Here is a 576,716-nt window from a genome sequence, read left to right as displayed (position 1 = left end):
TTCAAGGAAATGGGACTCCCTAATCATTAAATTGCCAAGAAGCTGAACCGTTCAAATATAGTGACAGATAATTTCATTAGACTGGGTGTACGACATGAATGGAACAGAAAATACGAGCAAAGCAGAAAATTATCTAAGGCCTGTAAACAGTTAGTTTTTCGAAAGCAAGAGCCACAAACAATTACTCTTCAAAACTGGTTGCTGATTCGTAGTTGACAGTAACTACTAGATATCTACGACGGATTCTGTGACATGACAAACATCTTGCGTTCGGGAAACGACTGCAGAAAGCTGCTCCAAGACCCAATAAACAGGCTAGATTGAAGTTTGCTGAAAAACATCTGTTGTAGACTTTAGAATGGGGCAAACCGATCATCAGATCAGGGACGTTATCTCTCTCAGTCAGCCCGAAGCAGTCTCCTGTTCACTGTCATCTGCCACACAACGAGGAGCCTCACATTTTCTGTAGCGGCTAGTCGCACGACTATCGACGATAAAGCTGTCCTCCTTTCCGGTTTGATGCAAACTGTCTATTTTTTGGGCCCAAATTAGTTTCAGCGGTAACGCCGCATCTTGAGTGGATCTTTATTTCTTAACATTTATGTTGATTATATGCCACACCGTGAGTAATCTGTTTCCTACCTTCCGGCAACGTGTCACTCGTTGTCCTCAATGTACCAGGTGACTGCTTCAAAAATTTAATCTGTGTGCACGTTAGCACAACTCAGTAGTCCTCCTTAGTTGTGTGGCACGGCAACGCCAGCTGGTTAACTTTACTTTCTAATACATGGGAGGAAAAAGAATCACAACACCAAAAAATACACACATAAAAAAGTTTTGCATCACTCCAGTTCACAGAACTCCTGAAGATAGACGTTGACTGTGGATATTGTATCACAGACACAGTCGCTTTGACTGTTCAGAGATGTCACTAAACCCGCCCAAAAATGTCAACAACTTGCTTGAGCACCGCCTAATAGACGGAGGGGGTCCGACAGCCGATCAGTTCCAGTCATTCCACCAGGAAGGAGGTACACGGCTCGTGTTGTCTGTAGTTCAACAATGCCTAGACGGTCAATACCGCGGTTCGATCGCATCCGCATTGTTATTTTTGTGACAGGAAGCGCTCTCAAGACGATAAGTGTCCAGGCGTCTCGGAGTGAACCAAGCGATGTTGTTCGGACATGGAGGAGATACAGAGAGACAGGAACTGTCGATTACATGCCTCGCTCAGATCGCCCGAGGGCTAATACAGCAGTGGATGACCACTACCTGACAGCAACGCCACTATGATGAATAATGTGTCTCGTGCAACCCCAGGATGTCGTGTTACGAATCAAAATGTGCGCAGTAGGCTGCATGGTGCGGAGCTTCACTCCCGACATCCATGGCGAGGCCCATCTTTTCAACCGCGACACCATGCAGCGCGGTACAGATGGGTCCAACAACATGTTGAATGGACCCTCAGGATTGGAATCACCTACTCTTCACCGATGAGTGTCGCATGTGCCTTCAACCAGAAAAACGTCGGAGACGTGTTTGGAGGCAACCGGGTCAGGCTGAACGCCTTGGACACACTGCCCAGCGAGTGCAGCATGGTGGAGGTTTCCTGCTGTTTTTGGGTGGCGTTATGTGGGGCCGACGGGCGCCGTTGGTGCTCATGGAAGACGCCGTAACGGCTGTACGATACGTGAATGCCATCTGCTACCGATAGTGTAACCCTATCGGCAGCATATTGGCGAGGCATTCGCCTTCATGGACGACATTTTGCGCCCCCATTGTGCACATATTGTGAAAGACTTCCTTCAGGATAACGACATCGCTCGAATAGAGCAGCCATCATGTTCTCCAGAGATGAACCCTATTCTACATGCCTCGGATGGATTGGAAAGGGATATTTATGGACGACGTGACCCACCAAGCACTCTGAGGGATCTACGCCAAATGGCCGTTGAGGAGTGGGACAATCTGGACCAACAGTGCCTTGATGAAGTTGTGAATAGTATGCCAAGACGAATACAGGCATACTTCAATGCAAGAGGACGTGCTTCTGGGTAGTAGAGGTACCGGTGTGTACAGCAATCTGGGCCACAGTCTCTGAAGGTCTCGGTATATGGTGATACAACATGCAATGTGTGGTTTTCATGAGCGACAAAAAGGTTCTAAGATGATGTTTATGTTGATCTCTATTCCAATTTTCAGTACAGGTTCTGGAACTCTCGGAACCGAGGTGATGCAAACCTTTTTTACGTGTGTAATTAACGAAGAGTAATGAAATTTCGGCACCAAATTGGTCTATGGAAACATTTAAGCGATTGACACTGCAATATCACAGGTTAATATAAGCTCGAGGCAACCACTTTCAAATGTGAAATGCTAGAACATTAATAACTGGTGTAGCCGCCAGAATGTTGTTGCAAGGATGCAAATGTAGATGCATTGAGTTTTTCAGGTGCCGGATGTCAGTTTGTGGGACGGAGTTCCGTGCCTGTTGCCCTTGGTCGGTAGATACAGTAACGGTTGATGCTCCTTGTGGATGACACTGGAACTGTCGTCCAATGATGTCCCATACGTGCTACATTGGAGACAGATCTGGTGATGGCGCAGGCCAGGCAACATGTCGACACTCTGTAAAGCTTGTTGGGTTACAACAGCGGTGTGTAGGCGAGCGTTATCCTGTTCGAAATCTCCCCTTGGAATGCCGTTCATGTATGTCATCACAGTAGGTCGTATCACGAGACTGACGCACAAATTTGCATTAAGGGTACGTGGTATAACCACTATAGTGCTCCTGCTACCATACGAAATAGCATTCTAGACCATAACTCCAGGTATAGGACCAGTGCGTGTAGCGCGCTAGTAACGCTCTCAGCTAGCCTCCTTCTGACCAACACAAGGCCATCACTGGCACCAGCTGTCATAAGAAAACACACAACAGACCTTCACCCTGCCTCCAATGAGCCCTCGCATGGTGCCACAGAAGTCGCAGATGACAGTGGTTTCGGGTCGGTACAATGCACGCAACAGGGTGCTTGGCTTGGAGTTGTCCAAGAAGTAACTGATTTACACAGTTCGTTGTGGCACTGTGGTGTCAACTGCTGCCTGAATTGCCGCTGCAGAGGGAGTACGATGCGCCAGAGCCATATGAGTAAAACAATGGTCTTCCCTGTCGGTAGTGCCACGTGGCCGTCCGGAGTCAAGTCTTTTTGCGAATGTACAGTCTCTTGACCACCGCTGCCAGCAACCATCGACAGTGGCTACAATCTTGCCAAGTCTTCGCGCAGTATCGCAGAAGGAACATACAGCTTCTTGTAGCCCTATGACACAACCTCGTTCAAAGTCAGTAAGGTGTGGATAATGGCGTCTTTGTAACTTTAAAGGCGTTCTTAAATAACATCAACTCACTAGATCCAATGCCAAAGACAACTAACCATCACGACCGTTGCAGCATCTATGTAAAGTAAAGCTGTTTGCATCCTAACAGCGGCACTTCTAGTTCTGTTATGTGACTGCTGCGAAATTCTAATAGACATCATCATTCTGATGTAGAAACACGCCTTTCCTTTATGTCACACAGCTTCGTCGTGGCCTTGAGATTTTTCTTCCGTCAATGCAACTCGGCCATGCGCCTAGGCGCACCTGCACAACAGGTGAGTCAGGCGGGTCCCGGACAAACTAGGGGCCAGCCGATTCCAGGTCGCACCAGCTGCCGCCAGGAAGCATTAGATGCGTTGCTAGAGGTCGCTAGGTATTTGCACTAACTTATTGCACATAGACACGTGACTGGAAATAGTAAGCAGATTGGTCTGCCACTGGCAGCCTATTTAAAACCACTCAGCGATCACAGAAGCCCGTCTTTGCCGGGCGAGCCGCAGAGCCAGGCGCAGACAACAACCGCTCTTGCACCATCAGGGACTTACTTCCGTGCATCCAGGAAGGTGCGTCGCAGACCATAGCCACTACGCCGCCGAGCCGTCCTCCCGGGGCAGTCACTACGGTTCCAACCACTGCCAGACGACGTGTGGCTTACGATGCCATGTCAACAGTTTACATCTATAAATTATGTTGGTTATGGTATTCTGTTGCACCGAACTCTAAAACGTCTCACCTGTTGTGGACATTGACTGTCAGTAATTGATGTCTAACTCTTGAAAACGTAATTAACATATTTGTTTTAACTCTTCAGGCTTTCCCGGCGATCTAATGACATCTTGGGTTGTCAGGTGTTCTGCCGGATATCAGCGTCGTACTTGCACGATATTTCGGTCACGTAGCTCGAGACCTATCAAGTGTGTTTTCTGTCCATCCAACAAGATCGGGGGACTGCTGGGGAGTGTCAAAGACGACCTGGGGTTACGAAAACCAGGGATTTACAATACACCTTGCCAATGTGGCATGTCCTACATTGGCCAGACGACAAGAACTGTGGAGATCAGGTGCAAAGAACATCAGAGGCACACTAGATTAAGACAGGTGACTAAGTCAGCCATTGCTGAACACTGTCTAGAGCTAGATCATGCCATGAAGTATGAGGATACCAAGATTCTAGCACAAACACCCAGATTTTGGGACAGTGTCATAAGAGAATCGATTGAGATTAAAATGGCTGACGATCTTATGAATCGTGACACAGGGTACCAGCTAAGCAGAGCCTGGGATCCGGCTCTGGAATTGTTAAAGGAGCAACGGGGCCAGCTGCAACACTACACAAACAGAAGAACCAGAGACATGGAGATGGTAAACGAGCCCCTGACGGACTGCCAGGAGCACCAGACCGAAGATGGAACACCCAGAAGTGGGACTGGTGAGCGCGGACCGCAGAGGGAACATCCAGAGCCGCAGCAGATGAAAAACGGAGCGGCAACGCTCCAACAGGTCGTGGTGAGCGGGCGCGGACCGCAGGGGGAACGCCTGTTACCCCAGACCGTAGATGAAACCCCCAGGAGCGGGTTTGGTGGGCGCGGACCGCAGAGGGAACACCTAGAACCGCAGCGGACGGAAAACGGAGCAGCAACGCTCCAGCAGGTCACAGGGAATGGGCGCGGACCACAGAGGAAGCGCCTGCAGCCGTTGGTGAAGGGGGAAGTCCATAGGCATAAATACTGGACCAGATCCACTCGAGGAGCAGTCTCAGGTCGCACCTGATGAAGGTCTCGAGCTACGTGACCGAAATATCGTGCAAGTACGACGCTGATATCCGGCAGAACACCCGACAACCCAAGATGTCAACATATTTGTTTATTTACTGAACTACCCTGATAGCCTAATTCAAGCTGGCTCCAGTAAATCTGAATGCCGGGCTTCTGCCAGACTAGTTAGTGGAGGTACGGAGTGTTCTTGTATTATAAATGGCCTTCTACCAAGAGTTGTTTTGTTGTCTGGGCATACAGCCAGGAATTCTTTGTTATTTTGTAACGCGACCGTCAACCTCGTTATTATTTCTTACTTTGGCATCCATCCTTGGTCACCACCGCTTTAAAGGGGTTTGTGCTTACTTGTCTGATGACCACAGATATAGCACTGCCAGTGCTGCGCGCTTGTTCACTGCCGTACGTGTGCTTGACGATGAGCGTTAGCCATTATTCTCATGTGCCGCTTTGCTGCCTCTGGATCACAGGGTCCCAGGTTCGATTCCCGACCGGGTTGTGGATTTTTCTCTGTTCGGGGACTGGGTGTTTATGTTGTCCTCATTATTTCATCGTCATCATCGTCATTCGTCACAGTGGCTAGATTGGATTGTGTACAGATTGGTCTGTGTAAAAATTGGTACTTCGAAGGGGCGCTGATGACCGCACAGTTGAGAGCCCCATCATCGTCATGCGCCGCTTTAATACTACAGAGAATTTTTTGATTGCTATCACAGCCAATGAAATGTAAAATCTGTTTTTCTAAAAGTTGTTCATAAGGAGAACCACAGATTTCTTGCCCAGGATCAAGATTAACACACTTAATTTTCGTCTCCAGCATTAAGCAAAAAACAACGAAAAATTTGCTTTTTAGTTGTAATGGACTCGGCTGAAATGTGCATTGTACCACATAAAATTTAAAATTGCAGAGGTGGTCATCTACATCTTCATCATTACTCCAAAAGCCAGCTGACAGTGTGTGGCGGAGGATACTTTTGGTACCACCAACTGATCCTCCTTCCCCGTTCCATTCACGAATGGAGCGTGGTAAAATGATTGTCGATAAGTCTCTGTATTAGCTCTAGATTCTTGAACTTTGTTACATTGGTCATCTCGCGAGATATATGTGGAAGGAAGTAATATCAGGATGTCAACTCCTTTCAACACTCTAGTTTCCAAACGTATTTTGCTTGGCTAGCAGTTTCAGCGTTTTACTACGCCATCTTCAACTCCCTGACCGACGTGTAGAAAGATTCTACCTCAGTTCTAATCAATACCAGGGCCATCTAGCAGATGGTGGTTGAAGTGATCGCTATAGCAAAAATCTAATAATACCAGTATCCTTCTCACACGTCGGTCAGGGCCCTGAAGATGGCGTAGTAAAACGCTGAAACTGGTACCTAAATAAAATAAATTGGGAAACTGGACGGTTGAAACACTTCAAAAATGTTCAAATGTGTGTGAAATCTTATGGGACTTAACTGCTAAGGCCATCAGTTCCTAAGCTTACACACTACTTAACCAAAATCATCCTAAGGGCAAACACACACCCATGCTCGATTGAGGACTCGAACCTCCGCCGGGACCAGCCGCACAGTCCAGGACTGCAGCGCCAAGACCACTCGGCTAATCCCGCGCGGGTCTTGAAAGACTTGACATCCTGTATGGAACAACCGACTCCCGGAACGATCTCCAATAAGATGGACATGCAAAGAAGTGATATCATATCCGACTCTTCCCTGCAAGTACTCTCTCAGCATGTCAGTGGTAAACCTCACCGTGAAGCACCACGCCTCTCTTGTGGCGTATGGCACTGGAGTTTGCTCCGCATCTCTGTAACGCTGTCACGCCGACTAAATATCCCAGTGGCAGACCACGCCGCTCATTGTTGAATCCTCTTCATCTTTTATATCTGTACATCGTCAGTGTTCCAGATTCATAATGAATACACAAGAATCGGACGAACAAGCGCCTTGTAAGTCATTTCTGTACTGGATGAATTACACTTCCATAAGAGTCTTCTGCTAGTTTAGAATCCGCTTTTTGCTACGACTAGGCTGTTATTATTAAAGTGCAGCTATTCACAGATCTCCAATGTGGGATGTACTTATGGCGTGACAGCAAAACTACGTAGATATTCTAATACATTAATACGGAACCGGTTTACGTTGGAAGAAAATTAGTTCCAAATATGGCCGCCTGGTGCAACTCTGTCGCTGTGAATGAAAGAAAGACGTTTAGAAATGCAAGAAAGACTTATAGAAAAATTTCCATATGTGATGCATTAGGAAAGGGACGTGGGTAGAAAATATCAAAGTTAAAACGGCGTAATGTGGATTTCATTATTAACCTTGGCTTATAGAATTTGTTCAGTATTACACGAGACGAGGAGGAGATGCTGCACAGCACCAGACTTGTACCTGATGGCCAAGATTGGAATTATTTTTTCAGCATAAGTCGATTCCTCGTTAAAACATTAGCATGCTTATCGAGTTTCGCTGCCACGGTAGTTACAGCTCAAAGTCCAGTCTGGATCTCCGTAAGTATCTGCACTTTAATTATAACCACCCCTGTATTTTCTTTATGTGGTCATTCCGCTTAAGGTCGTTCTGCATAGTTAATGATAGCTATTTTACGGTATATATACTACTCGTATTTCCAGCAATTTGTGGTCAACTATCATCTGAAGTAAGACAATGTGGAAACTTCGATGTCGATCGGTTACACAACATTCTCACTACAGCATCCACGATCTCAGACTACTGTTGACGCTACTGAGAGTTCAGAGGAGCGTGATAGAAATAAATTGATGACAGTAGGTGGCGCACTGGACTGACACTGTCTGCTCCGAACGGTCTCTCGACAGGCAGAGGTGACCGAGATTGATGTGGAGTTGCAGGGCAAGTCGGCGGACGGAAAGCACAGCGCGCCGAAGGCGACGTCAGCTCGTTACAGCGGCGCCGGCGGCAGCGGCAGCGGCCAGGCGCCGGCTGGAGCACCTCGTGACCTCCCGCCTGGTCTGCGTGCACTTCCGCCTCCGCCTCCGCCGCTGGCGGGCTTCGTTATCGGCGGCAGGGCGCGGTTGCTCCACTCGCGGTCCGTCGCTCGTTTGCCGCTGCCAGATCGCAGTTCCTCTGCCGGCCAGACGCCTGGTGGGGACGTAGAGTTGAAGCAGGGGTCTCATCATTAAATCGAGTGGCAAAGCCCATGCACCCTCCAATTTAAAACAAGTGTGCCCACAATGAATCGTTAGAATGGAGTGGCTCCTGAAATAGTGTGCAACTACACACTTTCTACTTACAGTCACCTTCATACGTGGAAGGTAGAGTATCTTGAAAGTGTCTTGCGTCACTTCGAGGCTGAAGCAACCACAGTCCTGTCGGAGAAGTGTAAGAGTCAATCCTGTAGAAAGACTGTCGACTTAGCTGCAAAAAGTTAGACGTCTTCACTGGCAGTTCCCTGGAGTATTGTTGGATGGACTGTGGTTTCAAACACTAGCCTCGTCAGCCTTTTTTGACTGCCGGAGTCTCGTCCCTCCAGCTGTTACCATCATCCACTGGGCGGAGACACAGCCACAATGGAAGCGGCCACAATCCAGGGATCTTGTAGATCTAATTCAAAAGCTATCAGCGAAACAGGAACGAAATGTCATTGCACAGAGCGGATACCCTGAAGAACCACTGCCCTCAGCAAGTTATTACATGAATGCTTGGTGTCTGTTCCTTCAGACACATCCAAAAGAACAGTCACCACGTCAAATCCGCAGCTGTGATCCGTATTACGGAAATTGAAGGTAGAGAGGGTAGAAAGGAAAGGGGAGGAACTATTGATGCCAGGTGCATCGGGGCTTTATGTAGACTCAGGGGAGACGAGTCTGAAAGAACAGACACCACACATTCATATAACTGATTCCCCTCGATTGGCAATCAATCCACCAACTTCAGTGCAGATGCACAAGTACATTGGACCTCCTGAGGGAACTTCAAAGCAGCGAGCATGGAGGACTGAAAATAGATGGCGCTCGGTGGGAGTGGGATTCGGTCGAGAAGTGTGCCAAGGTAGTCCACGCAATTGACATGAACATTCTCTTGAGGTGGCACTGCAAGACTACACAGGTGTTGCGGTTTGATCAGAAAGGGTATAGGTGACTGTTAGTTTATGCCTTGAGAGTAATCACTTTAACTTGTGCACCTTCCACTTGTCTACCTGGTCATGCATCTGCTAAAGTGCTTCTGCCCTCCGAAAGAGGTTGTTGTTGCTAGCCTGCATTGGAGGATACCACTATTATCACTATCTCTGACTATTAAATTCCCTTGCAACGAGGAGAAGTCGTTTTGCTCCTGCCTTGTTTCTCCCAAAGCCGCTGTAGGCAGCATGTTTTGAGTTTCCGTCTAGGCCTAAAGTGAACATTACAGTATGATCAACCAGGGGCCTCACCTAAATTAAGAGAAGTGATTTGTGTAGCAACATAGACCACATCTGAACCGCCATAAATGTTGCATTCTCTTCTAAAATTCTTCTGAAGGCCGGAGGCTTACCAAAAAACTCACCACTTGATGGCTCGGTCGATGGCGTCCAGTCCAAAGTTAACATCAAAATTCGCGAATTTTTCTGGTTTCCACCACTTTACAGAATGAGCGTTTACGACACTGTCGAAGTGCCTTGACTTGCGATGTATTTATCTCCTGCGCCCCTGTCCCTGCTGTGGCCAAAGGCGCCTAGCACATACATCCAGAAAGGGAGTTTTTTCGCCTCTTCGTCCGAAAGTATTGTCTGCACGACGGTGAGAGAAAATCTTGAGACCAGTGTTAGAGTCCTCGGTAAGTGCATCGAGATGTTCCTCTCTCTAACAGCTGCAAAATGTTCGCTGCAAGATTTGCTGTTAAATAACCTAACAGCTTGCGTGGTCTAAACTCCAGAATATACTATTTAAAGGACAGCCATCACAAAAATCCTACATACATCAACAATGTACATGCTCCCGTCATTGGCTGCTCATATTGATAACTTCCTGTCGTCGTCACAAAAATGATATCTAGTTATAATGACATTCTATAGTTGCCTTAAATATGAAAACAGTGCCATGTCCTCTCTCACCCCATTGGTTAAAGCAACTTCCTAGGATGCAGGACATCCCAGATTCGAATGCCTGTTTGTCAAACATTTACACTTGTCATGCTGATAATGCATAAGATCCCGACGTAGCTATCGTCAGTAGTTCCTATCCTATTCGTTCTCTTTGCCTCCTCTCATCCCAGTTTTCATAATTACATCATACAGTTATAGTGTTCACCAACTATGCACAATGATTTTGGAAAATAAAATAAATTGGTACTAAGGATGAGTAAATGAAATACACCAGTTCATTTTTATAGCCTCCTTTCAGTGAATAGGTAGCCTGGAAGAAAATTCCATAGGCTCAATTGTTTGCCAGCTCGCTCTGAATCCATCACCATTATCCTTCGTCCATAGATTGCCCCTGCATCTATTGGAGGCTGCTTCTCTCTCCAGACAGAACCTGAAGAACTGCCTTCTTTCTGCATTTCCCATAATACTTGTTTACAGAGTAAAATAACTCTTTACTTGTATATTTGGTCCATTGACAAGCGAACCTATCCCATTACAGCAGGCATTGAATTCAAACTTTTTTCCTTTCGCCCCTGTATCGTGCCCACCTTCTCTGCCAGCCTTTGTGCTTCACACAACTAAGTGTGTCACCCAGTACCATCCAGTCTCCCATGTTGAGTGACTGATGTTGCTCCCAGACCAGGTGGTGGTGCTCCACTGCCCCCACCACAAGTTCCATGCTGGTCCATTTGGCAAACCAACCTCCCTCAAAGCTGCTATTACAATGAACAGGGTATCAGGTGTGGCATTCTCCATATGTTACTGGCGGAGTATTCATACTAAAACAGCACAGGAAGCAGGTGCCACCACAACAAAAGATGAACTGGAAGTTGGCTGGATCACAGAGTGTAGAGTACAGAACACAAGGAACATATGTAGGAGAGACAGATAAGACACTCCAGAAGGACGGGTGTTTAAAGTGTCAAGCAGTAGTATTAGCTACAGTGACCTCCACAATGAATCCAACTGCGAAATAATGTGGACAGGAGTCACTGTGGTCCATGGACTCAGACAACATCAAGTTTCTGTACAGTCACATCAGTCGTAGAGTCATTCAAATAAAGTTCAAACTCTCTATGACAGAAATACACTGGCCAGACGATAGAAGCAGTTTGTGACATTGAACTGTCCAGGATCATCTAAAGAAACTGAGCATGCCTTATTGAAGATAAATACAGTCTTGTGACATAAGACTGAAAACATTCTCAGACGACTGCATTGAAGAACTAGTCTGAGAAGAACCACTTGAAGAAAATTCTGTAGACTTCCTAGTACAATGGTTCGATCTTTTTGAGGGTGGCACCAATGAAAGATGGATTGACGATCGTAATGCTGTTACAGGAACAACATTCATCAAGGTTAAAAAAGTCATCAATGAAGTTATGTGAGATTGTGTGCCGGCCCGAGTGGCCGAGCGGTTCTAGGCACTACAGTCTGGAACCATGTGACCGCTATGGTCGCAGGTTCGAATCCTGTCCTGGGCATGGACGTGTGTGCTGTCCTTAGGTTAGGTAGGTTTAAGCAGTTCTAAGTTATAGGGGACTGATGACCTTAGAAGTTGAGTCCCATAGTGCTCAGAGCCATTTGAACCAAATTTTTTTAAATTGTGTGCTTTGTTGAACTGATGCATATCCAATTTAAAATTTTTTATCATAACAAATGAACTGAGAACATTTCCTTTAGACTAGCAATCAAAAACCAATTGCAATTACAAATCGAAGACATTATAAAAAGCAAACTGAGTAACTATGATATTTGCATAGTAATAAATGTAGTATTAGATACCGATTTTGGTGTGAAAGCTTATTTTTAAAAATTCTATAATTTATTAAGTAAACAGTTTAATTGATTAATTAAGTAATTTTAATTGATTTGTGAGTCAGTTAATGAAATTGATTAATTAATCAGAATTTTCCAAAATAACTCTGTGATTTTTGTTATGCTATATCCCATTCATCTATTACCGCGAATAAAATTCTCATCTCTTTTAAAGTATACAGAATTAATAAATTTTTTCTTGGTAAATAAGATCTATAAGCTCAAATTTATCTGCACCCATTAAGCAATTCTTATTTATTTTAAAATATAGAAATTCTAATAAATTGTTCTTAAATGAAAAGGGTCCACCAAATCGTTTTTACCACTAGAAACGATTTTACTTTCCTTCAAAAGTTCAAAGGTACATATCAACTTTACATGTTAAAAAATTTAAATATTTTTGTACATTACTCAACACACAAAAAGGAATACAAACATATTTGAAATGCAAACATTTTGTAAAAGAATGGAAATCTATTTTTTTGCAAATAAAACGAAAAAATGTACTTCAAAGTAAATCTATTTCAAAATTTAGTAAATTATTGCTAGGAAAAATGTGTGTCAGGTTACTTCGAGCTAGATAAATTAGAACATTATGGTAAAGGTAGACATTATACAAATGTATCTCACAAAGATCTCATGGAATTTATTCATTATTTTAATATTAAAAAAGAAGAAAAGAGAAAACTCAGATACAAAAATATAAACCCTTTGTAAAATGATAAATTTAAAAAAATTGATCAAAATATTTAAAGAAAAATTCATTTAACTAATTCTAAGCTCTAATTATATCCATAATATTAATGATATGATATTGAAATGAATTGAAAAATAACTAAATATATTCAATTTTCTTAATTTTAATAAATTCTTCAAATCTGTAAAATGAGATATATAACAATTATTTCCAAACTTATGAAACAATGACTAATCGATCAGATCGAACAATTGAAGGTAATATTAATAAGATGAAAGATCAAAATAATTATCAAAAGCTTCTAGCAGTCAGCAAGAAATAAAAAAAATTATCAAAGATTATTCTGGTGACTATATTTTAGATGACAATGATTCTTCTAAAATCACTAAAATGACTTAATAGAAAATCTGCTTTTAAATCAAGAATAAAAGATTAATAAAATAATAATAATATTGTTGTTTCAAAAAACTTTCTCAGTCAAATGAAAGGAGATTGAATTACCAAATTAATGAATATTTTAATACTATATACAGTTACATATAACACAAATTTTTAAATTTCATAAATTAAAATGTAATCCAAGAATTTAATTTTAAACAAGTAATGAAGTTTTAATAAGAACAAGTAATTTAGAAGATTCTCATCAAAAATCATGGAATAACCATTATCTGAACTGCAAAGGAAAATACGTATCTGGTTTGTCTTTATTACATAAAAATATTTCAGCATTAAGTGTTATTAGACACAGACTAATTTCTGGTTTATCTTGTATAAATTTACCAAAAGATATTAAAGATAAGATAGGTGTAACTAATATATAAGGTATAGACCAACAATGTTTCAGCTTAATGGCTTTCACTTCACAATGCAGAATGAATTGAAAAGTATGAAAAACTTGAATTAGAATTTTATAAAAGTTTTGAAACAGAAAGATTAATTTTCGAGTACAAATAACAGATATTCCAAAATTTGAAAAAATCAAATATTTCAGTTAATATTTATGATTATGATTAAAGATTTTATCATATGCTTTCTTTAACATACAAAAAATAAACAAGCAAAACATGTTATCTTCTTATAATTCAAGAAAAAAGTAGTTCTTATTTTTGTTTGAAAAAATTTCCTAGACCAATTAGTACACAAACAACTTAAATGAACATCAAATTTATGTTCACTAGAGAAAGTTGGCCAATCACATTAATGGGTGTAGAAAACATAAAGAAGTAAATACTGTTGTCCAGAAAGGTGAGAAAATTAAATCTGAATTTTATAATCATTCATTATTCGTATCTTTTGCAATTTATTTAGGTTTTGAATTTCTGTTATTTAATAACACATCCTGAAAATATTAATATTAATTAACGTAAAAAACATGTATCACTATCGTTTAATTATTAATACAAATTTTCTAATACAGATGATAAGGAACCTGTAACATATACTGGTAAACATGCAACATAAAATGAACTTTTAAAATCAATAGAACCAAAAATAACGTAGCAGAAATACATTAATTATAAAAATTAAAGAAGACAGATAAAATTTTCAGACTGAAAAAATTTACTAAAGGAGAAAAAAAAAACAAGAGATAATTCTCATTGACCAGGAAAAATATAGAGCAACTGTGAATTATGGTTGTAATATTATTAATAAAAATCCTAATTTTCCAGTTTATTTTTGTTGCATAATAAATTATGCCATTCATTTGTTTATTAAAGAACTGGTGATAGAGAATCAACATATTGACACTATGGCAAATAATGCACAAAAATATATTTCATTTATCCAAAATGTTGATTATGGAATAACATTAAGGTTGTAGAATACATTTAAATTCATTGAATTGAGCACTGATAAACTTATAAAGAAATAATTTAGACACACAGCAACATTATATTGAATGATTACAAGAGGTGTTTACACATATGATTATGTGCAAAATAAAGATAAATTGGTATAAACAAAACTGTCTCTTAGAAATATTTTTGTTCAAGAAATATATAATACCATGTGGCTAGGGGCTCCCGTCGGGTGGACCAGTCGCCTGGTGCAAGTATTTTGAGTTGACGCCACTTCGGCGATATTCATATCGATGGGGATCAAATGATAATAAGCACACCCAGTCCCTGACCCAGCCAGTAATCGAACTCGGGCCATTAGCTATGAAATTTAGTCGCCCTGTTCACTCAGTTACCAGGGGCGGACTGTTCAAGAAATAATAAAAGTGACGTAAATTTTAAACACTATCAATATGTAAAAACAGATTGCATCAAAATATAATAATAAAAACTTAGAAGAATTTACATGATTGTATAAGAAATCTGGTGTTTCAATATCAGCTAAAATTTTTGAAAATTTTACTGGGACATGTATTTGATCTTATAAACTCGATACAGCATGGAACTTTACTGCACTTGGAAATGTATGTCAAAAATGACAAAAGCTGAATTAGATTTAGTAAAAGATTAAGAAGTAATTTGTACAGGAATATCACAAAGTTTTACTACATATGCAAAATCAAATAATACAGGTACGAAAAATTTTCTGAAACGCATTTAAATTATCTTACACATTTGGACACAACACTCTAATTGATGTGAAATGTCTCAATTTTTACCATCTAAAAATTTCGAGAGGTTATTTCAATTTTGAAAAAATATGTGAAACATAAGACAGCAATAAATATCGTTATATTTGAGAAATAGATTTATAATAGCAAAAAATTTACATGATCGATACAAATATTTAGCAGTAGCAGCAGAGAGAAGTAATAAATTATTAACAACATTAAATAGCCAAGAAAAACATGTTTTACACTTTAGAAATCTTAACCTATGTAGAAAGCTTGTATTAAAATTAACGAAAGTGGATAGGATTTAATCATTCAAACAATCTGATTGGTTGAAAATATTTATTGATTTTACTACAGAAATGGAGAAAATAATTCAGCTAACGTATTTGTAAAAGACTTTTTTAAATTAATGAATAACATTTTCGATAAAACAATGGACAGTATCAGAAATAAAGAACATTTAAACAGTAGGAAATCCAAAACAATACACATTTTATATTTTAAATCCAAATAATGAGCATGCAGTATATTTTCATAAATCTGTTGCAGTTCGTATGATGACAAATAGTAAAAAACAATAAACCAATTTCATAGGATGGAGTATACTTAATACTTCAAGAAGTTTTATGTTTTATGTATACAGGCTCTTGTGTTTTTGATGTAAGAACAACAATAAACAAACTTTATTTGGTTGGTTTTTGAAAACGTATTATTTATAAAGTTCTTCTCTTCTAAAATGTGACAACTGTAGATGTGCCTGTAGATATGAAATCAACGACGAACTAGAAGAAATTGACAGGGGAAATTATTAAAAAATTGATTGATGTAAAATTCATGAGGAACCAAGAAAACTATATAAAGAAATGAATGATTAAAATAAAGCAATATTATGTTAGCACATAAGTATAAGTGTAAGTTCTAAAAATTTTTCTTATAAGTATGAAATCAATAATGAAGCGCTGAAAAAATTACTTGTAAAAACTGAAATTACTTTTGATGATAAAGTAATATGTGTAAGCAATAAAATAAAACAATTTAGACAAATAAATCTAAAATGATAATGTAAACCAAAACTGTATACCGTTGATTGTAATAAATTTATTTGTAGTTATGAGCATAAGTGAAGAAGTAGAAAAAAACTTTACAATATGGTCATTGAAAAGCAACTACAAACGATAATTGGCAAAATCAGTAAACCTGATCAAACTGAACCTATTATAAAATAAAAATTAATTAATTGCTTTTTAATTTTTCCGTATGCTGAAATTTTTGATTATTTCCCTTTATATTTTAAAAACATATCACACAAAAACATTCAACTCTTTATGTTTTTTATAAATAAAACGTTTTTTTCTCTTTTCTGAGACACATCTATGAAAAGATTTAGAAATTTTTTTATACTTTTCATTATTTCCCACTAATTTTTTTTTATTCCAGTTATTAATGTTTTCTTTTACATGTCCTGATTAATTTTCCCCACATTCTTTTGTTTCTCCTTTGTATAATTTATAAACCCGTATTTACAGGTGTATTCCTTAATAAATTTTCATTTCGTTAAAATTTTCTTTTTCTTGATAGTGAACAAATCACTTTATTCTCATTTTCTGTTAATAAAGAAAAAATAAAATTAAAAAAATTTAATAGTTTAAGATGTTCAAATGAATTCATTTTTTTCAATATAATATAAAAATTGCATGTCCTTTCTCATAATTTAATAGTGATCAATAGTCATTACCATTTCTACATAAATCTAATGAAATAAAACTATCTGACAATTGATGCAATTAATTAAAAATTTAGATCCTCAAATCATTCTCACACTGCATCATTTTTGTTATAATTATTTATGACATTGATTTATACCATCTTCTTTAATAAAAGAATTTGCAGAATCACTATTACAATTTATACCAAACATGTTTGAATTTTAAATGACAGACTCAATTTTCATAAAAAATTATAAGGCTGTATTTTGCAGCAACTAAAGCAGGCTTCTAAAATAAGTGCATCTTTATGGTTAGAACAATTGTGTGAATTATCAAATCCTAATTATATAACATTCACTGTATTACCTTTCTTATTTAAAATTGGGGACCGATGACAGCAGCAGTTTTGTCACTTAGGAATTCACAATCACATATTTAAATTTTGTCATCAAGATGAACACCTACGAAATTTATAATTAGTAGATCATTTTCTTAAGAATGTCATTTTATTAGTGTACCATTTAAACTTTTTATTCGTATGTGAATGCATAAAATCTAAAATTTCAATAAACACTGTTGAAAAATTTGCTAATTATCCATTCTCAAATATTCCTATTTATTTTCTAAATCTAACTTTATCACCAGTTTAATATTTAGCACTATTTTGTAACAAATTTTAGAGTCATACAGTTTCAATATGATTAATTCGTTTTACTGTATTAATGTTAAGTGTCCATTTTAATGCTGGAATGTACTGTGTTGTTTTATTCATCATAAATATGTTTACCTAAATCAACCAGTTTATAATAACTTGACATATAAAACTCTATTGGAATTATTTTCTGTAAACATTCTTTTAAGCCTTTTAACAACAGATGATATTGTTTCATTAAAGGTTTAAGTATGAATAATATTATTTTTTATTAATTATAGAAAAAATATTATGAGATTGTTTATCATTGTCTGTTGGAAATTTTTTTGGTGATTTATTTTTAAGAATTTTTCAATTTATTCAACTATATTTTTACTTTCATAATGTTTAACTGGAATAGCACAAGGAAATTGTGAAATTACATCAATAAATATTTATAACCTTTATTTATTATGGATACTGGTTTTCAATTACCTGAGTCGATTTCGATTATATCTGTTTGAAATTAATCACCAAATCCAAAAGATGCTACGTTTATTAATTTTGATTCTTTTCTCATTGATTTAGATATTACAGTAATAAATAGGACAGATACCTTCAATTCCTAGATTTCCAGTTTTAATTGTTATCACCATACATTATCTGTCATATTGATTCATTTACACTTCAAACAACTGACATGATATTCCTTCATTTAAATGGAACAAAAGTTGACAAAAGAACTGAGCTTATTTCACTAAATAGGTTTAACTTTACATCTACAGTAACAGTATAGTTTTTGTATCTAACAATGATTGGAATCTTTGCAAGTTGGGAAAAGTCAAATTTTGACATTCATTCTTTTTTAACTTTTTTATATTTGGATACTCTTAATTTTTATTTCACAAACATGAGCTAACTCAACAGTAATTTGCTGGTCTAGTAACTAAAAACGTATGATTTTTTTATAATTTATTACCTTTGAAGTTTTATTCATTTCCAAAAATCTGCATTTATTATATTTAAAAGTTTTGACATTATTATTATTAACAAGAGTTTTAATGCAAATAAACGAAAATGACCACAAACAAATCGTTTAATTTTTTTATTGTCTTTACAATATAATTTATTCTTTCTATATATAGTTAACAAATTGTTTTGGTACATTACCACCAAAAAAGTAAAACAGAAAGTTTATATATCCTGTAATATGCAGTCGAAAGAGTAAAAAAACCCTTAGATGTATCTAAATTTACTATTCCACTTTCAACATTGGTATCTTGATTAATTATCAATCATGAATCCACCAAGAAAATATATTAATTTTTAACTGATTAACAAGTTTTTCTACACCACAATTTGATAGAGGATTTATGTATTGATTGCATATTTTTTGGTATTTTTTTACTTTTATTAATCTAGAAGCAGTTTCAGTTTCCACTAGTACATTGACTTTTTCTTTTTATAATCCTTTATCATTTTTTGACTGTCCTGAATTCACATAGCTATGACTGCTACACTACCATACAATGAATAAATTGCACCTAATGCAGCATCAACATTGTTAAATTTCCACCACGCGCTTTGCTGTTTTTGTGTTAGATATTCAACAATTCGGTTTAGAACAGAAATACCTAATTTTATAATTAAATTTCCAATTTCCTTTATGTGTCTTTCTTTGTACAGCTCTTAAAAATTATCAATAGCATATACTTCATCACTATAGTTTAATTAATTTTGGTTTTTATTTTGGAAGTTTAGCATAATTATTATGATTTATTAGGATGAAAAATTTGTAAAACATTATAAGCCCCATCATTTTTCATTAACATTTAAACCCATTTCGTTTTCATACATTATTGTTCAAACTGTGAAGAAGCTGATTTATTACCAAATGAAGACTTGTTTTGTATACATTCTTCCTTTTGCAGCTAATTGAAGTTCTTTATCCACTTTGTGTGTTCCTTGAAAATCTTCATTATTCCCTTAAACAACATAGTATTTTTTACAAGCTTCCCCTGAATGATTTATTCCATTATTCAGCTCCAGCTAATCTTCCTTCTGATTTTGTTTCAGGGCCACAATAATTGTAACCATAAATACTTAATTCATTGGTAGTACATTAATTAACATATTTACTAATCTTTTTAAATATTTTTCAAATTTCAAAACTGTTTGAGTAACATTATTCCGAAATCTAATCAAATAAGCACCTTTGCATGTTCTATTAACAACTGTCAATTTATCTCCAATAAATTCTAAAGTTAAATTAGTAAAATATTTCATTTTACCAACATCTCATAATCCAAAATGTTTTTTCTTCACTATCATTAATATATTCTAAAATTCTTTCACTTATATTTATATTTGTAACATTCAATGTTCTTCGTTTTTTTCAATTTTTCCTATCATTAGCTTCTTCCTCATATTTATTCAATAGATATCGTGGTGTTGGCCCCTCCTTGTAATATTTTCATTTATCTCTATCATGTGGTATAATTGTTGGAATAACATTAAATTCTGCAAAATAATACTGATTATAAGGCATCATTTGTTTTTCTTCTTGTGTAGTGTCTCTCGTGTGTGTCCTCAAACTTTTTCACCTAATACTTTAATTCCTTGTTTAAGGTTTTAGTTGTATTGGTAACAGGTGTTCTTCTTCTATATATTTTTCATATTGTGTTCTTTTTTGAAATCTCTGCATCATATTTTTTTAAAATTTTATTAGAAATAAAAAACAATAATTGATTATATATTTTCATAGCTAACCTTCCTGTTTAAGATTTAGTGCACGATTTATGTTCAATGTTTAGAAATTCATAAAGTTTTACCTATATTTTCCATCAGTCACTCATCTTGTCATATCTCAGCTAACAAAACCACATGCATCTTTATCAGAATATTTACTGCACATTTATTTACAATAATCAAATTTTAAATCACCTCAATCGAAGTAATGATAAATAGGATTTAGAATTTATTATCTTTCCTAAAACATCTAAAAATTTAAGTTATCTGTAACTCTGTGTTTTGGTATTTCTTAATATTTTGAATGTAACAAAAAAATCTGTTCCCTATGTCCATATGTAGTAAAATATTATTTAACTATACCTTGACTTTCAAGAATGAGATCATGAAAAACTACAAGTGAAATATTTTCACAATAATTTCATTATTATTTTCAATAACATAGCGAGTTTTCACATTAAGTTTGTTTTCTATTTTTACATATCCTTTTATAAATTGTTGACATTTTGCTTGATCCAAGCATTTAGAACCATATGATTAGTTTATGTCCAGTTTAATCTTCTTGGAGCTACAATATAATCTTAAATAAATAGTGATCACATCCACTTCATTCAATGATTACATATCTAATAGAATTAAATAAAAATTTTCCATGTTTAATTTTTAATTTTATCTTGCATTCTTATTTTTGGTTCCCAATCATTCCACACTTATTTACATAATTTTTGTTAATATCAATGGCTCATCGATTTAAGGTGAGTGATACTTCATCTGTTTTTAAAAATAGATTAAGTGTTAAAATAAGAATAAATTTAAAGAAATGAAACATTATTCGATTTTCATTCAACATTTTTAACTCCAAATATTACATCAAAAAACCATATATTATTTAAGACTGAAAAATAATAGAAATAACTGTTGATGAATATCGTTTGTAAAATCTGAATAAATTTATTAAATCAATAAAACCTAATATACATATTAAAGAAGACAAAACTTTTAATTGAGTTACTATGAAAAATGTTAATATATTTATGGATATGAAAATGGTATTGTACAATTTTTGGGATGTAATAATCAAATTATTCAAGCTAATAAAAACGAATACTAATGACATTCTTAAAATTATTCAATTTCAATTAATAAATAATAATTTTGATTTTCATTGAAACGAAATGCTGGTTTTGGTAACCACTAATTCATTAACAAAATTAACTCGCAAAAATTCTAAATTTCATTGCTATTCAAAATTTAGTAATTACTAAACTGATGGAAATGATAAATTGGTTATCTTTAATGGTGCTTGGGTAACAGTAATTCTATAAATGACTTAGTCCGAGATTAAAAGCCTGGTTTTGCTGAGACTTAATATTCCTTTTTTCTTAATAGATCATGAATAAATTTAGAGTTAAAAATTTTACTCATTCCCTGTTAATGAGAAAACAAAAAGTAATTGAAGTATTCCAATGAAGGAAATGGAAATTACTATCGTTTTTGGTGGTGGATAGAATCATCTAAGTCATTCACAACTTTGTATGACTTTTAGTACTAATGGAACAGATGGTAAAGGCTACCCAATGTACAATGGAAAACCTAATAAAAATCAGACAATAATTATTTACAAAACTGTTTGATGTTATCACAATTAAAAGTATAGCAATATGCTGTCCAGAACTGAGTGTCCATTTATCTCTTCATCCCTCCTTATTCAACTAACTTCACCTCTATTAAATGAATTAAATATGGAAGGATATATTCTTAATAATGGGAAATTTAAAACAAGCAAAATGAAGTAATTTGTCCAATAGAATTATTTTGTGGATTTTGAAAGATTTGGAAAATTATTTGGGAAGGAGATAAAAGAAATATTTACTTGGAGCTCCTTCAAAATGATTTAATTATTAGATGGGCTGATAAAAACGAAGCTGCAATTGAAATAAACTATACACTTCCAGAAGAAGGAAAAACTGTTACAGAACCACAGAATCAACAGAGATTCATGGTCTTGTTGTAAAATGTGTATCAGCATGTTCACTTGAACTGGAACAAGAAAGATTGCAAATCCTAAAATTCTAGTGTATCTGCTTGAACCACAAACAATTGAGATTGATGAATTAAATGGAAAAGGATATTTTGATATTACTCTGCTGAATTTGATATGCCTTACTTTATTTTCTTTCTTTCTCAAACTAAATGAAAAAAAACAATCAGTTACAATAAATTTTTATTTGATCATGTTACATTCCAAAATATTTTTCTAAGAACTGGGAGAAATGAGGAATTATAGAATGTTGGTATACCAAATAATTTTTTATAAGCTTAAGATTCTTTTATAGATTTTAAAACAATAAAACCATTGAATATCTGGGTAAATTTAAGTCCATTATTTTATTCAAAATTACAGTATCTATGTAAAAAATATGTGTCGAAGAATGAAAGTGTTGATTACACAAAACAATAATGAAACTGTATGCTACTTTTCATGATAAAATTCCAAATGATGCAACTGCATAAATAATTATGTATGCTATAGAGCACTTAACTTATGAGTTATAACATTGAATTGTAACTAAAAATTATTTTAAATTGTGTTTATTGGAGGAAAAATATAATCCCTTAATGTATCTGATAACATAAAAAATTTGTACTTCTTCTCTACATCTCATTCATAATGATAGTAAAAATATTAATATATAATATGGTATATTCCTTGCAGTTATGATAAGAGAGAATTTGATTTTTGAATTTATTTTAAAATATCAATTTTTTAAATAATTAGCTATTTCTTCTACAGTCATAAAAATTAAGAAGCTGGTACTTCAATTTCTTTCCAATCATCTATATCTCTATCCTCATAAAGTTAAAAATGACCATATGTAAGCTACGTCAAACTAAGTGCTTTTAAACAATCAATAGTTTCATTATGTCCTTCATATAACAAATTTCTATAATTACTGTTAGATTAATTTTTTTTGTGTTCTCCACATTTGACTTTTTGATCACTCAGTGTATTGAAAATATTTTCATGAATTTCAATTTATCACACACATTTACTTTTAATTTATGAAGAAATAATTTAACAATTTTTTTATATAAATAAGAAATTCGTTCATGGCTATACATAATCATGATATGTAAAATTTATTTATAAAGAAAATGAATGAATATTTCGTTCATGGGTATAGATAAATGGGATACAGTAAAACTAATACTATGGTTTTATATGGACTAATTTTTATTTATTATTGAAATCAGTTAGTTGAATAATAAATCAGTTGAATTAAACAATCGATTAATTAAACAGATTAATTAATAAATAGGGTTTTTTTAATTTCCTTTTCTGCCAGAATTGGCATATAATATCTACTAATAAAACATGTTGATAGATCCCACCTATTTTAATGGTAACATTTGTAGAATGTTGCAAGAACAGTGGATAGTACAATCTTACTACACAAGAAAATGTAGGGATGCTGATGCAGAAAAAAATAATAGGAAGTCATACAGCTGTAAGAAGGGCCATAGTTGAAGCTTTCATTAATTTTCACTATCAGATCCCAGTGAAATAGTTATCACAAAATCTGTGGAAGTCCTGGTGATACATATCATCAAGTAATGTACTCATATATTCCATTCAGTTTCTAATGTGTAGGTTAGGTGTTGAAACTGAAAAAAAGAGCAGATGAATAGCAGACATTTTAAATTATGCCTTGAACATGTTTTCATGCATGAGGACAGCATTATTTGGATATCGACAAATGTGCAATATCAAAGTCCACTAACCCTAGTCTTGTACAATAGTGAACACTACTTAAAGTGGACAAACCTTCATGGCCTCACACATTTGGCAACTAGGTATTGCACCTAATCCGGCACTGAATTAGCACCTAACCTGACTCACAATCATCGAATAGTTCTAGCACATTGAATAGCTCTGCTGAGTGCAGGTTCCTTTTGTTTACAGGATAACAGGCAGGAAGCACATGGGTATAAACCAGCATTGCTGTCGCCCTTCTGTTGCAGCATCCCAAAACACAGTCTAGTTTCAAATGTCATCTCGTTCCAGGAGGGAAACAAACTTATTGAATCAGCTGAGATTCAGAAGAAACACTCTTTTCTTTATTCATACACGATATCTTGCGAATAATATATGTAGGTCCACAAGTAGGCTGCATCTTCGTAGAATCTCGAAATGGATTCCACACAATGCAACACTGGCCATCATGAACCAAGACACTAACATACAGTGTAATATCTTCAGAAGTAACTGTTTAGCTCAAGTAAAATTTGATTAATAGATACCGCTACATTAATGACAGCGAATGGTTGCAGCACCACAAGTAACATCAGATAATCCAGAAGGAAGAGCAAGGGGACTTCTAATGTTTTATGTATGCATAAACAATTAACATAGCGGCCAGTCCAATATGGAATAGTTTGCTGAGAATGCTGTTGTGTACAGCAAAATACCATCGTTGGGCGATTGTAAGTATCTGGATTAAACATCCACTTGATGTAATGATTCGAGGATCTCCTTAAATAACAGAGTTCTCATAACAAGGAGAAAAAAACCACAAAGTGTACCAGTAAAAGAACAGTTAATAGATCCAGAGTATGCTACATACAGTACCTACTGGGACAAATACTATCAAACGATATAAAATGGCATGATAATGTACAAGTTGTGTTTCACAGAGCCAGTAAAAGACTTACTAGTGAACATACACAGATTTAAAATGAGGATCTTGATGGAACTTGGTGGGTACATAGAGGGATCAAAATAATGCAATACCTGTTTTCTCCAGTCTGCCTAATTTTATTTCTAAGAGGTAAAACACACTGGAAGGTAATTTGGTATGTTTGATCTCATGGGAATACCTTCTAAGTCATGATATGTGAATGTTTCATTTCAAGATGAAACGCAGATATCAGTTACGAAAAACGAATAATCAACTTCTGCAAAAATTTGCAATGTGGCAAAGCACCTCAGTGTTATTAATTCATTATGAAAAATGAAAACTTATCTTACAGGATACATTAAGGAACTTTCATGTTACATACATCCATGTATAATAAAGCAGGTTTCTGGAATGCTATTTTTGGAAAATAAGCTATACACAATGTACTGTCAGAATATTTTCAACATACCGAAATAAAATATGTAACATTCACTACTATTTTATGTATTTATTTTCCTTACTTTTACTTTATGATTTTGTTATTTTACGATTTACATTGTCGATTTTAATTTTGTTTCTTTGCGAGACATTTCACATAAAGGTGACCCATTATTATGATACAACATCATTTCACTAATGATAATCTGCAAAGAAATGCTTAAAACACAGCATTATTTATATAGTGCACATAAAATGAACGACATATCGACACTTTACACATGGCAGTCAACACAATTGAAACAAAATTCACATTATTTTAGTTGGTGACTGGAGATTTTCTAAATATCTTGATCTGTATCACACATTTCAGTACATTATTATTTTATGTTTGAAAGTAGTATATATTTCCTCAGCTTCTGACTTGCTTGGCCTAACACATGTGACGATTTTGTTTCAGTGTTTACTCCCTTGGCCTTTCAAGATCCCTGTTCTCTACAATGTTGTGGTGTCCTCTTGTAATTATCCCCAGGGAGGATGGGTTGCCTCATCCACCATTTGCACCATTGTGAAGGTCTCCTTCTCTGCCAAAGGTGCCATTAAGGTCTTCACCCATAACCCTGGGCATACATAAACGTTGAACCCCGTGAAGGTGGATCCCTGCCTGAACTTAGCCATCCTTTCGCACTGGCCTACTGATGTGGAGGATGCCCACACTCACAGCATGGATGCGCCAGGCAAGAATTACTCAATTGGTTGATAGGTAAGGTGACCTATCTCCACTGATCAAGTTAATGGTTGCATATGATGCCCAATGGCGAGGGGAAGAAAATAAAAAGTCCCAGAAGACTGGAGTAAAGGAGTCATTATCCTTCTATTCAAAAATGGTAACCAACGAAAATGTGGAACTTACGGAGGCATCAATCTGCTGTCACACACCCGGAAGTTTTTAAGAAAGGTCATAGAAATGATAATTAGAAAGATAGCAGAACCTTTGCTTATGGATTCAGGAAAGACAGAGGTACTATGGATCTAATTTTTGCAGTAAGAATGCAGACAGGAAAGTACTGTGAATATGGAAGAAATCTTATGATTTTATTTGCGGACATTGAAAAGGAGTATGACACTGTTCCTCATAACAATGTGCAGGAATTTTTGAAAGTCCATATGATGCCAAAGTACCTAACTGATAAAGTCAATATGCAATACTGGATGTGTTACGGCTGTGTCCATACAGGCAATGGATTATCAGTCCGGTTTGAAACAAAGAAAGATGCAAAACAAGAAAGTGCCCAATCACCACTCCTGTTTGTAATAGTAATGCGCAAGATCATAAAATCTATCAAGAAAATACACAGAAAACGAAATGTCTACCATCAAAGAAACTTCATACTAAAAATGACCATCAGCACACAAGGAACCACCTCAAATATATTTCTAGAAGGAGTCAAAATATAATATGTTTCCCACTTCATGTACCTAGGAAGCATGATCTCGAAAGGCAGCACCATTAAGCAGGAAATACACTAACATCAGAAATCATCTCTCGGATGATAAAATGCCAAGACAAGCAAAAGCGACCATGTACTACACCTAGTTCGTACCAATAGTAACATATGTTTTACAAACATGTACCCTACTAAACGTAGACCTCAGCCAAATTCAGGCAACAGAAATAAGATTTATTAGAACTGTGAACCATACAACTAGAAAGGACGAAATCAGGAATGAGATGAACAGAAATGTAGAGGGTATTGAGGTTCCTCTTACCAGTATCATAAAGAAACGCAGACTGCAGTGGCATGGGCACATAATGAGAATGAACAGTGAAACACCTGTCAAAAGGTATTTCAACCTGAACCTTGTAGGAAGCAGAACATTGGGAAGACCAAGGAAACGATGGATAATGACTGTAACATCAAATGTGGAGGAGAAATGGCACAAATGAGAAGCTGTCCTGGAACAGAAGATGTATGAAGACAGAAGGAGATGTCGATCGCTTGCACACCACACTCAAGAAACTGCAGTTAGAAGACGATGATGATGATGATATTTCAGTACATTGCAAAAATTTGACATAGAGAACTGGTTATGTGCTAGTGCCTTAACTTGATAGTGTTGCTTCTCAAGTGATCATTGACATCATAGTCATTCAGCAGAACTAGACCTGAAAATCTTCTCACAAAGTTCTTCAAACATGGGAAGCCATATATGTCTCTCAGTGTATCTGCGACTTTGGGCGTTTGGGGATCGGCAGATAAAAGAGTTCCTTATCCTCAGCTACAATGCTCAAAACTGTGTTATCAACATGTCCACGTCCTTTCCATAGTTTCAAAAGAAACTAAAGGAGAGTCTGAATCGAGAATTCGAAAATCTCTTTCTGGAGCCCCACATGTTCTTGTGACAGCATCGAAATGTATTAGGCTATAGTCTGATCAGATCAAAAGATATATTAAAGAATTTTTCTTTCCCATTGTGAGAGAAAAGTCTCTGTTAGTGTTAGATTCTTTGGGTGGTGATTGTGAATGTACCACTTTGAGCATTGTACCCGAGAACAATCAATTTGCTCATTAGTGATCCCAAAGGACTCAATGGGAGAGGTGCATTCATTGGCCATATATGTCCAATATATACCATATATGGTGTTCGATGTTGGAAGAATTTTGTGAGAAGATTTTCAGATCTTGTTCTGTTGAATGATTACGATGCCAGTCTTCACTTGAGAAGCAGTACAGTCCAGCTGCAGTCGCTAGCATTTGATCTATTCTCTTGGGCAAGGTTTTCCCAAGGAATGAAGTGTGTCTGACAGAAATCGACATGTTTAGAGAATCGCTTGCCACTGTTTGAGGATCCTGCTGAATTTTGTTTTATATTGTGCCATGGCTATTACCTGAAGAAATTTCGGTCTTTCTGTGTGCACAGAGTAAAACGTTGTGCTTTAAGTAATTCTTTAAAGATTTTAATTATTGTAATGATTTTGTATCATAATAATCATAGTGTGAAATCGTAAACTAAATTACAAAATCGAAAACGCCGATGTAAAACGTAAAACAACAAATTAAATGTAAAACAAAAATAAGTAAAACAAAGAATTAGAATACTGATGAACCTATAGATATTACAATTACATTTGTTTGAAATACTCTGACAACAACCGAGCGAGGTGGCGCAGTGGTTAGCACACTGGACTCGCATTCGGGAGGACGACGGTTCAATCCCGTCTCCGGCCATCCTGATTTAGGTTTTCCGTGATTTCCCTAAATCGCTTCCGGCAAATGCCGGGATGGTTCCATTGAAAGGGCACGGCCGATTTCCTTCCCCATCCTTCCCTCACCCGAGCTTGCGCTCCGTCTCTAATGACCTCGTTGTCGATGGGACGTTAAACACTAATATCCTCCTCCTCTGACAACACACTGTGTGCATCCTATTTTCCAAAAATGGTATATCACAAAGCAGCTTTATTACGCATGGCTGTATGTGGCATGAAAGCTTCTTGTATTTATGTTGTAACATAAGTTTTAATTTATAGAATAATTAACATTTTCAATAATGTAGATCACATTTTAGCTTTTATATGGAACACGTTTTTCATATATCATGGTTGCAAAGATACTGCCTCTAAAACTAATACCTTAAATTACCTTTAGAAGTGTGTTTTACTTTTTAAATGAGAAATTGGGTAGAAACGAAAGCATACATATTGCATTAGTTTGCACAATCTATATACATGCCAAGTTTCATCAAAATCGTTTGTTTAGAGTTGATGATGGTGGTGGTGGAGGGGGGGGGGGAATTTGCACTTGACAGATTTCTTGGAAGAACTCTGGGAATATTCAGTACATCAGCAGATCTGTAAACGAAATGACACAGAATTCTATGGTACTGTTCCAATAGAAACTGAGGAAAGGTGCTGTTTCGGTAGTAACGCAAACTGGCTATACATCTGTGCTGAGCAATTTATTTTGATTTTCGATTCATTTCCAGTCGAGCGTTCTTCCGAAACAGGACAGCTGTCAGATCGCAGAAGTCAGCTCGACACACATTCCACGCACCACTGTCTGTTCACAGCAGCACGAGGTTAGACATTGAGACACCTAATTCCTCATAAATGCCATAATCCTGCCGTAGGCAGGAGGCTATCGTCTTCAGCGATGAATATCACACCAAGAAAAACTAAAATGGCTTCAGAACAGCTGAACTGAAACAAATGGGAGTATGACTGGTCGGCCCTCCGAAGTGGCCGTGCGGTTCTAGGCGCTGCAGTCTGGAACTGTGAGACCGCTACGGTCGCAGGTTTGAATCCTGCCTCGGGCATGGATGTGTGTGATGTCCTTTGGTTAGTTAGGTTTAACTAGTTCTAAGTTCTAGGGGACTAATGACCTCAGAAGTTGAGTCCCATAGTGCTCAGAGCCATTTGAACCATTTATGACTGGTCGATTCCCACTTTTTGCAAAACAAGAAGAAAACTAGAATTAACTGCTAATAAATCACTGTCCTTGACGTTAGTCTGATGTATACACTGCTCCACACCGTACAGTTCAGTACACTCAACATTAGGATAACAGCCATGTAGGTGGAGTATTCTTTTTAGCCGTACCAACAAAGAAGCTACACCCCCTGAGAACAGGTAAGGAGCAACGGACCGTTGCTAAGCAACAACTGACAGTTGCTGAGGAACAGCTACAAATTAATGCCAAACAGCCGACAATTGCAATTGACCTTCCGACCAGTATTAGTAAAAGAAATGTGGAGGGCGAGGCATGTTTGTTAACTGCAGCGAAGCCCGCTGTGCATGCATTCGACAGTTCATGAAGTACAGAATTTGACGCAGGTTGTTGTGGAACTGATTACTGCGACATTCCCTGTGGTACGGCAACGTGTCTAGAAGACATTGTCTGAATGCCTACGATCGTGGACGAGAACCTGGACTGCTCGAGGACTGTCAAAGTGTCACTAGGGTGGTATAATATTGGGTGTGTCCAAAAGTGCCATCGCAAGATAAGAAGGAGTCGATGAAGGTGGAAATGCTGTGCGAAAAAATGCCGGTGGTCGTAGATGGACCATCACATCGTAAGAGGTTAGATGCGTAGCCGTAGGAGCAAGAAGGAACAGACATCTCAGTCTTATGCAGATCGCTGTTGACTTTGCAACCGCTACCAATACGCGTGTATCTGCCAGAACCATTTCGCGGCAGCTAAATCAGCCTGGTTTGTGTGTTTGAAAGAATGTTAAATGTATCCCACTTCAGCAACACCACTGTCGAGAAAGAGTCCGTTGCTGTAAGGAACATGTTGGTTGTGGTCAGCAACAGTTGTCCTGAGTGATGTCCTCCGATGTATCCCGATTTCTGTGGTAAGTGATTCTGGCCACCATTTAGTGTGAAGAGAGAGAGGGTAACACCTTGCGCACCACAGAACGTTTATGAACGTTTTCTGTATGACCTTGGCGTTATGGTGAGAGCAAGTCCTAAGCACAATGGCCGGGATACCACTGTATATCATTGCTCGAAGTATCGTTACAGCACAGCGGCAGTCAGGGAGATTATTCTGTGTCATGGGTTGCGGTAGCTCCAGACTTCCTGTTTATGGACGGCAATGTCCGCCGCAGGACCGCTGAGGTGTCGGACGTACTGGAAACTGAGGGTGCTGGACGCATGGTAAGGCCCGCATACTCTGCAGACCTAAATCTATAGAGGATACCTGGGATCCGCGTGGCACATGTGTTTTTCAGCGAACACACTATCCCCGAACTATGAAGAAACAGAAACCCGCCTTGGGAAAGGAATGAGACAGCACCCCCGTCGAGTTTGGCTGCCAGCGTGAATAACAGGTGCAACATATGCTGTAGTGCTCGATGAGGGCATATTTCTTACTAAGAGTTCGATGTCGACGTTTCCGTTGGGCTTCTGACTTGTGTCAAACTTGAACGTTATTTACGTCTGCTGTCCTGCTTTCCCATGGTGAGAAATATGTGTCATATTTCGTTATAATTACATCACATCGCCCCTACTACGTATGAATTGTGTTTCACGTCGTCCATCACTGCCTGTGATTATCCCTGTCCAACATTGTCTCTGTTCGGTAGCAGATGTCAAGCAGTGCAGGAGTCCTGTTTTGGTGTGACTTGCGAGACCCAGGTGGAGCTCTAGCCGACAGGCGCCTGCCCTTGGGACTGGCCACTCTGTCTACACAGAGGCTGCCTAAGCTGGCCCTCGCTAGCTGCTGGCCGCTCCCACCTGTGTGCCTGACAGCCGGGGCAGGCCGGCCATTAGCAGAGGAGTTCTCCCTCCCTCTCATCCTCCCTCTCCCCCCCCCCTCCCCCCCCAGGCCTGTGCCCTCGTTAGGGCTCGGCTGAGCACGTAATGGCCGGGACGCGGCCGCTGCACACTTCATTAGGACTTGGATCACGCGCGGCTGTCCTCGGCCTATTACTCGAGCCTTCTCCAATTTCACGCGGTTCCGTCCCACTAACTGGCCGAGACAAGAAAGTCGACATCGGGGGGCCCGGCGCGGAACTTTTGTGCGGCCGCCGGTGCCTTGAGAACCCAGCGAGGGCGGCTGGCAGCAAACGAAAGCATTTTCGGTGAGCAGCAGACAGTCGCTCTGTTAATTAAGCTCCATCAGCGATGTGGCAAGATGAACTAACGGTATATCAAAGTATTTTGACCACGGAAGGGAAAGTCGACCTACGCATCCATGCTGTTCCAGTTTTGTAAGTTCAGTTAATGAAGTCAACCCTCCTACTACCAGGATTTTCTTGTTTCGTTGAGTATCACTGGAGTGATGAAGACCCCATGTAATATGCACGGTATATACTGGCAGTCCATAAGACAGCTACAAGAGAAATTTCGTGAGCAGCAGAGGCCACTTTATATTGCTTTCATTGACCTTGTTAAAGCGTTTGATTTAGTGACCAAAAATGGGATTTTTCAAACTGTTGCGGAGGATTGGATACCCACCTAATCTACTACAAATAATTGTCTCTTTCGATGAGAAAACACAAGCAACAATCTGCTTCAACGGTAAAACATCAGAAGCATTCCCTGTTAATAGCTGTGTGAAACAGGGGTGTGTGTTGCTCCTACATTATTTGGGATTTTCTTTTCCCTTCTGTTCAGATTTGCCTTTGAAGACTGTGAGGAGGGATTGTATCTACATACGAGGTCTGATGGAAATCTTTTCAACATTGCTCGCCTCATGGCCAAGACCAAAGTAAATACAGTTGTTATCCGTGAGTTGCTATATGCGGAAGATGCAGCTCTAGTAGCGAACACAGAAGATGAGCTGCAGTATATAATCAACAAATTATCAAATGCCTGTGAAAAATTTGGTCTACTCATCAGCCTTCAAAAGACTAAGATCATGGCGCAGAGCACTACCAACCTTCCATCCATCAGCATTGATGGCAATCCTCTCCAGGTAGTTGATGACTTTACCTACTTGGGATCCACAATATGTAGCAACTTGTCCATGGACACTGAAATTACTAACAGAATCACAAAGGCATCAGCTGTCATGCCTAGACTGAAAAACAGAGTATGGAACAACGGATTGCTAACCACAAAAACTAAATTAAAAGTCTACAACGCTTGTGTTATAAGCACCCTTCTCTATAGCTGTGAGACATGGACAACTCTTTCTAGGCATGAATCTCGATTCAACAGCTTCCATCTCCACTGTCTCCGGAAGATCTTTCAGATCTCTTGGAGAGATAGAGTACCCAACACCGAAGTCTTTCATCGTGCAAGCACAACCAGCATCTTTGCACTCCTGAGTCATCGACGTCTAAGATGGTTGGGACATGTCAGCCGCATGGATCCTGAACGGATACCGAAATAACTGCTGTACGGAGAACTTCAGGAGGGTGTGAAGCCAGTGGAACGACCGCATCTTCGTTTCAAGGATGTCTGCAAGAGTAACCTGACCAAGAACAGAATCAACCCAAGTCGCTGGGAAAGCATTACAGATGACCGTGTCAAGTGGCGAGTAACTGTGCGCAACGGCGTCAAGCTCTCAAAGGACGAACGCACACAGGAACAAATCAGGAAGAGGACAAAGCGAAGAGACAAAGCGACTTCTGTTCAAAGTCCCTCAAATTTCACATGTCCAAACTGCAGTCGGGACTGCCACTCTCGAGTGGGACTTTTTAGCCACAGCAGACGCTGCAGACTCTGAACCAAGCATACTACATCATCATCCCTCAAGGATGGACGGATGCCATTATCGTTATACTGGAAGTATTTCAATGAACGTACGTTACTGCTATTGAACATGTTCCACTTTCATACATGTTACATTCAAGAAAAAACAAGAATTTAGATTGGGGTCAAACTGAACCCAGTGGTATTAGGAAGGGTACAACAGCAGCTCAGGTGCGAAACCATAAGAATGGGTGCAAAAGTAAGTGGTAAATAATACATTCACAGTTGTAAGTTTCTCGTGGAACAGCTGCTCAACGTAACAGTCATCATTCCGTTTTGTATCATTAAAAAAAAAAAAAAAAAACTGAATTGAGTTGAGAACATAGGCCTACCGACCGACAAGAAGACCACACGGCAGTCAGATTTTTGTAATTTTTAGAGTTGCGTACCTCAGTCGGTAAAAACAAATCCCTTATAGAAACACTTTATAACACTCATTTTTATAAGGAACTGATAGAGGAATCTAGTTCAAATTTTTCTGAAGCAGGTTACTAAAGTCTGCAACCCCTTGGCACTGTAAAAAACTTGAGATTCTAAGTCAATGCAATCATAAGACTCGGCTATGTATGTCACATATTTGGATACTCGCAAAGGGACTCATCGGAATTATACACGTCGGGTCTGGTGGTCTAGTTGTGAACCATGTGCATCGAAAAAAGAAGTCGCAGGATCGAATCACTGTCTGTGCACTGCTTTTTCAGTCTTCCTTTCAACATCTCAACGATGTGATGAGTTACCAGGAACAATACGCAGTCACCTTCCATGTTAAACTGTGGGTCACACTTTGCCAGTAGGTAACTGCGTTAGGTTAGAGACATGCAAGTCTTTCAAATGGTGCCCAAGTGAAAGAGACCACTGAGCAACACGAAATTATTAATATCTTTATCTGTATTTGATGTCGAAAGAGTGTCAAATATTGAAATTTATTCCTAAAATTCTACTTTACTGTAGCAGATATAGATGTATTTCCTATAGTGACACACGAAAATTTGTGTCGGACTGCGACTCGAACCTGCATTTTCCCTTTACCATGAGCGGTAAACCATGAGACGAAATAGATAAGTGTGTGCCGTACAGAAGTTTCGGGCGGCGTGGTTGGATAGCCTAAATAGTAAGGCAACCGCTCGCGATGAGCGGGAAATCCGAATTCGAGTAGCTTTAGATGGTTATGATGAATCATATTATTTTTTTTCTTCCTTTCTTCGTTCTTTTCTTTAAGGTAAAGTAGCGAGTTGTTTTGTGGCAAAAACAATTTTTTGACACAAAAAAGGGAAGAGATACGCTCTTCAATTGATTAATTCCAGTATCTTCATCTGTTTGTTTCCGTAAGTGGTAGCGGGCGGACGTATGACTACCTCCGTCGTACCAGTATCGTCTAAAATGTGTATTCCAACCGTGTGTTAAAAAGTGTTATAAAAGTTTGATGCTTTTGACAATGTTGACTGGAATACTCTCTTTCAAATTCTAAAGGTGGCAGGGGTAAAATACAGGAAGCGAAAGGCTATTTTCAATTTGTACAGAAACCAGATGGCAGTTATAAGAGTCGAGGGCCATGAATGGGAAGCAGTGGTTGGGGAGGGAGTGAGACAGGGTAGTAGCCTCTCTCTGATGTTATTCAATCTGTATATTGAGCAGGCAGTAAAGGAAACAAAAGAAAAATTCGGAGTAGGTTATAAAATACACGGAGAAGCAATAAAAATTTTGTGGTTCGCCGATGACATTGTAATTCTGTCAGAGACAGCAACGGACGTGGAAGAGCAGTTGAACGGAAATGACAGTGCCTTGAGAGGAGGATATAAAGTGAACATCAATAAAAGCAGAACGAGGATAATGGAATGTAGTCGAATTAAGTCGGGTGAAGCTGAGGGAATTAGATTAGGAAATGAGACACTTATAGTAAAGGAGTTTTGCTATTTGGGGAGCAAAATAACTGATGATGGTCGAAGTAGAGAAGATATAAAATATAGACTGGCAATGACAAGGAAAGCGTTTCTGAAGAAGAGAAATTTGTTAACATCGATTAATGATTTAAGTGTCAGGAAGTCGTTTCTGAAAGTGTATGGAGTGCAGCGTTGTATGGTAGTGAACCATGGACGATAAATAGTTTGGACAAGAAGAGAACAGAAGCTTTCGAAATGTGATGCCACAGAAGAATGCTGAAGATTACATGGGTAGATCACATAACTAGTGAGGAGGTATTGAATAGAATTGGGGAGAAGAGGAGTTTGTGGCACAACTTGACAAGAAGAATGGACCGGTTGGTAGGCCATGTACTGAGCATCAAGGAATCACAAATTTAGCATTGGAGGGCAGCGTGGAGGGTAAAAATCGTAGAGGGATTCCAAGAGATGAATTCACTAAGCAGATTCAGAAGGATGTAGGTTGCAGTAAGTACTGGGAGATGAAGAAGCTTGAACAGGATAGGGTAGCATGGAGAGCTGCATCAAACCAGTCTCAGGACTGAAGACCACAACAACAACATATAAAAATTATTACGAGAGCCAAGTCTATTCATATACAGGGTTATTACAAATGATTGAAGCGATTTCACAGCTCTACAATAACTTTATTATTTGAGATATTTTCACAATGTTTTGCACACACATACAAAAACTCAAAAAATTTTTTTAGGCATTCACAAATGTTCGAAATGTGCCCCTTTAGTGATTCGGCAGACATCCAGCCGATAATCAAGTTCCTCCCACACTCGGCGCAGCATGTCCCCATCAATGAGTTCGAAAGCATCTTTGATGCGAGCTCGCAGTTCTGGCACGTTTCTTGGTAGAGGAGGTTTAAGCACTGAATCTTTCACATAACCCCACAGAAAGAAATCGCAAGGGGTTACGTCGGGAGAGCGAGGAGGCCATGACATGAATTGCTGATCATGATCTCCACCACGACCGATCCATCGGTTTTCCAATCTCCTGTTTAAGAAATGCCGAACATCATGATGGAAGTGCGGTTAAGCACCATCCTGTTGAAAGATGAAGCCGGCGTTGTCGCTCTCCAGTTGTGGCATGAGCCAATTTTCCAGCATGTCCAGACACACGTATCCTGTAACTTTTGTTTCGCAGAAGAAAAAGGGGCCGTAAACTTTAAACCGTGAGATTGGACAAAACACGTTAACTTTTGGTGAATTGCGAATTTGCTGCACGGATGCGTGAGGATTCTCTACCGCCCAGATTCGCACATTGTGTCTGTTCACTTCACCATTAAGAAAAAAATGTTGCTTCATCACTGAAAACAAGTTTCGCACTGAAGGGATCCTCTTCCATGAGCTGTTGCAACCGCACCGAAAATTCAAAGCGTTTGACTTTGTCATCGGGTGTCAGGGCTTGTAGCAATTGTAAACGGTAAGGCTTCTACTTTAGTCTATTCCGTAAGATTTTCCAAACCATCGGCTGTGGTACGTTTAGCTCCCTGCTTGCTTTATGAGTCGACTTCCGCGGGCTACGCGTGAAACTTGCCTGCACGCGATCAACCGTTTCTTCGCTCACTGCAGGCCGACCCGTTGATTTGCCCTTACAGAGGCATCCAGAAGCTTTAAACTGCGCATACCATCGCCGAATGGAGTTAGCAGTTGGTGGATCTTTGTTGAACTTCGTCCTGAAGTGTCGTTGCACTGTTATAACTGACTGAAGTGCGGCTTCAGCCGAACAAAACTTTATGAGTTTTTCTACGTATCTGTAGTGTGTCGTGACCATATGTCAATGAATGGAGCTACAGTGAATTTATGAAATCGCTTCAATCATTTGTAATAGCCCTGTATTTACATCAGTCATACCCGCCTGTTCATCATTTCGTCAGCGCCTAGAATCATGTATCAGGCGGTTCGAAGCAGACAAGCGGAATTTGCGCGAACTGCGGAGGTGCGGTCCTGTATCGGCATTATCATAGTCAGCACTACGAACAATGGAACTAATGTGAGCAGTACGTAACTCAAAATCTGAATATTAATCTGAAATGTATTGACATTGAAGATCAGTTGATTTTAGTACCAGTTAAAGTTCACCCAACATATGTGTTCAGATTTATAACTTACCTTCCAATTTCTTCCAATTATTCTTTCCAATCGAGTTTTTTAGTTATTCATGCAGAAATTATCGATCAGTACCCGTTCTTTGCCCGACCACCTATATGCGACTATTCTGCAGGAGATGCAAAAGAAGGAGAAATTTTCGAATGGAGATTAATGGATGAGCACAGTTACTTTACACGTATTTATTTACGTCAATGTACTGTATAGTACAGTGTGTGCTATTACTGAATGTAATAAGCATTTTATTTTCTTCTGCATCACAGCGGATAGCTGAGCTCCCACAATCTGATTGGAACCTTATGCGTGGCTCGACCGATTATTTCAATACGGGTCCTGGAGATTTCCTCTCGTATTCTCACTGTAAGTCCTTCGATGGTAGCAGGTGGAGTATGGGAAATCGCTCTCTCAGGTTGCGCGATGTTGGGGCCATCCAGTGTGAAAGTGCCTTGAAACAACACTGTTACCAAACAACGGGTGCGCAGCTGTCATCGATAACCGTGCCATTGCTCCGTCATGCTGAAACAACTGTTGGCAGGAAATTGGGGCAGATCATGCCCAACAAAACTTTTCATCATGGCAACATACCGAACAGTTGCTAATGTGATTGCAGACCCAGCATCATCTTCAAAAAAGTAGCTTTTGCTACGCCACTCGATGGCGTGGTGCAGTGACTGTGTGGTTCAACCCGCCTGGAGTGGCAGTGAGTGAATGAGTGCCATTTTATAGATTTCTTCCTCACTGAGTACAACAGTTTCATACAGTTTACCATTATTCTTTTCTTTATGAGTATCATGGCGTTGATAACCTCGCAGTTGAGCGCACAGACCCCGCCCCCCAAATACAACACATACACACAAACACAGACACACACACACACACACACACGACATGGCGTTCCACCCAGTAACCTGGCTGTCGTGTAATGAAAGCTCGCGTACCTGACGTGGATTATGCTGACACCAAAATTGTCTCTATTGACAAAGCCATTGAGGTGGGTAATGAGCTTCGTTTGACGGCCACAGGTTGGTAATGAAACTGCCCTCATCGTGCACTTTTGCTAATGTGAGTTCGGCATACTGTCTACACGTTAGCAGATCGTTAGGTTGGAGCTGCTGAACGACCTGCAGCCTGTAATGACGGAACTCTAAATCCGCTTTCAGTATTCTTTAGACACTCGAACGAGTAATTGTACAGTCTCTGCATGACGTCAAACACGGCGCTGCGGGCTTTTTTACGAAAGCAGCTAGCGTTGCCTCGATATTGTCTCCGGTGCGAGCCGGTTTGGGGTCTCCCTGCAGACTGTTTCTTCAATGCATATCTTGCGCTTCAAAATTTCGGACTCAAGTATTGATTATATGCGTTGAGGGAACGCGACCATGCTGTCCGATGTTGAAATGACACCGAAATTGTCGACGTGCGGCCTCCACACAAACATTGTTGTAAAAGCCTTATACCGCAAAGGCACACAGTTTAATTTCTCCACGTGTACTGTTTACTAAACAGCAAGACAGCGCGAGCAGCATTCTGTAAGTCACTTGGCGTCACCTACGTTCCAGCGTTGCGAAAACGCGTTCCAAAATTTCCCATTATTTTGAGTCACCCTGTACATCTACACAGATTACAGTTATCATAAAATTCAGCAATAAACCCGCCAGAGGCCGCGTGGAAAGTGATTGAGCGATGCCTAAAGCCCCTATTACACGATGCGCTTAAACCATACACCTATGTACCAGCACCCCAAGCGTGCATATCTGTAACTACAGGCTATCACAGAACTATTACAGACCTAGTCAAAATATCCACGGGTGTGCTGCCGGTCTATAGTGTCCAACGGGCACAATATTTCGGCGATCATACATGTCGCCATCATTAGGTGAACTGACGGACTGAGCTCCTGTGAATGTGCCGGCACGGAGATCCGTACGCAATGGCTGCTCAGAGGGAACTGGGTTCGGTCGCGGCGGTGGCCGATTTAAATACCCTCCGCCCGCGGCGCGCTCCCTCCGCCGTCCGCGCCCCGCGCCACGGTCGCGCGGTGGAACAGATTGCGACGGCGTCTGAGATGACGTCGGTGTGATGGCTCTGTCCGCCGTGGTCGTCGTTTGCTCGATTTACTCTTGATTAACCCAGTCGCTGGTTCCCAAGCCCTGCTAAGATTATAGCCACAGTCACGGTTTATGAGGTCGTCATTGGTGCGAATTTCGATGGCCTCTCTAACAACGCTGTCCCAGTATCTCGACATCGGTACCAGAATACTCGTGCGGTCATACTCCATGGCGTGATTTTCCGACAAACAATGTTCAGCGACCGCCGACTTGCTCGGATACATCAGTCGAGTGTGCCTCTGGTGTTCACGGCATCGATCCTCGACGGTACGCAGCGTCTGACCAATATACGACTTGCCACATTGGCACGGAATCTGGTACACGCCGGCCTTCCTCAAACCGAGGTCATCTTTGGCGCTCCCCACCAGTGCACGAGTTTTATTTGGAGGACAAAACACAGTTCCGACCCGGTGTTTCTTCAGAATGCGGGCGATTTTCCCCGAAAGTGCGCCTGTGTATAGAACAAATGCAGTGCCTACCTCCTCCCTCGTGACTTCATCCATCTCAACAGGTTGTGCTGCAGTGGTTGGGCGGAGAGCACGTTGAATCTGCCACTCTGAATACCCATTTTTTCGAAATACGGTTCTCAGATGTTCCAATTCCTGGGGTAGACTCTCTGCGTCAGAGATAGTGCGCGCCCTATGTACTAGAGTTTTAAGTACCCCATTCCTCTGTGAAGGGTGGTGGCAGGTGTCTGCGTGCAAATACAGATCAGTGTGCGTTGTCTTCCGGTACTCCCCATGACCTAGGGTGCCGTCAGCCCTTCTCTTGACCAAGACGTCAAGTAAAGGTAATTTACCCTCCGTTTCAGTCTCCACAGTGAATTTGATGTTGGGGTGTATGGACCGAACCCAGTTCCCTCTGAGCAGCCGTAGCGTACGGATCTCCGTGCCGGCACGTTCACAGGAGCTCAGTCCGTCAGTTCACCTGATGATGGCGACATGTATGATCGCCGAAATATTGTGCCCGTTGGACACTATAGACCGGCAGCACATCCGTGGATATTTTGACTATCAAATACGCCGGGAGAAACTCAAGAATCACATATTACAGACCTATTACACCATCCACGCGGGATATATCTGTCAAGCATGGGCAGTAGATGGTGATATTGCGCGAAATGCAAATAGAACTATCTGATGTCTTGTAAAGTCATTTGTTCCACCGCGCGAAACACAAGGGGAACCGTGTGACATATTGGAACGTCATTCGTTCAAATTACTTATGTGAACTCACGGTTCCTATTTAATAAGAATTTTTTTATGATTATTTATTAATTAATTGTTATCCTTTTATGTAAGTTACTACTGTTGTGAATTACAGACTCAACAGCTCGTTTTATATTACGGCATGTGCGGATTGACGGCAGTTTAGAACTGCTTTCTATTCTGGCGCGGCGGATAATGCATCTGTCAATTTTGGTAGTTCCAACCGTTCTACCGCTAGACGGCTGTCGCGCTAGTCCACAACCTCTCGCGGCGGATCATCGTGTAATACACACTTTACATACCGGAGCTGTCAGCTGCAGCGGAAAGTTCTGTTCAGTGCACCGAACCGTGTACAGTATCCACTTACCGCCGAGCCTGCAAGCTGCAGAGTTCGTCCGTCGTCTCCTAGACTCAGGCTCTGGTAGCATCGCAGGCCAGCTCTGGACTCTACGTAGGTATCACTTAGAGGCACTGTGAAACGACTGTAATATCTTAGAGGACTTGTAATAATTTCAATATCATTTTATTACCAATGGTTGGAAATCTTTGTGATAGAAGATAACCTACGCCATCCTTCTGCACTCCCAGCAGAAAGGAACAAAGTTCAGCATCCCAAACCAACACAGATGACTGTACAGGTGAAGAAACAGGCGTTAGCACTACAACGCAGCTTCGGCTACAGCACAGTCGCACTGATGGCTGTATCGGGAAAAAACACGCTACCTGACTCCCACCACCGCACCAACCTCTGCACACATAACCACCATTTCATGGAATGCTCGCTGACACACGAGCCAGAGTACAAGGTGAGTCATGCGGATTCTGACACTCTTGGGGGATACTAATGCTCTCGATTCCACCCTAATATGCTACCCCTAACTGTGATCGTGTATGCTAATGAAAAGTAATCGGACTGTTATTCGTCAGCTGAAGCGTTAAATATAGAGATGTGGTCATTCAAAAATACAGACGGTCGCCAGCCTGTATTAGGCAAAAGTAATTTCACGTTAACTTCACTTTCTGTAGAACTGTGTTTAGCAAATGAACACGAAAAGCAACAGAATGCATTGGCAATGTAACCAGCCATAAACTAACTTGGTTTCTAGTTAAAAACGATCGAAACGAATTACTTTGCATTAAAGAATACTAAAAGCTTTTGAGTGTAAAGTATTATGCTGATTACATTATGCCACTTAACATGGCCTGACGTGCAGTGGCACTGAAACTCCACTACTGATAAATAAAGATTTTGACTAATATGAACACTACTTGTTCTCATAGAATGTATAAAGGATTGTCAGAAACATGTTGCAGGATAGGTTGTACTGACAAATAATTGGTAAGAAAAACATTCGGTAATTTGTGTCGTTTCAGACTTAATTAGCATTCAGGTTAGCCAATCAGGCCGTTGCGAGCACAGATTCAAGCCGTCCATCGGATACGACAACTGTCAGTAGTTTTCATATCGTAGATGATGGTGCGGAGGCTGCTTACTTTTGGTTCGGGTTCGAGCCTTACTACCATCCCACGTCCCTTCCTGTCCTGCTCCCTAGTTCGGTTACAGGAAACCAAATGGAGAACGCGTTTGGCGACACCGACTCTGGGCGCTTGAATTTGCAAGTGCAACGGCCTAATTGGCTAACAACCTAATTGAAGTCGGAAACGGCGCAACTTATGGAATTTTTTCTTAACAATTATTCCTCAGCACAACCTACTCTGCTAGATCCTTGCAAGCTTTTCAAACTGTTTCCGACCACCCTGTATAAGCATTTGCATTGCACAGAACGTGAGTTTTGTATATGGGCACTCAATAAGTTGTATTTCAACTAGGTTAATGCAGCTTCCTGGCAGATTAAAACTGTGTGTCAGTCCGAGACTCCAGCACGAGAACTTTGCCTTCCTCGGGAAAGTGCTCTAGCATCTGAGCTACCGAAGCTCGGCTCACGACCCGTTCTCACAATTTTACTTCTCTCAGTATCTCGTCTTCTACCTTCCAAACTTGAGAGATGTTGTAAATAGTCTTCACGGGCTTGGCGCCGGACGACGTGGGCGAACTCCACAATATTTTCTCGGAGAAACTGTCCATCTTCAGGTGTTTGAACTATGCTGGTGGCTGTCCCGGGTTAGAGTCCCGGTCCGGCATACAGTTTTAACTTGCCAGGAAGTTTCATATCATCGTACATTCCGTTGAAGAACGAAAATGTCATTCTGGAGGTTACTGCAACTCATAATTTTTAAGGCACAAAGTCGGAGAAGTTAAAGAACAGAGATGTTACAATATCGATAATCGACATAAGTGTTAGACGATACCGCATCAGCTCATCTATCGAATTACTGCCCACATTTTACTTAAACCTTTTGCTGAGCTGAATTAATAATTGCAAGACTTTAAAAATGTTTATGTCTGTGTAAAACACATCATTTCCGTTTCTTACACTTAACAATAGTAACAACAAACTTTTTGACAAATAAAAAGGAACACAAAGTTACACCAAAGACATGTTTGTTTCTGTTACATTCACAGTGTGATGTCAAAAGAACTTGCACTTTTATCGTTTTTATTCGTGACTTAAGATGATTTTCCCAAATGTTTTAATCCATGACGTGATTCTTTACTGTTGTTTGTGCACTGACAGTCAGTATCAGGTTCCTAGATGATTTTAAGGCTCCAACCATGCAGTGACAAAGAGTTAGACGAGGAAGAATAACAAGTGTGCAACAAGTCATGGTGCATGGGTGAGGATAGACAGCTCTCGAAGCGCCGCTTCGAGTAGAGTTTTGACTCGGGAGGGCTTAAAGACACGGCGGTACCGTTGTCCAAGGTAGCCATCGTCTCTGCCAAACCATCTCACGTTCAATTTGGAACCAGTTACGAGATCAGAATCGACTTTTCACACTTGGAATACTTTAATTGAGCACACAAGAAGGCTCAGAATGAGATGAACTGCTTGCCGCTGTGGAGGGTATTCTTATTGATAGTTATGTAAAAATGACGACGCAAATTACACTATTCCAAATATAAGGTACGTCTTAGAACGTTCCGGAAAGGAAATCTACAAAATCACAAGTAATTGCTGGATGCGAGAAACTAACAGACGGCCTGCACGGAACCAGTCAGCGTTTGTGAAAGTTGCACCACGGCGAAAAACGCACCTCATGTCCGAAAATTTGTAATTTCTGCACGTTTTAACACTAAAAGCTTTAGAAAGAGGTATTTCGATATGGTGATTGTTCAGTTTAGCCTGAAGCCTAGAAAGCAATTTTGCGTCGCAATGTGTAGTATTTCGTTCCACACTGCGATGATCCGGTGAGATTTATTCTGTACTTCGAGACCGAGAATGCTCTCCGAAACCTTATGTTCCACATCGCCACGTCAGAGATCTCATTCTGCACGGGTAGTCCTCACCCTGTATGTTCGGAGGCGATGGACGTCACCAGACTTACTGGAACTCGATGTCGCAGGTTCCTCCAGTTAGACCTGGGGATCGCGTCTTCAGGAGCCAGCCTCACAAAAACAGTTTTGATGTTTACGTTCTGAAACGCTATTCATGCACACCAGACTTTCCACTTTTTGATATTTTCAAATATATTCTGATCTCCAGTACACTTTATACCTTTTCCTTACGTAATGACTCATTTGCCTTCTTAACTGGAATTTGCTCTTCAAGCGTAGTCTCCTGTAAAGCATTTAGTTTGGAAGTTTACTGGTTTCTCTTTGAAAATAGATACGAGACGTTTTTATTCTTTCGCTATGTGTAGATTTTCCTCATATGCTAAATTTCTTCTCTGAGTAGTCTTTGCAGTTAGCACGATCAATTCCAATTAGAAAATGATCTAGAGAGAATTTCTGTATGGCACGAAAACTGGCAATTAGCACTAAACAAAGAAAAGTGCGAGATCATCCACATGGGCACTAAAAGAAATCCGATAAAATTTGGGTATACGATAAATCACATAAATCTATGAGCTGTCATTTCGACTAAATATCTAGGAATTACAATTACGAGCAAATTAAATTGGAAAGACCACATAGATAATATTGTGGAGAAGGCGAAACAAAGACTGCGCTTTGTTGGCGGAACACTTAGAAGATGCGACAACTAAGGAGACAGCCTACATTACACTTGTCCGTCCTCTGCTGGAATATTGTTGCGCGGTGTGGGATCCTTACCAGGTAGGATTGACGGAGAACATCGAAAAAGTGCAAAGAAGAGCAGCTCGTTTCGTGTTATCGCGCAATAGGGGTGAGACTGTCACTGAAACGATACGCGAGTTGGGATGGCAGTCACTGAAACAAAGGCGGTTTTCTTTGCGGCGAGATCTATTTACGAAATTTCAAACTTTCTCTTCCGAATGCGTAAATATTTTGTTGACACCCACCTGCGTAGGGAATGATCATCATAATAAAATAAGAGAAATCAGAGCTCGAACGGAAAGATTTAGGTGTTCATTTTTCCCACGCGCCATTCGAGAGTGGGATGGTAGAGAAGTAGTATGAAAATGGTTCGATGACCCCTCTGCCAGTCACCTAAGTGTGAATTGCAGAGTAATCATGTAGATGTAGATCTAGATCCCCACCTTTCCGCTTCTCGTTAACAAGTAAGCTCTTTTGTCAGATGACAACAGTGTCACTCAAGAATACATTTGCATTTATAGTAAGCAGTGAAGGGGCACTAAAGCGGGCTAGAGCAGAAAAATCTTTGCAGAAGAACTCGACGAAGGAAAGGTATATTTTGACAAAACACATCCCGAGGCATCAAGGAGTAATCAATGTGTTAAGTGGCCGAAGCGATTGGGCGATAAGAATTATAAAGACTGAGCAGGGCTTCACTACAATAAGGAGGTTTAAACAGGCGCAGGTTACAGTAGTTATTCGGAGATGATGAGGCCTGCGTAGGTCAGAGCAGCGTGGAGAGCTCCATCAAATCAGTTTTCAGACTGAAGACCACAACTACAACAATATAAATCGTCTGACGATGTCTTACATAAAGATGTTACGTTGATATTGTACACTACTGGTCATTAAAATTGTTGCAGCAAGAAGAAACGCAGATGATAAACGGGAATTCATTGGTCAAATATAGTATACTAGAACTAACATGTGATTACATTTTCACGCAATTTGGGTGCATAGATCCTGAGAAATCAGTACCCAGAACAACCACCTCTGGCCGTAATAACGGCCTTGATACACATGGGCATTGAGTCAAACAGAGCTTGGATGGCGTGTACACGTACAGCTGCCCATGCAGCTTCAACTCGATACCACAGATCATCGAGAGTAGTGACTGGCGCATTGTGACAAGCCAGTTGCTCGGCCACCATTGACCAGGCGTTTTCAGTTGGTGAGAGATCTGGAGAATGTGCTTACCAGGGCAGCATTCGAACATTTTCTGTATCGAGAAAGGCCCGTAAGGGACCTGCAACATGCGCTCGTGCGTTATCCTGTTGAAATGAAGGGTTTCTCAGGGATCGAATGAAGAGTAGAGCCACGGGTCGTAACACATCTGAAATGTAACGTCCACTGTTCAAAGTGCCGTCAGTGTGAACAACAGGTGACCGACACGTGTAATCAATGGCACCCCATAACATCACGTCGGGTGATGACGAATACACGCTTCCAATGTGCGTTCACCGTGATGTCGCCAAACGTGGATGCGACCATCATTATGCTGTAAACAGAACGTAGATTCATCCGAAAAAATGCTGTTTGGCCATTCGTGCACCCAGGTTCGTCGTTGAGCACACCATCGCAGGCGCTCCTGTCTGTGATGCAGCGTCAAGGGTAACCGCAGCCATGGTCTCCGAGCTGATAGTCCATGCTGCTGCAAACGTCGTGTAACTGTTCGTGTATATGGTTGTTGTCTTGCAAACGTCCCCATCTGTTGACTTAGGGATCGAGACGTGGCTGCACGTGATGGTACGCATTTCTCCTCCTTACACCAGGCATCACAACAACGTATCACCAGGCAACGCCGGTCAACTGCTGTTTATGTATGAGAGATCGGTTGGAAACTTTTCTCATGTCAGCACGTTGTAGGTCGCCACCGGCGCCAACGTTGTGTGAATGCTCTAAAAAGCTCATCATTTGCATATCACAGCATCTTCTTCTTGTCGGTTACATTTCGCGTCTGTACCTCGTCATCTTCGTGGTGCAGCAATTTTAATGGCCGGTAGTGTAGTTCACGGCTCGTGAGCGATTTGGAAACCGCGCCTGCGCCTGCCGTGCTGACGGCTGTGGTCTGTTTGCCTGCTTCGCAGCGCTGTCCCTCACACAGGCGACGGGCAATCGATGCAAATCGTCGAAAACGAATGCCGGCGGCGTGGGAAACACCACCCTCATCAGATAGCAGGAAATTGGAGATAAATTTATTTTGTCCTCCGCAATTTACTGTCCTAATGTCCCTTTTTTTCTCTTTGCTGTACTCACCAGCACCTGAACAGCATGTCATTACGAAAGGTCTCCACGTCTCTCCTTCCCTCGCCGTCCTTCTCTATTCCATCCCTCCCAAGCTGCGTTTCTGTGCACACTTCAGTCTCTTACTCCCTATTTGCCTTCTCGACATGCATAGCAGCAACTACGTAATGTGTGGCCGAGCGGTTCTAGGCGCTTCTGTCTGGAACCACCCGACCGCTACGGTCGCAGGTTCGAATCCTGCCTCGGGCATGGATGTGTGTGATGTCCATAGGTTAGTTAGGTTTAAGTAGTTCTAAGTTCTAGGGGACTGATGACCTCAGATGTTAAGTCCCATAAAGCTCGGAGCCATTTGAACCATTTTTGAACTACGTCATCTCCATTATTACTACTCAACGGACCCACATGGCCGCGCGGGATTAGCCGAGCGGTGTGGGGCGCTGTAGTCATGGACTGTGCTGCTGCTCCCTGCGGAGGTTCGAGTCCTCCCTCGAGCATGGGTGTGTGTGTTTGTCCTTAGGATAATTTAGGTGTAAGCTTAGCAGTTAGGTCTTATAACATGTCACATACATTTCAACATTTTTGGACCCACATGGAAATATCCGGATACGCGCTCTACATCCCGACAAAACGAGCCAGCCCTTCAGCTACCTGTCTGCGTAGCGCCGGAGTGCGTCTGCCGTTACGGAAACATTTAGTTTGTGCGGTCCCAGCCTTAAGGGGAAACGACAGGGCAACAATCGGAAAACCTCCAAAATTATTTTTTTTCACGGAATTCGAAAGCATATAACTTGAAGAATTATGCCTCAAAATACTGTGCGCGAACCCTAGAAAGTACTGGTTTTTTGATCGTTTGAAGCCGAGCCTTGGAGAACCGGTCCTGCGCTTACGCTCCAATTTACACCGATCTGAGTAAACGTGATTTGCTGGAGTATTGTTTAGGTGGTTTTACTCAAAATACGAACGAAAGTTTCAATAGACTTATTTGGACATATTCTCCAAAAATACAAGGTGCATTAAGTTCTAAGGCCTCCGATTTTCTTTCTCCGGACTGGAAAGAGATAGAAACATGCGCATTGTTTTAAAATGAGGCCGCGTTCATTGTCAATACGTCCCAGAGATAGCAGCACCGTACGGCAGATGGAATTTTACCACCAGCGGCGAGAATGAGAACTGCTTTAAATACTTAAAATGGCGACGTTTTCCTTACTTGAACAGCGTGTAATCATTTGTTTTCTGAATTTGCGTGGTGTGAAACCAATTGAAATTCATCGACAGTTGAAGGAGACATGTGGTGATGGAGTTAGGTATGTGTAGAAAGTGCGTTCGTGGATGCGACAGTTTAATGAAGGCAGAACATCGTGTGACAACAAACCGTAACAACCTCGGGCTCGCACAAGCCGGTCTGACGACATGATCGAGAAAGTGGAGAGAATTGCTTTGGGGGATCGCCGAATGACAGTTGAACAGATCGCCTCCAGAGTTGGCATTTCTGTGGGGTCTGTGCACACAATCCTGCATGACGACCTGAAAATGCGAAAAGTGTCATCCAGGTGGGTGCCAAGAATGCTGACGGACGACCGCATGGCTGCCCGTCTGGCATGTTGCCAAGCAATGTTGACGCGCAACGACAGCATGAATGGGACTTTCTTTTCGTCGGTTGTGACAATGGATGAGACGTAATGCCATTTTTCAATCCAGAAACAAAGCGCCAGTCAGCTCAATGGAAGCACACAGATTCACCGCCACCAAAAAAGTTTGGGTAACCGCAAGTGCTGAAAAAATGATGGTGTCCATGTTCTGGGACAGCGAGGACGTAATCCTTACCCATTGCATTCCAAAGGGCACTACGGTAACAGGTGCATCCAACGAAAATGTTTTGAAGAACAAATTCCTTCCTGCACTGCAACAAAAACGCCCGGGAGAGGCTGCGCGTGTGCTGTTTCATCAAGACAACGCACCCGCACATCGAGCTAACGTTACGCAACAGTTTCTTCGTGATAACAACTTTGAAGTGATTCCTCATGCTCCCTACTCACCTCACCTGGCTCCTAGTGACTTTTGGCTTTTTCCAACAACGAAAGACACTCTCCGTGCCCGCACAAATGGTTCAAATGGCTCTGAGCACTATGGGACTCAACTGCTGAGGTCATTAGTCCCCTAGAACTTAGAACTAGTTAAACCTAACTAACCTAAGGACATCACAAACATCCATGCCCGAGGCAGGATTCGAACCTGCGACCGTAGCGGTCTTGCGGTTCCAGACTGCAGCGCCTTTAACCGCACGGCCACTTCGGCCGGCGTGGCCGCACATTCACCAGCCGTGATGCTATTGCCTCAGCGATTTTCCAGAGGTCAAAACAGACTCCTAAAGAAGCCTTCGCCGCTGCCATGGAATCATGGCGTCAGCGTTGTGAAAAATGTGTACGTCTTCAGGGCGATTACGTCGAGAAGTAGCGCCAGTTTCATCGATTTCGCGTGAGTAGTTAATTAGAAAAGAAATCGGATGCCTTAGAACTTGAATGCACCTCGTACATCCAGCCGAAGCGAAATTGTCAACATTGCATCATATTTCGTCGTATGTCTATCTAATGTAGGCCATACTGCATTAATGCACGTGGCAAATGCCCTTCAAATCAAAATCGGCGATGAAGTGCACTTTTCTTGTGAAAACAGAGACGCCAGCGGCTTTGCGCTCAGCGACGAGAAGGGCTTTGAGGATGAAAATGAAGGGTATCAGGTCACAGTGGTAGAATGGGGCCATCCACTAGGAAGAGCGACGGTTATTAAAGGACCGGGCATCGATGTCCGCAAGTTTCAAGTTTTGTCCCTTTTTCATATATGATAATTACTTGTCAAACTTTAAACACTTTTTTCTCGGAATCATGTTTTTCGGGATGGTTGTCGTTGTGCACACTACAATTTTCATTCGATTTTAATAATTTTTGGTTTCGCGTCTCGCTTGAAGCAAATTGATTTCTCATTAGTAAGTATTTTGTTCATCAAAAAAAAGGGTGGGGTCAAAAATGGCCATTTTTTCATGTATCTATAATGTCGCATTTTTTTGTTTTGTTTTTTGTATATCCCTACGACGAACTAAAATTACATATGTAAGGATCAGGATGGTACGTTAATTTCATGTTTCAGCTAATCACAACCGTAGTTATAGAGACAACCGTCGATCTACCCGTTTTCAGAGCTGCCTCGGCAAAATCCCAATTACACAGCGAAGATATTAATGTTTTTCAATGAAAAATACCGATAAAATTTCAGCGTTTGCTTGATTCATTGCAGCAAACCCCATTTGTCTACTACATTCCGGTACGGAGAAGAAAAATCCTGAACTAGAGTAATATTTATGTCCGTCGCGCTATCGTTACCCCTTAAGCCGTCCTCACACGGGACGAGGCAAGTACAACGTTGACGTGGTCGCGAACGAGGCATCAGATGTATCGAGAGACACCACTGCCGTCACACGAGACGAGCTGGTTAAAGTGGTTTGTGCTCTCAGCGCTATCCAGTGGCCGCTTCCGGCTTTATTTCGCTCGCATACCGCACAGTTTCTTTACGGAAATCGACGAGCTTAAAATAGCTACGTTAACGCTGTTAGCGAACGTCGAAAGAAAACGCAGAAAATCGTGGATGGACTGGACAGCGAATTGCTGGTAGCGGAACACTACATAATGGTGTACAACGATCTGAGATACATGCTAGTAGAAGTTATTTGCTAATTCAACTGAATTTTCATCGCATTTTCAGTTTTAAATTAAATGTGTTTAAGTTGCAGCGTCTAATGTAAGTTCAAAATGGTTCAAATGGCTCTGAGCATTATGCGACTTAACTTCTGAGGTCATCAGTTGCCTAGAACTTAGAACTACTGAAACCTAACTAACCTAAGGACATCACACACATCCATGCCCGAGGCAGGATTCGAACCTGCGACCGTAGCTGTCGCTCGGCTCCAAACTGTAGCGCCTAGAACCGCACGGCCACTCCGACCGGCCTAATGTAAGTTTGGAAATTCATCACATCCATCTTCTCGATGTCGAATTGAGTACCGACACTCTGAAATGTCGTACTTTATCTGATACATTGGAAGTTCGAGATTCATTATGTAATTTCATTCGAATGGGAGAGGAGATCTTTCCGAAACCGCTCACCTTTACCGAAAAAGATATTTACCGGCAAGATAAAAATATGAACCAGTGCAGAAACCCAGACATAGGTACATGTATTTTACAGACAGTTTGAGAAGAGCAAAAACTTAAAGTGTGTGGATTGTGTTTAGTTTTAGACATAGACTGGCGGTTACATTAACATTTCTGGCCGTTGGGGAAGCGCTGCAGTCGTTGGCCTTGGCAACAGGAACTTAGTGCATCATTGGTAACAAATAACATCAACTTTTCGGATAATACATCCATGAAATAAACGAGGAAAACCTAGAGTATTTTAGAAAACAGAAGCGAATAAAAAAAATTCGAAGGAGATGAATCTGGTACTTCTCTCTCCACTATTAAAGAGCTCACGATGCTGATAAAGAGCCGGCCGGTTCTTGGCGCGTCAGTCCGGAACCGCATGGCTGCTACAGTCGCAGGTTCGAATCCTGCCTCGGGCATAGATATGTGTGCTGTCCTTAGGTTAGTTACGTTAAGTAGTTTTAAGTCTAGGAGACTGATGACCTCAGATGTTAAGTCCAGTAGTGCTAAAAGCCATTGGAACCATTTGAGCTGCTAAAGCCTCGCGGAGTGGCTGCGCGGTTGGAGGCGCCATGTCACGGATTGCGAGGCTCTCCCCGCCGGAGGCTCGAGTCCTCCCTCAGGCGTGGGTGTGTGTGTTGTTCTTAGCATAATTTAGTTTAAGTAGTGTGTAAGTCAAGGGACTGATGACCTCAGCAATTTCTTCCCTTAGGAATTCTCACACATTTGATGCTACTAACTACGCTACTGTGTGGATATAACAACCTGGCCTCCGTATATGGCATACACTGTCAAACGACTGTATCTATAAATGTCTTTATTCGATATTAAATATGCAAATTGTAGCGGAAAAAAACGCTTTTGGTAAGTCATCATTGTGCCGTAGCACTGAAACAGTAGTATATAAATATTCAAATGTGTGTGAATTCCTAAAGGACCAAACTGCTGAGGTCATCGAACCCTAGACTTACACACTACTTAAGCTAACCTAAACTAACTTATTCTAAGAACAACACACACACTCATGCCCGAGGGAGGACTCGAGCCTCCAGCGGGGAGAGCCGCGCAATCCGTGACATGGCGCCTCTAACCGCGCGGCCACTGCGTGCCGCCTAGATCACAAGCTATAACAAAAAATCATCAACTACATAAGGCCTATACCACCGATATATAGTTTCCAGGCATTTTATTATATCGTAGCTAAAATGAAGCGTTTTCGAGGGTTCTCAATTTGTTGATGATTTGAAACAGCTTATATTCATATCACGTACTGTATTAGGAAGAAAATCCACCAGATAAGATGTTTAACGACACACAATATGCCGGCTCCTCTATTCTGCTCGTGACGTAAAACATCCCTTTCCACGTATCAGAAGTCTGAATTGCCAGGTTCTTTATTTCACGTTCTGAAATGCAGAGTAACGTGAATTCCATTCTGTGACCTTACAGGCTCCTCGCCCACGTGCGTTTCCACGTTCGGTGAGAGGACAGCTTTAGAAGCAAGTGTGTTTGTACCGGCAGAAGCGTGCCGTGTGAGCTCGTGCTTAGCTGCAGAGGCCGCGCAGGGGCTCACTTACTTTCCCGCTGGTAGCGCTCTTTGAGCCTCGTGAGCCCCTCGTGAGTGGAGAAACGAAGGACGACAATACGTCCTCGTTGAGACATTTATGCGCGACGCGGGTGTGGCGCACCGTCGTTCCACGCGACGACGATGCGAGCTTCGTAGTTAGGCACGTGGCCATGCTTGTAGAGGGCAGTCAGCGACCTCTCTTCATATGCGTCGACTATTACTGCGTGAAGATCTGCGGTTTGCTCCGATTTAGTTTCCTACTGCAAAGTGTATTACGAACCTCTGAATTCAGCCAGCTAGGTAAACCAGGCAGGGCTGGACCACTGGCGATTTTACATTTCATTCGTTGGTGGAATACAAATGTATTTTACGCAGTTCCAATCACATAGCAACCAATGAAGCTTTTTTTTTAAATTGACTAAAAACCCAAGTTATGAGACTCATTTAAAATTCAATACCAATATAAATAATTTACAGAAAATTTAAAATTAACTTTAACCCACGATGGCTTAATATTCTCTAAGGCGAGACAGCCCTATACAAGACAAAGAATGAAATATGGTAAGATTGCAACAAAGGCAGACGTAAATCTAAATAACACTACCAGAACAGATCAGAAGGGCCGTAATTACCAAATGGTGAGAATAAAACATGATTTAAACTTGACTGATAAACAAAAACCATACTTAAAACAACGAACAACAATTTAACACCAGTTTCCAGGAAAGCTAATTTTGACCCCAGAAATACACGTCAATAGAAGATATAACACATTTTCCAATAACAGCAAGATAATTTGGTTACAACAGATTAAGGTATATGTTGGGATCCCCACGTACATCAGAATCTGCTTAAGATGAAGCCAACGAGGTAACGAATACAAATTCAGAATTATGCCAACAACGAACTTAACTTGAATACGAAAATTAAGTAGTGATGCTGAGGCTGGAGGAAACAGCGCGAAGGACAGACAGCGGCGGGAGGTGCCGAGTGTATGCTCTCCAAATGACGTAGACACACAGCTAATCAAGGCGTCGGAACGTGAGTAAGTGAGGCTCGATCTAGGGGTCACACGTACCAGCAATGCAGAATGATAAATTATTAACGATACTTCTCTGGAGCACAAATAATTTTAATTAGAATTCCAGCACACAGCCGTTCGCAAAATATATAACTCTTATGGTAGAATTAATTAATCTGAGCTCTTACCAAAAACCATGGCAACCAAAAGATTTAACAACCAGCTGAAAATATTTTAAAAAAATAACTTCAGCAATATAATAGTAATATCAGATTTTTTCTGTTTAGCAAACCGTTGGAGTAGCGACAAGAACGCTCGCATGACATTCGGAGCTCATCCATACACATATTAGTCAATAACGGTAAAAAAATTAGTTCCTGGAAGAGACCAAAATGTATCTGAGCTTCTTAAATAGGGCTCACTGTATAATTTCTTAGGCAGCATAGGCTTTTCGCATTAGCTTCAAGGAAGCCAGAACAACAAAAGCAAATTATAAATAGGCCAGTAAAATATCAAAACTGACACACTCTGATACGAACAATCAAACGTCCGTGGTAGCTGGTAATGCTAATCCTTTCACTGCACCTTCAATTGAAAACTGCTTAACCAACATTTTACTTTAAAAAGCAGAAGAATTAATGGGATGGGGACAAATCAGGTAACGCAATTTACAAATGTACACCGTCAACTTCCCAAATAAACTTTCTCCTGGAACAAGGCGCTTTACACTGGCTTAAGGTTCGCAAGCACCAGGGATTTATAAAGCTGACACATGAAACAAATTATACACTAGTGGACATTAAAATTGCTACACCAAGAAGAAATGCAGATGATAAACGGGTATACATTGGACAGATATATTATACTAGAACTGACATGTGATTACATTTTCACGCAGTTTGGGTGCATAGATCCTGAGAAATCAGTACCCAGAACAACCACCTCTGGCCGTAATAACGGCCTTGATACACATGGGCATTGAGTCAAACAGAGCTTGGATGGCGTGTACACGTACAGCTGCCCATGCAGCTTCAACTCGATACCACAGATCATCGAGAGTAGTGACTGGCGCATTGTGACAAGCCAGTTGCTCGGCCACCATTGACCAGACGTTTTCAATTGGTGAGAGATCTGGAGGAATTGCTGGCCAGGGCAGCAGCCGAACATTTTCTGTATCCAGAAAGGCCCGTACAGGACCTGCAACATGCAGTCGTGCATTATCCTGCTGAAATGTAGGGTTTCTAAGGGATCGAATGAAGGGAAGAGCCACGGGTCGTAACACATCTGAAATGTAACCGTCCACTCTTCAAAGTGCCGTCAACGCGAACAAGAGGTGACCGAGACGTGTATGCAATGGCACCCCATACCATTACGCCGGGTGATACGCCAGTATGGCGATGACGAATACACGCTTCCAATGTGCGCTCACCGCGATGTCGCCAGACACGGATGCGACCATCATGATGCTGTAAACAGAACCTGGATTCAGCCTAAAAAATGACGTTTTGCCATTCGTGCACCCAGGTTCGTCGTTGAGTACACCATCGCAGGCGCTCCTGTCTGTGATGCAGCGTCAAGGGTAACCGCAGCCATGGTCTCCGAGCTGATAGTCCATGCTGCTGCAAACGTCGTCGAACTGTTCGTGCAGATGGTTGTTGTCTTGCAAACGTCCCCGTCTGTTCACTCAGGGATCGAGACGTGGCGCCCGACTGCTACGGTCGCAGGTTCGATTCCTGCCTCAGGCATGGATGTGTGTGATTTCCTCAGGTTAGTTAGGTTTAAGTAGTTCTAAGTTCTAGGGGACTGATGACCTCAGATGTTAAGTCCCATAGAGCTCAGAGCCATTTGGACTATTCGAGATGTGGCTGGACGATCCGTTACAGCCGTGCGGATAAGATGCCTGTCATCTCGACTGCTAGTGATACGAGGCCGTTGGGACGCAGCACGGCGTTCCGTATTACCTTCCTGAACCCACTGATTCCATATTCTGCTAACAGTCATTGGATCTCGACCAACGCGAGCAGCAATGTCGCGATACAATAAACCGCGATCGCGATGGGCTACAATCCGACCTTTATCAAAGTCGGAAACGTGATGGTACGCATTTCTCCTCCTTACACGAGGCATCACAACAATGTTTCACCAGGGAACGCCGGTCAACTGCTGTTTGTGTATTAGAAATCGGTTGGCAACTTTCCTCATGTCAGCACGTTGTAGGTGTCGCCACCGGCGCCAACCTTGTGTGAATGCTCTGAAAATCTTATCATTTGCATATCACAGCATCTTCTTCCTGTTGGTTAAATTTCGCGTCTGTAGCACGTCACGTCATCTTCGTGGTGTAGCAATTATAATGGCCAGTAGTGTAATAAGATGTCAACCAATGAATCAGTCTAAAATGTCTACCAGACCTTGGAATCTCACTGCCATTCGAATACCATGGAAACAGGGGCGTCTGTACCCTGCAACAGAAGGAAGACAGACCAAAACAAGAGTGAGCAATGGCCTGACACCGCGGCGCCATTCTCATAAAATCGCAACATAGGCCGCGTCGGTACTCAATACCTTACACGAGGTTACATGACCGCAATATTGGTGGCCTGGCAACAGCTAACACCACGGCGAAGAGGCCCCAAGGAAAGCTCGTTACCGCTTCGTTCGTCATCTCAGACTGTCCACCCAACCGGCAACCACGCTCTCCTGCGTTCCAACGGCAACAAATCGGTCAAATATCATGTAAATAGTGAAATAGGTACATTGCGAGAAAGCCACAACGGGTCATTTAGTATCATCTTCCTGGGGAATGATAGAAGACACTTTTAAAAGCACAACTTCATTAACAAAACGAAACTCACAATGCCCTTGGATGGGTATCCACACAACTATATTCACCAAAAATGTCTTCCGTATGACGTCGCCTGTGGTGTACCCTAGAATCGTAATAGGTTGTTGTTGCTGTTGTGGTCTTCAGTCCTGAGACTGCTTTGATGCAGCTCACCATGCTACTCTATCCTGTGCAAGCTTCTTCATCTCCCAGTACCTAGTGAAGTCTACGTCCTTCTGAATCTGCTTGGTGTATTCATCTCTAGGTCTCCCTCTACGATTTTTACCCTCCACGCTGCCCTTCAGTACTAAATTTGTTATCCCTTGATGCCTCAGAACATGTCCTACCCACCGATCACTTCTTCAGGTGAAGTTGTGTCACAAACTCCTCTTCTCTCCAATTCTATTCAATACCTTCTCATTAGTTATGTGATCTACCCATCTAATCTTCAGCATTCTTCTGTAGCACCATATTTCGAAACCTTCTATTCTCTTCTTGTCCAAACTATTTATCGTCCATGTTTCACTACCATACATGGCTACACTCCATACAAATACTTTCAGAAAAGACTTCCTGACACATAAATGTATATTCGATGTTAACAAATTTCTCTTCTTCAGAAACGCTTTCCTTGCCATTGCCAGTCCACATTTTATATCCTCTCTACTTCGACCATCATCAGTTATTTTGCTCCCCAAGTAGGAAAATTCCTTAAGTACTTTAAGTGTCTCATTTCCTAGTCTAATCCCCTCAGCATCACCCGACTTAATTCGACTACATTCCATTATCCTCGTTTTGCTTTTGTTGATGTTCATCTTATACCCTCCTTTCAAGACACTGTCAATTCCGTTCAACTGCTCTTCCAAGTCCTTTGCTGTCTCTGACAGAATTACAATGTCATCGGCGAACCTCAGAGTTTTTATTTCTTCTCCATGGATTTTAATACCTACTCCGAACTTTTCTTTTGTTTCCTTTATTGATTACTCAGTATACAGATTGAATAACATCGGGGAGAGGCTAAAACCCTGTCTCCCTCCCTTCCCAACCACTGCTTCCCTTTCATATCCCTCGACTCGTATAACTGCCATCTGGTTTCTGTACAAATTGTAAATAGCCTTTCGCTCCCTGTATTTTACACCCGCCACCTTCACAATTTGAAAGAGAGTATTCCAGCCAACATTGTCAAAAGCTTTCTGTAAGTCTACAAATGCTAGAAACGTAGATTTGCCTTTCCTTAGTCTTTCTTCTAAGATAAGTCGTAAGGTCAGTATTGCCTCACATGTTCCAACATTTCCACGGAGTCCAAACTGATCTTCCCCGAGGTCGGCTTCTACCAGTTTTTGCATTCATCTGTAAAGAATTCGCGTTAGTATTTTGCAGCTGTGACTTATTAAACTGATAGTTCGGTAATTTTCACATGTGTCAACACCTGTTTTCTTTGGAATTGGAATTATTATATTCTTCTTGAAGTCTGTGGGTATTTCGCCTGTCTCATACATTTTGCTCACCAGATGGTAGAGTTTCGTCAGGACTGGCTCTCCCAAGGCTGTCAGTAGTTCTAATGGAATTTTGTCTACTCCCGGGGCCTTGTTTCGACTTTGGTCTTTCAGTGCTCTTTCAAACTTTTCACGCAGTATGATATCTCCGATTTTATCGTCATCTACCTCCTGTTCCATTTCCATAATATTGTTCTCAAGAACATCGCTCCTGTATTGACCCTCCATATACACCTTCCACCTTTCTGCTTTCCCTCCTTTGCTTAGAACTGGGTTTCCAGCTGAGCTCTTGATATTCATGCAAGTGGTTCACTTTACTCCAAAGGTCTCTTTAATTTTCCTGTAGGCAGTATCTATCTCACCCCTCGTGAGATAAGCCTCTACATCCTTACATTTGTCCTCTAGCCATCCCTGCTTAGCCATTTTGCACTTCCTGTCGATCTAATTTTTGAGACGTTTGTATTCCTTTTTGCCTGCTTCATTTACTGCATTTTTATATTTTCTCCATTCATCAATTAAGTTCAATATCTCTTCTGTTACCCTAGAATTTCTACTAGCCCTCGTCTTTTTAGCTACTTCATCCTCTTCTGCCTTCACTACTTCATTCCTCAGAGCTACCCATTCTTCTTCTACTGTATTTCTTTCCCCCATTCTTGTCAGTTGTTCCCTTACGCTCTCCCTGAAACTCTGTACAACCTCTGGTTTAGTTAGTTTAGCCAGGTCCCATATCCTTAAATTCCCACCTTTTTGCCGTTTCTTCAGTTTTAATCTACAGTTCACAACAAATAGATTGTGGTCAGATTCCACACCTGCCCCTGGAAATGTCTTACAGTTTGAAACCTGGTTTCTAAATCTGTGTCTTACCATTATATAATCTATCTGAAACCTGTCAGCATCTCCAGGCTTCTTCCATGTATACAGCTTCTTTTATGATTCTTGAACCAAGTGTTTGTTAGCTATGACTAAGTTGTGCTCTGTGCAAAATTCTACCAGGCGGCTTCCTCTTACATTTCTTAGCCCCAATCCATAATCACCTACTACGTTTCCTTCTCTTCGTTTTCCTACTGTCGAATTCGTCACCCGTGACTATTACATACTCGTCTCCCTTCACTACCTGAATGATTTCTTTTATCTCATCATACATTTCATCAATTTCTTCGTCATCTGCAGAGCTATTTGGCATATAAACTTGTACTACTGTGATAGGCGTGGGCTTCGTATCTATCTTGGCCACCATAATGCGTTCACTATGCTGTTTGTAGTAGCTTACCCGCATTCCTATTTTCCTCTTCATTATTAAACCTACTCCTGCATTACCCCTATTTGATTTTGTGTTTATAGCCCTGTACTCACCTGACCAAAAATCTTGTTCCTCCTGCCACCGAACTTCACTAATTCCCACTATATCTAACTTTAACCTATCCATCTCCCTTTTCAAATTTTCTAACCCACCTGCCCGATTAAGGGATCTGACATTCCACGCTCCGATTCGTAGAACGCCAGTTTTCTTTCTCTTGATAACGACGTCGTCTTGAGTATTCCCCGCCTGGAGATCCGAATGGGGGACTATTTTACCTCCGGAATATTTTACCCAAGAGGACGCCATCATCATTTAATCATACAGTAAAGCTGTATGCCCTCGGGAAAAATTACGGCTGCAGTTTCCCCTTGCTTTCAGCCGTTCGCAGTACCAGCACAGTGAGGCCGTTTTGGTTAGTGGTACAACGCCAGGTCAGTCAATCATCCAGACTGTTGCCCTTGCAACTACTGAAAAGGCTGCTGCCCCTCTTCAGGAACCACACGTTTGTCTGGCCTCTCAACACATATCCCTCCGTTGTGGTTGCACCTACGGTACGGCTATCTGTATCGTTTAGGCACGGAAGCCTCCCCACAAACGGCAAGGTCCATGGTTCATGGTGGGGGGGAGGGGGGTGGGGATCGTAATAGATAGTGGCGTGAAAACGTGGGACGTTATGGGGGCGCTACTGCCAGTGTGTGACGGATGACGTGCTGTGTGTCGAGTCGGGCTGCTTCTGTCGACTCGGAGCGCTGAGACGAAACTGTTAGTGCTGCCAACTGGTAGTGCTGGAACTGAACTGCTGGTACTGCCGACATGACTGCGCTCGGTCCGGGTTTGGTCTAATTAGCTCTTGTGGATACCTGCGTGGCGCTGCGAGGTCACATGACCTGTCACTACAAAACAGTACCCTGTTGACAGCGCTCTCTGATGCGACAGGCCGGCTGCCTGTCGGCGAGTTTTGCTCCGTCAGACTCTGTGGATGCGACATGTAACTCACACCCAAACGTCCAGACGTCAGGCACTCAGAGCGGTACCAAATGTTGTATGTCTATAGCAGTATCAACCAAAACTCCGATTTATTTCGTACTACGTGCTTCGTGCAGCAGAACCGGTGAAACGTTAGTTAAAAGTAACACCAGAACTACAGAGCACAGGAAAAGGGTAACTGTGAGCAAGTAATATGCATAATTTCCGCCGGGAATTGGCAGAGCGTTATAGGTCGTCATATAAAAGGTCCTTCCTGATTTTACACCTCAATGGTGACAATTTTTCTCTGTATTATGCACGAGAGTGCCAGTATTAATACTTCTACTCGTGTGATGCAATTTTTTCTTTATTTTACTGTTTATGTTTATTCTGTGAAATCACAAGCTGCTTCATCAGGAGTGGTGTGTGTTGTGTCACCTATGTACGACAGAACGCCGCACCTATCTATAGAGATGTATTCTGTGGGTTTGCTACTTTCAACTAACGAAGCGAAAGCAGTCTGCTAAAAAATTTCTTGTAGGCGTGAAGAAAATGTTCTCCTACATAACAGTTTAACGTGTAAAGAGTTAAAGTAAATTGTTTGCAGGTGGGTTTGAACGTGAGATCTTTGGCATGACTGTCACACGCTCTGCCAACTCACCCACGCGTTGACACGCTGACAGTGTCACATACCTGTCGTTCCGTAAGAAAAGAGGCAAAATCTGAGTGATATATGCGAGATCTGCAAAACTGTCTCTCACAGATACGCCTTTCCTGTGTTCCGTAGTTCTGGTCTTACTTTTAGTTACTCTTTCTGCGTGTTCTACTGAACGACAGCACATAGTACGCACTCAGCCGCTGTTTAGTTGATACCTTATTTACGTACAACGTTTTGTACCGATCTCAGTATCTGACATCTGGAGATCCGTGTATACAAGGATAATATCTCTGTTATATGAATGACATGTTAGAAAGAGCAGACACCAGACATTCAAATAACTGATTAGCCTCGATGGACAATAAATGCATTCAACACTTACAGCGCGAACGCATAATTACGTCCGACCTCCTGCAGGAATGTAAAAGTAGCATGCATGGAGGACGTGAAAAGGGACTGTAGATAGGTTGCGCTAGGAGGGAGAGACGGTCGATCGAGACACGTGCCAAGATAGACCGCACAGTTGCCGCTAACTCTGTGTCCCTGTGGCGGAGACAATAACGCAGCTACCTACAATGCAGGCAATCCTGAGTTCGAATTTTGGTCCGGCACACCTTTTCACGCGTCTCTGATGATACCGCAAAAAGTCTTGATACAGCTGATATTAATAATCTCTTACCTTTACTTTCCTTTCTCCCTGTTCTCCGTCAGTTTAACTAATTACGTGATAAAACCTGTAACCCAAGTGGTCCTGGCGGTGCTGCTGCCCGAACGGCCTGCCTGGTGAGCGAGACAAAGTTTGATAGGCGGATACAAGGCAAAGTGTGAAGCGTGAAGAGTTACTAAGGAGAGACAGGCTTCTTTTTTTAAATACGCGTGTAGGGAACAGTGATAATAGTGACTGCTGAAGTTAGTTGAACATTTACCGCGGAACTGTTTGATCACAGACAATTTATTTAGCAGACTGAATGTGCCCTCCTGCTTAGCTAAGTGGTATCGTGTTTGCCCACCATGCAGTGGGCCAGGGTTCAACTCCCGGCCGCGTTGGAGATTTTCTCCGCTCGTGGACTGGGTGTCGTGTTGTCCTTACAATCACCGATGCGCAAGTCGCCCAATGTGTCGTCGCCTGAAATATTGCCGCACCTGGCGACTGAACTTCAGCGGATGGGGCCTCCCGGCCAACAATGCCGCACTATCATTCAATTTTTCACTGAATATTATATCAGTTAAGCCGAAATAATTTCTAAGCTGGTAACTACTAATAAACGAAACTAGTGAGAAGTAAAGAAATGCAATTTCTGAATGTGTGAAGTTAGTCTCTTCGAAACATTTTGCGGTATCGTCCAGAGATCGCAGTAGCACACGAAGGTCGGCAACCCGAATCGACAACAAAGACAATAGCGAGGGCTCGCTGCTTTGCGCGACAAGGGAGGCGCTCAAGAATACCAAATGTCCCTCTGACCATAGCAGCAACCTCTGTTTCCAGAATGAGATTTTCACTCTGCAGCGGAGTGTGCGCTGATATGAAACTTCCTGGCAGATTAAAACTGTGTGCCCGACCGAGACTCGAACTCGGGACCTTTGCCTTTCGCGGGCAAGTGCTCTACCAACTGAGCTACCGAAGGTAAGTTTGGAAGGTAGGAGACGAGGTACTGGCAGAAGTAAAGCTGTGAGTACCGGGCGTGAGTCGTGCTTCGGTAGCTCAGTTGCCCGCGAGAGGCAAAGGTCCCGATTTCGAGTCTCGGTCGGGCACACAGTTTTAATCTGCCAGGAAGTTTCACAGCACCCTCTGTTCTTATCTCTGAACCCATTGATCGACTTCAGCTACGATGTCTGCTACAGTAGTGTATCTGCTGTAATTGTTTGAGGCGTGAGCGGCCTTAGCCAGTGAGAAACTCTGGCGCGTAGACGTTGCGTGCTTTGTAAGCGGCTGTAGTATACAAGGGTGAAATGAATGCTGTTGAATGTGACTGCATTTATACATCCTGAGAGAGACAGAAAGATAGATAGATAGAGAGAGAGAGAGAGAGAGACAGACAGATAGAGAGGGAGGGAGGGAGGGAGAGAGAGAGAGATATACAGGGTGTTCAAAAAAGAAGATGAATATGTAGATGTAGATGTTGATGAAACAAAGTTTTATGTTGCCAGAACTATCGATCGCTACGCCACGGCTCGGTTGCTGCATTAACTAATACAGTGACTGATTTGTATTCATTGCCAATAGATGTCCGTTGTCTTGTGTGTGATTGGTTACCGTCGCATGTGGCAAAATGGCTACTCTGCGGCAGAAATATTTTGTGTTCTCGAGTTCGTGAAGCGTAATTCCAGCAATATAGTACAAAGGCGTTTCAGACTGATGTACCAAACTGATTGTCCAAATAAGTGGGACATTCGCAGATGGTATCGACAGTTTGTAAATAAAGGAATGAGTCATGGCCACTCTGGTGTTTCCGACGAAAATGTCACACAAAATCAAACCGCTTTCCAGAGTAGGCCTGTAAAATCAAATTGTCGCGCCAGTTGGGAGTTACCATTGTCTGAAAAAACAATTTGGCTTGTTTGAAAGGTCGGTTAGTTACGAAGCAGTACAATTTACAGCTGTCACAGGCTCTACGTCATGATGAAAAGGCAAACGTGTGGCATTTTCTGATGAGCTTCAGAGTGCTATTGACAGTGAAGACGCTTTCGCACAACGCGCCGTGATGAAGCAACTCCACGCCCTAGTCCGTAAGTAAATAAACACATTTTAACATGTACGGCAGTCACCCAAAGTCAGAGCGTTTTGTGCGATATCCCACTCATCTCTATACGGACCATTCTTCTTTGATGGGAACAGATTAACGGTGAGCAGTAACTTGTTACGCTACAAAAATGGTTGTTTCCGAGGCTGAACGAGGACAACTTCATTTTTCGGAAAGACCGGGCATCCCCTCAGTGCAGTTGCAAAGTACGTTAACTTCTGAATGACCGAACCGTTGGCTTGGTCATCAAATAACCGGTGACTTAGGTTTAACAGCTGGCTAGCACGGTCGCAATATTTGACGTCCTGTGATTTCTTCATGTGGGGACGATGCTGTCGGCATTCTTAGCTGAGTGGTAATGTGTTTGCCTTCCATGAAGCGGGCCCAGGTTCAATTCCCGTCCGGGTTGGAGATTTTCTCCGTTCGTGTAGTGGGTGCTGCGTTGTCCTCATCATTCCCCGAATGGGGTCTCCCGGCCATCAGTGCCACACGTTCATTTCATTTCTGGGACAACGTTTGCGAACAAGCACTACCACAGAACCTAGTAGAGGTGAAGAAACGTACGTGCAATGCCATAATATCAGGCTTACCAGAATACGGGAAGAATTCGAGTTTCGTTGTAATATTTTTCGTGTCGCAGGTGGAGGACTTATTGAACGTCTGTAATCTAAACTTGAGAGAATCGTAAGTATGTATCCTAATTTTCACAGATGTGTCTCTTACTGTTTAATAAATATATCTGTTCGAAAGGCGTATGTCCCATTTGTAACACCAAGCATATTAGTATAAGCAGCAACGGTTTTTATGTGTGAGATATTATCTTAAGATCTCTTCTCTTACAACTATTCTCGACGAAAGGCAACATTTTTTGCATTACTAATGTGGGCGAGCCATGTTGGCTTGTCGACATTTATATGGTTCAAGTATCGGATGAAGTGTCAGAGCGGCTCTTGCGACTGAGATTCAGCGGGGCAGTTTTCGTTTTGTCTATGAACTGCAATAATTTCGCAATAGGGTTAGCAATTCGGCATTTAAGTCACCAAGCGGGTTATACTTCTTAAGTGATTTTTAAAGGGACGTCGAAGAACTGGTATTTGTATCGCTGTGCTGAGGACACCACATGTTTATGTGACTCTAGTGGGTGTGGTCTACGTTGAAAATTTTTATTCTTGAGGTACAATAATAACTGCAAGATTTTCGCAAATTTTATACATTTACGTCAAATTCTTATCTTTCGTAAATTCAGTTGCCGGCCATTGTGGCCGAGCGGTTCTAGGCGCTTCAGTCTGGAACTGCGCGACCCCTACGGTCGCAAGTTCGATTCCTGCCTCGGGCATGGATGTATGTGATGTCTCTAAGTTATTTAGGTTTAAGTAGTTCTAAGTTCAAGGGGACTGATAACCTCAGTAAATTCAGTTACATCAAGTATAAGTTTCGTGAGACAACAGATGTGAAGAACCGTAAGTCCTTACATGAATACGTTGTGCCACATTAAGTAAACTAAATATTTTTCCACGTAATTCAGTCAATGTTTCACTCAGCATTACGTGTAAAGAACATTCAAAGATAAGTTAGTCTTTGCATTAGTGAGCTATTTTCATCATGGAAGGTAAGTTTGTAACGAGTTCGTCGACGAGGCAGCTACATCACATTCTCGGTCAATGTATATTGATGCCGTGGTATTAAAATCTCATCACGACAGACTATAACAACATTACATATGAATGGAACAAGTCTCGGTCTATATCTTGCTAATGTTAGAAAAATTCAATTTGGTTTCAGTAATGGGGATGGTAAGCAGTAGGCAGTATTAACCCTTTGAGTCCTGAATTTTTTCTCGAGGGAGGAAAATTTTCCTTACGCTATAGTGCTCTTATGTGTGTTTTTTTTTACTGATTTTAGATGCATGATTTATAAAATTGAGTGTACCCGTTTTCAGTGTCCACTTTGAAAATTTTGCTTCTTTTTATGGACTAAAATAAACATTCTTTAAATATTCACTGTTTTAATAAAGAAACTTAGATTACAATAATTGCAATGCAAAGAACAATAGTATTAAATTATGTAGTTTTGTCTAACTAACCAACAACTTCCGTGAATTCTGGCGGTCACAACCTGCTGTACACTGCTACATTCACTTGACGATATTTTCACAGTGACAGCCAACAGGTGGAAACACTTGAACATGACGATAAGAACGAACATTTACAGACGTGTACGTGTGATCTCCATGAGGGAAAATATTTCTGTGCATCTAATACACACTAAATATTAGTGCACACAGTCGTAGCCGGAGGGTCTGAAAAGGTTACATTATTTCAGATATCAAACGTAAAGTCCACTATGCTACCTAAGTACGGGTGTCTGAATAACCTGAACTGAAAATAGAGTGAATTACACGTATTCATGTGGGTCTCACTAATTTTCAAACAGGAACCTCATGTAGGACTTAACAATCCAACCGATGCTGCAGCACAGGATACAACAATAAAAGTCGTTATGCACACATCATATAAAATAGAATATGGAAGGTAAGTTTGTAACGAGTTCTTCGACAAGGCAGCTACACCGCATTCACGATCAATGTATATTGATGTCGTGGTATTAACATCTCAGCACGACAGACTATTCCGCCGTCAGTTCGCGCGCCTGAATTTCCCCTCGTTCGCGCATCGGTTCACTAGCCCCAGATCCCTCTTGTCATGCAGATGGGGGTAACAGCACCCCGTAAATCACGTAGTAGTGATGTAAAGCTGAGATACAGTGCACTTAAACTGAAAAGGTACAAGATCGTAAACGATCACTATATCTGAATAAACAAGTGCAAGTGTCTCATCTTCGAATCTGCTTGAAATTCTTTTTTTTTCCGCCACAGTCACTTCCTTGTGGTTCAACAACTTTTTGTCTATAAAACCCTAATTGTATTATACGAAACTAATTTCGATGATGTAGAGCTAATTTCCCACAGAAGATGCGGCTGAATTTTGTCTATAATTCAATGAGAGTCGCTTCTGGTGTACAATGACCTCCCTAGCGTCGAAAAATTAAATTTATTGCTTCAGTTTGACACAATACGTCAGAATTACTTACACAGCCCCACTGATATTACACGGTAATGAACTGATAGCATGTTGCGGTGAGTTAAGTACATCATTGATTCAATAGTGCTCTGAGTTTTTTTGTGTTTTAATGCACACACTGTACACGTAGCAGTGCGGTACTGTATTGTGTAGCTTACGTCAACACATACAAAAGAAAAAAAACACTGTACATATGTCTCCAGAATTCGATTTTCACTCTTTTTTTTTTTTTTTTTTAATCTCATTTTGTTCGTTTCTGTTCGTTGCATCTGCTCGGGGCGGACGTCGTAATACATCCTGCAGCGGCGTGTGCGCTGATGTGAAACTTCCTGGCAGATTAAAACTGTGTGCCGGAACGAGACTCGAACTCGGGAACTTTGCCTTTCGGGGGCAAGTGCTCTACCAACTGAGCTACCCAAGCACGACTCACGCCCCGTCCTCACAGCTTTACTTCTGCCAGTACCTCGTCTCCTACCTTCCAAACTTAACAGAAGCTCTCCTGCACACCTTGCAGAACTAGCACTCCTGAAAGAAAGGATATTGCGGAGACATGGCAAACAGTTTTAATCTGCCAGGAAGTTTCATATCAGCGCACACTCCGCTGCAGAGTGGAAATCTCATTCTGGAAACATCCCCCAGGCTGTGGCTAAGCCATGTCTCCGCAATATCCTTTCTTTCAGGAGTGCTAGTTCTGCAAGGTTCGCAGGAGAGCTTTTGTTAAGTTTGGAATGTAGGAGACGAGGTACTGGCAGAAGTAAAGCTGTGAGGACGGGGCGTGAGTCGTGCTTGGGTAGCTCAGTTGGTAAAGCACTTGCCCGCGAAAGGCAAAGGTCCCGAGTTCGAGTCTTGGTCCGGCACACGGTTTTATTCTGCCAGGAAGTTTCACTGTACATATGTATTGGTGGCGTAGTGGATAGCACACTGAAAACGCGTTCGGAAGTACGAGGGTTTGTACCTGCGTCCGGACATCCAGATTCAGGTTTTCCATGACGTCCATAAATCACTCCAAGCAGATGCCGGAATGATTTCTTTGAAAGGGCACGGCCAATTTCCTTCCCCATCCTTAACACTATCTGACCTTGTCTCCGTCTCTAACGACCTTGATATCGCTTGGACATTAAGTCCACTCTTCCTTCTTTCAGTTGAAATGGTGCAAAACAAACACTGCATTTACACTTTTGAACTGCTTAGATAAGTGTCAGCCCAACGTTTTAAGAAGCCTCTCGGATGTCACAGGGCCGAAACCTCTCTTTTTACGAATCAAGCATCACATATACATATCTGCGATATTACGTGTATGCCACGAAATGCAGCGTACTTTAGAAATGAATAAAAACCATAAAAGCACTCTATTTGGCATCGATGCCTAAGAAATCGTTTAACCCGATTGTTTGCTTTGTCTCATCAGCTTGAATTAGTTGCGTATTCCGCCGTCAGTTCGCGCCACTAAATTTCCCCTCGCTCCCGCGTCATTTCACTAGCCCCAGATTCCACTTGTCTTGCAGATGAGACTAACAGCACCCCGTAAATGACGTAGTAGTGACGTAAAGCTGAGACCCTGAGCTGCAGAAGGACATGTCGATGTTGCATGTGTAAACACACTTTGCCACAAATAGCCACGGATACACGAGGCAACTTTGGTAACGCTATCTTCTTACCAGGAATAGATAAAGCGTGTCTCGTAACGAAAAAGTCCCAGATATTGAGTATATGGAGGAAGACGCAGTAATTTTGACATGTACTCTTGACACGACAAAAATGGCGGTGGCTGAAGTCTGAATTAGCCGCAGGATCCAATCGAATTGGGGGGCATACAGAACTGCTTATAAAAATAAATAACATCTCTTGCGACGCTAGTAGAATGATTAAGACCTTTCTGACACTTAGAATAAGAACGCAACATATATAGGGGAACTCGGGGCAGAACGGGGTGGCGGGGCACAATGGGAAATTGCTCTTTTCTAGACTGGACAGAGTTACAACTTGTTGTATGGGCATGTAACCATTTCTCCGAATGGAAGTGAGGGCAGCCATTCTGATTTAGTTTGAAGTGCGAGATCTAAGTGAATTGTTGTCTGTAACGTTACCGCTTGCGTTGTTCTAACGTTTGGTGAATTTCAAGGCCAGGTAAGCTATTAATTGTTAATTTTATACCCTAAAATGACACATTCTCTTAAAGTGCATGGAATTTGTTATACTTTAGTTATTTAATGCGTTTAAATACGTCAGTTTTTACACTCCATAAAAGTTGTTAACGTCAAAAGTGCTCTTGGGGCGGAACGGGACGGGGCAGAATGGGATAGTGTCCCGTTCTGCCCCGTCATATTTTGATGCAAGCAGAAAGCAAACCCAGCCTGGATGTTGATGGATGCCAGACTCTCCCAACCAGCTATGTTCGCCGAACAACTCAGCTTTCCTGATATCGCCCGAGGCTGTCATTCCAATCCCAATAATCCGTCTAAATACTCGGCGGACTACAAGCCGAAGAGGGAAAACCGTCGTATTAACAGACTCTCCTTGTAAGAAGAAACTGCAGAATGATGTCGCACGTAAAGTAGGCCCACGGAAAGGAGGAGGGTGCACAAACATAAACAATGTCAGGACAGAGACGTCAGGTGCAATGCAACTTAAGGCAAAAATATCATACTGTACACCCAAAAAAACCAAAACAGAGGACATCAAAGACCTTAAGAAAAATAAAAGGAAGAAGATGATGGAGAAGAGAGAATCAGAGAGAGAGGATGCTGTGTGTCTTTACTGTGGGGACTTATACTCCGTTTCTAATGAGGGCTGGGTTGCATGCCAGAGTGGGCACACAATTCATGTGCTGGCATAGACAGCGAAGATGAAGAGGAAATACTGACTTGTGACTATTGTCGAAAGGACTGGTAGTTAGTGGTTTGGTGGTTATTAAGCACTGTACATTTTCAGAATGACATTAAAATATTTTCTTATTTTGAAGAATGATTTTTTAATTGTTAAAATTACACATTCCTTAAGCTAAATTGCCTGTTATACAACATTTTCTTATAGTTTAATACGATACTCATAATTCAAATTCAACGTTTATGCAATAATTTAACAAAAAATACCCTCATCCCTTTCTGCCCCGTCGGTGGGGCGGAACGGGAAATATGCAAGACTTTCTTTGAAAAATTGTAAAAAATGCAAAATGTATTGTTTTAAGTGATTTTAAAATAAGGTACATTAGCTTACACTACAAGGTGTTTTTTCACTTTAAAAAATGTTTCCTTCTGTTCCCTTATTTTATAGAAATTGTTAAACATTAAGTATCCCGTTCCGCCCCGAGTTCCACTACTGCTACAAGGTATCCATAATTGTAGTTCCAGTTCCAAAACTTTGTAGAAACCACTGCTCAGAATGAAGTCAAACACGGAAAGTATCATTACTCACGCAAGGGGAGACTTGGTGGAAGAAAAACATTTAACGAAAATTTTACCAATAGATAGCACTGTGAGCGTCTTAACGTAAATGGGGTCGGCTACAAACGACAGATGAATCGCAAATGGTTTGCACTGCAGAGCTGTACTGTTCAATGCGCACCACTGCACAAGAACGGCAGTCAACAGTTGCGGCACTATAAGTTAGGTATTCTCATCTACCACGGAAAAGACGTACCACATCGAACAGGAAAAATCTGTTTTTAATAATCCTGAGGCCAAAAACAGCACAAAAAGCAAAATGACATCGGTTTCTTATTGTCCTGGGACCAAAAACCGCACAAAAAGCGAAATGACTTTGTTTTCTAATTTTCGTGAGACTAACGCAAGACACGTTCAATATACTTTAAACCGTTTTCTGCCTGAAGATGAAATCGAGAAACAGCATGCTCCACAACAAATCTCGTAGATCACGTTCAGAATGCGTTTCGAAACGCATGGCTTCAATTGAGCTACGTTCGTAATAGGAACACTCAACACATCTTGCAGATAACGTCACAGCCAGAAGTCCCACGGTTTAAGATAAGGTGATCTGGACAGCCAGGCTGTGAGGAAATGACGGCTGACAATTCTAGCATTTTCGAAATGCCTCTGCAGCCGCCGCTTCACTGGCTGTACAGTGCGTGGAGGAGCGCCATCTTGCGTAGAAATGATCCCACCCACACGTCCACGCTGTTGAAGGTTTGGAATGACCACGGTGCGTGAGACTCTCGCAGCGTAGGACTCACCTTCAGAATAAATACGGCCCTATGATAAACTATACTGTCAACCCACAGTCATCTTTACAGAATGAAGTGGTACCGGTTGATGTACGTGCGGATTTTTCGTTGTTCATATTCTGCAGTTCTGCAGAGTGTTTCGTAGTATTTTAGTCACCGTGCTCGCAGGCGTGTCCAACGTTCGGGCAATTTCCCGTACACTACATGTTTGCACACCTCCGCTCGATCTCTCATATTTGTGTGGTTACGTCTTCGACTGACTTCAGATCGACTGCTTTCTGTCATTAAGAATTTTGTAATCATTTCCTCCAGACCCTTACCATAAACCGGACCAATGCCTTTTCATACTCTTGAGTGTAGGAAATTCCTGCCAGTCGCTGGTGTACAGTCACAGTTCTTGTAAAAGAGCTTTACTAGCAGCGCGCTATCCTTCATGAAGACAGCCATGTCGGGAGTCTCAGATGCAAACAGAAGAACAACCGTGTGCAGCGTGCCTGTTGGTGTTACGGCGCCATCTATCAGTAAAATTTTTCATTGATTTTTTTTTCTTGTTCCATGACGTTTCCCCTTGCGACAGTAATATGCTGTTCTGATTTGACGATATTCTGAGCATTGGTTCTCTCTCGACATCGTTTGGAATTGGAACTTTAATTGTGTACCACCGAATTATACAGATATAAAGTGACACATTTTTTAATTTTACTGATTTTGCCGAGCTCCCTGATGTACATTATTTTCTCAGGACACTGCCCGTATTACATTGTGTGTATTAGTGGCATAAATTAATTACAATATGTTTACGCTTCAGGATTAAGATCCCTGTGATTTACAATCAGGCATTTAAAGTTCACTCGCCATCACACAATTTTAATGCAATTAATCCACGAGCGAAATTGAATTGTTTCTACAGGCAGAGCTAGGCAGCTGGTTTAGTACGAGCGATTCCTGGTAGTACACTAGTGACATTTGCTCCTACTGAGGACCAACAGCAATTGCTTAGGAAATCAAATACGATTCTCTAAAGTAACACTTTGTCCAGTGTTTATACGTATGTGACTGAGCTGAACTGGAAGGAGGAAGTTTTGGAACACGTAGTGGGTCTGGGTGATATCAACACAACTAGCACATAGTTCCGTTCTGGCAGGCAGACTCGGATGGACAGCGTTCGATAACTGTGCCAGGATTCACACAGTACTTCAAGGCCACACTTATAAATACAGGTAGATTTAAGCTGAACTGGAAGGAGGAAGTTTTGGAACACGTAGTGGGTCTGGGTGATATCAACACAATTAGCACATAGTCAGTTCCGTTCTGGCAGGCAGACTCGAATGGACAGCGTTCGATAACTGTGCCAGGATTCACACAGTACTTCAAGGCCACACTTATAAATACAGGTAGATTTAAGCGAGCTAGCGCGTCACGAAGGACTTAGTAAAAAAGGAATCGGCAGACTTGTTTGGTTCGAGGTGACAGGAATATAATCTTCTGCACCAAAGTATTAACATTAGCGAATTTACTCACAAAAAAACTATTTTTGTTTCCTACTTCGCAAGCAAGAGGAAAGAGACGTTCTCCAGCGATGTTGCACGCTTAATAAAAATGCAACTTTGGCTGTTTTCCCGCTTTATTAATGAAAGCACTCAGCTTCAGATGCAATCCACAGGAGTGGAGGCTCTTTATATATGCGGACACTCACTTGAAGATGGCTGGACGGTCGCCGGCTGAAGTACGGTACTGTGGCAATTATACAGAAAATAATTTTGGAAAGTGACTGCCAACAGCCGTTAAGTAATGTATAAAATGCATGTAACTCCTCAGGCTTTCCCGGCGATCTAATGACATCTTGCGTTGTCGGGTGTTCTGCCGGATATCATTGTCGTACTTGCACGATATTTCGGTCACGTAGCTCGTGACCTTCATCAGGTGCGACCTGACACTGCTCCTCGAGTGGACCTGGTCCAGTATTTATGCCTATGGCCTTCCCCCTCCACCAACGGCTGCCGGCGCTTCCTCTGTGGTCCGCGCCCATTCCCTGTGACCAGCTGGAGCGTGGCTGCTCCGTTTTCCGTCCGCTACGGTTCTAGGTGTTCCCTCTGCGGTCCGTGCCCACCAAACCCCCTCCTGGGGGTTTCATCTACGGTCTGGGGTACCAAGCGTTCCCCCTGCGGTCCGCGCCCGCTCACCACGACCTGTTGGAGCGTTGCCGCTCCGTTTTTCGTCCGCTGCGGCTCTGGATGTTCCCTCTGCGGTCCGCGCCCACCAGTCCCACTTCTGGGTGTTCCATCTTCGGTCTGGTGCGCCTGGCAGTCCGTCAGGGGCTCGTTTTCTATCTCCATGTCTCTGGTTCTTCCGTTTGACCAGCAGGTCGCAGGGAATGGGCGCGGACCACAGAGGAAGCGCCGGCAGCCGTTGGTGGAGGGGGAAGGCCATAGGCATAAATACTGGACCAGGTCCACTCGAGGAGCAGTCGCAGGTCGCACCTGATGAAGGTCACGAGCTACTTGACCGAAATATCGTGCAAGTACGACGCTGATATCCGGCAGAACACCCAAGATGTTATAAAATGCGTATTTGAACCGTCAGCTGTTTTTATTTTAAACCCAAATTCTACCGGTTTCGGTCTTGGATCATCTTCACGGATGAAGGGTTAAAATGGTTTAATCCACCATACTGCACTGGTCGTAACTTAAAATGTATGGTGCATGCCCTCTGTATACATTTAGTATTCGGGTGTTTGCTTTTAAAGTCCTGTGTCATATATTTAAATTCATGGCAGGTACTACACATTTTAAGTAATGACTAGTGCAGTATGGTGGCGTAAACCATTTTAACCCTTCATTCTTGAAGAAGATCCAAGACCGAAACCGGTAGAATTTGGGTTTAAAATAAAAACAGCTGTTGAGTCAAACATGCATTTTATACACACACACACACACACACACACACACACACACACACAATAAGAAATTACCTGAACGAAACTGGAAACAGGGCGAAGAGAGTGATATCGTCATAGTCTGGCAGTAGTTTTTGAAGATGTCTTTCTTCCATTTATTCACAACCGACACTGTTTAATTAAACAGTATGCAAAGGTGATGCATGAAGCTGGCTGAGAATCTGCATATCTGAGAAGAAAATTTCCTCGTCTTCGAGCAGCAGATATTAAAGTTGTATCTGTGTGCCCTCAAATCAGAGAACTTCAGCTAGATCAAAATTTTTAATCATGCGTGACTGACGCAGAAGCGCGAGCATGGCAGTGTTTCAAGAAAGTATGAGAAAACTTACTTGGAAGAAAGAGAGCTAAGAATTATAAGGAAGTAGTGCATCAAATGCTTTTCTTGAATTCCGTAAAATAACTTTACCTTTATATAGGATATAATGTTTATAAGTGCACATATTTTTATATATGGGGTACCTTATTGTGTAGAGTCATCGGTGTGTTGGTTTCCTTTCTATATGGCGAACAGTCTTCCCACAATCATTTCACAAATTTTATGGCCTGACGTCTTGTGCACTGTCGTTAGCAGCGCCGGTAACTGGACTACGCATCTCAGTAGAGACTAACCGTTCAGCATCCACACCGTCTCACTCCAACACATGACCTGCTCCCCAGGGGAAAATAAGCATGAGTGGCTTGCTCTCGCCACATGCAGTTAGAGGTACTGGCCAATTAAAGCTAGTTATGATAGGTATAGTTATTTGTTTGCGAATGAAGTAAATATCGATGGCAGTACACCGTCCTAAGTCACCAATAAAAATAACTAGATACGTACGTGTTACAGCCAACAGCCTCGCTGTAGGGGCAACACCGGCTCCCATCAGATCACCGAAGTTAAGCACTGTCGGGCTGTGCTAGGACGGGTGACCATCAGATCTCCCGAGCGCTGTCGGCAAGCGGGGTGCACTTAGCTCTTGTAACGCAAACTGAGGAGCTGCTTGATTATGAAGTAGCGGCTCCGCTCTCGTAAACTGACATACGACATAATGATTCACATACAAGGTAATTCTTACGGCTTTTTCCACATTCAACATGAAACTGAATATTTCTCCGTTTATGTAGAGTGCTCCTTAACAACTTACGTGTTATAAAATCAAAACTTAAGTATCAAGATACCCTGACAATGCCTGTAGCCGAAACGCCATTCCTGAACTGCCGTATCATTTCGTAATTATCTTCAATGCTGTCACAGACCGTGTGAAAATAATAGACAATTGAAGGTTTTTCTTCATACAACTACTTATATTCATCTGTATCATAATTAATCTTAGATATGATCACGGAAGATATATTTACATAATTCAAAATATCGTTTTTGCCACAGACGAAGGGCACATGCTACTGAACACAACGAAAGCATGACCTGAATGAACAATGACGTGCCCCAGTCTACGCTTAGCTACAAAAACGGCAAATGTTACTTCCGTAGATCGTTCAAAGATAATGTCTGCCCCCTTACTCGACCCTTGGTCATGTATGGCTAGTCGCAAGGCAGTTCCACAGGTGCAGTTAAGAGACAGGTCCAGAAAACAATTCGTTTCAAAAACTGTACCGTTACTGACAGCTGCAACAAGTAGTCTTCTTTTGTCAAAGTCGGGGCCTGACATTTTGGCCGGTCGGAGTGACCGTGCGGTTATAGGCGCTACAGTCTGGAACCACGTGACCGCTACGGTCGCAGGTTCGAATCCTGCCTCGGGCATGGATGTGTGTGATGTCCTTAGGTTGGTTAGGTTTAATTAGTTCTAAGTTCTATGGGACTTATGACCACAGTAGTTAAGTCCCATAGTGCTCAGAGCCATTTGAACCTGACATTTTGGCTTTAAGATCTACTATACGATGTTTCTAAAATCCTACGATGTTTCTATATAGTGAATACTCTCTGACTCTTTCGTGTGCTGTGCTGCGCGAAAGGCTAAACTGAGTGCACCCTTAACGAGTATTCTCTTACAGCAAGAGACTAGGAGTTCAGAGTGGCCGCGTGGTTAGAGGCGCCATGTTACGGATTGCGCGGCCATTCCCGCTGGAGGTTCGATTCCTCCCTCGGAGATGGGTGTGGATTGTTATTAGCATAAGTTAGTTTAAGTACTGTGTAAGTCTAGGGACCGATGACGTCAGTAGTTTGGTCCCTTAGGAATTCACACACGTTTGAACATTTTTGAACCAGAGGACTTCAGAAAGTAAATTACGCACTATTATGGCAGTCCAAACAACTTTTATTGAAAGGTTCAGTTCACTTCAAAGTGACACAAAGACGACACACTATTTTTCAACACAGTCATCAAGTCTGTATAAATAACGGTCGGAACTTTCTACCGGCTGTTCAGTTCCTCGACAACAGAAATTCTCTCCTCGATCACGGAGCCGTTGGAGAACCGCAGCATTCACGTCCTCATACTTGTAAATTCTCTTTCCTCCCCAGATATTTCTTCAGCTTGAAGAAAATATGGAAATCGCACTGTGCAGGATCTCGACTCCCCATCGGCATCACCGCAGTTGGTGGGTAACAGATCAAGCAATTGGCCATTTCACTATAGCTCGATGCAACGCTCCATTTGGTCCATGTACTGTCAGAATCTCACGGTGAATCTCTGTGCAGTTTTCACGTTTTGCACAGAATAATGGCACTGAACCACGTACTTCAAGTCTGCAGTACGTTTCCAGCTGCCATGCCATTTGACTGCCACATCATGGTTCACCTGTTATGAGTACCGCACCAGAACTGGGTCCGCAGGAAAGCCAAGTACTGTCTCTTGCCACACTTGTCGCACGGTGTCCGAAACTTCGGATGACGCGTGTATTTTACTTTCTGAAGGGCCTACGTACAAGCGCGTAAGCTCGAGAACTCTACCGCTTCAGTCTGGCTGTAATCGTGAGGCAGGTAAGCGGGCAACAGGTGGCGTCTGGCTGTTGCAGACGTGACGACGGCGCCGACGGCGGACGACGGCTCGGTGGAGCAGCCGCTGCCGCCCCCGGCCGGCCCCGCCCCCGCGGCCCCCGAGGAGGAGGAGGAGGAGGCGGAGGTGAGCAGCGAGGTGTCGGTGCGGCTGCACCAGGAGGCCGTGCTGGAGTGCGCGCCGCCGCCGGGCACCCCGCACTGGCGCCACCGGCCCAGCGGGGGCGGCCCGTGGCGCGGCATCGGGGGCGGCGGGGGCGGCGGCGACGGCGGGCACCGCTACGCGACGCTAGAGGCGGGCCAGCTGCGCATCAGCAGCGTGCGCCTCGAGGACGCCGGCCTGTGGCGCTGCGAGCGGCGCGACGCCAGGTCGCACCGGCCGCTGCCCGGGCGCGCCGCCCAGCACCGGCTCGCCGTCACCGGTGAGTGGCCGGCCGCCCCGCCATACACTCACCAGAGCGTAAGCCGCGCCAGCTACACAGGGGTCAGTAGACTGCACTGCAGGCACTTATACTGTCACAGCTGACGCAGTCCTATTACAATGAAAAAAAAGCACCATCTGGATTACAACTTTTTGTTACCGGCTATCAGTTTCAATTTGAACTCCAGACCGTCTTCAGGTCTGGCGTCACGAACTGCAGTTTATCAAAGTTGTCTAAAACTCGCTGATGATTAACTGCACTTTGCTGACGGCAAATTGCACTGTGTTGATCTACAGGTAAAGATAATCGGTGGACGGTAATAAAAAGTTACGATCCAGATGGTGTTTGTTTGTACGAGTATGCTATACATTTGCTTCCACAAAACATGATGGCGTGTAAAATGTGTTGACATGGTGATGATTACGATCCTTTTTACACAACCACTGGTTGTGATTATGTTATAGAATTTCATACAAAAATGAATATTTAAGGAAAAGGAGTGAGTCTCACGGGAAAGCATTCAATGTATGGAGTCCCAGCGTGGATGCTCTCTAGAGTGGCACCTGTGAGTTTAGGTGGTGGCTTGTCAGTGATTGCTCAGAGAAATATTATTACTAGTCACACATCATACCGAAGAACAAGCTGAAACACTTGTAGGGACACATTGTAGTGGCAAGACAAGCCGGGATTTGTGCTCAAGGCAGCGAGTGAGAAGGCACCACTGTCCGGTGATCGCAGCAGGAACGCTGATATCCGGCGCTTGTGGTAGTGTGAGTTCCATCCGGGGTATCTTTGCAGCTCAGGACAGGAAGCATCGGAAACCGTGCAACTCTACTGTGGTCCTTGCAGAGGAATACAACCCTCAACTGGAGCCCCCACACTTTCAGCAGAGATATAAAGCGACAGTACACCTGAACCTGCGGAGCCTTTGTGAAACAGCCCACCTCCAAGGAAGAAGCCTGGTAGCGGCTGGAAGTAGGCCCCAGGTGCCCCACCTGCTGGTAGGCACTAAGCCCACAGCACTATACTTAGAACGAGCTGTAGGTCCGTCGATAGTGGAGGCCAAGTGTCGTGTTGCTTGCTTGTATAATCATGTCGCTTTGTGTACCACCGTAGATCTCTCTGTGGTTGGTGTATCCCAGATTGCAGTCGCGTTGAGTAGAACGTACGGTTTTTTATACTTTCTCAGTACAGGCTTTTTTTATACTGTATCGGGTGAGGTCACTTACGCCATAGCGTGAAATAACTAGGACATCTGCACCTTCGTGTCTTTGCCTTTCTATTGCATCAAATTGACTCACATTTCACCCCGCCTGGCAACAACACGAGGTAACCACCCTCATCTTTTGTCATCCACGCCCGCTACCGGCCGTCCTTGCATAACTTTTGTCCCGCATCTGTCTTGACCCGCTTCTCGGGCATCCTGTGTTCCACAGGGAATGTGTCTTAATTGATTTTAACCAGCTGCAGGCTTGCAGCAAAATATGCCTCGCTCCTTCGGGAACCGAGCCTTCAGGTTTTGTCTCCTGGTTCCTGTGCAAAACCTTGACAACCATGACAACAGTTCACTGAACTTCGAGACTGAGTATCAGGAGAAATTACTCATGCAACACAAGTGAATGGACTGCTCATTGCTTTGATAACATAATACCTAAAATCGAACTGAAACAAGATGAGCACAAGTTATCGGAATAGTTCAAGAATCGGACATGTCCGAAAGAATAGCCACTACGTACATACACGCTATTTATTTCCTCTAATAACTGTAATGAATCGCAATGAGAATAATAGGGAAAAGTTTAGTTAAATATATTAATAAAGGACACTAACATGATTGGTGACGGCATGGGAGGGTATCCAAAAACTGTGAAAATTTGTATGGAGCTAACACACAAGTTCTGCTTATCTGGGCATTTCGCGTAATCGAGTTAAATACTACATGAAGAAACCACAAATATATATCTATGATGAGCAACAGAACTTGGAACGAAAAGGAAATAGGTAGTAGCGAGTTGTGAAGAATGTGGATGGTGTTGGCAACTACGCTACGTACATGTACTTAAACAGCTAGCACGTGCTAACCAGCACCAAATGTCGCCTACATATAATGGCGTCCCATCGACGGACAGGAAGAGAGTGCCCAAGATCCAAGCTCACGACCCTCAATTCTTTGCTCTTGCTGTTGCCAGTGTGACGGGAGAGAACAGTTGCTAAATCCATGAAAATGCATGGGACACGTAACGTCCCTAAGTTTGCATAGAGGATGAACGTTTCTTAACCAGAAGTTAGCACTTGACGAGAACCGCGGCTTCATCATTGGTCAGCCTTATGCACTAATTACTCTGTCCATTCAGTACCACTGGATAAACGAATTTTTTTGAGCGGACGCAACTGATTCTCCCACACTGGCAAGGTGACGCCATGGGACCTGTTTCTTGAAGGCACGTAGAAAAGAAAGAATGTCGCTCTCATTCTGTGGGGACTGTAGGGCAGCTGTGGCATACGCTGCCCTGGGGGTGAATTCGCCAGCCTCGCTTTCAGTAGCAGCTGACCTTGTTGTTGCCAAAGTTCTGCAAACTGCCTGTTCTCTACGAAGTGGGCCATGTTCACGCCAATGACATTCAACGACGGTCTTTCTGCCGACAGAAGAGGCTTTAGGGATGCTTCCGGTGGCAAACCACCCAGCGTGGCAGGCGCTGCTTTCTCACCTCAGACACATTACACCAACGCGCTACACGAATTAGAAATATCCACCGAAAATAAAACAATATCGTTTAATGGTATGTGACAGTAATAGCACATCATCTCATCATCACCCTTCCTACGCAGCTCGAGGACTAATGGCTAGCGTTGCTACCTCTAGATCACGGGGTCCCAGTTTCAATTCCCGGCCGGGTTGGGGATTTTCTCTGCCCAGGGACTGGGTGTTTGTGTTGTCCTCATCATTCGATCATCATTCTTGAAAGTGGCTATATCCGACTGTGTGCGGATTGGGAATTTGTAGGGGCGCTGATGACTGCGCAGCTGAGCACCGCACAAACCAAACATCATCACACTTCCGAAACTTTATAGTAAAAGCATCCAACAATGCAAAACTCTTTCATCACATAACTTGGGCATTTTCAAATTCAGCTACCGCAATAGTCCACTGTAGCGAGTAAACGAGTCCTTACAGTTGTATATTAGGGCAAACAAAATGGGAAGGCACGATACCGCCTGACTGAGTCCTAATTAAATTAATGGCATGAGTATGACTACGACATATTTGGTTCCTATTCTGATTATTTGTGTTGCCAAAAGGTAATAATAATTATAGTGATATGAATCTTTGTTCCGTGTATGTGTTTACAAAATTAATACTCGGCCTGAAGTATATTGCTGGAGTGCTATATTAAACAAATGGCTTGACAGATGTAAACATAAAAAAAAGTTTGTCTTAGATGAGGTAAAAACACATCAGTCTACAACAAGAAAAATCTTCAAAACAATTTAACTTGGTTTCCATTTTTCTTGGACAGAATTAATAAAGTACTGTTTCTCATATCGGAACAGTTTGCCGATAGCTACAATAATATAAAAGTTGACTTGTTAATTTGATTGTAAACAAGGAGTGGAAAAAGTAATTGCTATAAACGAATCTAGATACCATGACTTAGTGCGTGGTTAGTGACGACTACCACGTGTTCTTGTGTGAGAAGTGAACGTGTGAACATTCCCTGCGGTTGTGAAAATATGATAATCCTGAATAAATTCCTATGACAACGTCCAAGTATGAACTGTTTCTTCTGAAGTTTGGTGTGTGTTTTCCAACTGGACAAGTTGTCAACGACCGTGCCGAGTTGGATACACTATTTCCCGTAACATCACTGAAGTTAAGTAGTGTCGAGAATAGCCAATACTTGGATGGGTTACGGACCGGATACGCCGGTGACAATTTCATTTTTGCCATTACGGCAGAAAGAGGGAGGAGTAGTGGCGTAAGTCCCTGATCACCAATTTTTGCCCCAAAATCGTGGATTAAATTCCAAACCTCGCCGCAGTGTTACATGAAACGATGGCATGTGACATTTTTTATGTTGATCCGTCCATCGGATGAGGATTCTAAGCTCGGCAGTCCCCTCGGTGCTGTTTGTGAGAGTAGCCTATGTGCCAGAACCAGGAATCACCCTCTTCATTGTCTCAGCATCTCCAACATGAACATGACTCTACATTACATACACACCACTACAGTCACCTACACGTAAGCGACGATACACTTACCCACACGACTCTCGTACTTCACGAAGGATTGGAAAACCTTTTGTAACGTCCCCACAGAAATATTTAAAATTAGAATATGAACCAAGTGTAAACTCCCCACAGAAATAATAATAAAAAAATGAATTTTTGTGTAACCTCCCCACGGAAATAATAATTAAATGAATTTTAAATATTGTAACCTCTGAACAAAATTGGCTCCCATTTATAATCTCTTTGCAGAAATGCATTCACATTTAATGTTCCACAAAATTCTTTTCTCATTTCACGTTAAGTTCGAAACAGAAAAGTTCCGAAACACCAAAATAATAAAAAAATTCAGTAACCTGGTAAATTTAATGACGACAGCAGCGCTGCGTCTCGGCCCTGTATTCTGAATAAGAAAAGGAAAAATTCTTACCTCAATAAAAACTGCGAATGTATCTGCTCTTACACAAAAAATTTTCGGCACAGCTCCGTGCAGTGCTGGCCTATGCTTTGTGATTCATGAAAGGAAAGATAATCCATTGAATAAAATCTTTAAATTGAAATGAATGCTTTTTTTTAAAAAAAATTACTTTATATTATAAAAATTATTATTGGGGCATTTTTTTAAAGAAATTGGATGACAGTTAACATACATTACTAGATATGCGCAAGGCTGCTTCTTTACCTTCTACAATAATACTCATCCTCCAGAGTGCCGACCAGAGCAGACTGCCGACACGCGCAGACACGCGCAGACTACCGCCGACTACTGAAGACTAATGCCGACTACCGACAAGCAACAAGTAACTACATACTGCTCTCTGGTCAGAGACTCTCCTATGCCTTGCCTAGTGCAGGCAGCGCATATAGAGCATACCTCTTACATAACCCTCCACTTGGGGGGGGGGGGGGGGCAAAAATTTGGCAGCAATGGTGAGTCAATTGGAATTTTTCCTAATTAACTAAGTTTACAATCACAGAATATATACATATATATAAGTGCAGAACATGAAATAAAATACAGTGCACATGCACTGAGTACAGAACATATCAAGCAATGACAAAATGTATACACAATGAGTACAAAACATATTAACAAATGGCAAAAGTGCACACGCACTGTAGTGCAGAATATCAGGAAGTCACAAAAAGTATACACAATGAGTACAAATCATATTAACAATTACATAAAGTGCACACGCACTGTAGTGCAGAATATCAGGAAATCACAAAAAGGATACACTATGAGTACAAATCATATTAACAAATGACATAAAGTGCACACGCACTGTAATTTTTTTTTTACTATTTTACAAGAACTAGGATAGGAAAGGGAAGGATTGCATCATGGTTGTCGCACATTAGGTTGCACGCAGCTGCACTGAAAGTGCATATCTTTCTACAGAAGCACAACACCAAGTGAGACAATCTGAAGTTCTTTTCCCTGAAGTATTAATCAGTGTAGCCAAGACACTGAAATGTCGTAGTAATATTCCATGTCATCATTTTGGTAGTACATTAGGTACACCAAACAGTGGGACCATAATAACATCTCCATCGCTCAAGGTGGTGGACAGCATGTCGTGTCAACACCACGTTCTTGTAAGGTACACCAACGTAGAATTAGTGCAAAAACCAAATATAGTGCTCCATGAGCATGAGGATAGACAGGACAAACGGATATTTCAGTAATTTCTGGTAATTAGATCAGAAGGTGAAGGACATTAAGTCTTATGCCAGTCATTATTGATAATTACTAGTCTATCAACTGATTTGATTAATTGGAGTCACTCATCGCCCAGTTACTGACCATTTCTGTGGCATGTATGAAGTATTACAGAATAATGTTGATAAGTTATCTATTTACAGAGAACATTGGCACTCATTGACCAGTTACAAACCATCAGAAGTCATCATTCAAAACAGGAGCTAATGAGTGTAGCATCAAGCTACTAGTAATTATATATATAGCATAAAAGTGACATAATACAAATTTAAAATATAAGAAACAGTGGCATTCGTTGGCCAGCAAGTATTGAGTATTACAAAACATTTTCATCATTCAAGTGACATATGACATATTTTAAAATAACTATTGGCACTCATTGGCCAGTTACAAATCATCAGAAGTCATCATTCAAAACAGGAGTTAAAGAGTGTAGCATCAAGCTACTGGTATTCATATATATAGCATGAGAGTGACATATTATAAATTTAAACAGTGGCATTCATTGGCCAGCAAATATTGAATATTACAAAACATTTTTCATCATTCAAGTGACATACGACATATTTAAAAATAGTTATTGGCACACATTGGCCAGTTACAAATCATCAGAAGTCATCAATCAAAACAGGAGTTAATGAGTGTAGAGCATGCATGCATTATTACAAAATATCATTCACTATTACTCAGAACTCATCATTCAAGTGACATAAGACATAATTAAAATGTAACACTCTGTAACTATTACTCAAAGTCTGTGATTAGAATACATCACTCAGTATTACTCATAACTCCTTTAAATTGGTTGTATTATTTGGGACTGGTAATACATTTTTTTGTGCTAGCAATGCATTGCGTTGGGATCGATAATTAATTGCTGGGGCATAACAATATTTGCTTTTGACTTATTGCTGCAAATGAAGATGGGTAACGTCATTCGTCATAAGTCAGCTGTAGCAAGGTTATGAAACAAATAGAGTATATGTGATCACATTCATAAATGACACAGGTTTAATGACCAACTGCATATAGCACATTAATTTCATGACTAATTTCTCCTGCAAAAATACAAAATGGATTATTAAGCTGAAAGAAGAAACGCATATTATGCTGAAAAGTAGTGAACTTCGAATTAACAGGTAATGAAATGTGTGTTAAATATATATGTTGTCTAGCTGTCCTTTCCAAAATCTTCAGTCATCATACCATGCGACATAAGACATAATGTCAAAATGAACTGCAACAAATACTTAAATAACTACATAGCATAAATACATAAACTTCAACATTATCCTCATCTGCAAAGAAAACTTCATTATCCATATCATCATAACTCCATTATTATCATCATCTGTAAAGAAAAACTTCATTATCTATATCAGCATATTCTGCATCATCATTCATTATCATCTGGAAAAAGACACTTCATCATACAACTATTCATAGTATAAAGTTCCTTACTTCTAGCATATTTCATCACTAAAACTAAGATGTGTAGTTCTCTCTGACAGTCTGCATCAGTCGCCTCGTATTCTGAAAGAAAAAATTACTTAAGACTGCTATCATAGACGTGTATAGTATATTCTTGTTAATGCTTGTTAATTCTGATCCATTTACTCTTCGTGACCAGGTATTTCATTTTCTTTCGTTCATTGCGAAGGTGAAATTCCCATTTCTGTTTAATTTATTTCTTTTACACGTTATTTCTTTCTGAAAATGATAAACAATGATTAATGTCTTGCATTTAAATCATATACCCATTAAATAAAAACTGGTTTCTAGTGATATAATTAAGCATACAGCATAGCATGACAGAAAACGTAATATGTCAAAAACATAGACAGTGTGCAGGTGCAAAAATGTACACAGAGTATCACAATGTAGCAGCAAAAAAAAAAAAAAAAAAAAAAAAAAAAAATGTAAAATAGTCACGATGTTGAGATATCATAAGGCAAAATGTCAAAGTTAACTGGTGTTTGTAACATCTCAAATATTTCACAGTGCATACAAACAAAAATGGAAAACAATCATACATACATGAAAAATGGAAAATGTGCACAGTCTGATTTGTAACGACAAAAAGAGTGACCTGCTAACCTTACCGTGCCAAAAAAAATACGATAATCATCAGTAAGTGTTCATGTGAATGTAATTGCATAAGTGGTCATAAAAGAAAATCAGAAAATGGCATTACAGTGTGATAAATGATAAAGTATGTTCATTCAGTAAAGGGTTTGATGTCGGAGATATTGTGATTGCCTTTGGTTTTTCTGGTTCTCAGAGTTTCGACGTGTACTACATTGGGGTGAGGAATGCTGCGAATTCGATATGGACCTGCGTATAGAAGCTCAAATTTACTACATCTACTTTTTCCTTTGTTAGATAAATAATGTGTGCGTACTAATATCTTCTGTCCAATGTGAAAGTCACGGCGTGTACAAACCTGTTTTTGCTGTCTTTTCCAGCGCTCTGCGGCACGTTTGATGTTGTTCAGCGCAATGTCAATTATTTCATGGTGTCGTAGTCGACGAGATGTAGGAAAGGTTACTAATTCTTTAATTTTGTTAGGTCGTTCAACATTTTTCAGTATAACAGACGGAGATAGCGTAGTAGATTCATTTGGTATGGAATTAATTACATCCTGGAATGAGAGTGTGTGTGTGTCCCAATCAATATATTTTTTATGGCAGTATATCCTACACAGTTTACTAATTTCTTTCATTAATCGTTCACAAGGGTTCGAAGAAGCATGGTACCTGGAAATATAGATCGGAGAAATGTTTCTAGCTCGTAACATACGTTTCCATATAGCAGATCGAAACTGTGATCCATTGTCGGAAATTACTTTCAATACATGCCCTACATGAAATAGAAAATGTTTTACAAATGCTTTCGAAACAGTTTTAGCAGTAGCTTTGCGTAACGGAGTGAAGGTAACTAATTTTGAAGTGAGTTCAACAGCAACAAAGATGTAGCAAAAACCTCTATTAGTTCTGGGAATCGGACCAAAAATGTCTACAGCGGCCATGTGTCTCAATTTAACAGGTACAATGGGATGTAATGGAGGAATATGTGAAGTCGTATCTGACTTAGCTTTCTGGCAGATTTTACATGACGCTAAAACTCGTCGAATACGTTTCCCCATGTTGGTAAAATAACAGTTCTGTCTCAGTATAAGAAAACATTTTCTGGCTCCGTAATGAGCGTAACTTAAATGAGTATACCGGATTAATTTGTTAACAAGCTCGTCAGGAATGCATAAGAACCAATTGTTGCTGTCAGGGTGAGAGCGGCGAAACAGAATGTCATTGCGTACAGTGTAATGGTTTCTATTGGTAACATTATTCTTATCTTGCCAAAGGTGTTTAATCTCTTTCCACACGTTGTCTTTACTCTGCTCTTGTGCTATGTCTTGTAATGACGCCGAAATGAAATTTTCAAATGCAACTTGTTGAATGTACATGACGCTGAAATTTGCTTTGCAGAAGTTGGTTGCGATGTCTTGCTGATTGTTGCTGAGAGAACGGGATAATGCGTCTGCTACAATATTTTGTGTACCGGGAATGTGAACAATTGTAAAATTAAATTCTTTAAATAAAGTTTCCATCTGCTTGATCTGTCGTGTGTAAATTTAGCGGAAAGTAAAAACTGTATCGCTCTATGGTCTGTGTAAACGGTCGTATGTCTTCCATAAAGGAAATGCCGAAATCTCGTAAATGCCCATACAACACATAATGTTTCAAGTTCTGTAGCAGAATAATTGCGTTCAGCAGGTGACAGAATGCGACTCGCAAAGGCGATGTTTTTAATTACTGTAGTGCCATCTTCTTCAATTTCCTGAAAAATGTGTACGCCTAAAGCGGTGTTAGAACTGTCAGTGGCAATGGAAAAATTTCTAGTAAGATCTGGGTGCGATAAAAGTGGTGCATTCAACAAAGCATGTTTCAGGTTCATCAATTCAGAATGTGCTTGCTTATCCCAGGACTAAATAGTGTTTTTACCTGTCAATTGACATAATCTAGGGGTGTCTAAAGCAGAGTAATGAATAAATTTACGAAAAAAGTTAATTCAACCCAAAAAACTGCGTAGTTGTTTCTTCGTCGTAGGAACAGTAACGTCACGTAAAGCTTGAAGTTTTTCCGGGTCAGGCGCAATGCCCTCTGTTGAAATTACATGTCCAAGAAATTTAATAGAAGTTTTACCAAAGTGCGATTTACTGAGATTAACTGTGAGTCCTTGTGCACGAAAAGTTCGTAACAGTTGTTCAAGAACCAGATTGTGTTCAGACCAGTTAGCTTCTGCAAATATGTCGTCTACATACGTTGTGATTCTGTCTTTAAGTTCTGTCGGAAGTATTGTATTCAAACCACGAATAAATGCTGCTGAAGAAATAGTTAAACCGAACGGTAATTTACAAAATTGATAACAGTCACCAAAACAAAGAAAAGCCGTGTACTTTCTGCAGTCCGGATGGAGTTGAATTTGCCAAAATCCCGATTTCAAATCTAATGTGGAATAAATAGCAGTACCATGAAATTTCTGTAGAAGTTCTTCTAGTGTCTGTGGGCGATCCGTTTCATTAATAATAATGTCGTTGATGTGACGCGAATCAAGTACGAGGCGAAGTGAACCATCCTTTTTCTTAACAATATGGAGCGGGTTTATGTACGGACTAACTGCCGGTTCAATAATTCCTTGGTCAACCATAGCTTGCAATTCTTTCTTAACTTGTTCTCTGTGAATATACGGATTGGGATAATGTTTGGCTTTAAATGTGTCGTGCTGTTTAACTTGAAATTCATACATAAAACCGGACATAGTACCAGGAACGTTGTCAAAAACTGGAGCTTGCTGTAAAAGAATTTTGCGTAGTTGTGTGCGTTCGTCGTCTGTATTTGCACTGCTCTGTGTAACTTTATCAGGAATCATCTGTATAACGTCATAGTCGGCTTCGTCTGGAGTATTATAGTTGTGTACGTACGTATCTGTGAACAATGTGGAATGACAGTCTATGTTAGGTGATGCGGAAATGACCTCTGTACGATTAATTGTTTGTTCTTCTGCAGATAAAAAGTGCTGAAATTCTAAACCCAGTTGTACATTTTCATCCTTCAGCATTAAATAGGAGTTTTGAAAGTCAATAATTGCGTCGTGTTGTACCAGAAAATTCGTACCTAAAATAACGTCTGTCGTCAATAAGGGAACAATCCAAAAATTTGAGTGAAATGTATGACCTGCAATACAAAATGATAAATGTGTCTGTAATTTAACATCTACTCCTTTACCAGATACTGCTCCTTTTACTTTCGTTTTGCCTAATGGTAACGTAGGATAGGTATTCTCTTTGTTACATTCGTTGAAAGTTTCCTCATTTATGACTGACATAGGAGATCCAGAATCGATTACTGCTGAAAATTTGGATGATCCAATTTTTACTTCGATGACAGGGTGTGAAATGGTTTTTTGAATAACTGGTCTTTCCTGCAAAAGAGTGTCTCGGATGTCGTCAAAAGTAACAACATTTTCGTGAACAAGATTCTTTGTGTCAAAAGTATTGCTTGCGTTACTGGAAGATGCAACCTGTACTGTATTTAGTCAAATTCTATCTGACGTGCTATTATTTTCGGCAGGATGCTGTGGCATTTCCACTATTTGAACTGTTCTGTTATTTCTTCCTGACGTATTACGTTCGGGATGATATCTACTGCCTGGTTCATTCATGATAATATGTTGTTGCGGATGATTTTGCTGCTCTTAAGACCAACTTTTATTAAACGTACGCTCATTATTTTTACGTCTGTCATGATAGTCATTTCTATATGGTGCATTGCGATAGGAATTGAAATGTTGTGATTTCTGTACGTACTGATTTCCTTGTTGCTGTGCATTACTATGTGTTGGGGCCGACGCTATACACGTACGCAGCGAAACATTAAAGCTTGGTTGACCTTGTACAATACATTGTTGGTTAGGTATGCTAACCGGTTGGTTTTGTTGCTGTTGATGGGAAAAAACTCTATTGTTACCAAAATGTGTTTGCGACTGCTGACAATTTTGCACATACTAATGATTAAAATTTTGTCTGATATTAAAGTTCTCGTGATTGTCATTTCTGGAGCGTCTAATGAAAAATGTCACTTTCGGTAAAACTTGTCTTACTGGGTTTTCTTTACACTTTCATAATTATAGACAGATCGATAGTTGAAGAGCTGTTTTGATAGATATAAAGGATAGTAGAAGAGAAGGCAGCAGTGCAGAAAACTAAAGATGAAACAGCACTACTACGGCTCGGGGCCCTGTGCACACTACGGCACATATTCATCGAAGCGTAATGAATCCCCTGAGGTTTATTACGCGCTGCAAATAAATTTTAGCTTCTGCATTACAGGCAATGCCGGTGAAAATTCAAAAGCAAATTGCTGTATCCATGCCAATTCTAGTTTCTGCATTACAGGCCAAGCTGATGAAAATACAAAAATAAATCGACGTATCCAGTTCAAAGCGTGTACCTGTGCTGTGTCATTTTCAAATACCTTAGATTTTCTTACGGATAAAAATTGCTTATAATCAACGTTATCGTCACTGAATTTATGAACAGGTTTAGATCTGTGTGAGAATCTGTTTGTCTGTACACATCGTATTCTAAGTCACGTAGTCTCTGTAAATTACGTAAACTATACTGGCTGTGTGAGTGTGACAAATGTTCGGAATGTGCCATATGCTGTGACGTGTTATTGACTGAAACATTTTTCATCTCTGTCACTTCTTGCTGTAAAGTTGACAATTTTCTACGTAATGTATTATTGGACGAACCTATCTCACTGATTGTCTGCTGTAAATTTTGGAATTCAGGTGTTTGATTAAACGAAACCGGTGAAGTATCGTCTGATTTGCTGTCATTATTACTTTCAATAACGTCAATACGACTGGCCAATTCATCATATTTTTCAGTCAGTAATTTTACCTGATCATCGTTTTTAGTATCACAAGCATTAATTTGTTTTTGTATTTTACGTGTGGTTTCGTTCAATTTTTTAATGTCTGCTTTGATGGCATCGGGATCCTGTATTAGTTCTAATTGTTCAAGTCTGTCGGTCATTGTCTGAAAGTCTGCTGTGTGTGTATCTGTTTTTGATTTAAGATCGGAAATTTCATCACGCAATTCGGTGTTCAGCTGTTTGATAGTATTAATTTCGTCTGATACTGTAGCAATATTGTTGTCTACGTATGTTTTCGCCTTCGTAAACAATTTACGCTTATCTTCCTGTCTCTGTGCGGTAAGTGTTTCCATGACTTGTCGTTTTACTTTATTTTGTTTCTGTATGAATTTACGGTAACGCGTTTCACTGTTATGTAGGTGGTGATTAAAACGTTCGTCAATTTGACTGTTCTGTTGGTCAAATTTCGCATCTACTTTTGCATCCAGTGTGCGTGAAAGTTCTGCTGACATTAATTTAAACTCGTCGCGTAACTTTGTTGCGTTTTCAGAGCATTGTTTACCGACTGCACTAATTTCGTCTCTACGTAATTTAATTGTAGCTGCATATCTATTATTTAATTCTTGTGCCAGAGATCTAATTTCTTCACTACTGTTCCTAGCACAAGCCTTAATTTCCTCACGTAATTGTTCCTTACTATCATGACATTGCACGGCAACGGCTGCAATCTGTTCACTAAGCTGTTTGGAATTGTTATCTAGTTTTTCATTAAGTTGTTTGTTCTGTTCACTAAGTTGTTTGAAACTTTCATTAAGGTTGTCTTCTTTTTAATTCTGTTGTAGCAATACTGCCATAATTTGATCCAACCCAATATTACCTACTCTATTCTCTGTGTTGTTTGATGACGTACCTGCAATTGTCACGTTTTGTGTAACCATTTGGTCATTCTGTGATTCTTGAAAATGTTTCCCAATCGGATGTGCACTGTTAGTCACTACCTCGGAATCAAATAAATCTGCCGTACTTTGAGTACACTGTTCATTTTCGTTAGAAAAATTTATCTGTTCACAATTCAAATTTTGCAAATCGGGTGTGTTAAACTGGGTAACGTTCATTGTAACAGAACGTCGCGCGTCTTCAATTGTCGTTAAATTGACAGAGGACACAATTGAATTTGTTTGCTCATCATTAGCATTAAAATCATTACTAGTGGTCGGTAGGCACTGATTGTCTGTAAATGGAGGACTATCATTAAGACACTGAGTGTCGCTAGTATTATCAGTCAAAATATTCGAATCGGTTATTTCATTCATTGCACATCGCGATGTACCGTTGACAGTTTTTCGCGGCATTTTTCACAAATCAGAATTAAGCACAAATGAAACAAGGACAATGCAAAATGCAACAAACACAATTACATCAAAGAGCAACAAATTGCCGATGATCTGTGAAAGAAAGAAGACTAATTAGTAAATGCGTTGCGCCAGATACAAACTACATTTAAGTAAATAAGAGCAGATATATGACTACTTATCAGAAGAGTCACAAAGAAATATGATCCTGGCCGGATGTCGCCAAGTGTAATCTCCCCACAGAAATATTTTAAATTAAAATATGAACCAAGTGTAAACTCCACAGGGAAGTAATAATAAAAAAAACGAATTTTTGTGTAACCTCCCCACGGAAATAATAATTAAATGAATTTTAAATATTGTAACCTCTGAACAAAATTGGCTCCCATTTATAATCTCTGTGCAGAAATGCATTCACATTTAATGTTTCCACAATATTCTTTTCTCATTTAATGTTAAGTTCGAAACAGAAAAGTTCCTAAACACCAAAATAATAAAAAAAATTCAGTAACCTGGTAAATTTTATGACGACAGCAGCGCTGCGCCTCGGCCCTGAATTCTGAATAAAAAAAGCAAAAATTCTTACCTCAATAAAAACTGCGAATATATCTGCTCTTACATAAAAAAATTTCGGCACAGCTCCGTGCAATGCTGGCCTATGCTTTGTTATTCATGAAAGGAAAGATAATCTATTGAATAAAATCTTTAAATTGAAATGAATGCTTTTTTTAAAAAAAATTACTTTATATTATAAACATTATTATTGGGGCTTTCCTTTTAAGATATTGGATGACAGTTAACATACATTACTAGATAGCGCAAGGCTGCTTCTTTACCGTCTACAATAATACTCATCCTCCAGAGTCCCGACCAGAGCAGACTGCCGACACGCGCAGACACGCGCAGACTACCGCCGACTCACGCAGACTACTGAAGACTAATGCCGACTAGCGACAAGCAACAACTAACTACATACTGCTCTCTGGTCAGAGACTCTCCTATGTCTTGCCTATTGCAGGCAGCGCATATAGCGCATACCTCTTACAATTTTCAACTAGGAGGCTGAACCCGCACGTTGGAGTCTCCCAGCCATTCATGCCATATAAGACTTAACCGTACTAACTGGACATATCTGGTTGTCACGCTTAGCGACTCTTAATGTGAATGAATGGTCACCTGCAGTGGTTATGAGTTAGCTGACCCGACGGGTTTCAGCATCCTTAGTTTGCCGGGTGGTCCACTAATCGTACAGGCGCCTGTGGCCTGTTTTGTGTTGCTCTATGTTGGCCCAATTAGACGCTTGTGGAGATCAGCGGATACCCACCATACCTGCCAGTTGACACACATAATCAGCCTCACCCCATCTCATTTGACTTTGAAACATTCGAAACTTCGAATACATAGAACCTGCGCACATCACAGTATAACCCTGCCGCTACTCTTTTTACAGTAATAGAATACTGCAGTGGGTGTTTATGAGCAACATTGGTACGTGATAATATAAAATTACTTTGACTTGATGATTATTTATAGTTCACTTACTCAAAAATGAAATAAAACTGCACACAAAAGTTACAGGCAATTACAGTTTCAGGGCCAGCTGGGGTGGCCGAGCGGTTGTAGGCGCTTCAGTCTGGAACCGTGCAACTACTACGGTCGCCGGTTCGAATCCTTCCTCGGGCATGGACGTGTGTGATGTCCTTAGGTTAGTTAGGTTTAAGTAGTTCTAAGTTCTAGTGGACTGATGACCTCAGATTTTAAGTCCCATAGTGCTCAGAGCCATTCGAACCATTCGAACTGTTTCAAGAAACCTCATTACTTAAACCTTCAATCAAATCTCGTTGTCCCCAAAATCTTGTGTTTAACAAATTATTATTTCTGCTCAACTGTCCGTCCGCCCATATGGTGTTTGGAATAATATGTGTTATCTATTACGTGCCAAGACGGTGGCGTTATGTCACATTAACAATATCATTTAGTGACACAGATCACATTTTTCGACACACTATGATTCACCATACCCTTTAAAACTCTGACAAGGGCCAGAATCTAATGTTTCCCCAAAGACAAATTCACTATCTCACTACGAAACAAACTGCGTATGGGCTCAGCATAAAGAAACTAAGCAGCCTAGTGAGGCACCGCAAGAAAAATAGTTTTAGATGATTGATATCATACTTTGTTACCTTGTCATCTTCGTATTTCTGAAATAAAGCATAACTAATGTCACTGTTAAGCGATAATTCTTGCTGATGGTGAAAGCACTACAATCTGAAGCATTAGCGAAACAGGAATTATGCTTCTGCAACTAAGAATTGCCACGGCATGTGATTTTGTGAGGCCTGGACCTGCAGAAAAGTGTAAAAATGAATGTAAATGTGTGAGGTGCGTCTTCCTCCAGTGCCCTACGCATCGGCTGATTTATACCTCGCTTCATAGGAATCTACATGTAGGCCAAGAATACTAACCACAAAGAAACTTATACTCAGATTAATTACACAAAATAAACTCAACGCTTATCACCAATAAGGTGTCTCTGTACATACAGGTACATTTTAAAGTGCTCAGCTGAGGTTTGCGGGTGACACTGAGAGTGTTCACGAACTAGGGGTCGTAGAGGGACTCTTTGCTATTTTATCCAAGCATGTGTGAATGTCACAACGTGCGTGATCACGCCACAGGAGGGCGTGAAATAGGAGGGCTGAAAACCATAAAAACCTTTTGTTGCTTCGGATCACGTTGAAGTTCCATTGAATGATTTTCGACGGTCTCTAGTGTTTCTCCCTGTATTCCACAGTAAGAATTAACGTCTCACTACATTACAATGGGGTCATATCGCGTTCATTGGAGCTGCAGCACCACGATATCCTAACTGAGTTATTGAATCGTCCGGGGTGTGTCTCAAGCGTCAAAAGTTGTGAAGATTGCCATTATGTTGCACGTACCACTGGAAACTGTAGTTTTCGAGAGTGAAATGTGTATAAATTAACGCTCGAGGGGAAAGAGTCGACTGATTGATACATTTTATCTCAACCTCCAGAGCCGCTTTAGTGTTTATTCTGAGCGGCGGTGTGTTTGAAATAATTTCCTCAACCACCTAGAAGAAAAGTAATTTCGACGCTGCGCGTCGCGGTTCTGACCTCCATCGCTGAGGGATCAACAAAAGGTGTGGGATGTGGATAGGAGAAGGGGCTGTACAGACTTCCGATCATGTGGCACGTCGTCGGGGGGGGGGGGGGGGGGGGGGGGGAGGGGGGGCGTAAAGAAATTTGCTGCCAATGCTACGTCGTTAACTTGCTTTCTAGTTTACATGAACTGAGCTATGGCCTTTTTTTCGCATGTTTCTACACCTTGCTGTTCGAAGTGTCACCAAATCTGAGTGTGACGTCGCAGGTCTCCACGCTTCTGGACCATCAGTGAGGAAGATTGGAGGAACGTTTCAGCCGAGTTTCACACTGCTGAATAGCAATGGGAGAAAATCACGGGGTTTCAAAAAAGTGACCGTTCAATTGTTTAGTGCACTGTGCGCTGCTCATCATGTAGGAACCACTGCCAGGTACGACTCATAGGGAAATGTAAGTAGAGGTTTCCTCACAGCGCTTAGTAAGCTAAAGACCCTTGTGGATATACTTATTAAAGTCAGTGACAGGTAGTATAAATCAGACGCGGATAATAATTCAAATGGTTCAAATGGCTCTGAGCACTATCCGACTTACCTTCTGAGGTCATCAGTCGCCTAACTAACCTAAGGAGATCACACACATCCATGGCCGAGGCAGGATTTGAACCTGCGACCGTAGCGGTCACGCGGTTCCAGATTGAAGCGCCTAGAACCGCACGGCCAGCTCGGCCGGCCACCGATAGTAACGGGGAAGTTTATTGTACGAATTCAGAGAGCGTACACTGAGTGCAGCGACGGGCAAATGTACCCTCCCATACGTACGAAATGAGCAGAACGAAAGGACGTGGGTAACTGAAGCTTAACGACGAACGCCCGTCTCCCCGCGAGTGAATGAGTCTGATAGTACCATCCGTCGGTCTTCGCCTACGATAAGTTAATTACTAATAATAAAATAAGTTCACGTATGGCTAGCCGAAATAATTGCACAGAATATGGTGAACAGATTAATGTAACTCTACAGCTCCCCTAAGAAGTTAACCGCACACATTAATCTAAATGAAAATGCTCTGGATTCAAGAACTTCGCTTCGATACAGCTCGCAGCATTGGACAGCTGTATTGTGACCTTGATCAGCCTAAAAAATTAACGTGGACAGAAACTCACATCACATTATCTGTACTAGTCGTGTAAAAAACATTTACAAGCACTGGAATACTAGTAGAAACTGAGTACATTCCTAAAGCATTTCAGCGCACGGGCGCAAGGAAAGAGCACAGAAACCGGATGACTGTGGAAGAAAAAGAAGCACTGTTTGGTCAGGATTTCGCTATTCACAGCGGGCTCAGATGCGAACTGCAGCGTTGTTCGCTGCGGCGACAGTGACGTCACTGGCTGACGGGGAAGCCGTCGCAGGCAGCGGCCCGTCCCTCACCTGCAGGCACGTCCCGCCTCCAGCACTGTCCGTGGCTCTCTCCGAAAATCGCTGGCTTTCCTTCAGAAGCTGACTCCTGAGAACGTTAGCTGGCCCCAGGTCGACAGTGTAACTGATGTCGTAGACACGAACCTCACTCAGGAAAAAAGTAGGTTTTACCGTATTAAGCTACCTGTGAGGCTACATCTACATCTACATCTACATGATTACTCTGCAATTCACATTTAAGTGCCTGGCAGAGGGTTCATCGAACCACAATCTTACTATCTGTCGTGTCACCACCAGACACCACACTTGCTAGGTGGTAGCCTTTAAATCGGCCGCGGTCCGGTAGTATACGTCGGACCCGCGTGTCGCCACTGTCAGTGATTGCAGACGGAGCGCCGCCACACGGCAGGTCTAGAGAGACGTCCTAGCACTCGCCCCAGTTGGACAGCCGGCTTTGCTAGCGATGGTTCACTGACAAATTACGCTCTCATTTGCCGAGACGATAGTTGGCAAAGCCTTCAGCAGCGTCATTTGCTGCGACCTAGCAAGGCGTCATTATCATTTGCTATTTATCTTGTGATGCATGTACCGTCAGACCGATGTTCACCAATTGTGGATTAATGTTAAGTATTCCAGAAGCTATGTACTATTTTTGCTACTATAAAGACCTTGACCTGTTCCAGACCTCACGCCATCCTGCGTGAGCTTAAACGCGTGCCCTTCGGCCTCCCGTCCGAGTGGATTGGCTGTTTTGCCAGTCCACAACACTATCTCCCTACCATTCCACTCCCGAACAGCGCGCAGGAAAAACGAACACGTATATCTTTCTGTTCGAGCTCTGATTTCTCTTATTTTATTTTGATGATCATTCCTGCCTGTGTATATTGGGCTCAACAAAATATTTTCGCATTCGGAAGAGAAAGTTGGTGACTGAAATTTCGTAAATAGATCTCGCCGCGACAATAAACGTCTTTGCTTTAATGACTTCCATCCCAACTCGCGTATCACATCTGCCACACTTTCTCCCCTATTACGTGATAATACAAAAGGAGCTTCCTTTTTTGCACCATTTCGATGTCCTCCGTGAATCCCACCTGGTAAGGATCATACACCGCGCAGCAATATTCTAACAGAGAACGAACGAGTGTAGTCTAAGCTGTCTCTTAAGTGGACTTGTTGCATCTTCTAAGTGTCCTGCCAATGAAATGCAACCTTTGGCACGAAGCCTGACAAAGACAATGCTTCTCTCTTCTTCGCCGACCTCGAACTTAACGGCCAACCTCCTACTCTTTGTCCCAACAAGCGGCTATTGTACAACATTCCCCCAACACGCAAACATGCACCCCTTGTTGATAATAACTACGACACTGTTCTTCTGCAGTCTCCGTCGCTTACGTCACTGGCAATTTGAATAAAATATATGTATAAATACCCTACTGCCTCAGTATCAAACGATCAAATTTGTAGTAAAGAACTGAAATATTCGTGTCAGCACAACAGGACAAATGTTCGTCGTGCGGTGGGGAGGGGGCGGCGGGTGATGATACTAGTAACAGAAGCACTCTTGACGACACAGCGTAACTTGCGTTGCGGAATTCTGATATCGGTACAGGTGTTCTAACCAAGCTGAAAGTTGCATAGGGCTTTCAGATACATCAGGTATAAAACTATCTTATGTACTACAAATGCGCAGTTTAAACGTCGAGACTAACCTACTGCTACTTAAGGTGACTAGACACGAATCCGGCGAAACTTTGGTTGAAGACGAAAAATTGAAAGCTTTTGTCGTGGTTGACTGCGACACAGACCAGAAATTTCCTTGCTATTTTGCGTCACAAATTACGAAATGCGGAATACAAGTTAAAATGAGGTTAGAAATGGAAAATCGCATTAAAAGGAAACATTCACGGGGTGAGGGTAGCCGGAGGTACAACCATCTAGAACGCAAGATGAAATAATGGTCTCGGCAGTGGAAGAACAGGAATCTATCTACAGCCACAGTACTTAATTATGCCGTAACCGCTAACAGTCACAGCCTCTGAGCACAGAATTTAACTTACTTATTTAACCTACTCAGATTACGCCCTTCAGGCGCTCTCTTACATCACACCAGGGAGTTGCACACAGATTATTTCTTTTATCCATCATAGTTAGCTAACAAACAACAACAATTTTAATAAGACAGACAGCAATGAAATAGATTTCATATATGTTTCCGTTCGAAGGCCGTAAAGACCACAATCAGTATGCCAGTCAGTCAAAATGTCAGTTATCATTGAGCCAATGATCCCACCGAGTCACCAGGTTGAAGAATCTACTTTTGTAGAACGTTGTGTTCCGCTGCGTAAAGAAGTTCGTAACTGCCTGGTGCACACCCGCATGGGCCAGGAATCGTCGCCCCTTCAGGGCCTCTTTTATGGGACCGAAGGCGTGATAACTGCACGGGGAGAGAGCAGGCATAGAGGGCGAGTGCTGGGGTGTCCCTTACTTGAGTTGGCGTAGCTTCTGCGTTACATTTCCGATACTGGAACATGCGTTATCATGAACTTAGGGCAGCACTACACAACGGTGGTTTGCGACAGATGTGCTGCACCATACACTTTCTTCATTCTACCGCTGTCTGTCCTTCCAGGTAGTAAGGAAAATAACATCAAAATGTTGGTCCTGTTTGGACGCAGTTGGTAACAACATCGTCATTGTTCGCATTTCCACATTTGCGGCTTCACACGTCGGACAGACACGAATGCCACACTGACACCTTGCCTACGTGTCGGTGCTTATATAAAGGCAACGGAGTCGCGCTACGTTGCATATACGCTGCAGCAGTCCACTCACACGGAAACTTTTTGATGGCCCCTCCAACTAGCTCTGCAGATGACGAAGAAATTGAAGAAATGTATGATGAAATAAAAGAAATTATTCAGATATTGAAGGCTGACGAAAATTTAATAATCATGGGTGACTGGGATTCGGTAGTAGGAAAAGGGAGAGAAAGAAACGCAGTAGGTGAATATGGATTGGGGCTAAGAAATGAAAGAGGAAGCCGCCTGGTAGAATTTTGCACAGAGCACAACTTAATCATAGCTAACAAACACTTGGTTCAAGAATCATAAAAGAAGGCTGTATACATGGAAGAAGCCTGGAGATACTGACAGGTTTCAGATAGATTACATAATGGTAAGACACAGATTTAGAAACCAGGTTTTAAACTGTAAGACATTTCCAGGGGCAGATGTGGAATCTGACTACAATCTATTGGTTATGAACTGTAGATTAAAACCGAAGAAACTGCAAAAAGGTGGGAATTTAAGGATATGGGACCTGGATAAACTGACTAAACCAGAGGATGTACAGAGTTTCAGGGAGAGCATAAGGGAACAACTGACAAGAATGGGGGAAAGAAATACAGTAGAAGAAGAATGGGTAGCTCTGAGGGATGAAGTAGTGAAGGCAGAAGAGGATCAAGTAGGTAAAATGACGATGGCTAGTAGAAATTCTAGGGTAACAGAAGAGATATTGAATTTATTTGATGAATGGAGAAAATATAAAAATGCAGTAAATGAAGCAGGCAAAAGAGGAAAACAAACGTCTCAAAAATTAGATCGACAGGAAGTGCAAAATGGCTAAGCAGGGATGCCTAGAGGACAAATGTAAGGATGTAGAGGCTTATCTCACTAGGGGTAAGATAGATACTGCCTACAGGAAAATTAAAGAGACCTTTGGAGAAAAGAGAACCACTTGTATGAATATCAAGAGCTCAGATGGAAACCCTGTTCTAAGCAAAGAAGGGAAAGCAGAAAGGTGGGAGTATATAGAGGGTCTATACAAGAGCGATGTACTTAAGGACAATATTATGGAAATGGAACAGGATGTAGACGAAGATCAAATGGGAGATAGGATCCTACGTGAAGAGTTTGGCAGAGCACTGAAAGACGTGAGTCGAAACAAGGCCCTAGGAGTAGACAACAATCCATTAGAACTACTGACAACCTTGGGAGAGCCAGTCGTGACAAAACTCCACCATATGGTGAGCAAGATGTATGAGACAGTCGAAATACCGTCAGACTTCAAGAAGAATATAATTCCAATCACTTGGCAATGGCTCTGAGCACTATGGGACTCAACTGCTGAGGTCATTAGTCCCCTAGAACTTAGAACTAGTTAAACCTAACTAACCTAAGGACATCACAAACATCCATGCCCGAGGCAGGATTCGAACCTGCGACCGTAGCGGTCTTGCGGTTCCAAACTGCAGCGCCTTTATCCGCACGGCCACTTCGGCCGGCTTCCAATCACTTGGAAAGCAGGTTTTGACAGATGTGAAAATTACCGAACTATCAGTTTAATAAGTCACAACCGCAAAATATTAACGCGAATTCTTCACAGACGAATGGAAAAACTGGTAGAAGCAGACCTCGGAGAAGATCAGTTTGGATTCCGTAGAAATATTGGAACACGTGAGGCAATACCGACCTTACGACTTATCTTAGAAGAAGGATTAAGGAAAGGCAAACCTACGTTTCTAGCATTTGTAGAGTTAGAGAAAGCTTTTGACAATGTTGACTGGAATACTCTCTTTCAACTTCTAAAGGTGACGGGGGTAAAATACAGGGAGCGAAAGGCTACTTACAATATGTACAGAAAGCAGATGGCAGTTATAAGAGTCGAGAGGCATGAAAGGGAAGCATTGGTTGGGAAGGGAGTGAGACAGAGTTGTAGCCTCTCCCCGATGTTATTCAATGTGTATATTGAGCAAGCAGTAAAGAAAACAAAAAGAAAGATTCGGAGTAGGTATTAAAAACCATGGAGAAGAAATAAAAACTTTGAGGTTTGCCGATGACATTGTAATTCTGCCAGAGACAGCAAAGGACTTGGAAGAGCAGTTGAAAGGAATGGACATTGTCCTGAAAGGAGGATATAAGATGAACATCAACAAAAGCAAAACGAGGATAATGGAATCTAGTCGAATTAAATCGGGTGATGTTGAGGGAATCAGATTAGGAAATGAGACACTTAAAGTAGTAAAGGAGTTTTGCTATTTGGGGAGAAAAGGAACTGATGACGGTCGAAGTAGAGAGGATATAAAATGTAGACTGGCAATGGCAAGGAATGCGTTTCTGAAGATGAGAAATTAGTTAACATCGAGTATAGATTTAAGTGTCAGGAAGTAGTTTTTGAAAGTATTCGTAATGAGTGTAGCCATGTATGGAAGTGAAACATGGACTATAAATAGTTTGGACAAGAAGGGAATAGAAGCTTTCGAAATGTGGTGCTACAGAAGAATGGTGAACATTAGATGAGTAGATCACATAACTAATGAGGAGATATTGAATAGAATTGGGGAGGAGTTTGCGGCAGAACTTGACAAGAAGAAGGGAGCGGTTGGTAGGACATGTTCTGAGGCATCAAGGGATCACAAATTTAGCATTGGGGGGCAGCGTGGAGGGTAAAAATCATAGAGGGAGACCAAGAGATGAATACACTACGCAGAATCAGAAGGATGTAGGTTGCAGTAAGTACTGGGAGATGAAAAAGCTTGCACAGGATGGAGTAGCATAGAGAGCTGCATCAAACCAGTCTCGGGACTGAAGACCATAACAACAACATTGTATAATAAAGGTCACCTGAACGTGTGTACTGACTAGTAACTATAGTTAACACTAGCAGTACTACTGCTACCACTTCTGATGCTACCGCTACAATAATAATAATAATAATAATAACAGTGGTACTGGAAGATACAAAATGTACTTATGGTGTACAAAAGTTATTTCTGACGTAATGAGCTCCGTCGGAAAAAAAATTAAAGTAGGTTGCAGCAGCTCAGACGGTTTGGAAATCATGAAGACCTGGTTAGGAACAAGGATGTACAGTAGAAGGAGTGCGTACAGTAATAAAGGTAGACAATATTACTGCCACAGCAGGTACGTTATTAATGGCCACTTAAATCTGGAGATGTTATTCCATTCTCTAATATAGTGAGGATATCTGCTACCGAGAAGGACTTCCAGGAGGCATGGACTTGGGCAGAAAGGGTTTTTCTCTTATGGGAAACAGTACTTCTGCTATGTTGTTCAGGCAAGATCATCAAGATCGAGGAGAATCTCCGGAGTTGTGCAGCGGAGAACAAGGGCAGATAACCCTTCTGTGACGGTGGATACCCTCGAGGATAGATATGTCACTATCAGGGGAGTGACGAGACGTCACTACCGCAGCACGTGTCTTGCTGGCCGGTTTCTTCTGCTTCCTACAACGAAGCAGCGCGGTCGAATCGCTGACCACAGCCGTTCGGAGTCCGCTTCCGTTGTTAGCTCACTACTGACTTCGTTCCGTCGATCTGTAGTGTGCGTTTTTTCGCGGAAATGGGACACGCCACAGAAACACAGCAAACACACATACCAGGCTACCTTCCTTTCAGAAGCCTGTTACACGCAGCGACTGTTACATTGATATACACATATCTCGCACTAGAATTGGTTTGCTTAGAATCGACGCACCCGAGCGAGTAACAGCTGCGCTTGCTCGCAGCGAAGTCGTGGCCTCAGAAATCGTTTCGTTGCAGAAAGGATGGCATCGCATCGATAATGGCGCAATGGTACTGGATTGGACTCCAACCAGTATGCGCGTAGGCAGAAGAAAGCGGGCAGTGTTTGTTTATTTTGTTTATGAATACATTAAGAAACGACACAGCAGGTTTTTGGATTCACCGACGGGTTAGTCCACGGTTGCTGAAACGAGCGTTCATGACACTGTTTATGGATTTAATAGTAGATGAATGTAAAGTCTTTATTTTCGAACGAATGTACACTAGTTTGATTAATTAACAGTGAAACAACAACTTTGACGGCAACTGTCCATCTTTTCCACTTACCGGGGTAGTAGCTGTACTCTAATTGACATGCATTATCAGTACAGACTCTCCCACGTAACAGTGTGTGAAATAGTAAGGAAAGTCTATAAATCTGTTTGGGAAGTCTTGCTCAAAGAGTGCATACCGAAATTTGTAGAAAAAGAGGTGGATGAAAAACTCCGTGGGATTCCAAAAGCATGCTGCTTAATCTGGGCAATGTCATGCCATCAACTGAAACCTAAGTCCACTTAACAGTTGTAGAATTGTTTTCATTGATTATTTCAAAGATTTAAATACAATGTTGGCAAAGTACCACGGTAAGAGAGATACTGTATATCTGAAATTGGTCGGTAACCATCATAGTGAGCACTGAATTAATTTATTCACGAATGCGGAGGACTATTCAATTTATATCGCTAATGAAGTATTAGCAGTTATGTTTATTGTGACTGCAGCACAGTACGGCATTGATTATATTCAAGCGGCCGAGATAACAGAAATTATTTTAAACTGTTATTGTTTTGTGAAGATTTGTTCATTTAGACTAAAGGGCTCAACCCAGGGAACAAAGTATTTGCTGCTTGATGGTAAATCGAGTTTTGAATGGCCACCACATTGGACCAAAACTGCCACCTCTAGAACACAGACAGATATTAGTTTAACAGTGACGCTTATCTGTATCATTTCCCTCCTCATTCGGTTTCGCGACAAAACCCTCACAAAACTTAACGAACACTTGAAACTATGCAGCTCTCTCCTTAATCCTATTATGACACTCGTAGCGAGACAGGTTCCATATTTCAGGGAATTTCCTTTAGCCGTTCGATGAACGATTCCACTTCCAAACCTGCTGCATCCGTAGCAGGGTTGCGAACGCGCGTGCACTGCCCCATTCACTTAAGCTGCCTCGCGGCGATGTGCGAGACACAGCAGCGACCGGCGAGCACAATTCTCTCTGCCGTAGCAGAGTTCGCAGCGTCATTGCCGTAGCACGTGCGCTGCCTCATTGTTTCACAAACACTGCTGAAACGCGCGCGCGAGAGAGATAGAGAGAGAGCTGGCGATAATAAATCGATCGTGTGCATCGAGCCGTAGATGTAATATTCATTACAAAGGCTCTATTTGAAAATGTAACTGGGGTCGTAGAACACTAAAATAAGTTAGAGTGAATTACAGTTTTTAAACATTTTCAATCAATGTTTAACAAAAGGGCCCTGATAAAAATATCTAAATGCATTCCTAAACATAAATGATGATGCTAGCAAAGCCTCTATGTTGCGCTGTTGTATGTTCTGCGTAGTTCTGAGTGCATTATATTGGAGATAAGTGAACATAGGCAAACTGTTGGTACTTGCATGGTAGGTGCTTCCGTAACCAAGGTAGCCGAAGTGTTTGCTGTTTCAAGAGAAGATGTATGCCGCATTGCAAAGAAAAAGCGGAAGATAATCATGCGCTAAGTCACAAAGCGAACGAAAGTATGTGTTGAGTGACAATCGTAAACGGCCATTGAAGAGATTGTGACCCAAAATAAGAAGACGAGAGCTGCAAAAGTATCTGCAGAACTGAATGTCGTACTCGCGAGCCCTGTCAGCAACAAAACAACTCGAAGGGAGTTCCACAAGCTGGGAATCGCAGGGCGAACTGGAAATCCAAAACCACGCATTTGTGATGGAAATGTCCCCGACAGGATAACGTAGTCCACAAACAATAACAAAAGGGTTCAAATGGCTCTGAGCACTATGCGACTTAACTTCTGAGGTCATCAGTCGCCTGGAACTTAGAACTAATTAAACCTAACTAACATAAGGACATCACACACATCCATGCCCGAGGCAGGATTCGAACCTGCGACCGTAGCGGTCGCTCGGTTCCAGACTGTAGCGCCTAGAACCGCACAAACAACAAAACATAGATTTGATCGGATGACTGTTTTTGTGCTCTGTTTCGAATTTCTGGCAGATTTTAGGCTCGAAGAGTGGAACACAGTGGGGGTTCGCCGATGATTTATACAGCTATATCATGGTATTCGATGGGTGCCATGATTGCTCTACAAGATCGTATACTGTCAAGGAATATGTGATCATTTTTGCTGATCACGTCTATTCTATAGTATAATGCTAGTTGCCCAGAGGTGATGCTGTGTTCGAGGACGGCAGAGAATCTGTCTACAGACTGCGGCTGGTTTTGTGACCACAGGAAAGAACTGCTGCGTCTCCCCTGGGACACCTCACTCAGCACGTCTCAATATTATAGAGTCTTTGTGATCAACAATGATCAACGACATGAGGATGCAGAAAGCAATGGAAACCACTGCAGTAAAGACACGTAACGTGTATCCACAGGAAATGTGGCCTGTAATTGAAGAAGTGTCATGATGATCTCTCCATTGGCAAAAGATTCCGGAATAGTCCCCCATTTGGATCTCCGGGAGGGGACTGCCAAGGGGGAGGTTACCATGAGAAAAAGATTCAATAATCTACAAAAGGATAACGTTCTACGAGTTGGGGCGTGGAATGTCAGAAGCTTGAACGTGGTAGGGAAACTAGAAAATCTGAAAAGGGAAATGCAAAGGCTCAATCTAGATATAGTTTAGGTCAGTGAAGTTAAGTGAAAGGAAGACAAGGATTTCTGGTCAGATGAGTATCGGGTAATATGAACAGCAGCAGAAAATGGTATAACAGGTGTAGAATTCGTTATGAATAGGAAGGTAGGGCAGAGGGTGTGTTACTGTGAACAGTTCAGTGACCGGGTTGTTCTAATCAGAATCGACAGCAGACCAACACCGACAACGATAGTTCAGGTATACATGCCGACGTCGGAAGCTGAAGATGAACAGATAGAGTGTATGAGGATATTGAAAGGGTAATGCAGTATGTAAAGGGGGACGAAAATCTAATAGTCATGGGCGACGGAATGCAGTTGTAGGGGAAGGAGTAGAAGAAAAGGTTACAGGAGAATATGGGCTTGGGACAAGGAATGAAAGAGGAGAAAGACTAATTGAGTTCTGTAACAAGTTTCAGCTAGTAATAACGAATACCCTGTTCAAGAATCACAAGAGAAGGAGAGGAGGTATACTTGGAAAAGGCCGGGAGATACTGGAAGATTTCAATTAGACTACATCATGTTCAGACAGAGATTCCGAAATCAGATACTGGATTGTAAGGCGTACCCAGGAGCAGATATAGACTCAGATCACAATATAGTAGTGATGAAGAGTAGGCTGAAGTTCAAGACATTAGTCAGGAAGAATCAATACGCAAAGAAGTGGCATACGGAAGTACTAAGGAATGACGAGATACGTTTGAAGTTCTCTAACGCTGTAGATACAGCAATAAGGAATAGCGCAGTAGGCAGTACGGTTGAAGAGGAATGGACACCTCTAAAAAGGGCCATCACAGAAGTTGGGAAGGAAAACATAGGTAAAACATAGGTACAAAGGAGGTAGCTGCGAAGAAACCATGGGTAACAGAAGAAATACTTCAGTTGATTGATGAAAGAAGGAAGTACAAACACGTTCCGGGAAAATTAGGAATACAGAAATACAAGTCGCTGAGGAATGAAATAAATAGGAAGTGCATGGAAGCTAAGACGAAATGGCTGCAGGAAAAATGTGAAGACGTCGAAAAAGATATGATTGTCAGAAGGACAGACTCAGCATACAGGAAAGTCAAAACAACCTTTGGTGACATTAAAAGCAACGGTGGTAACATTAAGAGTGCAACGGGAATTCCACTGTTAAATACAGAGGAGAGAGCAGATAGGTGGAAAGAATACATTGAAAGCCTCTATGAGGGGGAATATTAGTCTGATGTGATAGAAGAAGAAACTGGAGTCGATTTAGAAGAGATAGGGGATCCAGTATTAGAATCGGAATTTAAAAGAGCTTTGGAGGACTTACGGTCAAATAAGGCAGAAGGGATAGATAACATTCCATCAGAATTTCTAAAATCATTGGGGGAAGTGGCAACAAAACGACTATTCACGTTGGTGTGTAGAATATATGAGTCTGGCGATATACCATCTGACTTTCGGAAAAGCATCATCCACACAATTCCGAAGACGGCAAGAGCTTACAAGTGCGAGAATTATCGCACAATCAGCTTAACAGCTCATGCATCGAAGTTGCTTACAAGAATAATATACAGAAGAATGGAAAAGGAAATTGAGAATGCGCTAGGTGACGATCAGTTTGGCTTTAGGAAAAGTAAAGGGACGAGAGAGGCAATTCTGACGTTACGGCTAATAATGGAAGCAAGGCTAAAGAAAAATCAAGACACTTTCATAGGATTTGTCGACCTGGAAAAAGCGTTCGACAATATACAATGGTGCAAGCTGTTCGAGATTCTGAAAAATGTAGGGGTAGGCTATAGGGAGAAACGGGTCATATTCAATATGTACAACAACCAAGAGGGAATAATAAGAGTGGACGATCAAGAACGAAGTGCTCGTATTATGAAGGGTGTAAGACAAGGCTATAGCCTTTCGCCCCTACTCTTCAATCTGTAAATAGAGGAAGCAATGATGGAAATAAAAGAAAGTTCTGGAGTGGAATTTAAATACAAGGTGAAATGATATCAATGATACGATTCGCTGATGACATTGCTATCCTGGGTGAAAGTGAAGAACAATTAAATGATCTGCTGAACGGAATGAACAGTCTAATGAGTACACAGTATGGTTTGAGAGTAAATCGGAGAAAGACGAAGGTAATGAGAAGTAGTAGAAATGAGAACAGCGAGTAACTTAACATCAGGATTGATGGTCACGAAGTCAATGAAGTTAAGGAATTCTGCTACCTAGGCAGTAAAATAACCAATGACGGACGTAGCAAGGAGGACATCAAAAGCAGACTCGCTGTGGCAAAAAAGGCATTTGTGGCCAAGAGAAGTCTACTAATATCAAATACCGGCCTTAATTTGAGGAAGAAATTTCTGAGGATGTACGTCTGGAGTACAGCATTGTATGGTAGTGAAACATGGACTGTGGGAAAACCGGAGCAGAAGAGAATCGAAGCATTTGAGATGTGGTGCTATAGACGAATGTTGAAAATTAGGTGGACTGATAAGGTAAGGAATGTGGAGGTTCTACGCAGAATCGGAGAGGAAAGGAATATGTGGAAAACACTGATAAGGAGAAGGGACAGGATGATAGAACATCTGCTAAGACATGAGGGAATGACTTCCATGGTACTAGAGGGAGCTGTTAAGGGCAAAAACTGTAGAGGAAGACAGAGATTGGAATACGTCAAGAAAATAGTTGAGGACGTAGGCTGCAAGTGCTACTCTGAGATGAAGAGGTTAGCACAGGAAAAGAATTCGTGGCGGGCCGCATCAAACCAGTCAGTAGACTGATGACCAAGAAAAAAAAATTGATGTACTTGGGAGAAAAGGCTGAAATGGCTCTGAGCTCTCTGCGACTTAACTTCTGAGGTCAGCAGTCGCCTAGAACTTAGAACTAATTAAACCTAACTAACCTAACGACATCACACACATCCATGCCCGGCGCAGGATTCGAACCTGTGACCGTAGCGGTCGCTCGGTTCCAGGCTGTAGCGCCTAGAACCGCACGGCCACTCCGGCCGGCGTACTTGGGAGAGAAGGGTACATGGTCGCTATTTAACTCATCGCATTCGCCCGAACTTGTCACTGTTTGCAAGCAAGAATGGTATAATATTCCCTTGAACAGCATGCAGGAGTCTTATTTATCCATTCTGAGATTGTTGGAAGCTATTTTGAACGTCAAATGTCGGGCTACAGCCATTTTCGGACTAGTAATGTTTCTGGTGTTTCCATATTTTCGCCCAAACCAGTATATAAAGAGTATCCGAAATACTCCATATATCGTGGTGACCAATCGCTGTCAAAAGAAAGGGAATTTCCAGTTTATGTCAATTACTGTACAAATTACAAAGTATTCGTGTAACGTGCAATTATGAATCATATATATTCACATAATATTGCTTTCATTAGTACATATCTTAACATACAGATAGAATAACATCGGGGAGAGGCTAAAACCCTGTTTCACTTCCTTCCCAACCACTGCTTCCCTTTCATGTCCTTCGACTCTTATAATTGCCATCTGGGTTCTGTACAAATTGTAAATAGCCTTTCGCTCCCTGTATTTTACCCCTGCCACCTTCAGAATTTGAAAGACAGTATTCCAGTCAACACTGTCAAAAGCTTTCTCTAAATCCATGGAGAAGAAATAAAAACTTTGAAGTCCGCCGATGACAATGTAATTTTGTCAGAGACGGGTAAGGACTTGGAAGAGCAGTTGAATGGAATAGACAGTGTCTAGAATGTAGGATATAAGGTGAACATCAACAAAAGCAAAACGAGGATAATGGAATGTAGTCGGATTAAGTCCGGTGATGCTCAGGGAATTAGATTAGGAAATGAGACAAAGTAGTAAAGGAGTTTGGCTATTTGGGGAGCAAAATAATGATGATGGTCGAAGTAGAGAGGGTATAAAACGTAGACCGGCAATGGCAATAAAAGCGTTTCTGAAGAAGAGAAATTTGTAAATATCGAGTATAGATGTGTCAGGAAGGCGTTTCTGGAAGTATTTGTATGGAGTGTAGCCATGTATGGAAGTGAAACAGGGATGATAAATAGTGTGGACAAGAAGAGAATAGAAGCTTTCGAAATGTGGTGCTACAGAGGTATGATGAATATTAGATGGGTAGATCACATAACTAATGAGGAGGTAGTGAGTAGAATTGGGGAGAAGAGGAATTTGTGTCACAATTTGACTAGAAGAAGGGATCGGTTGGTAGGACATGTTCTGAGACATCAAGGGATCACCAATTTAGTATTGGAGGGCGGTGTAGAGGGAGACCAAGAGATGAACACACTAAGCAGATTCAGAAGGATGTAGGTTGCAGTAGGTACTGGGAGATGAAGAAACTTCCACAGGATAGAGTAGCATGGAGAGCTGCACCAAACCAGTCTCAGTGCTGAAGACCATAACAATAACATTACATATCTTAACTCACTAACACACTTTAGTTGGACTACACTTCTGCACGATGCCACAGATAGTTTTAATCGTTTTCAGACTGCAAAAAGTGTTACTTTTGCCACGTAGCATACTAAATTATGGAATCACATTCAGCAGGGTATTATCTGTGTGGCATCTGTGTGACGATTTCAATGTCACACACGAAGATTAATTCGGATATGTCAATATTACCAGCTTCGCAGATAAATTCTAATCAAGTTGTAAACCCACTAACTTAAAACATTTCAACGAGAATTTTTTGTGTAGATACCAATATTATATTGATGTATTGAGTAGGACCGTGTTACAGGTTACTACTACATACCTACTTTTGAATGCAAATGTACCTATAGGGAAGAAAAACGTCATTGCTACTAGAAGTGGCAGGAACGTCGGCTGTTGAACGTGGAGTAGATCCGGATGACGGTTACGAGGCGGTGAGGCGCTCTGGTAGGAGCAGGTGGTGGCCAGAGCAGCGCCGCGCCTCGCCACGTGCACACACCGCTCTGAGTTATTTGACAGCAGGACAAATGACTGCTGCGCACTTGCTTTGTCGCTGCCCCATTAATTTCTCGTCGACCGTTTTAATATCGTTGACCCGTGGGAGGGCGCCGGGCGACTTGGATTAAGACCGGCTGTCTGGCTGCACACGCGGCGGGCACGTGGCGCGCTGCCCCGTCCCGTCTGATGAATCGCAGCCTGGTCGCGTGCCCGCCCCGCCCCTCCCCAACACTAAGCTCCGCCCACGCCCAGTGACTCAGCGTGGAGAGCGGCGGCGCCCCACGTCGCTGTGTACAGGACGCGGTATCCACACCTAACGGTGCGTGGCTGAGGGTACTTCTGGCAACACTCCTGAAGGGATGTGCAATTATTTGATCCACATTTGGGTCCGGAAAGAAGTATTATGAGTTTCAACTGTGATACAGCATTTAGAAGTTGAGAGGAACTGATATACTTCGTTTGTCGGCAGCTCGATGAACATGTGTCTGCACCTACATCATACTCCACGAGCCACCTGATGGTGTGTGGCGGAGGATATTTTCGGTACAACTATCAGATCCCTTCAACCCTGTTCCATTCGCGAGCTTTGCGTGGGAAGAATTATTGTCGGTAAGACACTGTACCGGCTTTAATTTCTCGAATTTTCTCCTCGTGGTTAATGCGCGAGATGTATGTGGGGGGAAGTAACATGTTGTCTGACTCCTCGTGAAAAGTGCTGTCCCGAAATTTCAGTAGTAAATCTCTCCGTGATGCACAACGCCTCCCATGTGACGTCTGCCAGTGGAGTTTGCTTAGCGTCTCCGTAACGCTCTCCCGCCAGCTAAACGATCCCGTGCCGAAACGCGCCGCTCTTCGTTGGTATCTTCTCTCTCTATCAGTCCTACATGATAGGGATCCCAAAGAGATGAACAATACTGAAGAATCGGGCAAACAAGCGACTTCTAAGCCACTTCTTTCGTGGATGAGTTACATTTCCTTAAGATTCTTCCGATGAACCTGAGTCTGGTATCTGCTTTTCCCAACTTTTTCAGGTGGTCAGTCTACTTAAAGTCGCTCTGGATAGTTACGCTTCGATATTCTCCGGTTGTTTGTCATCAGTAGGATGACATGCGAGGATGACGATATCGTTGCGTAAGTTAAATTTAGCATTTAAGCTAAAACACTTCAGGTAACGACACTTAACGAAAATTTTGATTCCGAAGTATGACTTTATTTACAAAAAAAAAAAAAAAAACTGAAACTTAATTACGAAAAATAACGTTAACACAACCTGTAGGGGAAGGTAATTCAATCTAAGGACTTGGTTAATGGAAACTATTCGACAGATAAAAAATATATTCCCACAGAAAAGAAGTTTAATTGAGTTCACAACCACTACACGTCGAGACAGGTCGTAATGTTTCATCCATTAGAAAATAATAATTATATTTATTTCGTGTGGGTCAACGGCCAGGTGAAAGCCTTTCAGATGAACGCCACTTCAGCAACTTGCGTTACCCTAACCTACCCCGGAAACCAACCTAAAGTTCATCATGGAATCTGAACCACGTCTCATTTCTGGCCAATCTCCACATGGCCGAGAGGTGAATCATAGATTGAAAACAGACTGAAAACTGCGGAGTCTACTCGGGATTTGATCCCTCGATTTTTCGATTTGTAGATACTAGCTTCATCGCTATAATACTAGGACCGACCGTACGTTAAATTATACACAGAGCATAATACTGGGAACACTGAAGAGAGACAAGGTATTTAACTGCATAAACATACCAACGTTCCATAAATTAAACACTTAAATTGTATTTTAGTGATGGTGTTGAAACGAGTTGTTGTTTCCATTTCATGCACAACTCGCAGCACCTAAAGAAGACGACTGGGTCGGACGAAGAAACGTCGTTCGGGACAAGTAGACACCAGCTCTACAGGATGCCAACGAGTACACTGCTAGTCAGATGAAGAAGACCTGAGGGGTTTTTTGAATTAGCGTTGTTGGCACACCTGATCACCGGTGTCAACGTACAGGTAGAGGAAGTGAACTGCGACTAGACAATATGTTTCAAAGCGCGTGTATGCCGTCATGGAAAGTTCCCCAGATGACTGAGTACGGCTACCGTCAGTATTTTGAAGTGAGGAGCAAATGGTCGGAAATGGGCACCGAACGTGCGGCGGTGATACATTTTCAGGAACGAACGGCTAGTGCACCAAGCGCCTCTGTTCCGTGACAGACTACTGCCCGCTGCATCGCCAGAGATCGGAATTTGGCTAATGCGGTACGTGGCGGCGGGAACCTTAAACCTCTTCTTTCCTGTTCCACTCGCAAATATAGTGAGGCACGAACTTCGCGCGGACTGCAATTTCCTTTGTCTTCACTGTCCTTAGATTTAGATGATATGTATGTTGACGTCAGTAGACTCTTTCCCCAGTCATTTTCAAATGCCGGTTCTCGAAATTTTCTCATCGCTGTTCCTCGAAAAGAACGTCGCCTTCCTTCCAGGATTCAAGCAATTCCTCCAATACTGGCGTGTTGATCGAAGCTACCGATAAAATATCTCGCAACTGCTTCGATGTCTTCCTTTCATCCGACCTGGTGCAGATCCCAAACACTCCAGCAGTATGCAGAAATGGGTCTCTCTAGTGTCCCATACGCGGTCTCCCCTACAGATGAACCACACTTCTCTAAAATTCTCCTTATAAACTGGCGTCGACCATTCGCCTTCCCTACTACAGCCCGTACTTGTTCGTTCCATTTCACATCACTTTGCAACGTGATGTGTAGGTACTTAATCGACGTGAATGTGTGAAATAGCACACTACTAATTCTGTATTACCGGATTGTTCTTCCTACCCTTCTTTATCAGCCCACATTTTTCTACGGTCATCAAACTAACTAGAAATTTTGTCTAAGTCATCTTGTATCCGCCTACAGTCACTCAACGACGACACCTTCCGGACAACACGGCATGATTAGCTAACAGCCTGTCCTCTCACCTTGTCCACAAGATCAGTTTTGTGCGTAGAGTATAATAGCTGTTCTGTCACACTGTGACTCGTAGAAACCTTCGAATAGCTAGCGATTTTACGTATGACCTAATTTTCTCGTCAAGATCATTTGCTATGGTATGAGAGTGGCATTCGTTGTATGATTTGCGCATGGATCTTTTTACAGACTTGTAAATCACTACTACCTACTGCCTGTCGTCAATTGCGGGTTCTCTTTTCAACCGAGAGGGCAACAGTCTTTGCTCCCTGAGTATTTTTAAAACTTTGTTGCAAAATCACGGTGCGTCTTTTCCGTTTTTAATCCACTTACTCGACACATATTTCAAGTTTTACCTATAATTCCTCGTACTGGAACTTAATATGGCCATTCATTGTCTATGTAGTATGCTAACAACTGCTTATCTGCTCTTCATAGAGGAAATACCCTCCTAACACTCTCGATTTATTTGTTGACCTTAGTAACCATAGTCGCTCATGACATCATGAATACTAATCTCTCTGTATAGACTGACATCGCCGATAAGGTCATGCTGGAAGGTCTAAAATATTTCCACTGGGTGGGTTCTCCAACTAGTTGCTCAAGACAGTTTTCGGAAAATGTGTTCTAATCAGGTTGTTAATGAGGTAATAGCAAGAGGACGGAAACATTACGTCGGGAATCTGAGCATCAGTGAACGGATGCTGACGTGGTATACAACACGTTTATTTTCTTGAAAGGTGTAAAGTAAGTAGTGGAGACGTCCGGATAAACGACGTTTATCAAAGACGAATTCACGACTGGCCGTTCATCCCGGTTTCAGAGAAGGAGTGTTACATGGTTTCCACTCACATATTACCTCCCATCAGCACAGTCAGCATAACTCAGCAGTTGCTGCTGCTACCCATCAGCGGCAAGCAGCTGCGGCCAGCTGCTGGCGTGTGGTGTTGTAACAAGGGTGCCGAGCCAACTGGTGATCTCACTCTTTGTTCGATTTATGGTATATGCGGGGCTTGGCCAGTAATGAAAGTGACAGGAGTGAGAACTCGAGATGGATAGCGTTTACAAGAAATAACATTTTCGGGGGGGGGGGGGGGGGGTAGGGAGCACGAGCTACTTATGTTAGCGTAGTTACCAAGCAACGGCTAAGGCCGCGGAAAGATTTGAAAATGGTAACCGGTGGCGGATGGGTAGGGGCGAGGTCGAATTGTAATGTATATACTTCTTTCTTCTTTTGTATTCAGTTTTACACCACTTATACAGCAAATAAACCATTATAATAATCAGTGTATTTTACTTATTAATAATATTATAAAAAAGTATGAAAACGAAAGGCAAAGGAATGTTTGAGCGTGCAGATAAATTTCGAAGTACGTATTGTATTTACAGCGCCCACACAAAGACTCTGGAATTAACATTTCATGAGAGGATTGTAAATAACCTCATAGGACTGCATATCCTATTAGTTTCGTCTCTTTGCAGGTCTCCAGCTGTCGCACTAATATTTCGCGAAATGATGAGTAGTGCGTGGTTTGTTTCCACACTGCAGCTTCTTCCATTTTTACTACGAATATCAACCAAGCACGTGTAAATGATCAACTATAAAGTAATAAGACCACGTAACTCTATATACGAAATTCTCGTGTAGAGATTACAGTCGTTTCCTGGAAGTTTATTTGCAATCTCAAATCATCCTTTGATTTTCCTTGTCGTGTTTTTTATGAAAAAACTGATAATTACAAGATATTGAGCATTATTTCAGTTTGTTTGCCGTGTAACCAATGGAAAAATTGAAAGTAAAAAAAAAAAAACAGATCCGCTTAAGGACCCAGACCCAAGACCTTCAGCTTGCCGTCCTCCGTACTTTGCGCTGCTCCATCCGCTCCAAGGAATTTGCGTTTGCGCTTCTAAGCGCTTTCCCAGCTGGTGCTGTCACTCCACACAGTTCCGTTTCTTGCCAAGCTCTGCATATATCACAAATTTGGGCGAAATCGGTAGGGTCAGTCCCCTTCTAAACTCTACTGTACTCGTGTGCTGCCATACGATGCACAGGGCAGCGACTCAGCGACTGACCTGCAGTTAGTCGCTAACGCCACAACATGACTTCGTAAATGACCCACAACCCACATTGTCAGGCTTTCATACAATAGTGAAGTAACTGGTTTACTAATTAACTTTTTTCGTAATTGTCCTTCTCATATTTGAGGTGAACGGTACAGGTCTCTCTTCTTCAGTGTAGCGTGCGTTTCTCTGTGCGCGATACCAGTTCTTCTCGAACGTTCCAGCATGTTCTCGAAGGTACGGGCTGCAACTGATTTTTTCTAGAGGGTCTACTTTTTCCTTAATTTTTCGTTACTTGATATTAACTACAGAGCGCTGTGGTTTCTTGAGTAGGGCCCAGCAGTTGCTAGGTTTAATATGGATTAGGAGTGGGGAACTTTCTTCGTTCTAGACACTCCAGGATGGTCCCAGATCCACGCAGTCTACTATCAAGCTGAGTGCTGGGGACATACAATAAAATGTGGCCGAAGTTACTTGAGTTATCTGAATTACACTGAAGCGCCACAGAAACTGATATACGTATACGTATTCAAGTACAGGTATGTGTAAACAGGGAGAAAACGGCGCTGTGGTCGGTAATGCCTATATAAGACAAGTGTGTGGCGCAGTTGTTTGATCGCTTATATCAAGATTTAAGTGAATTTGAACGTGGTGTTATAGTCGGCGATGGGGCACAGCATCTCCGATGTAGAGATCAAGTGAGGATTTACCCTTAATTTACCGTTACGATCATTTCACGAGTGTACCGTGAATATCAGGAATCCTGTAAAAAAAATGGTTCAAATGGCTCTGAGCACTATGGGACTCAACTGCTGTGGTCATCAGTCCCCTAGAACTTAGAACTACTTAAACCGAACTAACCTAAGGACATCACACACACCCATGCCCGAGGCAGGATTCGAACCTGCGACCGGAATCCTGTAAAACATAAAGTCTCCGACATCATTGCGGCCGGGAAAAGATCCTGCAAGAACGAGACCGACAACAACTGAAGAGAATCGTTCAACTGATAGAAGCGCAATCCTTCCGCAGATTGTTGCAGATTTCAATGTTGGGATATCGACTAGTGTCAGCGTGCGAATCATACAACGAAACATCATCGATATGGGCTTCCGGAGAAGAATGCCCACTCGAGTACCCCTGATGGCTGCACGACACAAAGCTTTACGCCTCGCCTGGGCCCGTCGACACCGACATTGGACTGTTGGTGACTGGAATCATTTTGCGTGGTTTGGACGAGACTCGTTTCAAATTGTCTCTAGCGGATCGAGTTGTAGGGGTATGGAGACAACCTCATGAATCCGTGGACGCTGCATGTCAGCAGGGGACTGTTCAAGCTGGTGGATGCTCTGTAATGGTGTGGGACGTGTGCAGTTGGAGTGATATGGGACCCCTGATACGTCTCGATATGACTCTGACAGGTGGCACATATGTAAGCATCCTATCTGATGACCGCATCCGCTCACGTCCATTGTGTATTCCGACGGACTTGGGTGATTCCAGCAGGACAATGCGACACTTCACACTTGCAGAATTACTACGGACTGGCTCCAGGAACACTCTTCTGACTTTAAACACTTCCACTGTCCACCAAACTCCCCAGACATGAACATTACTGAGAATACCTGGGATGCCTTGCAACGTGTTGTTCAGAAGAGATCTCCACACCCTCGTACTTTTTACCGGTTTCTGGACAGCCCTGCAGGATTCATGGCGTTCGTTCCCTCCAGCACTACTTCAGTTATTGGTCGAGTCCATTGCGCCACTTCTGCGTCCCTGCGAGGGCACTACAAGGTATTAGGCAAGAGTGCCAGTTTCTTTGGCTCTTCAGTATATGCTAATCTGTACGTATATGAGAATTCTATGTGTACGTTTTCTGTTGTACAAGTATTACGAATAGAGGAATTAACAGCAATGTAAAATCAGAGGAACAGTTAGATGAAGAGAGTTGGAGTATAGCGAGTATAGAGGATAATGGAGTTACCTGGCCTAGTTAGCAGTACAATACGCGAGGAACATAAAAAGTCACAGAAATGACAGTAAGAATTAATTATGATGCGGAAAATGGCGTGAACTGAGAGTACACTGTGATACGTCGAGCTTTAGTGCTTAAATGTGCTACAGAGCGTGTCTGATGGCGCGCTACGTTTATTCAGACAGTTAAAGTGTGACACAGTGGCACCGTGAAAAGCAGATAACGCACGTCGCGAGGGCCTCGTAATGTGAGAGTAATAAAATTAATCCTTAATGCTGATTAGAGATTCCAACTGCCAATAAAAATTTCGATTAAACCGATACATATCTCAGTCCAGTCAATTAATTAACTGAGAAGTCATCAATCTTAATTACGCATTTGACACTACTAAACCTATTTTCACAGTTTCACAGACACTACCGAGGTATTTTCGGCGTAGAGGATCATCGGTTGAAGATTAAGACAATAACTGGCATTTACCATTTATTTGCCGGCAGCGGTGGTCTAGCGGTTCTAGGCGCTCAGTCCGGAACCGCGGGACTGCTACGGTCGCAGGTTCGAATCCTGCCTCGGGCATGGATGAGTGTGATGTCCTTAGGTTAGTTAGGTTTAAGTAGTTCTAAGTTCTAGGGGACTGATGACCACAGATGTTAAGTCCCGTAGTGATCAGAGCCATTTGAACCATTTTTTAACCATTTATTTAATGCAGAAATCGACCAAGAAGGCGAGATATTGCTCGACTTCCTGGCCATAATTTCGAGTCGTCTTTGAGGCCACCCTTTGACGGAGACACACAGTTATTCCGCGTTCCGGGAATCGGCGTCAGTTCCGGTCAACCAACCTGAGGGCATTAACTTGGAAACTCCTTTCGGCCAGGACAGCACGAACGGTTATACCTGCAGCCTCTGTTAGGATGGCTCCTAGGACCTTTTCGTACACTGCGGACGTGCGCTGTTGTTATCTGTAAGTGGCCCGGAGAGCTCTCAGTTCCGTTGTAGTTTCTAAATGTGTCGACATCGCGAGATTCATCACACGGTAGTTATAGCCATTTTGTAGCCACCGATGTTTTCCATTACCTTGGGAGTAGCCTCGTTTAGCCATCCGCGAGCTCAGCGCGCGATACCGGCGCAGTCTGGTGTCCGATCCCTGTTACTGTGACCGTACTCCTGCCCCGTGCCTAGCTTATTTCATTATAGTCTTCTATGTTAATTCACTTCTGCGTTCTGTCTATCCACTGCCCTTCGTTCTGAAGATGACGTTAAATGTTTGAACTTCTGTAATTTTCACTTGCTTTTCCGGAAGGACCACTGCTTGCCCACACGCTGCATTATAGTGAGTGAGTTTGGGAAACTTGTGACCGGGCTTCCTGTCATTTACGTGTCCATTTATAAACAGATGTATTGTCAGACTATAGCTCCCTCGTTGTTAATCAACTAGGCGGTAAAATACCTGCTGTAACAAACAAAGTCCGACGCCTCGGACAGGTTAGCAGGTCTTTGATACTCTAGGAAAGAGTGATAATTGACATCCAAAGGCCATTCCTCCCATCTTTCGATGATCTTTTCTAATTTAGACTCTTAAGAGGAGAGATGACAGAGGCCACAGCTACAGCTATTCACCCAACATAGGAGCTACCAGTGCTACGAGCTGGAAGGTCTTCTATATAAATACTCCTAATTCCTTGTGGTTAATATCCACCAAACCTTCCCCTTTGCTTAAATATAAATTGGTGAAAGTAGTGAACAGCTGTTGTATTTAACTATTGTTTCAGTAGCACATGCGTCTAAAATGGTCAGAATCCACGTTCGACAAAACCAACTGTGTGTATTCTAGTTGCGGCAGTGCGATAAAGGAAAGTTCAGTTGCCAGCAATAAACTTACTTACGATGACTAGTACATCACTTCCCCTACGAGAAACTGATCGTAATTATTACAAATCTACCGGTGTCGATGCCGTGCATTTCAATGTTTCTATTGTGATCTGAATGCACTTTTGCTAACGACGTAAAGATAAGTAGCACGAGAAGGTCTAGAAAAGTACACTCCGTCTTCTTTACTTGGACATTGGGGTGTGTGTAAGCGCCCCATGGCATGACCTCGTGCGGTTTCCGTCAATATCCAATGGTTTTCAGTTCAGTACGACCTTTGTTGTATTGAGAATGCAGAAAATATTGCATCAGTTGTGAATTATAGTTCACTACATTTATTACTGAATAAAAACACACAATTTTTAACTCTTTTCTGAGGAGGACCGACGTTAAACATCATTTTTCACTAGCAATCGCTCTGCAGAAGAGCCCTAATCAGACGTAGATACACCGCCAGTAAGTTGGCACACGTCGTATTAGCTGGCACGACCCCGGGCCCGGTAGCAGACCGTCTGACTCTCCCCTCTGCTCCCATCGGGCCGTGCAGACCCCTAAATGCCAGGCATATTGGAGGATACAGAGCAACACTCTGCTTCCGGCCACGTGACGGGCGTTGCAAAACAGTGCGGCTAAGGCGGCACCCTCCGTCGGACTGAAACTCGCCAGTTACGCCTGCAATGCTGGCAAACCCGCAGACATGGCTGTAACGCGTGGAGCCTCTGTGCTCCGTGGATACTGCACTCCAGCTTGAACCGCCGTAAGACCAATGTTTAAGCGTCGCCTTATTCAAGGCTACCTATGTTTCCCTCATTGCAGCATACCAAACCAGCAGCAGCAGTTATAGCTTTCAGGCCGCGCCTCTACACTGTCAGCATAGGCTACGTGACAAACGTGTCAAGGCAGCTGCATTACAAATCAGTGTGTTGCTAACCCTATTTGCTGCAATTCTCAGCCGCCTCAGTTTAAAATACTGCCGGGTAATGTTCCTGTTATGAACAAGAAGAACGACCACATTCACGACGATTTTAATGACGAATCTACCAATGTATTTCACTCAATGAACAGATATCAGAAAAATGATTATGTCATCTTTAATTTGCAGCCATAACGCGTAGGGAAGTTGGACAAATGCCGTTTAAAATACTCAGTCTCTGCAGAACAGTTCACTAAACGTCATAAAAATACGAGATTTTTCAGTCTGTGTAATGGCATAGTACTTGGGCATTGCGGACTCATCAATTTGTAATCATCTACTCTGAAATGAGAAGGTGGTTATGGGGAAAGCGGTATCGTGATGAAACAGCATCAACTCCATAGCTGGATTTACGTGAGGATACTGTCGGTGTTATTGGAAAATCTGAAATATTGCAGGATGAAGTAGTTATCTGACATCAGTTTACATTTTATTTGGGCTGGGTTGGGTGGAAGGGGGCGAGGTGTTTATGCTGGTTGGCCATCGATTATCTGAATGATCTGAAGCGACCCGCCACGAGTCCCTCTTCTCTGCCAGACTCTTCATTACAGGGTAACGCTTGTATGCTGCGTACTCAGTTATTTGTTTTCCCGCAATTGGTTCAAATGGCTCTGAGCACTATGGGACTTAACATCCGTGGTCATCAGTCCCCTAGAACTTAGAACTACTTAAACCTAACTAACCTAAGGACATCACACACATCCATGCCCGAGGCAGGATTCGAACCTGCGACCGTAGCGATCAAGCGGTTCCAGACTGAAGCGCCTAGAACCGCACGGCCACACCGGCCGGCTTTCCCGCAATTCATGGCTCAATTCCACACAATGCTGTCCTACAGACTACACTCTCAGGAGTTTCGTACTCAAACTAAGGTCAATTTTGGGTGTTAAGATTTGCCTGTGTTGCTCCGATTTTTGTGCCTTCCCTGCTTCGGGCGTCATGTCCTATTTTGCTTTGAAGGTAGCATAATTCCCTCACTTTACCGTGTTTGCGGTTCACAATTTTGATTTTAAATTTCTCACTTATCTCATTTCCACCACTCTCCATTATTTTCCTCTTTCTTCGGTTTACTTTCAATACATATTCTATGTTCATTTGACTGTTCATCCCATTTAACAGGTCCTGTGATTCTTCATTACATTCAATGTCATCAAAGGATCTTACCACTAACATCTTTTCATCTTCAAGTTTTAAGGCCACTCCTGTACCTTTTCTTATTTCTTTGAAATTTGCCGCTAATTAGGTCGGCTGTGCATTCGAAGCAGCAAATATAATTCCAAAAAAGTAGCAGAGATGAGAGGAAACAGGTCACGCTGTGCTCTACGGTCCTCATGCGGATAGTCTTTAAAATGAAGACCGAACAAACCAATCCTCCAATTCCTCTGTGCAGCTGCCATCGAAGGAGCACATACAATCTGTTCCGCTACCTTATGTAGATCCTTCAGCAGTGCGCCTTTTGAGTCAGTCAACAAAGTATGCCGTCACTCCCACGCAATGATTAATTTACACTAAATACTTTAACATTATTACTCTGTCCGAACAGACCTCTGCAGTCCTGAAAGTACCGGCCGACTGGCGTGGCATCCTCAGTCAATACGCGTCACTGAACCTGGATATAGACAGGTATGTGACTAGCCCACGTTCTCCCGGCCGTTGTCGGGTTTCGTGACCAGAGCCACTATTTCACAATGAGGCAGCTCCTCAATTGGCCTCACAAGGACTGAGCGCTCCCCGCTTGCCAACAGCGCTCGGCAGACCCAGACGGTCACCCATCCAAGAGTTAACCAAGACCAACAGCGATTAATTGCGGTGATCTGTCGTGAATCGGCGCTACCACTGCGACCTTGCTGTTGGCTTTAACATTATAAGGAATACAGTAATTACTAACTAAAATAACTGAGGCAAGAAACGCACATGAACAGAATCTATCTAAATCACAATACGCTACACTTCACTGGTAGGTGGAAAATTAATTCTCAGCCTGCACCGAATTTCCAGCATTATTCTGGGAAAGGCCCCGTCCACTGCCACAGTACCAAAAACGCTGCTTGCCGTCACTTCCCAGGGAAACTGTGACAGTTGGCAATGTAACGACGTAAGCTGCGGCGGATTGTGTTGTCCTATGCACCGGGGATCCACTGCCAAAGTAGGGCTTCTCCTCTCACACGTAGTACGCCAAGGTTGGTACATTCGATTGTCTGCAGTAATGCAGCTCAGATAGCTGTCTAACTCCCGCTGGGACTGGCACGTTAAAGGTTTCCTCAGTTTCAGCTTCTCCCAGTAGCAGCCATCCGACAGCCGCTCCTAGATAAAGGCTCCCTGCACACTTCTGCAGGCGCTGCGGTTTTTGCTGACGTCATCGAACCCCCTTGAATCAGGTCTTCTTCTGCGTACTGGAATGGAGCAATGGACTCCCTTGATCCATGCACCACTCATTCACCAGGCTAAGCCCCCCCCCCCCCCCCCCCCAATCCCCTCTTCCCGCACCTCTTTCGCCCAAACTTTTTTCATTGCAGTTTCGTTATTCTCATAATTATGCCCTCCACTCCTGTCTGTTTCACTTGTTTCCTCTTCCATTAGCTACTAGTAAGAATATATCTACTGCGCGGCCAGCAGCCACAGGTTTTGGATGATCTTCTCGTTTAAACTTCAAGTTCTATTACTACAAATGAAACTTGGTTATAACCTTCGAATGCCAGTCCTCATATTTATCACACCAGAAACCTAGAGTTTTAAATATCCAGTTTAGTAGAGTAAAAGCAGCCCTGCCATTTTTATTCTTCTCTTATTTCTTTCACTTTCTATCAGGAATTATCTGAACCTTTCTTAACCACAAAGACTCGTCATCTGTTTGTATGACTCCACTGGTAATTTCTGTCGTACTGTTTGCGATATATAATACCAAATTAGTTGTCCGTTTGAAGAATTGAAGGTAAAATTTTAATATACTCCACATCTTTCTCAATTCATACACACACACACACACACACACACACACACACACACACACACACACACACACACACTTACATGTCAATAGTCTGAAAATTAAAAGCAGATATAGAACGATAACAATATATACATCTGCACACGGATTTGTGTCTTCAACAACGCGGCAGTGATGAAACTGCCTGACAGCACACTTCGCAGTCTTTTAGAAAGAGATGTTTCCCTCGTCTCAGATGCTGACTTACTGTCGATGCACCCCAAGCAAATATTGAAATGTCAAAATTGAGAGTAACTATACTGGGTATCAATGCTCAGTAACTCTCTTAACGTCACGTTGGGGTGCGCATGAGTACCAGAGATTCTTAAATACAAAAGATGATTCACTTCACAGAACTTACAAGATTTGTCAAGTCATACACCTCTTGGCTTTGCGACAAAAAAAAAAAAAAAAAAGATTACCTTGTGTGTTTCCGGAGGAAATGCTCGCCGCATCCGCGGTACTTTTGACTAATCCACGCGTACCTCCGCTGGTCGTTCTACATGACGAGCATCCTATGGAGCTCAGCCTTTGTTTTCTGTGTACGGGCTTGACAAATCCTTGTTTCCTTAGCTGGGATCTTGTAAGTGCCGCGAGCTCTTGGGCATGCTTCAGCGACCTACGTGCGGCGCTACAGTGGAACGATGAGTGTCACAGGAAATGGAGATCTTGGCTGGTATAAAACAATCAGAAAAAATAAAAAAAAATACAACAAAACGGTCATTGACGCCTCCAACCGTTCCTTGGAGAAATGGCTCTTTACAGACGGCCGTACTTAAAGATTACATTTAGTTACAAACTAAAATTTCTTTACACCGCCACGGTACCGTAGATCCTAGTACCCGATCTAAATTTCAACTTGATGCCTCTAGCGTCCAGCCGTTCCTCAGAAAAAGGGGACTAAACAGACGGACAGAGAGAAAGGTGACAACAAGTGGCAAAAAGGACTCTTTTATGTAATGTAACTACAAATTAACGATTTCCAGATATTTTTCCTTTACCTGTTCTACCAACCTTGCTTCTTGTCAACTTTTATGGTTATACGTCAACGGAAAATGCCCTGTACGTTTATATGAGTGTGTTTCCGAGTATCGAAAATATGATATAAATGGCAGTAACTTTAACAGCAGTGACCTAAGGTTTTCCCACCGCCAGGGGACTGTACACCTTAGTATCTGACACAAATTAGAGCTTGGTACCTCTACCCGTTTTTGAGAAAAATTTGTGTTGAGAGTCCGGCAGACAGACTGACAGATGAACGGACGGACACGTAAATGACCCATAAGAGTTCCGTTTCTACCGGCTCAGGAAAGTAACCCCAAAATATCCAGCCGGCTGAAGTGGCCGAGCGGTTCTAGGCGCTACAATCTGGAGCCGCGCGACCGCTGCGGTCGCAGGTTCGAATCCTGCTTTGGGCATGGATGTGTGTGATGTCCTTAGGTTAATTAGGTTTAAGTAGTTCAAAGTTCTAGGGGACTGATGACCTCAGATGTTAAGTCCCATAGTGCTCAGAGCCAGTTGAACCAAAATATCCTCAATCCCAAGATGAGCCGGCTGCTGATGCGAAGCATGGCAGTTATGGTGTAGCAGGCGTTAACGGGAGACCTCCGAGTAGCCGGCCGTACCCCAGCTGCATTAGGCTTAGCCACGAAGGTGGGCCTCTGTCAGGGTGGACTTACTTCCCTAGCTGATCACTGCACTTTCATGATGTCTAAATCTCTTTCTGATACTTTCAGAGGTTCGGGTGGTTCATTGGGCAGTATTAACATTAAAACCTGAAAGAGATGTCGTGTTACTAGTCCATTTGAAACGTCTGTGAAATAAGTGAATTTGGGAAGTAATGTTTTTATTGTTATGAAACGTGTAGACGGTTCATTTCAAAAGCTGCCGCTTTTTTAGAGGGACTTGCAGCTCAACTTAAATGTGTCAATAAGCTGCGTGCGCATGAGGCACTCCTGATCGATAACTAGAAAGATGCTCTAATAAACACGTTGTCGGTTCAAATGGCTCTGAGCACTATGGGACTTAACTTGTGAGGTCATCAGTCCCCTAGCACTTAGAACTACTTAAACCTAACCAACCTAAGGACATCACACACATCCACGCCCGTTGCAGGATTCGAACCTGCGACCGTTCCCGGTTCCAGGCTGTAGCGCCTTGAATCGCTCGGCCACCTCGGCCGGCGAACACGTTGTGAAATGCCCAACTAACTGCAGAGTACCCTGTAACCAGTGACGATGGGATAAACTGTTGTTAAGGGAACAGGAAAAAAGATCACGAAAGAAGAACGGTTCGGAATTTCATGAAAAGGTCTGATAATGAGCTGCAGAAGTCGCCATCTTTCATCCTGAATAACAATGGTTTGCAACAATCAGACTACATGTGTAAGTTGTGGCTCCGTTGTCCACAAATCAGGTTCTCAATCAACTACCTCACCCGAGTGTGTCAACTTGGAGCAAGGAATGTCCTGTCTTGGCAGAGGAAAATCCAGGAGATTAAAGTCACCCAACGCATTTCGTAGTCTGACACGAAGAAGGCGTTTAAGGACACACAGCCACTCAGTATTGTGAAGTCTTTTGCCTGAGCACAGAATCATTCTGTACAGAATACTAGTGTTGCCCCCAGAGTTTGGCAGCTGAGCACAAAACATCAGCCTACACCCGTAAATGCAGCTGCAAGCCTCGACGTCTGCATGTGGGAACTGACTAACCCTCTAGTAACCGCCTCCTCCCCGCCATCCTATTAATGCCTTATCCCCATTACGGAGGAGGACAACACAGGGGAAAACAGAGAATAAAATCACCCTTACGATGGATTCCATACCACCGTGCAACTTCAGAGGGATCAGGGAATTTATGAAGGAACTACATCTATTAAATCACGCAAGACCAATGTGTAATTATCTTCAAGAGCCACGTCTTAAATTCTCTGACGCCTCTGACCTATGTGACTACATTCTCCACAAATAAGACGACCTTAGTGAAATGGCTCTGAGCACTACGGGACTTAACATCTGTGGTCATCAGTCCCCTAGAACTTAGAACTACTTAAACCTAACTAACCTAAGGACATCACACACATCCATGCCCGAGGCAGGATTCGAACCTGCGACCGTAGCAGTCGCGCGGTTCCAGACTGAGCGCCTAGAACCGCTAGACCACTGCGGCCGGCACCTTAGTGAAGAGAGAGCTAAAGGAGGAGTGGAATTTTTAGTAAACAATGCCTAGAGCTCCTCGTTTCTCTCTGGTACAACCATCCAATATGTGTAAACTGTATGAGTACACGCGCCTCATAAATTGACAATATATTCGCTCTAGCTGCCCCCACATGAGATGCTAAACGAGAAGGCACTATGAACTTCCTACCCAGCTCCACCAACACTTCTTCCTCCTCTGTGGTGATTTTAGCACATACAATGAGCGTTCTGCCACTGTAATCACGTGCGCTACGGGTAGAGCAATTGAGAGACTTCTCATACCCTCATTTGCGTGTTCGTTGAACATGCAGCAAAGTATGCGCTTTGGCCCCTCACACGTACCACTCTATGGAAAGTGGTCGATAACTGGCTCTCAGGTGAGCTCGTTCTGGATTCCGCCTCAGAAGAATAGAAAGTTGCAACGACAGGTGCCCAGAATGGCTGACTGTTCGCTTTACAGCCGACTTGCAGTATTTGAACACCGTGACAGCATCCAACAATGGATGGGACATATCACCAAAATGATCCACCACGCCGCAGCCTTCAAGGCAGCTACAAAGGCAGAGGCAGCCTGACGCTTGTTGGAGTGACGAATACCGCTCTGCATGCAGGACCAGACGAGCGGCTCTGTGTATGTTTAAGTGACGGTCACCTGCAGGGGACCTCGAAGCCATTCGGATAAATGTCTGTGCATGATTAGAAACAGCCAAAAGAGTCATGGAAACAGTTCATGACGACCATAAACCATTCCACTAGGACAGCCGTATGGGAGACGGTCAGGAGGATCACTGGACAAGAGGAGGGGTAGGAGATTACTGTTTAACGTCTCGTCGACAACGAGGTCATTAGAGACGGAGCACAAGCTCGGATTAGGGAAGGATGGGGAGAGAATTCGGCCGTGCCCTTTCTAAGGAACCACCCCGGCATTTGCCTGAAGCGATTTAGGGAAATCACGGAAAACCTAAATCAGGATGGCCGGACGCGGGATTGAACCGTCGTCTTCACTGGACAAGAGGGAGGTGCCCAGTGGCTGCAGTAATGGTAAATGAAAGTCACCAGGCTATCGCAGACTATGGCTGTTTATTTCGCCACAGTTACCGCCACAACCAGTCAGGACTCAGTTTTCCGGCGCAACAGAGGCTGCTCAGAGGGGCAGCAGGAACCTCAGTTTCATCACTGATGAAGACTACAGCTGCCCCTTTTCCATATAGGAGTGAATTCTGCTTTTTCTACACCTCGCTACACGTCACCTGCTCACGACAGGGTCCATTATAATATGTTACGGCACCTCACTAATCGAAATAAAGAAATCCGCCTCGGAAACTTTAACGTCATTTGTGCGTCAGTACAGTCTCCAGACTGCTGGCAAGAGGCTACTTTAATTTCACCTTTTGAAGCCTGGAAAGTCTGTAGCCTAGATGACCGTGTAGTTATCGTAGGGTTGCCCTCACTAGTTGTGTACGAAACACCTACGAGCAGATGTTCAACTCCGTCCGGTCTTTGATCCTAGAAGCTAGGCAACTCTGTAGTAGCTTTCACTGTCAGTTCTGGACATATCGCTCAAATGGTTCAAATGGCTCTGAGCACTATGGGACTTAACTACTATGGTCATCAGTCACCTAGAACTTAGAACTACTTAAACCTAACTAACCTAAGGACATCACACACATCCATGCCCGAGGCAGGATTCGAACCTGCGACCGTAGCGGTCGCGCGGCTCCAGACTGTAGCGCCTAGAACCGCTTGGCCACCCCGGCCGGCGACATCTCGCTCAACCCCTGGTAACCTGGCCCACCTAGAAGCGGCAATACAAAAGGTATTTCTGCGTCGGAATTAGTTAATGGATGCACAGTCTAAAGACAATGACATAAAATAAAATAAAAAGTCGCACTACGAAGACATCATCCGAATGGAACGGAAATGGGTATGTGTGATGTACATGAAACTTTCTGACAGATTAAAACTTTGTGCCGGACAGAGAATCGAACACGGGACCTTTGACTTTCGCGCGCAAGTACTCTACCAGGTAAAGGTCCCGAGTTCGAGTCTTGGTCAGGCACACAGTTTTAATCTGCCAGGAAGTTTCATATCAGCGCACACTCCGCTGCACAGTGAAAATCTCATTCTGTGACGTACATGCTCAGACAAACAAATGATTACAATTTGAGAAAAACTGATAATATATTCAAGATGAAAGGTTTCACGGATTGAGAAAGTCAGTAACGGGTTGGTTCAGGTCTAGTTCCTAAGCAAGAATCTATTTAGTTGGGCACTGATTGAGAGAGTGGTTGGATACCGTGTAGCATTCTGTCCAACTGGCCGGTTGGATCGTCAAAATTCCAAACTGGTTGGAAGGACCTGCCAATAATGTTTCAAACGTTTTCAGATGGGGAGAGATCCGGCGACACTGCTAGACAGGGCAGGGTTTAGCAAGAACTACAACAAGCAATAGAAACTCTGGCCCCGTGCAGACGGGCGTTACCTTGCTGAAATGTAAGCCTAGGAAGGCTTGGATGAAGGGCAACCAAACGAGGCGTAGAACATCTTTGACGTACCGTTGTGCTGTGAGAGTGCAGCAGATGACAACTAAAGGGGTCATGCTGTGAATATAAATCACTCATTGTTGTCAGGCCGTATGGCGGGCGACAATCAGTATAGATTTCTCCCACAGACCGGAGCGACTCCAGACACGTATTCTGTCAGGAATCGCACTGATTTGAATAGAATTGTCCTCAGTCTTGAACCCTGCTTCGAACAGAGCTCCGAAGACCAGCAAAAACATGTCTGCAGATGCCGTGGATAGCGGTCGCCATTAGTTTATTATTGTCATTTCTTGCGTGTTTGAGTGCTTACTAGGCAGAACCTTTTATTTCAGTAACGCTGTAGTGTATAGTACCGCCGTTGTTATCAGCCGTCATGTGGTACAGGCTTTTGTTTGTTTGGTTAGAACAGCTCAGTGTCGGTTAGACCGTCAGCGAGAGCAGCACCGCTAGTTCCTGCTACTAATAAGGCGAGTACACCGTTCGCTTGTTATACATTTTTACGAGGTTCAAACAGGAGCGACTGCAGTAACGTACAGGAAATGTATTGTGTACAGATGGGAGCTGAGTTGGCGACCCCTCGCTCACAGTTGCTGCCAAGGGGCATCGCTGTGGGGGATCGAACGCGGGGATGCGAGGGACGTCGAGCACGTCCCACGTGTACCCCATTCGGCCCACTGCTGTGGCCGCCCCGGGTACTGCCTGCACTGAGGTTGACCCCTCACCCGTGGTCGAGTGGAAGATCGTTCCGTAGTCTGACAGGCAGCGAAAAACTTTCCGAGGGGCCGATCGTAGGGCCTCCCCGGTTCGTTTGACGAACAATCGGAATGTGGCTGACGATGTCTCTAAGCCGGATGCAGCCGTCCACCATGTTCCAGAGGAAGCTTCTAGGCCCGCAAGGTCAAGGCATTTACAGAGGGTGGGTTTGCTGGTAGTTGGGAGCTCAAACGTTAGGCGCGCAGTGGGGCCCCTTAGGAACATGGCTGCCAAGGAGGGGAAGGAAGCCAGTGTGCACTCCGTGTACATTCTGGGGATAGTCATTCCGGATGTGGAAAGGGTGCTTCTGGATGCCATGAAGAGTACAGGGTGCAGCCAACTGCAGGTGGTGGCTCATGTCGGTACCAATGAAGTGGGTCGCTTTGGATAGGAGCAGATTCTGTCTGGTTTCAGGCGGCTAGCGGAAATGGTAAAGACTGTCAGTCTTGCTTCCAAGATTAAGGCGGAGCTCACCGTCTGCAGCATCGTCGATAGAACGGATTGTCGTCCTTTGGTGCAGAGCCGAGTGGAGGGTCTGAATCAGGCGGTTCTGTAACCGTGTAGGCTGCAGATTCCTTGACTTGCGAAATCGGGTGGTGGGTTTCCGGGTTCCGGTTAATAGGTCAGGAGTCCACTACACACAGGAGGTGGCTACACGGGTAGCGGGGGCTGTGTGGAAGTGAATGGGCGGTTTTTTTAGGTTAGAGGGTCTCAGGGAACCACAGAAGGGACGTCCGTCTAAAAGTGGGCAGGTAAAACAAAGTAAGGTAGTTGTAGAAACGATTGTAGTTGTAAATTGTCGTAGCTGTTTTGGGAAAGAACCAGAGCTCCAAACCCTAATAGAAAGCAATGAGGCTCAAATAGTTGTAGGTACAACTGGAAATAAGTTCAGCCAAAATTTTTTCAAATGATCTAAGATTGTTCAGAAAGGATAGATTAAATACAGTTGGTGGTGGAGTATTAATTGGTGTCAGAAGTAGTTTGCCTTGTACCGAAATTGAAGTAGATAGTTCGTGTGAAATAGTATGGGTAGAGGTTGAACCTGACAATCGGATTAAACTATTAATTGGACCGTTTTACCGACCCCCCCCCCCCCCCCCCCCCCGACTCAAAAGATATAGTTGCTGAACAGTTCAAAGAAACTTGAGCCGTATTTCAGATAAGTACCCCGCTATACAATTATAGTCGGTGGTGACTTCAGTCTACCCTCCATATGCTGGAAAAATTATACGTTTAAAGCCGGCGGCAGGCAATAAACGTTATCCGAAATGCTTTCTCAGAAAATTATTTTGAACAATTAGTTCATGAGCCCACCCCGAGGGGAAATCGTTGCGAAAGCATACTTGACCTTTTAACAACAAATAATCCTGGACAAATAGCGAGTATTGTGACGAAAACAGGGATTAGCGACCACAAGGCAGTTGCTGCTAGGCTGAATACCGTAACACATACAACCATCAAAAAGAAACGCAAGGTATATCTACTTAAAAAAAAAAAGCTGATAAAAATGCTCTTAATGCCTTTTTAAGAGACAGTCTTCACTCCTATCGATCTGATCATATAATTGTAGAAAAGGTATGGAATGTTTTCAAAGAGATAGTATCGACAGCAATTCAGATATATATACTACATAAATCAATAAGTGATGGTCCTGATACCCCATGGTACAACTGGTTCAACTGGCTCTGAGCACTATGGGACTTAACATCTATGGTCATCAGTCCCCTAGAACTTAGAACTACTTAAACCTAACTAACCTAAGGACATGACGCAACACCCAGTCATCACGAGGCAGAGAAAATCCCTGACCCTGCCGGGAATCGAACCCGGGAACCCGGGCATGGGAAGCGAGAACGGTACCGCACGACCACGAGCTGCGGACCCCATGGTACACAAAACGTGTCATATCGTTGATGCAGAAGCAAGGGAGAAAGCATGTCTGGAAATCTAGCAGAAAACCCAAAGATATTCTGGTCATACATAAAGCACACCAGTGGCAAGACGCAATCAGTACGTTCATTGCGCGACAATAACGACGAAGTCACTGATGATGATAGTGCCACTAAAGAAAACTTGTTAAACGCAGTTTTTCGAAACTCCTTCACCAAACAAAATGAAGTAAATATTCCTGAAATCCAGTCAAGAACAACTGCCAAGATGAGAAACATAGAAGTAGATATCCTCGGAGTAACGAAGCAGCTTATATCAATAAAGGCAAGGTCTCCGGTCCATATTGTATACCTGTCAGGTTCCTCCCAGAGTACGCTGATAAAATAGCTCCACATTTAGCAATTATATACAACCCCTCGCTCACAGAAAAACCCGTACCTAATGACTGGAAAATTTCTCAAGTCACACCAATACCCAAAAAGGGAAGTAGGAGTAATCCGCTGAATTACAGGCCTGTGTCACTAACGTCGATTTGCAGTAAGGTTCTGGAACATATACTGTATTCGAACATTATGAAGTACCTCGAAGAAAACGATTTATTGACACATAGTCAGCACGGTTTCCGAAAATATCGTTCTTGTGAAACAATACTAGCTCTTTACACTCGTGAAGTAACAAGTGCTATCGACAGGGGATGTCAAATTGATTCCATAATTTTAGATTTCAAGAAGGCTTTCGACACCGTTCCTGGCAAGCGTCCTCTAATCAAACTGCGTGCCTACGGAGTATCACCTCAGTTGTGCCACTGGATTCGTGATTTCCTGTCAGAAAGGTCACAGTTCGTAGTAATAGACGGAAAGTCACCGAGTAAAACAGAAGCAATATCCGGCGTTCCCCAAGGAAGTGTTATAGACCCTCTATTGTTCCTGATCCATATTAACGACATAGGAGACAATATGAGTAGCTGTCATAGATTGTTTGCAGATGATGCTGTCATTTACCGTCTTGTAAAGTCATCAGATGACCAAAACGAATTGCAAAATTATTTAGATAAGATATCTGTATGGTGCGAAAAGTGGCAGTTGGCCCTGAATAAGGAAAAGTGTCAAGTTATTCACATGAGTACTAAAAGAAATCAGCTAAATTTCGATTACGCGATAAGTCACACAAATCTGAAGGCTGTAAATTCAACTAAGTACTTAGGGATTACAATTACAAATAAACTAAATTGGAACGACTACATAGATAATATTGTGGCTAGAGCATACCAAAGACTGCGGTTCATTGGCAGAACACTTAGAAGGTGCGACAGGTCTACCGAAGAGACTGTTTACACCGCGCTTGTCCGCCCTATTCTGGAGTATTGCTGGGCGGTGTGGGATGCGCATCAGGGGGGACTTTCGGATGACATAGAAAGAGTACAAACAAGGGCTACTCGTTTTGTGTTATCACGATATAGGGGAGATAGTGTCACAGACATGATACGTGAACTGGAGTGGCAATCAATAAAACAAAGGCGTTTTTCGTTGCGACGGGATCTTCTCGTCAAATTTCAAGCACCAGTTTTCTCCTCCGATTGTTAAAACATTCTGTTGGACCCAGCTACATAGGGAGAAATGATCATCACGAAAAATAAGAGAAATCAGGGCTCGAGCAGAAAGAATTAAGTGGTCGTTTTTCCCGAATGCCGTTCGAGAGTGGAACGGTAGGGAGACAGTTTGAAGGTGGTTCATTGAAGCCTTTGCCAGGCACTTTATTGTGAATATCAGAGTAATCCCGTAGATGTAGACCCAGGAGTGGTTGTCCGGGATGTCCTTTCGTTGTCATCCACGGCACGCTTATAGCAAAGCAGCACGTCTAAGATTTTTTATTCCCCGTTTTGTTGCCCTTCATGGCAAGCCATACTGGGCTTACATTTCAGCAACATAATGCCCGCCCGCAAACGGCGAGAGTTTCCACTACTTGTCTTCGTGCTTGCCAAACCCTACGTTGGCCAACAATTTCGCTGGATCTCCCTCCAGTTGAGATCATTTGGAGTATTTTGGGCAATGCCCTCCAACGATCTCGGTATTCTGACGATATAACGCATCAGTTAACAGTATTTGGCACGATATCTCTTTGCAAGGCATCCAACAAGCCCATCGATCAAGTCGAACAGCTCCTTGCATAAGGACCAGAGTTGGTCCATAGTGTTATTGAGCTCCTCAGTTTGTCAAACTCTTTCTCTTGGATCAATAATCGAATTTTTTTAAATTGTTATCATTTGCTTGTCTGTGCATATACATCTTATCTACCGATTTTCGTCCCATTCAGAAAATTCTTTCATGGAGCGTCGTGTCTTTTTCTTTTCTTATCACTGCAATTTATTTTGTGTCATCGAGAAGGAATGTTGTACTACTTGCAGACACAAAATCGTCAGGCAGATCCATGAATGGGGTTTAGAGTATGTCTTCATACTGTGCTGCTTCTCATCATGCTATTTTACGTAGGGAGTATATGACATACTCTCTGACTGTTGTGAGGAAGAGAACACAGTCCTTCAAAGTAACATTGTCTTTGCTGTAACTATTAGTTATGTGACTCCGACAGCTAAACGTCATGTCTAGCGTTCTTTGTTTGCTGACGACTTCTCCGTCATTTTTGTTCCCCGCGAGCATTGCAACAACTCGTCCGTTTGCAACTGGTTACTTGAAAATACGTTGAATGTGCAGAGTGTACCGGTTCTAATTCCTCAACCAAGAATTCTGTGTGCGTTTCCTTTAATTGTTTACGTTCTGTCTTAAACTTTATCGAGCTTATGTTGGTGGACACAATTCTTAATTTTAAAGACACTGTAGTTTCTGCGCCTCACGTTTGACTTTACACACATGGTTTCCACAGGTTAGGGATCTGAAACTTGGTCCCTAAAGGCACTGAACTAAAATTCATGGGGAGCAGATCGAATTAGTTTGTTCCTGTTTTACAGGAACTCGGTATGATCTAGTCTTGCTTGTGTGTGCACGTTTTACAGCTCTGCTCTCTTATTTGAAAATTGTGAACGTCATGTGCCATACACGCCAACGTACGTGTGTGTGTGTGTGTGTGTGTGTGTGTGTGTGTGTGTGTGTGTGTTTGTTTTTAGGTCGTTGTTTATGTTTGCCCTTGTACTTACAGCTTTTAATAATTTTGCTCCATTTATCGATACTTGTCACCTAAACCATGGGCACGAAGGACCTTGTGTCGTGCATCCACACAGACATATTACTATCATCGTTAATTTCCTCTGATACAGTCCATGCTGGAATACCAGCATGATTCATTTGCCTCTGACGGAAAATGAAATTCTGTCATGACCTCAACTACGTTGAATTATCCAAGCAACATTTCTTCCTCGTGAAACAACCGCGTAAGTGCAAGTGAAAATTTCTGCAGATAATATGGAAACAATGAAACCTCAAATTAGTTAAACACCTGTCTGCGAGTAAGAGAAATACCTTAAAGAAATAGTAGTTTCATTCTTGACCACTTGTTGATGTGTTAGGTGTTGGCTTTCGTTCCGGGATTACCGGCCAACGTTTTTTTAAGAAATAGTCATTAATGATTAAGATACCGAAACGGAATCCAACTCGCAATACGTTGTAGGGAGGGACATAGGGCATTTGCCACCTCCTGCAATGTGGGTCACAGACTGTTTTCTCATAACAGAATGCCAGGTTTTTTCCAGGAATAACTTACTTTGATACACCGCGTTGCCACCAGCACGGTCCGTTTGATGTGACTGCATAACAAAGTATCGAACTCAGGAGACGAGGATTGTAGTGCTTCAGTCCTAGGTCGTTAAGAGTCGGTTCTGCCGGTCAGTTTGACGGTTTTCTTGGAAGATTTCTCACTTTCATCCCATCAAAAACTGGATTTGAGTCACGTTGTACCTGAACACCGCCAAAATTGCAGTTTTCAAAATACATTTTGTTGCACTTTTATTACGAAAATACAGATTAAAAAACATAGGTAATAAAAATAACGAAATAAATCCATTAGCTTTATTAGATATCGGGTTTTCTAAGAAGAAAAAATGGTATAAAAGTTGAATAGCCGCTTTTTTTTTATACATTCATTTCCCCTTAGTACATTTAAAGGATCACCAGACAGGGTCATTTTTTCTGGTAATTTGTGATGATATCGACTAGGATTTCTTTAATGAATTTGATTTCGTCACCCTGTTTTAGATTTTTAATTTTTAATATCAACCTAACGTAATTGAAATATGAACAAAAGTATATTCTAAAAATATTTTCGAGCCTTACTTCGTAAGTTGTTGGATTTAAAAGTATTTTAAAAAAATGAAAATCACAGATACTGATGAAATATGCTTACTTTTCAGATACGAAAGTAATCTTTTGTCGAAAAACGTATTGTGTGGATAACTGAAAAACCTTTAACGCACAGTAAGCTTTGTATAGTTCCTGTCAGATTACATTCGTATCGCGCAACATATTCTCAAACTCTACGAATCAGCTTACAGAAAAATAGTTGTTTTATGATGTTTCTGCGTCTTGCGTAAATTTCCGGGAGTCCCCGTGGTAAAGAGATCGAAATGTCGCAGATCTGTTAAATAATGTTAACACAGTGATTATTCACAGTGTTAACGTATTTCCATGATACAAGACTATCTTGTTGATGAGAAGTAAAAACCGAGCGTAAGTTTGCACAAGATAGCCCCGCTTACAGCTTTCACTTACACTCGCGTTCGCATCAAGTTCCACACATGGTCTTCTCGAAGCAACCTTCAGCAAAGCGACTGGTTTGTAGTTGCATGTCCTTCTCTCTTACCCTTCCAGCCACATTTTCTTTCAGTATTAATCAAAAGTTAATTATGTGATGAATTAACGAAATACTCGACCGCATGATGACCGGAAAGCTGGTGCTGGTAGAGTCTCTAATATTTTACACTTTGTATGAGATTATTTTGCAACAGTTAATGACATGCTGTGTAAGAGGTGGATCCAATATTTTCAGTTTTTTAACAGTAATTGATGAAGGTAACGTTGTTATTGTAATCTTCAGTCTCAAAACTAGTCTGAGGCAGCTCTCAGCTCTAGTGTACTCTGTTACGCCTCTTTTATCTCCGCGTAACTAATGAAATTTACCTCTATTTAAACCTTCCTTCATCTTCCCTCCATTACCAAATCAGCTATTCGTTGGTGTCTGAGGATGCGTCCTATAGGTCGTTCCCATATTTTCGTCAAGTTGTACCATAAATTTCTTTTTTGACCAATTCCACAATAGTTATTCTATCTACCCACCTAAGCTACGATGTTGAAGTCAAAAGCTTGCCTAAACTAGTTGTAAATAATGAATGAAAACGTGCGAACATACTTTCATTATAGACGTTACAACGTGTACCAGGAGGAAATTGTGTCTCAGCAATCATTCCTTGTGCCATGCAGAGGTATGCAAATTCTCCTGCCTGCCTACGTGCCCGTATATCCATACAAACCATTAAAGCAGCTCATCCTGCCGCAACGGAGACTCAAGAGCACATCTGTTCTGAAGCACAGTTGTTGAATTAGGCCAGCTTGAGTTTCTACAAGCCTGGCAAGTTTCACGGGACCTGTTCAGCCTGCTGCACATGAAAACAAGTTGCGCTATCAGTTCAACGTGATTACATGATAGCCAGATACGTGTTCGAATAGGTAGTCTCATTGCGGATGATTTATCCTAACTGTGGGAGCAGCAAAATGAATAAACCAAACTTACAGGATACTGAAGAGAAATTAAGAACTGTGGAATATACGTATAGCACTCACGAAACAGAGTCCAAGTACAGCATGGGAAAAGCTGTCGTGTCTTTATGACAATCATAATAGAACACAATACAATAAAACAATAAGACATAGGTATCTCGCAAAGCAGATGGTATAAAAAGTTACTAAACACTCATTCGAGAATCTCGAGTATGTTACAGCATGTTTGAAAATTTGACCAGCAGTTTCTTCACTCCATAATTTTTTTGAAAGAGTACAGAAACTTAGTGGCTGACAAATGTGTGGAAATTTCTACTAAGGAACTGAGGCGATTTAACAAACTTTGAATAACACAGGAAAAAAAATTTGGCTCAGTGGACGTTAAAAACAACGTTCTTGTGGTATATAACGTACTGCAAAGATATCTCAGTATGAAGAAAAAGCTTCTTCGGACAAGTGCTTTTTCGATTAACATAATATGAATAACGAAATTCGTGCTTGCGAAAATGTATTTTAAAAATTTAGAATGAACTGGTTTGGCCACTTAGCTTTATTTCAGAGTGCGGGGAAAAAGTAATTAAAACTGGTACACCTGTGGTCATATTTATCTGGAAAATACTAATGCTTTAGAATGAGATTTTCACTCTGGAGCGGAGTGTGCGCTGATACGAAACTACCTGGCAGATTAAAACTGTGTGCCGGACCAAGACTCGAACTTGTGACCTTTGCCTTTCACGGGCAAGTGCTCTACCAACTGAGCTACCCAAACTCCTTGCCCGCGAAAGGCAAAGATCCCAAGTTCGACTCTCGGTCCGGCACACAGTTTTAATCTGCCAGGTAGTTTCACTAATGCTTTTGTTTTCATTGCAATGTAATATGTCTTCAGATTCCTTGGTACAAAGGATCCCAACTTTCAGAGATTTTTCTTGTGGTGTCACCGCCAGACACCAAACTTGCTAGGTGGTAGCCTTTAAATCGGTCGCGGTCCGTTAGTATACGTCGGACCCGCGTGTCGCCACTATCAGTGATTTCAGACCGAGAGCCGCCACACGGCAGGTCTAGAGAGACTTCCTAGCACTCGCCCCAGTTGTACAGCCGACTTTGCTAGCGATGGTTCACTGACAAAATACGCTCTCATTTGCCGAGACGATAGTTAGCATAGGCTTCAGCTACGTCGTTTGCTACGACCTAGCAGGGCGCCATTACCAGTTGCTATTGATGCCGTAAAACATGTACCGTCAAGAGCGATGTTCACCATTTATGGATTAAAGTTAAGTATTCCACAGCTACGTCCTTTTTTTTCTAGTCTAATTTCCTTGACCTGTTCCAGACCTCACTGCAGCCTGCGTGAGCTAAAACGCGTGCCTTTCGGCTTCCTCTCATAGTGGGTTGGCTCTCTTGTCAATCCACAACAGTTCTACTTACTACAAAACAGATATATTAGAGGTAAACTGATGATAGTTAGAATAGAGAACAACTAGTCGAAAGAGGGTGAAATTTCAGAGAAAACCATTCATATCAAAATACATAACTAAGCGCGAAATATTGCGAAAAGGAATAAAAGGACAAGTAAAATCCATTTTCTGGGCTACAATGAGCCAAAATGGATACATATTTCATTGAGACTCGTGATAATCGAGTGAAAAAACGACTTTCCATCGACTTCGGAACCCTCTTCATAACACTGTAATGAAAGCGTACGGAATAAATTGCTACACAGCATAGCGCCGCCAGAAGACGGGCATATGTAAAAGGAGGTGGAGAGGGGAGAATGGAAAGAAAGGGAGATCGATTACTGATGTCTGATGCATCGGGATGTTAGTGGATTCTGCGGCGACGAGTATGACAGAGCGGGATTCTAACCCGCAACCTCTTGCTTGCTAGGCAGGCGCGTTAACCTCTGCGACATCTGGTACAACTTCGCAGACTATCTCAGCACGCCTCACGGCCGACCCACATTCGCACGGAGCGCCACCTATCCGCAGTCCCTGTTAATCTGCTCCATGCTCGCTACTATGACATTACCGCCAGAGGTCGGACGTACTCGTGCACTCGCACCGAATAAGGTGGATCCATTGCGCTTATATGAATTCGCAGTGTCTGTTCTTTCGGACAGGCAAGCATGGCCAGGTTAGAAGCGAAATGTGTACATCTCTGGTGCCATGTCAACCCTTTGGTAAACTCCATCATAAGTCAGCCACCACTGCCCCTGCACACCTCAGCATTGTAAGTGCGACGCGACGCCTTCGGGACCGGCCACCAGGAGGCGAAGCCAACACGGCATTTATCTGCATCCGCGCGCCACGTGACAAGAAAATACACTCATGGAAATGGAAGAAAGAACACATTGACACCGGTGTGTCAGACCCACCATACTTGCTCCGGACACTGCGAGAGGCCTGTACAGGCAATGATCACACGCACGGCACAGCGGACACACCAGGAACCGCGGTGTTGGCCGTCGAATGGCGCTAGCTGCGCAGCATTTGTGCACCGCCGCCGTCAGTGTCAGCCAGTTTCCCGTGGCATACGGAGCTCCATCGCAGTCTTTAACACTGGTAGCATGCCGCGACAGCGTGGACGTGAACCGTATGTGCAGTTGACGGACTTTGAGCGAGGGCGTATAGTGGGCATGCGGGAGGCCGGGTGGACGTACCACCGAATTGCTCAACACGTGGGGCGTGAGGTCTCCACAGTACATCGATGTTGTCGCCAGTGGTCGGCGGAAGGTGCACGTGCCCGTCGACCTGGGACCGGACCGCATCGACGCACGGATGCACGCCAAGACCGTAGGATCCCATGCAGTGCCGTAGGGGACCGCACCGCCACTTCCCAGCAAATTAGGGACACTGTTGCTCCTGGGGTATCGGCGAGGACCATTCGCAACCGTCTCCATGAAGCTGGGCTACGGTCCCGCACACCGTTAGGCCGTCTTCCGCTCACGCCCCAACATCGTGCAGCCCGCCTCCAGTGGTGTCGCGACAGGCGTGAATGGAGGGACGAATGGAGACGTGTCGTCTTCAGCGATGAGAGTCGCTTCTGCCTTGGTGCCAATGATGGTCGTATGCGTGTATGGCGCCGTGCAGGTGAGCGCCACAATCAGGACTGCATACGACCGAGGCACACAGGGCCAACACCCGGCATCATGGTGTGGGGAGCGATCTCCTACACTGGCCGTACACCACTGGTGATCGTCGAGGGGACACTGAATAGTGCACGGTGCATCCAAACCGTCATCGAACCCATCGTTGTACCATTCCTAGACCGGCAAGGGAACTTGCTGTTCCAACAGGACAATGCACGTCCGCATGTATCCCGTGCCACCCAACGTGCTCTAGAAGGTGTAAGTCAACTACCCTGGCCAGCAAGATCTCCGGATCTGTCCCCCATTGAGCATGTTTGGGACTGGATGAAGCGTCGTCTCACGCGGTTTGCACGTCCAGCACGAACGCTGGTCCAACTGAGGCGCCAGGTAGAAATGGCATGGCAAGCCGTTCCACAGGACTACATCCAGCATCTCTACGATCGTCTCCATGGGAGAATAGCAGCCTGCATTGCTGCGAAAGGTGGATATACACTGTACTAGTGCCGACATTGTGCATGCTCTGTTGCCTGTGTCTATGTGCCTGTGGTTCTGTCAGTGTGATCATGTGATGTATCTGACCCCAGGAATGTGTCAATAAAGTTTCCCCTTCCTGGGACAATGAATTCACGGTGTTCTTATTTCAATTTCCAGGAGTGTAGTTCTAACAGTATTCCTCAGCAGGCAGCTATGTAAGCTGGTGCAAGGACAGCACGAGTCAGGCAGGCTTTTCGAAGTCCATCGTGAATGACAACCGTCACTGTCGAAGATCATCATAGTTATTGAACTAAACAAAAAGAGTCGTCATCCTAGGGCTCAGACTTACAGGCCGCGAACTTAGCATCCAGCCAGTGATCACTGGCGACTTGGTTCCGGGCAATGTTAGTTCCGAACGTAGCATATACCAGTGTTCTTTTCTCTCTGGTCTTAGTCTCTGACCAGTGCACTCGGGGTTTGATGCCGGCTGACCTTACTCTGATCCACATTTATTTAGTACCTTTATGTCACTCTTGTTGAGGTATTCTTGACTTATTTTCCATACCGTTGAAGCAGACATCTTTTGTTCAATAGACTTGTTATATTGTGTACATTATTTTTTTTTCTGTGTCGCCGAGTGTGACCAACTTCTACGACTGATCTGTTCTGGTTTTAGTCCGAACTGTAATCTTACTTCTGTGTCCTTAGTGTAACTTCTCAGCGACGTGCATCTGGTAGGCAGTGGAGTTGACGCTTCGTGCACAGCGTCTGGACTGCTGAGCCTCGAGTCCTCGGCTTTATGTGCGAGGTTTCCACAAAGCCTTTTAGGTGAGAGGCTGGATATTTCCTTTAAGAGAGCATGGCTGATTTCTCTTCCCATTCTTCCTCAATACCAACTTGTGCTCCATGACTGCTGACGTCATCGACGATGGAACGTTAACCCATAAAATTCCTTTCTTTTCTATTGCCACACACCGGGATTCCGGAAGCCTAGATCAAATTTGTCGTTACGTCTGAAGTGGAGCGTATTTCTTTGTTGAAGTGAGTGCAAAAATGGTTCAAATGGCTCTGAGCACTATGGGACTTAACATTTGAGGTCATCAGTCCCCTAGAACTTGTACTACATAAACCTAACTAACCTAAGGACATCACACACATCCACGGCCGAGGCAAAATTCGAACTCGCGACCGTAGCAGTCACGCGGTTCCGGTCTGAAGCGCCTAGAACCGCTCGGCCACCACGGCCGGCGAAATGAGTACAACTCAGTGGATCGAATGTTCCCACAGCAGTCTCCCGATTTTTCCCTGGATTAGGCCAGCACTTTGAGCTTAAACAACATTATGGGCTGATTCCTAACGTTTTCTCGCAGTGGTACATTGATCGAATGTTTCCTGGTGCTCAGTTTAGTCGACGCTTCCAGTTTTGGGCGAAGTACGCTATTTTCACAACAGATCAATTTTGTTCTACATATGCTTGAAGCATCTGAACGGAACAAATAGTTGAGCTCCCGATCGAAGTGTGAACTCTGGCGAAAATACAGAAAGGTAGCACGAACGCCTCTGGGTTCACCTTTGCCAGATTGTCTGGTAATTGCTGGTTTTGGTCCCATGGCGCTCTCCGTATGCGGCGTGTCTGCCCATTCCTTCCGAAAACTATCCTTACATGTCATTATTCCTTGGCAAAACTGTACCCGTTTTTATCTCGCCAATGGAGTCACACGGCATGGTTAAGACAAAGACAGCTGACAACTTTTACGTGAATCTCGCACGTGTCACTGAACTCCGGAAAGCGCGACTGCATTAATGCTCGTTGCACGTGCCAGAAGTCCACTAAAGGTGTACGATCAAATAGAGAGGTAGTGATAGCTGTATTAGCGGTGCGCCTGTTCCTGGGATATTTTAATTCTTTGTTCAAGATCGATGCGTTAGAAATTTACAACTGAGTTTCCAATAACCGCAATAACAATTTTGGTCTTTACATCTACTTCAGTTAAGCAACTTCGTCTAGCCTCAGAATGTTCATCTACTTTATCGGTGAAAACACATCCGCTCTTACACTTCAAAACAGCAGCGTATCGCAGCAGTACCTCATACTCAAGGCGGTGAGCCAGACTACACGAGTGGGGGGATCGTTGAAATATTCTAATTCTAAATATAATAACTAAATCGTCGAGCTGTAGTTAACCCCTCTACATTAGTCTACATTATGACAGTTCTCAGTCTGTGTTGCGTCTTAACAAAACTAGCAAGGGATCCAGGCATATCTGGCGCTCCGATACAGTCATAACGTAGCGTGGTAAAACAAGGGCGAACATGAAGGGACGCCTATTTTGGCTTAGACGTGATCAGTCGATAGTCTCGCCACTTCATTAGTCCGCCTGCGCAACCTGTAACCGACTTACTTGGTAGCGCGGTGGCGAAGAGTACAACTTCCAAATTTTCCACTCCGTGTTCGAATCCATCCTACATTCATTTTCATCGCTTTTGTTAAGACGGAAGTATGTCACATCGATATCTTTTGTAATATCATCAAATACAATGGGCGTGTTGATAAAACAATAATAATTTCAAATATTATTAAAAATATGTTGTATCACTGACACAGATTTATACATTCTAGAAGATAGCTAACAACAGCTTTTGCTTCTGTCTGATAAGTCAGTAACAAATTTGGATCTAGATTCTAACAAGAGGTAAACGAATTAAAGCAGCGGCAACAGAATGTGTACGCAACAGCCAAAAAATCTGGGGTACTCAAAAAAACTATCATCAGTTTTTTACAAAGTTTTGTGACCTTAGGTACAAATGGCGTAGTTTCTCTACATTATTGACTCTTCGGTTGGGCCACATATGATGACCGTTTGTAGATGACGTCGGAATACTGAAGCTTACATTAAAAATAATTCCACCTAAGTGCAAGGCTTTGTGTTAACCCTGCGAAGTACACTTGTACAGACAGGTGGGGAATGGCATTCGCCTGTTGCCGATATGGTATGTTTTAATCTCATCCGCCAAGCGTAATCAGAGGACAAATGAAGTAATTAAAATACACTGCTTCATCTATAATTAACCGCTGGCTCCAGCTTTCGAGATGATTTTTCGATATGCGTAGTTTGCCGCGAAATTATCGCTAGGTATGTAACTACTTCATCGAGGATGTTTTTACGATTATATTCTCACTAAAGAACGTTGGTCGTGGTGCACCGAATTTTTTATGCATTCAATGTTTCTGTGACAGATATCCCACAGGAGAACTCACTGGTACTCTGGGAGCAAGAAAGTAGAAATCAATGCAAAGAGTGGTATAATAGAATTTATATGTTTTTGATTATCCATTACCGTTAATTATATATTATAATATTTTGTAACCATAAAACATATTTTAAATATGATATAAAATGCTCAGTACTTTCATCAACCATTCCACTGTATTTTCATTATGTCACAAACATACTTGCGCAACGAAGAGAGAGAGAAAAGGAACATGAGACTGAATTTGAACTCGGGGTGCAAAAATTTAAGAGCAGTGATTGTAACCACTGCGCAACTGTGTCACTGAGAAACACGGTGCGCAGTCTGCCTGATACAGTCCCTTTATTTTCACCCCTCCTCTCTGCCTGCCAATTTTCGGCTGTACCTGAAAGCGACCTATGGCGGGTTCCCCTCGCCAGCAACACCTTCGGCGTCCGCCTCACTTTCACGGAATTACTATAGTGAACAAGACGCATTCGTCGCGGAAGCCAAACGAGTGCAGGGTGGCTGTTTGTTAATTTCGCTTCTGACCCTTTATAGCTTACAGTAACGAGAGACGCGGCGAATTTTCTTTAGCGGCAGTCCTCCAGCGACGCGGACTCAAAAGGAAGCGGCGACGTGCGCGCCGCGCGCCCCTGTTTGCTCTCGCAAATGAGTTTCCAGGCAAACAATTCTATTTGCTCGGCAGCGGATCGGGTAGCGGACATCAACGGCGGCGCAGCCTCGCCCCGCCACGCGCTGACAGCGGCCGTCTCTCTGTCTGTCTGTCTGTCAGCAGACTCTGCTCTGTCCTACCAGAGGCTTCCACAGCGCGTGGCGTGGCGTCAGGTACTGCCGTGTTGCGAAAACCTGGCGGCGCACTCAGGTTGCCCGGCACGCGCTGATGCCTCGTTTCCGACAGTCGAATTCCCAGTCAAACTGATTATAGAACTGTCTGTGGATCAGCACAGTTGAGGTAGTGAACCAGAAAATTGTTTAGTTAGTCTTGACCTATCCGTCCGCATACTGGTGGAGAAACCTTCTCCTCATACTGTCTAATGATGTCTAGATCCTGATGCAACCACTTAGGGTACAACGCAGCTATTCCACTCGCTTCAACTTTAAGTCCTATACAGCGTGTTTCCGTAATAGCGTGGAAAAATGTAACAAGACATAGAAAATTCTTCACTGAACAATTTGAGACAGGGAACCTGGGGTCGGAGAAGTTAGCTCCAGAAGATATGGACCGCTTTGTCTAGCATTACTGTTTTCCAGCTTATTTACAACTAATATGCGTACAGGTTTACAAGTAGACCTACTCTGCTGTTTATTTACACGTACATTATTTCCTGCAAGGAAACAAGAATGGCGCATCTAATTACCAAGAAGTCGTTATGTAGGTATTGTTTACTTTACTTGTCTGTAAGGTGGCTCTGTTGAGTGGTATTTCCACTGTCCCATGACAGAATGTGCAGTGGATCAACGACAGAGCCATTCATTACTCACTGCTATTCAGAGACATACGGTACAACACGATGGACCAGCACCGGTACAGTATTTCCTGGTCACTGGATTGGGAGGGGAGGTCGTATTCCATGGCCTGCGAGGTCAACTGACCTGAATCCCCTTGATTATTTCCGATGGGGAAATTTTTGGAAATTTGCGGTAAGGTCTTATGGGGCCAAACTGCTGAGGTCATCGGTCCCTAAGCCTACACACTACTTAATCTAACTTATACTAACTTACGCTATCGACAACACACACACCCATGCCCGAGGGAGCACTCGAACCTCCAACGTGGGAAGCCGCACAGACCGTGACAAGGCGCCTCAGGCCGCTCGGCTACTCCGCGCGGCTCCTATGGGTTTGAGACCCCAGTGGATACAGAGACTGAGTTAGTATCCAAAACTGTATCTGCCTGTGACGTAATGCGATTCGAAACACACCTGGTGTATTTGTCAGGGTCCGTCATAATCTTGTTCGCTGATGTCATGCTTACGTTGAGTTTGATGGCCGTCAGTTTTGTAACGTACAGTACAAACGGTACGTTCATTCTGTCAATGATAGTATATGCGGTTAAATAATATAAATAAAAAAATACACAGTAATATGATTTTATTCCTATTACCTCTTCAAGCAGGCTTCTCCCATCTCAGGTCTCTTATCTCAAACTGTTCAGTGGAGCATCCTCTATATCCTGTTAAATTTTTACGTTCTCTTACGGAAATACCCTGTATGTTCAAATGTGTGTGAATTCCTAAGGGACCATACTGCTGACATCATCGGTCCCTAGACTTACACACTACTCAAACTAACTTATGCTAAGAACAACTCACACAACCATGCCCGAGGGAGGACTCGAATCTCCAGTGGGAGGGGCAGCGCAATCCTTGACATGGTTCCTCTAAGCGCGCGGCCACACCACGCCGCAAATACCCGGTATAATATGACACGAAACTTTTTAGGAAATCTGTCAATGTGATACAATTATTTTGTGTTAATTGTGAATATATTACAGTACATAAAAGGTCGAAATTCTTTTACACGATCAAAGCACTAAAAAACATCTGAAGAAGGCAGAAATAGCATTACATAAAAATGGTTGGGATTTCCGCCCATCCAAGAGGCTATTACGCCACAGTGGCTGTTTCAAAATCAAAAGCATTTACCACAAGTAAACCTATTTCGCCCCTTTGCACCCACATACACCACGAGAAATCATGTGGCACATTACTGACACTTTATCCAGAGGAGCTACTTGTTTCATATTGTCCTCGGTCCATGAAGCTGTTGACTTTATCTTTTGTATATAAGGATCACCCGAAAAGAAACCAAGAAATCGTGTTCTCTAGAATTTCGCTGTAAAACACCTATTAAACTAGTCATTTCATTGAGCGGAAGTAGCAGCAACTGCACGGGACGAAATAGCCTCATGGGCAGACATTTCGAAACACGCGGCATTGCAAAACCTTGTGATAAAGGACAGCAATATTTGTTGATACACACGCTCAATAACGTATATTTTTATTCAAGCAAGAATAAGAGTTGAAAATTTCGCATTATTGTGGATGGTACACCATAATTTGTTAGCATGTCACAGTTCGCTTACCTATAGAGTTTGTTCTTCTGACCTGTCAATAATGCAACAGAAAACACCCTTACTGCAACCACATGCGACGAGACAGAGGTTATGAAAAAACTGTGGACAAAACAACCCTGACTCTGTGAGAAACTAGCGCACAGTTGCAACACTTCTTATTTCAGGCGGATCAACCCCGTGAGCGGTATAGTCCCGCTGTACCCTACGACCAATAATTGTAATTTTGTTCGGAAATTAACCGCTCGTTGAAGACATTTCGATATAATTACGAAATTTTTGCTTTTGTCCCACGTGGAACCTTACGCACACTATTGCCGCTCATCTTTTCCTCGGATTCTTCTTCTTTCTTCGTACCAACCAACTACCGTTCACCTCAGTTCAACTGTCATTTTCCCAGCTTTAACTGCTGCCCGTTGCTCGTGTATTCGTTTCTGGTGTGTACTTTTCACTCCTGGGCTGACGTATAATGTGCGCTGGTAAACAAAACTTAAGTATGAAAGTGACTTTCGCGTGATGTGTCAGTGTCAAGTAATTAGTATAACTCGATACACTTGAAACATACATAGAAAAAAAACGGCTGCAGTATAACACAGGAAAACACTGACACAATTGCCCAGATCGCACTTTTGTTCAAAGACAATATTTAACACTGACGTCACCGCAATTCATGATGGTCTGCCGAGCGTTACATGTATATGCATACACATACATATAGCCATATGAAAATTCTTTCTCTGTCTCTCTCCCAAGACAAGAAAGAGACAGACACATCTCGGCGGAATTATCTGAATGAGACGGAAATCGGTAGATGTGATGTTCATGTGCTGAAAGGCAAATGACTATAACTTCAGTAGAAGTGGATGATTTATTCAACAGAAAGAGCTTCACAAGTTGAGCAAGCATATAACTATCTTTTGGTCCACTTCTGGCCATACATAAGCAGATATTCGGTTTACATTGATTGACAGAGTTGCTGGATATCCTACTGAGAGGTACTGACCCAAATACTGTCCAAAAGCGCAATTTAAAAAACTTACCTGTTACCAACTGTTCGTCTAAATTTGTTAGCCATACTTTTGTGACTATTACAGCGCCGTCTATCACAAAGCGAAAAAAGTGGTCCAACTAAAACATTCATATTTCTTTGCGTACTACATGAATATGTAATAAGAAATGGGGGATCATATTTAAAAAAAACGCAGCTGATATCCGTTTCACCTATGGCAGCGCCATCTAGCGGGCCAACCATAGCGCCATCTGGATTCCTCCTTCAAGCTAGACAAGTTTCGGGCATTGTAGTTTTCTCGTTTGATGCTTATTTCCTGTGATATTTGGCACTGTCACTATCAATGGGCCACCCTGTATAAAGGGTGAATCATAAATGAGGAAATATATGTCGAGGACCGCATGCTGCTATGCGTAACACCTGACGCACCGTTGTTAATTTCGTTCTCTCGGTGTACTGTGTACGTAAAACAAAAACACCTGTTAACCATTGAACGAGATACCGACGAGCCTCACGAGCGTGACATGTCATTCACCCATAGATGACACACCAATGAGCTGATGTGTGTCTGCCAGCGTTTGAAAGATACGAGAAAAACAAATCAAATCGTATGTGAAATTGTATCAGAATTTGTGAATCACTCGTTGCTGGTGGTAACGGAGTGTACAGTCCCATGTTAGGGAATGTTTGTCCCGTAAGCGGAAAGGGTGGTCAACGGCGGAAGTAAAACAGCGGCTTGCATGACGTGTTTACAACACCTCTGCGCTGCTCACACTGCCCGATACTCACCGTGTCGACAGATGCGAACGGCCGCACCGCAGTGCCACTACAATACCGTGGCATGTTTTACAAACGAGGAATAACCCGACATCCAGCTCACCTACGGGCTTGCAGATGGAAGAGCTCACGTTGCAAGGCAGCTGTATCACGAGAGGTTCCTTAGCCGGCGCCTTCCATCCGCAAAAACGTTTTACTCTGTGGACAGGCGCTTGAGGGAGTATGGTGCATGTGTAGCACCACCAGGATTTAGTGGTCGTGGCTGACCGTCGACGGGGAAGAAAAAGTGTTACAAACTGTTGCGGAGGACCGAACAATAAGCACCAGGACTCTCGCCACTGCGATCGGAATGGCACAATCTACTGTTATGCGAGTACTCCATAGAAACCATTACCGTCCCTTCCGCATGCAGATGGTACAAGCATTATTGCCGAAAACTGCCAGAAGAGGCTGGACTTCTGCAACTTTATCCTACCGCGTGAGACCCACGACCAGGAAATTTCACGAAAAATACTGTTCGCCGACGAAGCCTATTTCACGAAGAAGGGTATAGTGAATTCGTAATTGCCACGAATGGGCGGAAGAAAACCCTCACAGCACTGTGATACGAAGGTACCAACAACGATGCGGTGTCAATATTTGGTGTGATGTTATTGAAAACCATCTCATAGGGCCACGTGTGCTACCACAAAGGGTTACAGGAGAGTGGTATCTGCGTTTACTGGATGCTACATTACCGGAATTGTTGGAGGACTTAAGTTTGACCTCTCGTATGAAACTGTGGTACATGCATGATGGTGGACTCGCTCACTCCAGTGGCACAGTGTGACGCCACCTGGACAGTGCCTAACCATCGAAATGGATCGGTCGTGGAGGGCCTGTATCATGGGCAGCAAGATCTCCAGACCTGAATCCACTGGATTTTTTTTTGTGGGGACATCTTAAATCTGTGATTTATGAAGGAGGGGTTGTTGATGTTAACACCCTTCAAAGCAGAATACAACATGCCTGTGAGATTACGCAAAGAGATACAGACATGTTGGATCGTGTTCAGCAATCCTTCCTGCGAAGAGTTCAACTTTGCCACACACATCGTAGCCGTCATTTCGAACAGTACTTATAAACCGCCACTGCAGATTCTGGTCATGTGTTTAATGTTAGTTGCGATTTGTACAACTGTATTGTACCGGCTGATCAAAAAGCCAGTATAAATTTGAAAACTGAATAAATCACTGAATAATGTAGATAGAGAGGTACAAATTGACACACATGCTTGGAATGACATGGGGTTTTATTAGAACCAAAAAATACAAACGTTCAAAAAATTTCCGACAGATGGCGCTTCATCTGATCAGAATAGCAATAATTAGCATAACAAAGTAAGATAACGCAAAGATGATGTTCTTTACAGGAAATGCTCAATATGTCCACTATCATTCCTCAACAATAGCTGTAGTCGAGGAATACTGTTGTGAACAGCACTGTAAAGCATGACCGGATTTATGGTGAGGCATTGGCGTCGGATGTTGTCTTTCAGCATCCCTAGAGATGTCGGTCGATCACGATACACTTGCGACTTCAGATAACTCCAAATCCAGTAATCGCACGGACTGAGGCTGGGGACCTGGGAGGCCAAGCATGACGAAAGTAGTGGCTGAGCACACGATCATCACCAAACGACTCGAGCAAGACATCTTTCACGCGTCTAGCAATACTTTTTTTTTTGTTCTTATAAAACCCCATGTCATTCCAAGCATGTGTCAATTTTTACCTCTCTGTCTACATTATTCCATGTTTATTAAGTTTTCAAATTTATACTGACTTTTTGATCACACGATATTCGTTTGTATTAACTGCCACATGGTATGTTATGTTATGTTGACCGGGGACCTAGAAAAGACGGAGAGGCTCCGTCCCCGCCGCAGCTGCAGTGGTCCGCAACCCCATGACGACTACCACAGTCCACTTCATCCCTCCGCCGCCCCATACTGAACCCAGAGTTATTGTGCGGTTCGGCCCCCGGTGGACCCCCCAGGGAACGTCTCACACCAGACGAGTGTAACCCCTATGTTTGCGTGGTAGAGTAATGGTGGTGCACGCGTGCGTGGAGAACTTGTTTGCGCAGCAATCGCCGACATAGCGTAACTGAGGCAGAATAAGGGGAACCTTTCCGCATTTGCCGAGGCAGATGGAAAACTGCCTAAAAACCATCCACAGACTGGCCGGCTCACCGGACCTCGACACAAATCCGTCGGGCGGATTCGTGCCGGGGACCGGCGCTCCATCCCACCCGGAAAGCCGCTCGTTAGACCGCAAGGCCAACCGGGAGGCCAACTGCCACATACCTGTGTAGTTGTATTTTGTATTCTGCATCTATGTACTCGTTTCTTAAAACTAAGTCTTAGACACAAAAACCAAATTATAAAACATGCATGTACAGTAGTGCAGCCCCTCCTTCCCCTATGCCAGCTAGCCCCGATACATAATACAGGCCAGCGTAATTGGTACGAGAGGGATGTGGGCGCTGTCATCGCTCGCAGTGTCACGCAGACCGTCGCTTGACGCCGCAAGCCTCGCCTTCTCGTCAGCGGCTAGACTACCTGCAACACTCGCATGATGTGCCCTGTTGCCTACGTGTCCCCTTGGCCAATGTCGGCGCACAGTAACACCCAAAGTCCACTTCATGTTTCCAGATTTTTATCATTCAACTGCATTGTCATTTATTGACATAGGAACACGCGGAAAACGAATTTATGTTTGTAGATCAGTGTGTGACAATTTGCACGACATATTTTTCCTCATCCATGACTCACCCGGTACATTTCGTATCTGCTTCTTCATTTGGGCCCTCCAACAATACCGGAGTTTTTAGTATTTAACGCTCAAATTCGGCAGAATTTGGCACTATGTTACTCAGGAGTGTATTGGAACATATATAAGGACCAAAAACTGTATTCATTCTGAAGTGTGCTAGAAAATTAATTTTCCGTTCAAGAATGTTGAATTTCAGGAAATGGGAAGATAAAAATCCAATTTCCGATTAATGTTCAAAATTTTGCTCCTCAGCATCAGTACTTTCCTGAGTCACCAATGATTCAGTATGTTGTATCAAAATGTCAAATGGGATTTCTGCGTACATGACGAAGTGTGTCCAGGTTACGTGGTTTACATTTGTACACCTGACCTTTTGCTGTGCACCATAAGCAGAAATCAAACGTGAAGGAATCTCGATTTGACCCCTGTATCTTATGCACTGGGCTGGAAAATTTCAACCCAGATATTCCCATACGCCCCAAAGATAGTGTGATAGGGCGGCATCTTGCAGGTAACAAGATTTCCCGTGACCGTATTATGCAAAAATGACATGCAATATGGAATCAAAGCATTGTTAGGTACGTTTCTCCAATCCTGTTACCTTGAAAGTGGAAATGCCCAATCTGTATCCTTACAGGCAAACCGCACCTTCCATTAACATCAGCAAATTCACAGATTTTTTCGGCTGTAGTGTGTGTCTTATATTCAGCCCAGTGCACGCAAGTTTTCCAAGGGACATTTCTATTAAGTTTGAATAGAACGTCACGCCATCAGATTACGTTACCTGTAAATCCCAGTTCATGTCTCACCATCCGAATCCACAGAAAAAATTCTATCCTTCGATGTGGATTGTCGTTACTTAGATATCCCACCGGGCTTGAGATGTGCGCACGGGACATAAATTTCTTCAGAATGCGTGGCACAATACTAGCATTCAAATTTCTCTCACGAGCCCCTTACCTTGAGGATTTCTGAGGTGAGCGCTGATAATTTTCGGAGACCGCTGCAGAGGATTCATCAGTTGTAACTGTATAGGGTCGTCCTGATTGCCTTTATACACATCACACAAAGTTCTATCTACTTCGAATTTCTCTCGCAGATGTGTAAAGGTTAACCTTGAAAGTGGTTGTGCGCCCTACTGACTTCTCACTTTCACTGAACCGCAGCACCATTCTCAGACATCACCTGCTCCGATGCTGTAAGGCTCAAACGTAGTCCGCCATGGTGAAATAAGTTCCTTCTCAATAACTGTGTTGACTAGAAAGAGCGACGATCCTACTGCCACGTGTTGAAGAATATAATGTTAGTTCGTCCGAGAAATTGTAGCTTGTAGAACGGGAAATGAATTCTCCATGACAGTTCAATGTACGTATACATTTTTTGACACGCCTGGGTACATCCTCTACAGTCTACAACTCTACTCTGTGGTTCGTGGAAATGGGGACGCCACGCAGTGTGGCAGTGCTGTTTGTTCCTGTTCCCATTTCGAATTTGAATGGTGCAAGGGAAAGAAAAGTAGTTGCTGCAATTGATTGTAATAGCGAATCTGGTGAGGTCACTGTGTAAGACCAGTACCGAAGGAAGTTCTCTCCTCGTTTTTTAAAACGGAACTTCAAAAGTTTCTGAATCTTTCTTGTGACGTCTCTCACTGATGTCAGTCTGCTCAAGAATTATTTTCTGTGCTCTCGCACTATAACGTTTCTTGGTAACTAAAATGTCTTCTATACAAACCAAGATGCATTCGGTAAAGAGTGATCTAGAGACACACAGCTCACTTCGCTCTCCAATCAAATTCAAAGCGCTGTCGTCAAAGGCGCCTAGCATTTGCGGCATTCCTTGAATCCTGGAAGATATTCGATGCAGTTCCGCTCTGTCAATTGGTGAATAAAATAACAACTCACTGAACATCGAATCAGATGTGTGACTTCATTAAGGTGATTTTCTTAACGGTGTGAAACTGAAAGACGTAAATGTAAATTCTGGAGCACCCCTAGGAATTGTGATAGGGGCCGTTGGTGTTTAACATGTGTGTGAATGTTACTGTGGATAACGACGGAAAGGCATGTGAAACATTTTGCAAGCGATGCTGCTGTATTTAAAAAGGTGGCAACGTCAGAGGAGGGTAGCGAAAAGCAGAGTGGCCAGCAGAGCGCTGATTACTGCAGCAGAGAGTGGCAGCTGACTACATGAACATAAAATGTTGGGTGTAGGCAGCACCATTTATGAAAAATATGTTGCACAGTAACAACTGTAAAATATGTAAGAATAACTAGTCGGCGTGCCATAAAATGGAATGACCACTTCTAACAATTTTAGGGGTAGAGGATGTCAGGCAGAGGTTCATCTGAATAATCTTGAGGGAATGTAATATATCACGAAAGAAATGCCAAATAAAACATTTATTCGTCCAATTCTTGAATATTTTGTGTAAAATATGTGTAATATGTGTGGGACTCTTACCACGTTGGGTTAATAGAAGGGACAGTGCGCGAGTGGAAAACGGGATTTGCAGGCTACCAGAATTACATTTGCCCACACACCGTAACCGGCTTGCGGAGTCTTCGATGTCGAAGTAGGTGTGGATGCTGCTGAGCGTCTGCGTACCGTCCTCGCGCTCGCTAGACATACGGGTGGGAAACCGTGCAGTTCTTCTCTGAACAGTTTCTCTTCCAAAGTGGGGTAGGTGCCAGATCGATGCACGATACTCGGCAATTGGTCGACGTCTTTCGTATGTTATTTACAGTTCCTTTATATTCTTCCAATGCATCAAACATCCCTCTTACCGATGGCTAGAATTATGTGGTGGTTCCACTTTCGATCGCTCTGCACAAAAGGCCTATACTTGAAACTTGTGACTCATATCAGTAACACATCGCTGACCACACACTTTAACGGTGGGAGATAGTATCGTCTTTCTACGTACATTGCATTACATTTATTTACGTCAGGAGTCGAATGATAGTAATTCACTTCTAAGAATGTTAGCTCTCTACACAGTAGTGCGCCATCTACAATCAGCCTCATGGACTTAGAGGCTTATCCTCGAGGATCGTTTGTGAGTATCGCAAACAGCGTCGATCTTAGGAATGCCCGGCGTATCCGCTTCTTCATTTCGATCATCAAACGAGCATCGAAACGCAGACATTGAAATAACTGTTCGCGAAGAGAAAATCAATGAAACAGCTCCACAGTGGAGAGGTACCCAGAGTAAAATAAATGTAAATGTCGTGGAACTAGGGCCTCCCGTCGGGTAGCCCGTTCGCCGGGTGCAAGTCTTGCGATATGACGTCACTTCTGTGACTTCGCGTCGATGGGATGAAATGATGATGATTAGGACAACACCCAGTCCCTTAGCGGACAAAATCTCCAACCCAGCAGGGAATCGAACTTGGGCCCTTAGGATTGACATCCCGTCGCGCTGACCACTCAGCTGCCGGGGGCAGACGGTATGCGGACATCGTGGACGAGATGCTGTGGGATACTACAGAGGTAGTGCTAAAGAAGTTGCTGTGATTATAGTTGTGGTTGTCTTGGGCCACTGGAGTAATCAACTGGGAAGTAAAACACTTGTCATTCCCGTATTGGTTCAAATGGCTCTGAGCACTATGGGACTTAACATCAGAGGTCATCAGTCCCCTAGAACTTAGAACTACTTAAACCTAACTAAACTAAAGACGTAACACACATCCATGCCCGAGGCAGGATTCGAACCTGCGACCGTAGCGGTCGCGCGGTTCCAGACTGAAGCGCCTAGAACCGCTTGGCCACTCCAGTCGGCCATTCCCGTATTCGAGAAGGATCGTCAGACACATCTGTATAATTATAGCCCCATATTTCTGATGCCAATCTGTTTCAAAAACGTGTAATATGTTTTAAACTCAAGGATCGGACTGTTTCTGGAGAACGAAAATCTTCTTTAGGAGAAACAGCGTGGTATTAGCGAATCTGGTGGAGCTCAGCTCCCTTCGTTCGTCCATGACACAGGCAGCGCCATAGAAACCGGCACACAGGTTGATGATGTATTGTGTTCCTTAACTCCGGGAAGGCATTCGATACACTCTCTCACTGTGGTTTAGTGGACAATATACGAGCTTACTTAGTATCGAACAAGGCTCTAACTGCACTCAGGACTTCCTTAACACGCCGCCCCTACCGGAAGGAAACTGACAGATTTAAAGGTTATATATATATATATATATATATATATATATATATATATATATATATATATATATATATATCATCCAGTATATAACGTTGAAGGCTCAATTAAGTTTGTCGCAGACGATGCGGTTCTCAATGACGCGAAATGCAGGAAGACCAGAGTTAGACGACTGATGCAGGGACTAAGAACTGAACTTGTACATTCGGGATAAAGAGCTGAGCAAATGCGTTACTCTGCATTATTTATTAAACATCACTGGAAAGTGTAAATACCTTAAGATGTAAGCGACCACATAAAACAAATAGTAAGAAAAGCAAGGGGTTATATCAGGCTAATATTTATTTGGAGAAATAGAAACATAAACTCTCCACTCAAGAATTGGTGTGCAAAACCCTTCTTGGATCTGTTTTCGAGTAGTGGCCATCAGTGTAGGACTATTACCAGATTTTGTTAAAAGAAGAGATACAGAAAACCCACCGAAGAGCGTTACAGCCGCTTGGTCTTAGAAGCCTTGCCACGGTTCGCGCGGATCCCCCTGTCGGAGGTTCGAGTCCTACCTTCAGCATGGATGTGTGTGTTGTCGTTAGCATAAGTTAGTTTAAGTAGTGTGTAAGCCTAGGGACCGAGGACCTCAGCAGTTTGGTCCCATAGGGACTTAACCACTACCAGAGCGTTACAGAGATATTCAAACTCCAGCGGCAAACGCTACAAGAGGGAAGGCGTGTGTCACGGAGAGGTTTAGTATTGAAATTCCAAGAGTGTTCGTTCCACGAAGGGTCGGCCACCGTATTACTTTCACACGTGTCTCGTGAAATGATGACGACATAAAATCAGAGAAATCAGAACTCATCCGGAGGTTCACTGACACTATTCCCTCGCGCCATTCGCAATTGGAACAAAGGACGGGAAAGATAGCCTCCACCAACACAGCAGCCTGGTTTGCGGAGTATCGACGTAGATGTAGGATACAGCAGGCGAGCGCCGAGACCGCAGCACAAGCCAGCGCTGCAAGGGCAATCCGTCGGCGCAGCCATCAACTTTGACCAGACGCCATGATCCACTTTCCCGGCCTGCTGCAGATTTCAGACCTAAGGAAACCGCCATCAGACGAATTTCTCATCATACCCGCCGTACTTTTAGTATATTTCAGAGTCGCGTGAATTATAACGTCAAGTTGGTCACCTGTTGGGAATTGTGGTGTCACCGGCAGACACCACACTTGCTGGGTGGTAGTTTTAAATCGGCCGCGGTCCATTAGTACATGTCGGACCCGCGTGTCGCCACTGTGTGATCGCAGACCGAGCGCCACCACAAGGCCGGTCTCGAGATACGGAATAGGACTCGGCCCAGTTGTACGACGACTTTGCTAGCGACTACACTGACGAAGCCCTTCTCTCATTTGCCGAGAGACAGTTAGAATAGCCTTCAGCTAAGTTCATGGCTACGACCTAGCAAGGCGTCATTAGCCTTACATTGTTTGATAGTTATCGTATGAAATGTCTCATCAAGAACGTTGTAAACCAATGACGGATTAAAAGTTAAGTATTATAACAGCTACGTACTTTTCTTGCTACCATTCATTACGTATCCTGTTTCAGACCTCTATCTAGCCTACGTGAGATTACGCGTGCCTTTCGGCTACTTCAGTGTGGCGTAGCTGTCTTGTTACGCCACAACAGGAATAATGTTGAATAGCTGGTCTTCATATGTTAACAACATTTTCCGAAGAAATGCTCTCATCAGCCCCATCAAGATTATAATTTTATTTTGTTCTAAAGAAAGAGAATACCAGCTGTCACAGTGTTGTATGTATATAGTAAAGTGAGGTAGCTAATACTTGCACTGCCGTAAGCATTAGCGCGAAACAGTTGTGCTGCCTGTTTAAAATGCGGTAGTAATTTCAGAGTGTTGACCTAGTACTCTGAGTGCATAGATACTACAATGGAACTGATCTATGGCTTATTTTCACCGCGTATTGGGCTTGACGATACACACTAATTACTCGACACACAGAAGAAAATGATTTTACCAATACACAGAAATATACAGATTACTCCATACACAGACGTTTTTCTTAAATCAGAAAATTTTGGTTTTTGAGTAAACAAATAATAAGGAAATATTTTGTTTATATATGAATATAAAAACATGTGTAAAGCATTGAATGTAACATCAAAGAAATTACCTTATTTGTAATTTTTGAGAACATGTGTCTCTGAAATATAGCGTTCTATTCATTATTTCATATCCACTTTTAAATTACTTTAACTGGTTTTCAAATAACAATTATTTCTCCTACATTCCATTTATTTCATAACTGTATCAGCAACTACTTGTAAATTTGAAATCGTTCACACTGGAAGTGTTGGTTACCAACTTTTAAAGTGATTTCAAAGGAAAGATAAAAGATAAGTAATTCAGTTGTCATAAAAAGTACTTTCTTGGGTGTGTATACAATCATTATCCCTCTTAGTAGTCGATGTCGTACAATTTTAGTGGTTGGTTGGTTAGTGGAATTAAAGGGACCAGACTGCTATGGTCATCGGTCCCTACAAAGTTAGTGGGAATGAGATATGGTTCTTAGATCACACTGCCCTGAAGTATAGCTGTAATTCTATTTTATATTCAGACGTTTATTCAGATGACTCTTGATCATGAAATTCTTTAGTGAAATTACGCACGGTGTATTGTTTTATTTATGTAAACCAATTTTTGAAGAGAAAGTATAATTTTTAATTTGTGGACAACGATGACTGACTGTAATGAGAAAGTAGTAAGTTTGAAGGTAATACGGAAACGTGGAAATTACTGTTTGTGAAGAGATGAATGAATTATAAGCGCAGGCTGTTCTTATCTGAAAATCAAACCGGAATCGTACTACTGAGAAGTAAAATTATTCTTCAGAGAAGCTACAAGAAACAGGTGAGTATTGGCGCCTTTATTGTGCGATGGTCCCTCTCATTCACTTTGGCTGAGTGTTGTGTATAGCCGGCCGAAGTGGCCGTGCGGTTAAAGGCGCTGCAGTCTGGAACCGCAAGACCGCTACGATCGCAGGTTCGAATCCTGTCTCGGGCATGGATGTTTGTGATGTCCTTAGGTTGGTTAGGTTTAACTAGTTCTAAGTTCTAGGGGACTAATGACCTCAGCAGTTGAGTCCCATAGTGCTCAGAGCCATTTGAGTGTTGTGTATATAGTACCGCGTAGTCAGCGCGTACACAACTTTCCCACTAGAGCGCTTCCCGCTAAGCACAACAGCGCATGCACAGCGCTTGTCCGTCTCTGCACTACGAGATGGCGCTGCCATAGAGACGGACGACATTCTGCTTCCGCCGAACCGCGTATTAATATGTAACGCAGCCAATGAGATTGCTGCTAACGTAGAACTTTTTCTCATTGCGGATCACACACGCGCAGTAATACATGAACGCGCGAGGGATTATAACGAGTGTACAGACCTCCGATTAGCCAGTCTGCATTTGTCTGCATCAGTCTGTACCAGTGTGCATTAGTCTGTACTAGTCTGTACGAGTTCTACATTTGTCTGTACCAGTCTATATCAAGTTTCAGTCTGCGCCTAATGAGATTACCATATTCCTGTACTTAGCCATGAAGATAAATGTATAGACACTTTTGTCAAGTATCAGAGATATATGTGAGAATAAGTTTAACGTACCAATACCAAAGGAACTTCAGATTATCAATTGTAAATAGCATCCAGAACCAAGTTAAGTAATTTTTATGCTTGTTATTATTTTAATAAATGTGTATGAAAATTAATCAAGTTCTGTTTAAAGTTGGTAACCGTCAATCTGCTACTCTAAGCGTGCAAGTGGCATTTCTACCGTCTGACCTAACGGTAGAAAATAAACACGCCACGATAAAACCACGAGACTTATTGCTGACACTCGCCTACTTAGTTAGAGCGACAAGTCAAGTAATGTGATGGTGTGTGTACTGAAGGTCTTACAGCACGCACACCACACTGAGCAACGCCGGTGTCGCTACAAACAAAAGGCACCATATTTAAAGACATTCCTTCGGTTCAAAAATTGTTTTATGCATTGGCAGAGTGGGCAGCTTGTCGACCGATATGGAGCAAGTTCAGAGGCGCCTGCTAAGATCGTAACAGTTCGGTACAGCCCACTCGAAACGTGTAACAGAAATGCTCGACGAAATAAAATGGGGGTCTTCGGAACAAATTCAACATATTTCTGACTAAAACCAGTCGGCCTTATTGAAGGGACCTGTATTTCATGAAGACGTTGCCACCACTCTACAACCACTATCGTGTATATCTCGTAGAGATTACAAGAATATAAGTCATACAGACATTTCCCATCGCTGAACAGGACAATGGAATGGAACAACGAATCACTCAAACTGGTACGGTGTTCTACCCTCCGTACACTGTACACTGGTTTGCGGGGGAGATGTGTAGATGTGAGATTTTAACGGAAAAACGAGCGAGAAGACAGTAGCTTTTTATTTTGTTCCATTAACATTAGTACATTAGTAAATGGCTTCGGCATATTGGCCCATTAGGTAACAACTGTGTTGTGCATACAAATATACTCTTCTGCAAGAAAGAAAGCATTGAAAACAAAATATATTGACAACTACACAGAAGTTTCTGGTGGCTACTAGACCTAGGAGTTTCACGACATTGAAATTATGTCTTCCCTTTAGTCTTCTCGTCTGAAATGCTTAACCATCTCTAATGGATATCTTCAGACGTACTGACGCCCTATTTGGCACTTGTAAGCCTAAAAGCTCATCTGATGTTCCGTCTTCGCCCACCTCAACGCTTTTTCCTTGGCAGAAGGAGAGTAAATATATATTTCGGATTATTCTTCGTTCTTATTTTTCCAGCGATTTATTACCAAAGAAGTTAGAATAAAATGGAGATGGCGTTACATAAGCCGAGAAAAGACGTTAAGATGAAGCCTATCCGCCATCTTGATGAGTCTTGGAAGTCTGTTTTTACCCGTTACAGCCCTGTGTTAAACATATCCTATTAACATTAATGCGTTGAATTGACAGTCACTTCTAAGTACGTACTTTGAAACAATATACTTTCTTGGATGAATGCCACCATCGGACTGTTGAAACCATAGTTTCATAACGCCAGGTCTCACTCGTCGAGCATGGTGTGTATCGCAGCAAAACAGCCAAACATTTTACTCCTGTTATAAATCAGATCGAAGAGCAGCACTAAGACCCACCAATATGGCGGGGGTAGTGTTCACTTTTTCGGTATTAAGGAATTTTCTCATAGTGTAACCTCCTTGTTTATTCCCCCTGGAGAATTTACTTTCTACATATCAGCTACTGATTCAACAGAAGTAGATACTATATTAATTACAGCAGATATGTGTCGACATTCGCTGTATGGTGAATTTAGTAATGTAAAACATTATTGTCACATCGTCGTGGATAAGAGATCTGAATATAAAAAGAAACCTGAAATAAAGCACGGAAGAGAAAATCTAAAAAACGGTAAAAAATTACTGTAAATAACTCAGCATCGTATAGAAGATCGAAGTATGCCATCTTTGTCACATACGCTCATAAATTTCGAAAATAAAGTGACTTCCTGGAGAGGAAGTCTGCGTTAAGTACGTCAATTCTAACAATACCCACAGCGCCGATGCAATGTGTGACATTGTTTAACAGTTTGGTAGGGGCGGTAATCTCGGTGATGAATATGTAGTAAGGAGCAGCATTTGAGTACTCAACGCAGCTGATGAGAAATATCGAAAAAATTCTGATCAGAAGCATGTGGAAAGCCGAAAGCGCGGCAATAATGTGTAACTACAACAAGCAAGTGTATAGTTAGCCAGTTAGTTGGTGAAGCGCTGGAATCACCAAGTTCAACAAAAACAAATTTCTTTTTCTAATGAGCGGTCGTATTTCTAACATCTGATGTTCCCCTTTCCAAGCTCAAAAACCCAGTTATGAAATCATAGAAGCAAAAATATACTGAAAATTCTGCTTCCGAAACTGTTACAGCAAGAAATTATACTTTGAGCCCATGTCTGAAGAAAATTGTCAGGGAATAGACCAACAGTAACCAATGATCCAGTGTACTTTTCTCTTGATGAAACCACTGACAACTGGACGCCAAAATGAAGCACAAGCGAATCGCCGCCTGTTACTGACTCCCTTTCCTGTGAAAAGACAGTGCCAGTGTGATGCAAAGTTGCAATAATGCAAATTTTGTGCTGTGGCCTAATGCAGCAAAACGTGATCGAGTATTGCTGAGGCTTGCAGATCAAGTTCTTTACATATTACCTGCATTTTTTTTTTTACCAGTCAGTATTCTGTAATCAAACTATGTTACACACGTCTTACGCATTATTCAAAGCGTACCTGTGGCATTAGAAGTTAAATACTGATATTTCAAAGATATTGGGTCTTGTGTGGTGCTGCCAGAATACAAACTGCAGAACTTCGTTTACAACCTTCCCCTGTTAAATGGTTCAAATGGCTCTGTGCACTATGGGACTTAACTTCTAATGTAATCACTCCCCTAGAACTTAGAACTACCTAAACCTAACTAACCTAAGGACATCACATACATCCATGCCAGAGGCAGGATTCGAACCTGCGACCGTAGTGGTCACGCGGTTCTAGACTGTAACGCCTAGAACCGCACGGCCACCCCGGCCGGCCTTCCCCTGTTGACACTAGATGAGTTCCCAGCTTGAAAACTATAGTTGCTCGGTGCTCGGCTTAACAGGGGCACCACGTGTAGGCAGGAAAGTGAAGAATTGAGGTGACAGAGGCTAAGAGAACTCTCTTGCTCAGTTCTTGTAACGGCGTATCACACCCATCGTTTCGCCAGAGTCTCAAGGTGTTCCCAGAGACTCCCCCAGGTCATCTCCTGGGCCCCGAATTATGATACAACTCTTAATTTAACTAACAAGGGGGCAGGCAGGCCTCCAATAACAACAGATTCAGTTAAGTAAAATTTCCAAATACAAAACAAGCCGGCCGTCTTTACTCTAAAGATTAAAAGCGTGATAATACATATGCAATTTAGTAAATAATATCAAAACTTGGCTTTTTTGAATTCCAAGTTTCATCAGTTCATTCTCGTCGACGTGAACTATCGCACAATAACAATTTACACCACATCTAACAGGCTAATGAACCTGTGGACACCAGTCATCACAGGACAACACATCTCATAACTACTAGTACCCAAAGCACCACATTAACGGTACACCATTACGCGTTGTGCTCTCTACACGTCTAATCATCAGTAAGAACTAATTAATTTTCTCTCAGAACAGCTTAAATAGCTTAGCACGCCTTAGGAGAGATACATTCTGAAGTAAAACTGCTTAACAGTGCTAAATCTGCATAGACATCACTTATGCTAAGTGAATAATCAGTACACTATCCTAAGGGAGCGTGGTGCACTCACATCTAGCTTGGAACTTACACTCGTACTTTTAATTTTATTAAACACAACACTGGCAAACAGTATCAAAAGGTCACGCCAATTGAGCTTTATCAAATTACAAATCATCAATTCTTTGCTCACACTGAATTTGGCAAACACACTTTCTGGTATATTTCAGGAGGATGCTTACAGCGTGTAATTCTTTCACAGGCACTGCCGCTAATGGCGCAACCATATGGTTTTATGTCCATAGTGCCGAAAAAACAAATCTGAACAAGGATATCAATTACAATCTTCCACAACCACCACACATGCGTAAAGTCAGTAATCACATTCCGCCGTAGGAGTGTAAAACGTCGCTGTAGGACACTTACAGCAACAAACATATACACACACACACACACACTCACAAGTACACACACGTACACACACACACACACACACACACACACACACACACACACACACACACACACACACACAGAGAGAGAGAGAGAGAGAGAGAGAGAGAGAGAGAGAGAGAGAGAGAGAGAGAGAGAGAGACACAGACAGAATGAACGACCCATGGCCTGCTATTAGCGTCAAGCCAGACACAGAATAACGGCAATGCCATGCCCCATGCAACAACACCAGAATAGTTGACGTGGGCGACACTCCGCGGTAGGACGTGGCATGAGACACAGGCAACACTGACCTCCTTCCGCGCCTGTTGATGGTGCACCAGACCAACCACACAAAGTGCGCACTGAATTTTTCGCTGCACATGCAACAGCACCTCTTTTCACCGTAAGATGATTTCTCTAACCAATAGTGAACACGCGCCAAAACTGCAAGACCAAGAAGCTTGCAGAAACAGCAACGATGTAACAAAATGCAAACTGCACGCCACTCAAAATTTCGCCGGCCATACCGTGTCTACGGAAAACCAGCAGGAACTGTGGCGACGACACTGCACTAAAGCACTTAATAGCTCCAAACCAATCATCTAAACATAAACGAACGGTCTCCATTCAGTAAGCATGAACGATACCGCACACTATTTTAATATCCTCCGACCCAAGCGACAATTTAACAAATCGTGCGAAATCCATAGTGCAAAAGCTGCAGAGGCACGATGTGGCGACGGACACCAGCGAGTAACACCTGGCTGGCCAGGCTACGCACGAAGACGCCACTCGAAATCAGCCACGGATTCAAATCGGCCTACAAATTTGCCCAGCAATCAGCCACCGGACTCCGTCCCCAAGACGCTTGAGCAGGCGCCCGCCCTGCTCGCCGAGTGCACCTCTCACGCCGTCCTCCTTGCTGCGTATCCACTCCCCAACTCGCCACGCTACAACACGGCCCGTCCCCATCAAAAGCCTCGCGCAGAGATCTTAGTCACCTCAAAACAGGGGGACATCGCACGAGAAGTCGAGCTAGTGGCGCCAGGAATTCGATAGGTGACGCCAACAATCCCGCCACGGCTCGCCATGTTGAGCTGTAAGAAATGCTAATGGACTGTCAGAAAAACAAGAATCTTAAGATAAACTTTACGTCATACAAGGACACTCTTTACTGACAAGAGGCATGAAAAAATACAGAAATGGTATTTTGAAAAATAAGCATAGAGATCTGTTTGACAGATATGAAGGATGCTAAATTTGGCCAATACTTTCTGCAGCGACAGCCGTGGCAACGATCAATAACGTCGGTTACCTTTTAGAAAAGAAATACCCAACTTTTATGACTTGTTTTCGAGCTTTCTCTATATATAAAGATTCATTGAGTGATCATATATGCAGTCCCCTTAAAAAACAGACTTTTATGACTTGTTTTCGAGCTTTCTCTATATATAAAGATTCATTGAGTGATCATATATGCAGTCCCCTTAAAAAACAGAAAAACCATGATTGGTTGACTGTTATTTGTTTTATCATCTTTCCGAATCAATTTTGCACCGTTTTCTTAACACTTTGCGCTTTCAACGTCTCTTTTCTACACCTTTTGCTTTCATCTTTTTGTAGCTCCAAACCCTAGGTCTAGGCATGACAGTAGACAGGCAATGTTTTCATCAGACTTTTAGCGTGCCATACATTGTACAGTAGCGAGTGACTTTATTGTGTTGTAGTGTCGTACAATTTTACATCGGCAAAATTTGGGAGTGGATGAATTCCAGGTAAAATAGTTGTCACTGAAAGAGACACACATTCCAATAGAAACTTCACTTGGGCTCCAATTACTATCGAGGCGTTTACTTTTATAAGGAATGTACAACATACGTAAATCAACGGCATCTTAAGTATACAACACTACTAAATCACACTTTACGTTACAAATAGTACGAAGTGAATGGAAACCATCCCAATCTACGCAGGGTTTCTGAATACAATGCAAAACAAGTCCACACATAAGTTAACTCTGACTACATGGTACCAAGAAAGAGCAATAAAAATTTTGTTGCAATGTAATATTAGAAATAAGAAGTCAGAGATCACGTGATATCCGTATTCAAATACGTCTCTCGTACAGTAGTCACTGATTTCATTTTAATTGATCCACTCTCAACTCTTTTTCCTGTGCTCTTGTACCACACTATAGTACTGAAATGCCGCAAGCTACTGTAATATGATTATCTCACACATAAGTCGCCTGATGCACATTTGACTGGACATCTAGTGCGTACGCCATAGACATCTACGTCGATACCTGCATGAATACTCTTGTAATTTACAGTTAACTGCCCGGCAAAGGACTCATCAGACCAACTTCAGACTATTTCTCTACCGTTCCGCTGTCGAATAGAGCTTGGAAAGAAAGAGCACTTAACCGTCTCCGTGCGAGCCGTGATTTCTCGTACTTTATTACGATGATCGTTTCTCCCTACGTAGATGGACGCCAACAAAATATTCTCGCATTCAAAGGAGAAAGTTGGTGATTGAAATTTTGTGAAGAAAAAAAAAATTGTTCAAATGGCTCTGTGCACTATGGGACTTAACTTCTAAGGTCATCAGTCCACTAGAACTTAGAATTACTTAAACGTAACTAACCTAAGGACATCACACACATCCATGCCCGAGGCAGGATTCGAACCTGCGACCGTAGTGGTCGCTCGGTTCCAAACTATACCGCCTAGAACCGCTTGGCCACACCGGCCGGCTTTTATGAAAAGATCTCGCTGCAATGAAAAACGTATTTTCTCTAAAGAAAGATTAAAAATGTATGTAGATAGCTGGCTGCAGACGTGAGATCTTTACAGGAAAGGATTTTTATTTACCAATCAGCTGAATAAATATACATTTGTTTTAATGATTGCCATCCTTCCTCGTTTAACAAGTCCGTCACACTCTCTTCTGTTTCGTGATAATACAAAACGAGCTGCCATTATCTGAACTTTTTCATTGCACTCCGTCAGTCCTATCTTGTAGTTAGCCCATACCACGCAACATTACTCCAGAAGAGGACGGACAAGCAGACAGTTTAGAAGACCTGTTGCATCTTCTAAGTGTTCTTTCAGTAAGACGCAGTCTTTGGTTTGCGTTACCCACAACATTATCTGTGTGATCATTGCACTTTAAGTTGCTCGTAATTGTAATTCCTAAGTGTTAAGTTGACCTGAAAACCTTTTTAGATTTGTGCAGTTTCTCGTGCATCTAAAATTTAATTGATTCTTTTCATGCTCACGTGGACTGCTACATATTTTTTATTATTTAGAGTCAACTGCAACTTTCCGTACCTTACATATATTTTGTCTGTATGATTTTGCGATTGGTTTTGATCTTCACAGGACTTTACTACACAGAAACGGTAGCATCATCTGCCAAAATGACCGACAGGACTGCTCAGATTGTCTCCTATATCGTTTACATAGATTATAAAGACTATGTAGTCTATAACTCCTCTGGAAAGCGCTATATACCTCTTTTTTACGAGTTGGGTCTCCGTCAGTTACTGCAAACTGTGATAGGAAATCTCGAGTCCAGCGGCACAACCCGGACGAAACTCTGTAGGCATGTAGCTTTATTAGAAGTGGCTTGTGAGGAATTTTGCCAACAGATGCCCATAAATCTCGAAATATGGAAGAAAACTGAGATCCCTGTTGATAGCATTCATTAATTCGTGTGAATGAAGAGCTAGTTGTGTTTCAGAAAATAAACAAAATGGTTCAAATGGCTCTGAGCACTATGGGACTTAACATCTGTGGTCATCAGTCCCCTAGAACTTAGAACTACTCAAACCTAACTAACCTAAGGACATCACACACATCCATGCCCGAGGCAGGATTCGAACCTGCGACCGTAGCAGTCGCGCGGCTCTGGACTGAGCGCCTAGAGCCGCAAGACCACCGCGGCCGGCTGAAAATAAACATTTTCTGAATCTATGATGATCGTGTCTCAATAGATAGTTTCCTTCAAGGTAATTCGTGGTGTTCCAAAGTCTTACTAAATGCTGTACTATTGGCCTATAATTCAGCGAATTAATTTTGTGTGTATTTGTCTAACCTGTGACACTTTCCAGTCATCGGGTATGGGTCTTTTGGAATTTGGGAAGTAGTATATGGTTACTAGGTATAGATCTGTTATATCATCATACTCTGAAAGAAATATAATTCGTATACGATCTGGACCGGAAGACTTTATTAAGCAATTTAAGTTGCTTCGCTGCAGGAGGATATCTAGACCTAAGCTGCTCTTATTGGCAGCTGCTCTTATTTCGAATTTTGTAATATTTACTTCGTCTTCTGTAGTGAAGTAATTTCGGAATACCGTGGTTATCAACTTCGCTTTAATGTCGCTGTCATTGGTAACATTACCATTAGTATCGTGCAATGAAGAAAAATGGCTCTGAGCGCTATGCGACTTAACTTCTGTGGTCATCAGTCGCCTAGAACTTAGAATTAATTAAACCTAACTAACCTAAGGACATCACACACATCCATGCGCGAGGCAGGATTTGAACCTACGACCGTAGCGGTCGCTCGGTTCCAGACTGCAGCGCCGACAACTGCACGGCCACTCCGGCCGGCCGTGCAATGAAGATATTTATTTTGTCTTACCACTGTTGTACCTTACATACAATCAGAATCTCTTTCTGTTTCTGCCAGGTTTCGCAATTAAAATTTTTAAAAGCATTTCGCAATGAGGTCCATGCCATATTTCGAGCTTCTATAGAGAATCGCCAGTCTTAGAATTTTTTAATTCATTTGAATTTGGCCTGTTTTTTCTTTGGATCTGGAACAATTTTCAGTACTGTCTTGTGTTCCATGGAGGATCAGTTCCGTTTCTTATTCATTTATGTGGTATAAATCTGTCAGTTGCAGTCAATCCTATTTCGCTGATGTACATCAGATCTACACTTCGATGGTCTGGAAGGAGTGGCAACTGCATCTAAAGAAGGCGTCACTCATATTCTCATCTGCATTTTGAAATATTTATATTTTTCGATTATTTTTTCCGGATTTGGATGTTACGATAACCAGTGAAGTTACAACGACACTGTGTCCGCTAATCTTTATATCTGTCATGATGTTCCCTATTTCCTCAGGATTATTAGTTCATAAGAGGTCAAGTATGAAACTTCCTGGCAGATTAAAACTGTGTGCCGCATCGAGACACGAACTCGGGACCTTTGCCTTTCGCTGGCATGCGCTCTACCGACTGAGCTACCCTAGCACGACTCACGCCCCGTCCTCACAGCTTTAATTCCGCCAGTACCTCGTCTCCTACCTTCCAAACTTCACAGAAGCCGTCCTGGCGGAATTAAAGCTGTGAGGAGGGGGCGTGAGACGTGCTAGGGTAGCTCAGTCGGTAGAGCGCATGCCAGCGAAAGGCAAAGGTCCCGAGTTCGTGTCTCGATGCGGCACACAGTTTTAATCTGCCAGGAAGTTTCATATCAGCGCACACTCTACTGTAAAGCGAAAATTTCATTCCAGGTCAAGTATGTTTCTGCAACCATTGGGCTTCCTGAACGAGTCAAAATAATTTTCGTTAAAAGCGATTAATAAGATTTCGGATGATGTTTTACGCCTACCACTGACTTTAAAAATGTTTCTTCGCCAACTTATCGCGACCTTGTTAGCTGATGGTGTCCTAATAGGCAGTAGATTATGTGGTAAAAAAAGAGACATTAGTTAAAAAAAGAAGTTTGCCTTTCATCTTTGTGCCACGATTAACAGCAAACTTTGTATACAGGAAGAAATAAACAAATAAAAATTAGTTGTCAGCCTTCCGTCGTAAAAAAATATTTGTTTCCTGCTGCTAAGAAGCGACTATGTCGAATGGGATGAGCCATCTGAAAAGTTGGAGGCAGGACTCTGCATGTGTGCTATGGGAGGAAACAATAGAAAGTAAACTGGAAGCCGGAACTACTAAAGGTAAACGCAGTCAGACAGGAAACTCCGCTTAAAACCGGTTTAAACAAAACAGAAATTTGTGAATAGATCCCTTCCGTCCCTCTACTGTTTTGTTTATCAGGAGGCTATTTTTCAGCAGTTCCGCTCCTCACCAGAGGAAGGAAAAGGAAAAGAAAACACTCTCCGATGCTGGTGTGCGAGGACTTTTCCTCGAGTTTCTGTGGCAGTTGGAACGAGACGACAGGCATACAACCAGGCACGTGCTGACGCAGCCCGCTCTGGTACCAGAGGCCGGGGCGCACTCCTGTAACACAGTTACGAGAGCTCAATTTGGAGGCAGTCGGGAGTCCGTCATGGACTTTAATTCGGTTATCAGCCTTGACGGCTGCCTTGATGCCTCATTTGTGTTTTAAACAGCAGATCTGCGTCAGAAATCATCATTTGCATTAAACGTGTGCCAAAGGTAAATCGCTTTACGTGCGACAGAACAGTGGTTCCCCAAACGAGCAGCGCATGTTGCTTTTTCCTTTTTTTAAATTTTTTTCCAACAGTCGTATTTCCTTGAATGTGGATTCAGTCACACGTAGAACACGATTTTCATTATAACTACTCGAGTGGAAACTGCCACGGCTTAGTCAGTGTGTTTCTAGTGACAGGCGAAAAAAGCAATTGAGACATTCGCATCTGCTCTGCATTGGGTCGCTTCCAACCCAATATTTATTCGGGAGTTGGTCGAGCAGATAATACGGCACAACAAAATATTGGATCACTTTATTACAACCGGAAGACGAGAGAAAACTTAACCTGCAAAATATCCAAGCCCACAGTAAAGTCAGTTATATATTTATTACTGTCGCTGTACTCCTTGCACTTGACACAGTTTAGAATGACAGTCTTTTCTCTGAGTGTCCAACTCACTATGATCTTCGATACGGTTCTGACTTCTAAGGAAACTCATTCTATTGGGTCTGAAGTAAGGCGATGTTGTCGTCGTAAGTGATGACTGCAGAGTGGATGAGCGGTGCTGCGTTCTCACCTAAGTAATCTTCCGGAAAATCCTGAGTGGGTGTCTACGCTGACATCTCTAATCCTTCCCTGCTTCAGACAGCGACTGTCCTTAGTTGTGGCTGGGTCTCGTTCTTCGGACGACACCACAGTCTTAATGTGGTATTATTTAACATTCGAGCATGAAAATTAATAAGTGACAGTTTACTGCTGTTTCTTTACTTTACGCCATTACTAAGTGTGATAATATCGAAACTATAATTTTTATAAAGCTAAGGAAATAATTTGGCATACAATCATAAGTGCAGGAAATTTGCCGAAGTCTTCTCTTTCGAGTCCTTTATCAATAGTGCTGCTCCGGAGAAAACCACAATACGAGGACCACTTCATGTCAGTAGTAGACTCTATATGCCAGTACGTAACTTGTGCCAACTTTTCAAAGAACAAACAGTTTTACAGATATTAGTCCAAGAGTAGCTTTGTACTTACAGGCGATAGAAAGACGTCTATTATGTGGCAAGAAAAGGACGTCCATTCTGACATTTTTTTATTGCTGACCCAGGGAAATAGACTGTACTATAGGGAATTTTGCTGTTCTAGTTTGATTCATTGCATTGTTACAAGCTGGATAGGACATCTTGCAGCACACGAGGAGGTTAATTAACGCCAGTAACCGAGCAAGGTTGCTCAGTGGTTGGCACACTGGACTCGCTTTCGCGAGGACGACGGTTCAGATCCGCGTCCGGCCACCCTGATTTAGGTTTTCCGTGATTTACCTAAATCGCTTCAGGAAAATGCCAGGATGGTACCGATGACACCGCTGTTTGGTCCCCTTCCCCGGAATCAACCAACCAACTCAACTAAGGAAGGAAAACTTTATAGGCGAACGCAACGTAAAATTACAAAGTTAAGGGACTATATAGGAACCGATATATACCATCTGATGAAAAGAATCCAGATGGCTGTTAGTAGACATTAATATGGGACATTCACCTTTATGACGGTTTTAAAACTGCTGAGGACGCTTCCAGTCATGTGTCTGAATGTCTGCTGGGGAGTAGCAGCTCATTCTTCCTCAAGAACCGAAACCGAAGAATGTAGTATTGTAAAACGTTCGAGGGAAGTTGACGTTAAAACCCATCGTAAAGGTGTTCCGTTGGGTCTGTCTCAGAAACGGTATTTTCCACAAACTATTGACTCACCGACACTGTTTCATGACGGTCTACATGTATATCTTCATCGATACTCTGCAATTCACGTTTAAGTGCCTGGCAGAGAGTTCATCGAAGCACCTTCACAATTCTCTACTATTCCAGTCTCGAATAGTGGCAGAAAAAACGAGCAACTATATCTCTCCGTGCGAGGTCTGATTTTCCTTATTTTATTATGGCGTTCGTTTCTCCCTATGTAGGGCGGCGTCTACAAAATATTCTAGCATTCGGAGGAGAAAGTTGGTGATTGAAATTTCGTGAGAAGATTCTACAACAACAAAAACGCCTTTGTGTTAATGGTGTCCGCCCCAAATCATGTATCGTGTCAGTAACACTCTCTCTCCTATTTCGCGATAGTACAAAACGTGCTGCTCTTCTTTGAACTTTCTCGATGTACTGCGTCAATCGCATCTGTTGAGGATCCCATACTGCGCAGCAGTATTCCAAAAGAGGACGGACAAGCGTAGCAGATCTGTTAAAACTTGTAAATGTATTGCCAATGAAACTCAGTCTTTGGTTAGCGTTCCCCACACCATTTTCTGTGTTCTTTCCAACGTAAGTTGTTCGTAATTCTAATTCCTAGGTGTTTAATTGAATATACGGCCTTCAGATTTGACTGATTTATCGTGTAACCCAAGTTTAACGCATTCCTTTTAGCACTCACGTGGATGAGTGAGTATTGTTGTGATTATTAAAACAATGACCATTCCAGAACTGTTCCTTCTACTCTACACAGCACATTATGGCATAAAACGTATTCATATCCCTCCGCACTTTACGTCTTCTTAACCGGAATAACTGGTCTTACCTGCTCCACGAGAAACACCCCACTACCGTAACACTTCCCGCTCGACTGTATTTCACATCCGGAAACAAACATGATAACACGTACCATTCTACAGGCATTAGCCAAATCCCAACCCTACCATCGGACTGCCACAGTGCATACCATCATCCATAATCACTCGTTTCCAGTCATTCATTGTCCAGTGCCGTCTGCCTTTACACCATCTCAAGCGTCGCTCATCGAGGACTGAAGACATGTATATGTGATAAGGAGCTGCTGGAGCATTGAACCTCTTTGCTGTTATCTCCCTATGCACCGTCACTGTGCTGGCTGTACCGCTGGTAGTGCTTTTAAACTCAGGGATGTTCTCTTCCGCCGGTTTCACTCTAATTTTACAACCACCCTCCTCAGTGCTCGACGGTCCCTGTTCGTCAGTTACAGGAGATCTGCCTGTTGTCCGTTTGACTGTTGTTGTTCCTTCGGTGTCCCACTTTACAGTCAGGTCACCATCAGTCGAAATGGGAAGATTTAGAAGGGCTGATGTATCCCGAATGGTTTTGTTGCTCAGACGACATCCAGTGACTCGCCCACCGCCGAAGAGGATCAGTTCCACTTTCTATAGGTGTCACCGTATACTTCGCATTAGATAGTGAATAAGATGTACGAGTTTTAGGCACTGTTGCAGTGAAATGTAAAGAGAATTTTATTAGTTCTATCAAACAAGCTGTTTATAAACTACCTTCCGAGGCTGCGGAAGAGGTTAGGAGGGAAGCTTGTTGTGTGTTGACTGGGGCCCGTCCACCAAAGTGTAACATTACAGCAGTAGAGGCGGCTGCTTTACGTTCACTGAGAATGGATCCTGATATTGTTATTTTACCTGCGGACAAGGGTAACGCCACCGTTTTGTTGAACAAGCACGATTACATTCAAAAGATGCAGTGTCTACTTTCTGATTCGGCGTATCGCAAAATCGGTGCCGACCCTACTAAGAGCGTTGAGAGAAAGACAAATAACCTCCTGAAGAAAAGTTCTTTGTCACAGGAGACTATCAAGAGTCTTAATTCTTACTGTGCTGTACCACCTAGGTTATATGGCCTCCCTATGGTCTACAAAGAGGCTTTCCCGTTGAGGCTTATTGTTTCTAATATTGGTGCTCCGACATATCGTGTAGCTAAACATCTTGCTAGTTTGTTGAGGCCACTAGTTGGTAGGTGTGAACACCACATTAAGAACTCTGCAGATTTCTTACGTCGATTGCAGGGATTGCGTTTGAATGACTCTGATGTTTTAGTCAGTTTTCATGTGGTTTCCCTTTTCACTCGCGTTCCTCTCTCTGATTCGTTGCAGCTAACTGAGGTTAAGTTTGGTGCCGAGTTAACAAATTTGTTTCGACATGTGCTGACTTTCACTTACTTTTTATTCAATGGTCAGTACTATGAACAGACTGATGGAGTTGCAATGGGAAGCCCATTGTCACCTATTGTGGCCAATTTGTTTATGGAGGACTTTGAGGAACGTGCATTGGAATCAGCGACCTTGAAACCTGCATGATTTTTTTTAGATATGTAGACGATACTTTTGTTGTTTGGTCTCATAGTAGTGAGAATTTATACCGGTGTTTTGAACATCTGAATTCAATCCAACCGAATATTCAGTTCACTATGGAGGTGGAAAAGAATGGATGCCCTCCCTTCCTTGATGTGTTTGTCAAAAGGAAGACTGATAGTACATTGGGACATTCTGTTTATAGGAAGCCCACTCACACTGACTTGTATCTGCCAGCTGATAGTTGTCTCCATCCAGCTCAGCGTGAAGGGGTACTTCGCACCTTGGTTCACAGGGCCCACGTTATCTCAGACCCTGAAAGTTTGGCAGCTGAGCTAGCACATCTCGAAGTCACCTTTCGTCAGAATGGTTATTGTGAGAGGCAGATCAAACGTGCGTTGCGCCATCAGCCTTCTGTGCAGCGGGTGAGTGACGATAACAACGAAGTGGCACCAAAGTCTACGGCCTTTTTGCCTTACGCAGGAAGCATTTACAACAGGTTTGTCCGTATTTTGTGGAAATATGATGTGAAATGTGTTTTTCGACCACCTTATAAGATTAAGGCCCTGTTGGCGTCCGTAAAAGATGATCTTGGTTTGCGTAAGGCTGGGGTCTATCGTATTCCTTGCAGTTGTGGCATGTCAAATATTGGTCAGACAATCAGAACTGTGGAAGACCGGCGTATTGAACATAAGCGTCAGACACGCTTACAACAACCGAACAAATCCGCTATTGCAGAACATTGCCTTCACACCGGTCATCCTATGGAATACAACAACACGGAGATTCTGGCTTGCACGTCCAGCTATTGGGACAGTGTTATTAAGGAAGCTGTTGAAATCAGACTAACAAGCAACCTTATTAACAGAGATGGTGGATTTTGTTGAAATGCTGCTTGGAATCCGGCTCTGTCTCTCATCAAAAAACAGAAGGACAGAATTAGTGCTACCTCACCTGTTGATTAATAGTAACTATCGATATTTCTGATGTTGGTTATATTTGGTTGTGTTGACACTTGTTCTGTGTGTGGTGTTTTCCTTGTTTCTCCTCTGTGAACCGAGGTATTAAATTTGCTTGCACATTTTTTCTTCCTTGCATTTGTGCCTTTAGAATGGCAGGGTGTGCTCCTGTCGAAATATCGGCGGTGTTCGACGACGTCACCCGGCAGCAAACCCGTAAGTTATTTGAACATTCGATTCGCCGGAAAAAGTTAAGGTCTCACAGAATAGGACCTGCTCATCTGTCCCTAAATCGTAAGAAGTCGGGGGAGGGTATTTACGGAATAGACGGGCATGTAAACTACTGAAACTTGTTTTAAATTATTGTAATAACTTGCTTCTTCAAAAATCCCAACACGAAATCATTTACTTTGGAAAGTCTAGTGGACGTTACGACTACAGAGTTTGAACAAAAATATGAAGACACTGCTGAAAAGCCTGTGCTAGCAGGACAGAGCTGATTAGGTTGTGTAAAGGGGCCAAAATGATTGCTGTCAGTTGCACTCAACATACAAACTTTATTTATCAACACACAATACTACAACAAGGATGCAAAACACTTACAGCCTTAATCAACCTTCCTTGATTAACTTCAGATCGTCAGTAAGCCACACTCAAATACCAAGACGCAAGGTCTAACCAAGAAATTGAAATACAAGGTTCTACTGGAGGTTTCACCTAATTTTTTTTCTAAATCTTCAGTCTAAACAGGCTGAAGACCTTAGCAATTTCATCTTAAGGAACTTGGGTGGAGGCCGCATATTAAGCAATAAGACGAGTTTCAATCAAAAGGCAGAAGGCCTTATCTTAAAACAAAAGCATAACAATCTTATCCCTTCAGGGGAAAACAGAAACATTAATTTAACAGAAATTAAAACTCGGCTGAAGGCCGCACATCAACAAATAACTAAAAACCAAATAGGGAAATTACTATGTAACACACAAGGAATGGCACTCAGAAGTTTCCAAGAGTCAGCCTGGGATTGTAACACCTACTCCCGTTTAGGTGAGACAGGCTGCCTGTCCAACGACTTCTTAATCTGGAGGCAACCCAACCGACAGACAGCCTACCGACCAATCAACCAAATCAGTTCCGCTCCACGCAACCAGCAAACCGATTTCAATACACGACACACACAATACTGGCGCACGCAACGACCAACAACACCTCAGCTGTCGAACTACACGCCGCGCTGGACAGCAACAACAAGGAAAATACACTGCCTAAAATTACGTCAACGACCAGGGCAGGTAACCGGAACGTCAACGGCCACGAGGCAGAAGATACCGCTGGTGAACTTCCATAACAGGAAATAAATTAAGTTAAATTTCACAGGAAGACGGCTCGAATCTTAGCTCACATAAATGCAGACATGTTGTTTCTCGCTGGAATGTCCCAAAAGCGACAACCAGAATCAAACGAAGAAATGCAAACAGTTGAGGTTCGATAGTAAGTTAAGTGAGGGCTGAACTTTCATGTCCAAGATCTGTGGGCGAATAACTTCATAGCACTCGCAAGCACTCACATTCCAACAGCAAGTGCACGCCGCCAGCGGCTCCAGCCCGACCCCGCGCGATGGGGCTTGCTTGCTGCTCCGTGCCAACCGACCGACTGGACTGCTGGTCCGTCCGCGACTGCTGTTCCTTGGCGACTTTACTGCTGGTGCGTTTCCCACTCGCTGACTACCCGACACACGACGACCCGGAAATACTATCGGTTGCTCCAGAGATGGTACGACAGTGCGCTTATCGATACGCGCTGCCGATGCCACTCACGGGCAAGTAAGGCATCAAGTTAGTGACGCCAGTAAATGGAATAAGAAAACGAGGCGGCACTACCGTAATAGAAGATGAGAAACAATAAATGGGATGGACTCCAGCGGTGCACGGCTCAACGGCGAGAAACGCCTGCTTGTACACAAATGCTGAAGCCAGGCAAGCTTTTAGGTTTGCGGTGTCGTGTATGACCACCTTCGTCACCTCTGCGGTGTCCTCAGTACGTTGCAAGTGTCACTCTGTGTAGTTTTAACAGTATTATGTCGGAGCTACGTGGATTCCAACGTAAGCAAATTGTTGCTACCCGTATGATGCGTGCTTCCGTAGCCAAGGGAGCTTAAATTGTTGGTGTGTCAAGAGGCTCCGCATCGAAAGTTCACTCGTGTGCTGCATGCAGGGGAAACGACGTCACAACGCAGACGCAATTACGTGTTGAGTGATCGCGACACACTGCCATTGACGACAATTGCAACTGAGACAACTGCTGCAAAAATCACTGCACAACTGAATATTTGCACTTGCGATACGTGTCAGCCTTACAAAAAGAGCTCCATAAGCCTTTACTTGCAGGGCGACATGCAATTCCATAAGCACTCATCGGCGATAAAACTGACCATAAAGAAAAACGTGATGCTGAAGCCATAAAACTAGGCCTATGGAGCAGTGGATGAACGTAATGTAGTCGGATGAGTCGATTTGTAAGGTCGCCTTAATGCCAACGATTATAATACCACTTTTGCTGACCTGGTTGGTCCCATGGTTTAATGTCTGTTCCCAGATGGTGATGCTGTGTGCCAAGAAGACAGGTTACCTTTTCACACGGCTCACATCTCCCAGACCTGGTTTTGCGAGCGCGTCAGCCGGCCACCACAGTCTCCAGAACTCAATTTACCTAGCTTTTGTGGCCTACATTGGAGAGAAGGCTGCGTGGTCACTATCCCTCTCTATTATTGTTACCTCGAAAACCGTACACTTCCCGTATTTATACATTCCGCGACAACTGGAAGCTGTTTTGAATAGCATATGCCTTCCTAAAGTGTGTTAGGCATTGTTAGGCATGGTGGCGTACTGTGCTTTTGGTTTTTCTTTCCTTCTTTTTTTTTTTTTGCACCACTATACGTAGACCCTGGTGGGTTATGTTTGCTGCGTGACTATATAGAGGGTGAACCAGAAGTGCTCTCCCCTCTCCCCATTGCATTCAGTGCACCCATGCACGAGATAGTTCTCGGTCAATTATCCGTGTAGCTGACTATCATTGTCATCGTGCAACTAACACTATAAAAAAAACGCACCCAAGGTAGAACCAGGCTGTACCGAATGCAAGCTTGAAGCCAAATACTGAAGCTGATACTACTGTTTTCTGCGCCATGCATCGTGAGCGAATGGTAGTAAGCGAAGCAACGAATGCCGTCAACATTTTCATTGCTGTGAGATGTCTTGAATGCCATACAGATACAAAGTTGATTCGCACAAGAAACAGAATCAAGGACAGTAACTCAGAAAGCAGCGGCGTCCATATACTAAAATATCAGACAGCATCGCTGAACATCCTCTGAAAGATTGTTGCTGGATTTCTGGTTAACCCTGTCCGTCTAGGTTGGCCGCTGTACGCAACAGTAACGAGAGGAAGGTCGTTGAATACATGAAAATTACACTACAGTTCAAATATTATAGCCTGTTCGCTTGGAGTGTGATCAGATCAATGAAGCATGTGTCCAGTTAGCATTATGTTTATCTCAAACGTATGCGTTTAAGAGTTTAGCACTATGTCATTGGCATACCTTTTACTTCATTGGTAACAACAACAAGCCTATACAGCTGTCTCACCGCGCGATGTAGCGGCGCGGTCTGGGGAGCCTTGCCAAGGTTCGCGCGGCTGCCTTAATCGAAGATGCGCGTGCTCCCTCGGAGATGGGTGTGTTTGTTGCCCCTAGCGAAAGTTAGTTTGATTAAGTAGTGTGTAAGCCTAGGGACCGATGACCACAGCAGTTTGGTCCCATAAGATCTTACAACCATCGCAGCTGAATCTATAATATACAGGTGGTGTACAAATTTTATGGAAACATATTACCATACCTCATACGGTCTTGGAAAACCGTTGACAATCAAAGTACGTTACAGTCGTCTCAAAATGGACAAATACAGGTCCTGTATTTTTATTCAAGGGAACCTTACACCATTATACCTGCAACGTAGTGACAAGATCATGTATTGATGATGAAAGTAGACAGCGATCACGCGTCCTTCTCTCCAAAGTAGACAACAAAGGTTCAGTAATATTGACATCTGGTGAATTATGATGGCCAGACGAGATGTGACAATTCATCACAAAACCAGTCCTGGATGAAGTGAGCTGTTTGACCAGGGTCCTACGGTCTTGGGACACAGTATCACCATTGGGGACACACATTGTACTATCGGTTGGACCTAATCAGCCACAATGGTCGCATATCGTCTGCAGTAAATCTGTCTAGCAAAGCGTCCTTGGGGCCCATGGAATACAACTATATCGTTGCACACATCAACACTAAACCCCAGTCCATTTTTACCCATTGGAAGTACACTCGGACAGAGATTGGAAACAGCGTAAGATATGACTCATTCGACGAAATGGCACTCTTCCATTACTGCGTAATCCAGGTTTCGCTGTTTCGGTAGCACGTTTCCATGTTACGCGCACTTGCATAGCTGACGAATGACTTTGGAATTCCAGCTCACCCTGCAGTTTCTTGCTTCTGAAACTCTCTTCGTGCTGTTTTGGTACTGAGAGGCCTCACGAGAGTACACTCAGATGTGCAGTGACTTTTACAGCTGTCGTCCTCCTTGTCTGTCACGTTCAGTCGAAACACACTTCCCTCCGCGTTGTGACTTCCCGTATGATGTCTCTCGGCTTCCGCTGTATGCTGTCCGATACGGTGCCTCTTGAAATACCGAACTCATCGACCATCTTGGTAGTGGAAGCACAGACAAAACTGGAACCAACAGTTCGACAAGCGGACTCACTGAACTCCGAAGTAATGCGGTCACAACTACACAGAGCCCTGCTTTAATCACGACTTACACTTGCGACGTACTGCAAACACTGCACAGCTGGCGTTCGTTGGTCAAATACAACAGCGAAACACGCAGGATTGGTTAGCACCTGCGTTTATGTAGAAGCAGGCATTTCTCGCGGTGTTTAAATTCTTTTGTCGTACCCCTGCACTTAGGAGAGAACACCTTCTGCGCAGAATAGACTTCAGTCACCGCTGTCAGTTACGAAGAGGGCTCTCCATTCCGCGTGTTAGTCTCACCTGCTTTCTACGAAGTCTGTGCTAGAAGTGAGTCGTACCAAATGTCTATCAGAAGCGTGAGGAAATCAAGCAGGCCGTGGTGGGTGACCACTTCTAGGGAAGCGTGTTAAATTCATACATTAGCGGTATTAAAAAGCACGTTTTCTCCACTGCCCATATGATATCCATATTACTCTGTAGTACGTGCAAGTAAAATCTTCGGTAGCAGTGAACATGATACAAGGCAAAAGGGAAATTCCTTGTCCAGTCATTAAGCACAGCTGCTTCAAAAATTTTCATTACAAACAGCGAGACAAAAATTTATATTAGTCTTCCATTAAGACAAAATTTATTTAATTATTCTCCCTTTTTAGCAAAACAGTAATGGCATTTATGTTAGATCACTGTTTCGGTAGTGTAATTTTCAGAGCAAGTGAAATAGAAGAGACTTGAAACCCTAACGGAATTGTTCGTAGATTACAGTTTCTACTCAGTACCGGAATTTTTAGAGCATGTGAAATACAAGAGTCTTGAAATAAATTGAAAAATCTCCTACCATTAGCAGTGCACGATCTTTTGTAGATAAAGTCTAAGAATTATTTATTTACGCAAAATTACTATTAAGAGCACACGCGCGCAAAAGTGTGTGTGTGTGTGTGTGTGTGTGTGTGTGTGTGTGTGTGTGTGTGTGTGTCTGCGTGTGTGGGTGTCTGTGCATCTGTGTACACGCACAGATGCTCGATTCTGAACAAATTCACGCACAATGCTTATAAATTAAAGATGTATCCCAAAATCTGGAAATATTTGTAAATTAAAGAATAAATAAAAATTTAATTGGGAGTAAATAAGTCGCTGGCTGGGTCAGGCAATCGAATGACTTGTCCTGAATAGAGCGCGATCTTCCATTTACTTACATACCGTTGCATGTCACATCATATTTCTGTTAATTTACTGAAAAAAGTCACAGAACCTTTTGTGGAGTGCGTACAGTAAGACCTTCAGTACACGCGCCATCAGATTATTTGACTTGTCGCTCTAAGGAAGTGGGCGACTGCCAGCAATATGTCTCATGGTCTTATCGTGGCGTGTTTATCTTCTGCCGTTAGGTCAGACGATAGAAATGCCACTTGCCCGCGAAAGGCAAAGGTCTCGAGTTCGAGTCTCAGTCCAGCAAACAGTTTTATTCTGCCAGGAAGTTTCATGTAAGCGCACACTCCGCTGCAGAGTGAAAATCTCATTCTGGATCTGTGGTGTGCGTACTACAAGACCTTCGGTACACACACCATCAGATTATTTGACTTGTCGCTCTAACGATGTAGGCGGGTGTCAGCAATATGTCTCGTGGTCTTATCGTGGCGTGTTTATCTTCTGCCGTTAGGTCAGACGATAGAAATGCCACTTGTACGCTTAGAGTAGCAGATTGACGGTGACCAACTTTAAACAGAACTAGATTAATTTTCAAACACATTTATTAAAATAATAACAAGCACAAAAATAAGTTAACTTGGTCCTGGATGCTATTTACAATTGACAATCTGAAGTTCCTTTGGTCATGGTACGTTAGTCTTATTCTCACATATCTCTGATACTTGACAAAGTGTCTATACGTTTATCTTCATGGCTATGTACAGGAATATGATAATCTTATTAGGCGTAGACTGAAACTTAACTATTGACTAGTACAAACTAATGCAGACTGATGCAGACTAATGCAGACTGACTAATCGGAAGTCTGTTCACTCGCTGTAATTCCTCGCGCGTTCAGGTATCACTGCGCGTGTGATCTGCAAGGAGGAAAGGTTCTACGTTAGCAGCAATCTCATTGGCTGCGTTACATATTAATACACGGATCGGCGGAAGCAGAATTTGGTCCGTCTCTAAGACAGCGCCATCTCGTAGTGCGGAGACGGACGAGCGCTGCGCCTGCGCTGTTGTGCTTAGCGGGGCGCGCTCTAGTGGGAAAGTTGTGTACGCACTGACTACGCGGAACTATGTACGCAACACCTTTTATAAAACATAAAGGTAAATAAAAAATATTCACATTAAATAGGTTATCTCCGTCTGCACCAGTATCCATTACACTAAGGTTAACGAATCGCACAAAAATGACGTGTTTTCGAGGGATCGTCAGTTTGTAAGGGCCGATCGTAAAGTTCGAGACTGAGGGCGTAGCTACAGCGTGTATGCGAAATAGCGCGACTCCGATGCAGGTGTATAAGCATCAACATTTAGGCCAATGACTAATGTGGTCTTCGTGTCCTACCGACACGCATACGATAAAATACGGAAACGAGAACTATGGAATCGTTATTACCAAATGCCTACAAACAGGACCAATATGCAGTTTTTCTTTCTTTGGCTGCCAAAGGACGAGCAGCGGTACACACACATCGGATGATGAGAACTGTTTGTAGGGCACGAAAACCATCGTTGTAAAATGAAGCGCGAAGAGGTGCTGCTGCCTGGTGACAACACACGTCCACATATCGCACATGTCGTGATGTAGAGTTACGCCAGCTCCAGAGGGAGACACTTGGGCAGCCGCCCAGTAGTCCCCGTCTCTCCCCGTGCGATTATCGCGCCTACGGTCCCATGAGCAAGGCCTCAAAGGATCGCCGATACCTGTTGGACGAAGATGTGCAGCATGCATTTACGGACTTACTGATGCAGCAGGTCAGGGCGTGTTACCGAACGGTTCTCTTAAACCTGTTGCGTCGCTGAGACACTTGCCTCAGTGGTCACGGTGATTCTGAGTGATTGGCTTGCCGACGCTGGATTGCACGGCCCTTGAACGGAAACTTCTTGATCACCTGTTATATACAACGTAAGATATAATAAAAAATCATCAAATACCTGCTTCAGCTGCAAGCGGCATAATTGACTATGGTGCTTCCAAAGTGATGCTTGTGACATAGAACACAACAGGTGATTCTGATGACCCTTCTTGGCCCTGAAATATTAAGGCTGTGGATATATGTAAATAGAATCAATACAATACTGATGGTCGTTAGTACCCAGGGGAGAAACTATATGATCTACAAATGACGTTCGTGAAAGAGAGAATTTTACTTCAGAAATTTTATCTGTGAGCCCAACCTGCTGCAACCGGCGGAAAACCATCCCATTATGCCGAATACACTCACGGAAATCCTCATTGAAGGTAATCAAGTCATCTAGGTAGTGATAGAAGAGTTTAAATTAGATATCTGAAAAAAATACTCTCAACTTGGGAGTCGAAAAAACCTTGTTAAATTTCTACAAATTCGACCTGGTAGAAAACATTGTAACTGACTAGGGAACTTCAGACAAGTAAATCTGAGAATACAAATAGTCATGACCGAGATTCAAAGCAGTGAAGAGTTTAGCCCTACTATACCAAGAAGTGGAAGAATGTAAATCAGGCATCTGGATGGACTGTAAAAATATCTTTTTGTTTAGTGCAAGTAATCTATAACAAGCCAAACGCTACCATCCCACTTTAGAACGAGAGATGTTGGTAAGGAATATGGAGAGTAGGAAAGTCTTACAATTCTGTCTTGAAGCATTTCACCCAAGACCGGCTTCAGCTGGTTCTTTTTCGATGGTTGTCTGACTGCATTAATCAGTAAGCTCAGTATCGCACTCGCCAAACGCAGGAGTCGGCAGTTATCGGTCAGCACGTCCGGATATAACTGATGTACGTTGCGCAACTGTGCGACCTGCTCAGGAGATGTATGACTATAATTAACACACTTGTGTGAATCTGTAGTTATGACGCCTTTAACCTGCATCGGCGCCTTACGAGAGTTGTTAAAATTCATAGTGAAACCTGCAGCTGTCCTTTATTTTGTAAAATTCGCTAACAGTTTCGGTCAGTGACCACTGTCAAGCTTAGATGGCATAAACGGCAGCTAAGCTTCATAATGGTCTTTGACCTAAACTGTTAGCGAATTGTGCAAAATAAAGGACAGCTGAAGGTTTGAATTTATTTGGCGACTGAATATCCCCACCTACAAAAGTACATCAAGCTCAGAAAATAAGTTCGCATCATACCGAAGAGAAACGAAAATTGCTTTTCCCTCCAATTAAGCATAAGTCCTGGATGTTGGATAAAATGAGAATCAAGAATCACAGAAACAGCTAAGTGACGAGGTACCTCCCCTGGATCGTCCCAGTGAATGCCTGGAACCTCAATTAAAACATGAATACCGCAACAATTTTAGATTACCAGAGTTTTCCATCCTGCAGCTCGCGAGCCCAGTTCTCAATGGGGTTAATCGACGCGGTGGCTGTTACTTGTGGTACTGTTCTTCCGTACTTAATGATAATGAGCTGTTACAAATAATGCAGTAAGACATATAAATGGAAGATAATCAATAGAAAAATCAACAACTCGCTTGCACGCCAAGGGTGTACCTGCTCTAACTTTCCCCCTCGACTTCCTGGCTCGTCAGTCAGATTTCTGTCCGATTAAAATGGTCAGGGATCCCAACTCCGTAATAGCTAAACGTCGTTCTGATATTCTTATAGTACCGTCTCCGAATCTCCTTTGGCGCCTTCACATATCCCTGTCTCCTTTTCTCTTCACGTACACATAGCGAACGGCCTAGACATGTGTAGCATAGTTTGTAAGTCTGTGGTGTCTTCACAAACCATAACCTACACCTAACAATTGGATCAGTCTGTTCAAGAATATTATCTATAATCTCCGCGTCACCATACAGTAAACGTAACAACCTGACGGTGTGTCTGATATTGTGCAAGTACTATTGTAAGTGCCTTCAGTATCTTTTACTCTGCAATAGTTATTCTCCACTATTTCCTGCAATGCTCCAAACGTAAGTATTGACGGAATTCATTGAAAATGTACTGGCCCACTTTCTGTGCAAAAATAGTGCATTAAATGGCCTGTAAATTTTGGATATAGTGACTTATTGAACTGTTGGCCTCCTCAGGCCACAATTTCCACCTTGCTCCTGTAAATCAGCTAGGAATCGCAGCAGTTGCTGTATCTGTGCTAAAATATTGACCGACAGCTTTCTAGTCGGTTATAACTTTCCAAGTAAAGAACTAGGTAGCTTAGCAAACACCTACCGGCACTCGCCGTTCGTTACGCAGGCTTGAGGGCTGTCTACAACTCGCCGATCGATCTGACTGCAATACTGAATTTCCCTTCCAGAAGCTTCCGAGCTCTTTGCTTCTAATCTCCCTCCTGCACTTTGAGTAGGCAAGCATTTCCTCAATGCGTTCAGAGATGTCACAAGCTTGTCCCTGTAACTGGCCTATTTGTTTACTCAGTTGGCCGCTCCCTTCGACACAAAGCAAATCACGCGACCTATTCACGTAATGCATTATTCGGACATTCAAACGCCTCAATTGCGTGCAGGATGGCTCACCAACCTAAAAAACTGAAACAGCAGAGCCTGTTACAGTTGATTCAATAATGGCGACGAGCTCACTCTCCTGATTGGGATGCGACGTTGTTACAACAGAGTGACGCAATACTTCCTTCACCATACGCTCTTGCTTGGCTACACACCCAAGGGGCTCACTGCCCCTGATACTACCATGTCTCTCTCAGGTCGCTCATTCTCTCGTCACCTATCCTGTAACAATCAAAATGTATCGTAAAAATCGGTTTTATTAGCGATTAATAATAATAAACCACATAATCTGAAGCAAACACGATCTGGACCACTGTGTAGCAGAACGACAGGTGAGCGAAATGACTCGTTAGATTACGTGAGTTACCTTACACAATATTTATGGGAAAATAGTTTCTTGATAGTGGTTCAATTAGGACTGAAATAAAATCGGGCCCATTAAAAACAAATTTTGAAATAAGCAGTCTTCACAACCAGTTTTGTTCGAGTTACAACTGACACAGCGAACGTTCAAACATAATTCACTCAGCAATTATTCTGATACCAAAACTGCCCCCGAAAGCTCCTCGCGAGTAGCGGGTAGGCACTGCACAACTGCTGGTGATCTAGCTGTCGTGTCCCTAATGAAATGTTCAAATGTGTGTAAATTCCTAAGGGAACAAACTGCTGAGGTCATCGGTTCCTAGACTCACACAGTACTTAAACTATGCCAAGAACAACACACACATCCATGACCCAGGAAGCACTCGAACCACCGGCAAGGGGCTGCGCAATCCGTGACATGGCGCCGCAAACCGGGCTGCCACTCCTAATCCCACCACACTCAATAACATTCCCAACTTGAGCGGCAGTCGTGGTTGGTGCTCCTGACCTGCTGCAATTACGTGCCTGACTGCCGGTTCCGTGTCGTTGCATCTCGCCCGGCTCAAGAGACTCACGCGTGTCGTCCTGCATTCCGTCGACCCAGCTCAGCTACGCCCTCTATATGTCTCGGTCGTGTTGCTAGATGTAGCCGCCAGGAAATTCAAACGCCACGCTGGCACCAGCGGAACCACGCCGGTTCGGTCACGGCCCATCTTTCATCCCCCCAAACATTTCAGTGGGCTGCTATTTCTTGATTTGTGACACAAGTGGATAATAGGTTCGTCAACTGTCAATCAAACCACAGTTTTCACAAAAACAATCAATGCCAACTGAACAGCTCTAGAATGCATATTGTATAAAAAGCTTGGTGAAAGGTCTCCTCCCTTTTCTGCTTTGCTTTTCACAACAGTCTCAAGGAAGGAAACGTTATATCGACAGTGCCGTCATTACAGACGGAGCACAAGCTCGTATTACGAAGGGATGTGGAGGGCAATGGGTCGTGCCCTTTGAGAAGCACCATCCAGGCATTCGTCAGGAGCGATGAAGAGAAATCCCGAGAAACCTAAATCTGGATGATTGGATGGCGATTTGAAGCCTCCAGAATGTGAATCCACCGTGCTCAGCACTACGCCACATTGATCGCTAGGTAAACACTCTCAACTGAAGGAAAGCAAAACTGAGGTTGAAAACGACTTCAAAATGCATGACGTAGTATATGAAGTCAATAGCCCCTCCGGAAAGTATAAAAACATTCAATTTCATTAAAAATTGCCATGCATTTCTTAAAAATACGTGATTCCCCAAGTGTGAGAAAAAGAAGGAGCAATATACAATTGCTATACCACACAATCAGAACTGAAAAAGTCCGAAAATAGGTTAACAGTGCATAACATTGTTAACCTACGTCGATTCCAAAACCAGTCAGTTATACAGTGCTAAATTGTAGGTAATATTTTATCTACATTATGAAACCAAATCACAGAATTAGTCATACATATATCTGCTTCAGTTCAAGTGGACTCTTCAGTTTTCCTGTAACGTAACTTATTAGAAAAATTATCAACAATATTGATGAAAGTTACTATCAATCACAGACTTACAAAGGTTCATACCACCATCACAAACCACAAAGTATGAAAAATCCTTTATCTAATTTGTGATAAAAGACAACAAATATTGTACTGTTCTGAGGGTTCTTCACTAGCAGATGATTGAAGCAAACTTTTATTGAAAGTTTTTTGTAGTTATCATACAGAAATGTTACAGTCATAACTATTTTCTGTAGCTAACAAATGTATACAATATAAAATTGCTGCTCGAGCTGGATCCATCGGTTCATAAATTAACTTGCATAGTGAGCCTGCTAGAAGGGTCACTACACAAAATTACACTCACCATGGAACTAATAATTAATTGCGTGTTTTGCAATTTCTTTTAGTTTGCTAAACCACAATCATCCACGCACACACACACACGAAACGAAGAAAATCCCATAGCTTACAAGACTGAATACATACTGCTAGACAAAAAAAAAGCTATGGAGAGAAGTAAAAGAATACAGGCAATATCTGTGGCTGGCCCATCACAGCAACAAAAAGGCTGGGTCAAAGACTCCTCAAAACACTAAAATCTCCAGCCATAAAGATTAGGCCAAGGTCTAGACTATACAAAACGTTAAAACCCTCTCCGTACTCGTTTCTACATCAGCTAAAATAGAGGACATATCGCCACCGACATTCGCTTTTCCCTCTAGTCGCAATATGAAAAGCACTCAATAAAAATGTGGCACACAGTGTTGCACGCTGCAGGCATTACAGACCAGAGGATCCATTTAAGGAGATAGGAAGCCATATGCTAGGGGACAGTACTCACTTCGGAGATAGGTCAGGATCACCTCGTCCCAATAAATTACCGGCAAGAGGTTCGCCATGGCTGTCTTGCTTGCTTCGTCAACTGCAGCTCATTGTTACTGCCAGCCATTCCACGATATCTGACGCAACATTGATATAACAGTCTGCAGCAGAACGATTCACTGTGTGACGTCATGTTCCCTGCAGGCGTCGATAAAGGCTCAAAATTGTCAGATGCAGCAGAGTGATACTTGCTTCCCAACCTTGAAGAAAGTACAAATTGTCATGGATTGGCTCGGCAAGTTTCTCGGGTTCATGTGCTGCAATGATTGTGGCTACTAAGGTATACAGAACCGAAGAGAAACTGCTCGCCCTGAAGAGCCTCACTGGATGGAGTGCCTCCAGAATCGCGGGAGCACAGCACTAAATACAATGTACTCATGTGGATGGCCAGTATCCTTATGATTCGGTCGAGGTACACGGACTAACCATGGGAGTCCCACTGTTTGGAGCCATCAGCGTACTCAACTGTAAGTCCTTGATGCTTATCTGAAATATTAAATACATAGACTGACACGTAAAATCTGGAGTTCAATATCGCTGATAAGACGTCAAGTCTAAAATAATTCTGGACTTCCATAGGAACCAGGGAGAAGATCTGGTAAGAACTGTGTGTAAAATTTCAAAACTAGGCAGGCCTGTTTTCGTACATGCTATTTTAACTGCCGCAGATGTATACTTTTGACGCTCTTTCAAATGTTGCACTATAAACGTGTTCTTCATTAATCATCTTTCAACTGTGAGACACCTTCTCGCAGATAATTTACATGAGGGCTAATTTTACATTAAGTCTGATAGGTCGCACAGTTAAATCCACAATGATAATCCAATGAAGATTTGCACACATGTATTATGCAGCGTCTCTAGAATGCGCTTTGAACAGTTCACGTCGCACTTTTCAGTTTTGAGCGCACATTGAGCATGTAAATGTGCCTGGAGTAATAAGAGTCTCCCACCATGTGTGAGGTGCGTGCTGAGGGGTGCCGCCTGATTTCATGCACTCCACATACCATAACTGTCACGTGTAACTGACAAAGTGGGGCAGTAGTGCAGGAACTGTGAAGTTGGACGTACAGACATTCATAATTCAGTCGCTCAGGGAAGGAACAGAATGTCAACAAATGATGCTGTCCAGCGAGTAGGCCAGGTGATACGAGAAAATCGTGTACATCTATATCTACATACATATTCCGCAAGCTGCCGTTGGGTGCACAGCTGTAGGAACACTGTATGACTGCAACTCATTTCCTTTTCTGCTCCACTCGCACACAGAACGAGGGAGAAACGGCGGTCTACTAGCCTCCATAGGAGTCCTAAGTTCTCTGATCATAGCACTCAAAGACGACACGTTCGTGTACACCACAGTTTCATCCAGTATACAGCTGTTATTTTCTACTTACCCTGTTCGTCAGATCATTTATGCACATAAAGAATGAGACAAGTCCTATTACTCTCCATAGAGAAAATCAAGCGATGAGGATTTTTGCTAGCACTTACTGTGTTTCCTCGCGCCAATCAATGTTAGGGTGCACATTGCAAAGTTTTCGATGGTAAATATTTAATCACGGGAGGTGTTTGACCACTGACCTTACATCCCGGACTTGGCTCCCTCTGATTATGATCTCTTTGTTTTTTAGTATTTTGGCACAGACAACGAGCTCCAGACCAACCTAAAGAATTGGTGGAAAGCACAGGCCGCTACTTATATGTTGGTTCAAATGGTTCAAATGGCTCTGAGCACTATTCGACTTAACTTCTGAGGTCATCAGTCCCCTAGAACTTAGAACTAATTAAACCTAACTAACCTAAGGACATCACACACATCCATGCCCGAGGCAGGATTCGAACCTGCGACCGTAGCGGTCACCCGGTTCCAGACTGTAGAGCCTAGATGCTCAAACCGCACGGCCACTCCGGCCGGCTTAGATGTTGGACAGTCGGTGCAGTGCTACGATAAAATGTCGTAGTCAGAGGGGTGACTATGTAGAGAAGTAGCTAGGGTGTGTCTAAGAAGTACGACGTTTTGAAGTTTCGTTGTAGTTTCCATTTCGCGACTGATCGGACCTCGAAAAACAAATAGTCCTCGTACGGCAGCCGTTTATTGAGAGTGCTGGTGCTCAGAGCTGCGTGTGTGTTTGTCTGTGGGCAGAGCCGCCGCACGCGGTCTTCTTGGAGGTGGACGGGCGGCGGCTGGACCCCGGCAACGTGTTCCTGCCGGTGCTGGAGGGCTCGGCGCTCGCCGTGGGCTGCGTGGCCGAGGGCGGAGAGCCGCCGCCGCGCCTCTCGTGGCGGCTGGCGCTCGCCGGGCAGCCGGACGCGCAGGCGCAGCCGCAACAGCACCAGCACGGCGCCGTGCCCCTGCTGAGCACGCAGCCCGCCGCGCCGCTGCCCGCCGCGGCCCACGTGCTGCGCTCCGAGGCGCGGCTGGCGCGGCTGCTGCGCGCGCACCACAACGCCAGCGTCGCGTGCCTCGTGCAGCACCCCGCGCTGCCGCAGCCCGCGCTACAGGTCTCGCTGCTGCTCGACGTCCAGTGTGAGTACCACCTGCGGTCCGCTGTAACTCTACCACAACAGACGGGGAGTACACGAGGGCGCAAAGTGATGTTGACTAGGGAGTCTCCCCATCTCACACCCCTCAGATTTATTGGTAAGAGAGCCCAGTGGACAACCCGTCAAAAGCTGAACACAGACCAAGCATGAAAACAGGAAGAAGTAGCTGGACTGTAACAAAAATAAAAAAGCAAAATAGAAACAGTGAACGGTCCAAGGACAAGAGGTACAATATGAAGCCAACCTAAATAGAAATCGTGTCGTGCTTAAGTGTTTACTGTTGTAGGCTATGCCGCAGGGGACCCCGTGCATACGTCCCTCTGCCTTTTTTTTTTTTTTCGCTATTCGTTTCATTCAGATTTGTGTCTGTGCCGTGGTGTAACGTCCGTTTACAACGGCGAGGTGTAAGTAGGGGCCCATATTGACAGTACAAAGGAAGTGGCTTTCGAATGGGAACCGGAAACGTTTGATGACAAGGCAAGAAGTCAACCGAATCCTACACCGGGAAACAGGTCTGGTGTGTCATGTACGGCACTAGTGACAGTACGTGTGTCATATGATAGGAAACTCTTATCGCACCTAATTTGTACGACTGGTAAGCCAGTAGATATGCGTCCTTGCCCGATATAGGCGTTCGTATGAATGAGAATGTGATCGCTCCCGAGGAAATTATGGAAATATAATAGTTTGCCACATAAGCTGCAAGAAATCAACGCAACAGTTTCACACTCACACAGTTTCTCTGTGCTCTGTCAAAACACATGTTTTAAACGTTTTTGAAGTTGTGTTCCGCTTTGGAAGTTGACTCTTGAATTCCTTTGTTGTGACGCAATTCACAACCGTTCATTTGTTGTTTTAATTTGTGTGAGACGTCTACGTGGTACGTCGCTTGTTCTCACCATTCGTCACATTTGCTGGCGATGGTAACGCATTGTTAGCATATGACTCAAATTATATAACCAATGGATAGCATGACAACTGCCAAGACCGAACGAGAACAAGAATTCGAATGTTTACAGTGTTCTGAAAAAAAAAGGCACGAGAAAGTTTTCAATACGGCTCGCTTATTTGGCAGTCCATCCCAGTGGCCAGCTGCCTACGAAACCACTGCTGCGTCAAGCTGTTCTTTATTGCACTTTTTGTTCTTGGTCCGCTCAGGGTTTCTATTTTGCTTTTTTTCACTGTTCAATAAACCCTCTTCCTATTTTCAAGATACATCTGTGTTCGGTTTTTGACGGGTTATCCACGGGCCATCTTACCACTAAATCTGATGAGGGTACGACGGGAGTTTCCCTTGTGTGATTTGATGATGATAGTCCAGTTCGTCCACACTTCATCAATTTCCTTACCTTGCTTCTTCTCCATCGGTCGCGGGCTCTGAGGCTTATGCAATACACAGGTCACAGTAATATGGAAAGTGCGTAGGTTTAAATGCTAAGCGCAATGAGAATCATGAAGCGTTAGAAAGCGACCTAACTTCGCCTTATTTCTCCAATCCCACAATTAACAAAACGATATCTGTAGCCAGTCTATCAGTAATATTCATAATAAGATTAGCAGTCATTAATCATTAGTTCCCAAGCTCCGCAAAAGTAACAAAGTACTTCACATGAAATTCGAGTTCACACGAAGTTGCACAAATAAGTTTTCCGAATGAACTCTATTAATTCCGTGTTTACGCGGAGTTTCGCTTCACGCAGTAGTTCACTTGTTATCACCTCGGATACCAAGGCAATTTTTCAGTAAACTGTTCCGTCATTAAATGAGGTCAGGCTTTATACAAAGATTCATACATTACCTCCTCGGAAACCGAAACCGATCGTAGATTCCTTGTGAGTTGCCTTACCAGTTTGGTGGCTGCCCTCTCAGGACCCTCTTGGGACAGATCTGCCCTTACTGTCAATAAGCACTAACAGTAATTAAAATTTATAATTAGTATTTCCTGATGAACTGAGTGATACCGATATTATTGTTCACGAGTTCTCAGTGCAAGTAACGTAACCAGTACGATTGGCGCTATACGTTAATGTTTACACAGTAAATATGAATAATACAAAACTCTCTTCTTGGCATCCATTGTTGTAGGTGAAGCCTCACTCTCTCTCTCTCTCTCTCTCTCTGTTGTAGAACGATACGGCCGTTGCTCACCCGCTCGTTCTCACGTAATATGACATTGTTCGATGAGTCTGCCCTGTGATCCTACCTACTCGCTTACGTCCCGTAGAAAATCTTCTTATATTGTGATTAAAACATAACAACCAAAATGTAATAACCGTGGCAACGATATGGCATTAATGCCACACCGTCTCCATTGTGCTGCGTCCGTCTTCCTTCGACCCCATGCCCTTCACTTTCTTGTTGTTGTGACTTAGCAAGACACCCAAGCCACTAGGAGGTGAAGCCGAAAGGCACGCGTTTAAACTCACGCAGGCTGGCGTGAGGTCTGGAACAGTTAAAGGATTTGAGTCTAGCAAATAAAGTACGTAGCTGTTGGAATACTTAACTTTAATCCATAATTGGTGAACATCGGTCTGACGGTACATGCATCACAAGATAAATAGCAAATGATAATGGCACCTTGCTAGGTCGTAGCAAATGACGTAGCTGAAGGCTACGCTAACTATCGTCTCGGCCAATGAGATCGTAATTTGTCAGCGAACCATTGCTAGCAAAGTCGGCTGTACAACTGGGCGAGTGCTAGGAAGTGTCTCTAGACCTGCCGTGTGGCGGCGCTCGGTCTGCAATCACTGACAGTGGCGACACGCGGGTCCGACGTATACTAACGGACCGCGGCCGATTTAAAGGCTACCACCTAGCAAGTGTGGTGTCTGGCGGTGACACCACACTTGTACTTTGCATCTCTTGCTTAATCTGTTGCTAGCTTCGTCCCATTTTAGCCTTTCGTACAACAGTCGGTAAAAACGTAACCCCTATACCAGTTGTTCTCAACCGGGGATTAATTACCTCCTGAGAGGTGAATTATAAGTTTCTGAGAACTAAAACTTAAAGTCTCCATTTGTGTTTCGATCACGAAAGTAAATTATTTTTAAAAGAATATTGCCATTATCACTATTTCGTAAGGAGATGATTATGCGAGTTACCAGTGATTACGTTTCTGTCAAATACTGCCATTAACACATCACGTAACATGGTGGACGCTGTAGCTTCTGGAACAAATGTGTCAAAATAGTCTTCCTCAAATAGTCCACCCATTACACAAATACTTTTTACTTTCGACCTTGCGTCCAAACCTGAGACAGATACAGTGCATATGCTTAAAAATCTCATGATAATGCTTTCTACGAGTTGTAAATAGTTCCTGAGGATAGATTCCATTTTTATTTCGCAACAATAAATTAATTAAATGATAACACAACAGAAACTGTAGGTGCTACTACACAGCTGTAGGGCTTACACAGTATTGTTATTGATGCGGCTGTGGTCTGACTGACAGCATTGGCAGCATCAATTCTTCTAATTTCTGGCAATTCACCTATCGAGTGATTAACAGACTGTAGGTCTAAGTACAGTGAACACAATTTAATTAAGTTGATTCTAAGAGGAAGTGCAGGATGTGGGTGACGCAAGTATCGCTACAGAGGGGTGTGGTGCTGAGAAAACAAGTCTTGTAACAAGTCTCCATCCTCAACGTGGATTGTTAGCTTTCTTATCTGACGAGTGACTGTGGAAAGCACCCGTGATGAAATGAGAATTGCTTGATCATTATATATAAAAAAAAAGCACTCCATCATCAGGCCACAAGTGGCCCATCGGGACCATCCGACCGCCGTGTCATCCTCAGCTCAGGATGCGGATAGGAGGGGCATGTGGTCAGCACACCGCTCTCCCGGTCGTTAGAATGGTTTTCTTTGACCGGAGCCGCTACTATTAGATCGAGGAGCTCCTGAATTGGGATCATGAGGCTGAGTGCACCCCGAAAAATGGCAACAGCGCATGGCGGCCGTATGGTCACCCATGCAAGTGCTGACCATGCCCGACAGCGCTTAACTTCGGTGATCTGACGGGAACCGGTGTATCCACTGCGGCAAGGCCGTTGCCCATCGTATAAAAAGAGGGAGCTACAAATAAGGAGTGCCAATCTTCTCATAGACTCACCAGTCCATGATTTAATGAAACACCTACGGCATCTAAATAGCATTTACCTTTCGTCATTTTAAAACTGAAAGTTTAGAAAGAAAATTGTTTTTCATTCTCAAGTTTAGTTAGGCGGCTTTGATGGTGGCAGTGGGGCAAATTGTCTTATATCTGATCGGTCTCAGAAAACTTCGGAACCACTGCCTTATAGGACTTCCGTGTGCCTATTTGTCCTTGTACTTAGGTCGACAATAATTTGACGGCATAAAGAATTTAAGTTTACAAGTAAATATAATCAAAAGATACGCTCATTTATTACATATATTTTGATACTCGGAAAATCAGTATTCAAAACCTATAGACAAATTTATATACATAATTAAGGTTGTACAGAACATTCAAGTGACGAGTCCTGCTCACAATTGTCTGTTCTTTCTTTTCGTTGTCGTGTATTCCTGGTATTATTCCCTCCTCATCTTTCTTTTGCTTTTTCTGTCTCTCCCTCCCTCCATCTTCTCTGCAATCATTCCTGCAGCGCAATTTCTTCGCATTCTACGCTCTGGCTTCGTTTTCCCAATTCTGATCATTTTCGCTAGCTGTCATGCCTCTCCTACTCTTAGCAGTTCCTCTGCATCCTTTATTCTGCCACTCCATTTTATATTTTTCCCCACAACCACATTTCAAACAGAATCAACTATTTTTCCTTCCCTCTTTTAATGTTCATGAATCATTGTCGTACTATACCACACACCAGACAAACTTCTTTCAAAGTCCTTTTCTTTACTATATCAGATTTCTTTTTACTATCTAACTGCACATTTTTATGGCCCTTTTACTCATATATGTTCTGTTTATTGTCCTCATACAGACTTCACTATCTGACACAAACTTCCTATGGTAAATAATGTCTTCCAGTATTTTTCCTTAGAACGAAGTTATTACGCAGCCCTCATGTTTGCTAATTAACATCATTTTGGTCGTCTCTATATCTACTCTCATTCCATGTACTTCCTCCACATTTCAAATCCTCTTCACCATATTCTATCGTTTTGTTTTCTCTAATAATGGCAACATTATGGTGCTAGACGAATGACTCTCAGACATGAATGTAATAATTCCAGTTCCAAAGAAAATGTTGGTTTTGGCAAGTGTCAATGTTACTGAACTGAATCATGGTTGCAATACACTAACACGAAGTATATACAGAATAAAAAATGGTAGAGCCAGTCCTTGGGGGAATCAGATTGGGTTGTAGTGACGTAGTGTAACATGTAAGGCATTACTGACCCTACACCTTATCATATAAGATTGACTGAAGAATGGCTAATCTATCTTCATAACATCTGTTGATTAATAGGAAATTTTTGACGATGTGGAGTAGTCTACATTCTTTGAGATTCTGGAGCTAGCGTGGGTAAAGTTAAAGGACGCAAAGGTAATTTATAATTTGTATGGAAACCAAACAGCAGTTGTAAGAGTCGAAGGATGTTAAAGAGAAGCGATGAACACAAGTGAGCTGTGTGGCGTTTTAACGTTTTCCCAATGTTATTCGGTCTGTAAAAGGAACTTAGTCGACTTAAATCAGGCGAGTCTGAGGAAATTAGATTGGGAAATGAGACTCTTAATGTAGTAGATGGCATCAGCTATCACGACCACGAAAGTAGAAAGGTTACAAAGCTCAGACTAGCAATAGCAAGGTAAGCATTTTTGAAAAAGACGAATTTGTTAACGTCTAACATAATAATAAGTGTTAGGAATTCTTTTATGAATTTATTTGTCTGTAGCGTAGCCTTCCATGGAAGTGAAAGAAGGATGATAAAGTTATACCGCGTCATGCTCCTCGTCAGTTTCTTCTGCGCGATGTGCATGTCGACTCCTCTGCTGGTTTATTTTTCGAAATATTCTACTGTTCACCGTTAGCTGAAGACTGAAGAGAAAAGTGACGGTGTATAACATCCTGGAAGACTTTATTTTCAATTACAACATCCACCATAACCTACGTCACTATATGAGATAATAGAATCTTTTGAAGTCTGTTGCTGCAGAACAATGCTTAAGATGTGATGCATAAATCGAATAGTTAAAAAAAGGTACCGAACGGAATTGGACAGAATAAGACGTTTATGGCATAATTTGACTAAAATAACGTATCCTTGGGCATGAAGGAATCATCATCTTGGTAATGGAGATACGTATGGGAATAAAATTTTGGAGGGAGGCCAAAGGTCGAATACAGTCAGCCCGTTTAACTGCATGTAGGCTGTGGTGTCACCGCCAGACACCACACTTGCTAGGTGGTAGTTTTAAATCGGCCGCGGTCCATTAGTACATGTCGGACCCGCGTGTCGCCACTGTCAGGGATCGCAGACCGAGCGCCACCACAAGGCAGGTCTCGAGAGACTGACTAGCACTCGCCCCAGTTGTACGGACGACGTAGCTAGCGACTACACTGACGAAGCCTCGCTCCTTTGCCGAGCCGATATTTAGAATAGCCTTCAGCTAAGTCAATGGCTACGACCTAGCAAGGCGCCATTAGTAACATTGTATGTATCTAAATAGTCTCACTTGTATCGCCACAATCTCCAGATGTACCAAAAGGATGGATTAAAGTTAAGTATTCCAGAAGCTACGTACTTTTCTTTATAGCATTCATTACGTATCCTGTTTCAGACCTCACGCCCATCTGCGTGAGCGTAGCGCGTGCCTTTCGGCTTCCTCTCATTGTGTCTAGGCTGTCTTGTCTAGACACAACATAGGCTACAGTAGTTATCTAGAGATGAAGAGGCTTGCGCGAGATAGACTAGGTAGAGATCTGCATCAAACCATTTTTCGTGCTGAAATCCACAACTACAGCGACATGTCAATTACCCTTACGTCTGGTTCTATCATTCCGCCAGTTTGTCCTAACGCTTCGTTACTTCCTCATAACATGAATTGTAAAAAGTAGTTAAAAATACTAACTACCCTTGTATAACAAAACTTGCAATACTTGCCTCATCTGTTTTCTCATTGCCTATCCATACTTTTGGTTTCCCTACCATTCTTCTGTCCATCCAGACTACACCACATCTGCCAGTGACGTGAGGACGATACTCCGCTCAACTCACACAATCGTCTATTACCAATCAACAAACAGATTAAGATATTCCTAAGAAATACCAGGATTTTTTGACTTGCCATCCTCATCTCCCGGTACATTTCTCACGGCCCTTTTCCTTTTCAGAACCCAAACTGTGACTCCCTCCACGAATTCCTTGTTAATCTGTAAAATCTTCTGAGTACAAGCTTTCACACGCCATTTGTGATGTCACATATGAAATCAGTTTGGCGTAAAGTCTTTAAATTCTTTGGCCTATTATTTCTTTGGCAAAGAGACTAGGATCTATTTAACTAAACACAGTATGGAGGGTAAATGCACTCGTTAAATATCCTATTAATGAGGTTTGTCAGTTTAGCTGTTACTCCACTTCTACAGTTTTAACACTTTTAGTCGTGTTTCGTCACAGCCCATTGCTTTACTCGTAGCCTTTATTACTTCCCATCTCAATATCTTTAGTCCAGGATCTGTTTACTCACATTCTACTTTATGTTCCAATCTTCCTATACTAACAAAAGAACACGACGCCATTCCCCCAGCATCGGAAAATAAAGTTTCATGGAATGGCCCGGATCGCCGTTCGTCCCCCCAGAGTCAATAAAGTTACTTACGTAGCATTACAGATCTATATTGGAGCACCTGAATTGTATTAAGAAGTCTGTGCTCATGCACTATAGTTATGATGTATTATTTAATCGCCTACGTAGCCAAAATCTGGCTTCTCGGTATACCTCACATCTTTATTACGTATAAAACATAATAATCGGAAGTATTTCCTACAATATTAGATGCCCAGAACGGAAATGCAATTGACACTATCGGTTTGTGTCGTCCTGAAGAGTAACAGTATTGTGAATTTCACTCAACCAGTGGCCAAATGAGGAAGACTATTTACCAGTAACGTTTTTGGCGGGGCACGATGGCCAACGGACATAGGCTGGGGAAATAGAGATCAGAATCTGGTCTACTGGAAAAAAATTATTCTACTTTTAATACAAACATTGAAGGAGACCTAAATGACCAAGTCTAGGGACTGCTTCATAGAGGTTTTACTAGACGGACAAGTAATGGTAGAGCGAAGACGACGCAACATCGACTTACGTAAACTCGATACTGCCTAGCAGGCTGTCATTCCTGTCCCTCTGCCAATTTGTGAGTGCGGACTGACATGACCAATACTGCCCGGCGTCTGCGCTTTACGTGCTATCTGCTGTATCTGAAATGACAAATTGGTGTTCTTCCGTAGATGGACAGGGAAAAATGATGTTGCCTTTGTATCTGCGGTGAAACATCTAGACATAAAACTATAGAGACTTTCCTTAGCTTCGAAGTTACTGCATATAGGCTGTTCCATTTTACCTCAGTCGGCGTGAAACTTTGCATTTTTTGTAGGGATACAGTTTCTTGTCGTCTACAGTAGAGTTTAAGTTAATATATTTGCAAACTCGCAGCTGTAATAAAAAATTGCTTCCGTGTCTAAGGTCAGAGTAATTATAATTTGATAAACTCCCACGATTCTGTGATTCGTAGCTCAGAAGCTATTCAAGGGTAAACTCACAAATAAAATTGAAAAACAAGGTAGTACTGTGTATTTCGAAGTGGTATCTGCAAGGTGTTTTATACTAAAATTTAATGTAATTTTCATCATGTTATTGTTTTTCTCAAATACACAATAACTTAAATGGATTAAAAATTGTACCAAATTGATGAGCATTTGATCTAAAAACGGTATTAGTAATCTTTCCTGTGCTATCTTCAGTGGTGAGCTGTAGAAAAAATAAAAGTAAATCGACACGGAGGCAACACCCATGAATTGTGACGAGGCTGTTGTCGGGCACCTGTTGTTTATGTTTCGCCGCAGCCCATCGTAACCTAAGCACATCGTAAGCTTAAATACAGTGACGGAAAAAAAATCGCAGCACCAAGAACGAGTTGTGCGACTTGAACGAAAGTTGGTAGCGTCTTCCTACGTCTGAAAGATGATGTCTATTCATATTTTTCGCCAGTCATATGCTCTAGAAGCACAACTATGAAAATGCAAAAAAGGTTTGCTTTAAATGCGCACTGTGTGAATTGAAAGTGGAGGGATGGAAAGCAAAGGAAAGAGAAGGAACTATTGATATGAGTTACATCTAGAGTTTTAGCGGAATCAACGGCAATGAGTGAAAATGTGTGCTGGATCGGGAATCGAACCCAGGATCTCCTGCTTATCAGTCAGTAGCGTTAACCACTGAGCGACCCAGACATGGTGTTTCTACCATCGCGCGGACTAGCTCGGTAGGCCTCTCGACCGACCAACATTCCCACCCAACATCCCTATCCACATTCCCTGTCCATGGCCTCCATACTAGCTACTTCACAGATTCATAAAAAGGACTATAAATAAATTTTAACATTTCACCTTACGAATTTACATTTTAACCCAAGATTCCAGCAGGAAGTGGAACTTACTTATGGACCCACATGAAGGTAGTGGTTCATTGCCCATCGAGGCGAATCAGAAAGAACTGACATTAAACATTCATATAACAAACTGTAACGGTCGGTTGGTTACATTTGAGATTGGAGGTCGTGAGTTGATGTTAGTGAAGAATGCCATTAAGACAAAGGCAACGAAGATGCCCTTATCAACACCCAGTGAGTTTGAAAGAGACCGTATAATAGGGCTACGGGAAGCTGGAAGTTCCTTCTGCGATACGTCAGAATGACTTGCAGGAATGTAGCCACTGTAGGTGATTACTGGCACAGGTGGTCACGGGAAGCTGCGGTCGCAAGAAGGCCGGGGTCCGGATGGCCACGTGATACTAGTGAGAGGGGGGACCGTTGTGTCCGGCGTGTGGCTGTGGACCAGCATCTGCAGCGGCGTCTGCAGCAGCAGCTGGCACCAAAGTGACACAACGAACTGTCAGAAATAGATCACTTCAAGGAAGATCCGAGCCAGACGCTCTGTGGCGTGCATTTCACTCATCCCCGAAACACCGCTGTTTACAGCTTCAGTAGTGTCTAGGGAGGGCAGGGTGGAGGTGCCTCGGTGCCAGTGTCGGACGTCTGTGGGTCAGTGCAAACATACCGTCATATGAGCACAGGACACATTGAATAAGTTCACAGATATGTGAGGGCTCGAAGAGTTCTTAAATAACAGACCCCTGTTTGTAGTCCTTGATTGCGAGTGTTCAAATGAGACAAGGGTACCGCCATCAGTGCCCGTGCGAAGCATGGTAGAGACCGTTGTTGTTCTCTGTATACATAAATGATTTGGTGGACAGGGGAGGAAGGGGGGGAGGGGGGCAGCAATCTGCGGTTGTTTGCCGATGAAATCGTGGCTTACGGTAAGATGTCGAAGTTGAGTGACTGTAGGACGCTACAAGACGACTTTGAAAAAATTTCCAGTTGGTGTGATGAATGGCAGCTAGCCCTAAATGTGGAAGAGTGTAAGTCAGTGCGGATGAGTAGTGATTCAAACCTGTAACGTTCGGATACAGTGCTGTTAGTGTCCCGCTTGACATGGTCAAATCGTGTAAGTACCTGGGCGTAACGTTCCGAAGCGATATGAGGTGGAACGAGCGTGTGGGAACTGCGGTAGGGAAGGCAAATGGTCGACTTCGCTTTATTACGAAAATTTTAGAAAAGAATTGTTGACCTGTAAACGAGATCGCATATAGGACATGGTACGATCTATTTTTCAGTACCGCCCGAGTGTTTGAGATCCGTACTAGGTCGGATGGAAGGAAGACATCAAAGCAATTCATAGGCGCGTTGCTAGATTTGTTACCGGTAGGTTGGCAACACGTAAGTGTTACTCAGATGCTTCGGTAATTTAAATGGGAATCCATGGTGGGAAGGCAACGTTCTTTTTTTTAAAAAAAAACGCTATTCATAAAGTTTAAGGAACCGTCATTTCAAGCCGACTGTCGAACGATTCTACTGCCGCCAACATACATTGCGCCTAAGGACCACGAAGGTAAGATACGAGGAATAAAGGCTCATAAGGAGGGATATAGACAGTCGTTTCTCCCTCTCTCTGTTAGCGAGTGGAACAGAACATTTAGTGAAAGTAGTACAGAATACTATCTGCCACGCACCGTACGGTGGCGTGCGTACTGTCTGAGTAGATTCAGGTGTAGATGTAAACTATGGCAGACTAGAAATCACACATAGCACAAGTGTGGCGAAAGATAACTAGATAGTTGGCAAAATTATTCGTAAGACGCGTGCGTGTATATGAAACTGTGTAAAGCGAATAGATTCAAATGTATATTTGCGGTCATTTGAATTTTTTTTTTCTTTTTTTTGAGATTTTCCCGTCTCGTTCGTACACGGAGTGGATTATTGTCGTCGTCTGTTTCTTTTAACTAGGTGCACCTCTTATTCCTTATGACTCTGTAACACTGTGGTTTTATGTCCAGTTAATTTTGTGCAAGTTTTAATATACTTTCAGTTTATTTGTTCGTGAAGTCGTACAAAAGAGGACCATGCGCCTCTCTCTACTTGTTGTTAATGGATTGCTTTCTTGTTTTTTAGAAAATCTGCTGATCGCCTAAAGAGCGAAACGTGTCACTGAAATTGAATAACTCTACAACCTGATCTGTTGAAATCCTACTTTACCGAATTTTAAATCGGAAACTAGACACTTAAGGGCCAAAACTGAGAAAGTTATTTTCTTTTACTTCAATTGACACACGTAAGAATTATTAATCATTTGAGGTCGGTTTTCCCATTTTTCGTCTGATTTGGAATGGAGCAGTCCTTAACCATTTTCTAAAAGTCGTCTAACAGCGTGCTTAACGTGCATACGGTTGTGTGGAGACCAGCTCACTCGTAGTGCGGCAGCTGTAACACCTCAAATCACATTTGGCGTTTCTCTGGAGAAATAATCCCACCGTTCACTTTTATTGCTCCACGTAATAATTGTACCACGTTCTACATTGAACTCAGGTCATTACTTAATTTTACTGTCGAACTAAACACAATATAACAAAGGTAGGTTGATAGAAACAATCGTCGGGGACGTACATTGAGGTGATAAAAGTCCCGGGATACCTCCTTGTACTGTTTCGGACCTCCATTTGCTCGGCGTAGTGGAACTCCTCGACATGGCATAGCTCAACAAGTAGTTGGAAGTCCCCGCATAAATACTGAGCGATACGACCTCTGTAGCCGTTTGTAATTGCAAAATTTTACTGGTGCAGGATATTGTACGCGAACTGACCTCTCGATTATGTCCCATAACCGTTCAATAGGATTCCCGTCCGACGATCTGGGTGGCCATATAATTCGCACGAAATGTCCAGAATCTTCTTCAGACCAATCGCAAACAATTGGAGCCCGATGACATGGCTCATTGTCATCCATAAAAATTCCATCGTTGTTTGGGAACATGAATGTCCATGAACGACTGAAAATGGTCTCCATGTAGCCGAACGTAACCATTCCAGTCAATGATCTGATCAGTTGGACCAGAGGACCCAGCCACTTCCATATAAACACAGCCCACACCATTCTAGAACCACCACCACCTTGCACAGTGACTTGTTGCCAACTTGAAACCATCCTCCCATCAGCACTTACCAAAGGAAACGTGAACAGTGCAGGAATATCCAGTCGTCTAGGGTCTAAGCGATATGGTCTCAAGTCAAGGACAGGTGCTGCGAGTTACGTCGCGCTGTTGGCAAAGACACTCGCGTACGTCGTCTGCTGCCACAGCCTGGCAATGCCAAATTTCGTCGAACTGTCCTAACGTGTGCGTTCGTCGTACGCCCCACATCGATTTCCGCGGTTATCTCACGCAGTGTAGTTTTTCCGCCAGCAGTGACAGCTCTACCAATGCGCCACTTCTCTAGGATCGATAAGGTCGTCGGCTACTGCTTTGCCCGTGGTGAGAGGTAAAGCACGAAATTTGGTATTCTCGGCACACTCTCGCCATTGTGCATCTCGGAATAATGAAGACCCTCACGATTTCTGATATGGAATGTTCTGGATGTCTAACTCATATTATCAATACACGACAAAGTGCATTAATTCCCATCGCGCAGCCATAATCACGCCAGAAATCTTTTCACGTGAATTACCTGAGTACACATGAGAGCTCCTCCAATGCCTTGCCTTCTGTAGCTTTTGCACGTGATACCACCGCCATCTGTATATGTGCATTTCGCTGTCCCATGACTTTTATCACTCCAGTGTACAGTCAGCTCAGAAGTCACTCACGCCGTCTTCTGCTCACGCATGGTGTCCGAATTCGCAGCACACGTCTTGTGAAGCGTTTCTGGGAGTAAACGGACTCGAGGCTTACGAATAGCGCCGACTCGGCACGAGACTGACACCAAACGCATGGGCAAAAGAAAACGTGGTGATTGTGAAAATGTATTCGATACTCCGTGTCACTTCTGGCTTGACCACTGAGAATAAGATATGGGAGGAATTCGGAAGCTACCGAGTCAGCAGGAACTACGTGCATGCAAGAAGACTTATTAGAAACGAAACTTTTCCATCACTCCGAGAGCGCTGAGAGCGACGGAGGTACGTTTGGGGAAAGGAACTTGCGAGTAACAAAATCTTTCTGGCAGTACCGAAACGGTATTGGAATCACCTTCCACATTCGTTACTGAGTAACGACTGTATACGACACTGGACAGCTCCAGCCCTTCGCAGGCAGCCGGGGTGCCGCGCCGTGTCGCGAGGTGAGGGTTGTCACAGTTTATTCTCCCTGTATGCGCTTAAATTCTACCTCATATGGTCCCTCTACATCACTAACATATACGTTCGCAGAATTAGAATGCTCACAATTATCATTATCATTTTGTACACCAGATAAAACAAAACTGCCTACTTCATTCCACGTAATACCACGCCAAGCTCCCCGATCTCTCCGTCCCAAAAATGTTCCCAAAATGCTGTCCAACACTGCACCTTTAATACTCGCTGAGATGTTTCTTGCATTGACAGGGTTTTGATTAAGATTTTTTGTCATCAGAATCCTGACTTGTCTGCAGCAGGCAGCCAGGAATTCCTACCTCGTGCAACCTATTCATCTCGTAGCAGCACTTGGACCTTACGTCCACAATTATTTGTTTGATCTGTTCCAATCTCTTCCCTTACAGATTTACCCTCTACAGGCACCTCTGGTACTATGTAAGTTATTTCCTGAAGCCTTAACACATGTCCTATTATCCTGTCTCTTCTTCTTGTCAGTATTTTCTATATGACCCTCGCTTCCCCGTCGCCCCGCCTAATTTGAGAAATCCATCTATAGTACATCCCACACCTAATGAATTTTCTCATTTTGAGAAAACAGAAGGAGCTATCTGTTTAATTTGCTAAAAGCATTCTAAAGCCGAGATGGTATAAATATTTTTGACGAACTATGGTGTTGTCTTCAGGACTTAAAAATGTTTTTGTTATGAAATGTGTCCATTTTAATCGGCCTTAACTCAAATTGTCATGTGGATAAAAAAGTGAAACAACTAAAAACATAAAGCACCTTTTGAAAATGGCTCTGACAGTGTATGTACACACCACTAAAAAATGAATGTTAGTCACGAAAACACCAACACCGAATCACATCTGTATACATAAATTGGTCATATTCTCAAATGTTTTTGAATACGTACTACATATGTGAGGATACCCGTGGTCTAGGGGTAACGTCTTAGATTCATGATCAAAACGACTACGGCCCCGGGTTCGATCCCCGCCACTTCCTAAATTTTGATAAATAATCAGCATTGGCGAACGAAGACTTCCGGCATAACAAGTCAGCCTCATTCTGCCAACGGCCTCGTCAAAGAGGGCGGAGGAGCGGATAGAGGTTCAGGGCACTCTCTTGTCCTAGGGGTGGGAAATTGCCCCTAAAGGCGGAAGAATCAGCAATGACCAACGACATGAGGATGCAGAAGGCAATAGGAAACCACTGCATTGAAGACACGTAACGTGTATCCACAGGACATGTGGCCTGTAATTGCAGAAGTGTCATGATGATCTCTCCATTGGCAAAAGATTCCGGAATAGTCCCCCATTCGGATCTCCGGGAGGGGACTGGCAAGGGGGAGGTTACCATGAGAAAAAGATTGAATAATCTACGAAAGGATAACGTTCTACGAGTCGGGGCGTGGAAAATCAGAAGTTTGAACGTGGTAGGGAAACTAGAAAATCTGAAAAGGGAAATGCAAAGGTTCAATCTAGATATAGTAGGGGTCAGTGAAGTGAAGTGGAAGGAAGACAAGGATTTCTGGTCAGATGAGTATCGGGTAATATCAACAGCAGCAGAAAATGGTATAACAGGTGTAGGATTCGTTATGAAGAGGAAGGTAGGGCAGAGGGTGTGTTACTGTGAACAGTTCAGTGACCGGGTTGTTCTAATAAGAATCGACAGCACACCAACACCGACAACGATAGTTCAGGTATATATGCTGACGTCGCAAGCTGAAGATGAACAGATTGAGAGAGTGTATGAGGATATTGAAAGGGTAATGCAGTATGTAAAGGGGGACGAAAATCTAATAGTCATGGGCGACTGGAATGCAGTTATAGGGGAAGGAGTAGAAGAAAAGGTTACAGGAGACTATGGGCTTGGGACAAGAAATGAAAGAGGAGAAAGGCTAATTGAGTTCTGCAACAAGTTTCAACTAGTAATAGCGAATACCCTGTTCAAGAATCACAAGAGGAGGAGGTATATTTGGAAAAGGCCGGGATATACGGGAAGATTTCAGTTAGATTACATCATGGTCAGACAGAGATTCCGAAATCAGATACTGGATTGTAAGGCGTACCCAGGAGCAGATATAGACTCAGATCACAATATAGTAGTGATGAAGAGTAGTCTGAAGTTCGAGACATTAGTCAGGAAAAATCAGTACGTAAAGAAGTGGGATACGGAAGTACTAAGGAATGACGAGATACGTTTGAAGTTCTCTAACGCTATGTATACAGCAATAAGGAATAGCGCAGTAGGCAGTACAATTGAAGAAAAATGGACATCTCTAAAAAGGGCCATCACAGAAGTTGGGAAGGAAAACATACGTACAAAGGAGGTAGCTGCAAAGAAACCATGGGTAACAGAAGAAATACTTCAGTTGATTGATGAAAGGAGGAAGTACAAACATGTTCCGGGAAAATCAGGAATACAGAAATACAAGTCGCTGAGGAATGAAATAAATAGGAAGTGCAGGGAAGCTAAGATAAAATGGCTGCAGGAAAAATGTGAAGACATCGAAAAAGCTATGATTGTCGGAAGGACAGACTCAGCATACAGGAAAGTCAAAACAACCTTTCGTGACATTAAAAGCAACGGTGGTAACATTAAGAGTGCAACGGGAATTCCACTGTTAAATGCAGAGGAGAGAGCAGATAGATGGAAAGAATACATTGAAAGCCTCTATGAGGGTGAAGATTTGGCGGATGTGATAGAAGAAGAAACAGGAGTCGATTTAGAAGAGATAGGGGATCCAGTATTAGAATCGGAATTTAAAAGAGCTTTGGAGGACTTACGGTCAAATAAGGCAGAAGGGATAGATAACATTCCATCAGAATTTCTAAAATCATTGGGGGAAGTGGCAACAAAACGACTATTGACGTTGGTGTGTAGAATAAATGAGTCTGGCGATATACCATCTGACTTTCGGAAAAGCATCATCCACACAATTTCGAAGACGGCAAGAGCTGATAAGTGCGAGAATTATCGCACAATCAGCTTAACAGCTCAAGCATCGAAGCTGCTTACAAGAATAATATACATAAGAATGGAAAAGATAATTGAGAATGCGCTAGGTGACGATCAGTTTGGCTTTAGGAAAAGTAAAGGGACGAGAGAGGCAATTCTGACGTTAAGGCTAATAATGGAAGCAAGGCTAAAGAAAAATCAAGACACTTTCATAGGATTTGTCGATCTGGAAAAAGCGTTCGATAATATAAAATGGTGCAAGCTGTTCGAGATTCTGAAAAAAGTAGGGGTAAGCTATAGGGAGAGACGGGTCATATACAATATGTACATCAACCAAGAGGGAATAATAAGAGTGGACGATCAAGAATGAAGTGCTCGTATTAAGAAGGGTGTAAGACAAGGTTGTAGCCTTTCGCCCCTACTTTTCAATCTGTACATCGAGGAAGCAATGATGGAAATGAAAGAAAGGTTCAGGAGTGGAATTAAAATCCAAGGTGAAAGGATATCAATGATACGATTCGCTGATGACATTGCTATCCTGAGTGAAAGTGAAGAAGAATTAAATGATCTGCTGAACAGAATGAACAGTCTAATGAGTACACAGTATGGTTTGAGAGTAAATCGGAGATAGACGAAGGTAATGAGAAGTAGTAGAAATGAGAACTGCGAGAAACTTAACATCAGGATTGATGGTCACGAAGTAAATGAAGTTAAGGAATTCTGCTACCTAGGCAGTAAAATAACCAATGACGGACGTAGCAAGGAGGACATCAAAAGCAGACTCGCTATGGCAAAAAAGGCATTTCTTGCCAAGAGAAGTCTGCTAATATCAAATACCGGCCTTAATTTGAGGAAGACATTTCTGAGGATGTACGTCTGGAGTACAGCATTGTATGGTAGTGAAACATGGACTGTGGGAAAACCGGAACAGAAGAGAATCTAAGCATTTGAGATGTGGTGCTATAGACGAATGTTGAAGATTAGGTGGACTGGTAAGGTAAGGAATGAGGAGGTTCTACGCAGAATCGGAGAGGAAAGGAATATGTGGAAAACACTGATAAGGAGAAGGGACAGGATGATAGGACATCTGCTAAGACATGAGGGAATGACTTCCATGGTACTAGAGGGCAAAAACTGTAGAGGAAGACAGAGATTGGAATACGTCAAGCAAATAATTGAGGACGTAGGTTGCAAGTGCTACTCTGAGATGAAGAGGTTAGCACAGGAAAGGAATTCGTGGCGGGCCGCATCAAACCAGTCAGTAGACTGATGACCAAAAAAAAAAAAAAATTGCATATGTAAACAGATGTGCTACTGTGGACTATGTTTGTGAATGACTGATATATATAGACACATATCAAAAATGTTTAACATCACCCCAGTTCCCAGAACTCCTGAAGATAGACGTTGACTGTGCATATTGTATCACAGACACAATCACTTTGACTTTTCAGAGATGTCACTAAACCCCCCCAAAGTTATAAACAACCATGCATGAGCAGCGCCTATTAGAAGGAGAGGGTCCGACAGCCGATCAGTTCCAATCGTTCCACCAGGAAGGAGGTACACGGCTAGTGTTGTCTGTAGTTCAACCATGCCTAGACGGTCAACACCGCTGTTAGATCGCACCCGCATTGTTTCCCTGTGGCAGTAAGGGCTCCCAAAAAGGAAGTGTCCAGGCGTCACGTAGTAGACCAAAATGGAGTTGTTCGGACATGGAGGAGGTAAAGAGAGACGGGAACTGTTCATGACATGCCTCGCTCAGGCCGCACAAGGGCTACTACTGCAGTCGATGACCGCTACCTACGAATTATGACTCTGAGGAACCGTGACAGCTGTTGTGTCTAGACAAGACAGCCTAGACACAATGAGAGGAAGCCGAAAGGCACGCGCTACGCTCACGCAGATGGGCGTGAGGTCTGAAACAGGATACGTAATGAATGCTATAAAGAAAAGTACGTAGCTTCTGGAATACTTAACTTTAATCCATCCGTTTGGTACATCTGGAGCTTGTGGCGATACAAGTGAGACTCTTTAGATACATGCAATGTTACTAATGGCGCCTTGCTAGGTCGTAGTCATTGACTTAGCTGAAGGCTATTCTAACTATTGGCTCGGCTAATGAGCAATGCTTCGTCCATGTAGTCGCTAGCAAAGTCGTCCGTACAACTGGGGCGAGTGCTAGTCCGTATCTCGAGACCTGCCTTGTGGTGGCGCTCGGTCTGCGATCACACAGTGGCGACACGCGGGTCCGACATGTACTAATGGACCGGGGCCGATTTAAAACTACCACCTAGCAAGTGTGGTGTCTGGCGGTGACACCACAACAGCTACGACACCATGTTGAACTATGCTTTTCGTGCACCCACAGGAAGTCGTGTTACGACTCAAACTGCGCGCAATAGGCTGCACGATGCGCAATTTCACTCCCGACGTCCATGGCGAGGTCCATTTTTTCAACCACGACGCCATGCAGTGCGGTACAGATGGATCCTACAACATGCCGAATGGACCACTCAGGACTGGCATCACGTTCTCTTCACCGATAAGTGTCGCATGTGCCTTCAACCAGACAATAGTCTGACACGTGTTTGGAGGCATCCCGGCCAGGCTGAATGTCTTAGACAACTGTCCAGCGAGTGCAGCAAGGTGGAGGTTCCCTGATGATTTGGTGTGGTCGACGTACGCCGCTGGTGGTCATGGAAGGCGCCGTAACGGCTGTACGATACATGAATGCCATCCTCCGACCGATAGTGCAACCATGTCGGCAGCGTATTGGTGAGGTTTTCGTCTTCATGGACGACAATTCGCGTCCCCATCGTGCACATCTTGTGAATGACTTCCTTCAGGACAACGAAATCGCTCGACTAGAGTGACCAGCATGTTCTCCAGACATGAACCATATCGAACATAGATAGATTGAAATGGCTGTTTATGGACGACGCGACCCACCAACCCTCTTAGGGATGAACGCCAAATCGTCGTTGACGAGTGGGACAATCTGGACAAACAGTGCCTTGATGAAGTTGTGGTTAGTATGTCACGACCAGTACAGTCATGTTTCAATGCAAGTGGACGTGCTACTGGGTATTAGAGGTACCGGTGTGTACAACAATCTGGTCCACCACCTCTGAAGGTCTCGCTGTATGGTGGTACTACATGCAAAGTGTGGTTTTCATGAGCAATGAAAAGGACGGACATGACGTTGATCTCTGATGTTGATCCCTGTTCCAATTTTCGGTACAGATTCTGTTAAGCTGTGTCCCATAGCACCATATTCTGCCTGTTTACATGTCACTGTCTTTGAATACGCATGCCTATACCATGGTACTTTGGCACTTGAGTATATATATATATGGATACATCCGCTTGCAAAAGGTGCTTCATGTCTTAAAATAGTTTAGTCATGACAAAGCTCTGGTAATGTGCTGTTACTTGGGTTATGCCCTAACTTAAAATGGACACGGTTCATGACAAACAGATTATTTAAGACCTGAAGATGACAGTAATGCCTGTCGAAGTCGGTTGTCTTAAACAAAAAATATTTATACGATCTTGTCCTTAGGATGGTTTTAGCAAATCCAAACCCTAATTTGTAACGTCATTACTTAGCAATACATCCCATACGCTTTGACTCTCTTCTGTTCCAGTTTTCCCACAATTGATGTTCTATTACCATACAACGCTGTTCTCCAAACGTACAGTCTCAGACGTTTGTTACTCACACTGAGGCAGATTTTTGATTCTAGTAGATTTCTTTCGGTCATCAATAACATCGTGACTTGTGTTATCCTGCTACTAAATCGAGCTTCGCTCGTCAGGTGTTATTTTGCTGCCAAAGTAGCTGAGTTTTTCATTTCATCTATTTCGTGGTCACCAGTTTTAATGCTCATTTCATCACTAATCTCATTTCTGCTGTTCCTCATTATTGTTGTCTTTCTTCCCTTTACTATCAATCCACATTGTTTGCTCATTAGACTGAAATTCTGTCCAACAATTCGTGCAACTCTTCCTCGATTTTACTGAAGATAGCAATGTCATTAGCGAATCTTATCGTCAATTTTCTTTCGCCCAGAATTTTAATCCCAGTATTGGACTTCTCCTTATTTCAATCATTCCTTCTTCAACGTATAGACTGAACAACAGAGCCGACAGACTGCATCCCTGTCTTATGCCGTAGTTTTACACGAGCACTTCGTTCTTGGTCTTTCATTCTTAGTGCTCCACCTTGACCCTTAGACTATCGTATATTACACGTCTTTCCCTGTAGCTTACTCCAATTTTTCTCAGAGTTTCGAACATCCTGCATCATTTTACATTTTTAGGTCGATAAATACGTCTTTTTTTTCATCAGTCTTGCTTTCATTACCAAGGGCATCGTCAGAACTGCCTGGTGCCGTCGCCTTCCGTTTTCTTTTCCATTCTTCAGTTTATTATTTTTGTCTGCAGTTTGGGTGCGTGAGGTGTTGAGCTCACTGTGCGACAGCTCTCGCATTTGGCTGGCTTTGTTAACTTCTGGATCCTGTGGATGAAATTCTTCTGGAAGTCTGAAGGTAATGAATGTCAAAGTTGACACTGCCCCTCGTGTACTAATGGCACATGTCTACTTCGTAATTTATCCTACGACAATATCGTTACCATTATTTACAGAATGAGATCCACAAAAATTTACGTTACTATTGTGTGACATTCTTAGACAGCTGATCTAGCACACGAAAGCAATCAGTGTGCTACTGAAACTTAGAATTGCATAACTGGGGTGAAAGAAGAGGAAGGAAAATTGGAATTTTGAACATCGTGTTTCATTCCCTCACCTAGTAACCCCATGCTGGCAGCTTCCTGAATCTCGTAGGCATTCAGACGTTGTCTGCACTGATGACATCGAGATATCGGCTTGCCGTGATGTGATACGATAGTTCCAGTTTCTGGAATATTAGATACAGAGAAACATTCAACGTTAACCCGATTAGAAATTCAAATACGTCGCTTGCTTTCCATTATGTTACTGACGAGTGGTCCACTTGTTGTCGATAACGAGAGTGAGCAAAACAGACTATTGAAGGGAAACAACCCAGCGCCTATCTTTCTTTGTCCCATGGAAACATCCAGCGTTTGGTAACGGCTTAGTGACCAAGGGCTGCTGTTTTCGTACCTGAAGAAAGCACAACGCTTGGGCAGCTCTTCTCATACTATTTATGTATGTTCCAAACTGTTCCTTCACACTCTGGCAATCCCCTTAATGGTTATCTGTTAACTGACTCACAGCACTAGCCAGGATCACCTGTTTACACATTTTCATGGATGCTCTGGACTGACTGTTTTGAAATTATAGCCCTATCCAACCTCCGAACGGAACTTTTCCTAGCATATACGTATAACATTAGTGGCATCTCTACGGCCCCTAATCTAAACAATTCCATATTTTCGTTCAAAAATACCACACAGACGAGAACTGCGCAGTTTCTGGAATCTAATTGACGGAAAACTCTACTCTCATCCTTAACAGAGGTTGAGGGAACCTAGCGCGTTGTTTACCCTAACGTCCAGTGGGAACGCCAGGCGGTGCTGGTTCCCTCACTAGATTACTGTCATCTTCCTGCGACATATCTAAATCCAGCATATTTCATTGCACCACTGTAGCTGACAAAACCTCACTTAGTATTAATTCTACCTGTGCAGTCTGCCCTCTCGCCCTTTCAATATTGCGTTGCATGCAAGCCACATTGTGGCATGTCTATTCATCTGCCGCTGCTGATCAAAAAGCTTTACATTTCGTTTCCACTTCATGCATGTACGTTGATATAGGACCAGAAACAAAAGGAAATAAGACTGTGAGCTTTCCTTTATAGAGCAGTGTCAGATGTTAGCACAGGCAGTTCTAATTTCAGCCTGTAAGATGTACTGATTCAATGGGACTTCGCCTTATAGACTACATAGGTGACATGCAAATGAAAGAAGTTCCTACCACTAGTTTCTTTTGGCTTCTGATAAGATAATAATCTGAGAATGTCATTCGTTACGTTGTACTCTCAAATCATATATTTGCGTCATTCTCAATCCTTGTGATTGGCACACTACATTTGCGTCGGATCAGCAAGTCTGAAAATTACACTGCCTTGTCACTGGGCGTCCACATAGGGTAGGAGTCAAACATGAAATATAGTTGATGCTGTGGGAGCCAAAGAAACTGTTAGGCATAATATCTTGTGCGGACCCCGGGAGCACGCAGAAGTGCAGCAACACGACGTAGCATGGACTCGACTAATGTCTGAAATAGTGCTGGTGGGAAATGATACCAGGAATCGTGCAGGGCTGTCCATAAATTGGTAAGAGTACGAGGGGGTGCAGATCTACTGTGAACAGCATTTTGCAAGACATCCCAGATATGTTCAATAAAGTTCATGTCTGGGGAGACTGGTGGGCAGTGGAAATGTTTAAACTCAGAGCAGTGTTCCTGGACCCACTCTGTAGCAATACTGGACGTGTGGGATGTCGCATTGTCCTGCTGGAATTGCCCAATTAAGTCAGAATTCACAATGGACGTGAATGGATGCAGGTGATCAGACAGGATACTTACGTACGTGGCACCTGTCAGAGTCGTATCTAGACGCATCAGATGTCTGATATCACTCCAACTGCGCTCGCCCAACACCACCACAGCTTGAACAGTCCACTGCTGACGTGCACGGTGCATGGGCTCATGAGGTTGTCTCCATACCCGCACACGTCCATCCGCTCGATGCAATTTGAAAGGAGACTCGTCCAAGCAGGCAACATGTTTCCAGTTGTCAACAATTCAGTGTCGGTGTTGACGGGCCCAGTCGAGGCGTGCAGTGATTAAGTGTGTACGAGTGAGCCTTCGACTCCGAAAGCCCATATCGATGATGTTTCGTTGAATGGTTCGCACGCTGACACTTGTTGATGGCCCAGCATTGAAATCTGCTGCAATTCGCGGAAGGCTACAACTTTTGTCACGTTGAACGATTCTCTTCAGTCGTCGTTGGTCCCGTTCTTACAGGATCTTTTTCTGGCCGCAGTGATGTCAGAGATTTGATATTTTACCGTATTCCTGATATTCACGGTACGCTCGTGAAATGGTCGTAGCGGAAAATCCCCATTTCATCTCTGCCTCGGAGATTCTCTGTCCCATCGCCCGTACGCCGACTTAAATCTTGACTACCAGCCATTGTAGCGGCAGTAATCGATCTAACAACTGCGCCAGACACTATTATAAATAGGCGTTTCCGACCGCAGCGCCGCATTCTGCCTATTTACATATCTTTGTATTTGAAAACGCATGCCTGTACGAGACTATCAATCAAATTGCGTGCATGTGGAGTATCGTCTCATGATTTCCTCTTAGAGTGGTCACAGTTCGTGGTGATAGACGGTAAATCGTCGAGTAGAACAGAAGTGATATCTGGCGTTCTGCAAGGTAGTGTCATAGGCCCTCTGCTGTTCCTGATTTACATAAATGATCTAGGTGATAATCTAAGTAGACCCCTTAGATTGTTTTCAGATGACCCTGTAATTTACAGTCTAGTAAAATCATCAGGCGATCAATTCCAATTACTAAGTGATCCAGAGATAATTTCTGAATGGTGCGAAAGTAGCAATTGGCACTAAACAAAGAAAAGTGCGAGGTCATACATATGGGTACTAAAAGAAATCCGATAAATTTTGGGTATACGATAAGTCGCACAAATCTAAGGGCTGTCGATTCGACTAAATACTTAGGAATTACAATTACGAGCAACTTAAACTGGAGAGACCACATAGATAATATTGTGGGGAAGGCTTCAAATGGCTCTGAGCATTATGGGACTTAACTTCTGTGGTTATCAGGCCCCTACAACTTAGAACTACTTAAACCTAACTAACCTAAGGACATCACACACATCCATGCCCGAGGCAGGATTCGAACCTGCGACCGTGGCGGTCTCGCGGTTCCACACTGTAGCGCCTAGAACCGCTCGGTCACTCCGGCCGGCTGTGGGAAAGGCGAAACAAAGACTGCGCTTTGTTGGCAGAACACTTAGAAGATGCAACAAACCCACTAAAGAGACAGCCTACATTACACTTTTCCGTCCTCTGCTGGAATATTGCTGCGCGGTGTGGGATCCTTACCGGGTAGGATTGCCGGAGGACATCGAAAAAGTGCAAAGAAGGGAAGCTCGATTCGTGTTATCGCGCAATAGAGATGAGAGTGTAACTGATGTGATACGCAAGTTGGATTGGCAGTCACTGAAACAAAGGTGGTTTTCTTTGCGGCGAGATCTATTTACGAAATTTCAATCACCAACTTCCTCTTCCGAAAGCCAAAATATTTTGTTGACACCCATCTACGTAGGTAGAAATGATCATCATAATTAAATAAGAGAAATCAGAGCTCGAACGGAAAGATTTTGGTGTTCCTTTTTCCCTCGCGCCATTCGAGAGTGTAATGGAGAGAAGAAGTATGAAAATGGTTCGATGAATCCCCAGCCAGGCAGTTAAGTGTAAAATGCAGAGTAACCATGTAGATATGGATGTAGATATAGAGATTCTTTGATGCTTCACTGTGATACATCAACCTATCCACGCCAGAGCAGAGCACACGCCTCGGCTGACGCCCGCCGCCTTGCTGTTGCAGACAGCCCGTCCTTCGCCATCAGCCGCACGCCCGGCTTCGGCTTCCCGCTGCTGGAGGGCATGGCCGTCTCCCTCAAGTGCGACGTCGACTCCAACCCGCCGTCCAGCCCCGTCTGGGTCAAAGGTGAGCCGAGCGCCGAGCACCGCGCGCAACCGCAACCCTTTGCCAGTCCCCGCTTCCCGCGTCCTCCGTACGCCACCCACAAGCGTGTATTTCTTGATCCTTCACGACCACCTCACACATATTACAATGAGGATCTCACCACTCGTTAACATTCTTATTCCAATAGTATTTGACAGGTGCCGCTATTTTCAAGCCTGTGCTTTATATGCATCATGTCATAAAAAAACAGGAAAAGAAAGAAACGCCGAAGTTGTCTTTCCTGTATGAAGCGTACAACTCTATATTTTGTCTGAAATGACCCGTGAGCTGCCTCAGATGATTTCGTAACCACTAAAAAAGTTTCTTTTGACAAAAAAGAAGCAGAAAAATCAAAAAGTTTTGGGGTCGTAATTCCGATAATGTTTCAGCTTATGCTATCGTGATCGGTTGCCTATTAAACATATTATAAAATCTACGAAATCGGTTTTGTTTGCGCTTGCATTTTTGCCACTACGATGAACAGATGTCTGAAGCGTACTGCTGTCCCGCTATACGAGGCAGTTCACGTCAGTGAGTTCATTGAATTAAATGCACGTATCGACATTTGCTACGTTAGAAATGGTCGTCATACTGAACAACTGTATTTTGGTTTAAGAACTTGGAGAGACGGTCTGTCCACAGATGTGTGTCTATCTTTCGGTGTCTTGTAGTCTTCCTGCAGCTGTCTTCTGAAACCCCAGAAGGAATTATGGATCTTCCTGTAGAACAGGATCTCTGGCCAAGCTCTAACCCCGTCCTTGCTCCACTTTCCACGATTCGTCCGTACAGGAGAGTGGCCGTGTGCTTCTAGGCGCTACAGTCTGGAGCCGAGCGACCGCTCCGGTCGCAGGTTCCAATCCTGCCTCCTTCATGGATGTGTGTGCTGTCCTTAGGTTAGTTAGGTTTAATTAGTTCTAAGTTCTAGGCGACTGATGACCTCAGAAGTTAAGTCGCATAGTGCTCAGAGCCATTTGAACCATTTTGAACCACAGTGGAAACTGTCCTGAAGTTGCTGTGGTAACACGTAAGCACGACTGTGGAGCTGCCACTGTTGCCTGGCCTAAAGTAGTGAGAAACGTGTTCGCTGCCTCAACAGGAGAACTACTGGCAGAGGTCAGTTGATCACTTTTTCATTTTGAGATACGAATTCCTTTCGTGTTAAAATTATGGTGGCACTTCCAAGTATTTTAGGTAAAAGTATTAAATCTTTATCGTAAGAGACTGAAAGTAGCATGGAGGCCGCCGCGGAGTATTGTGGTAACAGCACTGGCTGTCGGAAACGCCATGTCGACATTTAATGCTCAACAACAGGTGCGTCCGCCGCCGGTAGCTGAGTGGTCAGCACGACAGAATGTCAATCCTAAGGGCTCGGTTTCGGTTCCCGGCTGGGTCGGAGATTTTCTCCGCTCAGGGTGTTGTGTTGTCCTAATCATCATCATTTCATCCCCATCGACGCGCAAATCGCCGAAGTGCCGTCAGATCGAAAGACTTGCACCCGGTGAACGGTCTACCCAACTGGAGTCCCTAGTCAGACGAAATTTACATTTTTAACGACAGGTGCGCTAGTGAGGTCTGTAGCGAGGATAGCTGAGCATAGCAGTAAACTGCCCTGCGCAGCAAAGAACGATGTAGTATGGGGGTCGTTACCACCACATTCGAGCGAGACTCTTTGCGATGGATGTCGTGACAAGACATAACGTTTTAGAGAAGCAAATGGACAGTAAAGGAATATAATGAATTTGAGGACAGGACGTCATTCGAATCGGTGAGTCGGTCACTGCTGAGTAGCCAGCCTCACCACGACGGCGGAGCGCCGGCCGAAGTGGCCGTGCGGTTAAAGGCGCTGCAGCCTGGAACCGCAGGACCGCTACAGTCGCAGGTTCGAACCCTGCCTCGGGCATGGATGTTTGTGATGTCCTTAGGTTAGTTAGGTTTAACTAGTTCTACGTTCTAGGGGACTAATGACCTCAGCAGTTGAGTCCCATAGTGCTCAGAGCCATTTTGACGGCGGAGCACCGCAGGACCGCGAGACGACTGGGCAGCGTCATCAGCGGCCTCCGGTTCGAGGCCAGGCTGCGTCTGACGTCGCACTGGGTCCTTTAAGGACCCAGCTGCCACAGCCCCGCCGACCTGCCTCCGTCGACGCTGTGTCCCAGCGACGGACTCGGCGTCAAAACGCCAGTCGCCGTCCGCTGCCTGTCCGAGGGACGCGGGTCGAGACCCGCACACAGCCGCCTCTGCCATCGGGGAGGAGAGAGCAGTGGGACCGCCGCCGGGTGTGTCGCAGCTGGCCGTGGCTTGGCATTCGTCACTGAGCCGGAGTACTGACGCAAAGTCGGCAGACGCCGTCCTAGCAGCCGACACCAGCCGCTCCACTCAGAGCTCACAAGGGGAGACATGCCTGCTTCATGTAGACTTGAACATAAAATGAAGCTATATTGTTAAATTGATCATAGCGTCGGCACTGGTTCCGCACCACCTACCGCAGCACCACACACACACCAACTCCTACAGAGGTGCCACAGCACAGTGCTCCATAAAATAGTCTACTCCTCTGACTTTATGAATTTTAATTGTTTTAGGGAATGTTTCATTTTCCTTAATTGTTTCAATTGGCACCAGATCGTGTTTAATGGACAACTTCTCACAGAAATGTATTTTACCTGGTTCATTTACCCCTCTTTTAGATGACGATGAACTTCACGCAACGTCGCGTGACTCAATCACTGAGCACCAGCCGCATGGACTAGAGCGCCTTGCCACGGTTCGCGCCGCTATCACCGTCAGTGGTTCGAGTCCTCCTTAGCGTAAGTTAGTTTAAGTCACATAAAGTAGTGTGTAAGCCTAGGGACCTATGACGTCAGCGGTTTGGTCCCATAGGAACTTACAACAAATTTCCACTGAGCACCTCATTGTTGTCAGTATTAGTTCAACTGGTAACTGTACTGGATCGCTGTCACAGTCGTGGCCTCTGGAAACTGATAATAAGTGACTGACTGGTAACAGAAACTAAGATTAGGTATTTCCTGAATGTTTTTTTTTTATTTGAGGAAAGATGAAACACACTGGAACCGCGCGACCGCTACGGTCGCAGGTTCGAATCCTGCTTCGGTCATGGATGTGTGTGATGTCCTTAGGTTAGGTAGGTTTAAGTAGTTCTAAGTTCTAGGGGACTCATGACCTCTGATGTTAAGTCCCATAGTGCTCAGAGCCATTTGAACCATAAAACGAGAACAACGGATACTAGCCTGAAAGAACATCTCACGGAACCTTACAATAGGGGAGAATACATCAGACACGTTCTTAACTTCTATTAGGCTGTCAAAAGAACTGAAATATAGAGATGCAAGCGTTGGTGGTACTGTGAACGGGACTGGAGCGGAAGTGCCACCACTGTGAGAAAAGAACAAAGTCTACGTCATTCAAGTGCTACTAAGGGAAGAGTAAGAAAAATGTGGTCCTTCATACTTCTGTGGATTGAATTGTAACAATCGATGCGGCTGCAGGAAAGAAAACTCTAGAAACAGCCCACTTTTATAATAACACCAAATTCGCCGAAGATGTGATACATCAAATCTCACGCAAATGTAGCATAAGAGCCACGGCGAGGTGTTGGCCCATACATGTTTTCAGTAACATTCTAGATTTAGCTACGATCAACGACCACACCTTATACAAGTTGATAACCGACTGTACGATCTCTCAACGCACCTTAATAATGAAAGCTGTAAAAGAAGTAGTGATAACAATTGGGAATTCTTCTCGCCCTCAGCTGTTCTAGACTCCATCCACTTTCACTGGCGATAGGTAGAATAGGTGTAAAACAAAATATAGTGCTATAGCTAGAGATATGTTGAATGAAACGAGTTTGGCTGTCAAGAGAGAAACGCGTGAAGCCTTCAGCGACTACCGTAGCAGAATACTGTCAAATAATCCTTCACACAACTCAAGACTCTTAGTGGTACCAAGATTACTGTCCAGTCACTAGCGAATGAGACAGGAACTGACACTGAGGATGTTACCTACTCTTAAACTATGATCTACCGTAGACCCCCCGAAGGAGTAGCTGAAGTGATCCTCAAATCTACTGTTCAATATCCTTGACATCGATTTGTTGTAGAATCTTGGAACATTTTCTGAGCTTAAGCGTTATGAGGTATCTCGAACAGAATGATCTCCTCCATGCCATCCAGCATGCATTCCGAAAACATCGATCATATGAAACACAACTTGCACTTTTCTCACGTGACGTATTGAAAGCTTTGGATCAATATAGACATTTAGATGCATTATATAATTTCCGGAAAACATTTGGCTCAGTACCACACGTATGCTTGTAGTCAAAAGTATAATCATAAGGAATTTTCTGTTAGGGAGAAGGCAGCATGTTATCTCGGCTGGAGAATCATCGTCAGATGTAGAGTAACTTCATGTGTGCTTAAGGGAAGTGTGTTGAGGATCTTGCTGATCAAGTTGTATATTAATGATCTTGCACACTATATTTTTTTTGTGGAGTTGATCAGTTATCTACAATGAAACTGTCTGAAAGAAGCTGCATAAATGTTCAGTTAGACAAAATTCTCAAGTGGTGCATCGATTGGTAACTTGCTTTAAATCTTCAAAAATGTAAAACTGAACATTTTACGAAATGAAAAATGTGGTGCCTAAACAATATTTTATTAAAAATAATCTCCATTGCTGTTTATACATTTCTCCCACCTCTCCAGCAGGTTATAAATGCCACCACAAAAAAGGCAGTTCTTTTCAAGCGGACCAGCTATCGAGCCATTTTCGTACTTTCTCACAGGAATTGAAGCGTTGTTCGGCGAGAGCGTGTCCCACTTATGCAAATATATGACAATTGGAAGGAACGAAATCTGGAGAATAAGCCTCATGCCCTTGTATGTTCCAACTCAAATCCTCGATCGTTTTCCTGACCAGTTTTGCTTTGTCAGATGGGGCGTTGTCATGGAGCAATATAACTTCGTGTTGCCTTTTTCCATATTCCGGTTATTTCTCGCGTAATTCTCCATTTAAATCGATCATTTGCCGTTGGTAGCGCCAGTGTTGAGGGTATCACCATGATTTAGCAGCTCATAATAGACGATATGCTTCTGATCCCACAAACACAGAGCATTGTCTTCTTTCCAAAGCGATTTGGTCTTGCCGTGGATGCCGATGGTTTTCCTGGATTCACCCATGATTTACGACGCTTAGGATCCATTTTTCATTACTTGCCATTATTAGATGGAGAAACGGCATTTTTTTGTATCTGAGGAGCAGCATTTCCGATGTGGTCTTTCGAGTTGCTTGCTGTCTTTCATTCAGTTCATGAGCAATCCATTTTCCCATTTTGTCCACCTTTGCCATAGACTTCAACCGAAGAGAAACGGTTTTCTGCGTCACATTTAATTGTTCCTGTTGAGTTTATAATCTTCATCCAATAAGGCCTTCACTTTGTTACCTTCAAACTTTTTCGGTGGTTTCCTGCACTCATCGTTTCTCACGTCAAAATCACCATGTATTAGTTTTTGGCCGGCGGCGGTGGCCGAGCGGTTCTGCGCACTTCAGTCCGGAATCGAGCGACTGCTACGGCCGCAGGTTCGAATCCTGCCTCGGGCATAGATGGGTGTGATGTCCCTAGGTTCGTTATGTTTAAGTAGTTCTACGTTCTAGGGGACTGATGACAACAGATGTTAAGTCCCATAATGCTCAGAGCCATTTGAACCATTTAATTTTTGGAACCACTCGAAACACTGTGTTTTCCCAAGAGCATGTTTGCCGAAATCTTCAACAAGCATTCGATGCGATTCTGCAGCAATTTTCATCAAATAGTAACACAAAACCAATGCTGTCCGCTAATTGTTTTTCGTTGGCACAGAAATCGACATTTTTACCGGTTTGAAACAGATACCGATATATGGAACTTGGGTTACTGTATGTTGACATTCGTCGTCAGCCGTTACAGGAAGCAGATGCCGCTGCAGACGCGGTCTCAGTGCCCTACGCTGATGGCTAGCACCATCCATTGGGGAAATTCCGGTTTCATACTACTACACGTGGTAGACGATGTAGACGAAGGAACGTCTAAAGGTGCTAAACGAACAGCTTGCCAAATTGGATTGTGCAAAAAAGACAAAACTAAAGATAATTGTTTTACATGTAAACAAACTGCATGCAGTTCATGATTAAGCAAACGGACATACAGAACGTGCACTTGAAATTCTCTGAACATATATAGAGTTCTTCATATACGAGTAGGTGTGCCTAGTAAAGCATCACGCATTTGTTACTATATAAAAGTACAATTAGACAATAGCTAAACAGTTCTATGTTATAACATTTGTCATCTAGTATAATATGATGTAAAACACAAACGCGGAAAGTACAAGTAACTTCATGTACCTTTAATACAGTGTCACATACTTCTGTATGGTGTCACACAAAACTAAAATTTAACCGACTAAATTAAAAATGTTCCCACATTTATTGCATTGGATAAGTAATAAAACAATATTAAAGAGATTACTTACGAAATATCGCTACGCTTTGTAGAGAAAAGAGAAAAGTAGTAAACAGATTAGAGGCCTTAGTGGTCAATTGACTTCTATTGAAAATGTTAGGAGATAGTACTAATAGTTTAAGACTGCGTGACTTTCTTGCGTACCCCAACAACAATTAATGGTGTTGATAATATCAGCACGTAATTGCGTCAATGTAAGAACCTTTGTTTTGTTACTCTCGGATCATTAACCTCATCAACACTGTTGGCCTGTAATGTAGTAGCATACTCTTATATAATTCTTAAATATTTTGCCGTAGTTGTTAGAGATGATTTGGGAAAAAAGTTGTCTTAATTTTTATTTTATGACAAGGTCAAACGATATTGTGTAATCTATGATGAAATGCCTATTCATATTTTATATTCTTGTCGAAAAGTTCCTTTCGATCATTTGTGCTGCACTGAAAAGTTACCACAGCTGCTCTTTTACAAGCAGCAGAAGCTACTCTATGCCCATCTGATATCGTGTGTAACTTACCCTGGTCTTATAGATGGAGTTGGTTTCCGAAACACTTGTGAGGCGCCAGCAGACTGCGTGGGAGTGTTGTTTCCGGGGTGGAACTCTGCTGCTACAGCCACTCGCCCCCATCACAAAGCCCGCCCCACCCCCTCCCCCTTCAAGGACTTCATGTCGCTGAGAGGATCGGCCATTGAGCATTGGATGCATCGGCCAAACATTCTTTGACAAATCATATATTCGGCAAGACATTTCGTGAACTCGTTCTTCTCCTATTGGTAGAAACAATGGTTCAGTTTTGAACGCTAATTGCAAATCTTCAGTAAGGAATCTGCCTGATCTCTAACATAATTTAATGCAAGTGCACGTTCCTCTCTTCCGCAGACAGATTCGGCAAAGGCCATGTTCATATGAGATGCAGGAGAGAGAATGGGAATTAGTCTTCCATTTGGTAACATTCAGCTTTTCATCATCTGGTTTTTGAACTCTGTGTCAATTACAGCAGACAAATACTGCTTAGTGTCCCAAACATTTGTCGTCAGTGGTCTGTGAGTAGCCATATGTTGCATGTGGCAGCTGATATAAAGTCACGACGTCTCAGTGGGACCAGACACTAGTAATTTCAGGATTCCCAGACGTGTATACCTTACTGCCCTGAAGACCACGCGTTGTGTGATCAAATTTCTCCGTGGTCGCTACGCGATTACTGACACGAAGTTCCCAGACAAGAGACCAGGACTCAGCGAGCAACAAAAGCGATCCTGCGTTCGACAGTGCAAACTATTTGAGAGCAAAATGTGTGCTAAGAGTAAACCGAAGAAAGTAAAAGTGGTAAAACTTAAATTGGTGACTGTCATGACGATACAAAACTTCCTCAGGGGTTCACGGATATGTAAAACTGCCACTGAGTGTTAAAGCATTACTTGATGCACTAGTTAACGAACTATTCTCTTGAAGTACAACGTTCAGCATTTACAAAAGTACATTTACGTGTGAGAAATGGCTCAAATGGCTCAAAGCACTATGGGACTTAACATCTGAGGTCATCAGTCCCCTAGACGTAGAACTACTTAAACCTAACTAACCTAAAACATCACACACACCCATGCCCGAGGAAGGATTCTAACCTGCGACTGTAGCAGCAGCGCGGTTCCGAACTGAAGCGCCTAGAACCACTCGGCCACCGCGGTCGGCTTCCATGTGAGACTTGAATAAATCTTTAGTCGTACTAGATGATGTCGACTGCTTCAGCTGAGTTCACAAACAGGCCTGAGCACTTCCATACTCAGCTCTATATTGACTTCCTTGTGCGGGCGCTGCTGTGCTTAGAGAGAGTGGCTGCCTTCTTCAGCCTCTCTCATATGTCACTGCGGATTGCAGCAAGACATTGCTCAAATCTGTGGCACCGATGTGCATTGCTGACTTGGGTGTGGTGCCCAGTCTTTAGGCGCTACCACAGTGACAAATCCTAACATGAAATGGGAAATCATATCATAGACAAATTTGGTTACCGTGGAAGAAAAATAACGCATGGTGCTCGGAGCAAGAAGGACATACGAAGCTTACTACTAACACTGGCAGAGAGAGAATTCTTCATCCAAATAAATCTACAAGTATCAAATACGGGCCTGAAGTTGATGAATAAACTCTCAACATGAACATCTGGAACACAGCACGGCATGACAGAGAATTATAGACTGTGAAAGAAGAGAATCTATACATTTGAGATGTGTTACAGAAGGACGACGAAAACGATGTGAAGTGGTTGTACACCATGGACGAAACAGAAGTGGCCCGAAAAATATTCCACGCTACTTAAAAATAGGTGACCCAACTTAACTGCTGCTAGGGCAGATGATGTAGGCTGGGTTGTGTGTCATAAGGCGCATGTGATATTTTTCGGGCCAGTTTTATTTTTCCCAACTAGCATAAAAAACGACAAATTATGTGGGGACAGGATGATCCGGCATTCATTAAGTCATGGTACTTGAGGGTGCAGACAAAATGAAGACAGGATAATAGTGCGTTCATTAGGTCGTGGTATTGGAGGAGTGGACGAAAGTCGTAAGGAAAGGCAGAGACAGTGAAAACAAATGAGAATGTTGAGGTGGAGAGACTGGCACATAGGACGAAATGGAGGGACGCTGCACCAAACCAGTCGGATGACTGGAGAACCCTAACCAATACAGCACGCCGTCTCACCAGTGTAGGGGTGGCATAGACACTGTGTCTGTGGAATTTCCTTTCGCTCATATTTGTTTAATGATTTTAAAGTCGTTTCGCCAGTCACTGGCGCTGTTGAAATGCCAGATAATTATTAATGGTATGGCAACTACACATTACTTTAAAACTACAAATACTGTATAATATAATACGACATGTACATTATTTACAAATTTACAGACATATCATTTATATAATTTATCTTATGTACTGTAGAGTCCAAGAAGTCCAGGGCACGAATTTTGAGGGCTTTCTTCCACAATTTGTCTGACAGTCTTGGAAAGCCACAGGTGCACTCTGCAATCGTAATCTTCCTCAATCTGTATAGTAGGTCACCACATCTCCCACGGTTGGTCCGTTTCCTGTTATCTGTACTACACGTACTCCAGGGCAGATAAGGTTCTCTTGGTTTGTTGTTGGAGTGGAGAAAGCTCTACAGCTCTGCTGGAGTATAATTATACCACTCCTGCGTCCAAAATTCGTGGAGATTGAGTGGGAGATGTCTGAGGCGCTGCCTGTTATTTTGGATAGCAGGATGTCTCCATGTATTGGCAATTGCTAGTTGTTGCAGTTTTTCTTATAATTGATCAGAAGATTATTCTTTCTTCTCGGGTTTGTTGTGGGCCGGACGATCACTCTCGAAAAATATGCCCAGTTCTCGACTGGCTATAAGATTACTCAAATGATTGCAGTGGAGTCCGTTTTGATAAATGTTCAGTTGATCCACATTTTAATTAGGTCCTTTGTTATTATATTTTCGGTGAGCTCGTATTCTTTATGCATGTTGTTATCACCCAGTCATCAGAATAACCAAATATCCTGGACTGCATAGCTGGTATCTCTGCAATACACAAGCTGAAGTAATAGTATGGAGCTACTACTGAGCCTTGAGGTAGGCCATTGTTGATGACCTTCAGATCACTATTGGTGTTGCCTGTACTTATTGGAAACGGTCTTTTGTTCAGAGTACTGTTAAGAAGTAGTGCAGGATATTACACTGCCTTCACACGGCAAGCATGTCAATAAATGCAGCGAATGTCTTTAGTTCTTTCTGGAAGCCAGCTTCTATGTATATTCTCAGTGGAAGTATTTCGCCACACACCTTCGGTTTGTTCCGAATCCAGCATGTTCAACACGAATCTTTCTGAGTATCTCGACACCTATTTACTACACAGCAGTCTCTCAAGTAATTTGTACATTATACTCAGATTTGTTGTTGGTTTTACCTAGTTTTAAGATTCCAACAATCTTCGTCTGTCTCATAAATCCTGGAATAGATCCTGTTTGCAGAATTCTAAATTGGGCTACTCATATTTCAGCATATTTATCACAGTGCAGGTGGAATTCTGGAGGTATACTATCGAAACCCAGAGCATCAACTCACTTAGTGTATTGTAAAGCAGTTGAAATACCTTATGTAATGAATGGGACGGAATATGGGCTATATTGTGACCAATTTTCCATCACGTTTTTCAGTTCTCACTTCACCTGGATGGAGTCAGGTCGGGAAACAGATATTTTATATATTGAGACGATGTTCACACAACTGTATTCTGTTTTTTGACGTTATTGTTGCGTAATGGTGACCAGGCTTTTCTGCTTGATTGTTTGAAGTCAAATTTATTGTTCAGCCATTTCTGGCGGCGCGTGGTGTCAAGACCATGCAGAGGTTCGTCAGCTAATTCTTGCTCTCCAGATGAGAGACACAAGAGAGCTAACAATATGGCACGCCCCCTGGAGCACGAACATAAGTTCCTTCGTTGCGCAACATTGTGAGATAGGCCAGTGCAGAGTACAGGTGAAAGGTCAGTTAGGAACTAATTCGTTGCTTGCATGACTTTCTCACTATTAATCTGTTCCTGTACTTTGTGCGCCTTTCCTGTATATCTCCATCTATTTATCTCTCTTTCATCGAACCTAGCCTTCCGCCCTTTTCTCTCTGCCTTTAGTCATTCTTCGAATCCTTTTTGCTCTTCACCGCCCCGGCTCCACCGCCGCGTCCGTGTTCCAACACGTCGGTGCGACATTTGCTCCGTTTTCACGCGCAATATTCCTCGTAACAAATGACGGGCGTCCGCTAATGCGGTCATTCCCATTCCTCCCGGCGAACGCTTATCCGAACGCGCCCTGGAAACGTCGCACATTCGTTTTCTGCAATTAGCGCGTGCGTGGAGCGCTCATAAATCCCGCCCGTAGCGTTCATTAAATTGGAAACCGAGGCCGAAAAAGGAGCTAAAAGCGCGCGGCCGAGATTAACTGCTGGCGTATCGCGCCGCCACGCCCCCAGGGCTGGCGCAGCACCTGCAGCTGACGCGGGTTCCGCCTTGCGGCGTAGCGTGCTCTGGCTGCCGTCAACACGCGGCGGCCCTGCGGCGCCCAGTAGCATTCAGGCCTGAAGGAGCTGGGCTGCTGCTACAGCTCGCAAATGGCCTAGCTGCACCAGCACAGTGGAACCTGGCGTCGCAAGGATTTGCACATGTGAATCTGTCGACATTCCGAACTTTGAAACTTCCTGGCAGATTAAAACTGTGTGCCGGACCGAGACTTGAACTCGGGAAATTAGCCTTTCGCGGGCAAGGTACTGGCAGAAGTAAAGCTGTGAGGACGGGTCGTGAGTGGTGCTTGGGTAGCCTGGGTTCGGCAGGGCAGCAGTGCGCACCGCGCTCGGCCGTCCACGCCGCTGCACGCGCGGAGTGTTTTGTTTACTTCCTCGTCACAGCACTTCTCAGTCGAACACTCTCTAATGGCCAACTCTTACAGGAAGAACACTCTTAAGATCACCTTCTCAAATGAATACGCACGACCCAAAGCACTGGCCGTCGAATGCTTCCTACGCGAAGACGTGAAGATCCCTCGTGACGAACTCATGCGGCTACACTGTACGTCCAGCCCTCACAAGACGCCGTTCATGAGCATCTCTCTGGTCCGATACACCTGGAGGCGTCCCAGCACCCTGACACCGGCGATGCCGCCCGTGAACATGTCCAACAGCCCGAAACACCCACGCTAGACGACCACAAGGATACCAATGAGAGTGTTCTAGAGAATGACGACCGCATCATAGCACCAGCGGCTTTTGCCCCGGAACGACGTGAATCTCTTCCTTCCTCAGACGCCGAAACTCATTGCCGAAAGCAGAAGTCGCCCGAACGACAAAAGAACGCCGCAAACATCAGAATCGACCATTGAGCCACCTCCGTAGGACGAAGAGATGGCACATCACTCTGACGGAGAACACGATAACATTTTCTCCACTGCCACGGAGACGCGTCATCCACAAGACGGTGAACCGTCCAACAGAGACCGTGCGCAAACCCCGCGCCCAGGTGCCATGGTACATAGCACGCCTGTTGTCACCGACGCAATTGAGCCGACTCGGCCAGTGCTGCCACCTCTCGCCGATGTCAAACCTGTCGGACACCTTTCATGGGCAGATGACACGGATTTCCCCCCTCCATCTGATGCGGAAATGAGATCTGTTCCTCCGTTAGACCAACACTAAAATGGGGGAAGTTTCTACGGCGGCTCCTGCGACTTCTATGGACTTCCAGCATCCACCACGACAATCTTCACCAGATACGAACCTATCGGCAGCACGGATCTCCCATCAGGCGTACCGTATAGCTACTATGAATACTAATCATATCGGCTCCCACGTTAAACTTCTACTGCTCCGTGACACGCTAAGAGCAGCGGACATCGACATCACCCTGTTACAAGAACTGAGAACAGCAACTTGGACTAGGTGTTATGGATATGAGACGTACGCCGCCCCTGCAGCTATGGAACAAGCAGGCGCAGCCATCCTCCTACGAGAAGGCATTGCAGTTTCCGATGTCACAAACCTCCCAACGGCGCGAGGGGTGGCCATAACAGTTGAAGGAATCAAAATCATAAACCTCTACGCCCCATCGGGCACTGATAAACGGAGGGATCGCTCCCAGTTCTACGCAGAAGATATCACGCCTTTATTCCTCAGCCGATACGATCAACTCAACGTAGGTGGAGATTTCAACTGTGTTCTCGAGCGCACAGACCAATACCCCCATTTCACCACATGTCCGGAACTTCGCTTCCTCGTCCACCAGGTCACCGACACGTGGCACACCTGTGTTCAACGCATTATGCGTTACGAGACCACTCTGCAGTGGTGGTTGCTGTGCGCCAAACCGGCCATCCGACGCACATTGACACACTACGGCAGAGCCAAAGCCAGGTGGAATCACCACACAACTGATTTCTACTAAAGCGCTCTACGTGAACTCATGGATCATCCTCCATTCCCGGATCGTCTAAAAGAAGCTCAACGCATCAAGGCAAAGATTTTAACCTTGACCAGATCCCGTCTAGAGGGAGCCATTGTACGAGCACGCAGCCAAGATAGGATTAACGGTGAAGAACCCTCTATGCATCACATTGTTCAAAATGTTCGTCGACGCCGACAGGCTTTAATGACAACTTCAGACCTACCTTATGGACGACGGCTGACTTCGCAAGCTACCATTGCGGATGCATTCACAACGCACTATAGACTTTTCTATCAAGAATTACCTGCCGGTGCAGAGGCCATTGCTGAGGTTGCCCAGGAGACACTTGGTACTCTAAACGCAGCAGCTGCAACCCTCCTGACTTCTGAGGTGACCACCGACGACGTCCAAGGCGCTGTGGCCAAGGGGTCTCTGAATCGATCTCCCGGCCCGGATGGTTTACCTCTCGAATTTTACAGAACCTTCCAAGATTTGATGATGCCACGATGGAGGGACATGTACTGGGAACTTTTGTCCGGCGCGGCGAACCCGCCACCGATGTTCATGGAAGGCTTACTTGTACCAGTCCCGAAACCAGCAGGAGGAACACGACTCGATAGTTATCGGCCGATCACGTTACTCAATTCCGACTTCAAGATTTTCACACGCCTTCTAGCAGTGCAACTCAAACATGTCTTATGAGACATTGTTTCCCACGAACAAACATCCTTAGGCGGCGATCGTAATATACAGACAGCCCTGAGTGAATATCGAGATGTGATCGCTGTGGCAACACACTCGCGACTGCCGGGCGCTTTAATCTCCATCAACTTCAAACAAGCGTTTGACCGCGTCAATCATATATTCCTCAAAGCAGTGATGGACGGCATGGCAATTCCCCCGACGTTCACGCAAGTGATTATGCGGCTCCTTCGTGGAGCAACGTCCAGACTTCTCGTCAACGGCAGACATACAGAACATGTACGGATTGAACGCTCAGTACGGCAGGGTTGCCCTTTGTCGACGGTGCTTTATGCCATTGCGATGGAACCACTCAATTGCGGATTACGGCGAAGTTTGACAGGTATTCCGCTGCCGAGCTTACGCGGACGACTTGGCCCTCGTCGTACGTTCAGCGGCCGACGTACAAGCCGTAATGCAGTGGATTACCCGTTACAGTGCAGGGGCAGGGAGCGCTATGAACGTGGCAAAATCATGCGCCATGAAGATCGGCCGCGGCCTTCCCGCAGACGGCGTAGTCCCATTTCAACTGGTGGACACCCTTCGTTGTCTCGGATTAGTGTACACGCGTGACATTCGCCGCACCTCGGCGATCAATTTTCGGGCGCTACTGCAACGCATCCGGGCCAACATACAAAATCACATACTACGCCCGCTGAATATGTGCCAGAGAGTCACCTTCGTCAATACCCATCTGGCAGCTCGGATACCCCATATAGCGCTGATTCTGTCCATCACTGCGACAATGGCGGCCAGATTACAGGCGGCTTTCGGCTGTTTTATTTGTTCTGAACACATCTTCAAAGTCCAGTATGAAGCTCTCACCTTACCGAAGCGGGACGGTGGCCTCGATCTGGTTAATGTGAGAGCCAGGACTACGGCACTTTACACCAATACTACGCTCCGGTTATGGAAAAGCCAAAATGCTAGTTTTACTGGAATGTTGACCACCGATCTCGCACCTGTTTCGAGACGCCCACCGACGTCTCTGGCACACATCCCACCTCCGATGTCACATATCGGCCGTTTCTTTTTGGAGTACAGCTACCATATGCACCGAGCTCCACACGACCAGGAAGACGACCACACGCGACATCTATTGCCTTCTCCGAAAGTCTCCACCCCTCAACCCCGTCGAAACACGTCACCCCCAGGTTTCATGGCCTACAGTTTGGAAAACGATCCACCAACCATATCACACCATTGACACCACCTCTATGTGGTACCTTCTCGTCAACGGCAAGTATACTACAAGACAGAAACTGCATCGTTCGCACTGGTGGACTCATCCCTGGGCCTCAAGTGCAATGTCGAAGATACAGATTTACATCGTTTTGAGTGTGGGCCAGTAGCAGCCGTCTGGACCCTCGTACAGAAGATTGTGGCTTTCTACCTCAGAGTACCACCACATCACGTTTCTCCTCCCATGATGATATACCCCGACACGCCCTACTTTCCATCGGCTAAGTGGCACGCCATCACATGGATCAGTGGCATGGCTGTCAACTACCTCTTCCGGGACGACATCGTCGATCCGGCGTACTTTTGGACACGCCTCCGCGTACATCACCACGCCCTTCGCCGACATCGACACTATCGGGCCACTTTCGCGAACTATTTACAGAGTATTTTCACCAACCCGCCTCAAAGCTGGAATCTCAATGAACCGTGCCAGCCAAGACTGGACGATCCCACGTTCCACTTCAATGGTCAATTATAGAATGCATTTTGTTCTGATGGCGCGCTAAAGTGGAGCATGGCGCGGAAAGTATTTCTATTTTCTGTCACTTTTTTCTCCTCCTTTTCTAAGTTTTTTTCTTTTCTTTACACATGTTTACGCTTCTCACGCATAGCTCTCTATCTGCAGCCTATTTGTTTTCTTTATCTTGTGCTCTCCCCTTCCCCCCCCCCCCCCCAAAAAAAAATAACATAAAAAATTTGGATTGCTGCTGATGGTGAGGCTCTATACTCTTTTATGTTAACAATAAAGAATTAAAAAATATAAAAAATTAAAAAGAAATAAAAAATAAGGTAATTGCGGAAATATAGCTACCTTTTATGTTTTACGTTTTCAAATTATATTGTGTTATTTTATGAAGAACGTCGACTTTTATTTTCATACACAAGAGGTTTTTTATTTGTTTTCTCCTTACCTGCAACTTATTAAAAATTTAAAAAAGTGGCGTAAAAAAAATATGGTAGAGCACTTGCCCACGAAAGGCAAAGGTCCCGAGTTCGAGTCTCGGTCCGACACACAGTTTTAATCTGCCAGCGCACACTTGGCTACAGACTGAAAATCTCATTCTGGATTCTGGACTTTATTCCTGGGTTACAGACAAGGGTAAATAAGACCGCTAGAAAAGTGCTACCTTGTCTTTTAGATTAGAACACTTATTTCAGCTAAAAATGCTCCATCAGCCTGTGCAAATCCATTCTTTAGGTCCTCCTTGTGTCGTCCGTCATTCTGCTTTCAAGGTACTAGCAGCCATTCACTTCGACTACTTCACGGTCAGCAATTTTAATGTTAAGGTTGTCGCTCATCTCATTTCCACTACTCTTCATTATTTTGCTCATTTTTCGCCTTACTCGCAATACATATTCTCTGTTCAAGCACTCCGTTCGCAATTCTTCAAAGATTCGTACTCTCACGTATAAAACGGTTTCAGATATCCGAATCTTTACACATGAGTTAATGTATTAGATATTTGGCGTTAAAGTTGTAAAACGTCTGTCCCTGAAGACGCAAAACCATTATTATGTTGGTTATTTTAGTTTCGGATTATTCGCGCATAGACTAATGAAAATGTTGGTTTTCAGATATCTCAATATTCATGACGTCATACACGCATCTCCTGAAGTAGGTCTCATACACTGATGTAATTTTTCCGTAACATGGAGCGGTACAGGTAAACGCTGTTTCCAAAATCGGTTGCGCGCAGAGTTGGTAGTACAGAACTAGAAAATTAGAAACGTCACGCGTGCATGGTAAATGAACAGCGAAAATGTAGTAACTGATGATTTTGATTCTTTTCATTATTTGGTGGGTTAGAAGGGTGTCAGTCAGAAAAATTTTCGAAAAGATTTAAAATTGTTGTTAACATTTACAGGAAGTTTCTAAGGGCTGTCAAAAATGGTTCAAATGGCTCTGAGCACTATGGTACTTAACATCTGAGGTCATCAGTCCCCTAGAATTAGAACTACTTAAACCCAACTAACATAAGGACATCACACACATCTATGCCCGAGGCAGGATTCGAACCTGTGACCGTAGCGGTCGCGCGGTTCCAGACTGAAGCGCCTAGAACCACTCGGCCACACCGGCTGTCTAAGGGTCGTCATTCTCAAATACTGGGTGATTGAAGTGTAGGTAATTTGCTCACCTTCACTTTTGTTCGACACACATCTAGTCTCGTAGCATACCTGTAGTTATAGATCAGTGCTAGCCGCCATCATTTACAAAATTTCTTTTGACTGTGGTTAGCTAAGTATGCTACTACCGCAGAGGGTACAAGTGTGTTATTGCTGATTGTTGCTGACTTTAAGTTGCGGTTCCCTTAGAATGTTTTCGGTCGTCAGTGATGGTTAGCACCTAGAGAGAAACACATTGCTACCACCCAGCCTTAACGTTTTACTTCTATTCAGCTCTGCTTGTGTTTTTTTAATCTGTCTTTTCTCGAATTTCACTATTTTTTAACGTACAAGCTATTTGCTACCACCCAGCCTTAACGTTTTACTTCTATTCAGCTCTGCTTGTGTTTTCTTAATCTGTCTTTTCTCGAATTGCACTATTTTTTTTAACGTACAAGCTAAGCTTGTTTGTCTGTCGGTCGAGTATCTGTCTTGTGCGTTTTGTGAAAAAGACTCACTTAGACTCACTTTCACGTTTCGTCATGGATTACAGATGAAATATGTTTGTACAACGTTATGAATCACTCGCCGAGATTTTGCGCCAAGTATAGCGCTATTTTCACAGTAGTGTTTCCATCTGGGAGGATTTCTGTATTTGAGCGTGTGATTACCTAATGGACAAAGGGTATCGAACATTAATTTCGTGTAAGTGGCAATTAATAGAAAGACTTAACAGCCTTTGCTTTGGAGAGGATTCAAGTAATGAAGTTCATGTGAATGAAACAACAAACGGTCGCCAACCTAATTTGATATAATAATTTGAAATATGATATTCAAGGAATTTAAATATGATTTTGCAGAAGTGATTTTCATTAATTCTCTCTTTGAATAGTGCCCTGGATATTCACGACTACAGGGAGAACTAAGTAGTGGATAACAGTTGTTATCATTTGCAAAAATCAGTAATCAAAGGAAAACAAAGGTACTTTATACACAATAATAATAGTTACTATAGCAATAATTAATCAACTTTGCCTTGGTTGTTATCACAGTACACACTGGACCAAAGTTAGCTACGAAAAAGAGTCCCCACTTAGCTAACAAATACATACCACGAATGAAATTAAATAATCATACTAGACACTTTTTTATACTCTCATTATTAGACTGTCACAGATTTCTTGTAATAGCGATGAAATTCCCAATTATCTTTTAATCTGAGAAAAGATTACTGTGGAGACCCATAAACTGTTACTTTTTCTACAGGCAAACTCTGTGATTAATTTATAAACAAATTTCAATTTACTCAAACACTGAGCTCAATTAACTGTAGAAAGTAGTTCATGGTAATAATCAATGCAAAAGTACGTTTCATATAAGTTCAAATTATATGCCTTTTTCATCACCTATGAAGCAGGTATTTTTACATTAACATTTAAACACTCTGGCACTGATCTTTTGCACATTTAAACCAAAACCAAATTATCATTTAGTTAGAAACAGGATGTTCGGGTTTCTGCGCTCTTGGGATAGGATCCTGCATCGGTTCATGGCTAGGACAATGTCAGGCTTCAGTCACAGGTTTATACCACTTGAATTATTATTGAGAAAAACACTCACACAAATGTACTGGTCCATGCTCCTATACATTCTGTGTTCCTGTAATTGGCGGAGCACTGGCGCAGTAGTGGTGGCAAGCAATGTGGCAGCTGACTCGTCCCACGCTCTGTAAGTTGAATGCTGTTTACCCATTCTTCTTGGCGACGTAATTCCCTCATTTTCGAGCCATTCCATAATGTCAAGAGCACCATCCGACAACTGAATCCACATCCGAAGCAAGTTTTCAGTATAGATTAGCTTCCAAATACCTCACTTGGCACCCTTGATGTTAACCGTACGACGGCTAGCCACTGACTGCCTAGCGTGCTCACCCAGTAGTCGCCCAGATCGACCGCCAAGCCACTTCCGTAGGGGAAGGGGGGGGGGGGGGGGTCCCTACATCTTTTATACTACACAATACAAATTCCTTAAGCATGAACCAGCAGACATATATTATAAAATTCCATTATTTTTAAATATCCTTTAGCTATAACAATAAATGTGTAATGAACTTCAACTTTCTTTCTGACAATTCAGTGACCTTCATTAGTAAAGAACAACCACTTCATAGTTGCATACACACAGTTGCATAGTACAACCTACTTACAATCCATATTGGTGTTACAGGATTTCCACAGTGTTATATTATTCCATTCACTGTTTTCTGGTATGCTCACATTAGTTCTCCCGAGCAATAAAATTTTCTTATTTTATATTTTTTTCAATTGCCAGTTGTGCCTTTTGAGAAACGCACGGTGTCCCTCATAATTTATGGGCTATGTCATAGCGTAGAATGACTTATCTCTCGTTCGTGATGGAGATAAGAGTTTCTGATGAAATACTAGTTAAAAAATATTTATTGTCCAATACAATCACGTTACTTTTCTACAAGACACTAACGACCTCGTCTGCTACCACCTTTTTTCTGGTGACGATGAAAGCAGTGGTTTACTGCCAAACACGTTGATAAAACCACATTGTCAGTGAATGTGGTTGAGAAACGTCGTCCATATAAAGGTCATTCGAGTGGTAGAAATGATACATTTGATACATCTACGGTCTATTATGTATTGTTGTGAGACACTAAACCATTAAAAAAAGAAACTTCTCTTGTTCTAAATCAACACTCATTTCTTTCAATTACTAACCTCTATCCTGATCGACGCTTGCATTGTTTCTGTGTTCCTAGGCTACATATCTCAGCAATGGTAGATATCCTCTCTGAAGCAACGAAGTATTTACTTTACTTTGTTTTTTTGTTACCGACTTGTTTGATTTGATTTTCACCGAACGAATAGCAATGTAATTGTTACTATTCTCCCTCCTCACATTTCTTTATATTCGTGAATAGTTTAAAACCATTTTCCTTCTTTTTCTTTTTCTACGTATGAGCCACTACGCACTACGCTCATTTCAACTGTTTCAGCTACCTCCCTTCCACATTCATCATTTCATTTTCCATGTTTTCTTTCTTCTGTCCAGCTGGCTCCAGTCTTCCTCTTGGTTTTTCTGTGGGACCTCTGGCAACTTGCTATTTCTCTTTAAGTGGCAGCCGTTCAGCCCGAAGCTGTGGCCGAGCGGTTCTAGGCGCTTCAGTCTAGAACCGCGCTGCTGCTCCGGTCGCAAGTTCGAATCCTGCCTCGGTCATGGATGTGTGTGATGTCCTTAGGTTACCTGGGTTAACTAGTTTTAAGTCTAGCGGACTGATGACCTCAGATGTTTAGTCCCATAGTGTTTAGAGCCATTTGAACCATTTTTCCTTTTCTTTATTTTGGCAGCCGTTCCCCTGTGCCTTGTGCAGTAATTCGGAGGTCTTCTTTGCCCTTTCGAGTCCTCTCTTCGATGTATTATTCATTTTCAGTTTATCGAAACAATTGAACCGACTGTTTGTCTGCCTATTTTGATTAATCCTTTTGATGTATCCATAGAAAGCTGTTCTTATTCTAATCATTTCTGTAATTTTTTCGATATGTTTACACAGTTCACTATTATGACGTCTTCTGTATTATGTTTGCTATTTAAATGGTACCAAAAATTTCCTTCGTGTATTTTTTTCTATGATTTCCAGCGCTTCCGTCATCTAGCTACACACTCTGCTGCATAAAGTGCTTTTGAGCAAATTACTGTAGACCACTGTCTACCTTCAACACTGAAGGGCTTTGACTTCTTATTTAATACGTCCTTGGTGAGGTAATACGCTGTTTTCATTTTGTTAACTATTGCTTTAGTGGATTCCTTCTGCGAAATGTCTTGTTCATTTACTTTTCCTAGATACTCGAATCGGTCAGTGCTCTCATATTTCCGTATTTATTGGCGGATACCTTATAATATCATAAATTTGGTTTTGCAAAAGAAATTTGTAAACACAGTTTTCAGCTTTTTCTTTCAAGAATTCTACCTGTATAGTGGCTGCTTCTATTGAGTATCATAAAATAGCTGTGTCGTCGGCAGACGCTAGAACAGTAGCAGTCAAACTTTTTACTCAAGAGCCAATACTGTCATCGTGGGGTTGACCTCGGTCCGCATGTGTATTAATTGGTAACCTCCGTATATTAGCATGTTATGACAGCAGCTACCATTAAACAGGCTACTGGTCCCCAAGTACTGATCGTTAAAATTTGACACCATGCGGAACACTTCATGCCATCTATTCTATTTCAGACTAATGCTACTCTCATCAAACCCACAATTGTGTCGCTGTAATTACCTGACGAAGCGTTGTGTTGTCTGTGTGAGCGGATGATTAATTGACACACACATTGACTGCCAGGCACGCAAACTTTGTCGTTTCTTAGAATGCCAGTATTTCATGGTTTTTCAATATTTGTTTTTACGTACAGTAGTCAGTATTTAACTCTGATATTAATCTTTTATGAATGTCTGAAACTTCATGTTCTAGATTACATCATCATCATCATCATTTATGCCTTTCAGCGTTCAGTCTGGAGCATAGCCCCCTTATAAAATTCCTCCACGATCCCCTATTCAGTGCTGACATTGGTGCCTCTTCTGATGTTAGATTACATATATAAATTATTACATATTGCTTTCACCCTAATTCTTTGAGTGATACACTTCGAAACAAGTGGCAATTCTGCACTCGTCGCAGTGGTATGTAGTGTCTTTTCTTGCAGTGTTCCATGGTTCACAAATGGAAGAAACGTCAGAAAAGAACACATCGTTTCAACGAACTTTTTCGAAATCAAAACGAGAGATACCCGCTGTAAGTTTGACACAAATCGTGTTTCACAGAGACAGGGTCGTCATCTGGATGGTCGATATCGTAATCCTCACCGTCACTCTCAACAAAATCTTGCTCCAATTCACGAAAAATTTCGTCGTCTGTAAGACAAAGGGAAGCAAAGTCCTTCAGTTCTTTCCGTACTGAACATTCGGTTGCTGCCCTCCAGCACCTTGACTTCAATCAGGAAACGGCTGTTTTATAAACTCCCCTTGCAACACTATGAAGACCTATCGAGCCCATTAATATACGTGATTTCGTATTTAAAAGTAGGAGAAATTGTACCCCATTACATGTCAGGGTCGGCAGTCTCCCGAAGTTGTCGCGTCCCGTCAGTTGATGGGATTCGCAGTCAAACTATTAATAATAGCAGTTGTGCTTGTATTTAAATGCATTTACAAAATGAAACACTATTACAAACGCTTATTAAATGTTTAGAATGTCATTTTTCTTCTACTCATTGTGTTGTATTATCAGAGCCTTAATTTAATTTCGTATTCCTTCCTACAAATACGTACCCCGTTTGTAGATGACCGTCTCTGTAATGCGCATTACTTACTCATATCGAATTTACAGCGTTCCTTCGGACAACATCCCACTGTTTTCATTTCTTTTCTCATGTTTTCTCTTCGCGTTCTTCCGTTATTCAGTTACCATGAAATTTCCTTTCGCATCACCTGCACCACTCGCTCTATCACGCTATGCAGTAGTGTCCATTACTCTTCAAGCAGCAAGCCTGACAAGGGGTGGCTTTTGATGAATCTCAGTTAATTCATCCCCGCCGCCTCATTACAGCAGTTCCTCTGGAAGATGTTTAACAATGCGTAGCTGAGATTGTAGTGTAACACTGTGCGACATTGTGTTTCAGAGATGTAGCAGTCGTGTGAAATATCTGTGCAGCGTGAGCCAATATTCGCGTTGTAGGACGCCACAGCGCTGTTTGTAGCATACATATAGTACGGAAATGTTTGTAGTAAAATTCCGTCCAGTGCGTACTTTCGGTAGAGCACTAACGAACGAAGCCAATCACATGTACGACAGGCATCATGATTGAGTACTGCCTAAATGTGCTGCACGGATAGTGCAGTGGGAAGAGCTTTTCATTAGAATAATAATTCGAGAGTTCCATTCCGGGTCTAGGTGTAATCTACATTTTTTATTTTCTAATTTTAATGCCATTGTAATACTAAACTCTGTTTCTTAATAGAAAGTTAGTCTACAACTGCTTTTTCTTCAGTGTTAAATATAAGACGTATTCGTCAGACATGTTAGCAGTAATGATGAAGCGGAACAATCATTTAAAAGGAAAGTAACTGTCATAATACACAAGTAACTAGGAAACTAGACAATGTGGAGATATATACTTCACTCTGAATCATCAGTCATTTCACTGGTTTGATGCAGCCTCCCACGAATTCCTCTCCTGTGGCAACCTCTTCATCTCAGAGTAGCACTTACAACCTAGGTTCTCAATTATTTTCTAGATGTATTCCAATCTCTGTCTTCTTCTACAGCTACCTCTAGTACCATGGACGCCATTCCCTGATGTCTTAATACATGTTCTATCATCTTGTCCCTCCTTCTTGTTAGCGTATTGCACATATTCCTTTCGTCTCCGATCCTGCGGTGAACCTCCTCATCCCTTACCTCATAAGTCCACTGAATGTTCAACATTCGTCAGCAGCACTGTATCTCAAATGATCTGATTCTCTTCTGTTCCCGCATTCCCACAGTGCATGCTGCACGATCATACAATGCTGTGCTTTAAACGTAAATTCTCAGAAATTTCGTCCTCAAATTAAGGCGTTTGTGTGACTCTAGTAGACTTCCCTTGGCGAGGAATGCCCATTTGCCAGTGTTAGTCTGCTTTCGGTGTCCTGCTTGCTTCACCCGTCATTGATTGTTTTTCTGTCTAGGTAGCGGAAGTCCTTAACTTCATCTACTTTGTGATCATCAATCATGATGTTAAGTCTCACGCTCCTCTCATTTCTGCTACTTTTCATTACTTTCGTCTTTCTTCAATTTACTGTCTATCCACATTCTGTACTCAGTAGAATGTTCATTCCATTCCGCAGTTAATGCAATTCCCAGTTCCCTTTGAGCAGCCATAGCGTACGGATCTCCGTGCCGGCACGTTCACAGGAACTCAGTCCGTCAGTTCACCTGATGATGGCGACATGTATGATCGCCGAAATATTGTGCCCGTTGGACACTGTAGACCGGCAGCACACCCGGGGATATTTTGATTAATGTAATTCTTCGTTACTTTCACTGAGGATAGCAATGTCATCAGCGAATCATATCACCGATATCCTTTCACCTTGAATTTTAATGCATCAGCCAAGCGAGGTGGGCTGCTGACCTCCTTTCATGAGCTCAGTGAATGTAAACATCGACACACTTTCATCATATGCCAGGTCCGCACAGTGCGTCGACACGCCGGGACCGCTAGCGGCAAGCATGAACTGCTGTATGGAAGGGCTGTGGTCACGAGGATGCACGACCTCGTCGTAAACCGGATCCTACCGGCTGTAAGATGAGTACATTTCAATTCAGTAGAGAAACCTCCACCATTGTGACATCTCGCGATTCTCCAGTAACTTGGGTTCGTGTTGCTACTCGTAGTGTCGCCGAGGCGAAGAGCAGCGAGTGGAGTGCTTGGGAAAATCGGATCTGATTACCTTTCCTCCACTCCTTATTACTTTACTGCGTTCAGCTTGTTACAATTTGTTAAGTTCAACCAGCGGTATTTTTCCTGCCTGGTGCCCACTGTCACCCCAGTTAACTACCCTGGGGGTTAGTGTATGTAATGGCAGTGTATGTTTCCTCACCTACTCGCTGCTGTCCAATAAGGCATGTAGGTTTGACAGCTTTCATGATTGTTGGGCGTTTGTGATTCTCCTACTCTGGTGCTAGTGATTCCTTTCTCGTTTCGGGCGCTCTAAGCTCAGTATTGATTGAAATGGCTCTGAGCGCTATGGAACTTCACATATGAGGTCATCAGTCCCCTAGAACTTAGAACTACTTAAACCTAACAAACCTAAGGACATCACACACACCCATGACCGAAGTAGGATTCGAACCTGCGACAGTAGTAGTCTCGCTGTTCCAGACTGAAATGCGTAGAACCACTCGGCCACACTGGCCGGCCAAAGCATAGTATTGTGAGAGTGTAGTGCAGTCCGCTAGTTCCGGCTTTGCCATGTTGTTCTATTCTGGCATTTGGTTTATTGAACGTCGGGTAGCTTCAGCAAGATTATCATTAGTCATTCGTTACACTGCCACTAGTTTAATTACCATTTTGTGAAGTGAATGCAACTCTTGGCCGCCTATCTCATCGCTAGGGAAAGTGTTTATTGCCGGACCTTCTCAGAAGTCGATTCCTGGAGCACCGTCTATGAGTGATACTTGTGTTTTATTATTGTATTATTTATTACCATACCTTGTAATGGCTACATTAAAGGCTATGTACGTCTAGTTAATAGTTCTGGTCGTCTTCTGGAACAAATCTAGCAGTGTAAATGTTGTGTTACAAGGTTACCATAATCTTATTTCACCCGTTAGGTGGTCAGTTGCTTGTTTCTTTTAATTAACCTTTGCTTGTTTTTGCTGTTTTACAACAGGATTCTAATTTTTTTATATAATTGGCGTTCCTGGCGTGTAAGGCCTTCAGTCGTGATCAGAGGTTTTTTTTCTTTTTTTTAAGACATTAACTGTATCTGTATTTTATGGTGATTTTCTAAATCGTAAAGCACTGAAAACACTATTATTTACACAGTTATTTATTACTTCATTAATAACGTGTGGTATTTGTTCAAATATTGTTGAGTCTGGAATTACTGTTTAAAAATAAATGTGTGTAACTGTAAAAGGCAACCAGTAGTAACTGATTACTGCTCCGTCCACAATCGTAACCGAATCCTACCTTCACTTGACTACCACCAGCCATGTGACAGAGATCCACCAATTTGAACAATTTCAAGTGTAACACTCCGTAGAATCGGTGTTGTAAGCACGCCAGCAGAATCAGACCGGCAGCGTATACCTACAGCTAGGACAGCTCCGGTCAATACCTACACCAGTTGTAGCCCACTAGACACTCGCCATAGCCTTCTGTAGTAATTTGTATCTTGTTGGGCGTAACGGCACTTTGTAGTTGTGTAGCGTAGTATTTGGGTTATTATTTCTTTTCATTGCCTCGTAACTTTTATCTGGTTTCTGCCGCCATAAGAATTATTGTGTTTCTTGTTGTTCTTGAGTTCGAAAATTAGTTCACGCAAAGAAGGTGTTTCAGTCAAGTATAGAGTGTTCAAAATTGATGGTTAGTTCTTTCCTGCCGACTGCACCACTCCTTTCATTTATTTCCATCATTGCTTCTTTGCTACGCAGATTGAACACTAGGAGCGGAAGACTACTACATACTACATTCAATATAAGTGGACAAGCGTCATTTTTTTAACTACAGTGTCATTGGCAGCAGGTGTTAAGCCGCATTCATACTGGGCGTCACGCACGTCGCATCACGCCACGTCACGCCAAAACGCTCCACAATGCGTATCAAGTGGCGGCATTCAGTTACGCATACCGACCGTCACCTCAAGGTCTCCCGTGAAGTAAGTTTTGACGGCGTCATCATGCGCTAATACCGAAAGTTAAGCATTTCGTCACTCTATCTCCTGTTATAGTAGGGGGTTTAATGCTCTCGTGTCTTCTTAATCTTCATTTTATTGCTACGCTTTGTTTTCGTGGCAAATGTGAAATGTATCATGGTGACTTACTTGTTTTTCTCCATTGCGACTTCCCTGCACGACCTGTGGTGGAGTACCACACCATTTGCGACACATCTGTGCATCACGGTACCGTGCAGAATAAAATGTACCTCGTCCGTCCAAAGAATGTTCCACGGCCACATGTCACCCATTTCTGTGCGTGCCAAGAAACGAAAGACAAAGTCACGACATTGTATCCTATCTTCCATCCATCATTCTATGGGCAGCACTATCTTCTAGGGATACCTGTGTAAACTGGGCCCCAAAATGTTTTGAAGTGTTGGGCAGCTGAGAGACAATTCCCGTGACAGAGATGGAGCACTGGCTGCAGAATTAGAAGCTTGTGCTGCACGTTGTCTATAGACACAACAATTTCAACCAATGGCCTGCTTGACCACCAAATTCACATGTTTCTTCAAATTTCTTGATCATATTCTTTAGTCCATTTACCGACGCGGCTGTTTCAGGCTGCAATATTCCGGCAACGTAGAGGTACTATTGCTGCTGTTTCGATAGAACAACCTTACCAGGAGTGCACAGTCTTCCTTTGCAATACCCATTCCGTTTCACACGGAAAACTTCAACTTTTTTAACCCTTTGCATCAGTAGTCACATTACAAAAGAGATAAACACGCGTCACAAAACGACAAAAAACATATTGACATCTTGAAACTTCCTGGCAGATTAAAACTGTGTGCCCGACCGAGACTCGAACTCGGGACCGAGCGAGGTGGCGCAGTGGTTAGCACACTGGACTCGCATTCGGAAGGACGACGGTTCAGTTCCGCGTCCGGCCATCCAGATTTAGGTTTTCCGTGATTTCCCTATATCACTTCAGGCAAATGCCGGGATGGTTCCTTTGAAAGGGCCCGGCCGATTTCCTTCCTCATCCTTCCCTAACCCGACCTTGTACTCCGTCTCTAATGGCCTCGTTGTCGATGGGACGTTAAACACTAATCTCCTCCTCCTCCTCCTCGAACTCGGGACCTTTGCCTTTCGCGGGCAATTGCTCTACCAACTGAGCTACCGAAGCACGACTCACGCCCGGTACTCACAGCTTTACTTCTGCCAGTATCTCACCTCCTACCTTCCAAACTTTACAGACGCTCTTCTGCGAACCTTGCAGAACTAGCACTCCTGAAAGAAAGGATATAGCGGAGACATGGCTTAGCCACAGCCTGGGGGATGTTTCCAGAATGAGATTTTCACTCTGCAGCGGAGCAAAGGTCCCGAGTTCGAGTCTCGGTCGGGCACACAGTTTTAATCTGCCAGGAAGTTTCATATCAGCGCACACTCCGCTGCAGAGTGAAAATCTCATTCTGGATATTGACATCTTAACAGAAAACATTTCACAACAGGTGGCAGAAAGTGGAACAGTTATTTTTTTTTTAGCATACTCCGCGAGCAGACTGATTCATGAACGTACCTACGATGTTTCAGCGTCAGCGATGTATGCTGTGCTCGGAACATCGACAGATTAATTATAACGACCTAGTATACACATTGACGAAAAAAAAAGGAACACCAAGAAGGAGTTTTGCGACATACGTTGTTAGGTGTCTTTCTAGACCTGAAATATGTCTACGTATGTTTCGCGGCAGTCGCATAAGAGTGGTGCTATAACGCCTCTGCGAGGACGCGGATTGTACTTGCTTTAAACATACGCTGTGGCGGTCATGGACACCTTTGGCATTGGACGTTATGAGTTGATGTAAGTCAAGAATTCCTTAAAGTCGACAAAGACTACATTATCAATATATCACTGAGTTTGATCGAGGTGTTGTAACAGGGCTACGAGAAGCTCGATGTTCTTTCTGCAGTACTGCAGAGAGACTTGACAGAAATGTAACCACTGTACATGATTGCTGGTAGCGGTGGTCACGGGAATGTACGGTCGCAAGAAGACCGGGCTCCGGACGACCACTTGAAACTACCGCGAGGGACGACCATCTGCAACAGCAAACCTGGCAACAGTAGGTACCACCATGGAACAACCTACCGCTACAACTCGGAGAAATCATAGGAAGTCAACTCCAGCGTCATCCACGAACGGCATGACGCGTCCTTGTATTGAAAGATCAAGTGCAACAGGCGTAGAACTCCGTGCCAGACTCTGACATCCGGCACCTGTACAACACAATGCATCCACGTTTGCATGCTTTCATTCAACATTCTGGTGATTAAACCGGTTATTAGGGTATCAGCATTTGAGATTTGCAAAGGCTTATCTAGCACTAACATTAACCATCAATCTTACACCGTTAGTCACTTAAATATGTTACCTGACAAATGTATTCCCTAGATTTCATTACTGTCATTAATTATTTTTCGGTATTATGGATTTTTCCGTCAGTGTACTTTAAGTACAGAATAAATGTCGATTTACAGTATGTATTTTGAATAGCAAATAAAAGTCGATATTTTGAAATGTTGCTTAATTCTCAGCAAATGGCTGTACAGAACTGATCAAGAACATAAGTTCTAAAGTTTGCTTTGGCCATTAATAAATTTTGTATTTGTTAGTTCCGCAATTGCGATACCACAATACGACTTTTTGTATCAGAGATGGTACCTCATAACCTCAATTTCACTGCACCGTAATGGCCTAAGGCAATCGACATGACGTTGCCTGACATGACAGACGGTATAAATGTACCCTGTCATGACGGTGCTACGTCGTAACGGCCAGAGTGGATTGGAATTTACAGTGAAGATACGTACAACATTTTACAACGACAATATGCGCGAGAATGAGCGAATTTCGGTAATGGTTATAGTTTTCTTTAATGAATCAGGCCTCATAGGAAAGCGAAAAGTTATGGTAAGACAGAAAGTGTTGGCTTCCCAGGTTTCTTTCTTTCTCTCTTTCTCCTTCTGCCGGCCGGATTGGCCGAGCGGTTAAAGGCGCTACAGTCTGGAACCGCACGACCGCTACGGTCGCAGATTCGAATCCTGCCTCGGGCATGGATGTGTGTGATGTCCTTAGTTATGTTTAATTGGTTCTAAGTTCTAGGGGACTTATGACCACAGCAGTTGAGTCCCATAGTGCTTAGATCCATTTGAACCATTTTTTTTCCTCCTTCTCTCTCTCCGTCCCTTCTTCTCTCTCTCTCTCTCTCTCCTTTTCTTTTTTTTTTTTTTTTTTTTCAAGTGCTTGTCGTTCGGATTGTGTGAGGGATTTCTCAGAGGCAGTGACGAACACACGTTTCAGAACTGCTGAGAAAAGAAATTGCAGCTTACGTCATGCGTGAATTTTCGTCGAATTTCCTTTCTCGCAGTCTGCGGTCAAGGAGAGCTATCTCTGTAGCGTCGTCTTCTGTTCTGAGAGCGACGGACGGGCAGCGGTCTCCGGCGCTGGACAGCAAGTAGCGTCTCCAGGCTCCAGGCTGGAAGGGTTCCGGTCCGTCGAGCTGAGCGCCACGCAGCACAGCGCCTGCCTCTGCCTTCACGAAATAAAAGGGATATGGGAGGGGTTGAGGGGGTCTGGGCAGAAACCTGCCCCACCAAGAAGACACAGAGACAGTGGACGCGGCTGATGTTCCTTGCCTGGCGCTCAGTACGCGTGTCTGCCGTCCGTCCGGAAACACTTTGGGACTGACACTTCGTCAGGATAAGTGGAGGTCACTTCATGTTCCAGTCAACTCGCTCGGACTGGCAAACTACTCGATGTACAAAGATAGAACAGACGACTGTGCACTATGTTTCCATTTTAGTTTTATTAGCGGCAACAAATTTTTGAGACGAAAATTTACGATAATACATTTTCAGACGACGGTATACACTGCTGTCCAAAATTAAAGCAACAAACCGCTATTTCTCTGTCCCGTGTCTCATTCACGATATAATCACAGAAACAGCCAACAACTGTAAGTACGATTGTATTCTGAACGGAAGATGGCATTACAGTCAACGGGCAACGACACCAGTGATGACGTCAGGGCACCTATCAAACGGAGCCTTGTTTGCCGGGTATTCCCACATCCACAATCCCTGTGCACACAGTCACAAACGGTGCAGTATAGCACAGGGAAGACGCCTACCAGACTCTCTGCGGCTGAGGGCCATAGGAAGAATGGAAGCAGAATAGTCGCAAACTGATGTGGCCCAGTGGCTTCATGTGAATTGTTCTGTTGTTTCTTGCATGTGGCAGCAGTTGTTTCCGAAACCAGGGCAGGGCCGACGACTTGTGCCATCAGAAAGAGAAGACCGTTATTTGGCTGTAAGACGACGACAGCACCGCCTTAGTATTGCACAGCAGCTGATCTCAGCATCCACTGGACGAGTTGTGTCGAGGCAAAGGGTATACAGAAGCCTTTTCAGAGTAGTCAGAGACCTACTGTATGTGTACCTCTAATGCGTCCTCACAGACGGGAAAGTCTAGAGTAGAGTCGTCAACATGCTACCTGGACTGCCGAACTTTGGGCCAAAGTCCTTTTCACAAATGAGTCCTGATTTGATCTGGAGAGTGACTCGCGACGGGTTCGCTTCTGGAGGCTACGTGGATTACCATTTCAACACCAAAACACTGTGGAAAGAGGTCCATATCGAGTAAGATCCGTAATGGCGTGGCAGGAATTTTGTTTACCACTCTAACACCTCTTCATGAAATTGCACAGGTGAATCGGCAAGGTATCGTGACGACATCTTGGGACCTAATTTGCAGTTGTTGCGTGGTGCTCCACGCTCAGATTTCGTACTGATGGACGATAATGCTAGACCTAATACAGCACGGGTGGTAGATGTTCTCTTGGAAACGGAAGATACAGCATGATGGTGTCGCCTGCTCACTCTCCCGATTTGAATTCCATAGAGCATGTTAGGGATGCGCTAGAGAGGCGGGTTGCATCAGTCAGAATTCGTCAGCCATTTCCAAGGCTTGCGAGCAGTTCTGTTGAAAGAATGGGCGTTATTGCCTTATAATAAAATTGGTGACATCATCACAGCATACCCCGTCGTTGTCAGGTCTGTATTGCTGCCACAAGTGGTCGCACCACATACTGAGCAGATTAACTAATTGTCGTAACGTGTGTGCAAATCTGTGAAGGGTGAAGAAACGAAGAACATTTTTGCCTACCGTTATGTATGTTGCTGTTGTTTATAATGTTGAAAAGTCCCCTTTGAACAATTGTACAAGACTGTGCTTAACCTGACACACAATGTTTTTAGAGCAACGCAATCTGACTATCAAAGATCCCTGCAAAAGAATGTCCCTGAGTAACATTAAACTATACCTTTCAGAAATCACTTACCTCACAAAAATCTTCATTACTCGAACTACTGCAATACCGCGAGCGCCACTACTGCCAGCTAAATAAAAGATTCAAACTACGGAAGGCACTAACTACTGATAGGGATAGTTAGCAAATGAAAGATATTAATAGAGAACAAACAATGTATTTACCTTAATATCCTCATATATCGAGCAGTTCATGACAAATTACAAAACTCCGCCATCTCTCTCCCCACATCCACCATTGCTGGCGGCTCACCTCCAACTGCGCAACGCTACGCGCTGTTCACAGCCAGCTGCCTAACACTACAATGGCGAGTATTACAACACTGCAAAGCAGCCACAGACTGCACACAGCACAGCCAGTGATTTTCATACAGAGGTGGCGTTACCAATAAAAAAACCTAAACAGCCTACTTAGTGATTTTCATACAGAGGTGGCGTTGCCAATAAAAAAACCTAAACAGCCTACTTACATACTTTGAACAATTGTACAAGACTGTGCTTAACCTGACACACAATATTTTTAGCGCAACGCAATCTGACTATCAAAGATCCCTGCAGAAGAATGTCCCTGAGTAACATTAAACTATACCTTTCAGAAATCACTTACCTCACAAAAATCTTCATTACTCGAACTACTGCAATACCGCGAGCGCCACTACTGCCAGCTAAATAAAAGATTCAAACTACGGAAGGCACTAACTACTGATAGGGATAGTTAGCAAATGAAAGATATTAATAGAGAACAAACAATGTATTTACCTTAATATCATCATATATCTAGCAGTTCATGACAAATTACAAAACTCCGCCATCTCTCTCCCCACATCCACCACTGCTGGTGGCTCACCTCCAACTGCGCAACGCTACGCGCTGTTCACAGCCAGCTGCCTAACACTACAATGGCGAGTATTACAACAATACAAAGCAGCCACAGACTGCACACAGCACAGCCAGTGATTTTCATACAGAGGTGGCGTTACCAATAAAAAAACCTAAACAGCCTACTTACAATGTGTTTTCTTTACATTGTTATTACTTTGCTATCACGTGTTTATTCAGCTTTGTTTCAAAATAAACTCAACTTTGCATAATTTTAGTTTGTTGCTTTAATTTTGGACACCGGTGTAGAAATTTCGACGCACTAGAAACGATGTCTCAAGCATACACCATATTTTCAACTGCTGCAAACCAGAACGCTGTTGCGGATCTCTGCAGCAGATAATTTGACTCAAATGTGATTCATTTCGCTGCGCTCCTGCATTAAAACCCAAGTGGTTGGCCGTTTGGTTACGTTGAGCAAGTCAGAGTGTTACGTTTATAATCTACCTGTTTCTTTGTGATCAAACTTTGTACTTAACTGCAGCGTAGCTAAAATGCTACGCCTCGTAATCAAGATGAAGAAACTTATCAAGCTGAATAAGAAGAAGTATAGTGCTAACACAATACACTATCTCAGCACTGCAACAATTATAATACAAATAGTGAGAGGGATTTCTTTTACGCGATTGAGACTGAATTCCTGAAATGCTGGAAACAGCCTTCTTATTATTAGTCATAACTTACGATAGTCTAATTTTTCTGTGCAGATAATTACTTCAACCGCACCCAGCGGACATTCAGCTGAATCAGTCTGTGCATCTATTTCGCCATGAGAACAGAAAAACTGTCATTTCTGCCATCGATAATCACTAATGCTTTTACTGACCATGTCACTGTCGTTATTTATCGAGGTGTAATTACCTAAACCGAAGAATTTTTCTTTAAATAAACGCAACGCTTCTATGATGATGGCGTGCTTGTAACTGACGGTTTTCTTACTGCTTTTCATGGAGGGATATTAAATCCATAATCTCCACCACCTTTTTCAATGTGTCAGTTATTCTGACGTTTTGTCTATGTAGTCGAGTCATCTCCTATTTTCGCTTTGTCATGGCAGGCGTTTCATCATCAACAACACAGAATGTACGCGAGTATGATCAATAATAGTTACTGACTTTGTACGGATTTGACATGCGAACCATTCCTGGCGGAGAGAGTGACCTAGAACATTCCCATGGAGTAACATTTGACTCATTTACCTCTCACACTGTTTAATGTCACACAAGAGAGAGTAATAATAACAAATGAATTCTTAACCTCGCGACTGTAAGAAATGAAAACGTACAAAATGTCAGCTCGAAACGAGACATCCGACAGGACAACGAGCTGCCTGAACATGTAGCGCAGAGCAAGCGGCAAGTCGTGAAATAGTGTTGGGGGTGAAGGCCTGGTAATAATATGTGCTTGCTGCGGCTACACAGCAGTTCTCGTGGGATGGGCTGTATTCTTGGCGTGCCTTCTTCGTGCGTCCCACACAATTACTTCTGTCATAGCTGTCAATCGTAAAGTAATTCCAAACAGAGTTTAATAGAATGACACAGTGTCGGTGGTCTCCCTACCTCTAAAAACGTGGTCACACATAACGCATCCGCTCTGCACTTCGAAGAAGCTGCACCGCCAGTTCTTGTTCTCCTGTGCCCTGTGAACTGCATTACGTTGTAGCGGGCCACACGCATGATCTTCAAACTGCCTTACGCAGTTTCGGGACACACGTATGCGTTATCATTTTCTTTTAATCGCGATCGAATGCCGCTGTCTGTCTTTGTAGGATATAGAGTCCTTCCAATAAAATGTGTTAATACTGCCTCCAACCTAAATGAACGTATGCCACTCATTCGAGAAACAAGCGGCGCTTATATTGAACACTAAAGCTAAGGATCAAGCGGAACTGCATCACGTAATGGCGAACGTAGAAATTCACCACAACCAAAACTCAAGAAATATATTTACCACCCATCATTGCAGAAAGTCTCTACCATCTGCAACCCTACACGGTACAGTCATAAGATTTTCTTTTTCTGCGAGGAACTTGGAGGATAATGCTGAAACATCACTTGACTGAACTGAATACACTATTGCAGTAAGTGCAAATTCGTAAGGAGGTGTGAGCGTCGCTTCGTTTATAGAGAAATATATAAAAAAATGTGTACCCAATCCAGTTAAAAATAAACTTGCAGTATAAACATATTTCATTTTGGCTGATTCTGTTCTTCGCTCTGTTATGAGAGCTAATGCCAGCTGAAATGGCGTTGAGTGGTTGTGTTTGGTTGGTTGATATGGGAGAGGGGATCAGACAGCGAGGTCATCGGTCCAATAGGATGAGGGAAGGTTGGGGAAGGAAATCGGCCGTGCCCTTTCAAAGGAACTATCCCGGCATTTGCTTGAAGCGATTTAGGTGAATCACGGGAAACCTAAATTAGCATGGCCGGACGCGGATTTGAACTGTCGTCCACCCGAATGCGAGTCCAGTGTGATAACCACTGCGCCACCTCGGTCGGTCAATGATTGTGTGTTGCACGTTTGTGGCGTTCGCTATTGCGACCATATCACTTCCTCCTACGAGCAATCATCAGGGCTATGTGCCGATAAGCGCAGAAACGACCACAACAAACTGCGTGTGTTCTGTCACCCTCCCAGTAAGTGTGCTCACTTTACTCATCGTTAATTCTTGGGCTGCTATCTGAGTAGGACAGCAGAAATAGTCGTTCTCAACAAGGTAAAGTACTCTCTAGACCAGCACATAACACAGTCATCTTCTCAAACCATTTTCTACTTCGGAGCGCCCTTCCTGTAATTATCAGCCGGCTGCTGTTTCCGAGCGGTTCCAGGCGTTTCATTTCGGAACGGCGCGACTGCTACTGTCGCAGGTTCGAATCCTGCCTCGGGCATGGATGTGTGTGATGTCCTTAGGTTTAAGTAGTTCTAAGCCTAGGCGACTGATGACCACAGATAGTCCCATAGTGCTCAGAGCCATTTGAACCGTATAGTTGTCTGCAGCTGACTCTTATCTCCCGTGTAGTCGTCTAGGGTTAAAGCATGTGCCTGGAAAACGAATGGTCGCAGAATGGAAGTCTAGAATTTTCACTCTGCCTTTAATATAGCTATAACATATCAACAACGAGAAGATGTACCAGCAACGACACGCGGTTCCAATTCACGTTAAACTGTGGGCCCCTTCGCACACTTAGAATCACTGAGGTAGGTTAGGTGGTGGTGGTGGTTAGTGTTTAACGTCCCGTCGACAACGAGGTCATTAGAGACGGAGCGCAAGCTCGGGTTAGGGAAGGATTGGGAAGGAAATCGGCCGTGCCCTTTCAAAGGAACCATCCCGGCATTTGCCTGAAACGATTTAGGGAAATCACGGAAAACCTAAATCAGGATGGCTGGAGACGGGATTGAACCGTCGTCCTCCCGAATGCGATTCCAGTGTGCTACCACTGCGCCACCTCGCTCGGTAGGTAGGTTAGGGACACGCAAGTTGTCCAAGTAGCGTTCAATTGGAGTTGCATCGGACCCGTGAGCTACATGGAATTATTATTATTGTTGTTGTTGTTTTTGTTGCTGTTGTTGTTGTTGTTGTTGTTGTTGTGCTACCTGTAGTGTATTGAAACAGATGTAGCTGACCAATGTCCGAGACTGTTCCACAATCGAGTGCTGATTGGGTAACAATTTTTGAACTACGTGAAATAAAATGGACATAGTTTCCGAACGGCTTGCGTTAGGACGTTCGATATGGAACGGTGGCCGCGGGGCATGATGGAAATTAGTATACGTATGTGTGGTTTAGCTTAGCGACGAAACCCACTTTCATTTGGATGGGTCCGTCAATAAGCAAAACTGGTGTTTTGGGGAACTGAGAATCCGCATTTCGCGGTCGAGAAGTCTCTTCACCCTTAACGGCTGACCGTGTGGTGAGCAATATCCAGTCACGGAATAATGGGTGCGATATTCCTTGATGGCGCTATGACTACCGAAGGCTGCCTGAAGGTTTTGGAAGATGATTTCATCCCCATTATCCAAAGTGACACTGATTTCGACAAGATGTGGTTCATGCAAAATGGAGTTCGACCACAGGACAGTGTTCGACGTTCTGGAGGACCACTTTTCGGACCGCATTCTGGGCGCTGGTATGGGCCTCGATTCGCCGTCATATGCACCGAATCTGAAGACATGCGACTCTTTTCTGTGGGGGCTGTATTACAGATAAGATGTACAGCAGTAACTCCAAAACCATTGCCATTGCCATTGCCATTGCCATTCAGGAAGTCATCGACAACATTGATTTTCCGACACTTCAACGGTTCATGCAGAATTTCGCTATTCGTCTGCGCCACATCCAATGATGGCTAGCGTATCGGACACGTCATAATCTAAACCCGAATATGTGTAGTGACGTTTACATATTGAATAAAGTGTGTGCATGTCGTAGCTTGTAACTAACTTAAGTTTTCTGTCCCATTTAGTTCAATAATTATCATCCTGTAGGTAGACGGAATGAAAGAGTGGCAAGACTGATTTCGGTAGCTTGTTGCCTTTCAGGTGGCTGTTATCTCTAAAATTTTTCTGACTTCTGAGGAATGACTGCCTCTAAACGTATGACTTACTATACGACGATTGAAAGGTAATAACCCAGCACTGTGACAACAACTCTCTGTCCTTACCCAGGCGGACAATACTTAAACGATCACTGTATCACTTTCGCGCTTTGGATACTCTGGAATGAAAGGAGTGGAAACCTCCAGTAGCATCCAAGTTGGTCTGCATGCGTCTGCCAAAAATTCTGTAGTGGTCACCTGCTTAATACTTTCTCGAGAGGCTAGAGAACTGCTCGTATTAGGTGAGCGGCAGACCGTGTGAGCCACTTAAGCCAAAGCTGGTATAAAACTTTTGTTATTGTTTTGAAATGAACGTTTATTTGAACATTTGTTTTTATGTATGTGTATGTACCACTTCAAACTGTTAATAAAAGTGTCAGTTAGCAGGGGCCACAAAACAATAGATACTTTTGTACCGAAAAAAATATGATTTTGTGTTTCAAAAATTACTGTAGTCTCTTTATGTATCAAAAGTACAAGTACAGTATTACAAATAAATTAAGGAAATTAAAGTAAAAACTGACAACAGAAACGTAAAACTTATTACAGAACATAATATTTCGATTCTTTCACTTTAAACTAGTAAGCTGAACTGAACCTACATTTCGAAGCTGAAAAAAAAAACTGTGTTCGTTGTAATGCAATGAATCTACTGGGTCTTCACGTAGTTTATGTACCCGACACTCACAACATTCACACTTCACACAGTTTTCTTCAAAAAAAAAACAAAAAAAAAAAAAAAAAAGAATCCCCACAATCACTGATGGTTTGAATAACACTAGCCGAAGTGTCGCAGATGTCTCGTGATGCCATACAACTTATTTCAACCTCCTTTGCAGTGTAGTTCTAGGGACATCAAAACGACCGGTGGCAGCTCTTTCGGTCATTCCCTCTTCCGAAACACTTGGAACCGCTCGCTTCGTAGCATCCTCGGGCTACTCCCCTCAATCCTCACTGGAGGACTTCTCCCTGAATCCTGGCATCGTACCCTAAAAACACCTCACGACTTCGGTATGGCCTTTACTGCCCGCCTGACATTGCACATTGAAACAAGGGGGAACAAAATATTCAGCGGAATTGAATGTGTTAAGCTACAATATACATTAAGCTACTTAAATATTAAATACCAGTCTAAAATTCTCCTATTAGAACACAAATATTGCAAAAATGTTGGTGTTTATTTAAAAGACTCTGTCTGAAAAGTGGGTATCAGCTTTCTCACTCTGCCTTCCTCAGCGCCTTTAAAAAATTTCCCAATAATTTTACGGCAGCAGGTCATCCAACTCATATGGAAAGAAATGTATCGGTCTATAAAATTTAGATACTTTACTCAAGTGAAATTAGAATAACGCGAAAATAATTTTACACCTCTCACTGGATTTTACGTGCAAAATAGCATTGCTTATTATTCAATACTACAGCATGGGGTTCCAGATGATAACGGACAGACTTTCTGCCATATTTGTACGTACTACGTCACATTATAATCTTCGTTTTCGGCTGACACCGGATTTTATCTGCGTATTTTACAGTTACAAGTAAAGTAAATTTGAGCCTCTGTATGTTGGAAACAGATGAGGATATGAGGACTATTTTCAAAGCTGTTCGAGATCGAGGTCTTAGGAATACATCCTAAAAATTACAGCCATTTTTTGTGCATAGCCATTTTGGAATCCGCGGCTTGGTTTTGATACCCAAAGAACTATATTTTGGCGTGTTTGTCGACAACGGATAAAGATTTTTGAAAACAGGGAGATTGCTCTTCTAGATAAAAGCCTATAGAATATACTGTTAAAATATGAGCAGTTTGCTGCGGTTATTTATTTAGGTTTCCTCTCATACCGGATTCTATGTGTAGTTTCGAACCTTGTCTCGTGGAAACGGACAAGGTCGTTAAGAAATTTTTCAAAGTTGTTCGTGAACAATGTTTATGAAAAAATTTCAGGCATTTTCTGTGCACAGCTGTTTTGGAATCCTGAGCTTAGGATTGGTCCGCTGGTAATGGCGAAAATTTAGTGAAGAAAAACAACCTTTTTGTTGAGGAACCGCCCATGAACTAATGGCGCTTCCGTAGGTCTCGTCAAATCCATCGCTGACCACAACAAATGTAAAAAGAACCAACCGATTTGCTGCATTTGCCTAAGCAGAAGGAAGTATGTAATATTCAGACTTCTAATGTAGGAAATTGACACCGAGCACGATTCTTTTGGTGCTTTTATAAATGGTCCCTAGCCCAAGACCTATACCAAATGCTTGTTCGAACCTTTGTATCACCAACAGAACCCGAGTTATGAGCACCGGGAAATCCTGTTTTTCTGCACGGTGTTTTGAAACGTACTATTTACGCATGCTGTCGCATACATCCGACTAGTATCATAATACTGGTTTTTACCTTGAACAGTATAAATCGAAGCTGAAAAATACACCGTTCACCTGCTTCGCCACTCAAAGGCGGATAAAATTTTATTTGTGGCGCAATCTCAACAGGTACATCACCCAAGTTCTAGCAGGTGCGCTTAATTGCAAGCACTGCGTGCGTTGGATGTCTAACGGCAAACCCGAGAGACAGGAAATGGCCCATACTTCCGGCCGGTCAGTAATAGCAGCCGCTCCTCTAACTTCCTTCAACTGTCCCAGGCGGCAGTTGTTCTGGGAGCCAACGTATTGAGTTACACTTTCTCACTTCCCTTCTGGCAACTTTGCGAGTACGTGACAGGATCTACTGTGCAGTCGTCTCGCTGCAGGGGAGCAGAAAGGGAAGGGAGACGCCCATGTGCGCATAGGACTCGGGCTCTGAGGATTCCATACAAACTTGTGTACATACCGGGCTGTTATAATTAAAATGCACGTAGCCAGTGAGGTCCAGTGGTAGCTGTAGTTACAGTATAGCAGAGAAACTTGGTAGACACGCTAATGAATTATCGCGGAACTGATTTACGATTTTTAGTTCGAATTTTGAGCACCAGGAGCAAATCTGGCACTGTAGAGAACCTCGTCGTCGTCTCCGGTGCTCATATTGAACAAACTGTGTGAGCGACAGTTAATTTGAAATCAACATTGTGCATTTGTCACTTGTTTGACCTTTTCTGCCCACATTCCATTCTTAATCCACTACATATGGAAAAAATTTTCATACAGGGTGCGGCAAATAAAAGTGGCCCTGGGAACAGGAAACGAGGAAACACAGCTGAGGAAAGGACACGCTGACTGTAGCAGATGTTGGAAGTGACCACCATTCGTTTTTTGGAATATTTTGACCCCCGTCGGCAAGTTGCTGAAGGCGGATCGATGCTCGACTGCTTGAATTGCTGCAGTCTCATCCTAAATATTCTGCTGAAGTTCTTGAGGGTTGTAGCGATACATCTTAGACTTGAAGGCTTCCCACACGAAGTAGTCGCACATTCAGAGATGAGGTGAAATGGGTGGCCAGCAAGGGCTGAGACCACACTGACCACTGCTAACGACTCTGTCAGGCGTGAAGGCTGTGTGAGTGTGTTCCAAGATTCGGCCGGCTGTATGGACAGTTGCTCCGTCCTATTGGAAGCAACTGTAGGGGTGTGACTACCTGCATACATTGAAGTCCTATCGTATCCACCACTTTTATTTGACCCACATTGTACGTCTTCTTTGCATTCACAGAGCTAGATTTGCATCTGGTGGTAAAAATTGGAAGTAATTTTTCCAGTGTAAATTGATCTTGTATTAACGGATTAGAATATTTGCCAAGTCCCACCGCCATATATAATTACAGCTCACAATTTACCTCCGTGAATAACTGTGCTTTAATTAAAACGAGTCGCTAGACAATAATAATAATTTCGTGTGGCGTGCTGGGTGGCACACGCCTTTCACTGGGTGACCAATTCTGGGAGACTTGCGTGTCGCTAACCTACCCCAGTTATACGAACGCGGGAAGGGGTTCCGCGACCTGTCAGTTCCCAGACACGCGCTTTACCTCTAAAATACACTGGAGTCCAATATTAAACCAACAAACCACTGTTTCCCCGTAATGAGTATAATAAAGTGTATAATCATACAAAATGTTAACAGACATCGATATAATCGCTTTCTGGACGGAAGATGACATTACGGTTTACGGAAAATCACTTCGACGATGACGACAGGGCACCTGTCAAAGGGGGTAGTGTTTGCCGGGTAGGCCCACATTCAAAGTCATTGTGTACACAGTCACAGACGGTGCAGTATGGCACAGAGAAGACGCCTAGTAGAGACTTTGGTTGAGGGCCATAAGATGAATGGAAGCAGGAGAGTCGCAGACGCATATGACCCAAAGGGTTACTGTGAATCGTTCTGTTTTTCCTCGGGTGTGGCGACAATTTGTAGGGACCGAAACAGTATCCGCAACTCCAGGGCCGGGCCGATCACGTGTGATATCAAAAAGAGTTATTTGGTCGAAGGGCGTGGCGGTACCGCCTTTGTACTGCACGGCAACTGGCATCTGATCTCGCAGCACCCACTGGACGTGTTGTATGGGGACAAACGGCGTACAGAAGGCTTCGCACAGTAGCCTTTACTGTCGGAGACCTTCTGTATGTGTACCTCTGATGCGTCTTCACAGAAGGAAACGTCCATAGTGGAGTCGTCATCATACCACCTGGACGATCGAACAGTGGGTCAGTGTTGTGTTCGCAACAGAGTTCCGAATTCGTCTGGAGAATAATTCTCGGCGCATTCGCGTCTGGTGCGTATCTCGAACACGCTTACGGAATTCAAACATTCTGGAAAGAGACCGATATCGATGGGGATCCTTAATGGTGTGGGAAAGGATTGTGTTGACCACTGGAACACCTCTTCATGAAAGTGTACGGGTAAATCAGCAAGGTTTAACTGCAGTCAGATATCGGGACGAGATCTATGGACGAAACGTGCGGTTATTGCGAGTTGGTGTGGACACAGATTTCGTACTGATGGACGATAATGCTCGACCTCATAGAGTACGGGTGGTTGATGTTTTCTTCAAAATGGAAGATACTGCATGCGTGATGTGGCGTGCTCGCTCTTCTGATTTTAATCCCATAAAGCATGTCTGGAATGCACTAGGGAGACGGGCTGGATCACGTCAACATCGACCAACTACTCTCCAAGAATTGCGAGCAGCGCTGCAGGAATAATGGCCGTTATTGCCTTAACATGAAATTGATGACATCATTCATAACATACCCTGTCGTTGTCAGCCCTGTATTGATGATGCCACAAGTGGTCACAACCCATGCTCAGCACATTAATCGGTTGTCGGAATGCGTGTGCAAATCCGTTAGTTTGGAAGAAACGAAGAACATTTTTGTCTACCGTTATGCAAGTTACAGTTGTTTACGATCTGTGTTCTTTATATTGTTTGTGCTTTACTATCACCTGTTTACACTGTTTTGTGGCAAAATAGACGCAACCTAGCAAAATTTCCGGTTCTAGTTTTAATTTTGTACACCAATGTATATGACGTAAGTGACCGTACCTTTTTATTGAATTTCTTGGAGGGTTCATTTTTTTTTTTCAACACCAACCGGCTGTAGACCGAATGTATTGGACATCAATTTCAACTTTTTACCTCTACCCGTTATTGCGTTTCAGGAATTGTAGAAATACGCCTCCAAAGCCCTCGATCACAATAGAGCAGTCTTAACGGACTGACAGAAGCTGGAGAACATATAAAAAAAAGTATTTTCCGGCTTTTTTTCCTTTAATTGTGCTGTGAAACCTTGTTTCTTGTCAAATTTCATGATTATAAGTGAAAGGGAAATACCCGTTAGGTTTTGTTCAGTGAATTTCCGAGTATTAAAATATGTGACATAATCGCTTCATCCTTCGACTGCGTTAACTTAGAAGCTTAAAGGTTTTATGCTGGCAAGGGATTGTAGACCTTAGTATTTGAAGCAAATTTCGACTTGACATCTCTGCCCTTTTGTGGGAAAACGGGGCCATAACAAACAGACAGACAGCAAAATGATCACGTAATGATTCCGTTTTACCGAATTATTACCGTACCTTCCAACCAAGAAGGGAAGCGCTTGCTCGACGGCAGCTCACGCGTGGAGGGGTCAGCCAGGGCTGTTGTTTGGGAAGCGCAAGACGACGGCGAGCGAGTGGCGACCGTCGCAGGAACGACCCACCTGGCGTGTCCACAAGTGGGACGAGCTGCGCGGCGCCGGCTCAAAGTGCGGCCCTGCCCGCCTCCAGCGCAGCTCTCTGGAAACCGCCTAGAGTGGACTGGACCGGCCTGAGCCTGCCTGAGCTCGGGTCGCAGAGCGCCGGCCGGGCCGCGTAAACACGGCGCGGTGACATCAAAGGCACGGCTGGGGGCGAGGGCAGGGGCGCTCCTAGCTCTGCTCTGGGGGCGCGGCTGCGCCTCCGCCGCGAGAAAACTTGCGTGCGTGTGCGTGTGTGTGTGTGTGTGTGTGTGTGTGTGTGTGTGTGTGTGCTTATGTGTGGGTGTTTGTTTGTGGGGTGTGAGTGGGATTGCCGATACACGTGCGAGTTACCGAATGTGGAGGTGCCGTGGCCTTCCGCACGCGTCTGTACATGCCTCCGGAGTTGTTCAACCACTTGCACGGAGCGACATTTCTGCGCAGAAATGATCCTCCGGGGGCCGGAGGTCTTCGTGGGAGGAGCGAATTTGTTTTTGTTTCCTGTCCAGCCCTACGGTCGCAGGTTCGAATCCTGCCTCGGGCGTGGATGTGTGTGATATCCTTAGGTTAGTTAGGTTTAAGTACTTCTAAGTTCTAGGAGACTGATGACCTCAGAAGTTAAGTCCCATAGTACTCAGAGCCATTTGAGCCAACCTGTCTAGTCGTGTCGCATAGCTTGCAGTAATTTACGACTTGCGTTTCTAGGAATTACATTAAAATCTTAAGCATGGCTGCAGCAGGAAGGTAGTATTCCAGAGCTCTTGACCTGTTTCAACCCATATGAATTGGCTTCCTTCAGAAGCCTTATTTCGTTTTACATGCTGATCATGATGGCTGTTTTTACTGTTTGTCAATTTTAACTATGGTTAAGTCTGTTGGTGACACATCATGATGGCCCATTAAGTGGATTGAAACCTAAGTCAAGAGCTTTTGACTACTATCTTCCGCAACTGGTGGCAGTTTTTATTCGATATATTAATTGGTTTTAATATACAGGACAGTTATAATGAAACTCACTCCTTGTGAAGGCCCACATGATAAACGATAGATTGTAGGACAATGAAATTCTGTAGAAACATTTATAAGAACATGCGGAAGAGAAGTAACAAGTAAATTAATGAAGGAAACACGTTTTAATTTCTACATGAGGGTTTAACATTTGTTAACTGCGTACCGCCGGCCGCGGTGGCCGAGCGGTTCTAGGCACTTCAGTCCGGAACCAAGCGGTTGCTACGGTCGCAGGTTCGAATACTGCCTCGGTCATGGATGTGTGTGATGTCGTTAGGTTAGTTAGGTGTAAGTAGCTATAAGTCTAGGGGACTCATGACCTCAGATGTTAACTCCTATAGAGCTCAGAGCCATTTGAACCATAACTTCGTAACATTTTCGTGTTTCAGGTTACAAAACGTCGATCAATGTGACGACCACCTACATCCACGACGGTCTAGAACCTCATGGTAGATACGATTTCACGACTGTTCGGAGCGCTTTCTGAACAGTGGGTCATGCTAACTTCAGCTGTCTTGACACAGCTCGTGTAGTGCTTGAAGATCGCACACTGCTACCAGCATTCTTCAAAAATTTGTGGCTTCCAGGAGCAATTCCTAAGCCTCCAGTTAATTCTAGATTCTTAACGATGCTCTTCAGTTCCTATCCGGAAAGAGGATCTCTCAATATTTTTTTAATGTATCGATACTCGCTAAGAGCAGCAACACTATTTATTTTTTGTTTTTGCTATAACAGCATAATTAGAAAAGCCCTGTTCATCTTGTCCAGACCCATGTTAATTGTGTGCAACGTATTCATGCCTGTGTTGCAACCCCACGTCGCCATACCAGTATTGGCGCCTAATGGCAACTCATGGCACCAAATGTAAATGTCGTGTGACTAGGGCCTCCCGTCGCGTAGACCGTTCGCCGGGTGAAAGTCTTTCAACTTGACGCCACTTCGGTAACTTACGCGTCGATGGGGAGTTGAGAAGATCTCCGACCCAGCAGGGAATCGAACCCGGGCCCTTAAGATTGACATTCTGTCGCGCTGACCACTCAGGGGGAAGACACTCATGTAACTAACACTACTGAGAACGCAAATCCTGCAGCCCACAGTCTGAACATGTTTCCCGTAAAGTTGGGTACTCATACGGTAAACAATATTCCTTCTACTCCTGATCAAGTTGCGAAACTTTAATTACAACCACCCGACATGTTGTAAGGTGGAAAAAACCGCACTTCTTCACAATAATTTATTTTGTCGTTATCACAATGAGGTTCCGTTCCCATCATCAGGTATTACAAGTTAGGTTGGTTACTGTCAGCTTGTGAGTTGGTGAAGACGAGGAATGTGAGAGCGAAAAACTGCCTGACGTGCCTTGCACCCCGCAGGAATTCCACTTCTGTACAAGTACCAGTCCACAAAACAGTCACAACTGACCCACAGACGTCCGTCTGCGGTGCTGGTGCTGGGTTTCCCTTCATCTGAACCGTCGCCGTCAAATATCTATCTCTCAGCTCGACAGGGGACTCTGCAGTGCGTGGTCTTATGCTATCCTACTCAGAAGAAACTGAAGTTGGTTGGGTACTTCGTAGAGTGGTAGGCTCCCACTAACGGAGCAACCGTATAACTGTGCACTTCTCACGTTATGTCCTTTGGACTTGGCTGCCACAGAGTCATCGTCCTTCCTGGGTACCATCCGAACCCCACGAATTTCTGGACGTAGCGTTAGTTGCATGCGTTTGCAGCATTCGTCGGTACCTTGCAACAGTTTTTAGTCTGAACTGGTACCGAGGTTTTGGGTGCTGCAATTACAGCCTAGCCTGCTGTAAACTCAACTCGATGCAGATCACGTTCACAGTATATGTATGACACCTGGGTACCGATCACCTATCACCCGATCACCCTGCCTAATGTTTTTTAAGGACTATGATAAGGTAAGACTAAGTATGGAAGCAGTATGGAATCGCTAATAAAACTCTAAAAAAAAAATAAACAATTTGAACGAAGTTTCATAATTCATGCAATAACATGTAAGATTTGTTCACTTGTAAGTAAACAGAAGAAAGCTAGTATGTTAAGAGGTAAATAAAAGGGGATAAAAAATAAAAAATAATGGAAGTTTGAGGTCCAGCGTCATGTCGACAATGAAGTCGTAGAGGCAGATGCACAAGTTCGATTCGAGTAAGGACGGAGAAGGAAATCCTCTTCCAACATACCACCCTGGCTCTGGCCTTGCGTGAATTGGGAGAACCATTGTATTGTATGGAACTGGGGACCCAGAAACGAGGGAGAGGCTTCGTTCCCGCCCTCGGTGGTTCACAACTCCAGAACAGGTTACAGCAGTCCACTCACCCCACCGTTGCCCCACACCGAACCCAGGGCTATTGAGCGGTTTGGACGCCAGTGGATCTCCCCCTCCCAGTCTCCCGCCCCCCCCCCCCCTCCCCCGCCACCCGTGAACGTCGAACGTCTCACACTAGACGACTGTAACCCCAAATGTTTGCGTGGTAGAGTAATTATGGTGTACGCATACTTGGAGATAGTGTTTGCGCAGCAACCGCCGACATAGTGTAACGGAGGTGGAATGAGGGGAACAAGTACGCATTCGCTGAGGCAGATGGAAAACCGCCTTAAAAACCATTCACAGACTGGCCGGCACGCCTTCCCTCCCGGAAAGCATTGCGTTAGACAGCACGACTAACCGGGCGGGCTAGGAGAACCACAAAAAAACCTAAATCTGGATCGCTGGGCGAGGATTTGAACCACTATCCTTCCGACTGCGAGTCATCAAATAATTCAAATTGGGCGGACACTCTGGAAGGGAGCCGTGTCACTTGCCTCAGGTGACTCATCTATGACCTGAACAGTGAGTTGATGTTGCTGCAGGCGTCGCGTCCCACAGATAGCCGTTCTCCCGATGTACTGCTACACAAATAAATCTTGATTGGGAATTTTCTGTTCCCTGTTGATGAGGAGCTCAAATCTTGTGGCCATTTCCCTCATTCTTGTTCCTCTTCCCGTTTGTTGTGTCCTCTAAGTAACCCATCTTCTTGTGTTGGAGTTGCTAAGAACGGGTTCAGTCATATCGTTGATGCTAGGAAGTGTCCAGTTTGGCCGGCAGGAGTGGCCGTGTGGTTCGAGGCGCTTCAGTTTGGAACCGCGTGACTGCTACGGTCGCAGGTTCGAATCCTGCCTCGGGCATGGATGTGTGTGATGCCTTAGGTTAGTTAGGTTTAAGTAGTTCTAAGTTCTAGGGGACTTATGACCTCAAATGTTAAGTCCCATAGTGCTCAGAACCATTTGAACCATTTGTCCAGTTTGTGCGAGAGCTTCAATCTTCGGGTTTCGCGAGACCTGCATTTTGTCTGCAGGGAGATCACGTAGTCTCGCAGCAGCGTTTACAGGGTCGCTGGACACCGACAATTTGGTGTACGATCTCCGAAGGAGGGCCACCATTCACATGTAGGGCTATATTTAGCTCTCAATTTTGCAGAGTTTGGAGCCTCTTCACCAGCTTTCAAGCGGCGTTGCCTCACACCACCGCAGCGTACTGGAGTCCAGGTTGGGGTAGTGCGATATACGGTATCACGGCGAGGAGTGGTGGGAACGTCAGAGTGGATTCAGCACCGGCTAGCTGGCGGCGGATCTTACACAAGAGTTTACCCTGTTGTCAGGGGTATGTCGTGGCCATGATAGGCATTTGTCCAGTGTGATGCCAAAGTAGCGTCTTCTATCGCCCCAGGCAGCTGTTGTGCCGCTAATGTTGATCTGCTGAAGGTCCTGTGGAACTCGTCGGCGGGGAGTTTTCTACCACGCTCTGCCAACGCTCGTTATCACCGAGACGTGAGCGCTGGCAGCCCCACAGTGTCAACAGCTTCACCACGTGCCTAGTGGTACGACCGAGGTGGCAGGCGGCGAAGGCTGGTACTGCACAGTGCCTCGACGAAGCACGCAGTCTATCTTACAGCCGCGACGCTCACTGCTGTCGAAGTTGTTATCGGGTGATGAGAAAGGTTGCCGTCTGTAAATTCCATAAGAAAAATCTCGATTTTTTAATCCTTTTTCCTACTCAAACTACGCAGTAGTTAATGTATTTTTGCATCCCAAGCGTTAGTACAATATCAACAAACATGAATGAGGACAAAATAAATGCAAACGGAGGAAAAACTTGTGAATGAAATGAGGCAGGCTAACTGCAGCTTACCTGGCGAAAATATTTCACGCACAAGAAGAGTGTAAATGCAAACCATGCTTCGGTTACTTCGATATCCGTTGCCAAAAATCTTAGTATTCTGTGTATTTGAAGTTGCTCGAATTAAAGACAGAAATATGATTCAAAGATTGTTTTCAATTGTAGATTATATTAGAGGTAACGTAAACGTACATAATATAGGCTACTAATAATTCTTAGTCATTCATAACGACCGACAAAAAGGGGGGCGATGGTAATCTATAAAATAAGAAAGAAGTCAGCAAGAGAACTAGATAAAAATTAAATGAAAAATAAAAAAAGACGCAAAATATTTCACGCACAAGAAGAGTGTAAATGCAAACCATGCTTCGGTTACTTCGATATCCGTTGCCAAAAATCTTAGTATTCTGTGTATTTGAAGTTGCTCGAATTAAAGACAGAAATATGATTCAAAGATTGTTTTCAATTGTAGATTATATTAGAGGTAACGTAAACGTACATAATATAGGCTACTAATAATTCTTAGTCATTCATAACGACCGACAAAAAGGGGGGCGATGGTAATCTATAAAATAAGAAAGAAGTCAGCAAGAGAACTAGATAAAAATTAAATGAAAAATAAAAAAAGACGCAAAAAATTTCTATAAAGAAAAAAAGTATTGTGTGTTGCCCCCTTTAATGTAATATAAGTAGTAATATTTTGATTACAGCGTCATCACATCGTGGGACCGCTAAGTAAGTAATTAAATAGATAAAAGAAGATAACAGCAGCTGCCCTTTGTGGAACAACATAGTTTCATTATTGCTAGGTACACCCCTCTTCTGTTTGGCTTAATCTCTTCCCTCATCCGTGCCCCAAGACTGATAGCGAAGTTATAATTACTGTCTATACACGGTGTTTCGTTAAGAGCGTGCAAAAGTATGACAGGACAATAGAGGATGCTCCACTGAACAATTTGAGTTAGCGAATCTAGAGTCAAAGAAGTCAGCTTAAGGAGATAACACGAATAAATCCACATCACTGTGTACTTTTTTGCTTACATTAGTTACAGTTAACATCAAATACCATTACTGAAACAATGAGCGTGCCATTTGTACTGTATCTTCCAAAATGTGCTAGAACCGACGGCCATCAACCGCAATGCAAGAATGATATCGGCAAATATGATTCTAACGCACGGTGACAAATATTCCTGGTGTGTTTCAATCACATCACAGGCAGCTTCAATACTGGCAACTATTTTTATGTCCGTATCCACTGGGGTCTCATACACAAATGACTTTAGATATCCACACTGGGAACGATCGTGGGGATTCAGGTCAGGTGACCTCGCAGACCGTGGAATAGGACCTCCACTTTCAATCCAGCGACCAGGAGATACACCATAGAAATGGCTGCGGACATCCACACCAAAGTGAGGCGGTGCACCATCATGTTGTATCTCTCACGAACAGCCATAGGTACGTTTTCCGACAATGCAGGTACAACTCCTTGCGCGAACCTCAAGTACAGGAAACCATTCAGACGGCTAGGTAGACTTCCTACTAATAGTTATCTTGTTGCCTTCCAGGAAATAAAGAATTTACATGTACATAAACAGCACAGTGCGTATAAACTTGTACGCATGTTAGTTGTAAATAATCTGGAAAACAGTAATGCTACTGAAAGAGGTAGACCAATTTTCTTCCATATCTCCTTAAGCTGGCTTCTCCGTTCCCAGGTTCCCTACCTCAAATTTTTCAGTGGAGCGCGCTCTATTTCTCGTTACAATTTTGGACACTCTTCCGGAAACACCCTGTATAGAACATGAAAACGAATCCGTCTTTCATAAACCTATCATTGTTAGAGAATAGAGCTACCAATTTATTTTAAATCCTAATTTTACATAATTACGTAAAAACTAAGTTTGATGCATTAATCCTTCTTACGAGGTGTATGTCCTGCGTTGTTTTGGTGACAGCATATTAACTGACGCTTCGCTAAACTGCAAGTGCGAGTCGCACGATGCTCATACTACTTGCAGTGGATCTTGACGCAGTGTGGAATTCCTGTGTGATGGTCTGGAGAGATGTCTGGCTATTACACAGTACGACCCTCTTCAGCTGTCGGCGGTCTCTGTCAGTCAGCAGACGAGATCTGCCTGTACACTTTTGTGCTGTATGTGTTACATCATGTTTCCACTTCACTATTACATCGGAAACAGTGGACCTATAGATGTTTAGGAGTGTGGTGTGGAAATCTCGATTACAGACGTATGACACAAGTGACACCCAATCACCTGACCACGTACGGAGTCCGTGAGTTCCGCGGATCGCCTCATTCTAATGACTACTGAGGTCGCTGATTGGAGTACTTGGCAGTGGTGGCATCACATTGCACCTTTTTGGGGGGCAGCCAGATACTTTTGATCACATACTGTAAATTCGCCAGTCATCTAGCTTGCCACCTGACTCACCGTGTGACACGTGAAGTAAATGAAGCAAACTAACATGTGGAAACATCCGTCGCATGATGAGTCTCTTTCACCAGTTAGATCGTTCTTTTCATTCTCAGCTTTTTTACTATTTTACCATTTCCGAACATATACCACAGAATAATTTCCCGTGTAGAAAGTTCGTATACTGGGCCTGTATAACCTTTGCGTGAGGTAGCAGCTCGCAGGTGCAAGTTCTGTCCTAGAGCGACAGATGGCGGGACGACTGCAGACAGACACTGTGCCGTGTGCAGCACGGTACATGCGTCGATTCACAGCACGTACAGACACCCGTGCAGGCATATCGCTGCGTGCGGGCCGGGCTCCATACTGAATAATCTGGTCTACATATCGGATAAGTTTAACGGACTTGTACACATAACTTTTCAATACCCGTTATCTTAGCGATTTTCCTGTATTGCTCAGCAGAACACATATACTCATGGTGCAGTTATGGAGCAGGTAGAGATACCTGAACAACTGCCCTTCAGTAATCTACAAACACGTATCATCTCGTGCTAAAAACGTCGAGTGGAAAGTATTGTCCCGTAAATAGGAAAGGGCTGTTATATACCTGACGCCGAATTCATTTTCTTTAACGAATTTTTTGCGTGCTTCTTCAGTAAAGGAAGTTCGCTCACAACAGCAGATCCAAACAGAAAATCAGTGACTCAACTGTGGAATTGTCTGGGACAAATCAAAACTACGGTCTGGCACAATGCAACTGTGAAAGTATTGTGAACGGTCATCGTGACTATAGGCAGTCGTAAAGTTTTTAAGCGACTAAAGTAGTTAAACAGCTACAAATCTTTCAGTTATTGAGCCTTGTGTTGTTTAACACTGTCTAGCGGGTCAAGACGACAACGGTAGACCTTCATTAAACTGATTTGATAGCCTGAGATGAAGACGCTTGCACAACACAGAGTAGCGTGGAGAACTGTTTCAAACCAGTCTTCAGACACCACCATCAACAAAAATGTAGCAGTTTAGACAGTTAATCCGTTCCCACCAGTAAATGTTACCATTTAAACCCACGGAAAAGCCGGTCACACGGTTTGTCTCGTACGCCACAAACCGCCAACAGTGTGAGGTTCACATCGCAGCAACGAACATGACTCTTTCACGACCGCCACGGAAGCTCAGACGCACTCACGAAAAGAAGGTGTCAAATGATTGTTTTCATTTGTACCAGAGGCAATCAATTTAAACTTCAGTTCTGTATTATTCTGGACTGTTGTATCACTTCCTTTAAGGAAATTCAAACTGGACAAGACTTGGGAAGGCAGTCGGCTGTGGCGTAGTTTAAGATAAAACGTCTCACCATTGGCCTCTACCAATATCCGAATAATGTGGAAAGCCTGTCGCATATCTATGGAAAGGCTGTGATTCATGTTAACGAAGTATTGATTTACATCTAAATGTACATCAATACTCCGTGAGCCACTGCACAACGGAAGCTACCTCGTACCAGTACCAGTCTTTTCTTCTTCTGTTCCACTCGGTAACAGTGAAGAAAAATGCCTACCTATCAACCCTACTTTTCTCAGCTTATCTTTCTGCCCTTACTTGGGCTCTAAGTTGTCGGCAGTAGAATCGTTTCGCAGCCGGTCTCAAACGCCGGTTTTCTAACTTTTCTCAATAGAATTTCACGAAAGGAACCTCCAAAGTTTCCCATTTTTCACGGGGCATATCCGTAATATTTGCATGTTGTTCGAATCTGCCGGTAACGAATCTAGCAGCACGCCTTTGAATTGCTTCGACCTGGTGGGGATCCCAAAAACTCGAGCAGCACTCAGATATGGGTCGCATTAGATTTCTATACGCCATCTTCTTTATAGCTGAACTACAATTTGCCAAAATTTTCCCAATAAAATGAAGTCGATCGCTTGCCTTCCCTATCAACAACGTGACGTGCTCGTTCCACATCGTATCACATAACTGTGTTACGCCTCAGTATTTGATCGACGTGACTGTGTCGAGCAGCACACTGCTAATGCTGTATTGGCACGCTGTTTTTTCTACTCATCCACATTGACTTCCATTTTTCTACAGTTAGAGCAACCTACTGCTCATCACACCAACTAGAGTATAAGTCATCTTGCACTCAAGGACGACGCCTTAAATCACACAAATTTAAAGGCTGAAAATTCAAAGAAATACCCACGAATTGCAATTACGATCAACTCAAATTTATATTATCACATAGGTAATCTTGCGGTTAACCAAAGACATCGTTTTGTTGGTTTAAAGTTAGAAGATGCAACAGGTCTACAAAAGGTACTGCCTAAACTACGCTTATCCATCCTGCTGGAGTACTTCCTGTGCGGTATGGGATCCTTACTAGGTAGGACTGACGCAAAACATCGAAAAAGTTCAAACAATTACATCTTGTTTTGTATTGCAACAAAGTACGCGACTGAGTGTCATGAATATGTCACGCCAGTTGGTTTGGCAACCATCCAAACAAAGACGTGTTAACAAAGGCGTTTTAACAAAGGCGTTTGTCGTAGCGGCGAGAGATTTACACTAAACTTCAGTCTCCAAACTTGTCCTCACAAAGCGCAAAACGTTTGTTGACAAGCAACATTATAGGGAGAAACTGTAATTGTAATAAAGTAAGAGAATTCAGAGCTCGTACCGAAAAATTTAAGTGTTCGTTCGTCCCGCATGCTATAGGAAAGTGAAACGGTAAAGAAACAGAGTGAAAGTCGTTCGATGAAGACTCTTACAGGTACTTAACTGTGGATTTAAAGTGATCATGTAGATGTACGCCACAGCATAATTAGCCAACAGCTCAGATTCCTGCTCAGTTTGTTCGTCAGGTCATTTATGTAAACAGGGAATATGTGCGGTCCTATCGCACTTCCCTGGGGCTCTCCAGACGATACCCTTCTCTCAGACGAACGCTCCGTCGAGGACAGCTCGGGGGTTATATTATTCAAGACGACTTCAAGCCACTCACATAACTGCAAACATAATCCGTAAGCTCGGGCCTTCGTCAGCGGTCTGCAGCAGGGCACCGTGTCAAGCGCTTTCCGGTAATAAAGGAATAGGGAATCCGTCCGTCGCCCTACTTCCTTGGTTATATGTTCAAGACTTCCGAAGTTATGGATACTGGTCTGTAAGTATGCGAGTCCGTTCTCTTACCTTCCTTATACACAGGAGTCACATGCGTTACTTTTCCGGTCGCTTGGGACTTTGCGCTGGACGAGAGTTTCTGGATAAAAAAAATGGTTTAAATGGCTCTGAGCACTATGGGACTTAACTTCTAAGGTCATCAGTCCCCTAGAACTTAGAACTACTTAAACCTAACTAACCTAAGGACATCACACACATCCATGCCCGAGGCAGGATTCGAACCTGCGACCGCAGCGGTGGCGCGGTTCCAGACTGTAGCGCCTAGAAACGCTCGGCCACCCCGGCCGGCAGAGTTTCTGGATAAATGCAAGCTAAGTAAGTGCCCAATGTCGCAGAGCACTCTATGCAAAAATAGAGTAGAATCTCACCTGGACCTGGCAACTTACTTGTTGTCAACTCTTTCAGTTGTTTCTCTTCGCCAGAGATGCTTATTACTAAGTCATTCATATGGGAATCTGTGCGATGGTCAGCGACAGTATCTTTGTACGATTCCTTAAACGTGAAATTTGGAACTTCACGTTTCCTTTGCTCTCTTCTATTGCCACCCGAAAATGATCGTCATGTGACTGGCTGGAATATTTCGACCTGCTTATTGATTTTACGTGTGACCAGAATTTTCTCGACTTCTAGGCAACAACTTTCGCTAAGCTATGACGGTGGTAGTTGTGTACGTCTGTCGATCTTCTTACACGCGCACATTTAGCTCTCGTCGCTTGCGCTTTCGTTTTGAATCCAGAATACGACAGTCCCTGTTTCCTCATCATTTTCAGAATTTTACTATTATACCACATTGGGTCTGTTCCATCCTTAATCAACTTATCTGGCACGTATAACTCCCGAGCACGACTTATAAACGATTTAAACTTTGCCAATAATCCCTCCACCTCTGTCTTCGTGGAAATAAGTGATATCTATTCATCAGTTAATGATGTCTCACGAAGAGCATATGTTTTAGCAACTTAACTATGTGACGTCTATTACATGAATTCAATTACCGGTGAAGACACATTTTGATGCAGGGGTTCTCGGTGCAGCCAGTGTGAAGGCATGGAAACAGAATTATACGAAAAAAATTTCATGAGCGCAGGTTGTTTCCGAGCCTGTTACATCTCTTCCTATGCCAAATGAGTAACTATCGCAGAACGACAGCCGAAAAAGGAGAAAAGCAGTGATGTCAAATGCAAAATTGTTTGGGGAAACGAAACGGAATGTAATATGCATTTCAGGTTTGGAAGCCACGGTACAGTCATGCTAGAGTGAACCACTTCTAAAGTGAGAGAAAGAAAAGACATCACGTCCCGAGGAAAGGCTCAGCACAATTCTATTGGAGGCGAGCGAGCAGACAAACACTGCCCGTGGAACACAAACAGCACACTCTTTTGTTTCCGTGCCTACGCGGCATTCGAAACGAGCTGATGAAAGTGCCACGTTCTGCGGGGAAATTCGACAGCCGAGCTGAAAATGGTTTCGGAATGAAAGGAAAGTGTGCGTCATGGAAAACACATGTGAGGTGTACAGTGGAAGAGAGTTACAAAATGCTTATGTTTGGCTGAAGGACAAATAAAAATGCAACATAGAATGAAACAAAACCGTTGCTATTAGCACGGCCCCTTATAAGGAATCCCTTTTCTCTTCTGAAGACTGAGCTACTTCACAGAGGGACATTGGAGAATTCTATGGAAAAACACGAAACAGCAATGGCGTTAAGAAACAGACCAACTTAGTTCTCAAAGCAGACAACGCACCAGGACAGTTGTACCTTGTTTCGTCTCGCGTTGAAGGAATTCTTTTACACGGAGCGAAAATCGCAGCTTGTCAGCGCTAGGAATGAATGTATTAGAATTTTTCTTAGACCGTGTACTGCTGCGTGTACGCTACCATGTACACGACCACTCCTGCAGGTAGTGAGGCAGTCCGCAGGTTCGCCTCCTTTGAGATGGAACAGGGCGAGAAAGGTTGTGGTGCGTCACCGCTAAGAAACATAGCTCGATGAAACTTGGACCATATGTGGAAAGAACTACTACTGTTTAGTCCTGGTAGAGGTAACCGAAAGAAACACGCATTAAGACTAACAGAAATGACTCTCTTATTCAAAGGCAGTAGTTGTACTGGAGTCACCGTGATATGTTATAGCTCACTGGACATTATAAAATGTGGGAATGGTTGTTAATAGCACGTGGGATCGGTAGGGACAGCAGTGAGTGTTGCGTAAAGTGCTCCCATGCTGACCATAAAGTTGGTAAGGAGTTCTGGTGGATGCCCACTTCATTCCTCCACCAGCGAGATTGAGAACTGCCGGATGATCGATGGTGCATTTGGACGTCCTGCATCATGTCTCCCCAGCGGACGCCACACGTGCCAGATCTCAGCCGGGGAAAACCTGCAGGCTACTCGAGTCACCTAGTATCCTCTCATTCCAGGAGCCCTTCCACCTGTTCAATTCGTTGCGGTAGAGTATTGTCATCCACAAGAATAAAGGTAGGTCCGAAGGAACCCCTGAAAAGACGCACGAGGGGAAGCAGTACAGTATTACAATAAAGCTGACCGGCAACTGCGTCGTGTTCAACGTCTCGGAGGTCAGTACGGCAATGCAGTGTTATGCCTCGCTGGACCGTAATTCGTGGATCACCAAAATGATTGTATTCGATGATGTTCCTGGGTCAACTACGTTTTCTGAATCCTCGCCGTATGAGGGAATGTCCGGTGTCACTTCGGAGAATGAATATGCTCTCACTGGAGAATATATTCCAGAATATATTCCAAAATTCGAATCAAGAACAGCTGCCAACATAAGTAACGTAGAAGCAGATATCCTCGGAGTAGTGAAGCAACATAAATCACAGAATGAGATTTTCACTCTGCAGCATAGTGTGCGCTGATATGAAACTTCCTGGCAGATTAAAACTGTGTGCCCGACCGAGACTCGAACTCGGGACCTTTGCCTTTCGTGGGCAAGTGCTCTACCAACTGAGCTACCGAAGCACGACTCACGCCCGGTACTCACAGCTTTACTTCTGCCTTAACTTAAATCACCTAAAAACAAGCAAATCTTCCGGTGCAGACAGTATACCAGATAAGTTCCTTTCAGTGTACGCTGATACAGTAGCACCATACTTAACAATTATATACAAACCGAAAGATCGACGAAAGATCCGTACTCAAAGACTGAGAAGTTGCACAAAAAAAATTTGTGTGAATTCCTAAGGGACCAAACTACTGAGGTCATCGGTCCCTAGACCTACGCTAAGAACAACACAAACACCAATGCCAGAGGGAAGACTCGAACCTGCGGCAGAAAGGGCCGTGCAATCCGTTACATACCGAATCAAACCGCACGACCACTCCGTGCGGCGGGAGTTGAAAAGGTCAAACGAACATTCCAGGAAGGTAGTAGGAGTAATCCGCTAAATCGCGGACCCATATCATTAACGATGATGATTTTGGAACATATATTGTGGTGGAACATTATGAATTATGTCGAAGAGAACCGTTTGTTGACACACAGTCAGCCGGCCGGTGTGGCCGAGCGGTTCTAGGCGCTTCAGTTGGAACCGCGCGACTGCTACGGTCGCAGGTTCGAATCCTGTCTCGGGCATGGATGTGTGTGATGTCCTTAGGTTAGTTAGGTTTAAGTAGTTCTATGTTCTAGGGGACTGATGACCTCCGATGTTAAGTCCCATAGTGCTCAGAGCCATTTTTTTGACATACAGTCGACACGGATTTAGAAAACATCGTTTTTGTGAATAACGACTATTTCTTTAGTCACACGAAGTGTCGAGTGTTATTGACAAGGGATTTGAAATTGATCTCGTATTTCTAGATTTACAGAAGTCTTCTGACACTGTCCCACACAACCGGCTTGTAGTGACATTGCGTGGTTATGGAATACCTTCTCAGTTATGTGACTGGATTCGTGATTTCCTGTCGGAAAGTTCACATTTCTTAGTAACTGACACAAAGTCATTGAGTAAAACAGAACCGATATCTGATTTTCCCGAAGGTAGTGTTATAGTACCTTTGCTGTTGCTTATCTATATAAACGATTTGGGAGACAATCTAAGAAGCTATCTTAGGTTGTTTGCAGATGATGCTCTCGTTTATCGTCTAGTAAAGTCATAAGAAGACCAAAACAATTTGCAAAACGATATTGAAAAGACATCTGTATGGTATAAAAATTGAAATTGACTCTAAATAACGTAAGGTGTGAGGTCATCCACATGAGCGCTTAAAGGAATCCGTTAAACTTCGGTTACACGATAAATCAGTAAAATGTAAAAAGGATAAATTCAACTAAATATCTAGCAACTACAGTTGCGAACAACTTAAATTGGAACTTACTCTCAGAAAATGTTATGGGGAAGGCAAACCAAATACTGCGTTTTATTTGAAGAGCTCAAAGAAAATGTAACAGATCTGCTAAAGAGACTGCCTACACTGCGCTTGCCCGTCCACTTTTAGAATATTGCTGCTTGATGTGGGATCATTACCTGATAGGATTGACGGAGTGCATCCAGGAAGTTCAAAGAAGGGCAGCGCGTGTTGTATTATCGCGAAATAGGGGAGAGAGTGTCAGTGAAATGATACAGGACCTGGGGTGGACATCACTAAAACAAAACCGTTTTAGGTTATGGCGGGATCTTCTCACGAAACTTCAATCACCAACTTTCCCCTCCGAATGCGAAGATATTTTGTTGGCACTGACCTACATCAGGATAAGACATGATAAAATAAGGGAAATCATAGGTCGCAGGGAAAGATGAAGGTGCTAGTTTTTTGTGCGCGCCGTAGGAGGTCGAAATAATAGAGAATTATTGTGAAGGTTCTCCGGTGAACACTCTGCCAGGCACTTAAATGTGATTTTCAGGGTATCCACCTAGATGTTGATGTAGATGGAAAAGTGTATGCAACATCATTCCGGTTTGGTCCAGCCCTACGCTGTTGGAAACTTCGCAAAACTTTTAACACGGTACAGTCACCAATCAACGTTATTCTGACACTGCATTCCTTCCTCATTTGCGTCTTTTCGGGGGTGCATTCGGCGCTGACGTCACTTTCCTGGACGGGAATACGCGACCGCAGTGAACAGCGCAGGTGGAAGAGCTCTTGGAACGAGAGGATATTAGGCGGACAGAGTGGTCTACGCGTTCCTCCGATTTATAACCCATCGAACACTTGGGGAGACTATTGCAGCACATTCACATGCACCAGCAGTTATGAACCGCACCGGTGTAGGAATGAAACGTCGTAGTACGATAATTCCTTACCAGATTTGTGGAGAACTTGAAATCACATTGCTGAACATGCGATGTGATCCGTGGTAATCACACAACCAACTGAGAACCATGTCCCACCTTTTATAACGTCAAGGGACTATCACATTCTAACAATTTCCTTTGAATAAATGTGATATTTCTGTTCATCTCAATGCGTATTTTTTTAAATCACTTTCCGTGCTGTACTCTGACGTACTGTACTGAAGTAGTTCTTTCTTTGTATGGTCCCACTTTCCTCGAGCTATATTACGTGGCAGTGAGTGACACATCATACGAAAGTACTACAGGTAAAATTTTATTGTCTGAAGTTGTGTTGGTCTTAGTTGTCGACTGGTCGTGTTATCTATGGGAAGAAACGAACAAACACCATCCGCACAGGCCTTAAACGCCCAAAGTTACCGACCGACCGCGGTGTCATCCTCAACCCTTAGGCGTCTCCAGATGCGGATACGGAGAGGCATGTGGTCAGCACGCCGGTCTCCCAGACGTCGTCCGTTTTCGTGACTTCTCAGTCAAGTAGCTCCTCAATTAGCCTCACAAGGGCTGAGTCCACCCCCTTGTAACAGCACTCGAAAGTGCTAGCCAAGCGCGACAGCACTTCGGATATCTCACGGAACCCGATGTTACTACTGCGGCAAGGCCGTTCGCACGTCATCTCCGCAACCAACTATAATACCTAATAAGCACCTAATGTCTGGTGTATACAACACTCAAATAAGAAATTAAGTATTTTCTATATCAGTGAGTTCTTCGATTATTTTCAGTTGCTCTCAGTAAAGTACTTTCCTACCCCCATTTTGTTAACGGATCGCGATGTTTAATCACCTAACACTGTTATACATATATCTCTGGTCCGCCACCGCAGTCGAGTGATCAGCGCACATGGCTGGTGTGTGGAGGGCGCGGGTTCGATTCCCGCTACAGATGAGTATTTTTCGTTTGGTGGTAAGACTAGTACGAGGTGCGCTCACCTCGTGACGGCACTTGAGGAGCTACCTACCCGAGGAGTAGCTGCTCTACGGTGTTGGAAGTCTGCAAAACGGCCGGGAGATGTGCTGTGCTGAACACTTGTTGTCCCTCCGTACCGCATCCCCCTGACTCCGCAAGGCACAGGATGACACGGCCGGCAGGCAGCCCTTGGGGCTTCACGGCCTGGGCGAGGAGCCCCTTTTAAATGCACGGCTGTGGGAAACAACCGAAACAGCCCGTGTTGCAGGAATAGCGCGTTGCAGGATGTGTTCGCTGATACATAACTGTTAAGAAAAAGAAAATAGACATTTTGCGCCGTTTCCTAGTCAGTTAGAATTGAAGTTAGTCAGCGAGGCCGTTGAGCGCGTAAATTGAAGCAGCCCGCCAGATACAATTAGTGTTAGTTGCTCTCATAGCGTATATTATAGCTCACGTGGCTGCTCAGCCTTCGGTTCGGGTTATATCCTTACTACCGTACCATGTCCATGGTTTGTATTGCTCTCTTATTGGGTTTTAGAAAACTGATGAAGGACACGGTTGGCGACATCGTCTTTGGCGGGCAGCTTCAATTTGCGAGCGACGGCATGATTGCCTAACCCTCCATACTAATTACCTCAGAAACTGCGCACTGTATCGAAAGTTTTCCTTAAGAAATATTTCTCAGCCCAACATACGCTCCACAAACCTTACAAGCTTTTCAGATTATTTCTGTGGTGTCACCGCCAGACACCACACTTGCTAGGTGGTAGCTTAAATCGGCCGCGGTCCATTTAGTACATGTCGGACCCGCGTGTCGCCACTGTGTGATCGCAGACCGAGCGCCACCACAAGGCAGGTCTCGAGATACGGGATAGCACTCGCCCCAGTTGTACGACGACTTTGCTAGCGACTACACTGACGAAGCCTTTCTCTCATTTGCCGAGAGACAGTTAGAATAGCCTTCAGCTAAGTCCATGGCTACGACCTAGCAAGGCGCCAATTGTAACAGTGCATGTATCTTACGAGTCTCATTTGTATAGTCAAGAGAGATGTATCACAAGGAGTGATTAAAAGTTAAGTATATTCCAAAGCTACGTATTTTCTTTATAGCAGTCATAACGTATCCTGTTCCAGACTTGACGCCAGTGGGCGTGTGTGTACGCGTGCCTTTCGGCTCCCTTCTCAGTGTGGCGTAGCTAGCTTGTTACGCCACAACAATTTCTTACCACCCTATAAATCTCGGTGAACTATTTCCGAACCACAGATAACACTCCTTCAATCCTGTACTGTTCACTAATTAGTTTTTTCAGTGTATGTGAGCAATTGAGTTAATCCTCCAGCAAGGCACATCTGCGAATGACTCTCTTCATAAATATTTCAACAAACATACAAAAGTCAATTTTTACCTTTTGTCTTCAGAAATCATTTCGGCTTGTTTATTACACAAAATATACAAAACACAATTACCGTATTACCTTTTGTATTCAAACGTCACTTCATGTTGGTGTGTTCAACACAAAAGAATGCACTCCAATGCTACGTAGTGAGACTTTCAGTAATAGCATGCATAGTACTGATTTCAACAATGATATTCAATACGGGATACGTCATCCATCTCCTAACTGTAGTCGCAGAAGAGTTTTCTCTGCCTTAGGCTTTTCCCAGTAGAGGACAGGTGAAATATAAATCCAGCGATTCGAAATTTTTGTGCAGCACGAAGAACAGCCGTCGGCGCTCGTCTCATTACCACAACGTTCATGCAACAAAGAAGAACACAAAAAATACAGTGTTCATTTTTACTTTACATAATTACAGAGCTTACGGAGAATTTAGAGGTAAGTCTAAATTTCGTTGAATCCACGTTTGTCCCTAAAGTAACAGCATTTTAGTCAATGTTTCACACGATGTTATGAGAACATGTTAAATATAATTCCAGCTAAAATTTCACCGCTCTAGCTGTAACATAATTGGAGATGGACTGATGTTTCGTTGTGTAAACAGAGCTGAAAAACATCTTTTTAGCGAATAAAATTTTTTCTCTCTTGAAAACTGCTAGTCTTACAGCAACGAAATTTTTGCTCGTGTTTGATTATAGTATAGAAATTGTAAAAATGATAATACAACTTGGGAAAAATTAGTGCTGATCTGCTCGCCTCTGAAAATGTAGCAGAAGAGACTTCCTTCGTCAGTTGCCACAACAGAACATAAATATAGAGGTCATGTTGATAATGCACCGCACCCACTAGCTATGGGGCCAATAAAGTATTGCGAAGTTGACGGAATAATTAGAGGAAGAAGCGAAAGGGATGATAAGAAAAGACTAGAGTAAGTAATCAGCGACATCTGTTGGTATAGCCGCCATAATGCAGCATAGACGAGAAGTCGGAGGAACTTAATCGCCAGAGGGCCTAACGTACCATGTGAAACACAGTTCCAAGTAAATCGTAATAAAATATTGTAACAGTGGCTTAATAAGATTATCTTGTTAATGAAATGTATTGCATAAACAGAGGAGTGACAAACAAACACTAGAGTAAAACGAACAAAGAAGAAAATAGAGCAAATGTGTGATGCAGTTTATACTATGTAAACGGAGGGCAAATACACATGCGACAGGCGTAAAACCTCATCAAATAGAGTAAAGTAGGCATTAGGTGCTTTTACCGGTTCCTGGTTTTTGGATTTACAAATTTCAAGCTCTTCCAGTAAATCGACAGCATGACATTTTCGCAATCTGCGTAAAGTACGCATACTTTTCTCAACGTTGTCCATAATATGGCCGTTTTCTGGTAAGTGTAACCGAAAGGCAATTTTGATACTTGGCTGTAAATTTTCTTTAAACTTTACGTCAAAAGAGAGGCCGGTTTGGCCGATATAATACTTATCACAAATTATTACACTAGATCCTGTATACACGACAGCAGTCAAAATTGTCATGCGCGCTTCTCGGCTTAGTTTGAATTTGTAGGGCGTTGTTCGCATGGAAACGGCCCTGACTTTAGATTTATGATAGATTTCTCTGTTTCCTTGGACATACCACCCCCACAAGCCCCTTCCCTGACGAATCTGAGTGGCGTTGCCTCTGAAATGTTTTCGTCACCCAGACGTAAGAAACCCGGATGATTCCCACACTCTAACTCCTCTCATGTAAGGGTCAAAAGAAGGAGTGCAATGTGTATGAAGAGGTGCGGCACCTTCTCATCACGTGACATATCAATGATGACTTTAGGCAGAACAGTCCTGAAATTTGGTGCTAATGTGCTATCATTAACACACCTCACATCTCACGTGAACCCCTGAGCTGTGGCCACGTGTCGACAGTTTTGCTGTCAGAAGCGCCGCCGAGTCCGTAAAGATGACGTCGCAGGGCGCCACGCTGTCGGCACCTTCGAACCATATTTCAAACTCATACATCACAATCCGGAATAACTAGAGGGTTCCGAGAATGTGATCCTCTAATTCCGTTACGCAGTGTGTTATTAGACTGCCTTAAGAAAATTCATGGTGGTACGGGAGATAGTTTGCACTTTTCCTAGACAATGGAAGCAAGAACAGAAAAATGATAGAAAATGTTCCGTTGCATTTGGAGACGTAGAGTAATGTTGCACTATCTGATGTCTGAACCCTTTCCTCCAGTCTTTCCAACTCTGTGTAAAACGGTCTCAGTGAAGTCACAAGTGCTGCAGGTATGCCTAATACATTGTACTGTTGATAAAGAAAAGACTGAGAACTTCCGTAATTAAAGATGGAACTAGTGACAAGGGAATGGCTGACAACTTCCGCAATTAAAGAGGAAATTTGTGATGTTTACTATAAACTGTCTATTTGAACTATGTTTCGATTGCTGACATTGCACCTGATTCAAAAAAATTAATAAGATGGAAAACGTTGAAAGTATGCAGTACAATGGCGTCGCAGAGCGGCAAGCAGAATAAAATATTGCCTGTCGTATGAGTTTTATGTCTCGCAGATGTGCTCGCTGCTGACTTGATCCCCTGTGTTGTGCAGATGACGGCGCGCCGCCGGTAGCCCAGTCCAACGATGGTTTCCTCAACTTCAGCTCCATCAGCCGCGAGCACATGGGCTGGTACAAGTGCACCAGTCGCGACGCCAGCTCCATCGGCTACTACCTCAACGTCATCTGTGAGTACATCACGATACTGCCTCATCCTCACAATCGATCGCCGCGAGAAGTAGCCACGCAGTATAGGACGCCTTACCGCCGTTCTCATGGCTCCCCACGTCGGAGGTTCGAGTCCTCCCTCAGACATGGCTGTCTGTGTTGTCCATAGCGTAAGTTAGTTTAAGTTAGATTAAGTAGTGTATAAGCCTAGGGACCGAGGGCCTCAGCAGTTTGGTCCCGTAAGACCTTACCACAAATTTCAATTTCAACCTGAAGGTAATTAAGAAATTTCCAGTTTCCTCACAATTGATCTAAGAATTTCATACTATTCATTCAGTACCTATTTGAGTGTAGCACACTACCTCCTCAACTTCAGATGAAACCCACGCTACTATCTCAGTGTCTTTTGTGTCTAAAACAGCCACTTCAATCTCGAGTGTGAGTTTCTACAATATCGACTGAATGTTATAATACGTCAAGCTTGTTCAGTTCCGCACTGTCATCTAATAAACCAAATTTGTGTGTACGGAATACTGGACCAGATTAGTGACTAGACCGAGGGCTTGCTTGCAAATACACGGTCCAATCATATTAATATGATCAGCGCCTATGCTCTACGTGCACTGATCACTCACTGACGGCAGGTGCCACGACTAGCAGTCAAGGATATACACTGAAGCGCCAAAGAAACGGGTGTATGCATGCGTATTCAAATGCAGAAACGTATAAACAGACAGAATACGACACTGCGATCGGCAACGCCTACACAAGACAAGTGTCTGGCGTAGTTCGTAGACCGATTACTGCTGCTACAATGACAGGTTATCAAGATTTAAGTGACTTTTAATGTATGTGGCGTTATAGTCTGCGAACGAGCGATGAAACATAGCATCTCCGACGTAAAGATGATGTGGGTACTTTCCCGTACGACCGGTTCACGAGTGTACCGCGAATATCAGCAATCCGATACATCAAATCGATACCGCTGCGACTGGAAAAAGATCCTGAAAGATCGGGACCAATGACGAATGAATGGAATCGTTCAAAGCAAATTTCTGCAGATTTCAATGCTGGGTGCTCAACAAGTGTCAGTGTGCGAACCATTCAACAAAACACCATCCATATGGGCTTTCGAAGCCGAAGGCCCACTCGCATACACTTGATGACTGCACGACACAAAGCTTTACGACTTGTCTGGGTCCGTCAACAACGACATTGGACTGTTCATGACTGGAAACAAGTTGCCTGGTTGGACGAGTCTCGTTTGAAATTGTATCCAGGGGATGGACGTTTACGAGTATGGAGACAACCTCACGAACCCATGGACCCAGCATGTTAGCAGGGTACTGTTCAAGCTGGTGGAGGCTCTGTAATGGTGTAGAGCGTGTGGATTTGGAGCGATACGGAACCCCTGATATGTCCGGATACGAATCTGACAGGTGACACATACGTAAGGACAATGTCCGATCACCTGAATCCATTCATGTCCATTGTGCATTTTGACGGGCTTGGTCAGTTCCAGCAGGACAATACGACATCTCACACATCTGGAATTGCTACAGAGTGGCTCCAGAAGCACTCTTCTGAGTTTAAACACTTGCGCTGGCTACCAAATCACCAGACAAACATTATTGAGCATATCTTTGATTCGTTGAGACGTGCTGTCAGAAGAGATCTCCACCCCTTCGTACTCCTACGAATTTATGGACAAACCTGCAAGATTCATGGTGTCAGTTCCCTCCAGCACTACATTAGTCGAGTCCATGCTACGTCGTGATGCCGCACTTCTCCTTGCTCGCGCGCGCCCTGCACGATGTTAGGCAAGTGTACCAGTTTCTTTGGTTCTTCAGTGTATAAAGCATGACGTTGAGTGGGAGTAAGGCGGAAATGCGGGAAACAAAGCAGAAGTTTTTGTACGACGGAAACTGAGCGATTTATCTGACGTCGAAAAGCGAATGATCATTGGCTTTCGGGACAAGGGTGAAAGCATTTCTGAAACGGCTAACTTGTGCCGTCGTGGTTAAAGTACAGTACACCGTATACGGCAAAATGGCGCTATCAAAAACCGCTGTGGAAATGTGTACGGGCGAGCTGACATGCATCTATTGAGCAGCTCACCACCCACATGAATTAAGGGGCCACCAACAGGTCCTCCCCAACGACTGTTGAGCAGATGTTGCTGCTTATGGGCCTCCACAGCAGGCGGCTGGTCCATGCAACCGTTCCTACTGCTCTTCATCGGCAGCGAAGGCTGGAATTTGCACGCCTGTACCGTATCTGGACGCCCACTAAGTAGCGACAGCTGGACTCTTCCAATGTGTCATGTTTTATGCTCCATCAGATATGTCGACGAAAGGATCCAAGCAGGATGGAGCGCTAAGGCCTCGGGAATATTTTCGTGACATTACCCGGGTGACCTCGTCATTCTGGAAGTCACAGAGGATCAACAAAATTATGGGTCTATGCTTCGGAACCATGCCCACCACTGCATGTAGTTTACTTGTCCTCGGCACGACGGCATCTACCAGCAAGGAAATGCAACATGAAAAACATCATGTTTACGCCAGTGACTGTTAAACTTTTTACTTCCAGTATTGCAATTTCGGCCTTAGGCCATTACCAAGTGCAGATGATTTGCCTTTAAGCCATGTCTACTTTATACAAGTTGATATATTTATATGTCGTGGTGTCAGCTTGTATAGGTCACGGCACTGGAGTCGAAATGGCTCCGCATTCCAGACGGTGCCTTCCACAACTTCACTGAGTCCCTCCCTGTACGTCTTGGTGCTGTCCGCGCTACAAAAGGTGGTTACTGAAGCTTTTGACAGGTGGCGAGATTTAAATGACCGGACGGTGTAGATCACAGCATGTTATTCTTAAGAGAGACAAATCTTTAGTAGACGTAAAAATAACATTGGACGCACCGTAAACAAGTGTTATAGGTCGGTTGGTCTCCATAATATGCATAATTTTCCTAGAGGATGTCAGAAGATCCATGAGGCAGTTCCTGCATGATTCTCCTGTACACCGAGAAGTAGAAATGTTTGTCAATTGTGCCGATATGAAGAAAGACCTGCAAAATATCGATGTTTGGAGCAGGTATTGGCAATGTAGTCTCATCACAAATATATGTAACTTATTGGCCATATAAAAAGGTGAGGAGACCCATCATTGTATGATCACACGGTTGCCGAACTTCAAACTAGCCGTGTGAAAGGCAAATGACAGGTTGATAAAGACTTCTCAGGAAACCTGCCTACCTCTCGCCGTTCTGCTACCATTACTACGCAGGATGGATTGATGAAAAAGACAAGATGGGCAGAAGAACAGAACGTTTCTTCAGAAGTTCGTTTGGTAACCATGGGAGAGAGATATCTTCACCTAACTCGAATGGCAAACTCTACAAGCGACGTACTGCGAATCACTCCTTGGTTTACTGTTAAAATTCCTTAAGCCTACGTTCAAAAAATGGCTCTGAGCACTATGGGACTTAACATCTATGGTCATCAGTCCCCTAGAACTTAGAACTACTTAAACCTAACTAACCTAAGGACAGCACACAACACCCAGCCATCACGAGGCAGAGAAAATTCCTGACCCCGCCGGGAATCGAACCCGGGAACCCGGGCGTGGGAAGCGAGAACGCTACCGCACGACCACGAGATGCGAGCGAAGCCTACTTTCCTAGAAGAGTCAGCCAACATACTGCTTCCCCAAAGTATTTTCGCAAACTGCCCATGGAGGGAGGGCTAGGAGAATTGGAACTCACAATGAGATCCACAAACTATCGTTCTTGCCGCTTATCATTTGTGCGTGGTATAGGAGACGTGGTACGCTGGAGCGGTACATGGAGTACTCTCACAGCCATCGCCATTATTCGGGTCTAACAAGAGCAACTACGGCAGTTACATATTCAAGGGATTGTGTGCTGTCTCCACTCGTCTCTGGCTACGACGTATTTTTAAGTGACTGGGCGATTCTTAGTAGGATCCCGATATCGACCCACTTTCGTAATACACAAGTCAGAGGATCCGTGAGAGAAGATACTACTGCAATGTTCTTGCTGCAGGAAATCTCGAGCCACAACGTTTATATGAAGAACTGCGCAGAATTCGGGGCGAGCAGACATATCGACTGCAGAATTCACTGCAGAATTCTACATGTTACTTGTTTACGTTCGTATCTCATCCATATTCGTCAGCAGTACATCGAAGATGATATACAAAAATGAATCACCTTCTACACCAGTTTCTTAGTCAAAATCATGACTGCCACATGTTTTACCATGCACTGATGAAACCTCTTTCTACTCTAGCGGCGAGATAAATATACACAATGTTGGTCATAAGCAAACCTCACTGGCTACGCCGGCAAATCAGACAGAATGTCTGGAGCACAGACACCAGTTGTGACCTCATCCATGATACAGTTACCTGACTTCATTCATTGATCTAGATCTACATGGATGGATCTACATGAATACTCTCCAAATCGCAGTTAAATGCCTGGCAGAGGGTTCATTAACGACCGTCACTATAATTCTGTTATTCCAATCTCGAACAGCGCGCGGAAAAAACGAACTCCTATAACTTTGCGAGCTCTGATTTCCCTTATGATGATCGTGTCTCCCTATATAGGTCGGTGTCTACAAAATATTTTGGAATTTGGAGGGCAAAGTTGGTGATTGAAATTTCGTGAGAAGATTCCGCCGTAAGGAAACCGCCTTTGTTTTAATGCTGTCTATCCTGAAACCTGTATCATGTCCGTGACACTCTGTCCCCTATTTAGCGACAATAAAAAACGTGCTGCCCTTCTTTGAACTTTCTCGATGTACCCACTTAATCTTATCTGGTAAGAATCCCGGACTGCGCAGCAGTACCACAAAAGGGGACGGACAAGCGTAACGTAGGCAGTCTCTTTAGTTGATCTCTTACATTTTCTAAGTATTCTGACAATAAAACGCAGTCTTTGGTTTGCCTCTACACCACAATATTTTCTGTGTGTCCTTTCCTATTCAAGTTGGTCGTAATTAATGTTCGTAGGTATTTAGTTGAATTTACGGCCTTTAGATCTGACTCATTTATCCTGTAACCGAAGTTTAACGGATTCCTCCTAACACTCATGTGGATAACATCACACTTTTCATTATTTAGGATCAGTTGAAGATTTTTGCACCATACAGATATTTTTTCTAAATAGTTTTGCAAACGATCGAGCATTAAATGGTGAGCAGCGCTCTGGGTGTACCCAAAATGCACTGAAAGACTTAGTAGAGGTAGCAACACAGTTGTTTAGTTGTTAATGTGGTTGATGGGTATCAAGCATACACTGTACTTCTTTTTTGACTAGGAGGCCATTAGATAAACTAGCTCTTGATCGATGGATTAGTGACTCAATCATCATAGACTCCAGATTTAACTCCTCTCAATTATTTCTTTTAAAGACGCATCTAAAGCACTGTGTATCAACGGTGACCTAAAATCCGAGGTGATATGAAAGAAATCTAGAAGCATGCTGATCGCAGTTTCCGTCCATTTTTAATTCGCCGTACAGCTTGGTATTTGCACTGTATTCTTTTGTCGTCATAGCTGAATCGTGAGTCATGTAAAATCAAACCTGCTCATTAGTACAAAATTCGTTACGAAATGAGAAAAGCGGTCCCTACCGAATGTTTCCAGTAGTAAACGGAATCGTTTAGTAGACTAATAAAGCACCGAAACGCTACTGAAATAGTATTGCGAGTAGTCTCCTTTTTTTTGGGGGGGGGGGGGCATGTAAAAGTTTTCCATTATCGATCAGAAACAAGGCACTATTTGGTGTACTGGAAAATGCCCATGCCGCCAAACATTAATAATAACACGAAGATGCAACTCTAAAGTGAGCGGAATGCTGCCCGTCATTTTATTAAACATTTTTAGACATTTTAGATCATACGATAGATTCTGCACGATATCCGTCCTCTGTGTGTCAGTGTGCTGATGACTGTCTCCTCGTATGCCCCAACACAGTTATATGCACCGAATCTCGCTTCATGGAACTTCTCAGTTATTTTTTTTATTAAAGATCTTGTCAGACGACAGACAGAAAGTCAACAGAGTATGGTGAAAGAGATAAAAGTTAAAAGCAGGTGGCTCACAAAAGCTTCATTATTTTCCTTGCACGACTTTGGCACAGGGCACAACAAAACTTAAGGGTTAAAATTGTATAGTCGGTAAAAGACACTGAACACTGTGTTTGAGATAAGGAAATGATGGTCTAAAATGAAAAATTCATGTGGTAAGAGGTCTGCAGTAATCAATGCGTGAGTGGTCCGTATTTACAAACAATTCACATTTCGTAACAACTGCCTGCCGCATGGTCTTCGTTTCGCTACTTCGAAAAACAAGTGACAGTCGTGTTACTTCACGCACCGCACAGCTTATCACAGCTTACGGTTAGCGACTGACAGTCGGAGAATTCTCAGAGTAACTTGCAGGCATTGAATTAAATTGTGATGCAATGGCATGTAGTCTCCGGAAAGCGAAACAATTGTGCATAGAAAGGATTCGAAACAGGCATCATCGTCTGACAACATGGGCATTTCTAACGTACTACCTGGTGACATTCCTGTTTGTTTCGTAGCGGTACCATAGAGTCATCTACACGCAGTGTTTCCGCGGTCCATCTGGCCGCCGTTTTCAGGTGAGAGGGCTGTTTGCTAGTATCACCGGAAATGATTCATATCGCGAACGTCGGCCCTTTTATACGTCCAACGGAAGTGAAAGTACAACAAAAACAATGAATCGGTATCGAGTACCTCTGTCAACACATTCCGCTGGACGAGTCAACGAACGTTGTTTTCTTTTTCAAGTCATAAGAAGCGGAAGTCCAAATTTTACTGAATGTGTACACCTTCTCTCCGCTTATAACTAGCCGTGCACCTGCCATTCCTGTGCTATGTATTTATGGCAGTCTTCTGTTATTCCATCTCCTCCTTCCCTCTCTCCCTGTCGTTCTCTTTTTTCACGCCCTTCCTGTCCATCTCCTCAACACCCTCTCACCGTTCACTTCCTCCAATCTCCACTCTCTGTCCATCTCCTTCTATCCCTCCGTCGGTCCATCTCCTCCTCCTCTCCCTCTCTATATGTCTCATCATGACCTCTCTCTCTATTCATTCCCATCCCATCTCTATCTATCAACTTGCTCCCTCAGTCCACGCGTTTCTTTCTCCTCTGCAAATCCGCTCCTTCCCCCTCTGTTCGTCTCCTCCCGCCCTCTCCAGTTACATTCCTTCCTTCAACTCTCAATGTGCTTCTCTTCCTCCCATTTTATCCATCTCCCAGTTCATTTCCTCCTGTACCACCTCTTTTTCAATTTACTCCTGCCTTCTCTGTCCATCTGTTGATCCCACTCAATTCCATCTCCTCCTCATCCTGGCAATTCTGTCTCCTCCTACTCTTGTCTCTGCCCACCTATTTGACACTCTGCTTGAAGACTGCTTGTGTCGCAGTCATATGTTATTCGACACTTTCTGTGAGTTGTCAAGGTTGTTCGCCTAGTTGGTAAGGAAGGAGTTGGCGTTTGTGGTATGTAACTCATATGACCATATCTCATTTTCTGTAACGTTGAGACGTGTTGAGTGTGCTGTTCGCTTATGTTTTGTACTTTTGTTGTAACAGATGTCTGAAGATGGGTGTAATCCTGAGACACGTAACATATTCTAATAAAATGAACATCTCATAACTTTATTGCGATTGTACAGCATTGGTTGCCAATTATTAACATGAAAAGGATCGCAGGCCTCAGACGGGATTCTATGTCCTGTATATCATTCTCCGTTCATTTTCTCTGCAAACATCTGTGTCTATCTCCTCGCCTACCCCTCTCGTGTCCATCACCTGCTACCTTCTCTCCATGTTCATCTCCTCCTCCCCACTCTTTCTGTGTCTGCTGCTCCCCTTCTGTCCATCTGCTTCTCCCCCCTCTATCCATCGCTTTCTCCCTCTCCCAAACCGATCTCTCCTCCACCTTCAGTTCCATCTCCTCGTTCCTCACACTCTTTTCACTTGCTCCACCTTCACATTCAGTCCATTTCCTCCCACCACCTGTCCATCTCCTCCTCTCCCTCCCTCTGACAATATGGTCCTAACCCCTCTGTCCGTTTCTTCCCCCTCTGTCCGTCTCCTCCTTCGTCCTCCGATTCCATCTTCTCGTACCCCCTCCATCCCCTGATCACACCGTCAAATGTCCATCTCCCCAGCAACCCTCTCTGTCCAACTCCTCCTCAACTTTCTCTGACTATTTGCTTCTGCCCCTCTGGCCATCTGCTCAGTCCCCCTCCCTTCATCTCCTTTTCACTATAATTCTGTCTCCTTCCCTACCCCATCCAAATACATCTCCTCCTTCCTCTCTCTCTGCCCATTTTAAGCTCCCCACTTCCTGGCCATTTACACTTCCCCTATTTGTGCCCATCGCTTCCTTTCTAATCGCTGTCTGTAAATCTCTCTTCTCTCTCCACGTTATACCACTCAACCCGTAATATTTCGGTTGAAACAGTTACAGGGGCTCAGGATGAGCCCTTTACACATGGCTTTGCCCACGTACAAACAATTCAACTACATTTCACATATAATTAACATATTTAACACGTATTTGTACACATATTTTACCTATATCTCTAGTGAAATCCGCCCTGCAGCTTCACTTCCATGCAGCTCAAGGTTGATCAGGTCGTATCTTTTGAACTATCTGCTGTACAATGATATCATTTTGCAAGTATATCGGATAGTACATGTGGCTACTGTCTGTGAAATGTACTGTGGCTACAGTTAGTAGTAAGAAAGTAGTAAATGAAAACGTTATGCATGAAGTGGAAGTTTTCACGCGTCTCATTGTGTATGGCGTCATATCCTCTGCGTCGTACTTGATATATTTTTCTAGGTACATTTAGGTTCATCTGCATGCTGTCTCCGAAATGTGTTCGGAATAGATGAAGTTGTAAGGAATTAATAACTTTCAATGTGTTGCATGACATGGCAGTTTTACATGTACCTCAGTGTTTATAACGTCATACCTCCTGGACTATGTGTCGTACAATGATAAATATCTCTGCCCCGTTGAATGGTATATGTGAATACTGCTTCCAAAGTGGATTGCGAATGCAGTTGCCACAACGGTAACGATTTTCGTATTCGCGGGACGTACTCAGTCTTAGGTCATCTTTCAGCGACCCAAAGAGCACTTTAATCTATTGACTGGCGGAGGAAATATACTTTTGATGTTACGTCTTTTCAAAATCTTTCCTATCTTAGAATCTGTGCCTCCATCATGCGGTAGGAAAGCAACAGATCCACATGAATCTTCTGCTGGTTCCAGTGAAGGCCTTAACCTGATGGCACGACGGATCTGTTTGTCAGTGTTGCCATTCTGGTTAAGAATCGCTTAAGGAAATCCATCTCTTATGTCAAGGTTTACATTTCCCAGGTTGTATAATTCCACTGGACCCCCAATGTTCTCGTTTGTTGCATGACTACTCGTTGCATGTAGATACTGGTCCATATGCATTGGTTTTGCTGTAAATGCTGTGTCTCAGTGTCTCATCGTCCTTAGACCACTACGTCCAGAATCGGAAGCCCCCACACAGTGACAAAGCGATGCCTCCGCAAGATCCCTTCTTCCTGGAGTGCTTGTTCTCCTAGGTTCGCAGGAGAGCTTCTGTGAGGTTTGGAATGTAGGAGACGAGGTACTGGTGCAATTAAAGTTGTGAAGACGGGTCTTGAGTAGTGCTTGGGTAGCTCAGTTGGTCCGCGGTTCCGGACTGCAGCGCCTAGAACCGCAAGGCCACCGCGGCCGGCTAATTCCATTATTATTCCGTAGTCGTCTTAGTGCTTGATTTTAAATTTTCTATTGGGCAAACCACACACTTTTGACATCTTCCGATTCTGTCACCATGTTTCTGCTGTGCAAATACGGGATGGCTCAATCGAAATATGAAAAATGCTATACCTTTTCCCTTGGTTTTTTCAGCAGAACTCCTTTTGACCTAGCTGTCACTCGCCGCGTGTACCCATTTCCACAACAGATATCATATTCTTTTGGATACAAATGACACACACATATAGCGAAGCTCATGTCGCCATATGAAAAGTACCTGATATCAGTAGTTCGTAAGCTAAAAAGGAATGCAACTATTGCTGTTTGTAGTCTGATGAAGAATCCACTGTTAATAAGTTTTATTGTTCTTTACCGCCCCAGGCATTTCAGTTTCTCATAAACATCGAACAATCTTTTAATGTTTCTTGAAATGTTTAATGAAATACATGCACGACGCATACAAATTAGGTAAGTAATAAGCGTACAGGAAAACTGTTGTGTCACGGACAAGAAAGGTAACACCCATGATATTGTGATGTAATTCTGTGGAGCACTCCAGTCTTCCTCTTTTTTCGTTTCTGATCAAAGACATGTTGGAAGCAGTCGGTCAGCGTCGGCTCGATTGCTTTAGTCATAATACTCTTCCTCGATAATAACCTAAATTTACACTAACGACAAGTAGATTCTGGCCTAACGTAATATACTTTCATCTTCAGCATAAAATTGCTTGAAATTATTCCTCACTTTTAATGCGAAATGGTTCTGTCAGTTCTTACGTTGGTACTGAATTTTCTACTTTTGGTTTCTTTTTAAGAAATATACCCAAAATAACATTTAATGAAAGTCAGAATCTTTATTAGTCGCAGTGACGGAACAATTTGTGTAAGAGTAACTTCCATGAACTAATCTCACCAATATGAGACCACTGCTTAGCTAATTTCTTGACATGCTATTTAAGAAGCTTTTTGAAGAAGTTACTGAGCTTGAATCTACCACGCGACCAAAAATAACTTTATACTAATTTCACTCAGGAGACGATATTTTCATTAATATCAATTGACTGAAACTTTGATAAAACTGAATCGACAACTATCAAGATTCTTTGCCTTGACTGAATCTGATTTCAGATTTGCAGTGCTCCAGTCAAGTGCAGTGATATGATATACACAATACAATAATGTAACATTTCTGTAGTTATCTCTGCCTTTCTGCGTTTTTAACAGTTCTATGTTGTGTGAACACGTTTCAGTCAAGGTATTAAAATATGTGATTTTCACGCAAATAGAACTGGCACCCTGAACTGCGCTCTAACTTTTTAGGATACGCTGGACTTCCCATGAAACTGCCCTTCACCGTGATTTGAAATTATGGGTATGATAATTTCAATAAAAAGACATACTGTAATTCTGATGTATAATCTTTATTTACTAACTGCCAATGACGCCGCAAATTATCGTTACAAGAGAAACTGGCTCAGCTGAAAATCGGAAGAGGCGTGATTCCGTAGAAAGTGGCACAGGAGGCGTACAGTACCATATACTGCTCAAGCCTTCCCACCGGTTATTGATCAAGTTAAAATGACCTTTTTATGGATTATCTTAGTGAACAGGCGTGCAGGATTTTGTCGTACCTGTCCTCCTGTCCTATGTGAGGCTGTCTCAGATTTTGCCCCCTATGTAGCCCTTGTCCCGCACTGGATTTTTCAGGAGATGTAATCCGGCAGCCTGTGATCTTAACAACAAGTGGTGCTGCAGGTAGCTAATTCATACGAGACAAGCCCTGGGATGCCATTACGTTGCGTACTTCAGCAAATACCTTAAAGTGGTAACAGCTTTAAATTATGAAGCAATTTCTGTCAAAAAGATAATAAAACCCGAGAGCTGAGTAAAACCGACTGTTAAATAAGAACAGGCGAGATTGGCATGCAGCCGAAATCTCTTCCTTAAATCGTAAAATTTCGTGGCCCCATCGTATATCATATGTAAGTTAACAATATTCATTTGCTTACTGAATTTACTGGTTTACTGAACAGCGTTGTTATTGTAGAGAAGCTCTGATTAGCCATTGGCGCCTCGTACTACTAGGTATCACAAAAGTGAATATAAATCATTAATATTTAATAAAGTAAAATTAGCGGTTCGCCAAAAACACGATTCCTTTATATTCCGAATGCCGACGAGATCCGTCCTCAAGGCTCGCATTCCTCTGACCCTCCCTCTTGATTCGTGATCGCTATACTGTATGGTCCAGCCCTTACCACTGCCTCCGAGGGAACCGGCTTCCTACTCGCTGCCGTCCTATACTGCAGCACTGCTCAAGGCTGCAAGTTGTCTTCTGTCATCTGCAGAGTTCCAGTTAACGTACTATTAGGAAAAATAAACACATTCAAGAACAGAAAGAACCTCACATGTTATCACCTAGTCTGACAACAACAGTGGACGCTATACACTGATAAGAAAAATATTATGACCGCTGCCCACTGCGACTCTGGATTCCACTAGGTTGCGTTACGGGTGCGTGACGTGCTAACAAAAGTATGTCAGCGGAGCAGACAGGGGATCACCCTAGCGGAGATACGAGCTGCAAATAGGGAAATTCATTGAAAGAATCGACTTCGACAACGAGCACGTAATCATCAAACAGAGCCTGTATCTCGAAAACGGCGGATCTCATCGAATTTTCACGTGCTGCTGTCGTGAGCGTATACGGAAATACGTAGAAGGACAGTGAAACTACCACAAGGCGTTAAATGATTTGACTTACACGACTCTTCACAGAACTTGGGGTTCCCAGGCTTGCCTGCCCTGTAAAGTAAGATAGATGGCGATCTGTGGCATCCCTGCAGGAAGAGCACATTGCTGGTGTACGCACAGGTGTTTCAGATCACACCATTCTACGTACATTCTTGAACGTGGAGCTCCGCAGCACAACACCCATACGTCTTCAAATGTTGACCCAATGACATCGTCAGTTACGAGTTCAGTGGGCACGAGACCATCGGGACTCGACCGCTGATCAATGGAAGCGTGTCGGCTTTTCGGGCGAATCACATTTCTGCTGTATCAGGTCGAAAGTCGTCTCCACAGTCACCTTCATCGAGGTAAACGGCGACTCGAAACGTGTAGTGTGCCACGGACCCAAGCTGGTGGCAACAGTATTATGCTACGCGAGCCTGTGCTTGCATGAGACCTGTGGTAGTAATGAAAGGCACGCTGACGGCTGCGAACCATCTGCTTGATGTCTTCCCCGGCGGCGATTTCATCTTTCAGCAGTAGAACTGTCTGTGTCTCGGAGCCAGAACCGACCTACAGGGTTTGAGGAGCATTATAGTGTACTCACGTTGACGTCTCGCAGACCAGATCCGCCTGGAGTAAATCCTACGGAACCCATCTGGGTCGCTATCGGGCGACATCACCGCGTACTCAAATCATCAGCCCGATATTTATGCGAACTGCATGACCTGTGTGTAGAGATAGCATGCCATATCCCTCCACAAACCTACCAACGAACTGTCGGATTCCTAATACTCAGAATCAGTCACGCATTTCGTTCCAAAGCTTGACAAACAAGCTATTACCAGGTGGTCATAATGTTTTGGCTCATGACTGTATAAACACTTTCTGTCTGTGTGTCGCTTGACACATCACCGTATTTTCGTTTTGAATGAACCCATGCTGGCAACGCTAATGGCACTTACACTTATGTTTCTGTTTCTCCTGCAAATAAAGGATGAAAAAGCAACCCGTAAATCCTGCTCTGCAACTATGTGCAATTCGTGCATACTACAGTCTTCTGTCCGGTGCAGGCACTGCACAGCGGGGCACACGTTGTCAAAGAACAGAGCATCCTTCTTCGGACGGGTGAGTAACGATAAACTGGAGTGGTAGCGGGGGAGGCTGGAAATAGGACTCTGACTGGCACTTGCTAGAATCGTAGGAATGCTCTCGCACATGCCTTGCCCGCTGGCCTTTTCTTTTTGTCATTTCATTCCCCTTCACGGGGGCGGCAGCCTGGCACTGGCAGCAGCAATATAGACGATCTTCAGCCTGCGGTAGTGTTTACAACAAAGAAGGTGAACAGAGACGGCAGAAACTTTTGAGTGGTGCTGATGTGATGGACGTGACGTTGACTGGCGAGCTGTTCGGAGACGATGAGATGCAGAGGATAGTGCTAAAGCTTTTACTTGATGAACAGTATCAGGTAAAGTGTAGACGGAAGAGAACAGGGTGGCTATTGAACCAAGGATGAAAACAACTGCCAATCAAGTGAAGGAGGAGAAAATGTTGTGGGTTGTGGGTGGGAGAGGGATGTGGTGGTGGGAAGGAACCAGTTATGCTGCTGTGTGAGACTGGATGTTGCGTACTGGTGAAGAGGGGTGTGGGGCAGGGGCTTTGAGAGGCTGGTAAATTGTTGAGCGAGAACGAAATAGAAGAGGGTGTCGAGTGAGGGAAATAGGCGGTGGAAGTAGCTTAGAGATTAAGTGACAGCGCTTTTTAAATGGAAAGCTGTACAGGTAGCCGCGGAGGCCTGACGCAAGATACTTGAGCGTTGGAATAGGAGGATATTTTAAAGGACAGTGGTAATAAAATGGATGATGTCTTTGGAGAAAGCAGCAGCGCGTGAGAAGATGTTGGCTGAAGTGGTGTGTCAAGGGGGCGGTTCAGGACAGTCATTTCAGGCTGTGTTTGTAGGGGTTTGCCTATAAACTGTGGGTATACGTTGGATAGGATTGATTTTTGTCTTAAGGACGGATGAGGACAAATTTAGAAGAGTGTTGGCACAGGTCGTTAGGTTTAATGTGGGGGCAGGTGGCCTAGTTTCTGCAATCCAGAAATAAGAAGTGATTTTAGATAAGGCATTTGTGGCAAGGATAGGCTTGGGATCAGGAAGGTTCTGCTTCATTTTTGCGTTGATAGATGTAGGCTGCAGAAGATGATCTATAATACAAGGAATTTGCGAAAAGAAAAAGACAAAGGTAGACGAGGAAAGTGGGTCAGGAGAGGTGGCGAATACAGAGAGCTGTTCGGATATTGCAGTCGGGATAAGAACTGAGTTTCCAGTCAACCTCCCCAGCTGTGATTCGTAGGATCAATATGTATCAAAAGTCAAGGAAGGTACTCTGTGAGGCAGGTGGTTTGGAAGTCAGGATCAGTAGACTTGATTATTGATTTGTGGGGTATCAATTGTGATATTTTGAGATCTCAAATGTACATTTTTATGCTGAGAGATAATGTTGGTGGATTGAGGCGTTTGACATCTAAACGTGAAATGATGAAAGAATGTTTTGGATCAGATGTCGGGGATGGGGTGAAAGTGGACTTCATAGTTTCTGATGCGTAGACTTGGTGTGGGAGGCTTTTTGGGGTTCAGAGGTCGGTGGAGTACCTGTAGCAGATGGTTTGCAGAGTTCGTTTCAGGATGAGGTGTCGTAGGTTATTGGCTGTGGAGTGGAACAGGTTTTTGCACGGCTTTTTTTTTTCGATGTTGGAGCTGATTGGGTTGAAGCAGATGAATGTGTGGCTGATGTAGTCACAGTAGCGACAGGTAAAAGGGTTGGATATTGGTGTGGCTGATGAAGTCATAGCATCAGTGTATAAAAAGGTTGAGTGTCGGTGAAGTAGGTATTGCTGGGGCTGCTACTTCTGGACACAGATGTGATGATGGCGGTGGCAACGGAGCATCGGTCAGAGCAGATGACGCTGCTGACTGGTGCAGTTCTAAAATTGAAGATGGCAGTGGCAGCGGCGGCAACGGATCAGCAGAGTATGCTGGAATGGCGTCATCTGCAAATGAGGAGTTAGTTAAGAATGGGGATGCAGCGTGTGTGATCGGGTAAACAGTTTATGTCATCCGAGTAGTGGGGAACGTGGAGTAGATGGGAAGAGCACGAGAGGACAGTGAGTGGGAGGTAAAGTTGTAAGGGGAGGTAGGTTTGGGGTGCAGGTGTGAACATATGATGTGGACATCAGAGTTGTGGGCAGAGACGGTGGTCGTTGGCTGATCGAGACTAGCAGCGACGGTTTTTGTCTGGCAATCACTGACGATGACCAATGGTGATGGTAAGATCTGGCTGCGAAGACTGGTAGGAAGGACTGGCAGCAAAGACAAGGAGGGGCCGCGATGATCAGCTGCGAAGGCGCTGACAGGCAGCGATGGAGATGTCACTTGTTGTTCCACGTGGTGCGTGACGTGAAACAGTGTTCTGTCTTGCTAGCGCCCTCTGCAGTAGGTAGCTAGAATTCGCTGGTGGGCTGACTTTGCCAAGTGAATCGCTCATTCAGCGTAGCTTGTGATGTTTGAGTGAAATCTAGCGTGCAGGAGCTGCGACTCACAGTCAGAATAATCCTAACCTCAGCACCACATCGGACACGAATTGGGCGTGTAACTGTTGGCGATACAGCAGCTAGGGTAAGCACACCTACGAGACTCGTGCATATGGGAATCTACTGGGTTTCAGAAAATTGGGCTTGCTCAGGTCTTATCTGTCGTTCCCACGCCTGACGCAGCAGTGCTCCGTAACGATTCCGAAGGGGACCCTTACAGTTTTTTCTCGGTTCTTCAGCCGACGAACCGAATTTACGAGCTGAGGAGTATTCGTTGCAGGATTCCAGTTAGTGGTGAGCCGGTGCGGAGGGTGAGCCAGCCAGCCTGGGAGATGACCTCCCTGGGGGCAGGCAGGCGTGGCGCGGAGCGGCTCCGCCCGCGCGCTATCTGGTCGGCGCGGCTGTGTGGTCGGCGGTCGGCGGTCGGCGGGCAGTTTTTATTAGCGCTTCCTAGAGTGAAATATGCAGCGGACCGTGATCCGTGGGCCGGGCTGCGCCCCCAGGCGGAAACAATCGCCGGAATACGCCTTGCCTCGTCCGACCCCCTCCCCCTTCCTTCTTCTCGTCCACCCACGGCCACACCCCCTCGGCGCCGCTGCACGCCAGCGGCTCGCGTCTCCGCGTTGGATGCGTCTCAGCGACAGAACCGCTACGGAGACTCTTCCTACTGCGGGCAGACGCGTCCAGAGTCTCGCTGTCGTTAGTAGGGGCCTGTAGCCAACACGTCTGCGCAAGTGTCTGCAGGGTAGCACGACTTTGATGAGCCTGTACGATTTTTTAAACTTACACGAACATGTGGTATCTGTTCATTCGGACATGTCTGTTCTTTCGGACATGTCCGGAAGAACAGACACCACGCGTTCATGTAATGTGATTCGCCTAGATGGGCAATGAATCCATCTTCTTCAGTGCCGATGCAAAAATATGTCCGACCTCCTTTGCTAATCTCAGGGAGCGAATATGGAGGAAATGGACAGCGGCTGGAGATAGGTGGCGCTCGATGGGACTGTGGATCGGCCCTGAGGCGTGCCGGGATGTGTTCTGGATGACGCACTGGTCAACGCCGCTGTCTTGTTAGCGGGGATCCTAGGATCGAATCCCAGTCCGGTACACATTTTTACTCGTCGCCGCTGATTCCACGTAATCTCCGGACGCAGGTGACAGCAGTGATCCGCTCCCTTTCCTTTTCTTTTCATCCTTCTCTGTCATCAATTTAGATATAATTTTTTAACTCTCAGGTGATGTATGTGGGACAGCAATCTGAAGCAGTGTCTTATTAAACAAGAAACTGAGGGCAAGACAGGTAAACCATTTTTTACAATAAAAATAAACATATAGATACTTCAGCTACTTCGCAACAAAATCCACAGCAGTTTTCGTTTCACCTCCTATTGACGACCCTTACTGAATTATAACATCCCACTAAAAAAATCCATAGGTACTTATAGTATGTACGGGAAAATACTCTCGAATTTGTGTGCTGCCGTTTACCAAAAACTCGTTTCGATATCTCGAATGGTTTATTGTATATGAGAAATAATGCGATATTTCAGTCTTGCTTTATAATATGTGATATTTCAATCTTGCTTTATAATTTACGCACGTAGGTGCAAGTGTGTCCACTATATAAAATTCATTTTCTGAATAGTAGAGCTCTCCCAAGCTTAAAGAAAAATTACATTGTTATGACGGCGTGCTAAGAAGTATCGCTCTAAATTTTTTATGTGAAAATACTTAATACTTCTCAGATGAAACAAACGTTATTAACATTGAATATCTTTATTTTTCATGTCCACATATTTGCAGCCGTCTCCCACTAGAGGGGCTCTGAATTGTAGTGAGTAATATGGCAGTGTCTAACGTAATTATGGCGGTGTGTGACAATCAGCGTCTTGTAATTGAGTTTCGAAGAGTTTGTCCACACATGCAGCGCCCTATTCCTCAACATGACAATGCCGGACCACACATTAGAGCTGCCATATCTGTGAGATTGCGACGCTTTCGATTCAATGACAACGATCACCCTCCATTCACTCCCTTGATCCCAACTCTTTCAAAGAATTCATGTCGATGGTGATCAAGCGGTGCAAGCAGATGTGAGGTTGTGGCTTCCTCAACAAAGTCAAACATCCTACAGCGGCAGTATCAACACACTGTTCTCTTGGTGGGAGAAATGTATTTGTCACCAGGCCACTGTGTTGAGGAATTAATGCGTAGACATGAAGCATATAGATGTAGAATGCTAATTATGTTTGTTTTATACTCACATCAAAAAAAGTTTTGCGTCACCCTGGTGCTCAGAACTCCTGAAGGTAGACGTTGACTGTTCAGAGATATCACTAAACCCGCCTAAAGATGTAAACGGGATTGCATGAGCAGCGCCTATTGGATGGAGGGGGTTCGACAGCCGATTAGTTCCAGTCATTGCACCAAGAAGGAGGTATACGGCTCGTGTTGCGTTGAGGGTCAATACCGCGGTGCGATCGCGTCCGCATTGTTACTTTCTGCCAGGAAGTGCTCTCAACAAGGGAAGTGTCCAGGCGTCTCGGAGTGCACCAAAGTGGTGTTGTTTGGACATGGAAGAGATACAGAAAGCCAGGAACTGTCGATGACATGCCTCGCTCAGGCCGCCCAAAGGCGACTACGGCAGTGGATGGCCGCTAACTACGCATCATGGCTCGGAGGAACCATGACAGCAACGCCACCATGTTGAATAATGCATATAGTGCAGCCACAGAACGTCGTGTCACGACTCAAACTGTGCGCAATAGGCTGCACGATGCGCAACCTCAATCCCGACATTCATGGCGAGGTCCATCCTTGTAACCACGACACCATGCACCACAGTACAGATAGGCCGAATGGACTGCTCAGGATTGGCATCACGTTCTATTAATCGATGAGCGTCGCATATGACTTCAACGAGACAATCGTCGGAGAAGTGTTTGGAGGCAACGCGCTCAGGCTAAACGCCTTACACTGTCCAGCGAGTGCAGTAAGGTGGAGGTTCCCCGCTGTTTTGGGGCGGCATTATGTGTGGCCGACGTACGCCGCTGGTGGTCATGGTAGGCGCCGTAACGGCTGTACAATGCGTGAGTGCCATCCTCCGGCCGACAGCACAACCATATCGGCAGCATATTGGCGAGGCATTCGTCTTCATGGACGACAATTCGCGGACTCATCGTGCATATCTTGTGAATGACTTCTTTCGGGATAACGACATCGCTCGACTAGAGTGGCCAGCATGTTCTCCAGACATGAACCCTATCGTACATGTCTAGGATAGACTAAAAAGGGCTATTTATGGACGACGTGACCCACCAACCACTCTGAGGGATCTACCTCGAATCGCCGTTGAGGAGTGGGACAGTCTGACCAACAGTGGGTTGATGAACTTGTGGATAGTATGCCACGATGAATACAGGCATGCACCAATGCAAGATGATGTTCTACTGGGTATTAGAGGTACCGATGTGTACAGCAATCTGGCTCACCACCTCTGAAGGTCTAGCTGTATGGTGTTACAACATGCAATGTGTGGTTTTCATGAGCAATATAAAAGGCAGAAATGATGCATATGTTGATCTCTACTCCAATTTTCTGTACAGGTTTTTGATGTGTGTATAAAAAATCTTTAAGAGTTTTCGCAAAAAACGATTCGTGGAAATTACTTTTCACCACACCCTCATAGCTATATTTCGTATGCAGCAGTGTCTAACGTACCATGCATCTAGTATATATCAATAATGATCCTTCATTTTATTTCTGGGCTATTGAAATTTCGAGCAGTGGGTTACCGAATTTCGTAGTATTACATTAACTGTAACCTTAAACGAAACGATAAGGACTTCATCATGCAGCTGATGAATGAAGCTTTAAGATTTTTCACCGGTTTCTTTAAATTGTTTGAGAAATGTAGGAGAACGACCAGAAGGAGTGTGACAGTTACTTCTGACCCACGCATTCTCCAGCATTCTCTATGAAACCCTGTCTTCCACGCTGTGACCTCAGACTTCAACAGGAATGCTCAATGGCCAGTGCAGGTAGAATTCAGAGAATTCTAGAATGGCTATCAAAGAAACCATGCGGCACCCCCTGCAGTGAGACGGCTAGCAGCAGATGGACCTGTGGCAAAAGCCGACAAGTGAGGTAGGGCTGAATCTTACTGTGTGTGTGAGACAGGCTTTCGTGGGGCCTCCAGCCAACGCGTAGAGGCCGTGTGTGGCTCTGTCTCGGAGAAGGGAAATTGTGATGAATCTCTCGGACTCAAATTTTTATCTTAATCTCTCACTGGATATATATGTCCCCTACATGTGTACGAATTGACATAAATTCTACGTTCCTTCAGATGGGTGTAGAGGCTTAGAAAATTAAGGCATGCAACAGTAACTTGTGTTATACTCCACTCTCTTTCACAGCCACATGTGCTGTGGGGGTTGGTCAGTATGGCACGCGAGCCGCGGAGTTGCTGTCGGCAAAAACGTATTAACAGACACGAAAAAGATTCGGTTTCTTTTTTTAATGGGTATTTTATTTCCTGTTCATTAATCCACAACCTAATCACTACTACTTTTCCTCTAGTCAGTAGTATTTAATGAACACACTCTATTACACGAAATTTTCCAGTTTCCCTCCTACACGATTTGTGGTCAACTTTTTTACATCTCCGCTCCGTCTGCTGGAAAATGTTGGCTCCAGTATGGTAATAAATGGAAAGGTATACTTTTCGTGAAATTAGACAAAGTCGAATTAGCTGAAATATTCGGCTGCTGGATCTAAATGGTTCAAGTGGCTCTGAGCACTATGGGACTCAACTGCTGAGGTCATTAGTCCCCTAGAACTTAGAACTAGTTAAACCTAACTTACCTAAGGACATCACAAACATCCATGCCCGAGGCAGGATTCGAACCTGCGACCGTAGCGGTCTTGCGGTTCCAGGCTGCAGCGCCTTTAACCGCACGGCCACTTCGGCCGGCTGCTGGATCTCCAAAGTTCACAAAGAATGTGAGTCAGTTCCACAAGAAAGTGTACGCCATAGTTTTAAATGTAACGTCCACAGTGATATCTCTGATAGTGATGTTGAATCTGTAATCAGTGCGCTTTTACACAGTGTGTAGATAATCAGTGAGAGATTTGAATGTTTTGTTTTGTCGGTGGCAGTTTGAAATGAGCGCAAATTATCTGAAGCGCCACGAGGCACTGTTCCCTGTAAAACATCCAAAGAGACCAAAGCTTTCATATGGAGCAGCTGCTAAAATTCTTAGAAGCTCAATGACATTGTTTGCGAATTGGGTCAAACCATATTTCGACAACCATCGCAAACATGTACAATAGTATCTCACCATCAGTATATATATGAAAGCAATCCTAATTTAATCAAAAAATGCACTGAATGCCTACAAAATTCCACTATCTGTCGTACTATAGCTAAAATGCGAGAAAATGGTTCTTAAATAAAAACGAGCGAAAAAACATACTCGCAACAACAGCACACTACAAAAAAAAAATTCTTAAAGGTTGTCGTCCAATGCATAACAGACGGCACATATACTGTGCTCAACACTGAAGTTTGTAGTCACTGGCAAACAGGATCACTAAACAAAATATCTCCTAAAAACCCTTAGAATACTATCGGTCAGACAATAACAATTACAACATGCTACGGATAGTGAATAAGAAAGATAAATTCGAAACCTACATGAAGTTGTGTGTTGCCTGAGAAGACAAGATACCGTCTGTATTCAGGTAACGCACACGCAGTGCCAAAGCCTAATGATAGTTATGTGGCTGATACATAATAAATAACGCATAAAACACATAGCCAGTCTGATCCGAAGACGAATATTTAATGGATTTAAACAAACTTTTTACCACATCCTTAAACGCGAGCTGGCTGTCTCCAAGGCAATAACACGATAGTATTAGCAGTTAAAAGAGACAAAAACACTCATAGTGCCCGCAGGTTACAGTAACAAAACAAATCCACTTTTAGATGGATATAACAAGCACTACAAACAATGAAAACACCGTCGTCCATCAGAGCTCTGAAGTGATGCCTGTATTGTTGGTGACGAGGTCCCATACTCCGAGGAGCGTAGGGGAAAATTGCGGGAGGCCCGCTCCACTGTACTAGGCAACGTCCTAGCGGAGGTGGTTTGCCGTTGCACTCGTCCGAACGTAATGGAGAAGAATGGTGATGATAAAGACGACACAACAACACCCAGTCATCTCAGGCAGGAAAAATCCCCGACCCCACCGGGAATTGAACACGGGATCCCGTGTGGGGAATGCGAAAACGCTACTGCAAGACCACGAGGTGCGGACATACCTGTGTTAGGCAATGTATCAATATCCAGAGATAAGGAATTCTTTTCTGTTCCTGTAACATTTCACATGCGTTAAAATGAATGAAATGTCGACGGGTACGAAATATTTCAGGCGTTAGGCCCCACATATAGCAGGAAATTATCGTATGACTCTAGGCATACAATAATATACTGGTGTTAGCACGAGAAATAAGTGAAACATCCTCATAATGCGCGTAGGACATACATAATAACCTGTAGTTAGACGGATATCACAAGGAATCGGGAAAAAAAACTAAACGAAGCAAAACACAGGGACCCTTAACAGTGGGACTTACAATCCAGTACAACATTCGTGCGCAGTAGAGGCATAATGATTTTTCTATTATGCACAAATCGAGTGGTTTTCGATTCCTTCTAGAGTGTAATCATTTCCATTGGAGAAGTAACAGAAACAAGTTTAGTATACTTTGAATTCGATTAGCGATATTTTTAACAGTGGGATGGCATAATACGTATGTAAAGCTGCAAGTGTAAGACTCCTGTCAATCAGTTTGTACTTCTTTTAACTTAGATAGCTTTCATCTTCAACTAGTCAAACTCCTGAACCTCGTGTTAACACCATACGTTATCATTTCTTACATCTTTCTATATAAATTAATAAAGGTTTCGGTAATAAAACGAGGTATGTGAGTTCACGTGCTGGAAGACAGACGAAATCGTTTGCATTGCTGATTAGTTCAGTTTCCCAAACACGAGAGAACCATCAAATGATCGCAGACACGAATATGACACACACGTCACAGAGGAAACCATACTCAATGAACATGTAAAGGTAGCTATTCTTGTACCCCGCCATAGTGCGCTGCTGTTCACCTGAAAGCAACGAAATACTGACGTAGAAAGCGCTCATTGCTGAGTGTCCATTCTTCAACTTTATGAAAGCTTGAACTCTGCTGGTGACAGTTGCAATTAGAACTGTGAATGTCCATGGCGGTCTGGCTGACTATTGTTCCTCAAGAGCTGAAAGAAGCTAGTGATGGCCGACACTGAGGTCTGGAGCGAAGTTGGCGCTCGAACCAATCCCAAAAAGACTTATGAATCCATTTCGGGAATGTAACTGCCCACAGACCATTGCCTCGTAGCCGCTGATTCATGACAAGGCGCATTCACGTTGTGATAGAAACAGTAATCGTCTCCAGTGTGTTTCTCTACCGTATGCAATACACATTGGTGTTCTCATCCACCCGCAATTAACGTTTTCCCAAGCACAATAAGAAGGCCACACGGTAGCCACGAAAAACAAGCTCACACCGTGACTCACACCGCTGTTGGTGCTACACGTGGTTCCAAGTAACGTTTTCCAGACGTTCACCAAGCTCATTCCCTTCCATAGGGAAGGGTACCAAGTGTTTCATCACTCCGAATTAGTCGTTTCCAGTCTGCAGTTTCCACTTGCGTCACTTTTTACGTCGCCTCAAGCGACTACAGAAATTTGTGTCTTTTGAGAAGCTGCTCATCCATTGCATTCGATTCTTTTGAACCGTATAGACATAGTGATTGTTCTCGCTGGAGTGCTGGCAACAATTTTAAATTAACCAGAAATTCTTTCCGGTAACGTCATGCGGTTTTTGTTTACAACGATCCTCCGGAATGCTTGACGGTCCCTCCCTGTACGAGTGTGAGGCCTGGCTGGTACTCGGTTTAACTGTGTTTCTTCCTTCGCGTCTCCGCCTCGTAGTCACGTCACCAGCAATGGAGTTCGGCAGCTTTACAAGGGCTGAAATGTTCCCGATAGTTTCATTACTCGGCTGGCACCGAATACTCGAAGTTACTCAGCTCTGCTGACCGCCGCGTTCTGCTGTCACTGCTGCTGTACTGACAACACAGCACTGCCCGACTCGTCGTGACGTGTGTCGGTCAGTCCCGCATTACGACTCGATGCCTGGATACTTTTGACCAGGTGGTGTACGTACTCTGTAAATCAATGAGAAGTACATGTCAGACAGTACTCCCCATCGCACCCCCTTCAGATTTTGTGATAAGATAGCCCAGCGGGCAGCCCTCTAAAGACTGAACACAGCTCAAGCATGTAAACAGGAAGAATGTGTACAGAACTGTCAAAAAAGATGCAAAATAGAAACAGTGAGCTGTCCACGCTCGAGATGCGCAGCATTGAGCGGAGTGGGAGACCCGTGTTCAAGTCTCCCTCATGCCCCACTTTTTTTTTCACAAAATTATGAACTGGCCGTCTGGTCATTGACAAGTCTGTCCGCTGTATTCAAAGTTGTGTCTCTGTCGTGGTGTAATGTCGGTTTGCAACAGCGAGGTATAAGGAAGGGACCTTCGGACGCACGTACCTCCTATTTGTTCTACACAAGTGCCCCATGTTATGACTCTTGCCTTCAGTTTGGAAGTTCTCATCTATGTTGTAACATAGTTCATACCGGTTTGTTTGTTGTTTTGGTTCAAATGGCTCTGAACACTATGGGACAACATCTGAGGTCATCAGTCCCCTAGAACTTAGAACTACTTAAACCTAACTAACCTAAGGACATCACACACATCCATACCCGAGGCAGGATTCGAACCTGCGACCGTAGCGGTCGCGCGGTTCCAGACTGAAGCGCCTAGAACCGCTCGGCCACACCGGCCGGCTATTTGTTGTTTTCATTTATGTGGTAGCTCTATGAGGCATCTTGCGTGCTAGCCGGCCGTTGTGGCCGTGCGGTTCTAGGCGCTTCAGTTTGGAACCGCGCGACCGCTGCCTCTTGCATGGATGTGTGTGATGTCCTTCGGTTAGTTAGCTTTAAGTAGTTCTAAGTTCTATGGGACTGATGACCACAGATGTTTAAGTCCCACAGTGCTCAGAGCCATTTGAACCATCTTGCGTGCTCTCACTATTCGTCACCTTTACTCGAGACGATAATATATTCTACCATATGACTCATATTCTATAACCAATGTACAGTATGATAATTGCCAAGACTACAGAAGGAGAACAGACACGTCAATGAACGGACAGGAAGTGTGGTGTCACCGCAAGACACCACACTTGCCAGGTTGTAGGCTTTAAATCGGCCGCGGTCCGTCAGTACACATCGGACCCGCGAGTCGCCATTGTCGACGCTAGCAGACCGAGCGCCGCCACTCGGCTGGTCTTACGAGACAAGCTAGCGCACTGGCCAGTTCTACACCCGACTTTAATAGGAATGGTTCACTTGTTACAGCTTCAGACATCTCATTTGCACAGACGCTAGTTGGCATAGCCTCCAGTTAAATCAGTAGCTACGACCTTGCCAGGCGCCACATACAGTTTATGCATTGACAATTGATATATGTGTGTGAAGCAATCAGAATTGTAAAGAAGTATTCGCAGTTCAGTGTATAACTGCACTTGTAAATATTATTGTACAAAATCAAGATCGACGTTCACCGTTGATACGGACTTTAAGCTTTTAATGGTATTCGTGTCTACTACTTTCACATCATCTAAGATGTTCCAGATACATCCCGTCAAGTATAGTCATTCATCCTTACGTCATCCTACGTGATCGTCGCTTGCAATTAATGGCCACACCTCGTGGTAGAACTAAGAGTGAAATTGCGTGACTCAGCCGTGTCACCCTTTTACCATGAGGCTCATAGTTCCGCCTCATACATATCAGAAAGTTCATAATTTTGTGAAATAATAATAATAATAATAATAGCTAATAATATTGGGTCGCGAAGGAGATTTGTACACGAATCTCCGGCTTTGCAATCCAACACGGAGACCACACAACCACGCCGCCGTAGTTCTTGTAACTTGCTCGATGTTGCACATGTAGATCTTGGACCGTTACTTGTTCCCAGTTTCCTTCTTCTTTCACACCGTCTTCCTGTTATCGTGCATGATCTGTGTTCTGCTTTTGATGGACTATTTACTGGGCCATTTGGCCACTAAATTTGAGTGGGTGCGATGGGGAGTTTCCCTTGTCAGCATGGTTCCACCTGTTAGTATTCCTTGCCGACCCAGTCGTGTAGGCAACACACCTTTGCGGGCAGTGTAGTTAGTTTGTTCCTGCCTGCGTTGTGCCTTCGTCACTAATGCATAGTGGGTAAGGAATATCTCTAGGTCACCCACTTAATACTTGTTCTCGATAGTTTGTAACCACCCCTTCACACTTCCGCGAGTCAAAATTGTGTTTTCAGAAACATGGACTAACGTGTCGTAAAGCATGTTCCGGCGAATCGTAACTTCTCGTTATAATTTTAATATAAAAACGTATCGAAGTCATAAATTGGTGGTCGCTGACGCTGAATGTCATTCGAGAAGGATCTGAAATTGAACAATTATGGGCGAACACAGTGGACGAAAGGGATTATAACTAGCTACTAAATGAAGAACGGTAGGAGAGGAACGAGAAACTACCAGAGTCAGAACGATACCGACCGAGCGATGCAGAAACTGGAACGTGAGTGGCCCGAAGCGAACGGTAAACGACGGTTCCTTGTGTTCGTTCCTCGTTCGTTCATCTACATCTACATCTACATCTACACAGATACTCCGCAAGCCACCGTACAGTGCGTCATTTGATTTCCTGTTCCACTCGCAAATAGAGCGAGGGGAAATCGATTACGTATATGTCTCCGTATAAGCCCTAATTTCTCGTATCTTACCTTCGTGGTTCTTACGCGCAGTGTATGTTCGCGACAATAGAATCGTTCGGCAGTCAGCTTCAAATTTTCTCAATAGGGATTCTCGAAAAAGAATGTCGCCTTCCCTCCAGGTATTCCCATTCGAGTTCCCAAAGCCTCTCCGTAAAACGTACGTGTTGTCCGAATCTACCGGTAACAAATTTAGCAGCCCGCCTCTGAATTACTTCGTTGTCTCCATTCAAACAGACCTGGTACGGACCCCAAATACCCGAACAGTACTCAAGAATACGTCACACCAGTATCCGGTATGCGGTCTCCTTTACAGGTGAACCACTGTTTCCTAACGTCCGTGCCACAGTTTTCACATGCTCGTTCCAGCTCATATCACTCTGCAACGTTACGCCCAGATATTTAAACGACTTGACTGTCTCAACCAGGACACTAGTAACACTGTATCCGAATATTACAGGATTGTTCTTCCCATTCATCCGCATTAACTCACATTTTTCCACATTTAGGGCTAGCTGCCACTCATTCCATCAACTGGAAATTTTGGCTAAGTCTTCTTGTATCTTCCTACAGTCACTGAACTTGGACATCTTACCGTACACCACGGCATCCTCAGCTAACAACTGCAGATTGCTGCCCACCCTGTCCGCCAAATCATTTATCTATTTCCTTCAGCCACTCCTGACAACAACTTTGTCTCTGATTAACTTTCGCCGTGGAGGACAACACACTGGGTTCTGTTACTTAAGAAGTCTTCGAGCCAGTCACATATCTGTGAAATTATTCCATATGCTCGTACCTTCGTCAACAGCCTGCAATGGGGCACCGTGTCAAATACTTTCTGGAAATCGAGAAATATGGAACCTGCCATTTTCCCTTCATTCATAGTTCGCAGTATATCATGCGAGAAAATGGCAAGCTGAGTTTCACACGAGAGATGCTTTCTAAAACAGGTTCATTTTGGCGAAGTATTCCTTTCGATGCGCTCCTTCGTGGACAACCACCCCTGGCGAACGTCTTATTGAAACTGCAGCAGCGTGACTGATTTGCCCGTCGTTCCCAATTTGAGTCCTGCATCTACATCCGACAGGCTCATTTCCAGTACAAATTACTTCATAATTTAGTTCCAGATAAAGGACGGAAATTTTTCCCCGCCGTCGAGTCCGGGGGATGAGCGCGGAGGGTGGCGGTCGGCAGTAGCAGTCAGCCAGCGGGTGCCCGGGGGAAACAGCAGGGTGCGGCCAAGTGGGGAGCGAATGCCGAGACCGGCCGCACAGTGCTCAGTGTTTGCCACCTGCGCTTTCACGTGCTGCAGGCAGCTCGCTGCGGGGCGTTAGTTGATTCACTTTACTGTTATTTACCTTGTTTTGACTTGGCAAGACAGCCAAGCCACTAGGAGGAAGCCGAAAGGCACGCGTTTAAGCTCACGCAGGCTGGCGTGAGGTCTGGAACAGGTAAAGTAATTGAGACTAGCAAATAAAGTACGTAGCTGCGGGAATACTTAACTTTAATCCATAATTGGTGAACATCGGTCTGACGGTACATGCATCACAAGATAAATAGCAAATGATAATGGCGCCTTGCTAGGTCGTAGCAAATGACGTAGCTGAAGGCTATGCTAACTATCGTCTCGGCAAATGAGAGCGTAATTTGTCAGTGAACCATCGCTAGCAAAGTCGGCTGTACAACCGGGGCGAGTACTAGGACGTCTCTCTAGACCTGCCGTGTGGCGGCGCTCGGTCTGCAATCACTGACAGTGGCGACACGCGGGTCCGACGTATACTACCGGACCGCGGCCGATTTAAAGGCTACCACCTAGCAAGTGTGGTGTCTGGCGGTGACGCCACATACCTTACCTTTTGTTTCTGTTACTTCTACCGGTAGGCCTGCACATGGCTCAGGAAGTACATACTGACCCATTTATTTATTTATTTAATCGTGTCCAAGCCATAGACAATCCACATATTACATATACACACAAATACATATACAATACACATATGAATAAATAAAACAAACCCAAAATGGGGAGTAACATTACAATATAAAGACAAACTTAGTATATATATATCATATCACGTCCCGCCAAAATTCAGCGCATTTAACTGTCACTGCCGTAGCGTTTGCCAGATCTTCTTTCCTGCACACTTCCCCCATGTTACTGCATTCCAGGAAGTGGTCCATTGTTTGTGTCTGTCCGCACTGGCACGTGTCCGTCCCATCTCGGTATCCCCATTTACACATGTTTACGTTGCATCTGTCCACCCCAGTTCGTAGGCGGTTGAGAGTTCTCCATAATGGCCATTTTAGCTCATTTCCAGAGGCCAATTGTTCGTTGGGTGAGATTAGAGGTGCCTGGTCTCCCGTAGGCAGTGTTGCTTGCCATTTTGACAATCTGGCCTTTTGTTTTGTGGTTTCGAGCGGTTGACCTGAAGTGAGGAAACTCAGTCTTGATTTTAGACGTGTGTGTCGGGGGTTTTGTCCGAAGTGAGGATGGCGCTGGTCGCGCAGCTGCTTGAGGCGCTCTGCTTCAAAAAAAATGGTTCAAATGGCTCTGAGCACTATGGGACTCAACTGCTGAGGTCATAAGTCCCCTAGAACTTAGAACTACTTAAACCTAACTAACCTAAGGACAACACACACATCCATGCCCGAGGCAGGATTCGAACCTGCGACCGTAGCGGTCGCGCGGTTCCAGACTGTAGCGCCAGAACCGCTCGGCCACCACCGGCCGGCCGCTCTGCTTCGCTTACTATAGCTCATCTGATGTTGGATGGAGCTATGCCACTAAGCAAATAAAGTTGGCTAACCGGAGTGGGTCTTAGGCATCCCGTGATTACGCGACAGGCATCGTTCAGCAGAGGATCCACTCGTTTCGCATGCGCTGATCTTTCCCAAACTCGGGCAGCGTATTCAGCAATCGAGTAGCAGAGTGCAAGTGCCGACGTACGTAAAGTATGTGGGTTGGCACCCCATTTTGTGGAGGTGAGCTTACTCAGGAGCTTGTTTCTTGTTGATAGTTTGCCCCTGACCTTGTCTACATGATGTCTGTAAGTAAGTGTGCGATCAAGGGTGACGCCTAAATAACAAGGAGTGCTGCTGAGCGCGATCCGTTGGTTGTTCCACGTGATGTTTAGGGTATGTTTGGCGTCTCGGTTTCGAAGATGGAATAGGCAGGATAATGTTTTTGCTGCGTTCGGGCGTAGGCAGTTGGCTTCGTAGTATGGCGTTAGACCATTGAGGGCGTTCGTAAGGCTAATTTCTATGTCGTTAAAGTTCCGACCCTGCACGGCTATTGCAAGATCGTCCGTGTAAGCAAAGCTCCTAGTCCCTGGTGCAACTGGTTGATCGTTCACGTATATGTTGAAAAGAGTGGGTGCGAGGACACTGCCCTTGGGGTAGTCAATTTTTCTGGATACGCCATCGGCTTCGCCTCCCTCCCAGGTTTACGATGAACCGTCTGTTGCTGAGAAGAGTTGATATAATATGTATCAGCCCGAAATCATTAGTCATAGTGTATATTTTAGTGAGCAGCAGTTTGTGATTTACAGTGTCGAATGCGGATGAGAGGTCTACAAGTACGGCTCCAGTAATTAGACGGTTCTCGTACCCATGCTCTATGAACTGGGTAAGATTCAAGACCTGTCCAGTGCAAGTTTTCCCAGGGCGAAACCCCGCCTGTTCCGGAATTATCTGATGATCAATATTAGGCACAAGTCGATTCAGCAGCATGCGCTCGAACACCTTGTACAAGCAGCAAAGTAATGTTACCGGTCTGAAATTTTTTGGCTCGTCCAATGGTTTGCCGGGTTTTGGAATGGCTATGACCTTGCCCTTTCTCAAGATTTTCGGGATGTTGTTTAGCCGGATACAGGTATTGAAAAGTAGGAGCAGCCAGTTTTTCGTGTTCACGCCAAATTTAAGGATCTGTTCATTCCTAAGGTCGTCTAGCCCTGCTGCTTTGCCAGGTTTCAGAGATTTAAGTGCAGACTCTAGCTCTTCGATGGTAAATGGACGGCTGTAGTAGTTCGTGTCACTTTCGCCACTTCTTATTGGGATGGTTTTTGATGGAGTCTTCGTTTTCCCATTAAGAACGAGTTGGTGCGCTATTTGGCTGGCTGTTACTCTTGGTGCTTCCGTTTGCTGCTTAGGGTCATTATTTAGCTTCTTAATTGTCTTCCAGGCAATCCGCTAGAATGTTTCATGTCTACACTTTCAATTAGATGTTTCCATTCTTCTCGGCGCTTCTCGATTAGCTGGTCGGTAAGTGCATTTGCAAGTTCAAGAGTTTCTTCAGAGAATGGGTTCTCCTCATACTTTTCCTTATATGCATCGTATAGTTGCTGGCTGTCTTTCGTTAGGTCCGGTACAAACTCCGTTCTGCAGCCCCTAGGGATAGACTTTCTTGATACATTCTGGACGATTTCTATGAACTTATCGTAGTTGCTGGGTGTTGGTTCCAGAGTTTGCAGCTTTTTGTCGATTCCAATTGCGAAACCTTCCCAGTTTGCCCTCTTGAAATTAAATCTTCGTCGAAATGGAATGCGCACTGGCACCACTGCTGAAGTAACTGTGAGTTGGATGGGTCTATGTTGGGAGTGTGGAATAGGACCCAGGACATCTTTCACGCACTCAGTTACCAAGTTCTGGCTGACGAAGACGAGGTCACAGTTGTATCCCCTTTGCCACCTGCCGCTGTTAAAAGATGGGGGGAGTTTGGCGTCGTGTATGAGACAGAGTGATTCAGCATCTGCCCATGTCTCCACCGTGAGTCCGTCTTCATTAGATTCATTGTATCCCCAGCGTGTATGGTGACTATTGAAGTCGCCCATTACAATACTGCCCGAGGGAAGGGGATTATTGCGCGTCAGGTCATATTCGAATGGCGTATTTGGAGGCTTATATATTGATGTTATTGTCATATGATTAGTCTCAACTCTGAGAAGTTCAATGTTGTTTTTGTCTGAAAGTTGAAACCCGTCGTAGGCTACTCCCTCTCGTATGAAAATTGCACTTCCGTATTGATCGTCAGGCCGTTCGATTGCCAGTTTCATGCCCGCAATTTTAGGTCTATTGCTGTTTGGGCCTCGGTGCGTTTTCTGTAGGCATAGGACGTGACATTCGTTCGATCTGCACAAATCAGCCAGTAAATCCTATTTGGCAGGTGATAATCCCTCCACATTTATGGAGATGATTTGACTGAGCCATTCATTCTGAACGATCGGTTTAGGGAGACAAATTAGAGAGCTACAAGTACACGTTTGACCCAAACAAATGCATATATCGATTTATTCATGGAACTGAGTGGATTATTTCTAAAGACGAACGATAAAGAAAAATATGAACAAGGAAAGCATGTTTCTCAATCTTTTAACGATGCTTTGTCGAGTCATTCTTTAAAAAATGCGTTTATATCGAATGATTTTTTAGTAGACCTTGCTATAGGACTGCTCGTTGGCTGTATGCTGGTTCTTTATATATTTTTAATTTATATTGAACCTATGTGACCATCTCCTCGCGTTACCTTAGAGAATTGTACTCGACTTTGCGTCCTGGCTGCTAATATACCAGGCCCATAAGAAATGGTGCCTATATTGTGACCTTATTTGATTAACTTGAGAAACAAATTAATTATTTTTGAAATGTGTGCAACGGAAACTGGTGCGAATTTCTCTAAGATAACGTTCTGGGATGGTTGAACTCAAAGCCGTCACTATAGCAGCTGGTAGCCTGTCTAAATTCAAATTGCAGATTATTTCTATCTTTCATTAAATTTAGAAAATAGAACTAAAAAGGCTTCCCAGGTTTAATTGAACTGAATAAGATACATCCTACCCATTTCATTTATCAGGTCACTGGGGGAACATTTCTTAATTGAAATGCTCTCATTTAATACATTTTATTTTCTACTCCGATGAAAATATTTTAGGACACGATACATTAGAATTACTCTTCAGTTACAAAACTTATGTCTGAATCAGCGTTAAACCTCTCATGGGTAGAACAATGACAAAACGAAAACACAACACGAATAATTTCATATATGACACATAATTTCATAATAACACAAAAAATATATGACACATATTTTCATAATAACACAAAAAATATATGACATATAATTTCATAATAACACAAAAAATACATAAGTGGGCCACACTGTCTTTAGCGGGATAATCGTCATTCATTCTTTAAGACTCACGTATCATCATGCATGAATTACACTACTAGAAATTTAAGGTAGGCCACTGCTGAAGGTAGAAACCCTCTATTAAAGAAAAGATTCTCGGCAAAAATGATGTACTATTGGCGCCAAAATAAAGTGCGAACTGAACTCACAAAGAAAGTACAAAAAATAATTAAATTTCATGACAGAAATTTCTCGATCTACGATCTGATACGCAATCTGCACTCATTGAGCTAAAAGTGAACTCGGGAAATAGCTACATGAACTGATGGTTCCTGTTGCATGCTCACTACCACAAAGCAAAATTTTACAAACACATTTCCGAAAATTAAAGCCGTAACTTGTACCGATGAAGATATGTTTAATGCGTGCTATGAGCATACCCTGTCGTGAATTTTTAGCCACATTAGGTCATTTTTTATCTCACCAAATCTGCGAGCTGCTGTTCTCCCGCGTCCGGTCCGTCTCATGGCTAGCCCCACAGTGCTCTGCACGCGCCAAAATCCGACCAACGGTCCTATTCCAACGCGGTGGTGGGGAGACTCACCTCACCCCCGTACCAACTTTGTAACCTACCCTCGTGCATGCTTTCATCTTTGCTTGCTGCTCTGGCCTACCTGCCGTTATTCTTGTAATGTTGGCAATGACTGCCATTCCCTTAAACTGTTCCCTTTGGTCCATGCACCCCCTACATCTGACTTCCATTGATACCCGTGCACACTCATACAGGGTGGAACAAGGAGTATACATACACGGCGTGTGACCTCTTTGTGAAATGATGAAAAGAAATAAACGAATGCGTCAAATATTCCTTTCACCCAGCGAAGTGTTGAAGCTGCTAGCAATCAAAGAAAGACTTATATCTCGATATAGAAAACATAATTACTTTCTTCTGCAACCTGAGGCGAAACGAAAGTAACGCCTCAACCTTTCAAAAACTGCACCAACGAAAAAAAAAAATTGCAACATTAAAAGGAGATATGTGGCACAAACAGAAGTTGGTAGGCGTGTTACGACATCTGAAAGATAAAGTCGATTCAGATTTCACGCCAGTTACGTTATAGTGGCGTTAGTAGCGACGGGATGAGGATGCAGCTCAGGTTTGCTTTAAACACACGCTGTAGCTGTCTTGAGCTTTAGCTACATTTAAGATTGGACGTGGCGAATTGATGTTGGTCAAGAATTGCAGTAAGGTGACAAAGACGCTGTTATCAACACCTTAAAAAGTTTTAACGGGGTCATGCAATAGGGCTACGAGAAGGTGGATATTCCTTCTGCGATACTGTAGAAAGATCTGGCAGGACTGTATCCGTTGCACATGCTTCCTGACAGTTGTTGTCACGAGAATGTACAGTTGCAAGAAGACTGGTCTCAGGACGGTCACGTCGCACTACCGACAACAAAGACCATCGTGGTCGATGAGGGGCTCTGGCGCATCGTACTGCGTCTGGAACAGCACTCTGAACATCAGTTGGCACCACAGCTACGCAACCAACTGTTACAAATCGCTTACCTAAGGGACAGCTGGGAGCCAGAAACGCTGTAGCGTATACTCCACTGATCACAAACACGGTCATTTACCACTTAACTGGAGTCAAGCGAGACCTCATCGGGATGACAGAGTGGAGGTCTACTGTGTTTTCTGACGAAAGCTGGTTCTGCTTCGTTGCCAGTGACGGATATATATTAGTTAGAAGGAGAGGGAGGCCAGTTGTGGGTCTGCAACCAACCTGCCTCCGTGCTAGGCACATTGGACGTGTACATCGAGCTGTGTATGGTTTGGTGTGCGATTTCATATGACAGCAAGAATACTCTCGTGGTTATCCCACTCACCCCGACTTCAAAACTGTACGTCAATCTGTTGATTCGACTTGTCGTGGTGAGACTCATGAACAGCATTCCACGGGTTGATTTGTAACGGCATAACGCTCGCCTACATTCCGCTGTTGTAATCCAACTTACTCTACAGAGTATCAACATGTTGCATTTACCTGCTCGATCAACGGATCAGTCTCCAATCGAGCACATATGAGACGTCATCCGATAACTCCAGCGTCATCCAGAAACAGCATCAACCGTCCTTGTATTGACCACCATGGAACTCCATGCCACAATCTGACCCCCGACACCTGTACAACACAATGCATGCACATTTGCATGCTCGTATTCAATAGTCTGCCGGATTTTGTATCCCGCCTGGAAGGCGGTGCATGGGTCTCTTCCTGAAAACTGAAAGGTTGGCCGAATGAAGGAAGCGAGTAGGAGCAGGTGAGGTAAAACACGTCGGTACTGCGAGTGAGTAAAAGTGGTTTACTGGTGCATGAATATATGCAGAGGCATACATAACTTAGTACGTAGGTGCGAAGCTGAAGCGAAGAGTCCCGGCCGTCTACTCTTGATCATATGGGGAGAATCTGGAGCGGAGCTCGTAGATCTGGACAGCGCCTGCTGAAGGGTGCTGTCGTCGGTGCCGGGGTCGTAGAGCCAACCTACGCCGTGGCATCGTAGCTATCGATACCACACCGGATACACGAGTTATTAATTAACCAGCATTTAACTTTTGCAATGGCTTATCTCGCGCTTATATTAACCTGTGATGTTGCAAAGTTAATCGCTTAAATACACTGAAGCGCAAAAGAAACTGGTATAGGCTTGCGTATTCAAATACAGAGATGCGTAAACAGGCAGAATACGGCGCTGCGGTCGGCGACGCCTATATAAGGCAACAACTGCCTGGGGCAGTTGTTAGATCGGTTACTACTGTTACAATGCTTATCAAGATTTAAGTGAAGTTGAACGTGGTGTTATAGTCGCCGCACGAGCGATGAGACACAGCATCTTCGAGGTAGCGATGGGGATTTACCCGTATAACCATTTCACAAGTATACCGTGACTATCAGTAATCCGGTAAAGCATCAAATCTCCGACTTCGCTGTGGCTGAAAAAAGATCCTGCAAGAACGAGACCAACGACAACTGAAGAGAATCGTCCAGCGTGATAGAAGTGCAATCCTTCAGCAGATTGCTTCAGATTTCAGTGCTGTGCCATCAACAAGTGTCAGCGCGCGAACCATTCAACGAAACATCATCAAAGTGGGATTTCGGAGCCGAAGTACCACTCATATACCCTTGATAACTTCACGATGTGAAGCTTTAGTCTCACCTGGACCCATCAACACCGACACTGGTCTTTTGATGACTGGAAACATGTTGCCTGGTCGGACAAGTCTCGTTTCAAATTACGAGGCCTGTTCAGAAAGTAAGCTCCGATTGATTGCCAAATTGAAACCACAGTGAACATCAGAAATGTTTTACTTCTAACAATTAGCTACACCTTTCAGCTACTTTTCTACGTAGTCGCCGTTCTGACTTAGACTTTTGTCATAGCGTTGTACCAACTTTTCAATAGCCTCATCATAGAAGGCAGCCGCCAGTGCTTTCTGCCAATTCTCCACACTGGCCTACACCTCGTGGTCTGTGTCAAAATGTTGTCTTCAAAGACAGCGGTTCATGTGACCAGAGATGAAACTCAGGGGGAGACAATTGCGGACTGTATTGTGGGTAATCTAACATTTCCATTTGAAAACGATGCAGGAGCATCTTCATTGCCCCTGCAGAATGCGGCTGAGAATTGTCTTGAAGAAGAAACAGCACGACAGTTATGTAATGTTAGCTGCATAGCTTCAGGCGAAATTTCTCACCAGGCCCTCGTACTTGGCGGCAGACATTATTTTCTAGACATCTTTACGCACTCACTGCGAGCTCAGAAATGAGAAGAGCGACGTGATGCTAACTGGGGTTATACTAGAGACACTACCCAACACATCTGTGCAAAGCTTTATCGGATTTTCATAGTCGTTTCCATTTCGCAGCCGATCGGAGCTTACTTTCTATACGCCCGTCGTATATCGAGCGGATGGACGTGTAGAATTATCGTGACAACCTCATGAATCCATGGACCCTGCATGTCATCAGAGGACTGTTCAAGCTTGTGGACGCTCTGTAATGGTGTGGGGTGTGTGCAGTTGGCGTGATATGGAACCCTTGATACGTCTAGATACGACTCTGACAGGTGACACGTACGCAAGCATCCTGTCTGATCACCAGCTTCCATTCTAGACCATTGCGCATTCCGACGGACTAGGGTAATTCGAGCAGGACAATGCGACACACTATACTTCCAGAATTGCTACAGACCGCTCCGCAGACACTATTCTGAGTTTAAATATTTCCGTTGGCCAACAAACTCGCCAAACATGAATATTAATGGGCAAATCTTGGATGCCTTGCAACGTGCTGTTCAAAACCCCCGCTTACTCTTACGCATTTATGGACAGCCGTACAGGATTCATGGTGTCAGTTTCCTCCAGCACTACTTCAGACATTAGTCTAGTCCATGCCACGTCGTGTTGAGGCTCTTCTGCTTGCCCACCGGGGCCCTACACGATATTAGGCAGGTGTACCAGTTTCTTTGGCTCTTCAATGTATGTTACCTAGAGAAAAGTATTCCCTAAATTTCATGACTCTATATTAATTACTTTTTGGTGATGTGATTTTTTTTTCTGTCAATGAACATTTTACGTAATTGTCAGTTTATAGACGAAGATAAAGTAAAAATTCATTCAGTATTATATTTCTGACCGCAAATCAAATTATCGATTATGCATCTCAGTATCATAACCCTCTGTGCCATGCGCAGTTATAGAAAAGACACAGGCTTTTAAAAGACCTACAAAATGTCAAGATCGTTGTTCAAAAACATTAGAGAAATTTCTCCATTTCTTGGTCGATGTTAGGGAGATACATTCTATGTTCCTTCGGACTCTGGGAAGACGGTAAATGAAACTTCTCTCTCTATATTGCAAGTAGCGTACTTAACTAGTGAGAGGAATGGTAAGCAATCCGCTTAACCTTTCAATTAACTAATAGAAACTTGACAAGGTGGGGTCATTATGTCAACTCCAAATTTACTCATGGTACCTTCATATGTTTGAGCCTTCTGATCATCTCGTTCCTAATCAAAACTAACTTGGATCAGGCGGGTGCATTCGGTACTGGTTGTTAACTGAGACAGAGAATACTTTCATTGCGTTTGTTGTATGAATAGCCTACAAACCATGACTTGACCCTGTGGCGCACTGAAAAATGACCAATAAGATTACGTTCAAAAGGAGAATCAATCACACCATTAAAACTAAATTAGTACTGGAGAAACACATCACACAAACCACAAGAGAGGAATGTCCAATTGGGGCGTGGAAAGAAATATTTAGAAGCGATAGTCCATTGTGCTTCTGAATTATGTGCATAGTTTGGAGAAATGACTGATAGAATAGTAAGTTGTGGGACAATATATGAAAGAAAATTACTTCAGCCTGCAAGAAACAGAAGAACCTTTACGCGTCTCACAGCACTCCCTAAGTATTCACGTGATCCACCAGATAAAAACAGTGGCGTGAAATTGGAAAACTTATTTTATCTTATTTCATTACTTGCTAAGCTTCACCAGATCTGCACCTTAAGGTCTTTTCTTATATGTGACCAGCAAACACTTCCACAGCTCACTGAGCAGTGAAAGGGGTATTAAGAAAATCGTCTTATGAGTTCACTAAACTGACCTATGGCCACGTGCTTCAGTGTAAGATGAATGTGGGATGAAATCATACAATTAGATCGTTTATTTATAGGAAGTCAGTTACCAAACATCTCGGAAACATTTTGAACTGTGAAAGAAGCACCATGTAACAACATTCAGGGTTTTCCCGTAAGAGAGTGCAAAAATTTAACAGAACATAGAGAATACTCTACTGAACATTCGAGATAGGGAACCTGGGGTGCGAGAGGCCAGTTTAAGGACATATGGAAGTAAATTTGTCTACCGCTTTGTCTGGAATTACTATTTTACAGTTTATTTACAACTAACATCCTTACAAGTTTACATTACTGTGCTCTTTATTTACATGTATGGGTACGTTCTTCTCTTCCTGCGAGGAAACAAGGAGTACGAACCTGATTACCAGGAAGTCATGATGCACGTTATGTTTGCTTACTTGTCCATAATATGAGTGTGTTGTATCGTATTTACATTGTCCCATGACAGAATGTACTATGAATCAACGACAGATCCATTCATTACTCAGCGCTATTCAGAAACGTACACTACAGTACGATAGAGCAGTACCGGTGCAGTATTTCCTGGTCGCCCATTCCACGGCCTGCGAGGTCATCTGACCCGAATCACCTTGATTATTTCCTATGGTAACATCTAAAGTATGATTCGACACATACCAGGAATATTTGTCAGTTTGCGTCAGAATCTTGTTCGCCGATATCATACTTGCATTGAGATTGATAGCCGTCAGTTTCAGCACATTTCGTAAGATACAGAACAAATGCTACGTTCATTCTGTCAATAATGGTACTTGCAGTTAACTGTAACTAATGGCGATAAAAAAGCAGACAGTAATGTGAATTTATTCGTATTATCTCCTGTTCCGACACTGGCAATGTTGAGTGTTTATGGAAAAAGTTCAAGGCAATCGTAAAATGCGTTTTAGACAGGTACGTGCCGAGTAAAACTGTGAGGGACGGGAAAAACCCACCGTGGTACAACAACAAAGTTAGGAAACTACTGCGAAAGCAAAGAGGGCTCCACTCCAAGTTTAAACGCAGCCAAAACCTCTCAGACAAACGGAAGCTAAACGATGTCAAAGTTAGCGTAAGGAGGGCTATGCGTGAAGCGTTCATTGAATTCGAAAGTGAAATTCTATGTACCGACTTGACAGAAAATCCTAGGAAGTTCTGGTCTTACGTTAAATCAGTAAGTGGCTCGAAACAGCATATCCAGACACTACGGGATGATGATGGCATTGAAACAGAGGATGACACGCGTAAAGCTGAAATAGTAAACACCTTTTTCCAAAGCTGTTTCACAGAGGAAGACCGCACTGCAGTTCCTTCTCTAAATCCTCGCACAAACGGAAAAATGGCTGACATCGAAATAAGTGTCCAAGGAATAGAAAAGCAACTGGAATCACTCAATAGAGGAAAGTCCACTGGACCTGACGGGATACCAATTCGATTCTACACAGAGTACGCGAAAGAACTTGCCCCCCTTCTAACAGCCGTGTACCGCAAGTCTCTAGAGGAACGGAGGGTTCCAAATGATTGGAAAAGAGCACAGATAGTCCCAGTCTTCAAGAAGGGTCGTCGAGCAGATGCGCAAAACTATAGACCTATATCTCTTACGTCGATCTCTTGTAGAATTTTAGAACATGTTTTTTGCTCGCGTATCATGTCATTTCTGGAAACCCAGAATCTACTATGTAGGAATCAACATGGATTCCGGAAACAGCGATCGTGTGAGACCCAGCTCGCCTTATTTGTTCATGAGACCCAGAAAATATTAGATACAGGCTCCCAGGTAGATGCTATCTTTCTTGACTTCCGGAAGGCGTTCGATACAGTTCCGCACTGTCGCCTGATAAACAAAGTAGGAGCCTACGGAATATCAGACCAGCTGTGTGGCTGGATTGAAGAGTTTTTAGCAAACAGAACACAGCATGTTGTTATCAATGGAGAGACGTCTACAGACGTTAAAGTAACCTCTGGCGTGCCACAGGGGAGTGTTATGGGACCATTGCTTTTCACAGTATATATAAATGACCTAGTAGATAGTGTCGGAAGTTCCATGCGGCTTTTCGCGGATGATGCTGTAGTATACAGAGAAGTTGCAGCATTAGAAAATTGTAGCGAAATGCAGGAAGATCTGCAGCGGATAGGCACTTGGTGCAGGGAGTGGCAACTGACCCTTAACATAGACAAATGTAATGTATTGCGAATACATAGAAAGAAGGATCCTTTATTGTATGATTATATGATAGCGGAACAAACAATGGTAGCAGTTACTTCTGTAAAATATCTGGGAGTATGCGTGCGGAACGATTTGAAGTGGAATGATCATATAAAATTAATTGTTGGTAAGGCGGGTACCAGATTGAGATTCATTGGGAGAGTCCTTAGAAAATGTAGTCCATCAACAAAGGAGGTGGCTTACAAAGCACTCGTTCGGCCTATACTTGAGTATTGCTCATCAGTGTGGGATCCGTACCAGGTCGGGTTGACAGAGTAGATAGAGAAGATCGAAAGAATAGCTGCGCGTTTCGTCACAGGGTTATATGGCAAGCGTGATAGCGTTACGGAGATGTTTAACAAACTCAAGTGGCAGACTCTGCAAGAGAGGCGCTCTGCATCGCGGTGTAGCTTGCTCGCCAGGTTTCGAGAGGGTGCGTTTCTGGATGAGGTATCGAATATATTGCTTCCCCCTACTTATACCTCCCGAGGAGATCACGAATGTAAAATTAGAGAGATTAGAGCGCGCACGGAGGCTTTCAGACAGTCGTTCTTCCCTCGAACCATACGCGACTGGAACAGGAAAGGGAGGTAATGACAGTGGCACGTAAAGTGCCCTCCGCCACACACCGTTGGGTGGCTTGCGGAGTATCAATGTAGATGTAGATGAAGGTGGCTTATCCGACCCCTCGTTCCCCACCTCAAATTGTTTAGTGTGGCATCCTTTATGTTCTGTTATATGTTTGCACTCTCTTCCGGAAACACCCAGTATGCTCATTTTATAGAATGACTACGGAGACCTATGTCCATATAGTTCGGCACACGTAGAAAATGGAAACGCAATTAGATGGTTAATTTGTAGGAAGTGAATAACTGACCAGCGAACCCTTGGTGCACTATACAAAGGAAGTGCATGAAATAAGAGATTACATCATTTACAAACAAATAACAGGCAGCGCACGACGGACTGAAGTAAACGACCGTGTGCCAGGTATAGTGCCTCCAGAGAGGCATTTTGTACGGAGGTTGTGCTGTGGCCACGAGAGGTGGCGGCTTGGACACGTGACTGCCTCGAGCGCCTCCGTGGCCGGGCTGGTAGCCAGGAAGGTCGGGGCAGCAGGCAGTCTCCGCACGGAGACCAACGAGCGAGTGCTGAGCAGAGCCGTGTGCGAGATTTACGAGCGAGGCTCACGAGAAACGCGGGCCCCACCACGAACTTGTGACGTCGCACAAGTTGCCTTGCCTAGGGTGCATCGCGAATGCTCGGGCACGTCTGGGGCCAAGTGGGAAATCACGATGTCACTGAAGAGGTACCCGAATAAGTCCTTTAACGCTGTCAGGTGTTAAAGAGAGCGCTGTCTATTTACAGGCGCTGCTACGAATTACTAAATTGGTCAAAAATAATACCTCGCTCTCCGCCAAAAACTGTCACTGCACCTGTAGTATCACGGTCCATATTTCCCTTTGACCTCGATTCCAGGAAGATGATGTGTTGTGGGTCTGTCAGCTATACGTCACTACAGACTGAATGGGGTACGGAAACTTTGTGGATCCAGCATCCTAGTGTTGCGGTTGGTGTCTTTTTGTGGTCAGACAGACAACAGTCCCAGTCGAGGTGGAGAAAAGACCACTATCTGATTGGTTTTGCAGCTGATGGTTGCGCACTGGTGACTTTATGGTTTATGCAGTGCACTATGTGTCTTTTGTGGTGTGTACTGGGTGCGTTCGCCTACCACAAATGTTATTGTATAACAAGTTGTTGTTGTTTATTGATGGCACATAGGACTGCTTTGTTTGCTGCACCAAGAGCAGTTCTGTTTGTTACCTACTGCTGTGAGTGTGATTAATTGTATTAGTCACTGAAATTTTGTTTGAATGACACATTGTAACTGCTTTTTCGTTCTACAGCGATAATCAATTGTTTATGTTATTTTATAAGTATTTGTTAGGATATATGTGCAAGTAGTTTGGTGGAGTGCTGTGTGTAGCATGTTGTGTTTGCTGTTCGTCACAGCAGTCATAGTGTGTCAATGAGTTGTCGCGGTTTATGTTCTTAATAAAGTCTAAAACTTCTTTTTCCATCTATAAGTGTTTTGATACTAATGTTATGTCAGATATTGTGACTGTTTATGCCCAAGAGCCCAGCAATTACTGAAATTGTTGTTTGGTTTTGTCAATTAGGGCATAATTTGGAATTTAATTTTTTACTTCATGGAAGATATTTCTGTATTGAGCTCTACTTAATGATATTTAAAGGCTACAGAAATATTTTCTTCTATTGAAAGCATATGACTATTATGTTATCAGAAGTATTTTGATGTTAATATAAAGTAAATGTTGAACTGAGAGCCACATTCTCACAACCCCCTGCCCAAACAACACTCCACCTAAGCTGTATGCTACAACAGTACTCTAATTCAAGCATTTAGATAGCACTCGGAAACACATATGGAAACACATATGGAGAGATACACCTACTCCTCGAGCTTGTATTCCAACATACGGGATTGGTTTTTTTTTTTTTTTTTGTGGACTGGCAATTTTTTTTGTGGACTGGCAAGACAGCCAATCCACTAGGACGGGAGGCCGAAGGGCACGCGTTAAAGCTCACGCAGGATGGCGTGAGGTCTGGAACAGTTAAAGGAGTTGAGTCTAGTAAAAAAAGTACGTAGCTTCTGGAATACTTAACTTTAACCCATAACTGGTGAACATCGGTCTGACGGTACATGCATCACAAGATAAATAGCAAATGATAATGGCGCCTTGCTAGGTCGTAGCAAATGATGTAGCTGAAGGCTATGCTAAACTATCGTCTCGGGAAATGAGAGCGTATTTTGTCAGAGAACCATCGCTAGCAAAGTCGGTTGTACAACTGGGGCGAGTGCTAGGAAGTCTCTCTAGACCTGCCGTGTGGCGGCGCTCGGTCTGCAATCACTGATAGTGGCGGCACGCGGGTCCGACGTATACTAGCGGACCGCGGCCGATTTAAAGGCTACCACCTAGCAAGTGTGGTGTCTGGCGGTGACACCACAGTTTTTCCTACTTATTTGGATGAACTTGCATTTTTCTACATTTAGATCTAGCTGCTATTCGTCACACCAAGTAGGAAGTCTGTCTAATTCGTCCTGCATCTTACACTCACTAAACAGCGGTAATTTCGCGTTGACTACAGCGTCGTCACAACTGCTGCTCGCCCTATCTCTGGAGTCAATCACGTTGTACAGACCGAGCTCTGCCCCACTTCCCAGCGGCACTCCTGACGATACCCTTGAAAGCGATGAGCAATCATCGTTCCGGAGAATGTCCTGGGTTCTATTACTTGAAAAGTCTTACAGCCACTCAAGCAGCTGATAACCTATTGCGTATGCTCGGACCTTTGTTAGCAGTCTGCAGTGGGCCACTATGTCAAAAGCTTTCAGAAAATGTAAAAATACAAAATCTGTCTGTTAGCCTGCAGGGTGGCCGGAGTGGCCAAGCGGTTCTAGGCGCTACGGTCTGGAACCACGTGATCGCTACGGTCGCAGGTTCGAATCCTGCCTCGGGCATGGATGTGTGTGATGTCCTTAGGTTAGTTAGGTTTAAGTAGTTCTAAGTTCTAGGGGACGGATGACCTCAGTAGTTAAGTCCCATAGTGCTCAGAGCCATTTGAACCATTTTTTTGTTAGCCTGCATGTATCGTTCGCAGGATATTGTAAGATATAAGGACATGCTGAGTTTCGCACTAGCGATGTCTTCCTAATCCGTGTTCGCTTTTTAGACCCAAGCTTTTCTGCCTAAAGGAAAACTATTATCACAGCGGAAACCGGATCGCAGAACCTGGTACAGCTTGCAGCACTCCATTTGCAGTATTTCAAGTGGTTATTGACCGAATTTAAAAGTATAAAATCTTTTATAAGCTACCCGTTAAGAGATATAACCTTACGTTACGGATTTGGCACAATAGGTAACATATTACAGTGAGAAAATGTGTGTTCATCTAAAGGCAGTGAAACTGACTGTGCCGAGGTACATGGACTACGTTCATCCAGTATTTGAGAATCAAAGCACCCACTACTTCTAAGAAAGTTTTCACGTAATTTCAAACCTTCGCGAAATTTTTTGTCTTTGTCACCCCAAACAAAATCATGAAAAAGGAAAGAAAGTTTGTCGCTTAGTAAATTTTCGCTCTTTATGCAAACTTCCACATCAATCATGACGTTTTAATTCATTACTTATTTACTACTAACACTATACGCAACACAGTTTGCGTACAGTGTCTACATATTACACTCCATCTATACCAGCAATTCAAATCAAAAATGCTATACTTGAGAAAAATTGACTACGAGAACAGGATTATATGTCCATATTTCTGTTGTACGGAATATAATGGAATTTGATTGAATTTTCTCATTTTGATAAGACCGAAGGATCGATACATTTTACTTGCTAAAAACGTACACCAGCCAGCATTTCATAAATATTTTTGGTGCTGATTTTTATCCACATGACAACTTGGTGTGAGATACAACGTAAAACTAGCACGCTTCATAACAAAAAGATTTTAATTATCCGAAGATGACAGCAAAGTCTGTCGAAACTGGTTGTTTTAAATAAAAAGAGTATCTCTTCGAGGTTGGCTGATGTACGTTTTTGGCATACAATGGAATTTACTGAAAAATGTGTAGTTGAAATATAAAGGAAGCTTACACTATTTCAGTAAAAGCTGTGTAAAATTCTGTAATTCGATGTTGCTTATTTGTAGTGTTTTTGAGGTGTTTCACGGTTTTTTCCAGATTGCGATGTAGCACTGAATGTGTGTGCGAAATTATATCACTATAGGATACACAGTTCAGGAGATAAAACGCCATAAACATTAAGATGCGTGATAAAATAGCTTCTGCTCAAATGGAGCGCTCATTACCCAGAGTATATTCTTGCAGTGTTTAATAACGAGAGTACATAACTACTTCCAACAAAATTTAAGCATAAATTCAGAACTTTCGTAAATTTTTTCTTGCTTAAATGCTAAACGACAAATATTTAGTGTAGTAACTCATTTTTAATCGGACGTTTCAGGCTATGTTATACATGGGAGTTCGATTCTTTAGGGGGGACGTCAAAAGGGCCGACTTGGAGCAGGAGAGGCACCACAGGACATTTTAAATTCCACTGTCTATACTTTTACAAATAAATTCATAAAACTTTGTCAGAATTACCAGGAAGGATTGAGGATTCACACTTGTAGCAGTGGAAGTTCAAAAACATAACAAAATAACTTTGTTTTACATGTGAAATTTCATCATTTTTTTCACTTACTATTGACTGTATTTGTTGCTATAGGTACACTTTTCTTCATATGTAAGAGAAAATCTTCGATCAGTTTTGCACAGGATGCAAGCCATACTTACAGGTGTATGAAAGTGTAGAATTTATTTAATTTATGAAAAAATGAATGAGCTGTTACCTTTTAAACTTCATGTTTAGAAAAATCTCAAATTTTATGGTTAATTTACCACAGTTTCTAATATATTTGCAAAATTCTAGAGTTTTATATACCTGCAAGTATGGTTTGTATGCTGTGCAAGATTCATCGAAGAATTTCTCGTACTTATGAAGAAAAGTGTACTTATAGCAACAAATGCAGCCAATAGTAATTGAAAAAAAGGATGAAATTTCACATGTAAAAAATATTAATTTCGTTGTGCTTTTGAACTTCCACTGCTATAAGTTTGATTTCTGAATCCTTCCTGGTCCTGCCGACAAAGTTTTATGACTATATTTGGAAAAGTATGTGTTGTTGTTGTTGTGGTCTTCAGTCCTGAGACTGGTTTGATGCAGCTCTCCATGCTATTCTATCCTGTGCAAGCTTCTTCATTTCCCAGTACGTACTGCAGCCTACATCCTTCTGAATCTGCTTAGTGTATTCATCTCTTGGTCTCCCTCTACGATTTTTACCCTCCACGCTGCCCTCCAATCGTAATTGGTGATCCCTTGATGCCTCAGAACATGTCCTACCAACCGATCCCTTCTTCTAGTCAAGTTGTGCCACAAACTCCTCCCCAATTCCGTTCCATACCTCTTCATTAGTTATGTGATCTACCCATCTAATCCTCAGCATTCTTCTGTAGCACCACATTTCGAAAGCTTCTATTCTCTTCTTATCCAAACTATTCATCGTCCATGTTTCACTTACATACATGGCTACACTCCATACAAATACTTTCAGAAACGACTTCCTGACACTTAAATCTATACTCGATGTTAACAAATTTATCTTCATCAGAAACGCTTTCTTCGCCATTGCCAGTCTACATTTAATATCCTCTCTACTTCGACCGTCATCTGTTATTTTGCCAGTCAACATTTACTATCCTCTCTACTTCGACCGTCATCAGTTATTTTGGAAAATTATAGATAGTGGAAATTAAAATGTCTTGCGGTGCCTCTCCTGCTCCAAGTCGGCTCCTTTGACGTCCTAACCCCTGTAAAGAATCAGTGGTTGGCCGGTTTGTCATACGAGCCTAAGTGTGGACGCGCTGTGTCGCTTTGCAGACGACGGCGAGGCCGGCGTGGAGGAGGACGCAGCAGGTGGAGTCGGCGTCGCTGGCGGCGGCGGCGGCAGCGGCGGGGAGGCCATGTCAGACGAGGGCGGCGGGGGCGGTGGCGCGGGCGGCGGGGGCGGCGGCCAGCAGGTGGAGGCGGCGCTGGGCAGCGCGGTGACGCTGCAGTGCCCCGGCGGCGCGTGCTGGCGGCGCTACGGGGAGGCGGTGGGCGCGGGCCCGCAGCTGTCTCTGGAGCGCGTGCTGTACCAGGAGGCGGGCGTCTACCGCTGCGAGCCGGACCGCCGCGCGCAGGGGCTGCTCGACCGGCGCCGCGCCGCGCTCAGCGTCCGCCTCAACGTCACCGGTCAGTGCAGCAGCGCGACACTACTCTGCGCTCCCACAGACTCACAGGAACCTGCACACTTTCAGGACTCAGTCCGTTACAGGACTCGATATGTGGTCCGTGAGTCACACTGTAGTCATACTCTTCCCAAATCTTGCCAAACACGTCGGATGCGATGGACTCTCCCGTGGCTGTGTTCCACTCGCGTAGCTGTTGCAGGGGTCTGACGAGCACTTTGTCATTAAGGGGGTTGTTGTTGTGGTCTTCAGTCCTGAGACTGGTTTGATGCAGCTCTCCATGCTACTCTATCCTGTGCAAGCTTCTTCATCTCCCAGTACTTACTGCAACCTACATCCTTCTGAATCTGCTTGGTGTATTCATCTCTTGGTCTCCCTCTACGTTGATGAAAAATACACACTATTTCAAAAATGCACGAAATCCCCAATTTTGGAGATTTGGGAATGAAATTTTCTACCACGCTTTACGTGAAAGTAACACATTTACATATAAATTCCTTTGTTTATATACATTCATTTTTTTAAAAATGAAATCTGAAGTTTTATTTACTAAAAATAATGTATCTTCCTTTTTCTCAGAAAGTATTCTAGAGATTTCTAAAAAAATTTGTCTGTTTCATCTCTTTATATGTTGTAAGCTTCTCTCTTGAGGTTCTGGAACAGGTCAAATAGGAGAATTTTTATATATATTTTTTAAATTATAATTCCACTAATACAATTTTAAATTCATGCAAAATTCCAAGCACTTTGCTCCATATCTCAGCTTTCAATCAGAATTTCAAAATTTGCTCTTGAGACAACGTTTAATACGTTTACAGATATATGTGTACAAAATTCCATGATTCTAGCATTCATAGAATCCGAAGAAAAACTACATCAAAAAACAGACTTTTCAGGAAACGCAATTTAAAGTTCAACCTAACATTTTTCCCTTATGTCACTTCTTCAGAAGGCACCACATTTGTTCTCTGGGTCGTCTTCCCCTTCAAGTATTCTCTTCTGGTTTCTGGTTGTCTGCCTTCTTCCCTTTACCAGGTCTTCAACTGACTTTTCAGCTGCAGAGACGCACTGTGAATCTATTTTGCTCAGGATGTCTTGAGTAAAATTTCCTATCTTGAAGCCCATTCTTTCTAATACCTTCATCCTCCCGACGTTCCCATCATTAAATACAATAAATGCATCATAAGTTGCTATTCTGACAACTGTAGCACATGCAAATGTGTTTTTAGGTCATCGTTTCCGTATGAGTGAATTTAGAGACTCATTTGGATTTTGAGTTTTGCCATGAACACACCTTTTGAGAAGTTCAGGATCGCCCATAAACCTGTAAGTCGGCTTAACAAGATCCAGGATACAATTTGGAAGCCACTCCTTGTGAATGTAGGGGTTGTTATCCCTATGACCGTGGCGTATCAGGGAGGCTGCGTCACACTTTTAATTAATTTTCAGGCACTTCAGATGCGATTTCAGCATTGAAATTTTGGAAGCTTATTGTCCATGTGTGGTACTAACAAATGAAAAATAAATCTAAAGTTGACATTTTTGGTGAATTTCATCAACTTCCCCCATTAACGTTACCCCGTAAAGGAAATCACAACAATTTAAGTCTTCTACCTGTGTTGGGTATCGCCACTTCACCTCGTCATCAGCATCCACGCGGTCATCCTCCGGGTAGACGTTTGTTTATGTGTTTCCGAACAGCCAACTGAGGTGCTGCACCACCCTGTTGCGAGAATTGACGCTGAAGCCACGAGGAAAACATGTTGAGGTAGCAAACGCCTGCGTGGTTTCTCTCCATGAAAAAGACAGGGATGTAAAACTTCTCTATCTGTGGGATACATTGACTTTTCGAGAATGTCTTCCATGTTCAGCGACGAAATGCGGGTTTTCTGTTCTCCAGAAACGAACATTGGGCCGACTAAATTTACAGCTGCTGTAAGATGTTGCTTCGACACTAAAAGGGGGTACAAAAAAAAAGAAAAAATAGAAAGGAATTACTTTCTAAAAGCAATGTTTTTCCAATTATTTACAAAACAACCTTATCGCCTTCAAAATACTTTCCAGCGTAACTAATAAATCTGACCCATCGGTGGTTCCATCGTTCGAAAGATATTTCGTAGTGATCTTTAGAAATGGCTGACAGTTCCTCCATCGATTTTAGACTTCTTTAATGTTGTCAAATAGGTGTCTTTTCATGCCCCTTTTCTTGCGTGGAAATAAGAAAAAGTCGCACGGAGCCAGGTCAGGCGACTAAGGAGCATGGGGCAGCGGAACCATGGCTTTTTAACTAGAACCATGTCTTTTTTAGTTAAAAGTGTCTAACAGAATGGCTGTGTGACTGTTGCGGTGTAAGAACCAGTCATATGTTGCTACAAACCGGGTCTTTTTGGAAGAACAGTGTTGCGCAATCTTCTTAAGACTTCCAAATGAAAGGTTTGATTAACGGTCTGATCTGGGGGAACAGACAGTGAATAAACTATGCCCTTGGGATCAAAAAAAGCAAATCAGCATTGTTTTGATGTTTGATTTGACCTGAAGAGTTTTTTTTTGATGTGGTAACGATGATGTTTTCCATTGACTTGACTGTTCCTTTGCTTCTGGTTCGTAACCATAGCAACAACGACTCATCACCATTACCGGTAATGAAGTTTGACAGAAATTTGGAACAGTTTCCAGCTGTTGTTTAAAAGTACGACATGTTTCAATTCGACGTTCCTTTCGATTCTGTCAGAACCAGAGGAACAAACTTGGCAGCAACCCTTTTCATTCCCAAATCTCCCGTTAAAATTCGCTGAAGGGGGCTCCAGCATAACCCACTAATCTCTGATAGTTGATCAATTGTCTGTCGAAGGCTGTGAGCACAAGCTCTCAAATTTTTTCGATATTTTCGTCGATTGAGGCAGTGGACTGACGTCCAGAACGAGGTTTGTCAACAATCTATATATCGCCGTTTTTTAAAACGACTAAACCACTCGTACACTTGAATTTTTCGCATTGCGTCATCTTGGTGAGCTGTTTTCAGCATTAAAAAATTTTCAGAAGCGTTTATACCGAGTAGAAAACAAAATTTCACAGCTAGATGTTGTTCACTTAAACCTGCCGTAGTAAAAAATCAATCATGAACAAAAGAGTGCTAGCACAAACAATCACTGCAGATGAGCAGAACAAGCCAAGTCCACCACAACACAGGCGGGAGTGTACCAGCAAAGAGTTGCGCTCTACACTGCTAGCGGCAGAAATGCGTACTACACAGGCTCCGCCCACAGCAATGTTACTCCGGTTTTTGCGTAGCCCCTTGTAAAAATTAACTGTCTGACATTGCGTTGTCACTGTCCATTCTTGCCAACATCTTGTCAAAGAACTCAGTTCATGCTGCATGATCTGGTCATGAGTGCCTGGACCAAGTACAATCGTCTCATATTCAAACGTTTACGGGAAAGACCCCTATGTGCTCGACGTGCTGTCTTCTGTGGGTCTCGTTGATAAGCGGCTCGAACGTGATCAGCAGTCAGCTCCGAAACAGAACACCGACCACTACTTTTGCCTTTCAGATACCTTGCCTTCTCTTCAAATTGTTTGTAACAGCCGTAAATAGAAATACCATACTGAGTGCCTGTGTTCTTGAGAAGAACGATGCAGTCACACTTATCCGCCGATACCAGGCACCGGCTTTAAATTAAAATGTCCTCCGTTCTACGGGAATTTCATAATGTGTGTATGAGTACAGGTCGTGACGCAGGAATGACGACATATGGATTTTGGGTCTGGCCGTTGAACCGTGATTTATTTTCAAATAATATACTTAAGAATTTGTTTTATTTACTAGCGATTCATCAAGAACACTAACACATTTAATCACACTACGTTTACATGGAAGTACTTGCCAGGGAGTAACTGATGAAATCATAAGCAAATTCCTTTTAACAAATGGGAATTTTATTCACTTTAATAGTGCCTAAAGCACTTTTTTAAAAGAAGCAGATTTAAAACTATGATCAGAAAGCACCTTCTAAATATCAAGTTACAATTTATTCAGAGGTAGAAAGAAACAAGTTTTGACTGTATGAGCTTTTGGGCAGAGAACCTTGCCGCTCTTTTTGACACGGCCGTAGTTACGACTGCTCACAACAGCCTCTGAAAGACTACACTGGTGCAAATCTGCAACACACCAGATTACTTTACACTAAAAGTTTTAACAATTTACACAAGCACAAAAGCTATGCACCCCCCGTAGGAGAGATGGAAATGGTACAAAACACTAAAAATTAAAATATTAACTTTACCACCGAAGGTGCAACTTGATTTTAACTTCTAAGAAAAGTCTTACGGTGAAAGGGTGGCAACTTTTTATACTAAAATGATCAGTTAAATAAAAGCCTATAAAATGCAATCTTATATAAAATTCTACAAGGTTGGGCAAACAAGTTAAGATGCTCTACAGATGCCTCTCAAGATGATAGGCAAGACCAAAACATATTTCAGGTTTTAGGCCGTTACACTCCAAGCAATAAATCCGATAACACAACAAATCCGACAAGCATGAAAGAGGCAGCTACTAACGTACGGTAGATTGATAGGGAGATTACCGAACAACCCGAACCGCAGGTTGCTCTAACCCGCCCCTACTCCACAAGGGAAAAACGGACCACCCAATTCATAAACAACCAACGGAGAAGAATGGTGGGACGACCCCAAAACAAAACGGCTGGTGACCTCACCAAGAGAAGTAGAATTTAACAAGAGTAAATGAAACAACATATCACCAAGCACTTAACTTCTAATAAACTGCGATTTCTCCAGAAGGCCAGCATCCCCAAATCGCTCTCCCGAACTGTCCGCTGCCAACCGCTTCAACGGAAGTCGCGCCGATCTCCCGTCTCACGGCGTCGCAGCTCGCACCAGCCAGACCGATATCGTGGGTTCACTCCTGTTGCTCTCGTGTGCACCGCGAAGCCACTACCCCTCGCTATACGGCGCGGCCCACTGGACTCACGTGGCGACCTCACATGCACCGACGCCTAAGACGGAGTCATCTTGTGTCCCAGTGTGCGACCGACCAACCGACCGATCCAACCGCCAATTACCATTGCCTGATCAAACCCAGTGTCAACAAATGGCTCATCACTGTTTCTCTACAGGCTGTCTCTCTATTCCTATCGATGAAGTACACGCAATTTTGTAGTCGTTTAGTAAGATTCCTCACTTACGTCTGAAAATAGACGTCACCAGGAAGCAGCGGAACACATTTACGAAGAATTACCTTAATACAGCACACTGGCAGAATAACATAGGAATGAAACAAAAGGACCGGTATCCCGATTCGCCGCAAGGACCGTTTGCTTATGAAACAAACCCTACGCTCACTGAGCTGCGGACTCCTTGAATACTAGCTACCATACAAAGTTTATAAGCGGTCCTAAAATTTTCAAACTCGATTTTCTCGAAAAAATATGAGCTTTGTTGCTTCGTGTTTACATACGTTGAGGTCCTAGTCGCACCCTACATACTCCGTCAATGAGAATCGAAACGATGAAGGGAAGTTCGTATGGTCCCGTTGTGGGGTACGGAAACGGAGTAATAATCTGAACAAAATTCAGAAACTGGAAGCAAATAAATAGTGCTGCACCAGCTAGAAATACAATAGGCTCGTTCATACGGCTTTGTTATCAGCGGCCGCCGTTGACACACCAAATCTGTCGAGTTCTCTTAGAAATAATCTGGAGAACTTTGTCCGAAATCTTTAATTTTAGATCTGTTGCTGTTTGAACACAATACTATCGCAAAATACAGTACTTCGCTTTTGAGAATGCGACACATATCTTGGTCAGATGTCTCTCGCAGTTAAAATACGTCGTTTTGGAGTTTCGGTGGATTTGGAACAAATGCATTAAAATCTTATGACAGCAAGTGTCCCGGCTTGCTAATTGAAGCGAAGAGCATGTACGAAATATCCATATCGACAGCTTTCAAAGACTGTCCAACTTTGTTTTCTTTACCACAGCTTTGTGTTCCAGGTTTTTAATTTAAACAAAAAGTACATACAAAATATAGATTCCGACAACTTTGAAAAGTCGTTAAACGTCCTTGTTTTTATTTTGAGCTCAAGTCCGTCCCATGCAGGCATTCAGTATTATTTCTTTCACACTCAAACGTGTGCAGTCTCTGCTACGTTATAGTATGAGATTCACTACATTTTCTTTGGCTGCTAATCGATTCTTTTCCTCTTTTCTTCATTTGCAGATTATTCAAGGTTTCTCACTGTGGTGTACGTACTGTAAGACCTTCGGTACACACACCATCAGATTATTTGACTTGACGCTCTAGCGAAGTAAGCGAGTGTCAGCAATATGTCTCGTGGTCTTATCGTAGCGTGTTTATCTTCTGCTGTTAGGTCAGACGATAGAAATGCCACTTGCACGCTTAGAGTAGCACATTGACGGTGACCAACTTTAAACAGAACTTGATTAATTTTCACACACATTTATTAAAATAATAACAATCATAAACCTTACTTAACTTGATTCTGGATGCTATTTACAATTGACAATCTGAAGTTCCTTTGGTCTTGGTACGTTAATCTTATTCTCACATATCTCTGATATTTGACAAAGTGTCTATACATTTATCTTCATGTCTATGTACAGGAATACGATAATTTTATTAGGCACGGACTGAAACTTGACTGCAGACTGATGCAGACTGACTAATTGGAGGTCTGTACACTCGTTATAATACCTCGAGCGTTCAGGTATCACTGCGCAGGTGTGATCCGCGAGGAGAAAACGTTCTACGTTAGCAGCAATCTCATTGGCTGCGAGACATATTAACACGCGGATCGGCAGAAGCAGAATTTGGTCCGTCTCTAAGACAGCGCCATCTCGTAGTGCGGAGACAGACGAGTGCTGCACCTGCGCTGTTGTCTGTTGTGCTTAGCGGGGCGCGCTCTAGTGGGAAAGTTGTGTACGCGCTGACTACGAGGAACTATGTACACAACACTCACTTACCATAATACTTTTTCGGCACATTACAAAGTTAGGTACAATACAAAGCTGTAATTTACAAATTTCCATTGCGATGTGCTGTTTTTCCTGTTTTATCTCTGCCAAGAGACGTACGCAAATTTGGAAAGATGTGCAGAATCCGCTACATACGGAAAATAGATAAGTTCACCCTATTCCTGGTCCAAAAATCCTTCGCACGTTGGTGTCTTTAATCTGATATAGTTCTTCTACCGTAGATTATTCCACTTTCACATAGCGTGAGTCTTCCAAAGCTGTGGCAAGTGCAGTCCGCGTGAACGACTGTCAAAAACTTCAGAAACGTGTTCAGTTGTTTCCCAGTCTTAAAGATTTTGGAATCGTGATTAAATTCCATTTTTACTTTCTGTCTGTCCCAATAAGCAACTACCTCTTTCCCCATATTTACCACCTATGTGAGTTCAATATCGTCTGTGGAAAACGAGAAATGTCTCCCGTTATTACTTCATACTAGATATATTAGTTGATCATCAACTTCAAAGCTCCTTACTTCGTTGGATTGTAACTAATTATTCCCGGAATGTATCTCTGTTACTGCAGAGGGTAGCAAGAGACCCAAATCGCAGGGCAATGGACAGTTTTCACGACAAAGCTAGGCCACAGAGCTGACAGCATCCACTGCTGCCATACCTTAGTAAACAGGTTGGACGATAGCTAATACAGTAGACTGCACTTACTGGTCGCAGAGCGCAGCGCTCGCAGGCACAACCCGGTTCTCTCCCTCCCTGCCTCCCCGCCCTCATCAGCTGCACCCCCATCCCCACCCCCTCTCCCTTTTTCTGCGCGCCGCTCGCTGGCGGCCCGCCAGACAGTCATCGCAGCTGTTTCCGGATCTGTGCCGCCTGATTAAACACCAAACTCGTTTACGTCCTCCCTCCTCCAGGGACCGGCGACTGCTTTCAACAGGTAATGGCGAGTTTCTCTGCACGCCGAAAAAACAAAAACGCTTATCTTCTAGAAAATGACATGGTGGCTTCGGGACGCAGGGACGTAAACGAGATTCCTTAAAACACACTCATAAGAATACGGTTGTGGCCTACAAAATTTATTCCGTCACTCACACACTTCGTTTCGTTTAATCCTACAATCAAAGGAAGTCTTAGCGGATGTGGAATGTAATTAACAAACATACATACAGAGAAATGTTATTCAAAAACAAACAGTCTTAAACTAGATTCATTTAGAACTCTTTGTCCATTGTTTGTTACTGTAGCGGCTGGTGCGACATTTGGGGAGAGGAGGGAGGCAGTGTATGGCTAGAAATCGAAATCAGTGATGTTTTCTTCCTTGTGGTTGACTATGTATGATATCACAGCGATTTCATCATCAAGCTGCTTCACTTGCATCACTGGTGTAATGTCGGATCTGATGAGTAACATTACACTATTGCACATTGTATTTTGTCGCTGATTGCCATCTAATTCGCTGTGCAAATTGCTTCGACATACATGTAAACATTATGCTTACAACACTGTTCAGCAGTCTTAAGCCAGTTCTAATTCAATAGATTCAGAATATGTCAATGCAAATAATAGACTACAAATCTGTCAGTACCAAGAATATCGATACAAAACCTCGATAGTCGATACAGATACACATACTACAGTCCGCCATCTTGTGTTGTGTGCATAATGTTTACATGTATGTCGAAGCAATTTTTGCAGTGAATTACGTTGGCAATCAGTGACAAAATAAAATGTGCAATAGTGTAACGTTAATCAACAGCTCCGCTATTACACCAGTGATGCAAGTGAAGCAGCAAGATGATGAAATAGTTATGATATCATATATAGTCCACAACAAGAAAGAAAAACAGCAGAAGACACCACTGATTTCGATTTCTAGTCATCCACTGCCCCCCTCCCCCCCCCCCCCCCCCAAATGCCACATCAGCCACAACAGTAACAAACAATGGACAAAAATTTCTAAATTAATCTAGTTTAAGACTGTTTGTTTTTGAGAAACATTTTTCTGTATGCATGTATGTGTGTATAAACGCCTGAAGATGGACAGAAGATTTTCAAAACGCGTTGTATTATGTTAGATTAAACACAAAATAAAAAAAGTGACCGGTAGCAGAAATTAGAAATAAATAGTTAGCCAAAACCCTATTGGTCAGAATGTATTGTGAAGTCCGGTTACAGCAAACTACGTTGACATAATCGAATCTGTAAAGCATAGATCAACATATTCATGCACACTGGTATCAGATGTAAAGGTGTGTGCCGGCCGAAGTGGCCGTGCGGTTAAAGGCGCTGCAGTCTGGAACCGCAAGACCGCTACGGTCGCAGATTCGAATCCTGCCTCGGGCATGGATGTTTGTGATGTCCTTAGGTTAGTTAGGTTTAACTAGTTCTACGTTCTAGGGGACTAATGACCTCAGCAGTTGAGTCCCATAGTGCTCAGAGCCATTTGAACCATTTTGTAAAGGGGTGTAACAGAGTTTAACACAATAATGGACTATACCATGGATTATAACATACCTTCTGCAGAACATTTCACTGACTCTTGACAAAATGCATCTTACTTCGTTTCATATCGCAGAATGATATTTCATAAAGGTTAGAACAACACTGTATCAGCAAGTCAATCATAAAATAACTATTAATATAAAACAAAGTACATATTACACTGTTTATGCAATCTAATATTCGTACATCAGCAGAATTAAAACTGGTTTTCATCGTCTGATGCAACTTGGGGGTTTAGAGGTCTTTAAAATTTGGCATGCTCTTTTCATTCCTTCTGCAACATTCATGACTTAGTCCCTTTTCGTTCCGAGCACCTAGTTCTTCATTTTCCATTTTTATATTTCCCTGCTGGTTTGTATACGTATTGCGTACTAGCTGTCTTTCTTCCATAATTAACTCCTATTTTCTTAGGATATGAAACAACCTTTATCACTTTACTTTGTCGTATCCTTGTTCTAGATCGGGAAATTTAATGAAAGTATCTTGATTATTTTCAGACTTGTCTTTCATTTTCAAGCCCAACTTCAGAAATGACTCTGTGGTTCCCTTACTTTCCCTAATGCCAAACTAATCTTCACCTAATAGATCAGCGGCATTCTGCGGCATTGTTCTGTTAGTTACTGTAGTGAGTATATTGGACGCATGAGCTGTTAAGCTGTTTGTGCGAAAGATCTCCATCCGCTCTTGCTTCGTTCGGAATTGTGTGGGTCCCTTTATACGATAGTCTGATGATATGTCTTCACTTTAATTCATTCTGTACACCAATTTGAATAACCTTTTGGTGCCCATTTCTCCCAATGATTTTAGAAGTTCCGAAGGAATGGCCTTCATCCCTTCTGCTTTATGTGGTCTGAAGTCCTCGGGAACTCCGTTAAACTCCGGCTGTAATTCCGGACGCTCTCCGGATTCGGTATCGACTTCCGGCTGCCGGCGGCTAATCACCTCGCCCAGCGGCCGTAGATTACCGCCGAACTGCCGGGCCGCCCTGGCCGTGTCCAGCCGCGGACACGGACTCGTCTGACAAACACGGGCTTTGCCGCAGTCGGAGAGGACGCGAAACTGGTCACATTTTTCATTAATGAAGGGCTTAAAATGATGCGGTGTTTTTTTTTTTCCACCGATGAAATGTTAAAGCCTGTGTCCCCGTTCGGAGCGGCAATTAAAATTTCTCAGGCATGCTTTTCGGCGTATGTACACTTCCGCTACTTCGGATGCACTAATGAATGATTTCGAGTTTGGAACGGGCTGTGCGAGATGAGTGCGCAGCGCCGCCGCAGACCGCAGTGAATGGCTACGGGCCGGCGTCGCCAGCAGCGCAGGCTCAGCCGCAATTCACCGCTTCACACACACGTCTGGCTTCGCAGGTAGTTTTAAAACAAACATCCAGATTTAGGCTACGTATGCTTGCGATAAAATAAGCCAGAAGGCGTAATCATCACTCAACTGGAACTTCCAATATCTTTGGTGGAAGTAGCAGTCAAACGATTATTCAGGTTGGGTTCTAGAACGTGCCAGTCAAGAAATATCCCATGACATATTCGGAAGAGTGTCATCCACATAATCGAGAAGGTAGCAAGTGTAGATGAGTACGTAAGCGATCGCTCAATTTTCTTAATAGTTCATTCAACGAGGTTGTCCACAGCAATAATATTCAGGATATGGAAAAGAAAACTGCAATCCTGTGAGACGACTATCACTTTGGCTTTAGGAAACATAAAGATACCAGAGAGAAAGTTCTAAAGTTACGCTTGATAATGGATGCAAGACCTAGGAAAATAGACATTATCGACCAAAAAACTTGAGAGGCACCCACATGCCTTGCTCATACTGTGGCATCAAGCAGTCAGGCCCGCAAGATGAGTGGTCTGCCAAGCGAGTGGATTCTTTCTTATTTATCAAGTAACATGAGCTCTAGAACCCACAATTAAGTTAAAAATTATTCTCCTGTTTGAATATTATGCAGCGGAAATGGATAATGCACTTCTGACTATTAGTAATTTACACAACTCTGACTGTTCACTACGCACTGGCAATACCACATTTTCTTTCTTACCCAACGGCTTTGATCAACACGTGGCCATCGCACTGAATATGAATGGCGCACGCATTATAAATTTTGGATATCATGACAACATACAATTCGAAGGAAAAGGCCACCAATCTTTTTCTTCTTACTATCTTTTTTATTCCGATAAATTCTATAACCTAAACACACCATTACATTTTCTACAACAATTGCACATGAGAAACTCTGCCCAGTGGGCATGGCCTTACGTTGGTGATTCTCTATCTTATGGTTTCTTAATTATCTAACACTACAGTGCACTTTCTGGATAGGATGGTGGATCTTCTGCTATATCTCACACTTCGAATCTCACACCCATCATCACGAAAATTTCCTCCAGACCGAGCGGTACAAAAGGAACGTGCATAACCCACAACCTCTGAACCTATCTTGCTACTCTCCCATGCAAACCACACATACTTCAATTACATGAAATACACCACACTGGCAACATGGAATACAACACAAGGAATAGTCACAACGTTATAATCACACCATTTTCAGCTTTCCCACTTCAATTAGAATTCATCCCAGTTCCACACGACACTTCCCCACTTCGTAGCTTTTCTTTCCTACTATGAACTCTGGAGGATATATGCACGTCTTCCTGTGCAATGCAAGTCGATTGGCGTTGCTGGATAGACGGCTGACTCTCCTTGCTTCACTCTGATAGTATTATAGTTTGATTCAAGCGTCACACGGAAACATAACACGCAAAGTAATATTAAGAACATAATCGTCACACACGTGAGTCCTCAACTGATACCATGGACGAGTACTTCTCTTTTTCCTTTGTCTCACACACAGATTGAGACTCACACACTACTCACCACGTGGAAGTACTCGTCTCTAATTTCAAGTCCTGCACACGCCATTTCTTAAATATTTCCAATTTATAGTACACACGCCAGTAATTCAGCTTAACTTTAGCACTCGGAAGTATTTCAACTTATTGCTACACATGGTTTCATTGTGACCGTCGGTCACTTCCGAAGATTACTACGATCCCCTTAATATTACCTGACTGACATTTGATTCTCCCCACAAAAATCCTGAAATAGAGAAATTATTATTCCAAACTACTCTTACTTCACATGCATACCATGTCTCCACTCTTTTGTCTTTACGGAGCACACCTAAGACAGGTCTTACCAACACAAGATCCAGCGGCAGAGTGCTGAAACATGGCCGTTCTTCAGGTCATCTCGCATCTCCGTCGAGGTGGGGGAAGACCATGCTACCCATTGGTCAGCCACATTTCAGGCGCTCAAAGCACAGGTAAATTTCATCTCTTTGGTTCCACCAAAATTGACCAAAGGACCGTCTCAAAGATGATCATATTTTACACATTCACTATCTGTGGTTAGCAGACGACCGTACATTCATTTATTTTGCAGATCTCACCAAATTGGATGTGGGGATTTATTTTGTGGGAGTGCACATGTGATCTATTAAATAAATAAATTGTCATACTTTCCTACACTGGTATCCAGCTTCGGTGTATTAAGTGAAATTGAGTTATTATTACAAAAAATATGTTGTTCTGACAAGAATAACGAAGAATGTTGTGCCTATTTTCAATTTCGGGCGGTACTGTACCCTTTCAAACTGACTGAAAATGTGAAATGTTGCAAGATGTTCGAAATTATCAGTAAAATGTATGTAATATACAAAGAAAGGCGATCACCTCGGCTTTCGGTAAAGTAGAAGCAACACGGTTCTGATGTTTATCTCGATAATTGAAGGAAGACTTAAGAACAATCAAGACGTGTTCATAGAAATGATCGACGAAAAAGCTCATCGAAGAGGTGAAATGTTGCAAGATTTTCGAAACTATCAGAAAAATATGTGTAACATACAAGGAATTGCTGGTAAAATACAATGTGTACGAGAAGCGAGAGGGAGAAATATGACTGGCAGACGAACGAAGTGCTCGAGCCGCATGGATACGCATGCGTGTAACCCGACTGCTTCTAGGACGGGGAGGTACGCCATGCCCCGATAGATTACGACCGGCGGTTCAAAGACGGGGGTCGGCCTGCCAGCCAACCTGTATGTGGTTTTTAGGTGCTTTCCCACATCCCACAATGTGAATACCGGGTTTGTTCCCATGTTCCATCTCAGACACACTCTGCCCCAACATTTAGAACTCTTTTCACACTTGCATCAAAATTTGCTCTGTACGCAGCAGGTTGCGTACATTGCTTCTATCCTCAGTTAATGAGAACAGGCAAGAAAAAGTGCTCGAATTAAAAAGGTTGTAACATGGGGAAATAGTCTTTTGCCAATACTGTCAATCTATACATCGAAGAGCAATGGTGGAAATAAAAGTTCAGGAGTGGCATGGAAATTCAGGGTGAAATGATTTCGATCATAAAATTTGTTGATGACATTAGTACCTGCAATGAAGGTAAGGTCCCGGCGGAGGTTCGAGTCCTCCATCGGGCATGGGTGTGTGTGTTTGTCCATACGATAATTTAGGTTATGCAGTGTGTAAGCTTAGGGACTTAGCAGTTAAGTCCCAAAGTCCCATAAGATTTCACACACATTTGAAAACTTTTTTTTTAAAGGAAGGAAGAATTACAGAAACATTTGAATACAACGGTCAGTCTAATGAGAATACACTAAGGAACGAGAGTAAGGTAAAGAAAGACGAAAGTAATGATGAACAACAGAAAGAAGATGAGCCAGAATGCTACCATCAAAATAGAAGACTACGGATTAAATGGAGACAAGTAGTTCTGCTACCTTGGAAGAAAAGTTATACAAGATAGATGAAACAAGAAGGACTTAAAAATGGAAGTATCACGGGCAAGGGGGTCATTCATGGCCAAAAGAAGTCTAGTACTATCAAATATCGTTCTTAATTTGAGAATTATATTTCTTTCAAAGTACGACAGGAATTAAGATTTGAAGGAAGTGAATCGCCGGCTGTGGCGGAACAGAGAAAGAAGATAATTGAAGAGCGTGAGATGATCTCTTATAGAAGGATGTTGAAACTAGTTCGACTGACAAGATAAGAAACGATGCCTTTTGCAGAAATGGCTAGGAGGGGAACATGTGAAAAACACAGAAAAGAAGACTAGACAGCGTGAGAGGATATCAGGGTGAAGCTAACATGGTATTTGTAGGGCTCGCAGACGGTAAAATCTTTGGGGGAAGACAGAGACTGGGACATAGGAGGTTGGGTGCAAGCGGTACCCTGAAATGAAGAGCTTGACACAGGAGAAGAATTCGTGTGTGAAGTCCTCAAATTTTACAGAATACAGACGAAAAAGATAGTGAAATGGTTTCACTTATTTTTCTCGACTTGCATCTTAATGTCATTTACTCTACCTACAGAAATTTACGTCAGTACACATTACACTTCCATCAGGCCGCAAGACATTTACGTCGGTTCCCAATAAATTTACAACAGAGTCGGATACATTTTCAAAACTTGACCACTAAATGAAATTCATTTTTGTCCCTTTTTTGCCTTGTTGTACCATCATGCTATAACTATCAGTGCCGTTCCATCACAGCAGAGGCTGAGGTGGGCAGAAAGCTCAGACCGCACGTCTCATTAACTCTTCTGCAATAATGTAACAGTGTTACTACGGCGCCTGTGGAGACCAGGTAGTACGCATTACCAACATAACCAAGCACACGTGTGGTTGACGTGGTGCCGCAAGGGACTCGACATGGACGACGGAAGGCCCTCAACTTCCTGAAATCAATTCGTTCAACAGTGTCCACTCCTTTCGTTGTAGAAAATAGCTGAGTGCGTAAACATATGAACAGTTATGCCACACTGATGCGGAAAATAATTGTGTAGTATGATCGTTTACGCTCGGACATACGTAAAGCGGATGGCACACGACGGTTCATTGGTAGAATACTAGGGAACTTCAATTAGTCAATGTAACATGCCTTCAGGTCACTCGTGCAACCCATTCTAGAATTCTGCTCGAGTGTGTAGCACCTGTACCAAATAGGACTAACAGGTTTGTTAAACATAACAGACAAGGTGCAGCACGGCGGGTTGGGCTCTCACTGTCCTTTAAACAATCTGCCCACCTACCTGGATAGGCTTCAGGTTGTCTGCACCTTTACTCTGCGATGGTGGATGCTGGTTTAGCCGACAAAAGCAGCGTTGCCGAAAATCCGCCCAAGTACCTACGACGCAAATGCTACATAACTCAAGTCCAAGGGCAGTAGGTGAAAGTTAGTTAAATTGTCGAGTATTTGGGACCCTTTGATAAAAGACTTTAAAAAATGTCTTAAATTTCTTTGATCTGGTTTTGTCTTTAAAAAAAGGAAAATCGCTATCAAGTCCGTTCTTAATATCCCGACATTAATTATGCAATGTTTCTAAGTGTTTGCGTGAAAAGTTCACACCCGAAAGCAGCGAAAAAATATTTAATCCGTCCCGATATTTTAAGCGTTCTCAACAGTCATTGACCGACGACTGCTTGCGAGTTAACACATTCAGTCGTTCAGTAGGCTTCTTGTAAAGAAGAGCTCGCCATAATTTCTTGTCGTCTGCTCGAGACACGCCACACGGAGTTTATGGACGACACGAAATGTTCACACGTGAATATCTCCTTAAATAAACCACTCGCAAGGCTCAGCCTTTCACAAAACACTCAGTACTGTAGTCGCTCTTCGTCAACGAAACGAGAACCCATCGAATGTGCGAATTTCTTCATTTTGTTACAAATCTGATCTGCGCGGTTTAATGCATTTTTTTACTGGAAGACGTCCCCAAGCGACTGTATCGACTCATAGATCACAGGTACAAAGGCCCACTAAAACGCGCGAAAAACGCTGAATTCCTATTAACTAGTATGTTGAGCAGCCTATCAGATCATCTCGAGTACTTCTATACTCGTGGTATTTCTGTCAGCCAATCAGATTACAACAATCAATTTAGACTATAATTCACGTAATTCCGGAACTTAATTTAATTTAATTTAAGCAAAATACGATTGCTTTCCACAAAATAAATTAATACTAAATTTAATACTCCACGCTACTTCTGGCTGCCTTAACAAAATCAAGCATACTCGGACATACGTCACTAATTCCCGTAATGCACAACTTTCTCACTCATACATTTACATAGTTTTAATAAAATATTACATTCTCACTCTACGTATGTTCTCCATTCACTCTCTCAGTCTCTCCAAACACTCAAACAACCAAAACAGAATAAAATAATAATTTTCCACAGTACTATAGATCAACACATTTCAGTCCCTAGTCCGCAGCTCGTGGTCGTGTGGTAGCGTTCTCGCTTCTCACGCACGGGTTCCCGGGTTCGATTCCCGGCGGGGTCAGGGATTTTCTTTGCCTCGTGATGACTGGGTGTTGTGTGATGTCCTTAGGTTAGATAGGTTAAAGTAGTTCTACGTTCTAGGGTACTGATGACCATAGATGTTAAGTTCCACAGGAAAAAAAAAAATTCAGTCCCTAACTCCGTTTCACAATGCCAGCACAGTTATTACGTCTTTTTAATAAAAATTTATATCTCCGAAATTGTTGGAGTATGGTTCTGTTAACCATATAATTTGGTATACAAAATGTCAAAAAGACCAATTAATATTCTATAGTACTTTGTCAGTTTCATAGAGAGTACCTGTCACGTATTTCACGCTGTGTTAGGCAAATACACGGCTCGCTCGGTCCAGTAGAGAGCGTCAGCTGTGCCACAGTGAGAACGAACACCTGCTCTGCTCCCGGTTCCACAGCAAGCTGCGCTATCATTGAAAGCTGACAACTCTTAATAATTTGCTGCGTTACAAAGGGCAGCACGAATGGTCACATGCTAATCTGACCCACGTGACGATGTCACAGAGATTCTGAAAAAACTGGCACACACTTAAAGATAGACACAAGCCAGAAAGCCTATTTACAAAGTTTAACTATCGCCTGTAAATGGTGACTTAAGGAGTATTCAAGAAACCCCTGCGTATCTCTCCCATAGGAATCGAGCGATTACTTTGATTACAGCGCGCACAGACGTGTTCAGACTGGTATTTGTTCCGCACTCCAGACGTGAATGGAACGGGAAATAGCCCTAATATTTCGTACAACGGAAAGTATCCTTTTTCATGCACTTCACAGTGGGTTCGATAGTGCGGATGTAGATATAGACGCAGGTGCAGCTATTTCTTTGTGGGTTGTATTACATCCGCTGATCATCCTTAAGCTACCTATACACAGGAAGTGAAAATTTACGTGGACTCGGAGCGCAATGAGTTTAGGCACTAAACGCAATTTCACTTTGTAGCTCATTCGTACCCGTGAATAATATGTGTAGTGCTGTGCAGTTTTCTTCATTGTACTACGTAACGATGTCAACTAAGAAAGTGCAATTCCAAAGCACTGAATTTAAAAGAAAAGAAAAAGATGTCATAGTTTGGGGTACAACATATTACAATAATATGTATGTGGGGGTACTCCGGTGATTACCTCTTATGTTCAAAAACATAGTGAGTGAACATAAAATTCTCCAGCTCTCTTATTCAACAAATGTCTGAACAGGTCTCTACAGATCACGTCGAAATGAAAACTTTGTGTGGGATGAATCTTGATGGTAGAAAGGTTGAAAAAACGAATAGAGACACGCATGACGGTATATAAATATAGCTGCCGAAGTGTAAAGGAAGTTGTACGTAAAATGTATTCTTTCTCAGAAAACTTTCGGAACACGGAATATGAAGATTTTTGTTTGTGTTAAAAATTTCTGGAACCTCCTATAAACTGACTTTCCTTCTTGGGACCGAGCAGGTGTCCAGGTGCTATCTACTGCAAGTCTTTACACTGATGAAAAAAAAATCGCAACACAAAAAACTACTTAACGTAGACTAATGAAACTTGGGAAATATATTTGTCTACATAAAATATTTAAGTGATTAACATTGCAAGAACACAGGTTGATCTAATCGCGAGATAAGCCATTTCAAATGTTAAATGTTGGTACATTAGTAACCCGTATAACCACCAGAATGTTGAATGCAAGCATGCAATTGTGCACGCATTGTGTTGTAAAGGTGCAAGATGTCAGTTTGTGGGATGGACTTCCATGCCTATTGGATTTGGTGTGTCAGTACAGGGACGATTAATGCTGTTTGTGGATGACGCTGTAGTTATCGACCGATGATGTCCCATATCTGCACGACTGGAGATAGGTATGGTGACCTACCACACCAAGGCAATGTGTCGATACTCTGTAGAGCATGTTTGGTTGCAACAGCGATATATGAGCAAGCATTATCCTATTGGAAAACACCCCTGGATGCTGTTTATGAATGACAGCACAACAGGTTGAATCACCAGATTGACGTACAAATTTACAGCCAAGACGCATGGGGTAAGCAGGACAGTGCTTTTGCTGTAGGATGTAACCTCATTCCAGACCGTAATTCCACATGTAGGTCCAGCATGTGCAGCAGGCTGATTACAGACTCTCCACTGGCCTTCTCGTAATTAATACACATCCTTCACTGGCACCGAGGAAGAACCAGTTGTCTTCAGAAAACAGCACAGGCCTCCATTCTGCCTACCAGTGAGCTCCCGCTTGACGCCTCTGAAGGCGGATATAGTAGTGGTTTGGAGTCAGTGGAATGCAGATATAGGACGACTTGCTTGGAGCTGTCATTGGAGTAACCGATTTGTAACTGTCCTTAGTGTCACCATGGTGCCAACAGCTGCTGCAGACGCAGTACGATGCACCAGAGCCATACGCCGAACACGATGATCTTCCCTCCTGGCAGAGCTACCTGGTCGTCTTGATGCCGGTCTTCTTGCGACCGTAGATTCTCGTGACCACCGCTGCCAGCAGTCATTTACAGTGGCTGCATTCCTGCCAAGTGTTTCTGCAGTATCGCAGAAGGAACATCCAACGTCTCGTAGCCCTATTACAAGTCCTCTTTCAGACTCACTGAGGTGTCCATAACAGCGTCTTTGTCGTCTTAAAGGCATTCTTGACTATACCAACATTCACTACCGTTACAGCGTGTATTTAAAACAAATCTGATATTTCATCCTCATAATGGCGTTACGATCGCCACTCTTATGCAACTGGCACGAAGTTTAAAGAGACACCATTTCTCAAACGTACAAACAGGCCTACCAATTTAAGTTTATCTCACAGAACTCCTTCTTAGTGTTGCGATTCTTTTTGTCAGATTAATTAAACTGACGGTGTTCCGACTGCTATAGTGTCGGCTGCATGTATTTCAGGACGCTGAAACATCGTAGGTATGAAACTTCCTGGCAGATTAAAGCTATGTGTCGGACCGAGACTCGAACCTCGGACCTTTTTCTTTCGAGGGGAAATGCTCTACCGACTGAGCTACGCAAACACGGCTCACGACCCACGCCCATAGAGTCATTTCCTCCTTGTCTCCTACATTCCATAACGCTTTTCACTTGGCAACAGGATGTGGAGCTATTATTTTTCCGCAAACGCACCGATTAATGAAAATATCTATGATGTTTCAGCGTCCTGCAATGTAAAGAGGATGCACTATAGGACTTGGACTACTGCCAGTTTAATTACAACCACCGGGCCGGCCTACATCTACACTCTGGAGGAGGGTACGAGGTTTGACACTGTCACTCCCCTCCACCTTTCATGCTGTAGTCGCTAAGGTTGCGCAGGAAATATCGACAATTTATGGGTCTGCGTGTGAGCTCGAATCTGTCTCGTTTCGTGAGATATACGTACAAAGAAGCAATGTATTTTTTAATTTTTAGAGGAAAGTATAATCTCAGAATTTTAACAGCAAACCGCGCCATGATACACAATGCTTGTATTGTGTTCCATGAGCACTTTTACCTAAATTATCTGTGACGAAAATCGCTGCTAATCTTTGAATGTTCTCTATTTCAGTGATCAGACTTACCTGGTAAGGGACGCAGACGAGAGGAGCAACTCTGAACTGGCTGTAGAAACATGGTTCTGTAAAACTCCTCCTCCTCGCCACCATAACGGTTCATTAGGATTCCTCCACTGAGTCTCAGTCTGGCTGGTATCTTCTCCATAATCAGTTTTATATAGAGAGTCTACATTAAACAGTTTCTCTCTCTCACTCCCTTGTTTTCATGGGCGGGGGCGCGGATTGGGGGAGGATGTGGAGGATGGTTGACATCACTATTCTCACTGGTTTTATGGTGACCACCTCCAATTCCTCTCCTATCCAGCTCCTTCCCCTCAGAATAGAAATTACAACCTACAACATCAATTATTTGCTGGTACACCCTCAATTATTTTTTGGATGTATTCCAATCTCTCTCCCTCTACAGCTTTTATCCTCTGCAGCTCCCTTTGGTACCATGGATGTTATTCTCTGATGTCTAACAGATGTCCTATATTCCTGTCCTTTCTTTTCATTGTGTCCCGTATGTTCTTTTTCTCGCCGATTCCTTATGTTGTCAACCCTCCTAATTTTCAACATACTTCTGTAGCACCACGTCTCAAAGGCTTACATTCTCCTCTGTTCCGGTTTCCCCACAGTCTATGAGTCGCTGCCCTACAATACAGTGCTCCAAATGTACATTCTCAGAAATTTATTCCTTAACTTAAGATTGATACTAGTAGACTTCTCTTTCCCAGGAATGCCCTTTCTGACAGTGCTAGTTTGCTTGTTATGTACTACTTGCTACATCCGTCCTGGGTTATTGTGCTACCTAGGTAGCAGAGTTCCTCAACATTGTCTACTTCGTGATCCTCAATTCTGATTTTAACTTCTCGTTGTTCTCATTTCTGCTACTTCTCATTACTTTCGTCTTTCTTCGATTTACTCTCAGTATTCTGTACTCATTAGAACAGTCAGTCCATTCAGCACATCCTGCAGTTCTTCTGCATTTTCACTGAGGATAGCAATGTCGTCAGCGAATCTTGTCATTGATATCCTTTGTCCCTGAATCTTAATCCCACTCTTAAATGTTTCCTTCATTTGCGTCATTTCTTATTCGATGTATAGATTGAACACCCTTGTCACACCCTTTTCAATCCGAGAAGTGCGTTCTTTGTCTCCTAGGCTTATTATTCCCTCTTGGTTCATGTAAATATTTGGTATTACCCGTCTTTTCCAATAGCTTACACCTATCTTACAGGATTTCGAACCTCTTGCGCCACTTTACCTTGTCGAACGTTTTCCCCAGGTCGAAAAACCCTTTAGATGTTTCTCGATTTTCCTTCGGTCTTGTGTCCATATTGGGAACTATCTTTCTCATGCCTTTACCTTTCCTGACCATCGTCGAACGGGTACCCAACTTTCCTTTCCATTCTGCTGCATATTATTCTTGTCATCAATCTGGATGCATGAACTGTTAAGATAATTGTGCGATAATTCTAGCACTCGTCAGCAGCCGGCCGGTGTGGCCGTGCAGTTCTAGGCGCTTCAGTCTGGAACCGCGTGACCGCTACGGTCGCAGGTTCGAATCCTGCCTGGGGCATGGATGTGTGTGGTGTCCTTAGGTTAGTTAGGTTTAAGTAGTTCTAAGTTCTAGGGGACTAATGACCTCAGATGTTAAGCCCCGTAGTGCTCAGAACCATTTGAACCAACTCGTCACCTCTTGAAATCCTCGGGAATGTGTGGACAATGGTTTCTCGCAATGTCTGATGGTATGGTGCCAGTCTCAAACATTCTACATGCCAACGTTTGTAGCCGGTTTCCTCCTTCCTCAATGATTTTAGAAATTCCGATTATATGTTGTCGATGCCTTCTGCCTTATTTGATTTTAAGTTGTCCAAAGTTCTTTTCAATCCTGATTCTAATACTGGATCCCCTATCTCTTCCCTTTCGGCTCCTGTTTCTTCGTCTAACACCTCATCAGACGAGTCTTTCCCTACTAGAGGCCTTCAGTGTCTTCTTTCCACCTGTCTGCTCTCTCTTCTGAATTTAACGGTGACATTCCCACTGCACTCTGAAAGTAACCAACCTTTGATTTTAATTTCACCGAGGCTTCTTTTTCTATGTGGTGAGTACGTTCTTCCGACAATCATTTCTATTTCAACTTCATATTTTCATGCAGCCATTTCGACTTAGCTTCCCTGCACCTCCAGTTTTTCGTTTCTATGTGATTTGTATTTCTATATTCCTCAATTTCCCTGAACATCTTTGTACTCCCTTATTTCGTCGATCAACTGAAATGTTTCTTCTGTTTCCTATGGTTTCTTCTCAGTTACCTTCCATGTAACTGCTGTTTTCTCTCCAATTTCTGTAACCTGCTCATTTTAGTGATGTCCATTCCTCATCAACTGAACTGCTACTGAGCTGTTCATTATCGCATTTTCTATAGCGTCAGGGTACTTCAAGAGCATCTATCTCTTCATTCCTTAGTACTACTCCTTGCCCTTAGCATACGCTTCATCATTACTAAGACTATTACTGAAACTTTATCTGCTCCTGGATAAGCCTTACACTCCACTATTTGATTCTAAATCTCTGCCTGACCATTATGTAATCTGACTGGAATCTACTTGAACAGAGTATTGTATTCGATATTTCTAACTGTTATTTGTTACAGAAATCAGTTAGCCTTTCTCCTCGCTCGTTCCTACTATCTAGACCATATTCTCCTGTTACGCTTTCTTCTAATCCCTCCCGTACAACCACATTCCAGTCCGCTATGGCTATTAGAGGTTTATCTCCTTTTGAGTACTGTATTATCCTTTCAGTATCCTCTCTTACTCCCAGTTATTTAATGACTGTGATTCTTTGGCAATCGTCAGTCAGGCAGTAATGAATTTATCCAGATAGTTATGAGCAGTACGTTACTTTTATTTATGATGAGGGTAAACTGCCAAACCGTGCAAAAAAAAAAAAAAGAAGTGTAGTCCACGACATACAAATTGCCAGACTTCATTCATTCAGTGTTTGAGGATGAGAGTGCTTTGTAACTTGCAACAAACATTACGCATATTTCTAAACCTTTATAAAACATTTGCTATCTGACAACTCCCTCACCGTACCCCTCCCCCCCCTCCAAACACACACACACACAAAATAATGAGAGGAAAATGTTTATCGCTTACTTCATCTCCACTGTTCATGCAGTGAAACGGCCGCATCAGGCATGGCGTTTCAATTTATTACTTATTATTTTATTATTTATAGCTCTATTCGTCTGACATTCTGCAGACATTATTTACATATACTAATGTACAGTATCCGCAAAATTATATCATTGTACGACGCATAGTTCAGGATATATACGTCTTAAACACTGTCGGAGGATAAAAGTGTGACATGCACAGAAGCAAAATCTTTTGCAGTATCACATGAAAATGACCCTAAGACCGAAATTGCAATTTCATGGAAACGAAAGAGCAGGACGAAATTCGCATTTGAAATAAGTTTACAAATATGTGACAGACCCGTTAGCTGTGTGTGTAATATATTTGACAGTCGAGTACATATATGAATCTGTGGGTAAAACGCTCCTCCTAAACGTCTGGTTCGATTTTAACCAAACTTGGTACATACGTTACTACTATACGAAAAGGAATTCTAGGGGATAACAAATAGAAACCTTCGAATGGCATGGGGGTGATGAATGGTGAAGGATGGGGTAGGAGGATGTTGACAGAGTTAGGGAAGGAGGTGTCAAGTAGAAAAAGGGGGATGAGCAGATGGACAGAGAGTGCGGAGAGAAACAGAGAGAGGGGTTAAGGTGAGATAGGCAGAGAAGGGATAGGTGTGGACAGGGAGTGGGGAGGTGATGAATGGAGAAGAGGGGAGTAGTAATGAACAGATAGACGGGCAAGAGGAGAAGGACAGAGGGAAAGGGAATGAGGACAACAGAAAGTCGGGGAAGGAAGAGGTGGACAAATGGGGGGAGTTATATAAATACATAACTCGACAACGCTTGGTAACCAACTACTGCTAAATAAGAGGAATCGGGATTCAGACACTACGTAGAAATCCGGACAGGAAACAGTGTATTTAAATACGATAAAGTCAAATCGTGAAATCGTGTCCAATGTACGAAAATAGTTTAAGAACGAATTGGAAAATGGAGTACCTGTCTTACTAGTTTCCAAACGAGTCGAGCGAAAAGCAGCTTCTGAACCTAGAATGACGGTGTACAGTGTTAGCAAGGAAAAATTTGGGAAGAAAAGTTTTGGAACTAAAACCTGACGCCTCAGTAAACCCACTGGACAACAAATTTCAATCCTTCCCCGGAACATGTGATTCAGTTTTTGTCATAGACAGCATCCCATGTCAGACAAGCATAGCACACACAGTTGCTGTTGTAGAAAAATGCATATTACATTTTTTAAAGGACATCGTATTCGCCGTTGACTGTAGAAATTGTTTATTTCACAGTTGTAATTTCGGTCCTCGTGCCATTTTCATGTGGCACTGCAAATGATTTTGCTTCAGCAGATGTCACACTTTAAAATCTTACGCTATGTATACATATCATCATCAAAAATAGGCCCTTTCGCTGTCGAAAGATTTCAAAATATGACGTGTACTGAAGCAAAACCTTTTGCAGTATCACTTGAAAATGGCCTAAAGGCCGAAATTGCGAATGTGAAATCAATAATTTCTACAGTCAACGGCGAATATAATTTTCTTTAAAAAATTCTACATGATTCTAAACCCCAATCGTCAGACGTTAATCGTATTTCAGATAAGAATAACAAGTACAGTTGTTGTCATAGAAAGTATCCTACTACAGATAAATTTCCTGTTATACCGCGTAAATCTGAGCTTTTTGACAGCAGTAAATCGTCTTAGTGACTCGCTCTTGAGAATCTCGTTTTCCGACAACAGGTTACTTCAAACCGTAAAATGCTGAAGTCAGCAAATGTAGCTGCAAGGCAATGCAGATTGTTGTGAGAACTGAAGTCCGAGGGTTATTTATTTTAAGTCATCCGATTTGTTGCGAAACGAGAACTGCAGTGAGAGTACGACGAATCTTTGTGCCTATGTGTTACACAGTGTCTGTAATATGGCCGCCGATCGCGTCATGTCGCGATGTTCAGTTCTGAGCGCACAGTTAGTACGTAAAGATGCCTAGAACGATAGGGTCTCTTGTCAGGTGTGAAGTGCGTGCGTGCCGTCACTCGATTTCTTCATGCTGAGGGGTTCCACCTGATTACATGTAGCCCACATAGTGAAACTAACACGTTTGATAGATAAGTGCGGCAATGAAGCAGAAACATTGAAGCAGGAGGTACAGGCATTCAAGGTTCAGACAATGAGGAAAGGAAATGAGCGTCAACCGATGATCGTATTCAGCGAGTGGATCAGGCGATTCGAGAAAGTCGTCTGCGAAGGGCAATTCGGAATAAGCGAAGGGGAATGTTATCAGGCGTTTTCCTTCTTCATGACAATGCTCGGGCGCACACTGCAGACGCAACGAAAATTCTCCTGCAGCGCTTGCGACGGAAAGTGTTTGGTCACCCACCGTACAGTCCGGACTAGTCTCCCTCACATTTTCGTCTCTACGCTCAGATGAATCGCTGGTTACGAGGGCAGCATTTTGGCACAGACAACAACCTGCGGACCAACATAGGAAAACTGGTAGAAAGCATAGGCGTCTGCCTCTTATGACGAGGGTATTGAAAAGCTGGTACATAAATACGACAAATGTCTAAGTCGGAGTGGCGACTATGTAGAGAAATAGCGGGAAGTTGGAGTTAAATGTTAGAAATAAAACATTTTTTATTTCACTGTGGTTTCCATTCACTACCATTCGGGGATCTTGAAAAGAAAATGGCCCTCTTTTATTACTTTGGGACTTGTGATTTGGATTTTTTGGATTTTCTCTGATATATCTCACACTACGAGGATGCGGTATTTACACCTTCCACTGAGGTAAGCGATTTTGAAGTGGGACCTGCCGTGTAGCCGTGAGGACAGCAGTACTTTTTTTTTCTTTTGTTCTCACATCAGCGCAGCGACTCTCTGAGCGATTCCCTCATGTCTTAGCAGATGTCCTATCATCCTGTCCCTTCTCCTTATCAGTGTTTTCCACATATTCCTTTCCTCTCCGATTCTGCGTAGAACCTCCTCATTCCTTACCTTATCAGTCCACCTAATTTTCAACATTCCTCTATAGCACCACATCTCAAATGCTTCGATTCTCTTCTGTTCCGGTTTCCCACAGTCCATGTTTCACTACCATACAATGCTGTACTCCAGACGTACATCCTCAGAAATTTCTTCCTCACATTAAGGCCGGTATTTGATATTAGTAGACTTCTCTTGGCCAGAAATGCCTTTTTTGCCATAGCGAGTCTGCTTTTGATGTCCTCCTTGCTCCGTCCGTCATTGGTTGTTTTACGGCTTAGGTAGCAGAATTCCTTAACTTCACTGACTTCGTGACCATCAACCTGATGTTAAGTTTCTCGCTGTTCTAATTTCTACTACTTCTCATTACCTTCGTCTTTCTCCGATTTACTCTCAAACCATACTGTGTACTCATTAGACTGTTCATTCCGTTCAGCTGATCATTTAATTCTTCTTCACTTTCACTCAGGATAGCAATGTCATCAGCGAATCGTATCATTGATATCCTTGCACCTTGTATTTTAATTGCACTCCTGAACCTTTCTTTTATTTCCATCATTGCTTCCTCGATGTACAGATTGAAGAGTAGGGGCGAAAGGCTACAGCCTTGTCTTACACCCTTCTTAATACGAGCACTTCGTTCTTGATCGTCCACTCTTATTATTCCCTCTTGGTTGTTGTACATATTGTATATGACCCTTCTCACCCTATAGCTTACCCCTACTTTTTCAGAATCTCGAACAGCTTGCACCATTTTATCTTGTCGAACGCTTTTTCCAGGTCGACAAATCCTATGAAAATGTCTTGATTTTTCTTTAGCCTTGCTTCCATTATTAGCCGTAACGTCAGAATTGCCTCTCTCGTCCCTTTACTTTTCCTATAGCCAAACTAATCGTCACCTAGCACATTCTCAATTTCCTTTTCCATTCTTCTGCATATTATTCTTGTAAGCAGCTTCGATGCATGAGCTGTTAAGCTGATTGTGCGATAATTCTCGCACTTGTCAGCTCTTGCCGTCTTCGGAATTGTGTGGATGATGCTTTTCCGAAAGTCAAATGGTATATCGCCAGACTCATATATTCTACACACCAACGTGAATAGTCGTTTTGTTGCCACTTCCTCCAATGATTTTAGAAATTCTGATGGAATGTTATCTATCCCTTCAGCCTTATTTGTCCATAAGTCCTCCATAGGTCTTTTAAATTCCGTTTCTAATATTAGATCCACTATCTCCTCTAAGTCGACTCCTGTTTCTTCTTCTATCTCATCAGACAAATCTTCACCCTCATAGAGGCTTTCAATGTATTCTTTCCACCTGTCTGCTTCTTCTCTGCATTTAACAGTGAAATTCCCATTGCACTCGTAATGTTACCACCGTTGCTTTTAATGTCACCAAAGGTTGTTTTGACTTTCCTGTATGCTGAGTCTGTCCTTCCGACAATCATATCTTTTTCGATGTCTTCACATTTTTCCTGCAGCCATTTCGTCTTAGCTTCCCTGCACTTCCTATTTATTTCATTCCTCAGCGACTTGTATTTCTGTATTCCTGATTTTCCCGGAACATGTATGTACTTCCTCCTTTCAGCAATCAACTGAAGTATTTCTTCTGTTACCCATGGTTTCTTCGCAGATACCTTCTTCGTACCTACGTTTTCCTTCCCAACTTCTGTGATGGCCCTTTTTAGAGATGTCCATTCCTCTTCAACTGTACTGCCTACTGCGCTATTCCTTATTGCTGTATCTGTAGCGTTCGAGAACTTAAACGTACCTCGTCATTCCTTAGTACTTCCGTATCCCACTTCTTTGCGTATTGATTCTTCCTGACTAATGTCTGGAACTTCAGCCTACTCTTCATCACTACTATATTGTGATCTGAGTCTATATCTGCTCCTGGGTATGCCTTACAATCCAGTATCTGATTTCGGAATCTCTGTCTAATTGAAATCTTCCCGTATCTCCCGGCCTTTTCCAAGTATACCTCCTCCTCTTGTGATTCTTGAACAGGGTATTCACTATTACTAGCTGAAACTTGTTACAGAACTCAATTAGTCTTTCTCCTCTTTCATTCCTTGTCCCTAGCCCATATTCTCCTGTAACGTTTTATTCTACTCCTTCCCCTACAACTCCATTCCAGTCGTTCATAACTATTAGATTTTCGTCCCCCTTTACATACCGCATTACCCTTTCAATATCCTCATACACTTTCTCCATCTGTTCATCTTCAGCTTGCGACGTCGGCATGTATACCTGAACCATCGTTGTCGGTGTTGGTCTGCTGTCCATTCTGATTAGAACAACCCGGTCACTGAACTGTTCACAGTAACACAACCTCTGCCCTACCTTCCTATTCATAACGAATCCTACACCTGTTATACCATTTTCTGCTGCTGTTGATATTACCCGATACTCATCTGACCAGAAATCCTTGTCTTCCTTCCACTTCACTGACCCCTACTAAATCTAGATTGAGCCTTTGCATTTCCCTTTTCAGATTTTCTAGTTTCCCTACCACGTTCAAGCTTCTGACATTCCACGCCCCGACTCGTAGAACGTTATCCTTTCGTTGATTATTCAATCTCTTTCTCATGGTAACCTCCCCCTTGGCAGTCCCCTCCCGGAGATCCGAATGGGGGACTATTCCGGAATCTTTTGCCAATGGAGAGATCATCATGACACTTCTTCAATTACAGGCCACATGTCCTGAGGATACACGTTACGTGTCTTTAATGCAGTGGTTTCCATTGCCTTCTGCATCCTCATGTCCTTGATCATTGCTGATTCTTCCGCGTTTAAGGGAAATTTCCCACCCTTAGGACAAGAGAGTGCCCTGAACCTCTATCCGCTCCTCCGCCCTCTTTGACAAGGCCGTTGGGAGAATGAGGCTGACTTCTTATGCCGGAAGTCTTCGGCCGCCAATGCTGATTATTTATCAAAATTTAGGCAGCGGTGGGGATCGAAGCCAGGACCGAAGACGTTTTGGTTATGAATCAAAGACGCTACCCCTAGACCACTTCAAAACGCGTTGTTTAATTATATTTTGTTGTGTGTGTATTGTGGAGTGAGTGAGAGAGTGTATGGATAACGTATGCAAAGTGCGGATATTTTACTTTGTTAGGAACTATGTACATCGTAGTGACGTACGTGACGAATGTTCAGTGTGCATACTTTTGTATAAAAGCAACCAGAAGCAGTTTAGGTGTTAAATCAATGAGCAATTATTGGTGGGGATAATTCGGATTGTGTTTCGTTTAAATTAAATTTGGTTCCGTAAATTGAGAGTTTCTTCTATATATCGCTTTCTGTAACTCGTCAGATATTTATGGAATTATCACTATTATTTGAGAGACGGAGTAGTGCTTTGCGCTGCAGTCCTGTGTCTCTAGGAGACATTCGGGAACTGTTTCACTGTGCAGGTCAATGAGGAACCAAGCCACAAATATTTTTGTTAAGATGAAGAAAATCTTGCGTTCTGTTCGTTCTTTTGTGGGAGTTGTGGAGCGACTACAGTTCTGAATATTGATCTGGAAGTCTGAAAATTTTAAGTTACTTATATTGGAAGTAATTTTGGATGTGAACTTTCTTGTTGTACTTAAAACTGAGCATGGCGTGTTTAGTGAACATAGCAGTGAATAGCTGTGGATCAGTGACTGTACAGAACATCAAAATCATTCGGATCAGAGTGGTGAACTTCCGGAAGCTTTTGTGCAATAAATTTGTAGTAAAAACAGAAATAACTTGTATCGATAATAAATAAGGCAGTAAATACGGACTTGATAGTCATTTGCCACTTGATTTGGATGTATTAAAGCCTAAGTAAGTGACCTTTAAACCTCTTCACGCAAATTACTCAGCATCCCGCATCCCCGATATTTTTACGAACTTCCACCAGCCCGGATCCATGGGGTGAGAAAACGGGGTATTGGCTCCTGGCGGCAATTTCAGGGGGCGCCAAATTCATATTCTTGAAGGAAGAAACCTTGTTTTACGAAGCACCTAGCATTCAGTGCAAGTTCGTTTATCGATTATTCATATTATGTTGAAACACATCTCTGTCTGTTTTTAAATATTTTTGAGCACATTCTAAGTTCATTTCTGAACGAATCATAATTTTTTAATGGGTGCATAGCGAACGCGGTGTCACTGCCAGATGAATCCCCTTCACATGTAGAAATAAAAATATCTTTCCCGCAGGCCAAAGGGTGGGGGGGGGGGGGGGGGGGGGTAGGGTGAGGGTTATAGGTCTGATAGCTTCTGTTAAAAAATGTACATATTTAAATTCCACAGATACAAACACGGTGACATGCTATTGAAGAATGCTGTGTGAAGAGACCTGGCACTGCACTTTGGCACACTTACGACCAAATAACATTTCTTGCATTTTCTCCAACATTATTAACCTCTTCAGAAAGATGTGCGCTACAAAATAAACATACTTTTCAAAAATATGTTTTTTGATGTCCCATCCCAAATGTTCAGGGGGGGTGGAGAACCACTAAAGCTTTTGCCCGTTCGGAAATATCGTAGATCCGAGACCGGCTTCCAAATGCTGCGTTCAAGCTTGCCTTATAAGGCCCTTGTTTGGTGAGTATTTACCAGGTGTAGAAGTATAAAACCGGAAATTTGCTATAGATGGTGGTAGCCGTCAGTGTCAATGTAGTGCCCGTAAGACCGAGTCTGCAGCGCCATCTGCTTCCTGCAACTGCTTTCGACGAATGTCAACACACAGTTACCCAAGTTCCGTACATAGGTATCTGTTTCAAACCTAAACATATCGAGTTTTGTGCCTACGAACTACGATTTGCGGACAGAATTGGTTTTCTGTTCTCATTTAAAGAAAACTGCAGCAGAATCGCACCGAATGCTCGTCGAAGCTTTCGGCGAACATGCTCTTGGGAAAACGCGGTGTTTCGAGTGGCTAAAAAATTCAAAAGTTCAGAAGTGGTGATTTTTACGTGAGAAACGACAATCCCGAAAAGTTCGAAGTCAACGAATTGCAGGCCTTATTGGATGAAGTTGATACTCAGACTGAACAGAAGGTCGTTACTCTTCCGTTGAATGCTATGGGAAAGGTGAATGAAAGACAGCAAGCAAATCGTAAGACCACTTGTGAAATACTCATCGACAGATACAAAAGAAAGTCGTTTCTCTATCGAATAGTGAAAAATGGATATATTTTGAGAATCCTAAGCGTCGTAAATCATGAGTGATATCCAGGCAAACCATCGACATCCACTGCAAGACCAGATTCCTTTGGAAAGGAGACAGCGCTCTGTGTTTGGTGGGGTCAGAAGGGTATATCTATTATGAGCTGCTAAAACCTGGTGAAACTGTTAACAATGATCGCTAACTTTAGCAAATGATCGATTTAAATTGAGCATTACGTGAAAAACGATCGTAATATGGAAAAAGGGAAGACAAAGACATATTGCTCCATGATAACGTCCCATCACAGACTGCAAAACGTGTCAAGAAAACGATCGAGACGTTCAGTTGTGAAACACTAGGGCATGCGGCTTATTCTCCAGACTTGGCTCCGACCGGTTATCATTTACTTGCATCACTGGGACACGTTCTGATGAACAACGCTTCAGTTCGTATGATAATGTACGAAAATGGTTCACTGGCGGTTTGCTTCAAAAGAAGAACTTTTATTTTGGCGTGGCATTCTTAGCGTGCCGGAGAGGTGCGATAATTGTATAAATAGCAATTGTTTTGAATGAAATACTGTTTATCAGTTTCGAACAACGTACGTGTAATTATAGCTACCAAATTCCAGTTTCATACTTATACACCTAGTAATCGGTGTTTCTCCAACACTGCTTTACAGCTAGTATCTACTACGTCAGGGTGAAAGGGAACAAGGATCAAGAAGCTTACTGAGGTAGGTGGATTGAACTGTTAGAGGGACAAAGAACGAACTCGCGCCGACACATGAGTCAGATTAATTTTCCGACCAAATAGCGACGGTTATCTGCCTTTTATCCTTCCCCGTGCTGCTGCCGGTGGACACGGCGGCACATCACACGTGAAGTCTCATGCTTCGTCCTTACACCCACTGGCTCCATGAAGTCCGTCGCGAACACCGCTTTTCAGTGAGCCGCCTCACCTGTGCAACAAACGGCGGGTGATGTGGCAACACTGCGGCGCCTCGTGGCAAACAGTAGCTCTCGCAGCCGCTCGCCCACTCCCTCCACCTCCTGCAGCGCTTGCTACGGACTCGGGACACTCCCACGCGGGCGGCTGCGTCTGCGGCGCGCGGCGCTGCGTCGTGTCCTTCGCCCCTGAGTAGGCGGGCAGGTTGTCGGAAACTGCTGCCCGTGTTTCATGACGAAATCATCGGCTTCGGCGGAACAGGTCACCCAGCGAGTGCAAAGTGCGATAGCCGCCGCGGTTCGCTGGGACCAGAATGAATAACCCATACGATGTGAGTCGTGCACCACTTCCCGCCCACCCGCTACAAAAGCTGTGCACCTGACGGCGCTGCGGTAATTTTCGACAAAAGGTACGACAGCGGCTGTTGCGGTATCGAATCAATTTAACCTGCAGTTTAACTTTGCTCTGAAATCAATATAGAGGGTGTAACAGGTGAAAGTGCGGATACACTACTTGCCATTAAAATTGCTACACCACGAAGATGATGTTCTACAGACGCGAAATTTAACCAACAGGAAGAAGATGCTGTGATATGCAAATGATTAGCTTTTCAGAGCATTCAAACAAGGTTGACGCCAGTGGAGACACCTTCAACGTGCTGACATGAGGAAAGTTTCCAACCGCAGTTGACCGGCGTTGCCTGGTAAAACGTTGTTGTGATGCGTCTTGTAAAGAGGAGAAATGCGTACCATCACGTTTCCGACTTTGATAAAGGTCGGCGTGTAGCCTATCGCGACTGCGGTTTATCGTATCGCGACATTGCTGCTCGCTTTGGTCGAGATCCAAAGACTGTTCGCAGAATATGGAATCGGTGGGTTCAGGAGGGTAATACGGAACACCGTGCTGGATCCCTACCGCCTCGTATCACTAGCAGTCGAGATGACAGGCATCTTATCCGCATGGCTGCAACGGATCGTGCAGCCACGTCTCGATCCCTGAGTCAACAGATGGGGACGTTTGCAAGACAACAACCATCTGCACGAACAGTTCGACAACGTTTGCGGCAGCATGGACTATCAGCTCGGAGACCATGGCTGCCGTTACCCTTGACGCTGCATCACATCTTTGAACAGTGGACGTTACATTTCAGATGTGTTACGACCCGTGGCTCTACCCTTCAATCGATCCCTGCGAAACCTAACGTTTCAGGACGATAATGCACGACCGCATGATGCAGGTCCTGTACCGGCCTTTCTGGATACAGAAAATGTTCGACTGCTGCCCTGGCCAGCACATTCTCCAGATTTTTCACCTATTGAAAACGTCTGGTCAATGGTAGCAACTGGCTCGTCACAATACGCTAGTCACTACTCATGATGAACTGTGGTATTGTGTTGAAGCTGCATTGGCAGCTGTACCTGTACACGACATCCAACCTCTGTTTGACTCAATGCCCAGGCGTATCAAGGCCGTTATTACGGCCAGAGGTGGTTGTCCTGGTTACTGATTTCTCAGGATCTATGCACACAAACTGCGTGAAATTGTAATCACAAGTAAGTTCTAGTATAATATATTTGTCCAATGAATACCCATTTTATCATCTGCATTTCTTCTTGGTGTAGTAATTTTAATGGCCAGTAGTGTATTCTTATTTGTGATTGAGGGCGGTTAACTGACCAACATACATCAGTATTAGCATACTAATGTTTTTTTAGGCTGGATAATACCTCCAAGTACGTGTGGCAAGATCACGCCATTAATGCTTATTGTCCCCTGGGCAGTTGACTAGGTGTTGAAGTGCGGATACGCTGATGCTAAATGGTAAGTCTATGCTGGGAGGCAGTTAGGTCCGTGAAGAAATATCAGGAAGTGAATTACTTGACGTTTTTGTGGGAAGACTGTTAGACGCAGAGAAAAAACAACCAACACACAGATATGTCTACGTATTAACGTACCACAGATAGCAATATCTGCACTTATGTGCATTACACCCTGTATAATAGGTAGAGGCCGTTCGCCAAACTTGCTAGCATATCGAAATTTTCTTTTCTTTGCTACTCAGCTAGAGTAACATCAGTGTGCTCCCCAAAAGTAAAACATAAATTACTAAGACATATTCGAGACAGTAATGGAAATGCTGTGACAATCACCCAAATGCTGCATGACGATCTGATGAAAACTGTCACTGACGGATCGAAAATAACTGATGAGCAGTATGTTCCTCCACTCAGAACTTTTCACTCTCTAGTGTTTACTGCAAAGTAACAGGCATTTGTGGGAGTTCTCCAGGTTTCAATGCCACTTGTAGAGAACCAGATCTTAATAATGTATGACATTTGGAAACTTAATAAATGATACACTGCACCGGAGATAACCCTCTTTATTGGCCAGCAGAACAACGCGATTGATAACTACTGTTGCGTACGATTTTATCGTCCCACAGTACACATCGCGCGTCCGGCAACGGTGTACACTATGATGCTAGCGCCACGGCAGGTAGCAATGTACTGGCACTTGAGAGAATAGTCTTTCCGGCGTTCGTCTTTCGTCACTTTGCTGAAGGATAACTGTGGAGTAACTTGCTCACTGAGGTCGCTATAGCTGAGCTGCATGTACATGGAACTTTGGTAAAGTTCAACAGTTTCTCCAACGATTATGTGAAGGTTCTCAAAAAATAACAAGGTACAGTGGACACTCACTCTACCCTGAATGGAATTCACATGTGAGAGATCCTTAGAAGAAAAAGAAGAAGAAAAAGAGAAAGAAAAAAAAATGGCCAAACCTGTCAGTTGCACCGTCGTATTGCACCACGAACGATACTTGTGCAATGCCTTTAGGACGTTGCTAGAGTCAGTTTGTGGTCAGACTGATGTTGTGTGTAGATGCAACTGCATTATATCGAAGCTCAGTGTAGTCGAACGTGAGCAAATTGATGGGACTCATATGGTGTGCAGTTTCTGAGCCAAGGCAGCAGAAGTGTTTGGTGTTCCAAGAGGCATCATATCAAAGATTCATACCGCATATATGGAGAAACATTGTCGGCCCTAAATGATAACTGGGACGGAAGTGTGTGCTGGGTGATTGTGACGAACAGTCACGGAAAAGAATTGACAAATAAGAGGAAGAACAGGAATTTCAAAACGACTCGACGCAAATGCCTATAACATGAAGACGTGATGCTGAAGCCATAAAACCTGGGCTATGGAGCAGTGTAGAAACGTCAGTTAGTCAGACAGTCCTGTTTGACAGTTTCCAACTGTAAGGTGGCCATAAATTCTCACCTTACAACCACTCATCCACATAATTTGCCGTGAACTGCAACCACAATTAGATATCATTTGATAAGTCGTACATCGTATATATAAATATTTAAAGGAGACTGACATTGTCACATACGCCTTGTAAGTAATTGTTAACGCTTATTAAATGAAAGGTGACGGAGTGTCTTTATTATAGAAACAACGTAACGAATGATTGCCTATACTAATAGATGTTGGAACGACAGTGGAAACGAAATGGGAGGCGGAACTCAAGCCCTGGGCGGAAGGCCCACACAGTTGCGTTGGTCCTGCTTAAACACAGGAAGTAGCAACACGGACAGTGAGACATCTGAGCGCTGGGGAACAATAGAGTCGCGACCGGCCGCTATTGTAGTAGGGCCAGAACGATGACCAGATAATACATCCGAACTTTGCAAATCTTGGACGTAGGTAAGAGGAACCGTGAAGCGGCACCTCGGAAACCACGCAGGCTGCGTTATTTCCAAGGCTTTTTACTCAGAAGCGTACCATCGTATGAATATAGGTATTTTCTCGCAAACTTCCACACCACCGTAGATCGTCTTTGAAGCAGTGTCTTCTAGTGTTTGGTACATAGATGATATCAGTCATTTCACGTTACTGGTATTAGACTGTGCACTCATAATAAGGGGCAGAGTTTGGCAACTGATCAGTAATTTTACTTAGGAAATGTAAACTTTTTTTTATAAAGGTATTTTTTAATCTACAATAAATATACAGGGTGTTACAAAAAGGTACTGCCGAACTTTCAGGAAACATTCCTCACACACAAATAAAGAAAAGATGTTATGTGGACATGTGTCCGGAAACGCTTAATTTCCACGTTAGAGCTCATTTTAGTCTTAGGGAGCACGGAACATTCCAGCCTATGACTCGCGACTGGGGAAGACCTAGAACGACGAGGACACCTGCAATGGACGAGGCAATTCTTCGTGCAGTTGACGATAACCCTAATGTCAGCGTCAGAGAAGTTGCTGCTGTACAAGGTAACGTTGACCACGTCACTGTATGGAGAGTGCTACGGGAGAACCAGCTGTTTCCGTACCATGTACAGCGTGTGCAGGCACTATCTGCAGCTGATTGGCCTCCACGGGTACACTTCTGCGAATGGTTCATCCAACAATGTGTCAATCCTCATTTCAGTGCAAATGTTCTCTTTACGGATGAGGCTTCATTCCAACGTGATCAAATCGTAAATTTTCACAATCAACATGTGTGGGCTGACGAGAATCCGCACGCAATTGCGCAATCACGTCATCAACACAGATTTTCTGTGAACGTTTGGGCAGGGAATTGTTGGTGATGTCTTGATTGGGCCCTATGTTCTTCCACCTACGCTCAATGGAGCACGTAATCATGATTTCATACGGGGTACTCTACCTGTGCTGCTAGGAAATGTGCCTTTATAAGTACGACACAACTTGTGGTTCATGCACGATGGAGCTCCTGCACATTTCAGTCGAAGTGTTCGTACGCTCCTCAACAACAGATTCCGTGACCGATGGATTGGTAGAGGTGGACCAATTCCATGGCCTCCACGCTCTCCTGACATCAACCCTTTTGACGTTCATTTATGGGGACATTTGAAAGCTCTTGTCTACGCAACCCGCGTACCAAATGTAGAGACTCTTCGTGCTCGTATTATGGACGGCTGTGATACAATACGCCATTCTCCAGGGCTGCATCAGCGCATCAGGGATTCCATGCGACGGAGGGTGGAAGTATGTATCCTCGCTAACGGAGGAAATTTTGAACATTTGCTGTAACAAAGTGTTTGAAGTCACGCTGGTACGTTCTGTTGCTGTGTGTTTCCATTCCATGATTAATGTGATTTGAAGAGAAGTAATAAAATGAGCTCTAATATGGAAAGTAAGCGTTTCCGGACACATGTCCACATAACATATTATCTTTCTTTGTGTGTGAGGAATGTTTCCTGAAAATTTGGCCGTACCTTTTTGTAACACCTTGTATAAGCAGGGACAGCGTTTATCATTTAGTAGGATAAGTTGCCTTCATCATTCATTTATGTTTAGATTGTAATTTATAGAATTAAGAGATCCTAAGATCCGCTGCAGGGGATAGTTAGACTGGGCCAAATCTGCATTTAGCGTTTATTATTTTCCGTTGTGCACATTCATTTTACATCCGCCAGGAGTAGTATCTTGGACAACTTCTGACTGAAATATGGTGGAACTGTGGTGACAGCGATATCGTGGTGTTCCATGAGCTCCATGCTTAATGTGTGAGCTCGTATCACTGCTAAGGATTGTGTGAAAATTCTGTCTCATCTGGTCCATCTCATGGTGTAATATTTGGTGATGCTGTGTCGCAAGAAGGCGGTGCCCCGGTTCACAACTCTCACATTACCCAGAATTTGCATTGTGCTCACAATTATGAAATTCCCCATCTTCCCTGGCCACCACAGTCACCAGATCTCAACATAATTTAGACTTTGTAGTGTACTTTGGGAGAGGGGGGCGTGGGCGCTATCCAGCTCCATCACCTTTACGTGAACTTGCCACTGACTTGCAGGCAGAATGACACGATATTCCCTTGAAAACCACACAGGACATGCATTTATGAAATCAGATACGACTGTAACGTGTTCGGAATGGCAAAAATTTTCCTACACCGTATTCTTCTTCTTCTTCTTATACTGGACACACAAACTGTAGCTGGTCCTTGGCCTCAGTCTTTCCAGCCTTCCACACATTTCGGTCAGCTTCATCCTCATACCCAAGACCCAGTATCTGTATGCCTTCCATGTTATTAATGTTGCATCTCGATCTCATCCGTCCTAGTGGTGTCATTCCTTCGGCTTCTCCACCCATCACTGTCATTATCACCTTGTTCTCTCCTCTCCCCCTCACATTTCCATACCACCTGAGTCTTTTAATTTTCACACTCCCTACGATATATATAATTGTATGAGCTCTATGTTTTTCCTTATTCTCCCCTGGTCATTTTCTTTCGAAGGTCCATATATTTTTCTCAGTACTTTATTTTCGATAGTGATGAATTTTTCCCCTCTTTTTTTTTGTCAGAGTCTATGTCTCGCTTGCTTAGCAAGTTTGTTTTAATGATGGTCTAATATATTCTTATTTTTGCCTGTCTGGAAAGTAATTTAGATAGTATGATGTTATGTATAGCTCCTGGACATCTTTCCACGTCTTGAATTCTCGTTACGATCCGTTGCTCTATAAGGTTCTGTTTGTTAATGTTGACGCTGAGGTAAGTTAAGGTGTCTGCCTTCTGTATTGTTAGGTTCCTCATTATTAGATGGTTTGGTCGTAATAGACCTCTTCTTCTTATTACCATGAACTTCCTTTTATTTTCATTTATACTTAGACCAACTTTCCTAGCTTCTTCCATGTGTACAGTTCCCATTATCTCCAGGTCTTCCATGCTCTTTCCTATCATCACAATCTCATCTGCTAAAGCCTGAACATTCATCTTTTTCCCTATGGTGATTCCTGCAGATTCCTGTGTTTACTCAGGATGCTATTGTGCACCAAATTTAAGAAGGTTGATCATATGTTATCTCCATGTCTCACTCCTGTGTTTACCTCTAATGTCTCTGTTCTTTCACTCTACACTTTGATTCCATCACACACATTCTAGTTAGCTTTATCAGCTTGTCCGGTATCACACATCCTGCCATTGTCGTCCACATCTCCTGTCTCACTGTGCTGTCATATGCTTAGTTAAAGTCTATAAACACGCAGAAAGGAATCGCGATTGTTCTCCCAGTTCTCATCTAGTATTTGTCTTACTTTGAATATTTGATCGGTTGTATTAGGGATGAAAACGTGTCTTTGATGTTTCCATACTTTTACCCAACACCAGTAGGTCACGGTTGAACAGGAATCTTGTACAAAGATAACGGCACAGAGGCATACAGAAGTAAGGAACAGTGACCGACCTTGTTGTTGTTGTTGTTGTTGTTGTGGTCTTCAGCCCTGAGACTGGTTTGATGCAGCTCTCCATGCTACTCCATCCTGTGCAAGCTTCTTCATCTCCCAGTACCTACTGCAACCTACAACCTTCTGAATCTGCTTAGTGTATTCATCTCTTGATTTCCCTCTACGACTTTTACCCTCCACGCTGCCCTCCAAATACCAAATTGGTGATCCCATGATGCCTCAGAATATGTCCTACCAACTGATCCCTTCTTCAAATCAAGTTGTGCCACAAACTCCTCCCTAATTCTATTCAATACCTCCTCATTAGTTATGTGATCTACCCATCTAATCTTCAGCATCCTTCTGTAGCATCACATTTCGAGAGCTTCTATTTTCTTGTTGTCCAAACTATTTATCGTCCACAGTTCACTTTCATACATGGCTACACTCCATACAAATACTTTCAGAAACAACTTGCTGACACTTAAATCTATACTTGATGTTAACAAATTTCTCTTCTTCAGAAACGGCTTCTTTGCCATTTCCAGTCTACATTTTATATCCTCTCTACTTCGACCAGTTACTTTGCTCCCCAAATAGCAAAACTCCTTTACTACTTTAAGCGTCTCATTACCTAATCTAATTCCCTCAGCATCACCCGAATTAATACGACTACATTCCATATCCTCGTTTTGCTTTTGTTGAAGTTCATCTTATATCCTCCTTTCAAGACACCGTCCATTCCGTTCAAGTGCTACTCCAAGTCCTTTGCTGTGTCCGACAGAATTACAATGTCATCGGCGAACCTCAAAGTTTTTATTTCTTCTCCATCGATTTTAATACCTACTCCGACCGAGCGAGGTGGCGCAGTGGTTAGACACTGGACTCGCATTCGGGAGGACGACGGTTCAATCCCGCGTCCGGCCATCCTGATTTAGGTTTTCCGTGATTTCCCTAAAACGCTCCAGGCAAACGCCGGAATGGTTCCTTTCAAAGGGCACGGCCGACTTCCTTCCCCGTCCTTCCCTAATCCGATGAGACCGATGACCTCGCTGTCTGGTCTCCTTCCCCGAAACAACCATCCAACCAACCTACTCCGAATTTTTCTTTTGTTTCCTTTACTGCTTGCTCAATATACAGATTGAATAACATCCTAGAGAGGCTACAGCGCCGTATCACTCCCTTCCCAACCACTGCTTCCCTTTTATGTTTCTCGTCTCTTATAACTGCCATCTGGTTTCTGTACAAATTGTAAATAGCCTTTCGCTCCCTGTTTTTTACCCCTGCCACCTTCAGAGTTTGAAAGAGAGTTTTCCAGTCAACATTGTCAAAAGCTTTTCTAAGTCCACAAATGCTAGAAACGTAGGTTTGCCTTTCCGTAATCTATCTTCTAAGATAAGTCGTAGGGTCAGTATTGCCTCACATGTTCCAACATTCCTACGGAATCCAAACTTATCTTTGCCGAGGTCGCCTTCTACCGGTTTTTCCATTCGTCTGTAGAGAATTTGCGTTAGTATTTTGCAGTCGTGACTTATTAAACTGATAGTTCGGTAATTTTCACATCTGTCAACACCTGCTTTCTCTGGGATTGCAATTCTTATATTTCTCTAGACGTCTGAGGGTATTTCCGCTGTCTCATACATCTTGCTCACCAGATGGTAGAGTTTTGTTAGGACTGGCTCTCCCAAGGCTGTCAGTAGTTCTAATGTAATGTTGTCTACTCCCGGGGTCTTGTTTCGACTCAGGTCTTTCAATGCCCTGTCAAACTATTCACGCATTTTCATATCTCCCATTTCATCTTCATCTACATCCTCTCCCACTTCTATATTAACTCCGCTTACATTGCCCTTATATAGACCGTCTATACACTCCCTCCACCTTTCTGCTTTCCCTTCTTTGCTTAGAACTGGGTTTCCATCTGGTCTCTTCATGTTCATATAAGAGGTTCTCTTTTCTCCAAAGATCTCTTTAATTTTCGTGTCTATCTTACCCCTAGTGAGATAATCCTCTACATCCTCACATTTGTCCTCTAGCCATCCCTGCTTAGCCATTTTGCCCTTACTGTCTATCTCATTTTTGAGACGTTTGTATTCCTTTTTGTCTGCTTCATTTACTGCACTTTTATATTTTCTCCTTTCATCAATTAAATTCAATAGTTCTTCTGTTACCCAAGGATTTCTACTAGCCCTCGTCTTTTTACCTATTTGATCCTCTGCTGCCTTCACTTCTTCATCCCTCAAAGCTACCTATTCTTCTTCTACTGTATTTCTATCTCTCATTTCTGTCAATTGTTCCCTTATGCTCTCCCTGAAACTATGTATAACCTCTGGTTTAGTCAGTTTATCCAGATCCCATCTCCTTAAATTCCCACCTTTTTGCAATTTCTTCAGTTTTATTCTACAGTTCATAACCAATAGATTGTGGTCAGAGTCCATATCTGCCCCTGGAAATGTCTTACAATTTAAAACCTGGTTCCTAAATCTCTGTCTTACCATTATATAATCTATCTGATATCTTCTAGTAACTCCAGGCGTCTTTCATGTATACAACCTTCTTTCGTGATTCTTGAACGAGGTGTCAGCTATGATTAAGTTATGCTCTGTGCAAAATTCTACCAGGGGGCTTCCTCTTTCATCTCTTACTTCCAGTCCATATTCACCTACTACGATTACTTCTCGCCCTCTTCCTACTATCGAATTCCAGTCACACATGACTATTAAATTTTCGTCTCCCTTCACTATCTGAATAATTTCTTTTATCTCATCACAAATTTCATCAATTTCTCCGTCATTTGCATAGCTAGTTGGCATATAAACTTGTACTACTGTAGTAGGCGTGGGCTTTGTATCTATCTTGGCCACAATAATGCGTTCATTATGCTGTTTGTAGTAGCTTACCCGCACTCCTATTTTTTATTCATTAACAAACCTACTCCTGCATTACCCCTATTTGATCTTATATTTATGACCCTGTATTCACGTGACCAAAAGTCATATTCCTCCTGCCACCGAGCCCCACTAATTCCCACTGTATCTAACTTTAACCTATCCATTTCCCTTTTTAAATTTTCTAACCTACCTGCCCGATTAAGGGATCTAACATTCCACGTTCCGATCCGTAGAACGCCAGTTTTCCTTCTCCTGATAACGACGTCGTCTTGAGTAGCCCCCGCCTGGAGATCCGAAAGGGGGACTATTTTACTTCCGGAATATTTTACCCGAGAGGACGCCATTATCATTTAACCATACACTAAAGATGCATGCGCTCGGGAAAAATTACGGCTGTAGCTTCCCCTTGCTTTCAACCGTTCGCAGTACCAGCTGAGCAAGGCCGTTTTGGCTAGTGTTGCAAGGGCACATCAGTCAATCATCCAGACTGTTACCCCTGTAAGTATTGAAAAGGCTGCTGCCCCTCTTCAGGAACCACACGTCTGATGGCCTCTCAACAGATACCCCACCGTTGTGGTTTCACCTACGGTATGCCTATTTGTATCGCTGAGGCATGCAAGCCTCCCCACCAACGGCAAGGTCCATGGTTCATGGGGTGGAAGGGAGGGGGGGCTGGTGATCGACCGTAAGACATAAAAAATGTAGCGTCTGTTGTTGAAATTATATACACATCAAAAAAGTTTTTCATTACCTCCGTACCGAGAGTTCCGGAGATTGTACCGAAAATGGGAATAGAGATCAACAAAAACATTATTTCCGCCCTTATTATTGCTCATGAAAACAATGCATTGCATGTTGTGCCACCATACAGCTAGACCTTCACAGGTGGTGGTCCAGATTCCTGTACACACCGGTGCCCCTAATACCCAGTAGCACATCGTCTTGCACTGATGCATACCTGTATTTGTCGTGGCATAGTTCATCAAGGCACTGTTGGTCCAGATTGTCCCACTCCTCAACTGCGATTCGGCGTACATACCTCAGAGTGGTTGGTCGGTCACGTCGTCCATAAGCAGCCCTTTTCAAACTATTCTAGCCATGTTTGATTGGGTTCATGTCTGGGTAACATGCTGGCCGCTCTAGTCGAGTGTTGTCGTTATCCTGAAGGATGTCATTCACAAGATGTGCATTACGGGTGCGCGAATTTTCGTCCATGAAGACGAATGCGTCGCCAATATCCTGCCAATATGGCTGCACTATCAGTCGGCGGATGACATTCACGTATTGTACAGCCGTTACAGTGTGTTACGGGTCCACGTAATGCCACATCAAAACAGCAGGGAACCTCCACCTCGCTGCACTCGCTGGACAGTGTGTCTAAGGCGTTCAGCCTGACCGGGTTACCTCCATACACGTCTCCCACGATTGTCTGGTTGAAGGCATACACGACAATCAACGGTGAAGAGAACGTGATGCCAATCCTCGGCGGTCCATTCTGCTTGTTGTTGGGTCCATCTGTACCGAGCTGCATGGTATCGTGGTTGCAAAGATGGACCTCGCCATGAACGTCGGGAGTGAAGTTGCGCATAGTGCAGGCTATTGCGCACAGTTCGAGTCGTAACACGACATTCTGTGGCTGCATGAAAAGCATTATTCAACATGATGTCGTTGCTGTCAGGGTCCTCCGCCCCCTAATCCGTAGGCAGAGCCGTCCACTATAGTAGAAGCCCTTGGGCGGCCTGAGCGAGGCATGTCATCGACAGCTTCTGTCTCTCTGTATCTCCTCCATGTCCGAACAACATTGCTTTGGTTCACTCCGAGTCGCCTGGACACTTTCCATTTTGAGATACCTTCCTGGCACAAAGTAACAATGCACACGCGATCGAATCGCGGTATTGACGGTCTAGGCACGGTTGAACTACAGACAACACCAGCCGTGTTCCTCCTTCCTGGTGAAATGACGGACTGATCTGCTGTCGGACGCCCTCCGTCTAATAGGCGCTGCTCATGCATGGTTGTTTACATATCTGGGAGGGTTCAGTGACGTCTCTCAACAGCCAATGGGACTTTGTTGGCGATGCAATGTGCACAGTGAACGTCTATCTTCAGGAGTTCTGGGAACCGGTACGATGCAAACCTTTTTCTGATGTGTTTATAAACCAGAGATGATAATGTTGCGTACCCTGTGGTGTCCCATACTGTCGCACCAACAACTGGGGGTTGGGTGACAATAGCGAATGGTGTCTGCCAACACTGTTTTCATCAAGACGGCAACACAATGGCAGGTCCATTCTTATGCTGCACGCAGATCCAGGACTCATAAAAGGTGGCATGATGCTACTTATGTATCCAGTATTGTTCGGAACGCTTCTGCTGGTTCAAATATATCTGCAGCTGCAGCAAGTGTAGCAGCAACAATAGTTATCATGCTTCCTGATCATAGTACTGCAGAGGTTGTACTGTCTATGCAATTGTTTGACTCCAAACAACCCCATTTATGACCAAGGCAAGAACTTCAACAAACGTTTCGCATAATACGACAAGTCGCAAAGGTGCTGTTGCTATTGTGACTGATCCTGTGCCTATTGGGATGTTGCCAATGTTGTCTGTCTGCAAATGTACACACAGTTATCACGACCCTGCCTATGAACAGAACGCCGCACTTGAGTGGGTTGCAGCAAATGAGTTGAATGTAGGGACTGATTAGTCTGTGGAAAAGTAGAATGGCCACTCATCATGGCATAAGAGGACAGTCGCGACCAATGATCATATCTGCATCATCACTTTGCGTGCAGAAGGCTTGTGAGCCGGAGAAGTTTTCGACGTGTGCAGCAGAGTCAGAGTGATGTGGTGCAGAGAGAGAATCAATGCCAGTGGACAGGTAGTGTTGTCGACCTACGCGGAACAGGCCGTCCATGTTCAACAGATGCACAGGATAAGCTATAGCTAAGGCTTTTCAGTCACAATAACCGTGGGCTGAATGACCTGCAACTGAATACGACGTTCCAGGAGGTAACAGAACGTGATGTACCGCTTCAAACTGATATGGCACGATTGAATGCTGTGAATCTTGTCGACGGCCAAGGAGAATACTTTGTCGTACACCACAACAGCAGGGACACCGTTAAAGGTGGACCAGAACACATGCAGAGTAGACGTCTCAGGTGCTCGCACTGGGTGGGGAAATTTGGATCTGTTTGTACCCTGATAATCGCAGGCAGGTAATATCGAAGGTCTCCAACATTGAGTCCCACATGTGGAACAACGTGGTGCTGGATGATGATCTGGGATGAAATAACATTGGACCATCGTACAACTCTCGTGGTTATTGAGGGCACCCTTACATCTCTATAGTATGGGGACAAGATTCTACAGCCATTAGTGGTAGTGTATCGCCAAAATTTTGGTGACAGTTTGTCTTGATCACGTGCTCACCGTGTTGTTCCCGTGAACACGTTCCTACACCAGGCTAGGCTCACCATAATGGAGTAACCTCTTTGTTCCCCAGACATACACTCAATCGAATACGTGTGGCATCGATTCAAGCAAACTGTTCTTGGACGTTGACAATGACCACGCTCTCTGGGTGATTTGTGACTGAATAGCTGGTGAAGGGTGAGGCAGTTTGTCGCTGGGCTGTCTCTATGGTCTTATCGCTGGCATGCAACGACGGATTAATACCCGCATCTGAGCAAGGCGACATTCCACCAAATGACGTCGCTCAAGTGGGCTGTGACACACCCCCCCCTGTGGGAAGAGACGAGTCTGTCGTTATAGATTCTTTTTTTTTCATTTTCATTTTATATTTTCGTGTTGATGGTCTGGGCACCTTGTATATGAATAGACACGAATGCTTCAGAGCCAGTTTCTGCTTTGTCTGCCACGAATTTCGAAATTTAGGAGTGATGCACCACTGTTTTTGATGTGCGTACATGACACAGCCGTACACTACGGTACAGACGTGTGAACAGCATATCTGCCCTCTCGGGTGGTTGTCGCTTGATTAAAGCGGTTCCATATTCGCGTGGTAGTCGTGGGACCTCGTCGAACGTAACAAGCAGGATTATGTCGTAAAGGAAGACTGCAGTCTTCACAGGCCACGAATTTGGACGTGTTTCACGAGTTGCAGTACTGTTTTCTCACAAGAAACTGACTTCCAAATGCGATATCTGACTCAGAAACTCACTACACACTGTTTTCTTGTACACAGCTACTGCATCCGTTTACAGCTGCCTACTTTGCACATTTGACTTGTATTCGGAAGCACGTAGCACCGTCTGTGCAGTTTTGAAGTTCGCTGCCTGCCACTTCCACGGGCGTGCAGGCAGTGCAGCAGTGTGGCAGTGCGCGGCGCCTGCAGCTGGCCGCGGGCTGTGTGTTGCAGGCGCGCCGGTGGTGCACCCCAGCAACGCGACCGTGTCGGCGCGCAGCGGCCAGAGCGTCACGCTGCGCTTCGAGTTCTGCGCCAACCCGGCGGCGCAGCGGGCCCTCTGGCTCGTGTCGTCCGCCGCCGCCGCGGCGCTGCTGCGGCCCGGAAACGCCACCGGCCGCCTCACCGCCCACAACCTCACCGTCAGTAGCTCTCTGCTCTACTCTCTCCTCTATTGCAACATTTCCCTCACTTCTCCCCACTCAGCTCGCAACTTCTGTTCCTCTTCTGTTCGTGTTGTTTCCTGCTTTTCGAGCATAGATTCACCATCTTTTTGTGCTGTGTTTTCCTTTTTTCTGTCCATTTACTTACTTACTTTTTCCTTTCAAAGACTTTTAAATTCAGTATTCCATTCTTTAAATAGTTCCTTTCTTTTACTTACAGCGCTTTGTTGTTGTTTCTTTCCATTCTTTCTTACTTCCCTACTTCGTACTTATGTTCCATTATTAAATTTATTTTTTCAAGCTTTTAAATAGTTAATTCCTACCATGCTCAATTATTTGCCATTCTTTCTCATTTCCGTACTTCATGCAGTCCTTTGCTTATTTAAATTTATTATTTCAGTCTTTAAATAGTTTATTTCCATCATATACAATTTTTTATCGTAGTTTCTTTCTATATATGATTATTTCTTTGTATTTCTATGTCTGAATATCTTTTGTATCTATTTCTGGTTAAAGCATAATCTCTTTCTCTCCTACTATTTCTTATATCTGTTTTATATCTTTCTAGCTCTATCTGATATTTTTGCAAGGCATTTTAATTCACTAATTCATTCTATTTTACCTGAATTTCTATGTATTTTAGTTAACTGTTTTTATATTTTTCACGAAATTTATATTTTTTACTGATTTCTCTATTTACCAATTATTAGAAGATGTATATTTCATGAAAGTATTGCAAAATCATCTGCAAAAGATGGGTATTTCACTGTGCTTTCATTCTATTCCTTCTTCCTATTGGTGCCGTGAAGATGGACTTAGGCTAATTACCACGCAGACAGAGTCAAACAGACAGTTATTCCTTCTGCAATCCATCGGGCAATGGAGCGAGTTGAAATCTTAATACCTTTCACAATGGGAGGTTCCTTTTGCCAACACTGGAGCGTGATTTGTGGAACATATGAAGTCTGTGTACGCACGCACACGCGTGAGAGAGAGATAGAGAAAGAGAGAGAGAGAGAGAGAGGGTGTGGGTGTGTGTGTGTGTGTGTGTGTGTGTGTGTGTGTGAGAGAGGGATAGAGAGAGAGACAGACAGAGAGAGAGAGAGACAGAGCGAGAGAAAGAGAGATAGAGAGAGAGAGATAGAAAGTGTGCGAGAGTGTGCTTACCTATTTAGATCACTGAAAAGCGAGGTTATTGGCGTCCTTGCTAAAAGAGTCTGACACGAATCTTCGAAGGTCGTTCAGTAAATAGTGTTCCGCCATCTCTTTCTCAGTATATATATCTGCTGAAGAAATGGAATTTGGTCACAATATCCGTCCATGTTCTTTGAAATGTAATGTTTTTCTGCATATTCTCCGTCACGTTCTATGGCCTTACTCCAGCGTTGTGTACGATATGTATTCCATATTGGTAAAGCTTCTACGCTGTGCTCGTAAAATAACGGAACGAAGATTAGAGGTTAATGTTCCATCGACAGTGAGATCATTAAGAGACGGAGCATCACCCCAGATTATTGAAGGATGCGATTGGAACACGCTTGTGCCCCTTTCTGAGGAACCATATCAGTATTTGTCTGCAGCCATTTTGTGAAATCACGAGAAACCTAAATCGGTATGGCTGGACGCGGGTTTGAATGGTCGTCCTCCCGAATGTGAGTCCAGTGTCCTAACCACTGCAACGCCTCGCTCTGTACCGTCGTATGTTTCCACTCCAAGAACTACACTGTCATCGTCGTCAAAGTGTGCCTCACATACAGAATCTTAAGTGGTCCAAACAGATGCGAGTTGTGATATGGGCTATAGTGTGGACAAAGCAATGATTTCCAACCAAATCTGGCGATGTCCTCCCGACTTATGAGACTTTTGTGTTGACGCATAGTCTCGCGTTGGAGTAACATTTATTTAAGATTCTTGTCAAACGAACCACACTGGAAGTGGTTCTTGAGTTTGTTGAGGGTCTTCACACATGCCTCTGAACTACCATAATGGCAACATGTCCACGAGAATGACATTATCACTAGCCCAAATGATTGTAAACTTAACTCTTCCACCAGCTGGACCCGTCTTCAGTTTCTTCTTTTTCGGGGATTGCTGTTGATGCAACTCCAGTGAGTACTTATTTATTTCCGGCTAAAACAACCTGTTACAAAAAGGCCTCACCATTGGCCGCAAGCTGCTCCAAGAGTTCGGATGCCATGACTTTGCTTTGAATCTAGTTGTCTGTTATGAGCATTCGTGGAACAGATCCTGAGAACACCTTTCAATATCCAAGAGTGTCATTCATTGTACATGCAGTTACAGTGCTCGCTGATAGCTGTGGATACAGTTTTCGAGTTGCGGTGCATCTATCTGCACTAATAATGGCATCAACCCGATTCCCCATGTCGGGAGCAGTGGCCGCCTCAGGACGTCCCTAATGCGGCGTCATGGAGCTCAGTTTCTCCACTTACTGGCGCTTTAACTCTCTTTACTCATCACCCAGAACTACCCCAATCAACTGCATCGGTACGATACGCTAGAAATCAATTTTTATGGTTAAAGACCACGGATTCTCTTTCGGCAGCCGAGTACTCAGATAAGTTACGTTTCTTGAAAGGAATGTCTTGCGTAAACGCAGTTCCATGGATCACTGTCGTTCCGCCGTTAGTTCACATTCTTCGAAACTTCGCATACTCGCAGAAGAAACATGAAATCTGGAGCACCTGAAATGCATTCTCTGTAAAAAAAAAAAAAAAAAAAAAAAAAAAAAAAAAAAAAAAAAAAAAAGGAACAGGGATGTTATTTATTTATTTTTATTTTCAATAAAGATCACTCTTTTAAAAGGAACATGTAGATCATTTCATGGTATAGGATGTGCATTACATATTTAGTGGTGAGAGAAGCGTGAGGTTCATTGTCAAATGATGTGCACACCGACTGCACTCGGCACATCCCAACTGCGTGGGGGGTCGAGGAAGACTGCCTGAAGATAGTTGGCAAAGGTTTTCCGATCTATGAACCTCATTGTGGGCTTGCTGCAAGAAATACTACAAGTCAAGTCGCGACTTGGCAGCATCCCCATAGAGGTACGCGATCGTCCAACCTTTGACCCAGATGATCGACTGTGATTTAGCCGCCGGAAGGTAGTCACTCTCCGGATGTAAGAAGGAAGCAGGTGTAATATGTTTCCGGGTCACACGGAGGTAGCAAGCCACCATCGGTCTTCCTAGGAGCCAGACGTCCTCCACCGCGATACAAGTTAAGCGGTGATGGTCGTCATCCACTTGGCGACATTTCGGGCATAGTGGAGTGTTCACTAGTCCAATTGCATGGAGCCGTTGGTTGGTGTTGAACTTGCCACAGGCGACAGAGAACCACAGTTCCCGAACGAAGGTAGGAAGGAATTTTTGGTGCACATGTCTCCAAATCTTCGGCCAATGCAACCTGGAGTGTTTGAGTTCAATGACATTACGACTTATCCGTCGTAGCAGCCAAACATAAAAATCCTTCGCGCATGGCGGTCTCGTGCGCGGAAGCTCGTCTCTGATGTAACCAAGTTCCACGATAAATGTTGATACATGCGCAAAATGTGGCATAATGTTGCCCACCGCCACCGGAGGTGTGAGGGAAGAAAGGAACTAGGAGATCCAGTAGGCGGGATGTAAGGGAATCACGCCCGCTACGCCATTGCTTGTACATCGTGGCTAGAAGGAGCGCCGTCGCTCGGCAGTGAACATTCGTAAGTCCGAGTCCCCCCTTGTCCGTAGCGAGCGTGAGCGTTGCGTATCGCACCTTGAGTGCCGATCGAATCATCACAAAATAGCCTAGTGCTGATTGAAGTCGACGCTCGAGCGTGAGTGGTTGGGGCAGGATCTGCGAAATATGCGCCATTCGAGAAACCACATAAGTGTTCAGATACTCGACTCGCTGCAAAGGACCAAGGCGCCGTCGGACCATGGTACGTGTTGTCTGTAAAATACGTCGGTAGTTAACTGCCGCAGTATGTTTTACAGATGAGGTAAAGTCTATGCCGAGGTAGCGGAATCGTTGCACATAAGGAAACGGACTGATTTCTTCCGGTGTAAGGCCCCTTCCAGCCGCCATTGCCGCCGATTTGTTCATGTTCACTGCACTACCCGCCGTCACACTGTGGTCCAACAACAGTTCAAGGACCGTCTTCACCCCTTCCTCAGAACAAACGAGCAGCAGGTGGTCGTCCGCATAGGCACGACATTTGAAGGTGTAGTCCCGTAGTTCCATCCCAGATAGAGAAGTTGTTAGCCTCCCAATTAATGGTTCCAAGGCTACCGCGAACAACGGCATCGAAAGAGGGCAGCCCTGGCGAATGGATCGTCGAATTTGAGTGGGCCCTGTTATACGCCCATTAACCTGTACCAAGGGTTGTGCGCTCCCATAAATCCTTCTAATGAGACCAGTGAAACGGTCTGGAATCACATTTGTTCCAGTACAGCGTACAGATAGTTGTGGCGCACGTTATCAAAAGCACTGTCAAAACCAACCGCCACCATCGTCGCTTAAAGCCGGCACTCCTCCTCCAGCGCTATCACATCACGGCATTCGCCAGTAGCTGTTTGCACATTCACCGATCCATCCGGTGTCGTCTGTTCTGGAAAGAGAACGCTACGAATTAACATACGACATCGGGACGCTAGCAACCGTGCAAAGATCTTATAGTCGGCATTAAGCAGGGTGATGGGGCGATAATGTGTGACCGTACTTCCTGGCGTCGGTTTAAGTACTGGCACCAAGAGGCCTTCCATAAAAGCCGGTGGAGGCCTTCCATAAAAGCCGGTGGAACAGGCGCATCGGAATTTAAAATCTCGTTGTACATTTCCGTCTATCGCGGTGCCATTTCGTTGCAAAATTCTCGATAAAATTCGGCAGGAAGCCCATCAATGCCTGGGGACCGATTCAACGCACCTTGTGCCATCGCATCATGTACTTCCTCACAGCTAATGGCTTCCAGTAAGGTTCCCGCGGCTTCCACCGTCAGTGTACGGAAGACGTACGTGAGTATACGGTCGAGGTCATCGACAGGGGCTGTTTCTTCCCGATAGATGTGTTGGTAATGGTCGACGAATGCAGAGACAATGTCCGCTTGACGCGTCACTCTACGGTCCTCGCGGGTTATTAATTCCCGTACCAAAAGGCGTCGTCGGTGCTTTCGTTCATTCACGACGTGGTGCATGGAAGGAATCTTGTGCCTTATCGTATCATGACATCTGGCGCGCACCATGGTTCCCTGAAGATGTTTCCGAGCTAAAGCCACTACTTTAGCTTTGATTCTTTTGCATTCGATCCAGGTGTCCTGTCGCGGCGGACCATCATCCAGGTCGCTCAGTGCTGCAAAATAAAAGCCTGTCGTACGGCGGCGCCATTCTGCCATCTCCCTGCTATATGAGATGAACATACGGCGAACCGCTGGTTTAGCACAAGTCAGCCATCAATCAAGCATCGTCGCTTACCTTCCAACCTTTCCCTCGCACATCGTCCATGTCTCAAGGATCCGTTGACGGCATTAAGGATCATGTACATGTTGAATCTTTAGTTTCCACGCGGCCTCAGTGTTCCACACATCTCTACGGGGAAGAAGCACCGTACAGATGTAAGCCATGTGATCTGAAAATGCCAATGGTCAGCGTTCCGCGTCCTGGACATCATTTGCATGAGCCCGTGAGATATAAATGCTATCTAATCTGACTTGTCACACAAGTGTATCCCGGTGCATCTCCATGTCGTAATTCCCACGTGTCACTAAGTACAAGGTCGTTGACAACGATTCGCAACTCCTGATGTTTGCTTGCGGCCATTGGTTTTTCTGGCTGAGAACACAGATGAAATATCCACCAATTATTACATTCATAACGTCCATGGAATAGTGGGGCAATGTCTTCTGCATAAAATCGTGATCTTTCCCGCCGCCTATTATTTCCCGACGGTGCATAAAGATTGATGATGCGTGTCCCAAACGTCGTGAAAGCCATTCCCCTGGCCGACGGAAGATAACACACATTTTCCACTGGGAAGCCATCTCACACGCAAACTGCCACCCCACTCCCATTGTGATTTCCGTGTGACGAATAGGATTCGTAGCCTGCGATGCATGGGAGTGCAGCTATGTGGAATTCCTGCAGCAAAGCAATATCCACATCAGATGCCGAAATCGTTTCCTTCAGTAGGTGTATTTTGGCCGGTGAACGCACGTCATTTATATTTAATGTCGCAATACGGTTCGCATGGCGTTGAATCCCAATCTGTCGAGGCGCAACAACATCTCCCTGAATCGGCGCTGGGGGCTGAGTTAGAAGACGTTCTCTCGCCCCTCTCCCTTCACCTTCAGCAATTATTAGGCCGTCTTCGTGAGTGCCGGCTGCCTCTGTATGACGTCCTGCGCCTCCTCAATATCGTCATACCACATCTTTGCAGGCAGTGATATATTCGTGTCCATAGCCACAGTATCTGCGTCTGGAGAGCCAACTGGCTTGATTCCTCTTCAGCATCACCACGTCCCGGTACCGTCAATGTGACAGACCCCTGCGGACTGATCGAACAGTTTCCATTGCCCCATCCTGTTTCGTAGAGGCTGTTGTGTCGTCTTGGTCCACATGCACATCGTCGTCGGAGCAAGGGGAGTCATCCCGAAGAGATGTCATGCGATGCCGCCGTTTCCTCCTTTTCGGGGAACGTTGTTTGCGTGGTCTTCCTTACGTGTCCTCAGATTGTAGGAAATCACGGCTGCCCGACAGGAAAGCAGCCATAGGAACTGGAAGTGTTTCGAGTCCCATCGTTGTACTTGGTGGGAGTTCGGTCGAAGCTGATTTTGTCGTCACAGAGTGCGTTCCAGACGGAACAGCATCCGTAGTGGCTGGAACTGCTTCGTTTACTATCGGTGTGCTTGGTGGGAGTTCGGTCTTATCTGATGTTGTCGCCGTAGATTGTATGTTCGATGGAGCAGCATCCTCTGTCATCCTGACCTCTGCTACAAGGTTTCGGAGAGTCCAATCTTGATCTTCCACGGGGACTGTGTCCCTTCGGTCATCAGCGGGCGTAGTGAGTGCTTTGGCATAGGTGATCGGTAGTACTGTCATCGCCGGCGACGGCTCTCGCACATCTGAAGGCAGTGGCGTAATCCGCCGTTGCATACAGTTCGACCAGAGGTGTCCCTCCTAGCCACAGTCAGAACATGTACGTGGTTGACCATCGAAAATCACCACCGCCCGACAACCACCAATTGTCAGTTAGGACGGTACATGCTTCTGAAGATCAATAGTAATCTGTCGCACTCCGTTAAGAACGGGGTACGTGGCGAATTGTGTCCAGCGTTCTGCGGTGTGACCATGTACCATGCCGTATGGTTTAAAAGCCTCGATACCATCGTCAGCCGGGAACTCAAATGGCAGCTCAAAAACACATATTGTCCGTACACCCAGACCAGGACATTCTACAGTTACCGTGCCGACGTTCCCGTCACTGTGGCAAAATCGGAGACCTGCTTGTGTCGCCTGTAGAATTCTCTCACACGCCGCGTCATTTACCATCTTAACATACACCGTGGGACTGATGATGAACAGGTGAATTTCGACAATATCGTTTGGCGGTATCTTGACTTCCTCTCGAATGAATCGTTCCACTGCTAAAGCCTTTGGTCGTTCGTAGTCTTTGCAGAAATTGAATCGTAATGTAGTTTTCCTGTACTTGTTCGCCATGATCGTTGTTACTAGCCCGCGCGAAGACTAAGTCCACAAGTAAACAAACACTCGCAGACGCCGCACAGGCGGAAGTATCGGACCTCCGCTTCGCACGGCCGCTAGCGCCGAACTGGAGACTTGCCTTATTTATTCTTAATACGCTTATGCAAGTCTTACAAGAAGTGTATTTGTCGTATTTTGGAAACAAAAGCACTGATGTGTAGGGATTGCAAAAGAATGGTAAGGCAACTACACATTCTGCTGAAAAGTACCCGGACATCAGTACGTAATACAGAATCGATCCCGAGACTTCACGAGAGGCTGACCAGGCAGGATAAAACCAACTTGGGGGTTACTGTGCTGGCAGCACAGGAGCAGCAACACCAGAGTGGTTCGTTCTGGAGACTCAGTGACTTCGCAAGTGGACTAGTCATCGGCCGTCATCTCAGTAACAAATACATTAGCGACAGTTCCATTCCCTCTAAAGCTGCCCGAATCGTATGTTAGTGACGGAGTTTTAAACTGGAAACGCGGAGGAACAACCACAACCAAACTAAAACTAGGTAGCCGGCCGAAGTGGCCGTGCGGTTAAAGGCGCTGCAGTCTGGAACCGCAAGACCGCTACGGTCGCAGGTTCGAATCCTGCCTCGGGCATGGATGTTTGTGATGTCCTTAGGTTAGTTGGGTTTAACTAGTTCTAAGTTCTACGGGACTAATGACCTCAGCAGTTGAGTCCCATAGTGCTCAGAACCATTTAAAACTAGGTAGACCTCATGTACTGTCGGACAGGGACCATGGATCTAGCCGTGAGTGGTTCTAAGAAATCGCAGGAAATCAGCGTAAGAAACGATTCCTGCTTTCCGAAGTGCTACCAACACTGCACCTAGCGCAAATACTGCGGGTAGGGATTTAAAAATGTTCAGGTTCAGTGGTTGAGCAGCTTCTCCTAAGCCACATATCGATATCGTCAGTGCTAAACGACGCTCGACGAAGTGTTAAGGGAGACTCCACCGAGCACCGGGTGAGTGGAACCGAGTGAATTGGAGTAATGAATCGTATGTAAATGTCGTGTGACTAGGGCCTCCCGTCAGGTAGACCATTCGCCGGGTGTAAGTCTTTCGATTTGACGCCGCTTCGGTGACTTGCGCGTCGATGGGGATGAAATAATGATGATTAGGACAACACAACACCCAGTCCGTTAGCGGAGAAAATCTCCGACGCAGACGGGAATCGAACCCGAGCCCTCAGGATGCACATTCTGTCGCGCTGACCACTCAGCTGGCGGGGGTGGACAATGAATCATCTGTCGCAGGGTTTGGGCTTGTCGAATTCCCGCAGAATGTTACCTCGGGTCATGTGTAGTGCCAGCAGTGCCGAACTGAGGGGGTATGGGGGTACTAGTTGTGGTTAGGATATGCTCTTCTGATGGCACTTACGAAAACCCTAAAATGGTAGGGTACGAAACGATTTTACAGCATAGTGTACTGTTTACAGTTGAGAGACAGTTAGGATTGGTTGCATATGCATGACACTACATCCTGTCCTTAATCATCATCTGTCAGGAAATGGTATGTGGACAATAACATTTCTGAAATGGCTTCACCCGACTTGGACCCAGTGGGATGTCGTTGGGTTGACACAGAAGGTCGACTTCGCTCCAGACGACAGCATCGAACATCACTACCGTCACTATTCTCGGCTCGTGAGAAATAATAGCCTGCTGTTCCTCCACAGACAGTTTCCTGAAAGCGTCTGTAACAGTGTAGAAGCCACGATAAACGTGAACGGCGGTCACACCCAGCGTTAATGTCCTTTAGTACCCGTCTGTATACCTTTGTTCGTATAGTGTGTATCTAATATATCACAAAACAAAATTCTATAACTAATTTTTATCACTGCGACAATATGGTCAACATCTAGGCCTAAACCAGTAACAAGAGACTGGAACTAGTTTACTGTTATCCGCCATTTTACATTTATTTCCACAAAACGTTTCGAACATTCATCACGAGGTGTTAATACGCTGATGTCCAAAAGTAAAACAAGAAACGGAAATTTTGTAAGGCTGCGTTTATTTTGCCTCAAAGCAATATAAACAGGTGATAGTAGAGTAGAAACAATGCAAAGAATTTAAAAAGTAAACAACTGCAACATGCATAATGGTAGGCGAAAATGTTCTTCGCTTTTGCAACTTAACAGATTTGCTCACACATTCCGACAACTGGTCAGTGTGCTCAGTGTGGGGTATGGCCCCCTCTGGCAGCAGTACACGTTGATAACGACGGGGCATGCTGTGATTGATGCCATCAGTCTCATGTTGAGGCAGTAACCACCTTTCTACGTGCAGAGCTGCTCGCAGTCTTGGAGACTGGTTGGTGGATTCCGACGTGATGCAACCCACCTCTCTAATGCATCCCAGACGTGCCCTATGGGATTCAAACCGGGAGATCGGGCAGGCGACGTCATTCCATCTTCCGTTTCCGAGAAAACATTAACCACCCGTGGTCTATAAGGTCGGGCACTATCGTCCATCAGTATGACGTCTGGGCGCACAGCACCTCGCAACAACCGCATAAGAAGTCCCAAGATCCAGTCACGATACCTGACTGCAAGTACACGTCGCCGATTCTCCTGTACAGTTACATGAATAGGGGTCCGAGCTGTAAAAATAATCCCTGTCCACACAGTTAGGGATTATCCTCGATATCTGTATCTTTTTACAATGTTTGAGTCCCGAAATTGTGTTCCACATTCGCTCCAGATGCGAATCCATCGATAATCACTCTCCATACTTAATCGGGACTCAGGTGTGAAAACATTACTGAGCCACCGTTCGACGCTCAGGTAGCATGTTGATGATTCCACTGTGGACGTTCCTTTCTGTGAAGACGGGTCAAAGATAGACACACCAGGTGCGACAGTAAGCCTCTTGCTCATGGTTTGCCTCGATACAGCACGCCCAGTGGATGATGCGGGCTCACAAGCCAGTTGCCTTGCACTAATAAGGCGGTACTGTCGTGCCATTACGGCCAAATGACGGTCCTCTCTTCTGAAGTCACACGTGGTCGGCCCTGCCCTGGTCTTCGGGATACAGTTTTGGTGTCAATAAACTATCGCAACATTCGAGAAACAATAGAACGTTTCATACTAAGCCGTCGGGCTACATCAATTTCCGGCTCTTCTGCTTCCGTTCTTCCTATGGCCCTCCACCGCATAGCGTTTGGTAAGCGTCTTCTCTGCGCCATAGTACAGCGCCTGCGACTGCGTACATAGCGGCTGTAGATGCGAAACTACTCGGACAACACTTGCTCGTTCCATAGGTGCACCGATGTCATCGTTGGCACGGTTATCCCTTGACCGGAATGCCCTCTTCCGCGTGGAACAAGATCTTACGGACATCTGGTAGACAGTTTGTATGATTATATCGCGAATTAGACGCAGAGAAATAGCGGTTTGTTTCTTTAATTTTGGGCACCACTGTATATGGATTAACAGAGCGTGTATGTGTTACGGCGTTGGAGTAACCCGTGGCACTTTCTCCAGTGGTCACAAGATGCTTTTTCTTTTGCGTTATATGACGTACACCGTCACACTTTGTAAACAGTAAGGAAACAGAGATGACGTCTAGGAAATGGTTGTCAGCAGCTGACGATGTACCTGCAGAAATTTTTCTGCGATGCCGTGTGTAACGCTGGTGAACGTGGCCACAGCTTAGTGCGTGCGCGTTGCAGGCCGGCAGTTCGCCGCTGTGCCGCGAGGCTGCGCTGACGCTGGCGGCGGCGTCGCCGTCGGACGCGGGCGAGTACTCGCTGGTGGTGCGGTCGCCGCGCGGGCTGGCCGAGGGCAGCGTGCTGCTCGCCGTGACGCGCGCCTCCGGCCTGGCGGCGGCGCCGCGACGCCTCTCCGCCCCCGCGGCCGCCGCCGCAGCCGCCGCCGTCGCCGCCCACGCCGCGCTGCTCGCCGCCCGCCTCGCCGGCGCCGGAGCATAGCCGCCCCCGCTCGCTCCGACCGCTTTCCGGTCCCCCGGCGGCTGTCAGTCCTCCGACCCCACAGTGACCGCTCCGCGGCCGCAGGCTGGCAGCGCCGCCCCGCCTACGAAAACTTTGACAGAGGCGAAGGCTGCAGTGGCTGTGCCCAGCCTTCTGTGATAACACGACGTCCTGACCCTCATACGAGCTACACCCAGCGATGACTGTATCCTCGTCTCCAGCAGACACACACTAGTGGACAAACTTTGGAAATAGCTATCACTGTGAAAAGTCGAGACTGTCACGGACAAACAGTTTAGTACCACCTAAAGGGCAACGTGTACTTTGTAGCCAGCAAAGACTCTACTCTTCCCATCCTGTACTTTAGTCTCAGAGTAAAACACACAAGTTTCTGGATGGATGTTAACGACAGATCAGTAGAACTTAGAAATCAATTCTCGACTACCTACATTCCTCTGTAAGGTTGCATTTCCTGTACTTTCTTTGTATACATGTCGTTATACTTTGAAAAACAATTACACTCGCCACTATTCTCACGTTACAGTAATTTTTCGTATGTCCACGTGGTTACTCTAATACAAGCGTATCATAACAGTCACACTTAATGTTTACATCTACTGTACACTCCAATGGCCGCTACCGTTCCTAAAGCCTGTAAAATAAAGCGGGCTCGGAAAACGCGTACAATAGGACTGTCGCGGGACTGGCCATTGTTAACGAATATCGTTACAGAGCCGGCATTGCGCCTCTTTGGCACTAAATTTTCCATACAGACTTTGAGTGGAGATTTCGCCACGATACTTCTTAAACTCTTGCACATGCGTTCCGTACATGTTTTCCGTGAATTGTGTTTCGCTTAACACTAAATAATGAACATGTGCCGTTTTACCGTGAGCATCATATTGTGCCGCATTCAACTTGTCGCTAAACGTGTATACCCCCATCACTACTAAAACGTGAAGTACTCGCGATAGTGCGTAAGAGAGACGCGTATCCGCAGACATGTCACAGAAACCTATTGGCTGTTTCCAGCATTTTCTCCGATAAGTAGTTCTCCTTTTCATTAACAAGGGTGAATTCTACGTAAGTCTTATAAACATTTCAGAGCCCATATTTATTTTTCCCGGCCTGTACAAAGTGTTCAGATGAATTGTTCTGAATATGTGAGCACAATTTTCATTTTCCCAGATGTGCCTACACGAATTCTGTTGTCCCTTTTCCTAAAAACTCGTTTTTCAATTTAGTAAAACAAACAGATACGTATAAACTTTTAAATATAAAATGGCAATATTTCTTTTAGGAAATCTGGAATATCCCTCAAGACCTGAAGATAGCTCTGTTGCAGTCCATGGCGCCTGGTTAGGATGCTATACTGGAAGAGGTGAGACAACTGACCAGGGAACGGTTTTGTTTACAGTCGGTTTACCGATATGACTCACGTTCTCGTGATTTCTTCAACGTAATTATTGTAGTATCCTACAAAAGCAGCTACTCTCACTCTCCGGACGTCCTTTCCTCAGGGAGAATTCCGCTTTGTAGTTTTTCATTCCTCCAGATTATCTCTGTTCTGATCTACTGCATCACAGTCCACAATTCCGTGGAGTCTATCTCTGGTGTTTACTGCGTATTGTAAAGCATATAATAATCGGTATTTTTGACACTGTTTCACGGATGTCAATGAGCAAGCTAGTAAACGAGGCAGGTGAATAATTTCGGACGATATCGTACGTCTTCTAACTAACTAACATTCGCCTGTCAGTGGACTTGCGACGCTCTTTTAATTTTCTCTCTTTGTAAGCCAGTGTTTAACCACGAACATCTACCGAGTTGGCTTCTTACTGAATTAGTATTTCATTTCCGTTGTCAAAGGAGAAAAAACTCAAAAGAGGCGATGTAATACTCGATGTAGACAGCGCAGAAGATACCATCATGGAATATAGATGTTGTTTAAGGGGACTCCCCTAAATCGATGATGCTGAATTATAGGATGTCACTTTGAGCAGGACACAGTCAAACTGTAAGCTTATTTGTTCGTTGCTGACATAGATCGCAAACATTCTTTCCTTCCCGTCTGGGCAATCTGTGCAGTGACTAGGGTACATGTAAAGCTTACTGGGACAGATTAAATGCTAGCTACAGTGAGGTCGATAATTGGATTGTAATACTCGCATTTAGTTTTGATATTTCCCATAATTGTCAAAAATTACAAAAATGTGAAGTCTTTTGACCATCCACACACTCCTGAGAATGGCACGTTAACTAATTTGCAATTACGCGCCCCAATTACCGGCAGCTACGTTGATGAATACTTGGCACCTCGCAAGCATAGCTACAAGATCAAGAATGCTAGATATGTTGTTAGAAGTGATTAAGCGTTAGTGAAAATCTCGCTTCTGAGCACACAAACAGCTCTAAGCGCAGAGCTCTGCATGGAATGCCCGTTGGTGTATAGCTGCGATACAGACCGTTTATCTCCAGCACTGAACCTCGTCGTGTAGACCAAAAAATGATCAATCCCACACTTGTAGTGAAGGCAGTCACTCAAACTGGCCCTATGTCGAAGATACCGATAATTCGGATGGCTCTGCTGTCTCCGAATCACAGCACTCCCAGTCTGGGGCAATTTCAATTGAAAGTTGCTTCTCAAATTTCCACCCCACAGGACAGCAGAAATCCTGCAATTTAGAATTCGTATGCCAACTGTCTTTTGAGAAAACCCGTAACTCGAATACGAGGAAAGTCCTATCATTTAACGACGAGGGCGTTTTTCATCACATAAGTCAACAGGGAATCAGATCAGCATCCTTTGTTAGAACAGCTAGCCACAAATAGCAAATCACATGTTCCAGTGAAGGGAGTGTCTTTTTCGTTCCACTATGTTCAGACTGGGAGTGAATAGAGTGACAATATTCTCTCTCTCTCTCTCTCTCTCTCTGCTGATAGTTTTGCATCCTTTCTTTATTTACAAAAGTTGTATATTGTGACTGTCCAAAATGGCAAATCTTGAATTGCTTCTCAAACTAACGTATACGTGGCATAAAGAAGGGAGTAATACTACAGTGAACAAAAATCAGGTACGTCTTTGTTCCTCGCAAACTACAAAACGTCTCCTTGCGTAAAAATGTCTCAATAGCAGATTGAATGGCGTTATAGCCATGTACTGTGGAAAGCTGGTTAGCCAACACCTTCCCTCCTTCCTTGTAGTTCATGATCGATTTCCTTGTTTCAGAAAATATACCTTGCCAGAGTCTGTCAGTTACACAGGTCGAGTTAAGACTAGATTATGGCAGGTGCGTCAGATTCACGTCTTATATCTGTTGGTCGGTGCTCGTGCCTACCACCACAGTTAAATTAAGTCCAAGTCTTGAGTTCTCAGAGAGCCGTGTTAGTTTCCACGACAGTTACATGATCCTTTGGTCTGCCACAGTTCGAGGGAATGTTTCCAGTGAGAGAGAGCTCGATATTGTATCCAAGAAGAGTGCAGGTAACTTGCTCCTTTGACCGTGGCGTCAGCCTTTGCTGAGGAAATCGAAAGTCACGTCCTGAGACCAGCGACAGAAATGTTGCTAGAACAGCTTCTGCACGAAGGAGGAATGTCATTTTCAAAAGAATTAACGCATTGTATCGTCAGCTCTCTTTAGATACGCAAGTAGCCTGTAATACAGACAGATGAAACAATAGAATATATTAAAACTTTGGCACTATTTCAATAATATTTGAACAACGAATGTAGTACTTTATGTTTAACAGGAGTTATCGCTGTACTGGCATAGTATAAGACGCAATGAATGGAACTGAAATGTGAATCTTGTACTCGTAACCCCTGGTGACCACTTACGTCCTCTGCAGCAGGAATGGGTTGTGTACACTGTGATCATACCACATTCTTCGTCATCCCTCTGTATCCCTTCCTCACAATTATTCAACGTGCCTCCCATCGCAGTCATTCTGTATTCTTTTGTTCACGATTACTTGCTCTGCGCTTTTTCGCGATCACCCAATGTCCCCTCGTTCAGAATTACAAAGCGTGCCCTTCATCGTGATCACTCAGCATCTCGTTGTTCATAATTACTCAGCCTGCCATTCTTCGCAGTCAATCTGCGTCCACTTCCTCATCATTATTCGGCTTGCCCTTCATCACAGTCACCCTGCATCCACATCTTCGTCATTACTTGGCCTGCCCTTCTTCACAATAAGTTCGTATTCCCTTCTTCACACTTACTCGGGCTGTCCTTCATTGTGATCCCTCCATGCCCCTTTTTCATGATTACCCTACCTGCCCTTCTCTGCGATAATTCCGCGTTCGCTTTCCGCTTGCCCTTCATCACAATCACATTTCCCATCATTAGCGATTACTCGTCTGGCCCTTCTAACCCTCCGCTGTTGATCATTGTCTTTCTGTTTCCTCCCCATATGATCTAACGTTACCATCTAACTCGGTGGAAATGGCTGAAAAATTCTGTCTTTTCTCTGTGAGCAACACATAGCACATAATGTGTCAGGAACCCAAGCCTTATTTGAGCTCCGAATGCTCTTAAGTAATCGTCATCTGTAAAGAAAGATGTAGCCCTTAATTCTATTCTTTGACTCCTTATACCGCAAAGCAATGTGATTTTATCAGTCCTGAGCAGGCTAAAAAGTCGTTCTCAGAGTATAAATTTTTCCGGTATACTGAGATTGCTAACGCTGAATAGGCAGTTCCTAACAACTAACTCATTTTCCATTATATCTTACACTACCTTGTCTCAGCTTAATTGAAGTACTCATCTCGTCGGTCTAAACTGTGCAGTACTTCCAGAAAATGTCACATTAACAAGACATTGTACCGACATAGCCTCCACAAGTTGAAGAGTCTCCCTAAGACGCATACTTGCCACGATGAGAATCATAGAATCACTTTCTTCCTTGAACCCACACTGAAGAACTTCTTTCTTTTGTGTCTATCCAGTTTACTTTTCTCTGAATAACTCTAGTTCCGCCAAAGAAGCGTACTAGTAATATCTAATGCACTAGTTTCACGATGTAATTCTTCTGTCAACTGTAAGTGTGACATGATTTTCATGCTGTGCAGGTAACGTCATGGCCTACAGAAAATGGAGCACAAATCGGGGATTGTTAAGATAATAAACGGGAATATCTGAGGAAATCGCAGCCACTAGGGTATGACATTTTGGATTAAATTTTTTTGATATATGCCTGAATGTGTACGTTTAAATGCTTCCATGGCACCTTTACGATTCTGGTGTTTTGTTAGTTCATAATAATTGTTTGTCTCAGATGGCTCTCTGTTTCTAAATACTTCTACATGAAATCAGTGTCACAATTCGCTCCTTTCCCTTCCTTCGATAGCGAGCGACGTCGCAAACAAAGGGCGAGTAGTGTACAAGCCATTGTTGTGACAAACAGCCCGACTTTCATTTATCGAGCTACGAGGGGGGCGGGGAGAGTGTTCTTCAGTTACTGTGTATGGATACTTGCCTGGGCACTTCCCTACGGTGGGGATGGAAGTGACAAGAAATATTTTTCGCAACAGTTCCGAAATTGTCACCGTTTTCATTCACTTGATTAGTTAAAGATACTTTGAAATCAAATACCTGACATTGTAAATTACTTCAAGGACTTTTTTTCTTTTCACACTAGTATACGTTTTACGGCTTGGGATATACAATTTAAAAACACTTCGTCATTAATTGCTACGGTGATATTTTTTAAGATGAACTGGTCCAGATGAGAAAAACCCAAAAAATGTCGAATGACACATATGTCCACGTAATAAAGGAAAACACATTTCCTTTCTGTTTGAATCCATCAATGGTCTTCGTTTATTGTTAGCGTGAATTGCGTTTGACTTGTAAAACATCCTTTGGAAATGGTACGAATATTCATTGACAGACCGTGCAATATGACTGTTATTACGGACAACAGTAATGAATTCTGCGTGCGCACTGTTCAGTCATTTCCCCAGTTGGCGCAAAAATGTGCGTTTAATGGCGCGTGTCGCAGGGCTGAATCAGTATGCCGATTGTAATGGCGGGCGCGAGCTCTGTGCGCTGCGAGCGGAAACCCAACTGGCAGTCCGCCGTCGATAAACAAGCGGAATATTTATGAGTGCGAAGTGGGAGGGAACCAGCGACACACACACGTTTAGGCGTTCCTTTGTACCCAGGTAAAACTAAAGAGACCGAATTATTTGCGCAAATCGCTATTACGAAAGTGGGGAAACCACTACTTAATAATTTCACAGTCTTCAACCACATTATTTGAGAACTATGAAACGGCATTTGGAGGGAAAACCATCACAAATGAGGTATGGTTAGGTCCCTCATCACATCATTTCACAAGAGACAGCAACGTTCTGGTACCGGTAATCCAAAATTTCGACTCTATAGTCTGCAGCTGTAAACGTATGTATTTATTTCCGTGGCTTATGTTGTGGAATGTGAAAGTTCTGTGGAACTATCGCTACGCAATTGAATTTCTTCGTACAGCGTAACAAGCAGAAGAAAAGGAGAAGACATCTTTTTCCTTCATTTTTCACCAATTGCTAGATGAAATTTCGGTCGTTAATTTTTCTTGGGAAAGCTTTCCTTTTGGTACCTAAACGTAAGCGTGGATGTCCTCAAATAAGTCTCAGTATGGTTATCGCTGGTTGTAATTTCATCTGCCACTGTCAGTACAGCAGAAGCTACGTGACACATATCTCGACCACGATGCTTCTCTTCTTTTCTTACATTAATTTCTTAGCGTATGTTCACTAACGAAGGATAAAGGCAACCAGCCAATTGATTGTTTTATCCCTCATTAAAACTTATATGCGATTTCTGACCGTCATCCATGTTCATGTTTGCTTGTTCACTAACATGAAACAGCATAAGACTGCACCTAACGCTATGCAGCTTAATTTCGAAGTAGTTCTCTTTAAGTTCCCAAAACGTATGGTAATGCACACGTTGCATTTTTCATATTACATTTCAACAAAGGATTCAGTCTCGTTTACAGACATGGAGTAACTCACATATACGAATTATCCTGTTATACGTTTTCCCACAGGCCGTTATTATAATTTTCTTCAAGCAGCTCTGTTCCACAGCTACTGCTTTCGACGTGGCGTGGGAAATCTACATGATGTAGACTGCAACTCTTTGCTGAATTTCGATACTCTCCACCGCAAAGTGTCCTTGCGACCCTCCATCATCGTATAACATTTGTATTATCTGTTCATCTTACCATACGATCCCTCTCCTTTATGATAACTTGGGAGTAGAGGGTAAGTTATGTCTCGTATCTACTTAAGCACACCAAACTTTTTATAAACGAAATGGCGGCATTTCCTGTGGCGCCAAAACACAATAATTGTTTGGTGGGGGGAGGGGGGGAGGATGGAGGGGATTTTCGAATATATGTACTACTTTTATGAGAAAAGAAAGTAAATATTTGTGTAGAAAGTTGACTTTTCCCTTCAGTTAGTGTCTGAGTACACGATTACATGATAACACAGCGTTAAAATTTTGCAAGTTAAAAAGGTTATGTGCACCTGCGATGTGTTATTCAGCGGTGAGAGGTGAAAGAAGAACGATACCACCCTAATTTCCCAGTCCATCACGAAGTCGTTTGACATGGTCATGATGTCCCGCACATGAGAAATCACGCATTAACGTTGAACGTGACTTGCCCTTACCTCTATTGATACTGTACGCCACTGAAAAGAGAGGCAGTTCGTCTTATATAAATATTTTGTGAAGAATGAAGAGAGTTACTTGAGTGCTCCACCACCGAGTGTTTATCTCGTCATCAGGTCCAACAATTTCGCCTTCCTTGCTTAGGCTCATATACTTAATTGAAGGACGCGTCTAACAGGACCTAAGCTACCTTTATTTGTAATGGTACTATATGACAGTCTGAACATCTGACACATTCCAATGGACAGAGAGTACACCTGAAGCTGTATCTTTACAGGAACATAGAGATAACACAGGCACAAGATGGCACTGTGTGGTCAGCGCACCCAACGTGACGTAACGGAGCAGTTCGGCTGCCGGCACGTTGCAGCACTGCCGGCAGAGCTGCCTGTTCCCTGAACCACTTCCCGGACACTATGACGTCACTCAGCACTGTGCTGTGACAACCCAGCCCGGGTGACCCGCGCGGAAGCCAGGGACCGCCCTCTCCCCCTTCTTACAGTAACAAAGACTGCCTCGCTTGTAACGTTGTGCCACTGAATGTCTTAGATTTACAGCAGAGAGTGTCTTAGTGTTTCTGCTTCTCATACACCAATTCGATGTACCTGCAGCATGCCTGCAGTGGATAATAAATTATGATTTTTGCATATGAAGTTTTACAGAATAAAACATCCGCTAATTAATACCTGAGTGTTATTTAATGAGAAAATATCAGCAAAAAATGATGAAAAAAATGTATACATTCAGAGAGAATTTACTGTAAATTGTATTAACTATTGATGTAAATGTTTATATCGTATTTTTGTGTAAACAAATGTATACAAATATTTGGTTAATCTAATAAAATAAAGTGTAACTTTTAAAGCTAATAAATATGTTTCACTGATCGTTGTGAACTTAGTTGAATGTGTAAAGTTTCTGTAGTACAAATGTTTATTCTATGTTCCTCCTCAAAGAAATTTTAGCACAAAGTTTTCTTATTTATGCCGCATGGGATTAGCCGAGCGGTCTAGGTCGCTGCAGTCATGGATTGTGCTGCTGGTCCCGGCGGAGGTTCGAGTCCTCCCTCGCTGTAATTTTATGGCAAGAGTTATGAGAAAATTCGTGAGTATAGAGCGAAAACATCGAGATGCCTTCACCCTTCTCTCTGCAGTATATTTCTCAGTTGCTTGAGGTCCATAAAATGATTTCATTTGGTTATCGACGAAGTTGTAAATTCAGACTAGAAAGCACATAGTATGAAAATTACTTTCACTAATAAGGCCATTCGGTTATTATTTTAAAATATGAAAATCAGTCTGTTCTTACTTAACTTGATCATTTGTTGGTGAAATGTGGATCTTTGAAGGCTAGGAGTCGGACGACCACGGAAACTAAGTCGTTGAATAAACAAGCCGTGTAACAAACAATGAGAAAGATTGGTAGGGCTATTGGGACATGTACAGTCAAATTTCATGAAACTTAGGTCGAGGTGTTGTATTATGTTCTTTCCTTATTTTCCGTCTACGTACAAATGTGCAGTCTTAATGAGGTGGTTAAAACAACGCAGAATGGAACAGCAGAAGGCAAAGATGAACGTGTTGTGATCGCTGTGGCTTTTGATACTAGACTGCTGCCTCTTTGACGTACCGAAAATAATGTAGCAAATGATATGTTACCGTCCGATAAGTATGCATAGTGTTCCTTTCGCTGTGTTTTGATCACTTAACTAAAAATCTTGTTGTGGATATCACCGACATATAAGTATTCCAGCTACTGGCTCCTCAGCACGTTTGGACTGTGGAGAGCTCAACTGCGTGGTCATCAGCACCCGTAGAAAGTCACAATTTTTACACAGTCCAATTTTTTACACACTCCAATTTAGCCACTGTTTCAAATGATGATGATGATTATGATGATGAAATGATGAGCACAGCACCGACACCCTGTCCCCAACGCGGCCGGGAATCGAGCCTGGGACGCCGTCTATTGGCTCATGTAGTACTGACGGCTCTTCCTGGTACCCACACTGGCCACAGCCTAAGGGTGCAATATCAAGGAGAAACGTCTCCAAACTTTAAAGAAACATAATGGGAGGTTATGTGTATTCCCACTGCACAACAGCACAACAATATTCATAAATAACTCCAGGATTTCAAAAGACGCCTGTGTGAGAACAACTAGATACACAGGAAAATGACACATATCCGTGGATGGAGCAATTCTCCAAGTTTCGATTCTGGAGTCCAGGAGCGTCACAACATGTAAATACAGCATCCGCCCTCTATTACTGCAACGAATTAGTTCGCGCTTGGAGATAAGCAAACCCGTGAACAGATTTTCAAACTGGGCTGCTGTCAGGCCTTCATCAGCAGTTCGTGTTTGCGACTTCCATGAATTCCAAAGCCAGGTCTACTTGTGATGTGTCAAAAGTCGCGTCCATAACGATCACATAGGATGTGAGTCAAAAGCTTGTAGAGCTACTCTATTTTCTGTGTGCCTTGCTGTTTTCGCACGGTCGTCTTCTAGAACCTCAGAGATAGTTACGGAAAACACTGTTGTGGAGGAAACCGGCATCAGCTGTTGAGAGGGCGGCTTCATGTTAGAATATCACTACTCAGTACTCTGAATTCTAGGCTGCACTTGTTTGCAATTCGTCACGTTGCATTGCACATCAATGTGTCACTCTTTTGCAAGTTGTAAAATAAGTTGCTCCTGATATGATGTATGTTGATGTACGATATATATCCTAGTACATTAATACTACATCCAGACCGTATAATCGCTCACACGTAGATAAACAGCATATCTGGTTCTTGTCAGTTGACAAACAAATTATATTAATTACATTTCGCATGAAAAGTCCGCACATTATTATATCTACAATATGACCAGGGCCTCAGTACACTGTAAATCGTGTTACTGCTGTTACAGTAACAGTATTGATATCTATTAGAGAAGAATAAACATATAGAGTGGGTTGCCAAGTATTTTTCTCATGTCCTTTGTCGAACCACGTAAAGGAACACCGTCTTGGCTAATCAACTGACTGCTGTTTCAGAAAAATGTCGCTATTGTCGTGGCGGACGTTACCGTGCGGAATGTGACGGTCCAGACGCCAGTCCAGACGCGTGGTACCAGGGCGTCTGATGTCGGCCAGTGAACTGCCGAAGGGCAGTTGCGTGTTGCTGACTCGCGCCGATACCGACTATAGCGAAATTTGTCAGTGCAATATTGGGCCACAGCGCAACAAAGCACCCGTCACTTTAGTACTAGATGCCAATAGCCACCGAGGAGCTATCCCCCCAGCAGGTCGCAGAAGCCGTGACCCCGCGACTGTATCCTGCACACTACAGAGTGTAATAAGGACGAGCAGTGTTTAATCATTACTGTCACTCTTGAGAGTATTTTTGCTCTGTCGTTACAACTACAGACGTGTGTGATTTTTTTTTCACCAGACACGTTTCGCTTTGTTGAGGTAAAGCACTGATCTGTAATTAAGTTACTTACATTTCGTTTTGCTTTTAGATCGACAAACAGTTCGTTAAGAATAAGTTGATTTATATCTACGGTGATTTTCGGTTGATTTCTCGCTTACGTTGGGAAATACCGTCTGATAGCACATCGTTGTTCTTCTGCGTAAGACACTGATAACTTTGGTCTAATTTTTACTTGTTATGCAGCACTATGCATTTATTATGTTTTTCACAACACACTTTTTTGCACACCACTTTATTTTGTATGTTTTTGTACTTCTACGTATGCGTTGTGGTTTGTGTTTTGTAATGTTGCCAACATAACCTTTCCACTACTTTCTCTTTGGCCCAGAATATTTTTTATATTAGATTATTGTAGATTATTGTATGTGTGCAATTATATTCAATTATATTTTCGGGTATTTGTGTAATGTGCAGGGAGCGAACAGCAACCTTTTTTTTTTTTAGTGGGAGCGAGAAACCATGATGAGTGGACGTAAGTGTATAGCAGTGTGATGGAGTGTGAGTTAGAGGATAAGGTGAAAAGTGAGAGGTGAAATTAAATAAACAATTGCTCTCCGATGTTATTCAATCTGTACATTGAGAAAGCAGTAAAAGAAAGCAAAAAAAAAAAATTAGAGTAGGAATTAAAGTGTAGAGGAGTAGAAATAAAAACTTTGAGGTTTGCCCATGATTTTATGATTCTACCAGAGACAGGCAAAGGCTTCAAAGATCAGCTGTACGGAATCGACGATGTCTTGAATGGAGGATATAAGATGAACAACATTAAAAGAAAAACAAGCACAATGAAATGAAGTAGAATTAAATCAGATGACGCTGAAGGAATTAACAAGGAAACACGACACTTAAATAAGAAGATGAGTTTTATTTTTTGGGCAGCAAAGTAACTGAAGATGGCCGAAGTAGAGAGAATATAAAATGTTGGCTGGTAATGGGAAGGACGACGTTTCTGAAGAAGAGATATTTGTTAACACCAAATAAAGATTTAAGAGTAAGAAAATATTTTCTGAAATTATTTATGTAGAATGTAGCCATGTATGGATGTGAAACATGGACGATAAAATGTTTAGGCAAGAAAAGAATAGATGCTTTCACAGTCAGGTGCTACAGAATAATGCTGAAGATTAGATACGGAGAAAGATAGAAATTAGTGGCACAACTTGACTAGAAGGAGTGATCGACGGATAGGACAGATTCTGAGTCATCAAGGGATCATTAATTTAGTATTCGAGGGAAGTGTGGTAGTTAAAAATTGTAGAGGTTGGTTAGTTCATCATTTTGGTGGAGGGGACCAAACAGCTAGGTCATCGGTCGCATCGGATTAGGGAAGAATGGAAAAGAAAATCGGCCCTGCCCTTCCAAAGGAATCATCCTGGCATTTGCCAGACGCGATTTAGGGAAATCACGGAAGACATAAATCAAGATTGCCGGACGTGAGTTTGAAACGTCGTCCTCCTGAATGCGATTCCAGTGTGCTAACCACTGCGCCACCTCACTCGATGATTGTACAGGGAGACCAAGAGATGAAATAGTATGCAATTTCAGGAGGATGTAAGTTGCAATACTTATTCGGAAGTGCTTTGTACGGGACAGAATAGGTGGTGAGAGCTGTATCGAACCAGTCTTTTGGAAGATCACAAACCACAAAAAAATGTTGAATGTATCAAAAACCCTACAAGCCCTGAAACCTATTCTTTCGTTACGAAACAACCTGTTTACTTTTATCAGAGAGTTCCCAGGCATATACATGCGCAGAGTAAGAGAAAACATGGCAACATGGCAACAATCATATCAGTAAATCCATTAACAACAAACGTAATAATATAAAGACAAATTGCACAAGTAACTGCGTGTCAGACATATCACTGAAAAATGTTATGAGAAAGTATACCGCTGAAAATTTAAATTAGGCAGAAGTAACTTCAAATAAGGGTTATTATATTGACAACATTAAATCAGACACACACGACTACCCATTAAGAACAATATTTAACTACACACACACCCAGAATGAGATACTAGTTCACCGACTTCTCACACAATTACAGTATCTGTGAGAAGAAAGCAAATTATCCAAAGACATTAAATCTAAAAGACACCAGTGGTTCACCACAAATTCTATTCGAACACATTTACATATCTCGCCTGTTGTTACCTTTGATTCAAAATGACTCGATTGACTCACCAACATTTAGGTATGAAGAGGGCATGTTCAGTTTTCCATTCCTTAATACTGTTCACCTAAAAAAGAAGTTCTTTTTCAACTGTTCTTGTGGTTGTTCCACGTTATCTGTCTTCAATTCCTGTGGACCCGTTCAGAAGAAATATAGTATGGTTTTACTCCGCAATACAAATCGTAATTGGTTTCTATAGTTGCACACAAGCTCTGAATCCAGCTACAGCTAAAACGAAAAAAAGATTTTCTTTCTTCATCATTCTAACACCACTAGTCTCCTTTAATGCTCCCATTAAATAAACCCTCGGCTGCCATGAACCTAGCACCAGCAAAATACTGCAATATTTCTGTATTTGGCCATACCAGGGATCAGCACATACAAAATCATCGTCAGTTCGCAACTAGGCTACAATGTTTACATCAGAAACACCATTAGGTACGTAATTTTTCTTAAAAGACATCATAGTCGCCGTTGACTGTATGAGATATTTATTATTACGATTGCAATTTCGGCCTAAGGGCCATTTTCAAGTAACACTGCAAAAGTTACATTCTTTCAGAATATAAGACTATCTGACATGAGTACATGAGTCAAAATGCATTCTTTTGACTGCGAGAGTATCACAGGATCCGATGAGTGCGACACTTATTACATCGTAAAATGTTGTTAAATATGTGCTGAATTGTCAGTGTTACCTTCGTTCTAATAATCTATTACAAATAAATCTCAGGTGTACTGACAACATGTGGACCTAAGTCTGTAGGCTTCATAATCTTAACAAGATAATAAATTTATCTGTCATGTTTCAGACTACTGCCCAAACTCAAACAATCACAAGACACATCGCCTGGCAATAACTTCCGTTCAGCTGGAAACCAACAAACCTCATAGACTCCTTATTAATGCAAAAATCAATAAACGAAACTACAATAGCACAGTTTTATTTCATTTTTATCTACTTTCTATTTTGTTTCAGTCCGTTATCTACAATGCGGTACAGATTTAAACGATCACTCGTGCGAAACTCCGTAATTGTCTTTCATTGCGACGCAGAACTTTGAAATTTCAGTCAGAGGTAAGTAGAGGCTTTCCCTGCAGTCCTGCAAAAGCATGGAGCCCCGGCGGGAGCGCCCTCAGGCCTCAAATGGCATGGTGTAGAAACGTGCGTTGAAAGGCCAAAGCTCTGAAGTTCATGTGCGGCGTAAAGTGGATGAATGATATCACATTAGCACCAAATTTCACCACAGTTCTTCCAACGATGCGGTAAATGTTTCACACGATGGGAAGAAAGGTTGTCACAACCACTCTTACCCACGTCTGAGCCCTTCTTTTCACTCATCTGCGGTGGAGGTCAGAACAGAAACACCTTATTTAGGTGCCCGCAGAAAGGATTTCAGACGCGTACCCGTTCAGAGTCGGTATGAAAAGCCTTCAGGGCTTGGAAGAAGCCACGCCTTTCCTTGGGGCGCCAATACCCGCACACTTCACGATCGAAAACGACAGTTCTTGGTTCAGTGAACAAAGGGCGACTTTCTTGACAGCCTTTGACGCTGCTGACGCCCCCGAATATTTCATCCTCCCTAAGGACATTGTGAGCATACACCACCACTGAACGTGATAGTACTCATTTGGGTGCAGGGTGACCAAAACTTTTGCCCTCAGGTATAGGCTTGTATAACTACAGATCGTTCAAAATCATTCAACGAAGTTTGAATGTGTTCAGAAGCAGAAAAGGGTGCTTGTGCTTTTCAGTCCTTCTGTTTCATGTCCTTCTGTGGTGTTGATCACGGAGGGGTGCAATGTTGACACATGCTTGAGTACAATGGCAAAGGGTCCTCTAACCCCCCAGTCTCCACAAGTTCAGCTGTGCCCTCAGTGTACCAACCCCCACATTTGTGGAGAATTTTAAAAATGTACCTTTACAGAGAAGATCTACAAAGTAGCTCCAGACACCTGCAAGCAGGCCACAACTTTACACCCCCCCAATGCAAGTTGCCTGCCTACAGGGGTATAGGGTGACTGCAGGTATAGTCACATTTGTAAAATTCTTGATAAATCTGGGCGCATGACAGAGAGAATATTGCCAAACTTGGGGTCTCAGAGGGACACTTTTCAGTTATATTGATAGAGGTGTCATTGTTGGACCTCTCTGTAATCACGCTGCAGGAGGGCGTGAAACGGGAGGGCTGAGAAAGCATAGTCATCCTCTACTGCTTTCAATCACTTTAAAATTTCATGCCATGGTTTTAAACGGTCCGTAGTGGTTACAACCTGTACATGAGAGTAAAAATAGCAGTCGCGCTGCACTCCTAAGGTGTGTGATCATGTGCAGTGGCGATGCAACCCCACAATGTCCATAGAGAGGTGTTGAAACGTTCGGGGGTGTCAACAGTTTCAAAGGCTGTCAAGAAAGTCGTCCTGTGGCTCATCACACTGGAAATAGCTTCCAACCTTGAAACGTGCTGGAATCAAAGCCCAGAGGGAATGAGCATTTCACTGACGACCTTTATGCCACCAAATCAGACCTTTCCTTGTCAGCTCTGAGTGATATCGGGTTTAATTGATTTCTTTCTAGACAGTGTTTTATCTACCTCTTCGACTGTCCACATGATATTTGTTGCGTTTGTATTTAGTCTGTGGATGCTGAGATGCTACTCAGTATATTACACAATGATTCAGAATCCGTATTGTGTTCTTTGAATTTTCCGTCCAAAAATATTTGGTATGTTACAGGGTCATTACGACGTTGGCTACATGTTTTCTTTCTTTCTGCACATGTAATGCACACTGGAGTTCATTTCCTATTTTACAGTCCTTTTTTAGATGGTCACATTTTCTACAGTGGGAGCATATCGGGGTTTGTTTCCCTCCCAGTACTATAGAATGGGCCCATAGTCGTGACAGTTATAGCATTTAGTGACTACAACAGGATAGTTCTTCACTGTGATTGATCTAAATCTAATGTATATTCTTTTCTGTGACCACTTATACTATGACTTTTGGATTTACCTCCAGCACAAAATAATCTGTCAGCTCTTCTGTGGACCTGTTTTGAACCTGAGTTTTGTTTCTTCTAAGAAGTCCTAACTGCGGTTCCCTCCAAATTCCTTTCGAATGCTGACTCAACTGTTTCATTTTCTGATATGATAACTGGGGCATCATGCACTATCACTTCCGGCCTCCACCCCCAAGGTGGCTCACAGCTCTGGAATTTGTTCCAGCTTCCTGATTTTCTCGTCTGTTTCCGTTTCAGTTATGATTACATTATTTGCTGTCTTCATGTTCTTTTTTCGGTTCAGTGATCCCTTTGTGACGTGTCTGTATCTCTGCTCTAGGATTTGATTAATAATGGGCTACCTAGCTGGGCTTGTGTGATCTCAATCTTTGATTTTTGGCGACGGTCTCAGCTTATGGAGCAGTGGCTGCCAGGCTAGTGAACGAACCGCCGTCAGGAGCGTATTATGTTTAATTTTACCTCGGAGAGAATTCATAACTGCACAGAAAATTTAACCTCAAGTAAATTCAGATTCACAGTATTCACCATAACCACAAACGAAATAAACACATCTACCTGTAATTGTAATCAGTGCCACCACTGTCTAGAGACATCATCAATCGTCATACTTAAGCAGTCTTTACTGGACAGAACCAGTTCCATTATGTCATTCAACAGTAACCATGAACATTCTTCCATTAACTTACGACACACTGATATTCATTTTGTGAACTCATTTTTATTAAGAAATGACATTAATGCAAATAATACAAATTTCTTCGTGAGCATTCATTTTCATTCAACGCTAACCTACATGTACTTTCATGACATCCTCACTTTTTTATCTTATTCATAGTCTCCTCGATGTCTATTCATAGTAATTTGTTAATGATGACACAGACAACATGTACTTCACAACAGGAGCACATATTTACACAAGCAGCAACCAGTTGCAAAACACAAGTTCACTTATCAACACCCGACAAGAACTGTCACTTTATCTAAACAGCTCAACAAACACGCACTCAGAAAAAAAAAATTGTAAATCTCCACATTGTATCAATGCATATTTACACATAATCGATTCCATGAAGTAAATCTGATTATATACTCATTCGTAATCACCTTTCATAGTTCAGGCCCCACAAATAATGAAAATCATTCTATATCACTTCACCATACACATTCAGAAACAAATATTATAAATGCATCTTACTTTTCATCAGGTTTTGAGTTGAATGCAGCAATTGTTTCTCCTGTACTATTTCGCTAAGCTACCATAATGCTCATTCTGCGTCAATATCATAGGGCCAGGAACATTAATTAAGTGAGACACACAAAGTAAGAGTTGCATAAAGCATATAGCAAATTACCTCACACTGAACACAAGAAATTGTAAATACTGTTCAACACCACATGGTAAGAACATTCAAAATCATATTAACATTGACAAGAGAAATCCACATTATGAAAACACATGATATATACTGAAGCTTTACACATCAGTGGCCTGGCATTAACAAATCCTTGTTGATTCCCAACAGAAAGAGCAGTATTGTTGGAGAACTCACCCTTCCTCTCTGAAGTTTGGTTGTATTTCTTACTAGATCATTGTAAGTGCTCTGGGTTCATAGCGATCAGGCACAATCACATCAGCACACATATCATGTTATATATTTACAATACACAGTCCTAATGCAGATTCAACTCTCAATTATGATTTAGCATGTGCTGTGTGGTTAGCAGGTTCATCGATAGTCTCTCCCTGAATGACTGTGACTTCCACCAAATCACACTCTACCAGCACCAACAACCAACCCAAGTCCTCAACCTTCTTAACCGTTTTTTAAATATCTCCCTATTTTCTCATAACTCCTTCTCTGAACAAATCTTCAAACTCTCAAAATTGGTCTGTAAACTATGTAGTAACGTCGTATGATTTCAAGTATGTTCCTGAATTTTAGTAACATCTTTCTTGCTAAGTATCACCACAAGTCTCTCTGAGATATCTGTTGTATTCTTCTCATATTCCTGCATGAAGTTTCTAAAGTAATTTTGCTGATGCACATTTTGTTAAAATGAACTTCCTCTAATTTATTATTATACTCAGGAAAAGTGACAAGTTTACTTTCTACAGTAGAAATTCTCTCAACAAAAGATGAATGTAGTTTTTGTCTCAAGAACGCCCTAAGCCCATCTAATTCATCTTAAATATCTCACCTACAAATTCAATTTACTGCTCTAAACTCTTCACCCATCAACGTTAAGTGAAAATTTTGTTACTAACCTGTCAGATTACTCTGTAGCAGTGGCCACAGTTCTTTCTCCCCATTTCTCATCAAGCTCTTCATAATTGATTCTGCTTCTTCTGACATATCCACACTCATTTCTTTACTATTAGCTTCTAAATCCGCCCTAAGCGTCATTGCATTGGATCTGTTACTTGCTTTTAAGTCTTCCCTAAGCAGCTTTACACTATCCTGTTGCTTGTTTGAAATGTTTCACTTCTACATGCCAATATTGCGTTGAGGAAATTTTTATGCGTATGCTGCTGTTGTTGTGGTCTTCAGTCCTGAGACTGGTTTGATGCAGCTCTCCATGCTACTCTATCTTGTGCAAGCTTCTTCATCTCCCAGTACCTACTGCAACCTACATCCTTCTGAATCTGCTTAGTGTATTCATCTCTTGGTCTCCCTCTACGATTTTTACCCTCCAAGCTGCCCTCCAATTCTAAATTGGTGATTCCTCGATGTCTCAGAACATGTCCTACCAACCGATCACTTCTTCTGGTCAAATTGTGCCACAAGCTCCTCCTCTCCCCAATTCTATTCAATACCTCCTCATTAGTTATGTGATCAACCCATCTAATCTTCAGCATTCTTCTGTAGCACCGCATTTCGAAAGCTTCTATTCTCTTCTTGTCTAAGCTATTTATCGTCCACGTTTAACTTCCATACATGGCTACACTACATATAAATACTTTGAGAAACGACTTCCTGACGCTTAAATCTATGCTCGATGTTAACAAATTTTTCTTCTTAAGAAACGCTTTCCTTGCCATTGCCAGTCTACATTTTATATCCTCTCTACTTCGACGATCATCAGTTATTTTGCTCCCCAAATAGCAAAATTCCTTTACTACTTTGTCTCATTTCCTAATCTAATTCTCTCAGCATCGCCTGACTTAATTCGACTACATTCCATTATCCTACTTTTGCTTTTGTTGATGTTCATCTTATATCCTCCTTTCAAGATACTGTCCATTCCATTCAATTGCTCATCCAAGTCCTTTGCTGTCTCTGACAGAATTACAATGTCATCGGCGAACCTCAAAGTTTTTATTTCTTTTCCATGGATTTTAATACCTACTCCGAACTTTTCTTTTGTTTCCTTTATTGCTTGCTCAATATACAGATTGAATAACATCAGGGAGAGGCTACAACCCTGTCTCACTCCCTTCCCAACCACTGCTTCCCTTTCATACCCCTCTACTCTTATAACTGCCATCTGCTTTCTGTACAAATTGTAAATAGCCTTTCGATCTCTGTATTTTAGCCCTGTCACCTTCAGAATTTGAAAAGGGTATTCCAGTCAACATTGTCAAAGGCTTTCTCTAAGTCTACAAATGCTAGAAACGTAGGTTTGCCTTTCCATAATCTTTCTTCTAAGATAAGTCGTAGGTTCAGTATGATCCCATGATGCCTCAGAATATGTCCTACCAACTGATCCCTTCTTCAAATCAAGTTGTGCCACAAACTCCTCTTCTCCCTAATTCTATTCAATACCTCCTCATTAGTTATGTGATCTACCCAACTAATCTTCAGCATTCTTCTGCAGCAGCACATTTCGAAAGCTTCTATTCTCTTCTTGTCTAAGCTATTTATCGTCCACGTTTCACTTCCATACAGGGCTACACTCCATACAAATACTTTGAGAAACGACTTCCTGACGCTTAAATCTGTGCTCGATGTTAACAAATTTTTCTTCTTAAGAAACGCTTTCCTTGCCATTGCCAGTCTACATTTTATATCTTGTCTACTTCGACCATGATCAGTTATTTTGCTCCCCAAACAGCAGAACTCTTTACTACTAGAAGTGTCTCATTTCCTAATCTAGTTCCCTCAGCATCACCTGACTTAATTCGACTACATTCCATTATCCTAGTTTTGCTTTTGTTGATGATCATCTTACACCCTCATTTCAAGACACTGTCCATTCCATTCAATTGCTCATCCAAGTCCTTTGCTGTCTCTGACAGAATTACAATGTCATCGGCGAACCTCAAAGTTTTTATTTCTTTTCCATGGATTTTAATACCTACTCCGAACTTTTCTTTTGTTTCCTTTATTGCTTGCTCAATATACAGATTGAATAACATCAGGGAGAGGCTACAACCCTGTCTCACTCCCTTCCCAACCACTGCTTCCCTTTCATACCCCTCTACTCTTATAACTGCCATCTGCTTTCTGTACAAATTGTAAATAGCCTTTCGATCTCTGTATTTTAGCCCTGTCACCTTCAGAATTTGAAAAGGGTATTCCAGTCAACATTGTCAAAGGCTTTCTCTAAGTCTACAAATGCTAGAAACGTAGGTTTGCCTTTCCATAATCTTTCTTCTAAGATAAGTCGTAGGTTCAGTATGATCCCATGATGCCTCAGAATATGTCCTACCAACTGATCCCTTCTTCAAATCAAGTTGTGCCACAAACTCCTCTTCTCCCTAATTCTATTCAATACCTCCTCATTAGTTATGTGATCTACCCAACTAATCTTCAGCATTCTTCTGCAGCAGCACATTTCGAAAGCTTCTATTCTCTTCTTGTCTAAGCTATTTATCGTCCACGTTTCACTTCCATACAGGGCTACACTCCATACAAATACTTTGAGAAACGACTTCCTGACGCTTAAATCTGTGCTCGATGTTAACAAATTTTTCTTCTTAAGAAACGCTTTCCTTGCCATTGCCAGTCTACATTTTATATCTTGTCTACTTCGACCATGATCAGTTATTTTGCTCCCCAAACAGCAGAACTCTTTACTACTAGAAGTGTCTCATTTCCTAATCTAGTTCCCTCAGCATCACCTGACTTAATTCGACTACATTCCATTATCCTAGTTTTGCTTTTGTTGATGATCATCTTACACCCTCATTTCAAGACACTGTCCATTCCATTCAATTGCTCATCCAAGTCCTTTGCTGTCTCTGACAGAATTACAATGTCATCGGCGAACCTCAAAGTTTTTATTTCTTCTCCATGGATTTTAATACCTACTCCGAACTTTTCTTTTGTTTCCTTTATTGCTTGCTCAATATACAGATTGAATAACATCAGGGAGAGGCTACAACCCTGTCTCACTCCCTTCCCAACCACTGCTTCCCTTTCATACCCCTCTACTCTTATAACTGCCATCTGCTTTCTGTACAAATTGTAAATAGCCTTTCGATCTCTGTATTTTACCCCTGCCACCTTCAGAATTTGAAAAGAGTGTTCCAATCAACATTGTCAAAAGCTTTCTCTAAGTCTACAAATGCTAGAAACGTAGGTTTGCCTTTCCTTAATCTTTCTTCTAAGATAAGTCGTAGGTTCAGTATTGCCTCACGTGTTCCAACATTTCTACGGAATCCAAACTGATCTTCCCCCAGGTCGGCTTCTATCAGTTTTTCCATTTGTCCGTAAAGAATTTGCGTTAGTATTTTGCAGCTGTGACTTATTAAACTGATAGTTTATTAATTTTCACATCTGTAAACACCTGCTTTCTTTGGGATTGGGATTATTATATTCTTCTTGAAGTCTGAGGGTATTTCGCCTGTCTCATATATCTTGCTCACCAGATTGTAGAGTTTTGTCAGGACTGGCTCTCCCAAGGTTGTCAGTAGTTCTAATGGAATGTTGTCCACTCCGGGGGCCTTGTTTCGACTCAGGTCTTTCAGTGCTCTGTCAAACTCTTCACACAATACCATATCTCCCATTTCATCTTCATCTACATCCTCTTCCATTTCTATAATATTGTCCTCAAGTACATCGCCCTTGTGTAGGCCCTCTATATACTCCTTCCACCTTTCTGCTTTCCCTTCTTTGCTTAGAACTGGGTTTCCATCTGAGCTCTTGATATTCATGCAAGTGGTTCTCCTTTCTCCAAAGGTCTCTTTAATTTTCCTGTAGGCATTATCTATCTTACCCCTCGTGAGATAAGCCACTACATCCTTACATTTGTCCTCTAGCCATCCCTGCTTAGCCATTTTGAACTTCGTGTTGATATCATTTTTGAGACGTTTGTATTCCTTTTTGCCTGCTTCATTTACTGCGTTTTTATATTTTCTCCTTTCATCAATTAAATTCAATATTTCTTCTGTTACCCAAGGGTTTCTACCAGCCCTCGTCTTTTTACCTATTTGATCCTCTGCTGCTTTCACTATTTCATTCGTCAAAGCTACCCATTCATCTTCTACTGTATTTCTTTCCCCCATTCCTGTCAATTGTTCTCTTATGTTCTCTCTGAAACTGTGTACAATCTCTGGTTCTTTCAGTTTATCCAGGTCCCATCTCCTTAAATTCCCACCTTTTTGCAGTTTCTTCAGTTTTAATCTACAGTTCATAACTAATAGATTGTGGTCAGAGTCCACATCTGCCGCTGGAAATGTCTTACAATTTAAAACCTGGTTCCTAAATCTCTGTCTTACCATTATATAATCTATTTGATACCTTTTAGTATCTCCAGGGTTCTTCCATGTATACAACCTTCTTTCATGATTCTTAAACCAAGTATTAGCTATGATTAAGTTATAATCTGCGCAAAATGAGTATGCTATGGACTTGAAATAGTAACCTATTCTCTAGCTAGAGAAGTGAAAGCTGTAGAAACATCTGCAGATACATTGCAACTACTAGGAGATGCCAGCAGCTGAGCCCTATCAGTAATAACTGATCCCTCACTCATGACATTACTGACACCTTTATTCAAAGCGTTAACGTAACTGATTCCAACACTCTCTAAATTTTTAACACACATATTAACTGAATCACTATAAGGCGTAATATCCTCTCTCTGAACAGCAAGCCACAAGAAACCAGAATCAGAATGCTCCAGCATGTTACCTTTTCCACCTCTCTCCTCACACCTTTACAGAATATGCTTCTCCACCCTACAGTGAATAATATAATCGCCAATAGCCTCACAACAACTTCCAACGATAACCTCAGATTCACAAACACCACTACAATAAAGAAAATTATACATCACTCACTAAGCCTTGAACAATTCTTTATGCCACAAAACCACTCACTAAACCTTGAACAATTCTTTATACAGCATCTAATTTTCGTGACAAAGAATATAAGCATTCTGACTTCCTTCTCAGTACCACAGACCAGCATCAAAATTAGAAATTACAGAAAAGTACATGATAGGAAAAATACTGAATTATGAAAAAAGTATTACAATAGAATTTAGATATTTAAAAAATATACTGCTAAGTGCTAATCACAGCACTATGTGACGGTACACAAAACCCAATAGAGTCCATCAGTATATCCAACACTTTTCCATATACTGAAAGAGGTGAATTACACTCTGCTCAACATTTAAGCACTGTATAGTGATCTGGAAATGTCACCTCAACCAGTCATGTACCTCAACTCATTCACTATAAGACATGACCGGTTGGGGTGTGGTGGCGGTGGGGGGATGTATTTTCTGAAACCAATACTTCAACTCACAAAAACTGATTTTCTAAGAAAGGTTAGGCTCCAAGCTGATTCACAATGCTATTAATTTCTGCATTAAACCAGTTGAGTTCCATAGATGATTCCTATTACAAATATCTGATTCATGAAACTGAATAAGTAGATGGCAAATCACTCTTCACGTCTAACAAAATAAAATTATAATGCACCAGCATACGCGTCTGAAAACGATTATCCCAGAGTGCCAAATACAAGAAAGATAAATAACACTTGAGAAAGAAATCCTCTCAGCAACACAGAGAAATTAAAATTTTTATAGACTACAAAATAATTATGATGTCAAGATGAATAAATTGAAAACAAAAACGAAGACAAATTCACTTATAATTCTTAAGAAATAATCTGCTAGTCACTGAACACAGTGTTTCCCCATATTTTTAAATATTTTTAAAGTCGAAGATAATTTTCTCAATGTCTAATCAAATCTGAGTAGATTTTTATGTTCAGCCAATGCCATTATTTCCTATTTATCTACATTGCGTTAAACCTAACACAGTAAATAGGAAATGCTCAGAAATAGCCAGAATTCTCTTCTAAGCAAATTGTGAAAACTAAACTTGTCTCAGTGAACTTCATCACTACAACATCATTAACTGCTCCAGTTCCATACTTCAAAGTACGGATAGAGATGTAAATGCTCATTAGATGGTTTGCTAAACATCAATATAAGTGTAAAAATATGTACACCTATTACAAGTAGTAATACCATGATACAGAGAGTTTCATCAAAAATATGATAAGCCTTGTGGTTAAATGACGGAAGTAGTAGTCAAAAAGACAATCACGTCTACAAAAAAGGGAAATTCTGCACAAATACAGTACACAACTATAAGGTTCTACCCAAGTAAATACAAACTGTATTGATTCATGACGGCATTTTTGATCCGTCATTGCAACTACAAAAATGCGTGATGTTTTTAACCAGACGCGTTTCGCTTTATTGATATAAAGCATCATCAGTGGTCTATAATTAAGTTATTTACATTTTGATTTGTTTTTTAGATCGAAAAACACTTCGTTAAGAATAGGTTGATTTGTACTTACCGTGATTTTTCGGCTGATATCTTGCTTACATCAGGAGATGCCATCTGCTAGCACATCGTTGTTTTTTTTTGCGCTAGACACTGATAGTTTTGGTCTAATTTTTAGTTGTTCTGCAGCACTATGCATTTCACACAACACACTTATACGCACAACACTGTATTCTGTATGTTTTTGCTCTTCAAGTATGTGTTGTTGTTCGTGTTTTGTAGTGTTGCCAACATAAACTTTTCACTACTTTGTCTTCGACCTATAATATATTTTTAATTATATTACTGTATTTCTGTAATTCTATTTAATTATGTTTCAGTGTATTTATGTACTGTGTAACGGTAGAGAAGGAATAGAAATGGAAAGCATTCCTTTTTCTTTTTCTTTTATTAATTCTTTTTATGGGAGGAGAAACCATGATGAGTGGACATAAGTATACAGCAGTGTGATGGAGTGTGAGTTAGAGGAGAAGATGAGGAGCAATAAGCGAAGTGAAACTGTGAGTGGTCGTGGGTCGTTGTGAGAGAGTGCAAGGGGTGAAGGACAGAAAAGACTCTTTTTCATGTTATTTCATCAATTATTCTGTATAGAATCTGATTTCCAATATCTATTAGGTCATCAATGAGCAACTCTTTATTTTGTGTTAATGCTTGTTGTATGTGGAAACTGTTTTGGAAAGGGAGCAGGTGTCTGTCTTTACTGATTTTCATGATATTCATACTGTTTGCAGTATCGCTTGGTGTATGGTGTTCTTATTTTGGTGATCGCAAATGTTGAATCATTTGAACTGTATTTGAATGTACTGATGTGTTCTTTATAACTTGTGTCAAATATCCTACCAGTTATTCCAATGTATATCTTCTCACAATCTCTGGAACTGAGCTGATAGATACTACATTGTTGGTATCTGCCTGGTTTTTATTTTATTTTTGGGATGTACTCTTATATGGAATTATTTGTTATGTAAGCAATATTTATGCCTTGTTTTTGAATATATTTCAATTTTATGAGTGAATTTGTTGTGGTGCAATGCAAATCACACACACACACACACACACACACACACACACACATATATATATATATATATATATATATATATATATATATATATATAAAACCTAATTAAAATGGTACTGTATGTCAAGGACAAAGTAGCGTAAAGGTTATGTTGGCAATACTACAAAACCCAAACAGCAACACATACTTGAAGTACAAAAACTAACAGAATACAGTGATGTGCATAAAAGTGTATTGTGAGAAATGCATAGTGCTGCATAACATCTAAAAGTTTAACCAAAGTTATCAGTATCAAACACAGAAGAACAACGATGTGCTAGCAGACGGCATTTTCGGATCTAAGTGAGAAATCTGCTAAAAAATCACTGTAAATTGAAATCAATCTATTCTTAAGAAGCAGTTTTTGTACCTAAAGGCAATCAGAATGTAAATAAATTAAATACAGACCGCTGACGATGCTTTACCTCAATAAAGCGAAACATATCTGTTGAAAGAATAACACATTTTTGTAGTTGTAACTGCAGATCAAAAATACCCTCATGAACTGTACAGCAACTATGGACACTATGGCCACAGAAGTGAAGAATTTCATGCAACCTTGATGAGAATTTTTAGTTGGTCTCTATTACCTGTTTAAGAAGATTCATTTCAATTTGTATAAGTTGAAACTATCTAATTCAATAATCATTGATTAAATCACTGTATACAAAGAAACAGACATTAGAGAAAGAATTATACGAAATTCACATTCTGATAGCACAAAAATTAAATAATCTGGCTATTTTTACTTCCATTGTCGAAAAGTGCACATGCAGAGTATAAACAAAATGCGACTAATGCATAACAAGGAAATTGAAAATCTCTAATTGCGCCACACAATACCCCATAACAGCAAACACATTCATATACTCAATTTATATCCTAGTGTGGTCAGTCTTACAGATATAACACCAGATGAAAACACCGATTTGACTCACCTGCAAATGAACAACAGACACAAGATCTTATAATATAATCTGAATATATCCTCATCACAGAAAAATGGAACTGGTAATGTAACCACAGGGATAAGTAGGGAGTTAATAAAAGAAAATATTAATAACACACCATCAGAGATTTTTAAAAAAAATAAATTCCAAAATAGTTGTGATGAAACACAGCTTACAAATCTAATGAAAAAACTGCAAACAGAAAATGTTATTACAACAAAATGTGACAAAGTTTATAATTTTGTCTTTATGATAAAAAAAGAATACATAGAAAAAAGAGAAGAATTCTTTACCAAAAACATCATAAAAAAGTTAAAATCAAACCCAACTAACAGATTTCAGACACATGTTAAAAACACACTCAAAAACATAGAGTATATATTCATAGACGGAGTGAAACAGAGACTTGCACAAAAAAAACCTCTAGCCCCAAACATGAGATATCAACCAAAGGTCCATAAAGAAAGTAATCCAGTCTATCCAGTAGTAAATTTTAGAGCAGCTCCAACATACCTACTAGCAAAACAAATGCAGTCTCAGCTCACCTAGTATTATAATCTAGGCAATTATACAAAATCAGAAATACCTGTCAACTGGTGAACATATAAAAGTCACTAAAATCCCTGACACAACGACATTGCTCTCCTTTGATGTATAAAGTATGTACAGTTGCATCCCTGTTAACAAAACCATAAAAATAATTGAAGAAATCCTGAAAACACCATCATTTACATTATGAACACACGGAAGAAACCTTAAAATTATTACAGTTAATAACACAACAAAATTATTTCGAATTCAGTCAAGAATACTACGTACAAAAAGGTTTGCACATGGCTTCCCCTATCTATGGAACATTAGCCATCATTATTATGAATCATATACAAAAACTAATATTTGAAGACATAAAACAAAGCTACAGCACCATTTACTAGTACAGATACACGGATGACATAATATGATTGGTAGAGAACCTAAATACAGAATACAGCAACTACACAAAGACATAAATACTGTACCCAAAAACATAAATTTCACAAGAGAAGAAGAACAAGAAAACACACTCCACATCTTAGACATAACCATAAGAAAAGACAATAATAAACACACATTTAACATATACAGAAATCCCACAACAAGTGACATAATTTTAAATGAAACTTCAAGCAACCCACAATACCACAAACAAGCAGCAATCAGAAACATGTTAAACAGACGAACAGGATCCCCCTAAACTCTTCTAATTAACAGAAAGAATTTGTCATTATAAAACAAATAGCATTAAAAGATTGACGCAATGAAACAATGGTAGACAAACTAAACAAAAAATAGAGACAAATAATGGAAAAACTAACCAAATCACATTAACTCATACTATTTGCACTACAACAAAAAATGGCATGCTAAGACCTACCATAACGAATTACTCATAAAATAGGAAACATATTCAAAACACAATGCTGAAAGATTGCTTACAAAACAAACCATTCCGTACACAAGCACAGCCCAAAGATAAAATCAAAGCCAGACAGAAACCAACAATGGTATCTATCAGCTCAGTTGCAGGTCTTGTGAGAAGATATACACTGCAATGACTGGGAGGACACTAGACACAACTTATACAGAACACATCACACCATTGAAATATGGTAAAAATCATACAACATTTGCAGATCATCTAAATGAAGATCACATAGACCAAGCAATATTGTAAACAATATGAATATCATAAAAATCAGTGAAGACAGACACCTCCTCTCTTTCCCAGAAAATTTCCACATACAAAAAGCATTAACACAAAATAGACAGTTGCTCAATGCCCAGATAGGTATTGGAAACCAGACTCTATATAGAATAATTGATGAAATTACATGAAAAAAAGGACCCTTTTCCATCTTTCACCCTTCCCACCCTCCCACAACCACTCCCTCCCTCCCAACCCCCCACCCACCCCCCACCCACAGTTTCATTTCACTTATCGCTCCTCACCTTCTCCTCTAACTCACACTCCATCACACTGCATTATACTTGTGTCCACTCATCATGGTTTCCCCCTCCAATAAAAAAAAATAATAATAAGAAAAAGAATTCTCTCCGCCGCTATTCCTTCTCTACTGTTACACAGTACATAAATACAATGAAACATAATTAAATGGGATTAAATACATACAATTATCTAATTAAAAAAATGTTGTAGGTCAAAGACAAAGTAGTGGAAAGGTTATGTTGGCAATACTACAAAACACAAACAACTACACATACTTGAAGTACAAAAATATACAGAACCCAGTGGTGTGCATAAATGTGTGTTACGACTAATGCATAGTGCTGCAGAACATTTAAAAATTAGACCAAAATTATCAGTGTCTAATGCAGAAAAGCAACGATGTTCTAGCAGATGGCATCTCCTGAAAAATCAAATCAGTCTATTCCTAACGAACTGTTTTTCGATCTGAAAAGCAGACCAAAATGTAAATAACTTAATTACAGACCACTGATGATGTTTTACCTCAATAATGCGAAACGCGTCTGGTGAAAAATTTCACTCATTTTTGTAGTTGCAACGACGGATCAAAAATACCTTCATTAATTATAAAGCAACTAATGACACTATGGCCAAACAAATAAAGAAATTACACAGGATTGAATCTAAGGCTGCTAAAATGACCAGTAAATCTGTTTATGATCAGAAAATATCGTGGCAGAGACATTCGTCAATAAGGAAAGCGGTATGTGTGATAGAAAAACAAGTAACACTCCCGAAGGTAGTGATAAACAAGCCCTGAAACCTTCAAACTATGAAAATGTATGATCCTCATGTGCCAGAAACAACTGTTTGGAATAGCTGTCTCTTGAAACTGAACACAGACGGTATCACACACTCATAAAGGCAGCAGACCTACCTGAACGGTTTAGTTCGACGATTACAGCGTCGAACTTTGCACAAATAATGTCTCCTCAAGTTTGTAATCATCTTCATACGTAAAAATACATTCATCAGCTGAGTGTAGATTTAAATCCTGACTCTCACTCTTATGTAACACCATAGTAGTGAGAAAAATTAAATAGTTCAATGCTTGACAAACAGTAGTCAGTTAAACAGCACGTTTATCAGCACCTGCAAATTAATAGGACGCACAGAATATTGGGTTAGCATGTGCTACTTATGAGATCGGAATTCAGTGATCGATTTCCTATACTCCTTGAGTGGCTCCAAGTCGTAAAACGATGCCACAGATTTTGGACCGAATAGAAAGAATGATAACGTATATTTCGACTAAAAGCCGAAAGACAAATTGATTAACAATTATATTGTCACTGATTAGAAAGAATCGATTTTATAGAACTGCAGGGGTACTCAGATATTCAATTATGGGATTTAGGTTCACTACAAGCAAGTTCTTGAGAAAGTGAAAAATGTACGATATGATAATCAGCTTCCATTCAGTCAAGTACACTCTAAGGTAAAAAAAAAAAAAATGCATACCACGAAGGAATTGTCAGAACGGGACGGAGATCGGTAGAAGTGATGTAGATGATTGCAATTTCAGAAACAATGGATGATTTATTCAACAAAATGTGCTTCACAAATTCAGCAAGTCAATAAGGTACTGATCTACCTCCGAGCCTTATGCAAGCAGTTATTCGACTTGGCACTGACTGATAGAGTTGTTGGACGTCCTCCTGAGAGGTATCGTGCCAAACTCTGTCGAACTCCGTGTTAGATGGTCTAAACTGCGAGGCGGTTGAAGACATTACCCAAAACGCTCGTAATGTTTTGAACTGGGGAGAGATCCGGCGTCCTTGCTCGCCACTGTAGGGTTTTATAAGCACGAAGGAGTATTAACTCTCGCCGTCTGCGGGCGGGCATTATCTTGTCATGAAGGGCGAAAGCAACAAACCGGACTGCATAATATCGTCGACGTACTGCAGTGCTTTAAGGGTGACAACCAAAGGGGTCCCGCTATTAAAAAATGGGACCCCATACCACCATAACTGGTTGTCGGGCGGCAGTCAGTTTGGCGTCCCACGAGTGCTGTCTCTGGGGCATCGCCAGAGAAGTCTTCCCTTGTCGTCGGGGCTCATTTCGAAGCGAGACTCATCACTGGAGACAATTATACTCCAGTCAGTGAGATTCAAGGTCGGTGACATGTTTGAACACAACCCGGAGATTGATAAGATAGGCAATTGTTCGTCGCTCACCATACGGCCCAACACGCAGGAGTGGGGATGCCATTTCCTTTCATAGCAGGATCTCTTTCGTTGTCAATTGCGACACCCTTACAACACAGCGGTACATCGACGATATTCTACGCTATGTTTTGTTGAACTTCATGGCAAGACATCTTGGGCTCAGATTTCAGCAAAATAATGACCGACCACACACGATGAGAGTTTATACCACTTGCGTTCGTGTTTGCCAAACTCTATCTTTGTCAAGAAAGTTGCTGGACCTTTCCCCAGCTGAGGACGGTTGAAAGACACTATGAGTAATTCCCTCCAACCAGCTCGGAAGTTTGACGATCTAACTCGGCTATTGGAGAGAATTTTGCACGCTGTCTTTCAGGAGGACATCCAACAACAAACCACAATGCGAATTACTGCTTGCGTAAGGGCCAGAGATGTACCAACGAGTTATTGCATTCCTCAGTTCATGAAGCTGTTTCTCTCGAATAAATCTTCCAATTTTTCTGAAATTATAATCATTTGACTGTTCATCACACATACTGATTTCCGTCCCATACAGAAACTTCATTCGTGGTGCACCCTCTGTTGTCTTAGAGTGTATTAGCAACCTATGAACTTCCAACCTACCACAGGTAAGTGCACATCCCAATTCCTACGAGTGGAGTAATCGCCAGTGTAACCTCGCCGCAATATTCTACTGGTCGAAAGCAAACAGACTCGCCAAAGTCGAGAACATTCTTCAGAGACAAAGGAAAGGGGTTACTTCAATGCTCGTATCGCTGCATCGAAAATGACTACATCAGATTCGTGTAAAGTATAGGATAGATAAATATAGCTACTACAACGAAAAGTAAAAAGAAGAAATACAAAGAATATATAGGCTGGGAAGAAGTCAAAATAGCGAGTGAACTGGAACTTTAATATGGACGAGGATGCACCTCGAGAGAATGGGATGTCGTGCGATGGAAGAATTCACAGATGAGCGAAAAACTAATGCAGTAAGATCCTCGATGTGCACCAATGTCGTCCCTTCTCTGTACCTTCTAAGACACCAGCGCGCGTCCAACGTAATACTGATAATAAGTAGAGTATTATACTACAAGCTGTGGAAGCTCTTACTGTTCGTTTGAACTTCTCATTTCCTTCAAATTTATCACCGATATAATTTTAATTTGTTGTAGCGTCTCAGTCACACATTTTAATTAGATTAGAAGTTTCAATCACACTGTACCATCTCCAGATCTAAGTAGGTGCGGCAGCATTCCGTCTATTGACAACTACACACCACAGCGTGGTTTTGAGTAGAAAAGACGGGATGCTCACGCAACTACTTCGACCTGAAGACGGCCCAGAGTGACTGAATCATGTAACGTAGTTAAAAAAGTGCAACTAATACGCAACAATAAATGAGATTTACATTGAACATCACTACAGTTGCTGAATCTCTCATAACTATTACGTCGGCTATAGTGCTGTCAGAGAGTCTCTTACCGCCTCACCCTTACTTTCGTTTAAGAAAGTGCAGGAGGCTCATTCCATCTCTTCGAGGGCGTCAAACAGCTTCTGGCGCAGGAAACGCGGAGTGCAGATAAAGCCAGTGGTTACTGCTCTATGGCGTCTGCTGTCCTCATGTCTGCTCACCCTAAAAACTGCTGAGACGGGATAAAGGGTGAATAAAACAGTCACCTCACGCGAGCCACGCTACATACAGCTCCCTGTCACAGGTTACCAACTTAATGCCCGAGGCAATCCATGAAACAGCAAAGCTTGGCTCATAACTCTCTTCACACATTTACAAATTTATTCCACACATTACAGTGAGCTCTCTGATTTTAAAATGCCATGCGGCCTTAACGAGGTACAACATAAAATCACTATTTATTTGTAGTGTCATTTATTCCATATTTCAGTGATGCAAAGTAAAGCAATTGAAAGAATCGAAGTGGGTAAGATTTTCTTCCAGGTAAAATTAAAAATTATTACAGGTTGATCATTACTGTAAATAAAATAGCCGATATATTGAATTTCAGCACGTCATTTATCACACACCAACAAAAAAGGGAATCGCATCATTGCAGAAGAAAAAACATATACAGATCTTAATCCTCCTTGCATTACATCGAAGACAATATGCATGTATGTCTTAGCATCAAACGATTTCACAAGGGAATGTTACAAATCAAACAATCAATAATATTTTGATACCACGAAATAAAATAAAAATTGTGGAATGTACGTAAGAATAATACGCCGCTACAAATGACATTACACCTTCCGTGTATGTAAACACGCAATGTACCAGCTTTTCCATAATCGCAAAAGCGTTCCGACGGAAAGAAGCAACAAGTACACAAACATAGTTTGATACAAAGCAAAAACAACAACATATAATCGATTACGGGAATTCCAACGCAGGCATTTACTGAACACGTTTTACCTATGAGTATTTATAGATGTAAGGAAAAGCCAATTCACGACATATTAATTTAACCGTAGAAAGAGCTCAGTGGTCACCTTGTGGCGCTGCAGCTAGTGTAGTGGTGGCACATGGAGGTCAAGTCACTCTCCAACCTCACCTAAGTCATGATGCTGAGTGATCTGGACGAGACAGCCGTTCGCATGAAAGCAGAGCAATAACAAGAACTACGTTTAGTAGTGACGGTATTTGTTTGTTCTTACATGACGTTCTCAGGTAGGGAGAGAACTGTTCTGTTATGTCAAGACCCCAAAAATCGCATTATTGCAAACTAGTTTCAGCTCTGATGAGTGGTCTTCAGATCAGAAAATACAGAAAATTGCATATAAGAGATGAACAATAACAAGCTACATTTCATAAATGAGCTTACATGATGCGATACATACGAATATAAAATTATTGTTTTAAATGTGTATAAGCCACCAGACATTGTATTATATTGTACTGTGTTTAACTGGAAACCTAGAAATGCCGGAGAGAGTTCGTCTCAGCCGTGGCACACAGTGGTCACAATACCACCACAGGCTACAGCAGTCCATTCACCCCAGCGCCACCCCACACCGAACTCAGGGTTATTGCGCGGTTTGGCCCCCAGTGGGTCTCCACAGGAACATCTCACACTAGGCGAGTGTAACCCCAATGTAACTGAAGCGGAATAAGGGTAAGTAGCTCGCATTCGACGAGGCAGACGGAAAACCGCCTTAAACACCATTCACAGACTGACCGGCACACTGGACCTCGACGCTAATCCGCCGGGCGGATTCATGCCGCGGACCGCCACGCATTCCCGCTCGGAAAGCAGTGCGTTAGACCGAACGGCTAACCGGGCGGGTCAGGTCACTAGACATTACCCCTCGTCATAATCCGCTGAGTATAAATGCTGTTATTAAATTTAAGGATTGTACAGGAATGTATATACTGCAGAATGTATTAGATCGAGACAAAAATAAAGACCCGGGAAAGTGTATTACTTAAGAGTTATTACACTATTATCATGTGTGTTGGAAAAGGCTGTAATTGGTTATAAAATTTTTTACGATGTTGTTAATTTATCGCATACAGATGTACTGCTCATATTGCCAAATCTGTGTGTTGATACAAAGTAATTAAGAACGGTAACAGTTACGTAGTCCGTATGTGGATGTAATCAAGACCCAACACCCGCAATGCTGGCTGCAGGAACAAGGAAGTATGTGTGCTACGGGTGTCAGAGAACTGACCGATATGAGGCTTCATGGCTACTCGAAATCAGAAGCTCCCTGATGGTGCTATCAACCAACTACTTTTATAAACTAGTGGCCTATAATATTACACAGAGCGACAATATAACGAAAATTCTACTAGTTTTACTTTATATAGAATGCAATAAACTATGTTTAGTTTCACTAAATCTGTAGTAAGCATATATCGAACATTACCTTTTCGCTGAGTAATACAAAACCTAGAAATTCTGGATGAAAAGGAAAATAGCACGAATTCACAACTGAAGCAGTATAATATTTTTGAATACAGAATAATGTGAAAAGTACTAACGATCCAAATCGGTATATCCATAATACTGAGTATTAAGAGGAAGTGATACTGTAACCCGATGTCCAGGTGCCAAAGAAAACCAGCATTATGCAGGATGATTCAGCTGCCCCTACTTAAGAGTCTTATGCAACGCGCAACGAATTTAAATACTGTGTCCAATGTCTTCATACTCTCTCGCTTGCTCCGTGAGAATTAGTAGTCCTACAGGAAAATTGAACAGGACCTTTGTTGGAAATTTATTGTACTTAAATGTTGCTCTAGATTACGCTTTCGCTAGCTTTAAAGTTATTAAAGAAAAATAAATGTGGCCTCCAAACCAGTTTTACTTGAGTAATGCGAAAAATTCGGGGTATAGCGAAAACGTATCACAATAGAAAATGTAATTGCATTAAATTTCCTACAAAAAGGTCCTGCTCATTTTCTTCTAGAGGACTAATTGTTGCCGCGTAGCAAGCGAGAAGGTCTGTTCTGGGGAGGCATGAGCTATCATAGCTTGTAAGCAGGAGTTGGTGCAGCGGAAGGATCTCTATGCGAAATCATTGTGCGGAAAATGATCAAAGCAGACTTATTTGCAGTGTTAGCGACGTAAATATTCAAAATAAAAATGATTTCACGTGAGGATTCAACCCACGACTCTCGGGTTACTGTTCTGTAACCTTTCCTCTGCGCCAGTAAACTGGCTGCAAACTATGCCAACATAAATGGCCCGATGCCCCATTTTGAAACGCTTTGCCATCTGGAGCTCCCCGTTCCGTCACTATCATTTGTGGCCAGGTTTTGCACGTGCCGTAAATTTGGACGAAATCGGTGATGACCAGCAGGCGTGATCGTCTCGTAACAACAACTAGTCAGTTCTTGTCGTAGGACGTACATTCAGCCAGTCGAAGCACGAAATCAGAGTTTACCTCTACGGAACTGAGATAAAATCCGCCCATTTGCCAATACTCTAATGTACACAAATTTTTGAAACTAACATAGTCAGCTAGCTGGAAGCTTCATAAAACAAATTTTGACTCATGTGGCCAATGTGTATTGTATTTTATCACCATAATTATCTACCTCAGATCAATGCTGTAAGGCTTTAGAAAATACGATGGACTCCGCTGGTGAAACAGCCTAAGCAAAACTGCGCCAATCAAGACGTAGGCACTGTGTGCATTCAAATGTTTTGACACTCTGATCACACTGTTCCCTAGGCCACTCCACAGTCCGAGTACTCAAAAATGCAGAATAAAAGACGCTACTAACATTCAAAGTTCAAAGAGCCAAAGGACAATGATGTGGCACGCGTTGCAGTCTACTCAACGCACTCTATCCATGAAAAAGAGAGAGAGATAGAGCTTTCAGTGGACATGAAGAAAACAAAATACAAAGAAACGTTTGTGGTGGACAAAATGTTTTCGTGTCGTATTTTACTAAACAGCTGCAGCGCTCAGCTATGTCCCAATTAAAAGTAGTCTCCAGGAGCAACAGAAATATGATTTTAGGTATTTCATACCTTTATTGACCAAATTGAAAATGGTTTCACACGACAAATCAAGTATTTCATTTAGAACTGTGTGTGCCTTGAAACAGCATAACTGATTGTGTGAAAATTACCCGCAAGAAACTCAGCAAGTGTTTCATAATGAGAGCAGTTAGCGACATACAAGAAACTTTACACATAATTTCAAACCTCTTCGAAACTTTTTCTTGCTGACACGTCGCACAAAATAATCTAAGGAAAAAGTTCATCCCTAATTACATTTTCGCTGTTAGTGCCGTAAAACTTCAGCATGAGGTGTGACATTTTAATTTATTACTAATGTACTACTATCTCTAACGGCAACATATTTTTCAGACAGTACCCACATATGACACTGAAAGTATCTCCAAAATTAAATCGTTGGATTCAGGAGATGGTAATATAACCCCCATGGGGGACCGGAATGTGGTTGCAGGGGAAGGAGTAGAAGAAAAGGTTAGAGGAGAATATGGGCTTTGAACAAGGAATGGGAGGGAAGAAAAACTAACTGAGTTTTGTAATAAATTTCAGCTGGTAGTATCGAATACTCTGTTCAAGAATCACAAGAGGAGGAGGTATACTTAGAAAAGGCCGGGTGATAGGGTAGATTTCTGTTAGATTACATCATGGTCAGGCAGAGAATCCGAAATCAGATACTGGATTGTAAGGCGTACCCAGGAGCAGATGTAGACTCAGATAACAATGCGGTAGTGATGAAAAGTAGGCTGAAGTTTAAGAGATTAATCAGGAAGAGTCAATACGCAATGAAATGGGATACAAAAGTACTAAGTAGTGAAGAGATATGCTGGAAGTTCTTCGAGGATATACATACTGCGATTAAGGAATAGCTCAGTATGCAGTTCAGTTGAAAAGGAATGGACATCACTAAAAAAAGCAAACACAGAAGCTGGAAAGAAAAACGTAGGTACAAAGAAGGTAACTACGAAGAAAGTTCTCCTAGGCTATAGATACTGCGATAAATAGTAGCTCAGAAGCTAGTTCAGTTGAAGAGGGATTGACAACTCTAAAATTTGGAAAGAAAAACGCAGGTGCAAAGAAAGAAACTGCGAAGGAACCATGGGTAACAGAAGAAATATCTCAGCTGATCGATGAAAGAGGAAAGCACAAAAATGTTCAGGGGAATCCAGGAACACAGAAATACTGGTTGCTGAGGAATGAAATAAGTAGGAAGCGCAGGTGGCTAAGACGAAATGGCTAGATGAAAAGTGAAGAAATCAAGAAAGAAATGATTATCGCAAGGAATGAATCAGCATATAGGAACGTGAAAACAATCTTCTTTGAAATTTAAAGCAAGGATGCTAACATTAAGTGTGCAATGGGAAATGCTGAGGACAGAGCAGATAGGTGAAAACAGCATATTGAAGGCCTCTAGGAGGGGGAAGATTTGACTGATGAAACAGGAGTCGATTTAGAAGAGATAGGGGATCCAGTGATAGGATCAGAATTTAAGAGAGCTTCGCAGGACTTAAGCTCAAATAAGGCAAAAGGGATAGATAATATTCCACTAGAATTTCTCAAATCGCTGGGGGAAAGGGCTTCAATACGACTATTCATGTTGGTGTGGACTGTATAAGTCTGCTGACATACCATCTGACTTTTAGAAAAATATCATCCACCCAATTCCGAAGACTGCAGGAGCTGACAAGTACAACAATTACAGCACAATCAGCTTAACAGTTTATGCATTCAAGTTGCTGACAAGAATAGTGTACAGAAAGATGAGAAAAACTGAGGATGTCTTAGATGATGATCAGACTTGCTTTAGGAAAGGTAAGGGCACTAGACAGGCAATTCTGACGTTGCGGTTGATAATGAATGCAAGACTAATGAAAAGTCAAAACCCCTTCATAGGATTTGTGGACCTGGAAAAAGTGTTGGACATTGTAAAATGATGCAAGATGTCCGAAATTCTGAAAAAAATAGGGGTAAGCTATACTGAGAGATGGATAATACACAATATTTACAAGAGACAAGAGGGAATAAAAAGAGTGGACGAGCAGAATCAAGTGCTCGGACTAAATAGGTTGTAGGACACGGATGTAGTCTTTCGCCCCTACTTTTCAATTTGGAAATCGAATAAGCAATATGCAAATAAAAGAAAGATGAAGGAGTGGAACTAAAATTCAGTTTGAAAGGACGTCTACTATAAGATTCGCTGATGACATTGCTATCATTAGTGAAAGTGAATAAGGATTACATGATCTCCTCAGTGGAATGAACAGTCTAAGGAGTACAGAATATGGATTGAAAGTAAATCGAAGAAAGACGAAAGTAATAAGAAGTAGCAGAAATGAGAACAGCGGAAAACTTAACATCAGGATCGATGGCTACGAAGTAGATGAAGTTAAGGAATTCTACTACCTAGGCAGTAAGACAACAACGACGGATGGAGCAAAGAGGACATAAAAAGCAGGCGAGCACTGGCCAATACGGCATTCCTGGTCATGAGAGTTCTACTGTTATCAAACGTGGGCCTTAACTTGAGGCAGAAATTTCTGAGAACACACGTTTGGAGAACAGCGTTGTATGGTAGTGAAACATGGACTATGGGAAAACCAAAACAGAAGACAATCGAGGCGTTTGAGATGTGGTGCTTCAGACGAATGTTGAAAATTAGGTAGACTGATAAGGTAAGAAATGAGAAGGTTCTGCACAGAATCAGAGAGGAAAAAATATGTGGAAATCGCTGACAAGGAGAACAGGGTGGAAGGACATCAGGAAATGACTTCCATAGTACTACAGGAAGCTTTAGAGGGCAAAAACTGTAGACGAAGACGTCGGAATATATCCAGCAAATAATTGAGAACGTACGTAGCAAGCGCTACTTTGAGATGAAGAGGTTGGCGCCGGAGAGGAATTCGTGGTGGACCACATCAAACCAGTCAGAAAACTGATGACTCAAAAGAAAAAGAATGCTTCAGTTTAGAATGGCACTTCCTCTCCAGTGCTCGGTATTTCCCCACCACTAACATTCTCCCCACGCTCGCGTTGCCGTCTCCGCATCTATGGGCCACGGCATTCTGTGTGCACTATACCTCAGCATCGTGCTGCCATTTTCCAACAGGACATTACTGATCCAAGCAGGGCACGAGTTTCTGCGACCCGTCTGTGTGACGGCAAGGTACTCGCACTGCCACCAGATCGACCAGGTGCGCCCCCAATAGAACGCTTGTGGAACCAGCTCGGGAGTCAGTTGCGTACCAGTCCCAGTACCCAGGGCGTCAGGGACCAGTTGCAACGGTAGTCGGCCAGCTCGTCACAGGAGACACGGACTTATCACACCCTCCCTAATAGAATTACTGCAGGCATCCAGGATAGACGGGGTGCAAGGTCACGCTGATATGTGGCGTCATGCTGCCAAGATCTCTGCAAATTTGACTCCCTTTTTTAATCACTGAAATATTGATATTCCATCAACCTGTCAATTTTTGTCAGGCTGTGTATTTTGACACTATATTTTAAGTCACCCGCCCAGTACATTGCTGACGAAACTTTGACGTCTTCCACTACTCTCATTGTTGTAATACGGAGAGACGTTGGACAAATAGTATTTGTCCGATGTGATAGTTTTGTCGGGAAAATTTCGTATATTGGAAGCTTCTACCCTGAGGTGAAATCCCTCTTCCAACATTGACGAGCCTTTTGCTTGTGGACCCTAAGCAGTAAACGTCCACAGCGGTAGCCAATGTAGTCTCAGTTTTGTACTTTTCCTTGTATAATGTCCGACGTACACTACTAGCCATTAAAATTGCTACACCAAGAAGAAATCAAATAAATGGTTCAAATGGCTCTGAGCACTATGGGACTCAACTGCTGTGGTCATAAGTCCCCTAGAACTTAGAACTACTTAAACCTAACTAACCTAAGGACAGCACACAACATCCAGCCATCACGAGGCAGAGAAAATCCCTGACCCCGCCGGGAATCGAACCCGGGAACCCGGGCGTGGGAAGCGAGAACGCTACCGCACGACCACGGGATGCGGGCTAAGAAGAAATCCAGATGATAAACGGGTATTTATTGGACAAATATATTATACTAGAACTGACATGTGATTACATTTTCACGCAATTTGGGTGCATAGATCCTGAGAAATCAGTACCCACAACAATCACCTCTGGCCGTAATAACGGCCTTGATACGCCTGGGCATTGAGTCAAACAGAGTTTGGATGGCGTGTGCAGGTACAGCTGCTCATGCAGCTTCAACACGATACGACAGTTCATCAAGAGTAGTGACTGGCGTATTGTGACGAGCCAGTGGCTCGGCCACCATTGACCAGACGTTTTCAATTGGTGAGACATCTGGAGAATGTGCTGGCCAGAGCAGCAGTCGAACATCTTTTGTATCCAGAAAGGCCCGTACAGGACCTGCAACATGCGGTCGTGCATTACACTGCTGAAATGTAGGGTTTTGCAGGGATCGAATGAAGGGGAGAGCCACGGGTCGTAATACATCTGAAATGCAACGTCCACTGTCCAAAGTGCCGCCAATGCGAACAGGAGGTGACCGAGACGCGTAACGAATGGCACCCCATACCAGCACGCCGGGTGATACGCCAGTATGGCGATGACGAATACACGGTTCCAATGTGCGTTCACCGCGATGTCGCCAAACACGGATGCGACCGTCATGATGCTGTAAACAGAACCTCGATTCATCCGAAAAAATGACGTTTTGCCATTCGTGCATCCAGGTTCGTCGTTGGGTACACCATCGCAGGCGCTCCTGTCTGTGATGCAGCGTCAAGGGTAACCGTAGCCATGGTCTCCGAGCTGATAGTCCATGCTGCTGCAAACGTCGTCGAACTGTTCGTGCAGATGGTTGTTGTCTTTCAAACGTCCTCATCTGTTTACTCAGGGATCGAGACGTGGCTGCACGATCCGTTACAGCCATGCGGATAAGACGCCTGTCATCTAGACTGCTAGTGATACGAGGCCGTTGGGATCCAGCACGGCGTTCCGTGTTACCTTCCTGAACCTACCGATTCCATATTCTGCTATCAATCGTTGGATCTCGACCAACGCGAGCAGCAAAGTCGCGATACGATAAACCGCAATCGCGATAGGCTACAATCCGACCTTTATCAAAGACGGAAACGTGATTGTACGCATTTCTCCTCCTTACACGAGGCATCACAACAACGTTTCACCAGGCAACGCTGGTCAACTGCTGTTTGTGTATGAGAAATCGGTTGGAAACTTTCCTCATGTCAGTACGTTGTAGGTGTTGCCACCGGCGCCAACCTTGTGTGAATGCTCTGGAAAGCTAATCATTTGCATATCACAGCATCTTCTTCCACGTCGTCTTCGTGGTGTAGCACTTTTAATGACCATTTGTTTATCATTAAAATTACATGCCACTGTCCATCCACCGTTGCTAAAAATATAGTACCACTGGTATGAACTGCAGTATCTTATGCCACCGTGTATTGTCCTCACACACATTGAGTGTTTTAAATACAGTTAATCTACCTCATGGGTCACTCCTGTGGGTTTCGATTTAGCTGCAAGTTTTTCTTCGTGAGCTCTTTCTTGTCCCTGTTTTCTCCGCAGTTTCGTTCCCTGACTGTACATCTCATGTGCGAAGTTTCCAACAGCCGTAGCTTCTCTCAAAAACTTACGAGAATCTAAAGAAGATCCTTTGCATATCGTTTTCGACGTGTTCAGTGAAAGCAACAGTTACCAGTCGTTCCATGTTTGTGTGTCCAATATTGTAGGTAAGTCTTGCTGCTTGGGATCTGTTAACGAGTACATCAAATGTAAATCTTCCTTCTCAGATGTCTACTGAGAGGCTGGATAATTTTTTTGTTGCTTAGCGGAAGCTTTGTCTACCGCCGTTCTGTTTGGCCCGAGACTTTTTCTCATTACTAAGCGTTCCTTCTCCAAAACTTTTCCCATGTTATGCAAAGTGTAAGAGTATCGCTGTCACGCAGAGCTTCTAGTTTAATAACTAATTTTTACATGTACTGTAGACGTCGTGAATTTCTATACGCGTATTCTTTGTGCAGTTCCTTCTCCCCAATAGATTCAAGGGCCTCGATTAGTTATAGCCTTTGTACAGGAGTCTTTCGATTTGACCATACCTCGGGATCATGTATGTGAACTGCAATCACGTACCCAACATTTTCAGCGCGTTGTCTGATGCCCTCCACCTGCTTGATTGCTGTCGTTTCGCCATTTGCACGTCCCACACCATGTTATTTTACCACGTGCGAACGTAATTAAAATGGAAGTTCCATTATCGGAGGCACTGCCTATCGGAATTCGCGGAAATGCAGAACATAATGACGCTCAATACGTAAAGCTTGTTGCATAGCAAATCAATACCGAGCACATTAGCAAACATACAATCACTGATTACGAAAACACACTGTTTTTCGGTGTAAGGGATTTAATCGTGAATGATTCTGCCCTTGACACATAAACCCATTTCTCAATCCACGATCGGTGTGGATTAAATATCATGAACCGAAAGTCCACGTCAGGCACAGCACAGCGCTACCGCACAGTCACCCTTGCGATGCAGATAACAATGTCCCAATTTCACCAGCAAAAATACTTGTTGGTAGTGAGTGTAGCTGATGTGCGTTCACATGGTATACAAACTGAAGTAGGAAACTGGCTATAGGCGTTCAGCGTTTCCGGAGCTACTGTATGTACTTGGAAAGGAAGAAAAACCCTGAATTCGAAGAAGCAGATGGGACAGTGTTTCGGTCCTGACGTGTTTGTGTGGGTACGTGCAGCATGTGTCAGATAGACGTGCTGAGATATGCTCCCTGTGGTTAGGGAAATGAAAGAAGATCCAGAGAAGGTCCTCAGCACAGAGGAAAGGATTTTCTGTAATCAGTGTGGTTTGATAATAGACAAGAGAAAAACAGAGGTAATAATATGCAGTATCGACTAAGAATATGAAACTCTGAGCATGACAATTGGAAGAAAAGTGTTAGAGGCGATAAACGAATATACCTACTTCGGGAGCAGTTTTTAGAAGCACAAGTTGGCATGAACCGTAACGAAATTGTAAACAAAATACTATAGGAAGAAACTGTGTTTAAATAGATAAAGAATTTACTCACCAGCAAGAAACTTAATTTGGAAATAAGGAAACGGATCAGTAAACCATTTGTAGTGTAACCCCTATGGGTGTGAACCCTGGACACTAACAAGGGGACCCTCCATTATGTAAATCACGAATTATGATGCGCTTCAAATATGTTGTAGAGACACTTACCCTGAGTACGTGGCTATCCGGTTTTTTAGCGACGGGCCTTGAGAAAATCGCTTTTGAAGTTCATTACGCGCTTTATGTACCCGTAACGTTACATATATTATGAGCAAGTCAGCGTAGCGCAGTGGTAAAGGTTCATGGTTACTGCACTGGGGGTACCGTGTTCGAATCTTGCTGCCATTCTTTTATGTATGCAATAATCGTCCCGAAAATTTGGTCCTAACGTTCTAAAACGAGAAAACGAATTAACTGGGAAATACAGAAATGAAGTCGTGTCCCACAGGAAATCCAGTAAGTTCACGGAATTGGAGTACGAAGAATGTTTGCGTTCTATAATTCGTCCGTACGTGGGACAGAAATATTTTTTTTTACATTATCGATTCGTGGGGAGGGCAAACCGATTCAGCTTTATACGATGATCTATTCACTGATGAAACGAAAGCGAGCACCTGCACCCTAAAAGTGGTCGCACCAAAGTACACTCCTTATTGCCAGCCCTGCGAGGTTTATTTTTACTGACAGGCGAAAATCCTCAAGAAAATTCTTCAGAATGCTTCCGACGTGATGAAAGACGACAGAGAGATCGCTTCTAGGAAAGATTAGATAAAATTACATTCGCTAATCCTACATCAATTCAGCGCACCTAATTTTGAAAGCACGATTAGATCCGCATGGTTCGCATCGAAATTAACGGATGAAAGAGAAATCTCTTTGAATGAAAAAAAGATTGTGTTTCCCGGTATCGCTCATGAAGAAACCACGCGCCTGCAAGACGGTTGCTTTCATAAAATACGCGTGGTGCTGCGAAAATTTGTGCTTCGGTTATTTCTATGATAAGTATAACCCACAATATTGTTCTGGCACATCAAGCAATGTGCACGATGAAAAATAAGTTTTTGTAATATTGTATGACAGAAAAAATTAATAACAATATGTCGCTACAATTTCACACACCTTACACTGTTTGTTGATATTCTTTGAAATAAAATTGAAAAATTCGTTCGATTTTGAAAGAAAAAAACGAAAGTGCACGAACGGTGCCTCCCACGTGGTAGCCGTGAACCTTTACCGCTTTTTTTCATTTTTTTTAGACGCTACCCCTTTCTTGTTTTTAATTGAACGAAAAAATGACCTGATGATGGGGAGATTTGAACCAACGAATAAATAACTGCATCGTGTTGACATTCCATTTATTTTTCCCCAAGAGCTCTACCAACTTTTTTTCACCCTTTTTTTATATATTTTTTCCCATCCATCTTTTTTTCCTGAAAAAATAAAATAAAAATAAAAACGCGGTTCCTTCGCTTTATGGTCCAACAACGCGACCACTTTTTTTATTTTTTTTTGGGGGGGGGGGGGGGGAACAGGAAGGCAGGGTAAACAAACAATCTTTAATCGTACAATTGTGCTGTCCTAGGGATAAGAAAAGTATCGAGACAGCAAAAACAATTTGTAAACCATAAAATCAACGCAAAGGCCGCCTTTTTTTATTTTATTTATTTATTTATTTATTTATTTATTATTTTTTTTTTTTTTTTTTTTTTTTGGAAACAGGAATATAGTAAATGACAATACTAGTCACGGGCGGGAGTGAAGATGAAGTTATCATCTGCATCACAATCCCCGCAGCACGCGGTGTCGCATCATAAACCTGGCAGAAAGCCATATAATCTTGACCATTTCTGCCAGTGTGGGCGGTATTTATTTCTCCTGCGTCGACCATTCGAAGGACCATTATCTGAGGCGGTTTCGGTGTTTACCATCGTTGTGTGTGTGTGGTTTTTTTTTTTCACGTTAACATAATGCAGTCATAACTGGCGCCAACAGGTAGGGGCCAGTTTTCTTCTCAGTGTGCTATATGCCAATATAATTGAACCGCGCAGTACTGTCTCTAGTCGTTCTGCTGCAGGAGTCTTCCCAGTTCTGGGACACCCCAGCTGTGGAGCGGATTGTGAAAAACACTTCCTAAAAAATTGGAAAAGTAAGTCCTGTATTTCGTATGACTCCGTATGAGCTCGTGTTTTTCTTGTAAATACATCCAATAATCCATCACGGACTTAATATCGTTCGAATACAAATATTTCGTCGCATGTCCAGAGATCCAGTTGACCACATACGTCTTTTGTTTGGGAAAAAAGATCTTGTCCGGTAGAAAAAGTACATCCGATGTGATTTCTGTGTAGTTAGTGCGCCGAAGGAAGGCCAGTATTCGACGCGTCAGCATCCAGACGTTCCTCGCTGCGCCACACACTAAACCATGTTCTTCCGTTGCTAACAGTCCACAGTTTGTGCAAAGAGGAGAATCGACCATATGAATTGTATGTAATCGACTCCTGGTCACACGTTTACGGTGAATATACCACATCGATCTCGCTGCTGTTGACAGTAATGGAGTATGCACTGCACACTAAATGTGGTTCCACGTTCTCGACGGGTATTTGAATTTCATTATGTTGCGGCCATGGTGATCCATCAAGCATCTATAGATCTCCCGAGTCGTGGGTATTCTCGTCGAAGGTACTTTCAGACGAACATAACTGTAATCAACAAGAAATGAGGCAATGTGTGCAAGAGAAGGCGAAATATTGCCCACCGCAATAGGGGGTTCGTACGAAGGCGGAACAAGTACTTCTATCAGAGCTGACGTTATGGTATGCTTTCTTTGTTGCCAATTTCGTATCATCGCTCGCATGTAAAGCGCCAGAGCTTCGTTTCGCACGTTTGTGAGGTTGAGGCCACCGTCCCGGAACTGTAGCGTTAACGTATAATATTTGATCTTAAATAACATCCCAGTACTAACATAGTAACCAAAGGCAGCCATGAGACGGTCGGCGATGCCCTTCGGTATTGGTAGGATCTGCGCTAAATGGGGCAGTCGTGACGCTGTGTGAACGTTGGTGTATGCCACACGTTGGATCATGTCAAAGGCTCAGTGAGTTGTTGCGTATCGTCAGACGAACATTCTGCAGAAGCCGCCGAGAACTCGCCGCCGCTGACCGCCGTAGTGAACGGGTAAATGTAATCACCAGACATCTCAGCGATTCCACCGTCTGAAACGGTCCCGGTACGTCTTCCAGACCCCGTCCAATGTGCATAATTTTGGATTTCGTCATGTTAACGACACTGCCTGTCGCCGTCCCGTAAGAGTCTAGATGTTCAACAGCCTGACGCACTTCATGTCCTGATCTGACAAGAAGGATCTGGTCGTCCGCATATGCGCGACAAACGAAAGAGTTCTCATTAAGCGCTATCCCAGTAAGTGAGCGCCTCATAACACACATCAGCGGCTCAAGCGCTATCGCAAACAGCATCATGGAGAGTGGGCACCCTTGTCGGACTGAGCTGATAATAGGAATCGAACCCGCTTCCCGACCGTTTACAATCACCTTCGATGTAGCCCCTCGTATTAGCCTCATAACGATGGAGATGAAAACAGGTGGAATCGCCATTCTGATCATAACTGACGCCAAGTTTATCCTGTCGAACGCACGATCGAAGTACACAGGTATCATCGCTGCTCGCATTTTACACGTTTCCGCAAGGGCGATAACGTCACGGTATTCACTTAACGCCGAGGAGATGTTGCTTCGCACCCCTAGGCAAGCCTGATCAGGGGATATTGTCCTGGATATCGCCAGCTTGAGACGAGACGCTAGTAGTCGTGCAAAGATTTTATAGTCGGTGTTTAGCATAGTGAGAGGCTGATATTGATTAACACTGCGACTCCCCGCCATCTTCGGGATGGGAAGAAGAAAGCCCGTCACAAAATCCGACGGTAGGCGCATGTCCGGACGCATCGCCTCATTGTACATCGACACCAACTGTGGCATCATCATGTCCACGAATTCTCGATAAAACTCTAGCGTAATCCCATCTGGCCCTGGTGATTTATGGGCCGCTCCTTTTGTGAGTGCCACCTTTTTATCGTCTTCTGTGAGTGGCTCCATAAGCGCTGCCTTATCCGTCTCTGTCAGTGTTGTTTGCAGATGTTGCAGTATCTCTTCCCCCACCAGACGGTCCGTCGGTGTACCGGCATAGAGGTGGCGGAAATGCTCTGAAAATTCATTTGCAATTTCCTGTTGTGTTGTCAGTTGACGGCCATCTAAACCGTGGAGCACTGTTACCAATGCCCGGCGGTAATGTTTATGTTCCCGCGACACATGGTGCATCGAGGTAAGTTCCCCAGTGATGCTGTCGAGACATCTTGCCCGGATTGGGATGCCACCCAGTCGTCGTCGCGTGATCGACAGGATTTGTGCCTTGACACGATGAACTTCCGCATGATGTTCTGCAGACGGCACCTGGACGGACAGCTCACGAAGCATGGTGTAATAATAATCAAGAGTGTCTCTTTGCCATCTCGTGTTATCCCGACCATACTGTATGAGAGCTCTTCTTATTGCCGGCTTAGTACACTCGAGCCACCATTGAAGCACGGAGGTATATGTTGGTAGACGGCGTTGACATGTGGCCCATACCTCCTCGACTCTCTGACGACATTCGGGGTCCGCCAGAAGTGACGAATTGAGCTTCCATGTCTCGCGGCTTCTCCACACACTTTGCCTAGGGAGTGATATGGTACAAATGTAAGCCAGATGATCAGTAAATGCCGCAGGCCATCGTTCCGCGTCGACCACCTTATCCTGTAGGCCAACCGAAACATATATGCGATCGAGTCTGCTCGCCGAGTGACTGGTATAAAAAGTATATCCCTCAAGGTTCCTATGAATCATGTCCCAGGTGTCGCTTAACTCCAGATCGCGGCGTAGCACATGCAATTCACGACAGATATTGTAATGAGGAGTCTGGTCTTTTTGGGCTAAAACACAATTGAAGTCACCACCTATAATGAAATGATCGAATCTGTCGGTAAATAAGGGCACAATCTCTTCCGAATGATATCTCGCACGGGCCCGTCTGTTGTTTGTGCCGGAAGGGGCATAAACACTGAGTATGCGAATTCCATTAACAGTTATCGCCAGTCCTCGTGCCGAAGGTAGATAAGCCAGGTCGCGAACCGGAATCCCGTCCCGGACCAATATCGCCGTTTCACTGTCGTTGTTCGAGTGCGGCGAGGTGTAGGAGATGTATCCAAGGACTACCTGGAACTCAGGAATGTAAATTTCCTGCACCATCAGTATATCCACATCCGACGCGTATATCATGCCCCTAAACAACTGCTGTTTCACGGGCGATCTAATGGTATTTACATTCACTGCCCCTATTCTGTATGCCTGGGGTCGAGTAGCTGTCATCTCCACATCATGTTAAAGTTTCACCGTATCGATAGTCCCTTTGCACATCCGCAGAGCGTCGCCGACGGACGTGTCCGTGCGGTATTAGGTGTCTTGAGATGCGGACGGATGCGAGTCCCCACCAGTAGAATGGTCCGCATCGGTAATTTCGTCGTCCTGCTCATACCAGCTGATATCATCGGGGCGCTCTAAATTTTCCTGTGCGGCATTGATGTGTGATATCTGTTGTTCTTTCGCAGCTTTAGACTCCACCGCAGAAGGGGTAGCAGGCCCCTGAGTAGATGCGTCGTCTGAACGACATGACATCTTTTCACTGTCCGAATTCATATGGTCTGCGACATCCGAAGCTTGTGGTTCCAAGTCAGACAGGTCTTCTCCGCAGAGTTTAGTCGGCGCTTCTTGCGGCGCTTTGGCGAGCGTTGTTTTCGGGCCCTAACCTCTGCCTCTGGTGTTGGCGAATCTTGCACCACCTGCGCTCTCGCCGCCGCCACAACGCCCTGGGGCCGTTATACTTCAGCTTCCATGCCTGTTGTGATGCTGTCATCCTCTTGCTGCACCACCTGTAATGTCTGGGATTGGAGGTTGGTCGGAGCCATTCCTTCTTCAGTGGGGTCCGAAGGCGCCTCAATCAACTGCGGCGTCGGTTCGATAGTGCGCTCCGACCTCGGCGTCACTTCCCCGAGAAGCGCTGCCACGTACGTCATCGGCAGTGACGTTGGTGTAGTCGTATTCTGGAGGTCTCCGCTGGGGAGTTGCACGAGTCTCCTCTGCATACACGCAGATCGAAGATGTCCTACACCACCACAGCCGGAGCATGTCCGGGGCTGTCCATCATAGATGACAATAGCTCGACAGCCGCCGATGTTGATGTGCGATGGCACATGTTTCGTAAGCGCAATTCGCACCTGTCGGAGACCATTGAGCACGGGATACGTGCTAAAACTTGCTCAACGTTAGGCCGTATGACTGATAACTCTGCCATATGGCTGGAGCGATTCAGTGACCAAGGATTCTGGTACCTCGAAAGGCAGCTCGAAGACTCGAATGGTACGCACGCCCAGGCCCGAATGAGCGACTAAAACTTCGCCAATATGACCATCGGAGAGTCGGAACTGGAATCCTCGTTTGGCGGCTTCAATGATCCTATCGCATGCTGCGTCGTCAATCATCTATACGTAAAGAGTGCTGCTCACGATTGATAAATGAATTCCAATAATCTCCGTGTAATTAAGCTGCACTTCGTCCCTCAAGAAACGTTCGATTTCAAAAGCCTTCGGTCGTGCATACTCGTTACGGAACGTGAACGATATCGTGGTTTTTCGGAAATTGTGTGGCATTGCGTTCGATTCAAACAGTAACACACGCGACTGACGACGGTGTAAACGCCGCTTCTTCCGCGAACGTTCGCAGCCGGGACGTAAACAAGTCCGAGCTGCTCCGCGGCTAAAGGCGGACTGTCGCTGAGCTACACTGACTTCCTCGGAATGTATGTAATGTTACGGGTATACAAAGCACACAATGAACTTCAAAATCGATTTCCTCAAAAACCAAGGCTCGTCACTAGAAAACCGGATTACCACGTACTCAGGGTAAGTGCTTCTGCAACGTATTTTAAGGGCATCAAAATCCGTGATTTACTGTATGGAGGGTCCCCTTGTAAGACAACATGACGGAAGACCGCTGGAATGAGCAAGTAGGTGGATTCACTACGGCAGACACGACGTCGTATGCTCCGACATCTTTCAAAAACAGTTTTGTTGACCAATTTAAATTGTTTGATAATATATAACATGTTTCGAGGTACAAATGACATCCTCAGGTTACTGTGACAATACAAGAAACATTCAATAAAAGTACGCGGAGGTCTGAAACCTGTTTTAACATGTGCTGTGGCCATTATACCGAGAAAGGAAAGGGTAACCTAATCAGGAAGAATACTCACTTTACATCGAAATAAATTCGCTGAATGCAAATAATTTGGTTTGGCATACGTTATGTACAGCTGCACTAGTTATTGCCGGTATACGAAAATTTGTGCCGGGCCCCGACTAGAACCTGGATCTCTCGCTTATCGCTAGCAGTGCCTCAGCCATTAGACTATCCATGTAGTCCTACCAAACCTATCCAAACTTCTATATGTGGAACTGTCTACATCCATTTACGATAGATAGCTCGCGATGAGTTGGAAATCCGAGTTCGAGTCTCGGTCCGGCAGAAAATTTCATACACCTGTGGGTACTACATCTACGCCCAACACAGCTGAAGCCAAGTTATTCACATTAAACGAATTTATTCAGACGTATTTCCGGGAGGCTGTCTATAGTCAACAATGTCTGCTCATCCAGACGTGATAGTAAATATTCACGTTTTTGTTGGTTTGCTCTTTACATAAAAGTATTTTTAAATAATCACTCAGTTTGTTCATACGAAATGGACGTATTGTTTTGGCGTGCTCCGCTGCCTCCATCACTATGGCTCCTTGCCTCTTGCTAATCACCTTTTCATAAACTTGCAAAGGAAGCTTCAAACACGTCATCACATTCAAGTCTGCTGTGCAGTAAAAGCAAGAGGAGGTCAAAACAAACCTTGTCTGATTTAGCTACCGATGTGTCGATCCTGGCGTTGTCTGTTATTTTCAGGGTCTTGTGTACTACTTGCTGATGCGTCTCTGACGTTGGTCTACCAAATAAGGGAGACTGTGATAGTCTGAGAGTATAGACATCATTTGGAAGATTTACGAAAACACTGCTATTGGGTACACAGTCATTAATATTACGTGTTAACTGTTTCAACAATATTGATTGGTGAGGGAATGTAAGTTTTTTGAACTTTTAACTGAGTCTAAGTTCTTGTTTTTCTATCTAGGGCAATGTATATGAATATTTGAAGTTCCTGCAAGAAGTCCATTTTCTAGTGTTTCTCCAAGGCGCGCCGTACTCTAAGACTGTTATGTATTAAAACATAGAGTCTTGTTTCCTCTATGTGATACGTTAGCTTAATCAAATCTGAAACAGTCGATATTTACACTGAAAAGATCTTCCTGTGACCAGTATCTTGTTTCTGCTGCACAGTAGAGATAATTGTTATTACGTATTAAACTGTGTTTTTATAAGTGATTGGTACTATTTAACCTTAATTCTATACTTTAGCAATATTACACATGTGTAATGCACCTTTCGTCATACCACATGTCCTTGGTGGGCCTATTGTGCTTCGTATCAAGATCAGACAGGGCCTGCCTGTTGGCGAATTCCACAGCGTGAAATGTTGTGTGAGGTTCTCAAAAGAACATAACAATATCCGATACTAGTATTTTTCTTAAAGTGCGAAACAGAATCTTACTAAATGACTTCATTACGACTTATCAGGGAATGAATCTAACTGATAATTTAACACGCCACTTCTCAAGTAAGACAGCCATTCTCATCAAACAAACGAGATGGAAAGGCGGGGTGTGATGCATGTAGCCGGAAAGTGTAGCGAATCATACATCATGGAAAATACATATATTAAAACTACGTATTCTCTCCTCGAAGTTTATTAGGCATTTAACAAGCAATATTCAGTTTGCTGTTATGATTCCTTATGCAGTTGTTAATCAATTCTACAATTTTATTCTTGAAGTATCAGCAAAGGATCGTGCCATCTGAGAGTTAGGACAAGGATGTTCTTGCGGACACACTAAAAATTCAAGCATTAGCCACCACAGTGTAAGGGAAACATTAAAAGATACGGTCACCAACAGATACTATGAATTGGAGGCGGTTGTGAAGCCTTAATAGTGATCATACAATCTGGTCAAAAATATTTGTAGCGCACGATGACAGAATTGTACATACTGGCCTAACAAAGAACGAAGTCGTGCTTTCAGAAACTTACCTGAAAAACAATGAAAATTTGCACATGTTAATTTAACTACATAAATCCCTCGATAACTGATTTAATTATTGGGCAGATTACCAACATTACAAACCTAAGGAGTAAAGTGGATTCCCTGCCAAAATGTTTTGTCCTAAGTACGCTCGGATGCAGCAGGTGTTAGTTACTTTCTTTTACCAACTACCTTTCAAAACATCCCAGACGATGTGCATTGGTGCGTCCTCACAGAGTAGGAGTTGCCGCCACCCAGTCGTCACGAGAAACCACTTCGAAGCGCCAAATACTTTGCCCAATCGGGTGGGAGCTAAAAATGACCGTGCCCGTCACACAACCTCCCACCAATCCACAAAGCAAAGTTTCGAGTGAGAGTTCGGTGGAAAATTTCACAGTCTGCGCCATTGTTTGACTAACGTATCGCAGGACGTTCTCCCAAAAAGAGTGGGTCAAACTGTCTCCAGTACAGTCACGCCAGGAGGCAGCTTTGATAGCTAACATTCAATTTGATTAGATTACATGTAACGGACGACATAGGATGCTATGAAAAAGAAGTAAATAAAACGAATAAAATTGGTTGCATTCCGCCACCCAGGCACAGTTATAAGCGAACAACAGAAAACCAATATGATGGACAAGCCGAACCCAAGTTAATCATTAAAATAATATTTTCATGCAATGTGGATGAAACAGACGTGTCCTGTTGAAGTTTGTGAACAGTGGTTAACAAGATGCAATGAGCCATAGCATTTGAGGTAGCAAAAAACGCCAGGGTATCAACAAAGTTAGAGATTATTTTAAAAAATTATGTGGATAGCAAACCAAGAAAAAAATGAATATTCGTTAGCATTATTAAGTTATCCTTCTACTCCTCTGCAGGATGACCGTATGACGTGACAAAACTGTAGCGAACAACTTTAATACCTACATAAGCTTTTGTTAAATGATTTTCATATTCACATTGTAATCAGAATATGTGGTTTTCACCTTGAAACATGAAACAATTTAACTAACTTAACAAATTTGTGACTATAGACCGTGAAAAATTACTTGACAGTTGACATCTGTCACTTGCCGCTATGGTGTTACCACTTCGGCCGCCGGCTACTGTTCGGTTATAGGTAACACATGTACAAAGTAAGTCCCTCCCTCCCTTCTCTCTCTCCTCCTTCCTCCCCCTCCTCCCCCCAGGCTTCCCTTCCCCCCCATACCTTCTTTCCACCCCCATCTCCTCTGCCGCAGACATCTAAGCTCTCCCTTCTCCCTCTCCCAACCCCTTAGCACGCCGGGGATCGCCGCCATCAGTTTGTGCTTCAGTGTTGTTCGCCACCCACGCTCCATCGCTCGCGTGTATCGTCACCATCATCAGTATTCGTGCACAGTGCTGACAGTCTTTTGTTTTCTTCGCATGTGAACGGCTTCATGTTTCTTAATTACTGTGTCTACTGTTATTTTAACCACCGTTATGTTCTGTTACTCATGTGTCTTCACTGTTTATCTCTATGTGTACTGCCTGAGGCTGAAAAGCGGCGTAACATTGCCGCTGCCAGCCCACCTTGTATAAGGTGCAAAATTACAATAAAAAAAAAAAAAAAAAACAAGGTGAGTCATTTCACAAATGCTGCTAATGTGTAACGTGGAACAGTGTTGGAAGCGGCCTCCGAGAGGTATGTCAGAAATGCGAGATTTTTCTGTTCGACAGCTGATTTCAAATGACCAATGACCGCTCTGCGGCAATAGACGCGTTTTGTATTCCTGAATTTAAACTCATGCCCTAAGATAACCGCTGCTTAGTGGTGTGTAACATATCCGAGAAAGTGGTGTTCACCAGTCTCTAGTAGAATTTATATCTCGTTGGCTCTTGGTTTCAGAGTGTACAGGACACAGCCAAATGCCGTACGAAAATCCAGTAATAAGTGTAAAAATCAGTGCACATAGAAAACTCACAACGGTGATGTTAATGACGTGGCAAAGAATTAGAAAAAATTACATTGAAACCAATTAAATGAACAAAAATGATAATCAGACTTCTCTGCTTCGGTTTAGAAATAAAATATTATAACACATTTTGATGAGAATCGAACCTACGACCTACAGCATGGCAGGTCAATAAGCTAACCAATGCGCTGATAGAAGTTATTATATTTCTCACTTTTATGATCCAGTCGCAGTGACGAATTGCAGCCTTCAAAAACTCGGATCCACGCAATGTCGGGCGAAGCTTACCTAATTTAAGCCTATGTCTGTGATTATAGCCGCCAATGTGACACTACGTCGAGTAATGGCTGTTGGACGTCATGTGATTTGTTTCGTATACAGCCGATCAGCCGCTGATGTACCGACGCTTGCAGCCGTCTAGAAGTGTCATCTGGCAGTAAAAGGCAGTCCTTCCTGTGTGTATGTATGTGTATGTGCATGTCTGTATGGGCGCAAGCGGCCGTCGCACACACGTGCGAAACCAGTTGTCTTTATTGTAATTCCTCTACAGATCTCTGCAGCTCCAGTTTGGGGTTATGTGTATCGAATGCACATACGTCTCCTGCAGGTCATACAGAATAAGGTTTTACGAACCGTAAGCAATGCTCCACGACACATACGCACTGTGGTTATGTAGTTATCCAGACCATCATGTAGGTACTCAAGAACTTCGCCACATGACTGTAATCGAGTGTCTCGGATGAGTCTTTCATTTCCAAATCGTTCAAATGGCTATGAGCACTATGGGACTTAACATCTGAGGTCATCAGTCCCCTAGACTTAGAACTACTTAGCCCTAACTAACCTACGGACATCACACACATCCATGCCCGAGGCAGGATTCAAACCTGCGATAGTAGCAGCAGCGCGGTTCCGGACTGAAGCGCCTAGAACAGCTCGGCCACAAAGACCGGCCTTTCATTCTACATTACAGCAATATGTGGTAGCAAGACCAAGCAAAAAATAACATTCTTGGGGTTACCTCAGTTGATAAGCGTAAATTAATTACCCGCCAACCCAAAAATAACTTTCTTGGGGTTACCTCAGTGTGATAATTAATTACGGGGAGACTGCTATATTGGCAAGTCCCTGCATTTCATCAGATCTGAGTGGGACTAGCGCCTGGGCTCATAGAGCTTACCATGTAATCCCCCTGACACACTACTCATTAAAGCCTGTGCTATGGTAAGTGAGCGGGATTCATCTTATGAGAAAGGATTTTCGCGTAGATATCGACCGTGTGTGCCTGAATGGTGGCAAATCAGACTTGCATCTACTCTGTAATAACAATGATCCGCCAAGTAAGTTCGAAATGCAATTACACGCCAGGATGGATCAAAAGCATCCCAGAAGATGCTACCAATGTGATAATAATACTGTCTTCAGCCTAATTAGGCATTAACTAAGTTTCTTCCCTGTACAAATTGGTATATATTCATGCAAAACAACAAATTGTAACACTGCATATTATAGTAGTAGAATTTTAGAACCAGAAAATCTATTGCTGATAGTTTCACGATCTGTACTGATATGGAAAACCATGAATACATAACAATACAAACGGTTCAAATAACTCTGAGCAAAATGCGACTTAACTTCTGAGGTCATCAGTCGCCTAGAACTTAGAACTAATTAAACCTAACTAACCTAAGGACATCACACACATTCATGCCCGAGGCAGGACTCGAACCTGCGACCGTAGCGGCCGCTCGGCTCCAGACTGTAGCGCCTAGAACCGCACGGCCACTCCGGCCGGCCATAACAATACACTATAATGTTTACTACAAAACTTTATACTGTCTATCAATCTGATTAAAATCGGACATAGTTTACCCTAGAAATTGTACTTCAATGCCACACACAAAATGTCAATTTTGATAAAGATAAACAGTGATAAATTTTGACTTTTATACTGACTTTAACTTTTGCTGGTCGAATCAATTTAGAACACTTCAAAATTCAAGTGAATTGCGGGAATGGGGGGGGGGGGGGGGGTGATCCTGAAACTGTTACGATCGCTGTATTTAAAAAAATGAATACTGAATTTTTTATTCGTTCAAGATTTTCAGTATATAAGTTATTACCCCTTACATCTTATTTACTGCTCATTTAAATGCCATTAAATCTGGCTCGAAATAATGAACTTCATTACTATATCAATACTAAAGTTATCTTTCGACTTCGTTAGACCATCGCTATTGATTTACTGGTTCATTAACAAAACATTTCTTTAAACACCATTCTAATATAGCTAGGTCTGCAAATAATTATTATTAACACAACTTTTAATTTTCATTTCGGGACACTCGGATTGGAAAGGTCCCTGTCTAGGTTAGTTGTGAGGATAATCAAATGATGGAAAAGTTCTGGTAAAATTTAGGTTATTATTGCACCAAACAAGCACAGTTCACTCTCTGATCCATACGAATACAGTACTAAAAGTTTCAACCTGCTAGTAACGATGCGGCGGTTGGCGGGCGGGAAGGTGGCGAGGCACAGAACACACATACAACCACAGCTATGGCTCTTTACGTATCGCACTTTAATTCTTCTTAGCGTCGCAATACTTTTCCATTTAGTGCCAATGGAATTTTGCCATGCTGTGTTGGCGTTAGAACGGCATACCCGAGGCTCAGTGAAGCTACGTCTTCCAGGAGAGCCTCCTCGCTCCAGAAAGTGTCGCTCAAACTAGTGCCAAACTCCAACTACTACTACTGAGCACGTTGTGTCGTGCAGTGCCCGTGCGCATTTTCCCGCGCTCGCCTGCCATCCACCTTTTACCGCTCCCTGGCGGACCGGGTATTCACCCGAGGTTTTGCATTCTACATATCCTAACACATTGTCTACATATGGACCAGACGCAGACTTACAATTTTAAACATCTTACAACAGTTTCAACATTTGTTACATTTCAATTCTATTACAATATTACTTGACATGTGACATAAACATTAATATTCACATTGAAACTTATTTACAGTTTTCTTAACATAATGGCATGAAACAAAAATAAATGAAATCAGAACATCAGTTTCACAAGTTTATCGTAAAATCAGATAAAAAGGATTACTTATATGTACAATAGTACAAATAGTACCGAGTAGTTGTTGTTACAACCACTCGCCTTTGACAGGGAAACTGAACACATACACGGTCAATCACATTACAGTGACCGCCTCCTATGTTCGACGTCAACTGACAGTAACCACTCGCAGACAGACGGCAGGTGGCATCACCAGCATTGGAGGTTATACAAAGTGTGCTGGGGCTGTGCGAAAACAGTGCAGACGTTGTCGTAATGTGCAGACGGAGCTATTGATTCGATCTTCAACAGAGCGTGATTATAGGCTTTCGGGCCAACGGCGGAAGCATTTCCGAAACAGCTAAGTTCACGCGCCGCTGTGGTTAGCATACAGTGAGCGTCAAAACATGTGGCGAGGCAACTACGGTGCTCCACGGCTCATAGACGAAAGGGGTGAACGACGGCGGGGAATAAACGTGCAACTGTCGGGCAACTGACCGCCCAGATGAACCAAAGCGCTACTAATAGCGTCTACTCAATGATCGTTCAGTGAATGGCAACGCATATGGGTCTCTGCAGCACCCGCCTGGGTCGTACACCCACGCTGACTGCTGTTCACCGGCTACGATGGTTGGAATTCCCACTCAAATCCTCTGCGTGGAGGCAGGTAGTCTTTTCAGATGAATAATGTTTTGTTTGCTATCCTACAGAGGGCTATTGGCGTTTGTCGAGTGAAACGTCTGAAAGCAGAATACAATCGTCTTAAGGGAGGGAGCACTACCGACTCGGCAATGTTTTCGTGGAACACTCTGGGCTATCTCATCATGCTGGAGGACACCCTGGATCAACACAAATACGCATCTGTGCTTGGGAACCATGTCCACACCTACACGCAGGTTCTTTCTCATCGGCTAGATGGCATCTACCAGCAGGACAATGCAAAGGCTCACACAGCTCGCAGAGTACGTGCGTGATTCCATGAGCACCACGATGAGTTTACCGCACTCCCCTGGCCACCAAATTCCCCGGACTCAGATCTAATCCCAGAATGTGCGGGACGGCTTCGCTCTGGCTGTTAGCGGAATGAATGCTCAGCCGAGAGACCAAGCGCAACTGACCACGGCACTGGAGGCGGCGGGCCTCTACATTGCTTTCGGTACGTTCCATAACCCCAATGACTCTCTCCCCGCACGTCTCGCAGGGGTCCGCCCTAAAAAAGTTGGTTATTCAGCCTTTTGAAAGATGGCCGCACTAATGTGAGTAGACAGTGTGCAAAACAAACAACAGCTACACAACATTCTACTCTGAGAGGCTGATTTTATGATAAAATTACCCTCTCTGAAGTCGACCTTAACATGTGACAGAATCGAGGACTTTGCAGCTGGTCCAGAGACACCGTCAGCGCTCAGAAACACCGGTTATCTACTCTCTATTACGAACCCTTACATCCAACCGAGATCTGCTACTGATACTACGAATCATACAACAGCGCATTACCCGCATCAGTTTTGTTCACACAGCACGTGGTGTAGAGATTTTTCTTCATCTGCCCCAAATACCTACGAAATTTTTATGTCCCTACGTCCTATACAGGACCGTATTAATGAGTGCTGTTACCTAGAGTAATGGAAAATTGGGAGACCCACAGGCTAGGAAAGACAACAGAAAATTGAGATGTGATAAGAGCACATTGTGCTATGGTCAGCATTTATGTATGGCCATGAAACGCCTCTTCTTGTTTTTGAAGTACAGCCCAGTGCTGTACAACGGAGCCACTCAAACTGTTACTAAAATATAGTCCACATATGGGACTTTTACCTGCATGACTAGAATCCACAATGCATCATGTCACCTCAGTGACACACTTGCTCCTTAAATGGCTTGAGCGAACGTGTCGCAGTTGCAGCTCCATAAAGAAACCGCTGATAGTGCCCCAAGGGCTTCTAGAAATTTTGGAAATTGGAAATTTGTGGAAAGGACTATGGGACCAAACTGCGTAGGACATCGGTCCCTAGGCTTACACACTACTTAATCTAACTCAAATTAACCTACGCTAAGGTGAACACGCACACCCATGTCCGAGGGAGGACTCGAACCTCCGTCGGGGGGAGGCCGCGAACCGTGAAAAGGCACCTTACACCACACGGACACCCTGCGCGGCCCAGGGGCTTCTGATCCCAAGGAATTTCAAGCTGCAATTCTGTAAAAGAGGAAACACTCGTCAGCAGTGAGCATCGATGGAGGCTATAGAAAGAGAGATTGGCAATAGTCGCAAAATGGTACTGATCACTGCTTTAGGATGGTTTTCTTACGACCTCCGGTAACTGCAGCCTCTGAGCAGAAGGAAGCGATTCCTGGAACAGATTGATGTTCCAACAGTCCGCAGCTCGTGGTCGTGCGGTAGCGTTCTCGCTTCCCGCGCCCGGGTTCCCGGGTTCGATTCCCGGCGGGGTCAGGGATTTTCTCTGCCTCGTGATGACTGGGTGTTGTGTGATGTCCTTAGGTTAGTTAGGTTTAAGTAGTTCTAAGTTCTAGGGGACTGATGACCACAGATGTTAAGTCCCATAGTGCTCAGAGCCATTTTGATGTTCCAACATGTCGATCTTGGTTTGAATAGAGTGAATCGCAAGGCAGTGGATAGAAACAAAAGAAAGATAAGTAGCTACGGAGTCACACTGCTGCGGCATGATGTCTAGACTGTTGGTGCCGCTTTGTTGCGTACGCCTGGAATGGGGTGCAGTAGCCGGCCGGAGTGGCCGTGCGGATCTAGGCGCTAGAGTCTGGAGCCGAGCGAGCGCTACGGTCGCAAGTTCGATGGATGTGTGTGATGCCCTTAGATTAGTTAGGTTTAATTAGTTCTAAGTTCTATGCGACGACCTCAGAAGTTAAGTCGCATAGTGCTCAGAGCAATTTGAACCATTTTTTTGGGGTGGAGTCGTACACTGAAAGCGGGGAATCACAATTTTGCTTCACACGATCGCGTCGATGGCAAAATGAAGATAGGTCAGATTGTAATGAAAATAAGAGGTGAAGTTTGTGATAATCACTAAAAGACAATTGATGTGATAAGGAATCACTTTTAAAATTTTGTAAATTTATCGCTTCATCTGTTATAACTTCTAGAAGAAATGGAGCAAAATTCTTCTCAATAAAATCTAGAAACCGAAACTCGACTGTTTCTCCCATCAACGCCTCTCATTCATAATTCAATGTTACCTTGTCCTGCCTCATCCAATGAAGCTCATATACATTGTTGTCGATGGTGTGTAGCTGTGTGTTCTGACCAGATGTGTGACATACTCCCGGAAAGCTCTCTGGTTTGCGGTAGTCGAACAGACGACATGTTATTTCTGAACACGGCGTGGCGTTGCCCCAATCGCTCCTGAGATGCTTTTGGTCTTGGTTCTGCTCGATAATGCAATTGTAGGTTTCTGCTCCGTATTATGTTGCTGCAAATTTGTGTTCAGAGTCCGGGGAATTTGGTGGCCAGGGGAGTGCGGTAAACTCATCGTGGTGCTCATGGAATCACGCACGTACTCTGCGAGCTGTGTGAGCCTTTGCATTGTCCTGCTGGTAGATGCCATCTAGCCGATGAGAAAGAACCTGCGTGTAGGTGTGGACATGGTTCCCAAGCACAGATGCGTATTTGTGTTGATCCAGTGTGTCCTCCAGCATGATGAGATAGCCCAGAGTATTCCACGAAAACAGCTGAGAAAGCTGTAATGTGGATAACGTTCTTGGTAAATCTGTGTGTAACATTACTATACATCGCGAAGGTAACCAGCTGCATTCATGTAGGACGAACTTGTTTTTTCAGTGACACAGTTAGATGCAGAAAATGTTTTATCTTACTTGACATTTCAATTGAAAAAAAGCAGAACTTAGTTCTTTGTGGAAACGTCTGGCCGCCTGTCCAAGTTAACAGGAATGCCCATACATTCTGTTGCATTCCACGGCCATCTGACATACTAAATACACCTCTCACTAACTAACAAACAGTATAATTCCTTGATATCATTATTTTATACAGGCTGTGGAAAAGCACATTGACCAAAATCTGTAGGGCAGGAAAACAGTATCAGACGAAGGAATTTGAGGGTAGGAACTAGGAGTCGGGTTTGCATATTTTCGACGGTAGATTTATCAATTTAAACTCCAACTGTGCGACGGTCTTCGAGATTGAAACTTGTTTGTGCTTGCCAGATGCAAACAAATTGTGCCTAGTCATTGTCACTATGTGGGGCTGATGCGCAATGCAGAACTCTAGTTTTAACTTCCTTTTCATCGCATTCCGTAGGTACAGTGATCCGACTAGACTGGGTACCGGTGAGTGAATGAGCGTTGTGAAGCGGTAACTTGAATGACCTACACGTGGCTTATGGCGCTGCTCATGGCAATGCAAGGGTGGCTCGTAGGATTTACGTTGTGAGACGTACTGTCTGTACAAATTGGATTGATGATGACGTATTACATTCTTAGAGCAAGATCCAACGACTTGTACGTGAGTAACAGCTCAGTAACAAGACGTGGACCGGCGTCACGAATGTTCAAATGTGTGTGAATTCCTAAGAAACCGAACTGCTGATATCATCGGTCCCTAGACTTACACACTACTTAAACACACACACCCAAGCCCTAGGGAGGACTCGAACCTCCGGCGGGAGGGGCAGTCCATGCCATGGCGTCCTAAACCGCGCGGTTACTACGCGTGGCCCGGCGTCACGTCTAGAATGTCTTTGACGAGACTGTGTTACTTCCTTTCCACCGACAAAAGGCACAAGCTGTGGGTTCCGGACAACTTCCCTAGGCATCAGGATTTTTTGACTGGGTCCTGCAACGAGTAGCATGTCAGCTTCATTTCCCTGAAAGATTGTTGTCTACAGAAAAGGCTTGCTTTCACCGTGAAAGCATTTTCAGTTCACACAAGAGTACGTTTGGGTACTATAGAATACTCATGCAACGTACGTGCAGATGGATCGAACGCGCTGAACCAAGCGGTGACCTCCACGTTCGCCAAACTTGATACTCCGGATTTTTTCCCTCTGCGAGCCATTAAATAGAGCGTGCATGTGACGCGAGGTGAGTATGAACCGGATTTGGTATCTCGCATTGTGGCAGCCGCAGAAGTGATTGAGACTACGGGTGTATTTCAGGGAACAGGTCAATCCCTGCATCGCTCATATGTTTTATGTCTGCGTAAAAACAGTGATTAGTGTGAACATTTTCTATAACATACTCACGTCAATTAAGTGGTGGCAAGTCTGTGTACAAGGGCATACTCATTTTTTATTTACTCCGATCTTTTTACTAAATGTTGTAACGTGGAAGATGGACATGTGATTGTTTTCATTTCTAATGAAGTGGTGTATGTTACGTCAGCTAAGTACGCCACAGGTGTATGTGGTGCTATAAGTTTCCCTAGTTCCCATCATGATGATTAATTAGCCCAAATATTTTACATTTCTCGCTTTGAGTAAAGACGTCTATATGTCAGATTTCAGTTACTTTCAAGTAGTGCTGAAAATATGCACCTGTGACTCCTACTTCCGATACTCAGATTCTTTTGTTTAATTCAGTCTTTTCATCCTACAGTTCTGGAAAAACAATGTTGCTTCTTCTGTAAAGGCATTTACTTCCTAGATGCTCTCTTCGATTTTTTTTGTTGATTAATGAGGTTTAATGTATGAATTGTTATTCTGTATAAGGAGTGGTATCCGGCAGAGCAAGTTAGTAACAAATATGGTGTCGGAGTGCCCGTCATTTACAAATCTTCCTTGTTTTATATCTCTCAGCCACGTGCTTACGTAAGTTCGTGGTCTGCAGCAATGATATACTGCCCTGTTTAATTGCACCGTCGCTCACAATTATCTTGCACATTTCATAACGCCTCGTGAAGTACTATATGTTACATGACTTTTGAGCTCTTCTGGGGTAATTATTCGCCCAAGAGTCTGATGGTAACTAAGCAGCGCAGCCAGCGCTGGCTTATGTTCAACTGTCATCGAATGCTGAGAGACAATATTTCGTTGTCTTCAGAAATCTGAGTTTTTGCATTTAACTAATGTTCACTGTTGCTTGAGATCATACAAACTCCATAAACGTGCGCCCTAAGAGGAAGACCGTATAGAGTGCGTAATAAAATTAGCTTTTCAGACTCCAGAGACCAAAACAAGAAAGAAAAGTCTACTAAATATGAGCTTTAAAATGCGTACCTGAAAGGTAGGATTGCACCGAGCAGCAATGCACCGCAGCAGAGCGGGGCGGCACGACGTGACCAAATATTGTATTGTATGAGAGAGAACGCACTGCGCGGCAGGGGATCTGCGTGGCGCAGCACTGCGAAGAAGAATTGACCGACTGGCCAAGTATGACGCGCCGTACGGTGTCGCGTAGTTCCGTTGTCGCTAGTGAGGGGTAGCAAGTGCCACAACACTGCATATGATACACCTATTTCGTAGTGTGAAACGAAAGTGTGTTTCTCAAAATGGTATTATAAGGAGAAAAGTTAATAGAGAGTATAAGTGGATATCTAGAGATATATGACCTTCAGAATATACGTTGTATGAACAGTACCAGAAAAGGCAACATTTGGAAAGTATATGCTAAGGAAATGGGACGTAAGAACACCTACGAATTAATTTTTTTTTATCTTGTGAAATGTACATGCTTATTATTACATATTTTTAATGATTATTTTCTCTTTGACGACATCCCCCATTTACCATGTTGTTAGCCGACCAAACTATCTTAAGGGGATTTCGAACAATCTTTAAGTGTATCCCGTAACTGGACAGCGTTATTTACGAAATCGCCTCGTATATAACGATAGTCTCGTAATTGTTTCTCTTCAGTTTCTTCATTCTTAAACAACACTATATGGTGGCTGAGAAAAATGTGCAAGATACAAGTGGCAAGAGTCACGTTCTTTACATGTTCTGGACTGAGAATATCTTGCGACAGTTAAGCCTAAATTTTTGGCAAAGTATTCCAAAAGCATTTTCTGGAACTCTTCGTTGTCTGCTTCGTCTGCTGTCGTATATTTTTCTTCGATTGCTCATCTAATTGTATACCGGAATGTCTCATCAAATACGGTTTAATGGAAAAGTTTCGTTTCCAACAATCACTTGAGGATATCGAACTCTTATGCCTGGTAATTCTTTCTCGCCCGCTATGTTCAAGGTATTTGTTTCCCGTTTGGTTGCTAAATCTCAGCTTGAAAAGATCCGCGCCACTAATCTTTCCGAGGTCAGCAACGTTGACATACATCTATTTGTAGTCTTCTTCCTCACGTAATAAATAAATTACTATCCCATCAATGTCACATTCGTCCATTTTGCTCGAAGGTTTCCGAACGACTAACGTACAAAATTTGCTACGTACTGCCTCGCCGTTGCGTGGTACACTGGGCCGTGCTGCGCCAGTCTGCAGCAGTGCATTTCCGCTCACCTCGGTCTTACCTGAAGAGTTACGCGCACTTGTTCATCTTCGATACTGTGGAACACATCCCTTCTAGCTCTTAAGGAATTCGTTTCAGAGCCCATTTTTAGCGAACACGTTTTTCTTGTTTCGCTGAGTACTACCTCCGAAAGAAATGGAAAGAAATGAGCTTGCAGTCGAAGAGAATTGTTTCACCGTATCGAAGATGAACAAGTGCTCATAGCTCTTAAGGTAACATCTTTGAGCCTATGTTTCTTGTTCTGGTGCAAGGAACCTGACCTGAAAGTCTGTAAAGGGAATTTAGTTACTTCCTGTATGCGGTTGTAACGACAATTATACGTATAATAAATTTTTTTCTTTATGAATTTAGATAAATTAATAATAGCAATGTGTTGAATTTCTTTTTCGATTCTTTTCGTGTCATGTTAAAGAAACTGTGTGTAACTTTTGAAACGAATATTATTATTTCTGTTAGATTTCAAATAATGTGGTAATCAAAGGGAAGTGTATTTAGTGTTAAAACTATTGTAAGATGTGAAAATTGTAATTTATACACTTGGTCCATACGTAGGTAATGCGTTAGGATATGTGTAGTAGAAAACCTGTGGTGAATACCCTACCTGTAGGGGAGCGGGAAAAGGTGGAGGCAGGCGAGGCGGGAAAACGCACACTAGCGCGGTTCTGCACAACGGGCTCAGTAACACAGTCGGAGGCGAGCAACAGTCGGAAGTACACGCACTGTACCGAGGAGGCTACCCAGGAAAAGTGGATTCCATTGAGCCTCGGATGAACCGATTCCGACGACTACTTGGCATGGCTATATTCTGAGGCACAAAATTGGAAAAATTACGACGCTAAGAAGATGGAAAGTGCCGATGTTGTGTGAGCCTTAGCCGTGCTTGTATGTGTGCCGTGCTGCCCGCTATCTCGCTGCCCGCCATCCGCCGCACCGACTTGCACAGGTCAAACATTTATTTCATCTTTAGAAGTGTATCTGTGTGGACCAGTGTCGAAACTGTTTCTAATGGTTCAATAATAACGTGACTTTTACCAGAATTGCTTTAGCCATGACTTATCCTGATCACTGACCTAGACAGGATCCTTACCTCGTATTGTGCAATCCGAGTATCCTAAACAGAAAGTTTAATGTTTGTGTTGATGAAAATTATCAGCAGAGTAATCTATGCCATAAAGGAATCTATAGTTCTGTATGTTGTTGCAAATATTGGTAAAGACCAAAAGAGTTTTTTTTTATTGAGTTAGCGATGTTATTTAATTAATTTGAAACAGAAATAATGACAGTTAAATTATTCAGAAGTAAGACAAAAGAGTAGTTATCCAGAGATTGATAAATTTTGTGTGTTAATTTGCCTTCAGTACTTAACAGTTTCAGTATAACCACTATAACAGTTTCAGGGCCCCCCCCCCCCTTTTTCTCTTATCCATTCGTTCAAACCTTGATGTGTACTGCTCAGATTTGACCAGTAAAGCTAAATTCTATATTATACCTAAGTGTATTATTGTTTTTCCATCTTTAGTAGTAACATTGTATATGTGCTTTCAAAACTGCTAATTATAGGGTAATCTATGCCCGATTTCAGTCTGCTCAACATACAAAATGCAGTTCGTAGTAATCATTACTGTGTGGTGTTGTGTAAATTTAGTTCATCCAAATTAGTACAAAGAGAGAAAACTTTAGTTCAGTGGATTTTTCCGGTTCCAAACTTTGCCATATAACGCATCATTACTACGTGTTACTATGCTTGTACATGCACCCACTTGTACAAGGAAAAACTCACTCATTGCCTAAGTAGGCTGGCGACCGAATTATTAATTATAGGTAGCATCTACTGTGTGTACTTCTTGTCTATGCTGAAGGGTAATTATACTTTACATTTGCTTGATGCATCACTGTAGTTATTGACTGAGTATAAGTCCGATCTTGCTTCCATTAGGTACGCGCGGTCAACTAATGTACTAAAATCCTTGTTTATAAGGTGAAGCCCGTGAACTTATTACAGTACAGGCTTTATAGAGATAACGTACGTCCGAGCAGGGCGGTAGTGTTACAAGTGGCTTCCCGGTGACAGGACATCCATCTGTTGTCGGTTACAAATTAATGTAAATACCGAACAGTGGATGTTCAGTGGCACGAATTGCAATAAAGTTTAGCAAAATAAACTGCAGTGTGAGTCAAGTATAATAGTGTGGTATAGTTGGCATTCAATATGGACAGGAACGTAGGCAGGGTAGATGCGCCAAGTGAAATGGAGAATGCGGCTGGCAGTAGCCGGAGTTTACGCGGCCAGATAACAGATGGCGTTAGCGAAAGACAGTTGGCGTACATACAATACCACGAACATGTCAATGAACAGATTGAAAGGTTGAGATCGCCTCGAACACAACAAGGGACAAAACAGGAAGCAGAGGGTGACTTTGTAGATGATAGTGGGTATGTGAACGAATCCACTGACATATTTGATTCACCACAGATAAAGAAAGAACCGAAAGAAACTTCTGAAGTAGAATCGGAACACATCGATCCTGTAGAACAAAACAGTATAAAAATTTTAAGTATGAACGACTTATTTGAACAATTAACCAAACAAATTGCAGGACAGAATGAGCAACTTCAAAATCAAGTCGGCAATCAGGTTAATCAGCTTAAAACACATGTTGATCAGCAGCTCAAAACGCAGAATGAACAGCTCAAAACACACGTTAACGAGCAACTCAAAACACAGGTGGATCAAATTAAAGCACAGGTGGAAGGACAGGGAATTAAAATTAGTAAACAGATAGAACAGGTAGAACAAAAAGTGGGTAATTTAAGTTCTGTGGTAAATACTCTGAAATTTGAAATTGATACCATTAACAAAAATATGGATACTATGCAGGAGGAAATTGGAAACATTAATAGTAGATTTGATGTTGAAATTCTCAACATCCAAGAGAAAGTAGAACCTTTGGTTGAAACTAAGGTAGACGAAAAAGTTTTCGGTCTTAAAACTGAGGTCGTAAACGAATGTCAACACGGGATATCGCAATTGAAAAAGGTAGTTTCAGACACTGAAAGGGATTTAAATAAAAAAGTAATCGGATGTGTTCAAAATTGTGAACAAAATACTACGAAAATTCAAGGCAGAATTTTCGATCTGGAGAGCAAAATTAAAGATAGGCCTGGTGTTGTCTGTAATGGCACACCAATTACGAAGCTGTTAGAAGGCGAGGAACGCTTCGATCCGGCCAAGAAACATAACGGGTGGCATCCGTTAGATTTTATCAAAAATTGCGAGAGAGTATTTCCTGAGCACTTGTCTGATCAGGAAAAGATAAACGTAGTAATTAGCGCCTTAGCAGGTGACGCTAAGCGCTGGGGAATAAATTTAAATACCGAACGAATGACTTTCGAAGAATTCAGGCAAAGATTTACGGAAGAATATTGGTCTGAACAAAAGCAGGACCATTTATGGCGCGAGTTTATCATGGCCAAACAGCATGATAACCGGGGCAGAAATTCTTTGAAAGATTTCTGTGAGTATTGGTACCGGAAATTGACACACCTAAGAGGTAGAAGATCAGATTCGGAAATTATCTGGGAGCTATATAAAAAGCTTCCGGAGGATTCAAAAAGGTATGTAGGAAGCAATCATCGCAGCTTCCAAGCATTTCTCGAAAGAGTCGAAGACGAAGATCATTGGCGCGAAAGTCGTGCCAATTATCAAAGTTTTGGTAACCGTAATAACCGACACAATGACGAACGAAATGACGGCGATGGATTTCGCGTCAATGTAATACAGAGAGGAAGAGGCAGAGGAAGAGGTAGAGGAAATAATCCAGGTCGCGGTAGAGGGTATACCGCGCAAAATAATTACGACGCGGGAAACTAATTTCCGCGAACGTTGCGGGCCAAACGGAAGCGGACAATATATACCGGCCCCGATTCAAGAAAAGATACCGGACCGACCGTAATGTAATAAGACAGGCTAGGGACGAGCGTGGAACGCCGCGACGTGTTGTGGCGAAACAAGCGTCAGGTGCGAGCCAGAATGAATCATCGCTGCCGCACAGAGCGCTACATGTTAACAGGCGAGTGGAGCATCAGAGGGCAACGGCCCAGCCTAGCCGAACATCTGTTCGGAAAGAAGCCGCTAGCAATACGGCAGCAGTAGATACGAACATAGACGTCAGAGCTAAAGAAAATTTTACGAGTGATAATTCCGTGGCAAAGGAAACAATAATTGAAACTGTAAATACACAGAGAGGTGCGGTTAGCAGTGTTTGCAATGAGATAAAAGGCGAGGATGAACTAGCAGAAGTAACTGATTGGCGTGTGCAGATCGATGATCGGTACAAGGGCCTAAAGCAATGTGAGTGGGAGGATTTTAAGAAGGAGTATGAGGCGAAGAAATTAGTTGGTGGAAAGAGAGATAGTAGGGACGTCCATAAAGTGACGTGGCCCAAATTTGAAGAGGGGAGAATAAATAGCGCCGCGCAAAGTACGCGTGCTGCCAATAGGATGAAGGTTAATGATAGGAAGGATTTGGAGGATGAAATCCTCCGCATTGATGAAGAAATAACTTCTGCTAACAGTCCGCCAATAGTACAAGCTGCTACCGAGAGGCACCGTGGAGAAGGGGTAGATGATTACCTGAAAGTAATTAAAGTCCACGAGGATTACACCAAATATGAAGTCACAGTGGATGTGAATAAAGCTGAGGATGAGGCCGTTTTGCCAAAAGAGGAGATTGAATTGAAATCCAAGCCTGACGATAATACAGAGAAAGGACTTAGTGCCTGTCTCAGAAAAGCTTTTATGTTAGAACCTGAAAGCGATCCGGAATGGTTGGATTCCGACGATAGTTCGGATGATGAAAGATACATAAATATAGACGAAAATGAATATATTAACTTTCCCTATTGTGCAAAAGTAGCGTGCTTAAGTGAATCTGATGTTGAGGAAGAGTGTAGTGATGACTCTAGTGAAGATGAATTTTCAGGTGTAAAGGAAAATGAATATACTTTTACTGAAAGAGGGTATGAGAAAATCAGTGGAAATAAAGGGGATGCAGTTAAGTACGATATTGTACCTAACGATGACGACGTATCAAAACAAAATCCAGACGTTGAAACTGAACAAAGAAAGAAAGAGCCACCTGACGACTCTGTGTTTATTTTGCGAAGAGTTCAAGTAAGCAAAGACTTTGAACTCCAGAAGCCTAAGAAGCCACCAGACTTAAGTGACTGTTTGATGAACCAGAAAAGACTGCCTTGTTAATAAAGAGATTAGGGGGCAGGATGTTGTAATTTTATATATTATTAATATTATGCATGACTTTATTATTACTGTAACTCAGTTTTATCTGAAAGTGAATTATTGTTTGTTGAATTAGAGCCTGGGGCAGATTTATATCGGATTTTGAGAATGTCATGAACACCTTACATCATGAAACTACAGGATTTCCACCGGAAGGAATTTTGTTAGGCAGAAGTAGTAAAAGTTTAATTGAAGAAAAACTAGAGTTTCCACCTTGTACAAGTTTGGGATTGGATCAAAAGAAAGAATTGGTGATAAAAAGGGCAAAGCAAAAAGCTGAATCTAGATCTAAAAGACACAATAAAAATTTAAAAGTTTCAAAATTTAAAATTGGAGATTATGTTCTTTTAAAAACCCACGAAAAGTCTAGTGAACTAAACCATGAAATTTCAAAATTTAAGTATATTTATAATGGACCATATGTAATACAGAATATTCCACACGACAATGCTTACTACCTGATCTACCCAAAATCCAAAAGACCTTTAGGCGTAAGAAATATTGTGGACCTAAAATTGTATGTACCTAGGAACGAGTAAATGTGCTGTATCTTATGCTGAACCCAAATTATTCTAAATGTATCTAATCTTTGTAAATGTCTGTATACCCTTGAAAGTGTGCTAATGTAGTTATGTGAGTTTCAGATTACCAATTGTACTGTAACTGTAAAAATGTATGGAGAAAAGGACTGAAAAGAAAGGATAAATGCTATCAGTCAGATAAAAGATGGGACTGTCAAAATGAAAATGGGCAGTGTATGAACCATAATATGAAGGACTGCCAAATACCAATGAGGGCAGATAAATAATCGATGGAAAATTGTAAATGTGATCCAGGAGATGTCACCATATGAAGTGAAAAGGACTGCCCAAATCCGCATAATAGGCAGCAAATATGTGTAGTTAATTTTCTGAATATATGTGTGTGTGTTTTGTTTAGTAAGTAAGAAAATGGACTGCTATTCAAAGCATGCAGCGATAAATTATTTTATAGTGTATACAAAATATGCAATTGTTTTTGTAGTTAAATGTTTGTATTCCAGAATTTTAAATTATTTCTTTGAGAAATTCAGAAAAAATGAGTAAATTGCTATTTTAGTGAGGTTATGATGGGAAGTTGGACTGTGCAAAAGGCACTTGAGTAAATGACAAGTAATTATTCTAGAAGTATTAAAAAAGTGTAAACCTATATACAGTGAGCAAAAGGAAATATGTAGTGTAAATCTTTTTGAACAATTAAGTAAAGACTCGGAACCACTGTATAATTGTAAGATTTATTAGTGTTCCCATAAAATTTAGACTTAAGAAAATTTTCTGGAAACAGGGGCATGTGTAACGACAATTATACGTATAATAAATTTTTTTCTTTATGAATTTAGATAAATTAATAATAGCAATGTGTTGAATTTCTTTTTCGATTCTTTTCGTGTCATGTTAAAGAAACTGTGTGTAACTTTTGAAACGAATATTATTATTTCTGTTAGATTTCAAATAATGTGGTAATCAAAGGGAAGTGTATTTAGTGTTAAAACTATTGTAAGATGTGAAAATTGTAATTTATACACTTGGTCCATACGTAGGTAATGCGTTAGGATATGTGTAGTAGAAAACCTGTGGTGAATACCCTACCTGTAGGGGAGCGGGAAAAGGTGGAGGCAGGCGAGGCGGGAAAACGCACACTAGCGCGGTTCTGCACAACGGGCTCAGTAACACAGTCGGAGGCGAGCAACAGTCGGAAGTACACGCACTGTACCGAGGAGGCTACCCAGGAAAAGTGGATTCCATTGAGCCTCGGATGAACCGATTCCGACGACTACTTGGCATGGCTATATTCTGAGGCACAAAATTGGAAAAATTACGACGCTAAGAAGATGGAAAGTGCCGATGTTGTGTGAGCCTTAGCCGTGCTTGTATGTGTGCCGTGCTGCCCGCTATCTCGCTGCCCGCCATCCGCCGCACCGACTTGCACAGGTCAAACATTTATTTCATCTTTAGAAGTGTATCTGTGTGGACCAGTGTCGAAACTGTTTCTAATGGTTCAATAATAACGTGACTTTTACCAGAATTGCTTTAGCCATGACTTATCCTGATCACTGACCTAGACAGGATCCTTACCTCGTATTGTGCAATCCGAGTATCCTAAACAGAAAGTTTAATGTTTGTGTTGATGAAAATTATCAGCAGAGTAATCTATGCCATAAAGGAATCTATAGTTCTGTATGTTGTTGCAAATATTGGTAAAGACCAAAAGAGTTTTTTTTTATTGAGTTAGCGATGTTATTTAATTAATTTGAAACAGAAATAATGACAGTTAAATTATTCAGAAGTAAGACAAAAGAGTAGTTATCCAGAGATTGATAAATTTTGTGTGTTAATTTGCCTTCAGTACTTAACAGTTTCAGTATAACCACTATAACAGTTTCAGGCCCCCCCCCCCCTTTTTCTCTTATCCATTCGTTCAAACCTTGATGTGTACTGCTCAGATTTGACCAGTAAAGCTAAATTCTATATTATACCTAAGTGTATTATTGTTTTTCCATCTTTAGTAGTAACATTGTATATGTGCTTTCAAAACTGCTAATTATAGGGTAATCTATGCCCGATTTCAGTCTGCTCAACATACAAAATGCAGTTCGTAGTAATCATTACTGTGTGGTGTTGTGTAAATTTAGTTCATCCAAATTAGTACAAAGAGAGAAAACTTTAGTTCAGTGGATTTTTCCGGTTCCAAACTTTGCCATATAACGCATCATTACTACGTGTTACTATGCTTGTACATGCACCCACTTGTACAAGGAAAAACTCACTCATTGCCTAAGTAGGCTGGCGACCGAATTATTAATTATAGGTAGCATCTACTGTGTGTACTTCTTGTCTATGCTGAAGGGTAATTATACTTTACATTTGCTTGATGCATCACTGTAGTTATTGACTGAGTATAAGTCCGATCTTGCTTCCATTAGGTACGCGCGGTCAACTAATGTACTAAAATCCTTGTTTATAAGGTGAAGCCCGTGAACTTATTACAGTACAGGCTTTATAGAGATAACGTACGTCCGAGCAGGGCGGTAGCGTTACACGGTGATCTCCATTTCACTAAGAATTTCATAATCTCTGTACTCCCTTAATTCCACTTACTTTCCTTGCGGCAGTAACTAAACATTTCATTCCCAGACTCATAAGTCTGTTTACCGTCGTGCTTACGAAGGCTTACTGTTTTCGCTACAATTATTGTAGTCAGATGCGTTTTCTTTGGGACTTATCGGATAATCGGCTACTCAAATGGGTAGCTAATGCAAAGGAAAAAAGGCAATTGTTAACTTTCAAAACTAAACTTACTGCCCCAGTTTGTGATTCCTGTGGACGAAAATTCTCTCCTGTCGTGATAGACGAGCATAATTGCAGAACTACGTAGAAGGGGACAAGTGTTCCTCTGTCCGTACTGCGGCGTCGTGTGGAGGATATGGCGCAGTAAGCGCGTAAGCCGTAGGGCGTCGCAGCGGGTTACGCCAGGGCCGGGCAGTCCGCCTGCCATGCAGTGAAGCCGGGTCGCCAGGGGGCGCGCTTCGCGCTGCGACAGGCGGCGGCCATCAATCATACTCGCAGCAAACGCGCCCGCCCGGTAAAAAAACGTCGCGTTTCTGACAGCAGCTATCGATTATCGAGGCGAACACGACTCAGGTCACAACTCTTCACAAGCAGGCGGAAACGGGGAATTTTTAAATACTTTCTAGTCGTTAAGAAATTAATGCCAACCTGCTGATCATACCCAAAGCGTTATATAGTAGGGCAGAGAAGCTGCTACACGACAAGATGGGTGAGTATCACGGTGAATTTTGGATGTGAACATCCTGTATGGAGTAGATCCTGAATAGTAAGCTCGTAATCGAAGGCAGAATAAAGCAATGAATGGCATGTGTTTTTCGACTTCAAAAACGCACTCTTCTCTGTTGATACAACATTTCCGTTTCACACACTGCAAGAGTTCATCCCTCATTAAAGAAACAAACTCTTAAGTTATGCTTTTTAAGAGACAGTTCTAAATATTTCGAGGTGCGAACCAGTTTTACACAAGGAAATGATCTGTTCCCTGTTTTGTTCAGTTTTCTACTTGGAAAGGTGATCTGAGATTGGAAAGACGACTCAGAAACAACGGAGTTTCTACTGGTATAAGACAGCAAGAATTTTAGAGTTCAGTGTGTAGCTCTGACCGACCATACTGCGATAATGTCCGGAGAAATAGTAATGGCAACAAGAAAAAGTAACATTTTGGAAAGAATTGCAGAAAAGAATGTGCCATCAGAACCAGAAAAATATTGCAGATGTAAAAGACGGTTCAAATTTCCTGGCTACATGTTACAGGAAAATTAAAAGTGGCAATAAATTTTAATACCTTTCTGAGACAATACAGAAGAACGACTGTGTCGGAGAGACTAGTAAACTCAGGCAACGGAGACATAAATGGCATTTCAGTTGACTGAAGATGTGTACAATAACTGAGCTACTTCCTATACAGCTATATGTAACACTAATAGAAAAAAAGTTTTATACGGAGTCGAATGTTTCTATTTTACAGAGCTAGGAGAATTAGAAAACATGGGAAAGGAAGAGGGGAAAATCCTAAGAGGAATACCACGCACAATAAAACAAAATGACGAAAACCCTAACAGCACAAATGAAGAGCTGTACAAGAACGATGAACAACTAAATGCAGCGATGTGGCCACCTCACTCGAATAAACGATAACATGACATGGAAGAGTATTTTTGAACATGTCAACCACAAAAAGACTCCCTGGTGCAGGTGGCTCCAAGAAATCAGAAGTGATCTGAAAGAGATGAATGTTGAACAATACGAAATTCTGAACAGAGTTACGTTTCGAAAGAAGGTTGTAGATTCTTACCTTCAGTGAAAAATAAGAAACAAAACTGGAGCAAAATTGTCAGAAAATATAGCGTCGATGGAATGAAAAAATATTGGGAAATCGGAGGATGTCGAAATCGAGAAGAAGCAATCTGATTTAGAAAACGCGATTAATTCTAAGTTACAATCAAGCTCAATCAGCGGCAAGAAACCACACACGTAGGTACTCAGAGGACCCTTGCAAGGATTGTTTTCATTATTTTATTCGTGGAATGACAATGTTTCAAATGTTTCACCGGCTCTGAAACTGTGACAGTTTGTCTCCGTAATTGTTACTGTAGTCCGAAAATGTATGTTCAAGAGAAAACCAAGTCGATGCCCTCCTCTGTAATGGGGTGTTTTATCTAAAACATCTCTTCTAGAATTGGAAGCGTTTGTCGCTTAACGTAATGAGACACATATGCGCCAGATGATTCACGATGCAGATTTATTGTTTGCGGCCAATAGCGCATTGTGTGTAGAGCACGCTTAACCATTTTGATCAATATGGGACCGTTATGTTCAGAAAACAAACATAGACGTGTCTCTTATTCTACGCATTTCTGATTTCTTACAGCTGCTCTCACACGCCCATTTTTCATACCTTCGCTCCCCTTTCATTTGTGCGACTACCCAGTTGGAATAACGAGGCAACTGCATGAGCGCAAAAAAGGGAAGCTTGGTGAGCGCGAGAATTCACTTCAAACGGTGCTGAAGGTCTTCCTACGCAACAAATTCTTTCTCCTGCGCAGGAAAACGAATTACTTGCTGATTAAAATGGTACGTGAATCAAAGACGACGAAAAGAAATGTATTACACGGACAATATTTCAGTCGTCTAGGAAACAATGTGACTTCCTATCAAAGTTGACGGTAAGACGTAAAGTTATTAATTGTCTGTGTTGAAGGCTCGGATTCTCGGACTTCTTGAAACACAGCTGATCTTGTCGTGTTGAATGAAACCCAACCTCTAAGGTGACACTTCTGAGGCGCAGGAATTGCTTCTTGCAGGCCAGTGCCCGAGAGATAAAGAACAACGTCTCACAATGGGAACATTATTTTGTCGAAAACTGACGATCTGAGACGGTGGCTGTGTACAAAATGTAGGCTGATTCTTTCAAAGAAAAACACAACAACCAGCCAGTACCGATATTGCTGTTTACTTAAGTAAATATCGACGTAACCCGATTATGAAAACCAGGCGCATCTTCGGAGGATTGTTCGCAAGATACTGACCTGTTTGAAGATTGAATAAGCTATATACACATTGTTGTATATTCCCCTGGGATGGTGGTGCCCTAAAGTAAATAACTGTGATAGAAATGATCTATTTAAACGTGACTATCCTTCATAACTGTCGAACAGAATGTAAAGATATATTTAAGACTGATTAGTAGCAGTAGCTACGTCGAAAATTGTGTGTAATTTTGTTGAAATATTGTTGGCTTCTATTCACGGTATACTGTTGAGTACAATTAGCCCTTATATGATTTATGTGTAACCACATTGCGCAAAATACCACACACACATACCAAAATGATTTTGGCACACGTGAAATGTGCAAAAAGATCATCGATGTAACAATGCCCAATAAATTCATTCTTTGCGATATGACAGTACAATGTTCCGGCGTAAGGTCAAGCTCCTGAACGTCGACCAGGAACATTACAGCAGAGAGGGGTGTGAGAAGATTCCAGACAAAAGTACGCTGACGGACCCCTCTCTAGGACGACACCGTGACGGTAGCGCCATCTACTCGAAGAGGACTTAAGCGCCTCACTGCCTATCCGCGGCCCAGTTGAAATCTAGCCGACAGCAGTAACTTATGAACTTATGGACTTGTATTGGACTTGTATACACTGAAGGACATTGATTATTTGCATGTCGCCCATTGCTAGCGACATCACCATTGTAAAGTGTCATAATTACAAAAGTTAAGTACTGTCATTTATCCTACAATAATATAAGTCATTAAAACGAATTACTTGAATTGTTGTCTAGCAATCCGAGAAGTAGGTTTCCTAGGCGCCCTGTATAAGACGAGAGGGCGGAATAAATTAGAATCAGTAGACGTTACCTTTTGTGCTTTTAACAGTCAGTGAGCATTAATTACAATTAAGTCAACAGATGTAGCAACCGACTTTTTAAGAACGTTACTTAAACGATGTTACGTAAATATTGTGGTGCACACAGGGAATAATATAAGTGGTGAGAAATAGATAAATATTACGATAGTAGAAATTATATTAACATATGATGGCTAACTGAAAGATTAATGTAACAAGTGTATTGATGTGTGATTGAGAAGGATGCTTATTTTAGCGTAGTGTCTTTATTTAATAAATGACTGCACGCTGTTGTCGAAAAGAATAGTGTTTATTTATGTTCTAAAGATGAGTGACACGGCTGGTCCCGGCGGAGGTTCGAGTCCTCCCTCGGGCATGGGTGTGTGTGTTTGTACTTAGGATAATTTAGGCAAAGTACTGTGTAAGCTTAGGGACTGATGACCTTAGCAGTTAAGTCCCATAGGATTTCACACACATTTGAACATTTGAATTTGATGAGTGACATTCGTGGAAAGGCTGCATTGGCTAATTCTTTCTGTTCATGGAGTAGATGATGTGGTGATTCTCTTTTATGGACATATATTTCTGCCTCGTCGAGTAGATACGTAAACCTACCTCTTTCAGTATAATATTTCGAAGCGGCCTTCAGTACTTTCACTGAAAGAATCAACCTAAATTATTAATACATTCTGGAACGAAGTTTTTCGCGACGGCACCCATGTTTACATTGTTCTCCACATCTTTTTGCGTCTAAGTGGGATAAAAAATCGACTTCATTGGAATGTAGAACCAGACTGTAGTTGCTCTCGGTGACGGTGGAAAAAGCCAAAAAATTTTCATTCTAGCCAGACGCGTCATGAACAATCGAGAGCACCACAGCTTGCTACCGCAGTGGTCTGTGGCTGGTTCTCGGAGCAGAAGGTCCGGCAACGAGTGCGGCGCTCGCCCCACGTGTCGCTCAGGTTGCTGTGCGGTGTACAACATCGAGGCTTAATGCATCGTGGGACGGGCTCCCCTGTGTTTGCAGAATACCTCCTGTCTTAAGCCGACAGCCGATAAAACCACAGAAACGTTACAGGAAGACGGTTAGTGTAAGCAGGCTCTACTCCAACAAAAGGTAAAAAGAAATCCCATTCATCCGTGGAGAATATGCTTCAGGAAAACAATAATTGCAAGGATGTTGTTTAGACAGGCTCGGTGAGGCTTAGGGGTGAGCATGCAGGATAGTTAATTTCCAAGAAAGAGCCGAAAGATTACTTAATCATGTCAGCAGACTTCCTCCATGGTTCGGGATATGTGGGTCCCACCCAGGGAAGACGTCATTGTCTGAAGGCCGAAACGGTCGACTTACACTAAGTTATCAAAAGTATTCGGACACCTGTCTGAGAATGACTAACAAATTCGTAGAACCCTCCAAAGGTAATACTGGAATTCAATATGGTGTTGGCCCACCCTTAGCCTTGATGACACCTTCCACTCACGTTCAATCAGGTGCTGGAAGGTTTCTTGGGGAGTTGCAGCCCATTCTTCTCGGAGTGCTACACAGAGGAGAGGTATCGATGTCGGTCGGTGATGCCTGGTACGAAGTCAACGTTCCAAAATATCCCACAGGTGTTCTAGAGGATTCAGGTCTGGACTTTGTGCGGTCCAGTCCATTACAGGGATGTTATTGTAGTGTAACCACTCCGCTATAGGCCGTGCATTGTAAACAGGTACTCGATCGTATTGAAAGATACAGTCGCCATCTCCGAATTGCTCTTCAATAGTGGGAAGCAAAAAGGTGCTTAAAACATCAATGTAGGCCTGTGCAGGAGAGTGCCACGCAAAACAGCAAGGGGAGCAAGCCCCCTCCATGAAGAACACTACCACACCGTAACACCACGACCTCCAAATTTCACTGTTGGCACTACACACGCTGGCAGATGACGTCCACTGGACATTCGCAATATCCACAACCTGCCATCGGATCGCCACAGTGTGTACCGTAATTCGTCACTCCACATATAGTCTTTCCACTATTCAATCGTCCATTGTTTACGCTCCTTACACCAAGCGAGGCGTCATTTTGCAATTATCTGCGTCATGTGTGACTTATAAGCAGCCGCACGACCAGGAAATTCAAGTTTTCTCACCTCCCGCCTAACTCTCATAATACTTGCAGTGGATCCTAATGCAGCTTGAAATTCCAGTGTAATGGTCTGCATATATATCTGCCTATTACGCTTTATGACCCTCTTTAACTGTCGACTGTCTCTGTCAGTGAACAGACGAGGTCGGCATGTAAGCGTTTGTGGCGTACGTGTCCCTTCACGTTTCCACGTCACTATCACATCGGAAACAATGGACCTATGGATGTTTAGAAGTGTGGACATCTCGTGTGCAGACGTATGACGTGGTCAGGTAATCTGGTGTTACTTGTATCACCTGACCACGATCGAAGTCCGTGAGCTCCACGGAACGCCTTATTCTGCTCTCTCACGATGCGATGTCTAATGACTACTCAGGTCGCCGATATGGACTACCTGGCAGTAGGTGGCAGCACAATGCACCTAACATGAATAACTTATGTTTTTGGGGGCGTTCAGATGCTTTTGATCACATAGTCTAGGTAGGGAAACTGGAGGACGTAACAAGCGGCCGTAGCAGATAGCGTCTTCGTCCCGGAATCGACACTTTGCACCCGTCTGACAGGGCGTCACGTGATTTCTTCCCGCACACCCATTGGTCGAGAACTGCCGGAAGAAGTCGCTAAGCGTTCGACCGGTAGTAGTCCTCGTCGTGAGTACTACGCTCAGACCAGCGACACAGGCTGGCACCGAGATGCGGAATTTGTCTTTTGCCCGAGTGATGACAGCCCGAAACGAGTAAAGGCTTCACTTTCAGAAAGTTCTAGACAAACTATCCCTAATTTCCTTGAGACACTGACCATTGGTACAGTGTCGTCTTATTTACAATATATGTGCATACAGTACAATAATGGTGTGCTTTTAAACTAAATGTTGCATGATGTAAAGGCAGGCACCGGTACTCAGAACTCACACAAATGTGAAGTCGGTTGTTTCAATGACACGTGTGCGTTTTCCTAGTGTTTATACGTATTTACTGTCAATTCCAGTGAGTGGACAAGTTACATTTCCCCGTTGGCCGACACTCTGTGCTAGTGCAGGAAAGTCAACGTCACATTTGTGTTGCGTTTTCAATAACGTTATGTTTTTAAATGGATGGTTAACTACCGTACGTTTTTGAGTAGATGTTAAGAAAAGCAAGTGGATTACAGAACAAAAAAATTGGGTGCTGTTCTATAATGATGTACTGCTGCTCAAATTTTCTAATGAACAAAACTGCAAGAAAGGGGATCATGTTGATTATTGTCTCCCCATCAGTTAAAAATTATTTGCTCGATACACTTTTTATTTCGCTTCTGGTCAAAACCAGTTTTCGATTTTTGTTTTTGATGATGTTGCTTGTATTAAATAGGACCTTACGGTGTCATCCACATCGGCATCTACATCTACATAAATACTCCCCACGCCACCAACGGTGCATGGCGGAGGGTAAAACATACTTTTCTATGGGTCACCATTAAGGTGTAAACAGCTGATTACAGACGGTGCTTATCTATTTATTCTTTTCAGACACTACAGACATAAATGACATACAATTCAGCGACTATGTTAATTCTGACTCAATTTTAATGCGTTCTTTGAAATATGTAAATGGCGATAGCGTGAGGATACACATAATTTTCTAGTTCTAAGCACAACAGTTTTAAACAACGGGCTTTGTCGAACTAATTTCAATAATCATATTTGAATTTAAAGTGTCATATTGAAGCTCACGAGCAGCATCTGAAGTCATCACCCGCTACAAGTGAACAGGTATACAGTAGCGTATCGTCGTATAAGTTGGGGAGATGGTCTTAGAACTTGTTGAGGTGATGACTGAGATGCGGTTCTCAACAACAAGAATGAAAAAACTGTATCTGTAGCGACATTCAGTGTAGAGGACGGTTTTGAAGTGCTTCGCCGAATGAATTTTTTGGCGCTAGGATTAACCGTATTCCATGCCAAATCCACTGTGGTTTTCGAAAAATTCTCATAGACTTCCCAAACAAAAAGCTTATCTTCAGTTTAGGATTTTTTTAATAACATTTGCTACACCGGAGTGTTATGAAGAAATAATCTGTGTTGGAATCAACTGTGAGACAGATCCACCCTTAAGAATCAACGTTGTATTAAATGTGCCTAATGGACTAAGTTAACGCTTTGGCAGGTTGCGTCCACAGCAATGAAACTTAAGTTGGGGTGTGCGCAAGTTATTATTGAAAAACACTAATCATGTCGGAGAATTTTCTAGCTACAAGAATCAAAACCATTTTTTGAATTAACTCTGAATTTATTACATAAATTTAAGTCTACAAAAAAGGAAAAAGCGCATCATAAAATTACTACATGCACAATAAGAATTGACTACACTGAAACTGACACTGGGCAAACACGGATTGAAAAGTTGATTGGTGGCAAATTAGAATTTTCTAAATACCATAACCCTCTCCTAATGAATTTACCTCAAACTGCCTACGCATCAATAACAGTTATTTTATGGATTTAAAGGGAAACTAGAGTTATCTACAATAATGTAACTGTACTGTCGAAAGTGGGAAGGCTAATTAAAATGATACTGAATCCCTAAGTTCCCTTCACTCTATCTTTCCGGTGCTGCAAGTTACTCTCACCATAATGGTTCATGTAGAGTGAGCAGGCCGCTGATGGCGTTTCTGGCTGCCAGCAAGCGTCCACCTACAAGTGCTCTGCTGCGAACTCGAATGTCACTCTGTCAGACTCCGCCACAGTGGAGAGCTGCTTTTGAAGTCGGCCATCCCAGTTGAAATTCTGCGACCTGTGGCTAGAAAAGCTCCTCCACCAGTCGTCAAGAAGTAAATTTCCTGCACCAATGGCATTATTTCGTTGTTGCTAACAATCTCCCACAAGAAACTCGCAACAAACGTTAAATCAAATAAGCCCGCTTTCCGTCCCTCCGTTCTCGAAAAAAATCTGTTGAAACGTCTAATCATACTGACATCAACTGACAGCCACCAAACAGTGGTCTTGTTCAGCTGCTAGCAGCTAGCAAAGTTTCCTCTAGGTGTGAGAAGAGAATTAAGAGAAAAAAATAACTTCGTTTTCAGGCAACAGCCTCCCATACATACACTACTGGCCATTAAAATTGCTACACATAGAAGAAATGCAGAAGATAAACAGGTATTCATTGGACAAATATATGACACTAGAACTGACATGTGATTAAATTTTCACGCAATTGGTGCATAGATCCTGAGAAATCAGTACCCAGAACAATCACCTCTGCCCGTAATAACTGCCTTGATACGCCTGGGCATTGAGTCAAACAGAACTTGGGTGGCGTGTACAGGTACAGCTGCCCATGCAGTTTCAACACGATACCACAGTTAATCAAGAGTAGTGACTGGCGTATTGTGACGAGCCAGTTGCTCGGCCACCAGTGACCAGACTTTTTCAATTGCTGAGAGATCTGGAGAATGTCCTGGCCAGGGCAGCATTCAAACATTTTCTGTATCCAGAAAGGCCCGTACAGGACCTGCAACATGCGATCGTGCATTATACTGCTGAAATATAGGGTTTCGCAGGGATCGAATGAATGGTAGAGCCACGGATCGTAACACATCTGAAATGTAACGTCCACTGTTCAAAGTGCCGTCAATGCGAACAAGAGGTGACCGAGACGTGTAACGAATGGCACCCCATACCATCACGCCGGCTGATACGCCAGTATGGCGATGACGAATACACGCTTCCAATGTGCGTTCACCGCGATGTCGCCAAACACGGATGGAACCATCATGATGCTGTAAACAGAACCTCCGAAAAAATGACGTTTTGCCATTCTTGCACCCACGTTCATCGTTGAGTACACCACCACAGGCGCTCCTGTCTGTGATGCAGCGTCAAGGGTAACCGCAGCCGTGGTCTCCGAGGTGATGGTCCATGCTGCTGCAAACATCGTCGAACTGATCGTGTAGATGGTTGTTGTGAAGTGTTGGCAGAAGAGCCAACACCGTGTTGCTAGAGGAGGCCGAAATGCACGCTTTTAAGCTCACGCATATTGGCGTGAGGTCTGGAACATTACAAGGAAATGAGAACTTAGAAAAACGGACGCAGTTGCTGTAATACCTAACTTTAAACGATAATTGTAGAAAATTGCTCTTGATAAATTAATATAATCTCAATATAACTGGTAATGGCGCCTTGCTAGGTCGTAGCAAATGGCGTAGCTGAATGCTATGCTAACTATCGTCTCGGCAAATGAGAGCGTATTTGTCAGTGTAACATCGCTAGCAAAGTCGGCAGTACAACTGGGGCGATTGCTAGGACGTCTCACTAGACCTGCCGTGTGGTGGCGCTCGGTCTGCAATCACTGACAGTGGCGACACGCGGGTCCGACGTATACTAATGGACCGCGGCCGATTTAAAGGCTACCACCTAGCAAGTGTTGTGTCTGGCGGTGACACTACATGTTGTCTTGCAAACGTCCCCATCTGTTGACTCAGGGATCGAGACGTGGCTGCACCATCCATTACACCCATGAGGATAAGATGCCTGTCATCTTGGCTGCTAGTAATACGAGACCATTGGGATCCAGCACGGCGTTCCGTATTATCCTCCTTAACCCACCGATTCCATATTATGCTAACAGTCATTGGATCTCAATCAACGCGAGCAGCAATGTCGCGATACGATAAACCGCAATCGCCATAGGCTACAATCCGAGCTTTATCAAACGTGATGGTACTCATTTCTCCTCCTTACACAAGGCATCACAACAACGTTTCACCAGGCAACGCCGGTCAACTGCTGTTTGTGTATGAGAAATTGGTTGGAAAACTCCCTCATGGCAGCACGTTGTAGGTGTCGCCATCGGCGCCAGCCTTGTGTGAATGCTCTGAAAAGCTAATCATTTGCATATAGAGCATCTTCTTCCTGTCGGTTAAATTTCGCGTCTGTAGCACGTCATCTTCGTCGTGTAGCAAGCAATTTTAATGTCCAGTAATATATATATATATATATATATATATATATATATATATATATATATAGAGAGAGAGAGAGAGAGAGAGAGAGAGAGAGAGAGAGAGAGAGATAGAATCCTGTTTCCTTGTATTTTTGGATGGCTAAAAAGAGTCCATTTGACATATTGTTTCTTGGACATAGGCATGACTGCCGTCCCTCGCCTCTTGGATTTACTTACTACAGAACCAAAGCTTTCGGGATATCTCTCTGTAACAGGACGCAGTCCATAAAAGCGCAGTCTCCCGGCTGGACTTCTCCTTTCTGTGTGTCTGACGTCTTGGCTCGCATTGCTCCAGAGTCACTGGTACGGCCACGATAGCACCGCAGAGCCTACGACTGGTCCTTCTCTCTCATTTGGATAATGTGTGGGAACCCAGCTGCCTATACTTGTGTCAGCCATCCGCCAGTTCTCAGAACACCTTGTCCTTCATCCGCACGGCTTCCGTTCTGCTTGCGTTCCACTTTGAGTGTTCTGTCCCACGGAGTATGCCACAGCTTGAAAGTTCAACTAAAGAAATAATGATAACAGCGCCCACAAGGTTAGTTGTAGTATAGTATTTTCCAACACGAAAAATGTGTTTGTACAATATGAACAGGTTTAAATAAGTTCAATCGAATATATACATCAAAATTAATGAAAAATGACGAGAGAAAACGCGTTGACACACTCCACATTCTTTGGACAATCGTGTATGCCTTCTGTCTTATGAGAAACCTTCTGCATATTCTGACATCATGGCCTTTTTCCATTCATTAAATATATTCCATTCTAGTTTATTATAAATTTACATATTTGCTTTTCGAATGTAAGCGACTGATATGTGCACTGAAGAACCAAAGAAAGTGGTGTACTTGCGAGCACACAGAAGTGCCGCAACACGACGTGACATGGACTCGAATAATGGCTAAAGTAGTGCTGGAGACAAATGACACCATAATACTAAACGGCTGTTCACAAATCAGTAGTAGCGCGAGGTTGTGGAGATCTCTTCTGAACAGCACGTTACAAGACATCCCAGATATGCTCAATAATGTTCATGTTTGGGAAGTTTGGTGAACATCGAGAGTGTTTTAACTCGGAAGAGAGCTCCTGGAGCCACTCTGTAGCAATTCTGGACGTGTGGGCTGTGGCACTGTCCTGCTGGAAGTGTTCAAATCCGTCAGAATGCACAATGGACGTGAATGCATTCAGGTGATCAGACGGAATGCTTACGTACGTGTCACCTGTCGCATTCGCGTCTAGACGTTCCAGGCGTCCCCTTTCGCTCCAACTGCACACACCCCACACCATTACTCAGCCTCCACCAGCCTGAACACTTCCCTGCTGACATGCAGGATCCACGGATTCATGAGGTTGTCTCCATGCCCGTACACGTCCGTCCTCTCGATACAATTTGAAACGACACTCGTCCGACCAGGCATCACGTTTCCAGTCATCAACAGTCCAATGTCGGTGTTGATGGGTCCAGGCGAGGCGTAAAGCTTTGTGTCGTGCAATCATCATGGGTACACGAGTGGGCCATCGGGTCCGAAAGTCCTTATCGATGATTTGTGTTGAATGGTTCGCACCTTGACACTTGTTGATGGCCCAGCATTGAAATCTGCAGCAATTTGTGGAAGGGTTGCACTTCTGTCACGTTGAACGATTCTCTACAGTCATCGTTGGTCCCGTTCTTGCAGGATCTTTTTCCGGCCGCAGTGATGTTGGAGATTTCATGTTTTACAATATTCCTGATATCCGCAGTACACTAGTGAAATGGTCGTACTGGAAGATCCGCATTTCGACGCAATCTTGAAGATGCTGTGTCCCATGGCTCATGCGCCGATTATAACATGAGGTTCAAACTCACTTAAATCTTGATACCCTGTCACTGTAGCAGCAGTAACCGATCTAACAACTGCGCCCGACGGTTGTTTTCTTATACAGACGTTGCCGACCGAAGCACCGTATTCTGCCTGTTGATTGCGCATGCCTATACCAGTTACTTTGGTGCTTCAGTGTATATACGTAGAGGAATATATAGGTAACTGTCAGCCGCTACGTTATTGGGAATCAACCACACAACCACAACAACAACAACAACAACACGCAACCCTAATGTCGCTAAAAAAAAAGGTAAGTGTCTGATAACTGACTCAAATCATTACTTAGAAGAGCATTTTGCCTGTCAGAAACCTTGTGTCAGACTACACACATGATAATGATTCTCTCAACCAAAGACTTTTCACATGTTGTGGGGGAGGGGGTGAGCGGAGGTTGATGGGGTGGATTGGAAAGGGATAATTTCACAGTTTACACTAACAGACGCACAAGGGGCTCTAGAAAGAAGTGATTAATGCCTTTGGTCATGCCACAGTGAACTTCATCCGAAATTGTCTGGTAACTTACAATACAGTCAAATGAATCAAGAAAGCATTCAAACCGAATTTACATGAATGTGTTCGAAAACTACGATGATATTCCAAAACATTTTGGTCGCCTACTTCACAGCATATTGATCCAGTTTCGGAACGCACCGTAGAAGCGAGTCTACGTGCCGTGTATTGGACGGCTCCTTGGCTGTTTTCTTGAGATTTGTGGTAGCAGACGTCTACGTACAAGTCACGCAATTCTCGTGCAGGCCAGTGATTTGTTTGCGTGGAGTTGCCGCCTGAGAGCGTCTAACATGTGTTCCGCCAGGTTCAGATCAGGCGAATTTTGTATTTTGCTCTTCAGACCACGCTGGCACTATTCTAGCCTTTTCACAAGGGTAGCTATCCTGCTGGAAGTTACACCACCACAAGAAAGACATCGAGAATGAACGGGTACAGGTAGTCTGCAGTAATTTTCCCGCAGTCCACAGCTGTCAGGATTACTTTCATTACTATAAAAACTCGCGCGGATGTTCAGATGAATGTCCTCCGTAGAATAATACTGGCCCCACTGTGCATGTTCCTAGCTGCCGTTCAATGAGTGGTACGTGTCTTCACTTATCCGTCGATCTAGTGGTCACAAGAAGCATGACTCCTTTCCATCTACTGTCAAATATCGTCGATGCTGTGGCCAGTACAATCGTAATTGACGATTCCCTTGCCTCAGCATGGGGACAAGTATGCGTCGTCTGGTGTCGAGACGCATGCCGAGCAATGTGCGCTGGACTGTGTGCTCTGCGTGCTGCCTGCATCAGCATCACACGCCATCGTGAGATCTGAGACAGGTCGCAACCTATCCCATTTTACACAGAGGTCGAGCCTCTTAACTCTGCGTTCTATGGCGAGGTATGTACGTCCAACACCTAGTCTTCTCGTGATTTCACCAACTGCTTTCCATAGGTGCTCACGACAGTAATACAGTAACAGCCGACCAGTTTCGCTGTTTCCGAGACGCTCCTTCCCAGGCGTCCTCTGTCAAAGTCCCTTATGTCAGTGGATTTCCTCATTACCACCCGTTTCATCGTTATAACGTTATTCGGCTCTGCTCCGCTCAAATATTTTCCTAAACGCTTCGCGCGCTCGCTACACAACCAGCAGGAATACACACACACGGTGGATAGTGACCACAATGTTTTGGCTCAATAGTGAAATTCGTTTGATTTACTTGTGTGTCGTTGATACAGGGTAACAGTAAAATCGTCATAACTTCTGAACGGTTTGCCTTAGGATGTTCAAACTACAAGGTTGGCCCCGGGGCATAATGGGAAGTGTATGGTTTCGTTTTGCTACGAAACCCAGTTTCATTTGGATAGGTTCGTCAAGAAGTAAATTTGATGCATTTGGGGGACTAGAATCCGCATTTCGCCATCGAGAAGTCTCTTCATCCTCAACAGGCTCACTATGTCGTGTGCAGTGTCCAGTCACGGAATAATGGATGAGATACTCCTTGATGGAGCGGTGACTGCCGAACAGTACGTGAAGGTTTTGGAAGATGATTTCATCTCTACTATCCAAAGTGACAAGACATGGTTCATGCTCGACCCATCGAAGCAGAAGAGAGTTTGGTGTCATGGAGGAGTGCTTTCGCGAACGTATTCTGGCTCTGGGTCAACCCGAAGCCTCTAGCATGGACGTTGACCACCATATTCTCCAGATCTGAACACGTACTACTCCTTTCTGTGGGACTACATCAAGGACAGGAAGTACAGCAATAATCCCAAAAACCATTGCTGAGCTGGAAAGAGCCATTCAGGAGGTCATCGACACCATCTATACTCCAACACTTCTGCGGGTGATGCAGAATTTCCTGTTCGTCTGTCCCACATCATCGCCAAAAATGGCAGGCCTATCGAACGAGTCATAACCTAAATCTGAATAATTGTAGTGACGTATACATGTTGAACCAAGAGCGTGCACGACGTTGTTTGTGACTAATTTACGTTTTTTTTTTTTCATACAGTTCAATAGCTGTCTCCATGTGGGAATGACATACAAATGTCTCTGTATGCCTGTCTTTATACTGGTGGTTACGGGACCTCTGCTGTTCAGTAGAGGACGTCGAATCAAAACACCTTTCAGCCGTCTAAATTTGCAGTTGTTATTTTGTTTGAGCAATCAGTTTCAGCGCTACGTTGTGCCATGTTCAGGTCCGCTGAACGACTTGAGTCGGCAAGTGATGATAGAAGGGATCGCTGTGTCAAGAAGCTACGGAAGCCAGTTACTGAACGCTGGCCGCTATTTTGATCGGACCACAGATGGGAATGTGCCTACAAGTCGATAAGGGGGCCTGAAGGTGGCGTAATGTAGCGCCAAAACCGATTGCTCAAATACAATAACAACTGGAAATTTAGACGGCTGGAAAGTGTCTCGATGCGACATTCTGGTATACAGTTGAGTCGCTCTTTACTACAAAGTAAAAGTGGGACTTTTCAAGTGACAGTGTGTGTGACTGTGTTGATACCCAAACAATGAGCCACATTGTGAATGAATGTGCACTCAGACGCTTCCCTGGTGGCATTGAGAAGCTCCATCAAGCATCCTACGAGGTACTCCGCTGGATCGAGTGTACCAACATCCGAGTGTAGTCTGAGCCGTTTTAAAACTTGTGTACTGTACACAATTTCGCATGTTCATTTTTATATATATTTCTTTGTTTTACTGAACTGTGTATTACTGTAATTGATGCATATGATAATAATAGTAATAACTACATAGCAATTATGTAGCACACAAATCAAATGCCCTTTAGTCGGAACTAATGTGATCAAAACGTTTCCATCTGAAGACCACACCAACTCCTTGCCTACGCGTTGCCGCCTATATACACGCATCGGTGTCTTGCTGGCTTATATATATACACTCAGGTGACAAAAGTCATGGGATAGAGATATGCACATATACAGATGGCGGTAGTACCGTACGCACAAGGGGAGCAGTAGATTGGCGGATCTGTCATCTGTACTCAGGTGATTCACGTGAACATTTTGTGTCCCGCCTGGAATGCGGCGCGTGTGTTGGAGTAGGAGCAAGGAAAATACTTCGGTACTGCACGTAAGCCTGAATATATACACAGAGGCATACATAACTTGTATAGAGGTGCGAAGCTGCAGCGAAGTGTCCCGGGCGTCTGCTCTTCATCAAATGAACAGAATCTGTCGCAGAGCTCTCCCGCTCCGGCCAGAGTGCGCTGTCGTCGGTGTCTCATAGTGACAACTTGAGAAACTGTGCCGTGGCTTCTTGTTATCGATACCACATCCCTCCTGCCGGAAACGACGCCCCGTCGTTGAGTACGGCTTCCGACCCAGGGGCGCCGCAGCTGAGGGGGTGGACAGCAGAACTTCTCGCAACGCCAAATTGCTCGCGAGGGGACGAGGATAACGCCCAATGGAAAACCTGCCCAGGCCACGCGCCGCTACTGGGGATGCTCGAAGGAGGAGGTGGAGCAGCGACCTCCATGGGCGATGGCGGCGGTGGTGGCGGTGGCGGCGGTGGGGGCGGCGTCACGGCAGCCTCAGCGTCCATCGGTTATGGTGAAACGTCCCCTTTGAACAATTATACACGACTGTCCTTAAACTGACACACAATATTTTGTTAGCGCAACGCAATCTGACTTTCAAAATTCCCTACAAACTAATGGCCCTGACTAACATTAAACTATACCTTTCACAAATCACTTACCTCACAAAAATCTTCGCTGCTCAAGCTACTGCAATACAGCGAGCGCCACTACTGCCAGCTGAATAAAAGATTCGAACTATGGAAGGCACTAACTACTGATAGGGATAGTTAGCAAATGAAAGATATTAATAGAGAACAAACAATGTATTTACCTTGATATCATCATATATAAATATAGCAGTTCATGACAAATTTCAAAACTCCGCCATCTCTCTCCCCACATCCACCACTGCTGGCGGCTCACCTCCAACTGCGCAACGCTACGCGCTGTTCACAGCCAGCTGCCTAACACTACAATGGCGAGTATTACAACAATGCAAAGCAGCCACAGACTGCACACAGCACAGCCAGTGATTTTCATACAGAGGTGGCGTTACCAATAAAAAAACCTAAACAGCCTACTTACATAGCCCCCATGCTCCCCACAAAAAATTTTACAAATTTTTTTGGGCACTGGCCAATACATATTTGTTAAAATTTTTTTCACAATTACAATAACAAAGAAATCAAAGGCACACACTTATTGATACAATGTTGGTCAAAAGCTAAAATTGTCTCACAGTCCATAAAGACAGTCCTAATCGTACATAACAGGAGAATAGCAGTGTTTTTCTCAAAGTCTGAGCAGTAAAAGAAAATGCACACGGAAGTAGTGGATTTCCATGCAGTCTTGAAGAAGTAGTGTTGTCCTTCCAATGGAAAGACAGTGCTGACTCTCGACATGCAGACAGGTAATGGGCCACAACAGAGCAAACCCACAGCAGAGTCAGTCGAAATTTTGAAGAGTATTGGTAGGTAGGTCATCACAGAGCAGACCCACTGTAGTCCTGGTAGAGATTACGGTATTGGTGGGCCACCAGAGGTGCAGACCCACTGCAGTCCTTGTAGAAATAATGGCATGGTGGGTCATCATAGATGCAGACCCACTGTAGTCCTTGTAGAGATAATGGTACTGGTGGGTCATCAAAGATGCAGACCCACTGTAGTCCTTGGAGAGATAGCCAGCAGCCATCTGTTGTGACTGTGCAGGTGCACAATCACCGTTGAAGAGTCTTGCGGATAATATAGCAAGTCCATAAACCACCACTTGTGCACTCACAAAGTTTTTGAAATTGTCCTTAGAACCAGCAATGCTGTTATCCAGTCCCTTGCTGAATCATTAACACACGTGCAAACACTATCAGTCCCTACTTCTCACATATTGTCCATATACTATGACCAACAGAAACGTGTGCAGTGAAATGTAACTAACAAGTTAATAATATCATGAACTGGTGACAATTACAATTTTATAACATAAGAATACAATAACAAAGGTACAAAACACATCATTAAAAACATAATAATACAGATAACGTTTGTAGTAATAGGGGCTTTACAAAAGAATAGAAATAAACATATACATCAGTGTTACAGGAATTATGACATAAGTAAATACATAAAAGATCAGAATAACTTTTGAAACATCAACTTTACACATGAGCATTAAAACAAAACAGAATTAATAATGTCTAACATCTTTACAAAGTAAATAACATATTATTAACGCAAATTATATTTGAGGATAACAGTATTCCTCATCATAGTTCATGTAGCTGAGTATGAGAAAAATTCTACAACGAAAGTCTGATGAGGTAAACATATAAAGACAGGAAGAACATATATACACAAGGGTACCCAAACACATAGTGGGATAACACAAAAGGAAAGGACAGGGTTTGTTTCATTGCAGTATTTTGCAAACAAAACTTTCTTTGCTTCTTGGAGATCTCCCTTCATTCATCATTATTCCCAAAAGTCCTATCTAAGCCTGCCTTCTGTATTTCGTTCACATCCTCTGTCAAAAATAGTTTTTCTCTCTGCTTTCTGTATTCTGTTCACATCCTCTGTCAATAATAGTTTTTCTCCACTGTACAGTATCCTTTTTATTTTGCCAGACCATTTTCTGATAGCTTCTCAATGCATTTCTTATAAATTTATAATAGTTAGTTTCTTATATAGTCTCCTCTTAAGCTAACTTAAATCTACTGAGCTCAGATACTAAACTAAGGGACGAGGCAATGCAGCAGCACATAACAAATTAACACAAACAGTAATGCAAAAAAAATGGAAAATTGCAAAGCAAGCTACAGTAAATATAAATTACCAAGCAATGCAACATTACAACTAACATGAGCCAATGTACAGTAGCAAGAAAAATAAGTCAGTAGTAAAATTAGCTTAACAGAGTAACACAATTTAAAATTCAGTAGCACTATGCCTGGCAAACAGCAGCAGCAAATATAAAAAATATAAAACTTATATCTATACATGACAAAGCTCAAGCAGAAAAATATTACAGTAAAAACAACAATGCAGATAAGGGAAATGTATATTCACATCTTAATATCTATGTAATTAAAGTGGTGCACCACAACAACTGATTGTAAAAAGAAATATTACCATGTACTTGAAAAGAAAATTATGTGTTACTGTTACTAGTTCCTTCTTATTGTTCTTTCCTTTCCAAGTGCTCCTTTTTTAAAGAATGTGGATCATAAAATAATTATTTAATAGATCTGTTGACAGAAAGTGTTCACATTAGCAAATGCATTTCATTTTATAAAAGCAATGCTGCAACACAGCTGGAAACCAGATAACAAATGAAATAAGCAACTATGAAAAGCAAAGCATAAAAATATCATTCAGTAGTCATGTGACATTTCGTAAGTTAGTAGAAATTCTCTCAACTCTCATAGAAAGACGCTTGTCATAATCAGGTGTGCAGATGTACGAATATTTCCCATCAATTCATAAGCATTCCAGTAATTAGCACAAAGTACGAGTAATCATATGTTTTCAAGGTAATGAGCGTGTAATATTTGCGATGCTTTCTACAAAGGAATGTCAATAGCAAGGTTAATGGAAGTAATGAGGGTGTCGCATTTGCAATATTTTCTCTAAAGGAATGCCAATGGCGAGGATAAAGGCCTGCCTTTTTTCTTTTTTTTTCTACCTGTGCTTCCGGAAAGGCACACCCTAATGGCTTGTTCTCCAGGTGTTTGACACAGCTGCGTGCCCACGACGCATTACGTGCAGGTGGTCACTTAACTTTCTTACAGAAATATTTACGACACCAGTTTCCGCTACAGTGACAGTCTCACACAAAAATATTTCACAGGTCAAGAATTAGCATTGCAAATCTGTAGAAAGAAAATCCTATGAACATAACGTTGTCCAAAAAATTTTCACCGGCATTGTGATACATTCACGCATTTACACACATTTCATAACTCTTAAAGTACGATTCTTGGTTTCCAACATCCTTTTTCACAAGTCAAGAGTCCCTACCCACTATTCATTACTCCTTACCTTATTACACATATACGTATCCATCGACACTCGTCAATATTTCGTCATTATAAATATGAAGCATAATCAAATAACTCATATAGCCTCAGCCTATTAATCGTAAACATACCTCAGCAGCATAATACACATCGTCGTCGTAAAAATAACAACATAACACCTCAGTCAAATCTCAAAATCGTCGTAGCTTCCTCCAATAATTAAAAAAATTCTCTGCTCATGTCAAAAGTGTCATCTGCCTCAAACGTACTTTAAAAATCATGAATCCATAGCAAATACATCATTCAAAGCTCTCATAGTATCACAATGGTTCCAAAAAAATATGAGCATTTCACAAAGTACAGACAAAATACAATTTCATAAGTGTGAAGTTATCCAACTGTGTAATTGCGTAAACATCTGTCACTGATGTAATAAAAAAAGTTTATCTCTCAGTTACATGATCAGATAGCTGTGTAATTTGTGTGTTAGAGAAATATGGTACCGATGTGTAAAGTTGTATAAGCAAATACCATATTAGCTAGGGTTCCTTGTGGTTGCCAAACACATGGTACACAAAGTAGGCGTATACCCCCCTGAGGATTAATGTAATTATACCCTCAGGTGTTACAAATTACAGCAATGGAATGAAATATATCACGGAAAACTTTCTTTGTAATTAAAAAAAAATCTTTAAAAATAAGTGTTTTAAGTATAAGATTAATCACTCAAATGCGTGTACTGTAGCGCTAAACTGTGCATCTTGTCGCAACATAATCTCTATGGAAGTGTCGTAGTTATCGTCCTCCGAAAGCTAAGTTCTGCAGAAGTCAATGTACTTACCACATGATAAACAAAAGTGAAATGCTTTGCGTATAGATATCGTAGTTATTATGCTTATTGGCGTGATGAAGAAAGTACTGTACAGTAACGTATTGTTATGCCACGAAAAAGGCTGTCTCATTGTTGCTATACCACAAAAGTTACTACTAAAACATGTTTTTCTTTCCAGAAGAATTCAGAAAACTGTGCAGATATAAAACAGATACACCGCAAAAGCAACATTGTAAATTGTCACTCATTAGTAGCGTCGTGATAAAAATCGTGTAGCTGTCACATAAACTAACCTCTGTGTCATCTGGTATCTCTCAGAAAGCACTTTAAATTCAGAATGTATTTTCAAATAAACCAAAATGTTGCATTAAAATCTCATTAACAGTACTGGTAAATGTTCTAAGTATGTGAGCCTTATAGTCGTTACGTAATCGTGCAACAAACAAGCAAGAATGTACACACACAATAACACTGTGACGTCTGTTCACTATAACAATGCATTCGTCATTTCTGTTTAAATAAGTTCTCTTGGTTCTTGATTGGATATTTAACTTCAAACATTGTTGTATGTTAACAGATTCTAAGTCTGACAAAGCATATTAGTAATGTGAAGCGAAAAATTTTATGACAAAGACTAAGTTAAAAACCAGATTATCTTTCAATAAACGGTTTTACATGTGAAATGTGGTGTAAACCTTTACTCTTCCTAGTACGCAGAGTTTCAACTTCAACGCAATTATCATGTGGTATACGTCGGATTCTGTAAGGTCCATTGTAAACTAGAAAGAATTTGTGACTCAAGTGTTTCTTCTTATGTGACAATGAATGAGCTTTAATGAGAACTTTCTGACCAATATACAACTTCTTTGCATTTGATTTACCGTGTAGTTTTCTCCTTTTGTCTGCTGCAGATTTTATATTTTTAAGAGCCAAATCAATTATGTCTTTGTGTCGAAGTTTACGCATATTCGGGAAAGGTACAAGCTCTCTGATTCTGTTCGGTGGTTCTTCATTCTTCAGTACAAGAGTAGGTGGTAAAGCAGTGGAGTCGTGAGGCATTTCATTCAGCACGTTTTGAAATAAGTGTAAATATCTGTCCCAATGCTGATGCTTTCTGTGACAATAAAGTCTGCAAAGCTTATTGATTTCTTTCATAATCCGTTCGGAGGGGTTACAATGTGGTGAGTACAATGAAATAAAAACAGGTTTGATTTTATGGTTGCGAAGCATGCGTGACCAAACAGCAGATCTGAATTGCGGTCCGTTATCTGAAATGACTTTACTAACGTGTCCAACTTCACGTAAGAAATTTTTAACAAAGGCGTTGGATACAGACCGTCCAGTGGCTTTACGTAACGGAGTGAAAGAAACAAATTTTGAAGTAAGTTCAACAGCGACTAGAACGTACGAAAATCCATTGGATGTTCTGACAAGCGGTCCCAAGAGATCAACAGCCGCAAATTCTTTTAATTTAGAAGGAATAATAGGAAACAACGGAGCACGATGTGAGACAGTAGATGGTTTCGCCTTTTGACAAAGTTTACAAATAGACAAGACTCTTCGAATTCTTTTTTCCATATTGTTAAAATAACAAGTCGTTCGAAGAATATGATAACATTTTCGTGGGCCAAAATGTGCGTAGCTGAAATGAATGTACCAAATGAGCTTATTAACAAAATCGTATGGAATGCAAAGTACCCATAGCTTGTCATCAACAGTGCAGCGTTTGAAGAGTATGTTGTTTCTAACCAGGTAATAATGCCGAATCTGAGTGTATGTCTTTTCATGCCATTTACTTTTGATGTCTTTCCAAATCGGATCTTTATCTTGTTCATGAGCAATGTCCTTTAAAGATGTGGTGATGAAGTTTTCAAAGGCGACTTTCTGAATGTAAAGAATACTGAAATTTTTCTCGAGGTTGCCTTCTGTGTTACTTTTCTCAAGCCCAGCCGGTGCGCGTGACAGTGCGTCCGCAACAATGTTCTCCTTACCGGGAATGTAGACTATTGTGAAGCGGAATTCTTGCAGAAACAATGCCCAACGTTTTAACCTGTCATGATTTAATTTTGAAGACATAAGAAATTGTAATGCACGATGATCACTGTATACTTTTACGTGCTTACCAGAAAGAAAGAAACGGAATTTGTTAAATGCCCAAACGATAGCTAAAGCTTCTAATTCAGTAACGGAATAATTTTTTTCAGATTTTGTTAGCACTCGGCTAGCAAAAGCAATGGTTTTCTGAATGGTAGTGCCATTTTCTATGGCTTCTTGAAATAAATGGGCACCAAGACCGACTTTAGAAGAATCCGTGCTAAGGCAGAAATCTTGTGACAGATCTGGATGAGCTAAGATTGGCGCGTGAAGTAACGCTTCTTTCAAAGAATTGAATTCCAACTGTGCTTGTTCGTCCCAGTTCCAAATAGTATTTTTTCCAGTGAGAGAACAAAGTTTTGGTGTAACAAGAATTTGCATATTCAGAAAACGACGGTAAAAATTTACGAGACCTAGAAAACTGCGGACTTGTCTTTTTGTGGATGGAACTGGAATGGCTCTGATTGCTTCTAACTTTTCAGGATCCGGCTGAATGCCTTCAGAAGAAATAATATGTCCCAAAAACCTCACCTTTGACCTACCGAATTCAGACTTTTCCAAGTTAACTGTAATTCCAGATTCTGCAAAAATACGTAACAAACTGTTGAGGATGCGATTATGTAGTTCCCATGAAGCTTCTGCTATTAGAATATCGTCCACATATAAGGTGATGTGACGTTTTAAGAACTCAGGTAATATGGAATTTAGCCCGCGAATGAATGCTGCTGAAGAAATGTTCAAACCAAAGGGAAGTTTCCGAAACTGATAACAAACGCCGAAACAAAGGAAAGCTGTGTATTTTCTACATTCTGGATGAAGTTCGATCTGATAAAAGCTGGATCTGAGATCAATGGAAGACAACACTTTTACACCATTAAAATTTTGAAGAAGTTCTTCCATCGTCTGCGGCCTGTCTGTTTCAGGAATGATGATAGTATTGATTTGTCTCGAATCTAAAACAAGCCTGATCGATCCATTTTTCTTTTCAACAACATGTAATGGGTTGTTGTATGAGCTTACTGCAGGCTCAATAATGCCCTCATTAAGCATAGATTGTATTTCTGTTCTAACACGGTCCCTATAATGCGCCGGAATTACGTATGGTCTAACACGAAATTGGTATTGAAATCCCTTGATTGTTCCTGTTTTGTGAGTAAAAACTGTGGAATGTGCTTGTAAAATCTCAAAAAGGTCCTGCCTATCAGTGTCATTACAATTCTCAATTGTTTGAATTTTATTCTGAATTAACTCATTAATTTCAAATATGCCGTCGATGTCATCCCTGTCAGTACTTGCAGAGTGATTGTTAGTGTCTAGTTCCGTAGAAAATTCCGAACTGTTGTCTAACAGAACGTAAAGCCGATTAATTTCCTCATCATGGTTTGAGAGCCAGTCTTCAAATTTCAAAGCTATTGACTTACCTTCTTTCTCTAAACTTATTTCAGCATCGTGAAAGTTTAAGATTGCTTTGCATTCATTCAAAAAGTCTACTCCCAATATAATTTCCGTCGACAATAATGGAACAATATGAAAGCTCATAGAGAAGCTGTGGCTTTGACAAAAGAATTCTAAGTTGGTTTGTTGGCGTACATCTACACTTTTTCCAAAGATTGCACCTTGTAATTTAGTCTTACGTAACGGAAGTGTGGGACATTCGTTCGATTTGTTGCATTTGCTAAAGGCTGTTTCACTGATTACTGAAATGGGACTGCCAGAGTCAAGAACTGCCGTAAATTTTACGTCATTTACAGTAATGTGAATCACAGGATATGCAATGTTGTTATGTTTTACGTCGTGTTCCTGGAGTAATATGTCCCTAATGTCTTCCATTTTTACGTAATTACTAGCTACGGCAGCTGCGTCTTTAGTGTCATAAGAACGTCTTGTGGCTGCCAGCGGTGTGAGTCATTGCCTATTGTCTCTTTGTTGGCGCGCGTCGTTATTGGGATTTGGAGACCTGACTTCTACAAATTCACCTCCTCGAGAGGGCCCTGCTCTGATTGAATCCCGCCAGTTCTGATGCAATTCAGGTCTGTCGTTACGATCACATCATCTGTTGTCATGTCGATAGTTCCTGTAGTTTCTTTCTTGTCGGTTAAGTGGTGGAGAATTTCTCCCTGAATCGTAACTGCGCGCTGAACTGTTGCGTCTGAAGTTATTCTGTCTCCCTTGATAATAATTATTTTGGTTCCCATATTGTCTGTTTCTCTGATTGTCTCTGTCATATTCACTACTTTGGAAATGCGATCTTTCTCTGTAACTATTATTACTCTGCCAGCGGTTGTCATATGTGTGGTGTCTGTTTTGGTCACGATTTGCGTTGTAAGAATAGCCTTTTCGTGTCCAGTTATTGTTTCTGTCATCACGGAATTGTGACGTATGTGACCTGTAGTGATTGTTTTCCTGTTTTCGCATCCGGCGACTGTCTGTGTCAATTTCCAGTTCTTGTAACAGTCCCTGAAAAGCCTCAATGTCTTCTTTGCAACGTCCTGCTAAAATAATATGTCGTAAATGTTCAGGCAATTTGAGTAAGCAAATGCGGATGAGTTCTGAGGAGCTGTATGGGTTTGTCAGGTACTGATTCTTGTGCAACATGTCTTCAAAATATTTGACAAGACTGGAAAATTCAGATTGTTCAAAGTGTTTCATCATCATGATGCTTTGTTTTACTCGGTCTTGTGTGGCTTGCGACCAATATGCTGAGAGGAAGGCATGGTAAAATTCTCCTTCACTGTGGCAGTCGTGAATGACCGATCGCATTCTTACAGCTGGTTCATTCTCCAAGTAGCCACACATAAATTCTAATCTGTGTTCTAATGACCAGTTGGGAGGAAAACAATGAGAGAATTGATGGAGCCACGCTTGTGGATGAATGTCGTTGCCAGAATTCTTAAATGTTTTGAATTTACGTGTAGTAATGAACAGCTTATAGTCAAAATCATCATGTCGGCGAGTCGCATATCGGTCATTGTTAGGTCGTGTCGGCCGTTCCATCTCAAAATTCGGTGCACATTGCCAATTTCTTTCATAACTTCCGAAATGCCCTGTGTTATTATTTTGCGGCTTTTCCGTGTTTCTAAGTCCCTCTTCCCGTGTTGGAGCGCGAGTGTCCTCTGAAATACGTAATTCTTGTATTACCTGTGTCAGCTGATCTTGTACTTCCCGGATTTCTCTTTGGTGTTGTGTATTAATTTGATTCTGATTTTGTTTGAATTTTCTTATTTGTTCATACTCTTCTGTGTCAGTGAAGGCTACGGGTCTTGTGTCATTCAGATCATCATCTACCTTTGTAGATAAGTTAGTGACCTGATCCGAAAGTTCGGCTACTTTCTCCGATAGTGTACTTATTTCTTCAGTGTTTTTCTGAACCAAGTTTCAGAGTATCTACTGTGTCCTTAAAGTTTTCCTGAGTTTTTGCAAGTTGCATAACCGAATCGGTAGATGCAACTGAGTCAAATTTAGCTTGCAAGGTCTCATGATTTTCATGAACAATAATTTGCAGTTCTTTTATGGCTGCTTCGTGATTCTGTAATGCATTTTCATGCCGCCAAAAAAATAGGTTGAAAATGCTCACAAATTTGAGTTTTTACGTCATTACAGACTTTTTGACATTTCGATTCAATGTTATGTAACTCAGTAGTTAAATCTTCACGCGTTTGTTCAAGAGTTTGTTCCAATGAGTCTAACTTTTGAAGCTGTTGCTGTGTTTGTCTCTGATTTTGTTCCATTGTGTCTAACTTTTTAAGATTTTGTTCCACTGTGTCGCATTAATTGTAATAACAATGCACTGGTGTATGAAACATGTTCCTCAGTGCTATTCGGCAACACATTTGAACCGGCAATATTCGCAGTTTGAATAGCTGAAAATGTGTCTTGACTTATTTGAGAAAAGGGTGAGGACGCAAAACCTGAATCTACAGTATTTGCAAGATTGTGTCCTGTCATTTCGGATTCCTGAGGCGAGCTGTTGCCGACCGATCGATCGATAATGCTTCCCTGTTCACTAATTGTTTCACTGTCTACACCATTGTTTGCAGCCCGCTCCATTTCCCTATGTACAATTACCAAATTACTACTTTGAACATTAGTTAATTCATTACTCGGTGGCGCTAACACACTGCTTTCTTCACTGTCATTTCTCAGTTTACTTTGGAGCCTAGTATTACGTTTTTCACACGCCATTATTGTCACAATATTTCACACGACAACACAGAAAAACACAATTTGAAAATCAAAAATAAGAGAACACATTAACATAGCACTGAAAATAATATCTAGTTAATTGCAGCTGCGAAATACTTGGTGCAAATCTACATGCGTACCACAACTGTTTTACTGTACAACAATGAAAGACTGCAACTACAAAGGAGATTTTCTCTACAATTACGCGCTAGCAATCAACAAAATCTACACTAATTACACAAACTACAACAAAAAATCTGAAGATTCCAGTGAGGTATCCTCGGCTAAGGGTCGACATATGAAACGTCCCCTTTGAACAATTATACACGACTGTCCTTAAACTGACACACAATATTTTGTTAGCGCAACGCAATCTGACTTTCAAAATTCCCTACAAACTAATGGCCTTGACTAACATTAAACTATACCTTTCACAAATCACTTACCTCACAAAAATCTTCGCTGCTCAAGCTACTGCAATACAGCGAGCGCCACTACTGCCAGCTGAATAAAAGATTCGAACTATGGAAGGCACTAACTACTGATAGGGATAGTTAGCAAATGAAAGATATTAATAGAGAACAAACAATGTATTTACCTTGATATCATCATATATAAATATAGCAGTTCATGACAAATTTCAAAACTCCGCCATCTCTCTCCCCACATCCACCACTGCTGGCGGCTCACCTCCAACTGCGCAACGCTACGCGCTGTTCACAGCCAGCTGCCTAACACTACAATGGCGAGTATTACAACAATGCAAAGCAGCCACAGACTGCACACAGCACAGCCAGTGATTTTCATACAGAGGTGGCGTTACCAATAAAAAAACCTAAACAGCCTACTTACAATGGCACCGTGGAGGAACATGGCGGCGGCGGCGGCGGTAGCGGCGCCGGCGGCCGGAGGTCGGGCCGTGGGCTGGCAAAGAATGCTCCCCTGCTCCCGGCGCTGCCTGCCAGAGAAAACGCGATAGAGCACCAAATCATGCGGCTCCAAGCCAGAACGATGCGAAGCAGCTGGAGCACGAGGCGGCTGGTGCAATAGCTGCAGGGGCGACCGATGGGCGCGGCCATGTAGCAGTTCCGCTGAGGGACGGGTGCCGCTCGGCTGAGAGCGATAGGAAGCTAGGAAAGTCCAGAGCGCGCTCGGGAGACTGCGTGGCGCGCAATTGCTCATCTGCAACTTAAACGTACGCACAAAGCGTTCAGCCTCGCCGTTTGACTGGGGGTCGAACGGGGCTGATGTCAGACGGCGAATGCCATTAGCAGCACAGAACGCTTCAAACTCTGAGGACACGAATTGGCTTCAATGCAGAAAATAGACGTCAAAGCCCATACAGTACTCGCAGATGTAGTAGAAGACATAGGGACAACGACAGGAAAGTTGCTGTACGCATCAATAGCTATCAACCAGCGGGTGTCCCAGAACGGACCCGCTAAATCAATATGAACGCGCTGCCACGGCGCAGTAGGAGTCGGCCACGCAAAGAAACGCGGGCGGGGAGCAGATTGATGCTCCGTGCAATATCGACAGTTGCCAAGCAATTTCTCAATTTGTTTATCAATGTCGACCAAGTGCAGTGACGACGCTCTAATTGCTTCGTCCACACTATGCCCCAATGACCAGCGTGCAGCAAGGGGAGAATTTCCGACTGCAAGGAACGAGGTACAACCACATGAGACTGATCATTGTCAGTTCGTAGCAGGATAACACTGTGGTGTACAGACAAGCTGTGACGTTGCGCAAAGTAACCTCGAGCAAGTGGACCACGAATCTGATTGAGGCCATTGAGTACGAAGAAACCGCAAAAGAATCTGCAAAGAAGCATCGATGGCTGTCGTGGAAGCAATGCGACGAAAATCCACTGGAAAAAAATCAGCTAATTCCTTATCTTGCGAATCAATAAACATGCAGGACAGTTTGGAAGAATCAAACACTTCGTCAGGACCGGTAGGTACACAAGACAAAGCATCAGCTTGGCCATGCTGGGCCGTAGGGGGAAACAAGGTTACGTAATTGTAGTTAGACAAAAACAAAGACCAACGTTGCAACTTTTGTGCAGTACGGGCCGGAACTGTCTTTGACGGGTGGAACAACGACCTCAAAGTCTTATGGTCGGTGACCAAATAGAACTTACGATCGTAAAAAAAATCATGAAACTTAGTCACTCCATAGACAATAGCTAAAGCTTCTTTCTCGATTTGAGAATAGTTTTTCTGGGCGGAATTGAGCAACATAGACGCAAAAGTGATCGGGAGATCGACAGAATTAATGCGGAGCGAGAGAACCGCTCCGATGCCGTGAGAAGATGCATCGACAGCCAAAACAACTCGTTGGGAGGGATCGAAAGGAATCAACAAGCGATCACTCTACAAAGCAGATTTGAGCTTGTGGAAAGCAGCGTCACATTCGGAAGACCAAGCGAAAGGAACGTTCTTACGCCGAAGGCGATGCAAAGGCATTGCAATCTGCGCTGCATTTCGTATAAACCGAATTTAATATGTAAACTTGCCCAACACCCACTGAAGATCTTTTAAGTTCCTGGGTGCTGGCAAGTCTCTAATCGCACTGACATGTGACGGCGAGGGGTGGATACCATGTCCGTTAATCATATGTCCTAAATACTGAATCTCAGTTTGAAAAAATTTGCACTTGTCTCTGTTACACTTTAGTCCTGCCTGAAGAAGTACAGTAAATAAGGCACGCAAATTTTGCAAATGTTCGTCAGGGGTGCGACCAAATACAACTATATCGTCCAGATAATTGGAACAACCAGGGACAGTGGCACACAACTGCTGCAAGTAAGACTGAAAAATAGCAGGAGCCGAAGCACAACCGAATGGAAGGCGGCGAAACTTGAACAATCCAAGGTGAGTGCGGATCACAAAATAGCGCTGTTCGTCGAGCGGAATCTGAAAGTATGCATCCCGCAAGTCAATCGGGAAAAGAATTTTCCCGCACCAAGCTTATCAAAAATGTCTTCAGGACGCGGTAAGGAAAATGTAGCTACCACTGTCTGGGGATTTACTGTAGACTTAAAGTCAGCACAAATACAGAGACGACCGTTTGGTTTCTTCACACACACTAAAGGCGAAGCCCATGGCGAAGCAGAAACAGATTCAATGACACCAATGTCTTGCAAATGTTGAAGTTCTGCAGGTACGGCGTCGCGCAGTGCGTGCGGTACCTGGCGTGCGCGCCCGAAAATAGGCATGGCATTGCCTTTAACTACAACGTGCGCTGCAACGTCTGTGGCACAACCAAGGCGATCAGAAAATAGTTCAGCACAATCATCGCAGAGTGCGGCAACACTGTCTTCATGGTCACTAGCGTTGATGCAAAGTACAAAAATTAAAACGCGTCCATGCCAAAAATATTCGTAGCATCACTAGAGCGGAGCGCATGGAAAGACACTGTTCGGGTCGTTGCACCATGCGTGGCCTGCAAACTACACACGCCAAGCACTGATATTTCCTGTCCAGTAAATGTGGAATGTGAACGACGAAGCGGGGGCGAGCCAAGCAAGTCATACGTCGATCTGTTCAGTAAAGAAACTGACGCACCAGTGTCCAGCTGCAGGCGAACAGAACGTCCACTAGTGTTCAAAGTCACAAAAAGTTTCCTCGCATCGCGCTGAATGCGAGAGGAAGTGTGTGGCAAAACTTGATTCACACGACGAGCTGTAGAAGCACATTAATCAGAAGGCTTGGAATAAATGGCATTAACGTCCATAGTCTGATGTGAATTATGGCGGTTTCCGTTGCGGTGACGCCCACGCGAGTCACGCGAACGGGAGACAAGTCGTGAATTAGTGTTTCTCTTACAGCACACAGCTTGTGATGTGTTGGCAGAAGAGCCAACACCGTGTTGCTAGAGGAGGCCGAAATGCACGCGTTTAATCTCACGCAGACTGGCGTGAGGTCTGGAACAAGGTAAAGTAATTATCCTATCAAGAAAAGAACGTAGTTGCTTGAATACTTAACTTTAATACATAACTCGAGAACATCGCTCTTGTTGATACATTAATTACAATCTCAATATAAACTGGTAATGGCGCCTTGCTAGGTCGTAGCAAATGACGTAGCTGAAGGCTATGCTAACTATCGTCTCGGCAAATGAGAGCGTATTTGTCAGTGTAGCATCGCTAGCAAAGTCGGCTGTACAACTGCGGCGAGTGCTAGGACGTCTCTCTAGACCTGCCGTGTGGCGGCGCTCGGTCCGCAATCACTGACAGTGGCGACACGCGGGTCCGACGTATACTAGCGGACCGCGGCCGATTTAAAGGCCACCACCTAGCAAGTGTGGTGTCTGGCGGTGACACCACGGCTTGCACGGGTCCTTTCTTATTACAAAAATAACACTGTGGTTGACGGGATGGGCAACTGTCCCGTAGGTGGACACGAAAAAGTTCGGACATGATTTCAGTTTCTTAGTGGGTGCCTAGTTTGAACCATGTTTACGTACACGCGAGCGGCGCGACGTGACTGGCTGGGCAAGGCGGACGGGCACGTGCCGCGCGAACAGTACACACACCCGGGGTCACGTGGAACGCGGAAGTAGCCATGTCTAATGTATCTTGTCTGTCTAGCAAGTCCACTACTTCCTGCAAAGACGGGTTTTTAAATCTGAGGATTTGCTTGTGAATGCTGTGATCCGCCACATTCTGCGCAATAGTGTCTCTAATCATTATGTCCGCATATGAGCGTCCACACGAGCAATTAAAGTCATAATCAAAAGTTAGTCCCTGCAGGTCCGCTAACCAAGATTTATTGGACTGAGTAGGGCCACGCCGGAGGCGAAAGAATTTGTAGGGTGCAGCTGCCACATTTACACTATCACGGTCGTGGTAGTTCAAAGCGTCAATCAGTTCATTGTAAGTTTTAGTTTCTGGGCGGGTGGTGCGAAACAATTTCACGAGCACACGGTGCAACACAACACCCACGTTGGCAATGAAAAAAGCAAGCGGCTCTGTACTTGGTATGTTGTATGCTGCCAAGTGTGCCTCGAGCTGGGCGATGTATTCTGGCCAGCGTTCAACGTCAGGATTGAAGGTACGAAATGGCGGTGGCGTCGGCGATGGCGTCGGTATAGGTGGTGGCATTGGAGACGCCGAAGTAGCTGCAGTTTTTAGTGTGGCCAATCCATTTATGGTAGCCAGCAGCTGCGTAATTTTCTGAGCCCGAAAACATACAAGATCGGACAGCGAAGACTGTTCCTGTGGCGAAGCCGTGCTTTATACAACTGAAAGTCTTAGACTGAGGCTAGCACAAAAAGAAAGCAGTAGCGAGCAAAAAAAGGAAAAGACAGGGGAAACCTCGTCGCCAAATTTTGTACCCCTCCTGGAAGGGGCGCGTGGGTAGGAGCAGGAGCAGGAAAAATACGTCAATACTGCACGTAAGTAAAAGTGGTTTACTGGATCCTGTATATATATAAAGAGGCATACATAACCTGTACAGAGGTGCGAAGCTGAAGCGAAGTGTCCCGGCCGTTTGCTCTTCATCAAATGGGCAGAATCTGTCGCGGAGCTCGTAGTGCTCTCCCGCTCCGGCTAGAATGCGCTGTCGTCGTTGTCTCATAGTGCCAACTCGAGGAACTGTGCCTTGGCATCGTTGCTATCGATGCCCCAGAAAATGTTTCCGACATTATGATGGCCGCACTGCGAGTATTAACAGACTTTGAACACGGAACGGTCGTTGGAGCTAGATGCATGGGCAATTCCATTTCGGAAATCGGTAGAGAATTCAATATTCCGAAATCCACATTGTGAAGAGTGTGCTGAGAATTTCAAAAACGAGGCATTACTTCTCACCATCTTCAACACAGTGGCTCACGGCCTTCACTTACTGCCCGAGAGCACCGGCGTTTGCGAAGAATTGTCAACGCTAACATACAAACAACAGTGCTTGAAATGACAGCAGAAATCCTTGTGGGACGTACGACGAACGTATCCGTTGGGGCAGTGCGGTGACATCTGGCATCAATGCGCTATGGCAGCAGAGGACCGACGCGTCTGCCTTTGCTAGCAGCACTACATCGCCTGCATCGCCTCTCCTCGACTCGTGACCGTATTGGTTGGACCCTAGACTAACGGGAAACCGTGACCTGGTCAAATGGGTCCCGATATCAGCTGAGAAGAGCTGATGGTAGCTATCAGTGAGGCGCAGAACCCAGCGATACAACGGACCCCAGTTGTTAACCCGACACTATGCAAGTTGAATGCAGGTCCATAATGGTATGTGTTGTGTTCACATGGAATATACAGGGTGATTCAAAAAGAATACCACAACTTTAAAAATGTGTATTTAATGAAAGAAACATAATATAACCTTCTGTTATACATCATTACAAAGAGTATTTAAAAAGGTTTTTTTTCACTCAAAAACAAGTTCAGAGATGTTCAATATGGCCCCCTCCAGACACACGAGCAATATTAACCCGATACTCCAACTCGTTCCACACTCTCTGTAGCATATCAGGCGTAACAGTTTGGATAGCTGCTGTTATTTCTCGTTTCAAATCATCAATGGTGGCTGGGAGAGGTGGCCGAAACACCATATCCTTAACATACCCCCATAAGAAAAAATCGCAGGGGGTAAGATCAGGGCTTCTTGGAGGCCAGTGATGAAGTGCTCTGTAAGGGCTGCCTGGCGGCCGATCCATCGCCTCAGGTAGTTGACGTTCAGGTAGTTACGGACAGATAAGTGCCAATGTGGTGGCGCTCCATCCTGCTGAAATATGAATTGTTGTGCTTCTTGTTCGAGCTGAGGGAACAGCCAATTCTCTAACATCTCCAGATACTGTAGTCCAGTTACAGTAGCACCTTCGAAGAAAAAGGGACCAAAAACTTTATTGGCTGAAATGGCACAGAAAACGTTCACCTTAGGCGAGTCACGTTCATACTGAGTTGTTTCCCGCGGATTCTCAGTGCCCCATACACAGACATTGTGACGGTTGACTTTCCCGTTAGTGTGGAAAGTTACTTCATCACTAAACACAATCTTTGAAACAATTTCAGACGATAAGGATTCATAACTAACCTTTTTCGTAGGACTCCCCACACAGTTGATTGTGGAATTTGCAGCTCTCTGCTAGCTCTGCGAGTCGATTTTCCTGGGCTGCGATCTAATGCTTGCTGGATGCGTGCTACATTTTCATCACCCGTTCTCGGCCGTCCAGAACTTTTCCCTTTGCACAAACACCCATTCTCTGTAAACTGTTTATACCAACGTTTAATACACCACCTATCAGGAGGTTTAACACCATACTTCGTTCGAAATGCACGCTGAACAACTGTCGTCGGTTCACAACTGCCGTACTCAATAACACAAAAAGCTTTCTGTTGAGCGGTCGCCATCTTAGCATCAACTGACGCTGACGCCTAGTCAACAGCGCCTCAAGCGAACAAATGTACATCTAAATGAAACTTTATAGCTCCCTCAATTCGCCGACAGATAATGCTTAGCTCTGCCTTTTGTCGTTGCAGAGTTTTAAATTCCTAAAGTTGTGGTATTCTTTCTGAATCACCCTGTATTACGTCGTCTGGTCGCACTGACCCCGATCATTGACTGTAAATTGTTATGTTCGTCTGCTTTGTGACCATCTGCAGCCATTCTTGACTTCTTGTTCCCAAAGAACCACGGAATTGTTGTGGATGACTATGCGCCATTAAATTAAAATTAAAACAACGATAGCAATGGCAAAAGAGGCGTTTTATAAGAAAAGGAGAATCTTCTGCAGCGGTATGGACAGAGAACTCAGAAAGAGACTCATAAAATGTCTTGTATGGAGTGTTCTTCTATATGGCGCTGAAACATGGACTATGAGGAAAAAAGACAGAGAAAGGCTGGAGGCTTTTGAGATCTGGACATGGCGGAAGATGGAAGGAATAAGTTGGATGGACAGAGTAAAAAATGAAGAGGTACTGAGAAGAGTGGGAGAGAAAAGGCAGTTACTAGATGTAATAAAGAGAAGAAAAAGAAATTGGATTGGGCATATATTAAGAAAGAATGACGGACTGATAAAAACAGTTTTAGAAGGTTATGTAGAAAGGAAAAGGAAGCGAGGAAGGAAGAGATTCCAGATACTGGATGACATGATGGACGGTACAACATACAGCAGCCTTAAGAAGGAAGCAATGGATCGCAGAAAATGGAGAGGCAAAGGACCTGCTAATATAGCAGATAACTGATGATGATGATGCGCCATGTCACCGGACCACAGTTGTTAGTGACCAGTTTGAAGATGATTGGTTTGAACAACTTCTTTGACAGTTGGAGTGAATGATATGGCTACCAAGATCAGCCTACATGGATCCCACCGGACACTTACGGGACCTAATCGAGAGGCCAGTTCGTGCACAAAATCGTGCAGCGGCAAGACTTTCGCAACAATGGACGGTATAAAGGCAGCGCGGCTCAGTATTTCTGCAGGGGACTTGCAAAGACTTGTTTCAGTCCACGCCACCTTGAGTTGTTGCACTTCGTCTGCAAAAGGAGGTCCGACAGGTTAGGACACATCCCACGACTTTTGTCAGAGGGGTATTCGTTTATTAAGGTTCAGTCGATCGCGAAATGGAAACCACACTGAAAATCCTATGAAGCTTTCCAAAAGTGTGGTTGTCAGTCTCTTTAATATTCCCGCCGGTCGCTTCACGTCGTTGTTTCCAGTTCTGAGCGCACAGGAAGCACGTAAAGTTGGACAAAAAATGCTGAGAGATTTTGCCAGGTTTCCTGGAGTCTGCATAACGTAAACGTCATGCATATTCTTTTTCATGACAATTCTAGGCCACATACTACAGTTTCAATGATCACTCTTCTGCAACGTTTTCAATGGGAAGCGTTCGACTACCACCACACACCTCGGACTTGGTCCACCTCTGATTTTCTTCTCTTTGCTCGCATGAAACACTGGCTATGAGGATTACATTTTGGCACAGACAATGATCTGCAGAGCAGTGTAGAGAATTGGCTAAAAGCACAGGCGGCTGCCTTCTGTGACCAGGTTACTGGAAAGTTGGTACAAATCTACGACAGATTTTTAAGTCAGAGTGGCTACTATGTACAGAGGTAGCTGGAAGGTAAAGCTAATAGTTACAAATAAAACATTTTTGAATTTCACTGTGGTTTCTATTTCGCACCTTTCGAAACTTAATAAACAAGTAGCCTGAATACGTTAAGATTAGATATGTTAATCTTTTGTGAAAGTAATCATTTACCAGTGGGTAGAGAAGACAGAAACAGACCTATTTGAGCTACTGACTTAAACTAGGTAACTATAGGTGTGCGAACAAAAGCGAGGCATCCTGGATCTAGCAGAAATACATGCTTCACCCTACGATTTTTAGATTCGAGGCTAGTACACGGAAATTATTCACTGTGATTTTACTTTACTACAAGAATTATTGAAGCCTTTAGTGCCTGTAATGCCAATGGCCTCGGCGCAGTGGCAACACCGGTTCCCGTCAGATGCCGAAGTTAGGCGCTGTCGGGCTGGGCTAGCAGTTGAATGGGTGACCATCCGTTCTACCTAGCGCTGACGGCAAGAGGGGTTCACTCAGCCCTTGGGAGGCATACTGAGGAGCTACTTGATTGAGAAGTAGCGGCTCCGGTCTCGTAAACTCTCATATAGCTAGGAGAGCAGCGTGCTGACACCATGACCCTCCATGTCAGCATCCGGTGACGCCTGTGGGCTGATGATGACACGGCCGTCGGTCGGCACCGTTGAGCCTTCCAAGGCCTGTTCGGACGGAATTATTGTCTATAATAAGCTGAGTAGATACCACCCTTTATAGAATGAAATTCTGATATGAATGTGATTTTTGCATTGACGGCAATTATAAGACGAAGTAAAAAAACTGACCGTTTGGAATGTGAGAACTCCGTGGTAAGTGGTGCTGACGAGGGACAGTCTGCAAGAGGAACTGAAAATACTTATGACAACAAAAAAATATCTGTCAGGATTGTTTATGGTGCGGGTTTGAATTGAATGTAATCTGGAGAAAAATGAGAGCATGTGGGGAAGGAAAAACGATACGAAGGAACTCGTCAGTATACAGCAGACATAAAAACTGTTAGAGTAGTATTTTTAACACAAACTTCCTGATGTCTACGTTTTTCAGAACATCCAAGCTTGATGATTAAAGCAGTTTTGAGTAAAGCGAGAGGTCTGTGTGATGACCCGCTGGTGAGCTGTGTGATCCTGAGCACTTGTTTGTTTGCTTAGTAGGACATAGAAAGTGGAGAGAAAGGGGCTTTACGAGTCTGCTGGGAGCTGAGCAGACGCATCAATGGTTGCATTCAAGTGAATCAAGGTGTAACCCACAACCATAGTGGCGTATCGAATGTTTGCCGCTTTTAAGCTCGCAGTGAATTAACCGGTTTCAATCTTCCTCTCACTCTCTCCAGTACTAAGCGACCATATGATGTGAACTTAAGAAGCAACCGAATCTGAGGATTAAGTATGATACAGAAAATCTTGTCAGAGTTTTTAAAATGTGGATAAAAGTATCGCTATGGAGTCAACACTTTTACATATTGAACGAGCATTCAACGTTATCATGTGAGTTCTTCGTTCTGACTTTCGAACACCGACTACATGCTTCCAAATAATCTTTTTAAGTCTCGAGTGAACTAGTGGGGAGACAGCAGTTACCAAAACGCTAGAGATTAACAAAGCAGGAATCTGACTGCGATAGCCAGCCGCTGGTGGCCGAGCGGTTCTAAGCGCTACAGTCTGGCACTGCGCGACCGCTACAGTCACAGGTTCGAATCCTGCCTCGGGCATGGATGTGTGTGTTGTCCTTAGGTTAGTTAGGTTTAAGTAGTTCTAAGTTCTAGGGGACTTATGACCTCAGCAGTTGAGTTTCATAGTGCTCAGAGCCATTTGAACCATTTGACTGCGATATAACGAAAACAGGATAAATAGTGTATAAAGCTATGATGGATTATATAGGTGCAGTAACAACTTAATGACAACAAGGTTTTCTCATTTAAAGTTTTGTAATCCTATTCAGTCGTATTACGTAAACGTTAGGTGAATTCAGCATTTGTTTTGTTTTGGTCTACAGTCCTAAGACCGGTTTGATGATCTCTCCAGCATATCTTATCCTGTACGCCTCTTCATCTGCGAATAGCTACTGCGACCTACACCCACTGAAGCTCCATATTGTATTCATACCTGGGCCTCCCTATACAATATTAACCCAACGCACTATCTACTGAATCTGTCGATTCCTTGATACTTCAGTGTATGTCCTGTAGACTAATCCCTTCTGTTAGTCGATTTGCACGTTGTGCTAAAAATTTCTTTCTTTCTCATTCTGATTCGATACCACCTCATTAGTTACTCGATCTACTCATGTTATACTCAGCATTCGTCTGTAGCTTCCATTTCCTTTTTGTCGGAACTGCTTGCAGTTCATTTTTCAATCAACATTAGTACACTTAGGAAAGACCTTCTAACAGGTAAATTGAGATTAGATGTCAAAACATTCCTCTTTTTCCGAAACACTTTTCATGCTGTAGCTAGTCTGCGTGTTATGTATTTTTTCCTTCGGCCGCCATCAGTTATTTTGCTGCCCAGTCAGCATCTGTTGCTTTCAGTGTCGTGCTTCCTTATCTTACCACTTCAGCATGACCTTCTTTCAAGACGTCCGCTGCGGCTCCCCACGTCGGAGGTTCGAGTTCTCCCTCGGGCATGGGTGTGTGTGTTGCCTATAGCGTAAATTAGTTTAAGTTAGATTAAGTAGTGTTAGGCTTAGGGACCAATGAACGCAGCAGTTTGGTCCCATAAGACCTTATCACAAATTTCCAATTTCCAAGACGGCTGCTCCATTCACCAACTCTTCCAAGCCCTCTCCTGTCGTTGACAAAATTATCATATCGTCAGAAGAAACTCTAAGTTTTTAATTCTTCTCCCTGAACTTTAATTCCGTCTCTTTTTCCAGTGTTTCCGTCGTTGCTTACTCCGTGTACAGATTGAACAACATGGGGGTAGGCCACGTCCACCTCTTGGTCCCTTCTCAACTACTGCTTCAGCTGCTTACAGCACCATTCTGGGTTCTGTACAAATTGTAAATGAACTTCCGCTTCTTGCATTTGACCCCTGCCACTCTCGAAATTTCAAAGAGTGTGACCCAGTCACCATTATCAGAAACACTCTTTAAATATTGAAATGCTGTAAGTGTATTTTTCCTTCCTTCAGACATCTGCTAAGAGAAGTCCTAGAGACATTATTACGTCGCATGCTCCTACACTTCTGTAAGACAAACTGACCTTTTCCGAGGTCGGCTTCATGTCTTCTGCAAATAATTCGTGTAAGTAGGTCGCATCCATTCCTTGTCATACTGACAGTTCGGTGACCTTCACACGCGTCGCCACCAACCTTATTTGCATTTGGAATTGTTACTTCTTGAAGTATGAGGCTATTTCGTCTGTCGCACAGATCTTGTACATCAGCTGGAATAGTTTCCTCGTTTCTGGGTCACCCAAGAATCTCAGTCTACTGGAGGAAGTTTTTTTCGACTTAGGTCTTTCAATGCTCTGTCGAATTCTTCTCGCAGTATCATATCACGCAACTTATCTTCATGAACTTCCTCTTCCGTTTTCATAATACTGCCTTCAAATTCGTTTCTCTCATGAAACCTTTCTATACATGCCTTACACCTTGCAATTTTTCCTTCTTTCCTTCGTACTACCTTGTCAATTGAGTTCTTGGTATTCATACATCTGTTCCTCATCTCTCGAAATGTGCCTTTCATTTTGCTTATGGCTGTATCTGTTTTCCCCTACTTACACATGCTCCTACATCGTAATTCTCGCCGGCCGGTGTGGCCGAGCGGTTCTAGGCGCTTCAGTCTTGAACCGCGTTAACCGCGATCGCAGGTTCGAATCCTGCCTCGGGCATGGATGTAAGTGATGTCCTTAGGTTAGTTACGTTTAAGTAGTTCTAAGTTCTAGGGGACTGATGACCTCAGATGTTAAGTCCCATAGCGCTCAGAGCCATTTTTCGTAATTCTCGTCTAACATACCGGCTCTGTTATTGTGCACTTGATGATAATCTCATTTTTAGACTTCCGTATCCGCTGTCGCCTGCTCCATTTGCTCATTTCTTAAAATCATTTCTCCTTTATCCAGTGATATGCGTTACCATAGGATTTCTACTGAACATTATCTTTTTGGCTATTTACTCCTCTCTCTCTCTTTACTATTTCATCTTAAAAGGGTATCAGTTCGTCATGTATTGTATTCGTTATCCCTGTTTCAGCCAATCGTTACCTAATTCTCCCTTTTAAACTCACTGTAACCTCTGATTCTTTCACCTTAGCTAGTTTCCACGTCCTCAGTTTAATACCTTCCGTCAGTTCTTTCAATTCTCCTCTGCAGTTAACAACCAATAAATTACGTTGGAGTCCACATCTACCCTTGGAAATGTTTCGCAGTTCCTGTCTTCACATAATGTATCTACACCCTTAAGCGCAATTAAATGATCACTTTTTTAGACCCCTTAATAGTCTTCCACTGCGGCTCATAAGATTGAAATTTGGCTGCATGTTGCGGACAACATCCTTCTGTAACCATGCAAAAGCATGGCGCCCTGCTACGTCACCCACAAAATCGTCGACTCTTCAAACGGCGAAGTGTCGACATATGCTGAAGAAAAGGCCACAGCTCAGAAGTTGGATAGGTTAACCATATCACATTGGCACCAAATTTGACCACAATCGTCATCAACACCGCTGTGGACGTGTCACACGATGGGCAGATCGGCACACCAGCTCTTACCTCAGTTTCTTACCTCCTTTTCACGCCTCTGCAGTGAAGGTCAGAATGGCGACAACCAGCGGTAAAATCGCGTGATTTTCCTATTGGTGGCCGAGGAAAAGATTTCAGACACACTAACGTTCAGGACGGACACGAAAAAGCCTCAGGGGGTGACATAAAAAGTTTCAATGCAACAACCACTTCCAGTGATGCATTGATTCCCAGGACGACGTCCATGGCAAAATACGACACTGCTGCCTACACACCTGGGCGTATCGATCCTATTCTAAGGACATCATGGAGCTCCAGGCCACAGCATGTGAGAACATCCCTTTAGAATTTGTTGCGACCACCATGTACAGTGTGTAGCGACCAGGAACCGTTCAAATCCACGCGACGAAATTTGAGTATGTTTCGAAGTAGCAAAGGGTGTTTATGCTTGGCAGCACTCCTGTTTCACACCTTCCTGTGGCGTAACCACGTGGATGTGCAACATCAACATGTGCGTGAATAAAACGCCAAAGTTTCCTTCTAGGACCCATTCATATCGGCAACACTCTTCGTATCTCCCAAGCTTTTGTCTTTTGTCAGAAAATTCGTCAACCATTCAGCCCTGCAGTTGCTGTAGCTCGTGAACACAGGCAGACCCCACCTCAGTGGTGTCGAAGCGTTTGGTTAACTCTCAGGCGCTACAGCAGCCGTGAAGCTAAGTGATTGTCATTCTGACAGTTTCTTGTAATTCCACCATGTGCATCGCACAAAAAATTGCGGTGGACTACACTCCAAAGACGTGCGCTCACGTTCAATCAGGTTGAGGCACACAATGTCCTTAGACGAGAGTTGAAACGCCCAGGGGGTGTCAGCAATGTCGAAATGTTATCAAAAATGTCGAGCTGTTGCTCACTGAACTGAAGCGTCGTTTACGACTGAGGAATGTATTGAAATCAACGTCCCAAGGGATGGTTTCACTGACATCCTTTGTTCCACTCTCTGAGGCCTTTTTGGGTCGATTCTGAGCGGCAGTGTGTCTGAAACGTTTTCTTCGACCACTCCTCAGAAAACCGATTGATTTCAAAGCTGGGTGACCTCCATCGTAGAAACGTGAAAAGAATGGCGAAATGTGGATAGCATGGGTCTTGAAGACCTTCTCACGTCCACGGTGGCCGTTGGACAGAACTGTGGTGAAATTTGATGCCAACGTGACGTAATTAACCTACCTTACACGTCACAGGAATTTCTGAGCTGTGGCCTTTCTTTCACATGTGTCGATACCCTGCCGTTTGAAATGTCACCGAATCCTAGGGTGACCTCGTAGTGCACCACGCTTTTGCACCATTACAGAAGTAAGGTGTACGCAACTTTGAACAAAAGTTCTAACTTACGTGTGATAAAAGGACACAATTACGGGATTTCAAAAAAGTGATACATTAATTTCGTTGCGCAGTGTATCTGAAAACTTCCTGGGTCTTATCGACGTATAAAACGTTCTTTATTGATTCTGAAACCAAGTGTTAGCCTTAATTAAATTTTCCTCTGCTCGAAAGTCTACCAGAGTGCTTTATCTTTCATTCATTACCCCCAGTCCACGACCCACTATTCCTCCCACGTTTTCTTTTCGTAACATAGAATTCCAGTTACCGCTCACAAAATGTGTCGTCTCCCTAAGTTATTCGATTAATTGGTTTCGTCTCATCATGTATTCTTTCAATACTTAAAACATCTGTGGAGCTGGTTGACTATCCCCATAGTGACTTTTTCTGGTACAGGCATGTCCTGCCTACTAGTCCGCAGAGCAACACAAAGCATCACTGACAACGGCGATGCACGTACCATTGTGAGGGTCGAGAACTTCAGCGTCAGCTGACACTGAATGAGCAGCAAGAGCAGTAAAAGATCCCAGCTTCACGTAAAAATTTACTTCACAAGTTTTTGTAAGATTCTTCAAAATAATTAAATCTAAAAATTTGTCAAATGAAGAACTGTTATTAAGCAGACAAAGCAAGTCACAGCTTAATTTAAAGTAACGCCATCTTCTCTGGTATCTCTCCATTCCGTTGGTCCTCCTGTGTAAACACTACTCGCACTACGTGACGCCCATCTGCAGTATCTACAACTTTATATCTTTAAGAGCGATGATTTTTCTACGGGCCGTAACGTGTGGAATAGGTCACGTTCGATTACGTTGAGAGGCACCCTCATGCCTTGCTCATACTGTGGCATTAAGCAGTCAGGCCTGCAAGATGAGTGGTCTGCCAAGCGAGTGGATTTATTCTTATTTATGGAGTAACATCAATGACTGATTATGAGCTCTAGTACTCACAATTAAGCTACAAATTATTCTCCTGTTTGAATATTACGCAAGGGAAACGGATAACGCACATCTGACTATTAGTAATTTACACAACTCTGATTGTTCACTACGCAATGGCAATACCACATTTTCTTTCTTACCCAACAGCTTTGATCAACACGTGGCCATCGCACTGAATATGAATGGCGCACACATTTTAATTCTGGGTATCATGACTAGACACTATTCGAAGAACAAGGCCACCAATCTTTTTCTTTTCACTATCTTTTTTATTCTGATAAATTCTATTATGATTCAAAGATAACAAAACGCACAATTACATTTTATACAACAGTTACTCATGAGAAACTCCGCCCAGTGGGCATGGCTTTACATTGGTGATTCTCTACCTTATGGTCTCGTAATTATCTAACGCTACAGTGTACTTTCTGGATAGGATGGTGGATCTTTTGCTATATCTCACACCTCGACTCTCACGCCCATCATCACGAAAATTTCCTCCAGACCGAGCGGTACATAAAGCAACATGCATAACCCACTGTCTCTGAACCTATCTTGCTACTCTCCCTTGCAAACCACACATAAATAAATTACGTGAAATACATCACACTGGCAACATAGAATACAATCACAAAGAATAGTCACACTTCACTTTCAGCTTCCCCACTTCAATTAGTATTCATCCCAGTTTCACACGACACTGCCCCACTTCGTAACTTTTCTTTCCTACTACGAACTCTGGAGGATATATGCACGTCATCCCGTGCAATGCAAGCCAAGTGGCGTTGCTGGATAGACGGCTGACTCACCTTGCTTCTCTCTCAGAGTATTAAGAGTTTGAATCTAGCGTCACACGGAAACATAACACGCAAAGGTAATATTAAGATCATATTCATCTTTCCTACCACGAACCCTGGAGGATATATGCACGTCTTCTTGTGCAATGCAAGCCAAGTGGCGTTGCTGGATAGACGGCTGACTCACCTTGTTTCTCTCTCAGAGTGTTAGGGTTTGAATCTAGCGTCACACGGAAAAAAAATGGTTCAAATGGCTCTGAGCACTATGGGACTCAACTGCTGAGGTCATTAGTCCCCTAGAACTTAGAACTAGTTAAACCTAACTAACCTAAGGACATCACAAACATCCATGCCCGAGGCAGCATTCGAACCTGCGACCGTAGCGGTCTTGCGGTTCCAGACTGCAGCGCCTTTAACCGCACGGCCACTTCGGCCGGCACGGAAACATAACATGCAAAGTAATATTAAGATCATATTCGTCACACACGCGAGTACTTCTCTTTATCCTTTGTCTCATACACAGATTGAGACCCACACAGTACTCACCACGTGGAAGTGCTCGTCTCTAATTTCAAGTACTGCACACGCCATTTCTTAAATATTTCCAACTTATAGTGCACACGCCAGAAATTCAGCTTAACTTTAGCACTCCGAAGTATTTCAACTTAGTACTAGCACTCGCAAGTATATCAACTTAGTACTACACGTGGTTTCATTGTGACCGTTGGTCACTTCCGAAGATTACTACTATCCCCTTAATATTACCTGCCTGTCATTTAATTCTCCCCCCAAAAGTTCCTGAAATAGATAAATAATTATTCCAAACTACTCTTAAGTATTTCACATGCATACCATCCTCTCCACTCTTTTGTCTTTACAGAGCACACTTAAGACAGGTCTTACCAAAACAAGATCCAGCGCCAGAGTGCTGAAACGTCCGTTCTTCAGGTCATCTCGCACCTCCGCCGAGGTGGGGGAGCACCATACTACCGTATTGGCCAGCCACATTTCAGGCGCTCAAAGCTCAGGTAAATTTCATCTCTTTGGTTCCACCAAAGGTGACTAAAGGACCATCTCAAAGATGATCATATATTGGACATTCACTATCTGCGGTTAGCAGACTTCCATACATTCATTCATTTCAAGTATCTCACAAAATTGGATGTAGGGATTTATTTTGTGGGAGTGCACATGTGATCAATTTAATAAATGAATTATCCTTCTTTCCGACACTGGTATCCGGCTTCGGTGTATTAAGTGAAATTCAGTTATTATTTCAAAAAATATGTTGTTCTGACAAGAATAACGAAGAATGTTGTACCTATTTTCAATGTCGGGCGGTACTGTACCGTTTCAACGTGTGATGCAGCATACTGACTAAAACGCCTTCCTGATGGGAAATATCACCAACGTTTTGGAAGAAAGAATTTTCCGGAGACACGCCAGGAAGTTTCATTTCAGCGCACACTCCGCTGCAGAGTGAAAATCTTATTCTAGAAACATCCCCCAGGCCTTGGCAAAGTCATGCCTTCGCAATATTCTTTATCCCGCTTGTGCTAGTTTTGCAAGTTTTGCAGGATCGTTTCTGTGAAGTTTGGAAGGTAGGAGACGAGGTACTGGCGGAGGTAAAATTGTGAGGACAGGGCGTTAGTTTTGCTTGGGTATCTCAGTTGGTAGAGCACTTGCCTGAGAAAGGCAAAGGTCCCGAGTTCGAGACTCGGTCCGGAACACGGTTTTAATCTGCCACGAAGTTTCAGTCCACGTCTTAGTAGGTTCTTATAATCCCAACATCTTAAGAACAAAATGAAAGAAAACACTTTCATTCAAAAATGAGAGAGGGAGTGTTAATAGGGTAGTTATTTGTATTGCTGTTCGAACCGCTCATACAGTCAAGAATGGGTGTTTCACTTTGCAGCGCAGGGTTCGCTGTTCTTAGACCACTGACCGCGTGGGCCGTACACTGTGTTTTAATACCAGTGCGGCCACACTTTTAATCTGCCGGGGAGTTTCGTTCATTCATTTTTCCACACGCTAGCCACTTGCTGCGGTGATGTTGAGGGTGATATGGCTTGTTTTTATTTCTTGTGCACTAACTATGTTCTCCTCTCCTTCGAATGCTGGTATTATGGAACTTATCCTCGCTCTTGGTGATGTCTGGGGCAGATGATGACGCAGAACTTTTTTTCAAACACCTGGAGTTTGAAAAGCCATTGAAATTCTTGTTTGATAATGATTTGTGTACCTGTAATTACTTCGCTCTTCTTCGTGAATAACTGGCTGAGAGGCAGTTAGGGATTTTTCAGCACTTTGCCGTTTTAATGCTTCAAATTAGTTACCTATCTTTCGCAACACTTGCAACATAGTAATGGCACAAGATATGAGGAATTACACAGACTCATACCTTGACATGCGGATAGGTGAAAGGAAAAATATTCTCAACTACAGGTGGATGTACTAATATACGAAATACTTGCATGTGGGATTTGACAGTCCTTGGCCGATCTTTCTACGGATGAAATATGAACCTCAACGTTCAGTCGGCCTTAGGCTGTGGAGGGGTGTGGTACGTCTCGGCCGCCCCGTGTCGCGTTTTCGGGTGTGTTGTTGTTTGCCGCGCCAACGCGCTAGTGTGTGTGAAATCTTATGGGACTTAACTGCTAAGGTCATCAGTCCCTAAGCTTATACACTATGTAACCTAAATTATCCTAAGGACAAACAACCACACCCATGCCCGAGGGAAGACTCGAACCTCCGCTGGGACCAGTCGCCGGACACGGCTAATCAACGCGCTAGTATTTGGTATTATAGTTACGTCCCTGACATCCGATAGATCTTTCGTATCGGAAAGCCACGATGAAGCTGCAGTTCGATGCTATGTACCCAAGACTCACGGAGTAGAGAGATTTTTACGTGACGTAATACACGTTGACCCGAAAAATCTGCTAAGTATCCACTTGTCCATCGTCTCCGGCATTGTATATCTTAAGTTCACTTACGATGAGGCCTGTGACAAACTTCTCAGACGCTTGTCGGAAGATTATAGGTTCTGCCAGTCTGCCGGAAACATGGGTTTGGTAACGGTTGAAGGTGCTGGACTGGAAATACAAAATGTGCGCGTGTTTGAGCTACCATTTGAAGTTCCAGTGTATTTGGTCACCCTTGCTCTTCGATCCTATGGCACAGTCCTGGGCCATACGACCGAAAAATGGAAGATCTTCAAAACTTACCCTGTACGTAACGGGATGTGTCAGGTCAGGTTGCAGGGCGATAATTATTTACTATGGTCAAACCGAGGACCTGCTCCGGATGTGGACAGGTAGACACTTGCGTGCCGAATGCCTGCAACGTCGTGTCGTGGAGACGCCTTCAGCCGTTCAGATTCAACCGTTGATAGCGACCTCTATGCCGATTACGTTCGTTGTGGCGGCGAGACGGGAGATGCCAGCTGTCTATGACGACCCTTCTGTATTGGTGCAAGCGTTGGAGGCCCTTGCAATAGTTCGTCAGGAGCCCCCAGCGTCTTCCAGCTCCGATTCTCCGATTCCGTCTGCTGCCCCCTCGTCGATCCCAGGCGCAGCTCTACAACGGCAAGACGACGGTGCGGTGGAAGCTGAAGAACACGCTGTCGCGGCCTCCTCATGCCCTGCGTCAGACTCAGGGGCAAGACAGCGCGAACAGAAATCGCCAAAGCTCCATAAGGAAGTGGCGCTTAACAACCGACGCAGTAGAACAGCCGATAAACCGATCCGACACGGGCGATACTAACGTACCACTCGGTTCGACGTCTTCTACCGCTACCGGTGGGTCTGCGTACTGTGGAGATGCGGGAGATCACCGAAGCCCCGACCCCGGGGATGCACCCATGACTACATCTGCCTCTCGAGACCCAGTGGTATCGACTAGAGTCCTGCATGACCGAGTAAGCGAGCACAAAATACGAGGTGGGGCGAGCAGACCCTAACTGGATAGGCTACCCGCACTAGTTCTAGTGACCGAGCATAGAAGCTGTGACCGAATACGTAGCACGTAACTTCAAACACGTTACACGTGTTACTATCCGTGTGACACTGCAGCCAGTACGGGCTTCTTATTTATGGTGTGTCTCTCTCTGTAATCATGCAGCGCGAGGAAGCCAGTGTAGTAAGACGTAAGATTGAAACCAATGTTTACACATTAAAGAAACGGGAAGGTCTAAAAAGCCAAGTATGGAGTACATTTCTGTTGGTTGTAGATGAAAACATTGCGTCTACTGGGTACGTATCGTGCATAAACTGCTCCACTTTATTGTTTTTCCAGTCGGGAACCACTCATTTAAAGAAACACAGTTGCAAGAAACCTCTCAAAGATCGTTTCTTTGGCCGTCCTTCCCTTATCTCAATATGCTTGAAGTAAGTGAAAAGCAGGAAGTTCTTAACAATGTGCGCCAAATGTGTGCTACGTACGCAGGTACAACATTCAATCATTAACATAATCGGTTTTGCATAGTTAGTGGAAAGTGTATCATAGAGAAACGGGAATGTTGTGACTCGTATAATATTTCATTAACGTAAAACATCTCGTTTTTATGGGAACGGGCGTCGGGGTGTTTGGGGGGAGAGACCAAACAGCGAGGTCATCGGTCTCTTACGGGAATGTTTCGATGATTTCCATATCAGTTCTGTATTACTTGTCTCTTTTGTTTATTATCATAAATCCTTCAAGTACTGTGTCATCACCACCCAGAAAGAGAGCTCGTTTCAAGGAATGGAGGAACAACAGATCATCCGCAGCAGATGAAGTAGATCTGTACATTTTAATGCACCCCGGAGATGATGATGACATCTTAAAGTGGTGGAGCAGACATGAAACAGATCTGCCAGGTTTGGCTGCAGTTGCAAGACGTATTTTATGTATCCCAGCAACAAGCGCACCTAGTGAAAGGTGCTTTAGTAAAGCCGGCATGTTACTAACAAATTGCCGCAGCCAATTAAATCCGGAACGCGTTAGTGATTTCCTGCTGATCAACAATAACTATACTTTTGTTTATGTTGCAAACAATTGAAACGTATGACAAGTTACGTCTGTAAATGTTTAATGTTCTTTGTATGCTTTCTTTATGAAGATGGTTGTCTTCTAGATTACAGGGAAAGCACTTATTTAATGTTTCCTATAAATGAAAGGAAAAATATCTCTTTTGTTTGGAAATGAGACTCGTCTTCTATCTGCAATTGTATTGAAATATCATTTTACTTTCCAGGTGCTTTATGAATTTAGCTGTGTCACGTACCCGCTCTTGGAAATGTTACTTTTGTATTAAAAGAGAGAGAGAGAGAGAGAGAGGTTTGATTTGTAAAGTACAGTGCAGCGAGCCGGGGCGAGGCGAGGTGAGACGTCAGCGGTGACCGGTCGTGCTCGGTTATCCGCGTGTCCGGAATCCGGACAACAGACATGGGGCGAGTACGTGACCGAGCCGAGTCGTGTGGGGCCGGACACGAGCGGCTCGGTCCCCCGTCAACTGGCGAGTCGTGACCGGTCAAACACTGATCGTTGCAGCACTCTAGTATCGACGTCACTGGGAGACTGGGCACAGGAGATCGGGATGCGGGATGCGTTTTAGGACGCTGACGATACACCGATGCCGTTGGCAGCGTCTACGTCGACCGTGACAGACGCCTAGCCCGGCATAACCCACACCCGTCGCTTCGTATCTCTTCATCCTAACGACGGTCCACACCACGACTACTCGTCACCTGTAATTCCATGGACACGCCCCTCGACTTGATGGAACATGCATACCGCCTCGCCACGATCAATGTCAACGGTGTTACTTCTGCTCTCGAAACGCGTATGCTGCAAGACACGTTACGAGTTGCAGATCCAGATGCTGTTTTTCTTAAAGAAGTCCTATCACGACTATGCATCGATACCTACGGATATGACGCCTACACTATGCCTTCAGATGGGGTTGGAGGAGATACAGCTATTCGGCTGAGGGAAGATATTGTGACAACTGATGTATCCTATTTACCGTCGGCCCGGGGAGTCGTACTCACGGTTGGAACAAATCGTCTGGTGAACCTGTATGCTCCTTCCGGCACCGACAGCAGGAGAGAACACCGCACCTCTTTTGCCGAAGACATAGCTCTGGCCTTCCAGGGCAATGCCGACCAATTTGTTGTAGGCGGCGATTTCAATTGCGTGCTCAGACCATCCGACCAAGTGCCGCATTATACCAGCTGCGCAGCACTTCAGGCACTTGTAAAGGACTTGGCTTTGTTGGATACTTGGGTCATACAACACGGCGACCGAAAGGCATACACCTACTTTACTAATCATTCCGCGAGCCGTTTTGATCGAACTTACGTCACACCCGGCCTGCGATCGACAGTTGTCGACCCTGAGGTGTGGCCGGCAGTGTTCACGGATCACCTAGCGTATGTGTGTACTGTCATCCTCCCGCGCCAACGCGTCCAACGAAGTAGAGGTCCGTGGGGACTCTTTGAGGCCCTTCTTGTTGTATTTTGCGTCGCGATGTTGAGTCCACATGGAGCAAATATCACGGGCTATTACCCGCCTATGGTTACGTACTTCAGTGGTGGTTACGGTGTGTCAAACCCGCCTTGTGCCGAACCTTAGCTGCCGGCCGAGGTGGCCGAGCGGTTAAAGGCGCTACAGTCTGGAACCGCGCTACCGCTACGGTCGCAGGTTCGAATCCTGCCTCGGGCGTGGATGTGTGTGATGTCCTTAGGTTAGTTAGGTTTAAGTAGTTTCTAAGTCTAGGGGACTGGTGACCTCAGATGTTAAGTCCCATAGTGCTTCGAGCCATTTGAACCATTTTTGAACCTTAGCTAGCTATGGACGAGATGGAGCACGCTGGTATACTGCGACCACTGATTTCTACTACACTGCGCTCCGCGAACTGGCTGTGCAACCGCCGTTACCGGAACGACTATCGGCAAAACACCACGTCAAGGCAAGGTTGCTGAGTATCACCGCCGTACGTCTCGCGGGTATGCGGATGCGAACCAGGACAACTGATGTTAGTGGAGCACAACCTTCCGTCCACCATATCAGTCAAGATAGGAGAAGACGCAAGAGGCAGCTCATTACGGAGTTCGAGATGGAGGAAAGACGACGAGCTGAATCGCAAATGGACATCGTACGAGCTTTCACACAGTCATAAACACTTCTCTGCGAGTGAGAGAACAACATGAATGTAGGAGTCAGGGAAGTGCTGTCCGACCTACCCGTCTCTCGGAACCCACAAGATGATGGTACGTTCTTGTCGCAGGTCACTTTCGAAGAACTGCGAGAGGGTATGTTGTGCGGTGCTCCCAACAAAACGCCAGGCCCTGACAGACACCCTCTTAAATTTTATAATAGGTTTTATGACCTTATGGGCCCAATGTGGGTCAGGATGTACGTTACTGGATATCCAGCTGGAACACACTGCCGAATAACTGGCACCACGCAGGGAAGCTGTACCGTACACTGCATGCAGACATGCTCCACCCCTCCTCCCCCCTCCCCCCATACACACACAGTGAGATGATCTACTACCAAACTACTGGTCCATGTTCGATTCTTGGTCTTGGGTTTGTTTTCATTCGAGAAAAAAAAATGGTAGAGAACTTGCCCCCGAAAGGGGAACGTCTAGAGCTTAAATCTGGGTCCGGCACACAGTTTTAATCTGCCAGGAAGATTCCAATCCACATCTTAGTAGACCCTTATAATCTCAACATGAAGAGAACAAAATGAAAGAAAAATATTCATTCAAAAAATGAGAAAGGGAGTGTTAATAGGGTAGTTATTTGTATTGCTGTTCGAAACCGCTCATACAGTCGAGAATAGGTCTTTCACTTTGCAGCGCAGGGTTCGCTGTTCTTAGACCACTGACCGCGTGGGCTGTATACTGGGTTTTAATTCCAGTGCGGCCACATTTTTAATCTGCCGGCAAGTTTCGTTCATTCATTTTTCCACACGCTAGGAACTTTCTGTGGCAGTGTTGAGGGTGATATGGCCTGTTTTTATTTCTTGTGCAGTAATTATGTTCTCCTGTCCTTAGAATGCTGGTATTGTCTGGGGCAGATGATGATGCAGAAGTTATTTGAATAACCACTGAAATTCTTGTTTGATACTGATTTGCGTACCTGTAATTACTTCGTTCTTCTTCGTGGATAATTCTCTGAGAAGCAGTTAGAGATTTTTCAGCACTTTGCCGTTTTTGATTGTCAGATTAGTTACCTATCTTTCGCAACACTTGCAACATAGTACTAACACAATAAATGAGGATTTACACAAACTGAAACCTTGACATACGGATTGGTGAAAGGAAAAATATTCTCAACTACATACGGATGTACTAATATACGGAATATTTGCGTGTGGGATTTGACAGTATTTGGGCGGTCTTTCTACGGATGAAATATGAGCCACAATATTGCCAATAACGGAGCAGTATCTCCTAACGGGAAGTTTTATACACCATTGTAATCATTTCTCCTTCGGACAGTACACTCAGTTCTGTTTTCTGTTTCACTGTCTGAAGATTCTTCAGCAGACTTTCACTTCCGGAATAATCAATAGCTTCTGAAAGGGTGTCATCTACAAAATATATTTTATTATGTAAATCAAAGGCGCTCTCATGGTAGTGTTCTGTCCGCAGGTCGTGGTCTAGTGGCTAGAGTTGCTGCCTCTGATTCAAGGGGTCCCGGGTTCGATTTAGGGCCACGTTGGGGATTTTCTCTGCACGGGGTCTGGGTGTTCGTGCTGTCCTCATCATTTCTTCATCATCAGCGCTCGTGACAGCGACTAGTTTGAACCGTGTAGAAATTGGACTGTGTAAATTCGGGCATTTGTGCGGGTGCTGATGAGCACGCAGTTGAGCGCCCAACAAACAGAACATCATCATCTTTGAGCCGTGGTGGCATCGCTGGCTCGAATGATTCTCTTTCTAGTTGGGGCAGCAATCCACGTTGTTCTGGCATGTGTGTGGTTTTTTTTTATTGTCCTCTTCTGGCCGCTATTTAAGTGCGGTGCTTTCGGTGATGTGAGTCTTGATTTTCCGCTCCCTGGAGCTAGAGGTCGTGCTTTCTCGTGATATGAGCATAGGTTGCGTTGTGGAGTCTCGCAGTGACCATTACATGGAGCGTTGAGAAGTGTGTCAGCGCCGGACTGGTGGTGATGGCCTCTAATGTACTAACAAGGATGTAAATAGTACGACTTTATGCTGGGCGCCTATGTACGCTATTTCGAGTCTCGTCGCTTGTTGCTACTAACGGTGGGGACCAGCTATTTTCTTTGAAGTGGCATTGGTGATCAATCTGATCGTAATTCGTGTTCATAGCCGGAAACAGTGTTTGATTATGGCCACTGAGGCGGAAATAAGGAATTGACTCTTGGTTCATATAAAAATATATTGATTAGTGGTGTTCAGAGTATAAAACACTGTCCAGTGACGGGAATACTAAGCGTGAGTAGCGTGGAACCTGCTTGAGTCATTCTAGCAAAGTGCGCAGGCCATGTTTTATATTGCTCGTGAAACGGTGGGTTTCTAATGTACTTAAGTATCTTGTGATTTATATTGTGGTCTCCGTTTGAAAGGGCCTTGACGTTCGTGTCTTGTATTATAGTTTTAAAATTCCTGGTTTGGCAGGCCGTTAACTTATCGTGACTTTATGCTCGTAAATGGTAGGGGCTGCCTGTAAAAATTTTGAATTCTGAACTGTAAGAAGTGAATAATTTTCCACGTCATTTATTTGAGATTTTCTTTCTGTTGAGGGTGTTATTTCTAAATTTGAAGGGGTTATAACTTTGAAATTAAAGTGATTTGTGTTGTCTGTTTTGGTTTAATTGTCTGTCCTTGTTTTGTTTTAAATCTGTTCCAGTGTACTTACAGCGGCGGGCACAATCAATTCGGGACTCACCGATACAGGGGGCGACGTCTTGGGCGAATTTTGTTTGGAAGTCGTTAGCTCAGCCAGCTACGTTTTGGCGACGCACCACGCTATTTAGCTGCACCTTGTAAATGTCGCTGCTCGCCCCAGTATTTAATGGAAGTTGGGTATTTTTCTCTCGCTATTATTTGGGGACTTTTCTCGTTAGGGTGTTCTAGTTGCACCAAGGTACGTCCCCTGTTCCTGGTACCTGGTTTCTCTTGAATTTGTGTGGCTCATTCGTCGGGGTGTGCCCGTTATTGCATGGAATTTAAAGTGACTATTAAAATAACTGTTTTGCACATATTTTGCGTTATACTTGGAAGGAATTCCACGAGTGAGTTCTGTGGTATAGTGATTATTTTATTAGTGGAATCCCATTGATCTGTTTAATGGACTAAGCTTTCCATCGCTAGAATTGCTCTTTAACAAGTTGTTATTAAGTTTTCTGTACTGTTGCTTAATGCACCTGTGGACATTTTGTCCCGCTAAATTTCTGTTGCCTTTGTGGCGAATTACGTTTAATTCATATTCATTGGGGTCCGTTTACTTGTTTAATTAAAAGGGAAGGATCTAAACTTGTTTCATTCTATGAACTCATGTAAAGACTGTATAAACGCTTTGATTAGCCTTGTTATTGGTGGCTATTGGAAAGGTGGATTCTTAAAAGATTTTGTAAAACTCTTTTGGGGGTATGTGCAATAAATCTTTGTGAACTACAAGTACAAGCATCTGTTTGCGTTTTGTTGTGATCGCTCTTGGTGACTGTTGAAGAATTGTAAATTTCACGTCCCAATCATCATGGTAGTATTCGTCTAATAATATCTGCTGTATTTTATTTTATGTTGTCAAAATACAATACACATCAGAGCTCTACCACTAATGCCTCAGACATAAACAGATGTACAGGTCGGGGTTGTTTCTACTGATTTAATGACAATAAGGGACGAAACACCATCGAACGTTCATTCTCTATTAGATTCCAATCACCGCTGCATTTACACTGCTGTGCAAAATTTAGGGACAAAAGTAACTTGCACATGATGTGTGACTGCCAAGAAACACAGCTCAATGAAACTTGGAGCATTCGTAGAAAAAGCTGCTACAGCATAATAAAGACGATAAGGAGAAGACATACGCCATGAGACGAACATATATGTGTTCAAAGATAGTAGCTACACATGATGGCCTCCTGGGCATTGCAAAATGTGGGACGTGGTTCTTTATTGTGTGTGTGATCGCCTAGGAGGGCAACGCATACCGCGATGCTGGCCACAACTTTGGTAAGGAGTTCTTGCCGTGGTGCGTTCCATTCCTCCATCAGAGCGGTTGGCAAGCGCTGAATGGTCTTTGGTGCATGTCGACGTCCTGGAGAAAGTCTCCCTAACGCGTCCCACATGTACTGGATGGGATTTGAGGGTAACGGGCAGATAAGTGCTGTCCCTAAAATCCTCTCGTTCCAAGAGTTCCTCCACCTGTGCATTTTGATAAGGTGGCGCATTGCCATACATAGAAATGAGTCAGGTCCAACTCGAGCCGTGAAAAGACACGCTTAGGGATGAGTGCAGTGTTACAAAAACGTTGAGTGGTGGGTGTACCACGTTAAAAGCTTTGGAGGTCGGTGTGCCCCGTGAAAAATTCTAGAAAATAAGGAAGGAAGACCGTGTTTAACGTCCAGTCGACATCGAGATTGTTAGAGAATGACCACACGCTCGCAATAATTCAAGTACTGGGAATGATATATGCGTGCGATGTCAAAGACACATCCGTGAATTCACTTGGAGGGATTGAAGGAAATGAGGTTAAATGATCGGACGCGTATTCGAACGTCGTCTTTCCCAGTGTAAGTCCAGCGTGCTAAACACTACCTCACCTCGCTCACGCAACATTACGGCTCCCCACACCATAGCAAGCAACCATCAAACCCATCACTCTGGAAGCACCCACAGACTGCGAGGGGTTGGGAACACGTATTTCACCCGTGGATATAGTCGAACAAGATGGTTTTGCTGGTCTACGTATTGTGGTTGGAGGGTCATAGTGCTCCATGGGTTCATTCACACCCAAATCTTTCAACACTGTTCACTTACCGGTCAACGTTACTGTAACCTGTGCTTCTTTCCCATGAGTGTCTTTGCAATGACGCATATCCCCGGGTTTAATTATTAAGGAGGGCAACGCACGACAGCATCGAAAAGCGCAGATGGAACAGCTCTTGGAACGAGAGGATATTCTGCAAATGGACTGGCCTGTCCATTCCTTCGAAAGAAAATAAAAATTTGTGGTAAGTTCCTGTGGGACCGAACTGCTGAGGTCATCGGTCCGTAGGCTAACATACAATGTAATCTAACTTAAACCAACTTACTATAAACACAGCACACACACACCCTTGCCCGATTGATGACTCGAACCTCCGACGGGGCGAGCAGCGCGAACCGTCACAAAGTGCCGGTTCTCGGACTTGAACCTCATCGAGCACTTGTGGGGTTGGGGAGACGCATTGCAGCACATCCACATTCACCAACAACCATCCAATAGGTGCCAACCGCGCTGGTGGGCGAGCGAAACGCCCTACCACAACAACTCAGTAGCAACTTTGTGGCCAGCATGGAGTATGCTGCAGGGCGTGCAGTGCCGTCGATGGCGATCGCAAACTTTATTAAGAACTATGTCCAGCCGTTTGTAATGTCCAGGTGGTCGTCATGAATCGCGATGGCTTCAGTGTAATTATTGTCGTTGAATAAAACTGTCATTTCACTTTGTCCCACTGCGTATTTCTTTCTTTTACCTTCTGTGCTGTACTCCACTATACTGCAACAGTTCTTTGTATGTACAGTCCAAGTTTCATCGAGTTATGTTACTTGAGAGTGACACATCATGTGAAAATCACTTTCGTCCTTAAGTTCTGCGCGCCAGCGTACATAAGTAGAAGGCGTACTGGCGTGTGAGACAGAATACAAGCAATTCGAAAAAGAGACAGAGAGGAAATCTGAAGAGCTGAATGGACCCTGGTGTACATCAATAGGATTAACTTTGTGGCGTGCCGTAAAAGTTGATTCTTTGACGCCAGTAACAAATTTTGAGGTACGTAGGACGCAACTTTCGCCAAGTGCAGGGGAGAGGAATACGAAGCCGAGAAGTAGCAAGTTGAAGGCGTGTCCCAGAAATCGGCGGAGTTACTCGGAGAAGCTCGCCGTGTCCGTTACGGAAGGGCGGCAAAGTTGCGCCGAGACTTAGGGCGGACTTGGTGAGTAGCGGCGCCGCTTCCTCCAGGCGACACTCGGCCGGCGCGCGCCTCGCTGCTCTGCCGGATCGCCCTGGGCAGAGCGGGCAGCGGCGCGACAGCACAGTAGCAGCACGGGCTGCGGCGTCTGCAGGGGCCAATAAACACACTGTGCGCGTCCCCACAGAAAGAGGTAAGCAGCAGTCTCGTGCATTCAAATATCAAACACTTATTTTGTTTGTACAGCATTCAATTTAATGTTTAACGGCAATTTCAGTATTTAAACGTGAATTAAAAACTAGGTTTTTTACCACACTTCATTACTAGGGTTCCGTAATTCAGTCGGTGAAATCGTAAACATCAAAAGTTCATTTTCATGTTCGTCTCTCTGTCTGTCTGCATGTCAGTCTTGTGTCTGTTCGACTGTCAAAACCCCTTTCCGTTAGTAATTGGTGGACGTATAAAGTTGAAATTCATCTCACTTACTGAGCTCTATGGTCAACTGGCGCTGTACAGAATTTAAGCTTCAAAATCAATGCAATCATCTTTTGATACTCGCAAACTCACTCATCAGTGGTTCCGAAACTGGCGGTAAAATTACTGATGCGCTCTGGGATAATGCCCTCAGATAGGCTGCGAATCATTTCTATAGATAAACTACCTACATACACGTCTACACTGGTGGTCTAGCGGTAAAGCGCCAGGTTGCCGGATTGAATCTCGATTTGACCACAGATTTTTTCGGTCTCCGTTTAAACACAGCCTTCACCTCTCATCGATGTGGCGAGTCACCAGAATCCACCCGTGATTCACATTCCAGGTAACTCTGTAGGGCGCATCAAGTCACGGAAGTGGTGCCCAAATTACCAACTGTCTGTGCGTCCGTCTTTATGACCCCTTTTCTCAGCCGGCCGGTGTGGCCGAGCGGTTCTAGGCGCTACAGCCTGGAACCGCGTGACCGCTATGGTCGCAGGATCGAATCCTGCCTCGGGTTCTTAGGTAAGTTAGGTTTAAGTAGTTCTAAGTTCTAGGGAACTGATGACCTCAGAAGTTAAGTCCCGTAGTGCTCGGAGCCATTTGAACCATTTGAACCCTTTTCTCAGCAATGGGTGGATGTATCAAGTTGAAATTTATGTCATATACTATGGGCCCTTGGCGGTATACAACCTTTAATGACCCAAATGAACGCATTCAAAAGATACGGCAATTTATGTCATATACACTGATAAGCCAAAATATTATAATCGCTCCTCACCGCGACGTTGGATGCCAGCTGGCGGCGTACCGTGCACCTGATGCGGTAACAAAATGTATGTAAGCAGAGCAGACACGGACGGGGATCACCCTAGCGAAGATACGGGCTGCAAATGGGAAAATCCATTGAGATAACCGACTTTGGCAAAGGCAGATTATGCAGAGCTTGTCAACGAGAATCTCAAAAACGGTGAAGCTGGTCGAATGTCGACGTGCTACTGTTGTGAGAATCTACGGAAAGGGGTAGAATGACAGTGAAACTACCACTAGGCGTTAAACGGTTGGACGTTAACGACTCCTCACAAAAATGGGATTCGGAGCCTTGTTTGCTCTTTAAAGTAGCATAGATGGTGATCTGTCGGATCTCTGACGAAAGAGCACAATACTGGTGATAGCACAAATGTTTCGGAGCACACACTGTTTATCGTACAGTGTTGAAGGGGAAACTCCGCAGCAGACCACCCCTACGTGTTCACATGTTGACCCAACGCATCATCAATTACGATTGCAATGGGCACGGAACCATCGGGACTCGACCGTCGGCTCTTCGGGTGAATCACATTTTTCCTACACTAGGTCGATGATCGTCTCCACAAACGCCATCGTCGACGTAAACGGAGGCTCGGAAAGTGAGGCGCGCCGCTGACGCAGGCTGGTGGCAGCAGCATTATGCTATGGGAGACATTCTCCTGTCCTTGAATGGGATCTGTTGTCGTAATCTAAGAGACGCTGACACCTGCGAACCACCTCTATATCCCTACATGCTAAATGTGTTCCCCGAAGACGTTGTCATCTTTAAACAGTATAACTGTCCATGAACCGTCCAACTATGGTTTCAGGAGAAAAATACTGAACTCACGTTGATGTCTCAGCGACCAAATTCACCTGCTGTAAAATCCTATGAAACCTATTTGGGGCGCTATGGGGAGCCATCACAACGTACGCAAATTAGCATTCCATTAGTCACGCGTATAACATGACCTGTGTGTAAACATCTAAAGCCACATACCTCCACCAAGTTTCGAACCCCTGATGCGCAGAATCAGTGATGTATTTCGTTCTAAAGACGGACAAACAAGCTATCAAGCAGGTCATCACTATGCCATGACTCATCAATGTATTTTGGTACTCGCAAACTTAGTCATGAAATTCTATAGGTTGCTTCCCATTGGTCCAGAATTATGAAATTTGGCAGGAAGCCGGGTTTTACTGCACAAGTAAAGGAAAAAAAACCGATAATGGTTAATCTTTAAATGTGTCATACGAAAAAAAATTTGTCATGTTAGCCGACTGCCTGTTTGTCCGTGGGTTAAAACCCGTATTTATTAGGAACGGGTGGACATTTTGCGATGAAATTCGTATAACATCCTAAATTCTACTGACCCTTGATTATATAAAAAATTTAAGCTTCTATGTCACAACGCAATCAAAACATACGGTCATTTATGTCGCATATTTTGATATCATGCCAGTAGGGATATTGAGAAACAGACAAAAATCGTCGAGGTTTCCGGTTCCCGGGATTGATGAACTGTCTATACAAATTGGTTCAAATGGCTCTGAGCACTATGGGACTCAACTGCTGAGGTCATTAGTCCCCTAGAACTTAGAACTAGTTAAACCTAACTAACCTAAGGACGTCACAAACATCCATGCCCGAGGCAGGATTCGAACCTGCGACCGTAGCGGTCTTGCGGTTCCAGACTGCAGCGCCTTTAACCGCACGGCCACTTCGGCCGGCAACTGTCTATACACATAGTTAAATTCGTATATTAACAAATCGGCCCACGTCACTTCGGATCTTCTCCAGGTGCTATCCGTCAGTATGTGCTGTACTGTTTGTTCTCGAGCGCCAAAGACACGCTGACGATTTTCAGCCGTTTTCCACGTTAAGAGCATAGCTTCCGATTTGGCATGCCCATTTTCTGAATCTCTTTAGGCGGCTCCAAGACTTCGTAGCAGGTGAATTTCTGGAAGTGACGTGTTTGGGTGTGTGTAAACCATGTAGCTCCTCGAAGGGATGCCCATTCCGATCTCAATTGTTCTTGCAAGTATTATGTCGGCGGAGTGTGGTTTCACATAGGTTTCCTAGATTTAAGTGTGCAAGGAGGTCAGGTATTATTTATTGCCAGATCTTTGTAGGCCGAGACGTGGCTGATCTTGTTACACTCTTCAGTCATCTATAGTTTCCACTTAAGTAGAAGAGAATTCCAGAAAGATGTGTACCTCTGCTTTATTGACTATCCCAAAGCCTTTGACTGTGTCGATCACTACAAATTATGGAACGTACTGAAAAACATGGGTGTCCCAGATCACCTCATTCATCTGATACGGAGTTTATACCTTGACCAAGAAGCCACGGTGAGAACTATGTATGGAGCAACGAAATGGATAAAGATTCAGAAAGGGGTCCGGCAAGGCTGCATACTGTCACCGTACTTATTCAATCTGTATGCAGAACATGTCATGAGGAATGCGAGGCTAGATGAAGGAGAAACAGGAATTAAAATAGCTGGAATAATTGTAAACAACCTCAGGTACGCGGATGATACGATCCTGTTGGCAGATTGTGAAGAAGAATTGAGAACACTCTTACTGAAGGTGAAAGACGAAAGTGAAAAGGCTGGTCTTATGCTGAATGTGAAGAAAACGAAAATTATGGCAACTACACCTACCAATTCGTGGGATATAGCAGGAGAAACCATGGAGGTAGTGACCACATTCAGTTATCTCGGTTCCCAGATCTCTGCTGACGGTGACTGCAGCCATGAAATCCGGAGATGCCTGTTGCTCGGTAGACAGGCGATGTCAAACCTTGACAAGGTTATAAGGTCCAGAGATATAACACTAGCAACAAAGATCCGTATTGTGAGGGCTATGGTCTTTCCAGTTGTGATGTATGGATGTGTGACCTGGACCATTAGAAAGGCTGAACGGCGAAGAATTGACTCCTTCGAATTGTGGTGTTGGAGGAAACTTCTTAGAGTTCCATGGACTGCAAAGAGAACCAACAGATCAATATTGGAGCAAATTAAACCAGATTTCTCCCTGGAAGGTCTAATCTTAAAACAAAAGCTGACCTATTTTGGACACACAATGCGAAGGCATGCCTCGCTGGAAGAAACATTAATGCTGGGGAAGATTGGAGGAACTAGAAGAAGAGGACGTCAGAGGATGAGATGGATCGATGGCATCACAGAAGCAATGTGTTCCAACCTGGAAGGTCTACGGGAGAAAGTGCAAGACAGGAAAAAGTGGCGTGATTTGGTTCATGGGGTCACGAAGAGTCGGAACCGACTAAACGAATAGAGAGAGAGAGAGAGAGAAGTAGAAGAGTGGTGATATTCGAGAAAACAGAAAAGTAACCTCATGGTACCATTAACGAATGCATCCATCTTTCTAAGACGACAGTTTCTGCTGCATACAGTGGAACAATAGTCAGCATCAGAACGTAGTACTGATTGTGATGTTAGGTGTAGTGTTTACGCGCATGCTGTACTTGGGTTTCGACTCTTCCAAGAGAAATGTCGTTGTAGAATAAAAAGTTATAGTTTTGTTACGTGCGGAGACCGAATAGGTGGGAAAAGTGCCATGAAGCCCTCTACAGGGGAATGGAACTTTTAACGTGATACGAGAACAAATGGAAGAAACAAGTGATCCGGTATAGTGTTATTCATAAACAGCTTTGGTGTTTCAGAAGAAAACTGCAGTACATTACGAAACCTGACACGTATCAATGGACAGAGCATGACTCCCAGTTTAGGTTCACAATACATGACAGTTGCATTAAGGAACAGGCATGTTAGAACATGCAGACAGATCATCTGCTTAATGTAGTCCCAACGAACTACTTTGTCCCTGAACACACCCAACACAATAAACAGATTTCCAAAGCGGTCTGATATCGTTGTACTTCCACCCATGTCGCGCCCTCTTATTGACTGTTGCACTGAAAGCGGTGCCCGTAATGAGCACATATAATGTGAGTTAAATCTTGTATAGATGGTCTGTAGATGCGAGTATGGCGGCAGCTGATGGCTGGTACGTTAGTTAACAAAATTAAAGCCTGTAGTGCAGTGATAATGACGATTTTGCCGGTGTGGCCTTGAGTCAGCTCTCTATGCTACTCTATCCTGTACGAGCCTCTTCATCTCCGAGTAACTACTGCATCCGACTTCCTTCTGAGTTTGCATCCTACATTCATCTCTTGGTCTTCCTCTGCGATTTTTTCCCTCCAGTAGCCGGCCGATGAGGCAGTGTGGTTCTAGGCGCTCCAGTCTGGAACCGCGTGACCGCTACGGTCGCAGGTTCGAATCCTGCCTTGAGCATGGATGTGTGTGATGTCCTTAGGTTAGTTAGGTTTAAGTAGTTCTAAGTTCTAGGGGACTGATGACCATAGATGTTAAGTCCCATAGTGCTCAGACCCATTTGAACCATTTTACCCTCCAGTACTGAACTGATGGTCCCTTGATGTCTGCTCTGAGCGTAGCAGCGACACAGGGAAGAAACGCACAGGGGGAATCCTGGATTGCGAACCGCCGGCCGCTGTGACCGAGCGGTTCTAAGCGGTTCAGACAGGAACCACGCTGCTGCTACGGTCGCAAGTTCCTGCCCGAGGCAGGATTCGAACCTGCGACCATAGCAGTCGCGCGGTTCCGGACTGAAGTGCCTAGAACCGGGCCCCACGTACTATTTACAAAAAAATGTGTGCGTAGAATTCAGTTTAGAGCGGCACTTGCTCGTCCTGCTCTCGACTTTTCTCCCACAGCGCTCTGAGCGACCCCCCACCACTGCCGCTCTCCCCACGCTTCCCCAGCCTACCGCGCGTCTAGCGGCCATGATATTTCGCGCGCGCTATGCTGAGGGAAGGAACGTGTTGCGAGCTTCAGCGACCGGCCGTACCTGGAGGCAGGCTGCCGACTGCCGCTGTGTTGAGGCTGTATGCTGGCTACACGATGTCCTTGCTGGGTCGTTTTACTGATATGTCTGGTGACCTTCCGATTAGGTTTTGTCGGATGCCAGTGTGCCGAGAATCGGCACTAACCATAGCTGTAATTGCCATTTACTGTACCATTACTGTGACTATTTAATTCGGTTGTTTACTGGTTGTTTGTTCGAGGCTCACGTCCAGTTCCACATCACACTTCTAGTTATTAATCTCGCTTCTGCCTGTAGGCAGGAGAGCTACGTATGCACTCTTATAACACCACTGAATTTGTTTCTTTATTGAACTTTTATTTGCGAAGCTCAGTCTCAGCCTCCTAGTTGGCTGCTGTAAGGCTTCCGATCTGTGGCGATGCGCGTTTATAGAGGGTGATTCACGGAGATATGGAAATATTTTATTACGTTATGCTACACCTAAAAGACATATAAACATAGATCCGCAAATGTTTAGTTACGGAGTTATTTGTAATAAAAGGTTTTGACTGATATTTAGCAACTTTGCTAATATGAAGCCATCAAAAAACTGTACGAAGTTAAAGTAAAGCACGATTTCCATTTATTTTGTTGTTTGGTGAATCTAATAAAACATGCCCCCAGCCCTGCATCTGCAGTAGTTTTCCAGGACATCCAGAAAAGCAAAGAAGCAATATCGTAAAATTTTTAATTTATTAACTACTTGGCCCAATTTGTTTCTTTAATTCCCGACAATAGCACAAAGTTCTCAACAGAAGATGTAGAGAATTTAATTTTTGGAAAAATGATGCTAATAACGTTAACTGAAACTATATGAATGTGTCAGATAATCTGCTTTTATTAATACCGTAACACACGTGAATTCATGTTAAACCGGAAAAAACAAAGCTCAGTGTTAAGGAAGTTGTACAGTGTGCATTCAATTTCTCAATACATTCTCAATAAATGTTCAAAAGTATCTCCACCGAGTTGAATGCATTTAGCTACACGTATATGAACAGATTTTGTTGCTCGTTTCAGTTTCACAAGGTTGTTCTTAGTTTCGTCTATTGCATTCATAATGGGAGCAAGTAATGCCTCATGTGTATTGACTTTGACCTCATACACAATGCCTTTCATCCATCCCCATACGCAAAAATCCATTGGTGTTAAATCGGACGGTCTGGTTGGCCACAGGCGTGTAGCACCACGACCAGTTCATTTATGGGGAAAATGTTCATTAAAATGTGTAGTAACGGCGTTGGTAAAATGTGCAGGCGTGCCGTCATGTTGAAAGATTCACCAGATCAATATCAAGTGGAAACCGGGGTTCACTTTAACCTCGTACAGTTTTGCGATGGCTTCACATTAGCGAAGTTACTAAATTTCAGGGAAAATCTTTTACTAGCCGTAACTCCGTAACTAAACGTTTGCGGACCTATGTTTATGTGAACTCTTTTCTTTAGTCTTACTTGTAGAATAACATATTAAAACATTTGCATATCTTCGTGAATCACTCTGTATACTAAGTTACCAAGTGGGCTCATTTCACGCGACACACCTTGCTTTTGCTATTACTGGAGAGCAAAGTTTCATTTATTGTCTTATTGGGTGTTTTTACTAGCAAGTTTGATTGTCTTTTTCTTTATTCTTTGTCAGAATGGGGCCTCTTCATCTTAATTACCAAGTCTCTCAGTGAGGACTTCGTTTTGCGTTTGTTACTACTATCTTTTACGTGGCTGTAATGTTATTTAAAAGGTTATGTTCTATCCGCTGTTAGTCAGGGGTTCGTTAGCCAACCGAACATATTTGCTTGGAGTTTATTGCTCCGCTCGGAGGCAGTTACTTGTTCACCCGTCGACCACGTGGCGCGAGATTGGTGCAATTTGTGGTTGGGAGTCGAACTTCTTGTTCGGTAACTTCATTTGAAACTGTGTTTGTACTATGGCTGTCTTGCAGGCTTCACAGATTTGACTTCTTTAACTCATTGAAGAGTTACTCATATTTACTTGTTTTTCTTACTGCTGTAACTTTGACCGCCGTGCGGTGACGTTCGGTCTATAGTAAACGGTCCTCAGTTAATTAGGCTGCCATTTTCGTTTCTTTTTGGTGGACGTGGGTGAAATTTGCCCGCTTGATAGAGCAGGTGCAGCGCCGATAATGGAGCCAAGTCCGAGCTCGACCGCATTCGGGAGGACTACGGTTCAATCCCGTCTCCGGCCATCCTGATTTAGGTTTTCCGTGATTTCCCTAAATCGTTTCAGGCAAATGCCGGGATGGTTCCTTTGAAAGGGCACGGCCGATTTTCTTCCCAATCCTTCCCTAACCCGAGCTTGCGCTCCGTCTCTAATGACCTCGTTGTCGACGGGTCGTTAAACACTGACCACCACCACCGAGCTCGACCGAATTGCCAGCCGGGCGCATTACGCCATTTCAAGACAGGGTTATGTAGTACGTCGATGTATTTCTTTGTGTCTTAATCATTGTGTGTCCTTTTAATTGTTTTATTTGTAGCTCATATAAATTACTGAAGTGTTAATCGGTAATTTTCCGATACAGTAATCATTAGATTATTTCCTTAAATGTGTTTATGGAAGTGTGAACGGTTATTAATCTTGCTCCTTGGATGCACTGTTGGATTTTGAACTGGCGAAACTAGGAGATTTAAGATCTGTTAATTTCAATAAGGTTCTCACTGACTATTTGTATCATTCAGGTTCAAAAAATGGTTCAAATGGCTCTGAGCACTATGGGACTTAACTTCTCAGGTCATCAGTCGCCTAGAACTTAGAACTAATTAAACCTAACTAACCTAAGGACATCACACACATCTATGCCCGAGGCAGCATTCGAACCTGCGACCGTAGCGGTCGCTCGGTTCCAGACTGTAGCGCCTAGAACCGCATGGCCACTCCGGCCGGCCTATCATTCAGGACGCGGTATTTCACATCAATTTTGTCTGGACATTTCTCTCGCGTTCTTTGCGCACCTCCATTATCTGCCGTTATAGTTATTTTCTTATATGGTGCTTATTTGCGCATTATGCTGCTATTTTGGATTGTAAATCAAAGTTTCTTTAAAGAAAGAATGTTTGGGCCTTTTATTCTACTGACATAGTTTCTATTATTGTACTTAACCTTTTTGCTATTAATCAGTATGGTAGAGTTTCATGATCGTAAATTCTTCTGTTTAGTAGTTGTCAGTATCACTGGAGGTGTTTTTCCAATGATGTTTATGAGATCCCCTGCTATAACCGCAGGACAGGACAGTTTAATTTGTGGAAAGTGGCCTGAATGAGTAACTGTCAGTTGCAGTCGAACATACTACTTTATTCATTTGATAAACATTACGAGAGTAAAGAAAATATTAAAAACAGAGCAAGCCAAACATTAATTTTAGGACCTAATTCCCGGCTAAAGGTGCCATTCAATCTCACACCTTAAGGGCAAAACAACTTTAATTTAAAATCGGCTGAAGGCCGATAACTTAAGACTTGATAACAGGAAATTGGATTTAAAATGCAGAAGGCCTTATCTTAAAACATTCCTTAAAATGAGGCTGAAGGCCCAAACAGTCATACGCCTTAAGGGCAAAACAGCTTTAATTTAAAATCGGCTAGAAGCCATACATAAACGAACAACAAGGACAAATAAGAAAAGACGGTACATCAAACGGCGCTCAGAATTTTCTAAGAGTCGGTATGGAATTCAAACACTGACGCTCGCTCAGATGAGACAGGCAGTAGGCCCAACAATTCTCAATCCGACGGCAACCCAACCGACAGACAGTCAATGGACCATGTGACAAGATAACTTCCTCTCCACCGGACCTGCACACAACAGGGAGTTCAACGGAACAATGCAGAAGCTATCGGCGCTCACAACGAATTACACATTCGGCTGTCAAACTACACGCCATGCTGGACAGCCACAACACAACGAGGAAAATACTCTGCCGGAATTTTCGTCAACGGCCAGGGCAGGTAACCGGAACGTTAACGGCCACAAAGCAGAAGATTCTGTTGATGCACTTAAAATCCAAAATAATCGACTTAAGTTACACTCCATAGCACGGCGGATAGTGTGGTGTCCCCGCCAGACACCACACTTGCTAGGTGGTAGCCTTTAAATCGGCCGCGGTCCGTAAGTATACGTCGGATCCGCGTATCGCCACTGTCAGTGATTACAGACCGAGCGCCGCCACACGGCAGGTCTAGAGAGACGTCATAGCACTCGCCCCAGTTGTACAGCCGACGTTGCTAGGAATGGTTCACTGACAAATACGCTCTCATTTGCCGAGACGATAGTTAGCATAGCCTTCAGCTACGTCATTTGCTACGACCTAGCAAGGCGCCTTTACCAGTTAATATTGAGATCGTAAAACATGCACCGTCAAGAGCGATGTACACCAATTATGGATTAAAGTTAAGTATTCCAGCAGCAACGTGCCTTATTGGCTATATTAATTACATTGTCCTGTTCCAGACCTCACGCCAGTTTGCGTGAGCTTAAACACGTGCATTTCGGCCTCCTCCAGCAACACGGTGTTGGCTCTTCTGTTAACACATTATATGGCGACGAGTGTAAAACCGGTCTTCTTCTTTATACTTGCTTAAATTACTTGTGTCATGGCTTCGCCACAATCGCCAGATGTACTGTCCGAATTTTATCGCTTTGAGAATCAGCAGATGCAGACCTTATTGGATGCCCTTGGACAGCTCGTCCAGAGTCAACGTGCAATGCAAAACGTTGCGGCAGCCGCCGCTCCACCGCTACCACAGCCACAACACGCAGTTGCACCACCTTTTCGTCCTTTTGATGCTGCACTGGAAAGCTGGACGGAGTGGTCATGCCAATTTGGATTCCATCTCGCCGCCTACAGAATTCAAGGTTATGAGCGGCAGCCTTTTTTGATTTCTTGTGTCGGCATGTCCACGTACTGTGTGATAGTGAAATTGTTTCCCCGACGCGACGTAGCAACTCTGTCCTACGAAGAAATTTTGTCGGCATTAGATGCATATTTCAAAGAATCAGTCAATGTCGTTACAAAAAGGTATACGTTCTTTCGTACAAAACGTTCGGCTGGTCAAACTAATCGGGAGTGGGTTGCAACTTTGCAAGGCCTTACTAGGGATTGTGCTTTTGAGTGTGAATGTGGACTCCCTTATTCAGATACTATGGTACGTGATGCAATTGCACAGAACGTTTCTGATCTTCGTATAAGGGAACAGATATTGAAACTAGTCAATCCCTCCCTTCAACAAGTGATAGACATATTGGATAGGCAGGACACACTTGACTTTGCTCAGGAATCATTTGAAACTTCGCCAGCCGTGTGTCACATTAACCGGCCCGCCGGGCGAGCTGCACGGAACAGTAAACAGCCCTCGCGCCCATCTGCGCAGCTGCCGCCAAGCTCTCCGCTATGTGTGCCGCGCAAGCAAGCAAATGCAGTGAAATCATGTCCACAGTGTGCAACTAGACATTCGCATGAGAATTTCCCGTCACGCCAAGCTATTTGCTTTTTCTGTATTAAAAAACGACATGTTCAAAGTGTTTGCCAGAAAAAGCTCCAAACGGACACTCACAACCATTCCAGGCCCTTTGCTTCGCGCCGGAATCGGAATCGAACCAAGAATACTCAGGCTCGTGAACCGCCGCCCATGGAAATTCATGCAGGTCATTCCACTCCGCCCAGTGCCACACTCTCTAACAGTGACTGTGTTCGTCCCAAAAATAGTGTGCGTCAACATCGCCGAAAATCCAGTCAAGTAGCAAGTGATTCTGTACCAGTGTCAGATCACGTTGCACGAGACAGTAGCTCTTGTCGTCAGCAGGACAATAAACTTTTTGTAGATTTGGTCATAAATGGCAACATGATACCATTCCAGCTCGATACCGGAGCTGCAGTTTCACTAATCAATAAAGACACGTACAAACAACTGGGCACACCTCCGTTGCGTGCTGCAAATGTTAAGTTAACTAGCTATTCCAGTCGGGATATCCCTGTGTTAGGACAGTGCAGATTTCTTGCGACATACAAGGGACAAACAAAACTTGTGTCTTTTTCCGTCCTTCGTTCTTCTTCTGCAGTGAACTTGTTTGGTTTCGATATATTTCAGTTGTTTAACTTGTCTATAGTCAATCAGGCCTATCAGTGAACCAGACTGTGCCTTCAGCCAGTGTTTCTCGTCTATGTGAAGAATTTGCAGACATTTTTGCACCAGGCCTTGGTTGCGCTAAGAACTATAAAGCACATTTGGAACTGAAAGTCAACGCACAACCGAAATTTTTCAGAGCGCGCAATGTTCCCCATGCCTTGTGTGAAGAGGTCGCAAGAACATTACACTATTTGGAATCACAAGGTGTGCTTGAACGTGTGCAGGCTTCTCTCTGGGTATCACCCTTAGTAATTTTGCAAAAGCCTTATGGAAAATTGAGACTTTGCGTGGACTTCAAGGCAACAGTGAATCCCCAACTAGTGACTGCAACTTTTCCTACCCCGCCCAGAAGATCTTTTTGACAAACTGTGCCCGGGTAAATATTTTTCGAAGTTGGACCTAGCAGATGCGTACTTGCAGATACCGGTGGACGACGAATCCCAGCGCGTTTTGGTGGTTAACACGCATCTTGGTTTGTATCGGTTCAAAAGACTGCCATTCGGGTGTGCATCCGCCCCTGCATTGTTTCAGCAATATCTGCAAACTGTTTGTGCGTCGGTCCCTACTGCAGCCAACTACACTCCTGGAAATTGAAATAAGAACACCGTGAATTCATTGTCCCAGGAAGGGGAAACTTTATTGACACATTCCTGGGGTCAGATACATCACATGATCACACTGACAGAACCACAGGCACATAGACACAGGCAACAGAGCATGCACAATGTCGGCACTAGTACAGTGTATATCCACCTTTCGCAGCAATGCAGGCTGCTATTCTCCCATGGAGACGATCGTAGAGATGCTGGATGTAGTCCTGTGGAACGGCTTGCCATGCCATTTCCACCTGGCGCCTCAGTTGGACCAGCGTTCGTGCTGGACGTGCAGACCGCGTGAGACGACGCTTCATCCAGTCCCAAACATGCTCAATGGGGGACAGATCCGGAGATCTTGCTGGCCAGGGTAGTTGACTTACACCTTCTAGAGCACGTTGGGTGGCACGGGATACATGCGGACGTGCATTGCCCTGTTGGAACAGCAAGTTCCCTTGCCGGTCTAGGAATGGTAGAACGATGGGTTCGATGACGATTTGGATGTACCGTGCACTATTCAGTGTCCCCTCGACGATCACCAGTGGTGTACGGCCAGTGTAGGAGATCGCTCCCCACACCATGATGCCGGGTGTTGGCCCTGTGTGCCTCGGTCGTATGCAGTCCTGATTGTGGCGCTCACCTGCACGGCGCCAAACACGCATACGACCATCATTGGCACCAAGGCAGAAGCGACTCACATCGCTGAAGACGACACGTCTCCATTCGTCCCTCCATTCACGCCTGTCGCGACACCACTGGAGGCGGGCTGCACGATGTTGGGGCGTGAGCGGAAGACGGCCTAACGGTGTGCGGGACCGTAGCCCAGCTTCATGGAGACGGTTGCGAGTGGTCCTCGCCGATGCCCCAGGAGCAACAGTGTCCCTAATTTGCTGGGAAGTGGCGGTGCGGTCCCCTACGGCACTGCGTAGGATCCTACGGTCTTGGCGTGCATCCGTGCGTCGCTGCGGTCCGGTCCCAGGTCGATGGGCACGTGCACCTTCCACCGACCACTGGCGACAACATCGATGTACTGTGGAGACCTCACGCCCCACGTGTTGAGCAATTCGGCGGTACGTCCACCCGGCCTCCCGCATGCCCACTATACGCCCTCGCTCAAAGTCCGTCAACTGCACATACGGTTCACGTCCACGCTGTCGCGGCATGCTACCAGTGTTAAAGACTGCGATGGAGCTCCGTATGCCACGGCAAACTGGCTGACACTGACGGCGGCGGTGCACAAATGCTGCGCAGCTAGCGCCATTCGACGGCCAACACCGCGGTTCTTGGTGTGTCCGCTGTGCCGTGCGTGTGATCATTGCTTGTACAGCCCTCTCGCAGTGTCCGGAGCAAGTATGGTGGGTCTGACACACCGGTGTCAATGTGTTCTTTTTTCCATTTCCAGGAGTGTATCTGGACGATATTGTGATCTCCGGAAAGACGGAAGAAGAACATTTAGCCAATCTCAGAACATTATTTCAGGTCTTGCGACAAAATGGTTTCGATTGCGGAAGGACAAGTGTGTGTTTTTTGCTCGTGACTTACCCTATCTGGGACATGTAATCAATGCCCAAGGCATACATCCCAGTCCTGAGCACCTCCGTGCCATACAAGACTTGCCTTCGCGGCAGAATTTGAAGCAGCTACAAAGTGTGCTGGGAAAAATCAATTACTATAACAGATATGTGCGCCACGCTTCTTCCATTTCAGCTCCGCTTCATCGCTTACGACGTAAAGGTGTTCCGTTCGTCTGGAAGACGGAATGCGAACGCACCTTTCGCCAGTTGAAATCGGCGTTGCTTTCCACTACTTGCCTTACGCCATTCGATCCCCAGGAACCCCTTTTGTTGATGGTAGATGCATCGGATTTCGGGATCGGTGCTGTGCTTGCGCACAAAGATGGATCGCATGATCGCCCTATTGCCTTTGCGTCCAAATTGCTCTCGTCTGCGCAAAGAAATTATTCACAGATCGAGAAAGAAACTTTGGCTCTTGTGTTTGGTGTTACTAAGTTTCATGATTTCTTGTATGGTAGTCACTTTAACATCATCAGTGACCACAAACCTTTGACATCGCTTTTTCATCCGAACAAGCCTGTACCTCCACGTACAGCGCAGAAATTCATTCGCTGGTCTATTTTCCTCTCGCAATACCGCTACGATATCTTGTATCGGTCCACTGCTAAGCATGGCAACGCCGATGCGTTGTCCCGTTTGCCTGTTGCTGAGGATAGAGCATTCGATTCTTCCGAACTTGCTTGCATGTTCATTGACTCGGAAACCGATGACGTGGTCGACTCGTTTCCGATTGATTTTCGTCGTGTAGCTACACCCACAGCAGCTGACCCTGTCCTTGCTACCGTTTAGCGTTTTGTTGCTACGCAATGGCCCTTGTCAAAGTCACGGATCGAGGATCCGTTGGTTCGCAGATTTTTTGCTCACGAGGAGAGACTTTTTGTACGACGTGGTGTTTTGCTGTTGCGTTCTGATAATGATCAGTCCAGGGTCGTGGTCCCACGTTCATTACAGTCCTCTGTCTTACGGCTTCTCCACCAAGGACATTGGGGTATAGTGCGAACGAAACAACTTGCTCGTCAGCACTGTACTTGGTTCGGAATCGATGCTGCGATTACGAATATGTGCTCTTCTTACATGGCGTGTGGCGAACAACAATCCGCACCGCCGCGGAAATTCTTTGCATGGCCGAAAGCCACTTCCCCGTGGCAACGCTTACACATAGATTTTGCTGGTCCATTCTGGAATGCTCGATGGTTGGTTGTAGTCGATTCTTCAGTAATTTTCCTTTTGTTGTCAGGATGTCTTCCACGACGTCATCTGCCACCATCCAAACGTTATCCGCTATCTTTTGCATTTAAGGTCTTCCACAGACTATTGTTTCCGACAATGGCCCACAATTCATGTCCGTAGAATTTCAGTCATTCTGTAAGGCCAATGGTATTCACCATCTGACATCCGCGCCGTTTTCGCCTCAGTCAAACGGTGCCGCTGAACGTTTGGTCAGGACTTTCAAGTCACAGATGTTGAAGTTGAAAGAGTCGCATTCTTGGGAGGACGCGTTATTGCACTTTTTGTCCTCGTATCGCTCTCAGCCCCGAGATGGTCGCTCGCCGGCTGAGTTGCTCCACGGTCGTCCTCATCGAACCTTGATGTCTTTGCTACATCCGCCGCATCAGGTTCCTGTGCAGCGGCAGCCACCTGCTTTTGCTCCAAGCGACGTTGTATACTATCGCAACTATCGAGGTTCACGGCGTTGGCTCGCAGGGCGCATTCTTCGCTGCCTCGGCCGCGCTATGTATCTGGTTTTGGGGGCCTCTGGTGAGGTGCGTCGGCCTCTCCATCAGCTGCGCCTCAGTCGTCGCCTGGGTTCTGCCGCTCCCCGTCTGCTTTCAGCGACGGTGCCGTCCGGTCAGCGCCCTGGGGACCCATCTACTGGCTCGCCTCATCCCCAGGTGTTACCGACGCTGCCTTCCATTTTGCCCCATGGCAACGCGCCGCCGCCGCCGGTTGTTCTCCCGCCGGCGACACCCGAAGTGGACGCTTCGCTGCAGCTGCCAAGCGCCTCCCTATGTAACGCGCCGCCGATCGCTTCCCGTGACCAGCTGTCCTCCGACATGGAACTCTTGCCCGCTCCGGACCATATGTCGTCTTCGCCCGTCGGGTGCCCCGACGCGATGGAGGTCGACCCTTCGGCCCCTCCTGTCTCTTTACGGGCGCATACACTGCATGTTGGCGTGCACCCTGGACTAGGTTTTCAGGCGTTTCCTAGCTCCCCTCGGACCGAATGGCAGGGTGCGGGTGGCACAGCCTCGCCTGTTGTTAGGCTCCCCACCTCGTCGCATACATCAACATGGGGTCCTCCCCACGGCGGGCGGAAGCCTTATAACACAACCGTACACCGATTTGCGAGGAAGGAATGTGGTGTCACCGCCAGACACCACACTTGCTAGGTGGTAGCCTTTAAATCGGCCGCGGTCCGTTAGTATACGTCGGACCCGCATGTCGCCACTGTCAGTGATTACAGACCGAGCGCCGCCACACGGCAGGTCTAGAGAGACGTCATAGCACTCGCCCCAGTTGTACAGCCGACGTTGCTAGGAATGGTTCACTGACAAATACGCTCTCATTTGCCGAGACGATAGTTAGCATAGCCTTCAGCTACGTCATTTGCTACGACCTAGCAAGGCGCCATTACCAGTTAATATTGAGATTGTAAAACATGTACCGTCAAGAGCGATGTACACCAATTATGGATTAAAGTTAAGTATTCCAGCAGCAACGTACCTTATTGGCTATATTAATTACATTGTCCTGTTCCAGACCTCACGCCAGTTTGCGTGAGCTTAAACGCGTGCATTTCGGCCTCCTCTAGCAACACGGTGTTGGCTCTTCTGCCAACACATCAGATAGGATTTCGCCAACTTGAAAACACACGCTGTTGCCAGCGGGAATGTCCGAACAGCCCACAACGAAATTCAAAAGACACAATGTGAACTGTTGGGGCTGGCTGGTAGATTAAGTCAAAACTCAACTTCGGTGTCCTGGATCGGTGGGCCACGGACCTCGCAGCAATAGGAACAGCCCCTCGTACTACGACAGCGCGCGGACGCCGTCAGTGGGTCCTGCCAGACACGCGCCGCGGAGACTTCCTCAATGCTCCACGCAAACAAACCAATTCCCAGGCCGGGAAACGGTGAAAGTACCACATAAACGTCGGCCGATGAGACGACCAACCGAACGTCCCGCTCCAATCTACCTCAGTCGGACAGTTCGTGTGTGTCGCCAGCGGTCGGCGAGCACTGGCTGTCCACGCCTCACCGGCGCTCCGTCCCCGACTGCACTGCTGGTCCGTCCCGAACTGACTGCCAGACACACGACGACCCGGTCGCTCTAGAGATGGTACGACAGTGCACTACTCGATACGCCCGGCTGCTGCCGCTGACGGGCAAGTAAGGCAGGAAGTTCGTGACGCCAGTAAATGGAATAAGAAAACGGGGCCGCAGTACCGTAGTAGAAGATGACAAACAATAAATGGCATTAACACGAGCCGTGCATGGCTCAGTTTAATAAAACTATCTTACGTTGTTCTGTTAAAAAACAGAAAAAGTTTGCAACACGAGTGATATTCAATCTCAGTTTGGCCCTGTCGTTCCTACCACAGACGCCAATGCGCCAGAGCTGCGTACCACCTGTATTAGAGAAACATTGTAAGACTTGCGACGACGTAAGCTTGAAGGTTCAGATAACATTTATTATGTATTTCTAAAGTAACTGGAGCAAGTGAAAACTAAATGATTAGTCAGGTTGGTTTCTTTGGAATCTATGAGTCCGTTCGGATACCGGCAGATTTTCGAGGAAGTGTTATCCACACAGTCCTGAAGATCGCTGCGGTAGGTAAGTGCGAGAAATAGTCGCATACTGAGCCTAACAGCTTCTACATGCATTAGGGAGAATGAAACACAAAATCGAGAATCTGTTTAGATGACAATCAGTTTCGCTTTAGGAAAGTTAGAGGCACAAGAAAAACGCAGTTCTAACGTCGTGCTTCATAATGGGAGAAAGACTTGAGAATTATCGAGACACGTTCATTGGTTATATCGACTTAAAAAGAGCTCTCGACAACGGAAGGTGGTGCAAGGTGTTCGAAACCTGTCAGAAAAATAATGTAAGTTATAGCGGATGACGGGTAATAATACACAATGTGTACAAGAACTCTGTCTTGGAGCATAGCTGCCTGCAGCTGTAAAACTTACGCCACTGCGAGAAATGTACTGTCACGTTTGATGCGAGACTCAGTGGTAATATAAAGTGATGGTAGGCAATGGATTACATCAGAAACTAATGTTGTGTAAACGGATTCCTGAAACTGAACAGAGAGTGCTCTCGTGTACACTCAAAGTAAGAAAAAGCAGCGGCGCAGTTCCAAGGAATTAACCGAATAGGGCTGAAATCGATAGATGAAATGACTATGTACGTTTTTACTGGACGTAGGGGCTCAATTAGTAGCAGGGCTGATCACTGAAGACAGTTCTATTCCATACAGTGATATTCCAGGCCAAAGACGTGTCTGGAAACACACAGGATAGGAGCGGGACGCCAGCATTGCTGTCGCCTTCCGTACAGCACGACAGGCAGGAGTGATGGACTGGGAAGCGATTTCATTACGTAGCAGGACACCTCTGGTTGTCATTCGCTGCACCGTTACAGCACTGCGGTACGTCGACGATATTCTGTGCCCCGTTTTATCGCCGGGGCAAGCCATACTGGGTTTACGTTTTAGAAAGATAATCCGGCGAGAGATTCCACAGTTTGTCTCCGTGCTTGCCAAAAGCCTACTTTAGCCAGCAAGGTCATCTGATCTCTCCCACAGTGAGAGCATTTGGAGCATTCTGGCCAGGGCACTCCAATCACCTCGGGATATTGACGGACTAATGCGTCAATTGGACAGAATTTGGCACGATATCTCTTAGGAAGACCAATGAATCAATCAATCAATACCAAGCTGAAAAGCTGCTTGCATAAGGGCCAGAGGTGGACTAACGTGTTATTGACATACTTTTTCTCGTAAAACAATTTTCGAAATTTCCCAAATCGTAATCATTTGTTTCTCTGTATGTGTACACCACATCTGCCGACTTTCGTCCCATTGTTATACACCCCTCATGGTGCGTCTTCTTTTATATTTCTTGTCTTATAGTCCCAGTTTGCAATTAGAGAAGACTTGCATAGTTCATTCTTAAATTTTGTGGTTAGTTGTAGTAGGTCTCAACAAAGTGTGTCACCTTCTTGAAGGGGCTCTGCAATGTATGCGACACATCAATTACATGCGCTCAGGTGTGTGGCTGATGTTATATCTAACTTATCGATTTCTGATGCTTCTCACGGTCTTATTGTGCAGGGTAAAGAAATGTGTGTGTAAAGCACACGTGAAAATAAAAGAGAATTTACTCATTAGCATGTGAATGTTGGGATCTCGCTCAAGTTTTGAAATCACACAACAGAATTGACACAGGTTGTGGTAATTGTTTTGCTACAGTTCATCATGTTCTTCTCGAAACATGTGGAACATAATGTGTAATGGATTCTTCTGGGCTCATACTGGGAATCTGTCTTCACTTCCGTTCTAGTGAAACGCGGGTCTTATCTAGATACAGCATGGCTCCAGGCAAGTACGAAGATCTGTTCCTGGCACACTTAGAGACCTTCGTTCAATGTACAACCTATACAGACGGCACCAGTTCCAAAACAACTGCTGAGGTAAGTCGCGGAGGTCAATAACGAAAAATGAGGACCTGATATAGACTATATGGTCAAAAGTATCCGGACACCCACAAAAACGTATGTTTTTCATATTAGGTGCATTGTGCTGCCACCTACTGTCCGATACTTCATATCAGCGACCCGAGTATTCATTAGACTTCGTGGGAGAGCAGAATAGGGTGCTTCACGGAACTCACGGACTAGGAACATGGTCAGGTGATTGGGTTTCACTTGTCTCATAGGTCTGTACGCGAGATTTCCACACTCCCAAACATCCCTAGGTCCACTGTTTCCGATGTGATAGTGAAGTGGAAACGTGATAGGACACTTACAGCGCGAAAACGTATAGGCCGACCTCGTCTGTTGACTGACAGAGACCGCCGACATTTGAAGAGGGTCGTAATGAGTAATAGGGAGACATCTGTCCAGACCATCACAGAGGAATTCCAAACCGCACTAGGATCCACTGCAAGTACTATGGCAGTTAGGCGGGAGGTGAGAAAACTTGGATATCATGGTCGAGCGTCATCTGCCAGCGTGTGTAGTGCCAACAGAAAAAATTCGGAGGCGGAGGTGCTATGGTGTGGTCATGTTTCTGATGGAGAGGGCTTGCACCCCTTGTTGTTTTGCGTGACATTATCACAGCACAGGGCTGCATTGATATTTTAAGCACCTCCTTGCTTCCCACTGCTGAAGAGCAGTTCGGGGATGACGATTGCATCTTTCAACACGATCCAGCACCTGTTCATAATGCACGACCTGTGGCAGAGTGGTTACACGACAATAATATCCCTGTAATGGACTGGCTTGCACAGAGTCCTGACCTGAATCCTACAGAACGCCTGTGGGATGTTTTGAACGCTGACTTCGTGCCATGCCTCACCGACCGACATCGATATCTATCCTAAGTGCAACGCTTAGTGAAGAATGGGCTGCAATTCCCCAAGAAACCTTCCAGCTATTGATTGAACGTATGCTTACGAGAGTGAAAGCTGTCATCAAGGATAAAGGTGGTCCAACACCGCATTGAATTCCAGCATTATCGATGGAGGGCGGCACGAACTTGTAAGTCTTTTTCAGCCCGATGTCCGGATACTTTTGATTACATAGTGTACATGGCTGCGCCTCTCCCGAAACGGTAGTGCTCGAAGGTCAGAGCTGCGTACATCCTACAGCAGCATAGATGTCGCCAACGAAGACAGGATCAACAGTAGAGGGAGTCTTTCTAGAATGATGAGCCGCAGTCCGTAAAGTTGAAGTCATATTAGTGTGTGGCGAGCTTGCGTACTAGGGAGATGGATGAGACCTGTCTGTGTATCGGCTGTCTCCACTGGTCAGACAGACGATAAGAGAGAACCTAGCAGTTTCGGAAAATCGATACTACACGAAACGCAGATGCCCCACATTTCTGATTAAAATTTCCTCCGTAAGGGTGAGTAGTGCATATTTCGTAATTTCATAACGTCCGGTCACCTGACATGATGCAACAAGATGTTGTAGATGGTGATAACGTTAGTTTCGCGAAAAATATTGTCAAATGTCCGGACACCTCCACGTAAAGCGTAACTGAGCACAATATGTCATGATAGGCGGATGCGCCATTGTAATGTGTAGGGGAGAGAGTTGTGTTATCGGTAGAGAAGCGGGACCACCAGGACGGGTTGGTCAGTAGAGCTCGCTGACTTAGAAAGTGGATAAATCTTCGGATGTCACTTGAGTAACACTGCCGCCAGGGACATTTCAACCCTTCCAAAGCCACCTAAGTCAACTGTGTGACTGCAGTGGGAACCCGAAGGCATAATAGTAGCTAAATCCGTACCAGGCAGACCTCATGTAGGGACGAACGGGGGCTGCTGACCATTACGGAGGGTGGCTGTAAAACATTCCACGAAATCAGAGGAAAGAATGGGATCCACAGCGCTACCACGCACTGATGTACACAGAGAGTTAAAAAGAGTGGGCTACAGGTTGAGCAGCTCCTGACAAACCACATATTCCTGCAGTCGTTGCTAGGCGACGTTAGTGGTGGTGAAAAGAGCGATACCGTGGACGGTGGAACACTGGAAACGAGTGTTTTTGAGAGGTAAATCACGCTGTACCATGTGGCAATGCGATAGGAGGATTTGGGTTTGGCTAAAGCTTCGAGAACGTCATTAAGCGTCATGTGTAGTACCAACAGTCAAGTACAGAGGGGTCTATGTTACGGTGCTCGTGTGTTTTTCGTGATCAGGGTAGGATCCGCTTGTGGCACTTAAGAAAACGCCGTAGCAGAAGGATATGGGCACATTTTGCAGCCTTGGGTACTGCGTACAGTAAAGGAACAGTTCAGATAAAGGTGACTGTATCAGCGTGATTAGGCAACTGGCCTGCCCTAGTCCCTAACTGAACCAAATGGAGTTCACCTTCGATCCAGACCCAGAGTCATCTCTTAAGAATCAATGGGTTGTCATTTCTCTACAGATGTTGAGACACCTTATTGAAACTGCCCTAACAGAGGTCAAGCCCTCATAAGGGCAAACGGCACATACGCCTCATGTTAATTCCCACTAATAGTGTCGGAATACTTTTGGTGAAACAATGCAAATAAAAAAAGGCATTTACATCAAAGTAAATTGGCGGAAAAATCATACCCATTTCGTTGAGTTCGTAATCACAACACGGCAACTTGTCATGTGAAACAACGCAGGAACCAACCACAGAGCCACCATTAATCCAGCACGTGATACTGCGAAATGTTTGTTCGCCCAGTCACCTCTTCACTTCTCCCACCTTCTTTCCTTGTGTTCGGATCTGAAACCACAGCATATTTTAATTGTTTGCACCTACTGATGACACAGGAGTGACGTAAGCACTTATATTGAGGTGAGATAGCTGTGGATTTCTACAAATCATGTAGAGGAACCCAGTTGAAATGTTTGTTTAATCACATATACGAACACTGAATGTTTCCGCGGAAGCTACGAGTAATTTTCAACTTCTAAAAATGCTTCTGTCGAAGCACAGAAAAGGAAAAAATGATCCCCTTTAAAAGACTCTGAGAGTAAAGTGAGAAACCAAGCTGTTTCAGTGCTCATTCCGCCTTCCTCAACAAAAATTTTGGCATGCGAAGATACTCACGCTCTTTACAGACACAACATACTAAATCCCTTTACTCAGTCTCTGCATTTAAGCATTCATACCCATCTTCTCGCTCTCAGTTACTATATATCTCTCCCCCTTTCCTCCCACTAATTTACAGTATATCCCAGTGCGTCTGTCTCCTCTTTCACTTGCACTCCCTCCTTAAGTATTTCTTTCCCAATGCCACTTTTCCACTATACATCGGCTGCTAGAAAGTTCTGTTGGTAAGGGGGGGATCCATATCATATTTTACCGAGCGGGGTGGCGCAGTGGTTAGACACTGGACTCGCATTCGGGAGGACGACGGTTCAATCCCGCGTCCGGCCATCCTGATTTAGGTTTTCCGTGATTTCCCTAAATCGCTCCAGGCAAATGCCGGGATGGTTCCTCTGAAAGGGCACGGCCGACTTCCTTCCCAATCCTTCCCTAATCCGATGAGACCGATGACCACGCTGTCTGGTCTCCTTCCCCAAACCAACCAACCAACCAACCAACCATATCATATTTTTCCCTATACTCACATGTTCAAAATTCCTATCCAAAATGCGGCATCCCCTATACTTACGTGTTAAAGTACGCGGTCTGGGAGGGTCCAGACCTCCAATGACTATGTATGGCCTGCTCTCATCTGCAGTTTTCATTTCCACTCTCCCCTTTCTCTAATACTTCCACTCCTTCCAGCATCATGCGTCTCTCTTTCTTCTTCACCGCCACTGTCTCTCACTGACCATCGATGTCTCCTCTCTCTGCAGCACCCTCTGCTATTGTCTTCATTCATCTCTCTTTCTCTATCATTGCCACTGCCTCTCACTGACCGACCTCTCTCCTACGCCCTCACTGACATTGTCTCGTCTCACTTCCACCGTCGCTATCGCTCTGCTAGTCTCTTCCAATACAGAAAAGGGTGAATATGTTCGTGCGAAAAGAATTTTGTTGAGAAAAGCGAAATGAGGATTTACGCAGCTAGCTGACCACTTTTCTATCAGAATCATTAAAAGAGGAGATTATTCGGCTTTTCTGTGCCCTGACAAGATCTTTTCTCCCCTGTTACAGCACGATTGTGTGTAACAAATACTGTAGTCCAGTAAAGTTTTGACAGTTCATTTATATATTTCGAGACACTTACAGACTTCGATACATATAAAGAACAAAGAAGTACGCATAATATAAGGTTACCACAAAATCGTATGTTTTACTTTTTTTCTGGATACTTTTCTTTTCCATCATATTTCGTCGGATTCGCCGGGCTTATTATTTCCATCTTAAGAGCAAAAATGGTATTAGGACTGAGTTTTCAGTCATTCCAGTTTTATGTAATTTTTAGCAATTTGAACTTCTTTTCAATCACGTTAAGACCCTTTTTAGACGATTTTTTGTCACTGTAGTACAACTTTGCACACGTTTGTGCCGGAGTGAAGTGCCCATTATACAGAGGCAGCGCGATATAAAATTTTATTTCTAAAAAGTACTGGCTAACAACAATGTTTGGTGACCTCAGAACTCTTCTATGCCATCACAACACTTGCCATGTGTTCACTACGTCAATTTATTTGTGTTTGTGACCAGATATTACGTGCATATTTTATATGCGTTACTATGGAAATTTTGAACCTCTGGATCTCGGTAGAGGACAATGATATCGGAAAAAGTTTCTAATTTCCCCGTGAATATCATCTTAAAAACGTATGGCAAAGTTTCAACGATCCGTCTGTCTGTGGTAATTGACGTACCCAAAAATTATGGTTTTTCCGAATTTCCTCAGGAGTCGCCCACGAACAAGTGGTCCTTTTGTAAGCCGTTTGCGGTCCCCTTAGACCACACCTAAGGCAACAGTAGCAACTGTTTTGCTCCAACTGCCTGGGCTGGAGGAAGTGAGTGATGTTTAAATTTTGACCCTTTACTGTAGGATAGCTGCAGTACGTCCGGTCTTCCGATAAGTATAGAAATGGTCTACAGCTATCCACTGCTCTTGACGCCGAATCTCTATTATCAATAAAAAGCAAAATATGAACCTCTGAAAGATCGCATTTTCGTGTGTGGCTGTTTGGAAAATTTGGTACTAACTTTTTCAGGTGGCTCATTCATTGATTCATCCGCTCTAACGGATTACCTACAGTACTGAAGCAGACTATGCCCACGGAAGTTTTATTTCCCTTCACACGCACATTTTTCACCCTCAGATAGCACGATAAGCGTTTAGTTTCTTGTCGTACAGAATGCCGTAGCCGCGGGATGTAGATTGTAACTTTTCAGCTCTTACATTTTGGGATACGTTTCTTGTGCTTTATAAATTATGTGAATACAGCAGATGATTTCGCAATATGGCTTCAGCAGACCATATCACATAGCTCAGCGGTACAGAAATCCATACAGCCTTGTCCCACGAGATATCCACCTGTTGTTCTGTTGTAATATGCCCAGATGCGCCGCAGAAGCTACGTCTGTTGTAGAACGCTCTATACTGTGGAAGCCACTGTACATTCCATCACTGAAATTATTTCGTGGCGATATTTGCGAGTTCAGTCGTATATCATTTGCATATTGAACGATGGAAAAGCGATCATGCGTTTGTACGTGCCCTGAACTCTCTTATCTCATTCTAACTATCCCTGAGCGTGGCATAGGACGGGGGCAATATAGTGGTCTCGCGGTCATCCTGCAATACAATTTTCCCAACAGAGTATCTTGAGGACACCCAGCAGGAGTTAATGAGAATGGTATATCAATTATAGAGCAGCTGGTCATCAGACACACATTTGTGTAGTCAGTGCCAAATGACACTTCAGGTGCTGTAAAGAGCGATCCGACTGGACCGTGGACGACTGGGAACGAGTGATTTGTAGAGATGAATCACGGTGTACGCTGTGGCAATCCAACGGAAGGGCTTGGGTTTGGCGAATGCCCAGAGAACGTTGCCTGTCATCTTGTTTAGCGTCAGCAATGAAACACAGAGGGGCTGGTGTTATGATGTTGCTGTATTTTCGTGGTTGTGGTGTGGTCCGCTTATGGTGCGTGCAAAATAACTCTATAGCGGAAAGACGTGAATACGTTTTGCTGCATTGTGTACAGCGGAAGTTAGTTTAAGTTAGATTAAGAGTGTAAGCCTAGGGACCGATGACCTCAATAGTTTGGTCCCATAGGGACTTACCACAAATTTCGAAAATTGATAGACAGCGAGAATTGTACGGAATTACAGTACTAGTGTTTGTCAGTAGACAATTATCGTTATTTATATTTTATTGAGTGTGCTTTTCTAAGAAGTCGTTAGCGGAGTGACGTAGGCGAACAGAGGAGCGACCTTGGAGCAGTTCTGGGAAGGACGCGATAGGAGGGTCGCAGGCCACTGATTCTGCGGCAGTTGTGTGTCAGGTGCGCAGCAGGCGACATTGGAGGGATCTCCTGATGTATAAGGCCCCAGCAGTGACTGTTTATGGGCCACATCTCTGTTTTAGCAAAGTACAGGAAGGAACTTTCGTGCGCAAAACGTAGAAAGCTGTACTACCTTGGGAAAGACCAGACACTACAGACAACCTGTAGGAGACGGAGAGAGAACCCACAGTTTCAGGCACCCTTGAAAGTATATGACGCTCCCGAACGTTGTCTTCACGAAGAAACTAGATGTTTACACAATGTAAGAATTGCCAGGATTGGCTAATATACGCTGATAAGACAAAACATAACGACCACTGCCATCGTGACGTTGTATGCCGCCTGGTGGCGTTGCAGGCACGTGATACTGTGACAAGAATATGTTAGCGGAGCAGACGCGGGATAAGGGGCACCCTAGGAAGACGTGCGCTATAAATCAGGAAACCCCTTGAGATAAGAGACTTTGACACACGGTAGATTATTATTACGCAGAGCCTGTGAACGAGTACCTCGAAACCGGTGAAACTAGTCGAATGTTCACGTGCTACTGTCGGGAACATGTACATAAACAGGTTGAAGAACAGTGAAACTACACTAGGCGCTAAACGGTCGGACGTCCACGACCCGTCACGGAACGCGGGTTTCGTAGGCTTGTTGGCACTGATCTGTGGCGCCTCTGCCGAAAGGGCACAATGACGGTGCACGCACAAGGTTTCAGAGCACGCCGTTCATCGTATAGTGTTAAACATGGAGCTCCGCAGCAGACCACCCGTACGTGTTCACATATTGACCCAACGACATCGTCAGTTACGACCGCAGTAGGCACGGGACCATCTGGATTCGACCGTCGAACAATGGAAACAAGTCGGCTCTTCGGGTGAATCACATTTTGGTAGGTTAGGTCGATGGTTGTCTCCACAAGTGCCGTCAGCGAGGTGGACGGCAGCTCGCCACGTCCAGTGCGCCATTGACGCAGTCTGGTGGCAACAGTATTATGCTATGGGGACCTTCTCCTTTACTCGCATGGCGCGTGTGGTAGTAATGGAAGACACACTGACAGCTGTGAACCACCAGCATCCCTTCATGCTTGATGTCTTCCCCGACACGGCAATGTCATCTATCAGCAGTACAACCGTGCGTGTCCCGGAGGCACAACCTTGCTGCAGGGCCGGACACGAACTGAGCAACATAGACGGGGTCCAGATTAGGACTCACCAATCCCCGCACACGACCTGAGCAATTTTCCCTTCAGGTAGAAGAGCGCAGACCTGGGCTTCCCAGACGTTGGTGATGTTATGAGTATCATGCCAGAAGATTCATTACTGACGTAATTCTCCGACTATCTATTGGAAAATTATATTGACGAGGAAAATGCATCTTCCTCGCCTTCTATTTAGGCAGACGAATCCTCTGCTCTTTGGAGAACGACCAACAAATGCTAGAGCTTTCATTCTCGTTTTAATTCATTTTTTGAATCAACTCATCCTAACATTTATAATTTTGTGAGCACTTTGAGAAGAGTGCAAACAGACACATTCGACTGAATAGTGTTCGCTGTAGTTTCTTGCCAAAAACGGACAAGAGAGCCAGAGAGTGACAAGTATTCATCGATAGAATAATTTTGCAATTTAGAAATGGCGAAAATGACTGCACTTTTTAAAGTGTGTTTCCTACAAAATTTAGTTTTTTGTCTATAAGTTCAAAAAAATTCCACAATGGAAGTATTAGCAACATTTGTATTGGTTTCTATAACTTCAATAAATTCCCTGAATAAAAGTACTTGCAATGTAATCTGCTGGTGCGCATTTGAAAGTTGCTCAGATCGTGTGTTGCTGAGTTCATGTATTGGTGGTCAGGACTGTTTGGGGCAAGTTGCTCAGTTCGTGTATTGAGCAGGTAAAAGTTGCACAGTTCGTGTGAGCTGTGCTGGCAGTGCTTTGAGGAGCATTGCTGTGAACTCACATTCATATCTCGGCGACGAAATTTGCCTGATCTAAATGCTATGGGACCCATCTGGGTCGCTATCAGGCTTCATCATCTCGTACACAAATCAGCGGCCTGTTGTTTAAGCAAATTACATGACCTGTGTGTAGACATCTAATGCCACACACCTCCACAAACCTACCAACAAACTGTCGGATTTCTGATACGCAGAATCAGCGAGGTATTTCGTTTCAAAGATGAACAAACAAGCTATTGAGCAGGTGGTCATAATACTTTGTCTCACTAATGCTAGAGAGAGAAACTCGAGTGTACTTCGAAGGACACCTCTTTGGCCCCAGAGAGATATAAGAAGAAAGTGAGATGCCTTTCTCGGCACTTAAAGATCAAACGATCCAAACTGAGTAAAAAGCCCAAAGCGTAGAAATAAGTTTTCCTTTCAGTAACCATTGGGTACATATCTACTTCGGCTTGATGTCTTGATAATGGGAGCTTTCATCGCTTGATCTCTGGGAGCCTCCACCACTGCCGCTCTGTGACGCAGTCCGAGCAGTGGGATCAGGGAGAGAATTCAGGCTAATTAGACTTAGCCGCTGGAGAGGGTCATTTGTGTACCGCCGCTGACTCTGTAGGTCCATCTACAGTTTGCTACGGTGAGACCGATCCGTGACTACGAGATATCGTGTATGGAAGGTAAGGACATTTTCGTAGAATATCGATAACTGCAGGCTTCACTTTGAAGACTTGCATCCATATGGTTTGGTTTCAAGTCCGGCCCCAGTGGCAACACTTTCCCCTCCTTAGCACTCTGTCTTTTGTACTAACATCATCACAATCGCAGTACAACTTCGTAATTACAGTTGTTTCATCTATGGGCTTATCAAAATCTCCCCCTGCCTCTTTTATCAGATATGCCAAGGATTTACCTTAATACTGTTATAGGTTGTTAATGTTCATGAGCCACATGAACTAAATAAACGAAATTGATGTTGATATTTGCTTCGTATAGTAGCCATTTCAATCGTAATCCTTTATCACCAACTGCGACATAGTCGCTTATAAAGTGACGCAGTAGTGTCAAATGTATTTTATTCCAGTCTTTGATCAAAATACCAATTCTTTAGACGATGACCGGTTTCAGTCCGTAATGACCATCCTCAAATCAACAATATACAAATATATACACCTTATGAGCAATGTGTCTTTCACATAAACCGCAAGACCGCTACGGTCGCAGGTTCGAATCCTGCCTCGGGCATGGATGTTTGTGATGTCCTTAGGTTAGTTAGGTTTAACTAGTTCTAAGTTCTAGGGGACTAATGACATCAGCAGTTGAGTCCCATAGTGCTCAGAGCCATTTGAACCATTTTTTTTCTTTCACATAACATAGCAATACCTATCACAATATACTGTCATACAACCAGGGAAATGTACAGATAAAATACGGTAAAACGTATTTTTTACACCATATACTAAAAGGCCATAATGGCATCGTCAAAACATATAAATATAATCAGCACAGCATCGTCACATAGATCTAAAATAAGGTGTAGAATAGGCCACATCGTCCACACAGTCATTATTGCAACTGGCTGCTGAAGTACAGTAGCTACCAGAAATCTGTTTGCCTATAATCACCCTAGATGTCGCTACTGTGTGCTTAGATGGTCATCATTTACGCAAAAAAAAAAAAAATAAATAAATAAAAAATAAATAAATCAGACAAAACACATTAGGTAAAATACATGTAGCAGACTTTTAAAATTGATAACTGTCGTACAAACCAATTGTGATACATTAAAAGACTAATATAGTTATCCACACAAAATTATTAAAAGGAAATATATGAGGAGAATAAGTCCGACCATTTTTATGGTTAATTTACGGTGAACAATTAATATACGTAATACATTGCATGTAGGAGCCTATAAATTGCCTATGAAAGATAAAATGTCTATATGACAGCTGAAGAAAGACAGATCAATGATCAGCGCCCTCTGTTGGGTCGGCCGCCAGCATGTTATGTAGGCGCGCACCGATCGTAAGAACGTAACCACTAGAGGTCTTTGCATACATCGTGATATGTCTCCCACAGAAAACGTTTGAACAACATATTAACAGTCAATAGTAGCGTCATTTAGGGAGGATGTAAGCAAACAGATTTCTGGTAGCTGCTGTACTTCAGTAGCCAGTTGCAATAATGACTGTGTGGACGTTGTGGTGTATTCTATACCTTATTTTGGATCTATGTGACGATGCTGTGCAGATTATATTTACATGTTTTGACGATGCCATTATGGCCTTATTACTTTAGTACAGGGTGTAAAAAAGGTACGTGTGTGATGTCCTTAGGTTAGTTAGGTTTAAGTAGTTCTAAGTTCTAGGGGACTTATGACCACAGCAGTTGAGTCCCATAGTGCTCAGAGCCATTTGAACCATTTTACCGTATTTTATCTGTACATTTTCCTGGTTGTATGATAGTGTACTGTGATACGTATTGCTGTATTATGTTGAAAGACACACTGCTCATAAGGTGTAAATATTTGTATATTGTAGATCTGAGGATGGTCATTACGAACTGAAACCGGTCATCGTCTATAGAATTGATATTGTGATCAAAGACTGGAATAAAAAACATTTGTAATTCTTTATTTTGGAGGGTGTCATATCACAGGGTCATTTTACGTACCGCCAATTTAGAAGACGATATGTCCCCCTACAAATGTGTAGCTTACAGTACTATACTGTTCAGTGGCTCAGACGTGATAGACGCCACTGCAGTGGAAGAAGCACAGGGAGAAATATCCCGTGACGCGGACGTGCGGCTGGGACCCGGTTCCAGGGAGACGGGGCGGCGGTATTCGCTGCCGATGCTGCTCGCCAATAGCCCTCGGCAGCCCTCCGCAATCCCTCCACAATTCCAGCGGGGCGCGGCCGTCTCCAGAATTAGCTTGCAGCGGCGAAAACGCTGCCGGCAGGAGGGGGAGAGGGCACAGCCCCACAAAACGTTCCCGGATTGGATTCCGGGCGCGCCGGCTGCTGCCTGCGGACAGACATCCGACGCGACGAGGGCGAAGAAGCGCCCCCACATCGCGGCAACCAGCGGATTCGTCACGTTGCAAACGGCGTCCCTTCTTAAGCCCGGAGCGTCCTCGGCACAACCAGATCTTCCATTTCCCGGACCTAACGCGTATATCTTTAACACTCATTTACTTTATAGTCATAAACAAAACCTTGGTCTCTCTGGTTTCCCGCCCCAAGTGGACGAACTGGGTTGTGTTATCTCACAGTTTACATTTTTTGTAAGACATTTCGACGCGGCAGTGTGACAATGTTAAAGTCAACATGAAATCAGCGAAACGTAAAAAAAGTTAAGTTCGCACGTTTATTTACTTTTATTTGCGTTTATAAGCCGACTACGGTATTTCAGTAGTCTCAGACAAAGATTTTTCGGAAAACTTATATCCAAACCTGAACGCAAAATTTGAACGAGTTTTCGACTTGATTTTTCAAATCTCCGGCAGTTGTCGTGAAATAGGCGGTTATTATAATTATATATAATTATTATTATTATTTAACTTCAGTTATAACTAATTACACACTGGTGTCCAAAATTAAAGCAACAAGCGGAATTTTGCAAGGGTGCGTGTATTTCTCCACTAAACGAACAACTGTAACATGCATTCTGGTAGACAAAACAGGTTCTTCGTTTTTTCCAACATAACGGATTTGCACACACGTTCCGACACCTGGTTAGTGTGCTCAGTATGGGATGTGACCCTATCTGACAGCAATACAAATGGTTCAAATGGCTCTGAGCACTATGAGACTTAAGTTCTGAGGTCATCAGTCCCCTAGAACTTAGAACTACTTAAACCTAACTAACCTAAAGACGTCACACACATCCATGCCCGAGGCAGGATTCGAACCTGCGACCGTAGCGGACGCCCGGTTCCAGGCTGTAGTGCCTAGAACCGCTCGGCCACCCCGGCCGGCGGCAGCAATACAGGCCCGACAACGACGGGGCATGCTGTGAATGATGTCATAACTATCATGTTGAGGCAATAACGCCCATTCTTCCAGCAGAACTGCTCAGTTGCCTTGGAGGGAGGTTGGTGGATGCTGACGTGATGCAACCAGTCACTGCAGTGCATCCCAGACATACTCTGATATTCACATCGGGAGATCAAGCAGGCCACGTCACGTGTCCAGTATCTTCCGTTTCGTACGAAACGTCAACCACCGGTGCTCTATGAGTTTGACCTTAATCGTCTCTCTTACGAAGTCTGGGCCAACAGCACCTCATAACAACCGCTCATGAGGTCTAAAGATCTCGTCACGATATCTCAAACCAGGTAAACCTTGCCGATTCACCCACCGCAAAATTTCTTGAAGACGTGTTTGAGCGGTCAACACAACCCATGCCCACATCATTAGGGATCATCCTCGCTATATGTCTCTTCCCGTAACGTTTGGGTCCCGAAATCATGTTTTACGTTCCCTCCAGATGAGAATCCGTCAAGACCAAATCGGGACTATCTGTGAAAAGAACATTGGCCCCCTGAGCGACCATTCAGGGGGTGTGTTGACGACTCCACTCTAGTTGTTGCCTTCTTTGAAGACGCGTCAGAGGTACACACACAGCTGGTCTCCGACAGTAAAGGCCACTCTGCCGAAGCTTTCTGCACACTGTTTACCTGGATATAACAAATCCATTGTATGATGCTAGCTTACATGTGAACTGCTGTCCAGTACTTAGGCGGTATCGTCGTGCTCTTAAAGCCAAATAGCGGTTCTGTCTTCTGATGTCACACTTGGACGGCCCTACCCTGGTCTTCAGGATACAGTTTCGGTCTCTATAAGTTGTCGCCACATTCGGGAAACAACAGAACAATTCACATTAAGTCATCAGGCCATATCAGCTTGCAACTGTTCTGCTTTCATTCTTTCTATGGTCCTCCAGCACAGAGTCTGGTGGTCGTATTCTCCGTGCCATACTGCAGCGTCTGTGACAGTGTATCCAGCGACTGTGGACTTGGGACTACCCAGTAAATGCTATTCCGTTTTATGGGTGTCCTGACGTCATCTTTGGCGTGGTTTTCCCTTCTTTCGTGCAGAACACGATCGTAGGTCATCTGTTCACAGTTTTTATGATTATATCGTGAATTTGGCGCAAGAGAGCGAAATAGCGATTTGTTGCTTTACTTTTGCACACCAGCGAAACTAAAGTTCAAGTTTCAAAACGCTGTAAAAACCACTGCTCATAATGTCGTCAAATTTTAACGACATAGTATCGAAGAAGTGGAAACGTTCTTAAAATAAAATTAACTAAAATCTGACAACTAGATGGCACTACAAAGCGACAAAATATGCTAAATAAGACACGGCACGGGCGTCCAGATCACTAAATCATAATCCGTGTGATTTCTGGCTCTGTGACTACCTGAAAGATGCTGTGTTCAACTCTCCGATTACAAACGTAGCTGAACCGAAGGCACACATTGTGGAACACATTCAGAACGTGACCCCTGACACGGTGCCCCCTAATATGCTTTCTTGATTTAAACTCGTGGCAAAACACGGCAAACAGCGTATGAAATGTGCCTTGAACCGGTCTCAACACAGTTTTTACCTACTTCTATGTTGTTTTTGTGAGGATTTTGGCCTCAGGATGATTAAAAACCGATATCATTATTGCTACTTCTGCGATTTTTTGCCTCAGGACAGTTAAAAACTGGCTTTTGCGAACCGATTTTGTACGCCCTAGCTGTTATGGACGGACTTACCTAAGAGTGCCATAATTGCTAAATGCCAAATGATGTGTCGACAGAAGTGCCGACACAGTGTGATTTGAGGGGGCCGCAATGCACGCTATAAACACACGAAGGATGGCGTGAGGTCTGAAACAGGATACGTAATGAATGCTATAAAGAAAAGTACGTAGCTTTTGGAATACTTAACTTTAATCCATCCTTGTTGTATACATCGTTCTTGATGAGACATGCTTTATACGATAAGTATCAATTGCTATGTAAGGCTAATGGCGCCTTGCTAGGTCGTAGCCATGGACTTAGCTGAAGGCTATTCTAACTATCTGCTCGGCAAAGGAGCGAGGCTTCGTCAGTGTAGTCGCTAGCAAAGTCGTCCGTACAACTGGGGCGAGTGCTATCCCGTATCTCGAGACCTGCCTTGTGGTGGCGCTCGGTCAGCGATCACACAGTGGCGACACGCGGGTCCGACATGTACTAATGGACCGCGGCCGATTTAAAACTACCACCTAGCAAGTGTGGTGTCTGGCGGTGACACCACACCAAATTAGTGCCCTTATGTACATGGCACACCACGGTTAGTTGAATGTGCAGTTCATACCATTGCACCCGTACTGCAATTCATCTGTCATATGTAGCCGAACTCATTTACGTTATGACGCTTACAGCGTCATCAAGTACGAAAATTTTCATTATTTTTTTTTCTTTCAATAATGTTTGCCCCTTCATCGACAATGTTCCGTTCAGATTTGTCGTCATTCTAATCAGTAGTTTATCTATTTGCAGTGCTTTGAAAGTTTAATGAAAAGGCTCCGCATTCTGTTGTACTACATCGTAAACTGAAAACATTACCAGTGCTTTTGGCAGACCTAATGTTAGGTTGGTGCATAAGGTCGTTGGATGTTGGTATTTCAGTTGCTATGAGTTTATTTATCGATTGTCATTTTTATTTGTAGTTCACTGTCGCTATTAGAGTTGACGTATTGCCATTTGTCGTTTGGAGATAGTGAGTGAAGCTGCGTACGCTAGAAAATGGAATGTCAAATAGGGAAATCGGTACATTCCCGACGTGTTTTTCTGTTTCAGTTCACTACAAGGATGACAGCACCGAGGCAGCCGTATGTGGGAACAATGCCATTGGACAGAGTGCGGCAAGAAAATTGTTTTCTCGTTCTAAGAAGAATCGTTTTAATATTTGTAACCCTTTACGTTCGGGAACAGTCGTTTCACGAAGATCGTTTAAACGAGTTAATCCACAATAATCCATGTCCGTGTACTCGAGAACTGGCCAGTGTGATGAACTGAGATCATTCAACCTATGTGAGACGGTTGCATGAAACGGGTAAGTTTCAAAAATTGTGTGCATCGACTCCGCATGGTCATCAGTTGCCTTGTGAACAGAGCCAACCATTCCTGTCTTGTATCGTTCCTGGTGGCGAGAAATGATCTCTTTATGCTAACACAAGTAAGAGAAAGCAGTAATTGAGCCCAAGAAAAGCGAGAACTCCCCATATAAAGACCTGCGCGCATCCACCGATTCAGCTTGTGGTCTACGCTGGATAAATTTGTTGGGACTCTTGCTCTTCATGTTTTGCATTAATGACCTTGTGGACAATACTAATAGTAACCTCAGAATTTTCGCAGATGATGCAGTTATCTACAACGAAGTAAGGTTTGAAAGACACTCTAGAAATATCGTGACAGGTCTTGATAAGAACTCAAATTGGCCGCAAAGATTTAAAACTTGCTTTAAATTTTCATAAATATAAAATTGAACACTTCAGAAAATGAAACAGCGCAATATTCTTTAATACTAGTCAAATGGTTCAAATGGCTATGACCACTATGGGACTTAACATCCGTGGTCATCAGTCCCCCAGAACTTAGAACTACTTAAACCTAACTAACGTAAGGACATCACACATCCATGCCCGAGGCAGGATTCGAACCTGCGACCGGAGCGGTCACGCGGTTCCAGACTGAAGCGCCTAGACCGCACGGCCACACCGGCCGGCATAACACTAGTCAGTTACATTTAGATTCGGTAAATTCTTACACTTTCGCAGGTGTAACAATTTGTGGGGACATGCAATGGCCGGCTGGTGTGGCCGAGCGGTTCTAGGCGCTTCAGCCTGGAACCGACCGCTACAGTCGCAGGTTCGAATCCTGCCTCGGGCATGGCTGTGTGTGATGTCCTTAGGTGAGTTAGGTTCAAGTAGTTCTAAGTTCTAGGGGACTGATGATCTCAGATGTTAAGTCCCATAGTGCTCAGAGCCATTTGAACCATTTTTGATATGCAATGGAACGATCCCATAGACTCAGTCGTGGATAAAACAGGTTGCAGACTTCGATTCGTTGGTAAAATACTAGAGAACTGCAATCAGTTTACAAAATAGACTGGCTACAACTCACACTTGTCATCCGTCCTAAGGTACTGCTCGAATGTGGTGGACTACCAGGGGATATTGAACACACTGTATACACAGAAGACAAGCAAGAATTGTCGCCGGTTTGTCTGACCCTTGGAGTGTGTCATCGAAATGCTGAGACAATTGAACTGGCAGGCCCTTGAAGATACACGTAAACTATCACGAGAAAGCCGACTTAAAATATTGCAGGAAACTGCTTCGGATGATTAGGAATATACTACAATTCCCTACATACCACTACCATAGTGACTGTGAAGACAAGATCAGGTTAGTTACGGCACGCACAGAGGCGTTTAAACAGTCGTTCTTCTCACAGTTGGTACCGGAATGGAACGGTGAAAAGTTTAATAACTGGATGCAGCCTCTTCCATGCACTTCACAGTGATTTGCAAAGTATGGATGTAGGTGGACACCAGACAGCAAGATGCGACAGAGACATCTTAAAAGGATTTACTTTTTCGAATAATGATTGTAATCAATATAGCGAGATTACCTGATCTGTGTTGATATATAATTATGATTTGGCGGCCATTGCCACTGAAGTTGTTCTCGCTAATATGCGTCATACTTATCTTCAACCTTCTTCGATGTTCCGTGTTTCGATTCCTCTGGTGTACCTGGAAGATAGAACAACGTCTACAGATGGGATTAATTCTTTAACACATATTTTATCTAGTCGTCTACCTTGTAGAATAATGAGTCTTCTCGGAAAAACGAACTGATCTATGAGCGATTCATAACACCTTGTTGTAATTGCTGGTTTCAGTGAAACTATCCGCAACTGACACACGGCTTGGTTTTGACATTAAATCTTTAGTTACTAACTTCGCAGTAGCAGGTACTATTGAGACAATTGCAGGTAAAATTGCTCAAAATATGTGTGACCTTTTCGAAGTACGTTCGCGGTCGAGTTGAGCTCATCTTTGTTGGGTGTAGGAGCTCACATTTTTGGTGGAACATTTCAAAGAAAGGGCATTAAGCAAAGTAAAACTAAAACTATTTCGCTGGCTCCTACTATGTGGACGACTATTCTACATGGCTACACAAGACTGATGTAAATTCTACGAAATTCTGAGCAACATTCAGCCGGAATGCTTAACAGATATCCTACCGTCGTGTCCCTTCTTCTTGTTTCCCATACATCCCTTTCCTCAGCATTTCTGCCGAGAACCTCCCCGTTCCTTACCTTATCAGTGCACATAAGTTTCAACATTATTCTGTAGAATCGCAACTCAAATGCTTCGATTCTCTTCTGTTCCGGTTCAGCCACAGTCCATGTTTCACTATCACTGTGCCCCAAATATACAATCTCAGAAATTTCTTCCTCAGATTACGGTCAATGTTCGATACTAACAGATTTCTCTTGGCTGGAAATTCCCTTTTGCAAGTGCTAGTCTCCTTACTCCGTCCGTCATAGGTTATTTTGCTGCCCATGTAGCAGAATTCCGTACATTCATCTACTTCCTGGTCATCAATTGTGATGTTAAGTTTCCTGCTGTTCTCATTTCTGATACTTCTCATTAATTTCACCTTTCTTCGATTTACTAATTAGTTCATTTCAATCTGTATAACCTGCAATTCTACTTCACTATCACTGAGTGTAGCAACGTCTTCAGCGAACCTTACCATTGATGACCTTTCATCTTGAATTTTAATTCAGCTCTTGAACTTTTATTTCCATCATTGCTTCTTCGAAGTGTAGATTGAACAGAAGGGGCGAAAGTTTACATTTCTGTTATACACTGTTTTTAACTCGAGCCTTAGTTCTTAGAATTCCTTCTTGGGTTCTGCACGTGTAGTACTTGTCTTTCCCTATAGACTACGCTAATTTTTATCAGAATTTCGAACTTCTTTCAAGATTTTACATTGACGAACGCTTTTTCCTGTTTGACAAAACCTATAAACGTGTCTTGATTTTTCTTTGGTCTTGCTTTCATTATCAACCGCGACATCAGAGTTGCCTCTCTGGTGCCTTTGCCTTTCCTAAAGCCAAACTGATCGTCATCTAACACACCCTCAATTTTCTTTTTCCATTCTTCTGTGTACTAATCTTGTCAGCAGCCTTCATGCATGAGCTATTAAGCTGATTGTGCGGTAATTTTCGCACTTGTCAGCTCTAGTGGTCTTCGGAATTGTGTGAATGATGGTTTTACCCGAGTCCGATGGTTTTATCCAGACGCATATGTTCTACACAGCAACACGAATAGTCGTTTTGTTGCCACTCCCTACCGCCCCCCTCGCCCCACCCCCCCTCCCGCCGGCTGGAGTGACCGAGCGGTTCTAGGCGCTACAGTCTGTAACCGCGCGACCGCTACGGTCGCAGGTTCGAATCCTGCCTCTGGCATGGATGTGTGTATTGTCCTTAGATTAGTTAGGTTTAAGTAGTTCTAAGTTCCAGGGGACTGATGATCTCAGAAGTTAAGTCCCATAGTGCTCAGAGCCATTTGAACCTACCCCCTTCCCCCTCTCTCTCCATCATGATTTTTTAAATTCTTATGGAATGTTATCGATCCCCTTTTTCTTATTTGATTTTAAGCCTTCCATATCTCTTTCAAATTCTGGTTTTAAAACCATCTATTCTATGTAGATTCCTATTTCTTTTTGTGTCACGTCATCAGGCAACTCTTCCCTCGTATAGCGTAGTGACCTCGAGTGTAGTTTTTCTATCTATCAGTTCTCTACTCTGCATTTAACAGTCGAATACCTACTGCACTCTTTTACGACAATCATTGATTTTCCGATTTCTACACGTTATTCATGCTGCCATTCCGCCTTGCTTGTCTGAACTTCCTATTCATTTCATTCCTAAGTGACTTGTTTTTCTGTATTCCTGAATTTCCCTGAACGTTTTTGTAACCCCTTCTTTCATCGCTCAACTGAAGTATTCTTTCTATTACCCATGGTTCCTTCGCAGTTACTTTATTTGCACCTTCGTTTGTCTTTCCAAATTTTGGGAGACGTCCATTCCGCTTCAGCTGAGCCACCTAATGAGCTACTCCTTATCGCAGTATCTATAGCCTAGGAGAACTTTAAGCGTACCTCTTCATTCCTTAGTACTTCCGTAACCCACTTCTTCTGCCCGCATCTCGTGGTCGTGCGGTAGCGTTCTCGCTTCCCACGCCCGGGTTCCCGGGTTCGATTCCCGGTGGGGTCAGGGATTTTCTCTGCCTCGTGATGGCTGGGTATTGTGTGATCTCCTTAGGTTAGTTAGGTTTAACTAGTTCTAAGTTCTAGTGGACTGATGACCATAGATGTTAAGTCCCATAGTGCTCAGAGCCAGCCCACTTCTTCTTGCTGGCTAGCCTCTTAAACTCTAGCCTACTCATTGTCACTACTTAATAGTGATCTGAGTCTCTACTTGCTCCTGGATTTCGGCATCTGACTTACCTTAATGTAATCTAACTGAAATCTTTCCCTGTCTTTCGGCCTTTTTGAAGTGCACCCCTTCATCTTGAACAGAGTATTCTCTATTATTCGCTGATTTGGAGAACTCAAGGAGTCTTTCTTCTCTCTCATTCCTACTACCAAGTCCATATAGCCCTAACCATTTCTTCTACTCCTTCCCCTGAACCATATTGGAGATCATATAATGAATATTAGATATCCATCTCCCTTTACGCACTGTATTACCTTTTCAGTATCCTCATATCCTTTCCCTATTTTATCTTCAGCTTGCGACTTCGGCACATGTACCTGAACTATTGTTGTTGGTGTTTGTTTGCTGTCGATTTTGATGCGAGCAATCCTATTACTGAACTATTGACAGTAACACACTCTCTGCTCTCCCTTCCTGTTCATAACGAATCCCACTCCCGTTATACCATTTGCAGCTACTCCTGATAGTACGCCCCATTCACCTGACCGGATATCTTTGTCTGCTTTTCAATTCACTTCACTGACCTCCACCATATCTAGACTGAGCCTTAGCAGTGCCCTTTTCAGATTTTCTAGCTTCAGTACCACGTTAAAACTTCTGACATTTCACATCCCGACAAGTGGAACTTTATCCTTTCGTTGGCTATTCTGTCTTTTTCTCATGGTGACCTACGCTTATCACTCCTCCTCCCCTTCCGAAGGTATGAATCTTCTAGTCCGGAATCTTTTGCCAGTGGACAGTTACAGGCCACATTTCCCGAGGACACAAATTCTCTATCCTCAATGCAGTGGTTTCCATTTCCTTCTGCATTCTCGTGCCGTTAACCATTGCAGATTCATCCCAAGGGCAAGAGAATGTCCTGAACTTTCTATTTGCTCCTCCGCCCTCTGTGACAAGGCAGTTGGCAGAACCAGGTGATTTCTTCTGCCTGACGTCTTGGACCGCCGGAAATCTTCGGCCGCTGTTACTGATGATTTTTATTCAAGATTTAAGCAGTGGCGTGCGAACCCGGGTACGATGACGTTTTGATTACTGATGAAAGACGATTCTCTTATTTTTTCATTACTTGGTCTGGTCCTGAAATTCATCACTGGAGACTTTATTATCATTATTATTATTATTTTTTATCACAGAGGACAGCGAGCCTTCTGACCGAACACGCTGAGCTACCGCGCTGGCACATCCACTAGGCCACGGATATCTTTTATAAGCGATCGCAACGCTGTCTTTCCATAGTTTTCGGCGTCCCAGAGACAACGGTGGAATGCTGAGTAGCATCCCGACTGGCAGAGGAATCGAGATGTCGGGCATTAAAATGGATTGAATAGGAATTTGACGCAGCCTAACGCCTAAGAAAATATTGTCGCCACACTCTGTTGACCTTTGGAAATAAATTTCGACGCGAATTTGCTAAGGAGATCTGGGCGTTTTGCAGTGTTATAGCTGACACGCTCTGATTATAACGCTTTAAACAGTAACGATGCAGCAGTCGATATTCCGATTTAGAGACACCTATAACCCTTGTGTCTGCCTTCAGAGTATACATCTGTGCTGAAGACAAACATCGCATTGTTTAGTGTAGTAACTCCTAATTATATAATACTACCTTTTACGGTAGTATGTCACTGAATCAGTTAATCAAGTAACGACACTAGAAGAAGTGCTTCATAGCCATAGTATTCTGCTACGGATATGTAAGTCAATCGAATGGTTCCGCAACTGAATAATATCATCCTATAATTAAATATTTCCTTGAGACATTTAAGTCTCTTTTCATTATCTACGATAATGATCGAAGCAGACGAAATGAATTAAAATTTGTGCTGCAGTCCGGACTCGAACACGGTTTGTTTTTGCTTGCTAGGCAGAAACGCTAATCATCAGATCACCGCAGTACTATAGTTAACATCGCTGCACGAACGTTCTAAGCTGAGTGTCCTCCCCAACACAAACTTCAATTAATTTTTACCTTTTATATTGTCACTACTGCCAGGGCTCTCTGATATTGGCAAGCAGCCCAGCATTGGACGTAATGGGACGTCTCTCTCTAGAACCATGGAAATCATTCTCTCATGTCTTAACAGATGTCCTATCATCCTATCCCTTCTCCTTATCAGTGTTTCCCAGATATTCCTTTCCTCTCCGATTCTGCGCAGAGCCTCCTCATTCGTTACCTTGTCAGTCCACCTAATTTTCAACATTCGTCTGTAGCACCACATCTCAAATGCTTTGATTCTCTTCTGTTCCCGTTTTCCCACAATCCGTGTTTCACAACCAAACACTGCTGTACTCCAGACGCATTGCGGACTTCCACTATCTTGCTGCAAAAACTACCGATCTTTGCAGAATGTCCTCTCTATTTCGATACTTTCATCGACATAATGATAAAGTAAAAATTTAAATTTCCAAGAAAGAAAACATACAATCTACCGAAACATCTACGTTAAGCGATTTCTTTCAGTTTGATGGATAAAAGCACAGCGTTCAAATTAGTGTCCATAAATAAATTGTCATGCACGTGGGTATGCCAAATATTTCAGACACGTTTAATAAGATTACAGAATACGGTCTTTTTAGCTATCCGTTCATATATCGGAAAAATCACAATCATTTTACTGGCAGCCTTGCAATAGAACCTCCTTAAGTCATCTAGAAGAGAAACATAAAAGATTCTACCAATACGTCAAAAACAAATACCACCTCTAAGCTGGTACTGGGTTGTGTTCCAAAAATGAACAGCGTAGAGACAGAAGAGGTGACGCTTTCTGCAAGATCTGACAATCATTTTGCAGGAAAATGCTCAAGAACGTACAGTGCAAGCTGTTACTGATTTGTTTGACTGACGGGGCTTCTAAGTGCTATACCACCTACTGCACTCCCCTGACTTAAGCCCTCGTAAGTTCAACTCGATTTATAAACTGAAGGAAACCCTTCACGGCATTCACTTCAGAACTGCTACAAATTCATCGGGCAATAGACCGCGCCGCTCGAACTGTCAGCACAACTGGCACTGCTAAGAGAATCCTACGACTTCCACATCGCTGGCGAAGGGTTATGCACAATGCTGGTGGCTACTTTCAAGGTCAGTAAAACTTTGAAACACGTATCTATTTTGTACGAGGTGTAAATAAATAGTTGCCACTATTAAAGTTCCACCCGTCGTACTTAAGATGTGATAAAGAAGTTTCCGTTTGTTTGTCACAGAACTTTTTGTATAGAGTGGCGAATTAGTCAATTCTAAGAAGGGGACATGTTAAATACTGTATTTTCATTTGAAGGTTAAGATCTGTTAGGACTGGACAGGATCCTCTATCATCTTTTGTAAAGTTAACTAGGAGGATGATCCTGTGAGCGTACAAGCAAAGTGATAATTGTATTTGTTAGTAAAAATAGCTTTAGTGGGATCCTTCTGTGTATGTAGAAATGAGAGCAGAGGGGGAAAGGTTTGCCGTGTCGAGTACATTCACTAATGTTCGTGTGTTTGTGTGCTGTAAGCAAATGTTGGCGAGGAGAAAGGAAGAATGGTCAGTTGCGCTCAAGAAGGCGGTGACGTACCGCAACACGGCAGTTTCCCGTTATCTGTGGCTGCAGGGCGACCCAAGGTGACGTACTCAGGGCGGTCGGCAACGGCGGCCTTCCCCCTCCTGTCGCAGGGGGACTGGGGCTTAGCAGAGCTGTGGCGAGCAGCCACCCCACCAAGGCCGAGCCGGGGCAGTCACTCTGGAGTTGGCGCGCCGAGTTAATGGCGCCACGCCCCCTCCACGCCAGCGCCCTAGCGTCACCAGAAGAGAGCCGTAGAGGAATCGTTAGCGCTAGGATTTCACCCGGAACAAGTCCCGCCCACTCACCCCCGGTTTTCGGCGCTTGGGCATCGTTTCAGTTGACCCACGTGGCTTACCGCGTTCGGCTGCACTTGGAGTCAATGAATGTTAAACTAATATCTTGCTGGGTCTTAAATTTTCCCAGGTAGTTAAAAGACACATTACAAGAAACGTGCACAGTTGGCCTCAGCTGTGCCAGGTACTTCCACAGCAAACATAACAGAAAACAATGTAGCACTGAATTCTTTAAATACGAGAACTCAGTATCCAGATGAATAGCCTATGAAGAAACATACTTCTATGTGAGGAAAAGCACCCAAAGCTAAAACAGGATAAACCTACCCTCAAAGAATAATTTGTTTGGAGAAAGAGGAACCACAGTATACTTGACACTTAAGTTTCAGAACTCAGACAGTATATGTGAAACAAGCACCAATGTTCACTATACTTCCAGAGGGCATCAAAATTACTTTGTTGTTGCTAGATCGATCCAAGCTGATTTCGCGTGCTATTCACTGAATAGTTCTGCTGAAAAATTTTAGGGGTGAAAGAAGAGCTAGCACAGCATGAAGGACGTTTTACAGCCATGAAACACCGTAGCATATATTTCCTCCATAACTGCTCTGTGACAAACATAAACATCACATTATTTTTTTTAAAAAATGGTTTGAATGACATTTACGAAATTAATAAATCTTTTGGTTAAAAACAGACAGGACAAAGAATAACGACACATTATTTCCCTGAGACGTTGCAACAGCATATAGGTCACTAATCACACAGAAACAGCTACAATTCTTTGTAACCTCGTTTATAATGCGCAGGTATGGTATTGGAAGAATTTACAAGTTAAAATTCACCCATTACCCATGCAAATACTAACGAAATATGTCATACATGCAAATATCTTACTGCTTTCATTAGGCATTTCTACTTTATGACATTCTTATATTCTTTAATTTTCGTGAGCTACTATGAGGGCCTACATAAACAAAACAACCTTCACTTATTTCTATATAACGGTGATTTTAGACAACAGAGTTATTCGAGTGCATCCGTGGCTTTACTGCTGACATGACAGATTCAAGACCATTGGTTTCGCATTGTATGTTTGCCGTTTCCCTCAAATAAACGTATTATAGTAAGTGAATTAGTTAATGAATATTTCTCCTTATTGCCCTTAAATAACATCACGTTATTTTTTGTTTTCTATTGCTGGCGATGCTTTCAATTCTCTATAAATATTTTTATTTCTTTAATAATGCAGATTCATACTACATTACTATCCAGAAAAGCTTAAATTTCTTATCGTTACTGAATTTCATCACAGTATAACACGTGTTGGACTGCGACGATAACAACTTTGTTGTAGCTTCCAATTTGCGGAACTGGCGGCCGTTTAGGGGAGGGCCATACACTATGGATAAGCGTGGAGGGGGGTGAATGGGCGGGACTTGTTCCGGGTGAAATCCTAGCGCTAAGGGCACGTGAGCCGTAGGGCGAGCGACACGCCCCCCCCCCTCCCCCCGCCACCCAGCACGCCGCACGCCATCCAGGCAGCAGGGCGGCACTGCCCCATGATGCATACCAGCGTGGGACCCGAAACAATGATGCACAATAGCAGAAGGTGAAATCATCATTGATAATGTCACGGTGTTCGCTTGATCTTGAGGTACCATACACATTGAGCGGCAAGGACAGTATCCGGCTGACATCCGTCGCACTCAGAGCAGGTCTAATGGTGACACGGACTAAGGTACTGGATGGGCCGTGGTGCGCTTTTTCTTGCACACTAGCTCTTTGACACGTGACTATATATTACCTGGCTGTACTACGATCTTTGCCCCTGTTGTGATCTGGCGACTGTTTTGGCGATCGGAGAGTTTGTGGCCGGACTAGCTACGAGGCGGAAGGACGTGCTCGCGGGGACGAAGGAGGAAGACACGCGGGCTCGGTCACCAGCGCCGCGGCCCGTCTACCTTGCAAGACGGGCGTGAGTTTGTGGGGGACCTGCCTGCTCGTCGCATTTCTTCGGAGCCTGTTTTCTCAGAGAGACCCATCCCTCGAGACCATCTTGAACAACGCTCTCCATCGACGGTATAAGTGGTTTTGGTACCTTGGTTTCGTTGAACGATTTGTGTTCCAGCGAGTGTACTTGTTGGTTGGTTGCCGTAATGTACGTGTTGCTGAAGTAAGAGCAGCCGGCAAGGTGTGTGACCACATGGAGACCAGTAGTCAGTGTTCTCAAAAGATGTAGTAACTGTAAAGTATCAAAGATAGTAGTTCATAGTCTATTTGTAATTTTCTGCATGCCAAGCTTACACAATTGGCCGCTACATCGCAGACCTATGTAACGAAATTAATGTGTGAAGTTGTGCATTTGAATAACGTGATATTATCTTGAAATTATTTCCATTTCATCTTTGGACACATTGTCGGCCTTAATCATATGTGAAATTTTGACAAATTATACTATATTTTCAGCATTGGATTTGTGTACAGTTCTTAGTTTGAATGTTTAACAGAACTGATATTGCCAAAAAATTTGACTCACTTTATTGAAAGCATTTATTGGTTCTTCATTTATACTGTTTATTGATCTTTTAATTTATATTAATTTATCTTTGCTTGGTGTTTGCCGTGTTTTCTGCGGTCTGTTTGTGTTCCAGTTTCTTGCGAGTTCGGGAGTGTGGGAGCGGCCACACGTTCTGCTTCGGTGCACAGAAGCTGTGACGTGTCGTCTAATGGGAAGTGACTGCCGGATGGGCAGCCTGGCGTAACTACCCGTTTGGTAGTTATTGAACCTATTTTATGTATATGTAAAAAAAGGGGTTTTAAATTTGCTTGGGAATCAATTGTATTAATTAACTTGTTGTGTTCTTTGTGTTATATGGGTTCGTAACGAACTGGTGTGTGTTGTAAATCACTTTCATATAGTAGATTATTGCCTTAAAAAAAGTGATTACTTGTGCCACCTTTAAAATCACCTTCATATTGTAATTTGTCTCTTAAGTCTCGAAATCTCCGGGGCTCATCTTTTAAGTAAGTTGTTGCAACTGTATATTTTGATATTGCCTTAAGAACCGCCCCGTGTTGGTTGTCTCTAACCTGTTTTATAAAAGCTTGTTTTGAATAAAGTGGAGGACGAATATGTGAGCCTCAACACCTCAAACGAGAAATGCAACACCTGGAAACTGTTCTGAGGAGCAATGGGTACTCCACAAATTACATTAGAAGTGTAACAGAGCCAAACACTCCGCGAAGTAGGGAACCAGAAAAAGAAATGTCGGGTACGGCCTTTCTGCCATACATTCCCAGAGTGACGGACAGAATCGGCCGTATATTGCGCAAACACGGCGTAAAGACGATTTTCAAACCGACAAGGAAGATGAAAGAGTGTCTTAGATCGGCGAAGGAGAAAAGAGACCCACTTGCAATGTCGGGAATATACCGTATACCATGCACATGCGGAAAAGTTTATGTCGGAATGACTGGACGATCAATTAACACCAGGATCAAAGAGCATAAGCGACATTGCAGGTTGGGGCAGGTGGAGAAATCGGCCGTGGCAGAGCACGCACTGAATGAGACCGACCACGTAATAAAATTCGCCGACACGGAAGTACTGGCTGTAGAGAAGCACTATCACACGCGCTTGTTCAGAGAAGCTGTAGAAATCCAAAAACACGCGAACATTTTCAACAAGAAAGAGGAAAGCCTTAAGGTAAACGGATCCTGGCTTCCCGTACTGCAGCCAACGACCGTCGCAGGTAGCAAGAGGAGAACCGCACCGGAAATGACCGCGGAGAAGCCCTCGGACGTTGGCGCGCCAGGGACATATAGTCTGCGGCCGCGAGCTCGCCTCCAGTTCACCACCGGCAATGGAGGGTGAAGCTTTGACAATGCCAGCCACTCGTGCTGGCGAAACGTCAGAAAAATCATTAGATGAACGTCGGCCGAAGAACCCGAGGCAGAAGCCAACACGCAGTTTGTCAATAAGTGGCCACGAAAGCCTTAACAATTTTGTAAATTGTTAATAATTTATTTGCTAACTGTTGTGTTAAGGAGTGACATAGTAGGTGCCTAGACCTTCCATGCTAAGTGTACACCTCATCCCGACTTCCTAAGTCACACTGGAATGGATGTTATTGTGGGTGACAAGCATGGCAGAAACATTCTACTGGCCGTCCTAATTGCAAATTTAATGATTACGTGTTCTGACATCTTCAGCTTATAGGTGTGACGTGGATAATGTTCACGTCATGGTTAACACATTTGTATTGTGATTCATTTCGGTGAAGTGGTAATAGTTAAATCATGATGAACTCACTTGTATTGTGATCAATGACGGCGAAAATACAACGTTTATACCGTGATGATGTTGTTTATATCATGATGAGTTGTGGTCCACGATGGTGAATCAACAATATTTAGGTAGTTAGCTTTTTTCTTTAACAATGACATTCTCCAACAGCTATGCGACTAAAATGTTATTTCATTTTATTTTTATTTTTTATGTTATTTGAAATTTAGGTAACGCTGAACTCTTTTTATTGGTCCATGACAGTAATTATATAATGCTTACATCAGTCTGAACTCAATTTCAGTGCTTAGTTTTAGTGTAAATTTATTACTTTATGATGAGGGTCAAGGGAATGGCATTTGTCTTTGTCATCTGTAGAGCGTAACAAACTCGTTTCTTTGGTGAACCATGATGATGAGCAAATAATGCTCAGTTTGTTATTAAATCCGCTCAGTCAAATGGTGTCCCAAAGAGTATGAATAACTAATTGGAGTTGTTTGAAATATAAATGCTTACGTCCATATGACCCCATTTTATGGGCTGTACTATGACTGTAGTATTTCTGGCCTTACAGCTATCATATTGCGCTACAAGAAGCGCTTCTTAAGGCAGTTACGAAGAAGCAGTGGAAAGATGACGCAGTGTGGTGTGAGGTATGGGTAACAGATGCTGTATTCGGTACGAGAAGTGAGAAATACCGCCTAAATTGTGGCCCTTCTTCGCGATTGGCTACTGTGTTCTTCGCCAAAATGATAAACTTCTGTAATTAGTGTTAAAAGAACTAAACAGTGAATTTACTTGCATTTCACATAAAAGCATACCTGAACGGCAGGCTATCATTCCTTTATTTGAAAAGTGTTTATTACCAGAAGAATAATAACCAACTGCTAAAGGAGAAGGCAGACGAAGTACTTCGGAGATCTTCTGGTCGCGCCTAAATTGGATGGGGGGCGAAGTGGTTCGGCGGTAAGATGTGACCTGGTTCGACAGTCTCAGAGGACACACATATTATCTGCCGCCGTTGGTATTGGTTAAGAACCTAATTTGAAATCTCGGTTTTCTGGGCACGTAACTGCGAACAGTTTGATAACAATTTCATACGCACTTCATCATTTTGTATGTTCTCTATGAAAATGTGAAGGTGGAAATTGTTTGTACAACGATTTTGCAGTTTATCGTATTCTGATAGTAAAAAGTGAATTTCATCTCGTTTTAAACAAACCAGTTCAAATTTTAATTATTGTTTCAGTGTGAGTTCTTCTGTGATAGTTTATTACAGCCTGCAGATAAGAGACTCGCGACCTACGAGTTGTTTTCTGTACAGGGGACAACAACCAGAGAAGACTGTGTGTTGGTGAAGATTATCCAGGATTTATACATTCCACTCAGGACGCCGCAAGCTACTAGGCACCTCGCGCGTGCTGCAGTTTTAGTGCAAAAGACATTAGTAACACGTCACCTGTGGTAGTGGTAATACAGAGGAGGTATGAAGCGATGAAATTTCCGAGGAAAGGTGTTCATCATATAAACATAAATCCCTCTCGGCCAATCTTTTTCACTCTTCCACATGCAGTACATGGCATCTCTTGTGGGGACATCTTCTAAGTCGAAGTCCTTTGGAATTATGAGGCAAGGCTGTAGTAACGAGAACTGTGAACTCTAACCGACCAGTGAAATGTGTAAGTACTGTTACATGTGTGAACTTTAAATATCCAGAGAACTGCATAGTAACTGTGAGTAGTAGGCTTCTAACTGTGTATGAACTGGTTTTGAACTCCAGTTGAACTTTAATAATTGATGCTGCAACTCAATTTTTTTGTTGGCGTGAAAGTAGTTTCGGTATAAAGCAGGAATAGGAAATACAGAAGTGCAACGAGAATAAAACTCAATTTTGTGTGCACGGTACATGGGGTTGCATTATAAATCATCACATGAGCTATGAGAAGAGTGAGGCAGCCACAGACAACAGGTGCGGCGTTAGCAAGCAGCGGTTGGCGCCTTTAGCAATGCAGGGCGCGTTTGAAGAGTGAGCTTCAGCACACCACCACAGCGGAGTCCCAGCCTGCGGCGCAGCCCACAACTACGAGAGTAAGCCGCAGTGCGTCATGGAGGAAAAGTACCGTAAGTGTGGCGCTTGCATCTAGCAGCCTAAGATATGTAAATGGAACATTAATATTAGTAAAATGTCTGGGGAAAAGAGAGTTAGATATAGAAGGAGTTCAGTTTCACAATAGCAGTGACAGTCCGGTGGGTGAGACACAAATAAATACTAGTGAAATTTGACATGGGTTTAATAATATGTAGGCAAAAATAATTCAAGTGAAAACATAGATTCAAACTTTGGTCATGAATGCGAAATGATAAATTCAATAAAAGAAATGATCCCATCGAGAATTCTGATACAGGTATGAATGATTTCGCTGTGGATGTAAACTACAAATGAAAACACTGAAAATGTAGGTTTAGTGGCAAACAATGATAAAGTAAACCAAGGATGCATAGTACTTACTCAAAATGAAGTGACTGATTGGAATGACGATTCCAGAGAAAATGACTCTGGAACCGAGCGACCGCTACGGTCGCAGGTTCGAATCCTGCCTCGGGCATGGATGTGTGTGATGTCCTTAGGTTAGTTAGGTTTAATTAGTTCTAAGTTCTAGGGGACTGATGACCTCAGAAGTTAAGTCAAATAGTGCTGCCATTTGAACCAACCCTAAGTCAGCCCTGGACGATGGCGACAGCTGCTATCATCCGAGTAGGCTTCTGTCCGTTATCGTCCGGTCATCGGCGGATTGTACTCAGCCGACAACTGTGCGAGACGAAGTCGACATCTTCATCCTCAACGCCAGCCGCGATGCTGGTGCAACTGGCGCAAGTGGCGTGTGTCCATGGCACTGGCACCAGCTCGCATCTTTGCGCCTGTGGTGTTTCTGCCGTGGCAGTGTCTTGTTCAGACGACACAGCGCAAACTATTTTCCAAACGTGTCATTACAATCACTATGACACGATAGAATGGCGCCTTTTACAATTATTGTATTGTAGTGTAACCCTTGTCAATTTAAATCTCGCCCAAATTAAAATTTTCCCAGTAGGCTAGGAAGAGTTATTGTGCTGACAAACCAATGAGCGCTCGATTCCTTTTATATGCGCTTATGAAATTCATTCTGCCAATGGACTTGCCGCAGTGGTAACGCAGGTTCCCACCAGATCACCGAAGTTAGATTTTGTCGGGCTTGGCGAACAGTTGGATCGCTCACTGTCTAGGTCTGCAAAGAGCTGTTGGCAAGCTGGATGCACTCAGTCCTTGTGAGGCCAATTGAGGAGCTACTTCACTCAGAAGTAGCGGCACCGGTCACGACAACTGACAACGGCAGGGAGAGCGGTGTGCTGACCACATGCCCCTCCGTATCCGCATCCGATGTCGCCTAAAGCCGTCGGCACACGGCCCGTGCATCCGAACGTTGAGCGTTGAGCGTGCCGAGTTTCTGACGTCATAGCGTGTAATAGCACGTTCGGGAGTCTTTCCGAACGTGCAGAGCAATATCTGGCATGCCAGATATTCTGAGCGTGCGTCTGAGCGTTGACCAATGAGGTGGCACAACGCCACCCACGTCACAAGCACGCTGTCTCCCTTCAGTACAGAGCTGCGAGGCGCCATGTTGGCATTAATTTCAAGCCTATATGTATATATGCTGCTTCTGAGCACCAGCAAATTGAGAATCACTGGAAAACCCCTTGTTAGTTGTGTAATTCGTACCAATAAAATAATGAGAAACATCACATTCGTGGCAAAAGAATTATTGTAACTTGCGTATTATGAGAGTAGGCTATTTGAAGGCAGCGACACACTGAAGATCCACCCAAAACGCAATGTACTTGGTACAATTTGTTATAATTAAATCTCAAGTAGTAACACATCTACGATTAAGGTTTTCAGCAAGAGGTAACATAATATGATTAGACGCGAGGGGTGTGATGTTGATTTAGCGTAATGAGTAGCCTCACTGTCCAGTATTGTGTTGTTTGTTGGAGGTAGTGGTTCGCGTCTTGATACTTCTAAGTTTTTTTCTAACATTCGCGTTTTTATTAGGTTCTGATACTAAATTATTAGTTTAATGTAAGTATATATCTGATGTTATGTAAATATAAGTTCACCTTTTTTTGAGGGTGACTTTGTTCGATTGGCTTAATCTACAGGTCAGCTTGCGCTACTTGTATAAAGATATTTTGCTCCTTTTTCTTTTGCGCTTCGTAATACACATGTTGCAAAGATTCTGCTGGGTAGGAACAGTGATCAAGTAAGTCTGACCTTGGGGTTTTTCTAAAATGTGGGAATGATGAAATAACGTTTATCTTATGCGGAGAAGTATTCCAAATTTGTAACACACTGTTTGTAATGGAACTTTTATAAGCCTGTGTCCTTATTGATTGGACATAGTACTTTCCTTTTCGTGGACGATGGAGGAAATGTGCGTTTTACTACAGCTAACGTGGGAATTTTACGCGCGCCCGTTGAGTAAACCGTGTGATTTACGAACTAGAAACATCCGTCAACTGCCGCTGGAGTGCGTTGCGATCACGTATAGCACGTTGGGGCCCACGTACCGTATGCACAAGTCGCATCGTTCCTGGGCGTTCACCAGCACGTTGAACTTGGCACGCTCAACGTTAACGTTCGACAGCACGGTCCGTGTGCCGACGGCTTAAGGGCTGAGTATGACACGGCGCCGGTCGGTGCCGTTGGGCCTTCAAGGCGTGTTAGGACGGTGTTCCTTTTTATGGAATGTATTGTACATTGCTGTACAATCGCTAACCTTCTTATTAATTTTCGTGATAATTATGTACTCTCGGTATGGTATGTGAATTATTTTACTGGATTCGTGACAGTTGTTCGGTGACAGTCACTACGCAATGTCCTTACTCCCTTGCATCTATGACAATGTTGTTTAAACTGACCACACAAGGTATTACATTGTAGCATACTAATCAAGTGTCTACTGTCTTTATCGTGTATTTTGTGATCGTTGTGTTGCCAACTTATTCCCTGGCTCGAGTGCCGAAGAATCAGTAGAACTGAAAAGCCCAACATGACTGCCTTTTCGACTGAGGGATTCACGCAAGTACGTTGCGACCCCCGTCGGATTACGACACACAGACTGGTGTCAGACGTGAGTTCAGGCTTCGATTGCTGGCTGAGTACCTTATCTCAGAAGTAAGGTGTTGTAGCAGCAAAGGCAGGGCATACGTGAGGTAATTTTCTGACACAACGCCATCTGTATAGGGGAATCGCAAATTCACTGTGTTTTATTTTGTTAGTCACACTTCTGAGTCCTATCTTTACCTTTCCATGAAAATGAGTGAATGGAAGTGTGACCTAGTACAACGTTAGCATTAAGCGGAGATGAGCTGAAGGCGATGGTTTTGTAAATAGAAATATATCGGCGAGGTTGTGCAAAAAGGTTCGCGGAGGTTTCAAATCCTGTCCATAGTTTTACAGGGCGCATGGGTGCTCTGCCAATTGAAGGCTTCTTCCCCCCTCCTCCCCCCCCCCCAAAGCCTCAAAATGGAGACACTTAGGTACCAGTGGGACACCATATTAGGACTGTGCAGTACGACGACATAGACAGTGGTGTGATAAGAAAATTTAGTAGAAATTGTGCTATATCATCTTACATCGTTTCCGAGATATCTTGTTTAAGAGAGGGAGACGCTAGGAGATGTGATAATGGTGATGGACTTGACAATTTAGATGATACAAATAGTGTAGTTAGGAAGGTTGGAGGGTGGATCTGGAACTCTGCGTGATGCCTTTTGTACTTTACAATCATTAACTAAAGCTTCTCAGATAATACAGTGGGTTTGGTTAATTTTTATTAGTTTTCACGATCTTTCTTAGTGTTTGGTTCTTAGCGCAGTTCGCGCAAGACACCTGCAGCGGACCAAAGCTGTTAAATTTCAAAGTTTCAGGCACCTTTATCACCCGGTAATTATTGCTAGATACGATAGAAAGCTCGACGGGTTGAATTTAAATAATTCGAGGATTTTCTTTATGATTCCAAAAGGCATAACGGCTCGCATCCCTGTTAGTACCGTATATTAAAGATACTAACTAGCTGTAACTATACAGAGATATTTACTGAAATAAGTATTGCATCTGATTCAGGCTGCTCCGATATAAATGTACGGTTTCATTTTGCAAATTTAGCCTACGTCTCTTTGTATATGGGTTTGTAGCCAGGCGTTTCGCTAAGTTGGATAGATAGTATTCCCTGATCCATAACTATTAATGGGTGCTCTAAGGTAATGTAGGGTCATTGCTAGAGAAATCGAAAACCATTGAGAGCATTTTTGTTGATTAATGATCATCAATTTTCTTATTTACTTTGTGATGAGTGTCAGTGCCACATGGTTTACCAGGTGTACTATGTATGTCTATACATTCTACAGAGGCTAAGGATACAATAGTAACTCAGTGATACAGGAATTCCTATGATCTGCCTATGTAATTTCTATTGCATGATGAACTGCGGTGGAATTTTGAGTGTTTGCATTTGACTTAACTTCAGTCTTGATTGTAGCTTGAGTGGCTTGTGAGCACCGCTAGACCATCAAATCCAAGTTTTCTCACCTCCCGCGTAACTGTCACAGTATTTGTAGTGGTTCCTGATGCAATTTGCAATTTCTGTGTGATGGTATGGAAAGATGTCTGCGTATTACACATTACGACCCTCTTCAAGTGTCGGCGGTCTCTGTTAGTCAACAGATCAGGTTCTGTACGCTTTTGTGCTGTACGTGTCCGTTCATGTTTCCACTTCACTACCACATCGGAAGCAGTGGACCTAGGGATGTTTATAAGTGGAGAAATCTCGAGTACAGGCGTATGAAAAAAGTGAGACCCAATCACCTGACCACGTTCAAAGTCCGTGAGTTCAGCGGAGCGTCCATTCTGCTATCTCACGATGTCTAATGACTACTGAGGTCACTTATATGGAGGTACCTGGCAGTAGGTGACAGCACAATGCACCTAATATGAAAAATTTATGTTTTTATGGGTGACCGGATACTTTTGATCACATGGTTTGGATGTATACTACCTTATGTCCTTCCACTATGACGAATAAAAATGGTGGTAAATTCGTTCCTCTTTTGGAAACAGTCCTCAGACTGACTGATCGACTGTTAACTTACAGGATCAATGTGAAACTCTTCATAAATACAAAATGATTAATTACTTAAGACTCCTCCACTGTTCATTTTTGGAACACAACCTACGACCAGCTTAGAAGTGATGGTTCTTTCTGCAGGACCTGACCATTATTTTGCAGGACAATGCTCAAGCACATACAGTGCAAGCTGT

At 43.3% G+C, this 576,716-nt stretch overlaps 1 protein-coding gene and 1 pseudogene across 1 annotated transcript; one reads left to right on the top strand and one right to left on the bottom strand.

Annotated features, from left to right (window-relative positions):
• The first annotated feature begins 190,975 nt into the window (after positions 1–190,975).
• LOC124594672 lies at positions 190,976–480,477 on the top strand. Its single transcript, XM_047133040.1, has 11 exons — positions 190,976–190,985; positions 191,199–191,358; positions 191,416–191,582; positions 217,082–217,204; positions 282,289–282,423; positions 330,105–330,193; positions 330,317–330,458; positions 377,440–377,801; positions 389,242–389,391; positions 463,935–464,066; positions 480,295–480,477. Exons 1-11 carry the CDS (start codon positions 190,976–190,978, stop codon positions 480,475–480,477), a joined length of 1,653 nt encoding a protein of 550 aa, XP_046988996.1.
• LOC124597499 lies at positions 195,542–195,658 on the bottom strand (annotated as a pseudogene).
• Positions 480,478–576,716: the final 96,239 nt, after the last annotated feature.

This window comes from Schistocerca americana, chromosome 2 (genome assembly GCF_021461395.2).
Source record: "Schistocerca americana isolate TAMUIC-IGC-003095 chromosome 2, iqSchAmer2.1, whole genome shotgun sequence".
Lineage (NCBI taxonomy): Eukaryota > Metazoa > Arthropoda > Insecta > Orthoptera > Acrididae > Schistocerca > Schistocerca americana.
Note: the sequence above shows the minus strand (reverse complement) of the source record. Positions and strands in the feature narration are given on the sequence as shown.

Coding starts and splice junctions, on each gene's coding strand:
- LOC124594672 (XM_047133040.1), top strand. Junction 377,802..389,241: donor TCACCGCCCACAACCTCACC/GTCAGTAGCTCT, acceptor TGCGCGTTGCAG/GCCGGCAGTTCGCCGCTGTG. Junction 389,392..463,934: donor TGACGCGCGCCTCCGGCCTG/GCGGCGGCGCCG, acceptor CGTAAGCCGTAG/GGCGTCGCAGCGGGTTACGC.